The 464,503-nt window shown below is 37.9% G+C and overlaps 2 protein-coding genes across 2 annotated transcripts in view; both read right to left on the reverse strand.

The window, feature by feature from the left end:
• Positions 1–615, reverse strand: part of LOC124172668 — a 6,618-nt gene extending 6,003 nt beyond the window's left edge. Inside the window, exon 1 of the mRNA XM_046552123.1 lies at positions 1–615. This exon is cut by the window's left edge and continues 206 nt beyond it. Within this exon, the coding sequence (XP_046408079.1) occupies positions 1–164 (164 nt within the window). The 5' untranslated portion in view covers positions 165–615.
• Positions 616–28,336: 27,721 nt separating this feature from the next.
• On the reverse strand, positions 28,337–346,067 carry LOC124172663 (protein teashirt-like). The gene is made up of 3 exons (XM_046552119.1): positions 345,511–346,067; positions 43,115–43,499; positions 28,337–38,904 (listed from the first exon to the last, which is right to left on the reverse strand). The coding sequence occupies exons 1-3, from the start codon at positions 345,548–345,550 to the stop codon at positions 34,776–34,778; spliced, it is 4,554 nt and encodes a 1,517-aa protein (XP_046408075.1). The 5' UTR covers positions 345,551–346,067; the 3' UTR covers positions 28,337–34,775.
• Between the last annotated feature and the right edge of the window lie 118,436 nt (positions 346,068–464,503).

The following is a 464,503-nucleotide window of genomic DNA, read 5'->3' on the forward strand; positions in this document are numbered from 1 at the left end:
AGATTTACGTCCACGATTCGCCGACCCTCCAACGTGAAACGTGGATTCGCTTCAATTTTGGGCGACGATTCCCTCTTCACCTTCGCCCGGGAAGAAGCTTTCTGCCTCTTCTCAAACTCCTTCTTCCGCACAAACCTTCCGTCTTTACTCCTGGATGGCTTCATCGTAAAAGCAGAGAAGGCTGAAATACTTGCGTATCTCACTAAAAAATTAGAGAAATACTCGACTCTCAAAAATATTTCAACACCGAAATCTCTGCACCCTTCCTACGATTCAAGCTACTTCCAGCTAGTCACGTGTTTTTCTGAATTCCCGGGTTCCCAGGCTAGTTGAAAGTGTCACTGGTGTCACCAACCTAAGAAATTTCACGTTGTTGCCAAGTCGAGCGTCTCTTGGGCATATGTAATTTCTTTCGATAAAATTCTTCGAAATTGTTTTCTAATATGAGTAATCATTACATCTTTATGTTTTAACATTTAAAATTCCAGTAATCCGTACCCCAAGTCGGAGTTAAGGCAAAACTATACTAGGAAAACTTAGTAAGATATTACTAAATTTACCGTTGGTACCTTTGAAAATAAGTCAAGATTAAGTTTAAATTACGTAAAGTTCGTTCATAACTGAGAAAAACAAGTAACGCAAACGACGATTTTCCGCATAAAATATTGTGAAATTGTGTCAAACGCCTTAATAACTGTTTATAATTGTAAATTTTATTAAAATTTAATCGCTTTTTTGACTTCGGAACTATCTCGCTCAAACTACCTTAAAGTCTTTCCCTTTAATACAACAATTAATTGCAGGTGGGAATCCCGAGAAAATTTTGCCCACATTATTACCCGGGAATGCCTCAAATCATATTGCAGAATTACCGTTTGACATCATAATTTAAATTTGATACTGTAACATAGGTCGCATATCCGCACATGACACGAGGGTAGCACCATTTATATGTTGAAAACTATTTACAAGGTCATTAATATGTTAAAGAAATAAGACTGGCCCAAGGACAGAGCCTTGGGGAACACCTCGGATTGAAATCGTAATCGGGTAAACTAAAGTTGCACCATTTGCAGAGAAATATTCCTATAATTCATGTTTATCTATTTATCGATATTTATTGATTTATACGTGGTTATCCTTAAATGATTTCACCATTAAATTATAACCACGTATTGGGTTCTGTCCGATACGAAGGATTCTATGCAAGCATTGGAAAAGTATATAAAACCCATCCTGTTGAGTTTTTAAGAAGCAATGGATGGTCCACACTTACAAATGCTTTTGAAAAATCAAAAAAAACATTGCAATTCAACACATTTACGGCCAAAGTTGCGAATACGCAACATTATTGAGAAATGCAAAAAGTTGTTTCAATTGAATTTTTTCATATAGAATTCGCTTTTTTGTATAAAAGTAAATTTAAACTGATTTTAGTGAGATTATAATGTCATTTCATAAATATTTCGATACTTAAAAATATAATCTCTATCGTAACAGGATCAACTTTGTGGAGGTTCATTCTAATAAATAAACGCGAACAAACTATGTATAAATCCACCAATTTATTTTTGTGGTACTACTAGTTTCGACGCAGCGGCGTCATCATCAGGTACAAAGGCTACAAAGGATGTTTGTTTCTTTGTAGCCTTTGTACCTGATGATGACGCCGCTGCGTCGAAACTAGTAGTACCACAAAAATAAATTGGTGGATTTATACATAGTTTGTTCGCTTTTATTTACTTAAAAATATACTCAAAATGTGTCAATTTTCAAGTCACCGGTTACGCATGATAAATAATTTTTCCTAAGAGCGACTATCCCTTTTATTAAGTTTTTTATTCGTCCATATGAACGTCAAAATTTCAATTAATAGATATTACAGCTTATATTTCGTCGGGAAGTCAACATAAAGCGAAAATCGGATCGGGAACATAATGTTGCTTTTTCGCAACTTCGGCCAAATCCGATACCTATAGGCAGTTATGCAACCCGCATTACCATATATTTCTAGTAGTAATATACCGTTTTTACTGTCAGATATAATCCTATGCCTTTTTATGCCACGTATTTGACAGATATCGTCATATTTGATTATTTAAATTCTTAGGTATTATGTTTCCAATGAGATGCTGCATTATTTAACCTAAATCCAATATAAAATAGAGATGTATTACGGTTTGAAAGAAATAAGTCAAAGCGAATATTTTTACCGAAGACTACGTATTTTCCAGTTTTGATTTGACATTTTTATCACTACAGATTGAACTGCAACAAGTAATGACTATCTTTGAAATACGTGAAAACATTTCGTGTGCAATGGAACACAAAACTTTATACATTCATTCCGAATTAGTCCTTCCTTCCATCACGAATCAGCGATATCACCGACTTCCACAACAAGATATTGGTCAAAAGAAGACATTAAGGAGTGGATTTGGTTTGGAAACCATTGAGTCCAAACATATTTAGATTAATAAAATAATCTACACATTTCAGACATTTCCTGTCTGGACAAAAATGACAAATTTGTAAATTATGACCTCTATTTGACGACTTGAATACACAATTATTACAATTCGGCATATTTGCGAATAATTTATCAAATTATGAGCAAATGGTACCTTAATTTGTCCACTACTGTGCAAAAATGTTCCTTATAAACAAGCCTTTTAGATTTAACTTTAAATTTTGGTGCATATGTTATTCAGACGGCTTTAGGGTTCAACCAGGCGATGGGAAAGGACTTCGATCGGAAGTTAGGCTTGGAAGCAAATGTTATTCTGGAATTACTCAAGGTTATCCTTACACCCTCTAATCATCGTATGCTTTCTTTGATAACTTCTTTTCATCTTGCAGACTATTTATTGTTTTGAAAGAAAAAGGATTTTTTGTCACAGGAGCCATCCGTGAAAATATAACGGAGGAGTTCCTTATATATTATAGTAAACCCATCGGCGTAAAACGGAGAGGAACATGAAAGAAAGCATTTCATAAAGCTGTAGGTTTTAATATTGTTTGATGGAATGATAACTCGGTTGTCACCGTAGACAACAATACAAGGTATGCGCTTCCATGGGGCATATGGAAACGTTTCAGCAGAAAAAATGAAATACTATTCCACAGCCTCGAGTTATTGGGGAGTATAGTAAATACATGGGAGGTGTGGACCAACTTGATAATGCAAATGCAAATTACCGCACTAGAATTCAAGGGAAAAAAGGTCCTATTTTATCAACTTACTGGACAGCGCTTATTAGAAATTGTACAGATTATGTAACGGAAGTAAATGTCACTGGTAGACTTAAAATCGTATCTACAGGGACCCATCTAAAAAGTGAAGTGAATGAGTCCGTAGGTGACGTGCCCCTATGCAATTCACGTCCATAAACGTAGAAAAAGGTAGGCTACGTAATTAATCGCGGATTCGTGAAGCATGAAAGGACGAATTTGGCCATAGAGTAAAAAAAAGAAGTGAGACCAGAAGTAGTTGCCGAAACGACAGTGTAAAAGCCAAACCACAAGTACATGAATGTACAAAATGTAGTGTTACATTGGCGAAATAGAAGGCAAAGTTAAATAAATGACGATCGTGATCCGTTAAAAAGTATATTTTTCGTTTATTTTTTGTTTGATAGATATGCGAAAGAGTTTTTGCTGCACATATTAGCAAAAATAGAGTCGTTTTCTTCATCAAAGAAAACGAAAGGCATTGATTGCGATTCGCTACCCACCATTAGTGTATTCATGACACACAAATTATTGTTTTAGAAATGCCGGATTAGATGAATGTTAATGGTCAATTTTTAACCTCATTTGAAAAAGGCCAGATTGGCGCCCATGCTATGCCACTCCACGTGACGTCACAGGGACCTAGTTTCTATACGAGTAGATAGGAGTTATACATCGTCTGAGATTACCAATGAATGCATGAGGCACAGAGATCAGGGAAACATGTCTGAATAATCACCTATTAAAACTGGCTAAGGTCGGAAAGTTTTCTTCGTTTGATAAGGTATTAATAATCCTTATTTAAGCCAAGCGCTACCTGCTAGCATCCTGCGTCGTATCAGCGCTCAAAGCCTCGCCCCAAGGTCACCTCACTTGCGACAGCGGGAACCAGAACGACGTCACACGGAGTTTTCCCAGCATTCATACATACATTCGCGCGCTTGAAATTTTTCACTTTTCATTTACTCGCGAAAAATAGGTATTGTCATTTAAAAATCTAAAAGCGTGAAATACGTACTCCAGGAGTAACAATCTTTCGACTTAGGCAATAAAAAAATAATAGGAAACCACCCTATTCAAGACATAAAGATAAAGAATGACGTCTGTGGCCTTATGTCGCTCACGATACATGTATGCGTGATGCGGCCTCATAAATATATATGCGGATAACGGATCAACGAGTCGTTACGAACCTCGGCTTCCTGATCCAGAATCACGAACGGTGAACATCGGATTCAACTCATCGACTTACGACGATAAATTACGACCCCATTTGATGCGATTATGCCTTCCAGGGAATCTAGCCTGAGCGTCTTCCTAGCCCGAGGGTGCTGGGTTCGATCGTGACACTCGCATTTCTCGTTTTGAAAATCTCCTAGTTTTTGCTGTACTCGAGCTATGTTATTGACACTAAAGTGTCCGTTAATTCAATTTGAGATCCATCGAGATCTCATCTACTTGCGGATGCTTCTGTGATAGCGGCCTCAACAGGCGTGTGGCAAGGGATGTTAGGATATTGGTCGTTAACACTTTTCGTGCCATGGGCGTAATATTACGTCCTATTAATCTTTCTGAAGGTTGCCATGGACGTAATATTACGTTCTTCTATTTTATTGAAGAGCTGACTCAAACCCATCTTATCCCTCAACCGGTGACGTGCGGTCTGAGAGCCTTCTGTGTTTTTAAAATGATGAATATTTTCAAATTGGATGTATTTAAATACCTAAAATCATCGTTAGCTTCAAATTTTTGTACAATAAGGATATGTAACTATTAAAGTTAAACGTTTTTCATTTTTTAATTCTGTAAATTTAGAAATTTATTCGATTAGCGGTCTGAGAGATCTCACGTCACGCCTGCAGAATGCGTCAAGATGAGGAATAAACGAGATATATTCAATTGTTTCCTGTTAGTTAGCCATCTTTCTTTGATATTAAGGCCTTATTTTGAATTTTGGCGAGACATTGACTCTTAAAAACGATAATAATAACTTAAGTGTGTTTTGATATCAGTATTTGGATCCTGTTTTAACACTTTGCGTGCCATGGGCGTAATATTACGTCCTGCTTATCCTTCTGAGGATTGCCATGGACGTAATATTACGCCTATCTATTTTATTGACTTTGTTTGCACGAAGCTGTAATATTTCGCCCGTGGTACTTTTCCAGTTAACTGCTTTGTGGTTCTGTTATCTCAAAAATCAACTTCTCGATGGAAAAAGAGTTCTTTTAATTTTTTGAGGAAGTAAAGTCCTCCGTAGCTACCGGCACCCTTTTCTCAGCCTACTTTGTTTGAAAATTCTTTGGAGGAAAGAACCGTTCGTTGAGGGTGCAGTGACCCTTTTTGTCATCCAGGATTTTGAATGATTTGCTTGGAATAATCCTTTGTACTATTTCCATGTCAGATTCATGATAAGCGGCAGATGATATCATCAACATAACGGTACCAGTGTAAGATGTTGGATAAGATTGGATGCCCTGAATCTAATAATTGGCGTTTTAGATTGTCCATAAATAATTCCGCTAATACAGGTGAAATGGGTGATCCCTTGACAAGGCCGTCTGTTTGGTGATAAAAATTCTTATTGTAAAAAACATAAAAATATCCCAGGTTGGGCAGAAGCACAAGACACAAAAAGATAGGAATGATTGTTGCAATTTATCAGTTTTGGCCTCCCTTCCCCCCACAGACCACCCACTCAAACTTAATTCCATCTAATTTACCTACATATGGCTATTTAAAGCATTTCCCCCTCTCCCCCTTAGGAACCTACCTCCCCACTATTTCCCCTTCCCTCAGCTATCTCTCATCCTTTACCTACAGTCTCCTACCTAACTCTGAGGAATGTGGATGTATACCACCGAAAATTTGGTAATGTGAGTGTTTTTTAATCTTTTTTTGTCCTGTGCTCTGCCCAACCTGGGATATTTTTATGTTATTTACCTCGTCGAGGAACATTTAGAAGTACTTATTGTAAAAAAAAGTAGTTTTGATTAGCACACCGTTCCATTAGACGATAAATTTCACTAGACACAACATTGTCAATGTTGCAGTCTCTCAGTAAGTCTTTCGCAGGTAGCAAGGTTTTTTTGTATAGGTACAGAAGTAAATACATTTTTAAATAAAATGAAACAAGCTTAGAGTTGGGAGGTAACGTGAGGTGTTGAAGTTTCTGTGACAACGTGATTGAGTTCTTAATGATATGTTTTGGTGAAAAACAAGATAATTGCCTAAAAATGATACTTAATATGGAGGCTAACTTATATGACGGTGAGCCTATACACGACACCGCTGGACGAGCAGGCGTTCCATCTTTATGAATCTTAGGAAGGCCATAAAATCTTGGAGGTAGAGGATTCAACTGAAGTAACTTCCTTTTTAAAATGTCATTGGATAAATTAGAGAAGGAGGATAAAGTTGTTTTAACACTTTCATTGAATTATCTTTTGGATCACGGGGGAGAATCACAAATGAGGTATCCTCCAAAATATTATCACATTTGGCGATGCATGAGACCTTATTAACCCATTAATCCCCAGCGTTGCGTAAACGTAACATTACTGATTCCTAATTCTCAGAACAATTTTCTACTTCAGAATTATTTTTTCTTCGATTTACTGATTTCTTTTAAGTATCTCTAGTTCTAATTTGGTCATTTTCACCAACATTTTCATTAATATAATTGTATTTTTATGACTGATGGCGTTTGGCGTAAAAATCGATGCGCACATACGAGACACCCTAGGAAAAATGACATACCCCAGCATGTCCGTTGAAAGGCAGAATGTAAAATTTCCTCCGAAGGAATACTGATAACTCCCGGCGAAGATGTCGAGTGTACAAATCAAGATAGAAAATAAAAGATGTAACCTTAATTTTAAAAAATTACTTTTTATGCATTTATTTACCGCAGTTTTCCCAGCGTTGCGTATACGCAGCATTATGAATATCATACAATATGATGACAATGTTTTTTTTCCAAAAATTCATCTTAATTAGGCCAAAATAAACAAGAAAATGTGAAACAACAGAAGTTAAAAGCCCTGAATACAGTCAGGGGAATAATGGGTAAAGGATTATCACACTGTTCCCTTTATCTGCTTTGGAAATTATCAAGTCTCCTCCAGTTAACTTCTCATTGATTGGTCGCATCACTTGGTTGTGATTAACTTTCATGCGATGAGATAAACTTGGATTAGCAAGGAAAGAAAGTCACACTTTAAAAAGTTAACTACTGCAAAGAAAACTGTTAATACGGTATAATTTCTGAAAAGGTAGCGACATAACGCCATATGTATCATTAATTATCTTAATCTCTTGAATTTGTGCTAATATGTGAATCGAAAACTATTTCTCATATGTAAGAAAACAAAAAAGAAACGAATAAATAAGCTTTTTAACGGAACATGGTCGTCACTTACGAATTTCCTTCCACGTCGACAATCAACATTACCTAATCTTAGCAACCGGACGAAAACATTCATTTAAAAGAGACATGTGAGATAGTTTATTTAGCCTAAACACACTATAAACAGTTAATTACTGTTAAAATTATTGCAAAGCCATTATTGCATATTCCTGTCATCTTTTCGCACATCAAACCATGTAAATGAATGATGAATTTTCAGCAACTGCGTCTTGTGAGAGTGACCCAAATCTCAAATGTTCATGTATAGATATAAACTACAGGTAAGTGTCCTATCAGGGGAGTGTCCTTAGTCCTTAACTGTTTAACTTGTATATTGATGATCTTGCCTGTCTGCTACCTTCTTCCATAGGTCAAACTCTCCTTTATGCGGATGACCGTAAACTGTTCAAGGAAATCCAAAATCCCTCCGATTGCCATGACCTACAAGATGCTTTACGTAAGACATAGAATTGGTGTAATGTCTGGAAACTTAAATTAAACGCAGACAAATGTAGTGTGAATTCTATAAAGAAGATAACACATCAATTTGGTTACATAATTTTTAATCCATTAATCCCAAGCGTCGCGTTAACGCAACATTATTGAATCCTAATTCTCAGAACAGGTTTTTCCTTCAGAATAATTTTTTCTTCGATTTACTGATTTTTTCTAAAGTATTTCTAGTTCTAATTTGGTCATTTTCACCAACATTTTCATTCATATAACTGGAATTTTATTGACTGATGGCGTTTGGCATAAATATTGATGCGCACATATGAGATATACGAGGAAAAAATTACACACCCCAGCGTGTCCGTTAAAAGGCAGAATGGGGAATTTCCTCCGAAGGAATACTAATAACTCCCGGCGAAGATGTCGAGTGTACAAAATCAAGATAAAAAATAAAATATGTAACCTAAGTTTTAAAAATTACTTTTTTTGCATTCATTTAACCGGAGTTTTCCTAGAGTTGCGTATACGAAGCATTATGAAAATCATGTAATGTGATGAAATAATTTTTATTCCAAAAATTCATCTTAATTAGGCCAAAATAAATCGAAAAATGCGAAACACCGAAGTTAAAAGCCATGAATACAGTATGGGGAATAATGGGTTACGGTAAAGAACCGGCGAGCTGCCGGTAGCGTCATTGTTGCTGTTGCATTTGAGAATTGTTTACTAAATGAATATTATCTTAAAACTAAATATCATGCGCCAAAAAACAACTACAATAGGATAGTTTCCTTCATCAAAGAAAACGAAAAGCATTGATTGCGATTCGTTACCCACCATTAGTGGATTCGTAATATACAAATTATTTCGTTTTAGAAATAGCGGTTTAGACGAATGGCAATGGTCCATTTTTATCCTAATTTGAAAAGGGCCAGATTGGCGCCCATGCGATGCCACTCCACGTGACGTCACAGGGACCTAGTTTCTATGCGAGAAGATAGGAGTTATACATCGTCTGAGGTTACCAATGCATTTATGAGGCACAGAGCTCAGGGAAACATCTATTAAAAATCACTTATTAAAACTGGCTAAGGTCGGAAAGTTTTCTTCATTTGATTAGGTATTAATAATCCTTATTTAAGACAAGCGCTACCAGCCAGCAGGGTACTCAGCTACCCGCTAGCAGCCTGCGTCGTATCAGCGCTAAGACTCGCCTCAAGGTCACCTCACAGGGGGGCAGCGGGAACCAGAAATAAAGTCACGGAGAGATTTCCCGGCATTCATACTTACGAGTCGCGTTTTCGCGCGCTTGAAAATTTTCACTTTTCAATTAATCGCGAAAAATAGATATCATCATTTAAAAATCTAAATGCGTGAAATACGTACTCCAGGTGTAATAATCTTTCGATTTAGGCAATAAAAAAATAATAGGAAACCACCCTATTATCCCATAAAGATCCTATGGATCACACAACATTTCATATTCTATAAAATGATAGGTGAATGAATACCCTAGGAAAAATATAAAAGGTATTTAGGTTAAATACTTTTTATTGAAAAACGAGCGTGCTGCGCCCGCTCCCAGCGGGCTTCCCCCGCACTTTTAATGCAGATCCACAGAGGGATAGGCGAGTTTCTAATTTTAAAATGTAGGAAAAAAGACAGGGTCTTATGTACAAATTTAATTGGAATGTTCCTGTACAAATAGAGGTCAGAGGATCTCTTTAAACACAACATTGGAAGTAATTACGCTATCGTCTGTTAAACGCTCATGATAACTCATACTTACGTATCAACAGGAGACTTGAATGTGGAATCAACCGCATTTTGATAAAAGCTATTTAAAGAATGCGAGATATTGTTGCAAATGAACAAATGTATCAGTTTGTGCGCCGTTAACGTCAGGAATATTTACCGGTTTTTATATTATTTAAAAATCAATTTTAAGAAACATAAGCAATATTTAGGGAGTAAGATATGCCGTCGCATGTTCTCTGATAAATTCTGTGCATTTTGGTACCTCATTTGCAGAGTTTGGTTGCGTATAAGTTGAGAAAAAGGTATCTATACAGTAGAAATAATATAGAAGATGGCTATGGTTAGAAATTTTCATGGAAAATTAAGAGGCGAATGGTTTAATTAATAATAAATTTAAATAAAAAATTCAAACGTAACTTAATCGTCATCGTGTCTTTCCTCATCTATCTGTTACACATTTTCTCCTCACGGGAAAGTGTATAGAGGTGTGTGTGAGATGAATTATGTGATCAAGAACCGGTCTCTTCAACTTTCCGCTCAATACATTATGTTGAATGTTCCCTCGTTTCGACCGAATGTAAGACAGCGATATTTATTCTCGACGGATTTATTACCGCACGGCGTCAAACGTAAAAGGTCGGCTTTTGAAACTCTCGGTCAGTTCGACCTATCGAAACAGTCGGAAACATCACATCGCCTTGGATGTCAAGTCGGAGTAGAGAGCAATAGCGGTCGCAATATACAGACTGTCCCAAGGGTCGTGTGTCATTTTTGACCTGAAATTTTAGTAACTTCCCATCGAGTAATTTTCATGATAATTGGCACACTTATGGAAAAAGGTCCTAAGTTTTGTTGAGTGCAAGCAAAATTTTACAATTTTGACCTTTTGACCTCACAATTTGGGTACAAACCAAAAACTTGAATTAGCCTTATGGGGTTTCAATGTTAAAAAAATGGAGATAAAAAATGTGTGAATTTCATTGACCAATATGTCAATTCTTAGGTTTTCGGACACAAGAAACCCGAAAATAACACTTTAATTTACGAAAATTCAACCGTTGACCCAGTAAGGTCACCGTCAGGGTCATAAGGGTAATAAAAAGAATAGCATACCAACAAAGGTGTCGATCCATGGGTTTTATAGGGTGCCCAAGTCATTATTAATGTCCAAATACCCGTATTATTCACTAATTGACCTGCGAGGGTCACCATGGGGGTCAAAGGTCACAGAGTTAAAAGTCGTGCCATCATGAAAACCAAAGTGTCAAACCATAGGTTTTGAAGGGTGCCAAAGTCGGTTAGTCAGTTAATAGATCCGTATTGTTGATTTTTTGACCTCCAAGGGTCACAATGGGGGTCAAAGGTCATAGAGTTAAACGTCGGGCCATCATGACAACCAAGGTGTCAAACCATAGGTTTCGAAGGGTACCAAAGTTGGTTAGGCAGTTAATAGATCCGTATTGTAGAATTTTTGACCTCCAAGGGTCACAATGGGGGTCAAAGGTCATAGAGAAAACATGCTTACCCCTCCTTCCTTCCGCAATTTTGATATGATAAAGGTGGGAAAAGTAGTTCTTCTCGACCTTTATGAATCGATTCACTTGGATGATTCGATCAATCGATTCAATCATTTCGTTATTATGATTGTAGTTGAATCACTGAATGGAAAGATTCATAGACTCAGCAAAAAAATCATTGAAAGAGTAACAAACACCCCGCTTGACAGCCTCCACTTACCACGAAACAAAATTACTTCTTGCAGTAATTAATTCTTGGTACAGGCAACCCGATTGTGAAACACAATATCATTGGAAATTAAGACGCCTATTCGACCTTTATGAATCGATTCACTTGAGTGATTCGATCAATCGATTCAATTCGTTTCTCGGTCTTTTCATTGTCGGTGAATCATTGAATGAAAGATTCTTAGACTATTGAGAAATCCAAGAAAGAGCTAGACAAACCACGATTGACTACCGGCACTTGAAACATTAACGAACTATTTCTTAAAGTAATTCATTCCTGGTGTACGCAACCCGATTGTGAAATACAATATCGTTGGAAATTAGACTCGCCCCTCTAATTGACAGGCACACAAATCAGGAGAAATAATTCCATCTCTTCTTTGTGAATAATGTAAATAAAATATTGGCTCACATTTAATACCTAATGGACAATAATTTTTAAACAAGCAAGATGTAACTACAATCATCGGCCGCTTACCTCCACGAATTTTAATTGAACTTGGGGCGATGTACTTCGGAAGAAACACGCTTTATGTAAGCACAATAAAACACCATCGCCCCTCGCAATTTTCCAGAATTACGAAGCATAAAAAGAAGACTAAGATATTAGTTTGCAGTAAAAGAGAGGAGGCTAAAACAAACATCAACCTAGGAAAGCATAAGCTTGAAGAGGTGAACGAGTTCTCTTACCTGGGAAGCCGAATTACCAGCGATGGACGGAGCAAGAAAGAAATACACAGTAGAATAGCGCAGGCGAAGAGGGCTTTCTACAAAAAGAAGAATCTTCTTACAGCTGAAAATACCAGCATAGAAGTAAGGAAACAATTCATCAGATGCTACATATGGAGTACGTTTCTCTATGGAAGCGAGGCTTGGACGTTGACAGCAGCAGAGAAGTCAAGAGGTGAAGCATTCGAAATGTGGTGCTACCGAAGAATGATGAAGATAAAATGGATTGACCGTGTGAGTAACCAGGAAGTGCTAAGGAGAGTAGGAGAAAAGAGAAGCCTCCTAAAAACATTAAGCAGAAGAAGGGACAACTTAGTTGGCCACATTTTGATGGTCTGATGAAGACAATCGTTGAAGGACAAGTGTAAGGGAAAAAGGGCAAGGGACGGCCCCGAATGAGTTATATAGGACAGGTTATAAAGGATGTAAAAGAGAATAAATATGTAGCTATGAGGAGATTAGCGGATAGGAGAGAGAAATGGAGAGCTGCGTCAAACCAATCTTAGGATTGTTGACTAATGATGATGATATTTACTTAAGATTCAGTCTAATATTAGCAATTCATTACATCAGGATCACTTCACATAAGTTTTAAGTTTTAGACTTGTACCCTTACGGTTAATGGACCTAATTTAAACTTCAAAAAGTGTTTATTATTGTTCCTCGGTACATCATGCTCATGTAACTCTGAACACTACCTATCATACCAAGGAAGACGAGTTAGATTGGTGGGAAGTGTATTTAAAAACGCGAAAAATGGGAATCAATAAGTAGTTTTTTATTAAATTTGAAATTACATTAAAGTTTTACATAAAGAAAATTAATGTAGCTTAGGTAAAAACTCAATTTTTACATTCATAACTCCTTTCAAGTAAAGCACTTGGCTTAAATCGTGGAATGGAATCGCATGGGCGCCAATCTGGCCTTTTTCAAATGAGGATAAAATTGACCATTGCCATTCGTCTAAACTGGGATTTGTAAAACCAAATAATTTGTATATTATGAATACACTAATGGTGGGTAACGAATCGCAATCAATGCCTTTCGTTTTCTTTGATGAAGGAAACTACCCTATTAATATCCAGGTTCCACTATATTTAGTAAGAAGTAAAGCAGTTTTTAGCGTTACGTCACGCCACGCCACTTAGGCATCAGCCAATCGTCTGCAGTCACTCACTGAGCAACAATCCAAATCCCTCTTTTTTTTGTAGTTTCCCAGGCGACGAGGATTGAACCGGTTTTCCCGCCGAAGTGACATGGCCGCCGCGCGCACTTGATTTACGGCCGGGCGGTCGCAGGGAGGGGGCAGGACAGATGCGCGAACTCGGGTGGAAAAGGAAGAGACCTTTTGAAGAGTGGAAACTCTGCTTCGGAGCCTTGTCTTTCTCGGAAGACAGCGACGTAGGAGTACACTGAGGAAGGACGTGTTTAAACCTTCCGTGAATGTGCCGAGAAAACATAAGTACTTTAACTAAGAAAACTTTATTTTAAATTAATAGCAGTATCAACATTTCTTTGAATGAAAATATTGGAAATATTTTTTTTTTACATGCAGCATCAGCGTATTGTGGGAAGATTTTCGGATGAGAAAATAAAAGAAAGGTGCTATTTCGCTCTCGTCCGACCGCACCTTGAATATGCAGCTAGCGTATGGGATCCGGTGAAGAAAGACTTAATCCGCGAACTGAATAAAATACAAAGGAAGGCTGCGCGTTTCGTCAAAAACTGCTACGGGCGTACAGACAGCGTTACTCAGACGTTAAGCAAATTAGGCTGGGAGCCGCTGGAGGCTGCGCGCTAGGCTTAGATTGCTTGAACAATTGAGAATGGATATCTTTAAGAGCGACACAGAGAGCATATTACTAGAGCCACACCTTATTTCCAGGTTCGATAGAAGCGATAAATTAAGAGAGATGTTTTGCCGAACGGATAGATATGGGAATTCGTTTTTCCCCCGAACCATAAAGGACTTTAATAAACGCTAGTCCCAACCTCGTTAGAGCACTTCATTTTTTAAGCTGTAAACGGCTGGTGTCCTAACACCCCCTGCCACACGCCTTTTAGGCGGCTTGCGGGGTATTATGTAGATGTAGATCAGTGGCGAAGCCAGGGGGGGGGTGTCCAGGTGGTCCGGAAATATAAAAAAACAATTATTTTCCTTCATAAAAGAAAACAAAACATTGAAAAGTTATGAATTTACAAAATATTTATTTAACAAATGATGTTTTTTCGATCATGATAAGTGTTGAAATTAGTTTAAAACCCATTACCTGGTACCCTGTTTTTTTTTAATTCTCCTCCCTGGTTTTGGACCCCCCCCCCCCGAACGAAATTCCTGGCTACGCCACTGTGTAGCTTACGTAACTTCGATATTCATTTACTTTGATACACTTTGGGAACTATTATCTACCTTATAGCCATACAAAATATCAAAGAATGGGTAAAATCCAATTTTAAAAAAGCTATTTTTAATGCGAAGCTGTAAATCTCTAAAATAAAACGTAATGAAATGTACCGATTAAATATTTTGCCCGTGACGGGATGAAGAATACGTCCGTTCCACCGTACTCATAGTTTTTCTCGTGTTCTTCTTCACTCTTTCGACCGTAGAAGCTAAAAGTTTACGTTAAAACCATTTTTAATGATTTTTTTGCAGTAATATGAACAATGAGTTAAACGATATGTCACAAGACCCTATGGACCCCAAAAGTTTCCAAGAAGGCTTCCGCGGATATTATGATGATATTTAGTGATTTTTCCGGGTATTCTTCCGCGTTTATCGATTTTCTAGGACAATATTTCGCCAACGTTCCAGTTGGCTTCCTCAGGTCCACTGAAGTGTCGATGCAGAAAGTTGTTCATCTTATACACACCCCGTTTGCCGCCTTTTGTGGAGGTGGGTCCTCATTGGTCAGTTTGGTTTTCAATTCCAAAATTAAGTGATGAATGTATTACTCCTGTTGATGATATTACTATGGGGATGATGGCAACCACGTCCTGTTTCCAGATAGTTTTTATTTGCCTTGCGAGGTCTTGAAATTTTTGTTTCTTTTCCACGTATTTCTTCTTAAGGTTGTGGTCAACTGGAACTGCTATTTCAATTATAAAGGTCTGCTTTTCTTTTTTTTTATCCAGATTATGTCCGGTCTGTTATGCTGGACAGATTTGTCTGTGTAAATTGTGTTGTCCCAGTATAATTTGTAATTTTCATTTTCCAGCACTGTAGCAGGCGTGAAAAGGTAATATGGTTCATGATCCACTTTTAATCCGGTAACATACGCTATTTCTAAATAAATAATTTGCATAGATTATTGTGTCTTTTGGTGTACTCATTACCGACTAGATTCGTACATTCGCTAATTAAGTGTTCTATCGTCTCACTCTTTGCATTACATTTACGGCATAGGTCATTTAATATGCTTCCGTCTTTGATTATATATTTTCTATAATTCTTCGTACCAATTACTCTGACCTGAATAGCTACCATTGTCCCCTCCGTTTCCTTATATAGCTCACCTCTTTTTAACCAGGCATTTGATAGTGAGGTGTCTACTGTCTTTATTATTATTAATGACAGGGGTCCAGGACAACTGATTTTTGGTATTATTCTTTCAAAAATTAATTCTAAAAACTGATGTAGCACTTCACACGGTTTAATTCCTGTTATTATTAATTATTATTGTCATGGAACCTATTGCCAAGTCCAAGCGACTTAGTGGGGTCAAAATTTGATGTATTTATCTTTAGCATTTCAATGTACATTTCATTCTGTTTTGAATGAATTGATTACATTATTATTATTATTGTTGTTGTTGTTAACATTGTTAAACCGCCTTCCTCAATCCATAGAATCAGCAGAAATATTATTATCAGTACTAAAGCCAGAACTAAAACAGTAGTTTTATGAAAAATATAATTAAATGTTATTGTAAAATCCCTGGCATATATTTCATTATTTGAAAATTTCTGTTCACTTAACTAGTTTAATACGGCACCTGCTGACAAGCCTTAAATGGCTCAGAAGGACCATGATGACCTATTTATTACTGTAAGAAATGTAAGAAAATTGATTTGACTTACGTTTTATGTTATTGTTCAGTTATTTTGAATTAGCTATGTTACAATATTATGTTCATATTTTTTTTATATTTCTTTATCTAATTCTATGAATTCGGATACAATATATTTAAAATCAGTTCTGTATTTGAAATTTTCGTGAAATTGCATGTATGAATAAATATAAAATTAATTAAAAAATAAATTATTAATATTATTATATTTTATAAATAATTATTCTTAGATTTAAAATTTGAAACATTGACTGATTAAGGTCAGGAGAATATATTGCCCATTTTCAATGAAAAACTAACATAGCGTATATATATTGAGAGTACATTTCCATGGTGCACCTAGAAATTGAAGAGTTTATGACGTATAATCATCAAAAGAGAGCAGTCAGGGCATTTTTCTACTGCTCCACCGATATACCTCGTGTTGGACAATAAAAATAAGGTAATTCATAACTGATTTGATGCGATAGCTAGTGTAAAAATCAAGGATAGAGACTCCGAAATGTGATGCTACAGAAAATTACTAGGATCAATTGGATCGTCAGAGTTAGTAATGAGGAAGTCCTAAGAACAGTATGAGGGAAGAGAAGCCTCATGTAAGCCTTGATAAGGAGACGGAACGACCATGAATTTAATGTGCGCAATCTGTACAGAATATATAAAATAGGTAGATTTTAGTTCCCAAAGTGTATAAAAGTAAATGAATATCGAAGTTACGTAAGCTACACAGTGGCGTTGCCAGGAATTTTTTTCGGGGGTGGAGAGTGGGGTCCAAAACCAGGGGGGAAAATAAAAAAAACAGGGTACTAGGTAATGGGTTTTAACTAATTTCAACACTAATAATAATCGAAAAAACTTCATTTGTTAAATAAATATTTTGTAAATTCATAATTTTTCAATATTTGGTTTTCTTCTATGAAAGATAATAATTGTTTTTTTATATTTCCGGACCACCTGGACCCCCCCCCTGGCTTAGCTGTCCATTAATTTGGCAATCAAGATTTATTTTTAAGCTATCAGATGGTCTCGGCATTTTTGGAGATTAAGACTTGCTAGAAGGCGTCATCTTGCTTGTCAATAGGGTGGTTTCCTATTAATTTTTTTATTGCCTAAATCGAAAGATTATTACTCCTGGAGTACGTATTTCACGCTATTGGATTTTTAAATGACGATATCTATTTTTCGCGATTAAATGAAAAGTGAAAATTTTCAAGCACGCCAAAACGCGACGCGTAAGTAGGAATGATGGGAAAAAGTCCGTGCGACGCATTTCTGATTCCCCCTCCCTCCCTTTGAGGTGACCTTGATCGAGGCTCTGAGCGCTGATAGGACGCAGGATGCTAGCGGGTAGCTGAGTACCTTGCTGGCTGGTAGCGCTTGGCTTAAAAAAGGTTTATTAATACCTTATCAAACGAAGAAAACTTTCCGACCTAAGCCAGTTTTAATAGGTGATTATTAAGACACGTTTCCCTGAGCTCTGTGCCTCATGCATGCATTGGTAATCTCAGACGATGTATAACTCCTATCCTCTCGTGTAGAAACTAGGCCCCTGTGACGTCACGTGGAGTGGAATCGCATGGGCGCCAATCTGGCCTTTTTCAAATGAGGATAAAATTTGACCCTTGCCATTCGTCTAAACCGGTATTTCAAAAAACAAATAGTTTGTGTAATATGAATACACTAATGGTGGGTAACGAATCGCAATCAATGCCTTTCGTTTTTTTTGATGAAGGAAACTACCCTATTGTATCAAGTTCATCCTCAAGAAATTCAAATGAACTAGTCACTTTATTTGCTATTTTTTATTTTCCCCCAATGAGGTCGGATGAATTGGTTTAAAGTCTCTTATTTCTACAAACAAATCAAAGAAATTGAAGTGATTAAGTATAAACATGAGATAATAAAACGTTATTGTACTTTTCCACACGATTTAATTAATACGACCGGTTTCGTCGCAGAGGCGACATCATCAGGTACATAATCCGTTATAACGGATCAGCGACATCATCAGGTACAAAATCCGTTATAACGGATTATGTACCTGATGATGTCGCCTCTGCGACGAAACCGGTCGTATTAATTAAATCGTGTGGAAAAGTACAATAACGTTTTATTATTAAGAATGCATTTTCACAAAGTAAAGCCAGAAACAATCAAGTTTATAAACTTGAGACTAATAAATGCCTGACAGTGTTATATAAACGAAAGTAATTGTTGCTCATTCAAAAGCTAAGAATAGCAAAGAAACTTGCGAAATGGAGAGAAAGAACGAATAATTATTATTATCTATTATAATAGCTCTCATCTGAATGTTTCCAAAAGAATACGGTTGATGACGAAAACTATTTTTCTACAGTTCTACAAAAAAATTCAATTTTCCCTGAAAAAATATTATTTTTAACCGAATTCAATGCGCCAAAAGTGTCTCAGGCTTAGAGAAACGGAGACGCCGTTAGCAAGTGAGTAAAGTTTAACATTCCATCAATTTGAAACGATACCATTCAAATAAAAAATTAAGTACCCATATCCTCCCAAAAAATTCCTTTTTTGCAATTTTGAAGATATTTAATAATAAAAGAATAAATAACATAACAAATGTTAATTAGTTAATTAAAATTGTTTAAACTGGAGAAGCCGTATGAAAACAAGTAAGATTTCCATCATGGCCTCCTACATTGCGTCACCTTTTTCGTCTATATTAAGAACCTTTTTTTTTTACGAAATGATAACATTCCACCGCTTCATCACAAATCGAGTGAGTTAAAATCAACCAGTTTCCCAAATTTCCACCATATTTCAGCTTTTTACGAACCGTGCAATAAATATGAATGAATATGTTGGATGTTTTAGGAGAAAATCTACATTACGTTAGGAGGTGGCAGAGGAGGCGATTTTAATCCTTTTTTGTCCAATAAACATAGTGTCGCAATTCCTTAGTTACGGAAATATGGCAACGCTAATTTATTTATTTATTTTATTTATCAAATTGTCCACATACAGCATAGTTTGCCATTTTATAGTGGCACAGTATAACAAACATAAAAGCACAAACACAATCAAACGTAATTAATTTAAATAAATAACAATGCATTGAAGTAAGAAGCTCTTTGACCTTAAGAGCTTACATTAAGGTAGGAAAGAGCGCGGTTTGTAAAGGAGTGGTTTGGAATGGAGAACGGGTCAATGTGATCTGGAAGGGAATTTATGAGGGAAGAGAGGCGGGAGAGGATGGAACGTTTGGTTAGTGACAATCTGGGAATGGGCACATGGAGGAGCGAATGCGTTCGAGTGGGTCTGGAACTTTAAAGTTTAGATTGGAGACGAGATCGGGACAGTCTATGGAAGAGTTTAGAATGCTATGTATTAGTTTTAAATCAGATTTTAAGATTAAATTTGGAATATTAGATATAGAGAGAGTGTGCAAAACAGAATCAGAATATTTGTTTTGGAAGAATTCGATGCGTAAAAGTGTTTCAAACTTGATTCGGAGACGCCATTTGTAAACAAGGAAGATTTCCATCATGGCCTCCTATATTGCGTCACCTTTTTCGTCTAAATTAAGAACATTTTTCTCACGAAATGATACCTTTCCACCGCTCCATCACAAATCGAGTGAGTTAAAGTCAACCAGTTTCCCAAATGTCCACCGTATTTCAGATTTTTACGAACCGTGCAATAATTATGAATGAATATGTTGGATGTTTTAGGAGGAATCTACATTACGATAGGAGGTGGCAGAGGGGGCGATTTTAATCCTTTTTTGTCCAATAAACATAGTGTCGCAATTCCTTAGTTACGCTAATATTTGTTTTGGCTTCACCTTGCAGTTACAGTGAAAACGGTTTTTCTTAGGTATTAAGCCTTTACGACGTTACGTTAAATGCTCTGTATTTGTAAGGAGATAAAATAATTAACGATGGACGACAGTGTTTCATTATTATTGTCTGAAATAATTCATTGCAAAATGGGTCAGATTTTGGAATCATAGTGGTGGTACGTCGTCGAAACTCTCGTTCAATTAAGTTCAAAGATTATTTTTTCAGACGATTATAACCTTAAATATTCGTCCAACCTTTATAATTCAATATTACTTCCCGTGAAATAAAAAACAGAATGTTAAAAAGATTTCGATGCGGAAAAGTGTTTCAAACTTGATTCGGAGACGCCATTTGTAAACAAGGAAGATTTCCATCATGGCCTCCTACATTGCGTCACCTTTTTCGTCTATATTAAGAACCTTTTTTTTACGAAATGATACCTTTCCAACGCTCCATCACAAATCATGTGCGTTAGTGTCAACCAGTTTTCCAAATGTCCTTCGCTTTTAAGCTTTATACCCACCGAGCAATAATAATGAATCAATATGTAGATTTGAGGCGAGTCCGGGAAAGATCGAGAAGGAAGCAGGAATGAAATCTTAAGAAATACGTGACAACTGGTCCTCTCTTTCTTTCTATCTCGCAACTGCCTATCTTTTTATATCTTCGAATGATTTGTTGTTATTGGGACGTCGAGAAGATGGCGGCCGACTGGAAATTTTTCCCGCCTTTCTCGTGTGAGTTATTTATCCGTTGCCGTGACGACGTGGGTGTCTGCGGACCAAAACCGTTCCCTGGGAAAAGTTTTTTTTTCCTTCTTTCCTCTTCAACTTCAGCCATATTGCCGTCGCGTTTGATTTGTCTTCAAAAGCAAGTTCATGAGTGAATACCCTTTTACTAGCCTCCTTTACCTGTATTAACAATGCGGAAATATTATTTTTTCTGCGAATATTATTACTTATTACATATATGTGGGAAGATAAGCCGAACGATTGAGACAAGGCTGAAAGAACACCGAAGATTCTTCAGATTAGCGCAACCAGAAAAGTCGGCCGTGGCGGATCGTAGAATTAACGAAGACCATGCTATTATATGGGGAGATACTAAAATTCTTTGCCACGCACAACGTTACTGGGACCGCGTAATCAAGGAAGCCATCGAGATCCGCCTCAATCCAAAACATTTCCATCGGGACACCGACTTTCATCTTAGCAATACATGGAGACCTGTTATCAGCTATATGAAAAACATAAGGGTTGAACGTCAAGAATTTCAAAAGACCTACAGCCAATCGGACGACACCTGAGCCGCATTGTTGTCCTCGGTAAACGGTCGATCCAGTTCAGTGTGAAATTGGACTTTCATGAAGTAACACGGCCTTGAAGATAGGAGACAAGTCATCTACCGAAACGTCAGCTTATACGAAAGAATTAACCTGGCTGACAACCCGGGAAGAATTCATCGATAATTTTTTCTGTTTTTCCTTCAAGGTTTTTTTTCTGTGGTACTGTTGAGATATGGTTGGAAGGAAATTACTTAGCTTTTCTACAAAAACACACACTTTATTGCCGACTAGTTTCGGTTACACTGTACCATCTTCAAGACTAGTGATACACATAAGAATTTGCCGGTATATATACTCTGTGGTCGGGTGATACTCCCTCCAATCCTTTTCCCCTCCAATCACCCGACCACAGAGTATATATACCGGCAAATTCTTATGTGTATCACTCGTCTTGAGAATGGTACAGTGTAACCGAAACTAGTCGGCAATAAAGTGTGTGTTTTTGTAGAAAAGCTAAGTAATTTCCTTCCAACCATAAAATGGAATTCTACAAAGTAAAGGCCTCAACAATTCAGTGCATACTGTTGAGATATTCATGACAAACTAGAGCTTGCACTAAAAAATTTTCGGGATTGGAGTTTTTGAGAAGAATTCATCAATTATTTTTTCTGTTTTTTCTTTAAAGGTTTTTTTTGTGGTACAGTTGAGATGTTCACGATTTTTCTTTTTTTCTGAAGGATTAACAATAAGGCCAGTATTTGCTGAATTTGAAGGGCATATTGAATTTTTCCTTAAAATTTAAGGTAACCCTTTAAAGACAAATAAAAATTACCAAATGATTTTTATTATTGTTTTGCATATCCATTTCATTTTACAGCTAATCAAGAGATATTATGAATGAAAACCCGAAAAAAATTTTAATGCGGTTTCAAGTATATTCCCAAATGGGAACAAGACACAAAATTTTGCCATCGCTTGGGAAATAAATGTACACTTGACCAAAAAACTAAGTTTAACAAAGTAATATAAATATTGATATTTTGAATAAAAGAGCACTTGTGGCCGGAGAGCGAGTTTAACAATGTAATATATATTGATCTCTTAAGAAAATTAATATTTTTTATTAAATTTAAGTATACCGGGACTAGCCACGGTGATAACTTTACGGGAGTCACCCGCAATGCACAATTGTGCGAAAAATCCACAGAGAAAAAATCATTCGCCTTGACCGGGATTCGAACCCGGATCCCTCGATTTCCGGCCGAGTGCTTTAGCCAGTTAAGCTACCGAGGCGTCATTCTTCCCTGGTGAGATGAGTAAGAAAACAAAACACATAGAGGTGTATAAACATAAAATTTCCACAGGGAAGAATGACGCCTCGGTAGCTTAACTGGCTAAAGCACTCGGCCGGAAATCGAGGGATCCGGGTTCGAATCCCGGTCAAGGCGAATGATTTTTTCTCTGTGGATTTTTCGCATAATATTTTTTATGCCACGATTAGATTACGATTTTCCGAGCGATCATTCTAACGATATTTGGCCGAACCAGCCGTGTGAATGCATGCCCTGACAATACTTACTGTAGTTCCGAACGTTGCCACTTTACGATGGTTAGGCGCTGGGAGACCGGAAACGGAAGCGACAAGAGAAAGACGAAAAGTTCATGAAGCTCCCTTCCCTCTATTTTTTATTCACGGATTTGTCCTTTGACAGGAAGAATATGGGCGGAAGAAAAACTATTCGTTGAAAACACGTTGAATACAGCAATATCTTGACCCTGCATGCCTCAACAGCCTTGCTTAGCGTCAATTTCTCGTTCACTTTAGATGTCAGCACTAGAGGGCAGCACAGGTTTCAACCATCGTCGTGTGAATGCACGATAGTTCCAACGATTGTAGGAACAATCGTAAAACGAACGAGGCATTACTGGAGAGCGAGTTTGACAATGTAATATATATTGTTATACTAACTTATCAACTGGTATTTATCATTTTTTTGCATATTCCATTTATTTAACAACTATTTAAGAGATATTATGATGGAAAACCTGAACTGAAATCTTTAATTGCGTTTTCAATCGTGTTCGCAATTCGGAACACGCCACAAAATCGTGCAATTGCACTAAATATAAATATAAACTTGGCCAAAAAACTGAGTTCAACAATGTAATAAAGATATTGATCTTTTGAATTGATGACCATTTGTTTCTGGAAAGCGAGTACAGGGAAAATAACGAATAAACCGAATGCTCACTACACAGGTGAAGAAAATAACCGATTTTGGAAAGGTATTATTAATGACCAATGTAGTCTATACAGACAATACCATTGACTTGGGCACCCTTTAAAATCCTTAGATCGACACCTTTGTTGGCATTCTATTCTTTTTGTCACCCTTATGGTCTTGACTGTGACCTTACTGGGTCAACGGTTGAATTTTCGTGAATAAAAGTGTTATTCTCGGTTTTCTCTTGTCCGAAAACCTAAGAATTGACATCTTGGTCAATGTAATTCAGGCTTTTTTCTGTGTCAATTTTTTAAAAATTGAAACCCCATAAGGCAAATTCCGATTTTGGCGTGGGGTGGCGCGCGCTCACTCCTCGGGCTAAAATCTCGGGAACCACTGGTGACAATTGGGATATATTTTAGGTACAGCATGTCAAATGTCCAATGTTTCGTTGGATACAACAGAAAATCAGCTGAAAAATACCAGCGCCTACTTATAGCCATTCATATCCGGAAAAAAGCCAAAAATTCCAAAATTTCTCAACTTTGAGTGCGATGCGGCAAGTTTTCCCGTTATACAATTGAAATAATATTTTACGGGATGTGTTTTTACGCCAGGTGACATGAAATTAGAGGGCGTTCCGAAGTAAATTCGAAAAAAAAGGATCACCCTACTGTACTCGAATGTGTTTCCTTTTTTTACTAGTCCTGAAGTTTTACCACTAGTCCTTTCGTTACTGAAGTTTTTTTACAAGTCCTTTGATGTTCGAATGGAAGGGATTACGCTACCAAATCTCATGTTTGATTTATAATGCAATGGGTGTAAGAAAGGCTCTCACCAAATTTTACCATTGAGCTCCTAATAATTTCGCCCTTAGAGCAGTTTAAAGTTTCAACTTGAATTTCGCGCCAAAAACGTATTTCTCGGGCGACGTCATATTGAGGACGTGTGAGCCTCATGATATCTGCATTGCCTGCATAAGGAGTGCATACATGTAATGCAAAAGGGTATCTATAGAGTGGAAATAATATGGAGGATTCTAAATATCCTCATCATCATCACTGTTCAACAATCCTAGGATTGGTTTGACGCAGCTCTCCACTCAGCTCTCCTATCAGCTAATCTTTTCACACCTACGTATTTCTTCTCTTTCACATCTCTCTTTACTTGTATATTTTGTTCGGAGTCTTCCTTTTCCATTCTTGCCTTCCACTTGTCCTTCGACGATTGTCTTCATCAGGCCATCATGTCTCAAGATGTGGCCTATAAGGTTGTACGGTCTTCTTATCAAGGTTTTCATGAGGCTTCTCTTCTCTCCTACCCTTCTTAGGACTTCCTCGTTACTAACTCGGTCGATCCATTTGATTTTCATCATTCTTCTGTAGCACCACATTTCAAAGGCCTCTATCCTTGCTTTCTCCGCTGCGGTCATTGTCCATGCCTCACTTCCGTATAGGAGCATACTCCAGATGTAGGTTTTTATAAATTGTTTCTTTACTTCCATATTTAAGTTTCCCGCTGTAAGCAGGTCTCTCTTTTGGTGGAATGCTCTCTTCGCCTGGGCTATTCTGCTGATAATTTCTTTCTTGCTTCTCCCGTCACTAGTTATCTTGCTTCCCAAATAACAGAATTCATCCACCTCTATCAGTTTTTGCCTCCCTATTTTAATGTTGGTCTTGACTTCTTTTCTTCTACTGCATACTAAGATCTTGGTATTCTTCGTGCTTATTTTCAGTTGATATCTACTCATGACCCTACCCATATAAACCAGAATATTTTTCAAATCCTTCTCTGTTTCCGCTATAACGGCTATGTCATCGGCAAATCTTAGCATGCTAATTTTTTCTCCATGGATATTCACTCCCAATTCCTTTTCTTTGATTTCATTAATGGCTTTTTCAATGTAAACGTTGAAAATTACGGGTGACAATGTACAGCCTTGTCGCACTCCTAAATATCCTATAAACTAAAATAAAATCAATATTTTCTATCAATGTCCCCACTGTCCTTAAATCACTATAATCCTGCGAATAGGTCTACTTATTGTTGATTTATCGATAATTTTTTCAATAAACTGTCTGGAAACTCTTATTTTATGTCCGTATGTATCCGCTTCTTTTTTATTCCGTTGGAGTCCAGAATAATTGTTATGTGACTGTAAAAATTAATATATTTATTGTTTTGTGCAATATTTCTTTCTATAGACTCCGCTCTTGACCATAGAACACCGTAATCTTACGATGCTTATTAATAGATACTTTTTTTAAATGAATTGCCCTGGAGCTCTTTAGTAAAATCGTACGTATTCACTTTTTTTTGTTTCCCGTTGGAGTCCAACACAATCGTTATGTGACTGTAACATTAATATTTTTATTATTTTATGCAATATTTTTTCTAAAGACGCCGATATTGACAATAGAACACCGTAATCTTACGATGTATTCATCTCGCTGCTTGTTTATCTCTACTTTATTTCAATAAACTGTTTTGGAGCTATTTATAATCGGTTCATTTTATCTCTGCGGGTGAGCTGGTGTGGCCAAAGCAAGTGGAGTTAAGGGGATGGAAAGTTTCTCGACATGTGACTTTGCCTTTGCCAATCAGCAAACAGTAGGCGTGGCCTCAGTCAGTCGCTCTCAGACCTCCGCCGAGTGAACTTCGTGAATCTGCTCGTGGAGCAGTGTTGCCAAACCTCACGCGTTCTCCTTGTATGCGACAAATTTTGCCTTCCGCCAACGGCACCTCATTCAGCGCGGTAGCTGACAATGTCATGGGCTTCTGTGAAAGGATTATCCCCAATGCCTTCCAAATGAGTAGGTATATTGTCTCGGCGCCGGGGCCAAAAAAACAGAGGCCACCTATGACTCACACGTTTTCAGTAACAAAGTAGGAGGGCTACGTACATTTGGCAGCATTATGTTCGATCCTTCTCTCTCTCTCGGTGCTACCCCTCCCCCATCAGCGAAGTCATCCGAGAGTGTCCGGACTCTCACGAAAGCTCACCCGCAAGCATAACGTGAATAGACTATAGTCAGTTCCGTATGTTTTCACTACTTTTTTGTTTTCCGTTCGAGTCCACTTATGCACCATGCCCTCGCCTAAGGTGAGTATAAACGGCGATGGATAATCCTTCATTTCGCCCACGGTGATCGTCGATAGCTGAAGTCTCCTTCTACTTGGTAGTGAAGGCTATTTGGGTGCTCCACCGGGTGGTCTTTCTCGTTCAAGTTCATAGTTCAAAATTTGTTTTATTCACGAGCAACTTAACAATTACATAAAATTTGAAGTATTAACATAACAACAGCTCATGAAGCTGGTATAGGCTTGTGTCTCTTTGGCGTTACTGGGGATTTGTCACTGGTACGGGAGTGGTGTTGGCCCGGCATTTGCCCTAAGGAGGTGGGAAACCCGTAAAACCACCGTCAGGCCACCACGGTTCAAATGAAACACAGTATATTCCGTTTAATGGGTCCACCGGTTACTTGGGGCAGCCGCTTAATTGGGGCAGATTTTGAAGAACAGAACCCAATAGAGGAATATCCCAGAGTATTCTCCGCTTAATTGGGACAGCATGCCGCTGTATTGGGCCATGAGTCGGCGACATAGACTCTATACTCGCGACTAAATTAAATTTTTTTGTTTTCAGAATGCTATTTTTTTATATTTTCCCCCTTTGATTTACTCTTATTTTTCACAATTGTTCCTATTCTTGCGCTATTTTGAAAGCTCTTGTTGTTATACTATCCGAAGGAGGATAGGATTTTTCTTTAATAGGACTTAGTATAAGACATTCATTCAGCGTCGCCCCAGGCTGTGAAAAATATTTTTAACCAAATTGTTATGATTCTTAAAAATGAAAATGAATTACCTTAACTCGCTGATTTATTAATCAAATCAATAGTTTAATAAACCTATTTTATTGATCAAATTAATAGTTTAATAAACCTATGTTGAATTATAAACATTATTTAGTCTTTTTTCAATCATTTCAACGTTTGTTTATGCCCATATACAGGGTAGTTCGCCTAATTGGGGCAAAGTGCACAAGTCCCGATATGTCCCAATTAACCGGATTCTACTGTATATATAATAAACTCAACGCAATGGTCACCAACGTGCCAAGGTAGATTACGGTGGTGACGAAAGCGTTCGTGTTATATATAGCGGTGCTGGGATATCAGGTACCCTCTGATTGGTCCTTGTTGTAAACCAATCGGATTCTATTAAACACGGGTTTCCAGACGTTACTGAGGGAGTAACCACCATCCCTATTGAAGGGATGATCTTCACATCCTCCCAAAGAATACAGAGATACGAGTCTTTCTCGAGAGAAGAAATGTTGGGAAAAGATTACGAAGGAGGCCATAGAGATCCGAATAAAGGACAAGAACTTGGACTTGGGGTAGGACTCGTGGCCCGAAACGTCGGCAGCCGTGAAGGAGATCACCCGTTGGAGCACCCGAACAGCCATCACTACCGGTGTACGCCGAGAAAGCATCAGATATCCTTTTCTCTCCTTATACTTACTTCTTTTACAATAAACTTTTCACGAAGAAGGATGGATATTAATGGGGAATGGGATGATGCAATAAATAAGACAAGGATAACACTCGATTTAAATTTTAAATACAAATGAAGCTTGTTTATTTTCTTAATTCAATCATTAATTACATTATTTGGATATGATGTGAAAATCACGCTGTTTTCAATTAATTACAAACGACAATTAAACCATTACACCTCATATCATTGAGGTGTACACACATGGGTGATTTAGGGGTCATGCACTGACCATTTTTAACCCACTCACCTCTCACACAAACTATCCCTCTCTCCGTAATAGTTTTCTTGCATTCAACTTTACTTCAAAGTTCAGTTTCTCGAGTGAGCAATTTGTTTATACGTTGAGATAAAATCAACATACCTGACCGCGGTAGCCAAGTGAACGACTATGCCACAACAATAAGCACCAGTCGGTTTTTGAACAATTGTTTGAGCCACAAAACGATTTTTGAGAATTTTTTTCCAGGGTGACGTCATCAAAATGGATTCCAAGATGGCGCTTAATGGAAGGTTGTAATACGAATAAATTAACAAATATAATAATATTAGAAGATATTTTGTAAAAACTGAATTAAATTGGGCTTTATGAATAGTACCTTGAAGAAATTATCAAGTGAATTCTATTACAGACATATTTGAATATTTGCTCATCCTACAAAGGCAATGGGATTGGAGATTTATAGTTTCAATCTAGTATTAGAAACTCCTGCATGTGATTAAGAAATGATTAATTTTGCGTTTGATTGGTCAACCAGGTGATTTTTAGTCGCAGGATAACAGATACTCCGTACGTTTCTTTCGGCAGTTTCATGGGAAATATAGGATATAATATATTTTCCCCCAAACAAAACCCTTCATAAATATAAATAAAATACCCTTAATAAAAAAATTAAAGCATACTGAGATTCATAAATAAACAAGAGTCAATTTAATTAATATCATAGCATCTTTGCACCATTTATGTCTTCGAGAGGAACCATGTTCCTTGAATTTTATTGAGTACTACAGTGAATTGTATAAAAATGATTAGAAATTCGTAACAAATATTTACATTAAAAACCACATTCGGCGTTGGATACTTTTTCACTTAATAGTGAAAAATAAGGCGTCGAGGTAATAATCATAGCATTCTTGAATGGATAGTGATTTTCAAAAGTAATTGGCCCGTGAAATCCGTATTTGTTTTAGCGAGGTACGTTTTAAATGAGATGAGATTCAACCAAAAAATTATGAAAATTGAAAAAACATTGTAAAAATTTGGTCTTTACAAGATTTACTAATTAATTGGTTATTTTCGTGAAACGGGAAGAAAAAAGCCAAAATAGATTAGGAGGAATATATTCAGACTATAAGTCTGACACATTTTTATCGCTGAACATGCCGCTGACATTAGGGAAACACAAACTTTAAAAAATAACTTAACTTCACGAAAATAAAATTCTCAGCTAAAGGAAAGATACTTAAAAAAACCGTCTGGTCAAAATGAAATCCAAAAACAGTGGGATGATTTAAAACTGAATCTGGTTCTCAGCAAAACGTTGTTTCCCTTGATTTAATCCATTACAACCTGATGTACCCTCAAACCAACATGAAAAACTGTGTGTAAACTTTCAGCTATATTCAGGTAACATGTAAACTAGGTATTCTTTTGTGCTGTAAATTTTAACGGCGAAATTTCTAGCTGCCACAATAATCACGATTGATTAGAAAAACTACACAATTTTAAAATGTAAAGCCTTGGAATTTAATATCTTCCAGAATCAGCTATGCGTTAATAAAGAGTTAAAATTGTAAACCCCTTAAGAGCCGTGAATTGACCCTGAAGATGTCAAAAAAACTAAAGGCAAAACGTCAGTTCATTGATTTTAAAAAATCATGTGCAAACCACCCAAGAGAGAAGTTTGTGGTGAAATAGCATAATCATGAGAGAGAAAGATTGGAAATATGGAATGACAAATACTTCATAGCTCGTCCGGTAATCCGAAAACACCAGGATGATTTACACCTAGACCTGGTGTTTGGCGAAACGTCGAGTCTCTTCATTTGTAAATGTAAACCCCTTAAGAACCGTGCCTCGTACAACGATGGCATAACCCTGAAGAAGTCTCCGTAACTAAAGGCGAAACGTAAGATAAAAAATGATTAAAAAATCATATGGAAACCACACAAAGAAGAAGTTTTTTTTGTGGGGAATAACCAACCGTGAGATAGAAAGATTGGAAATATAGAATGACTAATACTTCATAGCCCGTCTGGTAAACCGAAAACACCGGGATGATTTACACCAAGACTTGGTGCACAGCGAAAGTTTACTCTCCTCATTTGTAAATGTAAAACCCTTAAGAACCGTGCCTCGTACAACGATGGCATAAACCTGAAGAAGTCTCCGCAACTAAAGGCGAAACGTAAGTTAAAAAATTGGTTTAAAAAATCATATGGAAACCACAAAAAGAAGAAGTTTTTTTTGTGGGGAATAACCAACCGTGAGATAGAAATATAGGAAATATGGAATACATTTAATAGTGTAAATTTGACGGATGGAAAAAAAATTAAATGGCTCATTGGTGCTTCGCAGAAGTTGATGGCAGAATCTTCCATTTGGCTACCGCGAGTCTCGTACGTCATACCATAGCACTCGTACTCAAAATTCAGTCATACAAACAATCATTCACTCAAATCAAAGTAAATGTTACCTCGTTTTTCTCTTTAAGGACAATCACAGCATTGAAATGGATACAATATGTTTCACACAACTCCTCATCAACCGTCTCACAAAAAGTATACTCAATTTTCAAAGTTCTATCTTGAAATTACTTGTTGACATTCGCTTAGCTCCAAAAAAAATGTTTTGCTCGCAGAAAATCCACTAGAATCGACTCATTAAAACCTTTGGGGCATATTTGAAAGCATCAGTGATCAACTTGACTCCTGTTTCACTTGATGACGCGACAAAACGATCTATTATTACCAGGAGACATCTAGCGGGCAACATCGCAATAATGATTTCGGTACGTAGGAATTGGAAAAGCGATGCTCAATTTTTTTTACTCTCGGAGATAACCGCTAGAGTTCTCCTCCGTCGGAGATAATCCTTAAACATTCATGTATAAGATCGTTGTCTTTTGTCGTCAAGTGAACTGAAATACGAATTGACCTGATTATTGAAGCTTTCGAATAGGTCCTTAATTCGGCTACTTTTTGGCCAATTTTTCAAAACAGAAATTTTATAAAATAAAAAATCTGTTAACTTTACTTATTCTTGCACTAAGTTCATGCCAAGATAATGGCGACCAACCTTCCGTTAAATTTAAATAAAATTTTCTACTCAATTTCGTCTCCAATTTTGCATCAAACATTGAACTATCCCTTCAGCCGACAGGTTTTCCAGACACGATATATATTTTTTTGCAATTCTTCCCTCACGGAATAAAAAAAACTTCCTAGACAACTGTGTCATATTTGACGAAAATTTCCTTCTATTATTTCGAGTATCACTCATGAACCTTAAGCATAAGAATATGTACAGTATAATTATGTTTTTGATTCCAAAAAAAAAAGATTTGTTGACTTTTACAATTGCTTTAGAAACTTTTTTTGTTAAAACTTTTAACTGTAGAAATAAATTATTTATTTACACTGGATAGCTATAATTATAGCTTCAGATTCATTTATTTTTAATAATGATTATTGATTAAACCATACACGCATTCGCTTGAAGATATTTTTTCTTGGAAAAAGTGTAGTTTAACTACTTACTGCGAAGTAATAATTGGATATCTCCCGTTTTTTAAGGGCTCAAAAACCGCTGTAAACATGACGTCTTTATACGGTTCAATAGCAACTACCGTGTACACTGATCTTACACGGTTTCGTTAATGTTTTGACATTATGAAATACGCCAGGATTTTTGCTAAATTGTACCAAATTTAAAAAATAATAAAAAATTGTAATAAATATTATGTTTAAATTGATTGAGTTAAATTTTAAATTGACCAAAAAGAATTGCGAAGGAGTAAGTAATCGGAAATATTGATCAGAACTGATTCATAATCATCATTCCTGATTGATAGAAAAATTATTTCAAATTTATGTGGTTTGTTGGATACGCTTTTGTGATGAATAAACGTTGGAGCTCTTCAATTAGGCAATAACTAGGAAAAACTTTTTAAAAAATTAATATCATTTAGGAAAGCATATGATTTCACGAAAAAAATATGTCCATAGTTTCGCCAAATACAGGAATACCACTCTACTTCACCTTTTAAAAGTTTCCTGCGCCTTTTTTGCTTCACGGATAGCCCTTAATGGTCATATAACGACAAATTCCAAGTTAGATAGGACTTCATTTGCATTTCGCTGTCCTGAATTGATATTCGCAAATCTTATGCCCATCTTGCACAAATGCAAATCCAAATTCGATCAATTTTTCCGCCGCCTTACGCATATTAACTTAGCCTTTTTTTTAGGTCAAAATTTTCCTGAATTTTAAAATCTATTTATATATATTTTTTTTTTTAATACATAGTATGTATATATTTACACTCACACAAACGAATTTTCCACCACTCACATCCACCCAAATGTCTGATATCACACACAAAGATAATAGCATTTAAAAAAAAACAAGAATAGTAACCATCATGAAAAATTGAACAAAAAATTTAATACTGCCAAATATGTTTTTCTGAGGAAGATCACTGTTTCTAAAAAAACACACTTAAAGTCCTCATTCCACGGTCCATCAGAGGTAAGTTTTTCAAGTAAGTGTTTGTGAGCATCGATTAATTGCACGATGGATCGACTGTACCGATCTATCGATAGATTACGGCCGGACCTGCCCAGGAATCGAGAAGCGATTGTTTAGATACATTTTTTTCGACGGTGAGCAAGATCTTTCGACACATCCTATTCAAGACCAGACACTTTCGTCCGAGCCGACGTATCAAAAACATTCAATAAATTTGATCAGCTTAACACCACACACAATTTTGCTTCAAACATTGTCAAACACAAGCCGCTTATAGGCCACATCATCAAAACAATAATATGGTTTTCATTATTTGCAGTTTCAACACCGCGAAGCACTGTAATCCTGCCACCATTACGGGGAACATCTCTACCGAGGTATTGTTGAGCGAAGTGAATAAACCTCGGAAACCATATTGTTGCCAAACCATTTATTTTTGCGATGTCCTTTTGACCGTCATCACGACTCTTTCACGTCTGATCAACTTTGCGGCAGATCCCACTATGTTGCTAGGCAACTCGTATCCTTCAACAAAGGCCCATAAACGCACTCCCTGTCATTGACAATGTAGTCACTCTCTTTTTTTCCCTCTGATAACTGAATCGACCTGCATAGCACACTGATGAGGCCTAAACCTCCTTCAAAATACCATCATTACCACTTCTTGGAAGAACACAAACAAGCTTCAGTCCACAAAACACTCCAGTACCTTGCTCTAACAGTAAGAACTGAAGAGAATACTCGCGTATACTTGAGATTGAACAACACAATCGTGTAAAGGGCAATGGCCAACGGCCTTCAAACGATTTAAAATCGAATCATTACTATAGTAATTACAATTGTTAATATATTAAGTAACCCTTAATGTAATTATTGCACTCAGATCACATTTAAATAGAGCAAACATCCTTCTACACATCTTAATATATTAATTTTTTTAATATCAGCCTTCCTTTAGTCGTATATACCCAGCTAGTTAGGGCAAGGAACAATTTTCTTCAATTGTTTCACGTTTATAACGTTCTCTTGTTTATCCTGCGTAATAATTATGCCGCAAAGAATTTAAACTTCAGCTCCCATGACGTCACCAGGAGTTTATGACGTATACACCACACTGCGGCCATTCTCTGCATGGCCCAAGAGTGCATTAAAATTTAGCAACTGCGCTGTGTACCCAAATTTTGGACCACACTCACGGACATCCAAGTTAGAACACACTTGGGTGGCCCATAGGATAATGTTGATCGTCCTTATGACTTTAGAACGCCATTTTGTAGTTTCCGAGCCGGAGGAATATCAATATATGTCACAAGGATGCACCACGGTCACTGAATTTGCGACACTTTACACAGGAATATGCGTTTAGGAGATGAACACTGCAAAAGTATTACGGTAGAGATCAAAACTAAAGGGACACACTTCGAAATGTGCCGCCCTTGTAGAACAGCGAGCATTTCAAAAGATTTCATAGCAGTACATACCGATCAGGAACCAACAACTGTTAGGGATGGTGGTCACTTATCACTCGCAAACTGATGCAGTCATCAGGGAAAATGCTGGTGGAATTTGGCATGTGTTCAGCCCTAATAGGACGCTTACACTTCCCACAAATTGGTCACAATGCAACAAGTAACCTCATTCCCACCCTTGAGCCAGTCTCCTGAACGTCGTGAGCGGGATATCGAAAGGGGAAACCTTTCAATAAACTTGAATTTTAGAGATCAAAAACTTAATACAGCCACTTCAAACGTATTTGCTTGAGAGTTGCTTCGCCAGTTCCGTATACTTGAGAAATTTCGAGTGCGGGCTCTCGTCGGATGAGCTAGTTCCAGGAGGCGTCGTGGAGAGCTGTGGACTTCTGGCTTCCTGGACAGTGCTGCCGCCCGCAGAGCCCTGCGTCTTCGGCGAGGATACCTCGTTCCTACCGCTCGAGTTGGCACTGCCGACTTCCTGAGCTCCCTGACTGCCCCCACCTGAGCCTGCCGGGGAAGGTTCTGGCAACTGTCCATCCTTGACGAAGTGCATCTTGGACAAGTGATGCCTGTAAGCTCCCTTGGACACGAAAGGGGTCTCGCAGAAGGCGCATTTGAGCAAGGAATCGCTGACTACCGCATCGTTGCAGGCCCAGCTGAAAGCCAAGATCGCGCCTGGATTACTTGGCGATGTGTTGGAGGAAGAAGGGTAGTTAGCGTTGAGGGTAGAGCTCGTAGAACCCACACTGGGCGACCGTGCTAAGACTGACTGGTGCCCGGCGGAACCAGCGTGGTTGTGGTGGGACTCTGTCTTGTCGCAGAGCTTCTGTAAAGCCGCCAATGGATGAGATGTAGTAACACCAGTAGCTGAGCCAGAAGACGCAGCCTGACTACCCCCAGCGGTGTCTCCAGACAGGCTATCGAACATGGAAGAGAGCGCTCCTAGACTACCGGCCGCCTGAGCCTTTGGACTCCCCTTACTGGAGTCGTCATCCTTTTCCCCGTCATCTTCAACTTTGACATCCTCCAGCTTTACCTCAATCTTCGCCTTCTCATCCGTCTTGGAAGACTTTGATGCCCTCTCCTCCTTGTCCTCAGAGGTTTTATCTGCCGTTTCATCAACATCCCCATCTGGTTGACCGTCCTCGGGGTCCCGATCGCTGGCGGCCTCTTCGTCATCCTCTTTCTTGACCTCTGGGTCTCCTTCCCTCTCCGCATCCCTACCGTCAACTGTTTTCCCAGCATCCTTAGCGTCCTGGTTCGCGTCATCAGAGTCTGCCACCCTATCCACCTCCCCGGACGCCGTGACGGAGCCTTCCTTATCGTGCTCATCCTCGCTGCTGACCACGTCCTCCTTCTTGTCCCGTTTCTCGTCTCCAGCCATCGGCGTAGCCGGCTGGGACGTGGGAGGTGTGGAATTCGCAAGGTTTACGGCGGTGGGCGTGGAAACTGGAGATGTCTGGATGGCTTCAGGGGTTGATCTAGGAGTCAAGCTCTTCTGTCTCCTGTCTGGCGGGGTGACGGAGCCGCCACCTCCACAGCGGTCGGAAACTGAACTACTCTCGCTCCCGCTCCTCTCGCGTTTCCCGGCGCCACCTTGCGTGACGGGGTTGAGTAGTCCGCCAAACTGACCGTAAGCGTGGTATCCCCTGAGTAGATTCATAGTGTGAGGGTCTACGAGAGGCTTAGTATAGTCCACCGTTTCGTCAATCCCAAGCCTCTTCAGTATGCTTGAACCGATTGGCTGGGATCCCGCCGCGACGTTGCCAGACTGACCACCGCCCACGCCTCCGGCGTATCCCTGCCTCATTCTAGAGTCGAAACTCTTCTCGATAAGCTTCTCTATAGCGTTGAGGACAGACGGGGAAGATCCAGGCAAGCCACTACCCAATGGCATATCGCTTTTGGAGGAAGCAGTGTTGTCAGATTTATCAGGCGTTGACAGCTTCGACCCTGGCCTTTGAGGGGGTGGTAGGCTGTTTCCGTCCGGTGTTCTGGCACCCGCTGCGGCCGCCGCAGCCGCCGTGGCAGCCTCCTGCACCTCACTCATGAGGGCGCTCTTGAGGAGGTTCCGCTGATGGGTCAAACTGGCAACACTGCCCCCCACGCACTGCCTTATGTGCTCCACGAACATGGCCGTCTCTATTCTCTCCCCACACTTTTCGCAAGTTATTCTTCCCCCTCCAGCGCTGCCAAGCATTGCCATGTTGCTACCTTTCCCATCCCCACCACCGTTTTTTAGCTCATTCTGGGCTCGCTCTAATTCTAGTAGTTTCCTGACCGGCAATGACTTCTTCCTCTTTTCCCTGGCGGCCATTGCGGAGGCATTGTTGCCAGTTCCACTCCCGGCTCTACGTCTTGCCTGCCCGCTGTTGCCAAGTTGTCCGGCAGCGCCACCTTCTGTGATACTCCTCATGATGTGCTCTTTGTAGTGAGCGTTCTTGACCATGTGGTTTGACAATTCCTTCAGGCTTCCGAAGGCTTCGTCGCAAACCTTGCAGGTTAAGACGGCTGTCACGTGACCACCCTGAGATGCAGCGTTGCCAGATGATCCACCTGTTGTGCTGTTGGTTGAGTTGCCACCCGTACTGCCACCGGTTGCACCACCTCCAGCAGCACCCCCAGCGCCCCCACTGCCCCCTCTATCGTCGGCAGACTTCCAGGAGATAATCTGCTCCTGGGAGACAATGTTCGTGTAATGTTGGGTTTGCTGCATGTGCGACGTCATCTCTGCGAGCGATCTGAAGCTCTGGCCACACCACATGCATTTCAGAATCTGCCTTGTCTGCTCTGCACCCTTACCAAGCCAAACGTCCTGCCCTCTCACCAACTTCCGCGGCAAGGGCATGGTTTCCTTTATAAGCAAACTGAGATCTTTCCCTCCCTGCTGGTTTCCTGAGGAGGCGGTGTTGCCAGATCCTCCCTGGCTCCCCCCCGTGTTCCCGGATATATTTGAAGTCGACTGCACCATCGAAGGGGACTGCTGGGTGGACTGCGAAGTAGATATGGCAACGCTGACAGGTACTTGACCCTGTGGCATTCCCTGCACGCCGCAATGCTTGGCTTCCTTCATGTGCACGGTTAGTGCTGAGAGGGACTGGAAGCTCTGTCTGCACCAAACGCACTTCAGCACGTCTCTCGCCTGTTCCGCGCCTTTGGAGAGCCAGTGAGATTGCCACGCGCTCTGTCGGGAGGACACCGAACCCCCGCCGGCTCCTCCAGCGCCGCCCTGGTGTTGCCGAAGGTAAGATAGCGCAGCGGCGTCTTCCCTGACGGAATCACTCCCCAGTTTGCTGAGTTCGCTCATCTTCTCCAAGGCTTTCGTCGCGTCGCTGGGCGCGACAGAGGAGGCAAGACTGTATCCAGGAGATCCAGACATGCTGCCCTTGACTTTCCCATTCCAGGGATCGGGGGAGGACTGCCTTAAGGAATTGGACTGGTGTTGTGTAGTGGGTGGAGTATGGTGGTGGTGGTGGGTCTGAGCAGATTTCGAGGTTTGATAAAATGGGTAAGGTAGGTTCTGTCCTGGCGGGACAGGGTTCGCCGCAGCTGACCAGGGAGTCGGCGGCTGTTTGAACGCCTCCGACCGGCCTGACTGTGACCCCCGCCTGTGAGGCAAGAGATGGCTAGCGATCGAAGAGGCAAGAGATGCTAGTGGGGACATTGATGTGGTTGGCGTTCCGACCCCGACGTGGAGATTCTGTGGTGTCTGACTAGCTGTTCCAGGGACGGTGGATATGGAGACATCTTCGGAGCTGGCTAGCCTCTGTCTCTTCCGCCTGTTCACGCTGAGGTCCAAGGGACTGCTTAGGTCTAGAGTTGAGACTTGGGGTGTGGTGGGTTTACTGAGGTTAAGCACACCGCCCTCCTCTTCAATGGACTCGTCCTGATCCATGTCCGACTCGCCCTCTTCCTCGCTTTCTCCGTCCTCCCCGCTGTCCCTACCTCCATCTCGCCTTCTACCACGTTTCCGGCCCTTCGTGCTAAAGTCTAGGATCTCCGCGTTGCCACCGCTGCCCGGTTCAGACTGCACGACCGATCTGCTCGTCGACAGGACCCCGGGGGCACTGCCCAGCAGGGCGGCAGCCGTCGTGGGGTTGAGCATCACGGCCGCGGGGGGTGTCGCCAAGATGGCCGCCGAGGGGGACAAGATGGCGGCCGACGGAGGCAAGATGGCCGCCGCCGGACCCAACATGGCTGCCGCTGTGGGGTGCAACGGGATGGGCTGGTGGTGCCCAGGGGGTAGAACGTGCGGCGTTCTGTGAAGGTCGATGATTGGCTGGATCTGCTGTGCGGCCAGAAGGGGCGTGGCCAGGCTAGGAGAAGTAGCTGGTGGAGATGGGGAAGGAGTGTTCGGCTGCGACGGGACGGTGGCTCCTCCACGCGGACTGTTCTGGTCCCTGGGCGATGAAGAGCGGAAATCCTTGGTTTTAGAATATGCTGACACCATAAACTACTAATGTCTCCATGCTTCTGGGTTTCACCGCGTGGTTTTCTTTGCGACGACAGTTTCTCCGGTATTCCAACCGGCGTCTTCAGGTCGATGTCGGGGTTAAATTTTTTGTGACTTTTATAGTTCATTCTTGGCGAGAAAAAAGAAGGAGGACCTATCAGCATCCAGCATGAAAAAAATTGGCGCCAAGAATGAACTATTTAAGTCACCAAAAATTGAATCCCGACATCGACCTGAAGACGCCGGTTGGAATACCGGAGAAACGATCGTCATAAAGAAAATCCACGCGGAAAATTCAGAAGCATGGAGACATCATCTAGACAACGCCGCGGAAAACTATGCATCCACCAAAAATACTATCTTGCAAGCATCCTTTGTCATGCACTCTATCCAGGAAATACTATACGTGCTATTCAAGTTGAAAATTAAAGCTTCATCGTCAACTTTCCCATGCTTCATACCCAAGCCAGAGAGATTAGTACGCCTGTCGGAGAAACCCCTATCGTCTGAACATCGGTTATCATGCAAACGAATAGTAAACTGTGTAGTGAAGATGTAAGTCCAACACCACCAGCTGTCCTCTTCGAAGATTCCAAAGCCATGCAAATTCGTTCATGAAGAAGTTCAGGATCTTCACTGTTATTCCGTGCAGAAATAGTCCCAATGTTTCATTTCCATGCAAGTTACCATGCCAAATAAGCCATTCAAAAAATCGATTTTCATGCAAATTAATTACTATTTTTCCATTGTTATTGATTCAATCCGCACATTAAAGACATCGTTACGACATTTTAAAATCATGCCTGTTAAATGTAAGTAAGCGAAAAATCATGAGTATTCATCAAAAGTTCTCCATGCAATTCCACACCAGTGAAGCAATTACAATGAAGCCGCTACGCGTAATCTAGAACCCTACTGTGCCAATTATGCTTTATAGCCATTTCTTAAACGTTTAAAACCTATGATTAGAACTTCCATAGTCTACCAAAAACAAAAGAAATGCATAGGGGCGATAAAAATTCATTTGGGTTTTCAATCGGTACAGCACTACCACCGTTTAGAAGGAGAAAAGGCATACATATGCTTAATAGGGTAGTTTCATTCATCAAAGAAAACGAAATGCATTGATTGCGATTCCTTACCCACCATTAGTGTATTCATAGTATACAAATTATTTGGTTTCAGAAATTCCAGTTTAGACGAATGGCAATGGTCAATTTTAACATCATTTGAAAAAGGCCAGATTGGCGCACATGCGATGCCACTCCACGTGACGTCAAAGGGACCTAGATGCCACGAGTAGATAGGAGTTTTAAATCATCCGAGATTACCAATGCATGCATGAGGCACAGAGTTCAGGGAGACATCTCTTGATAATCACCTATTAAAACTACCAACGATCGGTAAGTTTCCTTCGTTTGATATCGTATTAATCATCCTTATTTAAGCCAAGCGCTACCAGCTAGTAGGGTACTCTGCTACCTGCTAGCAGCCTGCATCGCAGTGGCGCACATATCCTCGCAACAAGGTCACCTCACTTGCGGATGTTGGAAACAGAATGACGTCACACGGGTTTTCCCAGATTTCACATTCAGCCGTCGCGTTTTCGCGCGCTTGAAAATTTTTACTTTTGATGTAATCGCGAAAATAGATATTATTATTATTATTATTATTATTATAGTATTCTACCGATTAAGGTAGGTTTCCATGGAGTATTCAAGAAGTGATCTGGGAGCCTCCCTTTCCTTCCAGCACTGCTTTCTTCAATTCACTGTAAGGCCTACTCTCTTTCAATCTATCTAAAAATCCTATTTTTTTTTCCTTCCCCTCCCTCGTTTCCCTAACATTCTACCCTCTAACACCATTTTCAACACCCCCCCCCCGCTAAGCACTAACTCCATCCATACCTTCTGTCTCCTCCGTATCTCATCTAAAAGCTGCCTCTCCTCGCCAACCATATCCAGCACTTCGTCGTTCCTTTTCCTCTCCGTCCATTTCTCCCTCTCCATTCTTCTCCATACCCACATCTCGAATGCCTCAAATCTTCTCTCGTCTTCTTTCCTCAGTGTACACGTTTCCGCACCGTAGAGAGCTACACTCCAAATCAAACTCTTCACCAACCTTTTCTTTAAACTCTTACATAACGATCCTCTCAGAAGCTCCTTCCTGGTCATGAACGCCTCCTTTGCTAATGCAATCCGCTTCCTGATGTCCTTACTACCCATATCGTCTGAACATCGATTATCATGCCAATGAATAATAAACTGTGTAGTGAAGATGTAAGTCCAACACCATCAGCTGTCCTCTTCGAAGACTCCAAAGCCATGCAAATTCGTTCATGAAGAATTTCGGGATCTTCTGTCAGTCGGTGCAAACAGAAATAGTCTCAATGTTTCATTTCCATGCAAGTTACCATGTCAAAGAAGCTCTTCAAAAATCGATTTTCATGCAAAGAAATTACTTATTTTCTATTTTAATTGATTCAATCCGCACATTAAAGCGATAATTTCGACATTTTAAAAGCATGCCTGTTAAATTCAAGTAAGCGAAAAATCATTACTTTTCATCCAAAGATCTCCGTGCAATTGCACACCAGTGAAGCAATTACAATGAAGCAGCTACGTCTAATCTAGAACCCTACTGTTCCAAATATGCTTTATAGCCATTTCTTAAACGTTTATAAACTATGGTTAGAGCTTCCATAGTCTACCAAAAACAAAAGAAATGCATAGGAGCGAGAATAAGTCACTTGGTTTTTTGATCGGTACAACACTACCACCGTGTAGTTCCGGAGGACGCAAATATAGCAGAGTATTATGTAGTCTTGGGTGTTACTACAAAACTGAATGCATTCCATAAAATGCCATTTTAATGCACATGCGCCTTTAGAACCATTCAAGCAACGACTAATATGTCGCAAAACGCATAATCTTTCAAGCATGCAGGAAAAGCACAGCAATTTACGATCCAAAACACCAAAAAGCATAGTATTTTTGCGACTACATTAACATAAGCATCCTTACACCCTATTATGCCCGAGTGGGTCCAATTGACCCAATATGACCATGTTTGCACATTTTACTCAAAATATTTCATTCCTTCCCACGTTGTTTATTAATTTTGCTTATAAAGCATTTGGGTGGGTAGTAGAAACTTTAATTAGACGAAAAATATTACAATTGCAGTTGTTCCAAAATTTCTATGGTGTTACGGGAAACTAGCCTCCACAAATTTGTGAATAACTATCACTTTTCATCTAATGGGTTTGGGAGGTACAATGAATTTCAATAGTATCAGGTTTAAAACAAATTACAGCAACATTTTGACAATAAATCAGTATTAATCACACCGTTACATTGAATACAATGGAAAAGTAGAAAGGCTTCAAATGAATTTGATAGTCTGGGTCAAAATGAGCCATCCGGGTATGGCAGGAATAATTGATAAGAGAAAATAGAAAAAAATTATAATATTAGGCCTGACTTTTGCACAGTGGCATACCTAACTAAACAGTTAAAAGTCATAAAATATGAGTATAAAATTTTCCTTCCTTTAAAAATAATCAACATAATTATTCTTTTTTTGTGAAATTTACCCATCCGGGGATTCCAGTGTTAAAAGGTGGTCATAATAAGAAAATATCGTAAAATCTCTTTGAAATCAGGAATATTACAGATTTCGAGGCCGCAATTTACGAATATGATACTGTAATATAAAAAAAAATAGTTCTTTTGCTAAAAAACAATGTCTTTCGTCAAAAAAAAGTAATGGGTAGAACAATCTATATAGTTAAAAGTCATGAAATATGAGTCTAAAATTTTGCTTGGTGGTCATATTCAGTAAACAACGCAAAATCTGTTTGAAAAATCTGGAATATAAGAGATTTCGAGGTCGCTAATTCCCAATATGATATTGTAATACAAATAAAATTGTGTTTTTGACAAAAAAACATTGTTTTTTTTTCTAAAAAAAAGAGTAATTGGTAGAAAAGACTTACAAACAGTTAAAAGTAATGAGGTATGAGTCTAAAATTTTTCTTCCTTTCAAAATAATCAACATAAATAGTCTTCTTTTTTGGTCGAATTGACCCACCCGGGCATTCACGTGTTAAAATAGAAAACAAGATGGAGGATGAAAAACAAAATGGCCGCCCCTACCTTGTGACGAGAGCTTCCGGTCCCAGCATCCTCTCCCCCTCCTTGTTGAGGTTCAAAACCTTCTCCAATTCCGGTTTGGACTCTTGATTATCTCCGCTCGCACTCTTGACGTCAGCGCCACTTGCAGCGGCCGCTTCCGGAGACTCGGACTCCCCCCTATCTCCGACTCCTTCTCCTTCTTCGGCCGCCTCTTCCGTTTGGCGCCGCTGTGCCACCTTCTCCGAGTCGCCGTCTACTTCCGCTGGCGCCAAAGTCGTGCCCTGTGATTGGTCCTCCTCCTCGTCCTGCGATTGGTCGGAGGCTTCCTCGTCCTCGTCGTTGGACGAACCGCTTTGCTGGTCTTGCTGTGACGGTGACCTCGGTGGACCCTCGCCTTCACCTTCCCCTGAAATGAGACACAAAACAAACGAAAAACGTTAATTTAACAATCCGCTGGAAAACAAAAACATTTACGGGAGTGAATTTGAACAGTTTTAATTCGTAGGGGTCACAATAATACGGTGGTTTCCTATTATTTTTTTATTGTCTAAATCGAAAGATTATTACTCCTGGAGTACGTATTTCACGCTTTTAGATTTTTAAATGACGATATCTATTTTCCCACTAGCATACTACCTATCCCCTATAGTCTATTCACTTAGGCCGTTTTCCAATCCACGTAGTATGCACTCATTCCCTCGTTCCCTTTCTCCCTTGCACCCTACTCCCTTACTAATGCTCCACTGGCGCCATAAAGTGTGAACGGAAATAGTGCGAACTATTGGCAGTAACGAAATGTGACGCACGGGGTAGTGTTTAGACATCTGGTGGTTGATTTAAGAATCAATTTCACCCTGCTTCTCGGTTTGTGTACGTTTGTAATTTAGACTGCTTAGTATTTTCACTTTTCTGGTTCCAATTGGACGCTCTCTCTTCACATAATAAACAAGAAATTACTTAAAACTCCAGTTCAAGATTCCTTTTCAAGAGTTTTCCATTGCCGCCATTTTCACGTCCACTTCCTACGAGGGCACGTGAACGAGGGAGGATCCGCGTTCCCTTGTTCACTTACCCTTCGTTCCCTTGCGCCCTCGCCGATTGGATCCACCCTTGATGTCGTCACATCCGCAAGTTGACGATCGAAAAGTGCACGAAGGGTGAATAATTGCGTATTGCGGTTTGTTAACCAATTGTCTAAGCTTGATTTGTGAAGTTTCCTACACGTCAAAATCGACCATCCGTAAACAAACAGCAGGAACTTAGTTGGGCACCTAATAATTCGTAGTGGTCACAATAGGTTGGGTAGATTGAGTTGATACGAATATACATGATTTTTATGTAGTAAATATTATATATATGGGCATTAAAAAATACGACGGAGCGAACGAATGCTGCGTTGCCACGTCTTGCGCGCAAAATTTTGCTTCCTGGTAACCGGCACTGGCCCCGCGCAGCCCCGTTTGGCAACATGGCATTAACCCATTACTCCCAAGACTGTATTTAGGGCTTTTAACTTCGGTTGTTTCGCATTTTCCGACTTATTTTTGGCGTAATTAAGATGAATTTTTGGAAAAAAAATATTTTCATCACATTATATGATTATCATAATGCTGCGTATACGCAACGCTGCGAAAACTCCGGTAAATAAATACAAAAGCAGTAATTTTAAAAAAATGGGTAACATATTTTATTTTCATCTTGATTTCTACACTCGACATCTTCGCCGGGAGTTATCAGTATTCCTTCGGAGGAAGTTCACCATTCTGCCTTTTAACGGACATGCTGGGGTATGTCATTTTTCCTAGGGTGTCTCGTATGTGCGCACCAAGTTTTATGCCAAACGCCATCAGTCATAAAAATACAAATTATGCAAATGAAAATGTTGGTGAAAATGACAAAATTGGAACTAGAGATACTTTTAAAAAGTCAGTAAATCGAAGAAAAAAATATTCTGAGGTAGAAACTTGTTCTGAGAATTAGGATTCAATAATGTTGCGTTAACGCAACGCTGGGGATTAATGGGTAAATAGAAGTTATTACCATACACAAATATCAATACTTTTATATACTATGTATCATAGAAAAATTGCAAATAAATTAAGATGTGTTTTTATCAATTGTATTTTTTCTGTCGGGGCCAAACTGAAGGAAAAGATACTGTTTAAACATTGTATTTATTTTACAACAAAATATGCGTTCTAAAAAACGCAAAAGCCATTTTATTAATCTACATTAATGTTTGCAACTTATTGTGGAGGATGAATAATGTAGACGTTGTAGTTTTCCCTAGGTTGTGTTGCAAAGTTCATGAAGTTGACACAACGGCTAATTTTATGTGGCGCGAAGTCATTTATTACACTCGCAAGTCTTGATTTTTGAAATTTTCATAAAATAAAAAATTAATCAGATTTGAGAACAAAATGTTCTTCAAAATGACTATGTGATGGTGATATACAGATTAAAATCCACGTTTACCAGATGAGGAAAATTTTTATTTCCTTACGAGCCAGAACATCGTCATCATAAATCATCAATTCTAGCATTGGTTTAAGGTAGATCACCACTAACTCTCCTATAAACAAATATTTTCATACTCACAAAAGTCTTCTCTTTACATCCATGATAACTTGCACTATGTAAACCAGCCTTTTAAACGGCGTTTAAAAAACAAGAACATGAACAAAAGCGAATCGCGCGCGCGAGATCAAAAATGGAACAGTTGACGACAGATACGACGCAATGCACACACGTTTTGACAATTGAATGCTGGACCGCGACCACTTACTAAAACTGCAGAGCACAACTACGCCAACTGGCGAGCATCAAGAAGAAGTTTTAAAAAAACAAAAGAAATGAGAAATATAAAAATTGAGGGTGAGGGAGCGACAAACACACACGTTTAAAATGGAGAAACGAGACACGTTATTCAACTAAAAAAAACAAAAGAAGTACGGCAGCGGGAACAAAACGGAGAACCCTTTTAATTCATTTCCGTCAATTATAAGCATTGCATTAATGTTTATGTTGCCATAACTACGCCGTAATGGCTGTTGCGGGGTCGCTACCACGAGGAGGAGTTGCTTTCCGGACGTTATGGAAGGGGGATGGGAGGTGAGAGAGAGAATCATAATTCACATTAAACTTTTCCGCATCGAAATTCGGCAGTAAACTAGAGCGCGGAGTGCGCCTCTGGCGGTGGTTTGCAGAAAGAATGTTAGCCGTTAATTCCCGGGACTGGTGGTGGCGGAGCTGCGCGCGCCGCCCGGCGGCCGTTGGCTCTAATTACTCGATAAATATACACCCGGCCTGATAATCTTCCTCCATATCGTTTTGCAGTCGTTTGGGCGACATTTTTGGTCCCCACCCCATGTCCGGAGTTGTACATCTCTCTGCTTTCCACTTCCACGACTCCATTTTCTCTCCGAAAGCGGTACGGGAAAACGATGATATGAAGAAAGAGAAGGATCGATATCTCGAGTTCGATCGGTATCTCGAGCGACCTCGATCGATATCTCGAGTTTGATTCGATACAATTCCGCTCGTCCTATTTAATCTTTACGTTATTACAAAACGCACGTAATAGGGTAGTTTCCTATTATTTTATATTAACAAAATCGAAAGATTATTAATACTGGAGCACATATTTCACGCTTTTAGATTTTTAAATGACGGCATATATTTTTCGCGATTTAATGAAAAGTGAAAAATTTCAAGCGCGCGAAAACGCGACGGCTAAGTATGAATGCTGGGAAAAGCCCGTGTGACTGCATTCTGGTTCTGGCTGCCGCCGTGTGAGACCACCTTGGTGCAAGGCTATGAGTGCCGCTACGATGCAGGTTGCTACCAAGTAGAAGAGTATCCAGCTAGAAGGTAGCGCTTGGCTTAAATAAGGATTATTAACACATTATCAAACCGAGGAAACTTTCCCACAATAGGCAATTTTAATAGGTGAATATTAAGAGATGTTTCCCTGGGCTCTGAACCTCATGGATGCAATGGTCGTCTAAGACGATATAAATCTCCTATCTACTATCCTAGGTCCCTGTGATGTCACGTGGAGTGGCATCGCATGGGCGCCATCTGGCCTTTTACAAATGATGTTAGAATACACCATTAACATTCGTATAAACTGGGATTTCTAAAACCAAATAATTTGTATATTACGAATACACTATTGGTGGGTAACGAATCGCAATCAATGCCTTTCGTTTTGTTTTATGAAGGAAAATACCCTATTCACCCAGTCAGCGGTGGCGTAACACCAATGTAGTGGACCGAACCACAGTATTGACTTCGAAAAGTCCTCGCTATTGAATAAAGAAGGCCACTGTAACAGAAGGATCATCAGCGGGCAATTGATATCGCCAAAACACACAAGAACTTCAATCCTGGAGACGGCTACACTCCCGCCAGCCCGTGGAAACGGGTCTTCAAAGATCTCGACGTTAGGGAAAACCTCCACAAAATAGGCGCCAAGCAGGGTTTACAGAAAGACGAGACAAGAAGTATTCAGGAGTTTTACATCTTGTAAGATTTCCAACTCATGCATGAGGCACAGAACGAACGGAATAAGCGTATATAAAATACTTAAGCGTAACTTCATCTTCACTTTGTCCTTCCCCCTATACCTGTTATATATTTTCTCCTCACTGGTAAGTATAGAGGTGTGTGTAAGATGAATTATTTTACCAAGAACCAGTCCCTTCAACTTGTTGAAAATAGTGTTAAAAAGAATAGTGTTCTGTACAGAGGAAGAGTGATGAAGAGAATAGTATATATAGTTGACATGAAAAGCAGTAGGCATCACTCTGAATTTACGAGAAAGTCCATGATAGGGCTGCCAGAATACATTTTCTATTCTCCCTGGAAACCAACCTTCATCGATAGAATCCTTAAGGATAGATAAGTTGGATAGTAAAATATATAAAATTATTTTTAGGATTAATCTCGTAGATTTCAACACATTAGTATCAAAAGAATTGTCGGATTTCAACAGGCATTGTGATTTATTCAGGGATCTATACAAATATAATGAAAAATGTTATAAAAGTAGCCATGAAACATTAATACAAATACAAAATGTACTGAAACGGTAATGGAAAATAAAGCATTTTCTTGGGAATTTTACAGCATATAGATTCTTCAAGTAAAACACAATTGTCACTAAATTATCTGTAGTGGAACATATACAGTAGACATTAGTAGAATATAATACAGGCTACAATGAAACCTGAAGATAATACCGCAGATATTTAAACAGTCGTGAGAATAAAGGCATTTTTGAGAATTTAATCGCACAATGAGTTCGTCCCGCCAAAAAAACAAGATGGCCGCCAATAGGATTTCCATCCGCCATTATGGTTCCTTCATTACGCCACTCCGGTTTTAATCGAGGACGCCGGAGTATCTTTCCCTTTGCGCTTTCGATATACCATTTGTTTCCCGCGCGCGCGCGAAGTGTTAGTGTCCCGTGGTGTTAGGGAAGGCGCGACGTGAGAGATATATTTGTCGAAATGGAAACGGTCGAACAATACAACTCCCTCGCCGGACGCAAATCGCAATATACACGGAGTGGGATATATCTGCGGTTCGCAAAAACGCATTTCGCACAAAAGGCTCGTCTTAATGAGACACGTGAACTTTCCTGAGTTATAAACGGTGAGTCCAGACCTCTCTCCCGGCCGATTGGTTGGCGCTATCGTTCCCATGGATACGGCTACACCAATCGGAGAGCTTCGCTGGATAACTTGATCATTAACAGTTTTTCCTGGATGTACGCAGGTACTTATTCCACTTATTTTTTATAAGAGCGCAAAAAACAGAGTAGATTGGCTATCGACCAAATGTTTTCGGCGGACGAGGATAAAAAAAATCGGTGGTGCACAGTGACGTACCTCGATGCACTTTCTCCGAAAATGGCTCATAATTTACCCAAGGACAAATTCCGCTTGGCTTTTAAACCTCATGCCACTCTAAGGAGACTGATCGTTAAATGTAAGGATCAGATACCCCGAATGGATAGATGTGGAGTGTATTCATTGAAATGCAGCGATTGCAATGGTGTATACGTGGGGCGGACAGGAAGAGGTTTTGAAATCAGGAAGAAAGAACATGTAAGTGCTTACAAATGTAACAAAGATGAAAAAAGTAATTTTGCTAAACACTTAATATGTAACGGCCATATAAGCGATTTTAAAATGAATATTTTAAATGTTTTCAATGACCGCCGTGAACTAGACTCTAGGGAACAGTTAGAAATGTTAAAAATTATCGAAAGTCAAGACAGTACTCTAATTTAATGAATATCTCTACCCATCCTTTTCCCCTCTTCTGGCGTCCGTTTTAAAATTAATCAAGCAACTAGGTAACAGTAATAAGATTAACAAATCATGATTTGTGCCTGATGATGATGATTATTCATTGAAACCCGGGTGGCCCTCTTATAAAAAATAAGTGATATAAGTAATTGTGTACATCCAGGAAAAAATTATAATGGAATACCACAAAGAAAACCAAGAGTTAGTGAACCTTATCATTTTTGCTCGTTTATTTTTCATGATTCTATTCAAGATGATCTAAATTTATCGTCTCCCTTAAAACAAAATTCAGAAAAGAGTTTCCACGTTTAATCAGTGGGGTTTCAAGGAGGATCTAATGATTTATGCCGGTGTACTTAAAAAACATTAATAAATGCTAGTTGTAATCTTGTTTGGGCATTTGTTTTTTATGCAAGGACGGCTGGTGTCCTAACACCCCCTGCCACTCGCATTTTTAGGCGGCTTGCGGGGGTAGTAAGTAGATGTATAAACTACCATCACTTATTATAGCTTTTATTACATTTCTTGCGACCTTGCCATTTTGTTTATGCTAAAATAAGAGCTACTTCGATTTATATAATTTACATTAAAAAATATATGCCCGAAGTTTTGGAATTTTCCGTTTGAATGAAAAGATGAAATGTACAACAAATAAAAAAGCTGGTAAAGTATTAAAAATTAATTTTACAGTGAAAAAATATCCAATATTTTTTAATAGATTTGAAATATAAAAAAAAACAAAGTAATAAAATTGCTGTGACATAAAATTTTGTGTATCTGAGTCAATTTTGTTTGTTAATGGCCGTTACTAACACGTTCAAATGTTATTCACAATGTATCAAAGGGTTTTAAATACGTCAGACTCGTAATTATTAAGGAAAACATATGAAGGTTTAACCAAATATTGAGGGGAATACAAGAATTATACGTAAGTTTCTTGAAAATTTTCAAGAAATTGGAAGTTAAACATAGGAACAATTATTGAAATTAAACTTTTTTACCATACATAACCATGACATCATATGCTAAATACCACCCAACCAAATTTGGCGAACACGCATTGAAACCAATTGAGCCATGCAGGACAGAATACTTACAAACCAGTTAAATTATATTTTTAATCATAACTGCATAATTTTACGAAATTTTTCTCCTTTTATAATACAAAATATGAATACATAAAAAGTTAATTTCACTACTCAATTATTACTTATTATTGAACGATATATTCCACACTATAGGATTTAAATTGTGATTTCAAACAAGAACTTAGAATTTGATTTCGCAGGGAATATGAACGCCTCTAATACATAACTTTATACCTTTAAAATGGCTTCATACCTTTACCCTTACAAATTTGTAACTTTACTTGCCGGCCTCGGTGGCGGCGGGGTAAAGTCTTCGCCTGCCAAACATGAGGTTGCGGGTTCGATTCCCACCTGGGTAAGTTCCCCTTATCCTGGGCATGGTTGTTCGTATTTGTTTCATTGTTGAATTTGTTGAATACCCCGATTTAAAATGGCCTATGAGAATTGTATTCGGAGGTTTGGGAATAAAATAAAATAAATAACAAATTCATTTATTAACGACGATTCTCGAGATTTCCCACTCAGAAAACAGAGCGATAAGAGATTAATTACTAATGTGGAAACACCAACGTTTAGTGAATGAATCAAGACCTTAGAATTTGATTTCGCAGGGAATCTGAAAGTAGTTTATATTGAATACTGAAAGTAGATTAATATTTCATAAAAATGAAGCCGAGCCGATGAATCGATTCTTATTTCATAAAGTTAATTAAAGCTCCACTCACCATCGCGGAAAATGAACAAGGAGTTAATTCGTAATATTTTGAAAGCGAACCCTTAACCGGTGACGTGCGGTCTGAGAGACCACTGCGTTTCTAAAATTAAGAATATTTTCAAAATTGTTATCACATAATATCTATAATCCTCGTTAGCGTCCTAATTTTGTATAATAAGGACATAGCACTCTTAAAATTTAACGTTTCCATTATTTATTTCTGAAAATTTCCACTATGTATTTCTGTTATTTATTTGTAAATACTGTTAAATATTTTTGTTATTGTTGGTTACGTTGCTTAATATTATGAAATTGTTTCTCAGGTCCGCTGTAATTGGCCTCGTGCTGTTTTTCGATTAACTAAATAAATAAATGAATAAAAATTCGCAACTGAATTTTAGTAGCGGTCTACGAGACCTCACGTCACTTAATTGGAAGAACCAATAAACGTATTGCTGGTGGAAATAATTCAAAAAGTTGTCAAAACATATTCCTAGTGATTTTTCAAGAATAATAATAATTAATAATCAGTAAGGAAGCATTTTTAGTTGCATAACGTGGATAATTAAGTACTCAATTTGAAAAAGTACGATGATAAAAACAACTCAAGTGTTTTGATATCAGTTTTTTGATCCCGTTTCAAATGACAATTTTTACAGAAAAGTTTGGTTCGCATTTCGAATGCATAATATTGAATATAAGTTTAATAAAAGTTGAGGAGTCAAAGAAACATTAAAGTAAGCAATGAAAATGTCCTTGCAACGTTTTATGAATTTGCGTTTTATTGCGGTCTCCCAGACTGGCAATGTAACAAGAATTGCATGTCAATGGTTGAGGGTTCACACTTTGCCTACCATGGACGTAATATTACGTCCTGCTAATCCCTCTGAGGATTGCCATGGACGTAATATTACGTCAATCTATTTTATTGAATTTGTTTGCGAGAAGCTGTAATATTTCTCCCGTGTTACTTTTCAAGTTTACTGCTTAGTGGTGCTGTTAATTCAAAAAAGAAATTTTCGATGGAAAAAAGAGTTCTTTTAAATGTCTTGAGGACGAAAAGTCCTCTGCAGCTACCGGCACCCTTATCTCAGCCTCCTTTGTGCAAAAATTCTTTGGAGGAAATAAACGTTCGTTGATGGTGCAGTGATCCTTTTCGTCATCCAGGATTTTGAATGATTTGCTTGCAACAATGCTTTTGTATGATTTCCATGTTTCAATTGCTCAAATTGAGCGTGATAAAAAAATAGTATGCATTTTCTGGCGGTACATCATTTGCTGCAATTTTTTTTATTTTTCAAAAACAGCAGCAGGTTTTCATTATTAAAAAATATATATTTAAAAGTTGGGAATAAATGTTACCCAACTCATCCAGTAAGAAGAAAAAAGTCCATTTTTATTGAAATAAACATCCATATAAATATGTATTTTTGATGATAATGTTTTTAAAAAATTGGCGAATTTAGTAAAAAATGGCTGGATTTTTCAGAAGGGCTTTACATTAGCGGCCGGCACTCAAAGTGTTAATATAGTTTTTTTATGGACGCAGTTGGTATTACGTATTTCAGGAAGAGTAATCATCATATTGGAGTTAGGATATGTGTTTCAGAATCGGTGGCCAATCTCCAGTCGATAATATTAAAACGTCAGGTAGACATCGGATGATTAATATACACGGACACAGGTGATACGCGTTAACTTCCTTATATTAGCCCTAAAAGAACTCGCGAGAGGGGTAAAAAAAAACAAAACCGGAACGAAATACGCCGCCAAACAATCATCGAAAGAATGAAAAATCGACTTGGACAAATGCTAACAAAAGAGGAACGAAAATATACAGAAAAAAACAAATAAGTGGCGAGAACCGCGTTTTCGCACACTCGGAAATATTGTCGCAATCAAATCCGATGTATCGAACTTCCTTACCGTTTTAATTTCGACCGCCTTTTGTTTTTTTTCCTTTGCATCACCAGCTTGTGAACGAGATCATGGCGACGAAAAATTAACGTATCATCGACTACAATCAAAAAAATCGTTCCTCTTTTATTTTTTTCGTTTAAACACACTTCAAATGTTTCCTTTTTTTCTTCTTGTTTATACCATCATCATCGCCGAGGTAAGGGGGGTAACACGGAGTTATATCCTCTCAATCGGTACGCTATATACGGATATATATATCCGACATTTTTCGCACGCCGTTATTCAATTTATTCCGCGGAATATAAAGACCCATAAATTGCAGATTAATTCGGAGGCCCCCCCCTCCTATATATGCTTGAGTAATTGCCTACACATCGCACCGATGGGACTCTCCCCTCCCCCCCCCCCCCCAGTTAATACGGAAAATCTCGCCATAACGTAAAGGCCCTGCATTACACACCTACCCCACCTAGCCATCAGACTCGGGAATTAAAAAGATCGAAAAGCAATACGTAATGCGCCGCCGACGCCGGACACCCCCCCACCCTCATTGGAACCTAATAACGTCGACAATGAGGGCCTAAAAGGGACCCAAAGCGGGAAGTAATGACTTCTGATGGTGTTTTGTCGGCAGTTACCTGCATAAAACCTCGTACTCCCCCTCCCCCAACACCCACAATGAGAGCGGCGCAAGTATACATGAGGTAGCGGTAAAAGCTTCCCATCGGGAATCCCGAACGAAAGCTATTCCGCGTTACAAAAAATAGTGCTTCCGAACGACTTCTGATTATGTTTCTGGGATATAAGCATTGTTTCCCACGGCTTTCTGCAGAGATTACTACAGGGTAAAGTATATTTCAGTTCATGTCTTATATTTAAAACATAAAAAATAGAGTTACTACATACATTATTACAGGATACGTTACATATTTTAGGCGGTGGTACATATATTAAATATACAATATGTTTAAAAAAACAATTTAATATAAGTTAAGGTATATTTAAGTTCATAGCCTATATTTAAAACAAACAACTATAACTTTAGCTTAAAATAAGTACAATTTTTTTCACTGCGTTACAATATAAAAACTTTTCTTCATTTTAACAATTACCGTAAGATTACTAAACACATTTTTAAAGGATACGGTATATATTTTAGGCGTGGCACATATATTAAATATAAAATATGTTTAAAAAACAATTTAACATAGGTTAAGGTATATTAAAGTTCATAGCTTACATTTAAAACATACAACTATAACTTCAGCTTAAGATTTATAGTTTAAAAAATTTCACCGCGTTACAATATAAAAAACTTTCTTCATTTTAACACTTTCCGTAAGATTACTACACACATTATTATAGGATACGATATATATTTTACGCGGTGGGACATTTATTAAACATAAAATATGTTAAAAAACAATTTAATAAAGGTTACGGTGTATTTTAGTTCATACTTTATATTTAAAACGCACAGCTAGAACTTTAGCTGAAGATTTATAAATACAAAAAAAATTTCCACCGCTTTACGGTCTAAAAATGTTCTTAATTTTCCCACTTACCGTCAGATTACTACACATAATATTACAGGATGCGATATTAATATTTCATGTGATAGCAAATATTTAAAATATATAAGTTCAAATTTCAAAAGAGATTTTAAAAAATCACTGTTTTCCACCGGGCTACATTCTTTTTTTTTTCATTGAGACTTTTCTTTTGATTATTACACAGATTAGAACAGCGTAAGATGTATTTCCGCTAATGGATAATATTTAAATTAGATAACTTAAAAGTTAACCATAGGCAAATTATTCACGGTTTTACACAGGATAAAAACTCAAAATATTATCTTTCTGACTTCTCGTTAGATTATTACGGATATTAATCCAGTGTAAGTTATTTTTCAAGTCATTGCTAACATTAAAAATACATTACTTAAAATTTCAGTATAGATAGAATCTTCATGGGCTTTCTCCGGGTTAAAACTTCAAAATTTTGTTTTTTCATACTTTTCGTTCGAATGTTAAGAGATTAGTACAAGTGCAAGTATAATTCAGGTGATATTTAGTTTTTCAAACATACAATTTAATAATTCCCTACACGCAGATTCTTCATGAGTTTTCTCCGGGTTAAAAAAAACATAGGCTTTTCTTAGCCTTTTATTATAATACTAGACCATTAATACAGGGCAATTTGCAGAAAATATCAAATATTTAAAATATAGATCTTAATATTTCCGAACAGATTAATTCTCTAAGGCTATTTGTCAGGTAACAACAAAAATATTTTCTTTCTGACTTCTCGTTAAATTATTACGCAGAGTAATTGAGAGTAAGTTATTTTTCAGGTAATAAATAATATTAAAAATACACCACTTAAAATTTTATTTTGGAAAAAATCTTCACGGGCTTTTTCCGGGTTAAAATTTCCAAATTCTTTTTTCTGACTTTTCGTTCGAGTTCTACACTGATTAGACAGGGTAAACTACAATTCAGGTGATACATAATTTTAAATGTACACCTTTAAAATTGCCTACACAAAAATTCTTCACGGGTTTTATCCTGGTGATAATAAAGCATTGGATTTTTCAGCCTTTTCGCTACATTGCCGCACCGATTAGTACAGAATATAATTGCACAGAAAATATCTAATATCTAAAATGTACAACTTAAAATTTCACAACTGATAAATTGGGTTTTAAATCACTTTCTTTACGAGTTGTATGCACTAACTTTTCACTACAATATTGTACAACTGAAAATATTGTTGAAAATATTTCGCTGTTCTAAAGTGCAGGAAAAATAGTACTTATAAATAATTTTATTTATCCTAGAAGAGTATATTTGCCACTCCAATATTTGAAAACAAAATTCTTCACATGTTCAAGCCGGGTTACAATATCAAAATTTGCCTTTTTCAGACATATCGTTAGGTTAATTGCCGAAAGAACTCCCCTGTCCATTATTTCTTAGTTTTCGATTAGAGTATTTTAACGGAACTGTGGCAATTATGTACATTGTAATCCGCTGTAACACCCGAGAATAACTCCATCCGCAGGAAAAATTCAAAATACTTCATTATAATTTACTTCTCTCTTTATTATTGTCACCGATAATATCCTTCTATATATAATATAATATCCTTCCGAAAAATTGGAATGACAAATATACATTTTTTTCGCATGAATCATCGCAGTGAAAGTATAAAGCTAATTGTTTATAAGTACTATTTTTCCAGCACTTCAGAACAGCGAAATATTTTTAACAATATTTTCAGTTATATATTATTGTGGTAAAAACGTTGGTGCATACAACTCGTAAAGAAAGTGATTTAAATTTATCTTGCCACAACTGCGCAATTAAATGATTGATTGAGGCGTAACTTGGTGAAAGCGATTTATAATTAAATTAAAAAGAAGAACTTTGTGCTTTTACATTAATATTTATTCACGACCATGGTTTCAACGTTAAACGTCATCATCGTTAGACGTCATCATCGTTATCATCATCAACGTTAGACGTCATCATCACGTGATGATTACGTCTAACGTTGAAACCATGGCCGTGAATAAATATGAATGTGAAAGCACAAAGTTCTTCTTTTTAACTTAACTTAGAAATTAGTTTTGTTGCGCCTTTCAACAATATAGTGAATATTAAGTTTGCCAAAATATTAAACATTGGGTTATCCACTATTTGAAAATTCGAATAACTTTATGACTTTTGCTGTTTTTCGCAGTCAATTATAAGTGCACTATCTATTTTTCGCACGTCTGGTTTCGATTTTTATGTTAAACCTTCAAAATGGGATATGGGTGATAATCACGATCGAAAATAATAGCAACCGATCGATATGAATCATAATTATTCGATTATTTTTCTCCCTTTCGATAGTGAATGGGGTAGGATAATGAATTATTTCGAACATTAACGTCACTTCACCAGATTTATTGCTTATTGCGCTGAAGATAGCTCGTATTACCTGTCGCTTTTACGACTATGAAACAGAGACAGAACGTTTCCAACCGCAATTTTGTCATTCCGACCATTTTTACGGTGAAATACGAGAGCAAATAACTGTTAATTACTGAAATGTTAGTTTCAATGCGTTTGGCTACTATTTTTAATCAGTTTATGGAGAAGGAAGTACTCAAATTGTTGGGCAAATGTCAATATATCCAAAGACTATCAATGATCTGTATTCTTAGCCGACCCTACATAATATCGTATCGTAGCGATAAAATTAAGTTTCTTTTCACCCAATTAATAATTTGATACCGCCCTATTGCATTTTTTCTGTGTTCTTCCTTACTCTTTGGACCCTAGAAGCTAAATGTTTACGTTTGAACAATGTTTAATAAATCATTGTTGTAGTCGAATGACCAATGAGTAGAAATATATATGATAATTCCTTATGGAGTGTCGGCAAGATATTACACAAATGCTTAAAGTCCAGCGTTCCACCTTTTTTGCGAGGATAATAGTGCGGATTTTTGCATGGGAATGACTCACACTACAGCCTGGTTTACATCGGCTTGTTCCCAGCGCAATTTCATGTAGTTCCTAGAAGTATAGGTGAGAGGTTCCCTTGTAAGAAGGAATTCAATTCTTTTCTTTAAAATTGAACTTTATTCCATTCCTAGAATTAATTAAATCCACACGCCTATCTCTTAACACTAGAATGCAGGGAATTTGGCATACCCCAAGAATGCCGGGATGGTGTCATTATGACACCCATGTTTATATAGCCGTGTTATGTTGCAGATAATTCTTTTCTTAATCGTTAGTGTTAAAGCGTCATCTTCATTGTAATACTTGTTTTTGGTTCCTGAATATTTTCAAAAAAATAATGTTTTTTGTGTGTCGACGTGTGTAGTGTATATAAAAGTGTGTATTGCATAATAAAATAAGTGTCGTCGCGGCAAAATTTGGCTGGTTTCAAGGAAAACCATTCGTAAAATAGAGCGGAATATACTTATCTCACGAACTAATAAATTTTCGAAAAAATTATATACATATAATATTTATTGAATTTATGTAAAACATAAAACAATCATGAAGGTGTGCTATTCTAAAATACTGATTTGGCTAGTAATAATCAAACTGCATCCCAAGAAGTACCTAAACTGAACGAAGAAATGATAAAATATAATGGGTGTCAAAATGACTCCCTCCGGCATCCAAGGTAAATTTGATTTTTAGGCCGGAAAAAAGAGAGGGGGTGTCCCTAACACAGTCGTCTTATAGAGCCTTAAAAATGATTAAAAGTCACGAAATAATTCATTCTACAACACTTTTTAAAGGCCAGCTTTAAAAAAATGTTCGCGGAGGGTGTCAAAATGACACCCTTCGGCATTCTAGTGTTAATGTTTTTTAAAACTTCTTTATTCTTCCTCTTTATCTTTTTAATGGTACAAAAGATTATCTGAACTGAGAGTATATACTATACTATACTATACTATACTATACGGGCCCTTAGACCCGTATTCTAAGTCGACCCTAAATATTCATTCCGACATAACAAGAGGCCCCTACATGCCTTTCTCAGTCGAATCTACATAAATGGTAGGGGGTGATTCCGTCGTCAACAACTCATAAATGATGTACATGATGACGCAGCGCCAATTTTCCACTCTGGTTATGTAATGGGAACTAACTATGAAACTAAGAAAAGACGTCCGATAATTTTCGGGCGCATTGTTAGGGCAACGGCTCAAGGTAAATAAACAATCAGTGTCGTCCGTCAGGTCGTGTCGATACCTTAATTATAGCTACAAATACTCTCATATCGAGCCTAAATTAGCATTTTCCAATTTATTTTGGCCAAATTAAGATGAATTTTTGAAAAAAAATGTTTTCATCGCATTATATGATTTTCACAATGCTGCGTATACGCAACTCCGGTTAAATAAATACAAAAAAGTAATTTTTAAAAACTTAGGTTACATCTTTTATTTTTTATCTCGATTTGCACACTCGACATCTTCGCCGGGAGTTATCAGTATTCCTTCGGAGGAAATTCCCCATTCTGCCTTTCAACGGACATGCTGCGATATGTCATTTTTCTTAGGGTGTCTCGTATGTGCGCATCGATTTTTATGCCAAACGCCATCAGTCATAAAAATACAATAATATGAATGAAAATGTTGGTGGAAATGACAATATTAGAACTACAGATACTTCAAAAAAAGTCAGTAAATCGAAGAAAAAATTATTCTGAAGTAGAAAATTGTTATGAGAATTAGGATTCAATAATGTTGCGTTAACGCAACGCTGGGGATTAATGGGTTAATAAAATATACCTCAGAAAGCCGTAAAAATCACCATTTTGAACCATTTATCTTAAAATTCCTTAATGTATTAATCTCGCACCTGCCGCTTATCCCGGGGGGTATTCCATACCGCACACACCGCGGTATTAGTTGCACCTAAACCCCCCACCCTTAATTCCTGGCTGCGCCCCTAGACTTTCGTAGACTATACTACTGAATGCAAAGTAGCTGGAAGACTTTTTCATATAAACTGGCATTAATTTGTTGTTGATTTTTTTTCGAGGACACTCGTGCCATATTTATGCACTATTTCCAATTATCAAATAGTTTCTCAAGGATAAAAAAGTCAATTACGTCACGAAAAAGCACAACGTGGTTTTTTTTAATTGACGCTACGCTACGAATGTTTGTGATTTCAATTACTAATTCATGATCAAGTAACAGTTTTTCAATTCAATGGTAACACCGGCAACAGTGATGAACCCATTCGAAATTTAAACCCGCTTCCAAGGGGTCGAAAAAGTTTATTACGTCACCGCAAAATATATTCACTCCAAAGGCAGGAATCGACTTGTTAAAATGGTTCGAAATTGTGTGTGATCCGATCGTACGTGGTGCGCCATTTATTTTTTCAATTGTTTTCTTTTTTTCATTCCTGTTCGCGAACGAATCGATCTCGCGGGTGACGCTCTCGTGTAGTCATTTGTTTCCTTCCGGTTCCGCGCCCTCCCACCAAGCGACGGTGTCATCGCGGCTGTTTCGATGCCCATATGGATGGCTCAGCTGAAAGAGTATTTCCCTATCCCCTACCGATTCCAAACATTATTGGCGGCAATAAATAAAATAACGTGTTGTTTTTGTTTTTTTTTATTGATTTATACCTTTTTTCGAGCGGGTTTTACGGGTTATTCAGGAAGATATAGCACGTGGATCCGCGGGAATAAGATGTCAAATTCGTCGTTCATTACGTTTTTCCCCGCGGGCAGTTAAACAGAGCAACAACGCTGGCCGCAGTCATTATGCTTCCGGGCAGAGTCAATTTCAATGCAGGATTGCTCCGTTATCGCTTCCCGTTCGTCTTTTTTTTCTCGTAACTGTCGATGGGTTGGTAAATACTATTTTCTCCACTGCAATGTACAACTTCCTGACGAAACATTAACACGTAGACTATAGACGGAGGTACTACGTTGAATTTGAAGGGCTAAAAACTTCACTTAGCACTTTATTTAGCTTAGTTACATAGGAATTTCTCTAAAATACGTAATAATTTAGAATTCGGGAATAAAATACGTCACATAAGTCGTTTTTTATCCACGATGTTAAATGGTTGTACAGAGAGGAAGGAATTATATTGAATTTAAAGATGTAAACACGTCACTTACCACATTATTAAGAGCTGTTACGTAGAAATTTCTGTAAAATACCTAATAATTTAGAATTTAGAGGTAAAATACACCACATAAGTCATTGTTCACAGGGGCATAGCTAGAAATTAAGGCTGGGGGGGGGGGTTTAGGCGCAACTAATAGCGTCGTGTGTGGGGATATGGAATACCCACCAGGATAAGCGGTAGGTGCGAGATTAATAAATTGAGGAATTTTACGATAAATGCATGAAATTGGTGAGTTTTACGGCTTCTTGAGGGATATTTTATTAATCCTTACACTATTCTATAAGTAATATAAATCCAATTAAGTAAAATGGATTTTAATTCTAAAATTTCTCTGAGCTCTACGGGTTTTTTTTTCACCGGTAGTTCAATCACGAAGTTAAATAGTTGGACACAGAGGAAGGTATTCTATTGAATTTAATAATAAGAGAACACGTCACTTATCACATCGTTAGGAATTTCTGTAAAATACCTATTAATTTTGAATTGAAGGGTAAAATATGTCAAATAAGTCGTTGTTTATCCACGATGTCCAATGGTTGGGCACAAAGGAAGCTATTATATTGACTTTAAACAAGTAAACACAACACTTAGCACTATACTTATCGTTGTTACCTTGGAATTTTCCGATGATTGCCTAATAATTTGTAATTTAAAAGTATATTACGTTCAGTATTTTTTAGTTTCTTCACGATGTTCAAATGTAGAATATAGAGGATGGTAATGTATTAAATTTGAAGACGCCAACAAGTCACTTGGCACATTATCCATCCCCGTTACGTGGGAATTTCCTAAGAATAAGTATAAATTTGGAAATTAAGAGTTTATTACGTCACATATTCCGTATTTATCTCACGACGCTAACACCTAAAATATAGAAGAAGGTTGGCACATTATTCATCCCTTTTCCCTGGTAATTTCCTAAGAATAAGTAAAAATATGGAAATTAAGTTCATAATATGTAACATATTTCGTAGTTAATTGAGAATGCTAAAACCTATAATAGAGGAGAAGTTTTGAACGTCACTTTGAACCTAATTAGTCGTTGTTTTCTTCTCATAAAAATACGAAATTATTTGGGATTTAAAAGTAAATTACGTTAAATACTCTGTAGTTAAGTTCCGATGTTAAAACGTAGAAAAGATAGGATGGTCATGTATTGAATTTGAAGACGTACACATTTCACTTGGCACCACATTTATTGCTGTTACTCGCAATATTTATACGAATGCGATATCTTTATTAGTTTCAGAGATATCGTTTGGCTCGTAAAATAATACATAACCTCGGTCCCATTATGGTCCATAGGGACATGTGTGTGTCCCATTACATTAAAACACTAATTTTTGGAAAAATTAAAGCACAAATTCGGAGTTTTTCGTACTAGCTACGCAGCCTAGGTACACATAAGGTATAAACCGAAAACCCTGTTATAATTGACCTTCTAATTGATTTGTTATAAACTATCACATTTCCACTTCGTATATAGCATTTCAAGTGAAGGCTATTCACTCTGTGAAAACTACAACAACTAAAGTATATCTAAAAATAATTTAAAACTAGAAGCCAGAGGCCTATTCATCAATAGAACCAATAGGGTAGTTTCCTTCATCAAAGAAAAGGAAATGCATTTATTGCGATTCCTTGCCCACCATTAGTGTATTCATAATATACAAATTAGCTCGTTTTACAAATCCCAGTTTAGACGAATGGCCACGGTCAATTTTTACCTCATTTGAAAAAGGCCAGATTGGCGCCCATGCGATGCCACTCCACGTGACGTCACAGGGACCTAGTTTCATAGTAGATAGCATTTTCACATCGTCTGAGATTACCAATGCATGCATGAGGCACAGAGCTCAGGGAAACATATCTTAATAATCACCTATTAAAACTGGCTAAGGTCGGAAAGTTTTCTTCGTTTGATAAGGTATTAATAATCCTTATTTAAGCCAAGCGCTACCTGATAGCAGGGTACTTTGCTACCTGCTAGCATCTTGCGTCGTATCAGCGCTCAAGCCTCGCCCCAAGGTCACCTCACACGCCGACAGATGGAACCAGAAATACGTCACACGGACATTTCCCATCATTCCTATTTACCCGTCGCGTTTTCGCGCGCTTGAAATTTTTCACTTTTCATTTAATCCCGAAAAATAGATATCGTCATTCGAAAATCTAAAATCGTGAAATGCTTACTCCAGGAGTAATAATCTTTCGATTTAGTCAATAAAAAATATTAGGAAACCACCCTATTCTTACAATCATACATCTTTCTATTTAATTTTGAGAGTATTTAAAAAATTTGGGACATGTCCCGTGGACCTTTAAGGGTAAATGACAGGATCTGGGGGGTCAGAGCCCCCCCCCCCCCAAGGGAGCGTTAGCTAGCATTCCACATATAACTGTTGCCTTTTTTTCTTAAATTTCCGCTTAGAGTCGACTTCTAAAACTTCGACGTCGCAATAAATTCATGACTAATTTCAATGATTACTCCACCTTTCTGCATTAATTACCTATTTTTACGCAATCACTATATTTTACTTCTAATCACTATCGCTCTTAAGCGTAAATCATCATCACTTTTAACTTTACGCGCCGAAGAAACAATTTGATTGATGGAATGCGCCGGTCGTCAGTCAACTTTTATTTTTACGCTCAAACAGGGGAGTGAATGGAAACATAAAAACAAAAACAAAAAAACAATTGAAGATTGACGAACCATCATTTTGATCGTATTTATTACCTCTCCATCTCCTCCGCAACGCGCTTCGTCGTTCAAATGTTTTTTTTCTCCCTCCCCCCCGTTTCGTAAAACCAACGCGTTACTGCGTCAGTGTTTTGTTTTTGCAAAAGTTTAGAATTTACGTCTCCTCGCGACCGTTCCTCATTTGGCGTCGTCGATTGTGCGAGATGAAAAAAAAACCTAATCGGTTTCGGATCCGTCGCCAGCGTTTTGTTTTATTATTTTGCGCGTGTTTTTTTTCTGTCCTTCATTTGTTTTTCTTTTTTCGTTTCGCTGATTTAGTTGACTGCCGGTGCTGACCAATTTTTCTCGATTCCGTGACGCATAGCCAACGCCGTGATGTCGCTGTATATCATCAGGGGGACTCAGTTGTTTTTCATCGGTAGCTCAAACCGCTTCAAAACGCGAAGCAATACTGTTTCCGCTGCCGTCAACGGTTTTGCCGAACTTGTTTCACGTAAATCAATCGGGAGTGTAAAATTATACGTTTGCCAAAATACAGGGTGGGCATACAGTCACACTCTGATCATAAAAAGGGTCTAGCCGGTTAAGACGGTGAAAAGTGCCCCCAGATGTTTTAAAATAAAAAATATGCACTTAAAATATACCCTAAATAATGTTTACTCAAATTTCCATCGTTAGGTACAATGGAAATTAAACCCAAAAAAAAATTGAAACACGATTTTTCGTTTTTTAACCATATCTCCAGTTTTTATTTTTGCAAAATCTTTTTCTTGATTTTAAAATGTATATACACTACGTTCTACCATCCTCATTTTTCTTCTAAAATTTTTGATCGAAAACTATACTTTTGCATAAGTTTGAAATTTTCAAAATTAAATTTAAAATTTTAGGAAACAATAGGCACGCCAAAAAAATATACGTTGTTACCCCTACATCAAAGAATAGCCCTAATTTTTTTCAGATTGTAAAAGTTGGAGGAACACTGTAAAAAAATCGAACAACTGCTTTGCGCCATTTGCATCTATGTATTCCAGGATGATATTTGATTTGATTGTTGAGAGCAACGATTGTTGATCAGTTTGTAATATTATTGATTAAGAATAAAGATTAACATAAACAATGCCTATCACACTTAGATTAATCGTAATTATGTCCAATGTCTCGTAATTATCTACAAAATCGCTGAACGCGACATAAAAAGTAATCACTTAAATACATTTAATGAAAAGAAGAGATTAACTAGATGCGTACGTTGTAATTTTTGTGATGAAAGATTCGAAACCTTGTGTTTTTACAACGTTTTATAATACTCGCTTTCTTGTTTGCCCATCCGGGAAAATCTTGCTACTCAAATTTCAACCACTTCCTGATTTTAACTAGAGCGCTTCAATTTTCAGAATAGCTCAAAACAGGGTGACAATACAATGTTCTATCACTTTTACCACGATCGAAATAGGACCTCGAATAATATTTCGAAGTAAAAATTAAAAATGGAGTTCTAAAAAGGGTCAATTAAATCCAATGGAGGCGCTGCCATCACAGTAGATGAAATAAAGTATCTGTTGGCAAAGCGCAAAGTACCTTATTTTTCTGTTGTTTATCTTCAACGCGATCTTGCGATTTACCTCTCCTTTTATGACTTGCTCTAAAAATTGGGCATGTCTACGTGGAATTTTCGACTTCGCACACAACATCAGCCGTTTCCATGCACCAGTCAACAATTGAATAAACAAATTGGTTTCCACAAAACCATTTCAAATTGAATGAAGAAGTTTACAAATGGAACTTAGAGATCAAAAGATTTTAAATAAAACAGAAAGTGAGGAACTGCATAATAGTACAGTGTGTTAAGGCAATTATGCTGACTAATCCGCCACTCATAAGTCGCAATAAATGTGGAAAGCTAAAGGCTGCATTAAGCGTGTCAAAACAAAAAGCTAACTTAAGCGTAAAGAGTCTTTGCCGCCTATTGGCACAAAGAAATGAATAAACACTCTCGCTGAGCCTGTCAGTTCCGTAGCACACGACGCAAGGTTAAACTTTTTCGATGCTACAATGTTTTAATGTTTAATGTCAGTCAAAGGTTACCTATGAGACGGTATCTCCCTCCCTTGGAACCGTCACTTCCACTAATTACGCTCCCGAACATGTTTATAGACTTTTCCGACGGTCGACTGCAAAACCGCTACATCGCCTCCTCATCCGCGATTCGGAAAACTGAACGAACGACGCGTCGCGTTCGAAATAACGAGGAAAGCGGGCTCGATAATTGTCCGAAGCGAGGGCGGCGCTATTTCCCCCCCGTAGACTTACCTGTCCGCTCACCGCACCGGGCGCTAAAGTGCGGAGCTAAAAAAAACTCCAATGACGCTATTAAGGCACAATTTAGCGCCCGGTCGAAAACCGCTCGGGATTGAAAAAAAAAAAATTCGATCGTTTTACGTCTCTCCGGGTTTTCCGTGAGTTTCCGGTGCTGTTCGTACCGCGTGTTTCGGGTCTTACTAATGGCCACGGAATAACCTCCTCCCACCATACGGACATATTTATGGTCGGAAATGGAATGTAGTCTGGTTCCTGCTAACCCTTATCCTGCCTTATAACCGGACATATTACGCTGTTTTGAGGGTGCTTAATACCTTCTGAGGCAAATGCATAGACGTGGTGTCATTTCATTTCTTCTACTCTTGGAGTACTTATTTCACGCTTCTGATTTTTAAATGACGACATTCATTTTTAGCAATTGATTTGAGAAGTGAAATTTTCAAGTGCGCGAAAACGCGACGCCTCAGTATGAATGCTGGGAAAAGCCCGTGCGACGTCATTCTGGTTCCAGCTGCCGCCGTGTGAGGCCACCTTGGTGCTAAGCTATGAGCGCCGCTACGATGCAGGCTGCTAGCAGGAAGCAGAGTTTCTTAATAACTTTCCGACCATAGACATTTTTAAAGGTGATTATTAATAGATGTTCCCTTGAGCTCTGTGCCTCATGAATGCATTGGTAATCTCAGACGATGTAAAACTCCTATCTACTCGTATAGACACCAGGTCCCTGTGACGTCACGTGGAGTGGCATCGCATGGGCGCCAATCTGAAATTTTTTAAATGAGGTTAAAATTGACCATTAACATTAGTCTGAACTGGGATTTCTAAAATCAAATAATTTGTATATTATGAATACACTAATGGTGGGTAACGAATCGCAATAAATGTCTTTCGTTTTCCTTGGTGAAGGAAACTACCCTATTGTCCTCGCTCAGTGACGTAGCGAGGGGGTCAAGACCCCCCCCCCCCCGGAATATAAAAAACTTTAACTTTGCCTCATAAAACAAAACAAAATATTGAAAAATACTGCATATGCAAAAGAATTCTTGCAAGAAAATGAAGTTTTTTTTCGATTGTGAAAAGTGTTAAAATTAGTGTTAAAAACGTGTTTAAAAAAACCATTACTTGGTACCCTTTTCTCCAATATTTTTTCCTCTGGTTTTATACCCCTCCTCCCGAACGAAATTCCTGGCTTCACCGCTGTCCTAGCTTGCCAAAAAAGAGGTCGCGAGTTTGACTCCCGCACACGTAGGTTACCCCTATCCTGGACACTGCTGTTAGTGCACGTGCACTAGTTAACTCGGTGAAAACCCCCAACGCAAAAGATCTATATGCTTTGGTTTCCGTGGTATGGGAATAAATAATTTTTACAGTGATAACTTTTCTAAAGACGAATTAGAACAACTGCATCCATAAATACCTTCCACAGGAAGTTTTTCTCCATACACTCAGGGCACCGGTTAACTTACCTGAAAAGAAAGAAAGATACAATTAATTCATTTGGCACACCAAAAAACTTTAAATCGTGCTTAAAAACTTATTTCAAAATGATTAACCTTGTACGGTCTAAGGTAAATATATATATCCCAATTTTCTTTAATTCTCTAAAAATTAAAAGGGCTATATGATTGTAAGAATTAATTCTATTGTGAATAGGCTTATAGTTTTAAATTCTTTTTGTGATAACCTTTAGATATTACGTCTTCACATTGTTAAGAACTTTCACTCGAAATGCTGTTTATCTGAAGTGGAAATTTGATAGTTGATAACAAATCATTGAGAAAGTCAACTACAACAAGACGTTATGTGTATCTTTTCTTGTGTACCTAGCCTGTAAAGTTAAAGAAATACTCCGCATTTGTCGTTTATTTTCATAAAATTAGCGTCCGAATGTCATGTGACACATGTGTCCCCGTGGACCATAAGTAGTTATACGTGAAAATCGCATATGCGATATTGATGCAATGCACGTGACTAAATGCGACGTAGGCGCGATGACGGAGCCTTTATGATATTTAAACCGCAAGTTTGCCTTTTGAGTGGCAGAATTCGTAAATTTAGTGTCTTACCCACTGCTTCACAGATGGTTACTTGTATTTTCACCGGCAGCTGCCAGAAAGGTTACTTCCCTGGTAACTTCCGCGATGTTAAGAAAATATTCCTCGCCATCTATATAAAAACACAGAGTTCGGTAATGTTGCACTCCACCCAATATGGACAGAGGTTTTTCAGCCAGTGCAATCTAGTTTGACTGATAGACGCAACCGTTTTGAGGAAGAAAGTTTTGAAACTTGTTCAATGTTGATGTTCAACAAGCGTAAATGATATTCAGGCTACTATTGTCAATTTTAATTATTTACTTTGCCTTAATCTTTAATTTATTATCATAATACCCCAAAGTTATTTAAACTGTTTCGTTCCCGAATAATGGAAATGTTTCGTTTTGATCCAGAGGGAAACGAAAAACGAGGCCTGGGTTTACTTTCGTTCCCGAACGAAACTCATCAAGAAGTTTAGTTTCGATCCGGGACGAAACTTTACTCCCGGGAACGAAACTAAATTAATCGATACTCCGCTGCTCTGTTTATGTTTCGATCCCAGAAGTTGCGTGGAGGGGGATATGAGGGAATAGTTTCGACACATTACGTTTTAAATACGTGCAGAGAGGTTGAAACATTGAGCTTAAAAATCGAATGGCCAGTTTGCGTTCGCCGTTCTCCTGTTAGTGATAAAAATACGAGTGCCCCATGCGTGCCCAATGGGGGTAGGCCGAACCTCTACTTCATTTAACCATACTTCTTATTCGGTGTGTGTGGGTCAAAATTAAACTGTTCGAAGGTGAAGCACGTGGTTCCTCCGGTGCAAATAAATAGTATGTGTTTCGTTTCGTTCCAGAGTTTTAGTTTAGTTTCGACCCGAAGCAGTTTTGACTCCGAATACGTTTCGAGCCTGAGTTTAGCTCCCCGAGTTTAAATAGGGTGGTTTCCTATTATTTTTTTATTGCCTAAATCGAAAGATTATTACTCCTGGAGTAAGCATTTCACGATTTTAGATTTTCGAATGAAGATATCTATTTTTCGCGATTAAAAGAAAAGTGAAAAATTTTAAGCACGCGAAAACGCGACGGCTAAGAAGGAATGATGGGAAAAATCCGTGAGACGTATTTCTGGTTCCAGCTGTGGGCGTGTGAGATGACCTTAGGGCGAGGCTTGAGAGCTGATACGACGCAGGCTGCTAGCAGGTAGCAGAGTACCCTGCTAGCAGGTGGCTAGCGCTTGGCTTAAATAAGGATTATTATTCCCCTGTCAAACAAAGGAAACTTTCCGAACTTTAGGTATTTTTAATGTGTGATTATTAAGAGATGTTTACCTGAGCTCTGTGCCTCATGCATGTATTGGTAATCTCAGCCGATGTAAAACTCCTATCCACTCGTATAGAAACTAGGTCCCTGTAACGTCACGTGGAGTGGCATAGCACGGGCGACAATCTGGCCTTTTTCAAATGCGGTTAAAATTGATCATAAACATTTATATTTAACTGGGATTCCTAAAACCAAATAATTTGAATATTATGAATGCACTAATGGTGGGTAAGGAATCGCAATCAATGCCATTCGTTTTCTTTGATGAGGGAAACTACCCTATTCGTTACGTTTTGTTTCTACATTTCGCTCCCGTGAACGTAAATATTGAAATGTTACTGATTTTGACTTCCGTTTAGTTTCTGTTGCCAACCCTGGGCGGGACTCTTCAACAGCACTGCTTCCCACGTTGTCTTCTAAGAGATTAACACGTTGAGCAGTCTGCTAGCAGCTTTCTTCCTATTTTTATTTAATTTTCGAGATCCAAAAAGCTTACGTTCCTTTAGAAAGGTTGACTTGCGACTCTCAAAATACCGGACGATGGGGTCGTAAAACCAAAGCTATCCGACGCGCGTCCCACTTAATTTCTGCGAATCGGAGAAAGATTGGGGTTCGGCTGTGCGGCATCGAAGTGAAGGAAAGGTCATGCTCATGATATTTCACTGAAATGAATGTGATTTTCGTGAAATTTTTAATGGAAAAAATTAATGTTATTCCAATGATAAATTTAATCGATCAAAATTTCTTTCTCATTTGAAACCTAAGCACAGGAAGAATTCTGATGGAAATACGTTCCAAAATAAGGCATTTTTATGAAGCTTTTACCGTAGAAAATTATATTCTCGCGCAAATTTGACCACAGTATACCCTTCCTTAACGAATTTTTTTCGAAGATTTTATTTATCTTTTTATAAAACACCCTTAATTGTGAAAACCTATCAAAATTTCTTTCTCATTTGAAACTTAAGCACAGAAAGAATTCTGATGGTAATATGTTCCGAAATAAGGCATTTTTATGAAGCTTTTACCGTAGAAAATAGGACAGTTTCCTTCATCAAAGAAACCGAAAGGCATTGATTGCGATTTGTTACCCACCATTACTGTATTCATAATATACAAATTATTTCGTTTTAGAAATGCCGGTTTAGACGAATGGCCATGATCCATTTTTATCCTCATTTGAAAAGGGCCAGATTGGCGCCCATGCGATTCCACTCCACGTGACGTCACAGGGACCTAGTTTCTATAGGAGAAGATAGGAGTTATACATCGTCTGAGATTACCAATGCATGCATGAGGCGCAGAGCTCAGGGAAACATGTCTTAATAATCACCTATTAAAACTGGCTAAGGTCGGAAAGTTTTCTTCGTTTGATAAGGTATTAATAAACCTTTTTTAAGCCAAGCGCTACCAGCCATCAAGGTACTCAGCTACCCTCTAGCATCCTGCGTCCTATCAGCGCTCAGAGCCTAGATCAAGGTCACCTCACAAGGCAGGAGGGGGAACCAGAAATACGTCACACGGAGAGATTTCCTTACCCGTCGCGTTTTCGCGGGCTTGAAAATTTTCACTTTTCATTTAATCGCGAAAAATAGATATCGTCATTTAAAAATCTAAAAGCGTGAAATACGTACTCCAGGAGTTATAATCTTCCGATATAGGCAATAAAAAAATAATAGGAAACCACCCTATTATATTCTCGCGTTGATTTGACCACAGCCTATCCTTCATATACAAATGCTTTCGAAGATGTTATTTCTCTCTTTATAAAATTATCCTTAATTAACTGCCGATGATGAAAATGGGAGTTGTATGTTATATTTCCTCACAACATCTGATCATTGAAAATCATTATTTTTCCATATGATACAATTTCTGCTCAAATCTTGTGTGGTAGAGAGTATTGCCCCAATTTTCCTAGCATGAATGAATATTTGAATGAAAAATGTGAATGAAACTCGTATTCATTTATGGAAGTTATGTCTAAATGATGTCTGAAAGAGGTGAATTATTACTATTTTAAAAGGTAATATACGAAATAACCTGAGATGATCGCATCTTATTTATTGGTTGCATTATAAAATGGTGTTTATTCTCATAATATAATAAATAAATACCGATAAAGACAATCTTGGCCCATCTGCCTTTACGCTCGTGTATGTGATGAAATTTTTTCCGTTTCGTCAAATTTTCTTATTATTTTAAAGACTAACTCCAACTGAGATTACGGAAACAAGTTATTGGTGACCGTATTCAAACTAATGCCTTTGAATAGCCCACATAACGGGCTATTTTTTTAAAGTATTTCGTAACCTCGGTTAAAACGAAAGAGTCGACCTGGATGATAACCCGAGAAGAATTCATCAATGATTTCACCAGTAGGAATTGAAATCGTTTATTGTTTGCTATAATTTAGTTTGAATTACTGACATAATGCAAACGTCATGACTTAATTTTTGAAAACATACATTATAGATGGGCAAGCTTTTCCAAAAAACTAAGTTAAAATTTTTTGATTACGTAGAGAGCAAAATATTTCGTAACGTCGGCTTATACGAAAGAATTAACCTGGCTGAAAAACCGAGAAGAAATCATCAATGGTTTCACCAGGAGAAATTAAAATCGTTTATTTTTTGCAATAATTTAGTTTGAATTACTGACATAATGTTAACTTCACGACTTAATTTTTAAAAACATCCATTATAGATGGGCAAGCTTTTCCGAAGAACTGAATGAAATTTTTTTGAGTATGTAGTGAGCAAAGTATTACTTAACGTCGGCTCATACGAAAGAATCAGCCTGGCTGAAAACCCGTGAAGAATTCATCAATAATATTCACCAGGAGAAATTAAAATCGTTTATTGCTTGCATTAATTTATTTTGAATTCAGCTATTATGAACCACTTCTCTGTTTCCACACACTTTTATTTACACCGACCATGTTTTCGGCAACTTGTGCCATTATCAAGGCCTTTATCATTGCCATTGACATTGCCATTATCTTGTCCACAAGTTGCTGAAACCATGGTCGGTGTAAATAAAAAGTGTGTGGAAACAGACAAGTTGTTTTAATAAGCTGAATATCAAATATTTCCACCGTATCACAACGGAAACTGTTTCATTTATTTTGAATTTCTGATATAACGTAATCATCGTGGCTTAATTTTTGAAAATCCTCCAATATCGACGCGTAAGCTTTTGCAAAACCCTAGGAAAAGGGTACTCCAGCCAGGGTACGGCTTTAAATCGCCTGGCGTCCGGTTGAAACAAGGCCTCATAAGGATGTAACCCCGTGGTGACACTAAGTTACCATTACGAACTCCCCTGTTAGGGTACTAAAGTAGTTTTAACGCCGGACCCTGGCGAAAATGGGCTCCGCTTGCAAACCCTTTTTGCTTCCCCACACCCTTCATCCACACATGCGCCGATAATAATGGCATCCTTTTCCGAGGGGTCTACGCGACTCTTAACACAGGGACTGATTAAGTATCGTACCGTATCGTACCACGCACGGGAGGGTGTGGGAAGGCCGTTAACTGCCCATGAGGCCAAGTGAAACATGCGTTTTAATATGCACAAGCAGAGTGGACGGCATTATGGGGATGTCTGCTGGCGAAATTGGGTAGTTTCCTTCATCAAAGAAAACGAAAGGCATAGATTGCGATTCGTTAGCCACCATTAGTGTATTCATAATATACAAATTTTTTGGTTTTAGAAATACCGGTTTAGAAGAATGTTAATGGTCTAGGACTAGGCGAAGACTAGGGGTTGTTTAAGACACGGTTACCCGCTTGGCTGGAGTTGTTTACGTCATCAACGTAGAGCCGTTGAACAGGGGTGAAATATTTAAGGTTCTCAAGTACACATCTTAATTTTTTAGTTGTTATTGCCAGTGACCTTTCAAAAATACATCTCACAAATCCGAAAGTGCAATAACATTTATTCCGTGGGGGATCGGGTTGCTGTGGTGGCAAGAGTGTTGGCTTCACACCCGGCGGGCTCGGGTTCAAATCCCGGCAGTGGCAGAGAATTTTCAGACTGCCCGATCCCTGCTTGAATATTGTGTGGAGGACGTTTCAAGCGCAAGACTCCGTCCGTCGGATGGGACGTTAAGCCGTGGTCCCCTTGGCGTCTTTCGTTAAGAGCAGACTAATGCCGACGCCGGGTTTCTCTCCACCCTTCCTTCCATACCCTTCCCTCATGGCGCAAATGACCTCAGCTGTCGGTCGCCTCCTCCGAATACCATACCAGGTTTTGGTCTCTGTCACATTGATGGGGAAAAGTTGTAGCTAGAGATGGACAATACTTTTAATGATTCATTTATAAGCATTTTTTCACGACAAAGTCGTATTTTCGTTCAAAAAAACAGCTGAACTTAGTTGCGCAACTATTACATAACTTAGAACTTATAGTTTTAGTGACACTTAGACCCCTCAATAAACAGGATACGTGTTTACGTCGACTTAAAATGAGTATCACACAGGATAAGACAGCTCGATGTAGACTTGCTCTACAAGAAATATAAATACGAATGGTCACCGGCAATAAAATCTCGGAAACAGGGTGGTTTCCTATTATTTTTTTATTGCCTAAATCGAAAGATTATTACTCCTGGAGTAAGCATTTCACGCTCTTAGATTTTTGAAGGACAATATCTATTTTTCGCGATTAAATGAAAAGAGAAAATTTCAAGCGCGCGAAAACGCGACGGCTAAGTAGGAATGATGGGAAAAGTCCGTGTGACGTATTTCTGGTTCCAGCTGTCGTCATGTGAGGTGACCTTGGGGCGAGGCTTGAGCGCTGATACGACGCAGGCTGCTAGCAGGTAAGTGAGTACCCTGCTAACAGGTAGTGCTTGGCTTAAAGAAGGACTATTATTCCCCTATCAAACGAAGGAAACTTTTCTAACTTAGGTATTTTTAATGTATGATTATCATGAGATGTTTCCCTGAGCTCTGTGCCTCATGCATGCATAGGTAATCTCAGACGATGTAAAACTCCTATCTACTCGTACAGAAACTAGGTCCCTGTGACGTCACGTGGAGTGGTATCGCATGGGCGCCAATCTGGCCTTTTTCAAATGATGTTAAAATTGACCATTGCCATTCGTCTTAAAACCAAAACCAAATAATTTGTATATTATGAATACACCAATGGTGGGTAAGGAATCGCAATCAATGCGTTTCGTTTTCTTTGATGAAGGAAACTATCCTATTGTGTTTTATTCTTGGTAACCTTACGTATATAACCTCTATTCAACGGTCATTTACTCTTGTGGAGGCCGCTCAAGAAAGGTTACACGGTATTATCTTCGACTTACAATGAGTAGCATCGCACTATAACCCCGGACAGCTCCATATAGACTCGCTCTCTAAAAACGGAAAGAATGATATATATCGAAGGATCGGCATCCAGCCGGTGTAAATAAATCGAACGTACATTTCTTGGCGAACTTTCACCTGTCTTCCTTTTCAAGTTTCCGACTTTATTTACGACTCCCGGCCGTCGCCTTGGAGACGAGTTTTCACCCGCTGACGTGCCCTTTTAATTACCAGGGAGAGGCTCTCGTGTTGCTCCCGGGGCGATCGTCTTTTTTTTTCTCTCGCCCGATGCGCAATCGTCAATCTTTTGTCTCTTTCGCTTTTCATCCCTCTCTCACTCCAACCAAAGTATACATGATTCGTAATAATCGGTACATGTTCTTCCCGCAAGAGGCACCACTGTCGACTTATTTATAGTTAACAATGTCTACCTCAAAGAGTTATAATGCCTTCCAACGAGATTTCAATACCTAAGCGTTTTTTCAGTACTTGTTAACTCTGTAAGTATCACAATATAATCACAAGTCAACAATCTAAAGATTGTTTTGATGAAGCTCTCCATTTCTCTCTCCTATACGCTAGCCATTTCTAAGCTACGTATGTCTTCTCTTTTACATCCTTAATAACCCTTTGTCCTAAGTAACTCATTCGGGGCCGTCCTTGCCCTTCTTCCCTTCCACCTGTCCTTCTAAGATTGTCTTCATCATGCCATCATGCCTCAATGTGTGGCCAACTAAGTTGTTCCGTCTCCTCCTTTAGGTTATTGGAGGAATCCTCTTTCTCCCAGCCTTCTTTAAAGGCGGAAAGAGGAGAGGGTGTTCCCAGGATCACAACTAGGGGAGGCAAGCCATGGTTAAGGGGGGGGGGGAAGCCAAGCTGTGAAATTTTAGCATGGAAAAGGTGAACGGGCATTTTAAGAAAATTATAACAGCGCTTCATTAGTTTATGACATTATTTGCTTGAAAAAAATAGTTTTATTTTATTTACATATCCATTCTGGAATAGAAAGCGGTGAATTATTCAGATGGTATTTTACGGAGGAATTGTAAATAGTGGTTTTTTTTTTAAGTATACCGGGACTAGCCGCAAACTTTTACGGGAGTCACCCGCAATGCACAATCGTGCGAAAGATCCACAGAGAAAAAATCATCCGTCTTGACCGGAATTCGAACCCAATCCCCCGATATCCGGTCAAGTGCTTTGGCCAGTTAAGCTACCGATGCTACCATGGATATTTATGGACACTACCGGACAAGGAGTTGCTGGACTGCTGAGCATATGATAAGTTATCACCGCAGCTAGTCCCGGTATACTTTAAACTAGTCAAGAGCAAACACCTCTTTGTGTTCTATGTCGGGGCCTGCTCTCCGGCTGTGGCGCTGTGCGCACGATTTGGACTGCTCGTGGCATCACATGCTCAGCAGTCCAGCAACACCTCGTCCGGTAGTGTTCACAAATATCCACAGATAACAATGACGCCTCGGTAGCTTAACTGGCTAAAGCACTCGACCGGAAATCGGGGGATCCGGGTTTGAATCCCGGTCAAGGCGAATGATTTTTTTCTCTGTGGATCTTTCGCACGTTAATAGCGGCATAAGGAAAGAGGTAAAGGGAAGGGATTTTTGAAGCCATGGTGTTATATAAGGACGGGATTCGGTAAAACAGAAAGCGTTGAGAGATGGAAAGACGGAATCGCGGAAAATATTTACAACACGGTCGATAAGATGACAATATGATGAAACAATGTATTGAGTCGAATTTAAAAGGATGATCGATAAGATTTAAACGAAAACATATCGATGGCTAAGTTCTAACAACACGTATCTCAAAACTTTTCAGGAGAGCAGAAAAAAAACTATAATTTTTTTTAATGTAGACTAAAGTTATAAACCAAAAATTCATAGAACTGAAAAAGAAGCATGAACTTGCCAACAGCAAAGAATTGTTTTTTGCTACAACAAAGAGTTGTTTTTGCTTGAATTCTATTTTATTATGTTATTACTCTTTTTTTTAAATACCTGTGTCAATGCGGCCGAATATTGAGATACGTGTTGTTAGAACTTCGCCATTGATATGGAAAGTATGAATTTCAAATACGAGAACGAAAAACCGCCAAGGCAGAAATATATTTTCTTGTCGGCAAAAGTAAATAACTGTTTACCATTTAATTCCGAAGCAAACCAAATACGTCGACAAAAACGGATACATTATAATGCGGAAATTTTTGATCGAACTAAGATGAAATCAACATGAAGATGATAATAAAAATAATAATGATAATAATAAAATGCCTTTTTCGGGCGAGGTTGAGACTAAGAAGTGTCCTCTTCCACCTAACCCCTCCATAGCGTCAATGCAAACATATTAAAAAATAGTAGACAAACGTTTACAAGAATAAGAATATACAATATACACTGTTTGTGAAATGTCAAAAATATGAACAAATATATGTGAACATTTTGTGTAAAAAAACATTTATGTTTGTGGGAAAAAGACATAAGGATAAGGGTGTAGTATCCTTCAGCGAAACAACCCACTGCAGGAAAACGCCCACACAAGAAGGGGGGCGTGAAAAACCTGCTAGCTGTGAAGTGAAAAGTGCTTTGTGTAGCCTCCTCTTAAAGGATGCCAATGATGGTGAGTTCCTAGTTAAAAGGTTAAGATTATTCCATTCCCTATATGCAGTTACGATAAATGATTTGTTGTAAATGACAGTTCGGTGATCAGGTATAACAAGATTGTGATTCCCTCTTGTGTTTGCCATGTAGACAGTGTCAAGACCCCTGAACTCGCATGATAGGTAAGGGGGTGTTTTTGTGCTTAGAATTTGGTATGGGAGAGAAAGAGTATGCAGCCGACGTCGAGAGTCGAGCGAAAATAAAACCACTCCACCGACAAAACATTTATTTTTTTAGCAGCCTCACATTCCGTTTACTCCAAATCCGTTAAACGCCACGGCGGAAGTGAAATGATATATCGAATGCTATTCATCGTTCGAGTCTCGAAGTTATCGCGGAGTAACACTGGATTGAGTCGACTCGAAAATGATGCTCGATAAGTCTGAAGTGAGAATCTCAACAGGTATTTGAATACGAGAAGAAAAAAAACGCCATAGAATAAAATCAGACGAATAGAGCGGTTTCTTACATGTGGAGACCCGGTGTCCCACAAGGGATTGTATTGGGACCGCTGAATTTCATTTCCCTGCCGACAGGCGGCGCGACGATCGCACGTGATTTATGCACCCCAGAAGATATTCTTGCGGTGTATACAGAACGATACTTCATTTATGCATCAACTTGCACTTTTTCACGCCATCTCGCTGCAGCTCAACGCGTCCCCGATAAGCGATTTATTTTTACACGTACTCCAGGTCGATTCTAGGGAAGGTAGAATAGACTACAGTATGCTTATTCGAGACTCAAGTCACCGATGTCGGCGCTGAAGGCCGTGACGTAATTTGCCCACAGAAGTGTTTATCCAAGAACAGTTTATCGCATTTTATAGCGTCAATTTTTTTATTTTCATAATGAGGTAGATGACGATAAAATGTGGTGAAACACAGTTATATGACAAAATACAGAATATTTTGAATAATTATGTTGTAGAACAATAATAAATTAAGGAATAAGACATATAGTGGCGGAGGTGCAGCTTGCCCGCGCCCACTTGTAGTTCGCGGCCACGTAGAGTCGCAGCCAACTAGCAGCTGGCCAGTCGCTTGCACATGCTTTAAGCGGTGAGTGTCGGCGGAGCATTTAAACTGCGCTCGGCACAAAATGTACGAATTTTGCCGTCGAAAAGGCAAATTTGCGTAAAAACATCATAAAAGTCCAGTCATCGCATCTATGTAGCATTTATTTGCGCACATCGCATCTATATCGCATTTATCGCATTTGCGATTTTCACGCATCTCTACTTATGATAAAATGCCACAAAGTTATTAATTCATCAGTTAAATTTATTTATGAATATTTAAGAGGAGTTTCAAGTTCCCATTTGAAATCGTTTTTGAAGTTTTGGGCAGCTTTTTTCAATTTCAGCCCACTGTGCTAATAATCTCAGCAAGCCAGTAGGGTGAACGATGACAGGAAAGACTTAAAAACTGTGACATAGCAGAAATGTAGGATTATACAACTGAGGCATCCGTTCCAAAGCCCATACACTCAGCGAATTCCCAGGTAGTCCGTCGGAACTTCACAAAGCCAGCCAGGCGCGGGTGGGGAAAGAAAGAGTCATAAAGGCGACGGACCGTCCGTCAATAGGGTAGTTTCCTTCATCAAAGAAAACGAAAGGCATTGATTGCGATTTGTTACCCACCATTACTGTATTCATAATATACAAATTATTTCGTTTTAGAAATACCGGTTTAGACGAATGGCAATGGTCCATTTTTATCCTCATTTGAAAAGGGCCACATTGGCGCCCATGCGATGCCACTCCACGTGACGTCACAGGGACCTAGTTTCTATACGAGAAGATAGGAGTTATACATCGTCTGAGATTACCAATGCATGCATGAGGCGCAGAGCTCAGGGAAATATGTCTTAATAATCACCTATTAAAACTGGCTAAGGTCGGAAAGTTTTCTTCGTTTGATAAGGTATTAATAAACCTTTTTTCAGCCAAGCGCTACCATCCAGCAAAGCACTCAGCTACCCGCTAGCATCCTGCGTCCTATCAGCGCTCAGAGCCTCGATCAAGGTCACCTCACAAGGCGGGAGGGGGAACCAGAAATACGTCACACGGAGAGATTTCCTTACCCGTCGCGTTTTCGCGCGCTTGAAAATTTTCACTTTTCATTTAATCGCGAAAAATAGATATCGTCATTTAAAAATCTAAAAGCGTGAAATACGTACTCCAGGAGTAATAATCTTCCGATATAGGCAATAAAAAAATAATAGGAAACCACCCTATTGGCATCCTTGAGAGCTTTATTTAAGTGCGTAGTATTTCCAGAAAAACGTAAAAAATAATGCTAAAAATTATATGACAAAATAAAAAAATATGTAACAAGGATAATATCTATTGAGGAGCAAGTATTAATTTTATTATCTTACATGCACACCACGTTTTTTGACTCTGATACATGAAATGTTCTAAAACTTATCGTAACATTCTAATCAAACACATTTGAATATATATTAAAATTTTAGGGGAAGGAGGTCGTTGTTTTCTTCTCTTATTAATAAAGAGTGTTTTTATTCAAAAAATGAATTTATTATTAAAAAGTTATTTAACGTATAACATTTAAATAAACAATACAGGACGATGATTTTTTTATAGCGCAATAATATTTACATTTCTTATTATTGTGAGAGTTTACAAACGTCTGCACAAGCAAAACGGCTACCCCGCTCAGAAGTCGTCCACCTGGGCTATGGCGGACAATGAAAGTAGGTACTCACAAGAGACAATATTCCTGCAATGATTGCAGCGTTCTATCTATTGCATTTCGGTGGTCATTTTTGGAACTGATCTCAATATTTAATTTTTATTTCTGAATATTTCCCGAGATAATGTTCCGATCATGGAAAAAGAGTAAGAACATTGCACTGTCATCAAGTTTTGAACTAACCAAAAAAATCCTCTTCTCTAGCTAATCATGAAGAGGCCGAAATCATAGTTGCATATAGATTATAGATTACCTACCCAGTTATAGATTTTTCTCTACAGGGCATGCTTTTAAGCGGGCATAATAAAATGTACTAAAAAATAGAAAAGCTGCAATATTTAAAGAAATAATCGTTGCGCCGTCTGTCGGTAGGGAAATGAAATTCAGCGGTCCCAATACAGTCCCTTGTGGGACACCGGAATGTGAGGCTGCTAAAAAATTAATGTTTTATCGATAGAACAGTTATAGCAGATAATCAGTTTGACACACTTTAGTTAGGACGCGAAGAAGAAAAAATATTCGCCCAACACGGGACTCGAACCTTCCAATACCCATATAGCCCGTAAACCTCCAGGTAGCCCGTCGGCTCTTCACAAAGCCAGCCAGGCGCGGGTGGGGAAAGGGTCATAAAGGCGACGGACTGTCCGTCAATTTGTACCCTTGGGGGCTTTCCCTTTTTCCTTTGGACAAACCGTAATTGCCCTCATCAGCAACCATCCTTGTACATGTCAACGAAAGTTTTCTGAAGACGATTTTTTGAAAGGAAAAGGTCTTGAAGGATATATGGACTTTTCACTAATGTACTAGCCACTTACAAACCTCGTAATGATTGTACACTGTTCTCAAAGGGATCGGATAAGCGGTAAGCCGCAGCAACGGACTATGTACCCTTTCATGGGTACAATGGTTGGGACCGTAAGGGTATACCAAACGGTTTACCGAGCGTAAATAACATCTTGGGTATAGCGCACAAGGTTCCGGAGCCATAAAAAGTCCAGCATTGGTCCAAAATGCCTCCATTTTTTGATAGAGACTTGAAACTTAATCCCATATGACACTTCCCGATTAATTGCCCAATCTATTAGATATCGGATTTTGGTCCAACTGGCATACACCAACCTCTATTCTAATATTCCTTTCACAATATTGGACACAATTTCTCTCCCAATTTGGAATTTAGAACTGTTTCTATTTTCTCGAGGCCAATCTCCAATCGGAAGTCAGTTTTGCTATGACTCCTAGTGGCCAAAATAGAAGCTCTTTGCAAAATATCCGGTTTGGCTGTAAAACATTGTTTTTTTAAATTGGCATGAAGTTTCTGTGGACGAAAGAGACGTTTAACTATTGATTGGAGCGTATAAAATCACAGGAATGCTTATGCAACGTAAGATCATCGAAATACAATGAAGTCCTCTAGCGGGACTTTAGAACACAATTTCGGCCAATATTGGTGTGTATATTGATACGTGTCGAAAGGTATGTAACGCCTATATTTGCGTTCGCTTTAAATAAGGATTATTCATCAAACGAAGGAAACTGTCCGACCTTAGGCAATTTCAATAGCTGATTATCATGAGATGTTTCCCTGAGTTCTGTGCCTCATGCATGAATTGGTAATCTCAGACGATGTAAAACTCCTGATTCTGATTTTTAGATGACGATATCTATATTTTGTGATTAAATGAAAAGTGAAAATTTCCAAGCGCGCGAAAACGCGACGGCTAAGTATGAATGCCGGGAAAAGCCCGTGTGACGTCATTCTGTTTCCTGCTGTCGCCGGTTGAGGTGACCGTGGGGCGAGGATATGTGCGCCGCTGCGATGCTGGCTGCTAGCAGGTATCAGAGTACCCTGCTAGCAGGTAGCGCTTGGCTTAAATAAGGATTATTATATCCCTTATCAAACGAAGGAAACTTTCTAAACTTAGGTAATTTTAATAAGTGATTATTGAGAGATGTTTCCCTGAGCTCTTTGCCTCATGCATGCATTGGTAATCTCAGGCGATGTAAAACTCCTATCTACTCGTATAGAAACTAGGTCCCTGTGACGTCACGTGGAGTGGCATCGCATGGGCGCCAAACTGGCCTTTTTCAAATGAGGATAAAATTGACCATTAAAATTCGTCTAAACTGGGATTTTCGACAAACAAATGATTTGGATATTATGAATACATTGATGGTAGGGAACGAATCGCAATCAATGCCTTTCGTTTTCTTTGATGACGGAAACCACCCTATTGCAAAGACTTTCTTCCTCATACCCACTTTTGTATGTATTTTATATGTTAAAAATGACTGTCATTCATGAGATTACATTTATACTTGTTTTATTAAATTGCGTAAATATATCCAGTGCTGTTTTTTGTTTTCAATAAATTAATTAATGTTAGCTCCAAAGTATTAACGACTACCAGAGTATTTTGCGATTAATGGAACATTTTTAGTTCCGAAAATTGATATTGTCACACGCATGTTAAAACCTCCGTCAGAAAGACGTGAGATACGATAATTATTGGTATATTTCCGTATTTAGAAGAACCGAATTCATTTCCGAACAAATTACTTGTCATTTTTACGGCCATTTGGTCTCTACGCTATAATTTAGCCGTTTTAAATTCGTATCAAACGAGGAATTAATTCAAAAAGCGTACATATCAAACGACCAGCGCCCACCTGGATTGATAAAACACGCGTAGAGTTTCACTGCATATGCCAGCATTATTCGCCATTAGGGCATCCATTATGAATAGCACTCCACACTGCTGGTAATTTCGAAAATATTCATCCTCCCTCTCGGTACCGCGAAATACCGCAATTAATAGCTCAAAAAGGGGCACATTAACGCGGGCACGAAAGCAAAGTGCAATTTGAAGGCGTGCACGAGAGTCCACGCTAATGTGTGCAGCGCGTTTAAAAGTGGCGGCCATTTTGGTTCACGTATCCACGTGTTTCCAAACGCGACAAGAATGGAATGCGTAAAAGAAATTGCGGCACGTGGTCGCCTGGGAACCAAAATGTCAGGCGTGCAGCGTAAAATATGGTTTAAACGGCAAAACAGCGGAGTAAACAGAATAAATCTCTAATTCTTTCAATGTGAACTGTATTATTTTAATCAAAGCATAAGTTAGCTGATATGTTTCCTAGGTTTCAAATTACCTACCTCTAATTGAGAAGAATATACTCAGAGCTATCAAGTTTATGTAGAACCCTATGTTTAAATGCAAAAAAATTGGGATATTTGGAGAATTTACGTAAGCATTAAATCGCAAATCGTTAAAAATCAGTAATGTATAAAAGCATTCTCTGTTCCCTAAAATGATTTCCGAGTCGATCCATTACGTAAATATGAACAAAACAAACGTATGCACTTCTTTACGCATTGCATTCTTGTCGCGTTTGGAATGACGGAAGGAACGTGGACTGTTGGTGGACACTTTGCTTATATTCCCGTAATAATCGGAGAATTATTAAAAAAAAAACTTGTACATGTAAAACATAAACTGAAGTAGGAACGGGGCGAAAAGGAAAGGTATATTTACCACACGATAACGTTCTGACGGAAGGAACGTGGTTTTTAGCGGACAACTTAACGTAAATTCACGTAATAATCAATAATCATCCTAATGTATATTTCATTGTTTAAACGCTAAAGTGGTTATGTATTGGTAGGGTATGTTTCGGTTACCTTCACTGTTTTGTTATCATCATCCATTAAAATTTTTGTTTTCAGGGAGATATTATAAGAACAATAAACAAGAGATAACATTCTTGTCCCCTTCAATGTATATACTACCCAGATACCTTATCTTCAATACTGTATCCCTGGAAACTTTGGAAGAATTGTAGGATTAGTAAAATAGATACTTATCGTCATTTGAAAATCTAAAAGCGAGAAATGCGTACTCCAGGAGTAATAATCTCACGATTTAGGCAATTAAAAGAAAATTGAAAACCACTCTATAGGCAATAGAAGTCAGCCTTCCATGGGAAAGAAATGGTTCTCTTGTATGGAGTCCCCTTCATCGTGTGATGCAGGCTATACCCTGTGGACTTGATCGGTGTCCAGTTCGTGGTCGTAATATTTTTTTCTCTCGTCCGTCATGACGTTTCACCGCGTTGCATTCTGGTCTATCTCCGGCAGCGTCGCTTCTGCGTGAGGAACGGAGTGAGTTAAGTGACGCATGGCTCCTCTACGTCGTCGGATTGGACAGACTCGGGCCATACGTCACTGGTTATAACAATGGGAACGCCGCCCCTCAGGGGGGGCTCACTGTGCCATGATTCAGGGCCGGCTGCAAAAGGGGTCTTCTCACTTGGACACAGGCCCTGGCTGCCGAGTTTACAAGAAAAGAAAGAAATGGCCTACGTGGAACTCACTTTTATACACTTTACATGCTTTTTTTGAAGGAAGGAACATGGTCTGTTTGTGGACCACTTTGCTTATATTCCCGTAATAATCGGAGAATTATTTTTTAAAAATCCTTGAACATGTAGATCAAGAACTGAAGTAGGAATGGGGCCAAAAGGAGTTTTATTTACCACACGATAACGTATTGACGGAAGGAACGTGGTTTTTAGCGGACAACTTTACGTAAATTCCCGTGATAATCAATAATCATCATAATGTATATTTCTTTGTTTGTACGCAGTTAGTGGTTATGTATTGGTAGGGTATGTTTCGGTTGTCTTCATTGTTAAATTTGCTATCAAGCATCATCCATTTCAATTTTTGTTTTCAGGGAGAGATTATAAGAATAATAAATAAGAGATAACATTAGTATCCCCTTCGATGTAAGTATACATTATTTTAATTTTCACGCATAAAATAGTTCTTTGACTGGTCCTGAGGATCCTAAACACATTTATATGGACGGCGAGTGTTAGGTTTACGTTCTCACGAAATATCTTCACATTTTCACGTAGTGATAAACATTTTTCCGCGTTCCCTGAGTCAAACATGTTAACCTAGGAATGGAAAAGAGGACCCTTCAAATATTTCTATGGTCCAATCTCACCTGTTCCATCCTTTCACTCCCTTCCTCCTGATAGAATTTGCATTAAGTTATCTTCCTGACCAATTGGTCCGCTTCCTTCCTCATTCCCTTCTTGAGTTTTTTTTCGTGTGCATAATAATACAACGTTTGTCCCATTTCCTCATTCTAATTCCTCACCGCTTTCATTTTTTTTAATATTAAGTTTCTTTTCCTGAAAGGAATTTTTTAACTTTATTGTCTTATCATCCTTGTACCGTTCCTACGTCTAATTTCGTTTTCAATTGTACATAAGTTAACATCGTTACGAGATATAATTGAAATGAGTTCGGCAATTTTCCACGTTCCTTTCGACAAAAATATAAATATCCTGCGGAACATTATTATATCCTGTCTGCATCTATTTCCGAATATTATTTCAAAATAAATGTCTGATTCTTGCGGTAGATTTACGGGAAGCTACGCTACGATCCATATTCCTTCCATCAAAGCCATATCTTGCAGATTATACTACTTTAGTGTCCCAAAAATTCCGCATTTCCTTCGACACAAAGGCATAGGCTTCCGGAAAAGTTAATTTTTAGACGGTCCGCCTCATTCCAATATCCGATCGTCACAATTGAGGTTTATGTAAAATCAAATTCTCTGATTATAACGTGAATTTACGAAGAGCGGTCCGCAACGTTTCACGTTCCTACTGACAAATGCGTATAAAATGCTCCATTCCTATCCGTTCCTATTTCATTTTCTAAGTGCCAAACAAGTTTAACTTTCCGATTGTCGCGGGAAATTATAAGAAGTGGTCCACGAAATTTCCAAGTTCCATCCGTCAAAAAATCGTATCGCGCGGAAAATACTTCTTTTCCTTCCACCTTCCGTTCGGACTCCTACTTGCTATTATCCTATCGAACATTTCAAAAATAATAATAAATGATTCTCGTGGTATTTGACGCGGGGAAGTCCACCCATCCCACGCTCCTACTGACATATGCGCATAAAATTCTCCATTTCTATCCGTTCCGTTCCAATTTCATTTTCTTATCCCAATGCAAAAGTAACTTTTCGAATATTACGGGAAAATATACGAAGTGGTCCACGAAATTCCACGTTACTTTCGTAAAAAAATCGTATCGCAAGGAGAGGTCCAATGTGTCCCACGTTCCTACTCACAAATGCGTATAAAATTACCCATTCCTATCCGTTCCGTTCCTATTTCATTTTCTAAGCGCCAAACAAATTTAACTTTCCGATTGTTACGAGAAATTATACGAAGTGGTCCACGAAATATCCACGTTCCTTCCGTCAAAAAATCGTAACGTGCGGAAAATACTCCTTTTTTCCTTCCACCCTCCGTCGTTCCCTCCGTCTATTTCCGTCCACACTTCTCTCTCCCACCGCTGCCTCCGCGTTCCTTGCTCCTCCATATCTTGCTCGGAACATCACGAGAGAGAGAGAGAAGGAAAGGGGGCGGGGAGGGTAGCCATCCATCTCACGGAGGGAGTGTTATGGCCAAAACCGCCCCTCCTCCCGGTCCGTTTCCCCGTTCCACCCGTCCAAGAGACCCCATCCCAGAGTCCGATATACTGTGCACGTTAACCCCACCCCACCGCACCTAGTTTCCCCATACCCACGCTGGTAGTCGCGCTGTCCATCATATGGGCTGTCTGCCTTGTGGCGTCATAGCCCCTCAACCCCCCCTCCCGCCCCTCCGCCCCCCACCCCTCCCGGAGGCAATCCCTCACTTCCCCTCCAGCCCTTTCCAATGGAAAGGACCGCCCCGCGCTCACACACATCTTTTTTGACTGATTTATAGAGCAATAAACTATTATAATTAAAGGGAAGTATTTCTGCCTCAGCTCTCTCACTGCTTTCGGGTTCCCCCCCCTCCCCAACACACCGCCTCCCCTCCGTTTCCCTCCCCTCCAAGCAAGATTTCCCAGAATTCTCTCTCCTCTCCGTCCCCTTCACGATGTTTCTCTTGGGATCCGTGCTAGCCGCGAGGTGAAGGCGAAGGATATCCCGTCGCTTTTAATTCTGTCGCGAGTTATCCCCGCCCAGAGGTCACAAGTATTGACGGACTATGTAGCGGACGGCGCATCTTTTCGCTCATTTTGAATCTTAGGATGCATACATGCGTTCTATTGCTTCGGCATCCGTGATCGCCGCGAGGTGAAGGTAAAAGATATCCCGTCGCTTATAATTTTGTCGCGAGGTATCACCTGCCAGGGGTCACAACTATTAACGGGCTCTGCGGCGGACGGCACATCTTTTCGCTCATTTCGCATCCTAGGATGTATAATTGCTTTCTATTAGTTTGGAGATATTTATACGGGATCCGTGCTCGCTGCTAGTTGAAGGTAAAGGTTATCCCGTCGTTTTTAATTTTGCCGCGAGTTATCCGCGCCCGGGGGCCATAAGCACTGACGGGCTGTGTAGCGGACGGTGCACATATTTGCTCGTTTCGTATCCCACGATGTAGAAATGCTTTCTATTGGTTCGCTGATAGTTATTTGGGAACCGTGCTCGCCGCGAGGTGGTGGTGAAGGATATCCCGTCGCTTTTAATATTGTCGCGAGTTATCCCCGCCAAGGGGTCAAAAGTATTGACGGGCTGAGTGGCGGACGGCGAACCTATTTGCTCGTTTCGTATCCTAGTATGTATACATGCTTTCTATTTGTTTGGAGATAGTTATTTGGGATCGGAAATCACCACGAGATGGTGTTGAAGGATATATACCGTCGCTTTTAATTTTGTCGCGAGCTATCCCCGCCAAGGGGTCACAAGTATTGACGGGCTGTGTGGCGGACGGTGCTCATATTTGCTCATTTTGCATACTAGCATGTATACATGCTTTCTATTAGTTTGGAGATAGTTATTGGGGATCCGTGCTCGCCGCCAAGTGACGACAAAGGATTTTTTATTTAGTCGCCGTCGCTTTTAATTTTGAAGGAGTACTCCGCGCCCACGGGTCACCAGTATTGACGGGCTTTGCAGCGGACGGCACAGCTTTTCGCTCATTTTGCATCCTAGGATGTATACAAGCTTTCTGGTGGTCTGGAAATAGTTATTTATAGATGCATGTATCTCCAACGAGAGATTTCCGCGCCAAAGGGTCACATATATTGACGGACTCTTTGACTGACGCTGTATATTATTGGTCAATTCTCTTACAAGAACATTTCCCTTTCAATTGGGTTTCTTACTGTTATTTAAGAGTTAGTGCCAACTGTCCGCTCCAAGGGGGTCACAACTTTTTACGGACTACTTGCCGGACTTCGTATTTTTGCCACTCTTATTCTCTTATGCTATAAAAAAGCTACCTTCGTTGATTCTAAAGCTTCCGCGAATCCATGGATGTGATGTCCTAAAGTTGGATCCGTGCTAGCCGTGAAGCGAAAGTTAAGGATATTACGTCACTTTTAATTTTGTCGCGAGTTATCCGCGCCAACGGGTCACAAGTACTCACGGACTATGTAGCGGACGTTGAATTTTTTTTGCTTTTTTTCGCATCCGAGGATGTATACATGCTTTCTTATGTATTTTAGCGTATGTATAGAGCTAGCGCGAGGTATGCGTTCCAAGGGGTCACAAAGTTTGATGGACCTCAAGACGGACAGCGCATTATTGCCAATGTTAACTTCTTAAGTCGTATTGATTCTGTTTTATGTGGTTGGAACTATATTCCTGCATAATTAAAACCAGTGGAAGTATAAAAAGAGCTCAAGTATTCCATATAAATAATTTTTGGAGAAGGTTAAGGACATGTCGTTGCTTTTAATTTTGCCCACCGCTATCCGTGTCTTGGGGTCACAAAAGTTGATGGACCACGTAACGGACGGTGCTCTTTATTGCTTATTCCTCATCCAATTATCTATACATGCTTTCTAGGTTGTTGCTAATGGTTATTGAAAGTTAGCACTTTTTAACACCGGCCCCTAATTTTAAAGCCCTACAGAAAATTTCAGCCATTTTTAATAAATTCGCACATATTTTTTAACCTTAACTTCAAATATATAATTATATCGATGTCTATTTCAATAAAAATGGACTTTGCTCTTCTTTATGAATGAGTTGAATAACATATATTGCCAAGTTTTAAATATATATTTTAATAATAGAAATAAAAAAGTTGCAATAAATGATGTACCGCCATAAAATGCATAACATTTTTTTGTCACGCTCAATTCGAACTATTTAAACAATGGAAATCATATAAAAGCTTTGTTCCGAGAAAATCATTCAAAATCCTGGATTACAAAAAGGGTCGCTGCACCATCAACGAACGACTCTTTCCTCCAAAGAATTTTCACACAAAGTAGGCTGAGATAAGGGTGCCGGTAGCTACAGAGGATTTTTCGTCCTCAAGACATTAAAAGTACTCTTTTTTCATCAAGCAGTTGATTTTCGAAATAACAGAACCACTAAGCAGTAAACTGGAAAAGTACCACGGGCAAAATATTACAGCTTCGTGCAAACAAAGTCAATAAAATAGATAGAAGTAATATTGCGTCCACGGCAATCCTCAGAAGGATTAGCAGGACGTAATATTACTACAAAGACATGCAAAGTGTTAATTTTAGTTATACCGCGAGTTGTTCGTTCAAATGGGCAAAATTCTTTGACGGACCACTAAAAGTATCGAGTAAAATTGCCAAAGTTGTTCTTTTACGTCGTATTTAAGCTGCTTTTGGTAAAGAATATCCCATCGCTTTTCATTAGGTGACGAGTAATCCGCGCCTAGGGGTCACAAGCGTTGACGGGCTATGCGACGGACCTTAACACCTTTTTGCTCGATTGTCATCAAGTTTCTGCGGGTTATTAATGTTTATATTAAGTTATCGTGACTTTTCCGCTAGAAGCGATTACAAATGATGACGGAATACATGGCGGTTGTTGTATGTTTGCTAAAGTTTTCATCTTCTTTCACTATAGAAATGCTCTGTAGTGGTAAAAGCCATACTAGTAAAATCAATTCAATAAATTAACATTAATAAACTTACAGGGAAACAATTATTAATAATCACCTATTAATATTGCATAAGGTCAGAATAGGGTGGTTTCCTATTATTTTTTAATTGCCTAAATCGAAAGATTATTACTCCTGGAGTACGTATTTCACGCTCTTAGATTTTCGAATGACGATATCTATTTTTCGCGATTAAATGAAAATTTAAAAATTTCAAGCGGGCGAAAACGCGACGGCTAAGTAGGAATGCTGGGTAAACTCTGTGTGACGTCGTTCTGGTTCCCGCTGCCGCAAGTGAGGTGACCTTGGGGCGAAGTTTTGAAGGCTGATACGACGCAAGATACTAGCAGGTAGCCTAGAGTACCCTGCTAGCTGGTAGAGCTTGGCTTAAATAAGGATTATTAATACCTTATCACACGAAGGAAACTTTCCGACCTTAGGCAGTTTTAATAGGTGTTTATTAGGACATGTTTCTCTGAGCTCTGTGCCTCATGCATGCATTGGTAATCTCAGTAGATTTAAAACTCCTGTCTACTCGTATAGAAACTAGGTCCCTGTGACGTCACGTGGAGTGGCATCGCATGGGCCCCAATCTGGCCTTTTTCAAATGAGGTTAAAATTGACCCTTGCCATTCGTCTACACCGGTATTTCAAAAACCAAATAATTTGTATATTATGAATACACTAATGGTGGGTAACGAATCGCAATCAATACCTTTCGTTTTCTATGTTGAAGGGATCTACCCTATTCAAGATTTTTGTTGGGAACTCTAAAGCCACCCACCGTAGAGCCCTGGCCTTTAACCAAGCGACTACCTCCTCTTCTTGCACTTGAAACAGTGGCTCTGTGAACAACGTTTCGAAGCCGACGAGGACCTCAACGGCGTTGTCAACAGGGTGGTATCCTAACAGGGTGGTAATTCACACTTTTTTAAACGACATCTATTTCTCACGATAAAATGAAAAGGAAAAATTTTCTACCGCGCGAAAACGCGAATGCTAAGTATGAATGCAGTGAAGCCCTCTCGGGTTTCGCACCGGGTCAGGTCCTCCATTTCACCTTCCAACGTTTCGGTGGACAACTCACCCATCGTCTTCAGGGATTCAGGAATCCAATATCAATTGAATTCTGTATATATACCCCGAAACTTTGAAGAATTGGTTTTGAATTCCTGAATCCCTGAGGACGATGGGCGAGTCGTCCATCGAAACGTTGGAAGGAGAAATGGAGGACATGTTCCGGTGCGACACCCGAGAAATCTTCACTGCAATTGCTCGCCGGGGATAAAAAACAAAAGTTATGCTAAGTATGAATGCTGGGAAATGCCCCTGTGATGTCATTCTGGTTGGAACAATGTAACCTGTACGAGGCATTGAGCGGAATACCGTCTTATCCGGAAAAAAAATTTGGGACCGACAGATTCCGCTAAAGGGAGGTTTCAACGTATTTCTGTCGAAGGAAGAAGTCTGCATCTGCTCTTAAGACCACGGAACGGGGCTGCGCCGTCGGGAGGTTGTCCTGGTGGCTGGCGGGAGGATGGGGTGGGGGAAGTAGGGGAGGGGAAACGAGAGGGGGTTGGAAGGAGGAAGAGTGATTTAAGGTCGACGCGCCGTTTCAGAGATGAAGCGAGAGGGAAAGAGAGAGAACGGACATATATCAATCAGAGAGCGACGCGGTTGGTGCGAATGGAGGGGGAGAGTGTGCTTTGAAAAGGAGGGGAAGGGAGGGGGAGGAGGGAGGGGAAGTGTGTTTGGAGGGGAAGGTGTGAGTCCGAAAATATGACGGCGGAGTTTTCGGGGAGGTGAAATCCGGACGAATTTCACGGCGATTCGTAGAGTAACGCTAGAAGATATCTTCTTCCAAGTTTGAACTGGACAATAACAAGTAATAAGGAGCCGTTTTGATTGGCGCAAGCAAAAAAAATATGGATTTGGAACGAGTTGTTACGTTTACTTACAAATAAAGTCTCGTTTTCGAGATATTTCGATAAAACCATTGAAAATATCGAGTATAAATCGTAAGTTTGGGTGTCAGAAAAACATAATATTGATAAAACTGACGAAAATTTTTTATTTGTCGAAAATATTACGGCTGACTATATTGGGATGTAAATTCGGGACGAATTTCACGGCGATTCGTCGAGTAACCCCGGAAGATATCTTCTTCCAAGTTTGAACTGGACAATAACAAGTAATAACGAGCCGTTGGGTAGAGATTTACAGTACAAACAAGCACATAATCAAAAAAGGAGACAAAATATGTATAAGGAACGATTTTGTAATGTTTTTCGTGCTAATAAAGTCACGGTCTGGAGATATTTCGACGTAACCATTAAATATATCGAGTATAAATCATGAACTTGGGTAGAAAAACATTGTATGATAAAACTGAAAAAATATTTTATTTATAGAAAATATGACGGCTGACTTATTGGTAAGTAAATTCGGGAGGAATTTCACGGCGGTCCGTCGAGTGACACCAGAAGATATCTTATACCAAGTTTGAACTAACAAGTAATAAAGGAGTCGTTTTGATGGCACAAGCAAAAAATATGGATTTGGAACCAATTGTAACGTTTACTTACAAATGAAGTCTCGATCTGGAGATGTTTCAATGCAACCATTAAAATGTATCGAACATAAATCGTAAGTTTGGGTGTCAGAAAAACATTCCAAGAAAAAACTGACGAAAATATATTATTCATCGAAAATATGACGTCGACGAAAAGAGTTTTTGGGGTGGGAAAATTGAGACGAATTTCACGGCGATTCGTCGAGTAACGCTAGAAGATATCTTCTTCCAAGTTTGAACTGGACAATATCAAGTAATAACGAGCCGTTTGGTAGAGAATTACAATACAAACAAGAACATAATCAAAAAAGGAGACAAAAAATGGATTGGGAATGATTTTGTAATGTTTGCGTGCTAATAAAGTCACGGTCTGGAGATATTTCGACGTAACCATTAAATACATCGAGTATAAATCGTAAGTTTGGGTGTTAGAAAAATATAATATGATAAAACTAACGAAATGGTTTTATTCATCGAAAATATGACGACAAAGTTTTTGGGATATAAATTCGTGACGATTTTCACGGCGGTTCGTCGAGTAACGCTAGAAGATATCTTCTTCCAAGTTTGAACTGGGCACTACCAAGTAATAAGGAGCCGTTTTGATTGGCAAAAGCAAAAAATATGGATTTGGAACGAATTTTAACGTTTACTTACAAAGAAAGTCTCGATTTGGAGATATTTCGATGTAACCATTAGAAATATCGAGTAAAAATCGTAAATTTGGGTGTTAGAAAAGCATAGTTTGATAAAACTGACGAAAATATTTTATTTGTCGAAAATATGACAGCTAAGTTTTTGGGATATAAATTCGGGACGAATTCCATGGCGGTTCGTCGCGTACAGCTTAACTAGATCTTCATCCAAGTTCGAACCGTCCAGTAACAAGTAACACAGAGCCGTTCGACTGGCACATAATCAGAGAGCAAAACAAAGCACGTATTTGGAACGAAATGTAATGTTTACGTACAAATAAATTCTCGAATTGGAGATATTTCTATGTAATTAAAATACCTAGTGAGTTTGGGTGTTACAAAATCATTGCATGGAAAAATTACGAAAGCATTTTATTCCTCGAAAATATGACGGCGGAGTTTTAGCTTAATAATGGCGGTAAAATAAAACATTATTAATATAAATTATTTCCCCATCTACTTAGGTAGTAGACGACTTGGTACAGGGCATAATTATGTACCATACATGCATTATTAAAATGCAGATATATGTAATTAACCCATTTAATATTTCATTATTTTGAAGACTTGGCTATTGGCTTCTAGTTTTAAATTCTTTTTGTGATATTCATTAGATATTGTAGTCTCCACATTGTTGAGAACTTTACTTGAAATGCTGTTTAAGAAGTGGAAATTTGATAGTTTATAAAAGCTCAATGAGATGGTTAATAATAACATAACTATTGGTTTTACTTTTATGTGTATCTTGTCTGTGGAATTAGTACAAAAAACTCAGTATTTGTGCTTAAATATTCACAGAATTACTAAAAAAAGTTAGCAGAGGTTTACGTTGTTTATAACAACTCCGTTAATTTTAGTGATATAAACAATTTGTTTTCGGCAAACTGCTAATAATAAATGTGGCTTATTTATATCAACATTTCAAGTTACAGGAACAAAAACTACGGGAATGTCAAGCGGTCAAAGTTGGGCAACTTGATTTTACGTGCAAAAAACCGCTACTTTTTTGGGAAAAAATTAAGTGCAGGAAATACTATTGAGCCAAAGATTATTAAAATACATGATAAAACGTAGAAATGAATTCTCTTTCGTCACCTTTTTGTTGCATTGAAATTGATTGCTTCGTTTAGACGCTAGACCTTCTCAAACTCGGGTACCTTGCTTTACTCTACCGACAGTAGTGTTATTATGTCACGGGACACATATGTCCTCATGAATCATATTTAAAGGAGCGATAATTGGTATTAAATCACGTCACGGACTGTATCTCAGAAACTATTATAGATACCGCTTTCACATAAATGTTTTTGGAATCTACGCAATATTATTAGCGTAAACACGTGTTTTGCTATGCAATCGAATAGCTGCCATCTCGATGGACCCTAGAAGTTTAACTACTAATATAATACAGTAACCTGTCCAGCATAATTTCTGAGGGATTGTAAAAATTTGTGTCTAAGCCCTGTTGTAATTAAACACATGTTCATAATTCAAAAGCCTCAATTAAATAAGGCAATAAATGGTACTACTTTTATACTACAAAATTATGTAAACATGTGGTTGAAATCGATGTTAATTTTAACCCTTAACCAGTGACGTGAAATAAATGCTTCACTACCATTGGCGTACGGTCAGAGAATCCGCAATAAATCAAATATTCATAAAATGTACAAACAGCATTTTTATTGATTAATTTTGTTTATTTTTCTTCTAAACTATTCCAAACTTTATATTTTGTGTTACCAATACGAATAAATTTCTCGGTAAAAAAATATGTAATTCAAAACCGGATCCAAAAGCTGATATAAAAAACACTTGAGTTATTGTTATCGTTTTCAAGCGTCAATATCTCGCCACAATTCAAAATAACGCCTTCAATGTCAAAGAAAGAGGCTAACTAATGGGAAACAATTGAATATTAATTATTTATTCATTTATTTATTTTATTCATTTTCTTTGTGCATTCTGCATGCGTGACATGAGGTCTCTGAGACCGCTATTCGATTTAATTTGTAAATTTACACAATAAAATAATGAAAACGCAAAAGACCTGAATTTCCTACAGAGAACTCGCCCAATGTGAAAAAGGAGATTCCAAAATATTTTGTACCAAGATATTATATACGTTTATGCGAGAAAGATTTAAAGTTAAAATATCCACGCTATTCAATGGGATACAGGATAGAAAGTAGCAAGAAAATCAATTGAATTAAATAAAATTTACAATTAAAGAATATCTCAACATAATGTAACCATCCTCACTGAGAGAAAATTAAAGTAAATGTATATTATATATTTACTTCTATATAATGTCACAAATATATAAATTTTTAGTATGTTTTTGCACGGAAACCAATGAGGTTTGGCAAGACCGAATTTGATTAAACTTTGATTTTCTTCCTGTAATTACCAGCAAAGTATCCTTGTTGTTTTAATGTAATACTTGACAGAATCGGAATTTGTTATTCTGTTATTACTTAGCGCATACATTCCATTACTGTATTTTGATTGAAATCAGAAATCAAAATAAAATACATCTTAATAATTTGTTGCAAATCAAACGTTTTCGATTGTTAAAATTCGCATTCATTCTACCAAAACAATTTCACCGTTTTCGGCTTTGATTAATTAAGTTACCGGAATATAATCGTTGAAATTAACACACATTTGCGGTCGAGTACCACTTCGACGAAATACCGTGAGTTATTCCTGAATCCAACGTTATCATTGTCAGCGCATCCACCGGTACACAACAACGGGGACTGATTCAGTAATAAACAGATTTGCGGACTTGTTCAAGCCGAACAGACTCGGAATTAGCAGCAGTACAACACCTGGGAACATCTACGATTGACTTACAGCTCGCACAGAACTATATATCCACGATAAAAATAAAACCGAAGCGAAAAGCGAGATTCGATAAACATAATTTTTGCGCCGAATTAACACGGGGAACGTTCGTCAAATTTTTTTTTGTCACTCGCAACCCGGGACCAATGAGAGACGGCTCCATCCCACACGTTGCCATGGCAATAACCGATCACAACTCACTCTCCCGCGGATGAACTGTGAAAGTAGGGGGAGAGGAGATGGGAGCGTAAAAAAAAGAAGAATAGCGGAAAATTACGAGCGCATAAAACTCGAAAAGATCCATCTTCTACGTGTCGAAACGTCGAGCGTATTTTTCTCGCGAGATCGATAAATCGAGACGGTGGTGCGGGAGGGATGTTAATTACGTAGCACAATTATCCCGGGGTACAATGGAGACCGATTCATTAAAAAACAAATGAAGGAGATACACAGCGAAAATTGAGACGAAAATATATTACGATTCGGGGGGTGGGGGGGGGGGGGGGAGAGACAATGTGCTCAATACGAAATGATCCGTAAAAGAGAGAATAACGATTCGATTTTTTTATTTCGATTTATCGCACGCGGACCGACGCTAGCTGTGGAAAGAACGATAATTCAATCAACTCGGGAGGGATATTACGAAAATGAAAACTGGTATAGCGGCCCGGATTGAAACGGAGGGAAGGGGAAACAAAACACAATCGATTGTTGCGGAAATATTTCCCATACCGAAACTTACGTAATTGGTCGAAGAAAAAAAAATGACGAACGCTCGGCGTCATAAATAAGTTACCACATTGTTCTCGCCGAAAAGGGAACATCTTTACCGGAGTTAAATCACTCAATTGATCGAAGAAAAAAAAACACTCAAATATAGGTAGCAGTAGTTTCTAATGATCTTTTCCGAATAAAAAAATACACCACTTCGCAATATTGCTTCCCAAAATGGAGCAATAGAAATTGATTGCCCTTTCAAATACACCTGGATGTCCAAAAAGATAACGTTATTACTAAGAGCAGCCGAAAAGCACACCCACCGTAAAGTCAGTAGATTTTCATTCAGAGGATTAATAGCTGTATTCAAATACTAAATGGATGTAAAACGTAACATAATTCACGGAAAATATTATATATACTACGCATAAAATGATAAAAATCATATATTGTTCACGGATACATACATAAAATTTACATACAAATTACATCTATAGTTTGTCCACGGATTTACGTAAATATCACATAAAAATTGCATAATTTAATGCCTGATTGTTAAATGGTGAGAATTTTGTATAGTTTAAATACTCTTTTATGCTACAATGGGCTATTATATTTAGATATTTGTACGCATTAATAATTGCGAACATTTAAGAATAAACAAAATATGCAATGATACGTCACCTACACCTTGAAACGTCTGTTATTTAAGGTTTACGGGAAAAAGGATTTAATAATTTATGAAAATAACCGTAGTGAAGGTTAAATTCGTATGCTTTTTGATCGACATTTTTCTTTTGATTTGTCGATCGTAGTTTCATAATCAAGATTGAGACATTTTTAAGATTTTATGGAGAAATTCACGGTTTATTCGCGGTTTCAAGGTCTTCATAGCTACCTGGGAACCTTGCAAATCCATACTCATACTAATGCCCACCGTTAGGACACATCCAAATCCATCGTTCAGATTACGACTGTTCCAGCGATCGTTGGAACTATCGTGCATTCACACTACGACGGCTAAAACCTGTGCCGCCCTCTAGTGCTGAAATCTGAAGTGAACGAGAAATTGACGATTAGCAAGGCTGTTGAGGTGTGCTGGGTCAAGAAATTACTGTGTTCAACGTGTATTTGACGAATAATTTTTCTCCCGCCCGTATTCTTCTTCCTTGCTTGGACAAATCCATTTTTTTAAATAGTGCGAAGGGAACTTCACGAACTTTCACACAACATCATTGTCAACCATCGTAAAGATGACGTCAGAACCAGCGTGCGTCCACACATACCATGGTTAGACACTGGCGACATGTGATGAATGGTAAAGTAAGTCCAAGTAAAAAATGAATTGACAAGAGCGAATAACCTGTTGGAAGGAAATAGAGAATATGCAGGAAAATGTTCTAGTATTAATTGCATTGATTTTCAACGTATGTGGATATTATGAGCTGCTTATGAATTGAGTGGTTTCCTATTATTTTTTTATTGCCAAAATCGAAAGATTATAACTCTTGGAGTACGTATTTCACGCTTTTAGATTTTTAAATGACGATATCTATTTTTCGCGATTAAATGAAAAGTGAAAATCTTCAAGCGCGCGAAAACGGCTGAGTATGAATGCCGGGAAAACTCCGTGTGACGTCGTTCTGGTTCCCGCTGCCGCAAGGGAGGTGACCTTGGGGCGAGGCTTTGAGCGCTGATACGACGCAGGATGCTAGCAGGTAGCAGAGTACCCTGCTAGCTGGTAGCGCTTGGCTTAAATAAGGATTATTAATACCTATTAAACTACCCTATTAAATAATTGCATTCCAATGTTGTCGAGCATCGTTCCTTGCTACGTAGAAGTTAATTCAGATGTGTTCGTCCAGCTAATCATTTCATCGATATCGTGGTTTGCATTTTTCAGTTGCTCAATCTGAATTAAAGTGACTCTTAGTAATAATTTGGTTGATATCAACAACATATACCACTACCTCCCCTTGATTCGGATGTGTTGACAAATCATTGATGTAGGCGAAGAAAAGAGGACCTAATCTTGAGATTTGAGCCTCAATTGAGGCACACTTGAGGTGATTTGGGATTGAGATACACTTGTCGCTGCATTGCAAGTCTTAGCAATTATTGTTTTATGATTTGAACAAAGTACATGATACAATCTAATGCTATACCGTAAATTCAAACTATTTTACTGAACTTCAATGGTGGACAAAAAACTTGCAGAAATGTAACTTGAATATCGCTGTAATTAAAATCATGACATAAGAAAGAGAACGTGGTATTTTTTGTGATTTTAAGTATCACGCGACGTTTCTAATTTCATTTTCTATAGTTATATCTAAATAGCAGTAATCCTGATACTTTATACTGATACGTGAGGAACTTTTGTTCAAAGATGAGCATAAGTGATCTTTCTTTAAACTCGGAAAAAGAACTCTTGCCAAAACATAAAAATCCTTGTGGCCATCGGATTTTTATTAAGGTAGTTTCGTTCATTTCAAATTAATCTAGCAAAATATTTACGGAGATTATTCAACACGTCCATAACAATACAATGCGAGCTAATGGCTAATTCACTACGAACTATAAAATATCGCATAACTTACATTAAGTTTAAAAATAATTAATATTAAAAAAAATTACGGAATGAAATTACGTAGGGATTGGTCTGGCATGCTAGTGTTAACCGGCGTAAAAAGAGCCTCTTGTGAACGGGGCTAATCGTCTTTCTCTTGTCGCTTCCTCTTCCGGTGTCGCAGCGCCTAACCATCGTTAAGTGGCAACGTTCGGAACTACGTGAACTATTGTCAGGACTTGCATTCACACGGATAGTTCTGACAACTATCGTTAGCACTTTGCGGGCCATGGGCGTAATATTACGTCCTGTTAATCTTTCTGAAGATTGCCATGGACGTAATATTACGTCTTTCTATATTAATTGGCTTTGTATGCGTGAAGCCGTAATATTTCGCCCGTGGTACTTTTACACTATACTGCTTAGTGGTTCTGTTATTTCAAAAATCAAATCCTCTATGGAAAAAGAGTTCTTTTAATGCCTTGAGGACGAGAAGTCCTCTGCAGCTACCGGCATCCTTATCTTAGGCCACTTGGTGTGAAAATTCTTTTGCAGAATTCGTTGAGGGTGCAGCGACCCTTTTGTCATCCAGGATTTATAATGCTTTGCTTGGAACAATGCTTTTTTATGATTTCCATGCTTTAAATAGTTCAAAATGAGCGTAATAAAAAAATTATCATGCATGTTATGGCGGTACATCATATGTTTCAACTTTTTTTATTTTTCAAAAACAGAAGGTTTTCATTGTTAAATAATATATTTAAAAATTAGCAATAAATGTCATTCAACTCATTCACAAAGGAGAGCAAAGTCCATTTTATTGAAATACACATCGATATTAATATATTTTTGATGCTAATGTTTTAAAAAATGTACGAACTTAGTCAAAATGGCTGGATTTTTCAGTAGGGCTTTAAATTTAGCAGCCGGCACTCAAAGTGTTAGGACGATCGATCGGACAATCGTAATATGAACGGGGCATAATACAGCACAATCTTATTTCATCGATACAATCGTCACCACTTCTCGATACAAGTCGATTCATCTCGTTCGACCGTTGGTCATCGCTACGGGCATGCTCGCTAAAAAAAACGGCCCAAACCGAACACAAAAGAAAATCCAGTCCTCCCATCTAGGACGAATCAAAATATAAGTCTTGCGAGTCGAATTTTATGGCTAAATTATGCACGTAAAAGTGTCCCGACCCTTATATGGCAGGCCACGCCTCCCATCCGTCTCCATGGTAACGAAGGACTTAAACGTCTCGTTGGCACGGAATCAAATAAATAAAAAAAATGAATAACGTCACAGAGACAAAAAAATATATATTTATGTCCCTAGCTCACACGGGGTAAGAAAAAAAATCCAACTGACGCGTTATAGAGGGAATATCTGCCAAGCAAAGATGTTTTATTGCCATGGAGGAAGCTTCATCGGGCCATTACTTAGATACTTAGCACGTCTGCGAATTCAAGTGAGTCGAGAAGGTTGTATAGAGGTTACTGGACGGGTTCCAAGCGGAGAGAATCGAGGATAACTCGAAATAAATTCAACGTCCGTCGGATAGACCGTGCATTTTGTGACCACTTGGCAGTTTTCTATTGAATAAAACAATTCCAATCACAGGAATCGCGTTAAAAACCCAAAAGCAGTCAATTTGTGTAGTTTTTCAGTTATTTCTGTACTTAATTAGCGATAATGTAAGAATATTTTTCAATTTAAGCCGATATAATCAGTACAATGGGCTTTCTGATGGGAACGAAGCATATAATGGGTTATTCAAGTCAAAGAGACAATGTTTACCCATGATATCTTTATTTTATATTAACCGTCCGTCAAATAGACCCCACAATTTGTGACCACTTGGCAGTTTTCCATTGAATAAAACTATTCTAATCAAAGGAATCTCGTTAAAAACAAAAGTCAGTCAATTTGTGTAGTATTTATGGTATTTCTGTGCGTAATTAACGATCATGTAAGAATATTTCTCATTTGAAGCCGATAAAGTCAATTTAATGGACTTTCTGAGAGGAACTCATGTATATAATGGGTTACTCAAGTCAAAGACACAACGTTTACCCTTGATATTTATATTTTACATTAAACGTCCATGAGATAGACCGTACATTTTGTGACCACTTGGCAGTTTTCTATTGAATTTAACTCTTCCAATCACAAGAATCTCGTTAAAAACCCAAAATCATCAATTTTATGTAGTATTGAAGTTATTTATGTACGTAATTAACAATCATGTGAGAATATTTTTAATTTTAAGCCGATAAAATCATTTTAATGGGCATTCTGATAGGAACTGAAGTATATAATGGATTACTCAAGTCAAAGAGACAACGTTTACCCATAATATTTACATTTACATTAACCGTCCGTCAATGAGACCGCACATTTTGTGACCACTTGGCAGTTTTCTATCGAATAAAGCAATTCCAATCACAGGAATATCGTTAAGAACCCAAAATCAGTCAAGTTATTCAAGAGAAAAGACGCAACGTTACCCACGACAAGTAGATGTATTTTACATTAACCGTCCGTCGGAAAGACCGTACATTTTGTGACCACTTGGCAGTTCTCTACTGAATAAAACTCTTCCAATCACAAGAATCTCGTTAAAAACCCAAAATCATCACTTTTATGTAGTATTTAAGTTATTTCTGTACTTAATTAACAATGATGTACGAATATTTTTCATTTTTAGCCGATAAAATCAATTTAATAGGCTTTTTTATAGGAACTAAAGTATCTAATGGGTTATTCAAGGTAATCAATAGAAAAGAGACAACGTTAACCCATGATATGCATATTTTACATTAACCGTCCATCAAATAGACCGTCCATTTTGTGACCACTTGGCATTTTTCTATTGAATTTAACTCTTTCAATCACAGGAATATCGTTAAAAACCCAAAATCAGTCAAGTTATTCAAGAGATAAGATATAACGTTACCCAAGACATGTAGATATATTTTACATTAACCGCCCGTAAGATGGACCGACTCGTGCTCCGAAACGTCGGCAGAATGGAGGGAGACCACCCGGCTGGAAGCCAGAATAGCCTTTTCGGATAAAAATTAACACTAAATCATAGATATAGCTATACCTGCGTTCCAATAACCCTGTACATGTACAGGGTGTCGCATTTATCTAGACCACCTGAAATAACTTTTTGTCCCGATGCAAATTCAAAAATTAGACAAAGCTGTTTCGCAAACCACTTTGTCGAGAATAGGGTGGTTTCCTATTATTTTCTTATTGCCTAAATCGAAAGATTATTACTCCTGGAGTAAGAATTTCACACTTTTAAATTTTAAAATGACGATACCTATTTTTCGATATTAAATGAAAAGTGAAAAATTTCAAGCGCACGAAAACGCGACGCGTAAGTAGGACTGATGGGAAAAAGTCCGTGCGACGCATTTTTGGTTCCCCCTCCCGCCTTGTGAGGTGACCTTGATCGAGGCTCTGAGCGCTGATAGGACGCAGACTGCTAGCGGGTAGCTGAGTTTCTTGCTGGCTGGTAGCGCTTGGCTTAAAAAAGGTTTATTAATACCTTATCAAACGAAGAAAACTTTCCGACCTTAGCCAGTTGTAATAGGTGATTATTAAGACATGTTTCCCTGAGCTCTGTGCCTCATGCATGCATTGGTAATCTCAGACGATGTACTTATAACTCCTATCCTCTCGTGTGAGAAACTAGGTCCATGTGACGTCACGTGGAGTGAAATCGCATGGGCGCCAATCTGGCCTTTTCCCAAAGCAGTTAAAATTGAACATTAACATTCGTCTAAACTGGGATACCTTAAACCAAATAATGTGTATGTTATGAATAAACTTATGTTGGGTAACGAATCGCAATCAAAACCTTTCGTTTTCTTCGATGAAGGAAACTACCCCATTGGTTGACATTTGTTTACTGCTAACTCCAGTAAGTGGACGCGGTTGTGTTCCCGGGCTCAAAGTGACTTTAGTGTTATGTATTGACTTGCTTGTCATATGTTTACCGCTAACTCCGGTAAGTGGACGAGTTTACTATGTTTTCATAATGCTTTGTTCATGTTAATGGTTAAGCGTGCTACATTTTTGAATGAGTCTTTAGGAGATGAAATGAATTACCGAATAAAAAATATACGGAGCCATTTAAGAAAGACATACCACTGTCTTTGTGTATAACAAAGCTATAAGGAAGGCAATCATGCTAATTACTGTCCCCCTGACGGCTAATGGACATTTGCTTGACACATTTTTGAATTTGCATCTGGACAAAAAGTTATTTCGGGCGGTAAAGATAAACGGAATACCCTGTATATAACAGGGCGCTTGGAAGAAATGAATTCCAACTAGGCTAATTCATAAAACTCAAGTTAAAATATCAAAGAATCATTCCTTCCAATTCGATATGAATAAATGGACCATCGATACCTGATTACGCGATAATAGAAGTTAAATCTTCTCGTCACGGTGACGTTCACGGATTTTTTGGCCGCTAAAACAATCGTTTTTCATTCTTGGAAAGCGAATTTTTGGCATAAAATACCAATCACTGGATTTGCTACCGAATACTGCACCAATTTATATCGATTTCTGATATTTATCCACGTGAACACTTCGCAATACCGTTTTTTAACGCAAAATCCACGATTTATTCCGGTTCCATAAGTTATTGAACGGCTTAACAAGTTTGACGAGCCATAAATTCTTCTTTCAGAGAGAGACTGATATTTTATTACGAAGGTTTCACTTCGATCCATCGAATATCAAAGTCAACATTTCGATAGGTCGAATCTCGCAATTCAAAAGGCCGAGGGGAAGTCAATATATTTGATCCGAGTTTAAAAGTCGAAAACGTAAGTTTGAAGTTTTTCCCCGTCGCATAGACGTAATCCGCGAGCAAATACGGCCCACTGAACGTAAATTACGGATATCCTTCACGCAAATAATCGACCTTTATTTATCGTCGACGATAAGCTACATATCGATCATGCTCGTAAAAAGAGATTATGGCGGAATATAAAAGATTTATGTAAAAGTTCCGATACACGGGAGAAAAAAAAGAGGGAAGAATTCCGTAGATGTAATAAAACATGAACATATAACGCTGCGATCTCCGCTCGTCAGTTGTCAACGTTACCATGACGACGAGGAAGGTTGTTTACCCGAGAGGCGCCCACGTGGGAGCCTTAGTGACGGAAGGAAAAATTCACTAGAATAGGAAGTAATTCAATTTTTCATGTAAAACGCCTTTCCAGAATATAATTTTCCGTAGCAAGAAGTAAATAATAGGGTAGTTTCCTTCATCAAAGTAAACGAAAGGCATTGATTGCGATACGTTAACCCCCATTAGTCTATTCATAATATACAAATTATTTGGTTTTAGAAATCCCAGTTCAGACGAATGTAATTGGTCAATTTTAACCTCATTAGAAAAAGGCCAGATTGGCGCCCTTACGATGCCACTCCACGTGACGTCACAGGGACCTAGTTTCTATGCGAGTAGATAAGAGTTTTACATTGTCTGAGATTAACAATGCATGATGGGGCACAGAGGTCAGGGAAACATCTCTTAATAATCACCTATTAAAATTACCTACTTATCGTCGGAAAGTTTCCTTAGTTTGATCAGGTATTAATAATACTTATTTAAGCCAAGCGCTACCTGCTAGCAGGGTACTCTGTTACCTGATAGCAGCCTGCATCGTAGCGGCGCTCATAGCCCCGCACAAAGGTGGCCTCACACGGCGGCAGCCGGAACCATAATGACATCACATGGGCTTTTCCAAGCATTCATACTTATCAGTCGCGTTTTCGCGCGCTTGAAATTTTTCACCTTTCATTTAATCGCGAAAAATATATATCGTCATTTAAAAATCTAAAAGCGTGAAATACATACTCCAGGAGTAATAATGTTTCCATTAAGGCTAAAAAAAACAGGGAACCACCATATTGATGACAGATTTATCCAGAGGTACATACTTGCAGGAAAGCCATTTCAATATGAAGGTAGAGTAAATAAATTAAGATTTCACTCCATTGATCACAAAAAAATCGCATTTCCACCGCAAAACATTCGACCGTTTTCCTTTCGGTCGCTATGGAAACACGCCACTGTCATTACTTTGGCTCCAAAATTTAATGCACTTAAATATTCGGCAAAAAAAAATTATAATAACGTCACGAGTACTTGACATTTTGATTATGTATGCTTCTTTGGAAAAATTCTACGAAGCTACCGCACTAAAAATTGCGACAAACAAATTTTAGGCGACAAAATTTGTGTTGAACTGGCAAAATTTTATGTGAAACAAATTGGAAATAAATTATTTCGAAATGCCAGGAGCCTAAATTAATAAATAATGCATGATTTACTCCATGTAACAAAACATTTGCTCACAATGCCCAATTTTCTTGATCAATGGATACCATTGTTGATAACACCTAAATTATTGATACCTCTATTTGTGAGTTCATTAATATTATTATTTACACAAACGGTCTCTGTATGCATAGAAAATTTTTAAAAAAGAACTGACACAGATGGTTTAAGCTACATAAAACGTCCACTCATTAATAAAAATTGAAGTGGATATAAAAAATAAATATTGTAGCATAGCAACCAAAATACTACGACAAATTAAAAAAAAAAATTTACGTGTTTCTATCATTTTTACTTTTTCTTCCGGGGTAAACTATACGACAAAATAATGTTCAGACATTTTCGCAAATAACCAACAATATATGCGTTCTAAAAACAATCAAAATCATGTTAATAATTTACGTTGCCATAAGCAACGTATTGTAAATATTGATACTGTAGTCGTTATGGTTTTCCCTAGGTTGAGTTACAAAGTTCACGAAGTTGGCAAAACGGCTAATTTTACGGTGCGCGGTAAGATGTTTTGCACTAGCGTGTCTACAAATTCACATTTTTCATAAAACAAAATATAAATTGTAATTAGTAATTAAATTTACTTTAAAATGACGTATTATTACTTATTGTAGTACGCATTTAAGCCAAAATACAAATTTACAAAGTACAGCGGCACATTATTTACACGCATACAGTAAACAATAACATTAAAGAAGGTACGTCACATCAATTTTACCTATTTTTTCCTTTAATATTTTAAATATAATTTAGGAATTTTATGTTGGCTACTTTTCTCGTTATAACATTTTTTCAATATTTTTTCACTATTGTACTGACTATACCTCTCACATTTTCGTAAAATTAGCCTTGAGTATCGATAATAATAAAGTTTCTGAACGTCGGCAAACACGTTTTTGCTATGAATTACCAACATCGAAATAGTTCATAACTAAATATTTTAAAAAATAACAAACTAAATATGAAACTTAGGATCAGACGTTGTTCTCCAACGAACTACTTATAACTCGGCAACAAAATATTTTTTTAATGGAATTAAAAAAAATAATAAACGAAATAGTTAAATTACCTGAATAACATATGTTTTCCTCCAGGATTTCCATAATCATTGTCATGTTGCATCCCACGATGACAATACTGGAATTGATTTCCGGAAAAAAGCAGGAAAATTATTTCATATACTCCCTATTCCCTTGTGTAGTGCACACAAAACTGTCTTCATTCTGTCTGTCTTCACAGAACATTTATGGGAGGTTACTGAATATTACGACAAAATGTCAAGTGGAATCTTATTAACGTAGCATTCACACCAATAGAGGAGTATTTCCACACAAAAACAAAAGAATAGCGTCAAATGACAACAGTGTCCTTCAGTAGCGAAAGTCACACGAAAAATTTCGAGGGTACGTGATCTTCAAAAATAATTTTTCTGCCACAAATATAACTCAGTTTTCCTCCTAAAATATCGTGAAGAATGTTAGCATTATTACACCTACAATACACGAAGAGTATTTCATCAGATAGACAAACGAAAACTATCAATTTGATCACAGTTTCCTTCCGTCGCAAACCTATCACTGCACAAAATATTTTTTTAAATGCTATCCGGCACAAATCGCTCGATTTTCCATCAAAGAGATCGATCAGAATGTCAGCATCACGAAATTCACACCAAAAAAAGAGTATTTTTCACATAAAAACGAAAGAATAACTTCAAATGACGATACTTTCATTAAGTAGCAAAACTCACAAGCATAACTCCTTGAGAACAAGGTCTTTGAAAATGTTTTCCCACAACTAGTTTTCCACCAGAAGGATTATGCAGAATCTTAACAATATTACATTTACACCACACGACGTATAATTCAACGGGAAAACAAAATAAAACTGCCAATTTGACATCAGTTTCGATCCGTCGGAAAACTCCTACACGTACACAGTCTCGAAAATGTTATTTCCGCACACAAATCGCTTGATTTTCCGCCAAAATGGTCATATAAACATGACATCCACACCACACGAATTTAATTTTAACAGTAAAACAAAAGAGTAACGTCAAATGATAGCAGTTCTCTTCCGTCAACGTAAAATTCCCTACGTATAAGGTCCTTAAAAATGTTTTTTTCTAACACATATCACACGATACCAAAAAAATAACTACTATCAGAATCTCATCAACAAAAGATTAACGTCTAATGATTTCAGTTTACCAACTTCACGAAACTCACACGTAAAATACCTAGCGTACAAGGTGTTTAAAAATGCTTTTGCTGTCACATGTCGTCTATCCACAAAATGACGTGCAGAATCTCATCAACAAAAGAATAACGTCAAATGACAGCAGTTCACCACCTTCACAAAACTCACACGCGGAATACCTTACGCACAAGGTATTTATAAATGTTTTTTCTTCCACATATCGCACCATTTACTACCAAAACAACGTGCAGAATCCCATCAACAAAAGAATAACGTCAAATGACAGCAGTTCACCACCTTCACAAAACTCACACGCGGAATACCTCACGTATTTGGTCTTTAAAAATGTTTTTCTTCCACGCATACCACGATTAACTACAAAATAACGTGCATAATCTCAGCAACACGTATTCCACGCCACGTAAGAACACTTTCCCGTGCACAAATCGGCAGGAAAGCCATCCCAAACACGCCATGGACCGCACCAGATCGTTTCCAGTCACACACTGCTGACGGGATGACCCTCACACAGCCTTCTCTTCGTCAATCAGTCAAACATCTCCTATCGCTGCACTCGAAGTTGGCAGCTGTAGTGGGCGTAGGCCACGGGGGCCCTGAGCGAGCCAATCAGGGCCGGCCGGAGGAACCAGGGCCGGCTTGACAAGTCCATAGCGGACGGAGAGAGGTTATTTATGTGACAGGTGGTTCCAAAGGCGGCATGGAGGCAACTTTGGCGAAGACATACGTTATACTCGTAGACAATACGTAGGCCATCAATCTGTCAGAATGCCATTGAAGTTCTCGGTCCAGGCCGTTATAACCGGGGAAAGCCAGGAACTACCGGAAGATGGGAATTAAGGGTTTTTTCTCGCACTGCGAACCCTTATTGCAAATCATCGTGGACCCTAGGGTATTCAACAAAGAGCAGACGCATGATCGGCTTCGGTTTCCATGGTAATTTATGTTTGAAACCACGAGATGCTCTACCAAAATGGATGTACCGTTATTTCCTTATTTCTTCAGCTGCCGATTGCCACTTTTAAGTATTATATAAACCTCCTGACAATAATATATACAGAGTTAGCAAGAAAACTTAAAATAACGCGGACAATTAAATATTACTAACAATAAGTACCAAGAATCGATCTTAATATTCACGTAAAAATGAAGTTATATATTACCACGAAAATAGCTTACGATCTCATTACTTGAGCTATCAACTGATTAATTTCATAGGCAGTCCACAAACTATAAAAATTGTATAGAGATTAATTTTTTATCCCAAAAATCAAAGCTTAGGACAGGGATAAAATACTATAAAAATAGCAAAATTGATGTAAAAATTTACACTGACAATTATATCACGGAATATTTCAGACGAAAAATCCCTAAGAACTCTATAGAACTTCATCTCTAGTTGTTATAACACAGGAAAATCAGATACTAGTGGATGAGAAGAGAGATATAAGGTTTTTTTTTTCTCACTGCGATCCCTTATCGCAAATTATCGAAGACCTTAGGATATTCAACAAAGAGCAGACGCACGATCGGCCTCGGTTTCCATGGTAATACAAGTCTGTAACCACGATATGTGCTACCAAAATATATGTACTGTTATTTCCTAAATTATTCAGCCGCCAATTGTCACTTTTAAGTATTACATAAACATTCTGATGATGATTTATCCATAGTTATCAAGAAAAAGTTCAGATGCAGACAATTAACTACAATTTAGCATCAGTAATCGAGCTATGTAAGAACCTAGATATGACATATGAAACCTCGAACGTGGCATACCACGTTTTTCTTTGAGTTATCAATAGTTTTTGTGAATTAGCAGTATGAAACTAGTTTATAGGGAAAAGTGTTATTAATTAAAGCCAAACCGACGTAAAAAATTATACAAAGGCGAGTCGAGATCACAATATATTTAGTCAATTAATCTGTCAGAATCCCATAGAAGTTCTAGTCAAACCGTTAAGACTATAGACCGGTATACCGGAAGATGAGAATTAAGTAATTTTTAGTAATAATTAATATTTTTTTCAGAGTTAAGCGAAGATTCCACCGCAGACAATTACCTATCATTCAGTATCAACTGTCGATCTTAACATTAATATGGTAATACAATAATGAGAACATTACCACGAAAATCGCTTACCATTCCTTTCTTTGAGCTTTTAATTTCATAGGCAGTGCAAAAACTAATAAAATTGTACATGGAGGAATTTTGTCTTCCCTAGTCAAACCTTATGGCAGGGATAATATAACTACGGGATAATAAAATCTACGTTGACAATTATGACCACAGGATATTTCAGACAGTTGAAAATCATCACGGACTCTAGGGTATTTCACTTGGCTATCAAAAAGCGAATGAGTGATCTGTCGTATAATTTAGAATTTAATCAAAGAAATGTTCATCAAAAATGTTTTTACCGTTACTATGCAACGGCCAATCATCACTTTAAGGTGTTTTTTAGCTCTTCCATCAATATTTCGCCGAAAAATAAATCAAATAAATTGGTATCGTGAAAGTAGCAGAGTTGAGCCACTGGAGTAAGAGCAGAAATGTTCATTAACCCATTATTCCCCAGACTGAAGGTAGGGCTTTTAACTTCGGTGTTTTCGCATTTTCCGTTTTATTTTGGTCTAATTTTAGATGAATTTTTGGAAAAACATTTTCATCATATTATATGATTTTCATAATGCTGCGTACACGCAACGCTGGGAAAACTCCGGTAAATAAATACAAAAAAGTAATTTTAAAAACTTATTTTACATCTTTTATTTTTTATCCTGATTTGTACACTAGACATCTTCGCCGTGGGTTATCAGTATTCCTTTGGAGGACATTCCCCATTCTGCCTTTCAACGGACATGCTGGGGTATTTCATTTTTCCTAGGGTGTCTCGTATGTGCACACCGATTTTTATGCCAAACGCCAACAGTCATAAAAATACAATTATATGAATGAAAATGTTGGTGGAAATGACAAAATTAGAACTAGAGATACTTTTAAAAAAAGTCAGGAAATCGAAGAAAAAATTATTCTGAGGTAGAAACTTGTTCTTAGAATTAGGATTCAATGATGTTGCGTTAACGCAACGCTGGGGATTAATGGGTTAATGAATCGTTCAATTCGTACAGTTCACTGCCATGAGCCACACGAATTCGTTCATAATGAATCAAATACTCCATGTAGCTAATGTAGACGGAGTGGTCCATATCGAATCTTCATACAAAGGTAAGTAGAATCTCGCGGAAATGAAGTTAGCCAACTGTTATATCCTACATTGGGCAAATCCTGGGAATAAAGATTACCAGAGGGTGGGTGACGTCACTACTTTGGTCCAAACATACCTGAGCGTCTCCGCTAAGTTTGCTTACCTAAGCCCATCCAGCGATTACTTGGCGCTATCTCAGTGGTTGCTAAACGGTTTTATTTCGTATTCGCTGCACAAAAAGTTAGTTATACGTTACGAATTGAATTTTGATGAAGAAATCTCCTTTTCTCTCTTGTCTTAGATTCACCTCCCGATTCCTCCGCCGAGTGGACTTACCTCAGCACTTCCAACGATTACTTAGCGCTATGTCAGTGATTACTCAACGGAGAAATTTTGCATATACTGCTAAAATAGTTTAATTATATATTAGGGATGATTTTTGATGCGGAGACGTCATCCCTCTAGACGTCATCCCTCTTCGTAAATATGAAATTATATGCATATTACCACGAAAATATCTTACCATTTCATTCTTAGAGCTATCAACAGATTACGATTTGCCATCCAACGCCAACGCAAGCTCGATAAGCTTCTCTTGAACGATTTTTCTTGGCACGGCATTAATGTGGCATTCGCTAATCGTATGGAAGTCACGGGACAATATACGACGTTTCCATGTATCGGAAGAGAAGGGTAAGGTCCAAGAGATAGGAGGTTCATCCCATTATTAGGCAAAACAATGAACCAGAAAAAAAAGAATGCGAGGCAAGCGAAACGAAATCACTAAAAATCGCAGTAAATGGATGTGCTATGGATAATCTACTTAGAGGGATGGCGTCTCCGCATAAAAAATCATCCCTAATATGTAATTAAACTATTTTAGCAATATATGCAAAATTTCTCCGTAATGTAGAGTAATCACTGACATAGCGCTAAGTAATCGTTGGAGTCGCTGAGATAAGCCCGCTCAGCGGAGGAATCGGGAGGTGAATCTAAGACAAGAGAGAAAAGGAGATCTCTTCATCAAAATTCAAATCGTAACGTATAACTAACTTTTTGTGCAACGAATACGAAATAAAGCCGTTTAGCAACCACTGAGATAGCGCCAAGTAATCGCTGAATGGGCTGAGGTAAGAAAACTAAGCGGAGTAAGCGGAAGAAGGGAGTTGAGTCAACGTGAAGATAAAACGATGTTTCCGCTACTAAATTCAACCCATAACGTATAATTACCTTTTTGGGCAACCCATACGAAATGATACCGTTGGGCAATCGATGTCATAGCGCTTAGCAATTGCTAGATGTGCTAAGGTAAGCACACTCATCGGATTAAGCGGAAGAAGGGAGTTGAGTCTACGTGAAGATAAGACGATGTCTCCGCTACTAATTTCAACCCCTATCGTATAATTAACTTTTTGGGCAACACATACGAAATGACACCGTTGGGCGATCGATGTCATAGCGCTTAGCAATCGCTAGATGTGCAAAGGTAAGCAAACTTATCGGAGTAGCGGAAGAAGGGAGTTGAAACGTGAAGATAAGACGACGTTTCTGCTACTAAATTCAACCCATAACGTATAATAAACTTTTTGGGCAACCCATACGAAATGGCACCGTTGGGCAAACGATGTCGCAGCGCTTAGCAATCGCTAGATGTGCTGAGGTAAGCACACTCATCGGAGTAAGCGGAAGAGGGGAGTTGGGAGCCTAGTAAAGGAGAGAAGAGGAGGTTTTCGCATCAAAATCCCACCCTCTCCTAACGACTCCCCTCCTCCCCCCCCCTAAAAAGCACCCTACCCCCTTAAAAGCACCCCTCACCCCCTTGTGCCGCCCAATAGAGCCTCCCCACGGCCATAATTCCTAGCCCTCCCCTTCAGATTGCACATAAATCGTTCCTCCATTGTCATCGTTTGAACTCCACATGCCAGGTATAAATCAAACGCCCCTCAACCCAAAGCGAGCGATGTGGAGGGGGGGGGGAAGGAGGGGGGTGTTGGGGGGAGGGGGGTAGAGATGATGTAGAGAAGGAGGGGTGTGAAAATTATGGCCCAGAACCTCTCAGGCCCCGTGAAGGATGAGAGAGGTGGAGGCAGTGTGGAGGGGGGTGTTCTCCTACAAAGTAGACCTCTCTTTGCAGGAGCCACTGTGTTAGGAGCAAGAGAAGAAGTTACGGCGAAAGAAAAATTGATATATATATTTTCAAATTTAAAGCACCGGTAAGAGATATAACGCAGAGTATGTGGAAAACGAAGACCGAATTGGGGAATGACGAGGGAGTATGAAAAGGAGGAGAAAGGACGAAGTGCTGGACATGGTGGGTGAAGACATGAAGATGAGGATAGGTCTGTGTAAATAATGAGTTCACGTATTTACTCACAGAGATACTAGTACTTCATGCAGTGGTTAAACTCGAAGGTTGGCTTTAATAGGTTAGGGTAAAGCTCACCCCATAATAAGCCACAGTCGTGTTAATGTCGCTCATTCAGGGTGACAAGATATATTTTAAGTATGTGGAAAAATAAAATAAAATTTGTGTATGACGATGGAGAGGGAAAAGGAGGAGAAACGAAGAAGTGCTGGACATGGTGGGTGAAGAGATGGATATGAGGAGTCTGAGTTAATAATGAGTTCAAGTATTCACTCACAGAGATACTAGTACTTCATGCAGTGGTTAAAATCGAAGGTTGGCTTCGATTGGTTAGGGAAAAGCTCACCCCACAATAAGCCACAGTCCTGTTAATATCGCACATTCAGGGTGGAAATATATAATAAAAAGTGTGCTGAAAAAGAAAAGCAAATACGGGAACAACGATGGATGAGGAAAATAAAGAAAAACGACAAAGTGCTGGACATGGTGGATGAAGATATGAAGATGAGGATAGGTCTGAGTTAATAATGAGTTCATGTATTTACTCACAGAGATATTGGTACTTCATGCAGTGATTAAACTGGAAGGTAGGGTTTGATAGGTTAGGGAAAAGCTCACCCCGGACTAAGCTAGCGTCGTGTTATTACACATCCTACATCTACATAATGCCCTACGAGCCACCTGCAGGGTGTTAGGCAGGGGGCACACATTCAGGGTGGTAGTGAGTAGTTCCTTTCCACCAAATCGTCGATATCTTTCTGTTTCAATTTGATCGGGGATATCTGTGCAATCATTTATAAAAAAACAGTGAAATAAAGAGTTCTTATTGAAGTATATCAGGAATTAAAGTAAACTAAATTGAAATATCAAAGTATTACTTCAAATTGATATGAAAATTACTCACAACGTATGCACAATAAATATTAAAATTGTGGAATCATAATACGTGTTAAACTTATAATAAGAGGGACAGAAATTAATATGTCGGGGGTGTGTTCTCCTAATAGAAGACCTTTCTATAGCGAAACAAAAATATATTTTGCCCCTCGCATGGGTAAGCCCATGAAAGGCGCCGTTCATGAACAGGCAGGAGCTTATGAAAGTATCTTTGTATAAGATTTAAAAGACAAGGTTGGTGAAGAGTTTGATCTGGAGTGTATCTCTATGGTGCGTAAACGCGGACTATGAGGAAAGAAGACGAGAGAAGATTGGAGGCATTCGAGATGTGGGTATGGAGAAGGATTGAGAGGGTGAAATGGACGGAGAGGAAAAGGAACGACGAAGTGCTGCACATGGTCTGTGAATCTATGAAATTCAAAACTTGCGGATTACAAACATAGAAATATGAGGCAGGAATTTAATCAAAATATCGCAGGTTCTATTGAAATCGTGAAACCAGGGTGTACTGTTCAAGACATAAAAAGAAAATAAATGGTTTTACATACCGTTATTGTGTAGATGAAATGAAGGTAGGAGAATTTTTTTTGCTTCGCGCGTTTGTTTCAAATGTAATTTACATAACATATGAAATGGTTTTAATATTGTAGTATTTAGGAAAACGGATACAGTAGTAAAGGCTCCAGGAAGAGAATCGCGACAGCAAAGCAACGTTCATGAGCAGGAAGGAGCTTCTGAGAGGATCGTTGTGTAAGAGTTTAAAGAAAAGGCTAGTGTAGAGTTTGATCTGGAGTGTAGCTCTCTACGGTGCGGAAACGTGGACACTGAGGAAAGAAGACGAGAGAAGATTGGAGGCATTCGAGATTTGGTTATGGAGAAGAATGGAGAAGGTTAAGTGGACGAAGAGGAGGAGGAACGACGATGTGCTGGACATGGTGGGTGAGGATAGGCAGCTTTTAAATGAGACACGGAGGAGACGGAAGATATGGATCGAGAGAGTACTGAACGTGTATCTAAAGCATCGCAAGCTAGGAATCTAAGACTAAAGAATAAAGTTATGGGGGATAAAACATGAGCATGTAGAGCGATTCGATTATTTGGGAAGCATCTTGGAGGAAAACTGATACATCACTGAGGACATCGGGAAGCGAATAGCGTAATTCAAAGCACTGCATATAACGGCTTAGTGGTGTAACTGGTCGTATATTTTGTTAACAAAGATAAGTATAAACTGCACGTCTGAGAATAAAAATATTTCTACACCGTAGACGAACGATTTTATTGGGGCCGTAACAAACTGCTGAAGAGTAAAATCCTCTTCCTCTCAAAATACACAACCGTAAGGCTGTACAATTGAATGATTATGCCATTTTTTGTATGAATCGTAGATCAGTACACAAATCGAAATATCAAATAAGAAGTTTATAGTCTTCGAAAACAAAATTCTACGAAATATTCTTGACCCAGTCTGTGATTAAGGCACCTCTTGGTTACAGATTTACAGGAAACCAAGAGTTCTACACCAGTATGACGACTCTAAGGCCAAGTTCAAGGCAGAAGATTAGGATGAGCAGGCCTAAGGAGTTTTTAAATACACTGGAGGCGCTGTATTCTAGTTTTAATCGTTGTCAGAATTCCGCCATCTTGGTTTGACAATTTTCGGACTTAGTCTCAAAAATTGTTAATAATAATAATTATTTATTACTCCAAAAACTAAAAAGTACAGAATAGAATTAATTACATAAAACGGAGTAACTTTAGGTAGCCATTAAAGACAACCTGTTTTTTTGGCTACCATCATTTACATAGGGTCATGCTGACATATAGACATTTTAAGCACAACATTTGAATTGAAGTAAGTACGTGTATGTATTACATGGTATTTATCATATCAAATAAAAATATCCTCCATACTTTGCATTCTAAACAACCAAGACTGAATATTTTTCATAATTACGTTATTATTTTTTGCTTTCAGACATGAATCAGGTAATAAGTTGTACACTTTTGGGCCTATAAAGATGAAACAACGTTTATACAGCGTAAGGTTAGTCCTTGGTAAAGTAATACGTGTAAAAGTTGTACTTACATACTCAACTATTATATTCCTTACATTGCCTCTGATTTATAAAATGAAAATGCTACAATTACTTCTTGATTGTCGTCGGAATTTTCCGATCGTTCGTCATGCTACTGTGTATATTAAACTGTACATATAGTCATATCGTGGTGATAATACATCGTCGTGTACATACTTCCGTACTATTATTGCCACCTATACGCTATCGTAAGATGTCCATTGGCTGTAAGCTTATCAATTAACAGGAGAAGCATAGGAGGATCTAGGGGGGCCCAGACCCTTAAAAAATACGGAAGATTTTAATGAAGTCCCATTACTATTGCGTTAGTTTTGTATTACGAGGTATCCTTGTGCCCTCCCTAGAACAAAATCCTAGATACGGCCTTGCTTGTGCCCCCCCCCCCCCCCCGGAAAGAAATCCTGGATCCGCCCCTGAGGAGAACTTCAGAGGAATGGATATTTTATACTTGTAAAATGTTATTATCGGCTAAGCTAGCTGCACAGCGGAACCGTGGTGATTGACGATAACTTTTCCTTGGGAAAAGATATTCGATGCATATTTTCACGAAGTCTTCCTATAGTGATAGAAAAAAGGTTTACTGTGTTCGTTTGCGATAGTTTATTTTTACGTAACAACGATCATGACCGAATATTTCAACCTGCAATAGGGTACTTTCCTTCATCAAATAAAACGAAAGGCATTAATTGCGATTCGTTACCCACCATTAGTGTATTCATAATATACAAATTATTTGGTTTTAGAAATCCCAGTTTAGACGAATGACAATGGTCAATTTTTATCCTCATTTGAAAAAGGCCAGATAGGCGTCCATGCAATGCCACTCCACGTGACGTCAAAGGGACCTAGTTTCTATACGAGTAGATAGAAGTTTTACATCGTCTGAGATTACCAATGCATGCATGAGGCACAGAGCTCAGGGAAACGTGTCTTAATAATCACCCATTAAAACTGGCTATGGTCGGAAAGTTTTCTTCATTTGATAACAGATTAATAATCCTTATTTAAGCCAAGCCTGCTAGCATGGTACTCAGCTACCTGCCAGCTTCCTGCGTCGTATCAGCGCTCAAAACCTCGCCCCAAGGTCACTTCACTTGCGGCAGCGGGAACCAGAACGACGTCACATGGAGATTTCCCATCATTCCTACTTACCCGTCACGTTTTCGCGCGCTTGAAAAATTTCACTTTTCATTTAATCGCAAAAAATAGATATCGTCATTAAAAATCTAAATGCGTGAAATACGTACTCCAGGAGTAAAAATATTTCGATTTAGGCAATAAACAATAATAGGAAACCACCGTATTGTTAGGATTGGCCCTTATGGGGTTATCAATGTTTTGGTCGAAGTGGACGTGGCCACCCTTCCCAAGCACCCCTGCCAAGCCATTCCCGCCACACTGCGCTCAACGCTCGGAACCAGTGGTGCCCCCTATAGTATATTCAGAACCTCCTTTTGGCAGGCCACGTGAATGGGACGTGAATATGAATAAATTATTTTTGCCCTGTAAGTCCATCCAATGTTTCATTCCTTCTTCCCCGACTCATACAACTACAACTTAAGAATGCTTAGCCTTACTTATGCTGTGCAGTACTTAAGAAATTACACGAAAGAGCATCTCTCAATCATGTAGATACTTTTTCGCTAGCAAAACTGGAAAGGGAGGGAAAAATTAAATATTAGAAGATAAAACATTCATTTCGTTCGTCTATATTCTGAAGCGAAGAGAGGAATTCGTATGACTGAAAATTAAAAATAACTTCAGCTTCCCTGTCAGGAGGTGGATAAATAATTATTGCTGGTATTTGTCACCTGAAGGAAATTTATTTCATTTATTTATTACCAACTTCCCCGTCAACAGCAATTTAAGACCTTAACAACGGAGGATAAACAATGCACAACACAAACATCCATGCCCTGGATAGGGACCACCTCCCCAGGTGGGATTCGAACCCACGACCTACGGTTTGGCAGGCGAGGACCGAGGCCGGCGAGGTAGGAAATATTAAATACCAGAAAAAAAAACAAACAATACATTTTTCTGGCGGGTATAAAAACTAATGTAATATGAAGCGGAGCTGGAAGCGCTGAGCAAGCCATAGAGGGATTTTGCAAGCGCTGAGGTAGCGCTAGAGAGTGATTCTAAGCGTTGAGGAAGCAGTTAAGGGGAGGTTAAATCCAAAAAAACAGCGTAACAGGGGAGGTTAACAGGTGACCAAGACGAGACAATTCTCCGAGAGTTGCGTAACAATGATCTTTCGAAATTTTAGGCAATATATCTAGGATAAAACGTTTATGAAGAACCCACACTTCGCTAAGGAACTTTCAAATCATTTTATTAACGGAGAAGTTATCCAATATCGTTCAGTTAAAAATTTTGTGATTTACACGAGGTATTCCATTGTTTAAAAGCGGCTTAATAATAGACATTTCCTAAAAAAACAACATGGTGTGATTGTACTATTAAAATGGATAAACCTATGCAGTTATACTATTTCCATAGGTATCCGAAATAAATTATATCGAAGTAATCTGTAACAGGCATAACATCTTTCTTACTTCCGTGAAACTTCGATATATAGGTGCGATTCAATATAACGCAATTCCACACATCTAACCGACTTAAATCGATAGCTCGACACGTTCGATTATTTCATTAGCCCACGTCTGCTCACACAAATTGTGTAATAGGCCTTCTTCTTCATTTATTCCTCTCAAACTTAAGATCTGAAATTTCTACACATCGAAAGAAATCGATAAATTGCCATTCGATACATCAAACTGACTAAAATCGATCTCTCGACGTACTTGATTATTTCATTAGCCCACTTCTGCTCACACAAATTCAATACCTTCCCACCTTCTCCTTATTCATGAATACTTCTCAAACAAAAGATGCAAAAATTCGATGCACCGAAAGTAATCGATACATTGACGTTCGATACATCCAACTGACTAAAATCGATATCTCGACGTACTCGATAATTTCATTAGCCCACTTCTGCCCACACATATTGTTCAATACCTTCCCACCTTCTTCCTCTTCATTAATACCTCTCAAACAAAAGATTTAAAAAATCGATACATCGAATGTAATCGATACATTGACGTTCGATACTTCTAACTAGCTAAAACCGATATCTCGACGTGTTCGATTATTTCATTAGCCCACTTCTGCCCACACAAACTGTGCAATCCCTCCCTTCCCACCCGCGACTGTCTTTTTTTTTCGCCCCTTCTTTCGGCGCTGCGTCTGTCCCGGCTAGAGGACTTCACTTGTTCCCTGTCTCCTTACCATCACTCCGCAATCTCCCTCCCTTATCCCCACGGCATCCCTTTTCCCATCCCCAACAGCTCGTAATTAACGGCGCCTTATTCCTTTTGTTCCGTACCCACAATGCCCCGCTGTCTCAGACGTCACTCTGCCGCGTCACTCAAGCGTCAAGCCCTGCGGGACCGAGTCTCTCTCTCTCTCTCTCTCTCTCTCTCTCTACCCACTCCTTACACCCATTCTATCCCCTCCGTACACGTCCCTTACCCCAACTATATCCCTGATTTATCCTTAAACCTGAATCACATGATCGTTTTTTTCGTAACTTCCGAGTGATCACCCCCAGATCACTCGAGTCGTTACTCGCAAATGACCGGCAACAGGGTGGTTTACTGTTTTTTTATCGCCTCAATCGAAATATTATTACTCCTGGAGTACATATTTCACGCTTTTAGATTTTGAAATGACGATATCTATTTTTCGCGATTCAATGAAAAGTGGACATTTTCAAACGCGCGAAAACACGACGGCTAAGTATGAATGATGGGAAAAGCCCATTGACGTCATTCTGGTTCCCGCAGCCGCCGTGTGAGGTGACCTTGGGGCGAGGATATGTGCGCCGCTGCGATGCAGGCTGTTAGCAGGTGGCAGACTACCCTGTTAGCAGATAGCGCTTGGCTTAAATAAGGATTATTAATACCCTATCAAACGAAGGAAACTTTCCGACCATACGCAGTGTTAATAGGTGATTATTAAGATGCGTTTCCCTAAGGTCTGTGCCTCATGCATTCATTGGTAAATATTATTACTCCTGGAGTACGATACGTACGCTTCTTCGCTTTTTAAGTGACGATATCTTTTTTTCTCGATTTAATAGAATGTGACAATTTTTATAGTGGGCGAAAACGCGACGGCTGACTGTGAACGCTTGGAAAAGCCTATGTGACGTCATTCTGGTTCCGGCGGTCGCTACGTGATGCCACCTTGGTGTGAGGCTTTGAGCGCCACTACGATGCAGGCTGCTAGAAGGTAGTAGAGTATCCTGCCAGCAGATGGCGCTTGGCTTAAAAAAGGATTATTAATACCCTATCAAACGAAGGAAACTTTCCGAACATGGGCAATTTTAATTGGTGATTATTAAGAGATGTTTCCATGAGCTCTGTGCTACATGGATGCATTGGTAATGTCAGGCGATGTAAAACTCCTATCTACTCCTATAGCATCTAGGCACCTGTGCTCATAAATCATCAATTGTCGCAAAAAGTTCTCTAAAATAACTAAATAAAATCATTAAAAAGATTTTCATATACACTACCCTTATCACCCCTTTCTCTCCCTCTATCATATCCTCTCCGTATATCTCTATTCTCCTCTCGATATCCCTCTCCTATCCCTTCTATATCCCTCCTCTCCTATTCCGCACAAATACACTGACGGACACGTGACGTCTCCCGTCACGAGCCATTCGTCAACATCTGAGCGGCGCCGTCACTCCACTGCGACGCAAAATAAAATGACTAACTCCAAGCTTAAGAGGTCTTTTCTAGAGTGCAAAAATATCGATCGGTCGAAATGAGGTTGATTATAGACATCATGAAATTAACACTGAAGTCTTAAACAATGGAATGTCGATAAATCCAAATGCAGTCGTCTTGTAAATAACCTTTAAAAAGAATTAAAGTTAGCAATTAAAATAAGAATGCTCCCTTGATGTAGATAATTAGCTTTAAAACGACTTAAATGTTTAAGTATTTGTATAGTATAAGTTTAAGTGTTGTCATTAACAGCAAAAATAAAATAGAAAAAGAGATCCAAATGAATTTAAAATCAATCAATAGATTTTACTGGAGTCTGTCACCATTATTGAAGCGCAAACTCTGCTCATGAAATGTAAACATTTTGATACACAGTGCAGCCCGTTCTCTTGCTTGGGGCAAAGGTATGGACACTAAGTAAGACTGAAATGTATTTTAATTTTATTGATACGAAATTCTTTCACTGCCAATTTCCGATGATAAAACAGAATAAAATTAGAATTCACATATATGTATACTAACAAGTGTACATCGTGAAAATATGAGAAAAAAAAATCAAAATATTTATGGTATGTTCTCACATAGGAAGGAAAGATCATAAATTCAAAATTAAGTTTAAAAAACAGAAAACAGACATTTAGAACAAATCCTTCCTACATAGAGGAATTAGGAGTGCAATGGCCTACCTTAAGTTATTTTTAAGATGTTCCCCGCAAATGCGAACATTTTTAGGAAGAAGTGTGCATCACTTATTGATTAAATACATAGTGGTTTAAAAGGGAGTGTGAAATTGGGTCAATGTTCATTTTTTAGTTGAATTATTATAGAATTAATGTATTTAATGGATTGTTTGAAATTGGTTTATCGGGACAATGTTAAATTCTTAGTAGTATGAGATTAGAATTAGTGTATTATTTTTACCATAGGTGCCTATTCTGTTTCTAAACTTTGTATTAGATAGATAGAAACTTGGTATGAACACATTTGTAATTCATGTACATCTAATTCTGCCACCAGGCAATATAGTCTGCTTGCGGCAATGTATAATAATAATAAAATCTTATTGGATATCGAATTGAATGGCAACATATTCCAAAATTGGACTTCACTGAACAGTATACGATTTTCTGGAGAGTTGAAAAAAATTCGGGGGACATTTGAGCCCCTGTAGCACCCTTTCTGGCCACCTTGCTGGCGACACAAGTTCCGAAGCTCACCAGGACGAGAGAGACGCGTTGTTACGGGAAGGAGAAGGGCGTTATTCCCGAGAAAAACAGAAAAATACGACTTCGGCAAACTTCGGGTGGGATCGGCTCCGCTCGGCTCCGACCCTCCCCTCCCCCTACCCCGCCGCAGGGAGGGAGGCTAGCCAGACGTTGAAGGAAGGCTGTCAATCTTCCATTCCTCGTCTTTCTCCGTTCGCCGGCACAAAAGACTTCTACGGAGCGAAAAGGTAACGAAAGGAAGGAGACCCTTATAAGGGAACGAAGGAGCATGGCCGACCCCGGGCCCCACCCCATCTAAACAAACGGATTGATTGCCATGGAAACCAGTCCTGCCAACCTGTCGGAGAGATGTGTGACTGAATGGTCGCCTTCAACGCCTTTAAGTGACCGATGTCTCGCCGGCAAGGGGAGACGTTATCAAGTTGGCAACAGTGGCGTAGCCAATGGGGAGGTCTGGGGGGGTTCGGACCCCCCACCCCCCGAAATTTTAAAGCACAATTATACTTCTTCATAAAATAAAATGTTGAAAAATCATGAATTTACAAAAAAACTTCTTTCACAAATGAATTTTTTTATTATGAAAACTGCTGAAATTAGTTAAAAACCCATTACTTAGAAGCCTGTTTTCCTTAAATGTTTCCCCTGGTTTTAGACACCCCCTAATCCCCCGAACGAAATTCCTGGGAACGCCAATGACTGGCAATTGCCTCGTCTTTTTTCGTACAAACGATTTCTGCTCAAAGGATATTGATGTTTCACGAATTTGAATAGGTGAATAAGTTATTTAATATTTACCGGAAATTTAGCAAAATATGAAAATTAATGTATATTTTTATGCAACATCATTATGGCGTTCCAAGAAGAATAATGATGACGATAAATACACAGATCGTATATGCATTGCGTAAGTTCCGATAAGAGTAGGAGAAAAGAGAAGTCTTGCATATAAACCTTGAGGAAAAGACAAGAAAACTTCGTTGGCCACAAAACAATCAAGAAAAAAACTAAGATATGAATGTACAGCTACAAGGAGGAGAATGCTGCAAACATTAAGTTATTAAAAACGAAAGGTTGAAGAATTGAAAGAGTTTTGTCACCAAGGAAACATAATAACCAAAGATGTACGAAGCAAGAGAGAGATGGCAGTATCCTGCGTCCAGAAAATCTTCATTGATACCTCTAACAAAGAGCATTTATTTGTGAAATAATTATTTCGTTGAACAGTGGCAATTTTAAATCTGGTGCTCTCAAAGAATGATGAAGATAAAATAGAAATAAGGTTGGAAATAGAAGTATTTCCTCCAAATTCCCAAAAATATAACAAAACGTTGCCAATGATAACCATTCAACATAGGAGAGGAGACCAGGGAAAATATAGAATGCTAGATAGGATAGCTAAATAGATGGAAAACTATTTATTAAAGAGGTGAAACTGTATTGCTGCCTAAGAACTCTAGTAAGCAAATATTGACGATGCAAGAAAGAAAAAGTTAGAAGAATAAAAAAGGCTATGAGGGCATTCCACCAAATGACGAATCTTTTAACAGCTGAAAAATCAAATATAGAAGCGAGGAAACAATGCATAAGGTGCTGCGTATAAAACATAATTCTATATCAGAGCGAGACCTGAACGTTGAGAGATGCAAAGGAGTCAAGAGGAGATGCGAAATGTGGTGATGATGACGATGAGAAGAGATCTTCTTACAGCGGGAAATTTATGGTTAAGAAGTAAGGTAACCATTTATCAGAACTTACATTTGGAGTAATCGTTTCTAAGGAAGTGAGGCATGGACAATGACAGCAGCGGAGAAAGCAAGGATAGAAGCCTTCGAAATGTGGTGCTATAGAAGAACGATGAAGATAAATTAGATCGAACTAGTAAGCAATGAGGAATTGCTACGAAGGGTAGGAGAGAAGAGAAGCCTCATGAAAGCCTTACTAAAAAGACTTTCTCTGAGCACTCTAAACAGAGAAGGTTTTAAAGAAGATTAAATTGAATATTCACGCTCATTAATATTTAAATTTTAAATTATTTATTAAAACTATATGATACTGAAGTGAGTCATGAACAATGACAGCAGTGGAGAAAGCAAGGATAGAGGCCTTAGAAATTTGGTGCTACAGGAGAATGATGAAGATCAAATGAATCGACCGAGTTAGCAATGAGGTAGTCCTAAGAAGAGTAGGAGAGAAGGTAAAGCCTCATGATAACCTTAACAAGAAGACGTACTCTCTCTGCTCTAAACAGAGAAGGTTTTGAGGAAGATTTAAGTAACTATTCAAGCACTTTATTATTTATATTATTTTATATATTTATGCTATCCTATACGGTGAAAACTTTATTAAGAAGACGGAACAACCTTATAGGCAATAAATCTAAATACATGATGGCCTGATGCAAAAAATCGTCGTGGATGAAAAGACCAGAAATGAAGACCTCGAACAAAATATATGTAAAAGGTAAATAAAGATGTGTAAGAGAATAAATACATAGGTGTGAAAAGATAAGCTGATTAGTGAGGGATATGGTGCTACAGAAGAATGATGAAAATCAAATGGATCGACCGAGTTAGTAACGAGGAAGTCCTAAGATGAGTAGGAGAGAAGTGAAGCCTCATGAAAACCTTAATAAGAAGACGGAACAACCTTATAGGCCACATCTTGAGACATGATGACCTGATGAAGACAATCGTCGAAGGACAAGTGGAAGGCAAGAACGGAGAAGGAAGACCCCGAACGAAATATATGGAACAAGTAAAGAGAGATGTGAAAGAGAAGAAATACGTTGCTGTGAAAAGATTAGCTGATAGGAGAACTGAGTGGAGAGCTGCGTCAAACCATTATGGGTTTTTTTTTTAAGTGATGACAATTATAATAGTTATAGAGCTCAATCAAATATTACTATTATAAAATCTAATACCTTAATACTGCTTATTATTCTTTCCTCTGACAGAATTCTAGGAACTCACCTGAAAGAAGAGAAAATTTGTTATTAGAAAGCGAATCCATTAAATTTTTATTAAGCATCAACATAAACGCTTTATCAAAGAGGTACTAATGAGAGCTATGCTTACTTCACATAATTACATTTGATATATATCCCGCCATTTTAAACATCGAATTATCCAAAAACCACAAGTTGAACTTTATTCAACAAATGAAAGTTTATGCAGAAAAATTACGGAAATTTTTCGATCATTTAAAACATTGAAAATACATTTGGCCACGAAGGACCAATACTTTAGTATATTTAGCTAAAAATTGAGAAAATATACAAGCATTATAATCGACATTTTATGCAGAAGATGTTATTGGAAAAAGAAATATAGTTTTTTCATCTTAGTAACTCAATTGAGGAATTTTTTAGGTTAATTCAAACACAGTGAGCATAAGCAACCACTTTTGCTATTCTTAATGTATTCTTTTTAATATTTAGTCATCAGTCCAGCTCTCCATGGCAACTTTATCATTATTGTTGTTTATTTTCTTAATTCAACACCTTGAGTGCCGCCCGCTAATTTTAAGGCCCTACTGAAAAATCCAGCCATTTTTACTAAATAAGCATTTTTCAAACAATGGCATCAAAATATATTTATATCGATGTGTATATGGGCTTTGCTCTTCTTTATGAATGAGCTGAATAACGTTTATTGCTAACTTTTAAATAGATTTTTTAATAATGAAAACCTGCTCTTTTTGAAAAATAAAAAAAGTTGCAACAAATGATGTGCCGCCATAAAATGCATAATATTTTTTACCACGCTCAATTTGAGCTATTTAAAACATGGAAATCATACAGCACCATTGTTCCAAGCAAATCGTTCAAAATCCTGGTTGACAAAAAGGGTCACTGCACCCTCCACGAACGGTTCTTTCCTCCAAAGAATTTTCACACAAAGTAGGCTGAGATAAGGGTGCCGGTAGCTACAGAGGACTTTTCGTCCTCAAGACATTAAAATAATTCTTTTTCCATAGAGCAGTTGATTTTTGAAATAACAGAACCACTAAGCAGTAAACTGGTAAAGTACCATGGGTTTTATATTACAGCTTGACACAAACAAAGTCAATAAAATAGATAGAAGTAATATTACGTCCATGGCAATCCTCAGAAGGATTAGCAGGACATAATATTACGCCCACGGTACGCAAATTGTTTAATGAAAATTTCTGACTCATTTCTAATCTATAACCGCAAGAGAGAATTGAAACATTTCTGCTGATTTTCAATTCCAATTATTATTAAGAAGAGAGGAGTTTTTTATGACGGCGAACGGATAAGTACCAGAAATTGAAGACTGACAGCCTTCCTCGGCGTCGTGAAAATATTCAATGAAAGCATTCCTCTTTCGCGGACCATTTTCTGAAACCAATGCGGTGGTTTCCTATTATTTTTTCATTGCCAATATCGAAAGATTATTACTCCTGGAGTACTTATTTCACGCTTTTAGATTTTTAAATGACGATATCTATTTTTCGCGAGTAAATGAAAAGTGAAAATTTTCAAGCCCGTGAAAACGCGACGGGTAAGTATGAATGCTGGGAAAACTCCGTGTGGCGTCGTTCTAGTTCCCGCTGCCGCAAGTGAGGTGACCTTGGGGCGAGGATTTGAGCGCTGATGCGACGCAGGATGCTAGCAGGTCGCAGAGAACCCTGCTAGCAGGTAGCGCTTGGCTCAAATAAGGATTTTTATACCCAATCAAACGTAGAAAACTTCCCGACCTTAGGCAGTTTTAATAGGTGATTATTAAGACATGTTTCCCTAAGGTCTGTGCCTCATGCATGCATTGGTAATCTCAGACGATGTAAAACTCCTATCTACTCGTATAGAAACTAGTTCCCTGTGACGTCACGTGGAGTGGCATCGCATGGGCGCCAATCTGGCCTTTATCAAATGATGCTAACATTGACCATTGACATTCGTCTTAACTGGGATTTCTAAAATCAAATAATTTGTATATTATGAATACACTAATGGTGGGTTACGAATTACAATCAATGTATTTCGTTTTCTTTGATGAAGGAAACTACCCTATTGTTTCTTCAAAAACAATACCTTTCTCCCATAAATTTCTAATATGAATACAATTATTACGAATACATATGAATACATATTTTACATCAATTTGATATAAGAAATAACATATTGAAATTGAGTCACAAGCAAGAGCCTACAAACGCTTTAAATTTCTCCTGGTGAATACTTATGACGAATATTTCTCGGGTTTGCAGCCAGGTTATTGCTTATATACAAGCCCCTTTCGATATAAACTATTGACTAATCGATTCTTTGACAATTTAGATAAGTATCGCAAAAGGTTCAATAATTATAGAATTTGAATCGAATTATTCGTCGATATTCATTCTTCAAAATAGATCTTGTTTCATAGAGGTTCGATATTAGTTTCCTTCATCAAAGAAAACGAAAGAAATCCATTGCGATTCGTTACCCACTGTTAGTGTATTCATAATAAACAGATTATTTGTCTTGTATAAAAGCATTAACCTGGCTGCAAACCGGAGAAATATATTCGTCAAGAGCCAACAAGTTGGAAATTATTTTGACAAATTTTTGACATGAAAATTACAAAAGAATAAGAGATTGAACTTCAGTTACATAACAGAGTTTGAGAGAGCCACTTAACTGCAAGCAATTGCAGTTATAATTAAGAACGTAATTCTTCCTTCGTACATTAACAATCCCGAGCTATTTCTCCGTATTCCAGCTCTCTCTGGGAGTATATAAGCCGTGGTACATATGTACCGCATGTGAAATACTCCTACATATATATAAACCGTTCTCTTTTCCTGGCCTGTCAATCATCCCGACTGACTTGCCTTCAGACGGCTCTGGCCCTGAGGCGCTGTCACTCACCCGCCCTCCGCTTGGAGACGCCACTGTCGCCCTCTGTTGCGTCACTCCACCTCCAGACACACACTGTGAGCTGTGAGCCACCTCCCCTCCGTCACCATGACAACCTCCCTCCCCTCCGTCCCTAACAATGCCCCTGCCCGACTCCCAGACATTTCTTCGTCTCCGCAGAGCTAATGCAAACGCGACATAATGGTTTTGATTGGGGTAGATTGTTAGATCTCTTATGGACAGACATTGTTTTGAAATCAGAAGACGTTTTTATCGTTTTTCATGCAATAATGTATAGGTCAGTGATTCTCGGTAAAGGTTACCTCAACACGGGTTCACAAAACAGGTGACGAACAGTTTCTGTAAGTCTATTTCCGATTAAACTCTTTCTGAATTTTGAAATTCCAGGGTATTTTTCCTTTTTTTGCGCAACAATGTATAGGTCAGTGATTCTCGTTTATGGTAACCTCAACACTGGTTCGCAAAACAGGTGACTTACAGTTTCCGTAAGTCTATTTCCGATTAAACTCTTTCTGAATTTTGAGATTCCAGGGCATTTTTCCTTTTTTTTGCGCAACAATGTAGAGGTCAGTGATTTTCGTTTATGGTAACCTCAACACTGGTTCGCAAAACAGGTGACTAACAGTTTCCGTAAGTATACTTCTGGCTGATATTCTGTCTGAATTTATTTTATTGAAGGTTTTGACGAGTGTATTCCTAACTTATAATACGATCTTTCTTTTCGTCGTAAATTGACACCATTCTATAAGAATAAATCTCTTTCCAATCTACGAATCAAATACAAAATTTTGGCGTGCCTACAAGATTTTTTAGTGCTTAGTCTATTTTTATTTTTATATAAGAGTAATTACATATTTACTTTGATACGAGAACATACACTCTTGAGTAACGCTTTAATGGAGTTTTAAATACAGATTCATCGCAATATGTAAGCCCAACTAATACGTGGATTTAGATCAATATGTTCACCACGCTCTCCCATGCATAATTTATGTAAAATTTGTGTAAACCATTAGTACACCGTGCTATTAATATACGTATAACATCTTTCAAACCTAATAGATGCACGCAGAATAATCATGTGCAATAAGTATTGTATTTAATCTTTCAATTGCTAATTGGAGCGAGTATTTACTTTGATATGAGCAGCTACATATACCCAGGTAGTTCAAAATGTAAAAGAATGTAATTTAAATGTAATGTAAATGTTTGATACGTACCTTCATTACAATATTAGGGCACGTCCAACTGCCAGCACAAATAACGAAGTTAAGGAACGATATTGGGTACAGACGCATGAAGATGGATTAACTCTAATGTAATCTTCAAATATAAAATCAAATGCTTTTTCTATTACTACTTTCGATATAAAATAATTGAATAATCGATCCTTCGACATTTAGATAAGTATCGATACATTTACGGTAATTATCGATTTTGAATCCAATTATTTGTCGATATTCATCATTCAAAATTTATCTTGTTTCATAGAGGTTCAAAAATGGGTTGGTTTCCTATTTTTTTAAATGCCTAAATCGAAATATTATTACTCCTGGGGTACATATTTCTCGCTTTTAGATTTTTAAATGACGATATCTATTTTTCGCGATTTGATGAAAAGTGTAAACATTTTCAAGCGCGCGAAAACTCGACGGCTAAGTATGAATGCTGGGAAAAGCCCGTGTGACGTCATTCTGGTTCCGTCTGCCGCCGAGTGAGGTGACCTTGGGGCGAGCATATGTGTGCCGCTGCGATGCAGGCAGTACGTAGCAGAGTACCCTGCTAGCTGGTAGCGCTTGGCTTAAGGTTCGTGTTCGTATACGACTTGAGTGAGACGACTTGCTAATTTGATGACACTATGTGAATAATTTCTTTATACATTCATAATGGTTGTGTTTAAAAAATTGATTCCCACAAAAATATGCCATCAAATTAGCTTGTAGTCAAACTAAGTCGTACAACAACGCGAGCATTGAATCTCCGTTGTAAATTCCGTAACACCTGAAAGATATAGAAGAAAGAAAGAAGAAAACTTCTGTATGTTTACTCTTTGGATCCAAAATTGTCATATCCTCCTCGGGATAACAAATCTTACTAACGAAATACTGCACGTTTTTTGCAAAGGAATATACTAAATAAAATAGATATCTTTAAGTTTTTCACTCGTAAAAATCACTATTGGTAATGTATAAACAATTGGTTTCCAAAATATGTCATCAAATTAGCATGTCTTCGGACTAAGTCGGAAAGGAACGAGAACCTATGATACCCGAAGTTAATAAACATCAAATATCCAGGAAAATGCTCTAAAACGTGAGAAAAAACACGAATTCTTTAATAGCCTTGGTCAAAAATTGGCAATTCGTCCTCATGGCAACAAAAATGACTCACAAAATGCAATGTGTTATCATATACGATATTTATCCATCATTTTTACGCTCGTAGATATCACTAAAAATAAAATATGTGCAATAGAACCTAAAATATATCGTCATATCAGTATGTCATAACTCAATTAATCAAATTCTAATAGTAATTAGCCAATTTTAACACCTAGGAAGCCTTAGTTGTACGTATTCCAACACGCACTTTCAATATATACCGTTAACAAACGTCGAAACCCCAGAAAATTGCTGTAGGAAACGGAGAAAACCTCTTTATACACTCCTGATGTGAAATTGACACTTACTTGTCAGTGTAAAAAATCTTGCATCCAAAATACTGTATCTTGCTTACCAATTTTCAATGCTTAATCGAGCATTTATCATTACCTCTTTTGCTTGTAAAAATCGCTTATGATAGTATATGATGGATAGAAAATGATTTCCTAAATATACCAGTAATTTAGCATCGCGTTGAACTAAATCGTTCAAAAACGAGAACTTGGTCTAATATCCGAAGTGAATAAACATCAGAAACGCAGAAAATTGCTCTAAAACCGAAAAAAGGGCATCTTCCATAGTCTTCGCACGAAATTGCCATTTCGTCGTCATAGCAACGAAACTTACTCACATAATACGATACCTTAATCGCAAAATTCAATGCGTTTTCAAATACGATATTTACCCATCAGTTTTTCACTCGTAGATATTACTAATTATAAAGCATTATCCATTTATTCAATTAATAGAATGCTAAATTTTATTTCTCACAAATTTAAACTCAAAGCCATCCTGCAGTTGTATACGAACAATAACGTTTAATTTCCAACGTAAAATAAACGTCGCAACCCATAGAAAAATGCTCTAGAGAACAGAAAAGAGGTTTACACTCTACCGATCAGAAATTGATATTTCCTCGTCATGTACACGTAGGTTATTTTTTTCAAAATGATTTTCTTTGTGAATTGCGTTATATTTCCGCTTCCATGTCATAATTATCACTAATGATGATGCATAAACATTATGTATACCAAAATATGATTACGATTCCCAAAATATAAATGCATAAAAAAGTCATTCCAACAGTTTGTTATCAAATTAGCATGTCCTCACTAAGTTAGTAGATTAATTAGTTTAATTTTTCGCTTATTTTGTCTGTAAGCTAGCCTTAAGTGATATCTGAACAAGATTCTTTAATATCCGCCGGTAAATAAACGTAGCAACCCCTGGAAAATTTGCTGTGGAAACGAGAAGATGAAAAACCTCTCTTACAATCTCTTGATCCGAAATTGACATTTCTTCGTCATGTACACGTAGGTTATTTTTCCAAAACGATGTTCTTTATAAAATGCGATATATTTTCGCTTTTATGTCGTAATAATCACTAATGACAGTATGTAAACAATATATTTCCCAAAATCTGATTACGATTCCTAAAGTATGAATGTGTTAAAAAGTGATTCCCAAAGTTTGTTATCAAATAAGCTTGCCCTCACTAAGTTAGTCGAATAACTAACTTAATTTTTCGCTGTTTTTTTTCTATAAGGTAGGTAGTCTTACGAAGTCTCGTACGTCGTATCTGAACTAGAACCTTTCATCTCTTGCGCTGAAATGACGAGTCCATCTCGTCATGAACTCCGGATGCCAAATCGCACTATGACGAGTGTATTCCGTCATCAGAGTTATAAATGTAATCATTATTATTATTATTATATTATTGAAAATCATAAAAAAGAAGACTAAGATATTACTTTGCAGCAAAAGAGAGTAGGCTAAAACAAACATCAACCTAGGAAAGCATAAACTTGAAGAGGTGAACGAGTTTTCTTACCTGGGAAGCCGAATTACCAGCGATGGACGGAGCATGAAAGAAATACAAATTAGAATAGCGCAGGCGAAGAGGGCTTTCTACAAAAAGAAGAATCTTCTTACAGCTGAAAATACCAGCATAGAAGTAAGGAAACAATTCATCAGATGCTACGTATGGAGTATGTTTCTCTATGTAAGCGAGGCTTGGACGTTGACAGCAGCAGAGAAGTCAAGAGTGGAAGCATTCGAAATGTGGTGCTACCGAAGAATGATGAAGATAAAATGGATTGACCGTGTGAGTAACCAGGAAGTGCTAAGGAGAGTAGGAGAAAAGAGAAGCCTCCTAAAAACCTTCAGTAGGTGACGGGACAACTTAGTTGGCCACATTTTGAGGCACGATGGTCTGATGAAGAAAATCGTTGAAGGACTAGTGGAAGGGAAGAAGGGCAAGGGACGGCCCCGAATGAGTTATATAGGACAGGCTATAAAGGATGTAAAAGAGAAGAAATATGTAGCTATGAAGAGATTAGCGGATAGGAGAGAGAAATGGAGAGCTTCGTCAAACCAATCTTAGGATTGTTGACTAATGATGATGATTATTATTAAAATTGTTACAAGTAGGCCATTGGCCTAGTGGTAACATGTACATATGATGAAAGAAAACAATAGAAAACATTGAAAAAACAATAGAAAACATTGAAAAAACAATAGAAAACATTATTTAAAAGCCCTTGGTCCCTACTTCTTCAACCGCTTTTTAAAACTGTGTAAATATTTCGGGAAAGACTCAAATAGTTTTGCTGGTAGATCGTTCCAGTCCCTTATGGTCCTATTCAAGAAGGAGAACTGCTTCGCATTTGTCCTTTGTGATCGACACTTTATCTTGAACTGGTGATCATTTTTTTCCGCAACAAAGCTGGGTTTTGATATGTCCTTCTCAAATTCTTTCCATCCTCTTTCCGCACTCATTATTCTAAACATGCCAAGTTAGGCAATTTAGGACTATTTAGGGGGCGAATAGATATTTTGAAAAATTAACAATGTTAAAAACATCCATAGTACACATTAAGAACTAATATTTCGTGAAATATTATGAATCGGAAGGAATAAAATTATTTTATACGAGCGATTAATATATGGCGATGTTCTCGAGGTCCTTAAGGGAAGACGATTCGTTGGTGAACAATATGAAATAATAACCACTTTTTTCACTATTGCGGGTTGATTACAAACTACAAAATATTATTTCATTAGCTATCACAGAAAAAATAAAAGGGGGATAGGAGCACAATATTCAGAAAATAAATGGAAGTGGAAGTGGTCCGAATATCCGATATTAAATAAACGTATCAGCCCCAGAAAAGTTTCTATGGAAACGAGAAGAAGAAAAACCTCTTTTATACTCTCTTCATCCGAATTTGAGATTTCGTCATCATGGCGACGAAACTTACATAACACGATACCTTACTCACAAAATACGATGCGTTTTCAAATACCATATTTACCCTTCAGTTTTCCACTCGCAGATATTACTAATTGCAAAGTATTATCTACTTATTAAAATAATAAAATGATATTTATTTCACATTCATTTTATTTCTCACTAATTTAAACTCAAAAGTCATCCTACCGTTGTACGCGAACAAGAACGTTAAATTTCCGCCGTAAAATAAGCGTAGCGTCACCAGAAAAATTGCTCTAGAGAACCGAGAAGAAGAAAACCTCTTTTACACTCGCTTTATCCGAAATTGACATTTCCTCGTCATTTACACGTAAGTAATTTTTTCCAAAACGATGTTCTTTATAAAATACGTTATATTTTCGGTTCTATGCCGTAATAATCACTGATGATAGTGTGTAAACAATGTATTTCCCAAAATCTGATTACGATTCCGAAAGTATGTCATCAAATTATAGCTTGTCCTCACTAAGTTAACCGAATAATTAATTTAAATATTGGGTGTTTTTTCTATAATCTAGTCTCGCGAAGTCTCGTAGGTCGTATCTGAACAAGAACATTAAATTTCCGCCGTAAAATAAACGTAGCAACACCAGAAAATTGCTCTAGAGAACAGGAAAGGAGAAAACCTCTTTTCTACTCTCTTTTGATCCGAAATTGACATTTGCTCGTCATGGAGAGGGACACTTCCCCTTCGACGCTGGGGTTTCCCCTCCCCTCCTCCGAGCCACACCCTCCCCTCCAACGCCTCCCCTCCCCCCTCCCCTCATATCTGACTGCCGTCCAAGAAGTCTCCCCGGCTTGTCGGCAGCATTGATCTGTCCACTGTCGCCGGAGAGGAGAGAAAGGGTGGGGGGGGGAGGAGGAACACACCTTAAAACACACCCCACCCTTAAAAGACGAACAGTCTCTTACCCTGCGTCCTAATACTGGACGGACAGACTAGAATAGGGTGGCCTAAGTGACGTGGTGTCTTGACGGACAGTTTCACGTATTGTAGCATGCAAGGGTGCGGCTAGGCAATATATTGTTTACACACTGTCATTAGTGATTACTACGAGATAGAAGCATTTGATAAAGAACATCGTTTTGGAAAAAAACTATGCGTATACATGACGAGGAAATGTCAATTTCAAATTAACCCACTATTCCCCAGACTGTATTCAGGGCTTTTAACTTCCGGTGTTTCGCATTTCCCGATTTATTTTGGCCTAGTTAAGATGAATTTTTGAAACAATATTATATTTATCATATTATATACCGTAAAACACACCCCAACCTTAAAAGACGAACCACCCCCTATGCTGTTTCCTAATACTGGACGGACAGACAAAAATGGGATTGTCTAAGCGACATGAGATCTTGACAGACAGTTTCACGTATTGTAGCATGCAAGGGTGCAGCTAGGCAATATATTGTTTACACCCTATCATTAGTGATTATTACGAGATAGAAGCATTAGATAATGAACATCGTTTTGGAAAAAAACCTGCGTATACATGACGAGGAAATGTCAGTTTCAAATTAACACATTATTCCCCAGACTGTATTCAGGGCTTTTAACTTCGGTTGTTAAGCATTTTACGATTTTTTTTGGCCTAACCCCTTTGCGCTGTAGTAATGACAAGTCTAGCTCGTCATGAACTTTCGACGCCAAAACCGCGCAATGACGATTGTATCTCGTCATCGGACTTTTTTAATTTTAGCACTATTTAGAGGAACAATATATAATTAATTTGAAAGCTTAACAATGTTAAAACATTCATAGTATACATGAATAATTCATATTTCGTGAAACATGATGCATTGCAAGGATTAAAATGATTTTATTCGAGTAGCGATAGCTGTGTTCCCCATGTTTAATAATCACATTTTATGATACGGGTCTACGTTGATTACAAAATATCATTGCATTACCTACCATTTAAAAGAGAACCACATAAAAAATAAATAGACAATAGAAGCACGATATTCAGGAAATTAATCGAGGTTATTGGAAGGCGTTAAGATTCATTTTTTGAATAAAAATATTTTCATCGTATTACATGATTTTCATGATGCTGCGTATACGCTACGCAGGGAAAACTCCGGCAAATAAATACAAAAAAAGTAATTTCTCAAAACTTGGGTTACATCATTAATTTTTCATCTTGATTTGCACACTCGACATCTTCGCCGGGAGTCATCAGTATTCCTTCGGAGGAAATTCCCCATTCTGCCTTACAACGGACATGCTGGGGTATGTCATTTTTCCTATGGTGTCTCGTATGTGCGCATCGATTTTTATGCCAAACGCCATCAGTCATAAAAATACAATTACATGAATGAATATGTTGGTGAAAATGACAAAATTATAAGTAGAGATACTTTTTAAAAAAAGTCGGGTAATACCTGAAAAAATTATAGAGGATAGAAAGGGGCGGGGGGTGGAAGGAACACACCTTAAAACACACCGCCACCCTTAAAAGACGAACCACCCCTTATACTGGACGGACAGATTAGAATGGGGTGGTCTGAGTGAATTGGGTTCTTGACGGACAGTCACACTTATATACAGCTAGAAATACAACAATACATGAATAAAAATATGAAATATTATTTCGTAGTTTGTAATCAACACGGAACAGTGAAATAAAACTACGTATGGGCGCAGCTAATACTGCCAGTTTTGTTTGACGAGTTAAAAATGTTCACGCTTCAAATGTTAATTTGAGGTCCAATTTCTTCGTTTTACTTAAATTATGCGAAACATGATTTTGCAAAAATTCAGCATTACGTAGAATGTGTAAGACATATAATAAATATAGTAATGAACTTAATTTGTTTCAACGAAGATATGAGTATTGTAAGGCTCTAATATTGTTAATGAACTATGACGACTAAATTTGATGTGTCATATTCTGAAAAACTGGGATTGTAGTGTTGTATTATGTTTATATACTTTCTATCAATTGCGTTTTACCTGAAATTGTGTTGTTAGGAAAACAATAAAAATCAATAAATATATAAATAAATAAATACAAGGAATGTATGGGTATGGATTACCCACCAGGATAAGCGGTAGGTGCGGGATTAATAAATTGCTGAATTTTAAGGTAAATGGTTCAAAATGGTGAGTTTTACGGCATTCTGAGGGATATTTTATTAATCTTCACACTATTCTACTTGTAATATCAATCCAATTAAGTAAAATGGATTAAACTTAAAATTTTCTCTGTGCTCTTGTATTTGCTGTTAGAAAACAATAGGATTTAGAAACAGCGAAGAATTACAACAGTCATTTTACATTCAACAGAAAATTTTCAAAAGGTCAACATTCATTGCAAAATACATAGACAATTTCTACTGTAACTAAACCATGGTCGGTAACAATAAATTACCATGTGGAAACAGCCAAGCTATTCTAAACAATTCGTACTACATTAAATAACAGTTGATGCGTTAGGAAATTCTATTCATAACGATTTTTGACGTTCGAGTATGCTCCTATACGGAAGTGAGGCATGGACAATGACCGCAGCGGAGAAAGCAAGGATAGAGGCCTTTTAAATGTCGTGCTACAGAAGAATGATGAAAATCAAATGGATCGACAGAGTTAGTAACAAAGAAGTCCTAAGAAGAGTAGGAGAGAAGAGAAGCCTCATGAAAACCTTAATAAGAAGACGGAACAACCTTATAGGCCACATCCTGAGACATGATGGCCTGATGAAGACAATCGTCGAAGGACAGGTGGAAGGCAAGAACGGAAAAGGAAGACCTCGAACAAAATATATGGAACAAGTGAAGAGAGATGTGAAAGAGAAGAAATACGTAGGAGTGAAAAGATTAGCTGATAGGGGAACTGAGAGGAGAGCTGCATCAAACCAATCCTAGGATTGTTGACCAATGATGATGATAACTATTTTAAAAGAGGCGTATGAGGATTTGGCGGAATGAATCTCGTTTTTATCCACCATTTTTTTTAGCCTTGTTTGGGATAATTTCTGTTGCTAAGGGCGAAGTTTGGACGAAATAAATGCTATCCGTCGCTTCGAGGGCCGGAAAACGATTAAACCCAGACTCAAATTAAGAAAGATCTATTCCATTTCGACAGATAACGAAAATACGTCGTATCAATATGGAGCGATCGGGGTGGGGTAATATTGGAATATCACTCAGTATGTATCGTTCGTGCAATCGCAATGAAAAAAAAGTACTGGAGTTTCCTCTTTTCGAGTAGGATTAAATTTAAAAAAAAAATCGTTTGCTTTTTCCCATCTAATTCAGATTCATTCAATCATGGATGCATCACGGTTTTTCGATCAGATTGGTCGTTTTTGACGGAAACGAATTGTTATTACGTCATCGCGATCCCTTGCGGGCTGATAGACTCGACGAAATACTGTAAAAAACTCTCGGCGTCTGCCAAAAACAAAAGAAGTATTACTGCGATGATATAATACGCCACTATATTTATGTTAGCCCAGGGGTAAAAAGTTATGCTTAGGCAGGATATTTTTGAAGCTACTGCGGATCGTGCTCCTCTTTTGTTACCCGTCAATCATTCAGACAAGCTATACTTGTTCAACGATTCAATTAAAAACAAAATATGAATTTCCGCTCGCGAGCAGTGAGGTGCATCGTAGTTTCCTGCATTGGGTGCTGACATCTTGTTTTCTAGAGGTTCAATAGTTATTGAATAGGGTAGTTTCCTTCATCAAAGAAAACGAAAGGCATTGATTGCGATTCGTTACCCACCATTAGTGTATTCATAATATACAAATTATTTGGTTTTAGAAATCCCAGTTTAGACGAATGTTAATGGTCAATTTTATCCTCATTTGAAAAAGGCCAGATTGGCGCCCATGCGATGCCACTCCACGTGACGTCACAGGGACCTAGTTTCTATATACGAGTAGATAGGAGTTTTACATTTTCTGAGATTACCGATGCAAGCATGAGGCACAGAGCTCAGGGAAACATCTCTTAATAACCACCTATTAAAACTTCCTATGGTTGGAAAGTTTCCTTCGTTTGATAAGGTATTAATAATCCTTATTTAATATCCGACGCTTATAAACATTTAAAAAATCTGGAAATTACTCCAAAAAGCAAAAAAAAAAAAGGAAAAAAAAGACACCCTCATGCCATACTCTTGGTTAAAAAATTGACAGGTTTTAAGAGTCAATGAGACGAAATTCACTTAAAAAAACAATACATTTCATTCAAATTCAACGGTTAATCAAAACATATTTATAATTCCGTTCTTCACTTGTCTTTTTTTCCGTTTTGATTAGCTTTTTGGAGTGATTTCCGATTGTTGTGGTGTTTATAATCGTCGAATAGTAAAGCTTGGTGTTAGTATACGGCTTAGATAAAGATGCTAACGTTATGAAGTATTATGCTGGTCTATTCTTTATGCCTTCTCATCAGTTATTTTTACGAGCAAAATACGTAAAGACAATTATTTGAAAAAGCCTCGCATTTCGTAATTTCGGTATTGTATTTCGTAACTAACAACAAGTTTCCTCTTTTTATGGATAGTATGCTTACAATATGCTTTTATTCCATCGTTAAAATAATTTAATTTTATAATTAAATATACAATACTGAAATAAAAATTTAGTGTTAAAATGTAAGAGCAGCCATCATTAGATTAGGAACGAGAACTGACTCTAGCGAAAGTCGTCCAATATATCGGACGGTCAATTTTTAGTGTTCGTAAAAGGTACAAAATTGAACAGAAAAATTTGAAAAAAGTATAAAATAAAAATACGAACCTTTAAAATAAAAATGAGGTATAAATTGTGAACATATTGAGAAAAATTCTTCAGTAAAAAATTGTTAACTTAACCCATGTGGGTTACTGAGAATCTTTCAATGCTAAGTCCCACGAAAATGCTTCTTTACACGATAAATTCAAAGATGCAACTGAAATGTTAGCGCAGCCGTGAAGATAGACTTCTATTTGAACGTAATATGGTATCACAATGTAGCTCATGTCAGCAGGAGCCCAGGAAAAAAATAGGCGCGTCCGATACAACGGACGCTATACAATAATGCGTAAAGCACTTGACGAAAAATTAGCCTACACCCTTTAATCAAGGTGACGCTACGTCAAGACGATTCAAAGAGTGTTTGATCTAGTTCGTAGGCACACCACGAGATGTTCCAAATGGTTCATTATAACACCTAGATTTGTTACTTGTGTATTTGATAACGATTTAACAATACAAAATCGCGATTTGAATATGACACCCTCAATTTCTTAACTTCGAGTACCTAATTCTAAGAAAATCATGTTAAGACAAGTGCAGCATGTCGATTGGTACTCAAATTGTACATTTTTAAGCTTGAATAATGAACATTTAACACTGTTCTTTCGTTTGAGGCACGATTAATAGCAGTCAATTTAAAGCTATGTATATTAGAAAGCGTTCGGTATTCATTTTAAAACACCTAGTACATCGCATAAATACACGAATAATTACGTAGTTATTTTTTATCGTTGTTCTGCCTTTAATTGGACACAGTATAAACATAGTTTAACAAATTAACACCAATATGACTGTCATCAAATAAAAATTTCACAGTTGAAACAGAATATTTATTGATTCTTTCATGATATTCTGATTTCGTTCTTATGTTTTCATGTTTTTTTCCTTGAAGTCCTCTAGCACAAAGAGCTGCGTACTGATATATACAAGATTCATTAAAATCACGTCCAAAAATCTTGAGAATTTTCCTAAAATAAGGTTAATTGATTGCATTGAACAAGCTATTAGTATATATTAGTGCACTAATTCGTTATCGTGGAGGAGGACGTTTTGGAATCGTTCTTATCAAGTAACGTTCCCCCGAACGGACGTGTGATTTGCAAGACAGTTGAAGGAAGGAAGGCGTATATGCAGCAGACAGGCGTCCCACTTCCCCTCCGCTCCCCATTCCACTTCTCCCCCCTCCCCTCTAGCGGCTCCTCTCTCTCTCTATCTCTCTCTCTCTCCTCTGCAGTTGACGTGACGTATGTGTCAAGGAGACGGACGGAAGCCGACGGAGGGGAAGTTGGGAGGGAGGGAGGGGAGGGAGGTAGGGGAGGTGACGTGGTTTTGTCGCCCTCTTGTGACGCGCTAACCACGTGACATCGGGGTGGGGCAAAATCTAATATGAGTGACAGCCTTCTTGGAGTGACTAATTGTGCGATTTTCCGGGGTACCCACAGACCTTAGAAAACTCTGGGACAGCAAAAGAATTGGGTACGATAAAAAAAAAGGTTTTCAGGAAAAATACCAAAGAGTTAAGTTTTCTTCTTTAAAATGTTGAATTTGGACACCATTCGACAAGCTGCACTTGTCTTAACATGATTTTCTTAGAATTTAGGTACTCGAAGTTAAGAAATTGAGGGTGTTACATTAAAATCGCGATTTTAAACTTTCAAATCGTTATTAAATGCGCAAGTTACAAATGTAGATGTAATGAGGAACCATTTGAAACATCTCGCGAGAGTTTTTTTTCGAAATTGTCAAATAATGAATTTCATTAAATCCGGGAATATTCATAAAAAGTATTCGGTAAAATACTACAGGGGTCATTATGATTAAAAACTTTCTGGGAATGTCGCCGCGTCAATGCTTTGGTGGCCCCTACGTTTCCCGACCGATTTTTAATTTGTGATAATGAATTATACCGTAAAAAATGGAATTTAAATTAAATTAATATTAACAAAGGAATATGGTTTTTACATGTACGCATCTATACGATATTCCCATAATATTTTCGTTTGAAAATAGCCAATGATTCACATGCATTAGGAACGTATGTAAATCTCTTTGATTGTCTTTGACAAACAGCTATAAATTTGTTATTTTTTCCGTTAATGGGCGCTTGAAGCCTAGATTCTCGTCAAGTGTGTTCTCCTCCTCATCATCTCTTCACTCCTGTAGCTCTAGCTGTAGCCGTAGCTGCAGGAGAAGGGAGTCTCTGTGTCCGTCATCCTTCAGGTCCACCTCAACGTCTCCAGTTTTTTGAGGTGATGCCGTCAGCGCGCTGTTCCCAAGCTTGTCATTCAAGTCTTCTCTCGTACATTCCCAACAGTTCAGGAGACCCCTTGCCGGCCCTGGCGAGTTCCACAGAGTCTTACCCTAATGGACATCCTGGCCAGAAGGGTAGCTAATGTTAAGAACTTTTTTCCAAAAAAAAAAACAGGGAAAATGTAGACGCTGTTTTAGATTTAGACGCTGTTTCAATACATTTAGATGTTTAAAATCTAGACGCTGTTTGCTATTTTGAATCTATTTTTTCTGTTATTTGAAGTCACCTCCATTATTTGATAGTGAGTTGCGCCATTTCTTTTAGTACATCTACATCTACATAATACCCTGCGAGCCACCTCTAAGGTGTTTGGCAGGGGGTGATCAATCACCAGCATGCAGCATGCAATTGGACTCCAACATGCAGACCACACAGTATAAAAAACGTCACGTATACGAACAAATTATACTACTACATGCTGTTAGAAATAATAATAAAATTAAGAAACATGCATTAAGTTTTACATAGGTTAGTTGGCTACACCAACGGTCATGCAATCTAGTTATGAGTTATATCGCTGCCGTTATACTCTCTTATCGATCGTGGAAAAAATGACATTCTGAATCTGTCTGTTCTACAATCCATCTCTCTTATTTTATTTATATGATCTGATCTTCCGTACTGTGTTGGCGTCCGTAAGATATGGTTAACTTCGTCAGAAAAGACGCTGCTTTTGAATTTATCTAAAAGGATTAGTCTATTTTTCAATCTACGGTTCGACAGAGATTCCCATCCGAGTTTATCTAAGAGGTCAGTTATCTAGTAGGTACATTATGTTTTTAGAGCACTATGAAATTAAAATTAGAAATACCCCTGAAATCCCTGGATAGTTCAAGGTAGTCTGACCATAATGGACATCCTATCCAGATGGGTTATCCACGTCTTTGGAACTGTTAAATACAACTTTACTTAAACGTAAAAATTACTTAGGAAGGGTTGGCTATTTTCATAGTTATTTATGTATCGGCTATATATGCTATACGAGCGTGATGCGCCCACTCCCAGCGGGCTTCCCCTGCTCTTTTCAACGCAGGTCCACAGAGGGATAGGCTCGTTTCTAATTTTAAAATGTAGAAAAAAAGGCAGGGTCTCGTGTACAAATTTAATTGGAATGTTCATGTACAAATTGAGGTCAGAGGACCTCTTTAAACACAACATTGGAAGTGATTACACTATCCTCTGTTAAACGCACATGATGACTCATACTTACGTATCAACAGGAGACTTAAATGTGGAATCAGCCGCATTTTGATAAGAGTTATTTAAAGAATACGAGATACTGTTGCAAATGAACATATGTATCAGTTTGTGCGCCGTTAACGTAAGGAATATTAACCGGGTTTTTTTTTGTTTTTTTATAAATTATTTAAAACCCAATTTTAGGAAACAATAGCAATATTTAGGAAGTGCCGTCGTATGTTCTCTGATAAATTCCGCGCATTTTGGTACCACATTTGTAGAGTTTGGTTGCGTATAAGTCGAGAAAAAGGTATTTATACAGTAGAAATAATATAGAAGATTTATGAATCGGATATATATGCTATATGAGAACGCCTAAAAAATTTCATAGTGTATTGGTCCATTTCTTTTAGTATATCATGTTTTTAGAGCACTAAGTGGAAGGCAAGAATGGAAAAGGAAGACCCCGAACAAAATATATGGAACAATTGAAGAGAGATGTGAAAGAGAAGAAATAAGTAGGTGTGAAAAGATTAGCTGATATGAGAACTGAGTGGAGAGCTGCGTCAAACCAATCCTAGGATTGTTGACCAGTGATGATGATGATAAAAATAAAACCAAAAAATACCCCGGAAAACCTTGGAGAGTTCCAGGTAGTCAGACCCTGATGGACACCCTAAGTAGAAGGGTTATTAACGTATTTTGTTAATTAAAAGACAACTTCTACGTGAAAGGAAAAATTAGAAAGGGTTGGCTATTTTTAGCTATTTATTTATCTGCTGTGTGAGAACGCCTAGATAAATTCACAGTGAACTGCTCCAGTCATTTTTTAGAGCACTTGATAATATTAGCCGTTTAAGGCGTAGATTTATGGAATCTACTTGTACATTACGGAAAGCATGACCATGTGATTAGGGCTTTATGCAGAAAAATGATAGGTGTCGTCTAGCCTTTGATAAACCTTTAAATGGACTACCAGAAGTTAACTTTTAGTCGAGTGATAACTTTTTTAATAAGCACGCCATTTAGACTATGGCCGTTTTCCAATCCACGTAGTATTCCCTCGTTCCCTTTTTCCCTTGCACCCTGCTCCCTTACTAATGCTCTACTGGCGCCGTAAAGTGTGAACGGAAATAATGCGAACTATTGACAATAACGAAATGTGACGCGCAGGGTAGTGTTAGGACATTTAGTGGTTGATTTGAGAATCAATCTCACCTTTATACTTATATATTTGCATGTGAAGAGTAAGAATTCACAATGCTGATGTAATAGTACGTAAAAGAGCTCACATAATAAACACAAAACTACTTACAACTCCAGTTCAAGATTTCTGAGTTTTCCATTGCCGCCATTTTCACGTCCACTTCCCACGAGGGCACGTGAACGAGGGAGGATCCGCGTTCCCTTGTTCACTTACCCTTCGTTCCCTTGCGCTCTAACCGATTGGATCCACCCTTCCTGTCGTCACATACGTTAGCTGACGATCGAATAGTGCACGTATGGTGAATAATTGCGAAATGGAAAACGGCCTAATTCTATCTCATTCTTTCATCGAATTTGAACAACGTTCACTTGTGGAGCCAAGAGTGGGGACTCGAACATAATCTGAGCAAATGCATGTCGGTATAACTCTTGCGGAGCTTGCCCAACTATAACTATGCTTATGCAGTGGATGGTATTAATATAAAGGTAACAGACGAAGTGAAGTACCTGGAAGTAACTATAACTTAGAACCTCACGTGGAGAACACAAAAATTATTTGCGGTATAGCCCTGAAGAAATTAGGATTCGTCAAGCGTATTGTGGAAGATTTTCGGATGAGAAAGTAAAAGAAAGGTGCTATTTCGCTCTCGTCCGACCGCACCTTGAATATGCAGCGAGCGTATGGGATCCAGTGCAGAAAGACTTAATCCGCGAACTTAATAAAATACAAAGGAAGGCTGCGCGGTTCGTCAAAAACCGCTACGGGCGTACAGACAGCATTACCCAGATGTTAAGCGAGTTAGGCTGGGAGCCGTTGGAGACTTGGAGGCTGCGCAATAGGCTTAGATTGCTTGAACAATTGAGAATGGATATCTTTAATAGCGACACAGAGAACATAATATTAGAACCCCAGGTTTTATTTCCAGGTCCGCCTGCAGCGATAAATTAAGAGATATATTTTGCCGAACGGATTGGGAATTCGTTATTCCCCCGAACCATAAAGGACTTTAATAAATGATAGTCGTACTTTCTTTAGAGTACTTCTTTTTTATGTAAGAATGGCTGGTGTCATAAAACCCCCTGACACACGCCTTGAAGGCGGCTTGCGGGATATTATGTAGATGTAGAATACTTCGTAAAGACACCATGAAAAAAATAAATGATTTATTTACACCTACATTTTGGTTTTACAGCTGAATACAAGATAACAAAGATAAGAAGCTTTAGGTGGTCTCGAAGGTCATGGGACCAGATTTGGGCCACCATCAAATAACAAAAATATATGCCAATAAAAGAAAATAAAAATGCAGTAAATAATACATGAATGTTTTTAAATAAATAAAATCAAAGTAAATGTTCTATTATTTCCTGTGAGTAAAGCCAGTCCTTGGCAAGCCTTAACATTTAATTAGTGATTTAATTTTTTAATACCACTGGGGTCCTAGCAACCCTAGCAACTAAAAGCAAAGCAAGCAAAATTTATTTAAAAATGCCACACGCCTTTTATGCGGCTTGAGGGGTATTATTTACATGTAGACAGTTCACGATGGAATTCATCCATGCATTACATTGCGGTAGTGTTGTACGTGGCTAAGTAAACTAGCCCGTTACACTAGATTGAACGAGTTTCATCTGAAAAAGGAAAAACAAAAGAAGAGCGGAGACTATATTCGTTCGCGGGTCCTTCATATGAGATGAGCGTTTTAATATTTGATTCTTCGCTAATGAACTCTCCCTAAGTTGTCTCCACTTAAAAGCCCCCCGCCCAGGAATATTGCCTCGAACTAAGCGATGCGTGCGGGGAGCGGCCATGTTGGAACATCACCAACACGTGGAGACCCTGAAGAATATAAATTTGTCCCTATCGCGCGCGCTTAATATTTCATACATTGGTGAGAGAACGAAAAAAAGAAGACATGTCACAAAAAGATATTTTTTGCCGAAAATTTCTCTTTATTACTTATTCTTTAGTAATGTGCCAATAGCACTTTTCGACCTCGAGTCGAGTATCGAGTCTACATCTACATTTACATCTACATAATACCCTGCAAGCCGCCTAATAGACATGTGACAGGGGGTTTTAGGACACCAGCCGTTTACAGCTTTAAAAAAAATGAAGTGCTCTATCGAGGTTGGAACTAGCGTTTAATAAAGTCCTTTATGGTTCGGGGGAAAACGAATTCCCAAATCTATCCGTTCGGCAAAACATCTCTCTTAATTTATCGCTTCCATCGGACCTGGAAATATAGTGTGGCTCTAATATTATGTTATCTGTGTCGCTCTTAAAGATATCAATTCTCAATTGTTCAAACAATCTAAGCCTAGCGCGCAGCCTCCGAGTCTCCAATGGCTCCCAGCCTAATTCGCTTAACATCTGGGTAACACTGTCTGTACGCCCGTGTCCGTTTTTGACGAAACGCGCAGCCTTCCTTTGTATTTTGTTCAGTTCGCGGATTAAGTCTTTCTGCACCGGATCCCATACGCTCGCTACATATTCAAGGTGCGGTAGGACGAGAGTGAAATAGCACCTTTCTTTTACTTACTCATCCGAAAATCTTCCCACAATACGCTTGACGAATCCTAATTTCTAAGTCGAGTTGACAACTACTCGCGAGTATCGAGTCGAAAGTATTAGAAAGTAAAGTAACGTCGCGAGTATTGTAATTCTAGAAACTACGCAACACTGAAAAGCATGCTCCATTATATTATCATTTTTTTCCAATCCCCTTGCGAATTTTCTATTTTGAATGCTTAGCTTGATGTAAAAAGGAAATTATAATGAGCAACGTTGATGGTAACTGACTCACAAATAGGGTAGTTTCCTTCACCAAAGAAAACGAAAGGCATTGATTGCGATTCGTTACCCACCATAAGTGTGTTCATAATATACAAATTATTTGGTTTTAGAAATACCGGTTTAGACGAATGGGAATGGTCAATTTTTATCCTCATTTGAAAAAGGCCAGATTGGCGCCCATGCGATGCCACTCCACGTGACGTCAAAGGGACCTAGTTTCTATACGAGTAGATAGGAGTTTTACATCGTCTGAGATTACCAATGCACGCATGAGGCACAGAGCTCAGGGAAAAATCTCTTAATAATCACCTATTAAAACTGCCTATGGTAGGAAAATTTCCTTTTTTTGATAGGGTAAGCATGTTTCATGCATGAAAGAGATGTTTTCCTGAGATCTGTGCTATAATAACTCTTAGGGAGCAACAATTACAATCTTGATAGCGTACAAGTTAAAACACTCGTTCGAGCGTCTCATCTATAAACGAAGTATGTTCCGAAGAGTTAAAACAAACGGAAACATAAATAAATCAGAAAAAAAAGAAACGGTACACAGAATTAAATTATTGTCGAAACGTACGAACTCGGAAATTTAGGTTGATGAAACAGTAATTTTTTTTTTCCTCCTCGCAACTCCGCCATGTTTGTCTCAAACGTACATGAGAATCGTGGGAGGAATATGGCCGCCCCGCGCAACCAATTAGCATATATATTAAAATTTCATGCGGGAAGGCGGGTGAGTTAACATGGCCGCGGAGCGCAGTGATTCACGCGGAAAGACATTAATACTTGACGCGTTCGACTTGTAATGAGGCCGGAACGGATAATTTTTGCGTCTCACACCTCTACTATAGTCTCGGGCATAATACCGCATAACTCAATCCTCGTACAAAGACGCCGAGAAACCTCTCGCGAAAAATTATTACATCTTTCCCAGAAAAGTAAGTGATTCTGCTTCCAATTAATGCTTTTAAAAAAACATGCGCCACATTCCTTCATCTCGTTCAAGAATAGGGTGCTTTCCTATTATTTTTTATAGCCTAAATCGAAAGATTATTACTCCTGGAGGGCGTATTTCACGCTTTTTAGATTTTTAAATTACGATTTCCATTTTTCGCGATTAAATGAAAAGTGAACGTTTTCAAGCGCGCGAAAACGCGACGGCTTAGTATGAATGCTGGGAAAAGCCCGTGCGTCGTCTGGATGCTGCTGGGTGAGGCTGGGTGCGAGGCTATGAACTCCGTTACGATGCAGGCTGCTTGCTGCCGAGCATGGCGGTAGCGCAGAGTAAGTAGGTACCTCGCTAGCAGGTAGCGCTTGTCTTAAATAACGATTATTAATATCCTATCACACGAAGGAAACTTAACGACCATAGGCATTTATAATAAGTGATTATTCTATAGTTAATATGCTTAATAGGTTATTATGATTTTCTAAGGTTTGGCGGCCCTATCTAATCCGGTTTAAAGTTGTTCACCATTTTTTTCTGATCCCGATTCAAAAACACACACACCTTCGAACTATAACGATTATCAACTACTTACTCAAATAGATTTCATGTAACAAAATTCCAAATTAAAATTTTTTAGGAATAAAATGTTTCTTAAAAGTTTATTTACGGAAATATTAACCAAATCAGATGACACAAAATATATTTTTTATCAGATTGTATTGATGAAAATTTTCAAAGGTTTGCTGCCCTGTCTCATTCGGTACCTTCAAAAGGTATTCACCCTGCGTGAAACTTTCCCAGAACTAACACAGACGCATACATTGTTCAAACTATGACGATTAATAATGACACCGTCAAAAAGACTATATACATAATGAAATCCATAGCCAAATGAATTATATATTACAAAAATTTCTAACAATAATTTTTTAAACAATTGGCATTTAAAATTTTTTCGTTAGGGAGATAAAACCAAAACTGAGCGAACGGAAGATATTTTTCGAGATTGTATTGATGAATATTTTTTCAAAGGTTGGCGGCTCTCATTCGGAACAATAGGGTCCACAGGCGTGAAGCTCTCCCAAATTTTTATCCCCAACCAACACACTAACAAGTACACTTATCACAAAATTTTTTGCCATTTTCAAATTCATACTTAAATGATTGACAAAAACATTGGCAAATGGATTTTGTGCAAACAAAAATTTCAAATAATGATATTTCTTTCGGTACACCTTGTAGCGTAAAGATTATTCGTTAGGGTAAGAAAAAACAAAACCGTGGACGATATTTTTTCTAAATTGTATCGATGAATTTCTGAATTAAAACTTTCAAAGTTTGCCGGACTTGTCTCGGTACAAAAGTCTTTTGTTTGAGAAATAAAACCAACATTGAACACCAAGAACATGTTTTTCTAGATTGTATCGATGAAAGGTTAGCGGCCCTGTCTCATCCGGTATTAGAGGTGTCCACCGGAGTGAAACTCTCCCATATTTTCATCCTGAACCAATACAGACACGCACACCGTTCAAACTGTAATGATTCGTAAATACATACTTAAATAAATGATACACATTTTAAAAATCCAAAGTCAAATCGATTTTATGTAACAAAAATTCAATGTTTTAATGTCTTTAGCGATAAATTATTGTTTAAAAGTTTTTCTGGGATAATGAAATCAAACCTAAACACACGGAAGATATATTTCGATATTGTATTTTCATGAAAATTTTCAAAGGTTGGCGGCTCTGTCTCTTTAGGTATCAAGGTGTCCATCAGCGTGAAACTCTCCCACATTTATATCCAGAGCTAACATACAAACACGATGTAACAATTCTCAACTTCATAGTAAAATCGAGCTGAGTAAAAATTTATAAAATGATGAAATATTTGCAATTCACAGTTGCTAACGAGTTATTTAACAGGAAAAAACACTGTTTTACAGATAGAAACAAAGAGTGAAAGCCAAATATGCAGTAAATGTACACGAAATAGTCATTTAATCCAACGTAAATTGCAGCAGAATGAAATATTTGCAATAGCAAAGTAACAATTCCCGTTGACTACGTATATATTTAAGCACACACGAAATATTTGCGATGAGTGGCCAAAGACAGCAAACGGAGTAATGGAATCTAAATTTCTTTGAGAAGCAGGAGTGACTTACATTTAAAATGGTCCTCACAAATTCTATAACAACCTATTTCTGAAGGAATATGATGTCTCCGAGCAGCGTTGTACTACCACCTCCTTCGGTCTTTGGCACAACTATAGGGTACTTTTCTGTTTTTTTTGTGAGAGGTATATTCACATCTCGGCACACAACAGTATACGTAAGGTTTCCTCCCACTCATTCAAAACTCTCCGTCCTATCTGCTATTTATTTATACCCGAAATAACGTAGATTGCAATATGCTCCTCCTCTCCTTAGCAGCATACTTTTCATCTAATATCTTGCCACTGTCCTTTCCAAATTTGTCCAAGTCTTCTTCAAATCCTTCCCCGTCTCGGCTATGACTGTTATGTCGTCAGCGAATCGCAGTATACTTATTTTTTTCTCCGTGGATATTGACACCCAAAGCCTTCTTCTGGATTTCATTGATGTCTTTCTCGATGTAAACACAAAAAAATTACGGGGGAGATGTTTACCCTTGTCTCACTCCTATTCCTATTCTTTAGGACCTAGAAAACCCGTTCAACACAGATTGGGAAACAAGATGCATTCACTCCAAGGATTTGCTAATGATTTAAACAATGCAACACTATTTCATATTTGAGTCAAATAATGAGATAGGAGACTCATAGTTTCACTATTACAGAAATGTTATCCCGCATTTATTAACTGCAATAGCAATGGATATTTTTTTTCAGAATGCAATGATGAACATTTTCAAAGGTTGGCGGCCCTGTCTCATTCGGTACAAAAGGTGTCCACCGGCGTGAAGCTCTCCCACATTTTCATCCCGAACCAACACCGACACAAACCATGGTGATGGGCTAGGGGTTGGGGGAACGGGGGGTGGGGGGGTTATACGTGCTTCTTCCTATTCTCTTCCCCATGGCCTCGAACCCAGAAGCACCCACCTTCATTCCGTTTTATGGCCAGGCAATCTTGAAGCCGCCCCCGATCTTAAATTTACCCCTCCCCCCTCACAACCCCCCTTCCCCCCCGGAAAGGAAATTGGACTGCCCCGCCAATAGCTCTGTATTCTCTACCTCCCTCCGACGCTATTTAAGCGAAACACGACACCGAATGCTCGGAAAGATACAAAAAAAACATACATACATATGTGATTTATATATATATACAGAGGGACAAGGGTTTATACCATTCTACGTAAACCCGAGCAGAAACTAGCGTTAGAACAAAACACAGTAGTTAAGCGTAGCATCGAAAGAGAATTTTTTCCGATCCAATAATTTAAATTGTAGGTAGCTACCAAGCGCAAAAAAAAGAAGGTAGCCAAACGTAATAATAAAAGAAGAAAATGTTTATCATCCCGCGGAATAAGTAATAAAGAATTTTCTTTCCTAAATTTTATTCCATTAATTTATTAGTTTTCATTTGATAATTATTTGCCAGATTCGTTGATTTTTCTTCCATTTCATCAATTTTAATTGTATATATCTACCAAGCGCAAGAACAAATGAAGGTCGACAAAGGTAATAATAAAGGAAGAAATTTTTGATCATTTCGCGGAATAAGTAATAAATAATTTGCTTTCCTAAATTTTATTACGCTTAGTTTTCATTCGATAATTATTTGTCATGTTGAAATTTATTTATTTTTCTACTATTTCAACAACGTAAATTATACATAGCTACCAAGCACAAGAAAAAATGAAGGTTGACAAACGTAAGAATAAAAGAAGAAATTTCTCATCATTCCGCGGTGTAAGTAATGAATTATTCTCTTTCTTAAATTTCATTACACTTGTTTTCATTGTATATTCATTGATTTTTCTTCCATTTATATAACTTGAATTGTAGATATCAACCAGGGGTAAAAACAAAAGAAGATCGTCTGTTGTCAGAACAAAATAAAGTACGATAAAAAAAAGAAATTTTCTATCATTTTACGTAAAATTAAAAAAGACATTACTAAGCTCAATTATTATACACTGAGTCCTCTTATGATTATTATATTCTCCGACTCAAATTTACTGCATGACACTCTATTTCAAACATTTAAATTGTAAGTAGCAACCAGGCGCAAGAAGAAAAACGAGGTACACAAACGTAATAACAAAAGAAGAAAATTTTTATCAGTCCGCGGAATAAGTATTGAATAATTTTCTTTCTTAAAATTTCTTACACTTAATTTTCATTTAATAATTATTTTTCAGATTGAAATTTATTTATTTTCCACCCAATTCAACAATGTAAATTGTAGATAGCTACCAAGAGAAATGCAACAGAAGATAGACTAACGTAATGATAAAAGAAGAAAATTTTTATCATACCGCGGAATAAGTAATAAACAATTTTCTTTCTTGAATTATATTACGCTTAGCTTTCATTTGATGATTATTTCTCAGATTCAGATCCATTGATTTTTCTTCCATTTCAACAATTTAAATTGTGGATGGCAACCAGGCGTAAGAACAGAAGAAGATCGTCTAGCGTCAAAGCAGAAGAAAGATAAAAAGAAGAAAGTTTTTATCATTCCACGAAAATTAAATAAGGAATTATTTAGCTCAATTATAGTACCCTAAGTTCTCCTCTGTTAATTATGTTCTCAGATCCAAATTTGATTTGACTGATTTCAAAAATTTAAAATGTAGGTCGCAACCAGGTGTACGAAACAAAGAAGACAACGTAACCAAAGAACACGAGAAGGGACGAAAGTAGAAATGTTTTGTCGTTCGGCGGAAGAAGGAACAAAGAAAATCTTTATTTTTATTATAGTACGCTTATACCTCATTCACATTACGATCGTCCGAGCCGTCGTCCTAACGATAGTTGACCGAACTAGCCGTGTGAATGCAAGTTCTGACTACAGTTGACGTAGTTCCGAACGTTGCCACTTTACGATGGTTAGGCGCTGGGAGACCGGAAACGGAAGCGACAAGAGAAGGACGAAAAGCTCGTGAAGCTCTATTTTTTTTCAAGGATTTGTCCTAGGAAGGAAGAATATGGACGGAAGAAAAATTATTCGGAAAATACACGTTGAACACAGTCATATCTTGTCCATGCATACCTCAACAGCTTTGCCAACCGTCAATTTCCCATGCACTTTTCATGTCAGCACTAGAGGGCAGCACAGGTTTTAACCATCGTTGTGTGAATGCACGATAGTTCCGACGACGGCTGGAACCATCGTAATGTGAATGAGGCTTTAGTTTCCTTCAGATTGTTATATTTTCAGATCCATGTCATGGTTACGCGGTGATTAATAAAATTTTTTCCCTGGAAAAAGATTTTTGAGCCATAGCTTCGCAAAGCCCACCAACGAAGTAAGAAAAAAATGTTTACATTTAGCGTTGCATAGTTAATATTAATGTATTAACAAGTTCATCATCATCATCATCATCACTGGTCAACAATCCTAGGATTGGTTTGACGCAGCTCTCCACTCAGTTCTCCTATCAGCTAATCTTTTCAAACCTACGTATTTCTTCTCTTTCACATCTCTCTTTACTTGTTCCGTATATTTTGTTGAGGGTCTTCCTTTTCCATTCTTGCCTTCCACTCGTCCTTCGACGATTGTCTTCATCAGTCCATCATGTCTCAAGATGTGGCCTATACGGTTGTTCCGTCTTCTTATTAAGGTTATTAACAAGTTATGGTCCTAACAACCCCTGCCACACGGTGGCTTGCGGGGTATTATGTAGGTGTAAAAGAAGTGCAGCGGCGGTTTTAAACTACAATGATTCACTCTTGAATGATTATAATAATAAAAAGTTGGGAGTTGCACGAGCGTGTGTCTTGGGTTTAAAGAGTTAAACAAATATTTTCTGATTGAAGGCGTTTCCAAATGGGCCAATGATCAATTTCATATAAATTGATTTCGAGTTCACTTCGAAATTAAGAAGTTATGGCAAAATTTCGAGGTGAACTCGAAATCAATTAATATGAACTTCATCATTGGCCCATTTCAAAACGCCTTCAATCAGAAAATATTTGCTTAAGTCTTCAAACCCATGGCACGCAGTCGTGCAACTCCAACTTTTTATTATTATAAACATTCAAGAGTGAATCATTGTAGTCACATCACAACTGTGCGTCATGCAACATCCCTGTCTGTGGCAAACACTCCAAGCCCACTTGTCTCAACTGTATCGACATGGAATAAATGGTGAGTTTTTTTATATTATACACATAGGAACTACACAATCTTTTTACACCTGAAAGTTTTGATGTGCTTTTATAAAAAAATAAATTTGTGTATCTAATCAAGTTGTGGGTTTTGTAGGTTCACCCGTGGCCAAAATACCTCAACTATACTGACTTTGAGATGCAACTACACCAATAACTGGACATTTGTATAAACATAAAGTTGTGGAAATATATATTAGTTCTTATTGGAAAAACATTATGAAGTAATAGTTGAAGTTTTCTTTTAATCTTTGTGATAAACCATGGCTCATTGATATTTCGTTTTTTTTTTTTTTGAAGAAAATATGTACAACATTTTCATGCTTCAATAACTTGAAAAACTTTCCTTATAACAATAAGCCATATATTAATTTTTCATTTCTTTATAACCTATGTTCAATATTAAAGAGTGAAAAATTATCGTAAGTAAGCTAGTCAGCCGTAAAATTACTAAAAAACTTGTGCTATGACAAAAATCTCATTTTTTGTGATACTTTTTCTTTAATTCCGAAAAAAATATAAAAGCAATAAAATGTCTGTTTTAAACACATGGTTTGAGTTTATATACCTTGGAACTGAAATGTATAAAGTTACAAAAAAAAAAACAAAAATGTAAATTAAGCTTTAAAACAATTTTTTTTAGTGCGGGTCAGAGTGACCCGCAGCGACCACGTAAGGCCACATGTTAGGCGCGACTACTCCCGGGTTAAAACCGCCGCTGCACTTCTTTTACACCTACATACTACCCCGCAAGCCACCTTAAAGGCGTGTGGCAGGGGTTGTTAATACACCAGCCGTTTATGCATATAAATGAAGTGCTCTAACGAAGTTGGGACAAGCGTTTATTAAAGTCCTTTATGGTTGTGGGGAAAAACGAATTCCCATATCTATACGTTCGGCAAAATATCTCTCTTAATTTATCGCTTCTGTCGGACCTGGAAATATAGAGTGGCTCTAATATTATGTTCTCCGTGTCGCTCTTAAAGGTATCGATTGTCAATTGTTCAAGAAATTCTTTGTACCTTTCATGCTTCATTCACATTACGATTGTCCCAACGAACGTCCTAACGATAGTTGGCCGAACTAGCCGTGTAAATGCCTGTCCTGACAATAGTTCACGTACACTGCCACTTAACGATGGTTAGGCGCTGAGAGACCGGAAGAGGAAGAGACAAGAGAAAGACGAAAAGTTCGTGAAGCTCTATTTTTTTCATGGATTTGTCCTAGGAAGGAAGAATACTTTATCTAAATCCTTTCCAATGATCCTTTATCTAATCCTTTATCTAACCTTTTATCGAAATATTTTATAAATAAAATCTTTCCGTAAGAAATTTAAAATAATTGTGCGTCACGCCTGTTTTCATTTTTACGATCGTAGTCCGACCGGTTACGCAAGGTCGAAACCGGTAGTTTTCAAAAAATACTGTGTGGAATATTACAGCGTTTATTTTTGAATCTATAAAATAGATGCTGGTTGCTGATTCTTCTTGGCCTGTATATTTTCAAATGTATCGATATTTATCTAAATGAGTTTTAAATGAGTGGGAGGAAACCTTACATATACTATTGTGTGCCGAGATGTGAATATACCTCTCACAAAAAAAAAACAGAAGTACCCTATAGTTGTGCCAAAGACCGAAGGAAATGGTAGTACAACGCTGCACGGAGACATCATATTCCTTCAGAAATAGGTTGTTATAGAATTTGTGAGGACCATTTTAATGTAAGTCACTCTTGCTTCTCAAAGAAATTTAGATTCCATTACTCAGTTTGCTGTCTTTGGCCACTCATCGCAAATATTTCGTGTGTGCTTAAATATATACGTAGTCAACGGGAATTGTTACTTTGCAATTGCAAATACATCATTCTGCTGCAATTAACATTGGATTTAATGACTATTTCATGTACATTTACTCTGTTCTATCACTACTCACCAAAACAGGATTTTTAAATAGCAAACAATATCCTGTTCTAAAAAGAAGCTTCCGTCAGAATTTTGCATCTCCTTTTATTTACATAATTTATAAATAAAATACTTTCGTAACAAATTTAAAACAATTATGCGTCACGTCCGTTTTCATTTTTACGATCCAAGTCCGACACCGTTTGCCCTTAAATTTTCTCGAAATATATATATATATATACGTGAATATTTTTCGGCTGAACAAATTTTCTTTTCCAATGATATATTTTTTTTAGTCGTTCATTTGTTTTCCTTTTATGCTTCGGGTTTTAAATGCGACTTCCAGAGAGTCTCGTACTTAACGATACTTCCCGCCCTGCGCGCCCGTCGCCATGGTTACGCCACAATATCGCATCGGGAACGAATAAAGTCCATCTCGGAGTCGTTTACGTCACGGATGGTACCGAACGGAGGGGAACTGAGTTAAGTAGAGTCGATACTACCCATCGCAAATTGTAAAAGTGGAAAGGGGGACCGAAGTCTTGCGGAGGGAAGCGGCAGGGGGTGCAATTCTGAGAAATAAAAAAACTTTGTCCCTTCAAAATTCAAAACAAAAAATATAGATGGATTCAATAAAGTATGAACTATGAACGCATTATGACTGCAATATAATTTTAAATTCCCCAACGATATTCACTCAAATTAGCAGTAACTGAAAACTGAATCTTTTGGTTAGCTCTTATGTTAACTTAAAGTACCAAATTTTCAATACTAACAGTCAAATAAACTGTCCAACACAGAAATAGACGTGACAACATTTCGTGAACATAGCAAAACATTGGTAATTCCCCTGATTGACATTATGTACATGGAATTATTCACATACAAATTGTTATATTCCTTTTTATTTCCGACCTCTTGCTTACATTTATATATGAACTCTGAAGGCTTAGCCCATTTTTTAAAAATCATACTTTAAATTTTAAACATTTCGTGACTATAGCAAAAAATTCCTGATTTCATTGATCGAGAGTAGGTACATGGAATTATTCACGAACAAAAAACTATATTTATTTTATTTCTGACGTCTTACTTATGTTTAAATATGAACTCTTGAGGTGTTGCCAATCTATAAAAAAACATACTTTGCGACCTTTTCGATATTGATTTCCCATTTCCAAGATTGTTGTAAGAAAATATAAGAGGTACAGAAAAATTTACGGCATACGAAACTCATGCGATTCACTCTTTTAAAAATACCTCCATATTTTATTTACACAACAAAAGCTATAAAAGAAATTACAGACACTTAATATAATTTTCGTGATTTTTTAAAAATATGTTCCCATATGGGAAAAAATTGGACTATATACGGTTTATCAGTTATAAATTGAAAAATGAAGACATTTTTAATCAATTTATTTTCAGAGAATGCAATATAAGAAGTCTATTGCGTATTATAGAATGTTTGCCGCGACCTGGTTTGTTCGAAGTAAAACCGGAATCTCACCTTCATTTTTTTCCGTGCCTTAGGATGATAGCTTCAGCGATACTTTTTTAAGGACCAAAACTCAGTTATCTCTATTTACTAATTTTTATAATAAGTTCAGAGATGAAGCAGAGGTGTCAAATAAATTTCTGCAGAAAAATTGACAGTAAATAGTTCATGGCGATATATGTATCTGCCGCTATAAAGATGAATGAATTGAAATTTTTCACAGTTTTAGAATGACATGTCGGCCCCAACTAGTAAATGTGTTGTCAATCGCTGCGCATTTAAATTAGTTTACAAAACTCGTCACTCGAGGCGCTGACGGACAAGTTGATCCGAGTTTCAAGCGCAAGTAAGGTATAATTACCGGTATTTACCGTAATTTATACACATGTTGACGTAATCTATCAAATTCATAAAATCTCAATTCTATTCCTCGCAATTGAGTCATTTGTAGTGACAAACAGACCGAGGTTAACGTCATACTGAAGTTTTTTTTTCCTTACATCGGGCCAAAGATATTTCATTTACTTCCCGCTATAAGTTTAAAAAAATTAAATCCTCATATTAAATGTTAAGACTTCCCGAAACTGTTTTTTCTGCACACTACTGGTTCGTACGACCTTTTACTTACCGTCCGACTGGTTGAATTTTAAATTCTTGTGTCTAGAAATTTAAATGCTCCTAGGGGCAGCTCTCCGTTAGAAAAAGTTAAGTTAAAATCACTAGGGATGGACGGATCCAGGATTTTTTTCGGATCCGGATCTTTCGGATCGGATCCTCGATTTTCCGAGCCGGATCTTTCGGATCTTTGGATATTTTCGGATCCAAATGCATTTTCAAATTCCTGACGCTGAGATTCCCCCGATGACTGTCCAATCACTTGGTAAGAGTCACAACTATATCACAGTCGTATTTTGCCTTTTTTATTATCCACGGCTGAAATTCTCCTGAGTAACCACTGCGAGAGCTTTCAAACTAAACGGTTCAAGAGATGGACAAGAATCGCATGCGACGGCGCATTCGAAGAGAGAATCGGAACTCTCTCCACCCTTATGGGGAGAGTTTCATTCACTGAAGCTATTATTTAAAATTTCGGATCCAGATCCGATGTCTTCCGCGACTTTGGATCCGATGTATCCGATGAAGGGCAATATTCGCGGATATCTGGTTCCGAGGTATTCGATCCCTACAAATCACCCAAAATTCTCGCGATATGCATACGTGAAGTACTTCAAACAGGTGGCAATACGGCAATTAGAGAAAGGATAATCTCGCTTACCAGATAAGACACAACTGGTGGAAATGAACGGCAATTGAAGTAATGGCCATACTCACCTGCAAAAAATAGAAACATGAAATTTAATCAGCAGAAATATTATTAAATACATTTGCAAAAAATTAAGTAAATTCATACTTTTCGTACGGGCAGATATTCATGATATACATATGAAAATATCATCAAAGCTTTTGCAATAATACACGTGGAGTGGTATTGCATGGGCGCCCATCTGGCCTTTGGCAAATGAGGTTAAATGATAGGTCTCAGTACTGGATACTGGGATAATTATATCTGGGTACTCTTCTACCTGCTCCTACCAGGTAGTAGAGTACCCTGCTAGCTAGTAGCGCTTGGATTAAATAAGGATTATTAATACCATATCAAACGAAGGAAACTTTCCGACCATAGACAATTTTAATAGGTGATTATTAAGAAATGTTTCCTTGAGCTCTGTGCCTCCAGGATGCATTGGTAATCTCAGACGATGTAAAACTCCTATCTACACGCATAGAAACTAGGTCCCTGTGACGTCACGTGAAGTGGAATCGCATGGGCGCCAATCTGGCTTTTTTCAAATACAGTTAAAATTGACCATTGCCGTTCGTCTAAACTGGGATTTCTAAAACCAAAAACAATACCTCTCTCCCGTAAATTTACAACACGAATACAATTATTACGTCCAATCCGGAAACTTTCCGACCATAGGTAGTTTTAATAAGCGATTGGTAATCATGAGGTCATCATGCATTGGTAATCTCAGACGATGTAAAACTCCTATCTACTCGTATAGAAACTAGGTCCCTGTGACGTCACGTGGAGTGGAATCGCATTCGGCTAAACTGGGATTTCTAAAACCAAATAATTTGTACATTATAAATACACTAATGGTGGCTAACGAATCGTAATCAATCCTTTCGTTTCCTTTGATGAAGGAAAATACCCTATTGCGCTCCGAATATACGTGTGCTGATAAAGGCGGGGACGGTGTCTTAAGGCCGTTTTACACGGTACACGGAATTGCGCAATCTGACGTACGTGCGAAGGCGCAGTCAAAAATTGCGTCGTGTAAAGCGGTGAATTGCTAGAACACATGCGAGAATGCGTGGATGCGAGACGGCAAAATAGCCCCTGTTCTAATTTCGTTCATGCATTCGCGCAATTCCACGCCATTTTAGAAATTAATGCAGCTCTAACCTGCGCAATTCCGTGCCTCGTGTAAAACGGCCTTTAGAGTGACCGAACCTTGAAACCTTTTATTTTTTTTATTTTTTATTTTAAAGAAAGGGAACCACGTACAGCATATAGTTGTCCTTTTATAGTGGCCAGGTAACAATACATAAATAAGAGGACGAAACGAGCAATAAAACAAGTAGAAAACAACAATTACATTTACAAAAACAAAAGGACAACACGAATCTGCAAGTACAGCCCACTTTGGTGACCGATAGGATAGGGAAAGGCTTACGAAGGATGTCAATGGAAGTGCAAAGCGTAGGGAGTGAGTTCAACACATAAGTAATGCGGTAGAAAAACGAACGTTCGGTAAGTGAAAGTCTATGGCAATGGCATGTGGATTAGGGGATGAGAACGGGTAGGGCGGGGTGGAACTTTAAAATTGACAAAAGAGAGCAAAGCTGCGCAGTCGATGGTGGAATTGAGAATCTTATAAATAAGTTTTGAATGATGATATTTGATAAATGAAGATAAATAAGTTTTAAAAGATGATCGACATCATCTAGATTGTTCTTTTGATCTGTCGATCGCATATTCATAATCAATTTCGAGAGATCTTTAATTAGATTCCAAGTCTAATTCACACGGGTGTAAATCAATGTACACAAAGAATGATATTCGCCATGAAATAATATTTGTCTTAGCCGGGATTAGAACCCGGATCTGAAGTTGAAAAATCGAGTTTGAAACGAAAATCTAAGATCGAGATTCCATCTCTAATTCCGCGGTCTTTGAATAGAATAATAATAATGATAATGTTTATTGTTCCACACAAATATAAGTTTTAAGAAATAAAAGATTACAGGAACATAGGTACCCCTTTGGAGTTAAAACTCCGCTTTGGGGTTACCGACTCGTCCTTCAGTTAGAGTGCTTTTGTACATATTACCCAAAAAATATTACCATGCTGGATCATTCGTATTGAGAAATAATAACCTCCCTAGCATATGAAACATATATAATATGTAAACATAATATATATAGATAAACATATAGAATATGAAACCACAAACTAACATAAAACAATAATAGAATCTCATTCCATTCATCACAATACCTCATTCACCTAAGCAAATGTGAAACATCATTATGAGCAAACAACCACATCTTTACCCTTTTGCAATATCTGTTTACATTCTTTTCGTCAGTCATGTATTTTGGTAACTCACAATAAATTTTCGGTCCCAAGAATAGGTAACTTTGTTTAAACAATTCTGTTCTTGGTCTGGGTGCGTGAAAATGAAAAATATATATTTTCTAGACTTTTGACTATGAAAATTTTAAATGAAATCGATTCATCCATCATTATACTGGGGCGTCCTATTTGCTCCAGTATCCTGGCCAAGAACATTCGTAGGTTGGCAACACTGTGACTCGTCGTCAGGGTAACGAAGGGGCCCTCAAATTTCCCTCTCTTTCTTTCTTTCCCACTCTTCTTGGGTGCATTATATCCCCCCCTCTCTCCCGAGCAGCCCATGCCACTACCCCTTACGGCAAAGAAGGGGAGGGAGAGGGGGAGGAATCCGCAGTGAGCGACAATGAGCAGTTTAAATTCAGCGGCCGACACTCCAGCAGCCTCCAGGAGAAATGATGTTCCCCGCTGGAAGGCCCATGTACTCCTGTTTGCACATATATGGCCATGTGAGTACGCATATATGTAACATAGGGATTAGCCCGACTGCGGTTGGAGAACACACTCAATACTCCTCCTCGAAATGCAATAATGTCATTAGTTAAAACAAAACAAATTAAAAACTATTTTTTTCTATCCTCTACCCACTAAACTTGGAGTGTAGCTCTCTACGGTGCGGAAACGTGGACACTGAGGAAAGAAGACGAGAGAAGATTGGAGGCATTCGAGATGTGGGTATGGAGAAGAATGGAGAGGGTGAAATGGACGGAGAGGAAAAGGAATGACGAAGTGCTGGACATGGTGGGTGAGGAGAGACAGCTTTAAGATGAGATAAGGAGGAGACAGAAGGTATGGATGGAGCGAATACTTGTGGAGTACACGGAGTTGTACAAACAAGTACTGGACATGGTGGGTGAGGAGCGGAAGCTTCTAATATGAGATAAGGAGGAGACAGAAGGTATGGATGGAGCGATAACTCGTGGAATAGACAGAGATGTACAAATAAGTGCTGGACATGGTGGGTGAGGAGAGGCAGCTTTAAGATGAGATAAGGAGGAGACAGAAGGTTTGAATGGAACGAGTACTTGTAAGGTAGAAAGAGATACAAATAAGTGCTGGACATGGTGGGTGAGGAGAAGCAGGTTTTAGATGAGATACGGAGGAGACAGAAGGTATGGATGGGAGGAGTACTTAGCGGGGAGGGATATTGTAAACGGTGTTATAGAGGGTAGAATGTTAGGAGGAACTATGAAGTGCTGGAAATGGTGGGTGAGTAGAGGCAGCTTTTAGATGAGATACGGAGGAGACAGAAGGTATGGATGGAGCGAATACTTAGCGGGGAAGGGATGTTGAAAATGGTGTTAGAGGGTAGAATGTTAGGGAAACGAGGGAGGGGAAGGAAAAGAATAGGATTTTTAGATAGATTGAAAGGGATTAGGCCTTACAGTGAATTAAAGAAGGCAGTGCTGGAAGGAAAGGGAGGCTTCCAGATCACTTCTTGAACACTCCATGGAAACCTACCTGAATCGGTAGAATACTATAATAATAATAACCCACTATACGTAAAACTTCTTCGAGAACAACAACGAGACATGTAACATCATGGGAACACTAGGAAAGATTCATCACTTATCTCCTCCGACTTCATCTTATTTTCTTTTCCTTTGCAGGTACTGGGTGACATTTTCCACGTAATTCATAATATTTGTAGATACTCAGGTTTACATTAGCTCTCATTCTGTAGGTTTTCGCAGGTTTTTCAAGCCCCCCTTCTTGTGTGGGCGTTTTCCTTCAGTGGGTTTTTTTTCAATAAGGACAAGAGTCAATATCCTTAGGTTTTTCCTACGTACACTAACATCTTTTTACACATTGTCAATGGTAATTTTGTTAACTTACAATTTTATTTGTTGATTGAAAATGGAACTTCTATTTATTTTCATGTAATTTTTCATAATTACCCGATGACTTTAACACTGTTATAAATATCACTTCATAAGAATACCATCACTACACTTCCAGAAGAATCAGTCACCGGACTAAACAATTCATGCATATTAAAATTTAATTTTGCAATGGTGCTACAACTGAAAATGCCAAAAAAATTACGTGATGACTTTAACACTGCTGCAAATATCGCTTTATAATAAATCCAACAATACACTGCCAGCAGAATCAGTGTCTAGATTAAACCTTTCATGTTTGTTAAAATTTAATTTTGCAACAGTGCTAACCCTGAAATTGCCGAAAAATATTGACGAAATGTTGGAGGTGAAAAATATTAAGTTATAATTGGACCCAAATCTCGACTGAATGAGAACACGATTCATTCTAACGCTTGCGGCCGGCAGCAGTCTTTTGTCTTTTCCCAATTCCATCGCCTGACCGTCTTTCTTCTGTTTTTTTTCTCCTTCGCGTTCCTCCCGCGACGACGAAAGACGTGAGCAGTCAGTCACTTTGCATTCCGTAGACTTCTCCGCAAGACACTCAACGCCACGGAAAGCGGCGAGAGGAAGGAAATAAAAACCGAGAAACAAAAGAAGCTCGAACGGGCGTCCTCCACTTAATTCCCTTCCGTCTCCGTGACGCGCTGTCCTCTAAGAGGTCAGGATATGCGACAGTCATCCTGTTAGCCCCCTGACCACTTGTCAGTCCGACTACCTCTACCTATTAAAACTCCTGACAGGGTCCAGACTAATATTGTTCCTTTCAAACGTCTTAAGGAGGTTTTGCCAGGGAAACGAAATTAATGTCTTTTTCGTGAAATTACCATATATATACAGGGTGTCCCATTTATCTTGACCACCCGAAACAACTTTTTGTCCAGATGCAAATTCGAAAATGTGTCAAGCAAATGTTCATTAGCCGTAAGGGTGACAATAATCAGCATGATTGCCTTCCTTGTAGCTTTGTCATTTACAAAGATATGAACAGCAGTATGTCTTTTTTAAATGGCACCCTATATTTTTTTTCGGCATTTCATTTCCTCTCCTAAAGACTTATTCAAAAATGTAGCACAGTGGACCATTAACATAAACACGGTGTTAGGAAAAATGACTGAATCTCTAGCGCTCAGTGCAGGTACGCGGGTATTGGAACTACTCCACTTGCTGACGTTGAAGGTGAACAAATGAAAACATAGTAAACTGCACACCAGCCATAAGAAACTCGTCCACAGTCAGTGGGATATTTTCATAACGTTGCGTTTATGTTAATGGTCCACTGTGCTACAGTTTTGAATAGGTCTTTAGGAGATGAAATGAAATGCCGAATAAAAAATATAGGGTGCCCTACAAAAAAGACATACCGCTGTTCATATCTTTGTAATTAACAAAGCTACAAGGAAGGCATATTGCTGGTTATATAAACACAACGTTATGAAAACCTAAGAAACTCGTCCACTTACTGGAGTTAGCAGTAAACAAAAGACAAGCAGGTCAAAACATAACACAAAAGTCACTGTGAGCCCGGGACCACAACCGCGTCCACGTCTAGGGTGCCATTTAAAAAAGACATACCGCTGTCCACATCTTTGTAATTGACAAAGCTACAAGGAAGGCAATCATGCTGATTAATGTCCCCCTGACGGCTAATGAACATTTCCTTGACACATTTTTGAATTTGCATCTGGACAAAAAGTTATTTCGGGTGGTCAAGATAAATGGGACACCCTGTATAGTATTGCAATCAAGGTGATTGAAATATTATGAGAGAGTGGTGTAACAAGAGCATGGTTTACCTAGAAACACTTGAAACTAACGGAAAGCGCTGCGACCTAGGGGCTATATAGTGAACTATTACGTGGCAGAAGCACTAGAGTATAGCAATGGTCAATTTGATTTCATTTGGGTTATATTTACAAAGAAGGCGCTATTTTGAAGTTTTTGACGCTAAAAAGTAAAACGTTTTGGTTGCATATCGAAGTGTTCTACCAAAAATCGATCACTCCAACAGTGGCTATCGTAGCATAGGTGAAATCCACTTATAATTGTGATTAGTATTACGTACTTATCTGGTATTGTTGACGCAATAATAAACAGTAAATTCAGCCGACATGAAAAATGTCTACTTCTTGTACAAAGGAACAGAAGCCCACGATGTACCTTGGAACATGATCCTATGCTTGTGAATTTTGTAGTCAGCCGTATTTATGGTCTAATATTCTATAATTTACATTTTTGCGTGAAATAAATTATACAATTGGACTTAAAAGAATACTCTTAATTTAGAGGGGTTTAACCTAAGTATATTTTTACTTGAAAAGGGTTATATTTTAAAAATGCGTTTTTACCTAAGCTACGTTAATTTTCTTTATAAGACACGTTAATGTAATTTCAAATTTAATAATAATATCATATTTATTTCAACCAAAAAACCAACACCACAAGCCAACAGTGAAACACCAACAAACAAATCCACAGCTTTCGCATGAACGAGTTATTTCCTACCGGCATTGAAAACATGAACGAAGATTTGAAAAAGATTTCCTTCAAGATTTCATTACACTATGTCATTGCTATTATATTAATACTACGCTATTGCACCATTATTACCGTATTACGCTATTAACGCATTCCCGCCGAATGATATATGATAATTGTGTACTATTTTAAATTTCAATCTTTTTAAGAAAAAAACATTTGGATAAGAATTAAAAGCTTTTATGGATTCAGTCAATGAAAGAACATTCTCACTGAGCAAACGCTCAGCTGGAAAATTACAATACGAATATAATATACTTATTTAAAATATCGTTTAAATTCCCACGTAACTTTTGTTAAAAAGAAACTTTTACGGCTTTGTCATGTCGAGCAAGCTATCAAAAATTGACGAGGCTACAAAGCCCAAAAAATATTTTAAATAAAAAAGAAGAGTCTCCGCAAAATTTTCAACGAATAATTCGTAAGTAATTGTTAATTTAATGAAAATTTGTTGTGTATCCTACTTTTTTTCCATGATTCATTGAATGTAATTCTTTTTATAAATTCCGTAAATTAACTCATTATTCCTCAGACTGTATTCAGGGCTTTTAAGTCTGGTTCTTTCTCATTTTCCGAATCATTTTGGCCTAATTTAAGATGAATTTTTGGAAAAAAATATTTTCATTACGTTATATGATTTTCATAATGCTGCGTATACGCAACGCTGGGAAAACTCCGGTGAATAAATACAAAAAAAGGAATTTTTAAAACTTAGGGTACATCTTTTATTTTTTTATCTTGATTTGCATACTCGACATCTTCGCCGGGAGTTATCAGTATTCATTCATAGGAAATTCCCCATTCTGCCTTTTAACGGACATGCTGGGGTATGTCATTTTTCCTAGGGTGTCTCGTATGTGCGCATCGATTTTTATGCCAAACGCCATCAGTCATAAGAATACAATTATATGAATGAAAACGTTTGTGGAAATTACAACATTAGAACTAGAGATACTTAAAAAAGTCAGCAAATCGAAGAAAAAATTATTCTGAAGCAGAAAATTGTTCTGCGAATTAGGATTCAAAAATGTTGCGTTAACGCAACGCTGGGGATTAGGGGGTTAAAACTGCGCAATGGATTGATAACATTTTTAGGAATAGTTCCGGTAAAAATTCGTGATCGTTTACAAATAAGATAAGATTCACAGGTTTACATAAATAGTCTATCATTAAGCAAATGAGTTGAGGATAGTTTTTACGCCGAAGCATCTCCGAGGGTGCGCGGGAAGGGATACGCTGAGGGTATGGGCGAGATAGGGGAGGGATATGAAGGGGTTAGGGGAGGGATATAAGAGGGATATGGGAGGGATATAAGGGGGATAGGGGAGGTAAACCAGAGGTATGGGATGAGGATACGGCGGTGGTGTGGGGGAGCTAAAGCAAGTGCTTTGTATTCCGCGGCCGTAAGAGTGAAATGGTTTTCGCAGGAGAGAGAAGAGGATATAGAGAGGTGAGGGGGTAGGCGGGAAGGGGGTATCTAAGGTGAGATGAAAGGAGGGGTGGGGACAGAGATTACGGCGCTGGAGGGGAGGCAACAATCAGGAAAGGGGAGGGGAAGCTGTGAGAAACACAAGAACGGCGGAAGCGCAACATGGGAGGGGAAAAGTAAAACGAAGGAATTAAATACAGTACACTCCCGATTAACCGGGATTATAATGGGGAGAGACGGCACGAATAATCGAAAAACACGGATAACCCAAACTTTCACTTTAATGTATGTCAATGTTCGTAATTTAACTAAAACGGATATAATATTATTTTATCATTATTTAAAATAGATATCGTTATTTAAAAATCTAAAAGCGTGAAATGCGTACTCCACGAGTAATAATCTTTCGATTTAGGCAATCAAAAAAATAAGTAGAAAGTTCTTAAGAATAATTAAGACAAAATAGATTGAATAAGTTAAGAGGAAGTGCTAACAATAGTGGGAGAAGAGAAAGTCTAATAAAATTCTTATTGAGACGCCGCGCCGGGACAAGACAGTTTTCCACATTATGAGACAACAATGGCGAAAGGTAAAGGCAGAACGAATAACATAGGATAGGATAAAAATACTTTGACAAACACGGAAAGGACAATGGCCAGATATCAGCTGAAAATAAAATAAGACAAAGATGTTTCTTTGCAGCAAAAGAGAGGAGGCTAAGACAAAGATTAACGTAGGAAAGCATAAGCTTGAAGAGATGAAAGAGTTTTCTTACCTGGGAAGCAAAATTGCCAACGATGGACGAAGCAAGAAAGAAATAGTCAGTAGAATAGCGAAGGCGAAGAGGGCTTTCTACAGAAAGAATCTTCTTACAGCTGAGAATACAAGCATAGAAGTAATAAAACAATTCATCAGATGATACATATGGAGTATGTTTCTCTATGGAAGCGAGGCTTGGACGTTGACAGCAGCAGAGAAGTCAAGAGTGGAAGCATTCGAAATGTGGTGCTACAGAGGAATGATGAAGATAAAATGGATTGACCGTGTGAGTAACGAGGTAGTGCTAAGGATAGTGGCAGAAAAGAAAAGCACACTAAAAAAATAGAGGCTTTAAAAAATAAACAGGGCCTATCACAAAACTTTGTAGGGTACATGCTTATATTATGAGAAGAAAGGGGCAATGGTGTCGGTAATGTACGAGGAGTAATAACGTTAATCCACATAGAAAATGCACTTACATCAGAAAATACAAGCATAGAAGTAAGGAAGCAATTCATCAGATGCTAAATATGGAGTATGTTTCTCTATGGAAGCGAGGCTTGGACGTTGACAGCAGCAGAGAAGTCAAGAGTGGAAGCATTCGAAACGTGGTTCTACCGAAGAATGATGAAGATAAAATGGATTGACCGTGTGAGTAACGAGGAAGTGCACAGAAGAGTGGGAGAAAAGAGAAGTCTTCTTAAAAACCTTAAGCAGAAGACGGGACAATTTAGTTGGCCACATTATGAGGCATGATGGCCTGATAAACAATCGTAGAAGTTCAGGTGGAAGGGAAGAAGGGCAAGGGACGGCCCCGAATCAGCATAGGACCAGTGGTGCAGCGAGGGGGAGTTTTGGGGGGTCAAACCCCCCCCCCCCCAGAGCACGGAAAATGTTTAAGTTTAATCCATTATTCTTAATTGGATTGATATTAATAATAGAATAGTGTAAGGATTAATAAAATATCTCTCAGAAAGCCATAAAACTCACCATATTGAACCGTTTATCTTAAAATTCTGCAATTTATTAATCTCGCACCTACTTGATGGACACTAATCTTAATCACTTTTTCAAATCACCACATTTCGAATGCTTCCAATCTTGATTTCTCTGCTGCTCTCAACGTCCAAGCCTCGCTTCCATACAGGGAAGCATGCTCCATACGTAGAATCTAATGAATTGTTTCTTTCTTCTATAGTACATGGAACGTAGATGCAAAATTATCGCTGGAAGTTCTTTTTAAAGTTTTTGTAATTGTATCCTGGTGGATATTCCATACCTCCACACACTCCGCTATTAGTTGCACGTTAACCCCCCCAGCCTTAATTCCTAGCTGCGCCCCTGCATAGGACGATGAGTAATACAGGATGTAAAAGAGAAGAAATACGTCTCCTTGAAAAGGTTAGCGGATAGCAGAGAGAAATGGAGAGCTTCGTCAAAACAACTTTAGGTTGCTGACAAATGAAGACTACGAAAAGAAGTACCCCCTATCCTGAATGTGTAAATTTCACACGAATGCGACTTACTCCGGGATGAGCCCTATCCGTAGATTTGGTTTAATAGGGTAGTTTCCTCCATCAAAGAAAACGAAAGGCATTGATTGCGATTCGTTACCCACCATTACTGTATTCATAATATACAAATTATTTCGTTTTAGAAATACCGGTTTTGACGAATGGCAAGGGTCAATTTTATCCTCATTTGAATAAGGCCAGATTGGCGACAATGCGATGCCACTCCACGTGACGTCACAGGGACCTAGATGCTATAGGAGTAGATAGGAGTTATACATCGTCTGAGATTTCCAATGCATGCATGAGGCACAGAGCTCAGGGAAACATGTCTTAATAATCACCTATTAAAATTGCCTATGGCGGGAAAGTTTTCTTCGTTTGATAAGGTATTAATAGTCCTTATTTAAGCCAAGCGCTACCTGCTAGCATGGTACTCTGCTACCTGCTAGCATCCTGCGTCGTATCAGCGCTTAGAGCCTCGCCCCAAGGTCACCTCACTTGCGGCAGCGGGAACCAGAAAGATGTCACACGGGCTTTTCCCAGCATTCATACTTAGCCGTCGCGTTTTCGCGTGCTTGAAATTTTTCACTATTCATTTAATCGAGAAAAATAGATATCGTCATTAAAAAATCTAAAAGCGTAAAATTCGTACTCCAGGATCAATAATCTTTCGATTTGGGCAATAAAAAAATAATAGGAAACCACCCTATTGCTGAGTGGGTGAGATAGATTTCAAAAAAAATCTTTTGCGATAGAGTTAATGAAAAGCATATTCCTGTCATTCATCTCATACCGCCGTTATTTTTTTCTTCTGAGTACAAGAGCCCATTGAATAGAACCGCAAACCATATTGCTGTCATTTTGTCACATATATATTTTTGAAACTTGAAATAACTCAATCGACCCTATTTTTTTATCTTTGAAGCCCGCCGAAATAAAAAATAGGAAAGACACGGGTGCGAAACGTAATATGGGCGCCTACCGTCACAAAATTGCATGCAATTAAGTAAACAGGAAATGGAATTGTATAGCTCATTTTCACATTCCTTCATCCAAAAATATTCTTGCCCAAAAAATTCTGATGAAAACAATCGTAGAAGGACAGGTTGAAGGGAAGAAGGGCAAGGAACGGCTACGAATGAGTTACAGAGGACAATGAGTAATAAAGGATGTAAAAGAAAAGAAATACGTCGCCATGAAAAGGCTAGCTAACTCCACAAGCTAGATAGACATACATCATTAACTGAAAGTCCTTTTATAATTTTCCTTCTCATTGATTAATTATAAACTGTCAAATTTCCACTTCGTAAACAGAATTTCAAGTGAAAGTTCTAAACAATGCCGAAACTATAATATCTAAAGGACATCACAAAGAGAATTCAAATCTATAAGCCAATAGCCTATTCTTCAATAGAACCAGTAGGGTGGTTTCCGATTATTTTTTTATTGCCTAAATCGAAAGATATCTATTTTTCGCGATTAAATGAAAAGTGAAAATTTTCAAGCGCGCGAAAACGCGACGCGTAAGTAGGAATGCCGGGAAATCTCTCCGTGAGACTTATTTCTGGTTCCCGCTGCCCCCCTGTGAGGTGACCTTGAGGCGAGGCTTAGCGCTGATACAACGCAGGCTGCTAGCGGGTAGCTGAGTACCTTGCTGGCTGGTAGCGCTTGTCTTAAATAAGGATTATTAATACCTTATCAAATGAAGATAACTTTCCCACCTTAGCCAGTTTTCATAAGTGGTTATTAAGACATGTTTCCCTGAGCTCTACGCCTCATGCATGCATTGGTGACCTCAGACGATGTATAACTCCTATCTTCTCGTATAGAAACTAGGTCCCTCTTACGTCACGTGGAGTGGCATCGCATGGGCGCCAGTCTGGCCCTTTTCAAATGAGGATAAAAATGGACCATTGCCATTCGTCTAAACTGGGATTTCTAAAACGAAATAATTTGTATATTATGAATAGACTAATCGTGGGTAACGAATCGCAATCAATGCTTTACGATTTCTTTGATGAAGGAAGCTACCCTATTCTTACAATCATACATCTCCTCATTTCATCTTGAGAAAATATAAAAAAAATGTGACATATATGTCCCTTGGGCCTTGAAGGGTTAAGACGAATGACGTAACATGAAGTAAGTACCACGCAAGATGTACAAGGACGTAGAACGCAAAAGGGAAGACATAGGATATTAGACGAAGCTTAACCCATTAATTCCCCAGCGTTGCGTAAACGCAACATTATTGAATCCTAATTCTCAGAACAAGTTTCTACTTCTGAATAATTTTTTATTCGATTTACTGACTTTTTCAAGTATCTCCAGTTCTAATTTTGTCATTTCCACCAACATTTTCATTTATATAATTGTATTTTTATGACTGATGGCGTTTGGCATAAACATCGATGCGCACATATGAGACGCCCTAGGAAAAATGACACACCCCAGCATGTCCGTTGAAAGGCAGAATGGGGAATTTCCTCGAAATGGAATACTGATGACTCCCGGCGAAGATGTCGAGTGTGCAAATCGAGATGAAAGATGTAACCTAAGTTTTTAAAATTACTTTTTTGTATCTATTTAACCGGATTTTTCTCAGCGTTGCGTATACGCAGCATTTTGTAAAATCATATAATACGATGAAAATATTTTTATTCCAAAAATTCATCTTAATTAGACGAAAATAAATGGGAAAATGCGAAACAACCGAAGTTAAAACCGCTGAATACAGTCTGGAGAATAACGGGTTAACGGACGAAAGACGAAAGATGGAACATTAAGGACGCAGTAAATGAGATAAAGAAAGATATCAGACGAAGAACGTACTATGTAAGATGAAGGACGAATGATTTGAGATGAAGGACGTACTATATGAGATGAAAGACAAAGTACGCAAGGTACGTCGTACGCAAGACGAAGTACGTATCACGTAGGGCGTAGTATACGAAATAAAGGAAGTGAGGAGAAGGGTTTAACATGAATACGTAGGATGTAAGACGATGAACTAAGGATATGCGATGAATCACGTAAGCTATGGCATGAAAGACGACAGATACGGATGGAGGACGCAGGATATTAGACGAATGACGTCACAAGAAGGACGTAGCATATAAGATGAAGGATGCATGAGGCAAGAGGAATGGCGTGACATGAAGGACGTATGGCCTTAGATGAAACGCATTGAATATGAGACGAAAGACTCGAGACAAAGTGCATAGGATGAAAAACGTAAGGACGCGAACTGAAGTACGTAGTTTAGGAGACAAAAGACGTAGTACGCAAGACGAAGTACGTACTAGGAAGGACGCCAGATATGTATAACGGACGTAAGATGATGGACATTGAGCTTAAAGGATCTAGTGCACAAGACGAAGTACGTAACATTAAGGACGCAGGATTTGAGATAATGGAGATAGGATATGAAAAGAAGGACGTAAGATAAAGTTCATTGGATGTATCACGAAGTACGCAGGTCGTAAGATGAGGGACGTAGTGCGCAGAAGACGAAGTACGTAACAGGAAGGTCGTAGGATTTGAGATAATAGACGTAATATGAAGGACATTGTGCGCAATGGATCTAGTACGCAAGACGAAGTACGTATCATGAAGAACGTAGGATTCCAGATAATGGACGTGAGATAAAGGACATTGTGGGCATTGGACGTAGTATGCAGGAAGAAGTACGTAACATTAAGGATGTAGGATTCGAGATAATTGACGTAATATTTAGGACCTACTACCAACGACGAAGTACGCGACATTAAGGACGTATGATTTGAGGTAATGGACGTAAGTTGAAGGACATTGTGTGCAAAGGACCCAGCAAGCAAGACGAAGTATGTAAATGAAGTACGTAGGATTGGAGGAACTGACGTAAGATGAAGAACATAGTACGCAAGACGAAGTACGTAACATTTTTGACGTAGGATTTGAGATAACGGACGTAAGATGAAGGACATAGTACGCAAGAGGAAGTGCGTAACATTCTTTACGTAAGATTTGGGATAATGGACGTAAAATTAAAGACATAGTACGCAAGAGGAAGTACGTAACATTAAGGACGTAGGATTTCAGTTAATAGGCGTAAGATGAAGAACATAGTACGCAAGACGAAGTACGAATATGAAGGTCGTAGGATTCTAGAAAACGGACGTAAGATGTAGGACCTAGTACGCAAGACGAAGTACGTAGCATTTATGATGTAGTATTTGAGTTAATGGACGTTAGATGAAGGACATAGTACGCAAAGACGAGGTACGTGGCATTAAGGACGCGAGGCGAAGGACGAAGTGCGCATTTTCTTGCGGGGCACCCTCCTCTCTTGTTGGTGGAGTCGAGAGGCAAGAGGAGGCAGTTGAGGATGGACAGAGGCGAGTCGGGGGTGACGCAGAGCAATAAAACACCAAATGGACAGGTACACACTCTCTCTCTCTCCGGGAAAAAGGGGGGTCCCGTGCCTTCTCATCCCCCCCACACAACGGAAGGGGAGTGAGGGGTTGGCAGCAGTGGAGGGAGGGTGAATTCTAACCGGTTAGGTTGGCAGGAGAGGGGCGGGGACGCCAGACAGACATAAATCTGATCTGGATTTGAGATTGCAAGGAAGGAGGGAAGGGGTTGGGAGATGGCTGCCTGCTCTTAAACCTCACACACACACACACACACACACACACACAATTCCTCCTTCAAAGAGAAACGAAGACACGGCCGTCCATCTACAGGGAAAGACACACAAAAAGTGCCCTTAAATATGAGGGGACAGGTGTCGGTTAGCTAACCCCAAGTTATCTCCCCTTCCACAATTTTTAACTGGAGATTATTTGACCTATTATAAAAACAATTCCTTATGTATTCACAAACGAAGTCAGGGCCTTCTATCTACAGGGTACGACACATGAATAGAGCCCTTAAACGGGTGATACAGGTGCCGGTTAGCTAACCGTAGGTTAGTTCCCTCTGGAGACCATCTAATTGGATGTTATTTTACATATTGTTATAACAATACCTCATTCAGTGAGAAACGTAACCATGCCCGCCTACATACGGAGCAAGGGACACAAATATTGTCCTTAAATGGGAGGGGATTGGCGTCAAGCTAGCTGGAGCTAACCCCAAGTTAGTTCCCTTTAGAGTCTATCTAACTGAAGGTTATTTAACCTATTAAAACAACAATTACTCAATCAACCAGAAACGAAGCCAGGACCATCTATCAACAGAGCAGCACACACATATAGCCAATAAATGGGAGGATATAGGTGTCGGTTAGCTAACCCCAAGTTATCTCCTCTTCGACAGTTTTTCAACTGGAGGTTATATAATCTGTTATAACAACAATACCTCGTGCAATCACAAACGAAGCCTTGACCTTCTATCTACAGGGGAAAATACAAAAAATATGCCCTTAAATGGGAGTAGACAGGTGTCGGTTAGCTAACCGTAAGTTAGTTTCCTCTGGAAACTATCTAACTAGAGGTTATTAACCTAGTATTACAACAATGCCTCATGCAATAAGAAAGGAAGCCATGCCCGGCTATTTACAGGGCACAAAACACAAAAAAGCCGTTAAGAAAGATGTCGCTAAACTAACTGCAAGTTAGTTACCTCTCGAGACTGTCAAACTGGAGGTTAATTAACCTAAATTTAACTAGCATTAATGATGGATGTTGTCAAAAATTTCGGCAATTTCGAAGGTAGCCAATTTCTATGTGTTTAACATAATGAAAGCGCTTATCTAACCGCACGGTTATTCATTTATATCGATCCATGTTTGGGCACATAATGCCATTTTCAAGATATGTCGTTATGCGCCGAAATCTCTGGATAATGATCCAGTGAAATTGCCATCATTGGAGCTATCGCTGAACCTGTCCCTTGAAAGGGACGGAAAAAATTAGTTTACATCATACTTTACGGAAAGTAAGTTTTTGAAACAATGGATGAAAAAGTAACTTCTTTATTTCGTTACTATCAACTGCTTATTCCGTTAGGAACTTGTAAAGTCTCAAACTAGAAATTAACGCATAAAATGAAACCTACTAAAGATTGATCCATTAAATATTTATGCATATAATATTGACTAGCATCTAAGGAATTCGTTGTTGTTATAAAAATTAAAATTTATTACGTTCCGACATACTTAGATGGCAATAGTTTAATAATACGCATTTATTATAGACATTCGTAAAAAAATTTAAAGATAAAATTAATAACTATTCATTGATATATTGAAAATTGATAAGTTCACACCCAAGTCAGTGAAGTGCTTTGATATGCCTAAATAAATTTAGCTTGGAATGAAATATAATATGAGTTTATTGTAGTAATAATAACTTAAGTTATGTTATGATTAGAGATACGTGAAAATCGCACTTTCAATAACAGTTTATCGCATTTTATAGCGTCTATTTTTTTATTTTCATAATGAGATAGATTACGATAAAATGTGGTGAAACACAGTTATATGACAAAATACAGAATATTTTAAATAATTATGTTGTAGAACAATGATAAATTAAGGAATAAGACGTATAGTGGCGGAGGTGTAGCTTGCCCGCGCCCACTTGTAGTTCGCGGCCACGTAGAGTCCCAGCCAACTAGCAGTTGGCCAGTCACTCACATGCTTCAAGCGGTGAGTGTCGGCGGAGCATTTAAACTGCGCTCGGCACAAAATGTACGAATTCTGCCGTCAAAAAGCAAATTTGCGTAAAAATACCATAAAAGTCCAGTCGTCGCATCTATGTCGCATTTATTTGAGCGCATCGCATCTATATCGCATTTATCGCATTTGCAATTTTCACGCATCTCTAGTTAACATATATTTAGATATTAATAGATCGGTAATATATAAATATTTATGCATATTTAAATAAAATTTATAGATAGAATTAATAATTAATTATTATTAATTACAAGTTATAAGTTCACTTCGAAGTATGTGTGTGGGCACGGTAAATATGATGGTGCCATTCGGTATTTTTGGTCACCACGGCTTCAATTAAAATTCGGAGAAAATCGCAAAGAAAAACTCAAAGAAAAGGGCCAATTAATATTTATACCACCTCCTTCAGATAACTCCATCCGAAAGTGGGCGCGCTGGTTATCAGTTCCACCAATTAAAAATTGTAATTGAACCCTGACGAGATATTATACTAAAAAAATTCAGCTCTTATCGCAGCCAGGCACACATCAGCTTTCCATTAAATCGATCGAAACACAAGAATTCGAGGGGGCTTTTTTATTATTCAGCGTTCCCTTACATGTTTTACGCATGCCTATCAACAGACGAAACAAAGCTCCGTGACCAATGGTGTAGTTTCCTTCCTCAAAGAAAACGAAAGCCATTGACTGCGATTCTTTACCCAGCATTAGTTTTTTCATAATGTATAAATAATTTGGTTTTAGAAATCCCAGTTTAGCCGAATATTCATGGTCAATTTTAACCGCATTTGAAAAAGGCGCAAAAAACATTTTTGGCGCCCATGCGATGCCGCTAAATTCATGTTCCGCTAAACGTAGGTTTCACTGTATTGAGAATTTCCTCGAAATAGTGCCTAATATTATACAAGATAATCTGAGGATTGATGCATATGATCTAAAATTCAGCCGCCCAAATCCATGCTCCCTAATACCTAACGAGTTGGGAGGGGGATTTAATTTCTCGTGCCGCAATCATCTCGTTTTTATACTCCGTTTCCACAAATCTTCGCCCGTCCACATTCATTTGTTTTGCCCCGTAATTCCCCCACCCTCCGCTCCGCTCAACCGGCGGCGCTGCCATCTTGTGCACTAATTCCCCGCCATCGAACTTTTCCGCTTCGACGCACACGACTGTCTTTTATTTTTCGTCCCTACTTCCCTCCTTGCTCACAAGGGCGAGGCTAGTTCCCTCTATCAACGGGGCGGAGAAACTTTTTATACGTATATATATTTTTTTTCTGACGATCTCACTGCGTTTGACGTTCTGATTGACAGGTGAGTTAAGGCAAGACTTCCCTTTAAGCGTTTCCGATGCGAAGAGGTGCATGATGGACAGGGAGACAAGGAAGGCCTTCGGAGGGGAGGGGATGAAGACGATAAAATGAACTCTTCCTGAGAGAGGAGACGTCTTATGAGATGGACAGGCGCTCGGCGTAAAGGGACGGAGCGAGACTCATTTGAAGGAGGGAACGCGACAGGTGGACCAGGATTGACGAAGGGAACGAGAAAAGTGGACCAGATGTCATGAAAGGAATGGAAAAAAATGGACCATAATTTATAATTAACCTTCGATGAAGAAGTCAATACTAACATCTACATCAACATAATACCCTGAAAACCACCTGCAGGGTGTTTGGCAGGGGGTGATGCAGGTTTGACGAGAGGAACGAGGAAAGTGGACCAAATGTGTTGAAAGGAATGAAACAAATGGACCAAGAGTTATAATTAACATCAGACGAAGAAGCCAAGACTAGCATCTACATCTACATAATAACCTGAAAGCCACCTCTAGGGTGTTTGGCAGGGGATGATCAATCACCAGCACGCAGCATGCATTTAGACTCCCACATGCACACCACACGGTCCAAAAAACGTCACGTATGCTAACAAATTATACTACCACATGCTGTTTGAAATGAGAATAAAATTAAGAAACAAGCTAAGGTTTTACAAAGGTTAGTAGGCTACACTACAAGTCATCAAATCTATTTACGAGTTCTATCGCTGCCGTTAAAATCTCTTATGGATCGTGAAAAAAAGACATTCTGAATCTGTCTGTTCTACAGTCCATCTCTATTATTTTAGAAAGCAAGGATAGAGGCCTTCGAAATATGATGCTACAGAAGAATGATGAAGATCAAATGGATTGACCGAGTTAGTAACGAGGAAGTCCTGAGAAGAGTAGGAGAGAAGAGATGCCTCATGAAAACCTTGATAAGAATGTAGGTTCGAAGATTTTCGCGGCTCTGATCAGATGATTTTTGCATTCTCTCCGGGTTTTCACCTCGTCCGTTGGCATTTGGCGACTACAGTTTCGCTGGCATTGCAGTCGGCGTCTTCAGCTCGAATTTCAACGAAACTGTTGTCGCAAAAAGCCAACGGACGCGGTGAAAACCCGGAGATAATGCAGAGATCACCCTGTTAAGAAGACGGAACGACCTTGTAGGCCACATCTTGAGAGATGAAGGCCTGATGAAGACAATTGTCGAAGGACAGGAGGATGGCAAGAATATAAAAGGAATACCTCGAATGAAATATATGGAACAGGTAAAGAAGGATGTGAAAGAGAAGAAATACGTAGGTGTGAAAAGATTAGCTGATAGGAGAACTGAGTGGAGAGCTGCGTCAAACCAATCTTACGTTTGTTGACCAGTTATGACGAATCACTTGTATTTTAACCGATGATTTTTATCGGAGTTTTCGTATCATTTGTGATATTACCATTAAATGTAAATTTTTAATATTGGAGTAAAAAATACAACCATGTGCCGTTGCATACCACAATTGTAGCCATACTTTCTAATTTGAAAATAAAAAAATTTAAATACTGCAAATAATTTAACATAAAGATCGTATAAGTGAATTTCATGTATTTCCAAAACAGAAAATAAGCGCAATAAAAGATAAGGCATTGAAAATTTAAGCAAAATTAGCATTACTATTTAATTTATCAGATTAGTAACGAGGGAGTCCTAAGAAGAGTAGGAGAGAAGAGAAGCCTCATGAAAACCTTAATAAGAAGACGGAACAACCTTATAGGCCACATCTTGAGACATGATGGCCTGATGAAGACAATCGCCTAGGGACAAGTGGATGGCAACAATGGAAAAGGAAGATTTCGAACAAAATATATGGAACAAGTAAAGAGAGATGTGAAAGAGAGGAAATACGTAGGTATTAAAAGATTAGCTGATAAGAGAACTGAGTGGTGAGCTGCGTCAAACCAATCCTAGGATTTTTGACCAGTGATGATCACGATGAGGATGATGAGATGGACCAGAGCTATTTTGCCAAGTGGTCACTTGGCAAAATTTTAATTCTTTCGTTATGAGTGATTTGGAAGCCAAGGGATACAAGTGATTTCTCTTTTTGATACAGAGTTAGCTACATATATTAAGTATAGAAGACGAACGAGATCAATTACATACTTTGTAGTGTATTTGATTTTCCACGCGATGTCAGCACAGAACAGAGTAACTCACTCGTTTCCCTTGGCAACCAGGTTTTTGTTTATTTATTCTTATAATTAACTTTACCTAACTCTGCTGAGAAAAAAATCACTTGCACTCCCATTGACTTACAAACCACTCATACATCTAAACACCCAAATTGAATATTATTGCGGAAAAATGGAAAGTTATTGTTAATTGTATGCGTATAAATATATTTTACATAATTTGTGATAAATCTAATTGCTGTCTTTCTTCCTAAGTGGCGAATTGGAGCTGGTAATCAATCATCAACTTGTTTTATTCGAGAGAAGGTACCGGAATTTTATTCTAGGAACGCGACAGTTACACCAGGTTAGATGGAAGGGACGAAAGTAATGGACCAGTTTTAACAAAAGGGACAGGAAAATGGAGTAAAAAATATAGTTACAGGGTGTAGGACTACACTAAGGAGAATCACTTTTTTCGTGGAAGCTTGAATTTTTGATAATATACTTATAATTCTATATTTTGATACTTCATACCTAAAAGACGGAGTAATAACAAGAATGTTTTATTGAGAATCAAATCATTACGAACAATATGTGAAAAATGAATTCTTTTTCCTTTCCAGCTTGACGAGATAAAAATGTTTCTCTTTCGCTACCTGCAGTTTTTACGCTTCCTTCTTTTTTTTCTTCTTTCCAACATCAGGTTTCCAATTTTTTACTACCTAAATCGAAGGTTTATCACTCCTTGCTTATAAGTGTATTTCACGCCTTTAAATTTTTAAAAGACGATATCTATTTTTCGCGATTAAATGAAAGGTGAAAATTTACAAGCGCGCGAAAACGCGACGGCTAATTATGAATGCTGGGAAAAGCCCGTGCGACGTCATTCTGATTCCGGCTGGCGCTGCGTTAGGCCACCTTTGAGCGCCGATACGATGTAGGCTACTAGCAGGTAGCAGAGTACCCTGCCAGCAGGTAACGCTTGGCTTAAATAAGGATTATTAATACCATATCAAACGAAGGAAACTTTCCGACCATAGACAATTTTAATAGGTGATTACTAAGAGATGTTTCCCTGAGCTCTGTGCCTCATTCATGCATTGGTAATCTCAGACGATGTAAAACTCCTACATACTCGTATAGAAACTAGGCCCCCGTGACGTGACGTGGAGTGGAATCGCATGGGCGCCAATCTGACCGTTTTCAAATGAGATTAAAAATAACCATTGCCATTCGTCAAAACTTGGATATCTAGAACTAAATAATTTTTATATTATGAATACACTAATGGTGGTTAACGAATCGCCATCAATTCCTTTCGTTTTCTTTGATGAAGGAAACTACCTTATTATTTTTTCATCTTATAGTACTTTGGTGTTGAAAGAAGTCGTGAGACATCGTTTTGAGTTACTATCATAACAGTCAATTTCGCCTGTTTTAAAATACGCTAGTTATGTCGTTTAAAATCGTTGCCTTGTTTCGATAATCGATCGATATAATACACGCTCCCATCCGATTATCCTCTTCCCCTCGGCATAATGAGAAAGAAATCCCCGTTGTCCACCGCATCCCTTCTTCGATAACTGCTCTCCGACTTTTTCAATTAAAAGCCGAAATTAAATCGAAATTAATGCATTGATTGACTTTTTAATTCAGAAAAGCGTGGAAGGGGTCGCCCGAAAGCTTCGAGAGGGGATTTTCAAATTAAAAAAAGGACTGGGACAAGAGCAGGAATTAATTGACACAGGTCGACTCATCCATCGATCGATACATCGTTTGCGAAGCGTCGATTCGATGTAAATCGAAATGTGCTGAATCGATGCATCGCACCTCTACGCTGGCTCTGCCTCGTTTACGTTACGATTGTATGAACGATCGTCCAAACGATGGTTGGCCAATCTAGCCGTGTGAATGCATGTCCTGAGAGTAGTTCACGTAGTTCCGAACGTTGCCACTTTACGATGGTTTGGCGCTGGGAGACCGGAAACGGAAGCGACAAGAGAAAGACGAAAAGATCGTGAAGATCCCTTTCCTCTATTTTTAATGAATTAATTTGTCCTAGGAAGGAAGAATATGGGCGGAAGAAAAATTATTCGTTAAATACACGTTGAACACAGTAATATCTTTACCTCAATAGCTTTGCAAACCGTCAGTTTCCCGTTCACTTTAGATGCCATCACCACAGGGCAGCACAGGTTTTACCCATCGTTGTGTGAATGCACGATAGTTCCAACGATTGCTGGTACAATCGTAATCTGAACGATGCATTAGACTCAACAAATGCGAATGATGAAGCATATTCAAAGTAAATCAAACAAGTACAGCATGAGATATTATTGTAAACAGCTAGCATGCAAACACAGACATGGACTGCCGAAGGTAATGAATTTGAAAAGGTATCAATTGGCATAATTTCACTGGAATAAATCGTGCTACATTCGCAAGGTAATTTTATTTGATCTTAGTTGTTTCATCAAAGTAATGGGTGCCATATAAATATGACTTATCGAACTATATTTGTCAAACCCGTTTGGCATAGTAACAGAAATATTCAATGCATTCATATGATCAATTCATTACTTCCGGGCCTGGTAACTAATAACTAATGGGAGTAAAATATTTCAAGACCTAAAGAAGATCATTTTAAAAATTGACGATTTTTCTTTGACGTACCGAGGCGGAGGTTGTAACGGTCAAATGGGGCTTTCGAGAAAGTCATTGTCGATGGCTGCGATAAAAGATTTCTTTCCAGTTCATGACGAAGATGACTTGGCTTTCGATACGTGCGTGATTGACGTCTCGGGCGGAGAATTTCGACCGTCTTTTTTTTCTTCTCCTTCGTTTCTTTTCCTTTCGGAGGAATGATTGAAGGACAGGTGATATGAAGGAGTCGGTCTTATTCGGTCCAGAGAAGACGGCAGACGGTTCAAAGATTGATTCGCTCGCCAGGATAATAATCGAAACGAACTGACGTCATGATATCGGTGCGAGAGTTACGAATCGAATGATTCGATAATTTCAAGGTGCTTACTTTGACAATAAGGTAGTTCCTTTCGTCAAAGAAAACGAAAGGCATTGATTGCGATTCGTTACCCACCATTATTAGGTATTCATAGTATACAAATGATTTAGTTTTAGAAATCCCAGTTCAGACGAATTTTAATGGTCAATTTTAACCTCATTTGAAAAAAGCCCGATTGGCGTCCATGCGATGGCACTCCACTTGACGTCACAGGGACCTAGTTTCTATCTACGAGTAGATTGGAGTTTTACACCGTCTGAGATTACCAATGCATGCACGAGGCACAGAGCTCAGGGAAACATATCTTAATAATCACCTATTAAAATTGCCTATGGTCGGAATTTTCCTCCGTTTGATAGAGTATTAATAATACTTATTTAAGCCAAGCGCTACCTGCTAGCAGGGTACTCTACGCTACCGCCATGCTCGGCAGCAAGCAGCCTGCATCATATCGGCGTTCATAGCCTCGCACCCAGGTGGCCTCACACAGCAGCAGCCAGACGTCACACGGGCTTTTCCCAGCAATTATACTTAGCCGTCGCGTTTTCGCACTCTTTAAAATGTTCACTTTTCATTTTATCGCGAACATAAGTATCGTCATTTTTAAATCTAAAAGCGTGAGATGCGTACTCCATTTGCAAATAAAGAGTTTTTTTCTTGTATTTTATTTTTTAATGTTATTACTCTTTTTTATACTATTATACCTGTGTCTAACCGGCCGAATTTGAGATACGTGTTTTAAGAACTTAGTCATAGATATGTCATTTTCACCTGTGCTACGATAACCACTGCTGCTGTGATAGATTTTTCGTAAAAGACTTCGAAATCCAACTAAAAATATTTACATATGATTGTACCTGTGCTACGATAACCACTGCTGCTGTGATAGATTTTTGGTAAAAGACTTCGAAATTCAACTAAAAATATTTACATATGATCGTACCTGTGCTACGATAACCACTGCTGCTGTGATAGATTTTTGGTAAAAGACTTCGAAATTCAACTAAAAATATTTACATTTGAGCATCTGAAACTTAAAACTAAAAACAAAACATAATCCAAATTTTTCGCGAACATAATCCAAATGAACTCAAATTGACTTGTGCTACACTCTAAAGATTCTTTCACGTAATAGCTTACTATAAAGCCCTAAGTTGACGTACTTGCCTATAATTCATAGTGTTCCTTGGTACACTATGCCCTCAGTACACCACCATCCAGTACATGAATACAATCTTAACCCAGAACTGCAACAAGTAAAATTAATTATTGCGACCATAAAAACTGTTACGTAGGAGTAGCATTAAAAATTAAAATATTAATCATGCGACGAATTCAACAAATGAGAACGCATGCATGCTTATGATCGTTGTTAATATATTAATTTAATTACGAAATTTATTAGCGCACGCCGTCAATTATTAACGAGATATTGACGTAGTGGACATTTTAAAAAACAAATGCTGCTGTACAAGTGATCAGGAAAACACATCGCATATCATTTCTGTGCGCAGCCGAAGAAAAAATTGAATAACGAAAGGTCAGAGCGCAAGTGATGCGACCAAGTACATATAATTCGTGATAAATAATTCGTCACCGTCCGATGAAACAATTATGAAACGCCCGGCGCAATTCATCGAAATTCCGATTGACACGTGGAGCCACCTGGTGAACCTGGGATGAAACGTCACGTTTCCACGTAAACAATATCACTCACGAAAAATAAACAAATGAAGGCGGCACATTAAAAACACCGCGAATAACAATAATCATCGGGGGTACGAAATAATTTTCTGCATACGGCTGGAGTAATGCAATTATCTCCAGAGAAAAGCAGTCATTAAAATATCACCATGGCAACCGATGAGATAAACAAACGAATATCGATTAAGAGCACGGTCTGCGGCGTGTTAGACAAGAGTTTCTAAGAATATTATTTGTTTACGCATTTCTCAAAAGACATTAGAGGTGAACGAAGCAGTCACCATGGCAACAGGTGAGATAAACAACTCTTGATTAAGACCACGTTCTAAACTTAAGAAATTTTCTTTAATATGTTTAGTACTTACGCAATAAAACTAATAGGAAGAGTTACACATAGAATTTAATAGTATATTATCTTTTATAAACACTGACACAAATAATTATCGATTAAGAAGACGTTCAACGGTATGTAAAATGAGTTTCTATTGATAATTACGGGTTAATGGATTTATCTAAAGACAAAAGAGTTAAACAAAGCAGTTACCATGGAAACTGAAGAGATAAACAGCTACAGTTGGTCAAGAACACTTTTTACACATCGTAAGAAACTTTATTCGAAATTTTAAGCACGTATTGACTAAAAACTATAAGAAAGAGTCACAAAAAGCCGTCATTAGAATATTACAAGTACAAAAATTTAAATAAATAACAACTATCGATAAAACAGACGTTCTGCGGTATCTAAGAAAAGTTTACGACCGAATATTATTTGTTTGTGGATTTTTACCGAAAGAGAAAAGAGTTTAATAAAACAGTAATCATGGAAACCAATGAGATAACTACAAATGTTGATAAAAACACGTTCTACGAAGAAAAAAGTGAAAAAATGAATTCTGGATATCACTTCCCCAATGATATGAGTGGCAAACAGCGGATATGGATAAAGAACACCAAAAAAAAGCAAGCAAATAGATAATTTCTGTTGAAACTAACTAAAATAATTAATACCACTTTGGTGAATTATTACGATCACCAGCTAAGAAAAGGCCCAAACGAAGTAGTCACTCCATTACCACCATGACAACCAAAGAAATAAACACCTGATAACGGTTAAGAACACGTTATACCTTACGCAACGAAGATTTTTTTTAATAAACATTACGTTTTTTACAGATTTCGCGGCAAAGGAAATCGTTAACCCAGAATTCGATAGTGGATTTTCTTGGTAACCATAAGGCGTGACGATTGAGAATGTATTAGAGGCTAGGTAATAAATTATTTCTGCTTCATTAAGGCTCATTTCCGTTCTGTATTTTATTTTTGGATCGCGAAGAAATAAATATTGTTTTGTGCCTCAGATTTTCCATGAGAAAGTTTTCAAAGGTGTTTTATTAAAGGTCACAATAATAAACTTAAATAAATTTAATAACAAATAATCACAGTTAAGAGAAATTTAAATTAATTATACACTTCATGTCAGCAGTTAAGTTCTATAACATACATACGTCTTTCTCTTTCAAACGGCGGATTTTCTTTGCGTTACTTGCGTTACTTTGGTAAAGGTTTCATTTCACGTATGGAGCTCATATGTCTGTTGGAGCGATGATTTGACAGGTGCAGAGAAGTCAACAGCGGAAACATTCCAAATGTTAAAGAATGTTGAAGTTAAAATGCATTGAACGAGTAAGTAACGAGCTAGTGCTAAGATTGGTGGGAGAAAAGAGAAGCCTCCTAAAAAAAACCTTGAAGAAATGTCGAGACAACTTGGTTGTCTACACATAGAGGAATGTAGGTTTGATATGAACTGTAAAAAGAGCTAACCACTATAATTTTGCATCTACGTCGCATATAATATAGAAATAAGGAAACAATTCATCAGATTCTACAGGTGGAGCATGTTTCTCTATTGGATCGAAGCTTGAACATTGATAGCAGAAGAGAAGTCAAAGAGTTGAAGCATTCCAAATGTGGTGCTACAGAAGAATGATGAAGATAAAATGGATTGACCGTATTAATAACGAGGAAGTGCTAAGAGGAGTGGGAGAAAAGAGAAGTCTTCTTAAAAACCTTAAGCAGAAGACTGGACAACTTAGTTGACCACATAATAAGAGATTATGGCCTGATGAAGACAATCGCAGAAGGACAGATGGAAGGAAAGAAGGGTAAGGGACAGCCCCGAATGAGTTACGTAGGAAGGGTTATAAAGGATGTAAAAGAAAAGAAATACGTCGCTATGAAAAGGTTATCGTATAGGAAGATGAATTTAGACTACGTCAAACCACTCTTAACATTGTTGACCTGCCATGGTGATGATAAAGGTTTTATTTTGCTGTTGTTTGCAATGATACATCTTCACACTTGTATCAAATGTCTCATCAAACGCCATGATTGTAAATGTTATATACGACTGGGTAAAATACTGATTTTACTAGCTCAGGTAGCTGATTTCCAACAGAATATGATGATGTCAACTAATACACAGCTTATTATTCCATCTGTGATACGTTTTGCATAAAGCTACGATCATTTTAGCCAGAAAATGAATATTTTGTGTTTCACTCGTAAAGGTGAAGAAAAATCTGTTGCTGAATAATTTCTTCTTTCGTACAAGCGTAAGGTTGCGTTCAGACTCCTCATTGGTGCAATCTTAATTTGAAACAAATATAAATAAACCAGTAAATTTAATTACACGACATTTCTCACATTTAAACGGAGCAATAAACTCCTTGCCTCCCAACGAACGTTTCAACATTCCACTAACATCATATTTAATGTCGAATTCTTCAAATAACACAACTTTATGATATTTTCAAATTTACCGACAGCTGGTTATTACACATATTTCAAATTACTTTCCCCAATGAGCTTCTCAACATAAGAACTCTTGCTAACGTTACTTTCACCCCATAAATACAATGGCTTTTTCTCGTGAGCTACATTATTAACAGATATAATTTATACCATAAATCCACTTCATTTACTCGCTTAATAATATATTTTATATCAAATTATTGCCATATTTGAATCACTATGTGAGTTTAAAAATTTTATTAACTGAAAGGTCACCAAACTCGGCCTTTAAACGGAAGAAAAAACGAATAAAAGAAAAAAACAAAAGAATGACGGAAAGGATGCCCACTTTCCCTCCTGCAACCATAGCAACGCCCGCTAACAACGGCCATATTGAAAAATTGTAATAACTACATTCGTTAAGGTGAATAAAAGTCTGTTGCTTAACGTTTCTACTGTGATAATAAATTTTATTGCTTATCAATGTATTTTATATCAAATTTTCACTATATTTGAATTATTATCTAAGTTTAAAAATTTTATCCACCGAACGGTCACCAAACTCGGACCTTAAACGGAAGAAAAAAACGAATTTAAAAAAAAAAACAAAAGAAGAACGGAAAGGATGCCTACTTTCCCTTCTGCAACAATAGCAACACCTGATAACAACAGCCATATTGGAAAAATAGACCCTCCTAATTAATTTTCCAATCGAACAATCACCTTTGCACATTAATTTAATTGCGTAATTGAAACTAATTACCGCCGTCTTTTGCGTATTTATCGATCGATGTTTAAGCAAACAAATTGAGCAACAGAGAACGGAAGATACAACATCAACAGGTTAACATTTCGAGGAGAATAAACAGCAATGTTATTTTCTACACGGAATAATATCTGAATTATTCCAATAATTAATTAAACCAATAGCATTTCAGGAATATATAGTGTTTTGGAGAAAATTTAAAAGCCGTTAAAAAACAGCTATTTAAAAGCTTTCACAATTAAAATCTCAAAAAAAAAACCGAAAACTTTTTTTTTTTAATTTCGACCCTTGGACCTATCGATTTAAATCGATATTTTTCGTTGGGAAATGCTACCGGAATGCAATCACTAATTACACCCACATAATTTGAAAAATAATGTTCTCATTCCAACGCGATTCCCTTTGATAATTACGAAACGAGAGGCATAAATATCGATTACATCTTTCCACAAATATATCCCGGTTATTCTCCTTAGAATATATTTCGAGGACCAGCGAACAAACAGATATGAAGTACGGCGGGATTCTGATTTCGAACTGAAATCATATTTCACCTCTATCCCTAAACTTGATAGTACAATAGATTCCGGTTAATTGGGACATATCGGGACTTGTGCACTTTGCCCCAACTTAGCGGCTGCCCCAATTAGGCGAACTATCCTGTTTATGGGCATAAAAAAACATTGAAATGATAGAAAGAAGAGTAAATAATGTTTATAATGCTACATTGGTTTATTGCACTATTAATTGGATTAATAAATCAGCGAGTTTAGTCAATTTATTATCATTTTTAAGAATTATAACAATTTGGTTAAAAATATTTTTTTCACAGCCTCGGGCGATGCTGAATGAATGTCTTCTACTAAGTCCTATTAAAGGAAAGTCCTATCCTCTTGCGGATAGTATAAAAACAAGAGCTTTCAAAATAGGGCAAAAGTAGGAACATTTGTGAAAAATAAGAGTGAATGAAAGGAGGAAAATATAAAAAAAGAGTATTCTGAAAACAAAAAATTTTAATTTCGTCGCGAGTATAGAGTCTATGTCGCCGACAGACGAAACTTTACTCCCGGGAACGAAACTGAATCAATCGAAACTTCGCTGCTCATGGTAAAGTTTCGATCCTATTATATCGATCCCATCTATTTATTTACATTTATTTAGTAATATTTATTTATTAATACCTATTTATTTATTCCACATGCCATATAAGTGTTGGGTGATTAATCCAAATAACCTGTAGCAATTTTGATGGACAGGTAACGTAAATTCAAAGGCAATTATCCCGCTTTCAATTTCATAGATTTTGTTAAATACTCATTGAAATATAGGTGTTGCACGCTAAAATGATTCGTTCTGAAGATGAAATTCATTTTACTCCCAATAATTTAGCAAGAAGTAATCGTTTTAAATCGCCTTAGCCAGTGATGTAGCCAGGAATTTCGTTCGCTGTATTCATAATATACAAATTATTTGGTTTCAGAAATCCCAGTTTGGACAAATGTTAATTGTCAATTTTAACCTCATTTGAAAAAGGCCAGATTGGCGCCCATACGATGCCACTCCACGTGACGTCAAAGGGTCCTAGTTTCTATACGAGTATATAGGGGTTTTACATTCTCTGAGATTACCAATGCATGCATGAGGCACAGAGCTAAGGGAAACATGTCTTAATAATCACCTATTAAAACTGCCTATGGTCGGAAAGTTTCCTTCGTTTGATAGGATATTGACCATCCTTATTTAAGCCAAGCGCTAAGCGCTACCTGCTAGCAAGGTACTCTACGTAACCGCCATGCTCGGCAGCAAGCAGCCTGCATCGTAGCGGTGCTCATAGCCTCGCACCCAGGTGGCCTCACACAGGGGCAGGAGGAATCAGAATGACGTCACACGGGCTAATATTCGTTTAAACTGGGATTACTAAAACGAAATAATTTGTATATTATGAATACACTAATGGTGGGTAACGAATCGAAATCAATGCCTTTCGTTTTCTTCGATGAAGGAAACTACCCTATTAATGAAGAATTACGCTCCCCATTGTCATAATAATTGCTCATTACGTTACGAAGAGAGGAATTTCTCCAAATATATGCGACATGTCTGGCTCCAATATGATAGAAAGATATTAAAACCGCAACTAGTTACAACAAGAAAACAAAGGTGATTTTACGTAAACTCCTCCCTTCAGAAATATTCACACGCAATGCAAACAGCAGCTTACCATTAGTAATACACATAAAACGTATGCAACTAAGTTATTTGAAACTTTTTCAAACTCTCTTTCTGCAAATGATTGTGTCTCCAGCAACATGAAATATTATGAGAGCTTCATGTGTCTACGTTTATAATATTACCCGAATAACATTCGAAAAAATATATATGTACATGAAACCGATAACGTATAAATATACGTAATTATGTTTTTACCTTACGCCGCAAGGACGAGGAGGGCAGCACGGTTACTCACCTGAAACGAAAGAAGAAAAGAATTAACAAGGGAACCAATGTATTTACCAAGAAAACCATGCCGGGTACCACGGAAACGTGCTAATCGTAAAATATGTTTTGTTAAAAGAATATTAGGAAAGTTCGATGAAAAAAAGTGAGAGAAATTAGCTACTTTTCCCTCGTTAGACCACATTTAGAATACGCTGCCAGTGTTTGGTACCCTCATGAAAAAGGCTTAATAACAGAGTTAGAACGCGTGCAAAGAAGAGCTGCCAGGTGTGTGAAAGGTCGTTACGATAGTCTTGTTAGTGTAACTGACCTCTTACATAAACTCGGATGGGAATCTCTGTCGGACCGTAGATTGAAAAATAGACTAAACCTTTTAGATAAATTCAAGAGCAGTGTCATTTCTGACGAAGTTAACCATATCTTGCGGACGCCAACGTACTACGGAAGATCAGATCATATAAATAAAATAAGAGAGATAGATTGCAGAACAGGCAGATTCCGAATGTCATTTTTTCCACGATCAATTAGAGATTGTAACGGCAGCGTTAGAACTCATAAATAGATTGCATGACTTGTAGTGTAGCCTACTAACCAATGTAAAACTTGATGCATGTTTCTTACTTTTATTATTATTTCTAACAGCATATGGTAGTATAATTTGTTAGTATGCGTGACGTTTTCTGTGAAGTGTGGTGTGCATGTGGAAGTCCAATAGGGTGGCTTAACATTATTTTTTTAATAGCCCAAATCGAAAGATTATTACTCCTGGAGAACGAATTTCACACCTATAGATTTTTAAATGACGATATCTATTTTTCGCGATCAAATGAAAAGTGAACATTTTCAAGCGCGCCAAAACGCGACGGCTAAGTATGAATGCTGGGAAAACCCCGTGTGACGTCGTTCTGGTTCCCGCAGCCGCAATAGAGGTGACCTTGGGGCGAGGCTTTGAGCGCTGATACGACGCAGGATTAACTTATTTTCCTTCTTTCGATTTGGGCAATAAAAAAATAATAGGAAACAACCCTATTGAAGAAGGCAGCGCTGTATAGAAAGGGAGGCTCTCAGATAACGTCTTCAGTACTCCATGGAAACCTACCTTTATCGGTAGAATACTATAATAATAATTGACGCAGCTGGGTACTATATTGTTAGAGCGTGCGAACGACGACACAAGCTAGGCCCAGGGCCGCGACGTTACACATTTAGAATATGAGACTTCTAATAAGCAAGAAGAGAAGACGAAGTCTCCCTCTTTGACGGACCCAAACATAGATGGCATTGTTTGAAATCAGTGTTTATGCATTCAGTTGGGAGGGGTCTTAAGATTTTGCCACGAGGGAGGGAAGACGCCGACCCCATCTACATTCGCCCCCCACAACTAAGGATTACCCGAAACCGAACTAAGCTGGCTCAGGGTCTCCTTGATGTACGATAATTTCCTCAGCTTAGCAATCACATCAACGATATCCCTCCGAAAGACATATCCCGCAGCCGCCTTCCAGGATACAGCCCTAATCAGCTAATAACAATATAGCTACGGATATTGAGCATATTTGTGGTGTCCTTTCGACATAATAGGGTAATTTCCTTCATCAAAGAAAAAAAAAGGCACCGATTGCGATTCGTTATCCACCATTAGTGGATTCATAATATGCAATTAATTTGGTTTCAGAAATCCGAGTTTAGACGGATTGACAATGGTCAATTTTAACCTCATTTGAAAAAAAGGCCGGATTGGCGCCCATGCGATGCCACTCCACGTGACGTCACAGGGACATAGATTCTATACGAGTAGTCAGGAGTTATACATCGTCTGAGATTACCAATGCACGCATGAGGCACAGACCTCAGGGAAACATCTCTTAATAATCACCCATTAAAATTGCCTATGGTCGGAAAGTTTCCTTCGTTTGATAGGGTATTAATAATCCTTATTTAAGCCAAGCGCTACCTGCCAGAAGGGTACTCTACGTAACCGCCATGCTCGGCAGCAAGCCACCTGCATCGTAGCGGCGTTCATAGCCTAGCACCAAGGTGGCCTCACACGGCGACAGGAGGAACCAGAGTGACGTCACACGGGCTAACATGCGTCTAAACTACCAAATAGTTTGTATATCATGAATTCACCAATGAATACACCAATAATAATCAATGCCATTCGTTTTCTTTGATGAGGGAATCTACCCTATTATCTTCCTAAACTATTTTTTTGCGTCGTAAATGTTATTACATGGCCTTCTTCATGCGATGGGCGTCGAAGGACATATTTATGTGTCCGCTTTTAAATGAAGTTTCGTATCTCGCGTCTCGGGAAGGAGTTAATTCTCGCCGACTAGCCTTCCGTCCTTATTTGAGAGCCTTCCACTTCCCTTACACAAACCCCCTCAGGGTCTCCTCCAGCACAGGGCAGGAGGGAGTAATTAATGCAATTATGAATATGGCTCGGATTGGATCGGACACTGAAGCGACTCCAACTCGGGGGGGAGGGCTCGGACCCGCCATCTGGACGGCCGCCGCTGACACTAAAAACCACGTACAGGGAAAGACGTCCTCATCCATTTGTGTCCTTCCCGGAAGGACGCCTATGCGAGTCAGTGTCTTTGTGTGCGTGTTTCTGCGTACTTTTCGAGGACACGACAAGTGACCAACATCTCGTGTTTCCGACGCGACTAATTATCTCTTCGGACCCAGGAGTCTATGAGTTGTTTTATTCCTGGGAGAGTTGCATAAATCGCACCGCTTTACACTGTTTGCTATTTAAAATCCTGACATGATTGATGAGAGTGATAGAATAGATAAATATATCGATAATATCTTTGAACACATACAAGTCAGAAAGAATTGGGTGGTTTCCGATTATTTTTTATTGCCTAAATCGAAAGATTATTACTCCTGGAGTACGTATTTCACGCTCCTAGATTTTCGAATGACGATATCTATTTATCGCGATTGAATGAAAAGTGAAAAATTTCAAGCGCGCGAAATCACGACGCGTAAGTAGGACTGATGGGAAAAAGTCCGTGCGACGCATTTCTGGTTCCCCCTCCCGCCTTGTGAAGTGACCTTGATCGAGGCTCTGAGCGCTGATAGGACGCAGGATGCTAGCGGGTAGCTGAGTACCTTGCTGGCTGGTAGCGCTTGGCTTAAAAAAGGTTTATTAATACCTTATCAAACGAAGAAAACTTTCCGACCTTAGCCAGTTTTAATACGTGATTATTTAGACATGTTTCCCTGAGCTCTACGCCTCATGCATGCATTGGTAACCTCAGACGATGTATAACTCCTATCTACTCGTGTAGAAACTAGGTCGCTGTGAAGTCAGGTGGAGTGGCATCGCATGGGCGCCAATCTGGCCTTTTTTTTAATGAGGATAAAATTTGACCATTGCCATTCGTCTAAACCGGTATTTCAAAAACCAAATAATTTGTGTATTATGAATACACTAATGGTGGGTAACGAATCGCAATCAATTCCTTTCGTTTTCTTTGATGAAGGAAACTGCCCTATTGGGTGGTTTCGTATTATTTTTTATTGCCTAAATCGAAAGATTATTACACCTGGAGTACGTATTTCACGCCTATAGATTTTCGAATGACGATATCTATTTTTCACGATTGAATGAAAAGTGAAAATTTCCCAGCGCGCGAAAACGCGACGGCTAAGTATGAATGCCGGGAAAACTCCCGTGTGACATCTTTCTAGTTCCCGCAGCCGCAAGTGAGGTGACCTTGGGGCGAGGCTCTGAGCGCCAAAACGACGCAGTATGCTATCAGGTAGCTGAGTACCATGCTAGCTGGTACCGCATGGCTTAAATAAGGATTATTATTACCCTATCAAACGAAGGAAACTTTCCGAACTTAGGTATTTTTAATGTGTGATTACTGAGAGAGGTTTCAATGAGCTCTGTGCCTCATGCATGCATTAGTAATCTCAGACAATTTAAAACTCCTATCTGCTCGTGTAGAAACTAGGTCGCTGTGACGTCTCGTGGAGTGGCATCGCATGGGCGCCAATCTGGCCTTTTTCAAATGAGGATAAAATTGACCCTTGCCGTTCGTCTAAACTGGGATTTCTAAAACCAAATAATTTGTATATTATGAATACACTAATGGTGGGTAACGAATCGCAATGAGTGCCTTTCGTTTTCTTTGATGAAGGAAACTACCCTATGCTAACTATTTGTGGTGAAATATTCGGTCATGATCGTTGTAACGTAAAAATAAAATTATCGCAAACGAAATCAGTAAACCTCTTTTCTACCATTACGGGAAGGCTTCGTGAAAATAATCCTCGAATACCTTTCCCAAGGAAATATTATTGTCGATCACCAAATCAAATTATTTGCGCTATTATAGAGTCTTACCCGCGCGATATCCCGAGCAGATTTTTTACACGCGGGGATGTAGTTTTCCGGCTTGTCGGTGGCAACGACATTTTCCCGCTCAAATTTTTCGGCTCGAATATCTCGGTTGCTACGCGACAAAATTCGCGGGAAAAACCGTTCCGAGTCGAATTGGTCCCGAAGTCTCTCTTCCCGCCCATCCTTTCGGCCCCCATACGACCGTCCAGTTTAAAGTCTCCGCCAATCAGGAGCGAGCCCGTTTTACGGAGCAGCCAACCTTCCGCAGATTGTCGCTGACGTTTTAAATGTGCGGTCGAGAGAGAGAGAGAGAGAGAGAAACCCTTTTGCCGTCGGGAAAACAAAGACAAGCGGAGCTTACGCGCCGCGTTAAGAGATGGCGACACGGTCTCGCGGACGACTATGCGGACACAAAGAGCGTGGACGGCAGTCGGACCCTCGTGCGGTCTGCTGTTTAAAACAGGGTTGGCAGACGGAGGCGAAATTGAGCACGACAATCAGCGGATAGTGTGTCCGCCGGATTCAAGGGCCGCCAACTTTACGGTGTTGAACAAACTTTGACGAGAAATCCTGCGGTAAATACGTTAATGGCTGCTGCGGGGACCGATTTGGTGCACGGTTGAAACATTTTATTCGTCATCCTCAGACCCATGACTCTCTGAGCAGTTTTTATTTATGAATTTACTTATTTACCACAAAAAAAGCAATAGGGGCTTTCCACCGGGTTTTATACACAAAGTAAACTATGTAAATATAGTGAAAAAACAAGAATAACAATAATCTCATAAACAACAACCATTTAACACATATACAACACAAAAAAAAGGTGGGTATCAAAAATATAGATTTTCAATCGGTTATTAAAATAGGGTGGTTTCCTATTATTTTTTTAATTGCCTAAATCGAAAGATTATCACTCTTGGAGTACGTATTTCACGCTTTTAGATTTTTTAATGACGATATTTATTTTTCGCGATTAAACGAAAAGTGAAAATTTTCAAGCGCGCGAAAACGCGACGGCTAAGTATGAAGTCCGGTAAAAGCCCGTATGGTTCCCACTACCGCCTTGTGAAGTGACCTTGGGGCGAGGATATGAGCGCCGCTGCGATGCAGTTTGCTAGCAGGTAGCGCTTGGCTTAAATAAGGGTTATTATTACCCTATCAAACGAAGGAAACTTTTAACAAAATATAGAATATAACGGCTAAAAAATAACTTTCGACCATTTCGTTATTAATGATCGCAGCACTTCGTGTTGTATATCATTCTTCATAGCTTTTTTTTAGTACTTTACAAATATGCTATTTATATTGAGATGTTATGACAAAGTAAAAGAAAAGTTAATAATTCTATTAGAGGTGCTATTTGCCTTCGTCAGGGGGAGGATAAAGGGACGGCCGAACGGACAATGCATGGGCATCAAAGGTATGCATAATAATGATGGAGATGTACACCTTAGTCAAATACTTAATACACGCTTTGTACAGCAATAATAGTTTCATTCCTGTGATGTATAGATTATAATCATAAATGTGTAGCTAAAAGTACCTTACCCCAAATTTAATGCTTTAAATAGGTGCTAATAATGTTTGATTAAATTATTAAACGCATTTAAAAACTTTGCAATGAATATTGCGAAGGAATTCGCATGTAAAGTATTGTACCTCAAGTTGTCGCGTGATGTCTATCAGACGCCAAAAGCAACATATTATTCGCATTTATCATAGAAAAGCGCCGAAACATATGTACGTCGGAAGTTATTTTTCAGCCATTATACTGTACGTTTTGTTTTAACTTTCGACCATTCCTTATTTATGTTCGGAGTACTTCGTGTTTTATACCATTCTTCTTAGCTTTTTTTAGTACTTTACAAATATGCTATTTAGATTGAGATGTTATGAGAAAGTAAAAGAAAAGTTGATAATTCTATTAGAGGTGTTAGTTATCTTCGTTGGGGGGACGGGCGAACGGACCCGCCAGCTACCTGTGTCGGTCCCATACAGGTTTTTTTGTCGGTCCTTTCCTCCCCTCCTTTGCTAGCGGCTCACGTACTTCATGGGCCCTTGCGACAGCTTTCGGTATACACACTATAAGATCCATGGAAACGGCGTCATACCCTAATAACGAGGAACCTGTCGGACTTCGTAACGGTGGAGAAATTTGACACTCTTACACGGCTAGAAATACGAGTCAAACTTACTCGATCTATGGGCTATTTAACTAAGCATTGACCAGCAAGAATTGATACGGTCAATTCGTGCTAAAATATCGAAAATCTATTCGTAAGACGGGAGAAGATAAGAGGCAATCTAGATGTCGGTATGGAGAAGAAAGGAGAAGGTGAAGTGGACGGAGAGGAGGAGGAACGACGAAGTGCTGGATATGGTGGGTGAGGAGAGGCAGCTTCTTTTATTTATTTATTTCCATTACCACATAAACAGCACATTTACGGCCTTTACAATGGGGAATTAACAATTAACAACGAAGGAGCGGGACTCGAACCCGCGACCTTCGGTTTGGCAGCCGAGGACTTTACCCCGCCGCCACCGAGGCCGGCATTCTAATATGAGATACGGAGGAGACAGAAGGTATGGATGGAGCGAGTACTCGTGGAATAGACAGAGATGTACAAATAAGTGCTGGACATGGTGGGTGAGGAGAGGCAGCTTCTAGATGAGATACGGAGGATACAGATGGTATGAATGGAGCGAGTACTTAGTGGGGAGGGGATGTTAAAAACTGTGTTAGAGGGTAGAATGTTAGGGAAACGAGGGAAGGATGGAAAAGAATAGGATTTTTAGATAGATTGAAAGGGAGTAGGCCTTACAGTGAATTAAAGAAGGCGGTAATGGAAGGAAAGGAAGGCTCCCAGATCACTTCTTTAGTACTCCATGCAAACCTACCTTAATCGGTAGAATACTATAACAATAAAAATGAAAAATATATAATAAAATACCCAAATTTATTGGATGATAGATGCAGAAAATGCGGTAATGCCTCTGAGACGATACAGCACATCACAAGTGGATGCCCTAGCTTATCCCAAAAAGACTATCTGCACCGTCACAATCAAATATGCAACAACATCCACCAGAAATTAGCTCTAGAGTATACACTCATTGAAAATGGAGTTCCTTATTATAAATACACACCTAAAACCATCCATGAAATTGATCACCGTAAGATTTATTATGACCGATCAATTATTACCGATAAAACAGTCCGTATCAATAGACCTGATCTAGAAGTGCAAGACAAAACTCACAATGAAACGTACTTGATAGACATGGCCGTACTTAATTCGTCTAACAGTCTAAACCAACAAAATGGAAAAGTATGAAGAACTTAAAGATGAAATTAAGAGATTGTGGAAATCAGATAAAGCACACATAATACAAATCATTATCTCTGCCACAGGAGTAGTGCCTCATTCAATCCAACAAGGTCTTAAAACTATTGGACTGCCGAAAAACTTGTTTATCACAATACAAAAATCAGCAATTTTAAATATGTACTTGCAAAATAGTCAGAAAATTTTTCAACACAGAGTAAAAAGACGAGAGTTCTTGGTGATACCCGTACCTCACCTAAAACAAGCAAAAATGCTGTGAAACCAAAGAAACAATAGTAATCGTAATAATAATAATAAACTTGTAACATAGTTCATATTGCTGTGCCACTGTCGTATAGCACCGAAAAGACAATAGCCGGAAAAATAAATAACTACCAAGAATTGACAATAGAAATAAAAAGAATATGAAACAGGTTTATATACCTCCTATTGTCATCTCAGCTACCGGTATCATCCCAAAACATACACAAAACAGTTTCAAAATACTCTTAACCTTCATCCAAACACATACATCAAATTGGTAACGCTGTAATAATTTCAACCTGTCATATCACGAGAAAATTTCTCAAAGCAATTCTACAGTTCAAAAGTTACCTTGGTAAGAACCCGTGCTCTCTACCCTAAACCAACTCAGTGAAAACTGAATAAAATTTAAAGGAAGAATAATTTTTTCTTTTAATATATATATTTTTTATTACAAGGATAAAATTGTTTGAATAATACATTTGATAGTTAAAATTTTTTTCAAACAATAGTTCCATACCTATAAAATATTAACCATTCGTTAACATCCATTCAAATAAGTAGTCACATTCCATAGCATGTTACAAAATTTTTAAAATGTTACAATATATAAAATAATGTCTGAAAAATATGATATTTTCATCATATAATTCATTCAGTTAAGTATATATTCCAATGAAACATTTAAGTTCGCAATATATTTACATTTGAATAAAGACTACGTTATTTTTGCATTTTAATGGTCCTGTTAAGCATTAAGCTTATGAGCAGGTTCCATTATTATCTTTACTCTTACAAAACATTTATTAAGTTTTTACACACAGACAATATACATATACCCCAACATACATATGAGCGTTTAAGTATTCCTAACTTCCCTAGCCACATAGGAGTATTACATTATGACACTCAAAAAAATATCTAAGAAATGATATAACATCAGTTTTACGATCTCTCCAGTAGGTGCTTTTTTAATTTATTTTTTAATTCCCTAATAGTTTTTATTCTCTTCAGGTTATCTGGTAACTCGTTTATTGCCATTGGGATTTTAGTATTCATTACACCTTTACCATAGTTGTTATTATATTTCGGTACTTAGTAATGAGTAAGATTTCTCATTTCCATGGAAATAAGAAATCTTACTCATAATAATAATAATAATAATAGTAATAATGTACCCCATCTGTAATGTAACACCTCACAGATTATCCGACCAAATTAGAACAATATTCAGAATTAACCTCATCTCAAAGCCCATGCTAAGTATAATAAAACGAGAAGTCTACGACTACCTAGCAACAGATAATAGTTCACATGACATAATAATAATTATAACTATTTTTCAGGATTCCGTCCCCCCACTCACGTGACCCGTTCGCCTTCGCAAGACCCGTTCACCTCACGACCCGTTCGAGGTTCAAAGATCCGTTCACCTCACGACCCGTTCACGAACCGGATCCGAGCCGCATTGTGGAGGGATGGAAGAAAAAGAGGCAGAGAGAGAGGTTTATAATCTCCGTCGGAGGGGAGGTGAGACCATATTCGCCCCCCCTCCATTCTCCCCCTCCCCCTCCACGCTACCCACCCTTCCACCCTTCAGGAAAGCCCTCCCAGAAAAGAGTAGGCAATACAGCTTGTCAAAAAACACGTAAAATATAGGCGCATGGGGCTCCGTGGGTTCTCGTCTGCTTTCTGTACCCCCCATCATTCCCCCCCCTTTCCTTCCCAGTCTTTTCTTAATGTCCCATCATTCACCCGCCTCCCTTTCCTTCTCTTCCTCCTCGGCTAAAGCGAACGACGCCAGCTTCTCCTCGCTCCCACCAGAGCCAAGCTAAAGCTCTCTCTCCTTACCATCTCGCGTTTGACCATAGAGTAAGTATATTATTATTATAGTATTCTACCGTTAAGGTAGGTTTCCGTTAAGGTAGGTAGGTAGCGGAGTACCCTAATAGCAGGTAGCGCTTGGCTTAAATAAGGATTATAAATACCTTATCAAACCAAGAAAACTTTCCGAAATTAGGTAATTTTAATAGGTGAATATGAATAGATGTTTCCCTGAGCTCTGTGCCTCATGCGTGCTCAATCTCAGGCGATGTAAAATTCCTATCTACTCGTATAGAAACTAGATCCCCGTGAAGTCACGTGGAGTGGCATTGCATGGGCGCCAATCTGGCCTTTTTTTCAAATGAGGTTAAAATTAACCATAGATATTAGTCTAAACTGGAATGTCTAAAACCAAATAATTTGTATATTGTGAATACAATAATGGTGGGTAACGAATCGCAGTCAATGCCTTTCGTTTTCTATGATAAAGGAAACTACCCTATTTACAGAGAAATATAAATTGGCAAATATCCGTACAGAACACTCACGCTAGCGTGAGATTCCGGCATCAATGTCGACGTTCATTATTATTATAGTATTCTACCGATTAAGGTAGGTTTCCATGGAGTGTTCAAGTGATGTGGAAGCCTCCCTTTCCTTCCAGCACTGCCTTCTTTAATTCACTGTAAGGCCTACTCTCCTTCAATCTATCTAAAAATCCTATGCTCTTCCTTCCCCTCCCTCGTTTCCCTAACATTCTACCCTCTAACACCTTTTTAAACATCCCCTCCCCGCTAAGCACTATCTCCATCCATTCCTTCTGTCTCCTCCGTATCTCATCTAAAAGCTGCCTCTCCTCACCCACCATGTTTAGCACTTCGTCGTTCCTTTTCCTCTCCGTCCATTTCACCCTCTCCATTCTTCTCCATACCCACAATATCTCGAATGCCTCCAATCTTCTCTCGTCTTCTTTCCTCAGAGTCCACGTTTCCGCACCGTAGAGAGCTACACTCCAGATCTAAGTCTTCACTAACCTTTTAGTAAGTATATTCTTTCCCTAAAAATAAATTTATAGTTTTGCCCTTATTTCATACGCCGCATATATGGACCTATATCGTATGATACGAAAGTTAGCAGGCGATTGATTTTTACCCTGCAAAATTCCAGATTTTCGTCCGAAAGATACACAAACACACATAACAACGTTGAAACTGAGTTATGAACAAATTAAAGTTTACCAGTACGGAAAAACATGTGCAATAAACGTTTCCTGCAAGTTTCAACTTTATACTAACAAGAACAGTCTGCCGGAAAATGGATTAGGAATATAAACTCGGAAAAGCCAAGTAACTATCCGAAATTCGAGAAAATATTTTTTATAACAATTGTTAGAAACAAAATCGAATGATTAATGTCTCTACTAAACGTAGCAACCCTTTCTGCTTCAGAATATATTTTTAGACTTGTGGAACGAGCAAATTCAAAATATCGCAAAAAAAATTGTTCCTAGCCATCTGGTTAATTGTTCCAGAACTACACGAAAAACGTATACTATTTTTTACGTGTGGTGGGCCCACTATATATACTTACTCTATAGTTTAACTCAAGCTTCCAAACACACCTCACTATGATAGATACAGTAAAACTTGGATAATAGGGTGGTATCCTCAAGATAAAGTGGACATGTATTCAAAATTGCTGCTTTTTTTGTATTGTAATGAACAAGTTTTTCGACGGTCTAATAGTTTTAAGACCTTGATGGATTGAATGAGGCACTATTCCTGTGCCAGAGATAATGGTATTATGTGTACCTTATCTTATTTCCATAATCTCTTCATTTCATCTTTAAGTTCTTAGTACTTTTCCCTTTTTTTGGTGTAGGCTGTGGTGATGTTATACGAATTAGGTACGGCAATGTCTATCAAGTACGTTCCATTGTGAATTTTATCTTGCACAAAGATACAGTAAAACTTGGAAAATAGGGAGGTTTCCTATTATTTCTTCAACTGCATAAATCGAAAGATTAATACTACTGGAGCACGCATTTCACGCTTTCAGATTTTTAAATTACGATGCGTATTTTTCGCGATTTTTAAATGAAAAGTGAAAATTTTAAAGCGCGCAAAAACGCGACGGCTAAGTATGAATGCTGGGAAAAAGCCGTGTGACGTCTGGCTGCTGCTGTGTGAGGCCACCTGGGTGCGTGGCTGTGGGCACCGCTACGACGCAGGATGCTGGCAGGTAGCAGAGTGCCCTGCTAGCAGTTAGCGCTTGGCTTAAATAAGGATTGTTAATACCTTATCAAACGAAGAAAACTTTCCGACCTAAGGCAATTTTAATAGGTGATTATCAAGAGATGTTTCCCTGAGCTCTGTGCCTCATGCATGCATTGGTAATCTCAGACGATGTAAAACTCCTGACTACTCGTAGACAAATACATGTTTGTACTGTGTGTATCAAATACGCCGTTTGAGTGGTCCCAGTAGATATTATACGCCTTCCAAAGCGGATGAATTTCAATGTGAATCATATCAACCCGAGTTTATGGAACGAAGAAACATTCATGGCAGAATAACGCAAAAATAAAGTAATGTTCCATAAATAATTTGGCGCAGTCCACTATATTCAACGACTTATTTTCATTATCAAGACTATCCGGCAAAATTTAAACAATTCCCGTTTTTTAACGAACATACTTTGTACTTAAGCGCCCGTCGTAACGAAATAATTCAGCATTTTTTTCTGTCAATTGTTTGTTTGGCGATCAATGTTTGGCAAGCAATTGTTTCACCCCCCGCCTTTCTGTCTCTAAGGGTTCTTTTCCATTCAGACCTCCTTCTTCCATTAACTCCTATGCCGAATGTGTTCCAAATTTTGATCCTTTTTTTCATCCCTCACCCAACTTGCACCATCACTATCGTAATTTTCCCCCCATTCCTCACACCACCCGATGAAATTTATTATTCTTTGTTATTTATTTGTAAATACTGTTGAATATTTTTTGTTCATTAATGGTTACGTTGCTTTATATTATGAAATTGTTTCTCCTGTTATTGTAATCCTCTGTAATTGGCCTCGTTATGTTTTTTTGATTAAATAAATAAATTTGTTTTGAAAATGATGCTAAGCAGTTAAAAAAACAAGTATACAGCATTAGATTATTTTTTATAAATAGGCTTTGTTTGTGCTTCGTTCTACAATAAATAACATTGGGAAGTCAGTGAAGAAGAAAATATGTTAATAGTGGAAAATTCAGAAAAGATGACTTTATAACTACATCCTAGCTAACCACACTCTCTTTACGATCTTGCATTCTGATTCAAGCTTGCTGTTCTCCTAACTCTGATAGATAGTTGGTTTTTCTGGTGTCAACGCTTTGTCGTGATAGACAAATACATCGCATGAGTGGTTTCTATGTAGATATTAGACGCCTTCCAAAGCGGATACATATCAATGGGAATTATATCAAACCGACTTAATGGAACGAAGAAATATTAATGGCAGAAATACACAGAAACAAAACGCCGTTCCACAAATGCTTTCCACTATATTTCAAAGCTAAAGATTCATTATCAAGACAAACCATCTTCGAGAAATAATTCTGCGTAGTTCTCTTCTGCTAAAACTCTCTTCTTGCCATCTTGTACGTGACTCAAGCTCACTATTGTCCTTACTCTGATAGTCAGTTGATTTTCATGGTTCACACGAGTTGTCCTGATAAACAGAAACTTAGTTTGAATGATTCTTATTGATATTGGATACCTTTCAAGGCGGCTAAATTCAAATGGGAATCAAATCGACTCATTTCGTCGATACAGGAGTGGACTGAAGTAATATTTATGGTAGAAAATAACAAAAATAAAGTCGTCCCCCACAAATAATTTGATGCATTCCACTAGATTTCAAGGCTAAAGATTCATTATCAAGACAAACCATCGTCACGAAATAATTCGGCCTAATTTTAGTCGATAGTTTGTCAGTTGTTTGTTTGACAATCAATGTGTCTTCATAATGATACTAAGCAGTTTAAACTAGTAGCTAGCATTAGATTATTTTCATAAATAGGCTTTGTGTTTGCTTCGTTCACCATGAATGCCATTGTGAATTCAGTGAAGAAGAAAATAATAATGTTAATAGTGGAAAATTCATAACGGATGACTTTCTTACAAGAGCCTAGCTGCTTCCAAACTCTCCTAACTCTGATAGTCAGTTGGTTCTCCTGGTGCCAACGCTTTGTCGTGATAGACAGATACATCGCATGAGTGGTTCCTGTAGATATTAAACTCCTTCATAAGCGGATAAATATCAATGGGAATGAAATATTAATGGGAGAAAAGCACAGAAACAAAATGGTGTTCCACAAATAATTTTATGCCGTTCACTAGATTCCGAGGCTTAGATTCATTATCAAGACAAACCATCTACAAGAAATAATTCGGCGTAGTTCTCTTCTGCTAAAACTCTCTCCTTGCCATCCTGTACGTGACTCAAGCTTACTATTGTCCTTACTCTGATAGTTAGTTGGTTTCCATGGTCCACACGAGTTGTCCTGACACAGTAACTTATCCCATCAGCATCTTACATAAAATAGATAATTAGTTTTTCTGGTGTTACTTAGTTTGAACGATCACTAAGGATATTACTCAGCTACCAAGACGCCTAAATTATAATCAGAAGGTACATAAAATAAAATTCTAGTTCCCTAACAAGCATCGTAAATAAAATAGATTAATTTGATGATTTCCAATTAATAGATTTCGTTGTGACGACGCAATAAGATTATTCACGATCGCTTGAGATTGAAAATCATCCGTTTTCGTCAAAATACTATGTGAAAAAATTCTCACCTTAGATTTATAAATTTTGGATATTCAAGATTCCTCGCTGACCGTTAATATTTTAGACATCTTTCGGGGCGCCTCAAAAACCTTTGGGAAGGTATTGAATGCGAAACAGTGCGTAAACTGCACGTATTACTGCGCAAAACAGACGATTTACTAATTTTGGTACACAGTTTCTTCCTTGATTTTACTTCCTTGTTACATATTATTTCCTTTACGCAGCCGTCCTGTATAAGTCACACATTAAACATTGTTATTGTTGCAATGACTCCTCAAAAGATTTTTGACAGCCTGGACTGTACAAGAACCTTATGCAGTAGCTCATACCTAAACTTTTTAGTCGGAACTCAGTCATAGCGGTTTTTAAAGACATTATACTCTTACCAAGGCGCATAAATAACAATTGCAAGGCATTCAAAACAAAATTCCGGTCTTGAATCCGTATCAACATAAAGCCACAAACGTAGATAAACCTTCTCAAAAACTGAACTCTTCCGCACGAGTTTAACAGCATATTCCACTCTCCTCTTCTCCAAATGAATCCAATACCATCACGCATAAGATGCGGCAATGAACGCTTCATTGCGTAAACAATTAAGCTTGTACTCCGAAATAAACATTGCGCATCATAATATCCATTTTCACCCGCGTAGCTCTTCAGAAAAACAAGGATTTTGTCATCAATTATGGAACATATCAAACAGTTTTCAGGGCAAATATAAATTCAATACTCTCTTAATGAAATGCCGAAAAAATCACCTCGTTCTGAGATCAAATAAGCGAATTCTGCGAAATCAAATTTCACTCTGATTTGACATCATCATTATCATTCAAAATCGGGTAGACCTTCAGAAAAACAATGATTTTTTCAACAATTTTAGGATATATGAAACGATATTTACACCCACATAAAGCCAACACCCTATTGCAGAGGATTCCTCAATAATTGCCTGATTCTGAGCACAAATAAGCTTGTAATCCGAAGTTATAATTGTGCATCAACATTCTCATTTTCACCCGAGTGGCTCTACAAATTACCATGGCTTTTTTAAATTTTCAGGGCATAATAAACAAATTCAGCCCATATAAAGCACCTTGACGCATAAGGTAACGCAATAAATGCTTCACTTTGAGCACAAAAAAGCGATTTCTGCGAAATCAAATTTCACCCCGAGTCCGTATGAAAATAATGAATCAAAAACGTAGCTAGACCTTCAGAAAACATGGATTTTTTTTTCAAATATTTCGGGGCATATCCAACATTTCTCATTATCCAGCAATAGGCGCCACTCTGACGCATAGTACACTGCAATAAACGCCTCATTCTGTGCTAAATAGTTGTGCACTCCGAAATAGAAAATAGTGAATCAACATACTCATCTTCAACCGAGTAGTTTTTCAGAAAAACATAGGTTTTTTCAACAATTGTGGGGTATACCCAATAGTTAACAAAGCCCACGTAAATCCAACTCTCTGACGCATAGGATGCCGCAATGAACGCCGCATTATAAGCCCAAAAAAACGAATTCTGCGAAATCAAAATTCACTCCGAGTCCGTATCGACGTAGTCATTCAATTCATAGGTAGACCTTCAGAAAAACAATTATTTTTTTAACAATTTGAGATCATATCCAACATTCATTACACCCACATAAAGCCAAAACCCTGACGCAAACGATGCTGTAAGAAACGCCTATTTCTGAGCAAAAATAAGCGAATACTGCGAAATCAAATTTCACTGCGAGTCCGTGTCAACGACATCATTCACAAAATCGGGGGTAGACCTTCATAGAACATAGATTTCTTCTACAATTTGACGGCATATCCAACATTTATTAAATCCCATATAAAGCCAAAGGTCTAACGCATAATATTCCGCAACAAATGCCTCATTCTGAGCACAAATGAACGCATGCAACGAAATCAATTTCACTGCGAATCCGTTTCAACACCATCGTTCAAAAACGTGGGTACACATTCGGAAAACCGTGGATTTTTTCAATATTTTTACGGCATATCCAAAATTTGTTAAAGCCCATATAAATCCAAAGCTCTAACGTATAAGATGCCGCAATAAATGCCTCATTCTGAGCACACATGAACGAATACAACGAAATCAAATTTCATTACGAATCCCCTTCAAAACCATCATTCAAAAACGTGGGTAGACATTCGGAAAACCGTGGCTTTTTTCAACAAAACCAGGGCGTAACAAAAAGTTCTCTTAACCTACGTAAAGCCGACACTCCAACGCACAAGATGCCGCAATAAACGCCTCATTCCGAGCACAAATAAGCTCGTTCTGAGCGTTCGAAGATGAAGGAGAAGGACGCCGCACTGCGCGTGGAGTTCCCCGGTGGACGAGGTAAGGCCGGACTTCCCCCTACACTGTAGCCTGTGTGTGTTGGGAGAGCGGCGAGAGGGGAGGGGGTTCAGGCAGGTGGAGGGGCGGGGAGGGGGGCTGGGGAGGGAGGGGGGACCCGCCCTGACAAGGCTCCCGCAAAGGAGGGGTCGGGGGAGAAATACTCCGGTCACGTGATCTTCACTTGACAGATTTATGTCAACGCTGTCGAATGCTTCCCCCTCCCGCGGACAGAGTGCCTAACCCCCTCCCCTCCGCTCCCCATCCCACCGCTCCTTCCCCTCCTTGCGCGCAGAACAGTCAGACGAAAGGTGGGGAGGTGAACGACTCGGTTCTTTCTCGCGCGCGGTGAGCGACTCTCACGTGATGAACGGGTCTTTGCGGGCGGGGTGGTGAACGGTTCATCTTCTACCGCGTGGAAAAGTCGTACGCGTGGTTAGGTGCATGGATAATGTTCGGCGTTTTCGTGAAAATATCAACAAAAAAAAGTTTTCGCAGGGATTGTCCTCCGAACTATCAAATAAATATGGTTTCTATTCCTTTCATCCAACTTTTAGAGCTCTTCGTATTTTCGTGAAATCATTTTTTTTCAATCAACCATCGCATCATCAGCAATAGTAAATTTCCATAAAACCAGTGAAAATATTACTAATAAATAAAGATTTCGACTGAAAGAAGTAACTGTTACGCTTTTGAAATCACATTTCCTTCTGAATTTTCTACGTTCTTACGGCAAAAATGAATAACACTACCCCTGTGTAAAATAGTACTTACCACAATCATCACCGCCATCCACCACAGATAAAGTTATCATCATATAATATTTCTCACAAATACGACCTCGATAAAAGCTCGAATTATTGGCATGCTGTGTCCAAAAATCAGGTACTTGTTTAGGATTACTATTAAATTAATAAGAATTACTTTATTCAATAAAAAAGTAAATAAAAACGCAAAATAAATTGCACATCAGCGTTGCTATTGCAGCAAAAATAGCAATCGTTATTTAAAAATCTATAAGCGTGAAATGCGCACTCCAGGAGTAATAATCTTGCGATTTATGCATTTGAAAAAAAATATAGGAAAACACCCTATTGTGTGTTTTATGGGGAACATCTTTGCTCCGTTCCGAGTCCTTCGAAGAATTTTTTTTTTCAACCTTCGTTCTTTTGTTTTTTTTTCGGAAATCGAGCGCGACATTCCATCACGTAAGAGCTTCGGCGAGATGTTTTCAGGCCGAGGAAAGGACGTGGGCGAAATAAAGGATTATTCATCGCCGTTTATACTCACTTTAGGCGAGGGCAAGGTGCGTAAGTGGACTCGAACGGAAAACAAAAAAGAGGCGAAAACATGCGGAATTGACTGAATAGCTCCAAGACAGTTTATTGAAAAAAAGAAGCATCGATAAATAAGTAGCGAGATGAATACATCGTAAGATTACGATGTTCTATTGTCAATATTGGCGTCTTTAGAATAAATATTGCATAAAGTAATAAAGATATTAATTTTACAGTAACATGACGATTGCGTTGGACTCCAACGGGAAACAAAAAAGTAACGAAAACAGACGGATTTGACTGAATAGCTCCAAGACAGTTTATTGAAAAAATGAAGCATCGATAAATAAGCAGCGAGATGAATACATCGTAAGATTACGATGTTCTATTGTCAATATTGGCGTCTTTAGAATAAATATTGCATAAAGTAATAAAGATATTAATTTTACAGTAACATGACGATTGCGTTGGACTCCAACGGGAAACAAAAAAGAAACGAAAAAAGACGGATTTGACTGAATAGCTCCAAGACAGTTTATTGAAAAAATGAAGCATCGATAAGTAAGCAGCGAGATGAATACCTCGTAAGATTACGATGTTCTATTGTCAATATCGGCGTCTTAAGAAAATATACTGCATAAAGTAATAAAAATATTAATTTCACAGTAACATAACGATTGTGACATCTTCAGTCTCCTGACGACGTTTCCAGCAGGAGGAGCAAAACGTCGATTTTAAACATTAAGCAAGCAGCAGTACACCCTAAAAATAGGAATGAAATAGATTTTCACACAAATGCTCAAAGTTCAGAGTTGTGCCTTTTTTGCGGCGATAGTTAATACAATGTTAGCATTTACATAAATTGTAACCATTCAGCAAAATCAGTAGTAGCCTATACAGTAGAATATATATAAAACTATGAAATCAACCGGTCCTGGAGTTCATGGTTAGATCCTCGATGATGCTGTAGTTAAACAATAAATAGTTATGGTACTTTTTCACAAGAATTATTCAAGACGACCGGTTTCGTCGCAGAGGCGACATCATCAGGTACAGAAATCGTTATTTTTACAGTTAATTTGTTGTTGTTTATCTGGTTGCTATTAGGCGTTGGTAGGGGAGGGTTGCGTTGGGGTTGGAGCGTTACTCAGCTTCAGGAGAATTTCCAAGATGGTTGACAAAAATATTCTCATTTGCTAAAATTCCATTCTTGATGTGTTTCCTAATCTCCAACTCCTCCAAGCAGTCCATCCTTCTTCCCTTTTCCTCAAGGTGGAGAATTTCCGGAACAAAATCGCTCCTGTGGTCACTCTCCCATGGAACGCAACCCTCCCCTACCAACGCGTACAAGCAACCAGATAAACAACAACAAAATAACTATTATTATAACGATTTCTGTACCTTATGATGTCGCCTCTGCGACGAAACCGTTCGTCTTGAATAAATTGTGTGAAAATATACCACAACTATTTATTGTTTACAATAGATTTTCACACAGTAATGCCTGAATCAATCGAGTTGATGCTGTAGTTAATTGTAACATATTTAATCGGTTTTTAATAAATATTTTAGTGGAGAAAGGCTGGCCAGGGTGTGGGTAAGTCCCCGCAAAGGAATGCTGACTTACAAAAAATATTGGGGTTGGTGGCCCAAACCGGAGATCTTGCCCCGGGAAATTTCATCATTAGTTAGTTTTTTAAGAATAGGGTAGTTTTCTTCATCAAAGAAAACGAAAGGCATTGATTGCGATTCGTTGCCCACCATTAGTGTATTCATAATATAAAAATTATTTGGTTTTTGAAATACCGGTTTAGACGAATGGCAAGGGTCAAATTTTATCCTCATTCGAAAAAGGCCAGATTGGCGCCCATGCGATTCCACTCCACGTGACGTCACAGGGACCTAGTTTCTACACGAGAGGATAGGAGTTATACATCGTCTGAGGTTACCAATGCATGCATGAGGCACAGAGCTCAGGGAAACATGTCTTAATAATCACCTATTAAAACTTGCTAAGGTCGGAAAGTTTTCTTCGTTTGATAAGGTATTAATAAACCTTTTTTAAGCAAAGCGCTACCAGCCAGCAAGGTACTCAGCTACCCGCTAGCATCCTGCGTCCTATCAGCGCTCAGAGCCTCGATCAAAGTCACCTCACAAGGCGGGAGGGGGAATCAGAAATGCGTCGCACGGACTTTTTCCCATCATTCCTACTTACGCGTCGCGTTTTCGCGCGCTTGAAATTTTTCACTTTTCATTTTATCGCGAAAAATAGGTATCGTCATTTAAAAATCTAAAAGCGTGAAATACGTACTCCAGGAGTAATAATCTTTCGATTCAGGCAATAAAAAAATAATAGGAAACCACCCTATTTTAGAAAAGTCATATGATCCACATTAGAACCCTGATAACTCGAATCTCGATGTCTGGACACTCCGGGGAAAATCGACAAGCCTGATACATTTTTTCCTCACACCCTAACGAATTTTTGAGGGGCCCCTCAAGCCCCTCAAGCCCCATGGAGTCGGCGCTAATGTCCCCGCAGGTCAAACCCAAGATCATGGGTTCGAATCCGGCCTAGATAGGTGGTCCCTATACAGGCCATAGATGTTTTTGACGTCCATTGTTAATCCTTCGTTGTAAAGGCCTTCATGTGCTTTTTACGGGGAAGTTGGTAATAAATAAATAAATATCAATAAAAAATAAATGAAACTAAATATTTTCTATTCATAACCTAGATGTTAAAAGTCTATTTTGTCCAATAATCGTGATTAGTATTTCTTTAGCAAGAACAAATTGGTTAAGAAAAACGTAAAATCGATCGATAATGAATTAGCATGAGATTTGCGTGGGTGTGCGGTGTGGTTTTCATTTGTTTCGGCGTTTTACTTCAAGCGCGTGAACACTCGCTCCGTTGTTAGGACAAAAAAAGGACGTAAAAATCATCACTTTTTCACGAAGAGCCATGAGGAGCTTCAACTGGAAAAACTACGTCACACATTTCATGAATCGCACTACAACGAATAATAGGGTGGTTTCCTATTATTTTTTTATTGCTTAAATCGAAAGATTATTACTCCTGGAGTACGCATTTCACGCTTTTAGATTTTTAAAAGACGATATCTATTTTTCGCGATTAAATGAAAAGTGAAAATTTTCAAGCGCGCGAAAACGCTACGGCAAAGTATGAATGCCGGGAAAACTCCGTGTGACGCCATTCTGGTTCCCGCTGCCGCAAGTGAGGTGACCTTGGGGCGAGGCTCTGAGCGCTGATACGACCCAGGATGCTAGCAGGTAGCAGAGAACCATGCTAGCAGGTAGCGTTTAGCTTGAATAAGTATTATTAATACCTTATCAAACGAAGGAAACTTTCCGACCTTCGGCAGTTTTTATAGGCGATTATTAGGAGATGTTTCCCTGAGCTCTGTGCCTCATGCATTCATTGGTAATCTCAGACGATGTAAAACTCCAACCTACTCGTATAGAAACTAGGTCCCTGTGACGTCACGTGGAGTGGCATCGCATGGGCGCCAATCTGGCCTTTTTCAAATGCAGTTAAAATTGACCATTGCCATTTGTCTAAACTGGGATTTCTAAAACCAAATAATTTGTATATTATGAATACAATAACGGTGGTAGCGAATCGCAAACAATGCCTTTCGTTTTCTTTGATTAAGGAAACTCCCCTATTGTGAATAAACGGTTTTTCACTAGAGATTCGGCGAAAAGCTCACGATTACTCAATGAACGGTACAAAAATATGTAATAAGAGTTAATTAATGTTTATTTATCAATAGAATAAAATAGTTGAGTCCTGGAAGAAAATAATATTTTAGTCGCTACTGCGATTTCATTTGTTTTCCTTGTTTCGCCCAACTGAATATATGAGGCCCAATACCATCCCGTAGGCTATTAGATAACTAGAACTAGAAACTAGAGCTTACTTAGGACGATCGCTAGGACAGTAGTATCTCGTATCTATCTACTCGTATAGCATCTAGGTCCCTGTGACGTCACGTGGTGTGGCATCGCATTGGCGCCTATCTGGTCTTATTCAAACAGGGGTTAAAATTAATCATTGACATTCGTCTAAACTGGGAATTCTAAAACCAAATAATTTATATATTATGAATACGCTAATGGTGGTTAACGAATCGCAATCAATGCCTTTCGTTTTCCTTGAGGAAGGAAACTATCCTATTAAGTGCTCTTACCGAACGACTTTCCGTTATGATAAATATTCTACCAACTGATATTGATCCGTTTTCAATATCGATTAAAAGTTATTGAAATCCTTAAAAATATCTTCCCTGCCACCACATGAAGTTTTGCAGTAACCTACTCTTAGTGTCATTTTAGTACTAAGTAAATTAATTGGTAAAAGTACCAAGTCGAATTATTAACTCATTAATCCCCAGCGTTGCGTTAACGCAACATTATTGAATCCTAATTCTCAGAACAATTTTCTACTTTAGGATAATATTTTCTTTGTTTTACTGAATTTTCGTAAGTATCTCTAGTTCTAATTTCGTCATTTTCACCAAAAGTTTCATTCATATAATTGTATTCTTATGACTGATGGCGTTTGGCATAAAAATTGATGTTCACACACGAGACACCCTAGGAAAAATGACATACCGCAGCATGTCCGTTTAAAGGCAGAATGGGGAATTGCCTCCGAAGGAATACTGATAACTCCCGGCGAAGATGTCGAGTGTGCAAATCAAGATAAAAATAAAAGATGTAACTTGAGTTTTAGAGAATTACTTCTTTTGAATTTATTTATTGGAGTTTTCTCAGCGTTGCGTATACGCAGCATTATTAAAATAATATGATACGAAGAAAATATTTTTATTCCAAAAATTCATATTAATTTGGCCAAAATAAGTCGGAAAATGCGAAACACCGAAGTTAGAAGCCCTAAATACTGTCTGGGTAATAATGGGTTAAAAGTACTAAGTTTGAATAATAAATAAGTATTAGTTTGATATAATTAAGTAACGCAAATATTTGTGCCAAAGTATTTTATATTTATAAGTATTTAGCGGGAACCAGGATGATGCCACACAAATCCAAAATATCCAAAATTTTGGGTTTGTGTGACATCGGGTTGGGTTTCCAAATTCAAAATTATTAGGAGTACGCTAACGGTGGGTAACGAATCGCAAACGATGCCTTTCGTTTTCTTTGATGATGAAGGAAACCACCCCATTCAACTCAACTTTATTTTCATTGGAGAATACGTTACGTGCGCAAGAGTCCCACTTGCATTCCGTAGTCGATTTCACTCCAGCAGACCTTCTGCTCTTCATAAGATCGGGTCATAACCGGTTAACCAGCTTTGTCGCTTGCTTTGCGCACCATAAAACTCACATTTTTATCTAAGTTTCCACCTTATCTGGGGTGCTCGAAGAAAAAGACCCGGTCATTGACACGGAGAACGGAACGGAGGGATTAAAAGCGGGGATTGAAAGAACGGATCACTTCGAAGGCTTTTTACGACTCGTCCGGAGCCGTCAAGGTAGACAGGTGATCGTCTTCATAACAGCCGTCTCTATGGCGACCGTCATCAACGCGGATTCCAGAGACAGGACGGCCAACCTCTGGGAGAGATGAAGGCAACTAATAAACTCCAAGTAGGAGTCATACGTAAGGAAGACGTAGATTAATTTTTCCTGGACAACGCAGCCGAGTGAGTAAAAACGAGAAGTAAACAATGCTTCGGTGCGTCAGTGGACTGGAACGGAAAACAAAAAAGAAGCGAAAATATACGAGTTCTAAAAATAATCTCATGTACTGTCTATAGCGGCGTAAATAGAAAAAAGATCGCATAAAAACAATAATAATAATTCTCATCATCATCATTAGTCAACAATCCTAAGATTGGTTTGACGCAGCTCTCCATTTCTCTCTCCTAACCGCTAATCTCTTCATAGCTACATATTTATTCTCTTTTACATCCTTTACAACCTGTCCTATATAACTCATTCGGGGCCGTCCCTTGCCCTTTTTCCCTTCCGCTTGTTCTACAACGATTGTCTTCATCAGACCATCGTGCCTCAAAATGTGGCCAACTAAGTTGTCCCTTCTTCTGCTTAATGTTTTTAGGAGGCTTCTCTTTTCTCCTACTCTCCTTAGCACTTCCTGGTTACTCACACGGTCAATCCATTATAGTCACAAAACGCTTACATAATCTGTGGCTGAAGGTATAGTATGTAGGTATAAGATATTTTATGTCAAGAAAAGTCAACATTCAAAGTCTGCACGAGTAACATACGTTCTTAACCCTTTCTAACCCGGACTAACTTACTCCCGGCAGAAATCGAATTTCATGATTTTTTCACTTAGAAAACTTGGAAGTTTTGCCCTCAACCTTAATGATCGTGGTAGCTACGTATTTCTTCATCAAAGTTTAAACCTCAAAATAATACGCGGTTTATATATTTCCTTAACCGAGCTGAAAATTGATACATTTTTTATGTTGCTTTGGGTTCATTCCCACTTTGACAGTCTTGATACTTCCTCCAACATTAGAGTACCTTATTGCCGTACCCGTTTGAACTCCATACTCAAAACGCCAATGTACAATTTTTCAAAAAAAGGGTGGTTTCCTATAATTTTTTTATTGCCTAAAATCGAAAGATTATTACTCCTGGAGTACGCATTTCACGCTTTTAGATTTTTTAATGACGTTATCTATTTTTCGCGATAAAATGAAAAGTGAAAATTTTCAAAATCCTTATTCAAGCCAAGCGCTACCTACTAGCTGGGTACTTTGTAACTTGCCAGCAGCCTGCATCGTATTGGCGCTCATAGCCTTGCACCGAGGTGGCCTCACACGGCGGCAGCCAGAACCAGAATAACGTCGCACGGGCTTTTCCCAGCATTCATACTTAGCTGTCGCGTTTTCGCGCGCTTGAAATTTTTCACTTTTCATTTGATCGCGAAAAATAGATATCGTCATTTCAAAAATCTAAAAGCGTGAATTGCGTACTCCAGGAGTAATAATACTTTCGATTTAGGCGATTGAGAAACAATTAGGAAACCATCCAATCGGGCTTCATATATGCATTCACCTTGCCTTCGACTAACGAGACAGAAGAAGATTTCTTTCCGAAGTTTCTTTCCACACTACGCAACTCCTTCTTCATTTGTTGTCATCTCCCCTTTTCCTCCTCCACCTTCCTACGGATTTCATCCCTCAACTGTTTCTTCTTCTCTCCTGAAATAAATAAATGGACGAAAAAAATAGTTCCACTCTGGGCCGCCGGTCACGTCGCGTCGCGTCAATCAATCAAGACGCCAACACAGACTCTAGCGGGGGACACGACAAAGTGTGCATTTGATTGAGCGGCCGGTGGATGCCCAAAAGAGAAGAGGACTGAAGGATTTAAAAAAAAAACACGAACGAAACAAAAGGGGAGCGAAACAAAAGAATGGAGAAAGAGCGAAAAAAGAAAAAAAGTTGAACTCTAGCGCGCGCAGGGAAAAAAAGAGACTCGCTTCGACCAAAAAAATAAATAAATATATATAAATATAAAAGACATTTTAACTTATTTATTTTTTCCGGAGACGAATTTTTCGAGACAGGAGGGAAAGAATGTGGAGACATCTTTGAACGCGGAGGGTGAGCTGAAGAAAAAAGAAGTCACGAAATGCGTTACGCAAAGGAATTTCTAGCCCTCGCCGAGTTTTTTTAGGGAAAGAAAACGCTTGGGAAGAATAAAAAAAAACGAAAATAAAAACATTTTTAAAAAAAGACGTGACGAAAAAGTGAAGTCGGCATTCAATTTTTGTGTTCCGAACTCCAGAAAGATAGGAGGGATGAAAAAAATATTTTATTTCTATTTTTCGATCGGAACTTGACCGTCTCAATCAAGAAGAAATGTTGGAAGCATATCACGTAGCTTCTGAGGAATGAGACAATAGTGGAAGCGGTAGGTCTTTTTTGGGTCGAATTCGGCTTTTAAAATACACTCTGAAGTGCAATATGGGAAGTTTAGCCATACACTCAAGCCTATAAAACACATGATCATTTTTCCGTCCCTATGAGGGATAGCTCCAATGATAGCTTATCAGGGACCGATACAATGATCCCTAGAGCTATCATTTCGTGTATCACAAGGTCATTCCCACCATCATTTTTTCCAAAGAGACTATCATATGGGAGGCCCAATTCCATACCATAGAAGGCTTTTTTCTGTTCCGAATGCGGTCGCATTTCAATCAGCTTTCAAAAATGCTCACGGCGATGTGATTAGTGCAATGCGAATCACTTTTTTTCAATATTTAACCGTAAACTTTTTGTAGTAGGATAGTTTCCTTCATCAGAGAAAACGAAAGGCATTGATTGCGATTCATTACCCACCATGAGTGTATTCATAATATACAAATTAATTGGTTATAGAAATCCCAGTTTAGACTAATATCTATGGTTAATTTTAACCTCATTTGAAAAAGACCGGATTGGCGCCCATTCGATGCCACTCCACGTGACGTCACAGGGACCTAGTTTCTATACGAGTAGATAGGAGTTTTACATCGTCTGAGATTACCAATGCATGCATGAGGCACAGAGCTCAGGGAAACATCTCTAAATAATCACCTATTAAAACTGCCTATGGTCGGAAAGTTTCCTTCGTTTGATAGGGTATTAATAATCCTTATTTAAGCCAAGCGCTACCTGGTCAAAATTGTCCGCGACGCGGTGCTGAGAGCAAAGCGATCCAATTTATACCATTATTTTGCAACGAAGAGTTTATTAATGCGAGGTGAAAAGTTGTGAATTTGATATAATTGTAATTAAAATAATTTATTCTTCCATGCATACTTTTTTTATAGATTATTATATCCATCCAAGCCTGTAAGGTAATATGCCTGTGTTTAGGCTAACTTCAAATTTCATAAATTGCGTAAATACGAACACATAGAACCAAAATACACAATACCTTCAGAAAAAAACATTACGTGCGTAATAATATCATAACTGAGCTGACCGTAAGATGAAATACAAAGTGTAATGTACAACACATATGATGCCGAGTGCATTTTCTGCAATATACCGACCCTTTACGATAACCTTTCGATGTCATAAAAAGTCATCATCCCTTTCTTTATCAACCTTTTGTATTCACCAAAAAAAATTGTCTCTTTAATTGCATTCGGTAGCATATTATACAATTTTGGTCCCATATACAAAAACTCCTTTTGTACATCGGTAAATTAGGCTTGTGCATAGGGATCGAAGATATCTCACATCATCATTTTTTAGCAAGACGAAATAATAACTAATAACTCCAGGCTTTACTTTGTGAAACCTCTCCATATTGGAAGTAAGGAAATAAAACTTTGTAAGGTTCACTGTTATTTAATTATGGGCACGACCAGGGTTTCGTAACTTGGTTACATCGTCAGGTGACTGATCTTGCAAGCATCACACATTATACAGAAAGTACACAAGTAACAGTGAGGATATCTATCGGAAAGGAAAAGGACTGGTTGAAAGAGCGGGGGTGAGGGTTAAACACGGAATGGAATAGTGAGAGGGGGGGTAAGGGGGAAAAGGGGCAGCCTTGATATGGGACGAGGGTTTTTCCTGTGAGGATACCAACCCTTTCAACCAGTCCTTTTCCTTTCCGATAGATGTCCTCACAGTCACTTGTGTACTTTGTATATAAACGTATGATGCATGCAAGATCAGTCACCTGACGATGTAACCAAGTTACGAAACCCAGGTCGTGCCCATAATTAAATAACAGTGAACCTTACAAAGTTTTATTTCCTTACTTTCTAAACGAAATTAATTAATCTCACACTCTAATGATCACTTACACAATCTTCACTGGTGCAAATTCGGAATCACCCGTGAATATATATATATTTTGACGTAAACGTAGTAATTAATAGTCATTAAACACCAATATTGAAGTAATTAGGCTCCTACATAGTCCTTTGAGGCACAACATATGAAAAGTAGTGAACAATCACGATGGTAGGAAAATATTGCGAGTTGTCGAAAAATATCACGGAACGAACGTTTCGCGTGAGGGAAAAAAAACTCGCGCATATCCGCGAACAGTGTGAGAATCGCAAATTGAATTTCGCATGTTAAGGATGGAGTATAGAGTTTCGGGCGGGTAATAGAGCGATTGATCGAAAAATATTTCAGGTCACACCGTCGAGAGGATAAAAGTTCCTATTACGGCGTTGAACAAAAATCGCTATGTATCGAAAATTATCGTAAGTCGAGTCGACGAAAAATCGCGTTGTTACGAAGACTCTAATAAAGTTACCGACAAGCATGTAATTTGCGATTGGTCGAAAAATATCCCGGGTCGCACAGTCGAGGTCAAAAATATCTCGTTATAACGGAGCCCGCAATAAGTCATTGATTAGCGTGAAAATCGCAAATTGAATTACGCAAGCTCGGGATGGGGACATCACGTGAATATCGAACTCATTAGCTGGTCCTTTATCGAAACGCCTTCTTGCATTAAGAATCGGGATTATTTTTTTTATCGTAATATATAGAGACCGCTTGCAAGAGCGTTCGGTTGTGTACGCAAAACGGCCATTTCAATTAATCTGGTGACCATATTGCATTAATTAAATTACAAGAGGGAAGATTGAAAGACCTCCGCGGTAGAATTCAATGGCGCCTAATTACCCGCGCATCGCGATCTTTTTTTGTTCTCTCCCGCTTACCTTTCGACTAAGCCGCCGACGTCAGCGGGCTCAGCGGCTTGGAAACTTGTTATGAAAGGCAGTGAGCGACGTTTAAGCTTGGGACTTCAAACCCTTTTCGGAACTAATTACATCGGTATGCTGATATATCGATGGGATGTTATGCTTTGTAATCCTATTCACTCAGTCACCTTATCCTCAGGTAATGTGAAACACGATGCAATACCCTTTCTATCAACTATTTCCATTTTATGATTTATTCGTAAAGAGAAGGCAGAAGTTACGAAAAATAAACAGGGCCTATGACAAAACCTTGAGGGACACAAGTGTATACTATGAGAAGGAAAGGCTAGTGTGTAATGAATGTGAGAGGAGAAATTACGTAATTCCACATAGAAAATGTACTTATATCTGAGAATACAAGCATTGAAGTAAGGAAACAATCCATCAGACGCTATATATGGATTCTTTTTCTCTGTGAAAGCGAGGATTGGACATTGACAGCAGGAGAGAAGTCAAAGAGTTGAAGCATTTGAAATGTGGTGCTACCGAAGAATGATGGAGTTATAATGTATCGACCGTGTAAGTAACGAGGGTGCTAAGAAGAGTGGGAGAAAATGAAAGACTTCTAAAAACCTTAGGCAGAAGACGGGACTACTTAATTGGCCACATTTTGAGGCATGATGGCCTGATGAAGACAATCGTAGGAGGACAGGAGGAAGGGCAGAAGGGCAAGGGACGGCCCCAAAATGAGTTACATAGGGCAAAGTGTGTAAAGGAGAAGAAATACGTCGCTATGAAAAGGTTAGCTGAGAAGAGATAGGAATGGAGACTTGCGTTAAACCAATCTTAGGATTGTTGATAAATAATTATGACTATTATATACGTGAAAAGGAGAAGAAGAAATTCAAGCATAACTTTTTTGAAAATAAACCATTAAAAATTACCACAGATTAAAAGAGAAATTAAAAGTATAGTGGGCCGTAGAAGTATGTACTGGAACAAAGTAGTTATTAATTTATATTATTTAACCTTTAAGTACCATATTTATCCCGCTAGAGGTCAGGAAATTAGTCCGTTTTGTTCTCCCTGTTCTGCTTTGTTTCTTTTTTTTAAATCTGGTCGTATCGGCACACGTCACGAGACAGGCAGGTCGTTCGAATGATGACTCGTCACAAAAAAAATATGAATGAAAAACAAATGAATGATGAAATGCGAAAAAGAAAAGAGCCGAAAATAAAAAAAGAAGTTTCTCTTTCCGATGGTCCTTTCTTGAGTGAGTGACTTGCTTAAGAATGCAGGATGGATGGCTTTGAGATGAAGAGAATGACAAGGTGACTGACGCGACCAGTTTAAAGATGCTAAAAAGAGATTGCAAACTTGGTCTCTCTCTCCCTCTCTCTTACTTTCGTACTAAGAGCATACCTCGTCTTAAGGACCACTGGATATTTAATGTGAAGCAGAAATGCTTCACGTAGTCATTTTATTATCTACGTGGTATCTACTTATGTGTTACTCGAAGCCAAATGAAGACAAGAATTTAAAAAAAGTCTATCAGGCAACTATTTAAAAAAGAACACTTAGTTTTGGTAATTTTTTCAAGAATATAACCATGGCGTTCATGAACAGGAAGGAGCTTCTGAGAGGATCGTTGTGTAAGAGTTTAAAGAAAAGGTTAGTGAAGAGTTTGATCTGGAGTGTAGCTCTCTACGGTGCGGAAACGTGGACACTGAGGAAAGAAGACAAGAGAAGATTGGAGGCATTCGAGATGTGGGTATGGAGAAGAATGGAGAGGGTGAAATGGACGGAGAGGAAAAGGAACGACGAAGTGCTGGACATGGTTGGCGAGGAGAGGCAGCTTTTAGATGAGATACGCAGGAGACAGAAGGTATGGGTGGAGTTAGTGCTTAGCGGGGAGGGGATGTTGAAAATGGTGTTGGAGGGTAGAATGTTAGGGAAACGAGGGAGGGGAAAGAAAAGAATAGGATTTTTGGATAGATTGAAAGAGAGTAGGCCTTACAGTGAATTAAAGAAGGCAGTGCTGGAAGGAAAGGGAGGCCCCCAGATCGCTTCTCGAATACTCCATGGAAACCTACCTTAATCGGTAGAATACTATAATAATAATAACCATAATGTTCATAAGAAAACTTAAATAATAAGACGGAACAAACTCATAGGCTACATCTTGAGACACGTTGTCCTCGTTAAGGCAATCGTCGAGGGACAAGTCGATGGCAAGAACGGAAAAGGAAGACCTCGAACAAAATATATATGGAACAAGTAAAGAGAGATGTGAAAGAGATGAAATACGTAGGTGTGAAAACATTAGCTGATTAGTGAGGCATGAAAAAAGACAGCAGCGGAGAAAGCAAGGACATAAGCCAAAACACCTATTTCAAAAGAAATGGCACAGTGGTGGTCTGGTTTTAAGTATACCGTGACTAGCCACGGTTATAACTTTACGGGAGTCACCCGCAATGCACAAATTGTGCGCAAAATCTACAACGAAAAAAGTATTTCTTTTCACCAGGGTTCGAACCTGGATCCCGTTCAAGGCAAATAATTTCAACAATATATTCACTAAACAACCCGAATCAAAGGGAACGTGAAAGTAGTTTACACTATCGAAAGAATTGACGCACGAAAAAAGTCTATTTTGCCCTAAGATAGCGACAATTTCGACAAAATCGATAGTATGTGTACCACAAGGGCGTGAAAGTGGACAAATGAATTTATAAACCTAACATCGACGGTACATCCGCGTATAGACTTTTTTAAAAATTCGGTAATTACCTTTGCGCACGCCGTTTAGAAAGTGTTAAGTGAGTTATTACGGACATGAGTGGGTTATGAATCCAAAAATTATTTTATTACGAGTAGAGAGATTAAGTTTTGAGAGCTATTTTAGTTAATCCCCAAAAGGGAGGTATAATTGTGTCGTGCTCTGCGGAGTACGGACAGCCTTGTTATTGGCTATTCCAAGCTGGAAAATTACTACTGCATGAATGCGGAACCGGTTAAATATTGTTTTCATTGATTTTATCGCAGGCAGGTTAATTACTTTGGCAATCGGCCGGATTCGGCATAATTAGAGGAAAATGAAGCTTTAGATGCGACCATTACATACACCCAAATTTGATCGGCGTAAGTAATTTGTAAAAATTCATCCGGAGACAATTTAAATGCGTTCTCAGAATGATGATAAATAGGATAAAATTGGGTTAAATATATATAATAGGGTGGTTGCCTATTGATTTTTATTGCTTGCCTAAATCGAAACATTATTACTCTTGGAATACGCATTTCACGCTTTAAGATTTTTAAATGACGATATCTATTTTCCGCGATTAAATGAAAAGTGAGCATTTTCAAGCGCGCGAAAACGCGACGGCTAAGTATGAATGCTGGGAAAACCCCTTGCGACGTCGTTCTGGTTCCCGCTGCCACAAGTGAGGTGTCCTTGGGGCGAGGCTTTGAGCGCTGATATGACGCAGGATGCTAGCAGGTAGCAGAGTACCCTGCTAACTGATAGCGCTTGGCTTAAATAAGGATTATTAATATCTTATCAAACGAAGGAAAGTTTCCGACCTTAGGCAGTTTAAAAAGGTGATTATTAAGACATGTTTCCCTCAGCTCTGTTGTGCCTTATGCATGAATTGGTAATCTCAGACGATGTAAAACACCAACCTACTCGTATAGAAACTAGGTCCCTGTGACGTCACGTGAGGACAGATTGGCGTCACAAAGAGGCCAGATTGGCGCCCATGCGATGCCACTTCACGTGACGTCACAGGGACCTAGTTTCTATACGAGTAGATAGGAGTTTTACATCGTCTGAGGCTATTAATGCATGCATGAGGCACAGAGCTCAGGGAAACATCTCTTAATAATCACCTAATAAAACCAGCTAAGGTCGGAAAGTTTTCTTCGTTTGATAAGGTATCAATAATCCTTATTTAAGCCAAACGCTACCAGCTAGCATGGTACTCTGCTACCTGCTAGCATCCTGCGTCGTATCAACGCTCAGAGCCTCGCCCCAAGGTCACCTCACTTGCGGCAGCGGGAACCAGAAAGATGTCACACGGGCTTTTCCCAGCATTCATACTTAGCCGTCGCGTTTTCACGCGCTTGAAAATTTTCACTTTTCATTTGAACGCGAAAAATAGATATCCTAATTTAAAAATCTAAAAACGTGAAATACGTACTCCAAGAGTAATAATCTTTCGATTTAGGCAATAAAAAAATAATAGTAAACCACCCTATTTATGGATTATAAGTGTGGTACCAGAGGTGCCCCACAAATTCGTTCGCCTACGTTTCCAGAGCACAAAGAGGGTCATTACTTACGTAACATATACATATTAGAATTATGTAGTATTCGACTCATAATATGATAAGATATATGTAATAGGGTCAATTATATCACCACACTGCGCCTTCCATATATGTATCATTTGTTTAAGTTTTCCCTGCGATTTTATATCCGTATTTTTTTAATATCAAACAAAGTTAAAAGCAAAACAAAAAAACCACGTTAATCCGCCTAAAAAGTTAACCAAGTAGTTTAGAAGACATTAGCTTTGAATATGGAAAATTATCATGTGCATAACACGGAACGGATAGATGAAAGGATATAAAATACTTCCGTATCAAATAATTCAAGTAGGTTCTTGAGCAATAATTAAATTGATTTCCAATTAAGAAATTAATTAAATCAAAGAACTAGTTAAATTCTTTAGCATAAATGCCGCCGATGCTTGGAACGAAATCCTAATTGATAAGCTTGACTTTCGAAACTACCTTTCAGCATATTAGTGAATATGCTGTTTGATATCCTAATAAACAAAGTAATTGGACATCGAATGGAAATAATTTGTTTACCTAAAATAACGTACGTGCGGGATTAATTTCTTCTGCGTCGATGGTGTATTTAACATCCTAACTGCAGCATGAAAATAAAATCAAAGGTTTAAAAAATAAGTCAAAATGGTAAGGCATTCCTGCTCTTGTTAAGAATGGTAAACAGCTTTTGGTTTCCATGGCATCGTAGACATATCGCATTACGTCTGATTCCGTGTACGTATTTATAGTCCACATTTGTAGGAGAAAAAGTGACTCCTAGCGGCGTGGAACGAGGTATTTGTGGACTGCATGGAAAAAAATAAAGGAAGGTTGAAATCCGAACCGGATCATTGGCCGCGAATGTCTCCCCGCGGGAACCACGTGGACACTTTGCGAGAAGAAGAAAAAAAAACACACACGAATGACTAAATTAACTAATAAAAAAAACTTGACATCCGATCCTCCTGCGGTCGAAAATGAAAAAAAGAATAGGTGTAAAGGACAGAAGAAGATCGCAATGCACCCGTGAGGTCTGAGTATTGAATTAAATCGCAAAAAAGGAGAGAGAGAGCGGCGTAAACAAAAGAATGACGAGTTAAGAGGGAAAAAATTGGGCAGCGCTCATATGGATGCGTGCGAAAAAAAGAGACAGTTGAAAATCGGCGCGCGCGTGCGGAGGCTTCTATTTTCATTGAAGAAAAAGAATAAAAACATCTGAGCGCCGACGTGCGGCTGACTTCCGATCGACAGTTGAGAATCAGCGAAGCGTGACTTCGGGGAAAAAAACTAAAGAGATTTTTTTCTGTATCACATACGCAAAATCGACGGAAACAGAATAACATATATCGTATTCATTTTGAAACTATTAGCAGTACTTTCGAATTGCAAATAGAATGTACAGTTAATTTGAATACAAGTACAATTACTTCTATTGATTCTTACGTCAAGGCTGTATTGCGAAAAAAGAAATTAACATTTAATGTTAAAATCGAGGGGATAAAATTGCAATGCATTCTTCCAAGCATAATTTTATTCTTCTCTCATGTTTGACTTCTGATTCAAATAAAAGATACTTAGCAACAATATTAGCAATTTGGTATAACTAGCTAAACCGGCAAACTTCCTACCGTCTAACAATCAATGAACTTACAGTTTAGTTGCACCATTTATAAATCAAGAGCGGATGTATCGTTTTTAATCATGTTTAATCTATTATAATAAAATAAGGATACAAATCCAATAAAACTACGTAAATGAGTATCAAAATTGCTTGTCAGAAAGGCATTTTCTTTATTGAATCTACATAGGGAGGATCGGAGCACGTTTACGCGGATTTTTTTCAATGAATTTTCTTACGTTTTAACTTAAGAAATTTTGGGCACTGTGGTTTTATAAAGCCGTTCATGTAATAAAAATTATACGCATTCAGTTGTTGGGTATTTGTGTTATTAACCGCAAAAAAATGTTTTTAGGTCCAAGTCTGTTGCGTAAACTTGGCCCGTTCACGGGGCAGGTTAACACAACGCTAAATTGTGTATACGCGGTTTTTTTTTACTGGAAATTGGTCCGAAAGCTCAGCATTATTCAATAAAAAGAACAAAAAATACCTAATGAGAGTCAATTTATGATGGCGTATCAATAGAAAGAAATAGTACAGAAAGAAAATAATAGTTCATCCACATCTACGTACTATCCCGCAAGACCCCTGTAAGGCGTGTGGCAGGGGGTGTTAGGACACCAGCCCTTAACATATAAAAATGAAATGCGAAATTACGATTAGCATTTATTAAAATCATGTATGGTTCGGGGAAAAACGAATTCCCATATCTATACGTTCTGCTAAATATCTCTCTTAATTTATCGCTTCTATCGGGCCTGGAAATAAAGTATGGCTCTAATATTATGTTCTCCGCGTCGCTCTTAAAGATATGCATTCTCAATTGTTCAAGCAATCTAAGCCTAGCGCGCAGCCTCCGAGTCTCCAGCGGCTCCCAGCCTAATTGAGTCGGTAATGCCATGTGCGTACCCAGCGAGGGGCCCCCCTGGAAGCAAATATCGCGAAAGTCTTTAGCAAAATCATAACAGAAAAGAAACGAAGGTATTTTTTTTTCTTTAAACCCAGTAAAAATTATACGTGTTAGTATAAGATATGTAATTAAAATAAAACCATTTTTTCAAGGAAATAATCTCATAAATAATAAAGCGCACTTATAGTTTTATTAAATTGTTGGTTTCATTCACCTTTTCCATGCTAAAATGCCAAGTTCAGACCTGAATTGAAACGAAAGTATTCAACAAATTTTCTTTAAACCCACGAAAAATGATACGTATTAGTTATAAGATATGTAGCTAACATAAAACTATTTTTTTCAAGGAAATAATCTCATAAACTAATGAATCGCTGCTATAATTTTCTTAAAATATTGGTTTCATTCACCTTTTCAATGCTAAAATGTCACCACCCTGCTTGCCCCCCCCCCCCCCCGCCCCCTAGTTATTTCACGACAGGAAATGGATTTTGATCAAAGAGGTAGTGAATATATACTATAGGGGGCACCACTCGTTCCTAGCGTTGAGCGCAGTGTGGCAGGAATGGCGGTGCTTGGATAGGATAGCCACGCCTACTTTGACCAAAACACTGATAATCCAATGTTAACTATTTGGGGTGAAATACATTCGGCCATGATCGTTGTTACGTCAAAATAAACTATCGCAAACGAGCACATCAAACCTTTTTTCTATCATCCTTCTTGTGTGGGCGTTTTCCTGCAGTGGGTTTTTTCCAATAAGGACGACAGTCAATATCCTTAGGTTTTTCCCACGTTCACTAACATCTTTTTACACTTGGTCAATACTAACTTTGTTAACTTATAATGCTAATTGTTGATTGAAAATGGAACTTCTACTTATTTTTATGTAATTTCCCTGCATTTAATTTCATGAGCAACTTGACAATGTATTTAACTGCATATATTTAATGTTTGACGAGGGGTTAGATGGAAGATGGGACTTTCTAGTCCCAATCTCGCCCAATAAAGACGTATTATTATTATTATTATTATTATTATTATTATTATTATTATTATATTTTGTTCTTTAATTTTCTTCAGTTTTCACTGAGTAGCTTTAGTGTTAAGAGCACGGGATCTCAGCAAGGTAACTCTTTACTGTTGAATTGCGTTGAGAAATGTTCTCGTGATATGACAGGTTGAAATTATTACAGCCTTTTGCAGTTTGATGTATGTATTTGGATGGAGTTTGAGTATTTTGAAACTATTTTGTATATGTTTTGGAATGTTACCGGTAGCTGAGATGACAATTGGGGCTATATAAACCTGTTCCATATTCCATATTCTTTTTATTTTTATTGCCAATTCTTGGTACTTGTTAATTTTTCCTGTAATTGTCTTTTCGATGTTATGCGACAGTGGCACAGCAATATCAACTATGTAGCAAGTTCTATATTTCTTGTCAATCAACACTATATCTGGTCTATTATTAACTATAGTTTTATCTGTTTGAAGAGGCAGATCGTAATAGATTTTAAATTCGCCGTTTTCAAGCACTGTTTCAGGGTGGTACACATAATATGGGGTCTTAGTATCTATTAACTTGTGTTGGTAGGCCAGTTTTTGGTGGATAATTTTTGCAACTTGATTATGTCTACTTAAATATTCTGTATTAGCTAGCATCTTACAGCCAGATATAATGTGCTGGATTGTTTCAGGTACTTGAAAACACCTTCTACATTTGTCATCTGTTATGGTTTTATCACCGAGGATGTACTTTGCATAATTTTTAGTGCGGATAACCTGGTCTTGTATTGCAAGCATGAACCCTTCGGTTTCTATTCGGTTTATTATTATTATTATTATTATTATTATTATGGGAGGGCTTCGTGAAAATAAGCCTCGAATATATTTTTCCCAAGGAAAAACCATTGTCAAACACCACAGTTCCGCTGTGCAACTAGCTTAGCCGAAAATAACATTTTACAAGTGTAAAATTTATATTCCTCTGCACTTATACAGTAAGTAAGTGTGACAGGAATAGGGGTGCTAGGGTAGGAAATCCACGATTACACTTTGACCAAAACAATGATAACCCCATAACAGTCAATGCCTAATTCTTGGTGAATCTTTTTTTGTCATTATTCGGCAATTCAACTATTTGGGAAGCATATTACGATGCAGAATTAAGGTCATCCGGAATGGAGTTGCGTTAGCAAAGGAGGCGTTCATGAACAGGAAGGATCCTATGAGAGGATTGTTACGTAAGAGTTTAAAGGAAAGGCTAGTGAATAGCCTGATCTTGAGTGGAGCGCTTAGCGGCGCGGAAACATGGACAATTATGAAGAAGAAATAGAAAAGGCTGAAGGCGTTCGATATGTGGGTGTGAAGAAGAACGGAGAAGGTTAAGTGGACGGAGAGGAGGAGGAACGACTAAGTGCTAGACATGGAGAGTGAGGAGAGGCAACATCAAGATGAGATACGATGGGCAAAGAATGTATCTAATGAGCGAGTAATGAGCAGGAAGGGGATGTTGTATACTGTGTTAGAGGGTAGAATGTTGGGTAAACGAGGGAGAGGAAGGAAGAGAATAGGATTTTTAGATTAATCCCAGATAGAGAATCAATTCCGATTGCGCAGCTCCAGGGCCCATAGGAATTCTTAAGCATTTCCACCGCGGCAAGGTTATATGAAAGGGAGCAGGCCTTATTGTGAATTGAAGAGGGTAGTACATACAGGGTACTAGAGCTGGTAACCTGCCTGAATATTTTCACGCGAGCCTACCTTAATCGATAAATTATTTTCTTGTATTCATTGTATGTGGATATCTCGTTTCATCAATGATTTTTACATTGTTGCTCGATTCTCGGATTATCGTTGAAATATTTTTTGAGGAACCATGTGAACAATGGAAGGCACAATTTAAACCTTTTTTTCTTGCTTCCTTAGGAAGGCATCGCGAATTTATGACTTTATGTTTTAAGTCAAAGAAATTCAAATTCACCCTAAGAAATTAATGAAAAATAAAAACTATGCATCGTAAAAATTGTATCCGTTACAAGTACTAATTATTGCGAAAGTAGTCGTTACAATTCTTCCGATAACTATTACTCGATAAATTACCTACACCCTATTACATCGATGTGCTTCGTCGTGTAAACTATGCATTGTGGCCACAATTGAAGTCATGAAAGCGTCAATTACGTGAGATAAAATTATTGATAGGTCGCGGGAAAAGCGTCGAAACAATTGAAAGACAGCGAGCGACAGGTATTAATTCATATTTTTTTCAATGTTCATTCTTCCTTAACGAATCGTTTTACATTTTCCTACATATTTTTTTACTCAGTGAAATATAGGAAAATCAAAGAAAGCAGAAAATTAATCGTCGACTTCGATCAAGTAACGATTCCCCTTTCACCGTAAGGAGTAGGTACAGGACAAATAAAAAATTACATATCGTAAAAAAGTAACCATTAAAAGTACATATCATTAAGTAGTCTTTATAATTATTCCGATAACTACATATTACTCGATTACTTACAACACCGATTACAGCAGTGTACTTCGATGTGAAATCCAGAAACAATTGAAGTCATTGTAAGCGTCCTGTCGATTACGTTGGATAAAACTAATTTTCAAACATAGAGCACTAATTGTTCATTCAATCAGAACAGTAATTGTCAAAATCGATTGATAGGTCGCCGAAAACGTCGCAACAATTGAAGGACAACGTGCGGCAGGGATTGATTCGTATTTTTTTCCAGTTAATTGTTCCTTTAGGAAGCATTTCTTTCACATTTCGATGCATTGGTATTTTTTAAGGCAAACAAATTTAAATCAGTGAAATCGATAGTGTAATAGTCGATTTCAAACAAGTAACGATTCCCCTTTCACCATAAGAAATTAATGATAAATTTTATTTACAATATCGTAAAAAACATCCGTTAAAATAACAAATTAATGCAAAAGTAATCGTTAGCAGCAATCCGATTATTATGATTATTACTCGATAAATTAACAACACCAATTACAGCAGTGTACTTCGTTTTGAAATCCACGAACTGCAGTAACAATTGAAGTCATTGTAAGCGTCCTGTCGATTACGTGAGATGAAATTAATTTTCAAACATGAAGCACTAATTGTTCATTCGATCGGAAGAAATATTGTCAAATTCGATCGATAGGTCTCTGAGAAAAACATGTAAACAAATGAAAGACACCGTGCGGCAGGCAGTAATTCGTATTTCTTTTTTCAAGTAAATTTTTCCTCTGGGAAGCGTTTTAAATTTCGCTGCATTGATATTTTTTAAGTCAAAGAAATTTAAATCAGTGAAAAGTAATCGTTGATTTCGAGCAAGTAACGAATTACTCTTTCGCCGTCAGAAATAAATGAAAAATAAATAAAAATTATACATCGTTAAAAGATTCCGTTACAAGTACCAATTATTGCGAAAGTAGTCGTTACAATTTTTCCTATAACTATTACTCGATAAATTAACAACACTGATTACAGTCGTGTACTTCGTTGTGAAATCCACGAACAATTGAAGTCATTGTAATCGTCCTGTCGATTACGTGGGATGAAATTAATTTTCAAACATAAAGCACTAATTGTTCATTCAATCGGAACAACAATTGTCAAAATCGATCGATAGGTCGCGGTAAAAACGTCGAAACAATTGAAAGACACCGCGCGGCAGGTACTAATTCATACTTTTTCGAGTCCATTTTTCCTTCAGGAAGCGCTCTCTACGTTTTGATGCATTAATGTATTTTTTTACAAATCCCCTCTTAACCGGCGTATTGAAATATGCTTGAAGCCACAAAAGCGAACGAACCGCTGCCAACTCACAGTTCCGAGCAATCGTTTGTGCGGCTGTCGCGGTTCGTTTGTTTAGTTTGTCCGAGGCGAATCACACGCCTCGCTGGTCACGTGACGCGTGGCGTTTACACCCGAAAGAGAGTTGAGGGGGGGGGGGCGAATGTATTTAATCGAAACCTAATTTTGACAAATTGACGGCCGCTTAAAAAAACCTCCGATTTTTAAACGTCCGGGCGTTATTCCTTTGTCCAAGAGAGAGAGAGAGAGCGGGCTTCAATTGTTTTCAATCCCGCGTTAACGTTTCCCCCACGTAAGTCTGAAATACTCGGTGAAAAAAAAACGTGAAGAAGTGGAAACAGTTGAAACGCGTATCTCTTTGCCGCGTGCGATATACGCCTCTGCGTTCGTATTTTAATGTAAAAGACTTCGATTCCATTCGCTGATTAATCAAACCTCTCGTTTGACCACGGATTTCAAATCAATTGCGCTAATCTACCGGTTTCGGATTTTAAATCGCGTCCAATTTATTGCAATTGTCATTATCTGGGGCATATCAAGAGCTAAAATTGACTCTAATTCATGGTTACAATGAGGTTCGAGCATTTTCGCCACTTTATAAGTATGTTTGCCTCATTTTAGCGCTTGATTCACTTGTTAAAAAGTTTATACGTGCAAGAAGTCTTTTTTGGGTTTTCTACGGTTTAATTTCATTGAGTACCACAAACGTTTCAACGGAAAAATCGTGCTTCATCATTAGGGTGAAAGCGTAAGTATTTGTGGACTAAAAACGTTGACATGCAGCCATAAACAATTACAACAATCAGATTACTCCTCATATAAATAAAAATTACCGGTGGGAAATCCAAGGAGACCGCACGCAAAAAATTAGCTCCTAAAGAATAGTATCGTATTTCAAGTAGGTATATGTATTTTTTAATTAATTTCAAATAACTCTTCTATGGACATGTTTTCTCACGTTTTTAACGGGTGGAATTCGCTGTATGTTACTAACGTTTCCAAGTACACGTCCATCGCCATCAGGCTGAATAAATAGGTTACAATGAATAAACAATATTGACGAGAAGCTATAAAGAAATACAACTGTCAGATTACTCATGATTGAACGGAGATAAAAAGAACCGGTTGAATGCCCGAAAAGATCGCACGAAAATAATTAGCTAGGAGAAAATAGTATCATATTTAATGTTGGTGTATGTATTTAAAAATTAATTTCGTATAATTCTTCCATGAAGTGGATTTTACTCGAGTTATTAACCGGTAGATTTCGTTGCATAAGATTCACCAACGATTCAACGCATAATTCCAAAGTCATCAGAAAGGAATGAATAGTCTACAATGAAAATAAATATTGAGGGGAAACTATAAAGTAATACAGCTCTCATGTTACTTGGCCGGAAATAAAAAGAACCGTCATGTTAGATAAAAATTTTTTTGGATCGCCGCGTAAATGTTTGGGTGGCCCAAACGTTTCCTGACCTATGATGGTCGCTTTCTCAAGGGATTCTGAAGAGTTAGGAATTTAAATCCATATACATAGGTTGTTGATAGCTTTTCCGGATTACGGGTTGCCAAGTACGGCTAATTTTAAGGCCAGTGTTCATGTTGAAAATATTCTTCACCTCCTTAGTTATTTCTATGGCCTCTCTGATCAGTCACTCTTTGAAACCTTTCGCTTTGGCTACAATTTTTCCTTCCTAAAGTCGATTGTGTGGCCCAGCGCTGCTGGTTCGGCTACCGCGAACTTAGTTGATTTTCCCAGTCAAGTAGGGTGGTTTCCTATTATTTTTATTGTCTAAATCGAAAGATTATTACTCCTGGAGTACGTGTTTCACGCTTTTAGATTTTTAAACAAACGAAATAACTGAATTGTGCAATATAAAAATAACGCGTTTGTTTTGCGCATGACCTAACGATATCAGACGTTTCGCTTCCCTCGCGACTTTTTTATTCTAAGTTTGGTTAACAACAACGTCACAGCATGTCCGCTAGAGGAGTTCATAATGTGACAGACGCAGTGGTGTAAAAAAGAATACATCCCTGACATCTGTTGTTGGTTTTAGAAACCACACGTGTCGGTTACTAATTGAAAGGGACTCTATAGCCTCGTGAAAAATATATATAACTACCTATTTCAACGCTAGGAACTCTTTGAATAAAACTAATCGATAGTATCTACACTTTTGTTGCTCGATTAATCGGTATTCGACAAATAAAGTGTCGGAAAAATGATTATACAGGGGTACCACCTAACAATGATTGATTAGTTAAATTCCAATCAGATAGTTATCTTTCATTGCCTAAATCGAAAGGTTATTACTCCTGGAGTATGTATTTCACGATTTCAAATTATTAAATGGCGATATCTATTTTTCGCGATCAAATGAAAAGTAAAAATTTTCAAGCGCGCGAAAACGCGACCGATAAGTATGAATGCTGCGAAAAGCCCGTGTGACGTCTGTCTGCTGCTGTGTGAGGTCACCTTGGTGCGAGGCTATGAACTCCGCTACGATGCAGGCTGCTTGCTGCCGATATAGCATGGCGGTAGCGTAGAGTTCCCTGCTAGCAGGTAGCGCTTGGCTTAAATAAGGATTATTAATACCCTATCAAACGAAGGAAACTTTCCGACCATTCTATCTTGTGGTCCTTGTTAATGGAAATAGGTATCGGTGAAAATCCTTGGAAAACTTCACGCAAATAATGCTCCGAAAAAAATCTGCATCATATTCCATTTTTATATTTAATTTCAAGTCATTCCTACGTGTGAAAACAGTCTTTTTGACGCTTGAAATACTAAATTTTTCATGTTAGTTCAGTGGTTGGCCTGTATTGGAGGTGGCCGGACAATTAAATTAAGTTTTGAATTAAAAATTAACTTCACTGCTCCACAGCTTCAAAGATTATAAAAATTTTATGACGGAATCCGAAAATCATTTCGCCAATCTTTTCTCATTTTTCGATATTATTATTTCTTTCCTGACAAAAATTCTTCCGCAACGGAAAACGATTGTCATTTTTTTTTATACTTCCATACGTTTCTCTCCCACACCCTTCCCAAGCACCCCCACTCCAAAGCCACGTTAAAAAGGGAATACGAAAAAGAAACAAAAAAGAAGCGGAAAAGAGCGTGCGCTAAAACAGATGAAGTACGTTTTTGAGCGATCCGCGGCATTTCAAATTGTCTCTCTCCCTACCTCTCTCTCTACCGCTGACCGTTCTTTTGTGCGAATTATTAACGCCTGATTGGATAATCGCTGCCAAACGGAAAATTTTGAATTCAAACTCACCTCACCCCCACCTACGGTTGGTCTGAAAACGTTTCATCGCATTTACAGACAAGCTTGTTTTTGGGAAGAGCTATTTTTTTGTTTTATTCGACTCACGGAGGCAAATTAAAATGTTCTGATTTCTCACGGACGAGAAGGTAACAAAAATGTAAGAATTACGGCAGCGAAAATAACGACGATTTATTTTTTCAAATAAATATTCGATTCAGCTAAAGTTTGACCTTTACGTTCGTCGGCCACCGCTGGAGGCGGGCATAAAGTCCTCGCCTACTATAACGAAGGTCGCGGGTTCGAGTCCCGAATGGATGAATTGCCCCCTCTACGACATGGGTGCGTGATCGTCTGCTATTCATTGTTCTCTCTCCCTCAGTTGTTCAAGCTCCCGAGGTAAAGGCCTCATTGTGCAGTTTTCGGGGGTAATTGGAATAAATAAATAAAAATACAGCAGACTCGACTCCCGATTATACGGCTGCGGTTTATCCGGGGTTTCGGATTATCCGTGCATGATTTTTCACTCTCGCTCAACTTTTTCCACGATATTTATTTTTTTTAATCGGATGCAAAATCTTCGGAATTACGGTATTAATGCTGGGATTAATACGGTATTAATGCTAGAACTGGGCTTATGATTTCCGTTAGAATCCCCTTCGTAAAACGGAAGCAATCGCGCGGTAGCTGCATTCACGGGAGCACCGTGTTCCTGTTAGAATAACGGCATAAATAATAACATATTGTTTGTTTCAGGTAAATTATGAGCATTACAAGACATTTAAATGAAAGATTGGATTAACCGTGTTTTCCGATTATTCGTGCCGTCTCTCCCCACCATTAGCTCGGATAATCAGGAGTGTATTTCTGAAACTTGAGGTTGTTTTATTCAGCATTCAAATACGCCACGATGTTCCCCAATCTTTTAGCCACACAACCGTATTTTTCAAGTTAATCTCCAATCAATACTATGGATTGACGACAATCGAAGGGAGTGCATGCCAGCCTACACGGTACCAATGCAATGGTCAATGTCGGAAACAACTTCGTACTGCATCAAAAACATCATCATCCCCGCATGTGCGATGATAAAACACGCGTTGTCCATAATGCCCTGGCTCTATTTGGAGTATGCTTCCCCACGGAAGCAAAGCATGGACAAAGACAGCAGCAGAGATATATCAAGGATGGAGGCTGAGGTGAAAGAAGACTAAGGGAGAAGTTTATCCTCATGAAAAGTTTTATAAGAAGACGAAACAACCTTATCAGCAATATATCTCGAGACATGATGGCCTGATGAAGACAACAGTCGAGGGAAAAGTGCATGGCAAGAACAGAAAAGGAAGACCTGGAAAAAAATATATGGGACAGGTGAAGAAAGATGTCAAAGAGTAGAAATACGTGAGTGTGAAAAGACTAGCTGATTAGTGAGGCAAGTGGTGCTAAAGAAGAATGATGGGGACCAAATGGATAGACCGAGTTAGGAGTGAGGAATTCCTAAGAAGAATATGAGAGCAGAGAAGCCTCATGAAAACCTTTATAAGACGACTGATCAACCTTAAAGGATATATTTGGAGACATGATGGCCTGATGAAGACAACACTCGAGGGACAAGTTCATTGCAAGAACGGTAAAGAAAGACCCCGAACAAAATATATGAAACAATCCTATGTCCCCATGTCTATTATACTACTAGAAGGCTGTGAAAGAGAAGAAATACGTAGGTGTGAAAAGATTAGCAGATTAGTGAGGGATGTGGTGCTACAGAAGAATGATGGGAACCAAATGGATAGACAGAGTTAGTAACGAGGAAGTCTTAAGAAGGGTAGGAGAGACGAGAAGCCTCATGAAAACCTTAATAAAAAGACGGAACAACCTTATAGGCCACATCTTGAGACATGATGGCCTGATGAAGACAATCGTCGAGGGACAAGTAGAAGGCAAGAATGGAAAAGGAAGACCCCGAACAAAATATATGGAACGGTAAAGAAGGACGTGAAAGAGATGAAATATGTAGTTGTGAAAAGATTAGCTGATTAGTTAGGCATAGACAATGACAGTAGCGGAGAAAGCAAGGATAGAGGCCTTCGAAATGTGGTGATACAGAAGAATGATAAGGAATAAATGGATCGACCGAGTTAGTAAAGAGGAAGTCCTAAGAAGGGTAGGAGAGAAGAGAAGCCTCATGAAAACCTTAATAGGAAGAGGTACTCTCTGTACTCTAAACAGAGAAGGTTTTGAGGATGATTTTAGTGAATATTCACGCTCGTTATTATTACATTATTTTATATATTTATGCCATACTATACGGTGAAAACCTTATTAAGAGACGGAACAACCTTATAGGCCACATCTTGAGACATGATGGCCTGATGAAGACAATTGTCGCGGGACAAGTTAATGGCTAGAACAGGGAAGGAATACTTCGAACAAAATACATGGAACTGGTAAAGTAAGATGTGAAAGAGAAGAAATGCGTATATGTGAAAACATTAGCTGATTAATGAGGCATATGGGGGTGGTCCTTATTTTTCGAATTTCTTTCGGGACACCCCCTCATTTTACGCCAATCAGTGTAAAATCATATCCTGTAAAATATTATTGCAATTATATAACGGGAAGACGTACCGCATCGCACTCAAAGTTGAAAATATTTTGGCATACTTAGCTGTTTTCGGATATGAATGGTGATGAGAAGGCGCTGGTATTTTTCAACTGATTTTCTATCGTAACCTTTTAAACGTTGTTTTTTAAATGTTGTATTTCAAACATATTCCAATTGTGACCAGTGATTCCCGAGAAAAGACTCCAAGACTGAGCGCGTGCCACCCCAGGCAGACATTTTGGGTGGCACGCGGGTTGCATACACTCAATATTTGTTTATCATTCTCACTCAATCGTAAAGGCCGTTTCACACCGGGCACGGAATTGCGCAGGTTAGAACTGCATCAATTTCTAAAATGGCGCGGAATTGCGCGAATGCATGAACGAAATTAGAACGGGGGCTATTTTGCCGTCTCGCATCCACGCATTCTCGCATGTGTTCTAGCAATTCACCGCTTTACACGACGCAATTTTGATTGCGCCTTCGCACGTACGTCAGATTGCGCAATTCCGTGTACCGTGTAAAACGGCCTTTAGAACAGGGACTATTTTGCCTTCTCACGTGCACGCATTCTCGCATGTGTTCTCGCAATTCACCGCTTTACGCGACGCAATTTTGACTGCGCCTTCGTACACACGTAAGATTGTGCAAGTGCTTGCTTCGTGTAAAACGGCCTTAAAACCATAAAATTCTTCAGACAAACTTAAAACTTCGTCAATATAACCTTGAATGCTATATTTATTAAAATAACTCAATTATTCTCCTTAACTATACACGATGTAGTTGTCTCTATCAACTTATTTATTTATGTACACTGGTAACTTGTCAAAAACTTTTTACCCTTGACAACCCTTTGCTAATTTAAAAACTTCACCACTTTCCCTTGTTGATTCAAATTAACATTTCGTTAAAACAATTACTATTAACTTCAACGCTTTCTCTTAATGTAACTCAATTATTCTCCTTAACTATACACGATGTAGTTGTCTCTATCAACTTATTTATTCATCTGCACTGGTAACTTGTCGACAACTTTTTACCCTTGACAACCCTTCGCTTATTTATAAACTTTAACATTTATCACTTTTTATTGCCAAAACGGGCAAGTATTTGGGCTTAGCGATTTATTCTCCAAAAACTTTATAAAATAAATGCTCCAATTTATTCATGCGTTTGGGGGGGGGACGAGCCCCTGTTCGCCCCCCTTCCAAATCCACGTATGCTCTTTAGTATGACCCTAATGAATGCAATGGGGCATATAGTTCAAACTTCATTCATAATATGGGGAGATTTCGTGAAAGCTATCAGACATAATATAAATCTCATAATTTGATGCACGTTAAAGCAGGCTAGACGTGCCAGGTAGTCGTCAAAGTAATTTTCAATCAAGGAAAAGAAATATTTCTACAAAAGAATTTCCAGCGCACAGAGCTTACTCAAAACATTCCCATTCGGAAGAAATTCTTTCAGCGGAGAAATTCTATGAATTCAAGGAACTCAAAATTGTATTCATTCTGAGGAGATGATGGAAAATTAGTTCCTACCCACGAGTTATATCGAAATATGGCGCGGGAGATGATTAATAAGCGAGATTAAAAATCTATCGAAATATGTTCGAAGTATATTCTTAAGCATTATTAATTTTGACTGATTGACTTCGGCTTTCTATAAATGTAAGCTTTCATAAACACTATGGGTTCATAAACTTTCTGCATGTTTTTAATTCTTTATTTTTTCAATACTGATGGGTTAAATTATATAATTGATAGCTAAATATTTGCTCCAAATTGTGCCAACCTTGTAAATGTACATTTTGCATACATTGATGTCAAATTAAATTTATTTTGCTAGAAACTTATGCAGGTCATTTAATGAACAAAATTTAAACACAGCCGAACTGGATTCTATTTGAAAATATTATGAACACTGGTTATCGTAGAGCAGTCGAAATTCTTACATTTTTTATTGAATGCGAATTGATAAACACTATTCACTAATCCACCCATTAAATTTCTGTTAAATATCTTCTGCCCACCATATCCTTTACTGCTCAAGTTCAAAAGTCAAATTTAGGCCAACGAATTGTTAGGCCAAAAATTGAAAACACTTCGAACTTTAACAAATTCCATTTTTTATAAGATTTCTCTAACTTTAAACCTAAAAACTGAAAACTTAGCTTCAATATTTTAAACATATTGTGCTAAAAATGTTATCAGGCAAAAACATATTCGTATAAAGCAAAAACTTCAATTCAAAAATGCAATCCTGTCTCAGCTATAATGTAAGAGTATATTTCAGAGTCTTTGAAAAAAATAAACAGCAATACCAAAAATTAACATTTCTACATGAGAAAATGAGTTGTTTTAAACATTTTTACACTCATTTCATTGTACTTCATTCCTAAAATAGCATAATAACTTAATGATTTAGCATGAATTTACCGATGATTAGTGTGCATTAACTCATTAAATAAATACTCAGTAGAATATAGTAAAAAAGTAAGAATAAGAAAATAAGAAAATGTAGATATAATAGATAATAAAATAGTATAGTAAAAAAGTAATAATATTAGGAAAGGAGTAGTCAGTAGAATAGTGCAGGCGAAGACGGCTTTAAACAAAAAAGAATCTTTTCACAGCAGCGAATACCAGCATAGAAGTAAGGAAACAATTCATCGGATGCTACACATGGAATATGTTCCTCTATGGAAGCGAGGCTTGGACGTTGACAGCAGCGGAGAAGTCAAGAGTGGAAGCATTCGAAATGTAGTGCTATACATAAGAATGATTAAGATAAAATGGATTCACCGTGTAAGTAACGAGGAAGTGCTAAGAAGAGCGGCAGAAAACAGAAATATTATAAAAACCTTAAGCAGAACTTAAGGGGTAACTTTGTGGGCCACATTATGAAACATGATGGCTTGATGGAAACAATCGTAGAAGGAAAGGTACAAGGGAAAAATTCAGTATGGAAACAAATATAGAAGTAAGGAAACAATTCATCGGATGCTACACATGGAATATGTTCCTCTATGGAAGCGAGGCTTGGACGTTGACAGCAGCGGAGAAGTCAAGAGTGGAGGCATTCGAAATGTGGTGCTACCGAAGAATGATGAAGATAAAATGGATTGACCGTGTGAGTAACCAGGAAGTGCTAAGGAGAGTGGGAGAAAAGAGATTTCCTCTAAAAACCTTAAGCAGAAGACGGGACAACTTAGTTGGCCACATTAAGAGACATAATGTCCTGAAGAAAACAATCGTAGGATGACAGGTGATAGGGAAGAAGGGCAAGGGACGGCCCCAAATGAGTTACGTAGGACAAAATGTTATAAAGGATGTAACAGAGAAGAAATACGTCGCTATGAAAAGGCTATTGGATAGGACAGAAGAATGGAGAGCAGCGTCAAACCAATCTTAGTTATTACGTGAAAAATAAATGTACACTTGACCAATGAACTACGTTTAACAATGTAATACACATTCACCTTTTAAGTAAAAGAGCAATTGTAACAGGATATAGAGTGTAGGGAAAGATATCGAGTAAACCCCATACTCACTACAGGGGTGATGAAAATATCTAATTATGAAAAGGTATAATTGAAGACCAAGGTATACACAATTCATGCGATTCGCATTAAAAAGAATACTTGCACATTTTATTTAGATAAAAAAATTCATAAAAGTAATCGCAGATACGAAGTATTATTTTCATCAATTTTTACATGTCTGTTCCCAAATTGGAGAATTGTATTGTAAACGGTAAATGCAATGGATTCGAATTTACACGCATATTACTTCAATTTAATTCCATCAGGTCAGAAAAGATAAAGTGCCAAAAAATATTCTTAAAATCATATCTTCTTTTGATCGGGACTCGGGGCTTTGACAGGCATGGCTTATTAAATCAGCTATTTCAAATCGAAAAAAAGTCTTCAAGCGTACTGCTTGGCGAGTTAAAACGCTGATAAACGAAAATAAAAAATAACCAATGTAGTATTTGGAAATCAAAGAGGTAGACTAAGAAATTTATGTTAATATCAACGACATAGGATCAAGTTTGAAAAGCTTATGAACATCGCATATATATGTATCCCTCTAAATTCGAAACATAGAAATTGATAAGCTGTCACCTACAGATTCTAAAACTGATATTTCCCTTCGGTACCTATCAAAGTAGTTCAAACTGACGTAAAAAGATGCCGCCACAAGTGCATTATGCACGTTTCAAATTTCAAAGGCAAACCTCTCAAGCGATAATAAAGATTTTATTAATTTCATTACGACAAGGTCTTCATTGGTATTTCTCTGAGTTAATGCAGGTCGCAGGATTTTATCAGTGAAATACTTACATCAAAATCCAACACGGATGATTTGACAATGAATAATTTTAATTTATAATAATTAAAATAATTAATTAATTACTAATTTATAAATATAATAATTTTAATTTTAAGACTAAAGAATCGAGACGGAAATTCTGATAAGAGAAACCCGTGCAGTTGGACTGATGATCAATGACGATGATACAAAATAATATGTCCTTCCGTGGAAACCCTGATAGCTCGAGAAACATTACACCACTAAGAATACGGACCGTATGCTACCACCAGGCGAATTCCTACTTGTAACAATATGCCATACATAAATTACGACCATTTGAATAGCGGTTTAGTGACCAATATATGGAAAAAATTTGGGACAGGAAATTTTTTTTGTGGACTAATGTCTACAGTGTCGATCGAAAGGGGTAATTCAGGGTTAAAATCATGAGTTAATTAGTCGTTTCATCTTAAGTCAATCTTAGCGCAATCTGACGTACGTGCGAAGGCGCAATCAAAATTGCGTCGTGTATATCGGTGAATTGCTAGAATACATGCGAGAATGCGTGGATGCGTGACGGCAAAAAGTCCCCTGTTCTAATTTCGTTCATGCATTCGCGCAATTCCACGCCATTTTAGAAATTAGTGCAACTCTAACCTGCGCAATTCCGTGCCCCGTGTAAAACGGCCTTCACAGGAAAAACCCTCGTCCCAAATCAAGGCTGCCCCTTCCCCCCCCCCCCCCTTCAATTCCGTGCTTAACCCCCATCCCCACCCTCTCCACCAGTCCTTTACCTTTCCGATAGAAGTCCTCACATCCATATGTATGTATAAATATAAGCGAAGCCTACGTTATATGGATAACGTAGGCTTCGCTTCGATTCATGTATTCATTATGTTCATGTATACTCGTATATATAAGGTAGGCTACCATATAAGATGCATGTAAGATGAGTCCCTGAAGATGTAACCACGTTACGAAATCCGGGTCGTGGATATATTAAGATAATAGTGAACCTGACAAAGTTTTATTTCTTTATTTCCAATTTAAAATCGTGAGTTAATCGTTTCATCTTAAGTCAATGGTAAAATGTAGATTTTAGATGAAAAATCGTAAATGCAAATTTAATATTTCATATCATTTTACATATGATTATGAGTTAAACCCAATTTAAATGGTAACAACCTCCAGGACAAGAAATTGGCAACACAAATTTGCTTACGTGACAATTGAAAACCCTCGAGTAAATTAACGGAAAAAAATTTACTCGAAACAAAACCGTAGCGGTGCCCGCTAGCCACGCGACCGTTAAGGAAATATTTATGTACAACTTCGAAAAAATATTCATAAAAAAACACTAGCGTTGGATGACAAAAAACAGACGGGACTGGTGGGGTATAAAACACAATTAAATTGCAGACGAGAGAGTAAGAGAGTAAAAAAAACGAGGGATAAAAAAAAACAATCGCGGAACGTGTGACGAAACGGCGTAACAAGTGACTCTCGGCGAGCGCCACAGTTATTTATTTACTTATTTATTTTTTTCCGGTTTCCCCGGAAACCAACACACACACACATACACAACCCCATGAAAGACGAGTCGAGAGGTGAAGTTACCATAGCAACCAGGCAAAAAAATAAGGAAAGAAAAACCGACACGAAAAAAAAGACCATTTTTCCACTCCTAAACGGATGACGAAACGAAAAAATTTTAAACTTAACAAAAGAAGGGTGAATTCCGCGGGAGCGAATAAACCAGAGCGGATATTTTAAATTTGCCCTTTAACGATGGGGGTAAGAATATAAAGAACTAGGAAACGTGAAAAAACGTGTCGGCTCGGATAAATATCCTGAAAAAAAAGAAGAGCATTCATTCGGTCCAGCTTAAAAAGCCATTAATCTACTCCGTAGCGGTGAATCCGACGCCATTTTGTGTACAAAAATACAGCGTTTAACACGTACACGAATTTCCAGAGACATCTCGTGGTCCGGCCGCGAAACGAATCAGGGGTTTCGTCAACACGCGTCACTTCCGGTCGGTGTCCAAATTACACGAAAGTGATCCGGACACGTCACGACGTGACGCTTTATCACGTGAGCCGTGACGTCACCGATCGTATTACATCACATCGAATGATGAATGATCCTTTCCGATTTTATTGTGGAAATTAAAAAAATAGTTTAATCCATTATAACCCATTGTTGCTTCTACGCAACATCGAAAATGTATAAATTTTCAGCTGTACTTAGGAAATATCATAAGTACGTGTTATTTTGTGGTATACATTTTAATGACGCAATATTTATCTGTTAAGATAATCATTTCATGTGCTAGAGTACTTCCCAGGCTTGTAATTACCACTTAAACAGACAAAAATAACCGGTAATATTTCCTAACATTAACTATAGTCATTAACGATAGCTGCCCCCCCCCCCTTGATGCAAAAACCGCAAAAGTTTTTAAGGAAAATCAGTACTTGATTGAAACGAAAGCTTTCAATAACTTTTATTTTAACCCATGAAAAATGATATTAGAATAAGACGTGTATCTAAAATATTTTTTATCAAGCAAATAACTTCATATATTAACTAAGCGCGGTTATAATCTTCTTAAAATGTTGGTTGAATTCACCTTTTCAATACAAAAAAGACATGAACGATCATGGCTTGCCTAATAACTATTGCTTGGCTGGCAATAACTAATACGTATATTGAAATTTAACGCTTTTTCTAATTGACATCGTTGCAATTCCTGAACTAGAAACCTAGTAAATTGATCTCAATAACACTAATATTTACACTACCTTCACAGGGAAATAAGACAACAGCCGTTATGAAGAGGCGGTGTAAATGACCTTCACTCACCTGTAAAGGAATAAGAAAAATTATTTATTAGAACATATAAGTCAACAGCATTTTATTAGTGCATATTATATATATCATAAGCAGTTCTTCATAACCATTAAATTAAATATTGACCATTCAAACTTAAAATTATAAACATACTTTCCAACAATATAGTTGACCAAACATTGGTGCAGCCAGGGGGCACGGGGGTACGGACAACCCCCCCATGCCAAATATTAAAAAAAAATATTTTCTTCGTAAAAGAAAACATAATATTGAACAATCATGAATTTACAAAATATTTCTTTAAAAAATGAAGTTTTCTTCGATCATGAAAATTGTTAAAATCAGTTTAAAATCCATAACATAGTACCCTGTATTTTAAAAAAATAACCTCCCTGGTTTTGTACCCCCAAGAGCCGATGCTAAATTATCCTGATTTTACCGTAAAATACCTCAAAAACAACACATGGCATGGGCGAAGCCAGCGGGGGGTAGGGAGGGCTTACTGTAAAAAATAGTTGTTAAAACGACTCTCATTGGAGGCAAAGGGGAAAGTGTATCAGCAATGCTAGGGAGCTTAGGATGGAAACCTCTAAAAGTGAGAAGAACCATTAATAGGCTATGCGGCGTATACAAAGCATTTACAAAAGAGCAGGGTTGGAAAGAATTAGGTCTAAAGTTGGGCTCACCCTGCTACATAGGAAGGAAAGACCATAAATTTAAAATTCAATTGAAAAAACAGAAAACAGACATTTTGAGAAAATCCTTCCTACATAGAGGAATTAAAGAGTGGAATGACCTACCTGAAGTGATTTTTAAGATCTTCCCTTCAAATGCCAAAATTTTTAGGAAGAAGTGTGAAGCACTGACCTATTGATTTAGTACATAATGGTTCAAAAAGAGAGTTTGAAGTTGGGTCAATGCTTATTTTTTAGTGGTATTATATTAGAATTAATGTATTTAATGGATTGTTTTAAATTTGTTTTATTGGGATAATGTTAAATTCTCAGTTGTATGTGATTAGAATTAGGGTGTTATTTTTATCATGGATATATATTCTGGTTCTGTTTCTCTGTATTATGTACTTCCTGATTTTATGTTACCACCCGACATTATGGTCGACTTGTAACAATTTATGTAATAATAATAATAATAAAAAATTTTTTATGACGACTCTAAATATGTGCGTGAAAGTATATGTCCATGGTAAAATAAAAAAGATATTTGCGAGAAACTGGCTGAGACTGTCAGCGGACAAATAATGAAGACTTAATAATATGTATATTTAGTTTGCCGGCTTTATTGTTTTCTTCAATTCAAATGGGTACTTAAAGTGGTTTATCGAATGTGTAATAAACATGTTTTTTTACAAACTGCATTTTTTTAACCGGGTTTTTTTCGATTAATCTACTTTTTTCGCTCCTAGGGGGGGCAACTGACCCGATTTAGTTGGAAACAAAAGCTATGAACAAAGTTTCCTTTGAAGAAAAGTGATATTGATATAAGACATTGAACTAAAATTAAAATCATTATGTTTTCAAGCAAATAATCATTAAAAGTATCTGATGTATCTATCAGTAAAAAGTATCCATCATTTCATAAAAACTAATAAATTGCTGTCATAATTTCCTTAAAATTGTGTTTTCATTAAACTTTTCTGTGCGAAATAAAGTTACAAATTGAACGACCAAAGCTAGTCCCCCCCCCCCCAAAAGTTTTCAAACAATAGGCGAGCAAATCTTCATCAGATCCTTGTTACTTTTTACCGAGGTGCTGTAACTACCTTAAAGGCCGTTTTACTCGGTACACGGAAATGCGCAGTCTGATGTACAGTGTGAAGGCGCAATCAAAATTGCGTCGTGTAAAGCGGTGAATTGCTAGAACACATGCGAGAATGCGTGGATGCGAGACGGCAAAATAGCCCCCGTTCTAATTTCGTTCATGCATTCGCGCAATTCCACGCCATTTTAGAAATTAATGCAGCTCTAACCTGCGCAATAGGGTAGTTTCCTTCATCAAAGAAACCGAAAGGCATTGATTGCGATTTGTTACCCACCATTACTGCATTCATAATATACAAATCATTTCGTTTTAGAAATACCGGTTTAGACGAATGGCAAGGGTCCATTTTTATCCTCATTTGAAAAGGGCCAGATTGGCGCCCATGCGATTCCACTCCACGTGACGTCACAGGGACCTAGTTTCTACATGAGAGGATAGGAGTTATACATCTTCTGAGGTTACCAATGCATGCATGAGGCACAGAGCTCAGGGAAACATGTCTCAATAATCACCTATTAAAACTGGCTAAGGTCGGAAAGTTTTCTTCGTTTGATAAGGTATTAATTAACCTTTTTTAAGCCAAACGCTACCATCCAGCAAGGTACTCCGCTACCCGCTAGCATCCTGCGTCCTATCAGCGCTCAGAGCTTCGATCAAGGTCACCTCACAAGGCGGGAGGGGGAACCAGAAATACGTCACACGGAGAGATTTCCTTACCCGTCGCGTTTTGGCGCGCTTGACAATTTTCACTTTTCATTCAATAGTGAAAAATAGATATCGTCATTTAAAAATCTAAAAGCGTTAAATACGTACTCCAGGAGTAATAATCTTCCGATATAGGCAATAAAAAATAATAGGAAACCACCCTATTCCGTGCCCCGTGTAAAACGGCCTTAAGATGTTCTTCATCACGTTAATCCCGCACTTCCATCAAGACAAGTCAATTCTTTTCCACCCCCAATCGTCCACGCATCCCATTTTTTATTTCATATCAATTCAATTCCTGCCTTCGCGTGACGACCGTGTTTTGTTTCCCCTGTCCGGCGCGGTTTCGGTTTTCGACCGCAACGTGGCGGAGGGGGAGCGCGCGTGCCGCCACGGTGTTTTTCGGTCGGGATGGAGGAGGGGGCGGGGGAGGGGAGGGGGGGAAGAGTGTTTATCGGTTGCGGGGTGACGCGATTCAATTGTTTCCGCGTATTTTTTTTCACGCACACACACTCTCACGTAAACCTATATTTATATATTTATTTCATTTGTATGTATATATATATTTATATATTTAGAACCGTCCCACCCTTCCCTCACACACACAGACGAACTCGGCCGCTCAGCGTTAGTCTTTTATTTTAACTCGTTTTATTTTCCGCATCCTTCATTTGTTTTTTTTATTCTTTCTCCCTTCTCCTGCCCCTCTCGGCTCAAACTGAACGTATACGGTTCCGTTTGATGAAAGTCGCGGCCACGGAAGGGTTTTACGCTTCATTAGGCAATCGCTTTGCGTCAAACGATTTACTGGCGAAAGAGTCGGGGATATATACATATACTGAGAGAGATAGAGAGAGAGAGAGAGAGAGAGAGAGAGAGCAGGGGAAATACGTGAACGCGAAAGGGTGGGAGTTTACGATGAAATTCGATTTGAACGAAGCCTACCGGGAGTTTGTGCAGGCATTTCGCTCAGACTGATGATGCAGTGGATGCGAATTCACACGCGCGCGCGAAACGACAGGGGGACTATCGAAAAAATCGACCTAATCGATACCAGAAAATTATCGAGAATCGAAATCCGATAAATGGAATCATAAAATTGTTTACTGAGGATGGTTTACGAAATCAATTCTGATAATTATCGCCTATCAAAATTCAACAAATCGAATCCGAAATTTATACACTAAAAAAATATGTTTACATAATATAATCTGAAAAATTATCGGCTACCGTAATTCAATCTCCGGAATTCTAATTTTATTGACTTATGACTGTTTACAAATTCAATTCTGAAATGTATCGACCATCGAACTTCGATCAATCGACTGCTAAATTTATTGACTGAGGATTGATTATGAAATCGATTATAACTATGATCGACTAAAAAAAATTAGATCCGTTGAATCCTAAATACATTAGCAAAGGATTGCCTAAAAAATCGATTCTATAGACTTTCGATCAATCGAATTTTTAAAATATTGCCTTAGGATTTCTCATAAAATCGATTCTGAAAATTATCAAGTACGGTAATTCGAACAATTTAAACCCATATTTGTTGACTGCTTACAAAATGGCAAGGCTATATGACGTGACGTAGATACAGATAGTTTTAAATATATTTTTGCCCATCGTATTTCGACAATTTTCAAAGAATAAAACTATAAAATCAAGGTTGAATTGTACTGGAAACGGCGGAAAACTAATAAAACAACGTGCGAATAAAAGATATTTATCGCAGTTATGAATAAATATTCGTCTGTCAAAATACATACGCCTATACGGCTGTACTCCAATGCAGAAACATATTCTATACGCAGTATTAATAATAATAATGAATAAGTGATTCCAAAATTATCAAAAGAAAAATTTAGTAACAAATATGAAGCGGTTTTAAGATAGCTGCAATGGTTTACACAAGTGTGTGGAAGCTAGCATCCTATAAATTTAATGCAATACTAGCCACAAAATACATTAATCTATTATACATTATAAATGTGTAACATTATATTCGACACGTGATAGAAAACATATAATGTGAAGAAATGAAGATATTAGAAGGGATATATATATGCATATCTAAAGCCTTTGTCATACGTTCCTTTAAGAAACTGAATAACACACTAAAGTATACCTTTGGTATGTAATTATAGCTTCTTTTCTTCAGACAAAACACTACTTAGTAAACATTTGTTTAAAACGTGACCAATGAAAAACTACACTTAAATACAGAAGAAAAGAAATTAAACCAACAATTTGTGGTAAAAAATGTATATAATGAATGTATACAGGCATGAATTTTACGTTGAAGGAGTTTAAATTTATTTCGTGTTTTCACTTAACGTGATGCGTCAGTGAATTTGGTCCAAAAAAATCAACCCAGCGTGGATATCAAGTTTTAAAACTCTTAAAAACGGATGAGAAAAAGTAAAATTGAAACGAGCCGAACAAACGTATTGCTCGCATCGATAAAAGTTTAAAGCGAAATAAAATAAAACCGTAACCTCAACGATTGCGGAGTATCGAGAGTCAATTGTTAGCGTTTTTTTTTTTGTGTGCTCACTTCACTTGATGCGTCCGTGAAACTCGGCCAAAAAATACAGTCACAAAACAAAAAAAAACTCCGGAATCCGCGGAAAATATACAATTCGTATTTTTCGCCCCCTGAGCTTGTATCGCCACCCGTCAGTCACTTGTCAAAGGCACAGGCATCACGGGGGGAGAAGATCAGATCATGTTCAGGAGCCACGGTTCATCCGTTCGATCTCGTTCACGAATGAATTCGAACGGAAAAACAAAAGAAACGCGATTAGCGGAATCAATACGAACTTATCGGAAAGGATTTGAAATAAGGATTGGATTAAAATCACAACCACTAATTCACGTATAAGTCTTAAAAACCAATATAATTTATTTTTTTTACCTCCATGCTGGCCACCATATTATTTCATTAGACACCAGCATACACCAAAGAATTGATAATCAAGATGCAATGCTAACTATTTGGTGAAATATTCTGTCATCATCGTTGTCACGTAAACGAACACAGTAAGCCTTTTTTTCTTTACATTATGGGACGGCTTCGTGAAAACATTGCCTCGAATATCTTTTCCCGGGGAAAAATTATTGTCAATCGCCACGTTCATTGTCTAAAATTTGAATTTACTTTCAAGTCTTAAGCAGTATCTCAGAAACTATAACAGATATAGCTTTCATATAAGTGTTTTTGGAATCTACGCTATCCTTAAAACGCATTTTGTTACGCAATCTGATGGCTGCAATCTTTATGGACCTTAACAGGGTTAAAAATGGCATGGATATAAACGTAAAAAAAAGGCAAATTTATAACTTTTAGCAGGATGCAACTGGGAGAGACTACTCACATTCAGGGATGATAATTCCAAAAAGCGACCGATGTAAATACTTTTTTCGCGAGATGACATAAGTATAAGTGGTTACTGATCTGTTCATAAAGATTTCTTGGAGATAATTAGGGATTCTCTCTCTGAAAATCTTAAAAAGAAGAGCACCGAGTATATATTGTCTTCGGTTACAAATATTTAGCCTTCCAAGGCTGATTCTGTACTGTGATACATGAACATCCACTCTTAAATTGAATACATATCTTACACATGAATTAAGTAGCCTTTGTAACTTTTTATCCAGCTCTTTACGCATGTCATTATAAACAAGACTACAGTAATCAAAGGAAGGGAATGCCAGGGTAGAAATTAACATTTTTCGGGTGGATATATGAAGTAAGTGCTTATGAAGTTTCAGTTGATACAGTGTGATAGTGACTGAAGGGGGAAAAGGCATGGGGGGAACAACGGAAGAAGATTGAATACCCCAGCTATATTGGCAGGAATGATCACCGATACGAGAAGAAATGCCGGCCACAAAGGACTAACGTAAAGAAATTCTCGTACCTCAACAGGACGATTACGGAATGGAATAGACCCCCTGCAGAACTGTTTAATCCCTACCCTAACCACATAAATTTTTTCAAGAAGAGGTGTAAAGGATTTATATTGTAAAATTAATATCATTGTATTTTTAATATTCACTATCTAGTTTCATTTTGGCGAATTATTTTTCATTTACTATTTTTTTTATTTTATATAAACTGTTACCACCTGCAAATAGCCAACTTATAACTTGTACAATAATAATGAATATAATCCTTAAATCCTTTTGAATTTCTTTATATGATCTCGAATTCGGTTAATTTTAGTTTAATAGAGGTATTTTTTTCTAAAAATGTAATTGAAGAGTGAAGAAGGCTTTCTACAAAGGGAAGAATTAACTTACGTCTGAAAAAGCAAGTATAATAGTGTGTAAAAAAATTCATCAAGCGCTACATATTGGAACATCTTTCTCTAGAAGAGCGAGGATTTGATTTTGACAGTTTTCACTCGTGTCCTAATGAGTTAATAATACTTTTAAGGCATATTTGTACGCAGCAAAAGAGAGGTCAAACATTAAGCTGAGAAACACGGCTGATAAGATTTTTTTTCTTAGGAAGCCGAATGACCAACGGTTGACGAAGCAATACAGGAATAGTCAGTAGAATAGCGCAAGCGAAGAGGGCTTTCGACAATCAGAAATATCATCTATGCTAACACTTAACTATGCCAATAATAAGCATTTCTACATGAGAAAATAAGTGGTTTTAAAGTGATTTAAACGGCATTAACTCATCTGATTGCATTTATGTCTTAAAATAGTGTGATAAGTGATAGATTTATCATGATCTTACCGATTATTATGGTGTATAAACGCTTTAAAGAAATAGTCAGTTTAATATAGTAATAAATTAAGAATAATAAGATAAGATGATATAGCCATAATAGATAATGATACGATATAGAAAGAAAATATTAATAGTAAGATGGAAATAGTCAGTATGATAGCGTAGGCGAAGAGGGCTTTCGACAATGAGAAATATCTTGTTACAAAGAAAATTCAAGCATAGAAGTAAGGAAACAATTCATCAGATGGTACATACGGAGATGTTTCTCTATGGAAGCGAGGCTTGGGCGTTGACAGCAGCAGAGAAGTCAAAGAGTGGAGGCATTCGAAATGTGGTGCTACCGAAGAATGATGAAGATAAAATGGATTCATCTACATCTACATCTACATAATACCCCGCAAGCCGCCTAAAAGGCGTGTGGCAGGGGGTGTTAGGACACCAGCCGTTTACGGCTAAAAAATTTAAGTGCTCAAACAAAGTTGGGACTACCGTTTATTAAATTCCTTTATAGTCCTGGTGAAAAACGAATTCGCATATCTATCCGTTCGGCAAAACATCTCTCTTAATTTATCACTTCTGTCGGACCTGGAAATATAGTGAAGCTGTAATATTATGTTCTTCGCGTCGCTCTTAAAGATATCCATTCTCAATTGTTCAAGCAATCTAAGGTTAGCGCGCAGCCTCCGAGCCTCCAGCGGCTCCTAGCCTAATTCGCTTAACATCTGGGTAACACTGTCCCAGAGTGACGGATTGACCGTGTAGGTAACGAGGAAGTGCTAAGAAGAGAGGGAGAAAAGAGAAGCCTACCGAACACTTTAAGCAGAAGACGGGACAACTTAGACGGTTACATTATGAGGCATGATGGCCTGGTGAAGACAATCGTTGAAGGACAGGTGGAAGGGAATAAGCTCTTATAAAAAAAATTTTTTTTAAACCAGCCTTTATATTTAGATTACAGGGGATGAGCAACGTTTATATATGACACAAAGCAAAAAAACTCAGTGACCCCGAAAAACCAAAAGTGACGTATTAAAAAATTCACTATATTTATTAAATTTTCAGTGAATGGTAAGCCCCCTATGTTTCAAAATGCCACCCCTATGCTTTTAAATGCCTACCCCTATGTTAAAAATGCCACGAAACACGAAAATCGACCATTTGGAACTTCTTAGATCAAAAACATGTTTTGGGGGGCTATAGGTTGACTGGGGGGTGGTTGACTGGGGGGTTGGAGAGAAAAAGTTATATTTTCATGTATTGTCATGGGAAATGAAGAAGTGTGCAAAATTTCAGCGTTTTTGCTTCACAGGAAGTGAGTCAAATTTCAGTTACAAGATTTGTACCAGACAAACAGACAGGTTGGTGAGTTGATATAAAGACTGTAAAAAGGGCAAGGAACGGCCCCAAATGAGTTACACAGGACAATGGATAATAAAAAATGTAAAATAGAATGAATACGTCGCTATGAAAAGGTCAATGAATAGGAGAGAAGAATGGAGAGCTGCGTCAAACCAATCTCAGGATTATTGACTTAAGATGATGATGATTAATTAAAATTTTTAGCGTGCTAATACTCCCTATTGGAGAAAATTAAAAGATATTACAATCCTACTCACTACTTCTTCAAAGATTAAGATGTAACAATTACAAATAACAAATTTGACGGCGCAATTGTAAATGAGTTCGTTCACGTTTCAACGTTCCTCCCATCACCACAAGCAATGCCACAATTACTTCGCTCCAACTCTTCTACGCGCTCCAAAATTTCGGCTGTCTCGAAAGCATAGTTTATCGCCCAAAGGTTGGTAACCTCGCTAATGGAGGGGAAGGCAATGTAGGGTGGAGGGGAAGTTGGGGAGAGGGAGGGGGGTGGGAGAGTTGATATTGGTCACGTCACAGCGGAAAGGTCTTTAAAATGTCAGTCCCTAATGGCAGCCATCAATCAAGCTGAAGGTTCCACAGCGGTCCGAGTTCAGTCGAGGGGAACGGAACGGGGGAGGGAACGAGGAAAGGGTGGACCGGGGTAGCGTAGCGACCGGGTTCATATCTGACCACCGCGCTATCCGTCAGCAGGAGCTGCCGAAACTTGTGACGGACGTCAACGGATATAAAGTCGGTTTGATCGGAATGAACGCGAAAATACGGTGAGAGAGAGCAATTTAATTCGAAAAAAATCTGGATATATTTACTCCCTCACTCGGTGAATCAATTTGAAGGACATTTTGGGTAGGTGAGGCTAGAGCTCACCTTTAACTAAGCCAAAGGATTGTGGATTTCACAATCAGACCACAGGCGTGCGAATATCACACTTTAAGAGAATGGAATCAAGTTACTTAAATGAAAAAGTGTCAAATTCTCTCTGCGATTCAACCCTAAAGTGTGTTATGCTTAGGTGAGGTTAGAGCTCTACTTGAACTAAACCAAAGGCGTGTGGAATCCACAGCTAGACCAAATGCAGTAGGGAATCGAGTTCTTTTCAAGAAAGAGAGTCAAAGCCTATCTCAGTGATTAAAGTCGAAGAATAACTTGCTTAGGTGTGAGTAGATGTCGCCCCGGACTAGAATACAAGCGTGTGAATATCACGCTTTCAGAGAATTAAAAGTCAAGTTACTTTCATGAAAAGGGGTAAATTCTCTCTGTTTCAATTCTACCGTTTGTTTTACTTAGGTGAGGTTAGAGCACACCTTGAGCTAAGCCAAATGCGTGTGGAATCCACAAATAAATGAATATACGTGTGAATATCACACTTTCAGAGAATGGAATCAAGTTACTTTCATGAAAAAGGGTTTTCATTCTCTCTGCGATTCAACCCTAAAGATTGTTATGCTTAGGTGGGGGGAGAGCTCATATTAAGGTAAGCCAAAGTCATGTGGAATCCAAAACTAGACCACGGGCGTGGGAATATCAAACTTTCAGAGAATGGAATCAAGTTCCTATCAAGAAAAAGGGATATTTTCTCTCCGTTATTCAACCCTAAAGTTTGTTTTTCTTACGTGAGGGTAGAACTCAGCTAGTACTAAGCCACATATGAGTGTATTTCACGCTTTAAGAACAGGGAATCAAGTTCCTTTCAAGAGAAATAGTTAAATTCTCTCAGCTCTTCAACCGGAAGGTTATTTGGTTAGGTTAGGGTAGAGCTCACCCGAAGTAGCGCAGAGACGTGTAAATTTCACACTTTCAGAGCTGAGAATCAAGGTCCATTCAAGAAAAAAGAGTTAAATCCTCTCTTGCTGATTCAACTCGAAGGTTGCTTTGGTTAGGTAAGGCTAGACCTCACCCCGGACTAGTATAAAGGTGTGTGAGTAGCACACTTTCAGACTCAAGTTATTTTCAAGAAATAGAGTCAAAGCCTGTCTAAGTGATACAACCCGAAGAGTAGCTTGCTTAGGTGTGGGTAAAGCTCGCCCCGGACTAGAATACAGGCGTTTGAATATCACACTTTCAGAGTAGGGAATAAAGGTCCTTTCAAGAAAAAGAGTATGAACCCCTCTTAGATACACAACCTGTTTGGTTTGGTTAGGTGAAGGTAGGACTCTCCTTGAAGTAAGCGACAACCTTGTGGATTTCACACTTTTAGTGCAGGGATCAAGTTGCTATGAAGAAATAAGAGTTAAAATCCTGTCCACGGTTTAAACCGAAAGTTGGCTTGGTTGGGCGAGGGTAGAGGTCACCTTGAAATAAGCGTGAAATACGCGTGAATATCACACATACAAGGAAGGGAATTAAATTAAATTAAATTCAACAAAAAAGGTTCAAGTCCGTTCTCAGCGATTCAAATCAAGGTTGGTTTGGTACTTAGAACTCTACCCTCGCCTAAGAGGAAAATGCAACTGCTTGTATTCTGCGATGTGTTTAACTAGTAATAATCATCTTCTGGCAAGACGAAAGAGTGTCAATTAGTCACATGTGTGACAATTTAAGTTAAACAAAGTTAAATAATTGAGATAACTTGAGTCATTTTGTTGGGGGATTTAAAAATTCTGTTATACTTTGAAACGCCACATCTTGTCTTCATTTTACATTAATGGTAATTGTGTAAAATCATTTGGTATGTCAAGAGAATGTCAAAGACATTGATGGCAATTTTGACAATATAATTCAAGTAAAGTTAAGTAAGTCTGCTGAGTTAAGTTACTGTGAAGGGGGGGAGTGAAAAAAATTCCTTTGAAATCTCAAATGCCGCATCTTGTGTACCTAATATATGTATATACATAAATGGCAGTCGCGGAAAATTATCCTTGGGGAAATCTTTGTAAGGAAAGTGGAATTGTGAGGTAATGCGGTGAGTTTAACTGAAAATATTCATCTTCCGGCAAGACGAGAGAGAATGTTATCGACAAATCCGTTTGACAATTCAATCTCGTCTTATTCAGCGCTACCCTCTTAATTTTTCCCGCCCTTCCCTTAAAAAAAACCTTGACGTGCCAACCCTGAGGCGCTACTGTTTTGTTTCTCCCAAAAAGTACGAAGACATCTCCTTACTCGTCTCCCAATAGGGAATAACAGAAGAAGAAGAAGAGAGAAAAAAACAAAACACAATCTCGGATTTTTTATCTTTGCGGAGGATTACATTAACCGCTTTGCATTCTGGAAAATAATGGGGGAGAATTTTCACGAAAGATCAAAGGATATATATTCCTGCGCGTCAAGGGGTGAGAGAGGGGTTATATCAGGGGTAAAGAGGGGCTGATATTCCCTCCCGCGAAAAAGGGTGCCTCTTGTCAGGGTACGAAAGTGGGGAATGTAACACGGGGACGAAGTCGATATATCGATCTTGTCTCACCATAATCGATAAATTAAGTAAATCGAAACACGAAAGAAAGGAATGTAATGCCTCATTTAAATGCTATTGTCCTAGCCATCATCCTAACTATCGCTGGGACTCCTACTGCGTTATAATTGTATTCATAACATACAAATCATTTGGTTTAAGAAATCCCAGTTTTGACGAATGTTAATGGTCAATTTTAACCGCATTTGAAAAAGGCCAGATTGGCGCCCATGCGATGCCACTAAACGTGACGTCAAAGGGACACCTAGTTTCTATACGAATAGATAGGAGTTTTACATCGTCTGAGATTACCAATGCATGCATGAGGCACAGAGCTCAGGGAAACATCTTTTAATAATCACGTATTAAAACTACATATTGTGGGAAAGTTTCCTTCGTTTGATAAGGTATTAATAATCCATAATTAAGCCAAGCGCTACCTGCTAGCAGGGTACTCTACGCTACCACCATGTTCGGCAGCAAGCGGCCTGCTTCGTGGCGACGTTCATAGCCTCGCAACCAGGTGGCCTCACACAGCAGCAGCCAGACGTCACACGGGCTTTTCCCAGCATTCGTTATTAGCCGTCGTGTTTTTCCTGAGCTTGAAAATGTTCACTTTTCATTAAATCGCAAAAAATAGACATCGTCATTTAATAATCTAAAAGCGTGAAATACGTACTCCAGGAGTAATAATCTTTCGATTTAGGCTATTTAAAAAATAGGAAACTACCTTATTGACATTTAACTCATCAATCATTTTAAGGCGGTACCTACCCTCGTATAATCATATTTACAACAGTTTATCAGTCGAAAATTGTTGCGCTTTTGATGGTAAATGAAAAAAAATGTGAGAGATGTTTATAAAAATCAAAATGTATTACTATTAAAAGAACTGAACTATAAATATGTGCCCATTTGTGACAACTATTTTGTAAGCAAATATACAAAGAACCGCCAGATTGATTCTGTATTGCAACTCCGACGAAAAAATAGGTTGTTCGTACTCAAGTATTTTAATCTCCATGGTAGAGGGTCTTTGGCACACGCAGTTCCTTGGTTGTGGAACGAATTGCCTATATCAATGTTGGATATTAAAAGCATGTCTGTTCTAAAAAATCTCTGAAAAATAGGGTGGTTTCCTATTATTTTTTTATTGCCTATATCGGAAGATTATTACTCCTGGAGTACGTATTTGACGCTTTTAGATTTTTAAATGACGATAACTATTTTTCACGATTAAATGAAAAGTGAAAATTTTCAAGCGCGCGAAAACGCGACGGGTAAGGAAATCTCTCCTTGTGACGTATTTCTGGTTCCCCCTCCCGCCTTGTGAGGTGACCTTGATCGAGGCTCTGCGCGCTGATAGGACGCAGGATGCTAGCGGGTAGCTGAGTACCTTGCTGGATGGTAGCACTTGGCTTAAAAAAGGTTAATTAATACCTTATCAAACGAAGAAAACTTTCCGACCTTAGCAAGTTTTAATGTGTGATTATTAAGAGATGTTTCCCTAAGCTCTGTTATTGGTAAACTCAGACGATGTATAACTCCTATTCTCTCGTGTAGAAACTAGGTCCCTGTGACGTCACGTGGAGTGGCATCGAATGGGCGCCAATCTGGCCTTTTTCAAATGAGGATAAAAATGGACCATTGCCATTCGTCAAAAACGGTATTTCTAAAACGAAATAATTTGTATATTATGAATACAGTAATGGTGAGTAACAAATCCTAATCAATGCCTTTCGGTTTCTTTGATGAAGGAAACTACCCTATTGGTTGATAGGGTAATAATATAATAAAATTATATTTGTCCGGAAAGTTATACAGCAAAAATGAGAAATTAACAAAGGCACCTGCTGGCATGCCGTTTTGGCTTAGCAGGACCTAAATTGTAAGATGTATGTATTGATGTATTTATGACTGATTCTTTTTTTCCAACATTCGTCTTTTTGTTTATTATATTTTGTTTACTATTGTATATTTTCTTTGTATATTATTATGAGGACGTTCTTTTTTTTCTTTTTTTTCCTTCTGATTGTAATAGCATAATATCACATCATTTCATGTAATAACATTGTAAAAATTAAAATATTATTATTATTAAAAAAAAGAATACCGATAAGTCGAAAAACAAAAGTGTAGATACTATCGGTTAGTTTTATTCATAGAGTTCCTAGCGTTGAAATAGGTACTTATATATATTTTTTGCGAGTCCATAGAGTCGCTTTCAATTAATACCCGACACGTGTGGTTTCTAAAACCAACAACAGATGTCAGGGATGTTATCTTTTTTATATCACCGCGTCTGTCACACTATAAACTCCTCTAGCGGACATGCTGTGACGTTGTTGTTAACCAAACTTAGAAAAAAAAGACGCGAGGGAAGCGAAACGTCTGAAATCGTTAGGTCATGCACAAAACAAACGCGTTATTTTTGGGTTTGCACAACTCAATTATTTCGTCACACGCCAATCAATTCCTTCGCCCCAATGTCGCGGTCACGCCGATGGACTATTTTGTGCGGCGGATGACACTTGCACGCGTCACGGTTTGACAGACGTCGCGAGGACTAGATATCAATGCGCGCAGGAGAACAAATGTTGCGTCCATTATTGAACACAAGTAACCGACAATGGACATCGCGAATTGACACGCGATCTAGTCGTTCATTTGTTTATTTTTTCCCAAACCACAGCTCCACGCGAAAGTAGATTATAAACATCGCAGTGAGAGGTAAAATATATAAAAACAAAGGAAGAGCTACTACTGAACATATTCAATGAGTAAAGGTATCCTTTGACATTTTTTTTGATAAACTACAAACAGTTTCAAGTATTGATATATTACTTAACGTCCCTATAATAGCTGCGATTTGATTCACTGATTGTGTGATTGATACAAATTAGTAGCCAAACTGGTGATATGTGTGGGTATATGGAATATTGGACGTAAAAGTAAAAAAAAATTCATCGGGAGGAAAAATCTGAAATCTTTAAAAAGTCGATAAGTTTTCGAGATATATCGACTTGAATTAACATGGGAGCCTTATGGGACTAAAACTTTTTCGCTTTTTTAATGTATTTTTAAATATGTGAGGAACATGAGATTCCCTTGAAGTAAACTAGATTTTTTGGTTGATTTTTTGGTGTGGTTGTCAATGCGATAAATTGATATTTAGTATTTTTTATGATTTTTTGAAAGTGCCCCATGCTTTTCTTATGGCACTAGGTTAGGATTTTTTTTGACCAACTTGCAATCATCGCAGGACAAATTCCTTGAAACGCAAGATGCTAGATTTTTTGGTTGATTTTTTGGCTATCTCGGAATTTTCATATGTCGAAACAATTCCGAGGAATAAACGATTTCGATTTTCCATTGTAGAGGTGGTCGAATTTTCAATCTTGGATTTCGGCGTTGAGACATGTGCCATATGAAAATTTGGAATCTCCAAGAAAAACCGTTAGAGGGTTCTCCGAACCCTCACGTTTGAGCTTACTTTCGCCGTATCCCTCTTGGTTAATTAATAATTAAATTCCGAAAAATGTCCTGCAAGCGAAAAATCATTGTCGCCATTTTTTTGTGGAGCATGCAATCTTGAATATCTTAGCAACCGTTTAAGCTAGAGGAATGAAATTTTCAGATAAATAATATTATTAAAATGGTCAACTTTTGCAATGATGACCATTCCGCTCGATCGATTCATGTGCGAGTTATATCTATACGAATATCCTTGGATACGCTTTAATCGCTAATAACTTTTTTATTAATCAAGTTTTGAACATGAATGTCATATAAAATACGACTGAAAATGTCATTCATCCGACAAAAGTTAAATCAGGCGAATCGATTGATTAGACTCGAAGTTATGATCGATACAAGGTTGTATTCGATTTAGCCATTTTTTGAGCTTATTTACATAGTTACGGAAATAAAAATTTTAACAATATGTAGGGAAAAAAATGAATTATGCGCACACATAAATTATTTAGATGAATTATGTTTCCTACTGAAGATACATCGATTTGAATTTATATCTTTTTGTATTAGGCCCCCGTAAGAAATACACGCATCCCGTCCGTCTACGTCACCAATATAAGAACATAGGCTAAATTTTGAAAGCGGGGTTATTAGAGAAGGCTGGGATAAGGGAGTGACCATAGAAGGGATATCAATAGGATTGCGGATTTTACAGTACAGATGTCAGCAGTGTCTAAAGTACGATTCGATTAGTATAGCAAATACGCAAATTCGCATAACTTAATAAGTGTGTACGTTGGACCAATGAAACTTGGTAAACAGGTACATCTTGGTATTCCTCACGATACTCTATGGTAGTATGTTTTGTATTCAGTCTCACGTTCGATATATATCGAATCTACTTTTTCTTAAAATATATCGAATTGCTATAACATGTAGGATTTAACATTCAAGGACATAGTTAACTAGGGATTAAATAGTAGATACCCATAGACGGGATTTAAAACCAATAGCATTGCGGATTTTACGGTACAGATGTCAGTATGATCGAAAAATCGATTCGATTATTATAGCAAATACGTAAATGGGCATAACTTCCATAGATTTACCGTTGGATCAATGAAATTTGGTGATTGGGTACATATTGGTATTCCTCACGATGCCCAATGAAAATTTGTTTTGTACGTAGTCTCACATTCGATATATATCGAATCTACTTTTTCTTAAAATGTATCGAATTGCTATAACATGTAGGATTTTACATCCAAGGACATAGTTTACTAGGGATTAAATAGCAGATACCCATTGACTGGATTTTAAACTAATAGCCTTGCGTATTTTACAGTACAGATGTCAGTATGTTCGAAAAATCGATTCGATTATTATAGCAAATACGTAAATGGGCATAACTTCAATAGATTTACCGTTGGATCAATGAAATTTGGTGATTGGGTACATATTGGTATTCCTCACGATGCCCAATGAAAATTTATTTTGTAAGTAGTCTCACATTCGATATATATCGAATCTACTTTTTCTTAAAATGTATCGAATTGCTATAACATGTAGGATTTTACATCCAAGGACATAGTTTACTAGGGATTAAATAGCAGATACCCATTGACTGGATTTTAAACCAATAGCCTTGCGTATTTTACAGTACAGATGTCAGTATGATCGAAAAATCGATTCGATTATTATAGCAAATACGTAAATGGGCATAACTTCAATAGATTTACCGTTGGATCAATGAAATTTGGTGATTGGGTACATATTGGTATTCCTCACGATGCCCAATGAAAATTTATTTTGTAAGTAGTCTCACATTCGATATATATCGAATCTACTTTTTCTTAAAATGTATCGAATTGCTATAACATGTAGGATTTTACATCCAAGGACATAGTTAACTAAGGATTAAATAGTAGATACCCATAGACTGGATTTTAAACCTATAGGATTGCGGACTTTACCGTACAGATGTAAGTATGATCGAAAAATCGATTCGATTATTATAGCAAATACGTAAATGGGCATAACTTCAATAGATTTACCGTTGGATCAATGAAATTTGGTGAATGGGTACATATTGGTATTCCTCACAATGCCCAATGAAAATTTGTTCTGTACGTAGTCTCACATTCAATATATATCGAATCTACTTTTTCTTAAAGTATATCGAATTGCTATAATATGTAGGATTTTACATCCACAGGTATAGTTGACCAGGTATTAAATAGTAGATACCCATAGACTGAAAATTAAACCAATAGGATTGCGGACTTTACCGTACAGATGTCAGTATGATCGAAAAATCGATTCGATTATTATAGCATATACACAAATTGGTATAACTTGAAAAGTATACCCGTTGGACCAATGAAATTTGGCGAATGTGCACATCTTGGTAATCCTCACACTGCCCAACAGAAATATGCTTTGTATGTTGTCTAACGTGCGATATATATCGAATATGCTTTTTCTTCAAATATATCGAACCGCTATAACATATAAGATTTTACATCCAAGGGCATAGTTGGCCAGGTATTGTATAGTAGACACACAGACTGAAAATTAAACCAATAGCATTGCGGATTTTACAGTACAGATGGCAGTGTAATCGCAAGATCGATTCGATTATTCTATCAAATACGCAAATTTGCAAAACTTGATTAGTTTATACGTTGGACCAATGAACTTTGGCAAATGGGTACACCTTGGTATTCCTCACAATGCCCAAATGAAACATATTTTGTGTATAGTCTCACGTTCGGTATTAATCGAATCTACTTTTTCTTAAAATATATCGTATTGCTATAACATATAGGATTTTACATCCAAGGACATAGTTGACCAATATAATTATGTGGAAGATAGCCATAGGCTGTAAGTTAAATCAATAGCATTGCGGATTCAACAATACAAATGCCAGTATAATCGAAGAATGGATTCGATTATTATAACAAATACATAACATTGGCACAAGTTGAATAGTGTATCCGTTGGACCAATTAAATTTGGTGCTTGGTACATCTTGGTATTCCTCACAATTCCCAAAGGTAATATGTTTTGCAGGTAGTCTCACGATTGATGCATATCGAATATGCTTTTTCTTAAAATATATATGAATCGTTATAACATAGGATTTTGCATGCACGTACATAGTCGACCAGGAATTTTAGTGTTGATGATCAAAGATTGGAAGGTAAATCAATCGGATTGCGTATTTTCAATGCACGTGTCAGTATACTTGATAATTCGATACGATTATGATAGCAAATATGCCAAATCTTTTTTGCAAATTGAATAACTATTTTTTAAGACCAAAGAAATTAGAGGAATCGTTACAATTCAGTATTTTACAAACTGCATTATGGACATTCGTTTTGCAAGTGGAATATCTTTATATATTTTTCTAAAGAATCTGCGTTGTATTTTCAAGAGTGGCTTATCACAATGCTTATGGACTTTAACAGTTGAAAAATAACCACATAATCAACACTCTTGAAATTTTTAAAACCTTATTCCGATTATGTGTCAATGGTTAACTTAATGGATCAAAGAATCAATTATCCGTCAAATAAAATCATATTGAAAATAACAAATATTTCTAACAGTGAAAAATTTAGTTCCTTACCCTTTCAAAAAACGGCGGGGAAATTTTTGAATATTATACCACTTATGGGCACATGACTCGAAAATATGTGACACAACTATGTTTCCACCCCCCCTAATTACCCGCTTGATGAATTCAAGCGCCCAATCGACTCGTTACATATTTAAAGCTGGAAAGTAATTCATTGATTGGGTGATTGACACAAATTAGTAGCCCAAACTGTGATAGGTGTGGGTATATGGAATATTGGACGTAAAAGTAAAAAAAAATTCATCGGGAGGAAAAATCTGAAAAGTTGAAAAAGTCGATTAGTTTTCGAGATATATCGACTTGAATTAACATGGGAGCCTTATGGGACTACGACTTTTTCGCATTTATTTTGTACTTTTAAACGCCCGAGGAACATTATATTCAATGGACATGGACTAGATTTTTTGGTCGATTTTTTGGTGTGGTTGTCATAGCGACGAATTGATATTTAGTATTTTTTATTACTGTTTGAATGCTCTCCATGCTTTTCTTATGGGAAAACTTTGGGAATTTTTTTGACCAACTTCCAATAATCGTACGACAAATTCCTTTGCCAAAAAGTTAGATAATTCTTTGGTTAATTTTTTGGCTATCTTAAAATTTTCGTACGTCGATACAATTCCGAGGAATAAACGATTTCGATTTAACATTGTCGTGATGGGCGAATTTTCAAACTCGGATTTCAGCCTTGAGACATGTGCCATATGAAAATTTGGACTCTTTAGGAAAAACCGTTAGAGGGTTCTCCGAACCCTCACGTTTGAGCTCACTTTCTCCGTATCCCTCTTGGGTTATTCATAATTAAATTCCGAAAAATGTCCTGCACGCGAAAAATCATTGTCGCCATTTTTTTGTGGAGCATGCAATCTTGAATATCTTAGCAACCGTTTAAGCTAGAGAAATGAAATTTTCAGAGTAATACTTTTATCACAATGGTCAACTTTTGCAATGTTGACCATTTCGCTCGATCGATTCATGTGCGAGTTATATCGATACCAATCTCCATGGTTACGCTTAAATCGCTAATAACTTTTTTCTTAATCAAGGCATGAATGTGAAAGTCATATATAATACTACTGTTAATGTCTTCTCTTCGACAAAAGTTAAATCAAGCGAATCGAGCGATTACAGTCGAAGTTATGATCGATAAAAGGTTGCATTCGATTGAGCCATTTTTCAGACCTATTTACATAGTTACGGGGATAAAAATTATAAAAATATGTAAGGGAAGAAATGAATTATGCGTACACATAAATTATTTAGATGAGTATTGTTTCCTAACGAAGATATATCAATATGAATTTATATCTTTTTGTATTAGGTCCCCGTAAGAAATGCACGCATCGCCCTACATACGTCACCAATATAAGAACATAGGCGAAATTTTGAAAGCGGGGATAGTAGAGAAGAGAGGGATAAGGGTATGGCCATCGCATGGAGGGGTTATCAATAGGATGCGAATTTTTCAATACAGGTGGCAGTAAAGTCGAATGTACGATTCGATTTTTATAGCAAATACGGAAATTGGCATAAAATGATAAGTGTACACGTTGGACCAATGAAATTTCGTGAATTGGTACATCATGGTATTCCTCACAATGCGCAATGGAAACATGTTTTGTATATAGTCTCACGCTCGATATATATCGAATCTACTTTTTCTTAAAATATATCGAATTGCTATAGCATATAGGATTTTACATATAAGGACATAGTAGACAAGGAAATACATAGTAGATACCCATATCCCAGAAATTAAACCAAAAACATTGCGAATTTCAAAGTACAGATGTCAGTATGATCGAAAAGTCGATTCGATTATTATAGCAAATACGTTAATTGGCATAACTTCATTTGTGTTTCCGTTGGACCAATGAAATTTGGTGAATGGGTACATCTTTGTATTCCTCACAATGCCCAATGGAAATTTGTTTTGTATGTAGTCTCACGCTCGATATATATCGAATATAATTTTTATTAAAATATATCGAATTGCTATAACACATAGGATTTTACATCCAAGGACATATTTGACCAGGAATTATATAGTAGATACCCATAGACTGTAAGTTAAGCAAAAGCAATGCGGATTTTAAAGTACAGATGTCAGTATGATCGAAGAATCGATTCGATTATTCTAGCAAATACGTTAATTGGCATAACTTCAATAGTGTTTCCGTTTTACCAATGAAATATGTTGAATGGGTACATCTTTTTACTCCTCACAATGTCCAATGAAAATATGTTAATTTGTAGTCTCACATTCGATATATATCGAATCTGCTTTTTCACACTTTATATCGAATAGCTATAACATATAGGATTTTACACCCATGGGCATTCTTGACCAGGAATTATATAGTAGATGACCATAGACTGGATATAAAAAAAATGTCATTGCGGATTTTACATTACAGATGTCAGTATAATCGAAAGATCGAATCGATTATTGTAGCAAATACGCAAATTGGCATAACTGGATTAGTATATACGTTGGACCAATGAAAATTGGTGAATGGGTACATCTTGGTATTCCTCACATTGCCCAATGGAAATATGTTTTGCATGTTGTCTCACATTCGATACATATCGAATCTGCTTTTTCACAAATTATATCGAATAGCTATGACATTTAGGATTTTACACCCATGGGCATTCTTGACCAGGAATTATATAGTAGATGACCATAGACTGGATAAAAAAAATGTCATTGCGGATTTTACATTACAGATGTCAGTAAAATCGAAAGATCGAATCGATTATTGTAGCAAATACGCAAATTGGCATAACTGGATTAGTATATACGTTGGACCAATGAAAATTGGTGAATGGGTACATCTTGGTATTTCTCACATTTCCCAATGGAAATATGTTTTGCATGTAGTCTCACATTCGATACATATCGAATCTGCTTTTTCACAAATTATATCGAATAGCTATAACATTTAGGATTTTACACCCACGGGCATTGTTGACCAGCAATTATATAGAAGATGACCATAGCGTGGAAATAACATCAATATCGTTGCGGATTTTACAGTGCAGATGTCAGTATAATCGAAAGATCGATTCCATAGTTATAGCAAATGCTGAAATTAGCATATTTTGATTAGTATATACGTTGCACCAATGACATTTTGTGAATGGGTTCATCTTGGGATTCCTCACAATGCCCAATTGAAATATTGTTTGCGTTTAGTCTCACGTTCGATATATATCGAATCTACTTTTTCTTAAAATATGTCGAATTGCTATAACATATAGGATTTTACATCCAAGGACATAGTTGACCAGGAAATATAGAGAAGATTTCTATTAACTGGAATTAAAATCTACGGCATTGCGGATATTACAGTGCAGATAGCAGTTTTATCGAAAGATCGATTCGATAATTGTAGCAAATACGCGAATTGGCATAACATGATTAGTATTTACGTTGGACCAATGAAAATTGGTGAATGGGTAAATCTTGGTCTTCCTCACAATGCCCAATGGAAATATGCTTTGTGTGTAGTCTCACGATCTATATATATTGAATACGCTTTTTCTTAAAATATATCGAATCGTAATTACATACAGGATTTTCTATCCACGTACATAGTTGACCAGGAATTTTAGGGTTGATGATCAAAGACTGGAACAGGATTGCGAATTTTCGATACACGTGTCAGTATACTTGATAATTCGATACGATAATGATAGCAAATATGCCAAAGCTATTTTTTTCAAATTGGAATATCTTGAGAATAACTATTTTTTAGTACCAAAGAAATTTGGGGAATCGTTACAATTTAGTATTTTACACACTGCATTATGGACATATGTTTTGCGAGTGGTACATCTTTATATATTTATCTAAGGAATCTGCGTTTATTTTTTAAGTTTCGCTTATCACAACGCTTTTGGACTTTAAGAGTTGAAAAATAACCACAAAATCATCACTGTCTTGAAATTTTAAAAACCTTATTCCAGTTATGTCTCAGTGCTAAACTAAGCCTATTCAAATAATGAACTATCCGTCAAATGAAATCATATTGAAAATAACAAATAATTTTAAAAGTAAACAATTAAGTTCCTTACCCTTTCAAAAACCGGCAGGGAAATTTTTGAATATTTTTAACACTTATGGACACAATACTCGACAACACGTGACACAACAATGTTCCCACCCTCCTAATTGCCCGCTTGAAGGATTCAAGCACCCAATCGACTCGTTTATATTTACATCGGAACCAGAAGTATGAACGTATTAGAAGGGCTCCATATTAGCAATGATGAAACTTCGTGACTGTCACAAGTTATTTAAAATATTACGACCCGTTTAAGCTATCAAACTATTAACAAGTACATAAACAAATTATTGTTGTTTATGTACTTGCCATTTTGGTAGTGTAGGTTTAGTTAAAGTAAGAGAAATAATATAAACATTTCCTCACACGAAAAGTTTGGATATATTTTATTCATATAGCATACGTAACTTTGATATTCATGCAATATTCTAAACCTCGGAAATTGAAAAATCTACCTTTCGGACATTTAAATGATAGGTATAATTTATTCATAGCGAATCAAAAACCAAGTACGGTTCCACAAACTTTAATTTTCTGTCGACTAGTCTGAACGGATATAGCGCCATTATCAAGACAAACAGGAATAATATAATTATAAAAAGCTAATCCTCTAAAGCTAATCCTGGTAACTTTTCGTTAATTCAAAGTGCATTATACGCTAAGTTTTGCTTTAACTCAGAGTGGACTTAATTAATCGTCAATTTCTGCCGTAAATTCAGAGTGGATCCAATTACACGCTAATTTTTCCGTGAATTCTCAGTGTACATAATAAAAAAACTTAATTTTTGGGTTAATTTAGAGAGGATCTAATTACACGCTAATTATTCCGTAAATTTTATCAAGTTCCACGCCGTTTTCTTTTACAAAAGCCTCTTTGGGCACTAAAACATATGTTAAGAGCTCATTTCAGTGAAATCACAGTGTACATAATTACACTTTAATTTTGCGTTAATTCAGAGTGGATCTAGTTACACGGAAATGTCTCCGTAAATTTTGCCACATTCCACGCTGTTTTCTTTTACGAATGCCTCTTAGGAAACTTAAACAAATGTTAAGTGAACTCAAAGTGTACCTAATTTCACGTTAATTTTTGCGTTAATTCAGAGTGTATCTAATAACACGTAAATTTCGGCGTTAATTTAGAGTGGATAGTTACAAGTTTATTTTTTCCGTAAATTTTGGCAAATTCCATGCTGATTTCTTTTACGAAAGCCTTTAGGACATTTAAACATATGTTAAGTGCTTATTTCAGTGAATTCAAAATGTACCTAATTACACGTTAATTTTTGCGTTAATTCAGAGTTTATCTCATCACACGCTAATTTTCCGCAAATTTTGCAAAATTCCACGCCGTTTTCTTTGACGAAAGCCTCCATGGGCACTTAAACATACGTAAAGTGCTTCTTACGAATAATTTTTTGCCAATTTGTTTTTCAATCAACTCGCCTCAACGAGTATTTATAAGGTGTCCGCGTGATGAAGAAAACAAATGAAAAACGGAAGGCGCTCCCTACAAATGCCCCCTCCCCTTCCCCTTGCCGTCCACCCCCGGAATGTTTCTTGTCTTCAAGCCTTTCTCCTTACGCGGAAAAGCGGGAAGACAAACCTTTTGTGAGAAATATTTTGAAATATTAATCCCTTTCCTTCCCATCTCCCACGTATTGTGCACTGTGCATATTTTCCTACACACGTCTTACCTCTTCAGCGAGGCTAAAATAACATACAGAACGCTTCAGGGGGAGTTTGGGGGTATTTCGTAGAATAGAATGTCTTTAAAAGGATAATAATATGAAGGGTGGATTGAATAGCGAAATATATTTGTCGACACATTTCACTCGTCCACCTAACGTCACACGAATTTCGCTCTTCAGATTTTTTCTATCATTTTGATTTTCTACAGCCCAACCATTACATCTCAACTTCACCCATTCTTTTCGTTCGGAAAACAAATTTATTATTCAACGTTATTAATTATGCGTTATTATTATTAAAAATACTATTTTATGTTTTGTTTTTTTACGATAATATTAAACGTAAAAATTTCCTTCTCGTACTATTTTCTTTTTTTATCGTTTGGATTGGAGGCATTCCAGATGTGGGTATGGAGAAGAATGAAGAGGGTGAAATGGACGGAGAGGAAAAGGAACGACGAAGTGTTGTGCATGGTTGGTGAGGAGAGGCAGCTTTTAGATGAGATACGGAGGAGACAGAGGGTATGGATGGAGGGAGTACTCAGCGGTGAGGGGATAATGAAAATGGTGTTAGAGGGTAGAATGTTAGGGAAACGAGGGAGGGGAAGGAAAAGAATAGGATTTTTAGATAGATTGAAGGAGAGTAGGCCTTACAGTGAATTGAAGAAGGCAGTGCTGGAAGGAAAGGGAGGCTCCCAGATCACTTCTTTAGTACTCCATGCAAACCTACTTTAATCGGTAGAATACTATAATAATAATAATATAAATGTTATATTTCAACTTTTTTACAAATAGAGATAACTAGCATGCAATCCAGCATTTTAATTATTATTAAATAATATATTTGCATATAATAATAATATACAATTTTTCCAGGCACTAAACTATGTAGTACCAAAAAAATACACTTATAGGAAAATGTAGGTAGACACTATATTAATATAATTGACATACATAATGACAAGCATTAAGTGGTACCGTAGAACGGGGTGAAAAGAAACATTGGGGTGAAGAGCAACGAAACTTCTTTTTTTATGTATAATCTATTTCCTACATAACTATGGGTAAATAGCGGCAACTATTATTTTTTTAGGTTGGTACACTTTTGGCTGAAAGGGAAATAATGGTTTGTTTGGTTGGTAGCACTGGTTCCTGTTTGTTTGTCATGTTGAATTTTACCTCTTGATTCTTGTTTTTTTTATCCACTTTGAACTTTCCAGGTAAGTCGGAATACGTAGTGTTCTTAAAATTAAATAACTGTAAAAAACATTATTCATATAAAAGATTCAGGCTTATTTTCAGCTTATACTTTAACAATATTATTTCAAAAACTATTCATATTTTTAGGTTAGATTTTCAAAATTTATGGGGTGAATAGAAACAAATCACTTTCAGTGTTTTATCCACCCCGCAAGAAAAATGTTTTAAAGATGACCGGTCTGATCTCACAATTTATTTATCATAATTTAATCTAGTTAAATACGGTAATTGTCTACCCATTCAATTTGTTTACTTGCAGTTTTGTAACTTCTTTTGTTTATGTACTGAATTAAATCATTATGTTGAGAAATAAATTTGTACTTATCCATTACAAATTAAAAATACCATATTTAACTGTTTCCATTCACCCCCGATTCGTTTCAATAGAAAAAAACATGAAATTGAAGTAAGTTGTTTCTATTCACCCCGCAAATGGGGGTGAAAAGAAAGTTTCTATCCACCCCAATTTGCGGGGTGAATAGAAACACCATGTTTTAATTTTTTTCTTTAAAATCAAATAAAATTTAAAAAATTAAACACTATAAACAAATAGGTCTAACAGAGACCTGTGTTTGGGCAAAAAATTGTTTACATGGAAAAACTACAAATATGCAAGATTTCAAACCAAAGTTGAAAATTGTTTCTATTCACCCGGTTTTACCGGTATCAAAAATGTTTTACGTATTACCCAATGAAGGAGAGGTGTTCAAAACGACTCAGGTACAGAAAAATCCGTTTTTGTTACTACGAACACGAATATATATAATTGAAAGTTACTCCTGAAAGTGATATACACGCTGTGAACATTTTAGGAATCAAAGATAACTAACATTCAACACAGCATTTTAATTATTATTAAAAGATATCTTTGCATGGAATAATGATATACAAATTGTTTTCAGGCACTTAAGTATATTGTACCAAAACATTTCACTTTCGAATACGAAAATGTAGATAGACACTTTATTTGTATGATTGACAGACGTTCCGACATGCATTAAGTTATAAAAATAAGGATTACGAGTTATAAAAGGATAGATAGGTCTTCAAAACTATCCAGGTTGCAGAAAAACCCTTTTTCATTCTTTTGAACATTGATACACAGGTAATTTATTTTATAATGAATTTTAATCCTGAAAGTGATACAACCTGTGTCAGAAACATACTTAACCAACATGCAATCCAGAATTTTAACTATTATGTATTTATATCTGTATTCAATTATGATATCTTTGTATACAATAATAAAATACAATTTTTCAGGCACTTTAGTATGTTGTGCCAAAATATTATACTTTCGAGTAGGAAATTTGTATGATTGACAGACGTTCTGACATGCATTAAGTTATTTAAATAAGGATTACGAGTTATAAAAGGATAGATAGGTCTTCAAAACTATCCAGGTTGCAGAAATCCCTTTTTCATTCTTTTGGACATTGATGCACAGGTAATTTATTTTATAATGAATTTTAATCCTGAAAGTGATACAACCTGTGTCAGCAACAGACTTAACCAACACGCAATCCATAAATTTAATTATTATCTATTGATATCTTTATTCAATTATGATATCTTTGTATTTAATAATAAAATACAATTTTTCAGGCACTTAAGTATGTTGGGCAAAAATATTATACTTTCGAATAGGAAAATGTACTTGTTCACTAATTTTATATGATTGATACACATAAAGACAAGCATAAAGTCGTATTCAAAATGTTTTACGTATTATCAAAGCACAGAAAACAAGTCAGGTTACTGAAAAATCCGTTTCCATTATTTCGAACACGAAAACATAAAAAATAATATATTTATTTACTTATTCATTTCCCCCTTTTCATTCACACACGAAACATCTACCTCTTCAACTCCCCAGTGTTTCCAATTTCTACCAACTGCGGCGCCCTTTTTAACTCCTCGCCTGTCGCCTGTCTCGTGTCTTCTCCCCCCCCTACCATGCTACCCCAATCTGTCGCCAGGAGGCGTTTTAATTTTCCTCCTTCGCCGCCGCCGTTGCCGCGGATACATACGTGTGCGATTGTCTTTTTTTATTTGTATATATATTTATTCATTTTTTCCCCCACCGTCTTTTTTTATATATATTCACCCTGACGGGTTCATTTTTTATTCCTCAAAAGGCCTACACATTGATGACTTGTAAGCGAGGGTGGGGAAGCATTTCCTATCTTCTTATAAGCGCGGGTGGAAGATCCCGCCACCTGCTTGAAAGACGTCACCCTCAATAGGGTAGTTTCCTTCGTCAAAGAAAACGAAAGGCATTGATTGCGATTCCTTACCCACCATTAGTGTATTCATAATATACAAATTATTTGGTTATAAAAATCCCAGTTAAGACAAATGTTAATGGTCAATTTTAACCTCATTTGAAAAAGGCCAGATTGGCGCCCATGCGATGCCACTCCACGTGACGTCACAGGGACCTAGTTTCTATACGAGTAGATAGGAGTTATACATCGTCGTTAGGTTACTAATGCATGCATGAGGCACAGAGCTCAGGGAAACATCTCTTAATAATCACCTATTAAAACTGGCTAAGGTCGGAAAGTTTTCTTCGTTTGATAAGGTATTAATAATCCTTATTTAAGCCAAGCGCTACCTGATAGAAGGGTACTCTGCTACCTGCGTCGTATCAGCGCTCAAAGCCTCGCCCCAAGTTCACCTCACTTGCGGCAGCGGGAACCAGAACGACGTCACACGGGAGTTTTCCCAGCATTCACACTTAGCCGTCGCGTTTTCGCGCGCTTGAAAATTTTCACTTTTCATTTAATCGCGAAAAGTAGATGTTGTCATTTAAAAATCTAAGAGGGTGAAATGCGCACTTCAGGAGTAATAATCTTTCGATTTAGGCAATAAAAAATAAAAGGAAACCACCCTATTGTTTCCGCGAGTTAATTCCGATGTTCAGCTGATTTGTTTGGAGATATTACTCGTGGGGACTTCATAGAGGAGGCCAAATTTCCATCCCGTGGAAAGCTGATTTCTGCTATCGATTCGGTCGCATTTTAATCGGTTTTCAATAATGTCCCCTGCGCTTTCATGGGTGCAATTGCATCCTCTTTTTACAATATTTTGCTGCATAATGTTCGTATTTGCGAGGAATAGCATTGAAAATAATGAATTTGTAAGATGAGATCAGCATGTGTATAAATTTCTATTAATACCCCTAATTATGACATATTTTCCCCCAAAACTCTTACAAGTTTAATTTGTCCGACAACGACACGAGTGGTAACTTTTGTAAACCGATTTGAATGCACGTTGGGTGACAAAACTTTTGGAGGCTGACTTGAGGATCATCTATTTTAATAAAAGATTATAGAAAGATAAAGATTTTACTGTTTAAGTTAAACGAAGAGACTGTGTGCACTGAAATGAGGAATCCTTTCCCGAAATGAAAGTTTCTCAATGAACGAGCGAATGGGCCAGAAGAGTAATGACGTCACAAACTCAAGAAAATTGGGGTCAACTTTCATGAGATTTTACTTTTAAATTGTAGCTAAGAGATGGTCTGTAAGCTAATAAGCGATCTTTTCCTTCGTGAAAAGGTTCTAAAGGAACGAGGAAAAAGGAACGGATGGGCCAGATGAGTGATAACGTCACCAACTCATGAAAATTGGGGGTCAACTTTCGTCAGATTATACTTTTAAAGTGTAACGAAGAGACTGTCTGTACTCATATAAGAAATCCTTTCGCTAAATGGAAGTTTCTCAAAAAAACGAGCGAAAGGGTCAGATGAGCGATGACGTCACCAACTCATGACCACAAGGGTGTCAAATTCAGAGAGATTTTACTTTTAAATTGTAGCGAAGAGATAGTTACCACCCTAATAAGCGATTACTTCCGCCAATGAAGATTTCTCAAGGAATGAGCGAACGGACTTGATGAGTGATGATGTAACCAACTCACGAAAACAAGGGCATCAACTTTCGCGAGATTTTACCATTGAATTGAAACGAAGAGAAAGTTTAAACTCTAATGAGTTCTTTTTTCACTCGATATAAAGTTGTGGACCGATCGAGTGGGCCAGATGAGTGATAACGTCACCAACTCATGAAAATTGGGGGTCAACTTTCGCGAGATTTTACTTTTAAATAATAGCTAAGCGAATGTTTACACCCTAATGAACAATACCTTCCCTCAATCGAAGGCCCTCAAGGAACGAGCGAATGGACTAGATCAGTGATTGCGTCACCAACTCATGTAAACAAGGGCGTCAACTTTCGCGAGATTTTACTTTTAAACTGTAGTGAAGAGTGTTTGCGCACAAACGAGCTATCCTTGGACGACAGGTTTCCAAAGTACGAGTAAATTTTCCTGATACGTGATGTCGTCACAAACTCGTGAAAATCGTGAGGTAACTTTCGTGAGATTTAAGTTTTTAATTGTGGTGAAAGGAATTCCTGCACAGGGTGTCCACACTTTCCTTGCATCATTTCGGTGCAGTTTATACTCTAGCTATTAATCGTTTCCCACAGTTAAAGGTTCTCCATGAACAAGGAATGGGCCAGAGTAGTGATGACGTCCCAAACTCATGAAATAAGGTGCGGAATTTTTCGCGAATTTGTACTCCTGATTAACGGCAAATAGAACGCCTGCCAGAAGAGAGATGACGTTATCAACTCATGAAATGCTGTAGGCAGTTTACTTGAGTTTTTACTTTTAAAAAGATACACTATAATCCAAGCAAAGGGAATAAAATTGTGGTCTTTATTTCGTATATAATTTATCTAGTTTCTTTTAAAATATATCATACTGTTAGCGAAGAAACTTCAGCGAATATTTCAGCGTAAAAGAAAGGCAATGTACAAGCACTTGGAGGCAGGCGGGCAGTCGGAGACGGCGGAACTGTTAACTAAAAAGGAAAAAAAAAGAACATCGAAAGACGTGACTCTTATTTTTTTTAAACAATCGTCGTCTTGGCGGCAAAAGACGTCCAGCTCATTTGCCCGAAGCAAGGAGAGTGCCGTAAATATTACGAAACGTATAAAAAGCGAAAGAACGGGGAGAAGAATAAGAAAAGGAGGCTACAGTGGCGCCTCCAGTAATTTGAGTGGTGAGACGCGGGAAAGATTGAAGAAAATAAAACAGATGAAGGCGGCTTCGCGAAAAGGCAGAAAGTTATTTTTTTCCCCCCAAAAACTTTATTATTCCATACAATTCCCGACGTATTATTTCCTTGTTGCATGCTAATAAAATGCTTTTGTTTTCTAATAAGAACGAAAATTGTGTGTACGGAGATTTTCCTAGGATTTTCTTGATGATATTGAGTTTTGATAGAATATGCCCTGATTAGATAATGAAAATGCTTTTTTCTAGTAAATATTTTAGGTCATACACAGACATGCCTTGAAAATCATCAGTTATACGTCCGTAAATTATCTATGACATCGTAGGTAGAAGTGTTAAAGTGTAGCTTAAATGAGTTACAGAAATTAATAATTTATGCAGTTTTATTTGATAAATAATCTAAATAAGATATCATTTTTATATAAACACGAGTAGATTGTTTTGCAACTCCACCTTGTTTTAGTTATAATTTACAAAGCGATTGTAAAACCACGGATGGCCCTTAATGGAATGACAGTTGTATACTCGTAAGTGACGTTATAAACGGTGGAAAAACGGACACATATTGATATAAAAATTACAAGGAAAAGTCTGCAAGTAAATATGTTCCACATGAGTAAATTATTACTCAATAACTTCTATTCTTCATATGAAACTGCATGATGTTAATATATATTTCTACTTATATAAAAATTCAAGGAACATTCCATTAAAAGAGTGTCCAGACGAATAAATATCTCAACAATAACTTCCATTCTTCATATGATACTCCTTGATCTATATACAACACCTTTTCAAACAGACAGTTTCAGAATTTTCATAGGACAAGTGTTTTTATAATGTAAAATAATATCATTACAAAGAATGGTAACTTTTCCTTTACGAATATTTTTTCTTTTGACGCGCCCTGTACACTTGCAATTGCATCTTGATGTATAGTGCCCTCAGGGCAATTAAATGTTGTTATTATTATTATATGTTCGCATAAATATAAAAATTCCTAGGAAAATTCTATGGATGAAGAATTAAGATGAGTGAATATGTAATACAAAACTTCCATCTTTCATATTATATTCTTTGATGTATACATGTTTAAAATAATACACAAATTTATAGGAAAGTTAGGTAAATATGTTATCAATAACTTCTATATCTCTTACTTACATAATAATTCCATGGAAATTCTATGCAAAGATATTCCAGATGACAAAATTCGTAATCCATAACTTACATATGATATTCCTTGATCTACTCAAGTAAATATAAGTATTACATTTCCAAGGAATATTATACACGAAGAGGATCCGTATGATAAAATACTTAATCAACAACTTCTATTTTGATAAATGCGGCTGGATGTTCCCATGTTTACATAAATGTGAAATTTCCAAGGAATATTATATACGAAGAGGGTCCAGGTGTGTAAGTGTTCTTTGTCTGTCTCTCCCAGCGCCGTCAATGGTGGGAAACAATGACACGTTCGGGAAGTGTGTGAGTGCCATCTTTTGTGTGTTGACAGAAATCAGAAAAAAATGAAGAATCACTCACCCCATCTGAGAATGGTGTTCGGAACTAAATTGGACTGGGAATGAGCAGATGGAAGGGGTCGCCGGTGAGGGTTTTGTCAATGCGAAGAAAAAAATGAAGGGGAAACGCGCGTGTCGTGAATGAAAAATTCACAAGTCGAAATGCTGAATAACCTCAAACCAACTACGCCTAGATCACCTCTTAACGTAAGGCTAGGGATAAGAGTTAATGACGTCAAACTTTGATGAAAAATGCGCAAATCGAAGTGCTGAAAAACTTCTTAACAATGCCCCTCGATCAGATCATAACCTATGGCTAGAGAAAAGAGTTTGTTACGTCACATTTTGATGAAAAATGCGCAAGTTGAAGTGTTGAAAATTCTCTCAACAACTGCCCCTAGATCATCTCATTGCCTATGGCTGTGGAGAAGAGTTTATGACGTCACATTTTGATGAAAAATTAAAAATACCCTAATCGAAGTGCTGAAAATTCTCTCAACATCTGCCCCTAGATCATCTCATAACCTATGGAAGGGGAGAGGAGTTTATGACGTCACATTGTGATGAAAAATGAAGTGCCGAAAAATTTCCCTCAACAACTGACCCTCGATCAACTCATAAACAGGGGAGAATAGTTAAAAGAGGTCAAATTTTGGTCTAAAAGCCACGTGAACTATCTAATTTTTACAGGAATTAAATCTGTTGTAATACGAAATTAGGCTGAGAGCCGCTAGAGACTAGGAATATCTATTCTCAATTGCTCGAGCAATGGTGAATAAATATCTTTCAGAAGGACAAGGAGAACATCATAATAGAACCCCGCTACATTTACAAATCCAACGGAAACGATAAATTATGAGATATTTTGAAGAACGGACAGGAATAGGAATTTCCTATTTTTTTCATTGCCTAATTCGAAAGATTATTACTCCTGGAGTACGTATTTCACGCTTTTATATTTATAAATGACACTGTCTATTTTTAGCGAATAAATGAAAATTGAAAATTTTCAAGCGCGCAAAAACGCAACGGCTAAGTATGAATGCTGGGGAAAACCTGTGTGACGTCATTCTGGTTCCAGCCGCCGCCGTGTGAGGCCACCTTGGTGCGAGGTAGTAGAGTACCCTGATAGCAGGTAGCGCTTGATTTAAATACGGATTATCAATACCCTATCAAACGTAAGAAACTTTCCGAAATCGGGAGGTGCGGGTTCGAAACCCGGTCAAGACTGATGCTTATTTCTCTGTGGATATTTCACGAATAAATATTTTTAATTTTTTTTACAATTCTTTCAATTTCAGATTATAGTCATCGCGTATTCCGAATCTCCATCATACAAAAAAATCCTTATTCTTCAATTTTTTTAGTCCCTCGCACTAACACGACAGGCAGCACCTCCGGTGCCTTTTCGCGAACAAAAGACTGATAGCACGCGTGGATGCCATTGCGATTCGAAATTCCGTTCCAAGTTCGAAAAAATGTGGAAGATCGACTTCTCATCTTTCATCTGTTTTGTAACCTACGTCGTTTTATTTTTCCATAATTTTTCCCGCGCGGAATAAACAAATGAATGTGGGAAAATGCTAACGCGGGCTTCCCGTTCACTCCAATTCGAAGTTCTTTTTTTTCCGCTGTACTCCTTCCGGATTAAGTTGTCGCTCTTTACGTCTGGATTTCGCCGAGTACATTTCGCACGTCATTTTTTTCGGGCTAAAGACGTAGATTTGAAATTGAACTGCATTCGTTCCATAACGTCCAAAGACACAATGCGTGATTACTGCTCACGACAACATGTGGTAGAAATTATTATCTCGGATAACTGCGACACATATCGACTGCTGTATCGAACACTAATCTCGAATGATCTTTTCAATCCCACAGCACCCAGCCATGACTCAGGATAACGTCGATATGAACTCATGGTTCGTATTTCACAAGAACTGAAGGAGAGGTACGAGAGAAAGGTAATGAAATATGTACTTATTAAAGTACAGGGTGTTTATAAATGAATATCGGGGTCTTAAAGCTTTATAATATTTATTAAATTACACTTACAGTTATAAATTATGCGTCAAATGAAAGAGCAACTCAAACAGTTTTGTTTTTTTAGCAACAATGCACATGTGTGTGGAATGTTTCCGCCGCGATCCGCTAGAGAGCGGTAGTAGCAAAGATGGCGACTAGTAAACAGAAAGGGTTTTGTGTTTTACAGTTTTCAAAGACTGAATCTGTAGTTACGGTGCAACGTGTGTTGCACAGTAACCCCAGATCCGCACATTATGAGTGTTTACATGTCTACTGAGGTGAAAAGTCGTTTCATCACTGAAGACAACGTGATCAAGAAAATCATCATCGTCATGAAACAACATTTTCATTGTGAAGTTGGCAGGTAATCCGTGGTCTGTAGGCTTTAGTAAATAATAAAGTAATAACTGTAAACGTTAAGGACGTAGTTGCAAGCGTTTCCTTAAAACTTTCCAAGCAGTCGACACAGGAATTTCTAATTCACAACTAGCCTTCCGGACTGATTTCTTTGGGCTACGATTGAACGATTCTCTCACTCGCTCAACAGTCTCTTCGCTAACTCTTGGTCGTCCCGTGCTCTTCCCTTTACAAAGGCAGCCCGTATCTTCAAACTGATGATACCATCTACGGATGTTATTGTCACTTAAAGGATCACAACCGAATTTAATGCGGAACGCGCGTTGCACAGATTCAGTCTTTGCAAACTGTAAAACACAAAACGCTTTCTGTTCAATAGTCGCCATATCTGTTACTACCGCTATCTAGCGGATCGCGGCGGAAACATTTCACACACATGTGCATTGTTGCTAAAAATAAAACTGTTTGAGTTTCTCTTTAATTTGACATATAATTTATAATGTAATAAATATTATAAAACTTTAAAACCCCGATATTAATTTATAAACACCCTGTATATTAAAGTGCTCCATAAATGAAATTAATCTGGCTTGGCCGAAAACATAACTTTAAGACATAACTCCTTTCAACTAAAAATAAACTTAGGTTAAACCCTCCTTAATTAACCCTTAAATATTGCAGCGGTTTTTTGAGATGTTAGTACTGGCTTGGGGATATACAAGATCTCCAAATTATTTAATTAATTTCTTAATAACCACTGATATTCTCTTAAACCCACCATGCATTTTTGAAGGTTTCAATTGTTTTCAACAGATGCAGATTATTAGATTTCCATATTTTTTAAATTCAATTTCGATTTGCATTTTTGTGAAAAACCTTGCATTTTTTCTGACAACGTAAAAACTTATTTAATTTTATTTAATATTCTCTTCATTCAGGTCCCGGGAACTCTTATTTCAATTATTATAACAAAATGCAAAATAAAGCAATACGCACCACTTCATTTCACAATGGTAATTACTTTCTTTTTTATTTCCTCTTAAAAAAATGCATTGTTAAATCGTGAATTTTCAAAAGATTTCTTGGAAATATGAATATTTTTCGATCGTGAAAAACGTTAAAATTAATTTAAATCCCTTCACTTACTATTCGGTTGGTCAAATATTTCCCTACCCCCCTTGTTTTCGACACCCCTGATGAAATTTCTGGCTACCCCACTGCTATCAACTTTCAATTTGATCAACCCATATATTTAGAATCACCTTGAGTACAGTGGCGTAGCTATTCTCCAATATTTTGGTAAATTGAAGAGCTGTTATGCTAGTATTTATATTTTAATTAATCAACCCATATATCCACTTCACTTCACAATGGTGATTACTTAGATGCAAAAACAAACGAGGTATCTATAGCGCAACTAGTGGTGCGGTGACATACCGAGTCCCATTAATTCTTTACGCTACGTTTACACTTCAAAAGTGTGAGATATACTGACAGTAACCAGTTTTGTGGGAGGGGGGGAGTCCACTGGAAGCTACTAAGTTGCCAAGCGATGTTGCCATACCACCCTGGAAGTAAATAACAAATTAACCAGCCTGTGAATCTACCGTCACCCCGCACAAGTAGTTAGGGGGATAAAAAAATAGGAGACCTCACTTTTCAATACCCCCTCGCATATTCTGTTATCATATTTACTATTTCGTTTGACCAATCTTCCACACCTCACTCAGAAATATCCGCGCGGTAATGGTAATACGAGTGGCAATGTTTTAATGCACCCATAAACATATATTCTCGGCTAGACTCTGTACTGCAATTACGCCTGCTGAAGAATTCTTTTGAGTCCAGTAATATCCATTTCGGCGGAGCGAAATTCCAGTTAGTTTAGACATCAATTAGCCAATTAAAACATGGAGTCTCTTCAATGCAAAAAAAAACTAGGTATCTATAGCGCAACTAGTGGTGCAGGGACATACCGAGTCCCCAGATTACTTTACACAATGTTTACACAATGTTTACACTTCACTTACTATTACGTAGCAAAGCGAGGTTGCCAAATCACTCAGAGAAAAAAAACAGCAAATCTACCAGCCTGGGGATCTAACAATCACCCTGCGCCAGTAGTTAATGTTTAAGAGCACTCTATATCGTCCAATTTTTATTAATATTTCCTATTGCAGCAAGCAGACTATTGCCTGTTGGCCGCATTAGATTTAAACAAATGAATAACAAATCGTCCCATCAAACATCAAAGAAAGAAACAGAAACGGCAACTACAGTAAAAAATCATACATTAATCTAATATAATTTTTGTTTTTTCCCGGCGAACAATTGCACTGAAGCTTTCTCGGGTGTCGAATATATGGGTGGATTAATATGAAAGTTGACATTTCAATACGTCTGTCACAACATTTACCGTTAACAGTTCAATGTTCGCATATGGAAACCAATTGAAAAAAAATTCATGAAAATTATATTTCGTATCTGTTATTACTTTCATAGATTTTGTACATTTTGTTATATAAATAAAGAATGGAAGTTTTTTTGAGCGAATCGCATGAATTGTTGTGTATACATTGGTCGTTAATTATGCCTTTTCAAAATTGGCTATTTTGATCACCTCTGTAGTGAGTATACGGTTTATTCGATATTTTTCACTACCCACGCTTTACAATAACAAATACTCATTTATTGAAAAGATAAATTTACATAACATTTATTAACTTTTTAAGTGTTTTGGTCAAGTGTATATTTATTTCTCAACTAATGGCAAAATTTTGTGGTGTGTTTCCGTTCAGGAGTATGCTTAAAATTTTGGAAATTGTTGTTTTAACAACAAAAACTGTGCGAAAATGAATTCTGTGGATATAATTCAAGGCCTAATTTAACTGATGACAATGAAGGGGTAGTTATATATTATGCACGTATCACGGTGCCATCATGTTGGCAACATTGAGCGTGACGTCACCCCGGCCTACCCGCGCCTTCCCTTAATTTGGGCGCGAAGAGAAGAAAGAATTAAAAAAGGGGGATAACAAATGAAAATCGTTTTTGACGCGAAGCTGTTTACCGGTTACCCGTGGCGACGGAGAGTTTTCCCGCCTTTTTTTGTGTTCATATTTTTATAGTAAACACGCATTTACTCTTTTCTCTCGCCCGTAACATATTAAAAATGGTCGAGGCGACAGCAGAATACGGTGGCGCAAAGAATCAAGAGAGCCGCAAGACGTTTCGAGGAAAAATCAAACAAGGGGGTAACAGGGGGAATTAAAATATAAAAAAACTAACAAATGAACCGCGAAAAATAAATGAGGGACTGATGACGATGGGGTGGTGGAAGGAGGGAAAAAAATTTGAGGAAAAAAAATGCGAGCGCGAGGCGTAACAAGAAAAGGGGGTGACATCTCTCGGCGGCGACATGAAAAGAAACGAAACAAGTGAAACGCGTAAAAATTATGCGCGGAAGGATAATAAAAAATAATAATAATAATAAAAACTGTTACGTAAGTCAGGAAATTCGTAAATAAGGAAAAGATACTCTTCCCTTTCAGCAGAAAAGATAACCGAAAAAAAAAATGCTTTGATTTCGGAATATGAATACACATATTTAATACGTAACGTTCATATTTTCTCTACATATTGCGGTTTTATGTACATGTATTTGGGGGAAATAAGTTCTTTATCTGAGATTGGGATTAATTCCTCGTCACGGAATAATATAAAAAAAAGATAAGAAACATGCCAGCGACCCTCGTAGAACAACACCCTCTGACGTCGGAAACTTTAAATATAAAAGTCCCCCACCAAACAAATGAATGCAGAATCAACCAAACATGTCTGAGACGTAAAACCGATGGACACACGTGGGGTGAGTTTGGTCTTTTTAAATAAAAAAATAATATACCGAACAAATATTTTTTTCTTCCCTTTCATGGTAATCAAGGAAAAAAGGTGGCCAGTTTAACAATGGCGGCCTTACTTTCAACTGAAGAATTCCCTGGTACACCTTTCTTGTATCCAATTGCCGCCTTTAACGTCACAAATGTGAATGTCGCGTTCATTGAGACATATCTGACAACACCGCGCCACATTGCGACAGGTACATTGTCGATTTGGCAGCATCGCAGTACTGATCGACGTGTAATATGGTTACTGATGAATAAAACTCTCATCTCATTCAACGATGATTAAAGCTTTGTGTTCTATGGACGTAATATTACGTCCTGCTAATCCTTCTGAGGATTGCCATGGACGTGATATTACTTCTATCAATTTTATTGACTTTGTTTGCGTGAACCTGTAATATTTCGCCCGTGATACTTTTCCAGTTTACTGTTTAGTGGTTCTGTTTTTTCAAAAATCAACTGCTCGACGGAAAAATAATTCACGTTATGTTTACTTGAGGACGAAAGGTCCTCTGTAGCTACCGGCATCCTTACCTTAGGCCACTTTGTGAGAAAATTCTTTGGGCCAATGGACCGTTCGTTGAAGGTGCAGTGACCCTTTTTGTCATCCAGGATTCATAATGCTTTGCATGGAACAATGCTGTTGTATGATTTCCATGCTTTAAATAGTTCAAATTGAGCGTAATAAAAAATTATTTTGCATGATATGGCGATGCATCATATGTTGCAACTTTTTTTATTTTTTAAAAATAGTAGGTTTCATTATAAAATATATATTTAAAGGTTAGCAATAAAGTTATTCAACTAATTGATAAAGAAGAGCCAAGTCCATTTTTATTGAAATACACATCGATATAAATATACTTTTGGTGCTAATGTTTTAAAACAATTTGCGAATTGAGCAAATATGGCTGGATTTTTCAGTAGGGCTTTGAAATTAGGCGCCGGCACTCAAAGTGTTATCCCCTTCCAATTCGATTAATTTTCTGAATATCGAGCTCCTATTCTCTATATATTTTTTCCGTGGTTCCTTTTCAAATGGTAGGTAATGAAATAATATTTTTTTAAATTTGTAATCAACGTAGAACCATGAAATAAAATGCGGTCATTAAACATGGAGAACATAGCATACTCTATTTTGCATTTTGTTATGATAATTGCAATATGAGTTCCCAGGACCTGAATAAAGACAGAATTAAATATGATTCTACGTTTTAACAAAAAAAATCCGAGGTTTTTTCTAAAAACTATGAAACAAATTTTAAATATTGTAAATATCAAAATCTAATAATCTAAAACTGTTAAAAACAACTTTCATACATGCATTATTAAAGTATTCTACCGATTAAGGTAGGTTTGCATGGAGTACTAAAGAAGTGATCTGGGAGCCTTCCTTTCCTTCCATTACCGCCTTCTTCAATTCACTATAAGGCCTACTCCCCTTCAATCTATCCAAAAATCCTAGTCTTTTCCTTCCCCTCCCTCGTTTCCCTAACATTCTACCCTCCAACACCATTTTCAGCATCCCCTCTCCGCTGAGTACTCCCTCCATCCATACCTTCTGTCTCCTCCGTATCTCATCCAAAAGCTGCCTCTCCTCACCCACCATATCCAGCACTTCGTCGTTCCTTTTCCTCTCCGTCCATTTCACCCTCTCCATTCTTCTCCATACCCACATCTCGAATGCCTCCAATCTTTTCTCGTCTTCTTTCCTCAGTGTCCACGTTTCCGCACCGTAGAGAGCTACACTCCAAATCAAACTCTTCCCTAACCTTTTCTTTAAACTCTTACATAACGAGTGGTTTTGAAAAAGTATCGGCAGATATTAAGAAATTGAATAAATTATTTGGAGATCTGGAATAATCCCACGCAACTGCTAACGCCTAAAAAAAACCACGCCAGTGCTTAAGGCAGGGGTGTCAAACACGCGGCCCGCGGCACCATGACTTCTTCAATCGCAATCGACACTTCCTTTGCTCCTTTAAGATTTACAGCTCTTGCACTTGGAAGATCAAAACTTACTGGCACTTCATCCATACTACCCAGCTGCATTTCTTCATGCACTTGTGCAGGCAAAGAGGTGTCAAGTATCTGGGAGTATTAGTACCAGGGATTAAGGTAAATAAACTCCTTCTTCTCTTTCAGTTGCCTTTTTAAATAATAATAATTATAATATATTTGCGGTAGTATTTTATATGATTCTCCTGTTATTGGTCCTGAAATACATATGCGGCCCTCGAGCTGTGTGAGTTGGCTAATGTGGCCCGCCAAGTTGAATGAGTTTGACACCCCTGACTGAAAGGGTTAAAAAGAATAGTTAAAATTTTATTAAGTGCGCAACTAAGTTCTCGCTGTTTTTTTTTAAGAAAATACAACATAATTGTAAAAAAATGTAATAAACGAAAGTATTTTTCCATCGCTGGCTACAATTTTTGCCTATCATTGCGGCAGAGCCCCGAATATATCAGTAACATTAAGAGAGTGCATCTTTTGAGGCTATGCACGAATCAAGCCATTAAAAAAACCATTTATCATGCTCTTGTTCATTCTCCAATTTCTTATGGTATAATCTGCTGGGGCAGTGCATACATGAACACATTTAAGTGTGCACTCGTTTGGCAAAAAAACATAATTCTGCAACGATTAGGTTATGATGCCACAACAAACTGTCGTAAAGCGGTTTCTTTGCTAATTGCCAAATATTGGCTCATGACGTTTTCGGTACGTCAATATCGACCATAAAACACAGCTAGAGTCATCCATTAAAAACAGCAGGAACTTAGATGAGCACCTAATATTACTAAGTACTGGATTTTAGACTGCTATGGCTTGGCTTCAATTGCTATATAAGCCTGTATTATAACGACCGGTTAGCGGTAACCATAACATAATACAGTCTTCCCTATATTCCGTTATTACGTCGGGTAAGCGTTAACCATTACATGATACAGTCTTACCTGTATTCTAGGGAGCCATCTTGTTTGACGCAACGTACAAACATTTAAAAAACCTGGTTATTCAACGCTTTCTAATGTTTATAACGCTAACCCTACAACTAAGAGTCATATACATGCACAAATTACCCCGCAAGCCTCCTAAAAGGCGTGTGGCAGAGGGTGTTACGACACCAGCCGTTTACACATAAAAAAAGAAGCGCTCTTATGAAATTACGACAAGCATTTATTAAAGTCCTTTATGGTTCGGGGGGAAAACGAATTCCGATATATATCCGTTCTGCTAAATATCTCTCTGAATTTATCGCTTCTATCGGACCTGGAAATATAATAATGGGCTATAATATTATGTTTCCCGTGTCGCTCTTAAAGATATCAATTCTCAGTTGTTCAAGCAATCTAAGCCTAGCGCGCAGCCTCCGAGTCTCCAGCGGCTCCCAGCATAATTCGCTTAACATCTGAGTAACACTGTCTGTACGCCCTCAGCGGTTTTTGACCAACCGCGCAGCCTTCCTTTGCATTTTATGCAGTTGGCGGATTAAGTCTTTCTGCACCGGATCCTATACGCTCGCTTCATATTCAAGGTGCTGTCAGACGATCGTACAACTAGTGAAAGACATACAACAAGTGAATGAGCAACTCAAACAGTTTAATGTGGTAAAATATACGTGGGGGGAGACAGGCCGAACGATTGAGACGAGGCTAAAAGAACACCGAAGATTTTTGCAGATTAGTGCAACCAGAAAAGTCGGCCGTGGCGGAACACAGCATTAATGAAGACCATACTAATAGATGGGGGGATACAAAAATCCTTAGCCTCGCACAACGTTGCTGGGATCGCATAATTAAGGAAGCAATAGAGATCCGCCTCAATCCCAAAAACTTCAATCGGGACACCGGTTTTCATCTCAGCAATACATGGATACACCTTTGATCGGCTGTATTTAATACATAAGGGTTGAACGTGAAGAATTTCAAAAGACCTACAGCCAATCGGACGACACCTGAGCCACATTGTTGTCCTCGGAAAAACGGTCGTATCGGTTCAGTGTGAAATTGGACTTCCATAAAGTAACACAGCCTTGAAGATGGGAGACAAGTCGTCTATCGAAACGTCGGCTCATATAAAAGCATTAACCTGGCTGAGAACCCGAGAAATATTCGTCAGTGTTATACACCGGGAAAAATTAAAATCGTACAAAACAGTTTAACATTAAAGTCTACAAGTATATTATATGCGGTGAAAGAACCAGCCGTTAAGGCTGTTTCACACGGTACACGGAATTGCGCAATCGGACGTACGTGCGAAGGCGCAATCAAAATTGCGTCGTGTAAAGCGGTGAATTGCTAAAACTCATGCGAGCATGCGTGGATGCGATACGGCAGAATAGCCCCTGATCTAATTTCGTCCATGCATTCGCGAAATTCCACGCAGCACCAAATTAATGCAGCTCTAACCTGCGCAATTCCGTTCCCCGTGTAAAACGGCCTTAACGTCACCACAGCCTTTAAAATCGGGTACGTAAACTTTCGAAATGAAAAGTAGAAAAGTTTTTTCTTAAACCTACAGTCCACCAATCCACATTCCTCAAAATGCAAATTTCATTCTGTTTCAAGGTCCGTTCCCCCGGACTGCCCGTCACGGCAGTCCCTTATCTGTTCCCGGGATCGACTCCCGGGCGGGACCACTTGCTTATGTATTGAAGGCAGAAGGACCCAGAGGCCTTATCGCACCCGCAACATCAGCGCCCCGCAGCGGATAAATTGGAAAACAAAACGGACAAAAGAATAGCGATGGGCGTTTGTTAAGAGGAGTCGAGTTCCAGGAAGGAGTGTCTTTGCCTCAAATGTGGAAACGATGTCAATGAATGGGAAGGTTCATTAATATTCGTCATCGTGAAATAAACTGTACCAGCCAAAAATCAATCAAAGTGTTAATATTTCAAGAGTGTCTATTCAATAAAGAGTTTTGATTGGAAATATGAATTTTATTTATTTCAACCTATTTATTAAGGACTTTTTCAATTCGAATTTTTTTATAGTTCGAAGTTTTTAACTCGTCCCTGGATGTCCTCATTATCTTTGGTCCACTGTACTATCTTTCCAATTTCAAAGCTTCAATAGGGTAGTTTCCTTCATCAAAGAAAACGAAAGGCAATGATTGCAATTCGATACCCACCATTAGTGTATTCCTAATATACAAATTATTTGGTTTAAGAAATCCCAGTTAAGACGAATGTTGCAATGTTGAAACACGTTACAATGTTGAAACATGTCTTAAAGGCCTTTTTTACAAGGGGCACGGAATTGCGCAGGTTAGACCTGCATTAATTTCTAAAATGGCGTGGAATTGCGCGAATGCATGAACGGAATTAGAACGGCCTATTTTGCCGTCTCGCATCCACGCATTCTCGCATGTGTTCTAGCAATTCACCGCTTCACACGACACAATTTTGATTGCGCCTTCGCACGTACGTCGGATTGCGCAATTCCGTGTACCGTGCAAAACGGCCTTAATAATCACTCATTAAAACTGCCTGTGGTCGGAAAGTTTCCTTCGTTTGATAGGGTATTAATAATCCCTATTTAAGCCAAGCGCTACCTGCTAGCATCCTGCGTCGTGCCTGCATGGTAGCGACACTCATAGCCTCGCACCAAGGTGGCCTCAGTCCGGCAGTCGGAACCAGAGTGACGTCACACGGGCTTTGACCAGCAGTCATACTTGGCCGTCACGTTTTCGCGCGCTTGAAATTTTTCACTTTTCATTTAATCGCGAAAAATAAATTTTGTCATTTAAAAATCTAAAAGCGCGACATACGTGCTCCACAAGTAATAATATTTCGATTTAGGCAATAAAAAAATAATAGGAAACCACCCTATTATGAGGATCAAATGAAACGATAAAGTGTGCGTTGCATTAGTTATTGAATTCCTCTCGTAAATATCTCCAAGGAGTTATTTATCGAAAGACGCTTTCTTTCTTCGAATTGGGTCTTTTCCTGGATCGATCGGTTAAGCCGTCATTTCCCGTGACGTGGTGAGTGGACTGTGTTGATTGACGAAGGGTTTCCTGTCTCCTCTATCGCGTGTCAAGTTGACTGACTGATTGATATCGATTCATCGTCTTGGCAGTATTCGGGTTAGCGGGGGGTGGTTTAGGAATCTTAGTATAAAGCACGAATATTACAACGGAGGATCCTCAGGTCTGCCTCCAAATGTGTTGTCATCGACCGCTAACCCATTAATCCCCAGCGTTGCGTTAACGCAATATTATTGAATATTAGTTCTCAGAACAATTTTCTACCTCGGAATAATTTTTTCTTCGATTTACTGACTTTTTTTAAGTATCTCTAGTTCTCATTTTGTCATTTCCACCGACATTTTCACTTGTGTAATTGTATTATTATGACTGATGGCGTCGTTTCCCATAGTTCAGAAAGTTTCCTTCGTTTGATAGGGGAATAATAATCCTTATTTAAGCCAAGCGCTACCTACTAGCAGGGTACTCTGCTAACTGCTAGCATCCTGCGTCGTATCAGCGCTCAAAGGCCACCTCATTTGGCGACAGCGGGAACCAGAACGACGTCACACGGTTTTTCCCAGCATTCACACTCAGCCGTCGCGTTTTCGCGCTAGAAAATTTTCACTTTTCATTTAATCGCGAAAAATAGATATCGTCATTCGAAAATCTAAAAGCGTAAAAAGCGCACTCCAGGAGTAATAATCTTTCGATTAAGGCAATAAAAAAATAGTAGGTAACCACCATATTTCACCTCTGTAGGTGACTGATGTTGTAAGATTACCCTCAAATGGAACGCGCCCGAAACTGTCGTCCGCAAAATATGAGTCAACGTGGAATGAACCCGGAAAACAATCAATCAACTCACCGCGGAAGCCTCCGTAATAATGTAACAATATATGAACTACATGATTGTATAAATGGGAATCCTATCAAAAATTAAGTTTATGCACTAATGGGTTATAGAATTAAAAGCATTTTAGCTCAAATATCCCCTAATAACTCACGGCGATAACTCTAAGGGTTCGAAATGACATTTAATGCTTGACTCTGATGAAAAACAATATTATTAGCGGGCTAAAAAAGAAAAATGGCGATGTGTCGGTTGCTCCAAGCGCACTAAACATACAAACAAACGACATAGTAAATGATGAATTTTAGCAATGAATGGAAACAAAAAGGCATTTTAAATGTATATCAAATCGTAAAATATATTACTTCCGACGTTATGATATCTTAATACCAAAAATATCATCACAAAAATCAATTAATTCACAGAAACACAAATGATTTGTCGAAGTGGTTTCCTTGGTGAATTGGTTGATATCCTCTTAGCTCTACTTCCGAGATCGGCCAGTAGTTGGCGTATTTCTCGTCTGGACTCTCGGATAAGTCAATCGCTGTATCATTTCTTTCTCAGGCTTATTTATTATACATGTTTCAAAACTTGTCCACTAGGTGCGCCGATAATACGTAGGCTGCAGGGATTGAATGATGTTCATGACGTCCAATGGATTTTAGCGGACGTATATATAAATGCGACGTGAATAAAAGGCGGCATAACTCGACGTCGAATTATTTCACCGAATATCTTCGGGAAAAAGCTACGGAAAAGAGATCAGACGTAATATATAATCGTGAATCTATTGCTGATTCGGTGCAGGAGAGAGGGAGAGAAAGAAAAGAGAGATAAAAGACGGACGAAGGACGTAACTCGAGTTGCGGACGAAATAAAAATGCAACGGACGAAAAAAAAAAGAAAAAAATAGTTGAAGATCGGGGTCCGAAAGAGGTATGGCAGGCGGGCAGGGGTAAACTATCTGGGAATGACCATCTTCCCCCTTGTGTTAGTGTGAGACCACGTATATAGATGGCGTTGGGGAGGAGGTGGGATTGTCGTTCCGCGGGGTGGGGTGGGGGAAAGGGAGGAGGTAAAGAAGTCAAGTGACGCGATAAAAACAACTGACTGACGGCAACTGGTTTCGATTTTTTTCGTTGCTCACTTGTTTTTTTTTCTTTTTTGTTCCACCGTCCGGTGGGAAGGTGGGGTGGCAGGCGATCTTACCTCCTCTCAAAAAACCCTTCGCGTCGCCTGAGCGACTTCACTTGTTTCATTCGACGTGTTTTTTTGCTCGTTTTGCATTCGATTCCTTTTTGTTTTTTTTTTATTTTATCCCTTGCGAAGGATATCTCGTCTGGCTTGGGTGTCTCCTCAAAGAAAGATAGGACCCTTGTCTCCTCCTTGAGAGATTTGCGATGTCTCGAAGCCTTGCCACGATACTCTCTCGCATGATAATCGATACTCGAAGAGGCACCGCATCGATACATCCACCCACTACACCCCAAGCTGCTTAAATACATCTACATCTACATAATACCCCGCAAGCCGCCTAAAAGGCATGCGGCAGGGGGTGTTAGGACACCAGCAGACGGTTAAAAAATGCTTAGAAAATTGCTACAAGAATTTACAGAGCTAAAAGGAATTAAAAGTTGAGAAATGTAAAAAAAATGACTCAAAATAAATTCTTTTTATACCTTATTCCAAATACTTATTAAACAACCCTGGTAAATGCTTTGTATGCATATGCACAGTACGCAGCGAAATGCATAGTATGCATTTCGTTGTGATATTCCTTTTGTACACGTAAAATCATTTTTACGCGTAACCTCGAGCGGTTTACAAGGTTTCGTACTTTTTCATTGTAAAAAAAAAACATATTTTTTCAATTTAAATTTTTTATGAGTAAAAATAGTTTAAAAAACGACGAATACTTAAAAAATATTGCTTGTTCGTTTACATTACCTTATGTTAATAAAATAGTATAAGCAAGTAAGCATTAATCAGTAGATTTATATATCGAACCGTGTACGTATCGATCATCTATACAGCTATAATCTGCTTGGCAAGCCGCCTGAATGGCGCGTGGCAGGGTGTGTTAGGACACCAGTCGTTTACAGATTTAAAAAAATGAAGTGCTCTAACGAAGTTGGGACTAGCGTTTATTAAAGTCCTTTACGGTTCGGGGGAAAAACGAATTCCCATATCTATCCGTTCGGCAAAACATCTCTCTTAATTTATCACAACAATGTAGTGTTTATGATCTTGGAGTATAGGTCATGATCATGACCTATACTCCAAGATCATAAGCACTACATTGTTGTAATAATAAGGAAGGTCAGGAGAAGAAACTGTATTCTTAATTTATCGCTTCTATCGGACCTGGAAATATAGTGTGGCTTTAATATACAAACAGTTGTCCTCTTTTAACATATACACAGATATTACGATCCAATTTTTTTTTTGCGGTGTAATTAGACGTAATATTTTCAACGCGTCCTTTGCCGTATGTTACGTCACTTCCTACAACTACTGCGGTTGGTAATCTGCCCGGTAGACATACCTTTACATAATACCCCGCAAGTCGCCTAAAAGGCGTGTGGCAGGGGGTGTTAGGACATCAGCCATTATTACATAAAAAAGAAGTGCTCTAAGGAAAAACGACAAGCATTTATTAAAGTCCTTTATGGTTTGTGGGAAAAACGAATTCCCATATCTATCCGTTCGGCAAAATATCTCTCCTAATTTATCGCTTCTATCTAACTTGGAAATACTGTGTGTCTATAATATCATGTTCTCCGTGTCCTTCTTAAAGATAACCATTCTCAATTGTTCAAGCAATCTAAGCGTAGCGCGCAGCCTCCGAGTCTCCAGCGGCTCCCAGCCTTTTTCAAATAGGGTTAAAATTGATCATTAGCACTCGTCTAAACTGGGATTTCTAAAATCAAATAATTTGTATACCATGAATACACTAAAGGTGGGTAACGGATGGCAAATCAATGCCTTTAGTTATCTTTTATGATGAGAACTACCCTATTGGAACTTTAATTCCGTAAAGTAAATAAAGTTTCCTTCCTTTGATAGGGTATTAATAATCCTTATTTAAGCCAAGCGCTACCTGCTAGCGCTACCTGTTACGTGATTCCAGCCTGCATCGTAGCGGAGCTCAAAGCCTCGCACCATGTTGCCCTCACAAAGCGGCAGGCGGAACCACAATAATGTCGTCATACGGGCTTTTCCCAGCATTCATACTTAGCCATCGCGTTTTCACGCGCTTGAAAATTTTTACTTTTCATTTAAACGCGAAACATAGATATCGTCATTTAAAAATCTAACAGCGTGAAATACGCACTCCAGATGTAATAATCTTTCGATTTAGACAATAAAAAATAATAGGAAACCACCTTATTATAATGGTAGATTTTCCAAACTTAATATGCTTAAACAAAACATAATGAGATAAAAATTTATACAATCCGACACAAGCTTAAACAATGCTTTTGCCACGATCAATTCTGCAGCTGACACAAGTTTATACTTAATCTATAATGAAGGAAAAGAAATCTTATAAACATTTAAATCCTCTTCTTTACGGCACGGTAGTTAATAATACCCGTGAAATTGCAGGGAGATGATATAATTAACGTTTTGTCGTGTATACGACGGGTTCTCGAGTCGTTTCTACTGATTACGCCATTCCTCCTCCAGGCAGCCAATCAGGTTCTTCAGCGGGAAAAATGACCGTTGATTTTAAATATGGCGGGAGATAAAAGCAAGGGGAATAAATGTATGGAAGTATGTCTGGACGTAAGAGGCGCAGGAAGCCTCATTTCTATATATCTGTCGCCGGCCCGAGATGCTCAACTGTCTCGGAAAGCGATTCCGTCCAAAACAAACGACTGCCGCCGAGCGCATCGAGACGTAGTTAAGGCGAGAGAGAGAGAGCGGGTTGGGTGTGAGAGAAGAAGAGGAACCATGCATTATGGCGAAAAAAGAATGGAAATGAAAACGAGAAACAAAAGAGGGACGAAGGGCGATCGCAAATTGCGCGGCGCGATTATCCTTTGTCATCGTTTGGTAATAATTCGTTTTCGATATTTTTTTTTCTTTTGTGTGTATGATATTCAAGATGGCGGCGTAAATTATACGTGCCTCAGTTCTTGTTAATTTCACTGTCTTTTTTAATTTTTTTTGCGAATCAAGTTCTGCATTTGGATGGCTATTGGCTCATGTGATTTACATGGGCGATATTTAAGATGGCGGCATGAATTTCACCCCTTTTTCACATGTTGATTTCGTTCTTTAAATTTTTTTGCGACACAGTTTTTATAATGACCGAAAAATAATTTAACCTATTGACATTCAAATTTTTAACTGAATTTACGTACTCATTTCATTTTAACTTTGCGTAAATTACGTACTCTGATTTTTCATACGTTTGGAGCACATCTCTAATTCCGTTAAAACAATTGAGGAAAGAATATATTCTTCCTATCAAGACGGAATAACTCATGCAATCATAGGGAGTCTTTTGATTGTTCTAAAATTTCGCGGTCTAGATTTTTTATAGGCGGCTTCATTAGCAAAGCTTCCGACTTATATTTATTTACGGATAAATATAAATAAAATTTTCCTCAGGCATTGTTCATTGGATCTGTATTGTTCTTAGCGAAGTCGCCTACCTCAATTTCAGCTAAATTCATTGACATTGCATTTTTTTAGGTAATTATTTCGTGACAATAAAAACTAAGGGAAAATCACCTTAAAATAGAATTAGACGACCGCATTGTGAATGTAAATTAAATGTTCAAGTTAACTCCACAAAGGCATATGAGAGTCTACAACAATCTTCAATCCCTGGTCTCCAACAATAATAGAAAAACAAAACACAAACGAAAAGGTCGCCCCTTCCAATGGCAAATCGAGGAGGCTGTAAGTTCTTCGCGAATATTATTGTACTGTATTGTATATGCAAATTAAAAGTACAATTTGATTCGACAAAGGTTAATAAGTGTCAGCAACAATCTGCCCTTCCTCGCAACCAAGAACAACAGTCAAACAAAACACAAAGTAAAAGCTCGCTTCATCTAATGGCACGGACGGCTGTGTAGTATAAGCATCTTGGCGCTATATAATAAGTATTTCTATTCATATTTCGATGTAAGCAAAAACGTGTCTCAAATAATAACAATAAAGATGCTTTGCCCGCATATATCACAGCGAGCTTAAGGATTTAACACTCTTAATTACTTTTACTGCACTTAAATTAGTCGAAATGCGTCATAAAAGTTAGTGTGAACAAAATTAAATAATTCATACTCCCAGGACGAATAGTACATTCAATTATGGGTTGCTGTAAAGCTAAAAATATAATGGTTAAGCATAAATATTAACAGGGGCGGATCCAGGATTTCTTTCTGGGGGGGCACAAGTATACCTCATAATACAAAATGAATGCAATCATAATATTACTAATAAAACGTCTTTATTGGGCGAGATTGGGAAAGTCGCATCTTCCATCTAACCCCTCGTCAAACATGAAATACATGCAGTTAAATACAAAATGAAGTTGCTCATGAATTTACATGCAGAGAAATTATATAAAAAGAAATGGAAGTTCCATTTTCAACATAATGATTTCAATCTACAAATAAAATCACAAGTGAACAAAGTTACCATTGACCAAGTGTAAAAAGATGTTGGTGAACGTGGGAAAAACCTAAGGATATTGACTGTTGCCTTCTTGGAAAAAACCCACTGCAGGAAAACGCCCACACAAGAAGGGGGGCGTGAAAACCTGTGAAAACCTCCAGAGAAAGAGCTAATGTAAACCTGAGTATCTACAAATACAATGAATGTCCCCGTGTTCCCACCCCTATATCCGCCTATGAATATTAATGAATTTAACTGATAAAATTTATTTCAAAAATCACACCCTCCATATTAGGGTGGTTTCCTATTATTTTTTTATTGCCTAAATCGAAAGGTTATTACTCCTGGAGTACGTGTTTCTCGCTTTTAGATTTTTTAACGACGATATCTATTTTTCGCGATTTAATGAAAAGTGAAAATTTTCAAATACGCGAAAACGAGACAGCTAAGTATGAATGCTGGGAAAAGCACGTGTGACGTCTGGCTGCTGATGTGTGAGGACACCTGAGTGCGAGGCTATGAGCAACGCCACGATGCAGGCTGCTTGCTGCCGAGCATGGCGGTAGCGTAGAGTACCCTGCTAGCAAGTAGCGCTTGGTTTAAATGAGGATTATTAATACCCTATCAAACGAAGGAACCTTTCCGATCATAGGCAATTTTAATAGGTGATTATCAAGAGATGTTTCCCTGAACTCTGTGTCTAATGCATGCATTGGTAATCTCAGACGATGTGAAACTCCTATCTGCTCGTATATAGAAACTAGGTCCCTGTGACGTCACGTGGAGTGACATCGCATGGGCGCCAATCTGGCCTTCTTCAAATGAGGATAAAAATTGACCATTGTCATTCGTCTAAACCGGTGTTTCTAAAACCAAATAATTTGTATATTATGAATACACTAATGTTGGGTAACGAATCGCAATCAATGCATTTCGTTTTCTTTGATGAAGGAAACTAACCTATTTCCGCTGGTCAGCTCTGGGCAACTGATACTTCGGGTAATTTTCCCTAATTTTTCAATTGTTGATAAACACATAACCGTAGCTGTCCTTTAGAAATTTTTTGTTCATAACACAGCAAATTCATGGATTAACAGTGTGACAAATGATGATTAAAATATTTTAATCACAACCACTAAAAACGGATAGTGTATTTAAGAAAAATTTATCACCACTTAATCTCTATCACCCTCAGAATTAAATCAAGTATTTTCAGTTTTTTAAAAACGGTATAATACATAAATTATTATTTACCTGAAGGTCACCAAGATTATCGATAATATAGGAACAGGTCGACAAACTCACCTGTAAATAGAAAAAGATCTATTAGAAATATTGTAAAAAGTTGAAAACAGTCAAGTTAGAACAAAATCATTAACAAAAAACAAACACATTCATACATATGATAACTTGCAATCCCTGGATACAGGGTGGGAAGCCTTGCCATGTTTCACTCAAACCTTACTTATATAACTGCTCATTAATAAAGAAAAAACCGAATAGATGCATATTTAGGCCATTTAACTATGATAACATTCAAGTTATAAGAACAGTATCGAACCAAAATCAATCATTTGAGATTATCACTTCCTCCATTCAGGAGCGGCTACATTACATTCAATCCTACAATTAACAATCAGAATATATTTTGTTGTTATAAAAAACATTGCATATTAAGCATTACGTAGTAATATTCCCTGGACTTTACAAAACCCCATAACCTTGGTCTTCTCGGTTTTGTAAAGACTCACGAGCGAGGAATGTGAGACTCAAGATAAAGGCGGGTGGTGAAAAACTTGAGCAGGTTGAGCAGTTCAATTATTTAAACAGTACGTTAGAGGAAAACGGATACAGTAGTAAGGAAATCAGGAAGAGAATAGCATTAGCGAAGGAGGCGTTCATGAGCAGGAAGGAGCTTCAGAGAGGATCGTTGTGTAAGAGTTTAAAGAAAAGGTTAGCGAAGAGTTTTATCTGGAGTGTAGCTCTCTACGGTGCGGAAACGTGGACACTGAGGAAAGGAGACGAGAGAAGATAGGAGGCATTCGAGATGTGGGTATGGAGAAGAATGGAGAAGGTGAGGTGGACGGAGAGGAGGAGGAACGACGAAGTGCTGGAAATGGTGGGAGAGGATAGGCGGCTTTTAGATGAGATGCGGAGGAGACAGAAGGTATGGATGGAGCGAGTACTTAGCGGGGATGGGATGTTGAAAACAGTGTTAGAGGGAAGAATGTTAGGTAAACGAGGGAGGGGAAGGAAAAGAATAGGATTTTTAGATAGATTGAACGGGAGTAGGTATTATTGTGCACTAAAGAGGGAAGTGCAAGATGTAAGGAGAGGCTCCCGGAATTCTTCTTAAGCACTCCATGGAAACCTACCTTAATCAGTAGAATACTTTAATAATAATTCCCTGGACTCGTGGAGTAGCTAAAGCGATGAGTTTCAAAAGAAGGATAGATCTTGCGATCTTTGAGGCACAGAGTTCATGTTTCCCTGAGCTCTGTGCCTCATGCATGCATTGGTATTCTCAGACGATGTAAAACTCCTATCTACTCGTATAGAAACTAGGTCCCTGTGACGTCACATGGAGTGGCATCGCATGGACGCCAATCTGGCCTTTTTCAAATGAAGTTAAAATTGACCATTGTCATTCGTCTAAACCGGTATTTCTAAAATCCAAATAATTTTTATATTATGAATACACTAATGGTGGGTAAAGAATCGCAATCAATGCCTTTCGTTTTTTTTTATGAAGGAAACTACCCTATTTGGGATGGCTGAGTTACCCCGCACAGTTACGGAAGTGTTATAAGCCGATGTTAATAGTAATTTACGCGTACGTATGTCGGTGTACGATTACCTCAACAAGAGGTTGTAATTTTCGAACTAAAAAAAATGAACGACGCAATGAGATGAAAACTAAGCTAACACAGCCGTGCAACACGATAACAATTCTGCAATGCCATTTAAAATGAGCGATACCTGAGGTGACAAAAAGATAAACATCGAATCCGTATCTCGAAAACCATTATCCCAGGCTGCTGGTGCGGCCGATAAAAAAAAAGACGATCGAATTCATTTTCGGCACAACCACGTACCACTTTTCCACTACAGGTCAAAAAAATATTCGACACATATTCAGTGGCGCCACTTGTCTAATGCTTCTGGTGCGACGGATTTAAAAAAAAAGACGATCATATTCATTTTTGGTACAACCACAGATATATACAGTGGAACTTGGTTATAACGTCATCAAAGGGACCAGAAGATTTTTAACGTTATATCCGAGTGACGTTATAAAAAAGCAGCCTCAAATCTGAGTGAAAGAACAAAGTAAAAACGCAAATGTTCTGCTATGTACAACACTGTTTATTGAAATCTACTCGTACACTAGAATATGTCCAGACACCAATTAAACAAAAGAGTTGCATCCCGTCACCAGCTCAACGTCCAGCTTATGACCTCCTGTTTTTGCTTTTGATGTTTCTACTCATGGTTTCTATGAACTTTGGGACATAATACATAAACACTACCACTTTTGCAACCTAAGACTCGCAAAATTTTTGACGCTATACCCGAGCGTCGCCATATTTGTTGACAGTATAAACGGGTTTTCGTACAATATAAAATCTTCAATTTTATGTGGACTGTAAAAAATGTGACGTTAAACCCAAGTTGACGTTACAGCCGATGCCGTTATAACCAATTTCCACTGTATATCTGTGGATACAACCACGTAGCACTTTTCCACGACAGGCTAATAAATATTCGGCACATAATTAATTAATATTAATCATATATATTATTATTAATATTGAATTATTAATATTAATATGGCGCCACTTGTTCTGTTGAACAAAATTATACTTTAATTAAATGTTGTTATTGTATGTTATTTTAGGGCAAGCCATTGAGGGTTGAAATTATTTTTACTTTTTTACTCATTGCACATACATTACAACAAACGGAAAAGTTTTGATAAACTTAGCCAATCATTGCTATAAAAGGTCAAATTTGTAACTAAATGGTCATCAGATCAGTGAGCTACTTCTATGATGAAATAATCGTTACTACTTTTGAGAACTACCGATAGTGGAGAGATTAGAATCTAGGAATTAACGCTGAAACTCCCACGTTTTTCAACGTTTCGTCATCTCGCACACTTGACACCAGGGAGATGTAGGTGATTGGTTTAGAGCTGGCGTCCTTACTAGGCAGTGGTGAAAGTTGTGAGCCAAATCATTATCACGTGGCCATGACGTGTATGTTATACATGGAATAGAAAACCCTCAATAAGTCAAAGTTGTCATGGAAAAAAACAATAATGGGTTGTTGTTTATGTTTGGGGACGAAAGGGATAGAACACGGAAGTTTACATAATATTTTATACTTAAAAAGATGACGAGGAAGAGTAAAGAAAGTAAACAAAAGTGTAAGTAGTGATAAGATAATTAATTCGATCGCTACAATACGATAAGCATTACAAGGGGTAATGTAATGGTGAAGTCATGCATCTTCGTCTTGTATTACATATGACCCGTGAGATTCTACGACAATGTGTTTATCTACAATGATAATACAAATAAATTATTCTCATCAAAAAAATACTTTATTATCATTCATTATGGTCAATTGATATAATCTTCATAAACATTATTCAATGATATAATATGAAAACAGTCAACGACGCGAACTCATTTTACCTTCTGCTTTGTCATTCGTCTTGTTTCCCGAATGCAAAAAAACAAAACACATGCGGCACGTAGCGGGAGAATCGTGTACTGCAAGGCACAAAGAAGTGCAGGGGGCCGATTGTGTAACTTTACGTTCGAACGTAACGATCCGGTTCCCGTGGAATTTAGATCAACAACTCGAAAACAATTGAAGGAGCGATTGTGTAACTTTACGTTCGAAAGTATTCCGGCTCTCGATCGAAAGCATCTCTTCGTCAACACATCACTTGACGATAAGGCTATCGAATCGTTCGCAGGTGAGGTTTGGGATGGAATTTAAATGTTTATTACCTTTCATGGCCACATTGTATGTCCTTTTTTTTTGGATTAAGTGAATTATGCAATCAATTATATTCATAAATCGCAGTGTTATGTTGTTGATTACGTGAATTTGTAGTGAATTGACATAAACAATTTCAATTTGTGCGTATTAGTTCACTATGGTATGAAGATGAGCAAGTTTACATTTGCTTCGCTGTATAATGTGTGTGCAATTGAAATGAAATTATCTCATGTAGAATTAAGTGAATTAAACATTCTATTTAATTTATACATCATTGTGTTATGTTTTTAATAACGTGAATAAGTAGTGAAATTACATCGATAAATACAATTTGTACGTGTTAGTTTACTATACGATACAAAGATGAGGACGTTTACAATTGCTTCGCTATGTAATGTGTGTGCAATTCAAATGAAATTATCCTTTTTGTATGCTTGATTTAAACGTGGTTCCACTATAGTATATTAGCTAAATTATAGCTGTGCTATAATACATTGCCAAAATTATATTATCTACGAGGTTTAATTTAATCCGGAACATCGGGCGGTTATTGACAAGTAAATGATTTAATTTATGCACTCAAATAGTTTATTTTAACTTCTCAATGACGTCGTAAATTAAGTTGAATTTATATGGTTTATGTACTTCAATTAATGTCTCTGATGCGATATGGTTTCCTCAGAAAGGGTAAATTTTTTGAAGTGATATTCGGGTGTTTGAGACGAGAGGAGATATCAAAGATGACTCTGCATATTTGCTTTTTCTTTCAAGTAGTGGGTGAAAGGTTTGTGATGATGAGAATGTTTTTGATTGAGAATATTAACGTACTTATTTATTTCATGAGTCACGTGCTTTTTTAACTGTTTACCTTACGACTATTATTAAGACGTCGTACTAATTCACACTCGTCAGTTTTTATTTCTAGCAAATATTCAGTTATTCTGCGGCATTGCTCCTTGCAGACACACAAAGGCGAAGACGAGAGCCTATCAATATCGAATATCCGCTCATATATTTCCTCTAAAGGAATTAAGTCAATTACAAATGATACAAGTTATTATTTAGCGAATTGCAAAAGTAACGAAATGGAGACTTACCGCGGCATTTCTAAATAGTCAGCGATATCTGAGTAAAAACTACTTATCCCAAATATCAGCTACGCTCCAACGGAAAGGAAGGTATTTAATACTGAATTGAGAAAGATTGATTTATACGCAAAGTTAAATTCTTTCAATAATATAAACTTAATTGGCCGATTGTATCTGAAACCAATATTGTTAACATAGTTTCGCTTTTCAAAACAAACACAGCCACTCTCGGCCTTACTGCGCATGCGCTCAAGGAAAACAATCGCGAAACTTATTCCCAATTCCAAGTAAATATGACAACGTCGTAACTTTCGATTGCTTGTTGACGATCGTCCATACACAATCGCACTTACAGCTAACGTTCGAATACCGGGAACTCAATCGAGAGTGAACGGATCTCTAACGATCGAAAGGTAGCCAAGTTACACAATCGGCCCCCAGGGGCGGGTTTAAATGACGATAATTCACACTTGAAAGATTATAACATTCAAAACGTGGAAGCTCACGTACGTGTATCGTGCATGAGCACAGATATGTATTTACATATATGCACGTATCGTTTTGTTTTTTAGAGTTCTGTTAATTGTGCCACATATTCTCTGGAAAGTATTAAATTTATTTATAACATCTTTGTCCTCGTCATATGTTATACTGCATCCTATCTTTATGGACCTGAAGGGTTAATTCCTCAATCACACATTCCTTAGTATTTTAGCAATGGCGTTCATGGAATATATTTTTTCGGGGGTAAGGATAAATCGGATTGGTTTAAAAAAAACAAGCGGATGGATAAATGTATGTGACCAAATTTGAGCAAGCTAATTGTGACTAAAGAACTACATCTTCAATGTTTAGATGGGTTGCCATGGTATCCTAGTGTTTCATCAACAACTCCAGTTTTGACGGCGCCATCTTGACGTCGTAAATAATTGAAAAGTTTTTGTTTACGTGATTTAAACCTCCAAGGTATGTGACCGAATCACCAATAACGAATCATTTGAGTCTTAATGATTGAGCCGGTCATTCGAACGACTCGGGTGGTTTCGATGATAAAAAAACACTGTCGGGATGCGAAGCTGTAAAAAAAACCGACTCTGTCTCCTTAACTCCGTCTGTTTTTTTCGCTCTTTGTGGAGCGGACTGCTTTATGGGAGCTCCTTACGCTGTGCCTCGTCCATATCCTTCTCGTGCAAGAGGACTTTCCTGGTTTTCCCCACTCTCTTCTCAAGATGGACGGCCGATCCGATCCTTGAGAGGTTCCGTGGGATGAGAGAGGCGCCCGGTGAACCGTCCGCTGTTCGTATTACCCTTCACTCCCTTTAAATCCACACGATATTTGGGAAGATATTAGGGGTGAGCCGATAATCTTTTTTTTTTCGATAACCGATCCCCGATATTTTGTACCGATATTTAGAACCGATAACTTGATCTGGTCCAATATTTCAATCCTAGATACCAGAGTATGAATACTTCCTGATTTTCCTTGATGAGGTGAATAGTATACTAGGGGTGAGACGATAATTAATTCCGATATAAATACTGGCCGATATTGGACTGTCGGCATATCGGTATCGGAGCACCGATATTCGATAATTTTTCCTCTACCATAACGTCATTTATGTATTTACATCATCAAGGAAAATCAGGAAGTTATCGATTCTAAATATCGGTTATCGGTACTAAATATCGGGTATCGGTTATCGGAAAAAAATTAACGGTTCACCCCTAGAAGATATGAGGGAGAAAATACCTGATCTAAGAAGGGAAAAGTGCCATTCTTGACACCTCATGTAGTATATTTTATTTGTTAATAGGGTGGTTTCCTATTTTTTTTATTGCCTAAATCGAAAGATTAGTCGAAAGAATTATTACTCCTGGAGTACGCATTTCACGCTTATAGATTTTTAAATGATGATATCTATTTTTCGCGATTTAATGAAAGCTGAAAATTTTCAAATACGCGAAAACGCGACGGCTAAGTGGGAATGCTGGGAAAACTCCGTGTGACGTCGTTCTGGTTCCCGCTGTCACCGTGTGAGGTGAACTTGGAGCGAGGCTTTGAGCGCTGATACGACGCAGGATGCTAGCAGGTAGCAGAGTACCCAGCTGGCACGTAGCGCTTGGCTAAAATAAGGATTATTATTATCCTAACAAACGAAGGAAACTTTCCGAACTTAGGTTATTTTAATGGGTGATTATTAAAGATGTTTCCGTGAGCTCCTTGCCTCATGCATGCATTGGTAATATCAGACGATGTAAAACTCCTATCTACTCGTGCAGTATCTAGGTCCGATGTGACGTCACGTGGAGTGGCATCGCATGGGCGCCAATCTGGCATTTTTCAAATGAGGTTAAAATTGACCATTAATATTCGTTTAAACTGGGATTTCTAAAACCAAATAATTTGTATATTATGAATACACTAATGGTGGGTAACGAATCGCAATGAATGCCTTTCGTTTTCTTTGATGAAGGAAACTACCCTATTAAGTCCCTGTGATGTCACGTGGAGTGGTATCGCATGGGCGCCAATCTAGCCTTATTCTAATGAGGTTAAAATTGACCATTGCAATTCGTCCAAACTGGGATTTTTTAAATCAAATAATTTGTATATTATGAATACACTAATGGTGTGTATCGAATCTCAAAAGAAAAGTTTTATAGAAAAATTGCGTAAGTTTCGGTTACCCTATACCAACTTTTACTAGAGATGAGATGGTATAAAAGAACATTTCAAATATTTGGGACATGCTTGTGCTTTTGAACTTTGTGGTTTCAATATTATCTAAGTAAAAAGTCAACAAAAAGTTCAGAATAAATGTTTTAAAGTTTCGATCACCCTATAGCAACTTTTACTACAGATTAGATGGCGTAAAAGAACCATAGAATCCATGAATTCGATATTCTAAAATTCATAATGGCATGAGCTGCTGTAAATCGAAAACGAGATCTTCTTCTCTGCGTCCAATAGTCAAGCGCCCATTCTCTTTACGTCCACCGAAAAGAAGAATAGGATCATCCCCTTACGACGAAAGGAATGTATTCCTTTCCGAAGACTTTTAAACATATTCTTCCCCCTCCCCCAGAGGCAATTGCCAAAGGAGGAACGGCAGAGAATATATATTAACGCACGCCCCGCCTCTAAGAGCTGCGCATTGGTCGCATTCGCTTGTTTTATTTTGCATCCGTCGTCTTTTTTAATTCCTCCCCCCGCCCCGTCGCGTCGCCACCGTCGTCCGTCCACTCAACAGCCGAGTCCATCCCCCTACCCCCCCCACACACACCCCTTCCTCCCATCCTAGCACCACATATACGGGGCTCGATCTTCCTTTGTTTCCCCCCGTTCATTTATTCCCTCTACCGGTTTACTTCTTCACTTCGCTTTTTCTTTATTTCGAATCGCGAGTCGCTCTTGCTTTTTTTTTTATTTTCCCGAACCATTCTCGTCAACCTCTTTTACCTGTTTCGTCTCGAACCACGCTTCCGACCGACCTGCCGCCTCGCGTGGGTGAAGTCGAAACATTTCGAGGAGGATTCTTATGTAGGAACGGATTTAATGTTATTTCCATGATCAGATTAAAATAATATTTTTTTCAAATACTGTACACAGAACATGCCGAGTATACTGTACATATTACATAGAAACGGATTTATTTAATGACATTTTCAATATTAATTCGACATAATGTTTTTCTCTTAGCCTGTTTCGTGTCGAACCACGCTACCGACAGACCTGCCGCCTAGCGTGGGTAAAATCGATACATTTTGAGGAGAATGTTACGTAGAATTTGTTTTAATGTCATTTTCATGATCAGTTTGAAATAATTTTTTCAAATACTATAATAATTCTCGTCAACCTCTTGGCCTGTTCCGTGTCGAACCACTCTTTCGACCGATCTGCCACCTATCAGGTTGAAATCGAAACATTTTGAGGAGAATTCTACGTAGAAATTGTTTTAATGTCATTTTCATGGTCAGTTTGAAATAATTTTTTCAAATACTATAATAATTCTCGTCAACCTCTTCGCCTATACTGTCTCAAACCACGCTTCCGATCGACCTACCACCTAGCGTGGGTGAAGTCGAAACATTTCGAGGAGGATTCTTATGTAGGAACGGATTTAATGTTATTTCCATGATCAGATTAAAATAATATTTTTTTCAAATACTGTACACAGAACATGCAGAACATACTGCAGATAGTACATAGAAACGGATTTATTTAGTGACATTTTCAATATTAATTCGACATAATGCTCATCTAATACTTTAACAATTCTCGTCGATCTCTTTACCTGTTTTGTCTTGAACGACGTTCCGGATCGACCTGCCACCTAGTGCGGGTGAAGTCGAAACATTTTTAGAAGAACTCTTCATAGAAACGGATTTATATAATGTCCTTTTCTATATTATTTCGACATAATGTTTTTTTTAATACAATAACAATTCTCGTCAACTTCTTAGCCTGTTCCGTATCGAACCACGCTACCGACAGACCTGCCGCCTAGCGTGGGTAAAGTCGAAACGTTTTTAGGAGAATTCTTCATAGAAACGGATTTATATAACGTCTTTTTCAATATTAATTCGACATAATGTTTTTCTAATAAGTACTATAACAATTCTCGTCAACCTTTTAGCCTGTTCCGTTTCGTACCACGCGACCGACCGACCTGCCGCCTAGCGCGGGTGAAGTCGAAACATTTTGACGATAATTCTACGTGAAACGGATTTGATGTCAATTTTATGATGACTCGAAAACAGTTTAATGTGGTCGTTACGGCCTCGACCGTGACGTCAACGCGGATATGATGTCATTCGTTCATTATTCCAAACTTAAAGTGTAAGCATAGATTAAAAAAACCTCTGATTTATCTTTCATAGAACCCAAGTTGACTCTTAACTCATGCTAGAACTCAACTGTTGCATAAGTTAAACAAAATCCTTTCGTAGGATATAAATATTCATACTGTTAACACGCTTGTACAGTTTTTAGATGACAAAGAGTCACAAGTAATGATTACGGCAAAGTATACCTGAAAAAGCGAAAAAAATACATCGAAAAAATTCGTGTCCCTAAATGATACTGTAATTGAAGGAAGAAACTGAGAAACAATTGAGTCCTCGACCCCGCTGTTGAGGGAAAAAACATCGATGCATTTAACATGGAAAAATCGTAAATTGTAAAGTAGTTATGACAGAAATAAGCAGGTGAAAACTTTTGACAAAAAAATTTGCGCTAAAAACTTGCGCATTGTTCGTATTCGCTTGTTTTATTTTTTCCCGTCTTTTTTTATTCCACCCACCACCTCATCGCGGTGCCACCGGTGGCGTAGCCAGGAATTTCGTTTCGGGGGGGTGGGTCCAAAATCGGGGTTGGAAATATTTTAAAAAACAGGTAAACAAAAGTAGATGGTTTTTAACTAATTTTAACGCTTTTCATCGTCGAAACAACTTAATTTGTTGAAAAATTATTTTTGAAATTAACGATTTTTCAATATTTCGTTATCTTTTACGGAGAAAAATAGGGGAAATGCATGAAAACAATGAATGTCGCATATATAAAAGAGAGAAATTATCTCAAATTCCCAATAAAAATATCTAAACAGCTCCATAGTTACCAAACCAACAAGCTTAATTTTCCTAAACATTGACATAAATCAGTTATTTCTGAGCCTATGGTAGAACAGGAGGAAGATTTCTCGGGTATCCAGCAGGGTCCAAGGATTTTTCAGCACCGACGTTTCGAAGGCTAAGTCTACCATCGCCTTCAGGGTAAATTATGGTAGGCATTCTACGGTAGAACAACTACAAACCCCGACAAAAAGGTAGAACAGTTAACTTTAAAGTATTTGTACGAAATTCCCCCGAAGCTCCATAAGCTCGTGTCATGCATAGTTTTACTCATTGTTTCTTTGACTACAAGAATAAATAATTAATCATTGTTTAAACGTAAGCTTTTAGCTTCTAAGATCAAATATGTGGAGAAGACCACGCGAAAAGCTGCGAAACGGTCTTCTTCATCTCGTTATGGGCAAAATATTTGATATGTTCATTTGATTGTATTTTTTATAGACAGACCGACATCTTCGCATTATAAAGAGGTTTTTAAAACTACATTTACCCATTCCTTGATTTTTTTAATGGCCGAAAAGTATATTCCAATTTCCGAGGTTTAAAAGAATACATGAATATTGCAGATACGTAGGCTATATCGATGGCTAAGTTTCTAACAATACTTATCTTAAAATTTGGCCGGTCTGAGATAATATTGCTAATACTGTTAATAAAAATATAAAGAATTCAAGCCAAAAACAACTATTTGTTTGCAAATTCATGCTTCTTTCTCAGTTTTATGTATTTTTGATGTAAGACACGGTCTCAGGCGTTACTTTATGGAACTGCTTCGTCATAAAATAAAATAAAATTATTTTTTTCTATTCAACACTTCATTTTAAATAGAACGAGCCGGATTTCTACATCTCATGCTATCATCAGGCAGAACAAAGTAATTTTATATTATTCTATTATGTATTTTTGGTTTTTAATTTGCATACAATTAAAAAAATTCATCGTTTTTTCGCTCACCTGTAAATTTGCTATTTTTGACATACGTGTTGTTAGAAGTTAGCCATCGATATGTAAAAAAAATTCTAAACTTTTAATTTGAGGAAATGTTTATAGTATTCCTCTGACTTGAAATAAACGAACAAGATGAAAATCGCCCTGCGTCCATGCACACTACCAAAACGACGAAAAATAATTGTCAAAAACACTATCAATTTTGAAACCAAAGAGTTTGAGAAAAAAACTGTTAGACTGTCGAACTCCAAAGAAAAAAATTGTCGAAGTCCGACAGGCAAACCACCCCTTCAACTGTCCACTGGCTCCCTTTTTTTTCGCGCGTCGCTTTTCTTTTGTTCTTATTGCAGTTCCACTCACCCCCGCCGCACGTCGCTGCCCTCTGCCGTCTTCCGAAGACATACTGCCTTTCTTTCTTCGTCGTCCCAACGACGCGTTCCCAGACGCCAATTAAAATTTACAAAAAAAAAACATGAAGATCGCAGCGCGCCAATCACCGCCCCCGTATCCATGGTAACGCTTGTTTAATCTCTCCATCCCACCCCCGATTGTTCCTCCCCAAGAAAAGAGAGAGATCTTTTAGAGTTTTTTCTCACGCCGGTTTTTTTGTTTTCTTTTTTTTTACAGGCACAAAAAAAAACAAGAATGTAACTAATTTGCGTGAACTGGTTCAAAGTAATTTTTACTCTGTATTTAAATCATTTGAAAGCCAGAGCTATTTCAGGGAGAAATCAAATTACAAAATTTCTCATTTTGAACATTTTAAAAAATCTTGAACTCAATCATAATTAACGTGGCAGATAAATATTTTGCCAATAAAATTTATGCCACAAACTAATACTTAGTTTACATTTCCTACATAGAGCTGAAAAATTATACAATTCCGATGTTGGTTAAAAGCAACAATGGGTTATATTGGGTTAAATTTCAACCTCTACTCTGTTTTCATAAACCCTGATTCACAAGATCATTTTTATCATCCCTTTTAAGGAATAGCCCAAATGATTGCTTCAATAATGGCGGGAAAATATTCTCTTCACACGATCATTTTCAGGGATAGCTCCAGGGAAGAAGCAAAAATCGGTTATAATGGGTTGAATTTCAACCTCTACTCTGTATTCATAAACCCTGATTCACAAGATCATTTTTTTTCATTCATTTTTCAAGGGAGAGCTCAAGCGATTACTTCAATGATGGCGGGAAAATGATATCTTCACGCGATCATTTTCAGGGATGGATCCAGGGATGGGTATCCCATCCTTTTTCCCGTCCCTCGGCATGTCCCTTTTTATGTAGCTGAAACTATCGCTAGAACCGTCCTTCAGCCAATCAGAAACGACTGCCGCAAAAGCGATTAAAACGCCGCGCTTAATTTAACGAGAATATGGATAAATTATGGATATGCTGGATAACTCTGTTAATTCACCCATATCCACTCATTCACGTTCGTTCAGCGAAATGCAACTCCCAACATTACAGTCCTTCCCGTAAGAGCATGCATGCGAAGCAGGTGAGCGCAGAAAACAATTGAAAGAAGGCGCCGCGCAAGGGATAAAATATGGCGGGAATAAGGGAGTTTCACCCACGGCAGATGCACTTAAACCGCTACGGAGAGAAATACATTTCCCATTCTCCGGTAAGAAACGAGGTTTTTTTTTTCCTTGGCATTACATATTTCTCGTTGATCTCAAATACTTTCATCATCGAAAGTGAATTACGTTCACATCAAATCTGTTAGCTGCTAGGGGTAGGAAAATGGATCAGAGGTAGTGGAAAATATCTTACGGATAGGCAGAAGGAAGATGGCTATAACGAACAAATAAGCCCAACCCATGTGATATCCTTGAGGGACTCATTCGTAGATATAGAGAAAAAGAGACGAGAATGTGGTAATGTATGTAATGGAGAGAAATTCACTCACAAAACATATATGATAATCATTTATACGGAATACAGCTATGACGAAGAAGTTAGCAGGGCCTATCACATTGTGGAGCCAAGTGTAGATATGAGAAGGAAAATACAAGGATGCAGTAATATACATTATAGAGATATTATTATTATCATAGTATTCTACCGATTAAGGTAAGTTTCATGGAGTACTAAAGAAGTATTCTGGGATCCTTCACTTCCTTCAAGCACTGCCTTCTTTAATTCACTGTAAGGCCTACTCCCTTTCATTCTACCTATAATTCCTATTATCTAAGTACTCCTCCCATCCATACCTTCTGTCTCCTCCTTATCTCATCTTAGAGCTGCCTCTCCTCACCCACCATGTGCAGCACTTCGTCGTTCCTCCACTCTATCCACTTCATATACTCCATTCTTCTCCATACCCACATCTCGAATGCCTCCAGTCTTCTATCGTCTTCCTTCCTAAGTGCCCACGTTTCCGCACCGTAGAGAGCTACACTCCAGATCAAACTATTCGCCTACCTTATCTTTTAGTTCTTAAAAAATGATCCTGTTATAGAGAGATATACATATGTGCACCAAATAGTTTCTTCAAAGTTTTCAAAACCTTGAATAGTCCTTGAAAAATTAAATTTCATGTATAGGTTGAACTAATCGTTCGAACGCAGTAAGTTATAGTAGTGAGTGACGAAATGAAACGTCATATACTTTTAAAATTACCGTAACCCACAGTTGTTTTTGTATGCCCCACAGTTCCGCACAGCTACAGTTCAGAAGTCATTTACGGTTGTTGCCTCAAACCTGTGGAACGATTTGCCGAAACAGGTAAAAGACAGTGCATCACAGGAAATATTTAAGAAAAGGATTGTCACCCACCTACTTTCTTGCTACCCATGAACACTGATCATGTAATTTAATAGTCATTTATCTCCTCATTGATGTGAATAATACCTAATGCTGTGTTAGAATAAGTAATCTAGTTCTTGTTTCATTCGTTAAGCTAAATTTCCTTTTTTAAGGTTGTGTTATTTATTTCTTGGTATGTTTAATGTTATTTTTTCTGTTAGAAAAAGAAATTATTCTTTTCCAGTTTTACTATGTTAATTCCAGTTTACTATGTTAATTGTACTGCTCACCACTTTAACAATTTCTTTGTTCCAAAGGAGTTAAAACTCCTAGAGCAATAAATGAGTTAATTATCATTACTATTAACCCAAAACCAGTATCTGAATTTTAAAGCCTGTACGTTTCATCAAGAAATGACACAGCTTTTAGAGATACATGAAAAACTAAATTCTAAATAGATATGCTAAGGAGATGGACGGCGGGAGTTGCTTTGATATCTATTAAATTATGAAGGAAAAGATTTCCAGCCTATGTCACACAGTTTACGCTTTTGTAGCAGCCGTCTCTTCAATAACAAAAGAATCGCGGAAAAACTATGTCGTTTACGTGCAATAGCTGACTGTTTGACGCAGAGAAATAGTTAAGGAGGAGTAAATATCGAAAAATATTTGAGGGAAAAGAAAGAGGGAGACGGCTATGACGAAAAAATAAACAGGGCCTAACACAGAACCTTGGGGTACACGGACGTATATATGAGAAAGGAGGGACAAATATGTGTGGAATATACGCGGAGCAGAGCGGTTTGAGTATTTTTATTCGACCTTTCCGAAGGGACACGAGAGAACAGCACGTGGAAATACAAATATGGAACAGAGGCAAAAATAGATGGAAGGATATAAGCCCGATGCCATAATTTACGTCAATATACGCGAACACGGCGCGTCACAATAAGATCGGCCTGCTCCAGTGGACCGCATGCTCTCAAACGCATATAATATCTACCCCCCCATAGAAATGCAACACCCCCATCTGTGAACGGGGAGCCGAACTTGTGAAGAAACAGGTGAATGTTGAGGAAAAACTTTTTTTTGTAAAATATACGTAAGCAAGAAAGATCTGATTCACTCCTCGAGGTATTTTCAACTTCCGGAATCGATGCGAAGGCGTATTTTGGTTTCGAAAAAATGCATATTTCCAGCTATTCGATTCAAGAAGGCGTACGTTTCCCGCAAAACCGGTATGTTACTTTGTTACTAGATAGGAGTAAGTCGGGAAAATAGTGTAAGGAGAAATATATATGCTAGAGGGAGCTATTCCTGACATATTATTGGTAATAATAACGAGTTTAGTATTGGTCCTGAAAGTTTAAAGGTATTTAGAGCATTAAATTCCTCGTATCACACTTCTGAATATTTTATCAAAAACAATTCGGCGAAATAAATCAACTCCATAATCAATAATAAATTTTTTAACACAATCCGTAGCACAAATGAGTGAATAAGAAACAAGCTATGAGTAGTCGCTAGGTATGCGACCTAGAAAAAGAGTAAAAGGAAGTAAATATTGCAAAATATTTGAAGAAAAAGAAGAAGGTGGTCAAAATTCAACCGCAATTCATACATGAATATTTTTCCAAGAAAAATACGAAACATAATTCAACTCCACACGGTACTGTTGAAAAAAATTTGGGTAGCACCCGCCATTTAAATAAATAATAGAATAAAATTTACGTCATTTTTAAGCAATGTCTTAGCTTTAGACGAAGAATATTATTTAATAGGGAGTCAACGTCACAACCTAATCCAGGAAAAGGAAATAGGGAAGCAGCACTGACGAAAAACTGAACAGCACCTATCACCAAACCTTGCCGTACACATGCGCATGATATGAGGAAGAAGTGACAAGTGTGTACATAATGTATGAAATGGAGATAGTAATTGAAATTTATTAATTTCATTATATTAATTATAAACTATATTATTTATCAATGAAAAACATTGTGAAGTCCAAAATTGATTAATCAACGTCGCAAATAGAACTATTCCTCCAGAGATGCAATCCTTAAAATATCCAAACGTATTGAATTTAGTCAAACGTACCTATCATCGTGTAAAGATTATTTTGGGGTTATTTTGCGTCGATTACACGACTGACTGATGTTAATTCTCCTCTATCGGTAAGGATAGGCCTATTAATCTCGCTTAAATCATCTATGTTCAATTAAGTAACACACGGATACCCAGGATAAATCACCACCTTCATTCTTCACTACAACCACATCACTCAGGCCACCAGCCTTCTATCGTCCTCCTTACCATGCGTCCATGTTTCCGCACCGTAAAACGCTACAGGAGAGATCAGGCTCCCCACACTAACATAAAATTAACACAGATTGCTATTTTGCCAAGGTAAAACCTCTTAAGAATCAAGGGTGAATCGAAATGTCATTTATATTTTCTAGAAAGAAGAGATGAAATTATATCCCCTTCGCCACTATAGCTTATTTGTTTTTCTACCAATTCCATCACGGAGCGCTTTGGTTCCATTAGGACACTTCATCTACATCTATTTACATCTATATAATACCACGCAAGCCGCCTAAAAGGCGTGTGGCAGGGGTGTTAGGACACCAGCCGTTCAAAAATAAAAAGGAAGTGCTCTAACGAAGTTAGGTCTAGCATTTGTTAAAGTTCTTTATGGTTCGGGGGAAAAATTAATTCCCATATCTATCCGTTCGGCAAAATATCTCTCTTAATTTATCGCTTCTTTAGGACCTGGAAATATAGTGGGGCTCTAATATTATGTTCTTCGTGTCCTTTTATTTATCTATCAACATTGTACAGTCATTTTTTTTCATTTAAAGCACTGAGAATGGTTTACAAATCACTTTTGAATTATTTGGCTTAAACTCCAAGAACATAAGATCATTTAATAATGATATATTTAACGAAGACCTACGCTGGATATATATTTAAAAGATATACGCTTATTCAGAAATTCATACGCATTGCCCTAGTTTGTTGTCGTTTCCATGGCACCATTTCTGTGCTCAATACACGAGGCCACATTTCACAGACCCTGCTCAATACGATTCCCTATCGTTTTTGTATCAGTTTTCCTCCATTCACTCATATAACCTTAGTACAGAACGCATTTCATGTTTTCCTGATATAAGAATTCCCCCCACACGAAGTTGGAAGACGGGGTTCTTTATATATTGTATAGACATCCCCTCTCTTTACTCCATATCTCCCCTTCAAAACCGTTTTCAAATAACGAATCGTCCGCCATCTTGTTTCCAAACGATTCCTCCCTCATCCCACCAACCTGCGCCATCTTGGTTCAAGCGCGCTCCTTCCTTCATGCGATCTCATTTCCCACAATTCCCGTGCAAATGGAGCGGCTGGTGACGTCACGCGAGTGGGTATTGCTTTTCCCGAAACCCCTAGCCTGCTTATTTCAGCGCAATTCCCCCAACCTTATAACTTTTTTTCTGATTTTCTCAAATGCATTTGATACGGCACGGCCAGAAGCTAATATTTTCTATCGCGGAGTAGGACATAATACCACCTAGGTAGCGGTGTGGCATAAGTAATTCATCTACATCTTATATTCTATACTAAAAGACGCCATAACAGGAGTGTGGCGGGGGAAGTTCGGACATCAGACGTAAATAAGTAAACAAATGAAATGAGATTCGCGCACCGAGTTTCATTTTGAATGTATCAAAGTCCGTCATTGTTGGAGGGGAAACAAATTGCTAAATATATATGTTCGGCAAAATATCTCCCTTCATTTATTGTGTCAGTCGGATCCAGAAATACAGTGATGTTCTAACATTATCCTCTCCATGTCGCCGTGAAAGATAAAAGTAAATTACTTGGTTAAGTTGTAGTTAGCACAAATATAGCTATAAGTTGCTCCCAGCTTAAAACGTAGCCTCTGAGTATCTAGCGTAGCCAAGCTTAATTCGATTTTATTGGAATTAATAGGATAGTTCCCTTCATTGAAGAAAATGAAAGGCTTTGATTGCGATTCGTTACCCACCATTAGTGTATTTATAATATACAAATTATTTGGTTTCAGAAATCCCAGTTTAGACGAATGGCAATGGTAAATTTTAACCTCATTTGAAAAAGGCCATATTGGCGCCCATGCGATGCCACTCCACGTGACGTCACAGGGACCTAGTTTCTATATACGAGTAGATAGGAGTTTTACATTGTCTGAGATAACCGATGCATGCATGAGGCACAGAGCTCAGGGAAACATGTCCTACTAATCACCTATTAAAACTGGCTAAAGTTGGAAAGTTTCCTTCGTTTGATAAGGCATTAATAATCCTTATTTAAGCCAAGCGCTACCTGCTAGCAGGGTACTCTGCTATCTGCTAGCAGCCTGCATCGTAGCGGTGCTCACTGTCTCGCACCCAGGTGCCCTCACCCAGCAGCAGCCAGACATCACACGGGCTTTTCCCAGCATTCCTACTTAGCCGTCGCGCTTCCGCGCGCTTGAAAATTTTCACTTTTCATTCAATCGCGAAAAATAGATATCGTCATTTAAAAATCTAAAAGCGTGAAACACGTAATCCAGGAGTAATAATATTTCGATTTAACCAATAACAAAATAATAGGAAACCAGCCTATTCTTCATCTGTTCCATATTTTTTTGATATACCTCATCTGTCACTGAGCTTGTAATCATTGACTTTGCATTGCTCTTCACCCTGCGGTACAAATTAGACTTCAGCTTGTGCTCCTTGATTTGTTTATCACTCGCATCTTCAGCCAACGCACCTGGTTTCTCTAATCTTTTGTCAATGACGTCGTACCTTCATAATAATCCAGCAAATCACGAACCTATTGGATTTAATTCTTCTTCTGCTCCATAAATAACTATTAGACACAGTATTAATGTAAATTGATGATCTTATTAATCTCAAATTAAACACGTCGTTGTTATCTCTTTGATGATTCATCTTATCCTGTAACTAATCAACAACTTTCAACCCTTGACAACCCATTTGCTAATTCTTTTAATTCATTAACTTCAACACTTTCCCTCGTTGATTTACATTAAAAATTCTTTAAAACAATTACTCACACTCTTTTTGGATTTATTTCTTCTTTTTGCTCTATAAATAACTACTAAACACAGCATTAATATGAATAATGACCTTATTAATCTCAAATTATTCACGTCGTTGTTGTCTCTTTCACTGATAAGATCTTATCCTGTAACTAATATACAACTTTCAACCCTTGACAACCATTTTGCTTATTTCTATTAATTTAAACTAGCAATTGATTCCATTATTAACTTCACCTAAGTGAAACAGAATTAACTGCCTAATTTGTTTATTTTTGCGTTGATATTCAGATTATAAGAAGTCATTTACATTTTCCATAGTTACACGAATTCTCTTCGGAACTCTGTCACGCCTTGCTATCGAAAATACGTAGCCTTTACGAAACCTGAAGCATAACCGATCCAGCTTTCTCGACGAAGATCCGAAAGAGACGTTAAGAATCTCCGAGAAACAAAAAAAAAGCCACAGCCCGCAATAAACATTCTCATTAATGCACCGCCCCAGACGTTTCCCACACCAAAAACCATCTCGAAATGAAGACGAAAAAAAAATGAACATCGCGTATAAATTTCAAGTCGCTGAAATCGAATATCCAGTTGAAGTGCGACTTTTTCCCGTCGAAGACGACACAAAGGGATCGCCGACTAGCCAATCACGGGGGAGTGTGGGGGGGAGGGGGGGGGAATGAGGGTTGAGTATGAGAATTATGGCGGGCGGGGGGAGTGGGGGAGTGTATGAGAAATTTACGGGAGACCTTCGTCTGAGATTATGAGAAATGTGGCTGGTTTTTCCGAGACGAAATCATCTGCAGTGTGAACAGTCCACAATAGTGCTAAGAATTAAGCGGTCCGTCCGGTTACAAATAGGAGCCCCTTCTCAATGATACTGGAATAGGTATACCGGCAGGCTGTATAACACTAGGTTTTTAAAACAGCTGCAGAATTTTGACCATCGAAATAATCCATACGAAAATAATATTATAAATTAAATTTTTTTAAATACATTTAGTATTTGCAATGGGTGACATTGCTCTTAAAAATTCTTACTAAACTGCGATTTGATTTACCAACCATGTTCTTATCTAAAATCAATTCATTCGCATAGTTGAAGAAAGCTGTTCTTGGTCTGGGTATGTGAAAAGTATTACAATGACGGAGATTATGTGATATTGGTAAGTTCTTTTCACCGCCGCTATTATAAAATACTCTACGGATCTATCAAGCAAATAAATACCTCAAAGGTAAGATGTTTATTTTTTTGAATAGGGGAAGTGAATGAGTTAAGTTTTATTACCCTTATCACCTTTTTCTGAGATTCCAGGAATGGTTGCAAATTAGTCAAGTATGCTCCACCCCAACATACAATAGGGTAGTTTCCTTCATCAAAGAAAACGAAAGGCATCGATTGCGATTCGTTACCCACCATTAGTGTATTCATAATATACAAATAATTTGGTTTTAGAAATACCGGTGTAGACGAATGGCAAGGGCCAATTTTATCCTCATTTGAAAAAGGCCAGATTGGCGCCCATGCGATGCACTCCACGTGACGTCACAGGGACCTAGTTTCTATACGAGTAGATAGGAGTTTTACATCGCCTGAGATCACCAATGCATACATGAGGCACAGAGCTCAGGGATACATCTCTTAATAATCACCCATTAAAATTACCTAAATTCGGAAAGTTTCCTTCGTTTGATAAGGTATTAATAATCCTTATTTAAACCAAGCGCTACCAGCTAGTAGGGTGTACTCTGCTACCTGCTAGCATCCTGCGTCGTATCAGCGCACAAAGGTCACCTCATTTGGCGACATCGGGAACCAGAACGACGTCACACGGGGTTTTCCCAGATTTCACACTTAGCCGTCGCGTTTTCGTGCGCTTGATAATGTTCACTTTTCATTAAATCGAAAAATAGATATGGTCATTAAAAAATCTGAAAGCGCGAATAACGTACTCCAGGAGTAATAATCTTTCGAGGCAATAAAAAAATAATAGGAAACCACCCTATTCCGTATTGTAAATTCCACTGTAACAAACAGACAGACACGAAAGTAAGTTAAGAAAAACATATAATAAAAAGGCATACGTGTACGACATTAAATAAGGTTTTGAATGTCAGAAGGCCCACTGTACAGGGTACAGGGATGGTAGCTGGAACTGAACGAAAGACAAAACCAAATTTCAATAGTTTCGTTCCTCGGAGCGAAATCTAGAAACGAAACAAATTGTATTTTAAAACCAGGGTGCTAAAATCAGGGTCGAAATTAAATCGGAGTCAAAACTATTTGGGTCGAAACTAAACTAAAACTCTGGTACACAACGAAACACAGTTATTGTTTCACACCGAAGGGACCACGAGTGTGTCACCTACGAACATTTTAGTTTCGACCCACACACCGAATACAAATAGCACGATCAAATAATTATATTCCCCAAAAAGCTGAAAATTAACAGGAACGTTACCAATTGGGTGGTTTCCTACTATTTTTTTATTGCCTAAATCGAAAGATTATTACTCCTGGAGTACGTATATCACGCTTTTAGATTTTTTATGACGATATCTATTTTTCGCTCTTAAATAAAAAGCGAAAATTTTCAAGCGCGCGAAAACGCGACGGCTAAGTACTAAGACCTTGGGGTGAGGCTCTGAGCGCTGGTACGACGCAGGATGCTAGCAGGTAGTAGAATACCCTGCTGGCTGGTAGCGCTTGGCTCAAATAAGGATCATTAATACCTTATCAAACGAAGAAAACTTTCCGACCAAAGCCAGTTTTAATAAGTGATTATTAAGACATGTTTCCCTGAGCTTCGTGCCTCATGCATTCATTGAAAACCTCAGACGATGTAAAAATCCTATCCTCTCGTGTGAGAAACTAGGTCCTTGTGACGTCACGTGGAGTGGAATCGCATGGGCGCCAATCAAGCCTTTTTCAAATGAGGATAAAATTTACTATTGCCATTCGTCTAAACCGGTATTTCTAAAACCAAATAATTTTTATATTATGAATACACTAATGGTGGGTAACGAATCGCAATCAATGCCTTTCGTTTTCCTGGATGAAAGAACTACCCATTCTCATGAAATCCTGTAAAGTCACATCGTCGACATCGAGCGTGCAAAAAAAATAATTCAAAGTCAAAAAGTCACAAAAAGGTCTTTTTGCATTTTTGTGGCCAAACGGTTAGTTTTACGATAAAAAGTGTTCGGACCGAAATTTCGGTTCGAAAAATTGTCCACGAAATTGTTACCGAACTTTTTTCTCTAAGATTTACCGTTTATGAGAAAAAGCGATTCGAAAGTTAGCTGGAGTATCTTATAATGTACGGAGAGCGAAACAATATAGTCATGCTTATTACGGAGAATACAGCAACACTCTTATCCAGCTATGCCCTTTGTCTGTATACTTTTTCCCCCTTGGCCAAGAGAATTCCTTGTGCTTCACTTCTCAGTATAACCTTGATCGTATGTGAAGGACGTGATTGGCCGCGCGAAGGAGTTATCCGCAAAATTTTCCACACTCGGTACATTTATTTCTCAATTTTTTCTTCCGTAAATGAGTTTGCTAATACCATACTACATATCTGGGATGAAGGGGGAGTCATAAGCTTTTCGAAAAACTCACCCTTTCCGTCTGAATTACGATTGCAGACGTTTCAGTCCGGGGCGACCGCAGCTCCCCGCTGATGAGGCGCGGCCAATATAGGAACTAAAAATTTCGTTCGGTTAGGGGGATGGGGTACGAACGAAATAAGAATGCCCAGAACGCGTTTGAAAGGTCGCTCATAAGCGATCGGTAAGCCATCTACAAAAGGTAGCGAACGATTTCTTTCACGTTTGCCGACACCTAGATGTGTTTATCGATACCTCGAGGGTTGGGGGACTGATTGCAGAAGTCGATATATATTTCGTAATACACGGGAAAGATGGGTTTTTAGGGAACATGGGTGCAATAATGATACGAGGGAGCTACGACCAAATCAGCACTTTAAGCGTGGTCATGTTTTTCATTTTTCAAAAGTATTTTTTTGCAGCATCGGCCCATTCTGGGCTTTTCTACGGTGATACATTAATCCTTAGAAAATGCTTTATTAGATAACAAAGACGCATTTCTGCGACAGCATTAAAATTAAATATTTTATCTTCAACGGGAAAATTTAATCAGGCATTTCGTTTGTGCTTGCTCGCTTAAGATCAAACAACAGTATTATTTATTGATAATGAATTGCAACAAAGATCATTTACAGCATTTATTGATCCATGATCAAAGAAATATATCAGTATTATAATAAGGGATGGAAGGATCCAGGATTTTCGGATCCGGATCTTTCGGATCGGATATTTTCGGCTCCAAATGCGTTTTCAAATTCCTGACGCTGAGATTCGCCCGATGATTGTTCAATCTCTTGGTAAGAGTCACAACTATATGACAGTCGTATTTTTCCTTTTCTATTCTCGACGGCTTAAATTCTCATACGTAACCTCTGCGAGAGCTTTCAAACAAAACGGTTCATGAGTAGGACGAGAATCGCATACGACGGCGCATTCGAAGAGAGAGTCGGAACTATGTTGCATTCACTGAAGCTATTATTTGAAATTTGAAATCGACGCAGGATGCTAGCAGGTAGCAGAGTACCCTGCTAGCAGGTAGCGCTTGGCTTAAATAAGGATTATTAATACCCTATCAAACGAAGGAAACTTTCCGACCTTAGGTAATTTTAATAGGTGATTGTTAAGAAATGTTTCCCTGAGCTATGTGCCTCATGCATGCATTGGTAATCTCAGACGATGTAAAACTCCTATCTACACGTATAGAAACTAGGTCCCTGTGACGTGACGTGGAGTGGAATCGCATGGGCGTCAATCTGGCCTTTTTCAAATCAGGTTAAAATATACCATTGCCATTCGTCTAAACTAGGATTTCTAAAACCAAATAATTTATATATTATGAATACAATAATGGTGGTTAAGGAATAGCAATCAATGCATTTCGTTTTCTTTGATGAAGGAAACTACCCTATTGCCATGAGAAAAAATTCTCCTGGACCGGGAATCGAACCACGGACCTTTTCATATTTGGACCAACAAGGATTTGGTCATTATTAATGGTATTATGGACACTTTCTGCGTATTTTACTTATTTCATTGCATCAATCCTTAACATTACAGTGAAAATATTTAGTTGCATTGAATGAGGGTAAATTGTGAACCTTAAATTTTGCTGAAATATACGTGGAATTTAACAAAGTCCGTGAATAGTAACGTTATAACGTAGTCAGCACATCAAACTTACAGAATTACTCAGTGAATTTCGCATTTCATTTATTTCTTCCGCATAAATTGTCCCTTACTATCCGTGGTAAAATTATCCTTCGTAATATTCGTACGTATATTAAATTTATACATGCATTATCTCCGTAATTGATGGAAGTAATATCTTTTAATTCTTCGTCCACAGAAGCTCTCGCTTTCAGAAGTGTGGTTCCCGCCACGTACGTGAATGAAAGGCAATGCGTCTAGACGATGCGTCTTTGTTTTATTGCGAGAACGTTCTTTGGTATGGGTTAATCCGAAAAGCAACGCCGAAGTGCGCTATCTTTTATATTTCCGAGACAAAAGTATGTCTGGTTGGTAATTGCGGCCCCATCATATCTTTTGCGCAAATGCTCCAGAGGCTCTCAACCCTCGCGATTGGCTGTTTATCAAGCGGTCGCCCCTGGTAACGGCCGGCTACCATGGAAACGTGTTTACGATACGTTTTCAAGATGGAGGGCGACTTAAATGTAAGACGAGAGGATATTTTTGAAGAAAAAATAAGGAAACGAATGGGGAGGTTTTCCCCGTAGACGTCCGTAATTTCTGCTGTCTCGATGCAAATTTCGAAATGCATTTTGTTTCGATTATATTGGCACTTGGATTAAAAACATCTGCCGGTCGATTTTCAGAGGGAAGTGTTGATGGGTGTTGAGGTACTAAACCATTGAGACTAGCGTGAAGGAGGCCCAATGCCGTCCCATTAAAGGCTGATTTCTGTTGCCACGCCGGTCGCATTTTAATCGGTTTTCAAAACTGTCCGCGGAGCGCTGATGAGTGAGATTTGATCCGCTTTTCTCCAGTATTTGGCAGCATAATATAATAAAAATAGTAATAATAATGAAACATTTTTTACTGGGACAGACCGATACTTACAGATAAAACCATAGATTACAATAGGCCTGATATTTTATCGATCCACAGATTACAGCAAAGAGCAAACATAGTCGATGTAGCAGTGTCACTAAATCACAATGTTGAGTCTACGGAAAGAGAGAAAACACAAAAATATCAGAATTTGGCCGGTGAAATAAAAAATATTTGGAAGTTGAAAGACGTCAGCATTCACCCACTGATAATCTCTGCGGAGGGAGTCTTGTCTAAAAGATTAAAAAAAGAAGTCGAAGACCTGGGAATTAAAAAATAACTGATTAACCTCGGGCAAAAAGCTGTTTTACTACAGACCTGCCAGATCGTGAGAAGATTCCTGGGTTGGGCATGATCGGACAGTGTAGGATAGGGTGAATTCTCTTCCTTAACATCCGAGCCTAATCCTAATTTGCCCTAAGGATACGTGAAAATTACCGTCTGGAATAACCAGCTGAGAGAGTGCATGAACTAAAAGACCCCATACTATGAGTACCACCCCGAAACAGTGCTTCAAAACAGCGCATTTAAAATTTACTACGATTTGCCAATCCAAACATATAAAACTATAGTTAATAACAGACAAAATATAACGTTGGTTAATAAGAAATAAAGAACGTGTTACAATTATATTAATGAAAATGAAATGAACTAGAGATACTTTAAAAAGTCAGTTAATCGAAAAAAAATTATTCTGCATTATCACGCAACGCTGGGAAAACTCCAGTATATAAACACAAAAGCAGTAATTCATTTAAACTTCGGTTACATCTTTAATTTTTTATCTCGATTTGCGCACTCGACATCTTCGCCGGGAGTTATCAGTATTCCAAATTCCCCATTCCGCCTTTCAACGGACATGCTGGGGTACCTATGTCATTTTTCCTAGAATGTCTCGTATGTGCGCACCGATTTTTATGCCAAACGCCATCAGTCATAAAAATACAATTACACAAATGAATATGTTCCTGGAAATGACAAAATTAGAACTAGAGACACTTTTTTAAAAAGTCATGAGAAGAAAACTAAGGTACTGCGGTTTTGTAAAGCATCACGAGCGAGGAATGTGAGACTCAAGATGGATGTGGGTGGTGAAAAACTTGAGCAGGTTGAGCAATTCAACTATTTAGGCAGTACGTTAGAGGAAAACGGATACAGTAGTAAGGACATAAGGAAGAGAATCGCATTAGCGAAGGAGGCATTCATGAACAGGAAGGAGCTTCTGAGAGGATCGTTGTGTAAGAATTTAAAGAAAAGGTTAGTGAAGAGTTTGATTTGGAGCGTAGCTCTCTACGGTGCGGAAACGTGGACTCTGAGGAAAGAAGACGAGAGAAGATTGGAGGCATTCGAGATGTGGGTATGGAGAAGAATGGAGAGGGTGAAATGGACGGAGAAGAAAAGGAACGACGAAGTGCTGGACATGGTGGGTGAGGAGAGGCAGCTTCTGGATGAGATACGGAGGAGACAGAAGTTATGGATGGAGTTAGTGCTTAGCGGGGATGGGATGTTGAAAACAGTCTTAGAGGGAAGAATGTTGGGGAAACGAGGGAGGGGAAGGAAAAGAATAGGATTTTTAGATAGATTGAAAGAGAGTAGGCCTTACAGTGAATTAAAGAAGTCAGTGCTGGAAGGAAAGGGAGGCTCCCAGCTCACTTCTTGCGTACTCCATGAAAACCTACCTTAATCAGTGGAATACTATACTAATAATAATAATAAAATCGAAGAAAAAAGTTATTCTGAGGAAGAAAATTGTTCTGAGAATTAGGATTCAATAATGTTGCGTTAACGCAAAGATGGGGATTATTGGGTTAAACAATGGGGAAAATGGATCTGAAAAAAATCTTCTATTGACTCGAGTACATGCAGGGCAGCCAACTTAACAACGTTTCCCACGGGAATAAAGATTAAAGTATAGTTAGCAACGGTGTGAGGAGTTATGAGTACAGGTCTATTTTCGTTATCATTTTTTTCTCGTCCGGAAACAAATCGTCCCCATATTCCCTTTCGTAAAATGGAAAAAAAGTAAATATGAAAAAAAAATAGAAAAAAAATACGAGTCTTCCCTCATTGCCTTGAAGCGAAAAGATACTTCTCACATATGCACCGTTTTACCTCCAGTAATTATTCCCACAGGATCTGGTCGGAAACGATTTTAAAAAAAGCGAAAAAAAAAGGTCCCTAAAAAGATATTACTCCCATAATTACGAGGAAATTCCCGACTCGACCGGACAAAAAGTCGATTTTTTTTTCTCCCCCACATCCTCCACACGTTAATGCATGTGATCCGGTCATTTTTCAAAAATATCTGTCACTCGGTCTTTTTTTATCACTCAAAAGAGTCGGTCTCGGTCGGTACGAGAAATTATGTGTCCAGACAGAGATTCCCGGAGACGAGAATTTTTTTCTCGTTCGAGGATATAAAAAAAATGACAAAAGACTGGCGCGCCCCCTCGTTATTCATTTGTTTCCGAAGCGCGACTGCGATCTTGCGAGGTTTTCTCTTTCGTTCTGTATGAGGTATAAAAGATGAAAGTGGCCACGTGTGATAATTGGTGCCTTATTCTCATTTCTAGATGACGTTAAGTTAGCGAAGATAGGCGAGCATTCAAACGAAATTAACTACGGGATGAAAACTTCAACAATCGGAGCGAAATAATGCTAGTTAAATAAATGTAAACAAAGGATACATATTATGTTATGCTATATGGTACGCGTTTCATAGTTAGGACAGCATTTTCAAGTGCCACTTGAACCACCAATTGAAGTGGCACTCGCAAATGTTGTTACAACAGTGTTGCGAATCGTGCAAAAATAAATTCAGAGGATAGAGAATTAGGATATGAATACTTTTCGGTTTTCTAAAAATAATTCACAATAACACTGTCAAGTGCCACTTCGACCACTCATTGAAGTGCAACTTAAAAATATTGTTGCAACAATGATACCCGTTGGGTGAAAATAAATGCATTGGGAATATTGGGACATGATTACCATTCAGTTTTATGAAAATAATTTACAGCGACATTGTCAAGGCCCACTTCGACCACTCATTGAAGTGCAACTTAAAAATATTGTTGCAACAATGATACCCGTTGGGTGAAAATAAATGCATTGTGAATATTGGGACATGATAACCATTCAGTTTTATGAAAATAATTTACAACGACATTGTCAAGGCCCACTTCGACCACTCATTGAAGTGCAACTTAAAAATATTGTTGCAACAATGATACCCGTTGGGTGAAAATAAATGCATTGGGAATATTGGGACATGATTACCATTCAGTTTTATGAAAATAATTTACAGCGAGATTTTCAAGGGCCCCTTCAACCTCCCATTGAAGCATTAGCAGTTGTTGTTGCAAAAAATTTACGAGACGAGCAAAAATAAATTCAGAGGATAGAGAATTAGGATATGTATACTTTTCGGTTTTCTAAAAATAATTTGCAACGACACTGTCAAGTGCTACTTCGACCACCCATTGAAGTGCAACTTGAAAATATTGTTTTAACAATGATACGCGGCGTGCAAAAATAAATACAGAGGGTATAGTAGGATACGTCTTCTGTTCAGTTTTCTAAAAATAATTTACAGCAACATTTTCAAGTGCCACTTCCCCCACCCATTGAAGGGTAACTTGAAAATATTGTCGTAACTATGATACTCGTCGGGTAAAAATAAATTCATCGGAAATATTGGGATATGTGTAATATTCAGTTTGTTTAAATAATATTCCACGACATTGGCGAGTACCACTTCAACCGCCCATTGAAGTACAACTTGAAAATATTGTCGTAACAATGATACGCGCCGAGCAAAAATAAATACAGAGGATATAGTACGATATTTCTTCTGTTCAGTTTTCTAAAAATAATTTACAGCAACATTTTCAAGTGCCACTTCCCCCACCCATTGAAGTGCAACTTGAAAATATTGTCGTAACAATGATACTCGTCGGGTAAAAATAAATTCAACGGAAATGTTGGGATATGTGTGCTATTCAGTTTCATGAAAATAATTTGCAACGACACTGTAAAGTGCCACTTCAACCTCCCATTGAAGTAGCACTTGAAAATGTTGTATTCAATTACATATTGATCCTCAAAACAGTTACATTTTTTATTAAAAATAACAAAAATCCTTCAATGAGGTTTTACATACTTATTAAATCAAAACACTTCTTGTATGAAAAGCTACAAAATACTTATTTTAAACAAATAATGGACTGGATTTTTTAAATGTTTGTACGAATACTAGTTTTCGATTTACTTCTTGTTATTTTCCTTGTCCGATAGGTGTTTCACCCGTTGCAGGTAGTTCAAAGAGTTCTTCAAGAAATAAATTGATCCTTGCCTATCAAGTTGATTGACTATTGACGCTGTAGAATCATAACTTTTAAATATCATAACTTAAAACTTGGCTAGTTACTCTTTAAAGTAATGATTTCGGACGATTTTTATCATTTTCCCCCACATGATTACCTTTTCAGAAAGGTGGCCACCCTGAGCATACGATTGTTTTAAATTTAAAGGAATGAGAGCTAAAATATCAGGTGACTGAAATGACACTTCTGCCAACCGGAGTGCATATATGCGCACACTAAAGCAACCACATATGTATCGCGTTATGTACTTGAATATGCACGACTGCCGTTATGTAAACTTAATAGCGCCCAGTCCGTGAATTTAGCGCCGTTATAAATCGAGATAGCGCCGGTTGCCGTGGCGATAAGATAGCTGCCGTCGCTGTCCCCAGGCGTCTCCGCAATCCCACCGCGAATAAATTCGATTATTATCGACACTAGCTCCCTCTTCCCCCCCCCCCTTCCCAGTGCTTAAGGAGGCCCTTGGGGCCGGAAACTGGCGAAACAAGGACCGAGGGAGTGGGGGAGATGGACACAGTCCCGGCGCGGGAGATACGCAAAAAAAATTGACGATTTCGGAGCGCAACATTCGTCGAAAACATCGCTTCCGTAGAAGTGTCTCGCCTCATCTGTGCGAAATTGTGCCCGGATCAGTTAAGACTAATTGATTATAACTCTGCACGAATTTGTTTAAGTTTTTAACAGTCCAGTGCTGCCGCAACTGCAAATTATCCAAAAAAAAGTTGACGATCTCGGAGCGCAACATTCGTCGAAAACATCGCTTCCGTAGAAGTGTCCCGCCTCGTCTGTGCGAAATTGTGGCCGGATCAGTTCAGACTAATTACGTCTGATATACGTGTAGAGAGTTTAAAACGTTGAGCTTAAAAGTGGAATGGCCATTTCGCGTTCGCCGTAACTACTGTTACTGGTAAAAATATGAGTCCCATGCATCTAATGGCGGTAGGCCGAACCTCTACTTCATTCGACCATACTTCGTACTCGGTGTGTGGGTCGAGACTAAACCGTTCGAAGGTTAAGCACGTGGTCCCTCCGGTGCGAAACATTATCTGCATTTCGTTTCGTCTCAGAGTTTTAGTTTAGTTTCGACCTGAAGTCGTTTTGACTCCCAATTCGTTTCGACCCCGAGCTAGGTGACCAAAACTGTTGAGACCAACTGTTAATCCCTTCGCACATATTTCATGAAGTTAACAACATTCTACTGTTATTACAGCTGCAACCATTACGGCAAAAACTGGAGGAACAAACTGACAAAAAATTGACGATCGCGGAACGCAAAAGCTGTCGGAAGCATGGCTTCCGTAAAAGGCACATGTATCGTACGTTATTTGCACAAAAGCGGTAACCCGATCCGTTCAGATCAATTGGTCATTCCTCCGCTAACAATATCCCAAGATTGCGACAGTCCAATGTTACAAAAAATCCAACTAATACGCAAAAAAATGGAAGATCGCGGAGCGCAACGTTCGTCGAAAACATCGCTTACTTGGAGGGCACTTGTATCTCTTCTTATACGCAAAATGGTGACCAGGGGGGTGTTTCAGGGTCTCCCTTTCCGAGCGGATCGGGAGACTTGACGCGTATTCTACGTCACTTACTATCGGCCAGGCAATCCGTGCGTTTCAGACTGGCTTCCTATCGACTCAAGGACGGCTTTCCGATCGGGTAGAAGTCGAGTGGGCTAGAGGTGACGGAAACTCATTCCGGTTGCGAATGGTGATATGTTATAATGTTGTTTTTTATTAAGTATTTGGCTCTAATAAAACAATACCACTTTATTTCATGAGTGCTGATATATGTGGATATTCTGATAGAGTAATATAGGTGTAAGTGACTTTAATTCTCGTGTGAATTAGACAATAAATGCGCAGACTGTATCACTGTCGGTGCAAGTTCGTTTGAATTAGTGTCAAGTGAATAAATGCGACATAGGCGCAATGACTGGACTTTTATGATACTTAAACCGCAAGGCACAGCAGGAACAAGTGACTTCGTACGCAGTCACGCGCACGGGTGCAAAGTTAAATACAACAAAGGATGAAGTTCGCCATGAAAAAATATTTGACTTATCCGGGATTCGAAACCGGATCTCCCGATATTTTTTTCATGGCGACCTTCATCCGTTAGTGTATTTAACTTTCCATCCATGGGCGTGACTGCGTACAAAGTCACCTGTCCCTGCAGTGCTTTGAAATACCGACCGCGGCAAAATAAGGGTTTTTCACCCCGACAGTGGCTTAGTAAGCACGACCCTCGCCACATGTGCCACAGTGTGGACTTGTGACGTCAACATCTCGTTCGTTAAAACCCATATCCCGAAGTTCGCTCTGAAAAAATGGCTTGGTGGTGGAACTGGTTAACACGCCTGACCGGCATTCGGGAGATCCGGGTTAGAATCCCGGATAAGTCAAATACTTTTTCATGGCGAACTTCATCTTTTGGTGTATTTAAACTGCAAAATTTGCCTTTTCGATGGCGAAACTCATAAATTTAATGCAGAGTCCACCCCTCGCTACTCCACTGGAGGTTTTGGGTCTCACTGCTTCATACATGGTTACATGTATTCTCATCGGCGGGTACTAGAGAGGTGGAGAGAGGACCCTGGTAGATTCTGCGATCTTACGCAAATATTTCTTGCCATCTGCCTAGAAAAAACTGAGTTTGCTGATACTGCATTCTACACAATCTGTACAGAGGTTTGCACAGTGGTTTTTCAGCCAGTACAATCAAGTTGTGACTGATAGTCGCAACCAGTTGAAGAAAGAAAGTTTTGAAACATATTCAATGTTGATGTTCAACTAGCGTAAATGAAATTCAGGCTACTAATAACAATTTTAATTATTTACTTTATGTCTTATTCCTTAATTTATTACTGTTATACCCCATAATTATCTTAACTATTCCGTATTTTTTCAAATATCTGTGTTTCATCAGACTTTGTCGCCCACTACTAGTGTTATATAATGAAAATAAAGAAAAAAATAGATGCTATACAAAATGCTATAAACTGTAATTGAAAGTGCTATATAATAAAAATTTTAAAAATATTTACACGTCTCTCTAGCTATTATCATCGTCAGGCGTAAATTATAATCTATTAATCTTTATTCCACAAGATTTACTTGGAGGTCTGCCAGCGTCGGGCCTAGCCAAGACGCTGCCTCAAGTTACAATTCATTTAAAAACAATCTAACTGTTCTACATGTATCCAGTACTACAGATTTTTGAATGTTATATATTGTGTTTCTTTTAATTTTTAATTGTTCAATTCCAAAATTGAGTGATGAATGTATTATTCCTGTTGATGAGATTACTATGGGGATGATGGTGACCACGTCCTGTTTCCAGATAGTTTTTATTTGCCTTGCGAGGTCTTGATATTTTTGTTTCTTTTCCTCGTATTTCTTCTTAAGGTTGTGGTCAGCCGGAACTGCTATTTCAATTATAAGGGTCTGCTTTTCTTTTTTTTTAATCCAGATTATGTCCGGTCTGTTATGCTGGACAGGTTTGTCTGTGTAAATTGTGTTGTCCCAGTATAATTTGTAATTTTCATTTTCTAGCACTGTAACAGGGGTGAAAAGGTAATATGGTTCATGATCCAATTTTAATCCGGTAACATATGCTATTTCTAAATAAATAATTTTGCACACATTATTGTGTCTTTTGGTGTATTCATTACCTACTAGATTCGTACATTCGCTAATTATGTGTTCTATCGTCTCACTCTTTGCATTACATTTGCGACATAAGTCATTTAATACGCTTCCGTCTTTGATTATATATTTCCTATAATTCTTCGTACCAATTACTCTGTCCTGAATGGCTACCATTTTCCCCTCCGTTTCCTTATATAGCTCACCTCTTTGTAACCAGGCATTTGATAGTGAGGTGTCTACTATTATTATTATTATTATTATAAAATAATTAACTTATAATGACTTACTAACTAGGTAACAATAATGAGATATATAGATCTTCATTTACGCCTGAAGATGATGATAACTCATCGAAATCCGGGTCGCGCTCTGTAAAAAAAGTAGTTGTGTAATTGATAGTGGAATATCCTAGAAAACGTATAGTAAAGTCTGTGCACAGGCACGACTAATTCCTCGATCGCCGAGGGCATTATGTCGAAAGGATACTACAAGTGTGCTCAACGTTAAGCAATGAAATAATTTTTAATCAATCACTTCGTCTTATGTTTATGACCCATCTGATGTCGAAAAAAAATCGCCCTCGCAAATACAGCCAGTGGCGCAGTGAGGGGGGTGCTTTGGGGTTTATGGAATAAATAAACTATGTGCTAGATAACACTTGCGGAAGGAATAACCATTTCAATTGGCATTCCCTTAAAAAAAAAGTGGTTGAGGGTAGTTGAAGAATACTATCAATAGATAGTTTTTACCACCTAACGATGAACTCATTACTGCCAAATACAACTATTTTAACTGGTCCCCATCAATTAGTAATCGGCAGAACTTAATGGACCAAAATCCAAATTATTTCAATGTTTAAATATATGCATTATTGTGGTACTGTAATAATAAGGTGTTTTTTTTGGCTTCGTCGCTTGTGCATTGGCATAATGATTGACAAAACAATGCTTTGCACGATTTTTATCAAGTGCGGCGCTTTTAAATTGTTTGAAGAGTTAGTCGTTGTTTGAGTAAGGAAATTTAGTGATGCAAAGCGTCTAAATTTTTTTAATGTGCCCCCCAGAGCTCGGAGACATTTTTTAGTTTAATTCATTTTACTTAATTGGATTAGTATTATTTCGAGAATAGTGTAAGTATTAATAAAATATCGATCAGAAAGCCGTAAAATTCACCATTTTGAACCATTTATCTTAAAATTCCGCTATATATTACTATCGCACCTGCCGCTTATCCTGGTGGGTATTCCATACCCCCCACACACCCCGGTGTTAGTTGCGCCTTAACCCCCACCAGCCTTAATTCCTAGCTTCGCCCCTGATTACAGCCACGCTAAAGACCATTCAATGAACTCATTATCCATTCCTAGAAGCGTTCGGCATTTCTAATGCCATAAAAAATATAGCATTAACAAAAGTCGCAGCCAGGCAAGAGAATTTGAAAGAGAAATCAGTGACGTATTCGTCACTAAATAACACGGTTGACCACGAAATTGGTTCTTAAGAGAGGATGACTCCTATCCCTAAAATTTATAGCCAAGTTAGTTTAAATTTATTTTAAAAAATATGTGCATAAATCAAAGCAAAGATATGTGAATGCAACCTCGCTCGGCGACGTGAAAAAATTAACTTTTTACATTACTGCCGACGAAAAGATGGCGCCGTCAAAAATGGATTTGTTGATGAAACACGAGGTTGCCACGACAACCCATCTAATGAGACCGCACGAAATTTATGTCAGAAAAAGTTGAATCACGGCGAATCCACCAAAGCGCCCGAAAGTATTATTTATTCGAAAGAAAGAAAACCTGTTTTTTAAACGTTGGAATGTCCCCAAACCCAATGACGAAAGAATGGCCGTATTTTAAATTTTTTAAACGGATTTCCGACGTAGCAATCACATCGAAATGTTCTGCAACACGACATGTCGCCCAAAACTAATCGGAAAATAACGACATGTCGGATTCACATAATTTGTTCGAGAGACTTGATACTTCCAAGGCATGAGTTATGGATGGTTTTACCTCCGTCAATATTACAATCTTATTGAAATAAATACTTGTAATAACGATTGAAAGATTTATTATTCCATCACGCCTGAATTTTCGGATTTTATTTGTAACTGACAGGTCACCAAAGAATATACTACCCCGAAAATGGGAAACTTGAAACTAGGATTTAAAGATCACATAGGATTTTTATGTTTTCTCACTAAGCGTGCAAAGAGGTGTGCCTGCATCGCAGGATATCGGACGGTAGAAGTTGTAGGAAGTGACGTAACAAAAGGCAATGGGAAAATGACGAAACTAGCACGTCGAACGCAAGCAAAAGTAGTACCACCGGGTTTGCGAGCACGAGATACACTAATATACTAACTTTGATTGCAATATGTGAATCCGTATGGAAAGGAATAGCAGACATACACACAGTCATCCTCTTTTTAACATATATACAGATAGATATTACTGCACCAAATTTTTTTGCGGTGCGATTCGACGCAATATTTTCAACGTGACATTTGCCGTATGTTACGTCACTTCCTATAACTACTGCGGTTGGTCATCTGTCGGGTAGACATACCTCTAAATCTACATCTACATAATACCCCGCAAACCGCCTAAAAGGCGTGTGGCAGGGGGTGTTAGGACACGAGCCATTTACAAATAAAAAGGAAGTGCTCTAAGGAAAAACGACTAGCATTTATTAAAGTCCTTTATGGTTCGGGGGAAAAACGAATTCCCATATCTTTCCGTTCGGCATAACATCCCTCTTAATTTATCGCTTCTATCGGACCTGGCTCTAACATTATATTCTCTGTGTCGCTCTTAAAGATATAATTCCATTCTCAATTGTTAAAGCAATCTAAGCCTAGCGCGCAGCCTCCCGAGTCTCCAGCGGCTCCCAGCCTAATTCGCTTGAGCATCTGGGTAACACTGTCTGTACGCCCGTAGCAGTTTTTGACGAACCGCGCAGCCTTCCTTTGTATTTTGTTCAGTTCGTGGATTAAGTCTTTCTGCACTGGATCCCATACGCTCGCTACAAATTCAAGGTGCGGTTGGACGAATGCGAAATAGCACCTTTCTTTTACTTCCTCATCCGAAAATATACCCGCAATACTCTTGACGAATCCTAATTTCTTCAGGACTATGCCGCAAATATTCTTTATATGTGTTCCCCACGAGAGGTTCAAGGTTATCGTAACTCCCAGATACTTCACTTCGTCTGCTGCCTTTATATTAATACCATTCACAGCAGAAACGTAGTTTAAGTTGGACGAACTCCATAAAATGTATATATAATGCATATAATGTACCGACATGCATTTGCTCAGATTAAGTTCGAGTCCCCACTCTTGGCTCCAAAAATAAACGTTGTTCAAATCCGATGATAGAATTTCATAGAGTGATCACTAATTTCGCGATAGAGAACTAACACGCTCAAAAGATAACATAAAAATCCTTTATGATCATTAAATCCAAGTTTCAAATTTCCCAGTCCTCTGGCTAGTATACTCTTCGGTGACCTGCTAGTTACAAATAAAATCCGAAGATTCAATCGTGATGGAAAAACAAATCTTTCAATCGTTATAACAAGTATTTATTTCGATGAGATTGTTATATAGACGGATATACAACCATCTATATTCAACTCGAGATCAAAATGTTCTAGTCCCACATCCCTAAAAATGACTACATAATTTGGTTACGAATTCAAATTGACGGTAAATTTTTTTTTGCAATAATATCATAACATACATTAGCAAATAGACAAAACAGAATACACTACGATTGTGTTATTTTTACATATATTCGCACGTAAACACCTCCACACACTTGTACACAGATTCAAATGCCTCAAAATTTACGATGTCGCGCCATGCAACTTTTATCGATAGGTATCGATTTTCGCTCCCGGGCCTCCCGTTCTGAATTTACGATCCCCACGTTCGATACATATCGAACGATAATAATGGTCCCCGGGGAAACTTGACGCCAGTGCCATTCGAATGGGGCCAGACACACACCGAAGTTTGCACATATCTTTGCGCAGTACACGAAATGCATGACGGGATATCCGCGCAAATTGATGGCAAAACGTATCAGGATGGTAAAAAAAATAAGAAAATAAGGCCATATTTATAGAAAACTAAAGTATTCTTGAGGTTCATTTTCCGATAATTACTGTAACGAAACTCATTACATAACCGTCAGGAATTCAACACAAGATCTAACAGATCGTTGACTAAATAATAGACTAAAACTATTAGATAAATTCAAGAGCAGAGAATTTTCTGACAAAGTTGATCATATCTGAAGAACGCCAACATACTACAACAGATCAGATCATATAAATAAAATAAGATAGATAGACTGTAGAACAGACAGATTCAGAATGTCTTTTTTTCCACTAACAATAAGATATTATAACGGCGACGTTAGGACTTACAAATAGATTAGATGACTTGCATTGTACCTTACTGACTTGTTTATGTCTTAATGAATGCTTCTGAATTTTATTATTATTCCTAACAGCATTTTTCTGTATGCTAGCTTCATTGGCAATAAATCTAAGTGAGTAGTTGGAAAGTATTGCTTTTTAATGAATGCGGTATTATAATTTATCAGAATGCGTTATGTTTTTTGTACCGTGTGGTGTGCATGTGGGAGTCCAACAGGGTAGTTTCCTTAATCAAAGAAAACGAAAGGCATTGATTGCGATTCGTTACCCACCATTAGTGTATCCATAATATACAAAATACTTGGTTTTACAAATCCCAGTTTAGACGAATGGCAATGGTCAATTTTAACCTCACTTGAAAAAGGCCAGATATGCGCCTATCCACGTGACGTCACAGGGACGTAGTTTATATGCGAGTAGATAGGAGTTTTACATCGTCTGAGATTACCAATGCATGCATGAGGCGCAGAGCTCAGGGAAACATCTCTTAATAATCACCTATCAAAACTGGCTAAGGTCGGAAAGTTATCTTCAAGCCAAGCGCTACCAGCTAGCAGGGTACTCCGCTACCTGCTAGCATCCTGCGTCGTATCAGCGCTCAAAGCCTCGCCCCAAGGTCACCTCACTTGCGGCAGCGGGAACCAGAACGACGTCACACGGAGTTTTCCCGGCATTCATACTTAGCCATCGCGTTTTCAGCGCGCTTGAAATTTTTCACTTTTCATTTAATCGCGAAAAATAGATATCGTCATTTAAAAATCTAAATGCGCGAAATACGTACTCCAGGAGTAATAATCTTTCGATTTAGGCAATAAAAAATAATAGGAAACCACCCTATTACATGCTGCATGCTGGTGATTGATCACCCCCTGCCAAACACCCTAGCGGTGGCTCGCAGTGTATTATGTAGATGTAGATGTCGCACTCGGAGAGAAGCAACACAATAAGATGCTAACTACGATATTGCCACAATGTTGTCTAGCTAAAATGTCTTGATTGAAACGATATTTCCTTTGGCCTCAATATACGCCGACTGATAACAGCAAATATTTATTAACGAGAATTTCATTATGCGTGGATATTTATCACCCCAAACGTGTTAGGTAATATGAAATTATATAAATATTGACAATTTTATTTTGAAAATTAAATTTTAGCCACAAAACTTACGCAATAACTTGAAACTGCTTTGTAAATCTTACGTAACCGAATTTAGGCGCAAAAGCAATATTCAGACCTGTTTTTGCTGTTTTTATGCGTCAATTCACGGTAGCCGAAAAATAAAAATTTTATTAATATAGTATAGTAAGCACACCAAGGCTGCACTTCTACATCTACATATTATCTTACAGGGCCTGCTACAGCGGTGTATGGCAGGAGTTGAAACATCACCAACATGCAATAAAGAGTTAAAATTTACTTCAAATAGCATACACTACTAGTCATGTACACTACATACGACAAGTAATCTATTAATGAAGACAATCTTTCTATGACGCTAGAATATGCTGTTAGAAATGCCGTGAAAATTCAGAAACATGGATTAAAGAATAAATAATACAGTAAGCTACTCTACCAGTCTGCTAACTTATTCGTAACGCCAAACACTGCCGTTATAATCTCTTATCGATCGTGAAAAAAACGACATTCTAAATTTATCTGTGCCACAGTAACGCTACGCTTGGGTGGAAACTGTGTTCAGCAGTTATGTATCTGATATTCAGCTGTTGCTGGTAATCGGCTTTCGGTATATTGTGTAATTCGTTAGTGAGTTACATGGCTATTTGTTTTACAGTGTATGGTGAGTAATTGCTCTTCTTGATCTATGACATATGAGATGCGGGTTTCCTTGGTGATTACAGATTGGTGTTAGTAGTAAATATAACATCTGATGGATTGTTTCCTTACTTCTATGCTTTTAATCTCAGCTGTAAGAAGATTCTTCCGTTTGTTGAAATCTCTCTTCGCTTACGCTATTCTACTGACTATGTCTTTCTTGTTTCGTCCGTTGTTGGAAATTCGGCTTCCCGAGTGAGAAAACTCTTGCACCTCTTCAAGCTTATGCTTTCCTACGTTAATCTTTGTCTTACCCTCCTCTCTTTTGCTGCATACTAATATCTTAGTCTTCTTTTTGTTGATTTTCAGATGATATGTGATTCGAAATTAATCTTTGAAGAAGTAATCCGTTGGATTATAATTGCAAGTACAAATACATTGTCATTTTCCTCCTGTAAATGATGCAGCGGCTGTAAATATTTTCTCGAACAGTAGTACTGACGTTATGGTCAGAATTTTAATTACTTTTTAATGTCAGTCCGTGAAATAATAATTACAGTTTTTTTATCTAGGCTTTTATCCTTGCTCTAAGGTTGACGGCTATTGCAGCCAATTCCGACGAATTTTGATAAATGAACTTACCTCCTCTACATATCACTCAACACATCCATTTCCCCGTCGCTGATATCAGTGGGTTTATATTATTGTATTTAGTATATATTATTAGAGGGTTATATTATAGTATTTTTTGTGTTTTTTGTAGGGAGTTATCAAAGGCTTTTGCGGTGTCGTGAAGGAATTGTGGTATTGTTTTAATGTGAAGGTTTTCATGGATATATTTGTTGCGGACGTACCAGGGGGCGACCGTGATTGTCCACTGATACGCGTAATGTCATAATAAAACTCAGTGGAAATATTACTATGTATAGTTCTACTAACATTAAGAACTTCCACTACATCGAGCCCAAAATCTTACAAGATATGAGACAATAGGGTAGTTTCCTTCATCAAGGAGAATGTAAGGCATTGATTGCGATTCGTTACCCACCATTAGTGTATTCATAATATACAAATTATTTTGTTTTCGAAATACCGGTTTAGACGAATGGCAATGGTCAATTTTAACCGCATTTGAAAAAGTCCAGATTGGCGCCCATGCGATGCCACTCCACGTGACGTCACAGGGACCTAGTTTCTATACGAGTAGATAGGAGTTTTACATCGTCTGAGATTACCAATGCATGCATGAGGCACAGAGCTCAGGGAAACATCTGTTAATAATCACCTATAAAAACTGCCTATGGTAGGAAAGTTTCCTTTGTTTGATAGGGTATTAAAAATCCTTATTTAAGCCAAGCAGTACCTGCTAGCAGAGTACTCTGCTACCTGCTAGCAGCCTTCATCGTAGCGGCGCTCGTAGCCACGTACAAAGGTGGCCTCTCAATGCAGCAGCTGGAACCAGAATGACGTCACACGGAGTTTTCCCAGCATTCATACTTAGCTATCGGGTTTTCGCGCGCATGAAATTTTTCACTTTTTATTTAATTCCGAAAAATAGTTATCGTCATTTAAAAATTAAAAGCGTGAAATTCGTACTCCAGGAGTAATAATCTTTCGATTTAGGCATTAATAAAATAGGAAGGAACTAAGATGCTTGTTTTCTTAAATACTATTCCTACATTGAATATCAATATGTATCTCTATATTTTAATGAGATATAAAGTGGGGTTTAAGGGTATAAAGTTTTACTTTTCATTAATTTATTTATCAAGTTGTTTATTTTATTTATTAAGCTATCCACATACACATAGTTGCCATTTTGATTAAATATAAATGGTGACTGATTTTTGTTTAATAAATCATTTAGCCAACACATGTAGGATGCAATCCTCTTGAATGATATCGTTAATTTTCTGACGATCAACATCTTCGTCATGCTTCCATCACCATGGAATCCAGTCGTTGTTCGTTGGGCGGGTGATTTATCTAGTTATTCAGCGATGGTTATGACCTCGGTAAGGTAGCATCGAGGTGAAGTGAGTAATGATTATCTTTCTTCGCTCAGTTGCGACGTCTGAGAATTTCTTAATGACCGTTTTTCTCATGACGACCGCTGCATTTAAAATGAGTTATTTTTGACGCAAAGAGATGTGAAGCGAAGTATTTTCGAAGTGAAGTACCTTACGATATCTTACTCTGAGCAAATGCATGTCGGTACATTTTACAAAGAGTTGTTCCAAATTTAACTATGTTTATGCTGTGAATGGTATTTAGATAAAGGCAACATACTAAGTAAAGTACCAAAGAGTTACGATACCCTAGAACATATCGTGGGGAAAACCTATGAGGAATATTTTCGGCATAGCCCTTAAGAAATTAGAATTCGTCAAGGGTATTGTGGGAAGATTTTCGGATGAGAAAGTAAAAGAAAGGTGCTATTTCACACTCGTCCGACCGCACCTTGAATATACAGCGAGCGTTTGGTATCCGGTACAGAAAGACTTAATCCGCGAACTGAACAAAATACAAAGGAAGGCTGCGCGTTTCGTCAAAAACTGCTACGGGCGTACAGACAGCGTTACCCAGATGTTAAGCTAATTAGGCTGGGAGCCGCTGGAGACTCGGTGGCTGCGCGCTAGGCTTAGATTGCTTGAACAATTGAGAATGGATATCTTGAACAGCGACACGGAGAACATAACATTAGAGCCACACTATATTTCCAGGCCCGATAGAAGCGATAAATTACGAGAGATGTTTTGCGAACGGATAGATATGAGAATTCGTTTTTCCCCCGAAACATTAAGGATTTCAATAAATACTAGTCGTAATTCCCTTAGAGCACTTCATTTTCTCCGCTCTGATGCAGTCTGCTATCAGGTAGCAGAGTACCCTGCTAGCAGGTAGCGCTTGGCTTAAATAAGGATTATTAATGCCTTATCGAACGAAGGAAACTTTCCGACCATAGGCAATTTTATAGGTGATTATAAAGAGATGTTTCCCTGAGATCTGTGCCGCATGAATGCATTGGTAATCTCAGACGATGTAAAACTCCTTTCTACTCATATAGCATCTAGGTCCCTGTGACGTCATGTGGAGTGGCATCGCATGGGCGCCAATCTGGCCTTTTTCAAATGAGGAAAAAATTGACCATTCCCATTCGTCTAAACCGGTATTTCTAAAACCAAATAATTTGTATATTATGAATACACTAATGGTGGGTAAGGAATCGCAATCGATGCCTCTCGTTTTCTTTGATGAAGGAAACTAACCGATAGTCGCATATTCCAGCTGTAGAAGCTTCCTTATCATTCTGAGTCTTTTACGGTGAGGCCTTCTGAGAAGCCAGTAGAGCAGGAAAAGCAAGTATATATGTGTATGTATATATCCCGGTGTGTGCCTTCCACCACCTTACCGCGATGGAGGCATTTGGGAACCAGTTAATGCTTGAGCGAGGAGTGTGGGTCTTTTGAGGAGAAGGGCAGTCCGTCACTTGACTGACAGCTGACATTCACGTTGAGTGACGCAGCACTAAGTCGACCGGGATAGACGGGACCGGCTGCCTTGGGGTATACTCACACAGCAGAGGAGCAAGGTGGATAGAGGGAGGGTGTATTCGGGAGGGGAAGGGAAATACAAGAATAAAAAAAGACATACGTGTGTATATATATATAAGCCATGCTTTGGAGAGGTCCTTGGAGAAAGTAGGGGAGGCTAAGCGATGGAGGGGAAGTAAGCAAGCGGTGAAGGGGAGGTAACCAAGCGGTGGAGGGGAGGTAAGCAATCGGTGAAAGGGAGGTGAGCAAGCGTTGACCGGGAGGTATCTAAGCGATGGAGGGAGGGTAATCAAGCGGTGTAGGGGAGGTAAGCAAGCGGTGGAAGGGTAGTAATGCCTCGTTCACATTACGATTGTCCGAGCGATCGTCCTAACGATATTTGGCAGAACTATCCGTGTGAATGCATGTTCTGACACTAGTTGACGTAGTTCCGAACGTTGCCACTTTACGATGGTTAGGCGCTGGGAGACCGGAAACGGAAGCGACAAGATAAAAAGACGAAAGGCTCGTGAAGCTCTATTTTTTTCATGGATTTGTCCTAGGAAGGAAGAATATGGGCGGAAGAAAAATTATTCGGTAAATACACGTTGAACAAAGTAATATCTTGTCCCTGCATACCTCAACAGCTTAGCTAACCGACGATTTCCCGTTCACTTTAGATGTCAGCACTAGAGGGCAGCACATGTTTTAACAATCGTCGTGTGAATGCACGTTAGTTCCGACAATCGTTGGAACAATCGTAATGTGAATGAGGCATAACGAAGAGTTTGAGTGGAGGCGGATTAAAAGCTGATCACACGATCACGAACGTGGAATCCATCCAAATGCGTTACTATATCGATTGAAAAATAAACCGCGAAATCTCTGTTAAATATTTGAACACACGGATATGTTTATATTGAGGATGTGTTACTAAGTTCCTAAGGGGGTTGCGGGGGCTTAGGCAACCCCGCTCCCATTGGGACGTAGCGAACACTATATAAAATTGAAATTTTTGGTGTTTGCCACTTTGTAAATAAGTATTCAGTTATATTTTCTCATACATTTACCTTCTTTAACGAATAGAAATACGAATCAGCTCTAAACTTACAATTAGGGCCTATATTACATGCTTTTGGTAGAAAAATTTATCACGAAAACTCTGTTAAATATTTGAACAAATGGAGATGTTTAAATTGAGGATGTGTAGCTAAGTTACTAAAGGGGGCTTTACCCCCACAAATTGGGTCGAAACACGCACTATATATAATTGAAATTTTTGGAGAATACCACTTTGTAAAAAAAAGTATTTAGTTATATTTTCCGATATATTTACCTTCTTTAACGAATAGAAACATAAATTAGCTTCTAAACTATGAGCCTATTTTTCACGCTTTTGGTATGATATAATCCATTGGCAGAACCAGAGAGGGACTAGGGGAGTCTATAGCCCCCTCCTTGGGTATCCAATCTAAGCCCCCCCTTATCCGCATCCTGAATCCCCCCCTGGTTTTAGTGACGGAGAAAAGGATGTTTCGAGTGGAGTCACGTGGAGTGGCTTCGCATGGGCGCCAATCTGGCCTTTTTCGAATGAGGATAAAAATTGACCATTAACATACGTCTAAAACGGTATTTCTAAAACCAAATAATTTTAATATTATGAATACAATAATGGTGGGTAAGGAATCGCAATCAATGCCTTTCGTTTTCTTTCATGAAGGAAACTACCCTGTTCTCTCATATCTTGTAAGATGCTGGGCCCGATATAGTGTAAGTTCATAATGTTAGTAAAATTATGCATTGCAATATTTCCACTGAGTTTTAATAACACACTACGCGTTTCAGGGGACAATCACGGTCGCCCCCTAGTACGTCCGCAACAAATATATCCATGTAAACCTTCTTATTAAAACAATACCAACAATTCCTACACGACACCGCAAAGGCCTTTGAAGACTCCGTACAAAAATACACAAAAAATACTACGATATAACCCACTAATAATATATACTAAATACAACAATATAAACCCACTGGTTTCAGCGGCGCAGAAACGGATGTGTCGAATGATATATAGAGGAGGTAAGTTCATTTACCAAGATTCGTTGGAATTGGCTGCAATAGCCGTCAACCTTAGAGCAAGGATAAAAGCCTAGATAAAAAACTGTAATTATTATTTCACGGAATGACATTGAAAAGTAATTAAAATTCTGACCACCACATCAGTACTTCTGTCTAAGAAAATATTTACAGCCGCTGCATCATTTACAGGAGCAAAATGACAATGTAATTGTCCTTGCAATTGTAACCCAACGGATTACTTATTCAAAGATTACTTTCAAATCAGATATCAGCTGAAAATCAACAAAAATAAGACTAAGATATTAGTATGCAGCAAAAGAGAGGAGGGTAAGACAAAGATTAACGTAGGAAAGCGTAAGCTTGAATAGGTGAAGGAGTTTTTTTTACCTGGGAAGCCGAATTTCCAACAACGGACGAAACAAGAAAGAAATAGTAGAATAGCGTAGGCGAAGAGAGATTTCAACAATCGGAAGAATCTTGTTACAGCTGAGATTACAAGCATAGAAGTAAGGATACGATCCATTAAATGTTATATAGGGAGCAGTGGCGCAGCGAGGGGGGGTATTGGGGGATAAACCCCCCCCCCCCAGAGCTCAGTAAGTTTAATCCATTTTACTTAATTGGATTGATATTACTAATAGAATAGTGTAAGGATGAATAAAATATCCCAGAGAAAGCCGTAAAACTCCCTATTTTGAACCATATATCTTTAAAATTCCGCAATTAATTAATCTCGCACCTACCGCTTATCCTGGAGGAATTCCATACCCCCACACACCCCGGTATTAGTTGCACCTTAAACCCCCCCCCCCCCAGCCTAAATTCATAGCTTCGCCCCGATAGGGAGTAAATTTTTCTATGGAAGCGAGGCTTGGGAGGTATTGATGGATTATAATTACTATCATTACTTCCACAAAGTGAGTTCATCTACTGTCTACTTCATTTGTGACATACGGTAAGGTCTCACCTGACTCATAGGCACCTCTGCATTACGGACAACCTTCACGGTGTTTGGCAGGGGGTGACAATCACCAGCATGCAGCATGCAATAGCGTAGTTTCCTTCATCAAAGAAAACGAAAGGCATTGATTGCGATTCGTTACCCACCATTAGTGTATTCATAATACACAAAATATTTGGTTTTAGAAATACCGGTTTTGACGAATGGCAAGGGCCAAATTTTATCCTCATTTGAAAAAGGCCAGATTGGCGCCCATGCGATTCCACTCCACGTGACGTCAAAGGGACCTAGTTTCTACACGAGAGGATAGGAGTTATACATCGTCTGAGGTTACCAATGCATGTATGAGGCACAGAGCTCAGGGAAACATGTCTTAATAATCACCTATTAAAACTGGCTTAGGTCGGAAAGTTTTCTTCGTTTGATAAGGTATTAATAAACCTTTTTTAAGCCAAGCGCTACCAGCCAGCAAGGTACTCAGCTACCCGCTAGCATCCTGCGTCCTATCAGCGCTCAGAGCCTCGATCAAGGTCACCTCACAAGGCGGGAGGGGGACCAGAAATGCGTCGCACGGACTTTTTCCTATCATTCCTGCTTACGCGTCGCGTTTTCGCGCGCTTGAAAATGTTCACTTTTCATTTAATCGCGAAAAATAGATATCGTCATTTAAAAATCTAAAAGCGTGAAATTCGTACTCCAGGAGTAATAATCTTTCGATTTAGGCAATAAAAAAATAATAGGAAACCACCCTATTGGATTCCCACATGCACACCACACGGTCCAAAAAAAACGTTACGTATACTAACAAATTATACTACCGCATTCAATCAAAGATAAAACTTTCCAACTACTCGTTGAAGATAATGTGCCAATAAAGCTATTACACTCAAAACATGCCGTTAGAAATAATAAGAAAATTCATAAACGTGCAACAAGGAATACATAAGCTAGTAGGCTTATGGTACGATGTAAGACGAAAGATTCTAGGAGATATGAAGCCCCAAACAGACGTAGTAACTAAATATGACTCATCTACATCTACGTAACACCCTACGAGCCACCACTAGGGTGTTTGGCAGGGGGTGATCAATCACCAACATGCAGTATGCAATTCGATTCCCAAATTCACAGCACACGGTCCAAAAATCGTCACGCATACTGACAAATTATACCACCACATGCTGTTATAAATAATAATAAAATCCAGAAACATGCATACATAACTCAGTAGGCTACAATGCAAGTCATCTAATATATTTGCGAGTTCTAACGCTGCCGTTATAATCTCTTACGAGAGTGCTGCGCCCACTCCCAGCGGGCTTCCCCCGCTCTTTTCACTGCAGGTCCACAGAGGGATAGGCGCGTTTATAATTTTAAAATTTAGAAAAAAAAGGCAGGGTCTTATGAACAAATTCAATTGGAATGTTCATGTACAAATTGAGGTCAGAAGACCTCTTTAAACACAACATTGGAAGTAATTACACTATCCTCTGCTAAACGCACATGATGACTCATACTTACGTATCAACAGGAGACTTGAATGTGGAATCAGCCGCATTTTGGTAAAAGTTATTTAAAGAATGCGAGATATTGTTGCAAATGAACAAATGTATCAGCTTGTGCGCCGTTAACGTCAGGAATATTTACAGTTTTTTTTTAATTATTTAAAAACCAATTTTAGGAAACAATAGCAATATTTAGGAATTAAGATATGCCGTCGCTTGTTCTCTGATAAATTCTGTGCATTTTGGTACCTCATTTGTAGAGTTTGGTTGCGTATAAGTTGAGAAAAAGGTATCTATACAGTAGAAATAATATAGAAGATTGATTGTGGATAAAAGGACATTCTAAAACTGTCTGTTCTACAGCCTATCTCCCTTATTTTATTTATATGATTTGATCTTCCGTAGTATGTTGGCGTTTCTGAGAAATAGCTAACTTGATAGGAAAATAAACTGCTCTTGAATTTACGTAATAGGTTTCGTCTATTTTCCAGTCTACGGTCTGACAGAGATTCCCATCCGAGTTTATCTAAGAGGTCGGTGACACTTGTTGCGACATAGAAATTGACTTAAGAGTAAAAATGGTATTTAAAGAGTTGGGTTCAGAATGAACGACTCAAATGAGCTGTCTACTCACATTTCATCCGCTTTGGGCAATGTTGCTTTTTCCTCGGCATCCTCTGGTCTTCATCCAAGACGAGTTTCTTAGCTGCAACGAAGTCCACGAAACAGTCCTCCTCCTCCGCTGCAGCCTTCCCTTCGATCCCCGGGGTTGCCAAGGCAGCGAGCGACGTTGAACTCTTCACGATAAACAACCTTTCTCCGCTCACAATTAAACTATCTGTCCGACTGCGTCACCGAGACCCGTGAACGAAATGACCGAATCTTTTGCACAAAGACCGGGTCTGTAAATGAACGAATCGCGTTTGCCTAAATGTCGTTACTTCTGACTTTCCTAACTTAAACCATTAGAGATTTCAGATTTTAAATTTCCTTCTTATCTTTTTAAAAATAATTCTCACCGCTCCACACAGCTGTTTGGGAAGAAAAATATTCGAAACTTCTTTTCAAAAAAATAAATTATTCAAATAAATTAGGTCGAAAAATTAATTTTGTTTAAAATTGCACGTATACTTCTAAACATAACACGACACTGCTGTTAAAATCGATTATATCAAGCCTTCATTTCAGACTGTATTTCCCGTAACCGTTGTCTCACACGCGTTTATGGTCCATGTATGATCTCAACCTTCGATCTATCAAAATCGAATCGACCGATCAGACCACTGATTTTCTCGAGCAAAAATATCGAAGCTAATGAGTGTGTTAAAAGGCACTTGTCAGTTCCCACGTCAACCCAATATCTTCGGGTCCTTTCCTTCGACGGCAGAAACAGCTGAATATCTTTGGAGCGTATCTGAAAAAACAAAAAGGAAAATAATATTAGGTTATTTATTACTTATCGCGAATACCAACATGTTGCATGGTGGCAGACAAGAGCTAATAAAATAGATCTAGGCCACTTATATAACACTAAGTTACAATTTACTAAAGCCGTATCGATAAACATTCGATCAATCGAACTTACGTCGATGCATAGAATGTATAGCGATTAATCGAATGCATAAAAATGAACTCTAAATGAAAGTACGGGGAAATGGCTAATTATCTTGCTCGAAAACATATATTTAAAATGATTTGCGATTGATAACTCACAATACATGTTTATTACCAGTTCGTTGCAGATATTTTTCATTTTTTTATCCATGTTGGCAGACAAGCTAATAAAATGGATTTAGGCCACTTATATAACACTAAGATTGACTAAATACCTACAATTCCTACAACTAAAACTACTACTATTACCACTTACAAAAACTAACACTACAATTGACTAAAGCCGTATCGATAAACATTCGATCAATCGAATTTACGTCGATACGTAGAATGTATAGCGATTAATCAAACGCATAAAAATGACCTCTAAATACAAATACGGGGAACAGCTAGTCATCTTGCTATATATTTAAAATGAGTTGCGATTGATAACTTACAATACATGTTTATTACAAGGTTGTCGTAGATATATTTCATTTTTTTGGTACCATTAATTGGAAATAAATTTTACACCAACTTGTCCAAATCCATTGATATTTTTTTCTTCATTTAATCCAAATAAATATTTCAACTTATTTATATACTAAATAAAATGAATACAACGAATCCATGACATTTCGTCTTTGTAACCGTCTTTAGAATAATTAATGGTTGCCACCTATTAGTAATATTATTAAATCACTTTACAAAGAAAATTGGTAGGCAATTCAGTAATGATTAACGGTGGAGTATTATTGGTAAATCGGATGTCGGAATATTATAACACCGGCTCACCACAAATATATTCCATGGTAAGAATGATATTTTCAAAATAAAAATGATTAGAATATATACAATAAGAATAAAAGCAAAGCGTTAACAATTCCTTATTCAAAATTAACGAAATTATCACGTCCAAATACCATACCTATCCATATCAATAGTCCTTTCCATATATATATTTTATCCTTTGATACTACCCACAATTTCACCAGGAAAACCAAACTTTTCTAATTAAAAATTTTGCTATAGAAACTTCGCATTCCTTGCACCCCTTATCAGACTTCTGCGCACATATAACTTAGTGGAACCATCAGTGGATATTTATTTTGACTCTGCTTTTATCTTCAAGAAAAAAATGTCAGGCAAAATTAATGTCTCTTTCTTATGCTGATTCTAACCCTTAGATTTGAATAATTTGTGAGTGTATTTCTTATCCATGTTTTTATCACTATTTGTATTGATATATTTTATATTTTGAACGTGATATTAATAATTTGTTATTTTATAACTTTTTATATTGATCACATGTTATCTTTTGCTACCTTTTACTTTTTTAGCGTATTAAATAATGCTTATTAATGTTTATATGCTTCTTATATATACTTATTTATGTAACAGTGTGTCTATATGCTTTTTTGTGTAACACTATTTTTTTACAATGGGTTAACACCTGTAAGAATAAAAAAATATTATTATTATGTGTACCTACTGCCCCAGAAAATGGCTTGATTGACTGAAATACACGTAATTCTTACAAACAAGATGTAATTACATTAATCCTACGGTAACCAGGGAGAAGAAGTCTTTATTTACTCCAAATTTCTCCCCTCGTTGATAAGCAAAGCTTAACTTACAACAGTCCATGCGGAACTGTATGGAGATTATTTATACCGTTGTCACGGCAACGGTGGCTCAACGCTTTTGCGTACACGGGTCCATAAAACGTTCGCAATAGGATGTAGCCTGTCATTTGTCACTCTCTAAACGGAATAAAGTAGTCATTTGTTATTTATTTCCTGATAGACCGGTCACGCATTATAGTCAGTGCGCACTTGGGTGAGTTGGTTTCTTTATTCTCATGAACCCGTTTCACTCACAACAGTCTCACCTAGTTCTCGATAGAATAACCAATGTTCGCTTTCTCGTGACGTAACACTGGACTATTCTGTTCATTATCCCGCCCTGAGGGATTTAATCCGATAAAAATATATTTATTTTCAAACGGTAGCAAAAGGTAGCCCTTTCGTGTACCTACATTAAATTATTTCATAACATATCCAATAAATTAAGATTAGCGCATGGTGTTTAAAAGTCATGACACAACAGTCTTAATTCACAAGCATTACATGAGTATATGCCGATACCTCAAAGAGAATACGTCGTATAAAAACATTTTTTCATGAAATCTATAAATGATGCAAAGTTCCTGGAGTTTAGACCAAATGATGCAGAAGTGTATTGCCAACGTTTCGGTTTATTTGTATACCATCCCCATGGCTACAAATGAAAAATGAGAGAACAATATTGATACATAAATAAAAGGTTAGAAGTAATCTTTTTACAACGATGTAATAATTAAAAAGGGGAAAACTATAGAATTTTGACACACCTTATTTTTTCACAGGGTTGTTTATTGATAGTAACTAAGTTATTACCCAACTTAGTTAACATCATTTTCGATTAATTAAATAGAATTAAAGTTTATTAAGAATCTCAATGTCTGATCATTAATTACAGCTGTTATTGGTTTTAGATATATGAACCATTTCTACGAATAATCTTTTTTTCATATTGATTTCATGAATTTTGTGTTGGAAGCCAGGCCTTGCTTTACCATCGATGTTAAGCGTCTGCCCTTTCTGATTGGATGGAAGACGGTAACAGTTATATTTCGTAATTAAACTTTTGGACAAAGGGAGGTGATAGTGATGTCTCGTTCACATTACGATTGTCCGAACGATCGTCCTGACGATAGTTGGCCGAACTAACCGTGTGAATGCATGTCTTGACAATAGTTCACGTAGTTCTTAACGTTGCCACTTTACGATGGTTAGGCGCTGACAGACCGGAAACGGAAGTGACAAGAGAAAGACGAAAAGTTCGTGAAGCTCCCATCGCTCTATTATTTTCATGAATTTGTCCTTGGAAGGAAGAATGTGGGCGGAAGAAAAATTATTCGTTAAAAACACGTTGAACACAGTAATATCTTGCCCCTGCATACCTCAACAGCTTTGCTAACCGTCAATTTCCCGTTCACTTTAGATGTCAGCACTAGAGGGCAGCACAGGTTTTAACAATCGTCGTGTGAATGCACGATAGTTGCAACGATCGCTGGATCACTGGTTAGTACCTGGGAGTTACGATAACCTCGAACCTCACGTAGGGAACACATATAAAGAATATTTGCGGCATAGCCCTGAAGAAATTAGGATTCGTCAAGCGTATTGTAGGAAGATTTTCGGATGAGAAAGTAAAAGAAAGGTGCTATTTCGCTCTCGTCCGACCGCACCTTGAATATTCAGCGAGCGTATGGGATCCGGTGCAGAAAGACTTAATCCACGAACTGAACAAAATACAAAGGAAGGCTGCGCGTTTCGTCAAAAACTGCTACGGGCGTACAGACAGCGTTACCCAGATGTTAAGCGAATTAGGCTGGGAGCCATTGGAGACTCGGAGGCTGCGCGCTAGGCTTAGATTGCTTGAACAATTGAGAATGGATATATTTAAGAGCGACACGGAGAACATAATATTAGAGCCACACTGTATTTTCAGGTCCGACAGAAGCGATAAATTAAGAGAGATGTTTTGCCGAACGGATAGATGTGCGAATTCGTTTTTCCCCCGAACGATAAAGGACTTTAATAAACGCTAGTCCCAACCTCGTTAGAGCCCTTGATTTTTTTTATAACTGCAAAGGGCTGGTGTCCTAACACTCCCTGCCACACGCCTTTTAGGCGGCTTGCGGGGTATTATGTAGATGTAGATGTAGATCAATCGTAATATGAACGAGGCATGACGTGATTAGAGTTCCACTTCTTTCATTCGCTCTGACCGACTCGTTCTCTGAGGGAGTCATTACTCTCAAAGAGCGGAAACACTAACTGACCGCGATCGTCTGACGCGCGGGGTAAAGGAGTAGCTCATAAGGGGTGACCCTCTCGGTAGGAGCCAGTGACGTCATCAACTTACCTGTAGAAGGGTAAGGGCCGTTGATTTTACATCTGGAATAGCTCGATCAAGCGTATACCCAGGGTCATAACTAGGGGGGACAAGCCATGGTCCAGGGGGGGCAAGTCAAGTTGTAACATTTTAGCATTTTAAACGTGAATGAAACTAAACATTTTAAGAAAATTATAACAGTTAACATTATAGCATATAAGAAACATTATAACACATATAACATATAAGACATATATAACATTATAACATACAAGAAAATTATAAGCTTTGCTTATTAACGTGGGCAGAAATTTGGGGTAAATAAAGACTCTTCCTTGGTTACCGTAGGATTAATCTAATTACATCTTGTTTATAAGAATGAAGTGTTTTTCAGCCAATCAAGCCATTTTCTGGGATAGTAGGTGTAACAATAATTAAACAGCAATTAAGTAACTTTATTAGTTTATGATATTATTTCCTTGAAAAAATAGTTTTATTTTATTTACATATCTTATAGTATTGCATATCATTTTTCGTGGGTTTAAAGAACGGCGTTGTCAAAATAGAACGGGTTATTAAGGTTGTAAAAGAGATTACATACGTCGCTATTGTCTCGATCAGATTACGATTGTTCCAGAAATCGTTGGAACTATCGTGCATTCACACGACGATTGTTAAAATCTGTGCTGCCCTCTAAATTCGGCTTCAAAAAGATTTGCCGCTGTACTTTGCAAATTTATATCTGGACTTCAGTGCATGCCATAATAATGAATAATGCGTCATTTTAAAGGAAATTTTATTCTAAATTCGTATTTATTTTTTGTTTTATGAAAAATTCAAAAATGTAGACACGCGAGGGTAGTAAATGACTCCGCGCACCATAAAATTAGCCGTTTTGGCAACTTCACGAACTTTTTAACTCAACCTAGGGAAAACTACTACGTCTACAACATTCATCTTCCGCAATAATTTGCAAAACGTTAAGTTAGATTGATAAAATGGCTTTTGTTTATTTCTAGAACCAATATTTTGTTGCAAAATAACGAAAATGTTTAAACTCTACCTATACGCACATTTTATCCCGAAATAAAAAATAAAATTGATTGAAACAGTCCAATAGCATCGATGGTGTGGATAAATTTCCGTGACATAATTTCTAAACTGCGAAGACGCGAAAATTTAAAATAGGGATTATGCCATTCAGTAAACAAAACATGAATCATATCCTTAATACGGAACACGTGAAAGAACAAATACGGATCGTCACTACATTCATAAAATCATTATTAACTAATTATTGAAGATCTAATGTTTCGCTATGTATTGGAGATATAAGGTTTCACGCAGCTTGCCAAATTTGTGGTACTCAAATTGTATTGATGAAGTAGGTAAATTTAAAATAAATACATAAATATATACTAATTATTGAAGATCGAATGTTTCGCTATGTATTGGAGATATAAGGTTTCACCCAGCGAGCCAAATTTTTAGTACTCCAATGGTATTGATGAAGTAGGTAATTTCAAATAAATATATACTAACTGTCGAAGAACGAAAGCATCGATATATATCGAAGATTTAAGGTTGCACGCAGCTAGCCAAATTTGTAGTACTGAAATTGTATTGATCAAGTAGGTAATTTCAAATAAATATAAACTAATTATCGAATATCGAATGTTTCGATATGTATCGAAGATATATAAGGTTTCACAAAGCTGGCCAAATTTGTCGTACTCCAATAGTATTGATGAATCAGGTACGTTTGGGTAACATAATTTCAAAGCTCCATGCAAACATATGAGATAGAAAACAGAAATGTAAATAAGATATTTAAATAAAAAGATAAACATTACATTTAAGTGAGGAAGGGTCGGGATTGCATCCCTAGGTCTATGAAGAATTTGGCCGAGGAATTTCACATTTCAATTCGTGGCCACCCTGATTAATTTTTAAAGACTGCAGGGGAATTTTAATGAAAATAAAGTTCCGTGGTATTACGGAGGGTTTTGGGGGGACAAAGCCCCCTGACACCCCCCCTCCCCCGCGAGCGAAATTAAGCTGTCTATATTTACATTTCTGCAGACAAAGTGTCATTGATAAGCAGTATTAATTTGCAATTAGATTTATCATTAGGCGAACTTATCGATGCTCATCTTTCAGTCTAAAAATCCTGCTTTTAATATATACCGAGTATGTCTTTGATTATAACTATTAATTTGCAAAATGATAATTCGCGAAATGATAAATCTAATTGCAAATTAATAAACTAATTACATTTATCACTTCGCGACCTTATAAATGCTCATCTTTCAGTCTTAAAACCCTGCTTTTAATTATTATGGAGCATGTATTTGATTATGAGTATTGATTTGCAATTAGATTCATCATTTCGCGAACTTATAGACGCTTATCATTCAGTCTAAAAATCCTGCTTTTAAATATTATCCAGCAAATCCATAGATATTATTAACATTTTTTACCTAAATATAATTACCATAACTTCAATTAATCAATGATTATTAGAGTTATCGAGTTTTGGTCGACATTTTGTTTGATTATAAAATTGCAAGTCCTGCTCCATTAATTGCTAACAACAGCGCTCGACTATTCACGGGAAAAAATGCATCCCCCTACCGGTGGGGTGGAGAACCACGTCGTAGGGGACAAAAGAAGAACGCCGTGCGCAACAATAAACGTGTGGAGATTTTTACGAGGACGTTTTCAACCCGCTATATTCCCAGTATTCCTAGACGCCCGCCCCTTTCCCACTAGACGAGCAATAGAATTAAAATAGTCAGGGTCCTGGTGTCCAATAGTCAAAGTCCGTGGGTCCTACATACGATACCCCCTCCACCGAGTCTCCGGATAAAAAGGGGCGGGGCCAAGCAGACGGTACCGCCTCGTCCAATCAGCGCGCAGCCAGGGCCGCGGCACAAGGACTGCAAATTACAATAAACAATCCGGCACCCCCCACCCCACCCACCCCCCCTCCAACTCCTCAGCCGGTAATCCGCCAAAATGGCGGCCGCTGCGACGCCCGCGCCGACTGTCGGCCGTGTATTGAACTGATCGTGACGTAAGGATGACGTGTGACGTACGTCATAGAAATTATTAGGACTATCGTAAAAAAATAAGGTTGGTAATTCTTAATATTAAATTTGAATCCTGGGGTTAGGTCTTAAAATTGAAATTCAAGTTATTCCCACGCTCGCTTTATTATTACACCATCTTTGGAATTAAAATAAAAATAAGATAATTTCGTTAAGTAATCATTATCAATGCTTTTTACATTAAAAATCATAAGATAAAACTTCGGTTGGGAATCATACGGCGTTAGGATTATTTATAAACCATCACTAGCCTTAAAATAAAAATAAATATAGATAAAACTTTGTTACATAAACATTGTCAATGTTTTTACGATAAAAATCAAAAGACGAACCTATGGTGGGGAATTTAAAAATTATGGGACTAGAATTTTGACATCGATCAGTAAACACAGCAAATAAGGTACATAAAAATTCCACATGATGAAGATCAAATGGATCGACGGAGTTAGTAACGAGGAAGTGCTAAGAAGAGTGGGTAAAAAGAGAAGCCTCATGGAAACCTTATTAAGAAGATGGAACAACCTTATAGGCCACATCTTGAGACATGATGGCCTGATGAAGACAATCGTCGAGGGACAAGTGGATGGCAAGAGTGGAAAAGGAATACCTCGAACAAAATATATGGAACAGGTAAAGAAAGATGTAAAAGAGAAGAAATACGTAGGTTTTAAAATATTAGCTGATTAATGAGGTATAAAAAATGACAGCAGCGGAGAAAGCAAGGCTAGAGGCCTTCGAAATTTGGTGATACAGAAGAATGATGAAAAACAAATGGATCGACCGAGTTAGTAATGAGGAAGTCCTAAGAAGGGTAGGAGAGAAGAGAAGCCTCATGAAAACCTTAATAAGAAGACGGAACAACCTTATAGGCCACATCTTGAGACATGACGGACTGATGAAGACAATCGTCGAAGGACGAGTGGAAGGCAAGAATGGAAAAGGAAGACCCCGAACAAAATATATGGAACAAGTAAAGAAGGATGTGAAAGAGAAGAAATACGTAGGTGTGAAAAGATTAGCTGTTAGGAGAATGGAAGAGAGATTTCGTCAAACCATTCCAAATATTGTTGACCAGAAATGATGATGAAAAATTCCAGGCCCTTCTTTTTTATTAATTTACCACCGAATAGTTCTTTTATTAATTATATTATCGAAAAAAACATCGTTGTGGCCTTTCATTACTATACGTATCAAAATGTATACCCAGTTTGATTTCAAGACCTGATGATGGTTTATAAATAAAGCGAAACGTCGACAAAGCTTGCATTTCAATTTCAAGAAATACACTCCAAGATAAAAATTTAATATAATTGGTATATGCAGAGGTCAGGATAATTAAGGACAACAAGACTAGAGTGTCGCACACCTCTTTGAAGCTAAGATGAAAACGACAATATAAACAAATGTTCAAATCGACAAAGATCTTAGAAAATCTCGTTATTTGGTCACAATTGTATCGTATTTTTTTGGATGGAAGGGAATAGAATAGGACTTTCAAATGGTATCACAGGAATAAGTAAGGCTAGATGAAATTTTGGAAGAAAAAAACATCGATGAGGATGTTTATTCAGATACATCTCGATATCTTGGTACATCATTGGACCTTAGCTTTGTATGGGATGGAACATACTAAGATTTATAGATGTCATCCACAGGTAATAGAGAGGAGGCTACGACAAACATTACCTAGGAAAGCATAAGCTTGAAGAGGTGAACGAGTTCTCTTACCTGGGAAGCCGAATTACCAGCGATGGACGGAGCAAGAAAGAAATACACAGTAGAATAGCGCAGGCGAAGAGGGCTTTCTACAAAAAGAAGAATCTTCTTACAGCTGAAAATACCAGCATAGAAGTAAGGAAACAATTCATCAGATGCTACATATGGAGTATGTTTCTCTATGGAAGCGAGGCTTGGACGTTGACAGTAGCAGAGAAGTCAAAGAGTGGAAGCATTCGAAATGTGGTGATGTGAAAGACTGATGAAGATAAAATAGATCGACCGTGTAAGTAACGAGGAAACGCTAAGAAGAGTGGGTGAAAAGAGAAATCTTCTAAAATCCTTAAGCAGAAGACGGGACAACATAGTTGGCCACATTAAGGGACATAATGACCTGATGAAGACTACCATAGAAGGACAAGTGGAAGGGAAGAAGGGCAAGGGACGGCCCCGGATGAGTTATATAGGACAATGAGTAATAAAGGATGTAAAAGAGAATAAATATGTAGCTATGAAAAGGCTAGCGGATAGGAGAGAGGAATGGAGAGCTGCGTCAAACCAATCCGAGGATTGTTGACAAATGATGATGATACACAGAAATTAGTAATTCTAGATAAAATAATGGAAGAAAAAAGATACCGAGGAGGATCTAATAAGTGGACAAAACAGCGTGAGAAACCAAATGATTTATAAACAAAAACGAGTCGATGTCAGGATCGTTGTGTAAAATAACGCTCGTGAAAAGTCTTACCCTGAGCGTACCTTTTATCAGTGCGAAAAAACATGTACACAGCCTGGAGGCGATTGAAATTTTTAAGCGTAAAATAATGGAGAAGGAGAAGAAATAGACTATATACAATGATGAATCGATGATATGAACGTTAATTTAGAGTTTGAAGAAAAGGTTAGTGAAGAGTTTGATCTGGAGTGTAACTCTTTACGTTGCGAAAACATGTACACTTAGGAGGGAGGACGAAAGAAGACTGGAGGCATTCGAGATGTGGGTGTGGAGAAGAATGGAGAGGGTGAAATGGACGGAGAGGAGGAGGAACTACGAAGTGCTGGACATGGTGGGTGAGGAGATCCTTGAGCTTCTACATGAGGTACGGAGGAGACAAAGGTATGGATGGGGCGAGTATTTGTGGGGTAGAAAGAGATGTACAAATAATTGCTGTACATGGTGGGTGAGGAGAGGCAGCTTCAAGATGAGATACGGAGGAGACAGAAGGTGTGGATGGAGGGAGTACTTAGTGGGGAGGGGGTGTTGAAAAAATGTTATATAGTGGGTAGAATGTTAGGTAAACGAGGGAGGGGAAGGAAAAGAATAGGATATTTGGATAGCACGAAAGGCAGTACACCTAATTGTTAATTGCAGATGGAAATCTAAGAAGGATATTGCGACAGACTAGGTAATATGTTTGCTTTGTAATCATGCTTCCAACAATGTTTTTATACACTAATACAATCCAAAAAAGAAGCATTCAGATGTTAATTTACAAATTGGAAAATACTATTATCTCGACATACCTTTTTGCAAAGTAACTAAGCTAATAACATTTCATGGTCACTTGTCAAATTTAACAAATTAAGTAATAATACAAAATTTTGGTTAAATTTTCAATGCCTTATCTTTTATTGCGCATATTTTCTGATTTGGAAACATATGTAAAATTCACTTAAAAAATCGTTTTGTAAAACTTTTTTCAGTATTTAAAATGTTGTTACTTTTAAATTTGAGAGTATGACTATAATTGCGGTATGCAACGGTACGTAGATGCATTTTTACTCCAATATTCAAATTTTACATTCAATGGAAGTAACTCGAATGATAGGAAAACTCCGATGAAATTCGCCGGTTAAAATGCAAGTGATTCTTCATAACTGGTCGACAATCTTAAGATTGTAGGTTCGAAGATTTTCGCGGCGTTGGTTAGATGGTCTTTCCATTCTAATCGGGTTTTTCACCGCGTTTCATCCAGGGGGGGGGGGGCACGGGGGCACGTGCCCCCCCCCCCCAGGCCCTAAAAAATATGCAAGATTTTAGGGTATAGATATTTAGGGTATTTTTAGATATTTTTTAGGGTCTGGGGGGGGGCACGTGCCCCCGTGCCCCCCCTGGATGAAACGCGGTGAAAAACCCGAATAGAATGGAAAGATCATCTTAAGATTGATGTGATGCAGATCTCCTCTCAATTCTCCTATCAGCAAATCTTTTCACACCTACGTATTTCTTCTCTTTCACATCCTTCTTTACCTGTTCCATATATTTTGTTCGAGGTCTTCCTTTTCCATTCTTACCTTCCACTTGTCCCTCGACGATTGTCTTCATCAGGCCATCATGTCTCAAGATGTGGCCTATAAGGTCGTTCCCTCTTCTTAACAAGGTGATCTCCGCCAGGGGCGGATCCAGGATTTTTTTCTGGGAGGGGCACAAGCAAGGCCGTATCCAGGATTTTGTTCTGGGTGGGGCACAGGAATACCTCGTAATACAAAACGAATGCAATGATAATGGGAGCGTATTAAAAATCTTGCATATTTTTTAGGGTCTGGGGGGGGCACGTTCCCCCGTGCCCCCCCCCCCTGGATCCGCCTATGATCTCCGCATTATCTCCGGGTTTTCACCTCGTCCGTTGGCTTTTTGCGACAACAATTTCGCTGACATTCGACCTGAAGACGCTGAATGCAACGTCAGGGAAACTGTTGTCGCCAAATGCCAACGAACGCGGTGAAAACCCGGAGAGAATGCGGAGATCATCTGATCAGAGCAGCAAAATTCTTCGAACCTAAATTCTTATCTAGGTTTTCATGAGGCTTCTCTTCTCTCCTACTCTTCTTAGGACTTCCATATTTTAGTAACTCAGTCGATCCATTTGTTCTTCACCATTCTTCTGTAGCACCACATTTCGAAGGCCTCTATCCTTGCTTTCTCCGCTGCTGTCATTGTCCATGCCTCACTAATCAGCTAATCTTTTCACACCGACGTATTTCTTGTCTTTCTCATCTTTATTTACCTTTTACATATATTTTATTCCAGGTCTTCCTTTTCCGTTCTTGCATTCCACTTGTCCTTCGACGATTGTCTTCATCAGGCCATCATGTCTCAAGACGTGGCCTATAAGGTTGTTCCGACTTCTTATTAAGGTTTTCACCGTATAGCACAGCATAAATATATAAAATAATATAAATAAGAAAGAGCGTGAATATTCACTTAAATCTTCCTCAAAATCTTCCCTGTTTAGAGTACAGAGAGTACGTCTTTATAGGCTTTCACTAGGCTTCTCTTCTCTCCTACACTTCTTAGAACTTCCTCATTACTTACTCGGTCGATCCATTTGATCCTCATCATTCTTCCGTATCACCAAATATCGAAGGCCTCTATCCTTGCTTTCTCGGCATTATTCTCCGCTTGAAAAATATATCCCCATGGTATTTAACCCAGTCATGTTTTATTTCAAATTTGCAACGTATTCGTATCGATACAATTGATGCTTGAGCAAATTGGCGAAAATTTCGGCCTTTTGCATAAAATCATTGAATGAGCTGCCATGGTATGATCCTTTATTGCCATCCACTTATACCTCGAAGATTGTCTTCATCAGGCCATCATGTCTCAAGATGTGGCCTATAAGGTTGTTCTGTCTTCTTATTAAGGTTTTCATGAGGCTTCTCTTCTCTCCTACCCTTCTTAGGACTTCCTCGTTACTATCTCGGTCGTTCCATTTGATTTTCATCATTCTTCTGTAGCACCACGTTTCGAAGGCCTCTATCCTTGATTTCTCCGCTGCGGTCAATGTCCATGCCTCACTTCCGTATAGGAGCATACTCCAGATGTAGGTTCTTATAAATTGTTTCTTTACTTCCATATTTAAGTTTCCCGTTGTAAGCAGGTCTCTCTTTTGGTGGAATGCTCTCTTCGCTTGGGCTATTTAAATAATACTTTCTTTCTTGCTTCTCCCGTCGCTGGTGATCCTGATTCCAAAATTACCGAATTCATCCACCTCTACCTGTGTTTGCTTCCCTATTTAAATTTAAGTAGGAAAGTATAACCAGTGATTATGGCAGCAATAGGGTAGTTTCCTTCATAAAAGAAAACGAAAGGCATTGATTGCGATTAAAATTGCCCATTGTCGGAAAGTGTCCTTCGCCTGATTGGGTATTAATTATCCTTATTCAAGCCAAGCGCTCCCTGTAAGTAGCCTGCATAGTATCGGCGCTCATAGTCTCACACCGAGGAGGACCACACACAGCGGCAGCCGGAACCATAATGACGTCACACGGGCTTTACCCAGCATTCATACTTAGACGTCGCGTTTTCGCGCCCTTGAAATTTTTCACTTTTCATTTAATCGCGAAAAGTATATACCTATCGTCATTTAAAAATCTAAAAGCGTGAAATGCGTACTCCAGGAGTAATAATCTTTCGATTTAGGCAATAAAAAAATAATAGGAAACCACCCTATACAAAAGGAAAGTGCTCAACCTCTTTTAGGCCTGGCACTTCCTCCACATACTTTTTTCTCCATCCAAATGATGGTCTTCATCAACCCTCAAACCCCCCCCCTCTCCTCCCCCACCCTAAAACCCCACAACCGTCCCCCTCCCTCTTTAGCTATATATTTCAGCGGTGTCTATTGTTTTTACATCAATCAACCTTTGTTGAAGTGAAGCTCAAATCCACAGTTGCGTTGAGAAGGGAATCTTGGATTCCGAAACCGGCACGCTTCTCCCGTCCAGGTGGCACTTCCATCGCTCGTTTTCGAGAAAATTCTCCCGCAGTTTAACAGTTATAACCTTTCGATTTAGGAATTAAAAAATTTATAGGAAAAACCACACTAATTTCATTTTAACCCGTCCACTGTGACCACGCCAACAACTCGCAAACAAAGCCTGGAGTCGAGCTTCGAGTCGAATGAATGACAACAATGAATGACTAACAAGGTGAATCCCACACGACTCGGCTAGAAAATCCACGCCGACCAACGGAGAAATCGTTTTTTTACATCTTCCGAGAAAAACATGAAGATGTTTTCAGAGGCATCTTATCTGGAAGTCCTCGTCTTCTTTGAGCGGTGGAGGAAGTCGCAGGAATTTCGCGGAAATACTAAACAAACGACGTCACTTTATCCGCTTATCCTTCCCCTCCAGACAAGTCGACGATTGACGAACGACGCTTGTCACATGATTCGCCTCCGCCCATTTCACAGGAAAAACAATAGGGTGGTTTCCTTCACCAAAGAAAACGAGAGGCATTGATTACGATTCGTTACCCACCATTAGTGTATTCATAATATACGAATTATTTGGTTTTAGAAATCCCGTCTAGACGAATGTTAATGGTCAATTTTAACTGAATTTGATAAAGGCCAGATTGGCGCCCATGGGATGCCACTCCACGTGACGTCACAGGGACCTAAATGCTACACGTGTAAATAGGAGATTTACATCGTCTGAAATTAGCAATGCATGCATGAGGCACAGAGCTCAGGGAAATATGTCTTAATAATCACCTATTAAAACTGCATAAGGTCGGAAAATTCCCTTCGTTTGATAGGGTAATAATATTCATTATTTAAGCCAAACGCTACCTACTAGCAGGGTACTCTGCTACCTGCTAGCAGCCTGCATCGTATCGGCGCTCATAGGTCCTCCGGGTTGAAAGGAAAAATTCTCGTTTAGTTTCAAATGCCATCCCCGGCTCTTTTTAACAAAGCGCAGACGCCGTCTAAAGCCATAGGTTTAACCTACCTTGATTTCCCGAATAGATAACGTTTTTAAAGTCCTTTGTCGGCGTCTTATAAGTCATGAAGAAAGGGAATGTATCGCATGTTACACAACCGCCACCACACTTTGAAGACGAAACGTCATGCGCCCATATAAGACTTCCTAATTCTTTCAAGATCACGGGAGCCGTTTTTCTTTTGTCTTAGCCGACTTAATGAGTGTAATGCCTCGTTCACATTACGATTGTCCGAGCGATCGTACTAACGGTAGTTGTCAGAAATAGCGGTGTGAATGCATGTGCTTACAATAGTTGACGCAGTTCCGAACGTTGCCACTTTACGATGGTTAGGCGCTGGGAGACCGGAAACGGAAGCGACAAGAGAAAGACGAAAAGTTCAGCTCTCTTCGCTTTATTTATTTTCATGGATTTGTCCTAGGAAGGAAGAATATGGACGGAAAAAAATTATTCGATAAATACGCGTTGAACAAAGTAATATCTTGACCCTGCATACCTCAAAACCTTTGCTAACCGTCAATTTCCCGTTCACTTTAGATGTCAGCACTAGAGGGCAGCACAGGTTTTAAAAATCGTCGTGTGAATGCACGATAGTTCCGACGATCGCTGGAACAATCGTAATGTGAATGAGGCATAAGGACGTCTACGTCAGATTGATGGAAGCCAGTCAGAGAGGCAGGTGACCCAACACTCTTGAGCGCTCTCTTCAAACGTCTTTTAACGGACGAGTTATTTCGACGTGAAGGAAAAGTCTTCTGGCTGAGTATAATGTCGTGGTGTCTCTGAGTTGGAGAATAAATAAGTGTCGCGGTGGAAATGAATCGTAATGTGAATGAGGCATAACCAAGGCAATAGCGTAGAGGAAGCCCAATTCATTCGCATAGAAGGCTCATTTCTAGGGTTGTACGAGTACTCGAAAATTGGAGTCGAGTCGAGTAGTAGGTACTCGATTAGAGCGTTTCGAATAGCATTACGAATGTCCAGTCGAGTACTTTCTGTTAAAGAGCTATCGAGAGCAGCAATCTTTAATAACCATTGCGCAAATACCTTTACTCAAGGCTCTTCAAAGCCGTATGGATATACATTATTATTTAAATAGACATTATATATATTACTATTTTATATGGCAAGATATCATTAGGTTGGATTTTATAGAGTATCAGCATTGACAACTCACTCGTTAATTATTTATGGATTTTTAAAATTTGAATTTTATAAAAAAAAGTTGTACAGTTTGAGGCTGCATATCTCCGACGGGACTGGATAAAAATCCACGATTTTTACACATTATGTAGTCCTTTATGATGGCAAAATGGAGCAAAAATTTCAACATTGATATTTGACTCTGAACCAAGTTAAGAATTTTTGAAAATGAGGGAAATCATCGTTTTTGCAAATTATGTATGTTAGCTATTAGTATCATGTATATGTTAAACTGTCTTAATTTGAAAAGTTGCCGAGTTAAGTGTTTTAAATAGGTTCAAAAATGTTCCCACCCACCCCAAATTTCCCGATTGAATTCATCAAGCGGGTAATTAGGGGGGTGGGAACATTTTGTGTCACGTGTGTCAGAGTTATGTGCCCATAAGTGGTTTAAAAAGCGAAAAAAAAACACCGGACTGTCGGTTAAATGGAAGGAATAGAAGGAGCGTAGGCTCCTTTGCCCTCAACAATAGTTAAGGTCGTCTTAGTAACCACAATGATATCGATATCTCCAATGCATAAACGCTCAACAATCATCCACCGTATCAAATTCGCTCATCCCTATTATATACAGCCCTTGTGTTGACTGACTCACTCATGGATACAAATTCCCGACCACTTCTAGACGTGCTGGAGAGCTGAAATTTGACATGTGCGGGGAATCTAGTATTATAAGGGCTATCTAGATGAGCGGATTCTATTCGGTGGGCGATTGTTGAAATTTTATGCAGAGGAGGTATCGATATTAGCGTCGAGATAAAATTTTAAATTAAATGATCTACGTAATGTAGAGAAATATACAGTTTATGGCACTTGATGTCCAGGTATAAATTTGCAAAGTACAACGGCACATCATTTTGAAGCCGACAGTAGGGGTCGAGCAGAGGTTCCTCTTTTGTAAAATTCGTGGAATAAGCGATGGAAAAAGAAGAAGCCTTCTTCATGCAGTCAATTGGAAATATGCACGACTTGTGGCCTATTATTCGATATATTTCGAATCAGCATGTTCTTCAAATTAATCGAAACGCTAATCGTTAATAGATTTATCATCCTCTAGGATAGTTGCATTTGCATTTGTTGGGGGATAACCATTGTCTGGAAAGGAAATCAATAGGATCGCAGATTTTATATGAAAGATGTCGGTTTAGGGGAAATATCACTAAGGCTATTATGCATATTGGAATATCTTGAAAAATATTTCTGTAACACTAAAGAAATTTGGGGATGGTTACAAATTAGTATTTTTCATACTACGTCAAGGACATATGTTTTGTAGGTGGTATATCTTTATATATATACAAATAAATTCAAAGGTAAGGAAAGAAAGGGATAGGAACATGTAATAGAAAAAGGATGAGGAGAACGGTGCTGTGGTAGATGGAAAAAGCCAGAAATCAGAGGGTAAAAATGCGGCCTGACTGGGACTCGACCCCGGAACCTTGCGGTTGCTCCACCAGTTGCGCTAACAGGACGCTTAAATTTACCATGATTTTGGAGTTCATGGGTTTATACACAGAAAGCTCCCTTTGCTTTGGCCCACAGGAGTAACAAATAGATGGCACTGGGGCAGCTCACCAATCACCAACAGAAGAAATGGACGAGGACACAAGGATGAAAGGAAAGATACACACTCACACGATGGCAGGAAAGAGACAGGAACATGCGTTTCGGGGCACGCAGAGCCCAAGTGAAATAAGCCAATATGGCCGATACACTACTTCATTCATTCGCACGACGCCTTAAGCGCAAACATACAAATAAATTAAAAACCAATCTAAAGAATGACATATCCGTCAAATGGAATCCTATTGAAATGATTACTCAATGAGCGATCATTCTTACTATCCCTCACAACATATCGCTGAAGCTATCATTTTAAGGGATGGTAAAAATGATCTCGTGATTTAGGCATTACATAAATGGAAATTTGGGCACGAAAAACCAGGACGTTTTTTTCAGCCAATCAGAAAACGTCCTCAAATTTTCGCTGTATTATTCTTTTCCGCCTGCTGTGGGAATTATACCCGTCTTTCCTGTTGATATTATTTGGTATTTGAAGATTTCTACGGCTGCTCTAATAAATTGGGGGAAATATTTCTCTTCTTTTTATATTTTTCTTCGTTATTTTGGCGTCTTCAAATATAATCGTACAGATTATCTCTGCCACAGGAGTAGTGCCTCATTCAATCCATCAAGGTCTTCAAACTATTGGACTGCCGAAAGACTTGTTCATTACAATGCAAAAAAGCAGCAGTTTTAAATACATGTCGGATTGTCAGTAAGTTTTTCAACACAGAGTAAAAAGACGAGAGTGCTTGGTGATACCCGTTCCTCGCCTAAAACCAGCACAAATGCTGTGAAAAAAATAATAATAATATTAATAATGATAATTTATTTTACTCCTAAGTTTTGCTTTTACATCTGAATACAAAAGAAAACAAGAGAAGGAGCTTTAGGAGGTCTCCAAGACTAGGTAACAACAAGATAAACAAATTATAATTAGCGCCTGATGATGATGATTACTCATTGAAACCCGGGTCGCGCTCTTATAAAATAAGTGGTATAAGTAACTGTCTATATCCAGGAAACATTGCCATTCGTCTAAACTGGGATTTCTAAAACCAAATAATTTGTATATATTATGAATGCAGTAATGGTGGGTAAGGAATTGCGATCAATACCTTTCGTTTTCTTTAATGGAGGTAACTACCCTATTGAGCCACCATCAAATAACAAAAATGTATGCCAAAAAAAGAAATAATAATGCAATAAATAATACATGAGTGTTTTAAAGATACAACATCAAAGTAAATGCTCGATTATTTCTTGTGAGAAAAGCCAGTCTTTTACTAGTCTTGACATTTTTAATTTGGTGATTTATTTTTTAAATTCTTTCAGCGGGCAGTAAATGAAATAACTATGGCCCCATGTAAATAAAACAGCGTTTATAAAATGCATGTATGATCTAAGGTTTTCCCGGCGTATCAGTTGCAGAAAAGTTTTTCGGGTGTTCCACCGGTTGATGTTGTCCATGTCTCCCGACGTTTCGAGCTGCGACTTGCTGATCATCCTCAGGGGATCTTCCGAACGTTTATATAGAGCTAACCTTGGTCTGTTTGCTACTATAAATGACTCACTCCTTAAATTATATTTATATTTATCACATCCACTAGGCATATTTCCACTTTTGGCAAAAAAAAAAAAAACAATTTAAGCACTTTGAATGAATGCAAATGCCTTAGTGGCAACAGTTTTAGGGGACACAAACCACGGAAATGAGTGTTCATAATAATTTTTAGACAATATTACCCCAATTAGTTTTTTTGCAAAACGAGTGCACACTTAAATGTGCTCATGTATGCACTGCCCCCGCAGATTATACCGTAAGAAATCCTAGAGAAAAGAAAGACTCTATTGTACACGGTGATTACTTCACGGAGTCACCAGAAATGCATAAACGAAATTCGGCAAACAAAAAAAAATTATTCGCCTTGACCGGTATTCGATCCTGGATCCCTTGAACTCGGCCGGAAATTCCAGGGATCCGGGTTCGAATCCCGGTCAAGGCGAATGATTTTTTCCTCACTAGCACGAATTTTACAAAAGAGGGCATCAAATCGGCCTCTGAAAGTGTTGCCACCCACTACGCATTTAAATGTGTTTACAAAAGTCGCCGATCGCGTCGCTGATATAAAAATTGATCCGAGGGTCACGGGGAAATAATGTATATTTTTGGATAACAGCCGAAATTTATACACATGATGTGATATGATCTAACAAATAAATTACATATCAATGCTGTTCCCCGCAATGACAAACATTTAACAGCAAAATATTGGAAAAAATTGGATCACATTGTAGTCATAACCGCCTGGCGGCAATTTTTGAAAACAGGTTAAAATGCTATCGAAGTGGCAACATAAATCAGATTTTTTATGCGGGATGGAATAGGGTCTCCTTTAGGCAAACTCCTTGGTCATGACAAAACCTTCCCAACGCTTTCGCCTGTCTTCTTTTTCCCTACGTTATCATTTAAAAAACCTCAAAATATACTAATTTTACATCATTTTATTTTTATCTTTCTTTATCCTTAACTCTCTTCGTCATTTTCACCTTTATTTTCGATACCTCATTGGCAAAAACGTTCAACGATCGTAATAACAAAGTTTTACTGCAAAACATTGAGAAAAAATTGGATCGGTATGTAGTCATCACCGCGTCGCGGACATTTTTGAAAACAGATTATAAAATGCGATCGAAGTGGCAACAGAAATCAGCCTTTTGCGGGATGGAACAGGGCCTCATTTAGGCAGATTCCTTTATCAATGCACAGCTTCCCACCGTTTTTCGCTTGTCTTCTTTGTCTCTATGTTATCACTTACAAAACTCAAAATATACTAATTTTAACACATTTTATTCATATTTTTATCTCTTTTAGCCTTTACTCTGTAAATCTCTAAAAACAAAAACAACAGCAATAAAAGATCATAAAGTGACAATCCAAGTAAAATTTATTTTTATTAAATAAATCCAAATTATTCGTAACTATGATATTGTACTAGCTTAGTTACAGAAAGTAAACAAATCGGTACATATAAAGTATGTCAAAATTCTTGTTTTTTTCCTTTACATTTATGTACAATTGAATTCTTTCCACATTTTACTTTGTTATTGTAAAAATAAACATTCTAATAATAGGAATATGAGAAATAATAACTTTGGCTATTTCCACACGGTAATTTACGGTGACCGACCATGATTTGGCTTCAGCGTAACATTATCAAGGCTTCACGGACGTAATCCAGGTGCGTAACAATCGCTGCACCAGGTTTTATGTATTATTTTGTGTATAAATTGAGGATTCGTCACTATGTAACCGATGTCGATGCGTTCAAGGTTGCGTTACCAAGTGTTTGATGACGACAACAATGGCAAGGAATGTGAGGACTATTTTTCTGCTTACATTCTCGACAGTTTTAATTTCTTGACACATCTAAAAGGAAAAAAGCAGAAATATTATGTGGAATATAATTTCTCAAAATTTTGACAATTTAGTTGGCCACATTTTGAGGCACGATGGTTTGATGAAGACAATCGTAGAAGGACAGGTGTAAGGGAAGAAGGGCAAGGGACGGCCCCGAATGAGTTACATAGGATAATGAGTGATAAAGGATGTAAAAGAAAAGAAATACGTCGCTATGAAAAGGCTATACAACTCAATCCTATTTTAATAATATGATAAAAGTGTTGATGGAGACTTTCGCGGGGTGGTGCAGCATGCGTAGCAAGGTTTCCGGGTTGACCTCCGCGTCGATTCATCTTCAAGACGACAGTTTCACCGGCGTTGCAGCTAGCGACTTCAGGTACGAAGCACTTCGTACCTGAAGACGCTAGCTGCAACGCCGGCGAAACTGTCGTCTTGAAGATGAATCGACGCGGAGGTCAACCCGGAAACCTTGCTACGCAATATGATAAAAGATTAATATCTAGTGAAGATGATTATTCTAAGTTATTAAATGCTAGATAATGAAGTTGAAGTGCTAAGAAGAGTGGGAGAAAAGAGAAGCCTCCTAAAAACATTAAGCAAAAGACGGGACAACATAGTTGGCCACATTAAGGGACATAATGACCTGATGAAGACTACCATAGAAGGACAAATGGAAGGGAGGAAGGGCAAGGGACGGCCCCAAAATGAGTTACATAGGACAATGAGTAATAACGGATGTAAAAGAGAAAAAAATACGTCGCTATGAAAAGGCTAGCGGATAGGAGAGAAGAATGGAGAGCTGCGTAAAAAGAAATCTAAGGATTTATGAATTGTGACGATGTTGAGAGAGAATTTACCCCTAACAGTACAGCTGTGTATAAAATTTAATTAAAAACCGTTGATTTTACAACGCAAATTACGTTCTGCTAGCGAGGTAAGACGCAAGCGTACATGTGAATATTTTCAAGAGTCAGAATGACCGCATACCGCGAAAATATATTCCAGGAAATCCGCTCTTATTCGGGGTATTTTGGCGTTTTGTAAAGCTAAAGTTAACTTTCTCTGGAGAGATGTCATGGAACAACATCACTAATGATAGACGAAGATATCGTATTGCCCACAATTTATTAACCGAACACTACACTACACGTATTTCAATTGTTATACAATCATCATCACGTACTAACGGAAACTTAAGAATAATAGATCGCTCCTGTAAGTAATTGATGATGATCTTATAGCAATTGAAACACTTTTAATACTCAGTAAATAAAATTGTGGGCAATACGATATCTCGTCGGTCATTATTATAAAGCTGCTAAACTGTCTGTGGTGACATAGAGAAATTCGTCGTATTTGATCATTAATCACCACAAGTACGCGAGGCTATTACGAGATACATTTTTGGCTGAAATGTAATTGTAAATCGCTATAAAATTGCCAATATTAATGCATTTTCATATTACCTCACACGTGAGTATCTACACGCGAAGATATTCTCATCATTTTTGCAGCCATTAGTCTGCGTATATTAGCATGTTGGGGCTAAAGAAAAAATTGTTCCCCACAAGACAGTTTAGGGACACATCAACATTGTTTTGCTACTATCGCAAAGATCTTAACCTACAACAGTAACGTAATTCGCAGTTTATAACTGATAGTGCAAAAGCTTTCTAAATGTCTGATGCATTTTAGATGGATTTATATTAGTTTTCGTTAATGCTGTTGTTGTGGGTGTCTTAGTCATGGAGATCAGTGGCGCAGCGAGGGGGGGTTTTGGGGGATAAACCCCCCCCCAGAGCTCACAGAAATTTTTAATTTAAATCTATTTTACTTAATTTGATTAATATTTCTTATAGAATAGTGTGAGGATTAATAAAATATCCCTCAGAAGGCCGTAAAATCACCATTTTCAACCATTTATCTTGATTTTTTTCCGGCGGAGGGCCTCCGCACCTCCCGCTTACCCTGACGGGTATGCAACACCACAAGCCCCCAGTATTAGTTGCGCCTGAAACCCCTCCTAGCCTTAATTCCTGGCTGCGCCCCTGATGGAGATATTTAACGTAACAATGCGATAGTAGCATCACGTTACGTCACTCCGAGAATAACAATTAATGCATTGAAAGGCATTTATATCAGGACACTAAGAAACAGCATTCACAGCGAAATTGAAAAGACCCGTCGAATCCAGCGTTAGCGTGAGATGTACAAAGTCAATTTTCCATTCCTAGCTTAATATCGTTCAAGAAATGTTATGCCTGAATCACACGATCATTTTCTTTCGTCGTGATAAGTGATCACTAGAGCGATAGCTTTTCGCGACCGGAAAAATGATCGCTCGAGTGATCATTTTTCCGAATCACACGGTCCCTACCGCCGTCGCTTTTCGCATCATTTCCCGATATCACTGCTCGTTGTCATGGGACACGCATCACGAAAATATATATAACGTGTTCATGTTTACTTATGTCGTTCCCACGATTGCCAAATGTAGCGCTGCAATCGCTCCATACGGGCATGCGTTCTGATTGGCTGATATAGGGTTTTAGTGACGGTTTCAGAGACGGAAGAAGCCGCCGGACGAGTGATGAAAAAAGGGATGGGAATCCTCATCATTGGAGTGATCGCGAAAAACAATTGCCGGCGACGATCATTTTGCGAGCGGTCACTCTAGCGATCGCTATAGTGATCACTCGGAAATTACCGATTGATTTAGGCTTTACAAAAGCAAGTGAATTAATCAGAACTCGGTAAAAATATAGTAAAAATACATATCGGGGCACTAAGAAACTGCATTCGGAACGAATATGAAACGAGCCGTTATATCAAGCGTTAGTGTGTGATGGGCGAAGTCAATTTTCCTTTCCTAGCTTGGTATTGTTCAGGAAATGTTACATAAATCAAGTAATAAGCCACATAAAACTCTGTAGAGTACACGAAAAATACATATTTTGCATGCACATAAAAATTCCTGTTTTTCTCAATCTGGTCGTTCACAATGAATTACAAATGTGTGGAATTGTCGATGAGGTAAAAATGAGTACATGTGTTTTCGATGAGTGTTACAAGCGAGTTCAAATTTACATTAATCTGTATCCACTAAGAAAGGATTTTCCCTCAAAGGATTAAAACTCACTCATACACAACGTTTACAAAGCAATATCAATACACAATGTTTTATAAATAATAGTAGCAGGCGTGACTTGGTGGAAATCCATAATTGAGGAATAGAAGAAATATTAAAGCAAATAAATAGCAAAGTTATTATTAAAGCATTGGATTATGAAGTTAGTATTCCTTCTATTCTTACGCATAATGTTATGTCTGAAATGTATATGTTTGGCGGTGTAATTTTAGTTTGATCCATTTCTGTTGCCTTGGATTCCTGTACAGGAGATGGTTACCGTGACTACGTCGCCGTATCATTGTAGTAAACATCTTGTTCTGTAGCGTCAATCAGAGCATAACAACATCCCGTTAACAAAACGAACTAGTCATATCATGAAAATACCAAACATAATTCACAACAATTTGAATCCTGCCAACAAAGAAGTATTATTGTGAATCAGTGGCGTAACTAGGTATATTCATTGGGGGATGAGATGGCCTGGGATGGCGACCCCCCCCCCCTTACCCCCGCTAGAGGGTTCGGGAATTTTTTTTTTTTATGACATACCCGCAAAATGCATTTTACATCATTTTGGCATAAAAAAATTAACTTTCGACAGATGCAGTTATTATAAGTCAAAACTAGACAATGGTTTTCAATATTTTTCTATTTCTCTGAGGCTTTGGAGGGGGGATCTATCTCCCTCATCCCCCCCCCCATAGTTACGCCACTGTTGTGAATTGTGCAAAGCGAGTATCTATTACCTAGCTTAGTGGCGTCCAAGATATCGTGCACAAGTGAAGGAAACATCTAGATGAAACTGCGTATAAGATGGTTCATATACAACAAAAAAATGTCTGGTTTTTGCTTCGGGTATTTTAAAACGAAGTACAAATTAGAAGATTGAAATTTCACTGAATCTATGGAGTTAAAAAGTTGTTAACAAAGTATATTCGGCAGACGAGCTCCAATTTGTTTTTCGGCATCCAAAAATTGATGGATAAAAGTATCACAATAGGCATGAAAGTTATTTTTTGCCTTTATTCTGTTACAGAAGATTTATAAAGGAATGGCAGTGTACAATGTTATTCACTGAAATGTGTATACTTGACTGTATATTTTAGTTATGATCAGTTTTTGTTTTCTTGACTTCCTGTGCGGTTGATGGGTACCGTGACAACGTGGTCATAGCATTGTAGTTAGTACATTATTGGGTTAACAATGCCTAGTTAGCAAAACAATGGAATTATACCAGGAATTTTTTTAATTAAATGCACAACAAAGGGAAACATCCCAACAATGAAGAATTGTTGTCAATTGTACATAGTGAGTATTCATTTCCAATCTCAGTGTTGTTTAAACATTAGACACGTACAGAAAACAAGCAGTTGAAACTCCGAATAAATTAATTAAAATACCAAATCGATAAGTCTGACTTTTGCATTAGGTCTTTAGGAATTTGTAGATCTACACAGTTAGGGAATAATTTCGATTACGCGATCTCAAATCTACATTTTTTACATACAACTCATACATCTACATACAACTGAATGCACATCAGCATTTAAAAAGGCAGATTTTGGCAGATTATGCCAATGTACAATTTATAGGCACAGCTAAGCTAAAAACGATAGGCAGTGGATAAAAGCAATTTCAAGGTGTGGCAAATTTTTTTTTTTTTACTTCTCCTTACGGGACATTTTTGCGTGAATCCCTTCTATAAATTTTAAAATTGTTTTCGCGAATGTAAACGATTATACTAATTCACGGATTTCAATACAAATTTAAGGAGCAAAAATCAGTGATTTAAGGCAGTTTCACAAGGGGCACGTAATTGCGCAGGTTAGAACTGCATTTACTTCTGAAATGGCGTAATTCTAATGGCGGAGTTCACACTAATTATATGAGCCGTTTATTTTGAAAGTGGCCTAACTCCATTCTTACTTAACTAATATACTAATAAGATAACGCTTACTATCCAATTAATAATTGCCACTATTTTAACTGGAACTATAAATTTAACACCCTTAGATACGCTTAATCAGTATGACTCATTAGTATCCCATACGAATATCTTTAAATTCATTGAAGCCCTTAAACCCTTAAATATCTCGATTTGAAGATAATTGGAGTTAGGACACTTTCAAAATAAACGGCTCATATCATGAAAATACGAAATAAAATTCACAACGATGAGAATCCTACCGGCAAAGAAGTATTGTTGTCAATTGTACATAGTTCACTCATCACCTTGCTTATTGTTGTTCACGACAATTCAAGACATTTGACACTGCAGTAAACAGCTAAATAAAACGCCGTATAAATCAATCAAAATACATATCAAATAAGTCTGGCTTTTTAATTGGACCTTTAATAATAGGTTACAAAATATTGAATTTCTTGAATGAAAAAGTAATTTCGAACAAGCGATCTATAATCAACATTTATAGGTACATACAAATCAATAGAAAACAGAAAGTTACAATAGTCCAAAAAATGGTGACGCACAATTTTATGCATGGACCTAACCCGCAGTGTATTTTAAACTATTTCTAAACGTGATTAATCATCTTTTCGGCGAAATGCTAGCTAAGAGCCTTTTCACATTTTAAAATTGTTAGAACGACTGAAAACAATTGTATAAATTTAAGGATATCGAACTAAATACGATGCCATGAAAATTCGAAACTGGATCCATAGAAAAGTGAAATTTAGCTTAATTATTAGGGCATTAAGATATATTTTACTTTCACACCACCCTATCGTTGCCTGGTAACAGTGCTACTTATTTCTCCATCATCCACTCATACTCAATATTGCAAGTGTACAGAAAAAAACGTAATTTTCAATTATGTTAAAAATTTTGCACAACACTCCTACATCTATTTCTGCAATTTTGCAATCTTAAACCCTATTGAAATAACTTAATACAATTTATACATTTTTTTGATCCTTTTCCTAATATAAATTTTTTTAATGATCCTTTTCCTAAGCAACGTATTTACACCAATTCAATTAATCTTTAACATTCAGTGCCTATATTTATTTCGGGCCACGTGAAATCCTTGAACAACAAGCCTTGTAACCCGAAATTCCACGAAATATATAAGAGTATCGTGAGTAAACTTATCCTTTCTCTTATCTGAAAATTGTGAATTCTCTTGTGTGCGCCTAAAAGACCGTTACAAAGAGTTCTCATTCATGCGAAGAAATCATATCCCCTGCGTCGCCTGCAACCAGCATTTCACATCGAGGCAAGGTTGAAATCTTTGTACAACACCAAAGCTTCATAGGTAGGAAAGCTAGGAAAGCATAAGCTTCACGAGAACAATTGTCTTCATCAGAAAGAGAGGAGGCTAAGACAAATATTGGCCTAGGAAAGCATAAGTTTGAAGATGTGAAAGAGTTTTCTTACCTAAGAACCAGAATTACCTATGATGGACGAAGCAAGAAAGAAATAGTCAGTAGAATAGCGCATGCGAAGAGGGATTTCTACAAAAAGAAGAATCTTCTTACAGCTGAGAATAAAAGTGCAGAATTAAGGATGCAATTCATCAGATGCTACATATGGAGTATGTTTCTCTATGGAAGCGAGGCTTAAACGCTGACGGCAGCAGAGAAGACAAGAGTGGAAGCATTCGAAATGTGGTGTACTAAGAAGAATGATGGAGATAAAATGTGTTAACCGCGTAAGTAACGAGGAAAAGCTAAGGAGAACAGGAGAATAGTGAAGCCTTCTTATAGCATCTAATGCTCTTGCACGTATAAGTCAAAGTTTAATAGAAGAAAATCCTTCATAGGGCAGGAAAAGTGGGGTAACATTAGGCTCAAAAACCTGGAAAGAGTATTTTAGATTATAATGTAAGGTGGTGAGAGATATGTACCCAAGTCGTAGCTAAGTTTATGTTGATGACAACGATAGGAAAGAAAAATGCTTAACCTTAAGCAGAAGTCGGGATAACTTAGTTGGCCACATTTTGAGGCATGGTGGCCAGATGAAGACTATCGTAGATGGACAGGTGTAAGGGAAGAAGGACAAGGGACGGCCCCGAATGAGTTATATAGGACAAAGGGTTGTAAAGGATGTAAAATAAAAGAAATACGTCGCTATGAAAAGGTTATCGGATAGTAGAGAGGATTGGAGAGCTGCGTCAAACCAATCTTAGGATTGTTGACTAATGATGATGAAAAATTTGAAAACGCTAGTCGATGAATAAACCAATTTTTTACCTGTGAAATAAATAGAGGGTTTTTAATTCTAACATTTATGTCATGCGAGTTAGGTACACGTGGTCTTATTTTCAGTCGTTAGAGTCATTTCCAAGAAAATGTCAAGTTTTTCTCTAAAATTAAAATTTGGGATGGAAATATTTCATCTCGATAAATCAACAGTTAAATGATTGAATTTTATGAAATCAGTATTGGATTTGCTCAAACAACCTAGTTACTCAATTGTCGATCGTTGAATTCAAGATGGCCGCCTGAGATTTGTTACGAACTATTTCATTATAGTTAGCAGAGTAATATTTATCAACAAACAACGCAAGCAGTATTCTATTGCATTGTGGGTCTCGTGTAGTATACCTTTGGCAACGTTTTCAAACAAATATCAACTTTAATGTACAATGTACACAGATTTTAAAATAAGAATATAAGTGAGCATGCAAAATTGGTAATTCCGTCACAAAAACTCTTAATTTGTTTTTATTGCATCACAAATTTATAACATAGTGATTTTATTTTACTCTTAAAAAGGTAGGTTCAGACACCCTTTAAGGTCTTAAAATTAGATTTTCTAAAAAATGCTTAATGTAATCTGTATCATGGCAACCGTTGTTTATACAATTTAACGAAGGCATACTAGGAGGTTGTAAATATACTGGAGGGGGTATCATTGGTCGCGTTCAGCAGATACTCACCGGGATCAGAAGATCCCTCACCGGTGAGCGACCGGTCGTTGGGATCTGCTGAACGGTTGCTGAGCAGTGATCAGTCACGTGACCAAATAGCAGAAACATTCAAAATGGGCGGTAATGCAATACCTGTAGAAGCGCTGGCGATTTTAATTGCAGGAGAGGATGATACTGTGAACAATTTGTTCGGTTTAATTCAACGCGAGACGAGATTCTTTAGAAGAAATCCCTAAGCCGTACGCCTCAGAAGAAATAGGCCGCGGAATGAAAACTATTACGAAAGGAGAGTCCCTCGTTTTCAGGACCATAGCTTACTTAGTCGATGACAAACCTGAAGCCAGTTTTACTTTTTTTGCTTCAGTATCCTGAATTTCATATGTCATTCCTCCGTAAGCATATATTTTCGCAACTATAGCACCAGAAGATGTGCTAGTACTGGGCGCAGCCATATTGATTCTCAACATGTTCCAACCAGTGATCGGTGATTTTCTCCGGTGGAAAAAATGGCGTCTGATCAGTAACACCGGTGAGCTACCAAGGGCGTTCAGCAGAAATTGTCTCACCGGTTCCGCAACTGTTGAGTCTGCTGAACGCGACCATTGGATTCGAGCGTTGAGCTACGTGTGGCAGGAATAGGGGTGCCACGGGGTGGGGTGTGGTAGGAAAACCACGCCCACTTTGACCAAAACATTGATAACAATCCCATAAGATTCAATGCTAACTATTTGTGGTGAAATACATTCGGTCATGATCTTTGTTACGTTCAAATAAACCATCGCAAACGAACACAGTAAACCTTCTCTCTATCATTATGTGAAGGCTTCTTGAAAATATGCCTCGAATATCTTTTCCCAAGGAAAAATTATCATCAATCACCAAGGTACGGCTGTGCAACTAGCTTAGCCGAAAATAACATTTTACATGTGTAAAGTATCCATTCCCCTGCACTTCTACCGTTAATTAATAAGATTACAGCCCATGGAAATCTTACAATAGCGGACCGGTCGCAATAATAGCACGAAAGCATGTTCACGACGATATATTATCACCACGATATGACTATAGGGAAAGTTTTATGTACACAGCAGTATGACGAACGATCACGGTGTGATTTTATGAAGGATCACGATTTGGTTTTATAAATCACGAAGCGATTTATAAAACCTAATAATTTGTACATTATGAATGCACCAATGTTGAGTAACGAATCGCAGTAAATGCCTCTCGTTTTCTTTGATTAAGGAAACTACCCTATAGCGTTTTAGTTGAGCATGGAGATTATAAATAGCTCTAGGGGGTAGCACTGGTTCCTAGCGTTGAGCGCAGAGTGGCAGGAATAGGGGTGCTTGTGAAGGATAGCCACGCCCACCTTGACCAAGATATTGATAACCCCATAATAGTCAATGCTAACTAACTGGTGAAATTGTCTTGATCGTAGTTACGTTGAAATAACTTATGTAACGCACAATGTAAACCTTTTTTTCTTACTTCATGGGTAGTAGTGATGGACAAAGTCGATCATTTTGGTGATTCAATCATTTTGACTCGAGTCACATAAATGATTCAATCATTATGATCGAAAAGACTAAAAGGAGTCATGTCTGAAAAGACTCAAAGGAATCAAGATCGAAAAGACTCAATCAATGGATGTAATAAATCACTTTGAATAATCGAATAAATACTGCCTCATCTGCGAAGAGCATTGGTAACGCTGATTGCTATCCATATTATCATTTCATATACTATTTTTGATTGTGAATTCCTAGATGAGTAATTTAGATTGCAAAAATGAAGGAAGTAGTGTCATGAAAATATTTGGGAAGGCAAAACTGCCACAGTTTCTTAACACTAGTAGAAGAATTTCTAACTATATATCTCAAAATATAACACAAAATACACCACACACTATGCATGAATCTGATCTGCAGGATAATTTTATGAACGGCACAGTAAAATGTTAACAGCTTTAACTTCTACTTCTTAACGTTCTCCTACAGGAGTCATCTTAATATTTTCCTTTTACGTGTATTTGTGCTGTTAATACTGATAACTGCTGGAAAACATATAAGAAAAAGATGACACAAGTATTCAGTTCTTTATGACATGGTATTTAATTTTCTCACAACTATTTCTGTCCTGTCGAAGAGAGATCAAGCATCGATCGTTCCAAATTTTGAAATAAACCGGAAACCGGGATGATTGATATGAAACCGGAAGTCGGAGTGATTGATGATTGATGATCGACTTGTTTAACGAAATGAATCATAAGTCATTTGATTCACCCAGTGATTCAATCTTTTTGATCGAATCGTTCATGATCGACCCATCACTAATGGGTAGGCTTCGCAAAATTATGACTCAAGCGTCTATTCCCAAGGAAAAATTATTATGAATCACCATGGATACGTTCTACCAGTGGCGTAACTAGGAATATGGTTTGGGGGGGATAGTACTACCAGGGGGTGCCGATCCCTCCGCCCCCCCCCCCATGCAACGGGGGATCCGGGAAAGTTTTCATATGAGACAAAAAAAAGAGTGTCCTGTAGCTTAAAACGTTAAAAGACGTGATAGTTAAAAACTGAGGTTATTTTCTTACCCAGAGGACAAAATTAGTGAAATGAACAAGTCTCGGATCTAAGACAAGAAATTGGCGATTCCCCAGAGCCATCGGAGAAACGCGACACAAAAATATCGTGACAAATAGCCCATCAAAAACGTTGCCATGTTAATTCTTTTCGGTATTCGAAGGAAAAAACACACACATGAATTTTATTTTTAAACTATTAATTTTTGGCAACCGAAAATTAAAAATTTTACCCCGCCGGTAATTCAGGGTGTGATTTCCTTGTCTTCCCTTCTTGAGTGCACAGTAACAGTCCGGTGAAAAATTCGTTTTCGCGACATTAAACAGCTTGTTTTCATTTTTAACCTCTTAAGGACTTCACGCAGAAACCAGAAGTTTTAATCCGCATTAACAACCTTTCCTGGAGTTTGCCTAACTATTTCCTACACCTTACCAAATTGTTCTGTGCGCCACTTAGCTTGCAAATGAAATTTAATTCACTACAAGGTCAACATTGATCCTTAATTCCCGTCAGTGAATTTGATGACAACGTGACAATACCAATGTGATATTTTCAATGGGAAATAATTTAGTTTCGAATGGGCTTGATAAAACAGTTATTTTTAACAAAGCAGCCATGTTTATTGCCAGAGTGACATAGCACAACAATATGAAAACTATTATTCCATCAACAGCGTTGCCACGGTAATTCAACCTAGCATTAGAAGCCAAAAACACAAACATTAATTTTTATTTTAAAACTACTAATTTTTAGGCAATGAAAATTAAAACTTTTATCTCGTCGGTAATTGGCATGACAATTTCTTTCTTTGGCATGTGTTTACAGTTAAAATCGTATGAAAAATTCGTTTTCACTTATACTGCAGTCCTCAAAAACTGGAAAATTGAGGAACTTATCGTCCGATCCGAAACATATTATGTAACTACATTTTGCAGCATGTTCCATTCTTATCCGCCTAACGACTGTTTTAAACTGAAATTGTAATTCAACAATCTTTACCGTAGTTTGTGCAACTCTTTCCTACATATATCTAAATTGTCTATGAAGCTAGTTAATGAAACTAAATTATATGCACTCAACAATGGTATCTGATTCTCAACAGCGATTTAGACGAAAATATGACATTATCATGATAATATATTCAAGGAGAATTCAGTCTTGAGTGTGGTTGATAAAATTCTCGTGTTTAGCTTCCTTAGAACGATTGTTTTAACTTTCTTTCATGTACTTAGTCCCGGCGTACCTTATTTTTTTTAATTGTACTTAAGTAACAGAAATGAAAGTTTTCTTTGAACCATCCACAATTATACCTAAGTGTCCACGTTGATTTTGACAATAAGGTAATGTTATCAAGTTAACGCATTCAATGTGAATTTAGTTCAAAATGGGACTGTGAAAATCCTCATTTATAGCTAAGCAACCATACTTATTATCAGCGTGACCTAGCACTAAAATATGTAAACAAATATTCCATCAACAACGTTTCCATGGTAATACTTACAGCCATTCGAAACCAATACAACGCCAATTGCAACAAAGATATATTTAGGGTGAAAAGTACACTTCAGAAAAAAATACTCATAATAATTGCATTTAAAACATTATTGGACTAATTTAATTCAGCAAAATCAGTTGCATTCCCATGAAAAATTCGATTAAATTTATGTTTAGTCCCCTAAAACTGAAAATTTCATGAATGTACCGTATAGTCCGAAACATATTTTGTAACTACGTTTAGCACTGTGTTTCAATTTTTATCTGCTAAACGACTTCATGCCAAAAACATAATTTTTGACCTGTATTTTAATATTCTTTCCCGGAGTTTGTATAACTATTTTCTACACGTAACTTAATTGTCTCGAACGCCATGAAGCTAGTATGTAAATGAATATTACATTCGTATAGTCATCAATAATAACACTGATTTTGACGTTAATATGACTAACGGTACGCTACGTCACGGTTATATATTTGCAATGGGAATTTGGTTTAAAACGGGCTTAAAACATTCCCATTTTAGCGAAGCACCATGTTTATTATCCGAGTGACGTAGCATAGAAACTATTATTCCATCAACAACGTATCCATGGTAATTCTATCAGCCATATTAAACCAAAACTTTTCACATTAACACTAACAAACACATTGGATGAATAACACAATTGATACAAAAAATATCCACAATAATGGCATTGGAAGCATTATGGGACTAACTCCATTTTTTTTAATTGGTAAGCCCCAAGAAAAATTCATTTCCATTCTTAGTTAACGAAACCTGGATATCTGAGAAACTTATCACCTAGTCCTAAACACAATTTGTAAAAACGTTTAGAAATTTGTGGATTTTATTTCAAGCCCATTCAAAACTTAATTTCCTATTAATATATTATCTCCATAATATCATGCCATCGTCTAATTCTCTGTCAAGAATTAAGTATGATGGTTAATGTACAAATTTGATTTCAATTTGCAAGGTAATAGCGTTCAAATCTATTTACAAATTAAAAAAAAATAGTGTGCATTAACCTTTTGGAAAGATTGCTAAAATAGTCGTTGATTCTCTTGTATTTGCGTTGCCTAAGAAGTGAGCTAGAAATATATAAAAAGCAGGTTTACTTACACAGATACCGTAGAAATACTGTGTAAATTGCCGACGAGGTGATATTTTAAATTTTCAGGAGCTACAAAGTAATAGTTATGAGGGTTAAAGAAATGGTGTTTTTCTTCATTTGTGTCTAAAATCGGTTCTATAAGGTTTTCAAAGCAAGTCAATTGAAATGCGCAAGTTATTTTGCTGAGTTTTTTTTTTAAGAGGCAATATATGGTGGTTCAGACTCGAATGCCTCACTTATTTGCGACTCATTGCAAAAACCAGAAAATCAACGTGCATTTGGTGAATCCTTCCCGGGGTTGGAAACGATTTTCAACGCCTGCATAAACTGTCTTGAACGCGAAGCTTGTGCATAAAAATTATCTTTGCACAATGAACAATGGTATCAGATTCCTGACAGTGAGTTCGACGAAAACATGATATTAGGGAAGATTGACTAAACCGCACCAATTTGGGAAAAAACGAATTAACTCATGAATAAGTGACGCAATATAAGTTTTTAATGCTGATTAATATGAGGAGGAATGTCTATTTCTCTCATAATGTTTGGGGACAGCAAATTCCAAGTTGAACACATGTATAAAAATTCAATGCCAAACCTCTTGCAAACGTTGCGATTTAAGCAACCGGTTTCCAGAATCACACCACTGCGGACAAAAATTAGGAAATGATGTTTCAACCACTTTGAGAGACAGAGAGGCAAGTTATTTGAGGTTATTTGTTAGATCCCTTAACAGAGCAAACGTGTGCATTAAAATACCCTTAACATAAGGAACGAAAAAAGTTAAATAAGTCATATCTTTGACATTGATAATAGACGTAGTTATTTTTCTTGATATAAAATCTGCAATAATTAAAATAAAATGTATAAGTCTATTGAAGAAGTGTTTATGATTTGGAATAGTCTTTTCACGGCAACATTTTGGAGACTTCTTATGTATATGAATGTAATCGGAGTGTAAAAACAAAACACTGGTTTAGTGCGTGGTCTTAGCTTTGCATTACAGACAGAGTTAACTTTACGACGTGTTGGGATGACAAAACAAAACAATATAGAAACTAATGTGCCACCAAAAACGTTGCCACGGTAACTGTATACGGCATTCGAAGCTGAACCACTTATAAAACTCAGCAAAACATCTTATGCATTTCAGCTGCATTGAGAATCTTATGGAACTGATTTTAGACACAAATTAATAAAAACACCATTATTTTACCCTCGTAACTATTAATTTGTAGTTACTGAAATTTTAAAATATCACCTCGTGGGTAATTTGCAGAGTAATTACTTCCTTCGGCATCCGTGTAAGTAACACTGCTTTCCATATATTTCTAGCTCACTTATAACGTCTTAGGTAATGCAAAAATATTAAAATTTATGCGTATTTTCTCGGGGTTACAGCTCAATATTTTTAAAACTTTTGTAAATTGTCTTGAACGCCATTAGCTTGAAAATTAAAATTAAATTTGTAAAGTTAATCGTGATACCTTATTCCGAAGGGGATTTAGACTTTAACATGACATTATCGAGGTAATATATTCAATGGGAATTCAGTTTTGAATGGGCTTGACATAAAATCCACATGTTTAGCTACTAAACCATGATAATAACCGGAGATACATAACACAACAATAAGGAAACTTATATTAGGTCAACAACGTTGCCATGGTTACTCTTTCCGGCAACGAAGCAACCCCAGACAAAACCCCACGAACTTAACCACAATTGTTTACAGTCGTCATAACAATTTGATAATGTGCAGAAAAGCTTCACGCGAACATTTCTCCGTTTCTCCGACTAATCAATTTGGGAATTTAATTATTCTATTCGGAGTTTCAACTACTTGTTTTCTGTACCTATGTCTAGGCTGTAAAAACACTAAGATAGGAAATGAAAACTCACTCTCATGATTGACAACACTTCTTCACTGTTGGCAGGTTTCCCTATGTTGTGCATTTAGTTTCAAATCTTCATTATATAATTCCATTGTTTTGCTAACTAGGCCTTGTTAACCCAATAATATACTAACTACAATGCTATGAGCACGTTGTCACGGTACCCATCTACCGCAGAGGAAGTCAAGAAAACAAAAACTGATCATAACTAATATATACAACCAAGTACACACATTTCAGTGAATAACATTACACATTGCAATAGATTTGTAAATATTCTGTAACAGAATAAAGGCAAAAAAATCATTTTCATGCCTATTGTGATACTTTCATCCATCAATTTTTGGACGCCGAAAAACAAATTTGAGCTCCTCTCCCAAATATACTTCGTTAACAACTTTTTAACTCCAGAGATTCGGTGAAATTTCAATCTTCTAATTTGTACTTTGCTTTAAAATACTCGAAGCAAAAACCAGACATTTTTGTGTTGCGTTATATGAACCATCTTATACGCAGTTTCCTCTAGCTGTTTCCTTCACTTGTGCACGATATCTTGGACGCCACCATGGCTAGATAATGGATACTCACTTCGTACAATTCACAACAATACTTGTATTTTAACTATATTGTACGGAGTTACATCTAGTTGTTCCCTGCACTTGTACATAATATCTTGACCGCCACTAACCTAGGTAATGTACATTCACTTTGTTAAATTCACAACAATACTTCTTTGCTGGAAGGTTCCACTTTATTGTGAATCTAGTTTCGTCTCGGCGTGATATAATATCGTTCGCTTCGCTAACAGGCATTGTTACGTTACGGGTGACGTAGCACAAACAGATGCGACTACGTCACGATAACTGTTTTCCGCACAGGACGTAACGACAACAGACAAGTAATGCGTACTAAAATATACAGCCTAAAGAAAATACATTTTATCCAAAAACATCACGAATTGTAATTGCTTTGAAAAACATATGGAACCAGATTCAGACGTAAAAATCAATCTTAGCCCTACGGAGAAATTTTTGCAATTGCTTTGCTTTTAAGGAAAAATGTAAATAATAGCTCGCTTTCATACCTATTGAAATTACTTCTTACCTCATGAAATCCACAAATTTGTACCTCATTACTGACGTCCAAATGCAAAAACCGAGCATTTAATATTTGTATTTTAACAATATTCTACCGAGTTGTAATCAACTATAATCTACACTTGAACAAAATGTCTTCTACGATACTAAGATTGGAAAGGAAAATTAACATCGTTTACATCTCACACAAACGCTTAGTTGCCGGCTGGATTAACTTTGTTGTGGATACAGTTTCTTAGTGTCCTAATATAATTCCTTTCGATGCAGGAATTATTATTCTTCGAATGACGTAACACATCACGATGCTACTATCGCATTGTTACGTTAAATATCTCCATGACTAAAACACCCACAACAACAGCATTAACCACACTAATACACATCCATCTAACATGTATCAGACATTTTGAAAGTATTTGCTCTGTCAACCATATAGTGAGAATTACGTGCCGGTTTTAAATTGAGACGTTAACTTGTAACATTTTCGCGATAGTAGCAAAACAATGTTGCAGTGTTCCTAAACTCTCTTGTTTGGAACGATATATTTCTTTGGTCCCTACATACTAATATACGCAGATTAATGGTTGCAAATATGAATGGAATTACTTCAATGTATTTTTGAAGTTCATGTGTGAAGTAATATGAAAATATATGACATCACAAGGGCTTTTCCCAGAATTCATACTTAGCCGTCGCGTTTTTTTTTAACACATATAGAGACAGCTAAATATCCACTGGTTGCATATTTCGGCTTAGCCGTATTTATAAATGGTTCATTATCATTTTCCGGCTTTTTGTTATACTGATGCCCATTCAGTTGTAGCGAAAAATCTAAATTTTTAGATCATGTGTTCGAAATTTTCTCATAATTGTACAGGCAATTTTAAGATGCGAATTACGCTCTGATATTAAGTCAACACGTACACTTGTAATACTTTTGTTGATACCTGTTCCTACCGTTGGAAACATTAGTAACTCATTTTAGAGCAGTTAACGCAAAAACCAGACTGCATTAGATTTCAATCTACAATTTCTGTCACTCGTTTTTAAAGGCCAGATGCAAAAAAAAAAACGTTTTTTTTATTTGTAAATTAATTTTTCTTACACAGAGAGACAGCCGGACTGTTACCACTTTGTTACTGCTTTTTGCTTCTCAAGTTTAGTTACCATCAATCAGTGAATTTCGACAATTCTTTACTGTTTTTATTACAAGTTAAAAATTTGTTGAATGACTATGCACAAAAAAGTGTTCGTAAAGAGTTGTTACAAAACCATTTAACACATCTAGAAACGGCTATATATCCACTGTTTGTTTACAGTTTGCGGAATAGCTCTATTTATAAATTTTTCATAGGCATTTTCCGGCTTTTTGTTATACCGATGCCCATTCAGCTGTAGCGAAAAATCTAAATTTGAGATCGCGTGTTCGAAATTTTCTTGGAATTGTGCTGGCCATTTTATAATGCGAATTGTTAATAATACATTTACATATTTTTTTAATAATATTTACATTATTATGTAAATTATTATTTTTAATAATAATTTACATAATAATACATTTACATACTGTTTTTATTACAATTTAAAAATTTGCTGAATGACTATGCACAAAAAGTGTTCGTAAATAGTTGTTACAAAACCATTTAACACATCTAGAAACGGCTATATATATCCACTGTTTACAGTTTGCGGAATAGCTCTATTTATAAATTTTTCATAGGCATTTTCCGGCTTTTTGTTATACCGATGCCCATTCAGCTGTAGCGAAAAATCTAAATTTGAGATCGCGTGTTCGAGATTTTCTTGGAATTGTGCTGGCCATTTTATAATGCGAATTGTTAATAATACATTTACATATTTTTTTAATAATATTTACATTATTATGTAAATTATTATTTTTAATAATAATTTACATAATAATACATTTACATACTGTTTTTATTACAATTTAAAAATTTGCTGAATGACTATGCACAAAAAGTGTTCGTAAATAGTTGTTACAAAACCATTTAACACATCTAGAAACGGCTATATATATCCACTGTTTGTTTACAGTTTGCGGAATAGCTCTATTTATAAATTTTTCATAGGCATTTTCCGGCTTTTTGTTATACCGATGCCCATTCAGTAGTAGCGAAAAATCTAAATTTGAGATCGCGTGTTCGAAATTTTCTTGGAACTGTGCTGGCCATTTTAAAATGCGAATTTTTAGTAATACATTTACATAATCATTTTCCGACTTTTTGTTGTACTGATTCCCATTCAGTTGTAGTGAAAAATCTAAATTTTTAGATCGTGTGTTCGAAATTTTCTTGGAATTGTGCTGGCGATTTTATAATGCGAATTACGCCCTAATATTAAGTGAAGTTGTAAACGTGTAATACCTTTGTTGTTCCTTGTCCTACCTTTCTACCATTGGAAACATAAATATTCGTACATCATTTTAGAAGACCTAACGCAAAAAAGCCAGACTGCATACATTTTTATTCTAACAATCCTATAAGGAGTTCCATTTATCTATTTTATTCGCCTATGTCAATTGCCTTTCACGGCACTAAGCTAGGAAATGAATATTCTCTGTGTAGAATTGTCAACAATACTTCATTGCAAGCAGGATTCACTTTGTCGCGAAATTTGTTTCGCATTGTCACTAAGCGATTCGTTTGTTTTGCTAACTAGACATTGTTCTGATGAGAATGACTCAACACAACGAGATTCTAGCGACGACACTGCGAACACTTTGTCACGGTAACTATCTTCCAAACAGGAAGTCGATACTAGAGAAACTAAACGAAACTAAAATATACAGCCAAATGAACACATTTTAGTGAAAAATATCGTCCATTTCCATTGCTTTGTAAAACTTGTGGAACCGAATTAGGGCACAGATATTATTTTCGGACATTCTGTGATATTTTCACCCTTCAAACTATAGTCGGCGAAAAATGTAAATTTGAATTCGTTTATAATAAAATTTTAACAACTTAAACAACTTTTTACATCTTGAAATCCACAATTTTAAGGCTAATTTTGGACGCCTCACCGCAAAAGCCATGCTTACACTTCTACTCCTGTGCAAAATGGCTCGAATGCGCAAATTGACATTAATCTTTGAAATGATAACTCACTTTGTACACTTCACAAACGTCCATAAAGGCCGTTTTACACGGGGAACGAAATTGCACAATCAGACGTGTGTACGAAGGCGGAGTCAAAAATTGCGCCGTGTAAAGCGGCGGATTTGCTAGAAAACATGCGAGAATGCGTGCACGTGAGATGGCAAAATAGCCCCCGTTCTAATTTCATTCATGCATTAGCGCAATTCCATGCCATTTTAGAAATAAATGCAGTTCTAACCTGCGCATTTCCGATCCCCGAGTAAAACGGCATTTAAACACTGCTTTTTTCTCCTTAAGGTAAATTAAAATTGCAATCTGTCATTTATTACAATCGTTTCCGTTCGTCATAACGTTTTTAAAATTTTTAGACAGGATTTACGCAAAAATTTCCCGTAAAGAGAAGCGATTGAAAAACCATTTACCACACCTTGAAAAAGCTTATGTCCACAGCTTAACGTTTTTGGCTTAGCTTTATCTATAAATTGTATATTGTTATTAATTGTGCATTAGCATTATCTATAATTTTTTGCACTGATTTGCATTCAGTTGTAGTGAAAAATGTAGATTTGAGATCGCGCAATCGAAATTATTCCCTAACTATATAGATCTACACATTTGGAGGCCTAAAGCAAAAGTCAGACTTATCAATTTGGTATTTTAATTAATTTATTCGGAGTTTCAAATACTTTTTTTACGTACCTATGTCTAGTTCTGTAACATCAATAAGATTGGAAATGAATACTCACTATGTACAATTGACAACAATTCTTCTTTGTTGGCTGGTTTCCCTTTGTTGTGGATTTAATTCAAGATTTTCTTGATATAACTCCATTGTTTTGCTAACTAGGCATTGTTAACCCAATAATAAACTAACTACATTGCTATGACCAATTTGTCACGGTACCCATAGACCGCAGAGGAGGTCAAGAAAACAGAAACTGATCATAACTAATATATACAGCCAAGTATACACATTCCAGCGGATAACATTACACATTATAATTGCTTTGTAAATCCTCTGTCACAGAAAAATGGCAAAAAATGTTATTTTCATGCCTATCATGATACTTTTATCCATCAATTTTTAGACGCCGAAGAACAAATTTGAGCTCCTCTCCCAAATATACTTCGTTAACAACTTTTTAACTCCGAAGATTCAGTGAAATTTCAATCTTCTAATTTGTACTTCGCTTAAAAATACCAGATGCAAAAACCACACATTTTTGTCTAGTATTTGAACTATCCTATACGGAGTTCCACCTAGCTGTTTCCTTCACATGTCCACAATAACTTGAACGCCACCAACCTAGGTAATGGACACTCACTTAGTACAATTCACAACAATACTTCTTTGTTGGCAGGTTTCCCTTTGTTGTGAATTTACTTTCTTAATGTCATGATATAATTCGTTTGGTTTGTTAACTAGGCACTGTTATAGTCTAGGTGACGCAACGCAATAATATTCTAACTGCGATACTATGACCACATTGTCATGATAGCCATCTTCCACACAGGAAGTCAAGAAAACACGAACGGATCATAACTAAAATACGCTGCCAGGCATATTTCAGTGAATAACATTACGCATTGTAATTGCTTAGTAACTTTTCTGTAACCAAATAAAGGTACAAAAATCACTTTTATACCTTTACTGATACTTTTATCCATCAACTTTTGGATATCGAAAAATATAAATTTTAGCTATTCCGTAATAATAAGTTACATACCTTTTCAACTACTTTTGAACACCATAGATTCAGTAAAATTTCTTTCTCCTAATTTGTACTTCACTTTTAAAAATACCTGATGCAAAAACCAGACACTTTTATCTTGTATTTGAACCATCTTATACGGAGTTTCATCTATCAGTTCCCCGCAATTGTTCACAATATATTGAGCGCCACTGAGCTAGGTAATGAATATTTACTTTGTACAATTCGCAACATTACTTGTATTTAACTATCTTTACGGAGTTTCATCTAGTTGTTCCCTGCACTTGTACACAATATCATGAACGCCACTAACCTAGGTAATGGACATTCACTTTTTACAATTCACAACAATACTTCTTTGCTGGAAGGTGCCACTTTATGGTGAATCTAGTTTCGTATTGGCGTGACATAATATATTCGCTTCGCTATCAGGCATTGCTACGTTACGCGTGACGTAGCACAACAAGATTACGACCACGTCAACGGTAACTGTTTTCCGAACAGGGCGTTAAGACAACAGACAGGTAATGCGTACCAAAATATACAGCCTCAAGAAAGTACATTTTAGCCTAAAACATCACCCATTGTAATTGCTTTGTTAACCATATGGATCCGAATTCAGACGTATGAATCTTTTTTAGCCCTACGGAAAAACGCTTTGTATTTAACGAAAAATATAAATATGAGCTCGCCTTCATACCTATTGAAACTTCTTTTTAACAATTGAAATCCGAAAACTTGTTAGTAATAATTGACGACCAATAGTTATACTTCTTCGTTGGCAGGTTTCACTCTGTTGTGAATATAGCTTTGGCGTGATAATATTCGTTGTCTTCGCTAACAGGCATTGTTACGTTACGCGTGACGTATTGCAACAAGATGCGACAACGTTCCCACGGCAACTATTTTCAGCTCAGAAACAAAAAACAAATAGCTAATGTAAACTAAAATATGCAGTCATTATATCATCCGTTTCTTTGCTGACAGGTATTGTTACACCCCGAGTGATGCAGAACAACAAGATGCCATGTACGATAGACACCATTATTACGGTGTCACGGTAACCATCTTCCGCGCAGGAAGTCAAGAAAACAGAAACTGAACCATTTTGAGACATTTTGTGATATCGTAATCCATCAAATTACGTATGCCGAAAATTGAAAATTTGAGCTTGTCTGTAACATACGTCGTAACAACTTTCTACTTCTTGCAATCCACTATTTAAGATCTAGTTTTGAACTACTAACTGAAAAAACTAGACTTTTGAATTCTTATACCAATACACTCTTTCATTGAGCTGTTTTCCGTAACTGTGGCAAATGGCATCAACGACACAAAGTTAGAAAACGATTACTCCATCTGTACACATCGTGTCAACACTTTATTTTTGAACTAGATTACAGACAATACTGCCCCTTAATCAGGGTATTGTTTAGCTAATAAAAAAGTGAAAATGATGACGTATCATTATCAAAAATATGGCGGAGAAATATTATTGCGGTGAAAATTGTGAAGCGAATTATCATCCCTTCTTCAGCGGTTTGCCAAGAAAAAACTCCTTAACTTTACTTATTGAAAACTAATATATTTCCAAATGAGCTTTTGCGAATAATTTTTAGGGAGTCAATTTTGCGCAAAAACTTGCTTCACACTTAAACCTTGTCTTAAAACCTGTACACAATATATATATATATGGTCACACAGTGTACAGCAGCAAGATTATTAATCAGTGGTCATACAGTCATTCCTAATAGTTAGTTGCAAACAGTTTTCCAAAAAATATTTACGCAGTCTTGGAATGTAACCCTTTATAAGCCAATGTTGCTCCAAAGCAACATCGAAAATATTTAAATTTTCAGCTCTATTTAGGAAATATCTACACTACGTATTACCAATTTTGTGGTGTAAATTTTGATGACGAAATATGTATCTACTTCGATAATTATGTCCGAGTGCAAAATTTTCACCTATTCAGAATGAAAATTCTTGAAATTTGATTTCTCCCTTGAGCAGCTCTGGGTTATAAAGGGTTAAAAGCCTTTGAACATATTATTGTGATCTTGATTTAACAACTGCACACAATTTATTGATATGGCTTCACGCAGTTAATCCTCAAACGTTTGACATAACAATAAGCTATTTATAGATGTGATCCATTGTTACGTAACTACATTTTTCGGAGTTATATTCATGCAGAACCATTTTGAAAAAAAACATTAACCTAGTATAACAATTAAAAGAAATTGTTCCGCGGAGATGAAGCCGCAAAAAAATTAAGCAGTTGAAACTATGCATTTTCAAGATTTTACTAATCTTTACGAAGTAATTAACACTCACAGCATAAATACATATATCTCCTTAACATGTATAGAAAGGCTAAACAATAAAATTATTCCTGATAGATTAGTTACGGATCAGTTTAATCACAGCTCGAAGATTCTTAATGGTTTGCATTTGCGATTGTGGAATCTGTCACAATATCGATATCATCGTGGATAACAATATCGCAAAAGGTCAGAAAATGATATTATTTTCCAAAATTTGGTCCCACAATGTTTGCAAAGCTATTTCAACCCGCAATATTTTTCATTGAAATGTATTCAATATGCTGTAAGGTTTAGTTTATGTTGTTTATGCCTTATAAAGGACCTTATAGATATATATAGATGTCTCAACGGAATATAAATAACTTTCATTCTCATTACAACGAGATTCGGCATTTCCACAGATTTTCGCCGGATACCCTTACAAATTTAACTGCTTGTATGCAGCATTGAGAAATATACATTTATTTTTTTATAAACGTTTAGAAAGCTGATGAATAATCTAAGCTTTTCCCGGTGTAAGACTCGATTGACTTCTTTTCGGCTTCCGAATCGGGTTATAACTATGAGTGCCGGTCACTGATTTAAATGCCATACTGGAAAATCCAGCCATTTTGACTAAATTCGTACATTTTTACAAAACATTAGCATAGAATATATATTTATATTGAATTATATTTCAATATTAATGGAATTTGTTCTTACTTATGAGGGAGTTGAATAACATTTATTGCTAACTTTTAAGCGTATAATTTAACAATGAAATCCTATTGCGTAAACCCTTCAGGTACAGTTTAACATTGTTGTAACAATTGTCACATGACCTGAAACATGCAGATGCCATGGACGTAATATTACATCCTGTTACTCTTTCTGAAGAATGCCATGGACGTAATATTTACCTCTTTTTATTTTATTGACTTAGCTTGCGTGGAGACGTAATATTTCGCCCGTAGAACTTTTCCAGTTTACTGCTTAGTGGTTATGCCTTTACTACATATATTTTGGATTGTTTTAACCAACAGCATACAATGTTTAAGAACAGTTCCACAGATTTATACACAAAATGCATTGTTATGCTCGTAGTTACGCAACACAACAAAGATGCTAAATGCGATTCTGCGACCACGTTTTCACGGTAACTATCTTCAGCACGGGACGTCAATGACTAATATACCTATTGAATAAATTCAACGAAAAACATTACGGATTGCAATTGCTTTGTAAAATATGGTGGGACCAAATTTTTGGAAAATATAACATTTTCAGACCTTTTGGGATATTGTTATCCACAATGATATCGTTACTGTGACAGATTCCACAATCGCAAATGCGAACCATTAAGAAACTTCTAGCTGTGATTAAACTAATCCGTAACAAATCCTTACGGAATAATTTTAGTTTTTAGCCTTTCTATACGTGTAAACTTTGTTTTAACGACTGCATACAATGTGCAGGTTCCATAGAGGTAAGGTTCCATAAATATACCTTAACCAATAGCCACGAAGCATCTTCCAGCTGAGATTAACTGATCCGTAACTTATCTTCACGGAATGATTTTAGTTTTTAGCCTTCCTAAACATGTTCACCTCGTTTTAACGACTACATACAACGTGCAGTTTCCATAGAGATAAGGAATAAACGTTAACCAATGGCCACGAAGCATCTTCTAGATGTGATCAACTGATTCTCAGCAAATCCAACGACCTACATGTAACATATTTACGCTCTACAACTGCATAGTGCGGTCCTAACTCAATGCGACTTAAACTGTACAATGAGTTACCCGATGAATTTAAATGTATTTATAATTTTTCTATATTTAAGTCCAAAATCAAGGAAATTTCACTCCGTAAAATGTACTAAAAAGTTGCTGATCCCGTTTAATCACCGAATTTAATATTGTTTTAGTGTTTTTTTCATTCTTGCAACTTGTTAATTTAACTGTAACATGTCAGACCAGTATCATGTATTCGATCGCTGGGCCAATAACTATTATTATCATCATCATTATTATTATTATTAATATTATCACCCTTACGGAATAATTTTAGTGTAAGTATACCCTTTCTATCGTTGGTATAATGTTGCCGAAACGCCGTTCCGGCACTGGTTAACAAAAGACAATAATAGTCAAATAACACTTTCATCAATTTTGTTGCTTCAAATTTTCTGATATATACATTCGTAACAAAAACAAAGAAAATTGTAATAAAACGCAAATAATAACTTGCAATAAAAAACCACACGGAGTAATATTACACTTCTAAATAAAAAAGTTAAGGAGAGTGACTTCCAGCACTGCTAATTTTGCCTTGACGTCACTGCTTTCTATACATTTTAACATTGTTGCATTGATTGCAAACTACTTTGAAAATATTATGCCCTCATAAATGTATAATACGTCGATGAAAATTAAAAACAATGACGCACAATTGTCAATATCATGGCAGGGAATTCTAACAGTGGAAAGTGTTAGGTACATTCACATCTACTAATAAGGGTCTTATACAAAGCAATGGTTCTACAAACTCAACGCGCGAACATTAACTACTGGCCACGTAGCATCTTCTAGACGTGATTAATCAATTTTTTGACTAATATTCACGAAATAATTTTAGTGAAAAGCCTTCTTATACATTTTAACATCGTTATAACGACTGTAAACAATTTATAGACGCTATAATTTACCGTGAAACTGTTTTATACGTAACGCGGACATGCCTAACAGTTTTCTGCACTCAAATGAATTCTTCTTTGGTTTCCGACCGGTGTATGGTCTGTATGTTGCAGGCCAGTGGCCACTGAATATCTTCTAGACATTATTAACTGATTTGAAACTAATCTCTACGGAATAATTATTAGGATTCGTCAAGCGTATTGTGGGAAGATTTTCGGATGAGTAAGTAAAAGAAAGGTGCTATTTCTTACTCGTCCGACCGCACCTTGAATATGCAGCGAGCGTATGGGATCCAGTGCAGAAAGACTTAATCCGCGAACTGAATAAAATACAAAGGAAGGCTGCGCGGTTTGTCAAAAACTGCTACGGGCGTACAGACAGTGTTACTCAGATGTTAAGCGAATTAGGCTGGGAGCCGCTAGAGACTCGGTGGCTGCGCGCTAGGCTTAGATTGCTTGAACAATTGAGAATGGATATTATTAGGAGCGATACAGAGAACATAATATTAGAGCCACTCTATATTTCCAGGTTCAATAGAAGCGATAAATTAAGATAGATGTTATGCCGAACCGATAGATATGGATGGGAATTCGTTTTTCCCCCGAACCATAAAAGACTTCAATAAACGCTAGTCCCAAGTTCGTTACAGCACTTCATTTTTTAATTTGTAAACGGCTGGTGTCCTAACACCCCCTGCCACACGCCTTTTAGGCGGCTTGCGGGGTATTATGCAGATCAATTATTGCGTAAGCCCTTCATGTACAGTTTAGCATTGTTGTAACAATTTTCACAAGCATATTAAAACCTCGTTTTAACAACTGAAACATGCAGATGCCATGGACCTAATATTACATCCTGTTAATCTTTCTGAAGAATGCCATGGACGTAATATTTACATCTTTCTATTTTATTGACTTTATTTGCGCGAAGCCGTAATTTTTCGCCCGTAGAACTTTTCCAGTTTACTGTTTAGTGGTTCTGCTATTTCAAAAATCAACTGCTCGATGGAAAAACAGCTCGCTCTATGTCATGAGGACGAAAAGTCCTCCGTAGCTACCGGCACCCTTATCTCAACCCAATTTGTGTGAAAATTCTTTGGAGGAAAGAACCGTTCGTTGAGGGTGAAGTGACCCTTTTTGTCATCCAGGATTTTTGAATGATTTGCTCGGAACAATGCTTTTTTATGATTTCCAATGGTTTAAATAGTTCGAATTGAGCGTAATAAAAAATTATTATGCATTTTATGGCGGTACATCATTTGTTGCGAATTTTTTTAATTTTTCAAAAACAGTAGGCTATCATTGTTAAATTATACGCTTAAAAGTTAGCAATGAATGTTATTCAATTAATTCATAAAGAAGAACAAAGTCCATTTTTATTGGAATACGCATCGATATAAATATATTTTCTATGCTAATGTTTTTTTTTAATGTACGAATTTAGTCAAAATGGCTGGATTTTTCAGTATGGCATTTAAATCAGTGACTGGCACTCATAGTTATAACCCGATTGGAAAGCCGAAAAGAAGTCAATCGAGTCTTACACCGTGAAAAGCTCAGATTAATCATCAGCCTTCTAAACGTTTATAAAAAAATAAATATATATTTCTTAATGCGGCATACAAGCAGTTGAATTTGTAAGGGTATCCGGCGAATATCTGTGGAAATGCCGAATCTCGTTGTAATGAGAATGAAAGTTATTTATATTCCGTTGAGACATCTATATATATCTATAAGGTCCTTTATAAGGCATAAACAACATAAACTAAACCGTACAGCCTATTGAATACATTTCAATGAAAAATATTACGGATTGCAATTGCTTTGTAAATATTGTGGGACCAAATTTTGGAAAATAAATCATTTTCAGACCTTTTGCGATATTGTTATCCACGATGATATCGTTATTGTGACAGATTCCACAATCGCAAATGCGAACCATTAAGAATCTTCGAGCTGTGATTAAACTGATCCGTAACTAATACTTACGGAATAATTTTAGTGTTTAGCCTATTTATACATGTAAACTTTGTTTTAACAACTGCATAAAATGTGCAGGCTAAATAGGGATAAGGAATAAACGTTAACCAGGGGGCCACTAAGCATCTTCTAGCTGTGATTAACTGATCCGTGACTTATCTTCACGGATTGATTTCAGTTTTTAGCCTTTCTATGCGTGTAAACCTTGTTTAAACAACTGCATACACTCTGCAACAAATCTTCTAGCTGACATTAACTCATCCATAACTAATCTTTAGGGAATAATTTCAGTGCTTAGCCATTATATACATGATAAGGTGATGTATGTTTCTATGCTATAACTCTCAAATATTTCAGTCCCTGCCTTCTCCCTTCACCCTGCGTAAAATAAGTGTGCCCTTACCACAACAAAATTTGACTTTGTGTAAAAGATGTTTTTTGTATGTGTAGGACCAAAGGTTTTTAATTTGCTACCCCAGTCATGCATTATTTCCAAGTCTTTGAAAAAGTTTTTTCAAAATGCACTTTCTTGGCTTCTCCCTTTAGAAAGTGTAGAACAAATATTGTTATAAAATATTGGTGTGAATGAATCGTGAATACTATTTTAGTTGTTATTTTTCATGCACGCACTTGAGTTTTTTTAAGGTAGATTACCAAGGTAACACAAAATGAGCTACACTATATAAGTGGGTTGGAAGCTAAGGTGTGCAAGTGATTTCTCTTGTCCATACCGAGTTAGGTACAGAAATTAGGTATAGAAAACAAACGAGATGAATTAGATAACTGATAAAATGCATTTGATTTTCAACTCGATGTCAGCACAGAACACAGACTCAATCGTTTCCCTTGGCAACCAAGTTTTTGCGCATTTTTTCTAATAATTAAATTTACCTAACTCTGTTGAGAAAAAAATCACTTGTACCTACACCTTGGTTTCCAACCCACTCATATGTAAAGCATAATATATTATTATTTTGGATTATAGCCTCAAACAGTTTATCCTTCGAGCCTACCTAAAATCACTCAATTTTGCTATCGTCATCTAATTGTGTGGAGTAATAAAACTATTAGTTTTAGTCACAAAGAACCCATTCGTAAACATAAAAAAATATCGTCTACGTATGTACAACATATAGGCGAGGTTGGATTTGAAGGGGGGAATAGATTTTTTTAAACTTTACGTCTTATGGCCATAAACAATGCGTCGGTACGGCTCCATAGATATATACGAAAAGGTATTCTTATACTCAGATAAACGAAACACAATAAGATGTTGACACCACGTTGTCATAGCAACTACAGATTAAAAGTAGCGAACGCGCCGTACTTCTTTTTACACAAAAATTACTACGTAAAAATTAGCAACAAAAAAACTATTCAGCTTATATCGAAATTTTTCAGTCTCCACTACCCGAGACAAGGACGGATTTTTGTAACATAACAATAGTCACCGTTATATTGAAAATAATTTTGTGAGATGCATTAATTTAGTTTTATCATGGCCTGGTTTACGTTAACCACGGTATGACACAGCCTTTATCTTTATTCAGGGGTGGTTAAAAGTTCTATTTAGCTGATTCATAGCGTCAGACCTCAAACCAACCATACCTTTTAGTCACCGCCAAGTTATTTATTGTAATTGTCGGAGGCGGACCGTATTTTTAGTTGTAGTCTGAAGTAGGAGGAAACTCAAAGTGTAGGTGAAAAGTCTTTGACACAAGATGTGTCAGGGAGACGATAACCTTTTGGAAATCGCTAGAACTTAGTAGTAAAATGCAGTTCACTTTTTTCACAGTGTGGAAGGTGAATTATAAAAACAATAAGCGCTTCACTTAATAAAACCACTAAGAGCCGTTGTGTAATACCCGGTTAGCGCTAACCACAATATGATACGATTTGACTGGCCGTGGTGGAAGTTCTGCTTCGTTTCTGGATAGGGTAAGACTTCAAGCTAACCAGAACATTCAGTCAGCGTCAGGTAAACTTCATATTATGGTTAGCGCAAACCAGACATCATAGAAACTGGTTCTAAATGGTTCAAAAATATTTCCGCCAAAACAGGGTGTTGCTAAAAAGGCCTGTTCACACGGTACAATAACACTTACGAGCTTAAAGTCTGATTGAACGATTTTTGTGGACCGTAAACGGAGAACGTACAAATGCATGAATCGAATTATAAACGGTTGTATCCTCTGTTAATGCTATCGCATTAGTTTGGTTGTTACACTGTACACTTCGGCGTTCGTTACCGCTCTCAAACATTTAGGGCCGGTGTTATTATGTCTGGTTCAAATTTTGCAGAGTATGAAAACTGGAGTTGGCTACTCGTTGCATTTGAGATCATGAGCGTTAATAAAACGTAATTTCGGATAACTTTTACTTACTGTAACTCACAGACATTCTCCACCTATGATTCCCTAGTAGCACCAAATGCATTATATCGACATTAAATGCGTATCATACTATACACTGTATACTTATTATATCTGTATAAAATACATGCAACTGCCCTCTACCACGCGCATAATATCTAGATATTATACGTGTTGTATCTGCTGCCATAACATGGATTTTATATAGATTAAATATACGAATAACTAGTCCTTAATCTGTATATTATATATATCTTATACATGTCTGATGATCCCTGGTTACGCCGTAAGGATATTATTTGTATATTTTAAAGATTCTGATATACATCAAGGACCATGAATAATCTGACATGTATAAAATATGTATGATATACAGATTTGCAAATCTGTACACCGATGTATTTCGAATTCTTAAAAATATACAGATGTAATACTTTAGGTGCTACTAGGGTTATGGTTGTAACACGTTCCAGTCAACGGTAACCAGACGTTATAAAACCGGCCCTTAGACGTTAACTTGTACGAGCTGACGCTACGTCGCGTAAACAGGCCTTAAGGCGAGGCCAGACTTATGCATATAATAATCACAGTCGTACGGAATAAGTTTTTCAAGATGCGAAAATTTAGATGCATATTTTCATCTTCCTTGACACTGACGCATAGCGTCAAAAAAAAAACGGGTCGGTCAACATATAAATTGAGTGGAAATTTTACCGCTGTGTAAATTAATTCTCATGCCATGAAGTTAAATTTGTTTTCGAGGCATTTTTGTAAGAAGCGAAAGAAGGACCGACATTAACCCTTTCTAACCCAAGAGCTGCTTCTGGGAAAAATCAAATTTCAACATTTTTCACCATGAAAACTTGAAAATTTTGCTCTCAATCACCATCATCGTGGCAGATAAATATCTAGTCATTGCAGTTTACATCAAAAGATAATAATGCGTGGTTTAGATATTTCCTAAATGTAGCAGAAAATTTACACATTTTTGATGTTGCTTGGAAGCAACATTGGGCTATAAAGGGCCCTTAACCGGTGACGTGCGGTCTGAGAGACCGCTGCGTTTCTAAAATTATGAATATTTTCAAAATTATTATTTCAAAATATCTATAATTATCGTTAGCTTCATATTTTTGCATAACTAGGACATCCCACTCTTAAAAACTAATGTTCCTTTCATTAAATTTTGTAAATTTGAATTTCAATTCGATTAGCGGTCTGTGAGACGTCACTAGCATAAGAAATCATCAAGAAAGGAATAAGCTGGATAAATTTCATGGCTACTTACTACTTAGCCTTCCGACTTTAACATTTAAGGCTTTTTTTTTAATCTGGCGACATATTGATGCATAAATAGAATAATTATAACTCAAGTGTTTTGGGCATTAGTTTTTTGAGCCTGATTCAAATCACAATTTTTAATGACAAATTGGTTCGTATTGGGAGCGTAAAAATTTTAATATGAGTTTAAGAATAGTTAAGCATTCAAACAAAAATTAAACTAAACAATAACAACGGCGTTGCAACATTTTATGAATTTTTGATTTATTGCGGTCTCCCAGACCGCACGTCACTGGTAGTGTAACAAATATTTCACGTCACTGGTTATGGGTTAAGGTAGGAAATTTTTTTTGGAGATATGAAGAGTGCTGTTACTTAGGAAGCCGAATTACCAATGCTGAACGAATAAGGGATGATATAGCCGACAGAATACCGCGTGAAAAGATGGCTTTCGACAAAAAGAAGAATCCACTCACAGTCGATTACACAAGTATTGAAGTAATGAAGAAAATCATCAGATGCTAATTTAGGGGCATGTTTGTCAATGGGAGTCAGGCTTAGATGTTGACAGGTAGCAGGAAAATATAGATATAATACATGATAAATAGTATAGTAAAAGAGTAATATAGTAGGAAAGGAATAGTCTGTAGAATAGCGCTAGCAGGCGAAGAGGGCTTTCTACATAAAGAAGAATCTTTTTACAGCTGAGAATACAAGCATAGAAGGAAAAAAAGCATCAGAAACTACATTAGAGCATGTTTCTCCGTGGGAGTCAGGCTTAGATGCTGACAGGTGCAGAGAAGTGAAGAGCGGAAGCATTCGAAATGCGGCGATACCGAAGAATGATTCATACAAAGAGGAGAATATACTTATAGCTTACAATACAAGCATAGTCGTAAGGAAAAATTCATTAGATGCTACATATGGAGTCTGTCTCTCTATGGAAGCGAGGCTTGGACGTTGACAGCAGCAGAGAAGTCAAGAGTGGAAGCATTCGAAATGTGGTGTAACCGAAGAATGATAAAGATAAAATAGATGATGATAAAACCGTGTAAGAAACGAGGAAGTGCTAAGAAGAGTGGTGAAAAAGAGAAGTATTCTGAAAACCTTAAGCAGAAGTCGGGATAACTTAGTTGGCCACATTTTGAGGCACGATGGTTTGATGAAGACAATCGTAGAAGGACAGGTGTAAGGGAAGAAGGACAAGGGACGGCCCTGAATGAGTTACATAGGACAATGAGTAATAACGGATGTAAAAGAGAATAAATATGTAGCTATGAAGAGATTAGCGGATAGGAGAGAGAAATGGAGAGCTGCGTCAAACCAATCTTAGGATTGTTGACTAATGATAAAGATGAATTTAAAATTGTAATTAATTACTAATTTGACAGTGTAATTATAATTTTAGCCTAATTAAATTTTAAGTTGAGAATACAAGCATAGAAGTAAGGAAACAATTCATCGGATGCTACACATGGAATATGTTCCTCTATGGAAGCGAGGCTTGGGCGTTGACAGGAGCAGAGAAGTCAAGAGCGGAAGCATTCGAAATGTGGTGCTACCGAAGAATGATGGAGATAAAATGGATTGACAGATGTCAGTAACGAGGAAATGCTAAGAAGAGTGGGAGAAAAGTCTTTTAAAAACCTTAAGCAGAAGAGGGGACAACTTTGTTGGCCACATATTATGAGACATGATGGCCTGATGAAGACAATCGTAGAAGGACAGGTGGAAGGGCAGAATGGCAAGGGACGGCCCCGAATGAGTTACAAATAGGACAATGGGTTACAAAGGATGTAAATGAGAATAAATACGTTGCTATGAAAAGGCTAGCGGATAGGACAGAGGAAGTGCTAAGAAAATTAGGAGAGAAGAGATGCCTCATGAAAACCTTAATAAGAAGATTAGACAACTTAGGATTCTGCGGTTACCATGGATATGGCGGAGAGGGTTCTGTAGAGAGGACTTCACAGTGACCACGAAGGTCATAAGGTTCGGAGTCAACTGGACATACCCCATCGGTTAATATAGAATAATATTGAAGTTAATAGTATATGAAAATAAAAAACGGAACTATGTAAACGTGCTGCTGATATGAGAGCTTTTAGATAAATAGAATACTTAATATATTAATTACTGTGAAAAATGCCTCAGAAGTACCTTGTCCAAATTTTACTACTTATTTACGAAACAAATCAATTCATCAGATGCTACATATGGAGAATGTTTCTCTATGTAAGCGAGGCTTGGATGTTGACATCAGCAGAGAAGTGAAGAGTGGAAGCATTCGAAATGTGGTGCTACTGAAGAATGATGAAGATAAAATAGATAAACCGCGTAAGTAACAAGGAAGCGCTAAGAAGAGTGGGAGAGAATAAAAGCCTTCTAAAAACCTTAGGCAGAAGACGGGATTACTTAATTGGCCACATTACAAGAGGCATTATGGCCAGATGAAGACAATCTTAGAAGGACAGGTGGAAGGGAAGAAGGGCAAGGGACGGCCCCGAATAAGTTACATAGGACAGGTTATAAAGGACGCAAAAGAAGAAATACGTCGCTATGTAAAAGCCAGAAGAGGCTAGGCTAATATAAAGTATGAAAAGATAATATGAAAATGTTAGGAGAACTGCGTCAAACCAATATTAGTTGCCTTACGTTGATGATGACGTTTTAATCATTTTTAAGAGACTTAGATACTTCACAGCAATATTATCTATACAATTATTTACGTCACTAATGCGGAAAATATCAGTAAAGATCGTATTGCGTTACATAGGCTCCGATGGAGTTACATAGGAAAATATTATAAAGGATGCAAAAGAGACGAAATACTTCGCGATGAAAAGGCTAGCGAATAGGAGAGAGGAAAGGAGAACTGCGTCACACCAATCTAATGATTGTTGACTAATGATGATTGTTGGTTGACGAACTGCCTAGCACGATGGGAATGTTATCAGACGCAACTGAGCGTTCAAGCCATACACGGTAGCAGGGTTCCGCTATTTCGTTCGCAAATCATCGCTGGACGTATAATTCGCGATAAGATCGTTGTTGTCGCTTAATATGGGAATGATTTTTGCGCATCCGAAAATCTTAACGTCGACGAATGATACTGACACGAAATCTAAACAGAAACTCGCGATCCAAGCGATTTCAAATTGATAGAGAAAAAATGGTTTTATACACTTACCTGATACGCCGTGCTAAACCACGTAGACAGATCCAGTTAAAAAAATAAAAACTATTTTAATTTATTTTTTTTTAACGAGAAAAAAATTATACCTAATTTCTTTCCTTCTGAAAAAAAATATTACGTAGTTTCTTTACCACACAACTAAGTGCAGATGAAATAATTATAGAAATGCTCCTATATTCACGTCGACTTGAAGATTATTATGCCGGACTAGCTGACAGAAGATGTCTTGGGAATAGCTAAACACAATGACACAAACGTAGAAACATGCATACCTTGGATTGGGAAGACTATAGCGACAATTTTTCACGTAGCACATCACACACCTTTTATAGATAACTTGTAGAGTGCTGAAAATCCAGAAGTATGTCCTAGGCGGGGATGTCCAGCTGACAAACAACGTAGTCAAACAGTATACACTGATACAGGGGGTATTTTCCGGTGGAAGAAATCAGGGGAGAAGGCGGGTCCCGGTCCTGGGTAATCGACGCCGCACCTCACCGGCGAAACCGCACGACAATCCCCGGCGAAAATCTCCACGCGCCGGCTCAACAATGCGAGGTCGAGAAACTGTGGCAACAATAGAACACGTCACCTCCCACACATTGTAACCGGTCACCACCACTGTATTGTCGCACGATTGTTGCGTCACACAATATCTCTCACACTTTCGCCAACTCCACTCTCCTCATGGGGTAGTTTCTTTGTGTTTTTTTTTCTCTCTTCACTAGTTTCGGGAAACGCGCGTTGTAAGCGAACACAAGCCAACACGTGTTTTTATCTCCGCATGGGAGGCTGGAGAACTGTTGTACGTAGCCGAGGTGTTGGGAGTACTAGAACACTCTCTCCGGATAACGGAAAAAACGCGATGATTATCTCCTATTTTTGGAAGCGCCGGCTTGGGCGAGCTGGAGACAAGATGGCGTCGTCGCGCGGAGAGTCCTCCTGTCTCCCCGAACTAAGAGCTCGTACTGAAAGCTGTCAGCTCAGAAGCATGTCCATCTCCTTCCCCTCCGTCTACCAAAAAACGATATTTCCCCCCTCCCCTACCTTCCCCTCTCCTCCCTCCGCACCTCTCTACTTCCCTCGCACCCTCCCCTACCTCCTCCTCCCACCGCGCCTCACGCACACCACGACAATCGCACATATTCCCTCCCCTCCAACCCCCAACCCCCGCCGGCGCAGTTTCACGGCGGGAGGGGAAGGTGCAAACTTTGAGGGAACATCTCCTGAGTGACGGCCCGTCTCCAGGCAACCCCTCCCCTAATAAAAAAACAAAGGAACGAAATAAAAACCGAATGTCTCTCCCCCTTTCCATTCCCCTACGCCGCTTGGCTTCCCTTCCCCAACTCCCGGTCGAGAGCCTCGCCGAGAGGGGACTTCGTGCGTTTCCGCCGCCGTTCGGCTCCCTTCGTGCCCGCGGAGGCTTCGGATTGAGCGGTGCCCCGAGCGGCGGGATAGTTTAAGGTGCTTAACTGCCGGGACACGACGTCGGGATTGCCTGCGCCGCTTTATGGCCGCGGAGAGCGCACATTACGCATCCCGATGCGCTTTTTTTCCTTCCCTACTAATTACGACGGACTTGCTTCGTTCCCGTCGGGTTTGTCAACGTAGCTGCTCCTTCTATCCTGGAACCTTTAAGGGATTATTATTATTATTATAATTATATTGTACAAGTTACAAGTGGGCTACTTGCCAGGTGGTTACAGTTTATACAAAATTAAAAAAAAAATATTGTAAATGAAAAATACATCACCAAAATGAGGCTAGATAGTGAATATTTGAAATGCAATGATATTAATTTTCCAATATTAATCCTTTACACCTCTACTTTAAAATCTTTGTGTTGTCTTAGGTAGGGCTTAAACAGTTCTGCAGGGAGTCTATTCCATTCCGTAATCGTCCTGTTGAGGTACGAGAATTTCTTTACGTTAGTCCTTCGCAGTGGCGCCGACTCCATGGGGCCTGAGGGGGCCCGAGCCCCTCAAAGTTTCGTTAGGGGGGGCGGAGCCCCCTCAATAATTCAAGATAATAATTAAGTTATATTCTGCTTGGTGAAATCACAAAAATATATTGGTATTTTTTATTTCCCATGTTTGACGATAGTTACCTTTTAAAATACATTCAACAATATGCTCAAACAAATAATTATAAGATAGTAAGCAGGTTAACTGAAAACAAGTGGTGTGAATTATGATATGTGTGTTACGGTGCTGCGACACACTTTGAATATAAACTCTTCCCGGGGCAAGACCCCCGATATGGGCCCCCCCAATATTTTTTATAAGTCGGCGCCCCTGGTCCTTCGTGGCCGGCATTTAATCTTGTATTGGTGATCATTCCTACCAATATATACCTATAGCTGGGGTATTCCATCTTCTTCCGCAGTTCCCCCCATGCCTTTTCCCATTTAAGTGTGCGGAAGAGTGCACAAGGTCTATTTATTTTTCTTCTCCGGGATGGCATGGTCAACTAAATATAAAAACTAGGGATGGACGGATTCAGTATTTTTTCGGATTCGGATCGCATCCTTGATTTTCGGAGCCCGATCTTTCGGATCGGATATTTTCGGATCCAAATGCATTCTCAAATTCCAGCCATTAAACGAAGTGATCATTCAAGTTTATTCTGGGTACATACAATCAAAGGAATGTTTTTTAGATTTTCATACACATTTTAATATTTTTATTGCGTAACCTCTGCGTGAGCTTTCAACCAAAACGGTTCATGAGTAGGACAAGAATCGCATGAGACGGCGCATTCAAAGATAGAATCGGAACTCTTTCCACCCTTATGGGGCGTTGCATTCACTGAAGCTATTATTTAAAATTTCGGATCCAGATCTGATGTCCTCCGCGACTTCGGATCCGATGTATCCATTGAAGGGCAATATCTGCGGATATTCGGATCCGATTTAACCGATCCGACCATCCCTAATAAAAACTATTGTAAATTAGAATGATAAGAAAATATATGAAAGAAGAATATTAATTCCTGGACGTAATTTTATTGCTGAGGGACTTAGGTACTTTTTCACAACTGCTAAAATGACCGCAATCTAATGAGTAAATGTGTTTTCGAATACGTATTAACGAAAGTAAATTAATGTTAATGGATAATTCCGGGGAGTGGTGTAGTAAGCGCAGCAATGTTTCCGGGTTATACTCCGCGTGGATTCATCTTCGTGACGACAGTTTCGCCTGTGTTGCAGCAAGCGTCTTCAGGTTTGAAACCAGGATCTTCATTTAATCTTCTTTTCACCCATTAGAGCCATAAAGTTTTCCAGAATTCCACCGTTAAATAAAATAAGTTTGATTTTATAATTAAAATAAAAAATTATGGTGCGCATATAAGAGCTATTATCGGATTTGCTACGAGATCTGACCCCCCTAGGATGGCGTGCATAGATCGGATAGTTTTCAGTGATAATAACAAAAACTCTTAAGGTCAATAAGTTTACTTTCAACGCATTGTTGTTTTATTTAAATTTATTATGTTTAATTGTGTTTGTACTTTTTAAGTTTGTTTTACTGTGCAACTACAAAATGGCAACCATGCTGTATGTGGGCAACTTCATAAATATATAAATAAATAAGCCGATATAAAATAGTCCGATAAAAACATTAGAAAAAAATATCAAAGAAAGAGTTATACCAATGGAACAAAAATGTGACGGAAATTATCAACATATTTCGCTGTATACTTCAATAAAAAAATATTTATTTACCTCGTACGCGTGACTGAAAATTTAGCGTTAGCATAGTACATTAACTTTTACGTTGTTAAACTTACTTTTTTTGGTCGAAGTACATTTATTTCTCAAGTGATGGCAAAAATATTGTGGCGTGTCCGAGGGGATCGTTTTGAAAAATGTTTAAAGAAAAGATAGGTGTTGTGTGTGTTTTGGGAACGTGTTCGAAACAGCATTTAACAATTTTTGTTCGGGTTTTCTTTCATATTATCTTTCAATGGGTAGTCAAATAAATTTTAAAAAATAAACAAATAATAATAAAAATCCTTTGGTAAGTTATTTCTGCCTTTAAAAGGTTAATAGATTTTGTAAATACCATGATACATCATTTTCAACACATCAATAGCGTGGTTTCCTAATGTTTTTTTATTGCCTAAATCGAAAGATTATTACTCCTGGATTACGTATTTCACGCTTTTAGATTTTTAAATGACGATATCTATTTTTCGCGATCAAATGAAAAGTGAAAATTTTCAAGCACGCAAAAACGCGACGGCTAAGTATGAATGCAGGGAAAACTCCGTGTGACGTCGTTCTGGTTCCCGCTGCTGCAAGTGAGGTGACCTTGGGACGAGGCTTTGAGCGCTGATACGACGCAGGATGCTAGCAGGTAGCAGAGTACCCTGCTAGCAGGTAGCGCTTGGCTTAAATAAGGATTGTTAATAACTTATCAAACGAAGAAAGCTTTCCGACCTTAGCCAGTTTTAATAGGTGATTATTAAGAGACGTTTCCCTGAGTTCTGTGCCTCATGCATGCATTGGTAATCTCAGACGATGTAAAACTCCTATCTACTCGTATAGAAACTAGGTCCCTGTGACGTCACGTGGAGTGGCATCGCATGGGCGCCAATCTGGCCTATTTCAAATAATGTTAAAATTGACCATTGCCATTCGTCTAAACTGGGATTTCTAAAACCAAATAATTTGTATATTATGAATACACTAACGGTGGGTAACAAATCGCAATCAATGCCTTTCGTTTTCTTTGATGAAGGAAACCACCCTATTGTGATAAAATCCCATTCGTAGTAATGATACATAATATAACTTATTTTCTGGTTTAATTTAGCAAAATGTTGATTAAAATGAAATCTATCATCAATTATTATATCAGGTCCTAGGACTTATATCCTCATAACAGCTCGATAAAATGGCAATCTTGTGATTTATTTAAAAAAATCAATAAGTCTTCCCCATTTGAGTTTACCAATTTACCGGCGACTTATCTTGTTACGCGGCTGAAGAAAAAAAACACCCGAAGTGAATACTACCCGGAGAAGTTTCTTGAAAGAAAGAGAGACACAGTAATTGATTCTTGGCAATTTTTTGCGAGACATATACGTTCAACGCATGACTTTCACGGCTCTTTTTTACCGCTCCAGCAGTGCTTTTTTTACGACTGAGCGGCGAAGACAATAGTCTTTACGAGCACTTAATAGCCCATTCTTCACGGAGTGAACGGTTCGCGGAAAAGCGAAATGAACGAATCCATGAACGAATTAGTGAACGGATCGCATATTTGGCTCCACTTTCGGACTTACACCATTTATTTCGGCTTAATTTTTTTAAATAATATTAACATTAACAATATTAGCGAAAATAAAAACTTAAACGCTCGAACGAAAAGATAACAGGTCCAAGCTTTACGCAGTGAACGATTCGCAGAAAGACGAAATGAATTAATCAATGAATGGATTGCATGCTTGGCTCCTCTTCCGGACTGAAACTAATTATTTCCGCTTAAATCTCTTTGAAAACATTAATATTAGTTATATTAACGAAAAGGAAGCTTAAACGCTTGAAGGAAAAGTCAACTGGATAAGGAACACATTATAATCATCACTTCACGGAGTGAACGATTCTCAGCGAAGCGAAATGAACGAATCAATGAATGGATAGAACGTTTGTCTCCTCTTTCGGACTAAAACTACTTAATTCGGCTTAAATCTCTTTAATAATATCAATGCTAGTAATATTAGCCGAAAGAAAATCTTTCACGCTTGAACGAAGAGCTAAACAGGTCCACACTTCACGGAGGGAACGACTCGCGGAGAAGCGAAATGAACGACTCAATAAACGGATCGCATTTGTGGCTCCTATTTCGGTCTGAAACTGTCAATTTTGGTGTTCATAACAGAAACAAAATCGAACAGAAAAACTGGAAAAAGTAGAAAATTAAAAATATCAATCTTTAGAACAAAAATGAGATAGAAATTATCAAACTTTATGCTTCACGACCCCTTATTATATATATATATTTTTTTTAGATTGACCCACATCTCGTGATCTAAAAAAATATATATATATAGAAATTATCAACATATTGAGGAAAATACTTCAGTAAACAATTATTTACTTGACCGGTGTGGGTGACAGAAAATTCTTTCAATGCCCTTCAATGCCAAAGAAGGTAATTTTCCACTTTTGCCCAAAAAAATGCTTCTTCACACGATTAATTCAAGGATGCAACTAAAACACTATCGCAGCGGTGAAGACAGACTTCCATTTGAACGTGATATATGTAGTATCACAATGTATCAAATGCCAACTGGAGCTAAGAAAATAAATAAAATACATGGGACGCTATTCGCTAATGGGTTAATGAATACCTGTTAAAAATTACTTTTCCTGGGTTCAAAAAGTTACGTTTTCAGCATAAAATGTTCAAAAACTTTCGGAAATGGACTCGTAAACCTCCCGTGCCTTCGGTTGTTCTCCATACTCCCCGGAAGGACCCCGAAATCTCCGGTAACCCCCCCTCCCATATTTCCAAATCCTGGTTGCCCTAATGATTGATATCCCTTATTTCATGTTTTCCCGCTTTTCCATGTTAGGCCCGTATTACACTTTAAAATAACTTGCTGATGATGATAAAAAGATGTTTTATGAAAGATGATGGCACGTCTATCATAAAAGATTTGCCGCGTGAATATTTTATGAAACATTTTAGACTAAAAGTACAGCACGTACAATTTCTATCTCAAAGCAGGTACTTTGTTACATTGTTGGACATAACTGCATTCCATAATTTAGGAAGCATGTTAAATTGGATGACGATGAATCATTACCTTATGCGACTACCTAGCTATCATCTGGTTATAAATTATAACAAAAGAGGTAATATAGTCGTAATCACTTGATAATACGCATTGTTAAAATTCGATTCGCTGGCGACATACAATTACTGAAAAAGAGTACACATTGAGATTGTGTTGTTCAGGGCGTACCCAGGATTATAACTAGGGGAGGGGCAAGCCAAGTAGCGACATTTTAGCATGGAAAAGATGAATGAAACCAACATTTTAAGAAAATTATAACAGCGTTATATTAGGTTATGAGATTATTTCCTTGAAAAAATAGTTTTATCCCAAAATCTTCTCGGGATGAATGGGTAGCGAGTCGGTACCCGAAACGTCGGCGCTCTTGCATAATCTTACCCGCGCGGTATCCCGAGAAGATTTTTCAAAAGTTGTTCGACGGGAAAGTGTTAAATCATATATAGTTTTATCCCAGTAACATATCTTATACTAACACGTATCATTTTTCGTGGGTTTAAGGAAAATTTTTTAATACTTTCGTTTCAATTCAGTACTGATTTGTCTTAAAGGTTTATGCGACTTCTGTTTCTAGGGGGGACAGCTGCCCCCTCTACCCCACGCTGGGTACGCCCATGTATGCTGTGATTATTATTATTAAAGTAGTCTACCGATTAAGGTAAGTTTATAATGAGTACCATATCAACCATATCTGGTAAGATCCACCGCATTCTACGACGGTATAACATCAAAACCGTCCATCTGCCACCACCTAAATGGCACCGCTTGGTGAGGGTGAAAGATCCGATCAGCCTGAAGACACCGGGGGTTTATGGAATGCCTCGTGAATGTGGTTAAATATATGTGGGGGAGACAGGCCGAACGATTGAGACGAGGCTAAAAGAACACCGAAGATTTTTCAGATTAGCGCAATCAGAAAAGTCGGCCGTGGCGGAACACAGCATTAATGAAGACAATGCTATTAGATGGGAAGATACCAAAAATCCTTTGCCACGCACAACGTTGCTGGGACCGCATAATTAAGGAAGCAATAGATATCCGCCTCAATCCCAAAAACTTCAATGGGGACACCGGCTTTCATCTTAGCAAAACATGGAGACCTGTAATCAGCTGTATGAAAAAGACATAAGGGTTGAACGTGAAGAATTTCAAAAGACCAAGAGCCAATCGGAAGACACCTGAGCCGCATTGTTGTCCTCGGTAAACGGTCGATCCAGTTCAGTGTGAAATTGGACTTCCATAAAGTAACACAGCCTTGAAGATGGGAGACAAGTCGTCTATCGAAACGTCGGCATATAACATAGCATTAACCTGGCTGAGAACCCGAGAAATATTCGTCAAAAGTATTCACCAGGAAAAATTTAAATCGTTTATTATGATGAGTACTTTCGGAGCATTCTAAGAGATTTCCTTCAAGCACCTATCTCTTCAATTCAGTGTAAGGCTTACTACTTTTCATTCTATCTGAAAAAATCCTATTCTCTCCCTTCCCCTCCCTCGTTTACCTATCATTCTACCCTTTATAACACTCTTTTCAACATACCCTCCCAGCTAAGTACTCGCTCCATCCATACCTTGTGTCTCCTCCGTATCTTATCCAGAAGCTGCCTCTCCTCACCCACCATGTCCAGCACTTCGTCGTTCCTCCTAACATTCTACCCTCTGTAACAATCTTTTCAACATCCCCTCCCCACTAAGTATTAGCTCCATCCATACCTTCTGTCTCCTCCGTATCTCATCTAAAAGCTGCCTCTCCTCACCAAGAATGCGATAAGTGGGATATTTTTCATTACATATAGCTCATTTTTGGCTGAATCTACGATGTACTCCGTATTCAGGTTTATGAATAGTACATACATCTACTGAGGCTATTGTTAAATACATAGATTGACCGCTAGAAATTACATTTATTGTAAGGAAAATGAGAAGAGATCAAGGAACATGATATTATTATAAGAGTATTCTGTCAATTAAGGTAGGTTTTGCATTGAGTATTACTCCCTTTCATTCTATCTACTCGTAAAAATTCTATTCTTTTCTTCCTCTCCCTAGTTTATATGACATTCTACCCTCAAACACTGTTTTCAACATCCCCTCACCGCTAAGCACTAACTCCATCCATACCTTCCGTCTCCTCCGTAACTCATCTAAAAGCTGCCTCTCCTCACCCACCATGTCCAGCACTTCGTCGTTCCTTTTCTTCTCCGTCCATTTCACCCTCTCCATTCTTCTCCATACCCACATCTCGAATGCCTCCAATCTTCTCTCGTCTATTTTCCTCGAATGCCTCCAATCTTCCACTTTTCCGCACCGTAGAGCGCTACACTCCAAATCAAACTTTTCTCTAACCTTTTCTTTAAACTCTTACATAGCCATCCTCTCAGAGGCTCCTTCCTGTTCATTAACTCCTCCTATGCTATCACGATTCTCCTCCCTATGTCTTTGAGCGTTTCTACGCGTCACTGACTGACCGTTACACCCAGTTTTTGTTCATATATTTCCCCTTTGACTCAATACAAATCAATGTAGGAACTTTCTGGAGGATTCCTCCAAAAATAAGTTAGTGAAAGCATACACTGGCTTTGGTACAACCATGTGACCCCTGTAGAACCGGAGATTTTAAACTTCAAAGTCGTTGTCACTGACTGACAAAAATGAAACTCCGTTTTTTGACATCGTCACGTTTCTTATGATTGCTCTGAAATTATTCATGATAAAGAAAATCCACGAAATACGTAAATTAGTTCTAGGTGTTTTCCAAACGTATGCAAAATCGTGACTTTGTGTAAGTAATGGTTTCCTCTCTTTGGTCATAAAAATGGAGTGTCACTGACTGACGGGAATTGTCACTGACTGACACATGTGATTTGACGCTTGTTAACTTTTCTTTTTCATGGAATGAGCATTGCAAAATATATATATTGAACCCAGAAATTCACATAAAAGAAACATAAGAGTGGTATAGCCAGGAGGTATGCCCAGGGGGTACGTCCAGGGGGTCCGGACCCCCCCCCCCCCCCCCCGAAATATAAAAAACACAATTATTTTCCTTGAGAAAAAGTGTTAACATTAGTTTAAAAACCCCTACCTTGTACCCTGTTTTTAAAAAAATTTCCCCCTGTATCGGACCCCCCCCCCCCGAACGAAATTCTTGGCTACCTCATTGAAACGTAAGCACATAGTATTTATTATATCCAGTACTTTTGCTTCCATTTCTTAAGTCTCGCTTAAAATAGTGAGTACGCCTAGCACTGTGATACCTGTATTATCTAAGGAGACTTCTTAATTATATTTATAGCAACTAATTCCTCATGGTGAACAAAGAGTGTATGTTGTATGGGTTAAATGCCACTGTTATTCCAGCATTTCATTGGAGGGAGAAATGCCGTGTACAGGGATCTCTGCAAATTTTATTTTCTTGCTGTTTTAATTGCACACTTGCACTGCATTTATCAAACAGAGAACCCGACTTAAAAGCCTCCCTGGTCATGTTCCAGCCTTTGCCCTCAACTACATCAACACCACCCTTGCCATGATCTGTTACGATTTCATTGCCGCTCTCTATTCTTCGTTTTTAATTCCTCGCATTTCCCGCTATGCTTTTTCCTCTCACGATGCTCGCGGTGTCTTTCAGCTCCCGTATTTGCCATCTGAATCAATCCTGACAGATGGTACAATTAAGGATTTCAGATCTTAACAATCATTCCACTCCTATGTCCCACTTTCACAACAAACGTACCGAAGCGACGCGACGACAATGAAGGTGACGGTGACAAGCGGCATGCCGAAGGCAACAATTGGCAAAAAAATGAAATACTCCGCTGTGTAAATAAATAATTTACCGAGAACAATAAAACTTATATGGCATTATTACTCGAGGAACATATTATGCCACAAATTTAGTGCACCAGCCGGGGCCAATGAAGCGCACGCACCAAAATTTGAAACCTGAGCACTACCAAAGCTTAAAATGTCAGTCAGTGACGGCGCTCAAGAGCAAAAACGGTGAATACTAGAGAATTTTTTTATTCTGATCTTTCATCCTTGTGATGGACTTGATTAGGATATGAAACGATTTATCTCCCGCATTCTTCGTTTTCGGTCAGCGGAAAAAAACGGATGTCAATCGTCACTGACTGACACCAAAACGACGCACTGTTGCATTACATTCCTCTGCAGGAACATGTGACTTACAAGTATTGATGAAATGGATTGGTAAGTAATAGTCATGATTGGGGAGGATGGTTAACTGGAAATTTTCATGGAAAAATCGTATCTTCGTTGCGAAATCTTCAGTAATAGAATGGCTCTGTAAACGGAATCATTTGCTCATATGAAACAAGAGCTCAATTCCGCGGCGTTTTCGTAAAAAATGGTTGGAGTATGGGGATAATCAAGAACAGATTATTAAAATTTCAAATATTTACACCATTTCAGGACTTTGAACGGTCCATTTATCTCAAATTGAATTTTTGAACCCTGGTATGACAGTTACGTAGAAACGCTCCTTTACTGTTGTATCCGTTTTCCTAAATTCTACTGTATTAAAATATTTTCACATGCTACGTAATTTACATTTTAGCAAACGCACCAAGTGAAAAATAATCTGTTACCTTCATTTTCTCTGCAAAATATTGTTATGTAAGACCATTAATTTTACTTTTCCATGTTTTGAACAGCACAGCCAGGTATCACGATTTTGATATTTTATTAGTTTCGCGATATTTCGATAAAGTTCCTGTCACATATTGCTATTTTTATAATCCACACGCTTTGATTTGTAGGTACATATTTTCACGGAATTCGTTTTCGGATATTAACAGTTCCGTTGTTTCAACCAATGAACGTAACTAGGAATATGCTTTGGGGGGATGAAGGGGGGTCAGCGGGGGCTACCCCCCAGGATACGGGGATTTTAGGAAAAGTTTAAAAAAATAATATGCCTGAAAATGCGTTTTACATCATTTTGCCACTTAAAATTCAACTTTTGGCAGATGCAGGTATTATATATCAAATCCAGACAAGACTTTCATATAATTTTTTAATATCTCAGAGGGTTTGAGGGGGAGGGAATACATCCCCTCATCCCCTCCCCCATAGTTATGCCACTAGTTTCCACAGTGAAAGTGTACTTTTTAATCATTTCGTCACTAATAATGAATACGTATTAATTTTAATACAAGAAATGCATTGTCAACGATGACCTGCAACAATATCAAAGATCTTTGTCAAAGAACTGTTATACAATATCTTTTATGACATATTTAACGTCGTAATACGGATCTCTGAGGTAATTTGGGCGTTGAGGAAAATCATTGAGGAGTACATATTTTCACGGAATTGAGGGGTACATATTTTCATGGAAATAGTAATCGGGTAATAATAGTTCCGTTGTTTCAACAGTTTAAGGGTACTTTTTAATCATTTCGTCACTAATAATGCCTACGTATTATTTTTCATGCAAGAAATGCATCGTCAACGATGACCTGCAACAATATCAAAGATCTTTGTCAAAGAACTTTTATGAAACATCTTTTATAACAAAATTAACGGCTTAATGCGGATTTCAGTTGTCATTTTGGCATTGAGGAGTACTTATTTTCATGGAATTCGGAATCGGATATTAACAGTTTTGTTGTTTCAACAGTTCAAGTGTACTTTTTAATCATTTCGTCACTAATAATGCCTACGTATTAATTTTCATGAAAGAAATGCATCGTCAACGATGACCTGCAACAATATCAAAGATCTTTGTCAAAGAACTTTTATGAAACATCTTTTATAACAAAATTAACGGCTTAATGCGGATTTCAGTTGTCATTTTGGCATTGAGGAGTACTTATTGTCATGGAATTCGGAATCGGATATTAACAGTTCCGTTATTTCAACATCGCAAGTGTACCTCATAGCCATTTCGTCACTAATAACGCCAACGTATTAATTTTCGAGAAATAAATGCAACGCCAACGATGACCTGTAACAATATTAAAGAAATTTGTCAAAGAACTTTTATAAAATATCTTTTACAAAATTATTATTCGGCGAAATACGAATTTCAGTTGTCATTTTGTCATTGAGGAGTACATTTTCATTGAATTCGTATTCGGATATTAACTGTTCCGTGGTTTCTACACTGCAAGTGCACCTTTTAGCCATTTCGTCACTAATAATGCCAACGTATTAATTGTCATGAAATAAATGCATCGTTAACGATGACCTGAAACAATATCAAAGAACTTTGTCAAAAAACTTTTATGAAATATCCTTTACAACATATTATACGGCGCAATAGGGATTTCAGTGGTCATTTTATCATTGAGGAGAATCCTACTGAAGAGCGTCAGATCTTTGTCCTGGAGTGGTCTGCAGGGCCCCCTGGTCTTACTGGGGGGGCAGGGGCGCGCTTTCTAGTGTCGACGTCCTAATAACGACAGGGAGTGCTTCTCGCCTTCATCGATCCGATGGCAGCTCCCCTGGCGGACGGCCCCCCAACCAAAAAACCCGAAGCACCCACCCCCCTCACGGTGCTAAGTGCCTCCCTCTCTCTCTATCTCTCTCTCTTCCTTGCACTCACACAAACAGTCGCAGAAATGCCCGCGGAGTCATGGGGAAATCACCGCTTATCGAAGCCTTCGATCAATCGCAATTAGAATCGAATGGAAAAGGATATCGATTGTTCAGTCGGAAAAAAATAGCAACACATCCCGTGATGAAAATTTCACATTTTCATGGTTATGCCTCATTCACATTACGATTGTTCCAGCGATTGTCGAAACTATCGAAATGGGGTGCTCTTATAAAATTAAAATGTTAATTTTTTGGTGTATTGATAATTACGTAAAAGTCATTAGCATATGCAAAATATTACCTCAAAATTCTCAATATTCTTGTTGCTACAGAGCTTCAAAGTTCGCGAAAATTGCTAAATTCTTTCGCGCTACAAGAACGCCCTGTGACGTCAGAATGCGAGTAAGCAGATTAGCTCCATGGCAATAACAAACAGCAACGACGATAACAATCAGCCACAACGATAAATTCATGACTTGAAAGGTGTGCGAAAAACAGTTGTGAATAGCTTTGAAGATTTTACGTCGTTCGTATTGCACAATGACTGACTTCGACTTCGTAAAAGCACATTTTGGGAACATTCTGAAGGTATATTAATTTATGGTCGCGTAGGTATTTTATCTCCGGCAATGAAGATTTCTCGGCGCAGAGTTGAGAAGCCACAGAATTGAATGTAATGTAACATAAATTAAATCAACTATCTCGTTCGCTAGTAATCTAGAGCTTGGAGAATAAATACTATTGAGAAAAAAGTACTAAGGGATACATAGGTCTTTCTAAAATTAGGACAAAAAGTCTAATGGCACCACGTGAACGTATTGTTTACTGAACTCTGACGTCACGCTCATAAAACATGGCGATGGGTCGTTTTGAGCGGAAGATTATTATACAATATTCAAATTGGAATTTAACGAACAATATGCAGGTTAGAAAAGAACTGCTTTCTCTATAATTTCCAGTGTGTAGGATATTTTTTATCACATAATCATCCATTTTCAGTCGAATTCCCAATTGGAATCGAATGGAAAACAATATCGATTGTTCAGTCGGTAAAAAAATCGCAACACATGCCGTGATGAAAATTTCACATTTTCGTTGTTATGCCTCATTCACATTACGATTATTCCAGCGATCGTTGCAACTATCGTGCATTCAAACAACGATGGTTAAAACCTGTGCTGCCCTCTAGTGCTGACATCTAAAACGAACGGGAAATTGTTGGTCAGCAAAGCTGTTGAGGTATGCAGGGTCAAGATATTAATTTGCTCGACGTGTATTCAACGAATCATTTTTCTTCCGCCCATATTCTTCCTTCCTAGGACAAATTCATGAAAAAAATAGAGCGAAGAGAGCTTCACGAACTTTTCGTCTTTCTATTGTCGCTCCCTCTTCCGGTCTCCCAGCGCCTAACCATCGTAAAATGGCAACGTTCGGAACTACAGTTACTATTGTCAGGGCATGCATTCACACGGCTAGTTCGGCCAACTATCGTTCAGACGATCGCTCGGTCAATCGTAATGTGAACGAGGCATCATGGGGAAATCACCGCTTATCGAAGCCTTCGATCAATCGCAATGCGTATTAGAATCGAATGGAAAAGAATATCGATTGTTCAGTCGGAAAAAAATCGCAACACATGCCGTTATGAAAATTTCAAGTCTGTATAGTTACTTACAACGTATTTTGAGGTTGGTGGGTGATGAAGAGTAAGTAATTACGCTAGTTAATTGAAACAATTGAAGGAGGAATTTTATGTCACATGCATCGCAACAAATGCCATCATGAAAATCAGCTCCTTAGCAAAGCCTCTGATCAATCTCAATTTGTATATGTAAGAATCGAATGGAAAGGATATCGATTGATCATTGGGAGAAAAATCGCAACAGATGCCACCAAGAAAATTCACCACTTATCGATGTCCTCGATCAATCGAATGGAAAAAATGTCAATTGATCAGTTGGGAAAAAATATCACAACAAAAGTCATAAGGAAAATCAGCCTTCGATCAAAGGCAGTGTCCATACGAATTGAACGGACACAATATCGATTTATCCGTCGGGAAAAAATAGCAACAAATACCATCGTAAAAATTCATCACTTATCGAAAACTAAGATAAATCGCATCGTCTATACGAATCGAATGGACATAATATCGATTAATCAGTCGGTAATAAAACGTAACAAATATCGTAATGAAAATATTACTTTTCCTCTTCTATTCTTGACCTTGTTTAATAACTTTTTATGATATTTCTTGGAGTTTAGGTCAATGTAAAACAAGTTATAGCCAACGTTTCGATTTGTTTAAAATCATCCTCAGGGCTATGAAAGAAAAAAACATTAACAATATAAAATACAAAGATAACAACGATAGAAAATATTTTTACATAAAAATGTTACGATCGCGTTTTTTATACAGTAATATAATTTAAAGTATACACATATACAGTATGTTATAAGAACATAATAGAATACACAAAAAATTTTGACATACCTCTTAACTTTGCACATATTTATTGATGTTGTGTTACTAAGGTATTGCCACACCTAGTTACCATTAATTTTGATTGATTAAATAAAAATAAATTTTACTGAGGTTATCAATGTCTGTTTTTTTAATTACAACTGTTTTTTGTTTTTGATTTTTGAACATCAATAAATATGTGCAAAGTTAAGAGGTATGTCAAAAATTTTTGTGTATTCTATTCTGTTCTTATATATATATGTGTATACTTTAAATTATATTACTGTATAAAAAACGCGATCGTAACATTTTTATGTAAAAATATTGTATATCGTTGTCATCTTTGTATTTTATATTGTTCATGTTTTCTCTTTCATAGCCCTGAGGATGATTTTAAATAAATCGAAACGTTGGCTATGACTAGGTTTCAATTGACCTAAACTACAAGAAATATCATATTAAAAAAATGAAAACATTATCATTTCAGCGCCATACCAATATCTTGGTTTTCTTTGTTTATTTTCATCTGATATTGTGATATAGTCTTAATGATAGCGATTATTTAGATTTCCTGGAGTCCGAAGCCAGGAGTTCCAGATTTGAACCTGGAATTCCTGGATCAGTAGCAAAGCGATGTAGCCACTGCACTACCATGCTCCCAAAAATAGTGGAAAAAGTAGTTGAAATAAATTCAAGTTCTCCTTGGTAACAGGGATACATAAAATTAGAAGTATTAATTTATTTCTGATGGCTCATGGATTCAGAGATCAAGCGAATAATTCTTAAACAATATTACAATATTAAAAAATAACATTTTTTAATTAAAAAAAACACGTTTATTTATAAAGAAGACGATAACGGCCTAATGCGCCTTTTATTAACCATTTATTCCCCAGACTGTATTCGGGGCTTTTAACCCCGGTTGTTTCGCATTTTCCGATATATTTTGGCCTAATTAAGATGAATTTTTGGAATAAAAATATTTCCATCATACTATATGATTTTCACAATGCTGCAAAGTAACTGCTGCTGCTGCTATATACGCAACGCTGGGAAAACTCCGGTAAACAAACACAAAAAAAGTAATTTTTAAAACTTAAGTTACATCTTTTATTTTCTATCTTAATTTGCACACTCGACATCTTCGCCGGGAGTTATCAGTATTCCTTCGGAGGAAATTCCCCATTCTGCCTTTCAACGGACATGCTGGGGTATGTCATTTTTCCTAGGGTGTCTCGTATGTGCGCATCGATTTTTATGCCAAACGCCATCAGACATAAAATTACAATAATATGAAAAAAAATGTTGGTGAAAATGACAAAATTAGAACTAAAAATACTTTTAAAAAATCAGTAAATCTAAGATATTATTATTCTGAAGTAGAAAATTGTCCTGAGAATTAGAATTCAATAATGCTGCGTTTACGCAGCGCTGGGGATTGATGGGTTATTGAATGTGTCAAATATGGTTGATGAGAAAGTTAATATAAGTTATAGGAAAGCATTTCAGTGACCAAAAACGAAAAAAACGTGGTGACCATGGAAGATTATTTTTGCTTTCGCTAAGAGACAAGAGCGATTTATATATTGACCAGCAAATGTTGATTTTACGAGACATATTCCTAAAATAAGGGTCGTTTTGAAGGAAAAAATATATTCGCAAATGGAACATACTTTATCTGCACTTTTATTCAGCTACAATTATACTTCAATAGGGTGGTTTCCTTTTATTTTATTATTGCCTACATCGAAAGATACGTACGTGCATACGTATTCCTGGAATACGTATTTCACGCTTTTAGAGTTTTAAATGACGATATCTATTTTTCGCTCATCATCATCATCATCACTGGTCAACAATCCTAGGATTGGTTTGACGCAGCTCTCCACTCAGTTCTCCTATCAGCTAATCTTTTCACACCTACGTATTTCTTCTCTTTCACATCTCTCTTTACTTGTTCCATATATTTTGTTCGAGGTCTTCCTTTTCCCATTCTTGCCTTCCACTCGACCTTCGACGATTGTCTTCATCAGGCCATCATGTCTCAGGATGTGGCCTATAAGGTTGTTCCGTCTTCTTATTAAGGTTTTCATGAGGATTCTCTTCTCTCCTACCCTTCTTAGGACTTCCTCGTTACTAACTCGGTCGATTCATTTGATTTTCATCATTCTTCTGTAGCACCACATTTCAAAGGCCTCTATCCTTGCTTTCTCCGCTGCGGTCATTGTCCATGCCTCACTTCCGTATAGGAGCATACTCCAGATGTAGGTTCTTATAAATTGTTTCTTTACATCCATATTTAAGTTTCCCGCTGTAAGCAGGTCTCTCTTTTGGTGGAATGCTCTCTTCGCCTGGGCTATTCTGCTGATAATTTCTTTCTTGCTTCTCCCGTCACTAGTTATCTTGCTTCCCAAATAACAGAATTCTATTTTTCGCTATTATATGAAAAGTGAAAATTTTCAAGCGCGCGAAAACGCGACGGCTAAGTATGAATGCTGAGAAAAATCCGTGTGACGTCATTCTGATTCCCGCTGTCGCCGTGTGAGGTGACCTTGGGGAGAGGCTTTGAGCACTGATACGATGCAGGATGCTAGCAGGTAGCAGAGTACCCTGCTAGCTGGTAACTTGGCTTAAATAAGGATTATTATTCCCCTATCAAAGGAAGGAACTTTCCGACCTTAGGTATTTTTAATGTGTGATTATTAAGAGATGTTTCCCTGAGCTTTGTGCCTCATGTATGCATTGCTAATTTCAGACGATATAAAACTCCTATCTACTCGTATATAAACTAGGTACCTGTGACGTCACGTGGAGTGGAATCGCATGGGCGCCAATCTGGCCTTTTTCAAATGACGTTAAAATTGACCATAGATATTCGTCTAAACTGGGATTTCTATAACCAAATAATTTTTATATTATGAATACACTAATGGTGGGTAACAAATCACAATCAATGCCTTTCGTTTTCTTTGAGGAAGGAAATAATCCTAATCACACAAGTGGTCTCTCGAAATGTCGGCTTAAACTACAGAATTAACCTGTATGAGAACCCGAGAAAAATTCATCACAAGTATTCACCAGGATAAATTTTAGTTTTGAATATTTAATCACATAATTAAATTTATTTTATTCAACGACGGAATGCAAGCATATTGTAATCAACTATCAATGAAAAGATTTCTTGGCCTTGGCAATAAATAAATATAAACACCCAATGGCATCTCTGACTATGATGCAAGCTTACCCTCAAATGTAACAACATATTAACTATGTGAGTGGAGACAGGGAATTCCTATTACAATATTAACTCTATGCAGTAATGGGTGCGAAGTGCCAAATATTAGGGATTAAATACGACGAAATATTAATAGCACTGCCATTTTTAAGTACAGGCATTGAGTTCCTGAAAACTGTTAGATTCAATGTTCAAGTAACTATACTTCTTGGAAAAAAGACAAGACAATGAATTAAACAACAAATTTACTGTCTAGGTTATATCCCATACCTAGAGTAAACAAAGGTTTCTCCATGAAAATTTGATGGCATTTTATACCTTAATCTCCTATAACTACATACTATAAACGAAATTTTCTCCATGGTAACTAAATGGTATTTTAATCATAAATTTTCCATAACTGGCGTCTAAAAATTTTTCTCTATGACAACTGGATGGTATTCTATTCCTGAATTTTCCGCAACTGACGTAAACAAACTTTCTTTCATGACAACAAGATGATATTTTATTCCTTTATTTTACAAAGGTCCTTATGAGAAGTCCCCGATTCAAAGCTATTTTTTCCCATTTTCTAAGACAAGACAAGATAATGAATCAAGCACAAATCTACTGTCTCGGTTATTTCCAGAATAAACTAACTTTTTTCCACGACAATTAGATGGTATTTTATTCCTTAATTTTCCTTTACTACATACCATAAACGAACTTTTCCCCATGGTAACTAAATGGTATTTTAATCATAAATTTTCTTTCTACAATTTCTTTGTCTACATTTTTTTTACAACTGGATGGTATTCTATTCCTGAATTTTCCGTAACTGATGTAAACAAACTTTCTTTCATGACAACAAGATGATATTTTATTCCTTAATTTGAAAAAGGTCACGCATTTTCTACGTACGTCCTTCAAGTCTTACTGATAGCTGATTATAAAAACCTGGACCTCCCAAAATATAATCTATTGTTTTACAAAATTGCATTGGAATGTTAAGTAATGAGTACGAACTGTTGTGGCGGGAAATTACTTTTATATTGATGACGGAAAATATGACCCAAATACTAAAAACATCATAGCAAGGACAACTTGAACCGACCAAATCATCAAAGGAATCAACGCCGAACATTTACACTCGCGTTATAGAATAGCACCATTGGCTACTCTCGCTTTCGAGGCACGTGGCTCGCTCTAGCGATGGAAATCCAAACTACGTCAAACCGCTGAAAATGGCGGACATTTCGAAAGTGGTGAGATGCGGACCAATGTTTTGGCATTCAAGCTTAAGCATTGAGTCGTTGACGTTATTAACTATACATGCATTAAATCTCTAAACTAACGACGAAAATTCGATGTTTGAAATTCAAGAATAGTAATTAAGAAATTTAAGAAGAAAAGATATCAAAGAATAAGCATTAATAATAATTAGAATCAAATAATTCAAGAGCCAGCTCCATTAATAAAAATATCCATCTCCCGAACCTTCGTTTTATTCTCTTTATAGTTTATATTTGTTAAAGCTTTAGATTTTAAGTTTTCCGTTCAATGTAAAGGTAGTTTCGCCTGTTTTTGAATAATTAAGTAGATAAGTAAATATGGCGAAGAATGATGAAGATAAAATGGATTGACAGTGTGAGTAACCAGGAAGTGCTAAGGAGAGTAGGAGAATAGATAAGCCTCCTAAAAACATTAAGCAGAAGAAGGGACAACTTAGTTGGCCACATTTTGAGGCACGATGGTCTGATGAAGACAATCGTTGAAGGACTAGTGGAAGGGAAAAAGGGCAAGGGACGGCCCCGAATGAGTTATATAGGACATGTTATAAAGGATGTAAAAGAGAAGAAATATGTAGCTATGAAGAGATTAGCGGAGAGAAGAGAGAAATGGAGAGCTGCGTCAAACCAATCTTAGGATTGTTGACTAATGATGATGATGAAGTAAATATGAAAACAACACATATCATCCAACAATACAGATCAGGCGAAGACGGCTTTCTACAGAGAGAAGAACCTTTTTACAGCTGAGGATACAAGCATAGAAGTAAGGGGACAATTCATCAGATGCCACGTATGGAGTATGTTTCTCTATTGAAGCGAGGCTTGGACGTTGATAGCAGCAGAGAAGTCAAGAGTGGAAGCATTCGAAATGTGGTGCTATACATAAGAATGATGAAGAAAGAAATGTAAGTAACGAGGAAGTGCTAAAAAGAGTGGGAGAAAAGAGAGAAGTCTTCCATAAACCTTAATCAGATGACGGGACAACTTAGTTGGCCACATTAAAAGAGACATTATGGCCAGATAAAGACAATCTTATAAGGACAGGTGTAAGGGAAGAAGGGCAAGGGACGGCCCCGAACGAGTTATTTTTCATTTTTATTAATTCAATTATTCAAAAACAGCCGACATGACCTTTACATTGAATAAAATACTTAAAATCTGCACCTTTAACAAATATAAACTATGAAAAAGATGACTCAAAAAAGATTCAGAAGATGGCTTTTCGAATTTAATGATCTTACGGGCATTGTAATATCCAGGGAAAGGTGAGTGGTCGAATTGTTATTGAAGGAGGTAGGGAGTCAGTAAAAAAGTGATCTCTGATAAAGAGAAAGCTGGAATTAAGGTTTGTTTAAGTTTTCCTGTTGCGGTGTTCAAACATCCCGCTGCACTAACGAACGTATGGAAATATAAAAATTGCTCTTTTTATATTATTTTATATTTTTCCTCATATTGACGATTTGTTTGTACTTATTTATGACGTAAACCACGAAATATATGCATCGAAGATTTTATGCTTGAGCTCTGAAAATATATACAATTGAGGTGATACAATGATCTAATGGGCATTGATATAAGCAGTGAAGGGTGAGTACTCGAAATGGTATTGAAAGAGGAGTCTGTAAAAAAGTGATTTCTGAGAGAGATAGAAAAACGAAATTTAAGTTGGTGTAGTAGGTGATTATTACGGAAGGAGCAAGTGGGAATTTGGAGAGAAAATAAAGGCAGTATTTCTGAGGATCGGAACTTGCCATTTAAGGTATTGTAAATGAAGGAAATATCATGAAAATACCTAGGAGAGAATAGTGGGACCGACGATAGGGCATAACAATAGGCAATAACATTCCGCGATTCCGTCTTTCAATCTCTCAACGCTCTCTGCTCTACCGAATCCCCTCCTTGTTTAACTCCATAGCTTCAAAAATCCCTTCCCTGGACCCATTTTCCTCTGCCACTAGTCACAAAGACACCTTAAAACGCCATTTGAATAAATCACCATTGTGTAATCAATAGTGCCCCCTCTTATGTTAAATTATTTTGTTTTCCGTTAATTTTTTATTTTTTGAGCTATTGTTTGTTACCTTTTAGGTATTATTTATTTAATGAACAGACAATGTAAGAGCCTCTGTGCCGTTTTTGGTGATGAAATAAATGAATAAATAAAAAATAACGTTATAATAAAAGAGTAGATTATAAACCCAGAATCACTCCGAGGAGGCAGCAAGATTAAGAGCATTTATAAGCAAATCCGCGTCTATTGTTTGTGTGTGTGTGTGTGTATTTGAAGGGCAAGCAAAGGAAAGCAGAAAGAGATGCGCAAAGAGCAGGAACGGAGAAAGGAGGGGCGGGGGGGGGGGGGCGGGAAAGAAGGATATGTTGAAGCTCTTACGGCCATAACCGCGCACATAAATTCACCCGTCCGACACTTGGCGGCGTTGCTAGCGGCAGCGGGGTCCGGGGACGTGAGTCTGAGGAGGGTGGGGGGGAAGTGGTTCCCCTCCCCTCCCCTCCCATTCCTTACTTGTCCGCCCCCTTTCGAGCCCGTTGACATAAATCAATCAAGTTTTCTTAGTTCGGGATAAAAAGAGAGAAAAACAGAAGAAGACCGGTCTCCGCATCCATTCCTCCTCCGCCCCGTTTTCCACCTTTTCCACGGCGACGAGGCCGCCTTCTCCCCTCCCCTCCCGTTTGCCGCCCTCCCCTCCGTTTCCATGGCAGCGGCCGAGGCGTGATTCTTGTCCCCCCCCCCCCCTTTCCCCTCCTCATACCACTCCGCCCTTATATATCACGGGTGACTCCCACTCCTTCCGACTCTTTCGTTTCGACCAGTTCTTCGGATTCGTTCTCGATCGGAGAGAGAACGGATCGAATGAACGGGTCGAGGTGAGGCACTTGCAAAATTCTCGCGACCACGTTCACGGGTGTGGAAGATGACGTGATTTACTTTTTTAAATCTGCTTTTTTTACGTTATTTTTTGTAGTTGTAGCTATACACAGGCATGGTCGCATTCAGTGAGGGGCAGGAGGGGGCAGCTGCTGCCCTCCCCCCTTGAAGCAAAATTCGCAAACGTCTTTGAAGTAAATAATACTTTTTCGAGCAAATAATTTTAAAAACAAATAAAGGGCTGTTAACAGTTTCCTTAAAACGTTTAAATCTTACCTACAACTTAAACAACCATGGCTTGCCCCACCCCCCCCAAAACGATTTGATCCTGGAAACACCCCTGTACACAGGGTGTTCCAATAGGAATTTGCGTTGCCGTAAAATGAAGTGAATAGGCTCAGCGGGGTGGTTAGACTCATTTTTCAAGAAAATTCTTTAGATTCCAAAAAAAACCTTAAGCATGCATATAGATGGAAAATTTCAACGGTTTTCAAAAGAGGTGCATTCCGTGAATCCATTCATCGATTGATGTTTCTTTGTCTGGCAGCCAGGGATGCCGACTCAAAAAAAATATTGGGGGGCCCAAACCGGGGATCTTGCCCCGAGAAATTTTACAAGTAGTGAGTTTTAAGTTTTTTAAGCATTTTTGAAGAGTCATATGATAAACATTAGAACCCTGATAACTCGAATCTCGATACCTGGACACTCGGGCCCCCTCAAGCCCCATTTTAGAGTCAGATCATTCACAGCCCTTGTGAACTCAAACATCTTTTCCAAGCACCTGGAAAACTTTGTTTACCTTTCCCTAACTGTTGAGGTAACTTTTTTGCCATATTTATTTCAATACAAATAGTTATTTTTCTTCCTGCTTCTAAAGTTTGATAATAGGGTGGTTTCCTATAATTTTTTTATTGCCTAAATCGAAAGATTATTACTCCTGGAGTACGTATTTCACGCTGTTAGATTTTTAAATGACGATATCTATTTTTCGTGAGCAAATGAAAAGTGAAAATTTTCAGGCGCGCGAAAACGCGACGGCTAAGTATGAATGCCGCGAAAACTCCGTGTGACGTCGTTCTGGTTCCCGCTGCCGCCGCGTGAGGCCACCTGCGTGTGAGGCTAAGAGCCCTGCTAAGATGCAGGCTGCTAGCAGGTAGTAGAGTACCCTGCTAGCAGGTAGCGCTTGGCTTAAATAAGGACTTTAAATACCCTATCAAACGAGGGAAACTTTCCGACCACAGGCAGTTTTGATAGATGATTATAAAGACATGTTTCCCTGAGCTCTGCGCCTCATGCATGCATTCGTAATCTCAGACGATGTAAAACTCCTATCTACTCGTATAGAAACAAGGTCCCTGTGACGTCACGTGGAGTGGCATCGCATGGGCACCAATCTGGCCTTTTTCAAATGAGGTTAAAATTGACCATTGACATTCGTCTAAACTGGGATTTCTAAAACCAAATAATTTGTTTATTATGAATACAATAAATGTGGGTAACGAATCGCAATCAATGCCTTTCGTTTTCTTTGATGAAGGAAACTGCCCTATCCTGCTTCTAAAATTAACCAAAAAGACGAAAATTGTCGATTTGGTTGATTGCGTTACCGCGTGGCGTTTACCGTATTTTTGGTTTATGTTTCGTAAAAACGTTTCCTTACATGAAAAATTTAGAAATGTTTTTTCATATAGCACACTTGACTTCAATATTCATGCACTCTAATAAAAAACCCGTAAATTGAAATCTGCCTTTCGGCCATGGAAGGAATGGGTAAAAGTTAATTTTAAAAAGCTCTTTATAATGCGAAGATGTCACACGGGGTTTTCCCAGCATTCATCCTTAGCCGTCGCGTTTTCGCGCGCTTGAAAATTTTCACTTTTCATTTAATCGCGAAAAATAGATATCGTCATTAAAAAATCTAAAAGCGTGAAATTCGTACTTCAGGAGTAATAATCTTTCGATTTAGGCAATAAAAATAATAGGAAACCATCATATTGAAGTTCGACACAGCAAGAAGTTAATACAAATTTGTTGCCCGTACGTAAAATTTTGATTTCAATTCACTCTCCGTCTCGCTTTTCGATATGCCTTTGTTTGCTGTCGTGGTTGCTATCGTTATTCAAGTGAATTCAAGATTTTTACAACCGTGTGAAAGGCCTTTCAACTCTTTTCCAGACATGTTGAGCAATCATTCTTGAAAGACCGTCTCGAATGGTCTTGAATATCATTTCAGCGTTCAAGACGACTTATTCCACGTTCCTTGTTTAAGAAATCTCGAGTAGGTGGTAAGATGCTTTAGGATTGTTAATTTTATGGCAGCAGCCAACGCCCGAGAAATATTTCAAAGATTCTTGGCGCAATGGTAGGTATTTCTATTTTTAATAAGATATGCCTTCATAAAAACGTTTTTATCCTTATCTCTTAAATCAAATGATACCAAAATTATGGCGGCCAAACTTGGGTAACTAAGAAAAAAAACATTCGTATCCAACATCATCGTTTATCGCAATGGTTTGTGGAGCAATTATATGCCAAGCAATTACGTAAGGCTAATGACTACTACATTTTTGTATCTTCTGCTAATGATTACTACATCTTGGACTGTAGGACTTAAAGTTGAAATGTAAGTTTTGAAGCCGTTTAAGAACAGATTTCCCCGAAATGAATCATCTATAAAATATAAAATGCAACCATGTGCCCTAGGAAACCACAACAATAGCCATAAACAAGTGAAGAAAACAACGTTTACATAATTTTCACCTTTGTCTCTTTGTTATTTCACATGATTATCTCCTTAAATAGGGTAATTTCCTACATCAAAGAAAACGAAAGGCATTGAATAAGATGCATTACCCAACATAAGTGTATTCATAATATACAAATTATTTGGTTTTAGAAATCCCAGTTAAGACGAATGTCAATGGTCAATTTTAACCGCATTTGAAAAAGGCCAGATTGGCGCCCATGCGATGCCACTCCACGTGACGTCACAGGGACCTAGTTTCTATATGAGTAGATAGGAGTTTTACATCGTCTGAGATTACCAATGCATGCATGAGGCACAGACTTCAGGGAAACGTGTCTTAATAATCACCTATTATAACTGCATATGGTCGGAAAATTGGTGCCCTAGGAAACCACATTTCAAACAATAGCCATACTTTGGACTTTGAAAATAGCAAAATTTTAGATTTTGAAAATAATTGAACAAAAATTGACTACCACATTTTTTGCACAAAATTAAATGGATACTTCAGTTATTTATACAAGATTTTTCTTCCCGTGTTTTCCTGTTTCATAGATGTAATCTTGAAAATGATTTTTAAGCCACTTCCCCTTGTCGCATCGTTATAATCCAATGTTCTCAAACTCATGTAGACTCATGAAAAAGTAAACTCATAAAAATTATATTTCGTGTATGTGATAATTTTTATAGCTTTTTTTATGTAAATAAAGTATGGAAGTATTTATTAAAAGTAAATCGCATGAATTTTGTATAAATTTGGTCGTTATTTATACCTTTTCAAAATTGGTTATTTTGATCACCTCTGCAGTGAGCATTCGGTTATTTTTTCCTATACTCGCTCCCCAGTAAAAAAAACAATCATTTATTCAAAACATCATTATATATTACATTGTTAAACTTAGTTTTTTGGTCAAAAGTGTATTTATTGCTGAAGCATTAGCAACATTTTGTGGCATATTTCCATTTGGGAATGTGGTCGAAAACTCATTTTTAATTTTTTTTCGGGTTTTCTTTCATAATATCTCTAAATTAGTCGTAAAATAATTAGGATATGCAAAAAAGTGATAAAAATTAGTTGGTAAGATACGCAGGTCTTTGGAGGGATAGAAGCGAAAATATTTTAGAATACGAGAAGTCTTCATTCTCTGACTCAGAATAGGATATGAATTGGCACACCTTTGTTTTCGAGCAAGTAGCAATAAAAATATTTGTAAATGATATTCTTTATTACAACGCTTCAATTACCAAAATGTATAGTTTAAAAGTTCCTCGATAGTAATTTGCGTTCATCACTTATCTTATGAAAAGATATTAGATAGCTAAATCACTGTTAAGAATAGAAGAAATTCTATCCTTCCCTCGATACTCCCGCAACAAAATTTGGAGTTGCCCCTGGCAACTAGGGTCCCCGCATTACTTTAACTTATTTTTAATTTTAGTAGCCCTCCTATACAATATTATGGACTGCATCATCCTAAATAAGTTTCATTGTATCCTAAAAATACACAATAGGGTAGTTTCCTTCATCAAAGAAAACGAAAGGCATTGATTACGACTCTTTAGCCACCATTAGTGTATTCATAATATACAAATTATTTGGTTTTACAAATTCCAGTTTAGACGAATGCTAATGGTCAATTTTAACCGCATTTGAAAAAGGCCATATTGGCACCCATGCGATGCCACTCCACGTGACGTCACAGGGACCTAGTTTCTATACGAGTACGTAGGAATTTTACATCGTCTGAGATTACCAATGCATGCATGAGGCACAAAGCTCAGGGAAACATGTCTTAATAATCTACTATTAAAACTGCCTATGGTCGGAAAGTTTCCTTCGTTTGATAAGGTATTAATAATCCTTATTTAAGCCAAGCGCTACGTGCTAGCAGGGTACTCTGTTACCTGCTAGCATCCTGCGTCGTATCAGCGCTCAAAGAATCGCCCCAAGGTCACCTCGCTTGCGGCAGCGGGAACCAGAAAGACGTCACACGGGGTTTTTCCCAGAATTCATACTTAGCCGTCGCGTTTTCGCGCACTTGAAATTTTTCACTTTTCATTTAATCGCGAAAAATAGATATCGTCATTTAAAAATCTAAAAGCGTGAAATACGTACTCCAGGAGTAATAATCTTTCGATTTAGGCAATTTAAAAAAATGGGAAACCACCCTATAATATTTGTATTTATCACATAAACTCGGCATATTGTCAATTCTGGTATAAAACAATTTTTGGTCTTTGAAAGAATACAAATACCTTAGTGGTAACAATTTTAGGGGACACAAACAACGGAAATGAGTGTTCATGAGATTATTTGGACAACACTACCCGAATTATTTATTTTGCTGAACGAGTGCACACTTAAATGTGCTTATGTATGCACTGCCCTAGCAGATTATACCATAAGAGATTTTTGAATGGACAGTAAAATTCGTGCAGGGTTAATATTTGTGTATACTTTGTACCGCATTAACTATGTTGTATTATTGCTTGTAACATGACATTAGGTTTTCGCAGGTTTTTCACGCCCCCCCTTCTTGTGTGGGCGTTTTCCTGCAGTGGGTTTTTTCACTGAAGGATACTACGCCCTTATCCTCATGTTTTTTTCCCCACAAACAGAAATCTTTTTTCTTACACAAAATTTTCACATATAGATGGCTAAGTTCTAACAACACGTATCTCAAAAATAGCAACTTCTCAGGAGAGCAAAAAAAACGATCATTTTTTTTAACTTGCACACTGAAATTAAAAACCCAAAGCTCATAAAACTGAAAAAGAAGCATTCATTTGCAAACATGGAGTTGTTTTTTGCTTTCATTTTATTTTTTTAATGTTATTACACTTTGTTTCAGATCATCATCATCATCATCACTGGTCAACAATCCTAGGATTGGTTTGACGCAGCTCTCCACTCAGTTCTCCTATCAGCTAATCTTTTCACTCCTACGTATTTCTTCTCTTTCACATCTCTCTTTACTTGTTCCGTATATTTTGTTCGGGGTCTTCCTTTTCCATTCTTGCCTTCCTCTTGCCCTTCGACGATTGTCTTCATCAGGCCACCATGTCTCAAGATGTGGCCTATTGGGTTGTTCCTTCTTCTTATTAAGGTTTTCATGGGGCTTTTCTTCTCTCCTACTCTTCTTCGGACTTCCTCGTTACTAACTCGGTCGATCCATTTGATTTTCATCATTCTTTTGTAGCACCACATTTCAAAGGCCTCTACCCTTGCTTTCTCCGCTGCGGTCATTGTCCATGCCTCACTTCCCTATAGGAGCGTACTCCAAATGTAGGTTCTTATAAATTGTTTCCTTACTTCCATATTTAAGTTTCCCGCTGTAAGCAGGTCTCTCTTTTGGTGGAATGCTCTCTTCGCCTGGGCTATTCTGCTGATAATTTCTTTCTTGCTTCTCCGGTCACTAGTTATCTTGGCCGGCCGAATTTAAGATACGTGTTATTAGAACTTAGCCATCGTTATACTTGTTTATCTTTTATGAAATTTCAAAAATAGTGTATATTGTATATCTTCTGTATTGTAAACGTTTATCTGCCATTTTAATTCTAACTCTACTTCTAATTTAAGGACTGAGTCATTCACAGTAGCAAACAGACTAAAGTTAACTTTATATAAACGCCGTTTTATTTACATGGGGCCAAAATTATTTCACTTACTGCCCCCTAGAATTAAAAATAATAAAACCTCAAATGTAATGTTGAGACTTGCTAAAGACTGGCTTTTCTCGCAAGAAATAGTTGAAAATTTATTTTTATGTTATTTATCTAAAACACTCATGTATCGTTTACTGCAATATTATGTTTTTATTGGCATACATTTCGTTATTTGATGGTGGCTCAATTCTGGTCCTATGACCTTGTAGACCACCTAAAGCTCCTTCTCTTGTTTTTTTCTTTGTATTAAGATGTAAAAACAAAACGTAGGAGAAATAAATTATTATTATTTCTAAATATGTTTGCATTGACGCTATCGAGGGGTTATGTGGAAGAGGGCACTTCTAAGTTTCAACCTCGCCCGAATAAAGACATCTTATTATAATTAATATTATTCGTGGGCAAGTGTTTCACCGCCTTGGTTGAACAATCAGCCGTTTGTCAAGAGAGGTTGTTATGGCGACCGAATCTTCTGGGTCGCCACGACAACCTCGCCGTGCAGACGGTTTATTGTTCATTGTCATGGCGACCCGGAAGATTCGGTCGCCATGACAACCTCAACGCATTTCGTCTCCGTCGAATGGCGACTGCAGTGCGGAGAGTTGAGTCTCAAGGATCTAGGCGGAGTGGGGGTGTCTAACTTAGCTGCAAGGAGGAGGGGAAGGCGGGGGGGGGGGGGGTACGTTTGGCCCGTCCGTCACCTAGGTGACAGCCGGAGACACTGCTCGAGTAGTTCCGATGGGAGAGGTTGACAAAAAGGAAAGCCGCCGACGCCAACGCCGCCTTGCGTCAAATATGTGGACTTTTATGGTATAACTTAGTAATTACGTCATTTAAGGGACAATTATTAACGCTGAACCAGAGTGACGTTATAACATAGCGTTGTGACTGATGGCCGGTAAATAAAAATGATATATCTCTCGATTTCCATTTAATACTACTGAATTTATTAACAAGATCAACAACAACAACAACAATAGTCATCTCCATGCAAATATAGGTATTTAAGCATCCATATCAAATAGCTATTTAACTAATTGATCACTAAAATAGGAGAAATAAAAAGGAGCGATTACACTGTTCTGCAAAAAAATAGTTCAAAAAATGCCCCGCTACAATTTAGGGTGTTTCTGGCTAATTTTGGGTCGCTGAATCCGAAAATGACCTCCGTTTTTTTCTATCACCCTCCATTTTTACGCAACCCCTAAATTGGGGAAAACAACCCCCTTATATAAACTAATCGCTTTTCAAGTGACTTTTACTAGATAATGTTATGTGCTTCTGATTGAAAGAAACCGACGTTTTAAGGCATTCAGGGTCAAGAGAGAGACAAACTTCACTGGGGTTGAAAAGATTTAGGGGTGAAAATTGAATGACCTGCTTCCACTTCCAGTGTAGCTTCGTTCACTAAGACATAAGAATCATCGAGGGTGCTACTAGCTTGAGCTTTAGGGATAGGAATGGGATCAGTATGCTTCACCGGGCGAATTGCTGACGGTAAATTCAGATAAATCATTTCAGGATTGTTTTTTTTTATCCATAGTGTCGGTTTCGCAAAAATAGCAATTCGTTAAATGGCAAGTGGGTTCAACTCAAACAATTGGCACTCCGAAATTTAGGGAACGATTTCCCCAGTTTAGCCATTCACGAACACTTCTATGACAACCACTGCAACAGAATTTAGGGGCCCACGATTTGTCTTGGTCACCAATTTTACACCCGAAATAAAGTTCATAAGATTTTCGCACAATTGCAGTCATAGCTTTCTTTTGGTCTTTAAACACTAAATCTCCACAGGTGTTACAAAATGAATTGGGATGATTTTTGCAGGATCGTGAGAAAACACTTTATCGCTCGCAAAATAACACACTAAATCGAACACGCGCTAGAGAAATAAAGAAAGAACTTGGAAGATTATAACCCGACACGCAGGAAAGAGTGTGATGCACTGAATAGACCATTGGTTTATTTCATAGATGAACATCAGCAAGTGCGACTGCCAGACACATGAAAACACGTTAAAACGTGTCCAAGCGTGTCAAAACATGTGGTGAATGACTTTTACAGCGTATTTCCCAATTTCTCCCAACGTATTTACAATGTATGTACTTCCCAACGTTTTCCAATGTATTTAATGAAAAGGTCTCAGATCTTACGTTAAAAGTAAGGAGGACAACAAAGTCAAATCATGAGGCCCCAAACGCTGTTACAATAAAATTTTGATGAATCTGATTTGTGTTCAGATTTTTTTGGCAGATCTTCATACCACTTCTTAGAGGGGAAGGGGGGTATACGAGTGATACCACTCGTATTTGATGTTATATTAATCCTTACAAAATAGTGAACCGTGTATTGATCACTTAAAAACTTTTCCATTAGCTACCATATCATATGTCATAAAAAACGAAGAAAAATGGTTATTTTAATGTTTTTTTAAGGTTTTTTTCCAATTTTCACCCCCTAAATCTTTTCAACCCCAGTGAAGTTTGTCTCTCTCTTGACCCTGAATGCCTTAAAATGTCAGTTTCTTTCAATCAGAAGCACATAACATTAATAAAAGTCACTTGAAAAGCGATAAGTTTATATAAGGGGGTTGTTTTCCCCAATTTAGGGGTTGCGTAAAAATGGAGGGTGATAGAAAAAAACGGAGGTCATTTTCGGATTCAGCGTCCCAAAATTAGCCAGAAACACCCTAAATTGTAGCGGGGCATTTTTTGAACTATTTTCTTGCAGAACAGTGTCATTCATTAAATCTATTCTTGAGTTAATAGCATACACTTAAGCATTTATAGTTTATCTATTTCAATTGTAATGTAATTCAATTATTCTTCTCAATTAAACACGATGTTGTTGTCTCTTTTAACTTATTTATTCAACTACACTGGTAACTAGTCAACAACTTTTTCTTACCCTTGACAACCCTTTGCTTATGTATAAACTTCAACACTTAATGCTGTGGATTTAAATTAACATTTCGTTAAAATAATTACTATTAACTTCAACAAATTGAAAAGTTCAATGAAAGAGGCTATCATATCATTTGGATATACTAAGTCTTTGTTTCATATTTGGAAAACTTAACTTTGAGTGAAGTAAAATCTGATACTTTCCCGGCGAATATATTCGAAAAAGGCTATTCGGGCTTCCAGCCGGGTGGTCTCCCTCCATTCTGCCGACGATTCGGAACACGAGTCCGGCTTCATCCTCAGGGCTAATCCCTGAGGATGCCCTGATGATGGAACCCGACTCGTGTTCCGAAACGTAGGCAGAATGGAGGGAAACCACCCGGCTGGAAGCCCGAATAGCCTTTTTTTAACTTTGAGTGTTACATCCATTTTACAAAACACTTACAATGCACGTTATTTCCCAGAGTGTTGCTATAACTGTTGAGGCAATACCGCTCTCTGCAGTATTGCCCGAGGTCGAAAAGTTTCTTTCGTTTGATAGTGTATTAATAATCCTTATTTGAGCCAATCGCTAACTGCTAGCAGGGTACTCTGCTACCTGCTAGCAGCCAGCTTCGTATCGGCGCTCATAGCCTCGCAACGAGGTGGCCTCACACAACGGTCGCCGGAACCAGAATGACGTCAAGTGGGCTATTCCCAGCAATCATACTTAGCCGTCGTGTTTTCGCGCGCTTGAAATTTTTTTTTCCATTTAATCGCGAAAAATAGATATCGTCATTTAAAAATCTAAAAGCGTGAAGTACCTACGTACTCGAGGGGTAATAATCTTTCGATTTAAAAAATAATAAGAAAACACAATATTCCTTGTAAGCCCTCGTTTATCTGATCTCAATAGCTCAATAAATCTAAAGCTAGCTCTGTATTCGAATCTCTAGAGGCTCTTTAAGGAATTAAAGTAAAAGCCTTGTTGATATTATCACATGTTTTTCATCAATTTTGCCTATTTAATTAGTATGAAATTCATGAAATCCTTGACGAAAGAACAAAAATGATAATAACTACACTTTTAATACATAACTCTGCAACCGAAAATGGTTTCAACACATCGTGTCATTTTCAATAATGTGATACAACCAGCACTCTCTCAGTATTTATACCCAGGCCAAGGTAGGAGGTGGGGGCATTTGGAATAGAGTGGTTTCCTATTATTTTTTATGGCCTAAATCGATAGATTATTGCTCTTGGAGTACGCATTTCATGCTTGTATGTTTTTAAATGGCGATATCTATTTTTCGCGATCAAATGAAAAGTGAAAATTTTTTAAGCGCGCGAAAACGCGATGAATGCTGGGAAAAGCCTGTGTGACGTCATTTTGGTTCCCGGCACCGCCGTGTGAGGTGACCTTAGGGCGAGGATATGTGCGCCGCTGCAATGCAGGCTGCTAGCAGGTAGCAGAGTACCCTGCTAGCAAGTAGCGCTTGGCTTAAATAAGGATTATTATTACCCTATCAAACGAAGGACACTTTCCGACCGTAGGCAATTTTAATAGGTGATTTTTAAGGAATGTTTCCCTGAGCTCTGTGCCTCATGCATGCATTGGTTATCTCAAACGATGTAAAATTCCTATCTACTCGTATAGAAACTAGGTCCCATTGACGTCACGTGGAGTGGCATCGCATGGGCGCCAATCTGGCCTTTTTCAAATGAGGATAAAATTGACCATTAGCATTCGTCAAAACTGGGATTTGTAAAACCAAATATGTAATTTTTATATTATGAATACACTAATGGTGGATAACGAATCGCAATCAATGCCTTTCATTTTCTTTGATGAAGGAAACTACCCTATTGGTGTAAGGGGAGTGGGAGGGGGACACAGTTTTGGTGAACAAATTAAATGAAGGCCGATAGCAGAAAACATACATCAAGTGGAGCGTGAGTGAATTTCAAGGTTTTGACGTCATGGGGATGCTTAAATTTAACAAAGGTGAGTCAGTACAAAATAAAACATCATAAAAAAGTTCATTCGGGCTATTGGCGATTTCAAATTTTTCCATAAAATCTAATCGATAAGGCATTGGCCATTACAATGTAGAATATAGATATCAAAATGGCTAAAAAGGTTATTCGGGCATTAATGTTTAGCAAAATAGTTCATGGATATATAGAACTTTCACCAAATTAATCCTGATGTGATTTTATAAGTATAAAATCACTTCATTTTTGGCAAATGTCTTTAATAACATTTCTGCTGATTAAATTTCATGTTTCTATTTTTTTTCAGGCGAGTATGGTAATTCCTGCATTAGCGAAGGAGGCGTTCATGAACAGGAGGGAGCTTCTGAGAGGATCGTTATGTAAGAGTTTAAAGAAAAGGTTAGTGAAGACTTTTATCTGGAGTGTAGCTCTCTACGGTGCGGACACGTGGACACTGAGGAAAGAAGACGAGAGAAGATTGGAGGCTTTCGAGATGTGGGTATGGAGAAGAATGGAGAGGGTGAAATGGACGGAGAGGAAAAGGAACGACGAAGTGCTGGATAAGGTGGGTGAGGAGAGGCAGCTTTTAGATGAGATACGCAGGAGACAGAAGGTATGGATGGAGTTAGTGCTTAGCGGTGAGGGGATGTTGAAAATGGTGTTGGAGGGTAGAATGTTGGGGAAACGAGGGAGGGGAAGGAAAAGAATAGGATTTCTAGATAGATTGAAAGAGAGTAGGCCTTACAGTGAATTAAAGAAGGCAGTGCTGGAAGGAAAGGGAGGCTCCCAGATCACTTCTTGAATACTCCATGCAAACCTACCTTAATCGGTAGAATACTATAATAATAATAATATGGTAATTCCTTCAATTGCTGTTCATTTCCACCATTTGTGATTTAACTAGTAAGCGAGCTAATCCCTCCTTAAAATGCCGTATTGCCGCCTTTTTTAAGTACTTCACATAAAATTTTGGGTGGTTTGTACTTAACCCTTTCTAACACAGAGCTGCCTCCGGAAGAAATTAAGTTTCAAGGCATGCCATTCTAAAAATAAACCCAATAGAGCATCTAGAATTCCACCGTTAAATAAAATAAATTTGATTCTATAATTAAAATATACATCACTAAAATAAAGAATTATTGTGCACATATAAGAGCAGCCACTATCAGATTTGCCACGAGACATGCATTGATCGGACGGTCATTTTTCAGTGATGATTAAAGATAAAAAATAGTCCGGAAAAAAGTTAGAAAAAATTGCAAAGAAACAATTCAATCTATATAAAAAATGTGATAGAAATTATGAACATATTTTGCTATGTATCTGAACAGTTTTCAGCTTTGATAACAGATATACAATAGTCCGGAAAAAGTTTGATAAAATAGCAGAGAAACAATTCTATGTACAGAACAAAAATGTGAGAGAAATTATGAACATATTTAGCTATGTATTTCAATAGTCTTCAGCGATGATAACAGATATACAATAGTCCGGAAAAGAAGTTAGAAAAAATAGCAAAGAAAGAGTTCAATATATAGAACAAAAATGTGTGGGAAATTGTGAACATATTTTGCTGTACACCTCAATAGTTTTCAGCAATAATTATTACGGAGGCTTCCGCGGTGAGTTGATTGGAGATAGTTTTCAGCAATGACAACATAGATAAAATAGTCCGGAAAAAAAGTTAGAAAAAAGATCAAAGAAACAATTCAATCTACAGAACAAAAATGTGAGATAAATTATGAAGATATTTTGCTATGTACTTCAACAGCTTTCAGCTTCGATAACAGACATAAAATAGTCCGGAAAAAGTTATAAAAATAGCAAAAAAACAATTCAATCTATAGGACAAAAATGTGAGATAAATTATAAACATATTTTGCTATGTACTTCAATAGCCTTCAGCGATGATAACAGACATAAAATAGTCCGGAAAAAAGTTAGAAAAAATAAGAAAGAAACAATTCAATTTATAGAACAAAAATGTGTAGGAAATTGTGAACATATTTTGCTACATGCTTCAATAAAAATGATTCATTTTTCTCGTACGCATTACTGAAAATTCTTTCTTTGCCGTGGCCAAAATAAATGCTTCTCAACACGTTGAATTCACGGAAGCAACTAAGATATTATCACATCGGTGCTGGGGCGCATCTAGGAATTAAGGCTGGGGGGGAGGGGTTTTTAGGTGCAACTAATTCCGGGGTGTGTGGAGGGGTATGGAATACCCAACAGGATAAGCGGTATGTGCGAAATTAATAAATTGCGGAATTTTAAAGATAAAATGGTTCAAAATTGTGAGTTTTACGGCTTTCTGAGGGATATTTTAATAATCCTTACACTATTCTATTAGTAAAATCAATTCAATTCGGTAAAATGGATTAAACTTAAAACTTTTTCTGAGCTCTGGGGGGGGGGGGAGTTATTTTTCAGCCATTATACTATATGTTTTGTTTTAACTTTCGTCCATTTCGTTATTAATGATCGGAGCACTTCGTGTTTCATATCATTCTTATTAGCTTCCTTAGCACTTTACAAATATGCTATTTAGATTGAAATATTATGAGAAAGTAAAAGAAAAGTTAATAATACTATTAGAGGTGCTAGTTGCCTTCGTCGGGGGAGGATAAAGGGACGGTGGAACGGACAATGCGTGGGCATCAAAGGTATGCATAATAATGATGGAGATGTACATCTCAGTAAAATACTTAATACACGCTTTTTACAGCAATAATGGTTTCATTCCTGTGATACATAGATTACAATCATAAATGTGTAGCTAAAAGTACCTTAACCCAAATTAAATGCTTTAAATAGGTGCTAATAATGTTTGATTAAATTATTGAACGCATTCAAAAACTTTGCAATGAATATTGCGAAGGAATACGCATGTAACATGTTGTACCTCAAGTTGTCACGTGATGTCTATCAGACGCAAAAAGCAACAAAATATTTGTATTAATTCCAGGAATGCGACGAAACATACAGGTATATACGTCGGAAGTTATTTTTCAGCCGTTATTATGTATGTTTTGTTTCAACTTTCGACCATTTCGTTATTTATGATCGGAGCACTTCGTGTTTTATATCATTCTTCTTAGCTTGTTTAGTACTTTATAAATATGCTATTTAGATTGAGATATAATGAGAAACCAAAAGAAAAGTAAATAATTCTATTGGAGGTGTAAGCTGCCTTCGTTGGGGGGACGGGCGAACGGACCCGCCGGCTACCTGTGTCGGTCCCATACAGTTTTTTTTTCGGTCCTATCCTCCCCTCCTCTGCTCGCGGCTCAGGTACTTCGCGGGCACGTGCGCCAACTTAGGGTATACACACTATGCATTTAAAGGATTTATAATGGGGGTAAAACAAGGTTTGTAAAAGTACAGCCTAATTTGGCACGGAAAAGAGCTGGGACAACGTAAGACTTAATTTTGAGGTTAGATAGACCTGTTGCTATAGTGAAATTTTTGCACAAAAACCTTATTAGTAATTTAAAGTACAACTGTACCAACGTGTTATTCCAGGCTCTTAAACTTTTTCACGTCTCAACCATTACATTTTGCTAATAAATAGATATTTACGAGACTTGTAGCAGTTAAGTTTTTATCTTACGCAAACAAAAGTTTATGAGTCCAGAAAAACATTTGGTTACGCAAGGAAAAGAAGACCACTAGTTCTGATTCAAGTAGTAAACAATCAAATACATGGAATACATCGCCAAAACCGTAACGTTACAGCCACGTGGAAAGTACAGGAATCGCTTGAAAATCTGTTTCCATAGGCAGCCAGAGTACGTCTTATTTATTTCTCATTGTCAGTTTGGGCCAAAGAAGGACCCCCAGGGCCAAAGAAACACACGCTTGCGGTACTGAAAAGAATTTAACCAACAGATTATTTAAAGGAATTGTCTACTATGCCAAAACCAAAACTAATTTTAATCAAAGATCAGACATAGATAATTTAGGCAATATTTATTTTACTATTACATTAATCGAATTTAACAGGTAACCATGCACTGCATTATCTTAGTTACCATCAATAAACATTTCAAAAAAGTATGTCAACATTTTATTCTCTTTTTTATTCATATAAAGCTGAATGGTTCTTTTTTAATTATATTATTTCACTTAAAATATAAGTATTCATTTAATTTGTTTATGAATCAAAATTATATACTATTTACATTTCTAGCCCTAAATATTGTTTATAAATAAACCGAAGACTCGGAGAATAGCATTTCCATTTGAAGACCTAACGTCTAAGAGTAAAATTTAATATTCAATTTAGGAGGTCAGGAAAAGGTAAAAAAAACTTTTTTACAAGTAAGCTGTCCACAAAGTAACAACAGTTTTTGTAATGGACCGGCAGAGGGCCGGAATAACGACACTATCTTGGCGCCAAGAGTGTCCCTATACACTCCGTATGCAAGCAGCTGGGGTATTTGGCGTGTCGTTAACATCATACTTTGTAAACAAAGGAGTGTTAAAAATAAAACATCACTACCCCAAAGTTTTAGCCCAAAGTTTATTTCCCCTTAAAACCCAAATAGGGTAGTTTCCTTCATTAAATAAAACGAAAGGCATCGATCGCGATTCGTACCCACCATTAGTGTATTCCTAATATACAAATAATTTGGTTTTAGAAATCCCAGTTCAGACAAATGGCAATGGTAAACTTAAACCTCATTTTGAAAAAGGCCAGATTGGCGCCCATGCAATACCACTCCACGTGACGTCACAGGGACATAGATGCTATACGAATACTCAGGAGTTTTAAATCGTCTGAGATTATCAATGCATGCATGTGGCACAGAGCTCGGGGAAACATCTCTAAATAATCACTCATTAAAACTGCCAATGGTCAGAAAGTTTCCTTCGTTTGATAGGGGAATAATAATCCTTATTTAAGCCAACCGCTACCAGCTAGCAGGGTACTCAGCTACCAGCTAGCAGCCTGCATTGTATCAGCGCTCAAGCCTCGCCCCAAGGTCACCTCACACGGCGACTGGGGGAACCAGAATGACGTCACACGGAGATTTCCCGGCATTCATACTTACCCGTCGCGTTTTCGCGCGCTTGAAAATTTTCACTTTTCATCTAATCTCAAAAAATAGATATCGTCATTTAAAAATCTAAAAGCGTGAAATGCGTACTCCAAGAGTAATAATCTTTCGATTTATGCAATTTAAAAAATAACAGGAAACCAACCTATTAAAAATTCCGCCAGTTGTCAATGCTGTGATACGGTTTTGCTGATGAAAAATAACACATTCCAATTGAAATTTATTGCCAGATTTGTAACTTGATGCTCAATGGCGATACTTGGTGGAACTTAGTGGCAGGAAACATAAATAAACATACACTTTTATACGTTCCACAGAAGATCACTAGAGCGACCAGTCTTTCGACATTACACTATGTCAAAATCACACCTTTGTAAAATGACATAGTGCATGGTTGAAACCTTATCGGTGAAGAAAACTTCTGCGGGACATACAACAATGTATCTTTTATTTTTCCATATTTATAATGTGAACGGTCTAGATCCCTGAAAAAATTAACACGCGAGACACAAAACAAAACATCGCATCGGGAAGAACTGCGCAAGAGTGTTTTGTTTCTTCACAAGAACGCTCCTCAACACGTAGCCGATCGAAATCAATCGCTCTTAGACTGGAAGTTTTCAATAGCCCGCCTTACGGCCCGGATAGATCAATAAATTAAAAAGGCGATTATATTCGAGAATCCAGACGAGCAATACGCCAACTATTGGCCGAATTAGGAAGTAGAGCTCCGAGGAGACCTAAGGAAACCAGTTTGACAAATCGTTGGTATTTCTGGGAATTTACTGATTTTCCTAATTATATTTTTGGTATCAAGCCATCATAACGTCGCAAGTAATATATTTTAAGCATTCATGTTCATGTAAAATGCCTTTCCAGTAGCCATTTTTTTGCCACAATGCATCATTTACTGGGACGGTGGTTTGTTTGTTTAATGCACTTGGGGTAACCGACGCGTTGCAATTTTTCTTTTCTAGCCTAATAAGAATAATGTTTTTTTATCGAAGTTACTCATTTATGATCATTTGGAACCCTTTGAGTAATGTCCGCGAGATAGCAGAGGATATTTCAACTGAAATTTATAAATTCCTTAATCTTAACTGCTATTTGTCGTTGCCCGTGGGCATTGAAACACCTCCTCAAATCCAAGAAGATCTTCGCAGTGGCTCGACGACTCATCCAATTGCACCTATGTTATCATCACAACAATGTCCTCGATGCGTCGGCCATATTGGCAGATTACGTCACTGCTTTCAGCGCCGCCATCGGTGATTTGAGTCTCGAATAGGATAATACAGGATACAGCGTAGCCACTACAGTAGTGTATTAGGGGGAGTCCGGACCCCCCCGAAACATAAAATCACAATAATTTTCCTTAGCACTTTGCGCGCCATAGGCGTAATATTACGTCCTGTTGATCTTTCTGAAGATTGTCATGGACGTAATGTTACGTCCTTCTATTTTATTGGCTTTGTATGCGTGACGCTGTAATATTTCGCCCATATTACTGTTCCAATTTACTGCTTAGTGGTTGTTTTTTTCAAAAATCAACTGCTCGATGGAAAAAGAGTTCTTTCAATGTCTTGAGGACGAAAGGTCCTCTGTAGCTACCGGCACCCTTATCTCAGCCTACTTTGTGTGAAAATTCTTTGGAGGAAAGAACCTTTCGTTGAGCGTGCAGTGACCCTTTTTGTCATCCAGAATTTTGAATGATTTGCTTGGAACAATGATTTTGTATGATTTCCATGGTTTAAATAGTTCAAATTGAGCGTAATAAAAATATGATGCATTTTATGGCGGTACATCATTTGTTGCAACTTTTTTATTTTTCAATATCAGTAGGTTTTCATTATTAAAATATACATTTCAAAGTAAGCAATAAATAAGTTCAACAGATTCAGGCTTCAATTGGTGGAAGTTATACATATTTAAGTAAATGAAAGATCGTAGCACTTTTCCACAAGAATTTTTAATGCGTACAACGCGAGCTATTTCACAGCTTTGCTCCCTTCCCCTCATCACTGAGAAATCCAAAAAATGGTGCCGGCTATTGTTTGTAGGGGATCTTTCAAATAGGCTTGCTCGCAAATTCCCCAAAAATAAATTCAATGTCTCTTTTTATAACCCCCACACTCTTGGTAAAGTTTTGTGTCGCAACAAAGACAAAATAGATTCAATCAATCAATCTGGCATTTACAAGGTTAATTGTGAGTCATGCAACATGTGTTACAATGGTCAAACAGGCAGAAGTTTCATTACCAGAATGAAAGAACATAGAAGGTGCTGGAAAAATGGGGATGAAACGTCACTTCTCGCCAAACTCCTTCTACAGACTTTGCATTGTTGTAATTTTAAACCTGAATTTCTACATTTAGAAAGTAAGGGTACAAGACTGGATGTTTTTGAGCAATTCGAAATTGTACAAAGTGATTTGAATACGCTTATGAATGAGCAAGTGTTTTTCACCCACTCCCCTCTCCTAAAGATACCCTTCACCAAAACAAATGGTGAAATTCTTTCCTCACCCACGCCGTAAGTGACCCCTACATCCACGGGGTGTTTCCCGTCCGCCCATCCTCTCTACGCATTTGACCATTTTCTATTGCTGGCAATTTCCCCCCCCTTGTACCCCCGCTAACTTTCACTCCTTCTCAGCTAACCCAAAGGGACTCCTCACCCACACCCGCCTTTTTTTCCTGCGTCGCTACTTACTCCTCTCACTTTCAAAAGACACGCGGCCTCTTTTTACCAACCCACCCTTTTTTTTCACTCTTCTCAACACCCCCTCCTCCTGTTTTGCTATGGTCTTCCGCACGTGTCGTCATTTTACAGTTATGACCAGAACCCTCCCTCCAACGTGGGTTCTCCACATCCCGTAGTTGTATCTTTCCCCATTGTCTCTACTCTGTACACCCGTTCCCACCCCCCCCCCCCCCCGCCCCCATCCTCAAAGATGTCAAATCCTCTCCTTCTCCAATACTCTCCTCTCTCAAGGGTATAAAAGGGATCTTCACATGTGTTCAAGCGTCTTGTACCAGATGATGGCTCAGTGAGCCGAAACGCGTTGTACGCATTAAAAATTCTTGTGGAAAAGTGCTACGACCTTTCATTTACTTAAATAAGCAATAAATGTTATTCAACTCATTCATAAAGAACACAAAGTCCATTTTTATTGAAATGCACATCGATATAAATATATTTTTGATGCTAATGTTTTAAAAAAATTTGCGACTTTAGTAAATAATGGCTGGATTTATCAGTAGGACTTTGAAATTAGCGGCCGGCACTCAAAGTGTTAATAATAGAAAACAAATTATTGAAAAATCATGAATTTACAAAGTATTTTTTTAACAAATGAAGTTTTTTTCGATTGTGAAAAGTGTTAAAATTAGTTTAAAATCCATAGTACTTATAACCCTATTTTTCAAAAATTTTCCCCCCTGGTTTTGGGCCCCCCCCCCGGAACGAAATTCCTGGCTCCGTCACTGTGGTAGCATGCGTAACTTCGATATTCATTTATTTACTTTTCTGCACCTTGGGAATTGAAATCTACCTTTTTCAGCCATTCAAAATATCAAAGTATGGGTAAAATCCAATTTTAAAAAAGCTATTTTTAATGCGAAGATGTAAATCTCTCTATAATAAAATGCAATTAAATGTACAGATTAAATCTTTTGCCCGTGACTAGATGAATAAGACGACCGTTCCGCCGTTCTCATAGTTTTTCTCCTGTTCTCCTTCACTCTTTCGACCGTAGAAGCTAAAAGTTTACGTCTCAACGATTTTTGATGATTCACTTTTATAGTGGAACTAGCTGACCCGGCGAACTTCGTACCGCCTAACAATCAATGAACTTACAGTTTAGTGACACCTTTTGTAAATCAAGAGCGACTGTGCTGTTTTTAATCGTATTTGGTTTATTATAATAAAATAAGGACACAAATTCAATAAAACTACCTAAGTAATTATCAAAATTGCTTGTCAGAAAGACATTTTCTTTATTGAATCTACCTAGGGTGGATCGGAGCACGTTCACGCGGATTTTTTTCATTGAATTTTCTTACGTTTTGACTTAAGAAATTTTGGGCACTGTGGTTTTATAAAGCAGTTAATGAAATAAAAATTATACGCATTAATTTGTTGGCTATTTGTGTTATTAACCGTAAAAAAAAATGTTTTTAGGTCTAAGTCTGTTGCGTAAACTTGGCCCTTTCACGGGGCAGGTTGACGCACCGCTAGACCGATGCTCAAAATCGTGTAAGAAAAGCCCCTATGAAGCAGCATTCGTATCAAACGACTTTAGGCGCGCCAGTTATAGTATCTCTGTTTGGAAAAAATGCACTGCTTAAACGTGCTGGATGAGTAAACGCACCACGGCGTGCCCCCGAACTGAATTCCTGGCTACGCCACTGGATATATTAGATATGAGAGAATATCAGGGACGGCCACATGTTCCCTGCGATGAAGATGTGGCTCGCTATGAAACGATTTGACACTGACACCGAACTGCGTGCCGGTGCAACCTAAACCACCAGTGGTTGAGCTCGCATACAAGCGTAATTAGAGTACAGTAGTTGATCGTGAGGCCACCTTGGTGCGAGGCTATGAGCGCGATACGATGCAGGCTGCTAGCAGGTAGCAGAATACCCTGCTAGCAGGTAGCGCTTGGCTTGAATAACTATTAACCCATAAGTGCATAGCGTCGCGCGTATTTTATTTTTTTCTCGGCTCCAGCAGCCATGAGCTACATTGTGATACTGCATTACGTTCAAATGGTAGTCTGTCTTCACCGCTGCGCTAATATTTCAGTTGCATCCTTGAATTTTTCGGGTTAAGAAGCATTTTTGAGACATGGCATTGAAAGAATTTTCAGTCACCTACGCGGGGTAAGGAAATAATTTTTTACTGAAGTATTTTTCTCAATTTGTTCATAACTTCTATCTCATATTTGTTCTTAAAAATTGATATTTTATTTTCTACTTTTTCAGTTTTTTCTGTCTTATTTTGTATCCGTAATGAACAATAAAAATTGACCTTCCGATATATCGGCACGAGTCAGTTCCCATAGCTAATTTAACGATGGCTGCTGTTATGTTTTATCAATAAATTTCTATTTTAGTATTATATATTTAATTTTAAATGTAAATTTATTTGATTTAGTGACATAATACAAGCATATTGTAAGCACTTATACACGAAAAGAATTATAGGCCTTGACAGAAAAAAAGAAATATAAACACCCAATGGCACCTCATGAGGTAACTGATATTGCAAGCTTACCCTCAAATGTAACATGTGTGAGTGGAAAAAGGAGAATATTTTTAAAAAATTAACTTTATGCACTAATGGGTTAATAATACCTTACCAAACGAAGGAAACTTTCCGACCATTGGCAATATAAATAGTTGATTATTAGGGCCGTTTCACACGGGGCACGGAATTGCGCAGGTTAGAGCTGCATTAATTTCTAAAATGGCGTGGAATTTCGCGAATGAATGAACGAAATTTGAACAGGGGCTATTTTACCGTCTCGCATTCACGCATTCTCGCATGTGTTCTAGCAATTCACCGCTTTACACGACGCAATTTTGATTGCGCCTTCGCACGTCCGTTAGATTGCGCAATAGGGTAGTTTCCTTCATCAAAGAAAACGAAAGGCATTGATTGCGATTCGTTACCCACCATTAGTGTAATCATAATATACGAATTATTTGGTTTTAGAAATACAAGTTTAGACGAATGGCAATGGTCAATTTTATCCTCATTTGAAAAAGGCCAGATTGGCGCCCATGCGATGCCACTCCACGTGACGTCACAGGGACCTAGTTTCTATACGAGTAGATAGGAGTTTTACATCGTCTGAGATTACCAATGCATTCATGAGGCACAGAGCTCAGGGAAACATGTCTTAAAGGCCGTTTTACACGGTACAAGGAATAGGATGGTTTCCTATTATTTTTTTATTGCCTAAATCGAAAGATTATTACTCCTGGAGTACGTATTTCACGCTTTTAGATTTTTATATGACGATATCTATTTTTCGCGATTAAATGAAAAGTGAAAATATTCAAGCACGCGAAAATGCGACGGGTAAGTATGAATGCCGGGAAAACTCCAGTGTGACGTCGTTCTGGCTCCCGCTGCCGCAAGTGAGGTGACCTTGGGACGAGGCTATGAGCGCTGATACGACGCAGGATGCTAGCAGGTAGCAGAGTACTCTGCTAGCTGGTAGCGCTTGGCTTAAATAAGGATTATTAATGCCCTATCAAACGAAGAAAACTTTCCGACCTCAGCCAGTTTTAATAGGTGATTATTAAGACATGTTTCTCCGAGCTGTGTGTCTCATGCGTGCATTGGTAATCTCAGACGATGTAAAACTCCTATCTACTCGTATAGCATCTAGGATCCTGTGACGTCACGTGGAGTGGCATCGCATGGGCGCCAATCTGTACTTTTCCAATTGAGGTTCAAATTGACCATTAACATTCGTCTAAACTGGGATTTCTAGAACCAAATAATTTGTACATTATGAATACAATACTGGTTGGTAACGAATCGCAATCAATGCTATTCGTTTTCTTTGATGAAGGAAACTACCTTATTATGGTGATCACTTTAAACATTCTACCAGGGTAAACTGATTATTCCATTAGTAGTATTTTTCATCGATTTCAGAGATAACATGGCTTTGGTACCTGTTTAATAAGTAACAAGTTTCGAGAATTGTCTTTAGAAAACAATTCATAATGTTAAACGTACTACCAATTGTATTCTTGTGGCAGACTTCAGAAAAGTTTTAAAATTATACATACCTTGGAGGAGGCCTCATTTTAGGTCGTACTTAAAATTCATTAAATATTTTAAATTGGTATGAGATTGCGTCACTAAGGCGACGTTGATGACACAATAGGAAGGGTAATGAAGAGTATTATTCTGCTTATAATGGAGAATTCTTTATTAATTTCTTTCACAAATGCCAAAAAATGTTACATTGCCGATCTTTCCACAAGTTCATCAGTTATGTCCAGCAAGTCCATAGAAAACATGGAATGAAAACAGGGAAATTATAGCTGTTAATTCCGACGACTTTTTTCAAATACACTATTCGGTCAATTTCACTCAGTCATCATCAAAGAAATTAACCCAGGAAATAAAAATCATGTTTTAACGACAAAATCCCATCGTCAAGCACTAAAAAAAATAACGCACGTGACTGCGTACAAACTCACTTGTTCCTGCAATGCGTTGAAATTCGTCGTCGCAGACCAGCGACAAAATAAGGTTTTTTCACCCCGACAGTGGCTTAGCAAGCACGACCCTTTGCCACATGTGCAACAGTGTGGACTTGTGACGTCAATATCTTGTTCGGTAAAACCCATCCCGAAGTTCGCTCTGAGAAAATGGCTTGGTGGTGGAACTGGTTAACACGCCTGACCGACAATCGGGAGATTCGGATTCGTATCCCGGCTAAATTGAATACGTTTTCAAGGCGAACTTCATCCTTTGGTGTATTTAACTAAAAAAATTAATGAGTATTTTTTCATTGGTCTCTATATTTCATATTTTTAAAATTTATACAATGGGTCAATAAGAAAGAAATTACGCTGAATAGCAAGGGATAGAAAGCATGTAACTAATTTTCTTTAAACCCACGAAAAATGATTTGTATTAGTATAAGGTAGGTATATAACTAAAATAAAACTATTTTTTTCCCAAGGAAATAATCTCATAAACTAAGAATGATGAAAATCAAATGGATCGACCGAGTTAGTAACGAGGAAGTCCTAAGAAGAGTAGGAGAGAAGAGAAGCCTCATGAAAACCTTAATAAGAAGACGGAACGACCCTATAGGCCACATCTTGAGACATGATGGCCTGATGAAGACAATCGTCGAGGGACAGGTGGAAGGCAAGAACGGAAAAGGAAGACCTCGAACAAAATATATGGAACAAGTAAAGAGAGATGTGAAAGAGAAGAAATACGTAGGTGTGAAAAGATTAGCTGATAGGAGAACTGAGTGGAGAGCTGCGTCAAAACAATCCTAGTATTGTTGACCAATGATGATGAAACTAATGTCACAATTTCGTTTGCCTCATCCTCCTAGACCATGGCTTGCCCCCCCACCCCCATAGTTATGATCCTGGTCACGCCCTTGGACCGAAACACAATGTAAATGTGGAATAGTGGAATGGAAATGTAAATAAGCATGATTGATCACAAAAGAAAGACGCTATCATCCGAGACTCATCAGAGAAGCAATCGAAATAAAGAGAAACCCAAATAATTTCAATAGAGAAGATGTCTCCACACTGCCCAGCTGGTGGAAACGAGTTTTCAGCGAAAACAAGAAAGCGAACCTAAACGAACCGGCCCCCGGCTGAAGGAAAGGCATGTAAGGAAATCACCAACTGCATCCTACGCTTCGGACCCGAAGAAGCAAACTGCAACGTTTGCGAAACTTGTCGTCGCCTGAGATGAACAGACGCGGGGGAGAACCCGAAAGCAGCCAATCATATGAAATCTTCCTTTCCCGATACAAAAATTCTGTTCCTTGATTTTCTAGAAAAAAACGCGTTTTACACGCACGCTGTTCCTACATTTACGCTAAAAACAGTATATTTCCCGATCAAAATTGCCCACATTGAGGCCGCGAATAGTACATCACCACCCCAACACCCCTGTATCAATCCAGAGGGCCGCAAACTTGATGACTACGGATTAGTGATGAGCATAACTGCGATACTCCAATCACTTCGTTACTTGTGACCGCTACTTATCAGTAACGGTGATTCTTAAGCCTGAATCACACGGTCATTTTTTTCGTCATTTTTGAGTGATCACTCGGAAATGAACGTCGCCGGCGATAGGGTGGTTTCCTATTTTTTCTTTAAGTCGAAAGATTATTACTCCTGCAGTACGTATTTCACGCTTTCAGATTTTTAAATGACCATCAATGAAGAAGGAAGAAAAGAAGACCAAGAAGATGGAGAAGAAGAAGTCGGCTATAAATGTAGGGACGTGGAATGTGAGGACTATGATGAGGGCGGGGAAGTTAGAAAATATCAAAAGGGAAATGGATAAAGGGAGGATAGATATCTTAGGATTATGCGAGGTGAGGTGGAGGGATGGACTATTGGAGTGATAGGTATAGGGTTATATATAGTGGAGGGGAAGAAAGCCAGCGAGGGGTAGCTTTAGTATTAAACGGGAAGATGGGTAAGCGTGTGGAAGGTATAGACCAGGTAAGCGATAGGATTCTGGTGGTAGAAATTGAGGCGCGGCCCACCAACCTTGTGCTGGTCCAAGTTTACATGCTCACTAGCAATTATAGGGAGGAAGAAGTTGATGAGGTGTATGAACAGCTCAAGGAAATAATTAGAGACACACCGGGTAGGAAAAATCTGGTAGTGATGGGGGACTGGAACGCCTCAGTCGGGGAAGGGAAGGATGGACACGAAATTGGAGATTTTGGTCTAGGAATACGAAACGACAGGGGAGAGAAAGCAGCAGAATTTTGTAGGAGAAACAAATTATTCATCACAAACACGTGGTTCAATCATCATAAAGGGCGAAGGTACACGTGGAAAAGTCCAGGGGATGTGGGGAGATATCAAAGAGACTACATTATGGTAAGACAGAGGTTTAGGAATAGTGTGAAAAACTCGCGCAGCTTCCCCGCATCGGATGCGGATTCGGACCACAATCTAGTGCTCATGAAATGCAACGTAAGATTCAAAAGACTTATGAAAGTTAGGAAGGCGAAGAAATGGAACGTAGAAGCTCTGAAGGGGAGTATGAGGAGAGAATATCAGGAGCTAGTGGGCATTAGTATACGGGAGATTGAAAGTACTAAGAATGTTGAGGAAAGATGGGATAATATTAAAAAGAAGTCAATTGGTTACGTTGACAGTAGAAGGATAAAGAAGCCGTGGATAACGGAGAACATGATAAGGGAAATGGAGGAGAGGAGGAAGTGGAAGAACGTGGACACAGAACAGGGCAAAAGAATGTATAGGGAACTGAATAATCGATTGCGACGTGAAACTAAGAGGGCAAGGGAGGCTTGGTGGAAAAGACAGTGTGAGGAAATGGAAAAGTTCCAGAAGGATGGAGAAGTAGGCGCGTTGTACGCCAAAGTTAAGTCGCTATCGGGCGGCAAAAGAGGACAAACCATGTCTAAAATTAAGGCTAAAGATGGGAGGATGCTGACCGAGCGGGAAGAGGTACAGAGTAGATGGAAGGAATACGTGGAGGACCTGTATGACGGAAGAAACAGGCCGGAGATATTGAGTTTAGAGGAGGAAAGTGCGGTGGAGGAGGATAATCTTGGGCCGGAGATATTAGATTCGGAAATAGAGAGATCACTTCGTGATATGAAGGCTAGGAAAGCAGTAGGCGTGGACAACATCCCGTGTGAGCTTCTGAAGAATCTAGGGAAGGAAGGTAAGAAAAGGTTTTTCGAACTAGTGGGCAAGATCTATGAGGAGGGATGTTGGCCGGAGGATTTCGTGAAGACGGTTTTAATTCTGCTTCCGAAAAAGAAGAAAGCTGTGGAATGCGGAGATTATAGGACTATCAGCCTAATATCCCATGCGGCTAAAGTAGTGCTGAGGATATTGAACAGACGAATGGAGGCGAGGGCAAACGAGTATTTGGGCGAAGATCAGTTTGGTTTCAGAAAAGGGAAGTCAACTCGTGATGCTATAGCAATAATGAGGTCCGTCGTGGAGAGGAACCTAGAATATGACCAGGACGTATATGCGTGTTTCGTGGATTTTGAGAAAGCATTTGATAGGGTGAACTGGGTAAAGTTGATGCATATTCTGAAGAGAATAGGTGTAGATTGGAGGGATAGACGACTGATACGTAATCTGTATATGGCCCAGACTGCGCAAGTGAGGGTGGCGGACGGAGAATCTGGGTGGGCAAGCATTGGCCGAGGTGTGAGGCAAGGCTGTCCTCTATCGCCGCTGCTCTTTAACGTGTACGCTGAAGAGATGGTAAGGGAAGCGTGGGATGAGTTGGAAGCTGGGATAAAAGTGGGAGGAATGATGTTCAAATCAGTGAGATTCACGGATGACCAAGCGTTGATTACCCAGTCAGCGAGGGGGCTTCAGGCTCTAGTGGATGCGTTATACGAACGTTGCGAGGAGTATGGGATGAGGATTAATCACAGGAAAACTAAGGTTATGCGGTTTTGTAAAGCATCACGAGCGAGGAATGTGAGACTCAAGATAAAGGTGGGTGGTGAAAAACTTGAGCAGGTTGAGCAATTCAACTATTTAGGCAGTACGTTAGAGGAAAACGGATACAGTAGTAAGGACATCAGGAAGAGAATAGCATTAGCGAAGGAGGCGTTCATGAACAGGAAGGAGCTTCTGAGAGGATCGTTGTGTAAGAGTTTAAAGAAAAGGCTGGCGAAGAATTTGGTTTGGAGTGTAGCTCTCTACGGTGCGGAAAAGTGGACTCTGAGGAAAGAAGACGAGAGAAGATTGGAGGCGTTCGAGATGTGGGTATGGAGAAGAATGGAGAGGGTGAAATGGACGGAGAGGAAAAGGAACGACGAAGTGCTGGATATGGTTGGCGAGCAGAGGCAGTTTTAAGATGAGATACGGAGGAGACAGAATGTATGGATGGAGTTAGTGCTTAGCGGGGAGGGGATGTTGAAAATGGTGTTAGAGGGTAGAATGTTAGGGAAACGAGGGAGGGGAAGGAAGAGAATAGGATTTTTAGATAGATTGAAAGAGAGTAGGCCTCATAGTAAATTGAAGAAGGTAGCGCTGGAAGGAAAGGGAGGCTCCCAGATCACTTCTTTAGTACTACATACAAGGAAACCTGTCTTAATTGGTAGAATACTATAATAATAATAATAATATCTATTTTTCGCGATTACATCAAAAGTAAAAATTTTCAAGCGCGCGAAAACGCGACGGCTGAATGTGAAATCAAGGAAAAGCCCGTGTGACGTCATTCTGGTTCCAAGTGCCGCAAGTGAGGTGACCTTGGGGCGAGGATATGTGCGCCACTGCGATGCAGGCTGCTAGCAGGTAGCACAGTACCCTGCTAGCAGGTAGCGCTTGGCTTAAATAAGGATTATTAATACCCTATCAAACGAAGGAAACTTTCCGACCATAGGCAATTTTAATGGGTGATTATTACGACATGTTTCCCTCAGCTCTGTGCCTCATGCATGCATTGCTAATCTCAGACGGTGTAAAACTCCTATCTACTCATATAGAAACTAGGTCACTGTGAAGTCACGTGGAGTGGCATCGCATGGGCGCCAATCTGGCCTTTTTCAAATGAGGTTAAAATTCACCATTGCCATTCGTCTAAACTGGGATTTCTAAAACCAAATAATTTGTATATTATGAATACACTAATGGTGGGTAACGAATCGCAATCAATGCCTTTCGTTTTCTTTGATTAAGGAAACTACCCTATTGTTTTCCGCGATCACTCCAATGATAAAGATTCCCATCACATTTTTCATCATTTATCCCGTCGCTTTTTCCGCCGCTAAAATAGTTACTAAAACCCCACATCAGCCAATCAGAACGCATGCCCGTGTGGAGCGATTGCAGCGCAACGTTTGACAATCGTGGGAACGACATAAGTAAACGCAAACACGCTATATATATTTTTGTGATGCGGTTCCCATGACAACGAGCTGTGATACCGGAAGTGATGCGAAAGGCGACGCACATTGGGGCCAAACCCCACTTTAGGCGGACAAAAGTCAAAAAATGAAATTGTGACTTGGGTTTTCCAATATATAAGGTTAGGTAACTAGATGTTTGAACTGCATAACAGTGTTATTCGCAGGTCGGTAAGTATGCATCTGCACGTAGAAATTAGTGCCACAGTGAGAGGAGAGCGGAGCACTTGTCGCGCAGACACAGGCGCCGAAATGGACGGAAACTAAGAGTGTAGCACACTGGTCATCTCGATTTCATTTTTTTAAATTTCATCCGATTGAAAGAAGCGAGAGAAATATATAATTATGTTTTTTTAAATTCATATTTTGTAGAAAATAACCGTGGAGTAATTAATTATAAAGAATGGAAATTAGTTGATTTTTCTCACTAATTTTTTTAATCAATCAGAGAAAAGTTATATAATCGGACGGAATCGTATCGTGATTTTTACATATATTATTCATTAAAGTATGAGCTAAAGATTGTAAAAGAAATCAACTGCCATCGAGGTGCAAAAGAGGTGTTACGATAATAGAATTATTATGCATAACAGGCGAAAAGGTAATTCATCCGGCCGCTATGGCCGCATGGCAACGGCTAAACTATTGAGTAAACAATGTCAATCATGGAAAGCATACGTAAGTACGCAACTAACGCATCCGTTTATGAATTTTTATTATATATATTATGATTTTGTTATAAATAGAATTTGTATGCTATATGTTTTATGTCCACTATTAGGTTCAAGTGGTGAAGTTTTCTATACAAGGGAGGAGATTTTTGCAATGGTGAGAGACTATTTCCGAGACTCAGCGCCTTCCGTTTCTTATTATTATTATTATATTGTACAAGTTACAAGTTGGCTATTTGCCAGGTGGTAACAGTTTATACAAAATAAAAAGAAAAACAAAAATATTGCAAATGAGAAATACATTACCAAAATGAAACGAGAAAGTGAATATTTAAAATTCAATGATATTAATTTTCCAATATAAATCCTCTACATCTCTTCTTGAAAATCCTTACGTTGTTAGGGTAGGGCTTAAACAGTTCTGCAGGGAGTCTATTCCATTCTGTAATCGTCCTGTGGAGGTACGAGAATTTCTTTACGTTAGTCCTTTGCGGCCGGCATTTCATCTAAAAAAAAAAAGTGAAAGTGAAGTTTATGAAGTGCTCGAAAAAGTAATTTCCACGCAACTGAGGCGTACTTATTCGATCCCGGATCACTGCAAGCAGAAGATTAGAACTCTGTTGCACGAGTTTCAGCGAAGGTGGCAGCGATTAGGACGGACGGACAAGAGCTTCTTGCGGAACAACGAGGGATGGCTTCAGGTCAAATTAAACCTCTCAGATGACGAAGCTCCAATGAAATCGACACCAAGTCTTGTAAAAGGGCGCCCAATCGTGGATTTCCGTGAGAGGACGATGCGCAGGCGGGCAACTTCTCTGAGATTGAGATCAAGCCCGGAAGAGTTGGCCTACGCAGCACAGATGGGCTTCCGAGCCGAGAAAAATTTTGATGCTGCAGCGGTAGCGAGGGATGTCACTCTAACGCCATCGCAAGGGAAACAATGCAGTAGGCAGTCGCTCGGCAGAGTGGATAGAGGCAGAAGCGCAGACCTTGACGCCAGAGCACGCATTGGGTGTTTACATCGACTCGGGCGTTACAAGAAAGGGGTACCAGAGTTTTCGCAACGCCCTTATGAAAATAAATGTAAAGGCCTTGCCGCCGTACAAGATCCTCAACTCAGTAAAAGTTACTTGCTGCCCGTGAAAGGATTCTATTGTGATAACTCCTTCCTGCGGAGAGGTTACCCTGCAAGCCTTGCTGGACTACACAATAGACAGGATTTTGCTGCTCCTGCGAGAGGTGCTGTCTACTTTATCTGCTGCAAATATCCGTCATTTGCTGCTCATCTGCAAATGGGGCTGTGAGGGGAGTTCTGCGCCCTGATTATGTAACTGTGAGAAGGGTGAGAGCGATGTCGTTGCCAGGGGCAACGCGATTCCCACGACGGAAGGTGATAGCAGCGATTATGAAACCGTGATCGCTCCCTTTATCACGCTGCGAGCGTCATCGGCCTATCACGTTCGAAACTCATGGTGACAAGCATATGCTGACATAAAAACGAGCACTAAATACATATATTAGCAAAAAATTATTGTTTATTTAATTTAAAAATGCCCTATAATCGATTAAAAACCAATATAATTCTTAATTATTTCAACTGGAGTGCTCTGTTGACTTTATAATTGCCCTCGTTGTTCAATTGTTATACACGCATTGTGGTGAATTCGATTGAGCAGCATTATTTTCACACAGCAAATTGGAAAGTACTGCTAATTGAAGTACATCCGTGATTCAAACGTCGATTACTTTATATCGAAGTTAAATTATCAACATTTGCCAAGTACGTTCTCCAACATATCAACATCGTTAAACTCCTTTTCAATTTTTAATCATCATAAATCAACTATTAACTAACTATTCAAATCGCTAGCGCGATTACACTTCCATTATCATTTCAACATTAATTAGTTTCAATCCAAGGTCACGACTTTTCGACCATTCTCTACGATGTAGCAAATAATTTGCAGCATCTCCCGGCGAGCATTAGCATAATAGATTACGTTATCACACATCTAAAAGTAATACTACACTTTCCCCATAACTTTACCATAATACGAGTACTTAATTATAATATTATCTATTGGCGAAGCGAAGTACTTAGCTTTGAACTGCCTCCATTTTATGTTTTAGTTGTTTGTTATTGTTATTTCAAACTCTCTGCAGACGACGTATTCTCGGACAGAGATGTGTCGAAGGATTTCATTGGCTCTTCAGATTTCTCAATGATACCAACCTCACGCGCTCGTACCTGTATGATACGCGCGATGACAGTGGCTTACATGATCGCGTGATACAGCGGAACGTGATAGGAGAACGTGATGGTCATCTCTCGCCGTCGTCGCTGTCACATTTACATAATCGAGGTGCTGGTCACAGTAACTACAATCAGAGGTTTGTGGATAGCAATGAAGAGTCTTTGGATGATTCGAGTGTAATTATAACAACGCTAGTTCCGCTGCGGCTTTGCACTTTGCAAGGAAATACCGTAATATGGCAAAATCCGAGCCCATCTTTCCCGCGATTTTTTCGCCCTATCAAGATTGAGTTGATGAAGGAAACAGTGGAGTCAATCCACGCGCAGATAAGCGAAATTAAGCAGCAGGAGTTGAAGCTAGTTGATTATTTGTAACAAAGCATCCCAACTCTTAGGCTTTATACATAGAGTTACCAAAGATTTTACGGACCCTAATATTATGGCTATCTTATTTAAATCTTTAGTTCGTTCAATATTAGAATACTGTGCTGTTATCTGGTCCCCATTCTATGATAGTCATATCAATAGACTTGAAAAGTACAAAAAAAGGTAATCAGAATGATAGGGTACTAGTTGGGTTATTCATACCTGGATACACCATATGAGGAAATTAGAAGTGCTTCCAACCGTCCATACTTGAGTCAAAGACGACAATTATATCACCTCGAATTTTTAAAGAAATTGGTAAATCGTAACATTTTTTCAGAAGATTTGTTTAATATAGTTTCCTTTAATACACAAACTTTTAATCAACGTCATCCCCTGCTGTTCAATGTTCCTTTTGCCAGAACTAACTATATGTATAACCACCCAATATTCAGAATGATGCGCTTGGCTAACTCCAACCAGGAAACATACTTATCAATTCATCCTCGTTAAAATTCACATTTTATACTGTTAGTGTATGTACCTTGGTACAGTGTATGTACAGTGTAGTTTAAGTACCTTGGTTTGGCTACCAGCATAAACTGAATATAGGGATGATATTTTTATGTTATTGAACTTATTACAACTGATTTTATATTTGTAATGTATAATTCTTGTCAAAGGGTAACTGCCCGTTTATGAATAAATGAATGAATGATGCAGTGATCAACGGCAAAAAGGTGTGCGTCACCTATAATCTCGCGTTAACTATGATTGATGGTAAAGTGTGTAATGCCATCACAAACACATCAACGCAAAAATGTCATATTTGTACGGCGACCTCGAAAGAATTCAATGATATTGACAAAATAATGGCTCGACCTATACAAACGAAACAATTGCAGCTAGGACTTTCAACGCTACATGCCTGGATAATACGTATTTTATAATGCTGCTTGCACGTCGCTTACAGGCTAGATGTGAAGGTCTGGCAGATCCGGGAAGCTCAAGTAAAAAAGCGAGTCGAAGAAAGAAAAAAAACACTCAGCACGGCTTCAAGTCCGCACTAGGACTGATAATAGTCGATCAGCCAAAGCAGGTGCATGGGAGCAGTAATGACGGTAACACGGCTAGCCGGTTTTTTGAAAATGCTGCTACAGCAGCAATGATTACTGGGCTGAATTAGACCTCCTTAAACGATTCCATAGTATTCTGCAAGAGCTGTCTTGTGGGCACGATATTGAGCCAGATATATGCGAAGAATACGCTATAGAGACAGCTCGGCTCTTCGCTAACTTATATCCGTGGTATTACATGCCGACCAGCGTGTATAAAATTCTAATGCACGGAAAACAAGTTATATCCGAATGCCTGTTACCTATTGGGTTGATGTCTGAGGAAGCGCAGGAATCAACCAATAAGTTAGTAAAGCTATTTTGACGGGATTACTCCAGGAAGTGCTCAAGACTCGAAACAATGCACGATGTTTTCATGAGGCTGTTGGTGCATTCGGACCCAATCATTTCTAGTGAACGGCCACTCCCGAAGAAGAAGCTTAGATCATTGAGCAGCGATGCCTTAAACATGCTGATAAGTCCACCTCCGATTGCATCCAATGGCCGCGACATGGAGGACTCTACATCGAGCTTGCAGTCAAGCGATTCGTCCAGCGACGAAGAATTCTAATTTATTTGTTTTGTCAATATCCACGGAGAAAAAATTAGTATGCTGCGATTTGCTGACGACATAGCAGTCATAGCCGAGACAGGAGGATTTGAAGAAGACGTTGACAAACATGGAAAGGACAATGGCTAGATATCAGCTGAAAAACAACAAAAAGAAGACTAAGATATTAGTTTGCAGCAAAAGAGAGGAGGCTAAAACAAACATCAACCTAGGCCAGCATAAGCTTGAAGAGGTGAACGAGTTCTCTTACCTGTGAAGCCGAATTACCAGCGATGGACGGAGCAAGAAAGAAATACACAGTAGAATAGCGCAGGCGAAGAGCGCTTTCTACAAAAAGAAGAATCTTCTTACAGCTGAAAGTACCAGCATAGAAATAAGGAAACAATTCATCAGATGCTACATATGGAGTATGTTTCTCTATGGAAGCGAGGCTTGGACGTAGACAGCAGCAGAGAAGTCAAGAGTGGAAGCATTCGAAAAGTGGTGCTATACATAAGAATGATGAAGATAAAATGGATTGACCGTGTGAGTAACCAGGAAGTGCTGAGAAGAGTGGGAGAAAAGAGAAGCCTCCTAAAAACATTAAGCAGAAGAAGGGACAACTTAGTTGGCCACATTTTGAGGCACGATGGTCTGATGAAGACAATCGTTGAAGGACAAGTGGAAGGGAAAAAGGGCAAGGGACGGCCCCGAATGAGTTATATAGGACAAAGGGTTATAAAGAACGTAAAAGAGAATAAATATGTAGCTATGAAGAGATTAGCGGATAGGAGAGAGAAATGGAGAGCTGCGTCAAACCAATCTCAGGATTGTTTTTTTTTTTTTTTTTTTTTTTTACAAATGATGATGATGATGCATTTATTGCTTCCTAATTTTTATCATTGTCATTAACGACCAATACTTTAATGTTTCTTATCACTTTTCTTGAATTCTGGACCCGCATATATTAACTTTGTAGAGGCGCCCTTTACCCACCCTTCTTCTCTAGCGCACAGCATGCAAATTTAGTACTGTTTTACTCTCTAAGCGCTGCTTCCGGCCTTATGCGCCGTATTTGGTTGTAATATCATTTTTTTTAGAGTATGTATTACATTGTATTGTATGTATTAGTACAATATGTATTAAATTCTAGTGTTTCGTTTCTATGCGAGTTGAAAAATTGTACGCAGAAACTTCAGTACAAAACATATTTTTTGCATGAAACGTGAAAGTGTTTCGCTAAGGTGTTTGCTAAAATAATTTAGTTCATTTTGTAACAGATTTGTTTCCAACGACGATAAGTATTGACCTGAAATTTTTTAAATTTGATTCCATTAAAATTTGTTTTGAAAAATATATTTTTTCCTAAATTGTGAAAATAACTAAATCTGAAAAATAAAACACGAAATATCATAAATATTGAAAAATTGATGCCACATTTGATTTAAGCGGACTTTAAAACATGTTTTTGCATATTTTTGAGTTGATCCGAGTTAGTAACGAGGAAGTCCTAAGAAGGGTAGGAGAGAAGAGAAGCCTCATGAAAACCTTAATAAGAAGCCGGAACAACCTTATAGGCCACATCTTGAGACATGATGGCCTGATGAAGACAATCGTCGAAGGACAGGTGGAAGGCAAGAATGGAAAAGGAAGACCTCGAACAAAATATATGGAACAAGTAAAGAGAGATGTGAAAGAGAAGAAATACGTAGGTGTGAAAAGATTAGCTGATAGGAGAACTAAGTGGAGAGCTGCGTCAAACCAATCCTAGGATTGTTGACCAGTGATGATGATGATGATGAGTAGAATTTTAAGACTTTTGTCCGTCTAAAGTGGGGTTTGGTCCCACAGTGCGACGGCGGTAGGAACGGTGTTATTCATAAACATGATCACAAGAGCGATCACTTTTCCGTTCGCGAAAAGCAATCTAGTGACCACTTTCCGCGACGACAAAAAATGACCGTGCGATTCAGGCTTTAACTGTGATCGCGATCACACACGAGAATCACTCATAAAATTGAGCAGTGATTTGTGACGCTGCTATTCCTGTTATGTCGTCCAATGAGTTCTCCGCAAAACGAACGAATAAATTTATTGAAAATTGGAAAATAAGACGAAATATTTTTTTGAGCGAATAGTTCTGATTCTGAATTTATATTACGATAATAGGGTAGTTTCCTTCATCAAAGAAAACGAAAGGCATTGATTGCGATTCGTTACCCACCATTAGTGTATTCATAATATACAAATTATTTGGTTTTAGAAATCCCAGTTTAGACGAATGGCAATTGTCAATTTTTATCCTCATTTGAAAAAGGCCACATTGGCGCCCATGCGATGCCACTCCACGTGACGTCACAGGGACCTAGTTTCTATACGAGTAGATAGGAGTTTTACATCGTCTTGAGATTACCAATGCATGCATGGGGCACAAAGCTCAGGGAAACATGTCTTAATAATCACCTATTAACATTGGCTAAGGTCGGAAAGTTTCCTTCGTTTGATAGGATATTAATAATACTTATTTAAGCCAAGCGCTAACTGCTATCAGGGTACTCTGCTACCTGCATTGTATCAGCACTCAAAGCCTCGCCCCAAGGTCACCTTTCTTGCGGCAGCGGGAACCAGAACGACGTCACACGGAGTTTTCCCGGCATTCATACTTACCCGTCGCGTTTTCGCGCGCTTGAAAATTTTCACTTTTCATTTAATCGCGAAAAATAGATATCGTCATTTAAAAATCTAAAAACGTGAAATACTTACTCCAGGAGTAATAATCATTCCATTTAGGCAATAAAAAGATAATAGGAAACCACCCTTTTAGAAAATTTGGTGTTGTAAAGGAATTGATAAGTGGCAATCATTGAAATCCCGTCGGAATTTTTAACAACTTTTATATCCAAACCGTTAGCTGTATACATCATAAAGGATGTCTTATATACCACAGAAGATGAATAAGACATCCTTTATTATACGTAACATCGCTGCAGTTGGTAGCAGTGGTAGCAGGCGAAGCTATAGCTTAGATATAGATATATCTTTACCGTATTCATAGTGGTAGTGATTTCGAGTATTTAGTGATTTACAGGGTCCGTTCAATAAGCATCGGGACTGCTTCGCTGTAGCCTCAACAATGCGGTTGTTAGGGGGTCCGCCTTGTCGGCTAAGTAGAAGGGTCCCCCACCCCTCAGGCACACTTTACTGTCGGCGTCAAAATGATGTGACGCTGTACTTTGCAAATTTATATCTAGGCTTTAGTGCATACCATAACAAAAAATAATACGTCATTTTAAAGGAAATTTTATTCCCAATTCTAAATTTACTTTTTGTTTTATGAAAATTTCAAAAGTCAAGACACGCGAGCGCTATTAATGACTCCGCGCACCATAAAATAAGCCGCTTTGTCAACTTCACGAACTTTGTAACTCAACCCAGAGAAAACTACTACGTCTACAGTATTCATCTTCCACAATAAGTTGCAAACATTAATGAATATAAATAAAATGGCTTTATCGTATTTTTAGAACGCATATTTTGTTGTAAAATAACGAAAATGTTTAAACACTATCTAGTCCTACAGTTTACACCGAAAGAAAAATATAAAAATTGATGGAAACACTTTTTAATCTATTTGCAATTTTTCTGTGATCCATAATCAAGAAAAATATTGATATTTGTGAATGTCATGTTGCTAAACGGGTCCGCGCCGGGTCAGCGCCGGTTACCAGGAAGCAAAATTTCGTGCGCAAGACATGGAAACGCAGCTTTCGTTCGCTCCGGCGTAGTTTTATAATGCCCATATATAATCTATACTACCTAAAAATGATGTTGACAAAACGGCTAATTTTATAATGCGCTGGGTCATTTATTGCACCCGCGTGTCTACATTTTTGAATTTTTCATAAAACAAAAAATAAATCAGAATTGAGAATAAAATTTCCTTTAAAATGACGCATTATTCATTATTATCGCATGCATTGAAGTCCAGATATAAATTCATAAAGTAAACCGGCACATCATTTCGACGCCGACAGTAGACCACGACAATGGTGAAGTAAATATGTTTTGAATTAACGAGTAATCTTTATGAAAATGGATTCCAGAATGTCATGGAACTGCCAAGCGAACAATTTTAATAGCCTTTTCTCACCATTTTTGCAAGTCATTTTTTTTTCTTTTCAAGGCCGAAGTAAAACCGTTGACCATTTGATGACCTCACATACACAGCACAAAATATCCAATGGATATCCATAATGTCCACCACATATCCATATCCATGGGAGATGTCTAATACATATACAATGGATATCCATGGCTGGATATCCATCAAGAGTACAACAATGAACATCCAATGGATATCCATGGCAAAATATCCAATGGATATCTATGGCTGGATAGCCATCAAGAGTACAACAATGAACATCCAATGGATATCCATGGCAAAATATCCAATGGATATCTATGGCTGGACAACGTGAGAGATCTAAGGCTTTTCTGACGAATACTTTTGATGATCTTCTCGGGTTCGGCACTGGGTTAGGTTGCGTAAGGCCTTACCCGAAAAAAGATTTTATCAATGAGTCAAGTAATGGTGGACAACATTTCTTCCTGACGACGTAAACAATGGGAGTCATAAATGTCCACAGAAATCTCGAAGGATATCCAATGGATGTCTAATGTATATCCATGGTATGTCCAGATAGAGGACATTTGGATATCCAATGGGTGCCATGGTTACCAACATGGATATCCAATGGATATCTTTGTGCTGCGTGGGAAGACATCTTAAAGACGTTTTCATGACCTCGGAGTTCTCCCTGGGATTGAGATTTTTCTGTATCCGCCACTGCCTGCGGGACTACAGACCACCTCTAAATCCCTAACACCGATATCCTAAATATGCCCTTACCCCTAGCCCTAACTACAATTAAACCCAAAATCTTATATGATATCACTCAGAATAGATTATAAAAAGATGTCATTCCTTTGATTTTACGACACAAATTTTACGCGAAATACCCCTACTGGAAATGTTCAATTGCGTTCAATTGGAAAGTGACAAATTTATATCGAATACATGGAAATTCAATTGAACATTGGCACATTCAATAGAAGTTTTCAATTGAATCGGCAGATTTTTCCAATATAGGGGACCAAGATGACGGCCAAATCACAACGACCCGTGACAGAATAACAACAAAAGCGAAAAAAACCAATCGTCTTGGAGATGATAATTCTATAAAGGAAACATCAACAAAGTCGGCA

Source organism: Ischnura elegans (genome assembly GCF_921293095.1).
Source record: "Ischnura elegans chromosome 13 unlocalized genomic scaffold, ioIscEleg1.1 SUPER_13_unloc_2, whole genome shotgun sequence".
NCBI classification, from domain to species: Eukaryota; Metazoa; Arthropoda; class Insecta; order Odonata; family Coenagrionidae; genus Ischnura; species Ischnura elegans.

What these genes read in the sequence shown, in the direction of transcription:
- LOC124172663 (XM_046552119.1), bottom strand. Translation starts at nt 345,550, where the DNA reads ATGCCGAGGAAAAAGCAACATTGCCCAAAGCGGATGAAAT. An exon ending in TTGCCCAAAGCGGATGAAAT is followed by an intron (nt 43,500 to 345,510) that starts GTGAGTAGACAG and finishes GTCTCATTTCAG; the next exon opens with GGGAAGGTGAAGGCGAGGGT. An exon ending in CCGGAAGCTCTCGTCACAAG is followed by an intron (nt 38,905 to 43,114) that starts GTAGGGGCGGCC and finishes TTCATCGCCCAG; the next exon opens with GGACCAGAACAGTCCGCGTG.